Genomic DNA, 576,716 nt, shown 5'->3' with positions numbered 1-576,716 from the left:
GTAAATTCTTGATATTGTAGGATTTAGTTTGTCTGGTTTGTGCTGACAACTACAGTACTACCGTACTGTATACAGGTAATAAATTTCCTTTATTTTCATTTAACAATAAATGTGTACCATATACTTCATGGAAAAATAAGACATCCCCTGAAAATAAGACCTAGTGCATCTTTGGGAGCAAAAATTAATATAAGACACTCTATTATTTTCGGGGAAACAGGGTAGGACAGATGCCTCAAATTCCTTCACTATCATGTTAATTGTTCCTGCACTTACCTAAGTACACGTCCATTTACTTTTTATCCAATCCCAGGGGTTTCACATCACTTTGCTTTCTTCCATCTCCTTACTCCATTACCAATGGATTTCCTGTCACCCACCTTTGTCCCTCCTTTGATTGCAATGTATAAATAGAAATGTAGTCGAAACCAGTTTGTCTCAGTGGATAGAGCATCAGTCTGCAGACTGAAAGGTCTTGGGTTTGATTCCGTTCAAGGGCATATACCTTGGTTACGGGCACATTCCTAGTAGTGGGTGTGCAAGAGGCAGCTGATGGTTGATTCTCTTTCACCAATGTTTCTAACTCTCTATCCCTTTCTCTTCCTTTTTGTAAAAAAAAAATCAATAAAATATATTAAAAAGAAATAGAAATGTAACCTGACATTCTTCAGAGCATTCTCTCAATCCATTGAGGTTCTGCTTCCTGACACATGTTGACAGTTTTGCTCAAATAAACTCACTAAAATTTTCTACAGGTTTCAATGTTTTTTTTCATTAACATTAATTGGTGTAGTCAATGCAGGATTCTAAAGAAAACTCACCCGGATCATCCCTTGGACTTGGACTCGGAGCTAGGATCCAGCAAAGGGCCCGTTGAGCTTTGCCAGTTCTCTTCCCATTGGGTGAGTGAGTTGTCTCTTGGATCCAGGACTTCCCTTGCTTTGGTAGAGGGTCTGACTTTATTTGAGCTATGTTTTAAAATCCTCGAGATGAAACCAGGGTTGACAGAACCCCAGGTTAAGGGTTGACAGAACCCAGGATATGGTGGAACTAGAAGAAAAAAATGGGTGGCTGGTTTTGATTTTGGCTTTTCAACTGGAATTGCTGAGAGTCTGAGCAAAAATAACCGTTGCCATATAAATGAGCTGAACTCATTCAGCTTCTAAGATAAAGGGGCAACTTTTTAAAGAATAGTCCAATTCTTGGGTGACTAAGAATTTTGTGGAGGTGTCAGAAATGCAGGAGCCCCATCTGGAAGTCCCGATGCAACTGTTAACTAAATGGCTTAACTAGGGGGCCACCATAAGGCTTGGTCTCCCCAGGCTCCTGAACCTTTGCTGTGGTTTTAGACAGCCAGGAGAGAAACTGAGGCCACATTTGATCCACTATATAACATACCTGAAGTTTGCTCAGACTGCAGATATCCAAAAATAAAAAAGAAAATTAACGTGGGAAATTGTGCCTCCAAGGCTAGAAGCTCCCAAGACTCCAGCCCTCACTTAATACTCTTGATAAGAAGCCTTTACTTGCAAGTACTTTACAGAAATGAGATTTAACTAGAAAATATTAACTGAAGAATGGCCAAAAATGCTGTTTGTTTGGAGTACCTATGTTAATATTTTGCATGCCAAAATTAAAAAATGATGGCTCTGAAATTAAACTGAATGAGTATATGGGAAGTATATCTTGATTTGGAAACTGGAAACTTCTAAGGAAAAGCATTAAAAAACGTTTCTTCCAATAAAATGGAAATTAACAAAATAAAAATGTAGAGACTATCTCAGAACTATTCTGAAGCTAATAAATGTCCACACCTTGTTTTTCCCTGTAGGAAGCAGGCCTCTGATTTAGAGGCAACAAGAGAAGACCCCAAACCATTTTTGAATAGTCCCTTGGGAATATACCGAAATTCTAGAAAGGGGCAATTCCCAAACTGGGGACAAAAGACACTGGCTTTGATAATTTTTAATGCTGGACATCCTCTGGTGTAAACTTTTAGTATGTTCTGTGCACCTGTATAAGAGTGTTGATGTTTTTGTGTCTCTTTGTTGGTGTTTAATTTGTTGAAAGAAGAGGCAAGTCCTGCTCTGGGGAAGCCTAGTTGTGTGTGATGGGATGGAAAGCTTGAGAGAGGTTGCAAGAACGTCCCAGCAGCTGCCAAGAATTCTTTATCTTGGGGGCTCTTCTTGCTCTCCCTCTCAGGGTGCAGCCTCCAGAAACAGCTATTGAGATTTTTGTCTCTCTGCAATATAACTGTGGCTGTCTATCTTTTAGAAATTTCAGATTGCTCTTTCTTTATTTATTGTGAGAATAAACAAATCACCTTTTCTGTCAAAGAACAGTATAGTCAGCCTCCATTTTGGACTGTGACTTGGCAGCTGCATGGCTTGCTTCTCCCATTGAAAGAGCAAGGGTCAACCCCTCCCTTTGAATTAGCCAATCGGAAAAGACTGTGTGGCTGTACAATCAAGAGCAAGGAACAGGTCACATGCATTGTTAAAGCACTCTGCTTCAGAAAGGAACTTGCAAAGAAGTTCAAACAGGAAAATTTAGGAGGGTAGCATGTGTCGAGTGAGGGACACTGGTAAGCCAAGCATCATGATTTTCTGTGGGGGCGTCTGCCAGTAACATATGTTGTGCACATATGTGGTGCACATATGATGTGCAACTTAACAATGAGTCTGAAGGTTGAATGTGAGCTGTCTCTTCTGCACACTTGGTGCACAAAAACCATGCAGCTCCTTATGGGGACCAAACACTGAATTTCTCATGGGAGCTGTCCTTTCTGCACCATCTTGTGATTAACTAAGAGTATGCAGTCCTCTGAGGGAGGACGGGGCACAGAGAGCTGAACTCATGCTGGGAACTGTCTTTCTGCACCCTCTGGTTGTGAATGAAACATGTACTAGTAGCCCTTTGTGCAGATCAAAGGTTGAATTCTTGAGGCCTTAAATTCCAAAGTGAAAAGAGGACCTGTATGAGGGTACAGCCAAACTCTCCCTCTGCCTGTTCAACTAGGGATATAGACTCCTGGGTCAAGCTGAGATCAACTCTGGTTTAGATATGGGTCTTATTGCCAGAGAGAGGTTTTCTCTGGTAGTCCTAGATATAGTGGACCAGAAGATTCACTCAGAGGCACTGGTGATGGTGTGGCTTCCACTAGTGGCTCCAATGTTACTATTGCCAAGAGTGGGGGGTCAATTTTATATATTTCTTAATTGATTTTTTACAGAGAGGGAGAGAGACCCAGAAACATCGGTGAGAAAGAAATACCCATCAGCTGCCTCCTGCACGCTCCCCACTGGGGATGTGCCTGCAACCAAGGCATATGCCCTTGACCGGAATTGAACCTGGGATCCATCCATTTGCAGGCTGATGCTCTATGCACTGAGCCAAACCAGTCAAGGTTGAGGGGTCAATCTTAAAGTCCTTATATAAATCTGTTTTTTGTGTGTGTGGTTTTTTCCCCCCCTCAGGATAAAGAAAGCCTGGACATATTGGACTTCCAACTATTTACCGTCTCTTCTATTAAAGAAGTCTAGTTGTAAATGGTATTATACTTGAAGTTTCCTTCTTAGGACCTATAGGGAGCGGTTATAGAGTTAAGCCTTGGACTGCTGGCAAAGCCACAAACAAGTCCCAGCTTAGAGGGCACAGCCCTCTTAGCATAATTAGGCTTGACTTTATGACACTCCATATCCTTCCTGAGTAGCAAAAGGGCTATGGGAGGTGTAGCAAGTGCTGCCAAAACAAGTGAAACACACAAGAACATTATAACCATGGTGACCAGACCTTACCTCTGACTATAAAATAAAGCATCAGCTGCCTTCTGAATCTTTTTTGTGGCCTCAGCCAGGCACAGGAGATTCATCTAGATCCAGCTTATTCTCTGTCTGTCTTTTCTTCATCCTTCACTGACTCTCCCTCAGGTTTACTGACCCCTTGGTTGTGCTGGTGTGGCACAAAGACCAACTCTCCATCCACTATCTGATACTTGGGCCAGGCCCAGGTGCAATAAATAAATAAATAAATAAATAAATAAATAAATAAATATCAGAATTTTCTTTTTTTAGAGTCTATGGATCAAATGTATCCCAATGTTTAAGAAGATAGCCTGTTGGTCTGTCTGCATAGATTGAGGATGAAGTGCTTCCCATCTGGAAGAAAATACACAGAAAGATGTCTGGCATCCTCTGTGAACTTCCCTTTTCTATTTTGGGGCATAACCCAGACAAAGGGATGTAAAGAAAACATACTTTTAGCTCACTCCCTAAAAGTGCCCTACTGCAAACAAGGGTCTGGTGTGCTAGTCATCCTTATCAGTGAGATCTGAGTTGCCAGGAACTGCAGCCAGGCAAGGATTTATTGAACTGGCCAGGATGGCCATGAGAGCACCACATGCAGATGGCCTCACTTATGAGCGCACCATTGCATGTTAAGGCAGTCTTTTTAAAGGTCTAAACCACAAAAATGTTCCTTTGTTCTAAATTATAAATTCCAGATGCTGGGAACAGCCTGCAGGGTTGTCCCAGCCACATCCTGCTGGACATTGGAATGTGGCCCTCTCTTGTGAAAGCAGATAATACAGAAGCAGAGGTGAGCGGTTAATTTCTAAAGGTTATCTACAGTTTCAGCTCCTGAAGCTACTGAGTCTGTGGGAATTAATCTCCTGTAGTCCTGGTCCACAGACACAGGAAAATTGCCTTAGCCTCTTCATCCCTTTTTCTTACAATATTTTGCACTTGAATGATAAACATCCTTGTCTCCTAACATCCTGTTTTATTGCAAGAAAATAGTTTGTAGTTTTAATTAGTTCCAAATGTTTCAGACACATTTTCTCCTTCTTTCACCTCTTACCCTTTTCTGCCTAATCCTGCTTCTAACACTTATCATAAGCACCCAACATAAGAACATCTAAATATATCAAGCAAATATTAATAAATCTAAAGGGAGAAATGAATATAAAGTACAAAATAGTATAACTTTTTTTTTGTATAACAATTTTTTTTTTAACAGGATATGGCAGAGGGCAGGTCTAAAGTGAAGGTGAGGAGAGGATCCAAGATGACTGCTCAGGTAGACACCTAACCGCAGCAGCACACAACAATTTCAATGGAATACAACTAAAATGTAGAGTGGACATTGCCCAGAGCCACAGGTAGTCGACTGACTGAAAATTCTACAACAAGAAGGAAAGAGAAAACCAGAAGGAAAATCAGAGGAGCTGAAAAAAGCCTAAGGTACGGAGACATGTTGCATGCGCGCGGAGAAGTCGCAGCCGGAGAGGAGAAGAAGGCTGGGGGCCTGACTGGTGTTCCCGAGCAGGAAGGAAATAAAACCCCCGGCCTGGGCTGAACCCCCGAACCAGCAGCGCTGAGCCCCAGTCCTAGGCCAGACCCTGGGGACCCAGGCTCCGGCAGGGGGAGACGGGGCTGTGAGGCGGAATCCCAGGGGGGCGGCGAAAAGCAGAGCCCCCGGAGTCGCGCACATTGCGCGCAGAGGACTGAATGTTGATTACCCTAGCGGGAAGAAACAAAACCTCCGGCAGTGCTGAACCCCAGTCCGGACTGCTCTGAACCCCAGCTCTAGGCCAATCCCTGGGGACCCAGGCTTAAGTAGAGAGAGACAGGGCTGTGAGGTGGAATCCTGAGAGAGCGGCAAAAGGCCAAGCCCCCGGAGTCTCGCACATTGCTCGCAAGGGAAGGAATGTCGACTCTGATGAGGGATTGCCCTGGAGGGAAGGAAACAGGAGCTCCTGGCGGGAAGAAACAAAATTTCCGGCGGTGCTGAGCTTCACTCCTGACTGCCCTGAACTCCAGTTCTAGGCCAATCCCTGGGGACCCAGGCTCAAGCAGAAGGAGAAAGGGTTGTGAGGTGGAGTCCTGGGGGAGCAGCGAAAAGTGGAGCCCCCGAAGTCGCGCACATTGTGCACAGAGGGCAGTCTGTTGACTCTGATGCTAGACGCTCCTAGCGGGCAGGAGAAAAAAAAGCTCCAGACTGGAGGAACACAATGAGGAGCCCCTGCCGGACACTGGCCAGCCAGGCGCCAGGAAGGAACCGGGCGACGGGGCCCCCAGAGAGGGGATGCCCCTAAGCCTTCGACCGCTGAGCACGGGCAATGGAGCATAGGCCGGGGGCTGCTTCCTGGGCGGCGGTGCCGACCCTGGCAACAGGCTGAAGTAGTGCAGGAGCCCGCGGAGAACAAAGAGGTGCCACAGGCCAACCTGCTGAGCTCCCAGGACAAGGAGGAAGAAACCGAAGAAGTTTTCAATGTGAAGAAATCAAGTGAGAGCAAAAGATAGTAAAATTATTTAAGAAAGAATATAAAGAAGACCTTGAAAAATCAAAGACTAAGTCAGAACTCAACTCAGCAGCCAACATTGCAACATAAATGCGTTTTTTAGTAAAAGGTGAAAGATTTATGCAATCTGAAGAGAAACCAGAGTATATAAATAAATGCTTTTCTTTTTTCAAAAAAAGGACAGAATGTTGGAACAGCGGCAGTCAGGCCTAGAGTGGCCAGGCATAAGGCAGTGGCAGCTGGGCCTGGAGCAGCAACAGCCAGGGCGCAGAGCAGCAGCAGCCAGAAACAGAGCAGCAACAGCCAGGCCTGGAGCAGCCAGACTTGGGGCAGTGGCAGCCAGGCCTGAGGCGGAGGTGGCCAAGCCCAGGGTGGCCAGTCCAGGAACACCCAGACCTGGAGTGGCCAGGCCCGGAGCAGCACCTGCCAGGCTGGGAGCGGCCAGGCCCGGAGCAGCTGGGTCGGGTGCCACCAGGCCAGGAGCAGCAGCTGCCAGGCTGGGAGCGGCCAGGCCCGGAGCTGCCGGGCCTGGAGTAGCCAGGCCCAGAGCAGCCGGGTTGGGTGCAGCCAGACCCGGAGCAGCAGCATTCAAGCCCGGAGCAACCAGGTCAGGAGTGACAGTGGCCAGACCCGGAGCAGCTGGTTGTGGAACGGACCAGAGCAACAGAGGCCAGGCCCGGAGCAGCCAGGCCCGGAACAGCTCGCTCCTCGCCTGCCTCTGCCCCAAGGCTGCCTCAGACATGGCTGGAAACTTTTGTTGGAACTTGAGGGTCTGCTGAATCAAGTGATGAAGGCTTAGATCTGGATGTGTTGAGTTAGTATAGTGCTGGGGTGTTGATCTGTGAGTGCCTTGGGTGGGGCCTGGATGAGGTTGGTTGACCTATTTGGAAATGTTTTTTGTGTGAAGTGTATCTTTGGGCATGTGGAGGTATTATTGATATGAGAAAATGCTAAGTAATGGATTTACTATCTCAAAAGGGATTTACTATCGGGGAAAGGAAGGGAGGAAGAGACTGAACATAAACTGTGCACCTATGGACGAGGACAATGGGGGATAGGAAGGGGGCAGAGGGTGGGGTGGGAACCTGGTGGAGGGGGGAAGAAATGAGGAAACTTTGTAATAATATGAACAATAAAGATTGATTAAAAAATAAAATAAAGTGAAGGTGAGGCATGAGAGACAGTATGTGTGGGTGTGAGTGTGGGATGGCATCTGTTTGTGGGAACAAGGGTCTAGGGGAGCGACTTGGATGCTCCAGGTAGTGTGTTTTTTGTAGGGCACTTCTCTGAGAAAGGGAATTGATTTTGAGAGATTAAGTTTTTAATTTATCTCTTTAGGTGTGTGCTATTTTGAGAGAGCTGCAAGGTCCTCAGTAGGTTGAGGCTTCCAAGAGTGGCCCTACACCAGTGAAGGATGTTCACAACCACAATGCTGAGATATGAAGTCTCTAGGCACACAGACCAGTCATACTGATTCAGTTAGCCTGACATGTATGCCTTGGAGTACCAGCTGGCTGAATCGACCAGCAGTGTTTGGGGCCTGTTTCACCATATTGGTAAGCAGGGCACCCAACCTGCTCAATCTTCTCCACTGCAAAGTGACAGACTAGCCCCACTATATTAGCAAATGTAGCACTTGATTCTTCCCTGTCTCAATAGCAGAGCATCCAATGGAGCCAGCAACCAGCCAACCCCACCTCCTCAACAGGGGAGAGAGAGGCTGCCCTGCCATATTGCCTAGTGGGGTGCCCAACTCAACTCCTATTTGGCGGTAGAGTGCCCAGCTTGTCTCAACACCTCAGTGAGCAGACTCCTCCATAGCCAAACTACAGACCACTCTGCCGCATTAGCTGCAGAGTGCTCAGCCTGCCCAAACCACTCTATGAGCAGAGCAAATGGCCCATTCTGCTATTTGGCTAGCTAGGCATTCAGGCTGCACCCTTCACAAGCAGAGGAGTGACTTATCTGACCAGCCCCCTGCACAAGCAGAGCTGCACTGGGCCTGACCCTCAAACCTTCCTAAACAGCAGAGCATCCAACCCAATCCACCACCCTGACAGGGACCCAGTCTGGACATAGTAACCTGCCACCCTGAACTTGTGTCCCTGGACAACTGGCCCTCCGAGGGTTCTTTTCCCAGCGTTACAAAGAGTTCAGCATTCTAAAAAACAAACAAACAAACAAAACAAAACAAAAAACCCCAGAGTTCAGCATTCTGAGAAAGGGGCTCACATAGATGATTGGAGACAAAAGATAATTTTGAAAGGTATTGGGGTCAGAAGATCTTCAGCTAATGGAGCTGCAAGACTTTTCCTTGACCAAAAACTCGTATTTTTATTCAACACGATTTATCCTAAAGCAAAGTGGAAATATATACTTCAAAGGGTAAAGTATCAAAGGATTTATACAGAAGCATTATCAGTTTGGGGAATAACATACAGCCACACTTGGAGGCAATCAAATGCCCTGAGCTGTCTGGCAATTAACAATCCCATTCAGGTTTGGGGGAAGTGCCAGTTAGCCATTCCCAACATGTAAATTACATTTGTGGGTCACCCTTGTTGAGCTGCCCAAGCTTCAACAAACTTTTGTTAAAACTCTTGTAATTATTATATGCTGGAATTGGTTCTCGGCATCTCACCCTTTTTGATTTTTTAAAATTTAATAGGAATGTATGTTCTAAATTTTTTAAAAATATATTTTTATTGATTTTTTACAGAGAGGAATAGAGAGTTAGAAACATCGATGAGAGAGAATCATCGATCAGCTGCCTCTTGCACATCCCCCACTGGAGATGTGCCCACAACCAAGGTACTTGCCCTTGACTGGAATCGAACCTGGGACCCCGCAGGCCGACACTCTATCCACTGAGCCAAACCAGTTTCGGCATGTTCTAAAAATTTTAAATTTAATGGAAAGAACAGAGTTCTATCAAGTTCCTTTAAATTGCTGTCAGGCATTAAAAGAATTAGCCCGCAGGTGTTTTTTTTTTCTTTCTTTCTTTTTTTCTTTGTTTGTTTGTTTTTGGGAGGAGGTTTCAGTTCTTTGAGTCCCAATTTCAATGTCCAGTAGTTCCTTATGTGTACATGTCAGCAATGATATTCTAGTTCTGGTTTGGTCCTGGGCAACCTACTATGATGCACAGCTGCTGACTGCTAGCATGGCAAGGCGTCTACATCATCTTAATTTCTGGACTGTTTCTTCTTTTCTTTGGGGCCACTACTTATTCTGTGGCTGGAGCAGTCCTGTCAATTCCTTTTCAGGGATCTGTTATTGCAGGAATCCACATGGGCTTTTCTGGAAATATACAAACAAATTCTCAATCAAAGGTTAATAAAGAATATTTTCTATAATTTAACTTGGGATCCTTTTTCAGGGGAGCAGCAAGCATGCGGCCAACATGGCAGCTCTTGGCTTTTGTTATTTTAAATTTCATCTTAAAATTCTGCTGTTGGATTTTAAGAAATATGTTATTATTTATTTTGTCCTTAGAGGCCAAAATCTTCTTGTATGCAACTAAAATATATGGATTAATTTTTATTTGATAAAATTTTCCATGTGATTTCTGATTGGGGGCTGGAACCCTGGGTTAAAAATAAGACCACCGGAGGCTGATTAATTAATTAAAAACAGGCAAGGATTTATTGAACTGGCCAGGACAGACGTGAGAGCACCACACGCAGGTGGTCTCCACACTACCACACTGTTTCAGGGGTAGGCAGTCCCTTTTAAAGGTTCAAACCACAGGAATTTTCCTTTGTTCTAAATCCTAAATCCTAAAGACTACATTCTAAAGACTGGGGACAGCCCGCAGGGTTGGCTCCCAGTCACATCATACTGGACATTGGAATGTGGCCCTATCTTGCGATAACCAATAACACAGTAGCAGAGCTCAGCGGTTAGTCTCTAAAGGTTATCTACAGTTTCTGTCCCTGAAGCTACTGAGTCAGTGGGAATTAATTTGTGGTCCTGGTCCCAGGCAAGGGAAAATTGCCTTAGCCTCCAGGTCTTCACCTGGAAGCTGACGTAAGTACCCAGTGTTTTAATCAGATGCAAGAGACAGGCTTAGCAGGGTTAAAATTCAAACAGCAGTTTTTACCAAATTATGGTTGCCACTATATTTCAATTTCAAGTATATTAAATTGGTTTAATCTAAAATATTTACTTTAAAAAGAGAGAATTAACTTCTTGAAAACATTTTAGGGTCCATGAAAATGCCTCAAAATCACCCCTCATTTAAACTCTTGAAATTTTAATTTGGAAAAACGATAAAAAAATAAATAAATAAATAAATAAATAAATATATATATATATATATATATATATGATTTAAAGATTATAATATTTTTTGTAATTATCTCAAAATATTAAATTTAAACTTATTTTTGCATTAATTTTTTTATTGGGATCATAGAATTAATGCTTCTTATTTAATTAATTAGATCAATAAGTAACATTATGAATTCCTAGTTATCAGAGAAAACATATTTTATTTTCTCAAAAATAAACTTTTATACTTTAGGCATTTAGTTACCACAATTACATTTTCTCCCAATTCAATTTGAATCTTTGAGCTTTTAGAGCTGACAAGTCAGATATTTAGTATTACTTCATATTTTTAAGAATAAATTTTAAAAATACAAGATATAATCAATAGATTCAATCCTGTCCTCTAGATTTTTTTTACAATGCAAATTTAGATTAATATTTTAGCATTTTTTCATTTCAAAAAATCTAAACATTAATTTTATTAATTACATGATTAATCAAATTTCCAAAAAAAATTTTTTGCTACCAAATGAGTTTGGAGGAAGTTTGTAACCATTCAAATGCAAATTACCACCTTCCTTAAAGATGGCTGCTGGTAGAAACTGGTTTTAAACAAGCCACCTTTTTTCTTTAAGAGTTGGCCCTATGGGAAACTACTGGTGGGAAACTGGCCTACCTGTCTTTTAGGGGAAAGGCAACTACCCACTTCCTTCATTAACAAAGAGCATAGTCAGTCTTTACCTGGGCTATTTAGATCTTTTTAATTAATATTTATGTTTTTATAATTAATATTTATCTGTATTTCAACAATTTCTTTGAAATTCTAGAGTCTATTCTAATTATTTTAAAGCATTTTCTTTTAAAAAAAATTGATTTTTTTACAGAGAAGAAGGGAGATTGATAGAAAGCTAGAAACATTCATGGGAGAGAAACATCGACCAGCTGCCTCCTGCACACACCCTATTGGGGTTGTGCCCGCAACCTAGGTACATTCTCTTAACAGGAATCGAACTCTGGACCTTTCAGTCCACAGGCTAATGCTCTATCAACTGAGCCAAAATGGCTTTGGCAACATTTTATTTTTTTAAGTTTATTAATTTTTATTGTTCAGATTATTACAATTGTTTCTGCTTTTTTCCCCCCATAGCTCCCCTCCACTCAGTTCCCAACCCTCCTTTACCCTTACCTCCCCCTCCTCGCTGTCCTCATCCATAGATGTATAATTTTTGTTCAGTCTCTTCCCGTACTCCCTACACAGACACCCTTTTCCCCTGAGAATTATCAATTCTCTTCCATTCTATGTCCTTGATTCTATTATATTTACCAGTTTATTCAGTTCCTCAGATTTTTAATTCACTTGACTTTTAGATTCACTTGTTTATAGATGTGTATTTGTTGTTCATAATTTATATCTTTACTTTTTTCTTCTTTTTCCTCTTTTTAAACAATACTTTTTAGCATTTCATATAATACTGGTTTGTTATGATGAACTCATTTAGCTTTTTCTTATCTGTGAAACTCTTTATATGCCTTTCAATTCTGAATAACTTTGCTGGATAGAGTAATCTTGGTTGTAGGTTCTTGCTATTCATCACCTTGAATATTTCTTGCCACTCCCGTCTGGCCTGCATAATTTCTGTTGAAAAATCAGCTGACAGTCGTGTGGGCACTCTCTTGTAGGTAACTAACTGTTTTTCACTTGCTGCCTGTACGATTCTCTCTTTGTCTTTTGCCCTTGGCATTTTAATTTTAATTATGATTTGTCTTGGTGTGGTCCTCTTTGGATTCCTTTTGTTTGGGTTCTGTGCCCTTCCTGGACTTGTAAGTCTAATTCTTTCATCAGGTGGGGGAAGTTTTCTGTCACTATTTCTTCCAGTATGTTTTTGGTATCGTGCTCTCTCTCATCTTCTGGGACCCCCATAATTCTGATGTTGGTTTCTTTGAAGTTGTCTCAGGCTTCTTACATTATCTTCAATTTTCTAGATTCTCTTGTCTTCTTGCTTCTGCAGAGGAGTGTCTTATGGCTCTTTATGTTCCAAATCTTTGACTTGATTCTTGCAATCTTCCACTCTGTTTTTAGGACTCTGTAAAATATTTTTTATTTCAGACAATGTATTTTTTATTTTTAGTTTATCCCTTTTCATATACTCATAGGTCTTGTTTATTTTATTGGCCTTTTCTAGGAAATTCTTATTTTTTTAAAAATATATATTTTATTGATTTTTTACAGAGAGGAAGGGAGAAGGATAAAGAGATAGAAACATTGATGAGAGAGAAACATTGATAAGCTGCCTTCTGCACACCCCCAACTGGGATGTGCCTGGAACCAAGGTACATGCCCTTGACCAGAATCGAACCTGAGACTGTTCAGTCTGCAGGCCAATGCCTTATTCCACTGAATCAAACCAATCAAGGCCTTTTCTAGGAAATTCTTGAAAAACCTTATAACCGTGGTTTTGAGCTCTATATCCAGTCACTTGTTGATCTCCATTTCTTTCGTTTGTGATCTGTTTCCTTGTCTCGGCATTTTCACTGCTTCCCTGAGTTGGTAGGGTGGCTTTGTGTGTTAAGGTGTCCTATATGGTTCAGTGGGTCAGCCTCCCAGTTACCTGAGGTGGACACTCTTCGTGCTCCCCTTTGTGGACTATGTACAGCTTTGGTAGTTAAGTCTTGATTGTTGTTGGTATCACTGGGAGGAACTGACCTCCAGACCAGTTGGCTATGAGGATCAGCTGTGTCTATGCCAGAAGACAGCCTTATTCGACTAGACTTGGAAAATTGCAAAAGCCTCCGAGTTCAATTTGGATGGGGCAGAGTTTAAGGGTGGAGCCTTTAGCTTTGGCTTCCTTTCAGCCCCACCCTATGAGGTTCCTGAGTCTCAGTGTTCTTCAGTGCCCTTTGGTACTCGCTGTAAGCACCTCTGAGAGAACGGTGCCCTCAAGTTTCACCCACTACTAAATAGTCTAGGCTCTTCTCCAATGAGCCCAGAACTGGGGTCCAGTGCAGTGGGAAGAGGATTTGGAAGTGGGGTTCAGAGCAATCTGGAACTTTTTTATTTTTTAATATATTTTATTGATTTTTCACAGAGAGGAAGAGAGAGGGATAGAGAGTTAGAAACATCGATGAGAGGGAACCATTGATCAGCTGCCTCTTGCACGCCCCCCACCGAGGATGTGCCCGCAACCAACATACATGCCCTTGACTGGAATCGAACCCGGGACCTTTCAGTCTGCAGGACGACACAATATCTACTGAGCCAAACCAGTCTCGGCCAGTCTGGAACTTTTGTCTCCTTCCTGCTAGGGCAATTCAGCAGCACAGTGAACAGTCCATTCTCTGCAAGCAATATACGTGCCTCCAGGACTTCCTTTCGCTGCTCCTGTGAGTTTCCGCCTTACAGCCTAGGCTCCCCCTGAATGAGCCTGGGTCCCCAGGGTCTGGTCTAGAACTGGGGTTCAGTGCAGTTGGAACTGGGACTCAATATAGTCCGGAGCTTTTGTCTCCTTCCCGCTAGGGCAGTTCAGTGGCACAGTTAACAGTCTGTCCTCCGCATGTAATGTGCGCCTCTCCGGGACTGCCTTTCGCTGCTCCCCTGAGTTTCTGCCTTATAGCCCAGACTCCTTCCAAATGAGCCTGGGTCCCCCCGGTCTCATTCAGAACTGGGATTCAGTGCTGTTGGAACTGGGTTTTTTTTATCTCCTTCCCACTAGGGAATGCCAGCCAGGCATTCAGCCGCCCCTCCTCTCTGTCTCCATCATCTCCGTGTGCACAACATGTCTCCATACCTTAGGCTTTTACAGCTCCTCTGATTTTTCCTTCTGGTTTTCTCTTTCCTTCTAGTTGTAGAATTTCCAGTCAGTCAGCTTTCCTGTAGTTCTGGATAATGTCCATTTTGTATTTTAGTTGTATTTTTTTGAAATTGTTGTGTGAGGCTGCATTTAGGCATTTACCTATGCTGCCATCTTGGTTTCTCCTTCTCTACTATGTTTTTGTTGAGGCCAGAGGCTGTCTCAATTTTATATTTGGCCCTCAGGGCGTACTTTACTGGCCTCCATTTGCTTTTGGTAAGTTTAGTTCTTTTGAAAAGCTTGTTAAAGTTGTTTTTAACCTTCTACATGGTGTTGAGTGAGGCGGACTTTTGGTCCGTGCCTATCAAAATGGACAGAATCCTTGTGTATGTGGTGTGTTCCTATTGCAGTATTTGGTTTCTAGATGGAGAATTACTAGGTTTTTTTGTTTGTTTGTTTGTTGTTGTTTTTTTAGAAAATTAGATAATTTTAGCTATTGTAGCTTCTTCAAAATTGTGTTCAATAGTTCAGGTCTGCTGTAAATTTATTCTTCAAAAAGTTTCATTTTTGCTGAAACTGGTTTGGCTCAGTGGATAGAGCGTTGGTCTGCAGACTGAGGGGTCCTGGGTTCAATTCTGGTCAAGAGCATGTACCTTGGTTGCACGCACATCGCCAGTGGGGGGTGTGCAGGAGGCAGCTGATCGATGATTCTTTCTCATCGATGTTTCTAACTCTCTACACTCTTTCTTCCTCTCTGTAAAAAATCAATAAAATATATAATTTTAAAAAGTTCCATTTCCCTGTTACTTTCAGTTTCCCTTACTTTAATTCTTTTAATTTGAAGGGGAGTTTTGATTTTGGTCTGAATCTAGGTGACCTAGTTATGCTCTGGTGTCAAGTCTCCGGATTGGGAATAGGTTGGTTGCTATAATCTTCCAACTTGGCTCCACTTGGACAGAGAAACTGCTAGGACCCCCCAGCATTCACCTTTTGGAGTCAGCCTCTCCTGGGTATGCCATCATTGTGAACGACCACTGACCCGTATCCTCAGAGACTAGTTTGCTTTTGGTTGGTGCCAGATTATCTTCTCTACACTAAGTGGTTGTTTCCTTAATACTGGGACCTAAACCTGAGTGTTTTTGCCAATCCTACCTAATAAAAGAGTAATATGCAAATTAACCATCACTTTGCTACACCGACAAGCCATACCCTCCAGCTGCACCCACCAGCCAATCAGAGCAAATATGCAAATAAACTTAACCAAGATGGCTGCAGTCACAGAGAGCAGGAGGGAGGCTTTGGTTTCCCAGGCAATGGAAGAAGCCAAGCTTTCTGCCTGCCCTTTCTGGCATAGGCCTCCACTCAAGGCTACAAAGTTTTAATTATAGAAGGTAAACAAATTTAAACAGAAATGGCTGCCTGGCACAGAGTGAGCTGGAGGCTTGGCTCTGCTCCATATGCAAAGTTTTAATTGTAGAAGATAAATAAATCCCAGATACCAGAGTCTCCACTTGGGTCTCCAGGAGGCATGACTGGCCTGAAAACCACCACAGGCCCCTTGCCCAGACCACCCCATACCCAAGGGAACCCCCACCCTGATCTGGGTCAACTTTCAGGGCAATCCAGCTGGCTCCCACCTGTGCAACAAGCCTCTAGCCTATCTAACAAAAGAGTAATATGCAGATTGACCATCACTTCCACACACAAAATGTCTGCCCTCATGTGACCAAATATCCTGCCCCCATATGGACACAAGATGGCCATCACAAGATGGCCAGCAGGGAAGGGCAGTTGGGACGGACCAGGCCTACAAGGGAGGGCAGTTGTGGGTGATCAGGCAAGCAAGGGAAGGCAGTTGGGAGGCACCAGGCCTGCAAGGAAGGACAGTGGGGGTGATCAACCCTGCAGAGGAGGACAGTTAGGGGTGACCAGGCTAGCAGAGGAGGGAAGTTGGGGGCAAACAGGCTGGCAGGGGAGCAGTTAGATATCTATCAGGCTGGCATGGGAGTGGTTAGGGGATGATCAGGCTGGCAAGCAGAAGCGGTTAGAGGCAATCAGTAAGGCAGGCAGGTGAGGAGTTGGGAGCCAGCAGTCCTGGATTTTGAGAGGGATGACCGACTATCCATTTAGGCCTGGATTGATCTAAATGGGCAGTTGGACATCCCTCTAGGGTAGGGGTGTCGAACTCAATCAGAGAAGGGGCCAAAATCTAAAATCCAGCCTAAATCGCGGGCCGAATGGTTTACTGAACAGTCATAAACTGTCATTGTGATGGAAACGCAGCGGAGTGCAGTGATGACAGTGCGGTGCGGGCCACATTGCAAGGCCTGGAGGGACGGATTTGGCCCGCGGGCCTTGTGTTTGACACATGTGCTCTAGGGGGTCCCAGATTGGAGAAGGTGCAGGCTAAGCTGTGGGACACCACCATTCCCTCCCCCCATGCACGAATTTCATGCACTGGGTCTCTAGTTTTAAATAATTATCCACCTGCGCTGCAGGGAACTTTGTTTTGGAACCTGCTGGCTATGCCAATTGTCCCATTTATGCCCCTGTTAATTAATTATCTGTCTAGAGTTAGTGGGACAAACATAGGTGATCAGGAGTCAGCAATAACGGCCTATCCTCTGGTACTTCAATGTCTACACAGCTGAGCCAAATCTGAACACATGACACACAGAATCAATATGCAATCACAGGGTTTATTTACCTATTCCTAGGCTTCAGCAAAGGACACCTGGTGATGCACACTGAAGGATTGACAAAGATGAAGACAGATAGGCAGCTGCAGTTTGTTTAGTCTCACACACAGCAGAACAGTCAGTGGCTTGTCTAGTCTCACGGACTGACTTGGAATCCTCCTCTTATTGGTTAGGAGATATCAACTGAAGAAAGTTCCAAGCTTATATAGACTGAAGTAAACAACTTGTGTCCTTATCAGTGTGGGCCAGAGGGTGTGCCTTATATTAGGAGCAGTGCATTTACACTTTAAGGGCTCAGGGCTTTTCCATCAAGATAGTGTTCATTAATTTTGTAAATTATAGAGTATTAGGGTTTCCACACAGCAAACATTTCACACAATAATTATTTAATACATTAGAGCGATTTCATTATGACCATAACATTATTATAATGTCAGAATCAATTAACTAAATATGCTATATTAATAAAGAAAACTCACATGGTTATCTCAATATATCTTGTAGAAATGGCTATAGGTTTTTCTATTAAATGCCTGGTCAGGTGGCCTAACCAGCTGGATTCTGCATAATCTTAACATCCTCCTATTTCTGCATCCCAACTAGTACTGGGATCTCCCACTGCACAATGGTGGGAGGAGGTGATCAGTCTCAACATTTCTTCATTCAGGTTTACTTTCTGTCTTCTCTCCCCATTCTGGGAAAAATGAGGTCCAGTGATGTTTTCATCTGGGATCCTTAGCTAGGCAGAGATTCAAAGTGCAGCCCTAACCAGTTTAGCTCAGTGGATAGAGCGTCGGCCTGCAGACTCAAGGATCCTGGGTGGGTTTGATTCTGGTCAAGGGCATGTACCTTGGTTGCGGGCACATCCCCAGCAGGGGGTGTGCAGGAGTCAGCTGATGGATGTTTTTCTCTTCCTTCCTCTCTGTAAAACATCAATAAAATATATTCAAAACAAAACAAAACAACAACAAAAAAGTGCAACAAAACCCAGGGATAGAATTGAAAGTGTTAGAGCAACACTGATGAGGAATTGAGATTAATCCTAATCTATCCTTTCCTTTTAATATTTAAGCATCTAGAATTGCCACCATTGCACTGCAGGTTATGTATCTTGGCATCAGTCTCAGTTTTGGTACCTTTTTCCCTCCCTTTTTCTTATTTTGACTGCTTCTCCATCCTGCTTTTTCTCTATGCAGTTTTAAACAAAAGGGAGCTACAAAGGACAGTGGGGGTGATAGAAATTATAAAGAGCCATGTCACAACCCCTGGACAGGCCATCAGACAATCCATGATCTAGGTAAGCGGTTTTCAATGTTTTTTTTATCTCATGTAGAAAGAAGCTAACGACTAAAATTTTGTGGTGCACCAAAAATATACTTTTTGCTGATCTGACAAAGAGTTGGTATAATTTTTCTTTATATTGGATGACTATTGTTGTGGAGGCTGTCTTTTTTATTTTTTTATGTAATGGAAAGAGGTCAGAGCCCTAACTACAGAAGTTTGGTCTGTTTTAAAAATTCTCCCACACGCCAGTTGACAATCACTGCTCTAGTGGCCCGTGTTTAGCCAGGGGTCACCTTCCCCTATCTCAATTCTTCCGAATCAAGGTGCCTCAGGCCGGGCTCAACTTCCACCTGTGGACAGGAAACTCACAGTAAAGGAGAAAGGATTGGGAGAGGAAGTTGGGAGGACAGCAGTAGGGGTAAAGCCACTGGCGGGGGCGGGACCTGCAGGGGGTGGGACCCTCCAGTCACTGGGTCGCGCAATGGCTTGTGGGAGTCGACGCAGCGACCGTTGCCGTGGCATCAGCGGCTGTGCGAGTTCCGCCATATTTGAAGAGGAGCGGGCGGCGGCTGCGTGAGCCCCAACCTCTCCCGCACTCTGCCCTTTAGGGGCTCCGTTCAGTCCTTGTCCTTCTGTCTCCCCCACTACCAGGCCTCTCTGGAGCCTGCCCTCAACGCCTCTACGGAGGCGGCCTCCTGAGGGTCTAGTAGCTTGTGGCGCCTCCAGAACTCACAGGCCAGGCCAAGATCGGCGGCCACGGAAAGGTGAGGCGATCGCTGAGGGACACTCAGAGGCCGTGATACGAAGAAGGCACCACGCGGAGCCCATCTACTCTCCGCGGGGAGCCCCAGCCCAAGGAACTCTAAAGAGGTAAGAGCTCCCCTAGCCGAGGGAGGCCGTAGTCGGGGCAAGGCTTTTCCTTTATGCTCACGGGTCCCGACAGAGGCCTTGGCAGCTTTTCATTCTACCGGACTGGGAACGGACGTTTACCTCTCCCTCTTGCCTGGGCGCACTCTGATTTGGGAGTAAAGACGCCTGTGTCGGGCATTGATGAGCCGCCCGATCTTCTGAGGCCAGTAGCTTGATCTGAGCGGCAATGAGCTCAGGGCCATAGAACTGTTTTTTCTTCCTCAGGACATGCGCGGCAGATCGGCCATTTGACTCGAATGTCCGAGGCGGCGGAGTGGGGAGAGAAAAGAAGGGGGGCTCACGGTGCTGTTTGTGAGGCCGTCGCTGTGGGCACATACCTTTATTTGTAAGTGGAAAGGTAAATGGGTGATGGCTCTGTTTTGTCTCTTCGCTGACTCTCAACCCATCTGGGCCCGGCAGCTAAGCACTCCGTGTTCCCAGTTTTGCAGCGCAGCCAACCTAGGATAGACGCTAAGCTAATCTGCTGGTTAAACTTCAGCCACATGTCACCACCCATGAGGCGTTGTTTGACCGAAGAGCCGGGTCCAGATATGGGTGACCTTTGTCAATTCCCGTGATAGCTGCTTCTTATGATACAGTGGCTTTGATAGGTGTGTTTTTAAATTATGGTAATATCATTTGCAGCTGTAGAAGAAATATTTTATGAATTGTGTGAAAACTAAAACTTACATAGGAATTTAAAAAATGAGAACATTTTTTATTTTATGAAATTCTTTAAACTTTGAATTTTCCACTGTGCAGTTACTCCTCCAGGTGTTTGAATAATTTAATGTAGATTTTAAAGTTAATTTAGTAACTTGTACATTATTTTATATTTATTCTTTGTAGTAAGAGGGGTATATTATAACATTTTCTTACTGTAAAACACATTCATCCTATAACTCTACATAACATTTGTATATTTTTGCTTTAAAAAAAGAATTTGGGTGCTTTCATTTGGAACAGTTTTAATAGATCTTTTCTCAGATCTTATCAATAGAAGTTATTTTGTAAGAGCTAGTTAATTATAATTTAGGGTGGGTGTCTGAAACCATATTTTTGAATTTAAAAGAAAACTGTAAACTCCTACATTTTTCTTGCTGCCTGAATTCATGAACTACCATTTGGCCTCCACAAATCTGTAAGACATTTGAAGACTTTTTTACTAAGGGCCATCATTTTCCCTGTTCAAAACTCATACATGTGGGTTGGTTGGTTTGGAGGATATCTCCTTTCTCCATTGGTTTTTGGAGAAAGAAGAAGAGAGAGGGAAAGACAAGAGAAACACTGATGTGAGAGAAACACATTGATTAGTTGCCTCCTACTGGAGCTGGAACCAAGGCCTGAGAGGAGGGAAAGGGGAGCGAGCCTCCAGCCAAGGCTTGTGCCCTTGACTGGAATGGAACTGGGACCCTTCAGTCCACAGGTGATAGTCACTCTACCCCCTGAGCCAAACTGACTAGGGCCATGCATGTCCTTTAAATTTGAATGTTTTAAACTTTATTGTTACAGTGGGAAGAATGAAAGCCTGAAGTATTTGCAATTAGTGTTCAGGAGTCACCTAAAAAGTGTTTTATTTTACTGACTTAAAGATAAGGTTTTAAAATGACAACGATTTTTCTCAGTCTTTCCCTATGTACATTTAACCTATTATCATGATTTTCAGTTTTATTATTATTTTTGTTAGTCTTAATAATATTTGATGTTATTTCCTAAACTTGAAAGGAATTTCTGTAGCAAGTAAATAATAGCAAAATATTATATTTGTGAGTGCTAAAGAAGTAATTTTTAAGAAAAAGATTTTTGCCTTTGGCCAAATAAGATTTTTCCCGAGGCCTTTTTTCTTCTAGGATCTTGAAATGCATTTCTAATATATCAGTAAGATAAGTTTATTTCTCAAAATAGATATTTTTTGTTAAGAGATTTTTTTTTAACATTTTGCAATTTTATTACTGATGGAGAGCTTCAACACCCTGTAACCAGGTATAGCCAGTGAAATAGTACTAAACACAGGCAAGTTGATAGAGTTGAGTCACAGAAGATATGAGAAGAGGAGGGGTTTACTGGGTCATATACTGACACTGATTACATGAGGAATGCAAACAAAATGACAACACTATGATTCCACTTAATATGAGGCAACCAAATGGTCACATTTATAGAAACAGAAAGTATAATAGAATGGTGGTTCCCAGGGGCTTGTGTGGGAGGAAGAAATGGGACCCTTAGTTTAATGGGTACAGAGTTTCAGATTTGCAAGATGAAAAAGTTATGGCGATTTGTTGTACATCAATGTGAATACTACTGAACTGTACACTTAATGGTTAAGAGAGCAAATTTTTGTTGTATATGACTAGAGATTTTTAATGAAGCTTACAATTTTGAAATTGGTTGTCATAAAATTTAAATATTCTAAATTTAGTCAGACAAATGTATTTTCTTTTAGCTTTTTAATATTTTTTCATTATATGTTTTAGCATGATCATGTGGAAATCTGTTTTTTTTATTTGTTTTTTTTTTTTTTTAAGCCAAATCAAAGTTACCGTATTTTTCGGACCATAAGACGCTCCGGACCATAAGAGGCACCAGTTTTTAGAGAAGGGAAATGAAGAAAAAAAGATTCTGAAACAAATAGTGTCCTAAAATATTTTATGTGCATTAAAACCCAACATCACAGTCATAAACACATGTAATCAACCCTGTAAAGTAAACAGCAGCATTTAGAACCATTTTAGAGCCGGGCAAGCACACAGAGACCACACAGAGCCGGGCAAGTAAAAAAACTTTTTTTTTTAAAGTATATGTGTAGGCTATATTTGGACCAAAAGACGCAGGGACTTTTCCCCCCTACTTCTGGGGGGAAAAAAGTGCATCTTATGGTCCGAAAAATACGGTACTTATTTTAAATTTAGGGAAAGGGATTGGTACTTTTAAGGTAGGAAAACCGTCCATCCAGTATGGTTCAGTGGTTGTGCACCAACCTGTGAATCGAGGTGAAGCTTAGATTCCTGGTCAGGGCACATTTTGGGGTTGTGGGCTTGATCCCCAGTGCAAGAGGCAACTGATCAATGATTCTCATTATTGCTGTTTTTCTCTCTCACTTCCTTCCTCTCTGAAATCAATAAAAGGTTTTTTTTTTTTATTAATAAAAGGTAATATATTTTCTCAATATATTTAAAATAGGAAAACAGTTGTATCTTTTGGTTTAAAAGTAAGTTAGTTTTTCTTAATGGCTTTATTGAGATACTAGAGGCCCAATACATGAAATTTGTGCACTAGTTTGTGTGTGTGTGTGTGTGTGTGTGTGTGTGTGTGAGGGGTTGCAGGGGGAGGTGTCCCTCAGCCTATCTTGTGCCCTCTCACAGTCGGGGAGCCCATAGGGATTCTGACTGACAGCTTAAGCTGCTCCCTGCTTCTGGATGAGCAGTGCTCACCCTTTAGGAGCATACTGACCACCCTAGGGCAGCTCTTGTGTTAAGCATCAGCCCCTGGAAGGTCAGTGTGCGTCATAACAACCGGTTCCACCATTTGGTCGATTTGCATATTAGTTTTTATTGTATAGGACTAGAGGCCCAATGCATGAAAATTTGTGCAACAGTAAACCTTCTCCCCACTGCCTGCACCGACTTCCCTCCAGCATCTGGAACCTGGGCTTCCCTCCTACAATGGACCCTGGCTGCTTCCCTCTGTCAGCCGCCCTCTGGCACTCAGGGTCTGGGCTGCTTCTCACCTCTGGCTGCCAGCAGCCACCCAGGACTCAGACTGGCTTCCCTCATGTGGCTGCCAGCAGGCCCCTGGACCCGGGCTGGCTTCCCTCTGGCCCTGGTTTTTCCAGGAAGGATGTCCAGAATGACTCTTGTCTAATTAGCATATTACTTTTTTATTATAGACACTTTTTATATACCACTAAATTTACTTTTACTCTGTGCAAAGACACAATTTTTAGAAATTTATAGAGTTGTGAAAACAACATTCCAAACCTGTTTTGTATACTTTTATTTCTACACTTCCACTTAATTTCATCATCCTCTTTCCCAACCTCTTTATCCTCAGGGTATTTCTAGTTTACTTTGTATTACTGTATATTTGTTTACCTTAGATGTTCTCACAATGGATTATACAATATGTAGTATCTTTTTAAATTTTACTTAATTACCATCTAAAGTCATGTATAATTTTTTATTTTTAAAAATTAAAAAGATAGTTTTTAAATATACATAGTTATTTTTAAAGAAAGAGGAACGGAGAGGGAGCAATAGGAAAATATTAATACCTTGCCTCCCACAAGCACTCTAGGGATTAAACCCACAACCTTGTTTGTGCACTACCAGGAGTTGAACCCAAAACCCCAGTGCACAGGATGTTGTTCCAACCAACAGCCATACCAGCCAAGGCCAATACGTAGTCTTTATATATGGTTTCTTCCAAGCAGATAATGTTTTTGAGATTCATGTAATATATACTTATTTAGAGTATCCCCTCAAAAATGTATACACACTTTAATAGCTGATAGCTCAATTTAAAAATGTATTTTAGTATATACTGCCTTTATAAATATTCAAAGTGTGTATATACATTTTTAGGGACAGAGTATGTCATATGGACTTCAGATAAAGATGTTAGGCACACTAATTTATAAGTCTCCCTGTGTAAACATCCTTATCTAATAAAAGGGTAATATGCAAATTGGCACTAATAGCAGAATGACTGGTCCCTATGATATGCACTGACGATCAGGGTGCTGCCCCTTTATGGTCAGTGTGCTCCTACAGGGGGACCTCAGCCGTAAACAAGCGAGGCTAACTCCTCTGCAGCACTCCAGGGCTGCCAGAGGAATGTCTGACTGCCAATTTAGGCCTAAGCTGGCAGATGGACATCCCCCTAGGGGTCCTGGACTGGGAGAGGGTGCAGGCCAGACTGAAGACTCCCCTTTCCCCCAAGTGCACAAAAATTCTAGGCCTATGTAATAAAAGCCCATATATAAAGACCAAAATGGCAAATGACCAGAACAACCAAAGACCAGAACAACCACGGCCCCTTGGCCTGGGTCCTGGCTGGCCCCGACCCACAAGCCATTAGGAGTGATGAGGCAGGCAGGCAAGCAATTAGGAGCCAATGGACCTGGATTGTGAGATAGTTGTCTGACAGCCAGTTTAGGCCCAATCAGTAGTGATCCCTGCGGGATTGGGCCTAAACCGGCAGTTGGACATCTCCCAAAAGGTCACAGATTGCAATAGGGTGCAGGCTGGGCTGAGGGAAACTCCTCCTTCCCCCAGCCATGCACATATTTCATGCACCAGGCCTTCAGTGTGTGTGTGTGTGTGTGTGTGTGTGTGTGTGTGTGTGTACACATATACTGTGTTTACATGTATGTATTAGTGTATGTATATATAAATGTGCGTGTGTGTGTATTCTATTTCTCTTTTCAATCTTTTAGTTGCATCTCTTAAAGTGCAAATGTTTTAAAATTTTGGTTTGTATTGATTTGATAGAGAGAAGAAGGGATAGGATTAGAGAGAGCTATATCAATTAATTGCCTCCAGCACACACTCCACCCAGGGACTGAACCTGCAACTTGAGCATATGCCCTGACTGGGAATCTAATCAGTGATTCTATGGTGCATGGGATAATGCTTAGCCAACTGATCCATACCAGGCAAAGCAAATTTTTTTTTAATTTTTATAAATCCTTTTTACTTTTCTTTGTTATTGTTTATGATTTTCATGTTCTATGGAAGAAATCTTTGCCTAACTGAAGGTCTTAAGTATTTATCACTCAACCTATGTTAACTGCCTGCTGCAACAAAAGCCGAAGAAAATATATTTATTCAAGTATTGGTAGCCTGAGAAGATGGGGGACTGTACTCAAGTTCCATATTAAAATCTCAGTGCAGGCAAATTTTTATCTGGAGAGAGAGGAAAAGCAGAAAAAAGATATTGCGGGAAGTGAGCTGTGGACATACTATTAGTGTTCTTGCTGGCCCCGATAGAGATCTTGAATGTCAGTTGAAGTTTGAAGCCAAACTACTCTATGTCCACACAAAATCAAGGTTTCTGCAGTCTGCTAAAAAAAAATAAATAAAGCATAAGTGTATGTTAATAAGTAGTGAATGAATGGGAAGACCTAGTACATTATAGTATATAATATTATAGATTTTATAAACTCTACTGGAGTTAGGGTCCTAGTGATTTGATTTTATTAAGAGTTGGAGAATAACTGATTTAGGGGTTTATCATCATTGTAGCCTATCCTTTGGTTTAAACATTGAGTTTCTCTAATTCTGTTTTAAAGCTGTTTATTCATTTATTGTTTTTTAAGAGAGAGAAAGGGGAAGAGAGAAAAAAACATTAATTTGCTGTTTCATCTATTGATGCCTCACTGGTTGATTCTTGGATGCCTCATTGATTGACTCATTGGCAGAAAAACGACAACCTTGGTGTATCTGGAAGATGTGCTAACCCAGTGGTCGGCAAACTCATTAGTCACCAGAGACAAATATCAACATTACAATGATTAAAATTTCTTTGAGAGTCAAATTTTTTTAAACTTCTTCTAACATCACTTCTACAAAATAGACTTGCCCAGGCCATGATATTTTATAGAAGAGTCCTATACAAGGGGCCAAAGAGCTGCATGTGGCTCAAGAGCCACAGTTTGCCACCCATGGCTCGAACCAATTGAGTTATCTGGCCAGGGTTCATTTTTACTTTCATAGTTTAGTTTCAAGAAGTACTGAATATTAGCATTAATATAGTCATTAATAGATACCAGGTACTATAAAGGCAATGGGGAAAAAGTGTGAGTAAAAGGAATTGCTCCATCAGTTGTTGGTTTAGATTTGTAACTGAACAAACACTAGCCTGTGCTGCTTGCCAATTAAGGAGAGACAGTTGAATCACATATGAATGGCTATTCCAATATTGTTGGCAGTATGGGAGAGCAGTAGGTTATCCATAAAAATCTGCTCTGCAGCTCACCGTAAGACAGTTGCTAATCCTATATAATAAAGAGGTAATATGTAAATTGACTATCACTTCAACACACAAGTTGGCTACCTCCATTTGGTCAAAGCTGGCTGTCCACATGTTGACACAAGATGGCTGGCAGGGGAGGGCAATTGCGGGGAGGACCCAGGTCTACAGGGGAGGGAAGTTGGAGGCAACCAGCCCTGCAGGAAAGGACAGTTGGGGGCAACCACTCCTGCATGGAAGGACAGTTAGGGGTGATCAGTTACAGATGGGATGGGGTTTCAGGGTGGAGCCTGCAGCTTTGGCTTCCATCAGCCCCGCCCTATGCGGGTCCTTCAGTTCTCGCTGCCAGCGCCTCTGAGAGAAAGGTGCCCTCGATTTTCGCCTGCTGCCAAACAGTCTATGCTCTCCCCCAATGAGCCCGGTATTGGGGTTCAGTTCAGTTGGAAGTGGAGTTGGAGGTGGTGTTCACAGCAGTCTGGAGCCCTAGTCTCCTTCCCATCAGGGCAATCCGACCATCCCTTCTCTGCGCGCAGTATGTGCGCCTCTGGGACCTCCTTTTGCCGCTCCCCGGGGTTCCGCCTTACAGCCCGGCTCCCTATGGCTGAGCCTGAGTCCCCGGGGTCTGGCCTAGAACTGGGGTTCAGAGCAGTCGGGGGCCCAGCACAGTCGGAGTTTTATCTCCTTTCCGCTAGGGAACGCCCGCCAGGCACTCTGCCTCCCCCTCCTCTCTGGCTCCGTCCTCTCTGCGTGGCACGTCTCCGTATCTTGGGCTTTTCCAGCTCCTCCGCGCCTCCTCCTGGTTTTCTTGCTTCTCACTGTAGAATTTCCAGTCAGTCAACCTTCCTGTAGTTCTGGGCAATGTCCGTTTTATATTTTAGTTGTATTTTATTGAAATTGTTGTGTGCGGCTGCGGCTAGGTGTTCACCTGGGCGCAGCCATTTTGGACCCCCCTTTTTCTGGTTTTAGAATAGGATATAGTTGGCCTCATATATAGAGCTTGGGAAGTGTTCCTTTCTCTTAAATTTTTTGGAATAATTTTAGTATAGATGATAATTCTGCTTTGAATGTTTGGTAAATCTTTGAGAAGCCTTCTCAACTTGGGCTTTATTATTACTTCTCTTATCAATTATTAATGGCATATTCAGTTTTTCTGTTTCCTTCTGATTCAGTTTTGGGAGATTGTAATTTTCTAGGAATTTGTCCATTTTTCCACATTGCCTGTATTTTGGCATATAGTTCATAGTATTATCTTACAATCCTTTGCATTTCTGTGGTGTCGGTGGTTACTTCTGCAAATTATTTTATTTTATTTAAAAAATTTTTAAAATTAAATTATCTGTGTTCATATACCATTCTCTTTCCCCCCCTTCATCATGCCCTCCCTTCCCACAGTTTTGTGTCCATTGGTTGTATTTATATGCATGTATAGAAGTCCCTCCATTGATCTCTTATCTTCACCAGATTTCCCTCCCCTCCCCGCTGTAATTTGACAATCTGCTTGTTGCTTTACTGTCTCTCTCTCTCTCTCTTTTTTAAAAAAAATATATTTTATTGATTTTGTACAGAGAGGAAGGGAGAGAGATAGTTAGAAACATCGATGAGAGAGAGTCATTGATCAGCTGCCTCTTGCACATCCTCTAATGTGATATGCCTGCAACCAAGGTACATGCCCTTGACTGTAATTGAACCCGGGACCCTTAAGTCCACAAGCCGATGCTCTATCCATTGAGCCATACCGGTTTTGACTGCTTTACTGTCTCTTTATCTATCTTTTGGTTTGTCAGTTTATAATGTTTTTTATTATCCATAAATGAATGAGTGTTTATTATCCATAAATGTGGTGTTTCTCTTTCATTGATTGGCTTACGGTATTTCACTCAGCATGATATTCTCCAATTCCATCCAGGTTGCTGCAAATGATGAGAATTCCTTCTTCTTTATGGCAGCATAACATTCCATTGTGTAGATGTACCATAGTTTTTGAACCAGTCATCTGTTGATGGTTACCTAGGCTGTTTCCAAGTCCTAGGTATTGTAAATTGTGCTGTTATGAACATAGGGTGCATATATCCTTTCGATTGGTGTTTCTAGTTTCTTGGGATATATTCCTAGGAGTGGGATTACTGGGTCAAATCTTAATTTTAATTTCTCCATTTTAATTTCTGATTTTATTTATTTGAGTCCTCTTTGTTTTTATATATTTTTTAAAATTTATTTTTATTGATTTCAGAGAGGAAGGAAAAGGGATAGAGAGATAGAAACATCAATGGTGAGAGAGATTCATGGTCAGGCTGGACAGGATGCCTGCTATGAAAGGAAGGGTGGGGGGGCCGAAGGGATCTACAGGAACTACACTCCAGCTTCAGCAAAGATGAAGATGGCAGACTCCCGGAGTCTGCAGTGAAGGCACAGACTCTGGCTGGAGTTAAGGCCTGGGTCCTGGTTGCTGGAGGAAAACCGGTGCTGGAAGCCAAGAGAAGGAAGGCCTATTGCACAAAATTCTTTGTGCAGTGGTTCTCTAGTACAGAAAATAAAAATGAAGCAGCGCCGAAACTGGTTTGGCTCAGTGGATAGAGCGCTGGGCTGCGGACTGAAGGGTCCCTGGTTTGATTTCGGTCAAGGGCATGTACCTTGGTTGCGGCACATCCCCAATAGCGGGTGTGCAAGAGGCAGCTGATTGATGATTTTCTCTCATCGATATTTCTAACTCTATATCCCTCTCCCTTCCTCTCTGTAAAATTCAATAAAATATATATATTTTTAAAAAGTGAAGCAGAGACAGTGTGATTTTCAGGGGGACTATTTGGATATGTGTATGGAATTTTCAAAAAGTATTTAGTATTAATCGTATTCTTTATTTTATTTTATATTTTATTGATTTTTTTTACAGAGAGGAAAGGAGAGGGATAGAGAGTTAGAAACATCGATGAGAGAGAATCACCGATCAGCTGCTTCCTGCACACCCCCTACTGGGGATGTGCCCGCAACCAAGGTACATGCCCTTGACGGGATCGAACCAGGGACCCTTCAGTCCGCAGGCCAGCTCTCTATCCACTGAGCCAAACCGGTTTTGGCTTAATCATATTCTTAAAAAAAATCAGAGTTTTTCTTTGAATTTCATTTTTGATTTAACTTATTAAAAGAAATCTTTATCCTACTTTTGAGTATTTATTTATATTTTCACAGTATTTTAGGCAGCATTTGATAGTCATATTATATATTCTGAGTAAATAATGAGTACTAAGAACCTTAAATTTCCTCTTAAGTTAGAAATAGTACTAAGACTGTACTTCTATGTTTTATTATAACAGTTGGTATAACAATATGAATTTAAATTGAGTTTATAGCATATAAATTCTGGTGCTGTTACCATACATATAATTGGAATGCCTCATTTATATTTTATATTTAAAAATGCATACCTTATTTTTTTTGCTTTTAGGTTATGAAATGATCTTTGCAGGATGGTCTGCCCTTGAGTTGGAGATTTTTAAGGCTGACATATGCTGGTATTTTGTCTTCTATAAGTGGACTATAATTTCTTCTTTTACAACAAACAAATAAACAGATCAAGTAGCAAAGATCTGTTTTGTGTCCAGTATGACAGCCACAAAACATTGTGGCTCTCCAATAGGAGGGGATGACAGCCAGGGCCATACTCCTGATGGACAGTCTCCGTCTTCTTTCCAGCAGAATCAGGTAGGATATTAAGGCTTTATTATTTTGGGTGCTAAACAGTATCACACACCCTTAATAATTTGTAAAGTTATCATAAATGCCATTGCTATTATAAATTACACTTAATAGTTATTGAAACTCTTTGCAACCTATTGTACATGCTTGAGAGTGTACTTCTGTTTTGTTTTGTTTTTTGTATGTAAGACCTTGTGTTTGAATTTGAGGGCAAAAAAACATAGCAGTCATTGTACCCTTTAGTTATGAGCACACTAACCTTATGATTCTGACTAAATAATATAATCATTAAGCCTTGTTTCTTGTATCATGAAAATGAAGATATATTAAATAATATATGTAAAGGACTTTACATAGATTTTAGTGTCAATGTTTTATGCATGCAGGTGTGGAAATCTTTTTCTCTTTTGGAAATATTTGTATATGATAAGTGGGAAATAATTGTAAAAGGCTTAATGTTAGTCCTCCTTTATTTCTGATTTTGTTATTTTTACTTTTTCGAGGTCAGTTTTATGGAGGTTTAATCAATTTTATTACATTTTGCAAAGTAGTCTCTTTGTTTTATATTTTCATTTGTATATGTTACTTTTAATCTTTATTCACTCCTTTGGGTTTGGTTTGTTATTTTCTGATTTCTTGATATGGAAATTTAGATAATTAATTGTATAGCTTTTTGTTTTTGTATTTTTTAAATACTGTAAGTCTTGCCAAATTACATTCCATGACTTTTTTTTTTAAATATATTTTATTGATTTTTTACAGAAAGGAAGGGAGAGAGATAGAGAGCTAGAAACGTCGATGAGAGTTTGCCATTTGCCTCTTGCACATCCTCTACTGGGGATGTGCCACAACCTATGGAACATGCCCTTGACTGGAATCGAACCTGGGACCTTTCAGTTTGCAGGCCAAACCGGTTTCGGCACATCCCATGACTTTTGATGTGTTTTCTGTCTCCTGTCATTTAGTTAACGTCTTTCAATATTTGTGCTCTCATTCTTCTTTGATATTAATTTTTTTTTCCTTCAAATTATAACGTGCTTCATTTTTAAGCAATTGGAAGATTTTCTACTCAAATTCTTTGTGGACAAAGACTTTTTTTTTTTTTTTATGATGTTATTACTTGAGAATTTATTGAGGCATTGCCCAGCATATTTTAATTTATTAAGTACTTGAAGAAAAATTATATATTACTAGAGGCCTGATGCATGAATTTGTGTACAGGTGTGGTCCAGCCATTTGCCCCTGATAGCCCTTAGTTGAAGTCCACGCCAAGAGGACAATTTGCATATTAGCCTTTTGTTATATAGGACCATAGGCCTGATGCACAAAATTTGTGCAAGAGTAGGCCTTCCTTTCCCTAGCTATCAGCACCAGCTTCCCTTTGGCACCTGGGAACTGGACATTCCTCTATCCGCTGGAACTCAGGCTTCCTTTCATTCACCAGCAGGCACCCAGGATCTGGGCTTCCCTCTGGCCACCAGGACTTGGGCTTCTCTCACAGCCTGGCTTCATCTGGAAGGATGTTTGGTCTTATTAGCATATTTGCTTTTATTGTTGTAGATAATGTTGCATTTATTATATATGTTAGTTATTTGAGTTATTTGCAGTTTGCTTATACTTTTCATATGTCCCAAGTTGCCTTGTTTTGTTCTGTTTTAAATCAGCTGGTTTTGCCTTGCCAGTTTTGCTCAGTGGATAGTGAATCTGTCTGTAATCTTAAGGGTTCCGGGTTCAATTCCAGTCAAGGGCACTTGCCTGAGTTGTGGCTTAGTCTTTGTAGGGGGCATGCAGGAGGCAGCTGATTAGTGATACTCTCTGATAATTCATGTTTCTATCTCTCTGCCTCTCCCTTCTTCCTTGAAATCATTAAAAATATATCCTATATAATAAAAGGCTGTTATGCAAATAATCCAAATGGCAGAATGACTAGTTGCTGTCTGCACTGATTACCATGGGGCAGATGCTCAACACAGGAGCTGCTCCCCCCCACCCTCCCAAGTGGTCAGTAAACTTTCACCAGGGGAGGGCGGCTCAGCCAGAAGCCCTAAGCCAGTCTTAGGGCTGTTGAGTGTAGTGGTGGTGGCTGGAGCCTCTCCAGCACTAATGATGTTTGACTGCTGTCTTAGGCCCCCTCTAGCAGTCAGACATTCCCCGAAGGCTCACTGACTGCCCGCGCTTGCCCGAGTTCCTCCCCCCATCCCCCTTTTCCTTGTACCCCTGATTGCTGAATTTCATACCCTGGACCTCTAGTTTTAAACGAAGTAAATAAATAAGTAAATAAATCAGGTGTTTTATTACAAGTGAAAACATTGGTTAATCATTACCTGGAATTGTGGACTTACCCAATAAACTGTTTTAGTAATTCTCGCTAGATATATTTTTAACTTATAAGACGCATACAAATTGAAAATATTGTTTTATTTATTTTTTGTGTGATTGGACTACTAACTAAGTAGAGATCTCTTTAATCTTCAGTTATTCTTGTTACCTTAAGATGTCACATATAGCCGAAACCCGTTTGGCTCAGTGGATAGAGCGCTGGCCTGTGGACTGAAGGGTCCTGGGTTCAATTCCGGTCAAGGGTATGTACCTTGGTCGCGGGTACATCCCCAGTAGGGGGCGTGCAAGAGGCAGCTGATCGATGACTCTCTCATCGATGTTTCTAACTCTCTCTCTTCTCTGTAAAAAAAAAAATCAATAAAACATATAAAAAAAAAGATGTTACATATATTATTGATCATAAACTTACTTTATAGTTCTATAAAGAAGTTTATAGTTGTAATGCAAATAAATAACACATGAATAAATTGTGTTTTGTATACTGACAATTGTAAATCTAACTCTGTGTATTTTTGAGTTAGTATAACTCTAGTACATTTTAGGTGAGGAAGGAGGGTTATTGTTTGAGGTAGGTCTTTTTCTATCCTTATATATATATTTTTTATATATATATTTTATTGCTATTTTACAGAGAGGAAGGGAGAGAGATAGAGAGCTAGAAACGTCGATGAGAGAGAAACATCGACCAGCTGCCTCTTGCACACCCCCTACCGGGGATGTGCCTGCAACCAACGTACATGCCCCTGACTGGAATCGAACCTGGGACCTTTCAGTCTGCAGACTGATGCTCTACCACTGAGCCAAACCGGTTTCTGCCTATCCTTATTTTTAAAGCACTTAATATTTATGTTGTCTTTTATAAATTACCCTAAATCCAATGATTTTAAATTGTTCTCTTGTTTTATTTTTAAAATGATTTTTTTTTTTTTTTTCTTAGAAGAAGTGAGAGGGACAGAAAGATAGAAATATTGATGAGAGAAACAAAAGTCGGCTGCCTCTGGCATGCAACCTGGACATATGCTCTGACTCAAAATCCAACCCGTGACCTCCATGAGTCACAAAGCTATGCAAGCCAGTCCATTTTTCATAGGCTTTTTAGTTTTTAGGTTCACAATAGAGTTGAGCAGAAAGTACAGAGTTTCCATATGCCTGCCCCTTATCATTTATCCTCCTCCACTAGAGTGTAAGTTAAAATCAGTGAAAGAAATTACATTGGCCATAATTATCACACAAGCTGTAGTTTATATTACACATCATTTTGTTTCTTTACTAGGCTTTATAGTTTTGCTTTTTCCAGAAAATAATATATTTGGAATCAGAAAGTAGCATTTTCAGATTGGCTTTTTTTCAGTTAATCTTGTGCACTTAAAGCTTTTCTCTGTTTTCATAGTTTGATATCTTTCTTTAAAAAGTTTTTTTTTTCTTTCTTTATATGTTTTAAAAATATTTTGGTTCATTGTTTCTTCCAAGTTTTGGTATTTTGAATGAAGTTGATATAAACATCTATCCATATTCAGGTTTTTTGAGAACATAGTTTTCAGTTATTTAAATAAACTCTTCTGCGTGTGTTTACTAGATTAAAGTTTGTTTAGTTTTTTAAGAAACTGCCAAACTTTTATGATCAAGGTATCTCCCCTGCCAGGTAAGTATGGTCACTGTACCATTTTAGTTTCCCACGAACAATGAATGAGAATTCCTGTTGCTGCACATCTTGTCCTACATTTGGTATGTAAGGGTTTTAGATTTTGGCCATTCTAACAGATATGTGTGAAATCTCATTGTGTTTTTCATTTTGCAGTTTTCTGATGACATGTTGAACAACTTTTCATATACTCACTTGCCATCTGTATATCCTCTTTGTAAAGTGTCTGTATAGGAATTTTGTTCATTTTTAAGAAATATACTTTTATTGACTTTTTACAGAGAGGAAAGGAGAGGGATAGAAAGTTAGAAAAATCCATCAGCTGCCTCCTGCACACCTCCACTGGGGATGTGCCTGCTACCAAGGTACATGCTCTTGAGCGGAATCGAACCTGAGACCCTTTAGTCCACAGTTCGATGTTCTACCCACTGAGCCAAACTGGTTTTGGCTACTTTTTAGTGAAGATATTTTGTTTTCCCATGCTGTGGGCTTTCTTGTTGTTTTATTGATGGTTTCCTGTGTTCAAAGTTTTTTTTATTTTGATGTAGTTCTATTTGTTTATTTTCTCTTTAGTTTCTATTGCCCTAGGAGCAGTATCAGTGAAGTTCTTTTGGCTTATGTCAGAGATTTTTCTTCTATAGATTTCTCTAAGATTTTTATGGTTTCTCTTCTTATGTTTAAGACTTTGATCCATTTTGAGTTTATTTTTGTGTATCGTGTAAGTTGTGATCTAGTTTCATTTTTTTTGCACGTATTCAATTTTCGCAACACCATTTATTGAAGAGACTGTCTTGACTCCATTGTATGTATGTTCATGCCTCCTTTATCAAATATTAATTTAGCATAGCAATTTGAATCGATTTCTGGGTTCTCTATTCTATTTCATTGATCTATATGTCTGTTCTTGTGACAGTACCAGGCAGTTTTGAGAACAGTGACTTTGTACAATAATATAGCTTGATATCTGGTATTAAGATCTGGCATTAAGATTCCTCCTACTTTGTTTTTCTTTCTCAGGATTGCTGTAGCTATTTGGGGTATTTTTTTTATTCCAGATGAATTTTTGGAAAGTTTGTTTTAGGTCTGTGAAATATGCTGTTGGTATTTTAGTGGGAAGTTCATTGATATTAGATTGCTTTCGTAGTATGGACACTTTGATGATGTTGGTTCTGCCAGTCCATGAACATAGTATGTTCTTCCATCTACCGTATTTTTCGGACGATAAGACGCTCCGGACCATAAGACGCACCAGTTTTTAGAGAAGGGAAATGAAGAAAAAAAGATTCTGAAACAAATAGTGTCCTAAAATATTTTATGTGCATTAAAACCCAACATCACAGTCATAAACACATGTAATCAACCCTGTAAAGTAAACAGCAGCATTTAGAACCATTTTAGAGCCGGGCAAGCACACAGAGACCACACAGAGCCGGGCAAGTAAAAAAACTTTTTTTTAAAGTATATGTGTAGGCTATATTTGGACCATAAGACGCAGGGACTTTTCCCCCCCACTTCTGGGGGGAAAAAAGTGCGTCTTATGGTCCGAAAAATATGGTATTTATGTCTTCCTCTGTCTCTTTTTTCAGAGTTGTGTAGTTTTTGGCGAATAGGTCTTTTTCCTCCTTAGTTAAGTTTATTGCTAGGTATCTTAATTTTTTTGGTGTGATGGTAAATGTGATTGCTTTTATAGTCTCTATTTATGTAAGTCATTATTGGTGTATAGAAATGCCATAGATTTCTTGGCATTTTGTATCCTGCTACTCTGCCAAATTCATTTATTAAGTCTAATAAGTTTTTGATGGAGTCTTTAGGGTTTTCTATGTACTGTATCATGTCACCTGCAAACAAGGACAGTTTTACTTCTTCTTTTCCAATTTGGATGCCTTTTATTTCATCTTGTCTGATTGTTTTGGCTAGTTCTTCTAGCACTCTGTGGAACAGAAGTGGTGAGAGTGGGCATCCCTGTCTTGTTCCTGTTCTTAGAGGAAATGGTTTTAGTGTTTGCCCATTGAGTATGATGTTGGCAGTGAGTTTGTCATATATGGCTTTTATTATGTTGAGGAATGATCCTTCTATTCCTACCTTGCTGAGAGTTTTATCAAGAAAGGGTATTGGTGCCCAAACTGGTTTGGCTCAGTGGATAGAGCATCAGCCTGTGGACTGAAAGGTCCCGGGCTCAGTTCTGGTCAACGGCATGTGCATAGGTTGCAGGCACATCCCCAGTAGGGGTTGTGCAAGAGGCAGCTGAAAGACTATTTTTTCTCTATTGTTTTGACTTTGCTCCCTTTCAAAGATAAGTTGATTTGTTTTCATGGGTTTATTTCTAAATATTTCTCTATCCTTTGAATTTTAACCTACATTCACCTTTTTTCTAATTTTTAAACAAGCTTTAAGTTAATTAACGTTAAGTTGGATTTTGCTTTTTGATCCACTCCATCATAAATGGTATATTTAAATTGTTGATGTTTAAAATTTATTGATGAAATAATTTCAATAATACATTCCCTATTTGTTACTTTTTTCTATTTATAGACTTTATCCAAATTCCCATTTTTATCTTTAACTTCGTTTCTGCTTTTGTTTCATTAGAAAATTTTATCATTCTCTTTTCTTTTTATTAACACTTTTTTCAAACATTTCTAGTGGTTGCCTTAGAGTGTGTAACATATGAACTATAACACTGTACAGCTCCATGATTAAGTGACTTATATTGGCAAATTATTCCTAATTCCTTCCTCTAATGTTTTTAATCATTGAATACCTTCTTGCTTATATTATCTTGAAAAAATTATGTTATTTAAGAATAAGAAATACAAATTATCTATTTTACTTTCAACTTCTCCTCTGGTGCTTTTCTTTGTTTATATAGATTCAAGTTTCTGACGTATGCCACTAACCTTCTCTATGAAGAACCTAAACATTTTTTATTTTATTTATTTATTTATTTATTTATTTATTTATTTATTTAAATATATTTTATTGATTTTTTACAGAGAAGAAGGGAGAGAGATAGAGAGCTAGAAACGTCGATGAGAGAGAAACACTGACCAGCTGCCTCTTGCACACCCCCTACCGGGAATGTGCCCGCAACCAACGTACATGCCCCTGACCGGAATCAAACCTGGGACCCTTCAGTCCTCAGACCGACGCTCTGCCACTGAGCCGAACCGGTTTCGGCAACATTTTTTATTTTTAAAATATATTTTATTGAGGCCAGCAGAGGAAGGCAGTTTGAGTGTGGGACCCTGGCCTGCAGGGGGAGGTAGTTGGGGGTAACCAGATCTGCAGGGGAGGGCAGTAGAGGGGAACCAGGACAGCAGAAGAGGGCAGTTAGGGCCAATCAGATTGGTAGGGGAGCAGTTAGATGTCAATCAGGCTAGCAGTGGAGTGGTTAGGGGTTGATTAGGCTGGCAGGTAGAAGTGATTAGGGGAAATCAGGCAGAGACAGGCAAGTGGTTGGGAGCCAGCTTGTGAGAGGGATGTCCAATTGCCCATTTAGGCGCAATGCTGCTGGGATCGGCCTTCAGTGGGCAGTCAGACATCCCTCATGGGTCCCAGATTGGAGAGGGTGCAAGCTGAGCTGAGGACACACCCTTACCTCCAGCACGGATTTCAATAATCAGGCCTCTAGTTAATAATAACCTTAAATATAAATGATTTAAGTGATCCAATCAAAAAGAATTGAGAGTTGATTGAATACAAATATATGACCCAAATATATGTTGTTTAAAAAAGGCACACTTCAGAAGAAACAAACAGAATGAGAGTGAATGGTTGGGAAAAAATTTTCCATGCAAATGGGGGGAAAAAAATAGCTGGAGCAACAATACTCATATTCAAAATGAAGGACATCAAAGGGATAACAAAGGTCACCACATAATACTAAAGGGATTGATCCAATAAGAGTAATTAACTGCCGAAACCGGTTTGGCTCAGTGGTAGAGCGTCGGTCTGCGGACTGAAAGGTCCCGGGTTCGATTCCGGTCAAGGGCATGTACATTGGCTGTGGGCACATCCCCGGTAGGGGATGGGCAGGAGGCGGCTGGTCGATGTTTCTCTCTCATCGACGTTTCTGGCTCTCTGTCTCTCTCTCTTCCTCTCTGTAAAAAATCAATTAAAAAAAAAAAAAAAAAAAAGAGTAATTAACTTTGGTAGGTATGTATGCACCCAATATAAAAGCATTTAAATATATTTTTAAAAACTTCAAGAAGACTTTAAAGGAGAAATCGACAATACAGTCATAGTAGGGAATTTTAACACCCTGCTCACTTCACTGGACAGACTAAATAGCATGTTAATAACCAAGGAATGGGTTAACAGAGATCAAGAAAGAAAGAAAAATCTTTCTGAAAACAAACAGAAAATGAATAAACACCAACGCAAAATATCTAGGACACAGCAAAAGCAGTCCTGAGAATGAAGTTCAGAGCACTATATGCCTACCTCAAAAATGCAAGGAAAGTCAACTTTAATTCTACAACTAAACTAGAAAAAGAACAAGAAAAATCCAGAGTAATTAGAAGGAAGTAAAGAGTATTAGAGAATAGATAAATGATATAGAGACACACACAAAAAAATCAGTGAAGCAGAGTTGGTTCTTTGAAAGAATAAAAACTAAATTGATGAACCATTAGCCAGACTAATATAGAAGAGAGAGAATTTCAGAAATGAAAGCAGACAGATATCACAGAAATACAAATAATTGTAAAAAACAACAACAACACTATGAACAATATGTTAACAAACTGGACAATGTGGAAAAAATAGGCAAATTTCTGGAGAAATAATATCTCCCAAAACTGAATTAGAAAGAAGCAGAAAACCTAAATGTGCCAATAACAACTGTTGAAATGGACTAATCAAAAAACTTCCAAAGAACAAAAGTCTGGATCTGGTCAGCTTCACAGGGGAGTTTGAGTTTTATAAAAAATTCAAATAACTAACATCTATATTACTTACACTATTCAAAAACAAAACAAAACAAAAAAAAACCGAACACCCTACATGAAAGAGTACTTTTTTTTTTTTTAAATGAGGACAGCATTATCCTAATTTCAAAAACAAAGGCATTGCAAAGAAGAAGTATAGGCTAATATCACTAATGAACATAGATGCTAAAATTGTCAATAAAATATTAGCAAATCCGACCTAGCAGTATATTCAAAGATCATAGATAGAGCGTCGGCTTACAGACTGAAGGGTTCCAGGTTCGATTCCGGTCAAGGGCATGTACCTTGGTTGCGGGCACATCCCAGTAGGGAATGTGCAAGAGGCAGCTGAATCAATGTTTCTCTCTCATCAACGTTTCTAACTTTCTATCCCTCTCCTTTCCTCTCTGTCAAAAAATCAATAAAATATATATTAAAGGAAAATGAAGTTAATGAGAAAATAAATAAATGTACTATCGATACATCAAATGTATTGCACAACTAAAAGAAAAGGGAGCCATTGTAGGAAGAACATATTTGGCAATGATACATTTAATAAAAGGTTTATATCCAAAATATGTAAATAACTTATACACCTTAACAAAAGGAAGGCAAACAATCCAATTAAGAATTGTTCAAAAAACTAATATAGACACTTTTCTAAAGAGGACATGCACATGAAAGCATGAAACATGAAACATGAAAGCATGCTCAAAATCACTGATCATCAGAAAGATGCAAGTTAAAATGACAATGAGATAGTACCTTACAGCTGTCAGAATGATTATGATCAACAAAGCTACAAATGACAAATGCTGGTGAGGATGTGGAGAAAAGAGGACTTTAGTTCCCTGCTGGTGGGAATGTAGACTCGTGCAACCGTTATGGAAAATAATACGGAATTTCTTCAAAGAAATTAAATATGGAACCACCATTTGTCCAGTGATCTCACTTCTAGGAATATTCTACATAATAAAACCTAATATGCTTGCTATGTGTATGGCAGTCTGCTTTTCCATTCAACCAGTCAAAGAATAATATGTTAATTTAGGCTAAGGCCACTCAACTATTTGCTATGACATGCACTGAACACCAGTAGGCAGACTGTCGACCAGTTGCTATGACTTGCTCTGACCATTAGGCTGTGTATGCGCCATCCTGTAGGTTAGCTTATTGCTAGGGTCCAGCCCATCAGGATTGAGTGAGTTGGGCTGGGCATGCCTTTGAGTACTCCCCTAGTCCCTTCTTGGCTGGCCCTAATCGTGAACCCCTAGGATACCTTGGCCTGGCCTTCCCTCTTGAAATCCAGGATTTCTCAACTGTGCACATTGACTGTCAGGTAATTCCATTCTATCTATATAATAGGATCCTAAGCAACTGTTACAATGGAACAACAGGTCATTATTATGTACCCTAACCACCAGGGCAGACGCTCAACACAGGAGCTGTCCCCTCATGGTTAGTGCACTTCCCCATGTGTGCTGCCACACAGCCAGAAGCTGGGCTCACAGCTAGTGAGCACAGCAGTGGTGGTAGGAGTCTCTCCCATTTCCGTGGCAGTGCTAAGGAATAGCTAGCCAAATGGTAAGGATCCAGCACATAAGGAATAAGGTGTCCCATACTGCAAGAATGATGTCCATCTGCTGGTTTAGGTCTGATCCCAAGTATTTTTCACTCTATTGGTGAAAAGATGTTTCTCTCTCATCGACGTTTCTAGCTCTCTAGAAACATCCAACAATTATTGGATGCTTTCGTTTTTTTGTTTTCCAGTCTTTTTTTCTCTCTCTTTATATTTTAGTGTTGAAAGTTTCTAATGATCTTCATTAAATTCAGAGTTTCTGTCTTCAGTTTTGTCTAGTTTCTAATGAGTCCATCTATTGGGTCTGCAGATATTGAACCTAAGTTGGCACTTGGACATACCCACAGGGTCCCTAAATAAATAAATAAACAAACAAACAAATAAATAAATAAATACCTAAGCAACCACTTGGACATACCCCACAGGGTCCCCAAATAAATAAATAAATAAATAAATAAATAAATAAATGCCTAAGCAACCAATTATAGAGGAATGATTGGTCACTATTGACTGATGCATATTGAGCAGGCAGTCAGATGAGCGGTTAGGGGTGAGCAGACAGGCAGGCAGGCTAGCCGTTGAGCAGTCCTGGATTTGCAAGAGGTTGTAGGCCATCTGAGGAACCCCTTACCCACTGTGCAAGAATTACATGAACTGAGCTTCTAGTATCCTATGAATCCCCAAACACCAATCAAATAGGATGTACGCACCCCTATGTTCATAGAACCACAATTTACAATAGCTAAGCTCTGGAAACAGCCGAAGCGCCCACCAGTAGATAAGTGGATAAAAAAAAGCAGTGGTATATGTACACCATCAAAAACTATGCAGGTGTGATAATCTCTTACTCTTTGAGACAGCATAGAAGGACATGAAGAAGGACATGCTAAGTGAGATAAGTCAGTTTGAGAAAGACAGGTATATGATTACACTCATACGTGGAATCTGTACAACAAAATAAACTGATGAATGGAGTGGATCCAGAGACATGGAAGCATGAAATAGTTCGGAATCTCAAACAGAAGTTGGGCAAGGATGGTATGTGGGAGGTAATGAACCAAAGATCTTGTATGCAATATTTATAATCCATGAACACAAACCTTGTGAGGCAGGCTGGTGGGAGTTGCTGTTGGAAAAAAGGGGAGATATGTAATACTTCCAACAATAGAGATTTATTTTTTTAAAGCTAGATGTACTGGCAATCAATTTAGTTTTATATGAGAAGTTTCTCTTCACTGTGAAGTATAATTTTCAGGTGCAGAGAATTCTGAGAATTCTAAATTGGTGGTTATTTTCTCTCATCTCTTTAAATATTGCACTGCATTTCTTTGTTTAAAAAAAAAAAAATTGACATTCACTGATTCTTAGGAAAAGTCCAAAATAAAACTTACGTACATGTAAGGTGACTTTTCTGTAGTTTCTTTCAATATTTTTATTATTTACTTTCTACAGTTTGAATATGATAGGTGTAGGTGTCATTTATCTGGCTTTGGTGTTCTCTGAACTTCCTGGTACTGTGCTTTGGTATCTATTATTAATTTTGGGGAAATTCTGAGTCATTGTTTTAAATCTTTTTTCTCTTTTTTTGTAGTGTGGTATTTTTTCTATGCATGTGTTTACACCTTTTATAGTTGACCAACAATTATTGGATCCTTTCGTTTTTTTGTTTTCCAGTCCTTTTTTCTCTCTCTTTATATTTTAGTGTTGAAAGTTCCTAATGATCTTCATTAAATTCAGAGTTTCTGTCTTCAGTTTTGTCTAGTTTCTTATGAGTCCATCAAAGGCATTATTCATTATTGCTACAGTGGTTTTGATTTCTAGCAGTTCTTTTTGTTCTTCTGTAGAATTTCATCTCTTTGCTTACATTACCCACCCTTTTGCATAAGTATGTGTAATTAAGACAATTCATTAAAATTGTATTTCATTTTCAGTAAACATTACAAAAAATGAATTAACTAGTTAATTCATTCAATACTATGTAACCATTTATTAACTTAAAAAATATTTTTAAAATATATTTTATTGATTTTTTACAGAGAGGAAGGGAGAGAGATAGAGAGCTAGAAACGTCGATGAGAGAGAAACATCGACCAGCTGCCTCTTGCACACCCCCTACCGGGGATGTGCCCGCAACCAAGGTACATGCCCTTGACTGGAATCAAACCTGGGACTTTTCAGTCCGCAGACTGATGCTCTACCACTGAGCCAAACTGGTTTTGGCTTAAAAAATATTCTTAATTATGTGGTAAAATTCTCACATGTTGAACAAAAAAAAAGATAAGCAGTGTGATTCCAGTTTTATTAAGTATATAGAAATATACCTTCTATTAATAATTAAAATATTATTTTTTCACTAGTTTTTATTGATATCTGAATTGCTAAATGTTGTACATATGTGATAAAAATTTAAGTCTGGAATATTTTAATTTTTAAGACTTTACCACCTGATTCCTCCAATGAGAATTCCCCAGCAATGCCTCCAGATGAACAAGGTCAAGGTGATGCTCCACCACAACAGGAAGATGAGGAACCTGACTTTCCACATAATGACTTGGCAAAATTGGATGACATGATTAACAGGTAGATTTTTTTTGTGGTGATTTTTTTTTTCTTTATGGAGGTAAAATCCTGGAATAGCAAACTACTCTTATCAGTATTGCAACTAGTAGTGAATGAGTAAAGAGTGAACTGCCTTGTCATAGTAATCTTACTGTGTTTTTTAAAATAAACCCCATGCACAAAATTCATGTACAAGGGGGAGGGTATCCCTCAGCCTGGCTTGTACTATCTTAAACCTGGGACCTCTTGGGGGATGTCTGATTGGGAGTTTAGACCCAATCCCGCAGTCTGGGAATGCTGGCTCCTAACTGTTCACCTGCTTGATTGCCCTTAACCGCTTCTGACGGCCAAACTGATTGCCCCTAACCAGTCCTCTGCCATCCCGATTGATGCCTAACTGCTCCCCTACCAGCCCAATTGCTCCAACTGCTCTCCCCTGCCAGCCTGGTCCCCCCCTCCTCCAAACTGCCCTTCCCTACAGGCCTGGTCCCCCACAACTGCCCTCCCATGCTGGCCTGATCACCCTCAATTGCCCTCCCCTGCTGATCTAGTCCTCCTCAACTCTCCCTTGCAGGCCTGGTCTCTTCCAACTACCCTTCCTACTGGACTAATTGCCCATAACTTCCCTCCCCTGACAGTGATCTTGTGGCAACGTCAGGGTGGCGCATGAGGGTGTGAAAACCACCTAGGCTTTTATTAGTATAGATTCTTTATTGTTGAAAGTGTTACATGTGTCTCTTCTCTCTTTTCCCATTGACCCTTCCAAATGCCCCCTCATAGTCCTCCACCTAGATCTTTACCCCTCTATTGTCTGTGTCCACAGTGTGTGCATATATGTCTATAAAATCTTTGGTTGAGCTGAAACCAGTTTGGCTCAGTGGATAGAGCATCGGCCTGGGAACTGAAGGGTCCCATGTTCGATTCCTGTCAAGGGCATCCCCAGTAGGGGGTGTGCAAGAGGAAGCTGATTGATGATTCTCTCCCGTCGATGTTTCTAACTCTCTATCCCTCTCTCTTCCTCTCTGTAAAAAATCAATACAATATATATAAAAAAAAACAAAAAAAACCTTTGGTTGATTACCTTCCACCCACCCATTCTTCCCCACTTTGCTTCCAAGATTCACATTCTCTTCCTTAATGTATTCTTAATAGCTTTGATATTTTAGTCCTTACCACATGCCTTATAACTCAGTGTTCTTAATGTAGGGAATTGTTAGTGGATTTTTAAAATAATGATAATGAAAGATAATGATAATAACAATAAAGATTTCAAGTTAAGGATACTATGTGACGCTAGGTTTTTAAGTTTCTGGCCTAGAGATATAGGTAGGGAATTCCTTTTAAGCATTTCTGATAGATTCCTAGAAGTGTTAGTTGAATTTTCTTATATCTAGGATGTCCTTTTTTTTTTTTTTTTTTTTTGTAGCAGACACTTTATTGCAACAGATTATATTGTTGCTTTTATATAGCAACATCATTTTATATAGAACCATCATTTGTCTAGTGGTTCATTTTATGAGGGTACTAGAGGCCCGGTGCACAAAATTCATAAGGGGGACGGGTGTCCTTCAGCCCAGTTTGCACCTTCTCCAATCTGGGATTAAGGGATGCAGGTGTTTGGGCTGATCAAGGAAAGGCACCAGCCCCATTATCCTGCTGCTGCAGCCATTGTTGCCAAAGTGTTTTCATCAACATGTACTTTAGTCTTTTCACTGTGAAAAATGACAACTTTTTTTTAGGCATTTTCAAGATGTAACTTTCATAAGATATGACATTTCTTTTTATTTTTTATTTTTAATCCTCACCTGAAGATATGTTTCCATTGATTTTTAGAGAGTGTGAAAAAGAGAGGGAGAAAGAGAGAAACATCAATGTGAGAGGTACACTTTGATTTGTTGTCTCCTGTATTAGTCCAGACTTGGGCACCCAGGAAAAGTGAGTATCAAACCTTAATCAGAATCAAACCCGGACCCAGCAGGCTGAGGCTCTATCCACTGAGCCAAACCAGCTAGGGTAGGATATAACATTTCTTAGCCCTTCCAGTGGTGGACCTTCATTTTTCCCTCCAGGAGTGTGGTGGAAAAACCCTAGACCACCTTCTTGGATTCTTATGATCCAACTTACGAAGAACATTGCAAGTGGTGGCCTACAGGGAGCTTAGCCAATGAGCTGTCAGAAAGATATTTACTGTCAAACTGCTTTGGCTTAGTGGATAGACCAAGAGCCTGCACACTGAAGGGTCCCAGGTTTGATTTCTGTTAAGGGCATCATTGGAGACGCATCATTGGAGAGCGTGCAGGAGGCAGCTAATTGTTTCTCACTAATATTTCTGACTGTCTGTCTCTCCCCTCTACTCTGTAAAAAAAGAATCAATAATATATATATGTGTGTGTGTGTGTGTGTGTGTGTGTGTGTGTGTGTATTTAAAAAGGTGTTTCCTCTGCAGCTCATGCAGCCCCTGTGTTTTGTCCACTGGGCTAGCTAGGGGCATGTCCCTGCCACCCAGTGGTTGCCTCCATCCCCTTAATGGGGGGTGTACAGGTTGGGAACTACCGCTTGGTGTTAGAGCTCCTGGAAGTTGCTAGGGACTGGGGGAGTAGTAGGAAAAACATCCCAGTTTCCCAACATCCCCTATCCCCAGGCTAGCAGCCATCCCCCTATTGTGGGTGCCAGGTCGGGGGCATGGGCCTAAACTACCACTTGGTGCCAGAGCATTCACAAGTGGCTGGGGGCAGTGTGTGGACATCCCCATCGCCCAATGCCCCCAAGGCCAGTAGCCAGCCCTACCATGGGCACCAAGCTGGGGGGAATGCAGGGACCCCTGCACCATATGCAGCAGTGGCTGCCAGGATCTCCACATACCATAGAGACCAGCAGCCAGTCCCTCTGTTGTGGGCACTGGGCTGGGGGCATGGATCCATACTGCTGCTTAGTGCTGGAGCATTTGCAAGCATTGTGGGCTTGGAGTTGCCAGAGGATGTTCTGGGACCCCTGCTGCTTAGGGTTTAAGTGCAGGCCTATAGGCTAGGAGCAGCCTGGATCCAGAGGGTGTACCCAGGACCCAGGCCGCTCAGTGCCTGCGTATGCAAATTAACTGCCATCTTTGTTGGGTTAAGTTGCATGCTCGCTCTGATTAGCTGTGGGCTTAGTGAAGATAAGGTCAGTTATCATTTTTCTCTTTTAGTAGTATAGATACTTGTAATAGGAAAGCAGAACTGACATATTAACTTCTTAGTGGCAAGAAAGTAAAAATAAGCCTTTTGTGGAACTCAAACCAACAAAAATGAGTTTCTATTTATGTCTGACAGATTATTTGTAATAGGTATCTTTATCAAAATAGAAGTATTTGGGGAAATTTCTGTGTTTTTAATAAAAGATAAGGAACAGATGGAAGAAAGTTCTTTCTAGGAAATAGTGGTTAGGTTTTAAGATACTGGGGAAATACTAGCTCTGGATATGGTCACATTGCCTTTTGATCTAGAACTGTTTTTGAGTCCTTAATCTTCAGGAAAAATTGGTAAATGTCCTATAAAAGAGAAATCAGATATTTGTCTCCTGTTTCTTAAGAAAATCAAAAAAGAAAGGTTGTCAATCTTCTTATTAATGTTATTGTGTATATATAATACTAGGGACCCATTGCAGGAAGATTTCGCTGCCAACTCTCCTGCTGAGGTGGGCCGGGCAACTGGGAAGTGAAGCACTGCCCGCCCTGCCCTGCTCGCTGCCTACTACTACGGCAGCTGCCTTGCTTTCTGCTTTGTCTCCCTCTTCCTTCTATGCTATCTTCAGTCTTCACTCCGTCCTCCCTCACTGTATGCAAATTAACCTCGCATACTTGCTCTGATTGACTGTGGGCATAGCAAAGGTAAGGTCAGTTAGCATTTTTCTCTTTTGCTAGTGTAGGTAGATAGGGTTGATTTGTATTCACTTTTTTATAGTAAAAGTAAGTAAGCAACTTATTTATACCACTTGATTTTTAGTCAACCAATTCACCATACTTTTATTTTGTAATAATTTTTAGGCCTCGTTGGGTGGTTCCTGTCTTGCCAAAAGGAGAACTAGAAGTGCTTTTAGAAGCTGCTATTGATCTTAGTAAAAAAGGTGAGTTTATAGGTTACTATGTTTTTCATAATGTATGCTGCATATGTACTTCCGCATTGTTCTTGCGGCTTTGCTTTTCTCTAGTAGGAAGTTATTATGATTGCAGAAACTATGCTACCTCACTAAAACTTCCTAGTAATGCTTATATATTAACCTTTGCAAGGTTAATAGAAAGCAAAGGTTAATAGAAACTTTGGAGGGTTTTTAAGAATATCCAAATTCTGTCATATTCCTAAAGACACATGATCTCTTTCATTATGTTTTCAAAAGAGTTTTTTCTCAGAAGTTGAAAAACATTTTTCTAATGCCCTGACCGATTTGGCTCTGTGGATAGAGCATTAGTCTGTGAATTCAAAGTTCCCAGGTTTGATTCTGGTCAAGGACCTGTACTTTGGCTGTGGAATATTCCATAAGGGAGGCAGCTGATTGATGTTTCTCTCTCATCAATATTTCTAACTCTTTCTCCTTCTCCCTTCCTTTCTGTAAAAAAATCAATAAAATATGTTAAAAAAAGAAAAAAGAAAAACATTCTCTATAGTTGATTTTAAAATGTTATGAAAAATGGTATTACTAAAGAATACTACATGACAGTATAACTTCAAATACATCTGTTTACTTTTTTTGCACTTAACGTGTTTATAATTGAGAAATACACTACTTTCAAAATAATTTCAGTAAAAAATGTTTGAACTTGTTCAGGTGGTGTCACCCAGTTACAGGTTCTCCCCATGAATCAAGAAGTGTTGGGTTTACTTCGCTGTCAGGGCACATGCCATTGTTTCAGGTTCCATCCCTAGGAGGGGACATGTAAGATTCAGCAGATTGGTGCTTCTCTCTCTCTGTCCTTCTCCCTTCCAATAAAAATACTTTTTAAAAAACTTATTTTAGGAAACTAGTTGAAAATTTGAATATGCTAACAGAAGCCTCATCTGTTTGTTTCATTGAACATTTCTATTTCATTATTTTCAACTAGTTTCAAATTTTCAACTAGTTTCCTAAAATAAGTTTTAAAAAAATATATTTTTACTGGAAGGGAGAAGGACAGAGAGAGAAGCATTGATCTACTGCATCCTACATGTCTTCTCCTAGGGATGAAACCTGAAACAATGAATGGCATGTGCCTTGACAGGGAAGTAAACCTAACTAACAAAAAGTATGTAAACTGTCAATATTACATGTTTGATTTTTTAAAAAAACTTAAGTAAACTGTGGTGTGTTTTTTTCTTGAAAAATTAATGTATTTTGCAACCAGTATAGTAAACCTGGTATTTTTATTGTTGACTAGAAATAAAAGGTTTATTTTGGAATTAATTATTTTTCAATGACTTGTAATATTATGTGCAGATGAATATTTGTAGTATATAAGTAATTTTTGTAATATTCTCTATTTGGTCAAAGCCTTACAAGTTAAAATAAAGGGCATAAATATTTTATTTACTTTGTCATTAAATAAGAACTTGAAATGGAGTGTATTTAGTAAGATGTTTTTATTGAATGGTACTGTCATTAATAAATATTTTAATATTTTTAGTATCTTAGGAAGTTTGATACTGAATCTCACTGTAGGAAAGGAGATAATTTCACTTAACTAATAAATAGTAATTATATGTGGTAATTTTAAAGGATGTTTTGTTATATTAAATTTTAACCTTATTAACACAATTTAGTCACTGAAAATCTTACCAGTTAATAAATGTTTTTTCAATACTCATACTTACTTTCTTTGCAAATTTATCCATTAATGAATGAATTATGACCTGCATATGTTCTATGTAGAAGATGAGCAGAAATTGAAACTGTATTTTCATAGGATTGCCAGTGAATTTATGTAACTAGCAGGAATTTTTCCCATTCTTTTTCAAGGTCCATAGTTACGATGAAACAGAATTTTAAGTATTTTAAGGAAAATCCTACCAATAAGTTTATAATCAAAACCCAAATTTACTGTATACTAAATTGCATACATTTCATATTTTTGAGTTTCACTGAAGAGTTAAAAGTTTTCTTTTTGTATAAAGACATATGAAACTATTGATTTTCATAAATCAGAGGAAATTTGAAAGAACTAAAAATGCTTAGAGACCAAGAAGTGAAAGGACTAATTAGGTATAAATGATGCTTTCATCTTTTAAATTTGGTGGCAAATGGATAATTTACAGTGAAGTTAAATTTTATTGATATTTTTTAAAATATTTTTTTTTATTGATTTCAGAAAGGAAGGGAGAAGGAGAGATAGGAACATCAGTGATGAGAGAGAGTCATTGATTGGCTGCTTCCTTGAGATTCCCTCCTGGGGATCAAGGCTGCAACTTGGCATGTGTCCTTTTCTAGAGTTAACCTGGTACCCTTCAGACTCTACCCCTGAGCCAAACATGTTAGGGCAGTAAAAGGGAATTTTAGAATAGTCACTTTTTATTTTCTCTTAGTAAAATGGTTCACTATTCTGTTTTCCGAATTGTCTTTGTTGAAAGTCCAGTATTATATTTGGAGGCATTTCAGATGTGGCTTAATACAACTCAGTATTTCTAAAACTCACTGAATATGGCATTTCATTTTTTCCAGACTCTACATATTTTAAGTGTAAGTTACTTTTAATTTCTTACAATGCCATGTGTTGTTTCAAAAATTTTAGTACTATTTGTGAGTTGTAAAAATTTGTATCTTTTTTCTTCTTTTTTAAAAAAAAATCATATTCCATTGATATTTAGAGGAGGGAAAGACAGAAATATTGATGTGAGCGAAACACATTTACTTTTTGCCTCCTATATGCGCCCTGATTAGGGACCAGGCTGGGTAGGAGCCTGTAATCAGGATACATGCCCTTCATTGGAATCAAACTCCAATGAGTCACACCAGCGAGGGCAATTTATCTTGATTTTAAAAAGTGTTTTTATTGGTTTCAGAGAGTAAGAGAAAGATAGAAACATTAATGATGAGAGAGAACCATCAATTGGCCACCTCATGCATGCCCTACACTGGGGACCGAGCCTGCCCTGACCGGGAATCAAATTTGACTGTTGTGGGATCGAACCCTGGGTTCAAAATAAGACCACCGGAGGCAAGAATTTATTGAAATATCTGGCCATGGCAGCCGCAAGAGTACCACACGCAGGTGGACCCTACACGACTGTGAGGCTTTAGAGGCAGGTAGTTCTTTTTAAAGGTTCTGAGAAGAAAAACTATTTTGCAACAAACCTTTGTTTGGAATTTTCTACTGTTCTTCCTAGGTAAAATGTTGCTTTCTAGTTTGCTTTAGCCCGTTTGAAGAATGATGAAGATTTCAAGCTTAGCTGTCTGATCTTGTAGGCCAGAGACCATATATGCCCACAATCTCAATACCATGCTAGGTGTACCTTCTCAATTGGATAGAACAGCATTGTTTTTCAAGGCCAGCATCGAGATAACCTCTAAGTGCACATAGTTCTGGCTCTTTAATAATAAAAAAAGGAAGTTCTGCCTGTAACCCTGCTTAGAATTTTAATTCATCCTATTTCAATGACCTCCTTGTTTACAGGTCAGTGCTCAATCACTGAGCCATGCCAGCCAGTATATCTTTAATGATATAATTAAGAGAATTATTTTCTTATTTTGTTTATTTGAACTTTTCATTTTTTTCTTAGGTCTTGATGTTAAGAGTGAAGCATGTCAACGTTTTTTCCGTGATGGGTTAACTATATCTTTCACAAAAATTCTTATGGATGAGGCAGTGAGTGGTTGGAAATTTGAAATTCATGTGAGTTTTGTAATTTCTTTTGGAGAATCAGATTGACATGGTGATCCCTGTGAGTTTGTCTCTATAAAACATCGCTGTTAATAATTATTAAGTTTGTTGATATATTTAACAAAATTGAAGTACTTTTATAATACTCTTTTCAAATTAATTTGACTTTTTAAATTATGAAACATTTCTTTAATTTGTCACCTGGCATCTCAAATGCCTGTTTGCAAGATATTGTATTTAATCAAATGTATTATGTTATGTATTATAAGAGTCCATTATTTTATGTACCATTAAGGAAGAAAAATATCTAAGATAGGGATTGTAATTAGGGACTTCTAATTTAGCTGGGACACCAAAAAGTATAATTTCATTGCTAAATAAACTCATCTTGTAGAAATGATAATTAAGGAATCTTGTATGGTTAATCTTGACAACTGGTAGAGAAAATAAAGTTTTCTTTAGAAATTTGAACTAGAAACAAGTATTTTCATTAGTATTGTGATACTAATTCAAATGACAGCTTTAAAACAAGTAAAACAGAATTTAAAGTGTTCTCAGATTGATAGAATCCTCAAGTGCCTAACAGCACAAAACAAAAATATTCACAGGAATATCTTCAGTCTATGACAAAAGTAATGAAAACTACAATTGACTAAGATACCTTCATTTTTTAGAAATTTTAATAGTGAAAATGTATCTTATTTAAAATTATTTAACTAATGTACTTCAAACTTCTTATAATAAAATGGAATTAATGAGAAATTATCCAGTAAACATATACTTTTTGTGGAGTTTAAAAAAAAAACAACTTGGACATTTCTCACAATGTTCAATGGCATATAAGTTCTAATATTTTCTGATGGATGTTTAACTTTTCAGTTGTAGATATAGATACTTTGGAAATAACCTGTGACTTTTAAATTGAGGCTTAGATTACATCTCCACTTCTTATGTAATTTACATAACTCTAAATATTTACATTTTGAAATTATTGCCTTTAAAATATAAGTTCCAAAGAAAACGGTCATTTACATGCATCCTATTTACATAGAGATGAAATAGCTAGCCTTAGCTATTTATTTCATTTGTAATTTTACTCAAATAGTTTTTGAAGTTTGTTGCAGTTCAGTAAAATACTAATTTACTTTTTCTGATATACATATTTGTTTGATCGCTATATTTGTGAAATTAAGCAGAATTTGGGTGACCATTATAGAAATATTAGGGACCCAGTGCTCAAATTTGTGCACCTTGAAAGCAATGGTGGCCCATGAGACTGCAGTGGGCACAAAGATAGGTCTCAGCCCATCCTCTACGTCCCCACTAGACCCTTCCTGCCATGGTTCTCAGTCCTCTGTTTCCTGTCTGCCTTCAGCTTTACTCTTGCTACCACCGTTCCCACATGCTGATGGCGCCTGCCCCACTTGTACCTGCTGACAATGTGGAGTGATTGAGGTTGGGCCTCGCAGCAGTGGGGGCCAAACGGGGCCAGTGCCATCAGTGAGCACGAGCAGCAGCTGCTGCCTTAATCATCTCTCAGGAGCAGAGGAAAGTGGAGAAGCTCTTAGGGCAATCTTGGTTTGCAGCCTCCACTTGCACCTGCTGATGGCATTGCGTGTTGGGGTCTGGATTGGATATGGGCACTGGCAGTGGGTGCAAGTAGTGGTTCTGGTGCCGGCAGCAGATGTGAGCACTGGGCAGGATCATGGTGCATGGGAACAAAAAATTTTCAGTAACCACCAGAGATTTACCCCAATAACAGTGACCACCACCTCACCTTTGGCGCCCCCACTCACCTGCTCTACCATTCTGTTGTAGCCGATGCCCACAATGTTCAGCGCACGACTGCTGGTGGTTAGTGCCCGTCATTTGACTGGTAGTTCAGTTGTTCCACCCTTCAGTCTATTTGCATATTAGGCTTTATATATTAAACTAGAGGCCTGGTACAAAAAAATTTATGTGCTGAGGGGCCTTCCTTAGCTTAGCCTGCCCCCTCTCTCAATCAGGGAACCTTTAGGGAATGTCCTACTGACAGTTTAGGCCTGCTCCCTAAAGGCCACAATAGAGCCTCCCTCTGTGTGTGGTGAACTGGTTGATCAGGGGAAGGCACCACCCCATTACTCTGCCACTGCTGCGGGTGGTCTCAGTAACCTCCCCTTAGTCCTTAAGCAGCTGCTTCGGCTGCTTGCCCTTAGCCCTTACAGCGGTTTCAGCTTTGTCTAGAATAGATGGATGTTCAGCTGTCTGGTCCAATTAGTATATTACTCCATTATCATAGATAGATGAAGAGAAATTAACAAGATCAGAATGTTTTTGAAATTGTAATGTTTTATTTTTTAAGTTAACTTTCCTCTCTTTCTACTTCCCATATAACAGAGATGTATTATTAATAATACTCATCGCCTAGTAGAGCTTTGTGTGGCCACGTTGTCCCAAGACTGGTTTCCACTTCTAGAACTTCTCGCCATGGCCTTAAATCCTTATTGTAAATTCCATATGTACAACAGTTCACGCCAATGTGAATCAATTTTCACAAGTGCACAGTTGTCTGAAGATGAATTATTTGCTTGTTCTTCGGATCCTCGATTACCAAAAGTGTGTTGGTTTGTTATTATCAAAATTAAATACTAAAATTATTTTGTATTTATGTCAAAATTTAAATTACATGAACCTTCCTTTAACATTACTTTGTCTTACATGGTTCTCTGATAAAAGACATGTTTACTACAGATTGTTTATTAACATTCAACACATGACCAGCTGCATTATAATTGATGCCAAAGCTTATATAACTTGGTTAATGAATATACCCATTGGAATTTAACCCTATATTTTCCCTAGCAGCAATGATTCAGTGTTTTGTGCTGGTGGTTAGCTCACGTCATACGACTGGTGGTTCAGTTGATCCATCAGTGTTAGTGTTAGAGAATATAACTGTAAATGTTAACAACTGTAAATGTTAACACTTAAATATAGAAAACATACATTTATGTACAGATCATGTAAACAGATATTTATTTATTTTTATTTATTTTTATTTATTTTTTTAAATAAAACTTTATTGTTCAGATTATTACAAATGTGATCCTCTTCTCCCCCCCCCCCCCCCCCGCCTCAATTGCTCCCCTTCACCAGGTTCCCACCGCACCCTCTGTCCTTTCCCCATCCCCCATTGTCCTCATCCATAGGTGCACAGTTTTTGTTCAGTCTCTTCCCACACCCCCACTCCCCTTTTCCCTGAGAATCATCAGTCCACTCCCCTTCCATACCTCTGATTCTATTATATTCACCAGTTAATATTGTTCATCAGGTTTTTTAATTCCCTTGGTTTTTAGATTCACTTTTTGATAGCTACGTATTTGTTGATCATAATTTTTAACTTTATCTTCTTCCTCTTCCTAAATAACCTCCTTCACCAGTTCATATAATTCTGGTTTGGTGGTGATGAACTCTTTTACCTTTTTTTTTATTTGTGAAGCTCTTTATCTGTCCTTTGATTCTGAGTGATAGCTTTGCTGGATAGATTATTTTTGGCTGTAGGTTCTTGTTATTCATCACCTTGAATATTTCTTGCCATTCCCGTCTGGTCTGCATGGTTTCTGTTGAGAAATCAGCTGACGATCTTATGGGTGCTCCTTTATAGGTTACTACCTGCTTTTCTCTTGCTGCTTTTAATATTCTCTTTGTCTTTTGCTCTTGGAATTTTAATTATGATATGTCTTTGTGTGGTCCACCTTGGATTCCTTTTTGTTTGGGGTTCTGCGGGCTTCCTGGACTTGTAAGTCTATTTCTGTCCCCAGGTGGGGGAAGTTTTCTGTCACTGTTTCTTCTAGTATTCTTTTGTTATCTTGCTCTCTCTCTTCTGGAATCCCCATAATTCTGATGTTGGTTCGCTTGAAATTGTCCCAGAGGTTTCTTACACTATCTTCAACTTTCTGGATTCTCTTATCTTCTCCCTTCTGTAGAGGAGTGTCCTCTGGCTCTTTGTGTTCTAAATCTTTGTCTTGATTCTTGCGATCTTCCAGTATGTTTTTAGGACTTTGTATAATATTTTTTATTTCAGACAATGTTTTCTTCATTTCTTGTTGATCCCTTATTATTTCTAGTTGCTCCCTTTTCATATCCTCATAGGTCTCATTTATTTTATCGGCCTTTTTTAGGATATTATTGAATAACCTTATAACTGTAGTTTTGAACTCAATGTCCAATCTTTTCTTTTCCTCCATCTCCTTCCTTTGTGTCCTTCTTCTTGTCTGCATTTTAGTTGTTTCCCTGATTTGATGGAATAGGTTTGTGTGCTAGGTGTTCTGGTAGAGCCCAGTACCACAGCCTTCCCAGTTACCTGTGGTGGACAGTCTTGGTGTAGCCCTTTGTGGGCTGTGAGTGCAGTCTTGTTGTTAAGCCTTGCTTATTGTTGGTATCACTGGGAAGCGTTGATCTCCAAGCCAATTGGCTGTGAGGATCAGCAGTGTCTCAGCTAGGAGGGTTTCCGTACTCTGCTTGAATAGGGCGGGGTTTCGGGGTGGCGCAGACAATCTTTGGTTCCCTGTCAGTCTCGCCTTAGAAAAGTCCGGTTCGTGGAGAGTTTGGAAGATTGGTTGCAGGTGCGCGCACCTCTTTGGTAAAGGCGCAGACAAGCTTTGGATTCCTGCAAGTCCCTCCTTAGAGAAAGTCAGCCTCTGGGACAGCTTCTGTGCTCAGCCACAGGTAGGGCGGAGTCTCGGGTTGGTGCAGACAAACTTTGTTTTCCCTTCGGCTCCTCCCCAAGTCCCGCAGTAATGGCCTCTGGCTTCACACACCTCCAAGAGATCTCTGCCCACTGCCTGACAGTCTGGCCTCTCCCTGTCTGGGGTCGTTTATCAGAGCAATAGGGTGATTCTGTTTTCCTCTCGGACAAGAAAGCCAGCCCCATTAGCTGTTCGCCCTCTCCGCGCCAGGAGTAAGCCAGTAGCGAACTCAGCCCGGCCCGCCCTCTCTGCGTGCAGGGAGTAAGCCAGCAGCAATCTCGGTCCGGCCCTTCTTCTCCGCACCGGGATTAAGCCAGCGCCTTTTCACGCACACAGTTCTCCGTACCTTCACAGTTCCTGGGGCTCAGTATGCCTTCTCTCTCCTTCCCAGATGGCAGAGCCTCCTCTCAGCTAGTCGTCTGGCGCTTCAGGGCAATTCCTCCCCTGTTTTTCAGTTCTAAATTCAAATTTGTTTTGGTAGGCTGCATTCAGGTGTCTACCCTATGCCGCCATCTTGGTTTCTCTCCCCTAAACAGATATTTAAATTTTACAGTTTTGCTTTTGTGTCATACTGTAAGGGTTTTAAAAAAAATTATTTTTATTTTTATTTTTAGAGAGAGAAAGGCAAGCATTAGAGTAATAGAAACAATGATTAGAGAACATCATTAATTGGCTACCTCTTACATGTCATCTACTAGGAGTCAGGTTCACAATCTGGGCATGAGCCTAGGAATCAAACCCTGGCCTCCCAATTCAAGGGTCGATATTCAATCACTGAGTCAAACCTGCTGGTCCTATTAGGCAATTTTTATGATACTTTTTGTTTCATAAGAGAAATCTACAAATGAAAGTATAATTAATTTAAGGAAGGTAGGGCAGAAGAAAACACATCAACAGCACTAAGAAAAAATAGCCAGAAGCACTAAAGTCCAGGCTATGCGGAAAGGTCCCTATTTTCTATATGTTTATTTTAAAATCTCAACAGTTTACTATCTTTGATGGCTTTTTAAAATGTTTCAGTGCCTATTTTAATTTTATTCATTTGAATTAATATTTAAATACCTGGAAAAAACTGACCAGCAATAGAAATAGAAAGCAGATCATAGTTTTATTGCACATTCATGGGCACACACAAACTCAAACCAAATAAATAAAACAATGTAGAATTTTTATAATATTATATAATGTGAAAAATCTAATTTCAAAGATAATTGTTTTTTACCCACTTGGATGTCTTTGTCTTGCTAATTTTACGTAATAATAGACAAACATGTAAATGGTACCTCCTCTATGCCCACAGCCAATCAGGAGTGAGTATGTGAATTAACATGCCAAAGATGGGTTAATTTGTATATTATGTATAATTATGTATAACATTTAATAACATTTAATTTCCTCATAAATTAGTTAGCTAGTATGTTGTTAAAAGGAGTATATGTTTCTGTTGATTTTAGAGAGAGGAAAATACCTATGTGAGAGAAACAAATATATTGGTTGCCTACTTGCACTAGATTAGACCTGGAGAAGAGCCTACAATAAAGGTATATGCCCTTGACCAGATTGAACCTGGGACCTTTCAGTCTGCATATCAACTAAATCATACCAGCTAGAGCCATTTTTTCCTCTTTCTCCCTCTGCCTTATTCTCTCGAATCTATAAAGAGGTTTTTAAAAACAAATTTTGTTTTTTTGTTTTTGTTTTTGTTTTTGTTTTTTCTTCTTCTAATTTTTATTTTTATTTTATTTTTTAATATATTTTATTGATTTTTGTACAGAGAGGAAGGGAGAGAGATAGAGAGTTAGAAACATCGATGAGAGAGAGTCATCGATCAGTTGCCTCTTGCACACCCCCTACCAGGGATATGCCCGCAACCAAGGTACATGCCCTTGACCGGAATCGAACCCGGGTCCCTTCAGTCCCCAAGCCGACGCTCTATCCATTGAGCTAAACCGGTCCCGGCACAAATATTGTTTATATCTATAGATTTGTTGGTCATCCCACTTTTCTGCTATTTAGTTCATTCCATTGTCATCCAAAAAGTTTCTATTATTTTACTCTTTTTTAAATAGACTTGTTCTGGCAGAATGTTTTATCGTCCTTAAGAAAAATGTGTATTTTGCAATGCATTGTTCTGAGATGTCTGAAAGGTTGAATTGTTCTTTAGTATTGTGTTAGACCATTTCTACCTTACTGATTTCTGTTTGATTGTTCTAGCTATTATTAAAATGCATTATTAGGTCTCAGACTAGTATTGTAGAACTATTTTTCTAATATAGTACGTAGTTGTTTCATATATTTGGACCCTCTGAAGTTTGGTGCAGAGATATTTATATAATTATTTCTTGTCAAGTTTATCCTTTTATCAGTTGTAAATTTATTCTTTTGACTTAAAGTATATTAGGATAGCCATTTCTATTATCTATCTTTTTGTTCATCAACTTATAATGTTCTTTATTATTCTTAAATGAGTGAGGTCATGTGGTGTTTCTCTTTCATTGACTGGCTTATTTCACTCAGCAAAATTAATATTGTTTTCTAATTCCATCCAGGTTGCTGCAAATGATGAGAATTCTTTCTTTTTTATGGCAGCATCCTATTCCATTATGTAGATGTACCATAGTTTTTGGATCCAAACATTTGCTGTTGGGCATCTAGGCTGTTTCCAGATTCTAGCTATTGTAAATTGTGCTACTATGAACATAGGGATGCATATATCCTTTCTGATTGGTGTTTTTGATTTTTTAGAATATATTCCTAGGAGTGGGATTACTGGGTCGAATGGGAGTTCCATTTTTAGTTTTTTGAGGAAACTCCATACTGAACTTCACAGTGGTTGCACTAGTCTGCATTCCCACCAGCATTGCTGGTTCCTTTTTCTCCACATTCTCGCCAGCACTTGTCATTTGTTACTTTGTTGATAGCCATTCTGATAGGAATGAGATGGTACCACATTGTTGTTTTGATTTCCACCTTTTGGATTATGAATGACTTTGAGCATATTTTCATATGTCTCTTGGACTTCTGTATGTCCTCTTTTGAAAAATGTCTTTGTTCTTTGTCCATTTTTTATTGGATCTATAATGTCTTATTTGTGCATTTCTCCCTTGCTAACTTTCATTTGTTCAGTTGATTTTTTAAATTTTTATTTATTTATTTTACTTATTTATTTTAAAAAAATATATATTTTATTGAGAGGAAGGGAGAAAGATAGAGAGCTAGAAACATCGATGAGAGAGAAACATCGGCCAGCTGCCTCCTGCACACCCCCTACCAGGGATGTGCCCGCAACCAACGTACATGCCCCTGACCGGAATCGAACCTGGGACCTTTCAGTCCGCAGACCCACGCTCTACCACTGAGCCAAACCGGTTTCGGCCAGTTGATTTTTTTTTTTAATATTGACATGTTTTCATTCCCTCCTCATTTTTTTTTTTGTTCTCCAAGGTTACTATTAGAATTCAACATAGCATCCTACAGTTACAATATTGTGTTTTAAACTGATAGCAGTATAAATTCAGTTGCATACACAAAACACTTCTTTGTAGCTTAATCACTCATATTTTATGTTATTGATGTTATAAATATACATAACTATTTGCCTTTTTTATTTTCCTGCTGAAACCGGTTTGGCTCAGTGGATAGAGGCGGACTGAAAAGTCCCAGGTTGCTGTCAAGGGCACGTAACTTGGTTGCAGGCACATCCCCAGTAGGGGGCATGCAGGAGGCAGCTGATCGATATTTCTAACTCCCCCTTCCTCTCTGTAAAAAACACACACAAAACAATAAAATATATTTTCCTTTGAAATTACTATAATGAATATATTTTAATACTTGGTGGTTTCTCCTATTTACCTTAAGTTAAATACTGTTCACTTTAGCTTTTTGTTGCTTCCTTTGTTTTACTTCTCATAGTTGAAATTTTAAATGGCTTGTCTTCCAGTTCAGTTTCTTCTGCCTATTTGAACTCCCTCTAGCAAATTTTTAATTCAGTTATATTTTTATCTCCAAAATATTCCTTTCATGTATATGTCATTTTGCTCATATTTTATATTCCATCTTTTATTTCTTTGTATTTTTATTTGTCCTTGAACATATTCAGTGCATTTAAAACTATTTGTCAAGAAGTTTGATGTCTTTGTTTTCCAAGGAGAAAATTTATATTGTTCCGTAATGGGCTATAGTTCCCTTTTTCATTTTACATCTTTTGTTTAAAACTGTACATTTGAAAATGTACCTATTTCTAGGTTTTACAGTTGGGCTACTTGCTGGGGAAGACATTCATTAATGAATTTATTATGCAGCCTTAAGATAGGTCATCTAAGGTCTTTTCTAGGCATGTGTTTTCTTTGACTTCTCTGTGTACTTTTTCCCCTCTAGTTCCTCTTTTACATGATTGCTTTTTAAATGTCTTAATTCCTCCTTAATTAATAATTGGTAATTGGTCTCAGGAATTTTGTATCTGTTGTCCCTTAGTAATTTTCATTAAATATGCCTGCTCTTTCCTTGTCTTTCCTTATCCTGTGTTCAAGCCATTTTTGGTTATTTTATTTACAAGGTAGATCATACAGATCAATTTCAGGCTCCTAATGGAGAGGCTATATTGTTAGAAATTCAGTCCTTACTCCATTTAAAGAAACTGGTGATCAGACCACTGCTTCTTTTAAACTGTGCTAGTAAGATAAGGAGTAGAAAAGAGTGAGTAAAAATACAGGGAAATCACAATCCTTTTGAATGTAATTTTCTTATATTAAGAATTTCCTTGGTTGCTCTAAATTTTGGACAAGTTTCTAAAGCCTCTAATAAAATTATTTTAACAAGCTTTTAAGATTCATAATCTACATTTTGCTGATGTCACTCCTTATATAATCCTTTTGAAACTGAAAAGTTAGGAAAAATGTTACAGTAAATCCATTCAGAAATAACAGTGTTTACTGTAGCATTTTACTGTAGTAGTTTAAAAGAAGCAGTTTTAAATTTTATTTAGATTTGCATGATAAAAAAACCTAGACTCCTCTATAATAAAAGCATAGTATGCAGATTGTCCTCTCAACTAGGAGTATTTTGGGAATTTGACCAGGTAAGGAGAGAGGCACCCTGCCAGTGCACTAATTTTGTGCATTGTGCCTCTAAATAGGATATACTGGTGTATTATTATTATTATTATTATTTTAAATATATTTTATTGATTTTTTACAGAGAAGAAGAGAGAGACATCAATCAGAGAGAAATATCCATCAATTGCTTTTTGCACATTCTCTACTGAGGCTGTGCCCGCAACCAAGGTACATGCCCTTGAGAAAAATCAAACCCAGGACCCTTCAGTCCACAGTCTGGAGGTTGACTCCCTATCTACTGAGCCAAACTGATCAGGGCTAATTGTGTATTACTTAACAAATTTTTAAGAGCATTTCTCATTTATCTTGAATAATTTTTTATTTAATTTAGTCATTATTTCTATTTATAATTAGTGGTGAAAAGCCCCTCTCTTTACTATTTTTCCCCCCTCTTTACTATTTAAAAAAAAATAAATATTTATTGTTCATATTCTTACAAATGTGACTCATTTTTCCCCCTCCTTTGCTTCCCTCCACCAGTTTTCCACCTCAACTTCTGCCCTTTCCACAGCCCACATTGACCTCATCCATAGGTGCACAGTTTTGTTCAGTCTCTTCCTGCACCCTCTACTCCCCTTTTCCCTGAGAATCATCAATTCACTCCCTTTCCATATCTTTGATTCTATTATATTCACCAGTTAATATTGTTCATCAATTTTTTTAATTCCCTTGGTTTTTAGATTCACTTGTTGATGGTTACATATTTGTTGTTCATAATTTTTATCTTTATTTTTTTCCTCTTCCTAAAGAATCCCCTTCAGCAATTTATATAATTCTTGTTTGGTGGTGATGAACTCCTTTAGCTTTTTTTTATTTGTGAAGGTCTTTATCTGGCCTTCGATTCTGAGTGATAGCTTTGCTGGGTAGAGTATTTTTGGCTGTAGGTTCTTGCTATTCATCACCTTGAATATTTCTTGCCATTCTCGTCTGGCCTGCATGGTTTCTGTTGAGAAATCAGCTGAGAATCGTATGGGTGCTCTTTTAAGGTAACTACCTGCTTTTCTCTTGCTGCTTTTAATATTCTCTCTTTGTCTTTTGCTCTTGGCATTTTAATTATGGTGTGTCTTGGTGTCTTTGGATTCCTTTTGCTTGGGATTCTGGGGACTTTCTGGACTTGCAAGTCTAATTCTTTCACCAGATGGGGGAAGTTTTCAGTCATGATTTCTTCCAATATGGTTTTGGTTTCTTGCTCTCTCTCTTCTTCTGGGACCCCCATAATTCTGATGTTGGTTCGCTTAAAGTTGTCCCAGAGGTTTCTAACATTATCTTCAACTTTCTGGATTCTCTTGTCTTCTTGCTTCTGCAGAGGAGTATCCCCTGGCTCTTTGTGTTCCAAATCTTTGACTTGATTCTTGCGATCTTCCATTCTGTTTTTAGGACTCTGTATAATATTTTTAAGTTCAAACAATGTATTCCTTATTTCTAGTTGATTCTTTTTCATATCCTTATAGGTCTCATATATTTTATTGTCCTTTTCTAGGAAATTCTTGAAAAACCTTATAACTGTGGTTTTGAACTTTATATCCAGTCTCTTGTTGTCCTCCATTTCTTTCGTTTGTGATCTGTTTCCTTGTCTCGGCATTTTCACTGCTTCCCTGAGTTGGTAGAGTGGCTTTGTGTGTTAAGGTGTCCTATATGGTTCAGTGGGTCAGCCTCCCAGTTACCTGAGGTGGACACTCTTGGTGCTCCCCTTTGTGGACTGTGTGTACAGCCTTGGTAGTTAAGTCTTAATTGTTGTTGGTATCACTGGAACTGACCTCCAGGCCAATTGGCTGTGAGGAACAGCTGTGTCTGTGCTGGGAGACAGCCTTATTCAAAAGCCTTTGTTCGGATGGGGCAGAGTTTAAGGGTGGAGCCTTTAGCCTTGGCTTCCTGTCAGCCCGCCCTATGAGGTTCCTGAGTCTCAGTGTTCCTCAGTGTGCTTTGGTACTCGCTGCAAGCACCTCTGAGAGAAAGGTGCCCTCGAGTTTCACCCGCTACCAGACAGTCTAGTCTCTCCCCCAATGAGCCTGGAACAGGGGTTCAGTGCAGTTGGAAGTGAGGCTGGAAGTGGGGATAAGAGCAGTCCAGAACTTTTGTCTCTTTCCTGCTTGGGCAATCTAGCAGCACAACTCAACAGTCCGTCCTCTGTGCTTGTTCATGTGCTTGCCTCCGGGACTCTGCCTTTTGCCGCTCCTCTGAGTTTCTGCCTTAGAGCCCAGATTCCCACATTATGAGCCAGGTTCCCCAGGGTCTGGCCTGGAACTGGGGTTCAGAGCTGTCAGAATTGGTGTTCAGCACAGTCCGTAGCTTTTGTCTCCTTCCTGCTAGGGAACGCCAGCCAGGCATTCAGCCTCCCCCTCCTCTCCGGCTCTGTCCTTTCTGCACACATACACTGTGTCTTCGTACCTTAGGCTTTTACAGCTCCTCTCACTTTCCTTCTGGTTTTCTCTTTCCTTCTAGTTGTAGAATTTCCAGTTAGTCAACTTTCCTGTAGTTCTGGATAATGTCCATTTTGTATTTTAGATGCATTTTTGAAATTGTTGTGTAAGGCTGCAGTTGGGCATTTACCTATGCCGTCATCTTGGTTTTCCTGTACTATTTTTTGTTTGTTTTCTCTTTTTATTGTGGCATTTGGGCCTTGGCCAATGTGGTTCATTTGGAACATCCTCCTGTGCACTGAAGCGTCATGGGTACGATTTCCAGTCTCAGGGCACATACCCAGGTTGTGGTTTTGATCTGTAGTGAGGTCAAATACCTGAGGCAACTGGTAGATGTTTATCTATATATCAGTGTTTTTCTCACTCTAATTTGAAAAACAAAACAAAACATAACCTTGACCGAGAATAAAAAAAAACAAAATTCTTAAATTGTGGCATTTTGGAAGACAAGATTTCAAGATATTTCTTTCACATTTATGCTTGTACACTTGATTTTCATATTTATGTAACCTTTCCAATTTTACGCATGTAAATGTTTTCAGCTACATCACAACCCCTACCTAATTTCTGTTTATGAGATATACCTAGTATATGTGGGATATAAACACATATCAACCTTGCCACTATAATCTCTGTAATTAAAACTTAGTCTGTTTTTATTTCAAGAGATGCAGGAAAAGTTTTAAGTCTCCGAATAAATGTATGTATGATCCTATAATAGAAATATATTAAGTTCTTTTTAAAGGGAATTTATTTATTAATTTTTTAAAATTTATTTATTTATTTTTACATATTTTATTGATTTTCCCCCTCCCTCCCTCCCACACGTCCCCTCCCTCCCCAGAGCTTTATGTCCATTGGTTGTACTTATATGCATGTATACAAGTCCTTCAGTTGATATATTATCTCCCCCAGATCCTCCTCCCCTCCCCGCTGAAATTTGACAATCTGCTTGTTGCTTTACTGTTTCTGTATCTATCTTTTGGTTCATCAGTTTATAATGATCTTTATTATCCACAAATGAGTGAGGTCATGTGGTGTTTCTCTTTCATTGATTGGCTTATTTCACTCAGCATGATGTTCTCCAATTCCATCCAGGTTGCTGCAAATGATGAGAATTCCTTCTTTTTTATGGCAGCATAGTATTCCATTGTGTAGATGTACCATTGTTTTTGGATCCAATCATCTGCTGACGGGCACCTAGGCTGTTTCCAAATTCTGGCTATTGTAGATTGTGCTGCTATGAACATAGGGGTGCATATATCCTTTCTGATTGGTGTTTCTAGTTTCTTGGGATATATTCCTGGGAGTGGGATTACTGGATCAAATGGGAGTTCCATTTTCAGTTTTTTGAGGAAATTCCACACTGTTCTCCACAGTGGTTGCACCAGTCTGCATTCCCACCAGCAGTGCACGAGGGTTCCTTTTTCTCCACAACCTCGCCAACACTTGTCGTTTGTTGATTTGTTGATGTTGGCCATTCTGACAGGTGTGAGATGGTACCGCATTGTTGTTTTGATTTGCATCTCTCGGATAATTAGTGACTTTGAGCATGTTTTCATGTGCCTTTTGGCCTTCCTTCTGTCTTCTTTTGAAAATATTCTATTTAGACCCATTGCCCATTTCTTAATTGGATCATTCACCTTCCTTTTATTTAGTTGTATCAGCTGTCTGTAGATGTTGGAGATTAAACCTTTATCAGTGGTGTTATTAGCAAATATGTTCTCCCACACCGTGGGCTTTCTTGTTGTTTTGTTGATGGTTTCTTTTGCTGTAAAAAGCTTTTTATTTTGATGTAGTCCCATTTGTTTATTTTCTCTTTAGCTTCCATTGCCCTAGGGGCAGTATCAGTGAAGAAGTTCTTTTGGCATACATCTGAGATTTTGCTGCCTGTGGATGCTTCTAGTATTTTTATGGTTTCCCGTCTGATGTTTAAGTCCTGGATCCATTTTGAGTTTATTTTTGTGTATGGTGTAAGTTGGTGATCTAGTTTCATTCTTTTGCATGTGTCTGCCCAATTTTCCCAACACCATTTATTGAAGAAACTGTCTTGACTCCATTGTATATTCATGCCTCCTTTGTCAAATATTAATTGAGCATAGTGATTTGGGTTGATATCTGGGTTCTCAATTCTATTCCATTGATCTATATGTCTGTTCTTGTGCCAGTACCAGGCTGTTTTGAGAACAGTGGCTTTGTAATACAGTTTGAAGTCTGGTATTGAGATCCCTCCTACTTTACCCTTCTTTCTCAGGATTGCTGTGGCTATTCGGGGTCTTTTATTGTTCCAAATGAACTTTTGGAGAGTTCTTTCTAGGTCAGTGAAATATGCTGTTGGTATTTTAATGGGAAGTGCATTGAACCTATAGATTGCTTTAGGAAGTATGGACATTTTGATGATGTTGATTCTACCATTCCATGTACATGGTACGTTCTTCCATCTCCTTCCATCTTCCTCTATCTCTTTTTTCAGTGTCGTGTAGTTTTCTGCATATAGGTCCTTTACTTCCTTAGTTAAATTTATTCCTAGGTATCTTATTTTTTTGGTGCGATGGTAAATGGAATTGCTTTTTTAGTCTCTGTTTCTGTAGTTTCACTGTTGGTGTATAGAAATGCCATGGATTTCTTGGCATTAATTTTGTATCCTGCTACATTGCCAAATTCATTTATTAAGTCAGTTAGTTTTTTAATGGAGTCTTTTGGGTTTTTTATGTACAATATCATGTCATCTGCAAATAAGGATAACTTTACTTCTTCTTTTCCAATTTGGATGCCTTTTATTTCCTCCTCTTGTCTAATTGCAATGGCTAGTACTTCCAGTACTATGTCAAACAGGAGTGGCGATAGTGGGCATCCCTGTCTTGTTCCTGTTCTTAGAGGGAATGGTTTTAGTTTTTGCCCATTGAGTATAATGTTGGCCGTGGGTTTATCATATATGGCTTTTATTATTTTGAGGTATGATCCTTGTACTCCCACCTTGTTAAGAGTTTTTAATCAGGAAAGGGTGTTGGATTTTATCAAATGCTTTTTCTGCATCAATTGATATGACTATATGATTTTTATCTTTCAATTTGTTTATGTGATGTATCACATTTATTGATTTGCGGATATTGTACCATCCTTGCATTCCTGGAATAAATCCTACTTGGTCATGGTGTATGATCTTTGTGATGTTCTTCTGGAGTCGATTTGCTAGAATTTTGTTCAGGATTTTGGCATCTAAGTTCATGAGGGATATTGGCCTGTAATTCTCTTTCATTGAGTTGTCTTTATCCAGTTTTGGTATTAGGGTGATGCTGGCTTCATAGAAGGAGTTTGGAAGTGTTCCTTCCTCTTGGATTTTTTTGAATAGTCTGAGGAGGATAGGTTTTAGTTCTTCATTGAATGTTTGGTAAAACTCTCCTGTGAAGCCATCTTCTGCCCTGGGCTTTTGTTTGCTGGAAGCTTTTTGATGACTGTTTCAATTTCTTCCCAAGACACTGGTCTATTGAGATTTTTAGATTCTTCCTGATTGAGTTTTGGAAGGTTGTATTTTTCTAGGAATATGTCCATTTCCTCCAGGTTGTTCAGTTTGTTGGCATAGAGTTGTTAGTAGTAATTTGTAACAATCTGTTGTATTTCGTTGGGGTCTGTTGTTATTTCACCTCTTTCATTTCTGATTTTGTTTATTTGGGTCCTCTCTCTTTGTTTCTTGGTTAGCCTGGCTAGAGGTCCATCTATCTTGTTTATCCTTTCAAAAAACCAGCTCTTGGTTTTGTTGATCTTATGTATTGTTTTTTTGGTCTCTATGTCGTTTATCTGTGCTCTGATTTTTGTTATTTCCTTCCTTCTGCTTACACTGGGCTTTTCTTGTTGCTCCTTTTCTAACTCTTTGAGTTGTAGAGTTAGATCATCTGTTACCCTTTTTTCTAGTTTTTTGCAATAGGCTTGTAAGGATATGAACTTCCCTCTCAAAACTGCTTTTGCTGTGTCCCATAGATTTTGGATTGTTGTGTTTTCATTGTCAATTGTTTCCAGGATGTTTTTAATTTCTTCCTTGATTTCTCTGGTAACCCAATCCTTGTTTAATAGCATGCTGTTTAGTCTCCATGTGTTTGATTTCTTTGGATTATTTTTATTGTAGTTAATTTCCAGTTTTATGCCATTATGGTCTGAAAAGATACTTGATATGATTTCTATCTTCTTGAATTTGAAGAGACTTTGCCTATGTCCCAAAATGTGGTCTATCTTTGAGAATGTCCCATGTGCACTTGAGAAGAATGTATATTCTGTGGCTTTGGGGTGCAGTGTTCTGAAGATGTCAATTAATTCCATCTGGTCTAGTTAGTCATTTAGGATTGATATTTCTTTGCTGATTTTTTGTTTAGATGATTTGTCGAAGGGTGACAGTGGGGTATTAAAATCTCCTACTATGATTGTATTGCTATTAATCTCTCTCTTAATGTCCTCCAGCAGTTTTTCAATGTATTTGGTTGCTCCTGTATTGGGTGCATATATATTTACCAGGGTTATTTCTTCTTGTTGGATTGTTCCTAAAGGGAATTTTTTTAATTGAATTTTCTAATTCTGACTTATTTTAGGTAAAAACTTTTTTACTTTATTTCTTTAAGGAAAGAATTAACTCATTATTAACTGTGTTGCAGGGTTGGCTAGTGGATCTCATCAATAAATTTGGCTCATTAAATGGGTTCCAGATTTTGCATGATCGCTTTATTAATGGATCAGCGTTAAATGTTCAAATAATTACAGCCCTTATTAAGTAAGTTATATTTTAAAGTATAGTATAAAACTTAATTCTATAAAATACATTGAATTTTTTTTCAAATAGTGCTTTTTATTTTAAAGTATAATAATGAGTTTTTTTAATAATTAGAAATATTTTGATAATTTTGAAAAGATTATTGGACATTACAGAAATTTATGTTCTCCTTATTTTAGACCATTTGGACAATGCTATGAGTTTCTCAGTCAATATACAGTGAAAAAATACTTTATTCCAGTTATAGAAGTAGTCACACAATTTTTAGAAAATTTAAATGATGAAGAATTGAAAAAAGAAGCAAAAAGTGAAACAAAAAATGATGCCCTTTCTATGATTATTAAGTCTCTGAAGAATTTAGCTTCAAGAATCCCGGAACAAGATGAAACTGTAAAAAATTTAGAAATTTTGCGGTTGAAAACAATACTTAGGTAAGTATTTGCCTCTATAAATAATTATCTGTTTCATTTTTCAATAATGATACTTAGTCCTAATTTCTCTTCTAGATTGTTGCAAATTTCTTCTTTTAATGGAAAGATGAATGCTTTAAATGAAATTAACAAAGTTATATCTAGTGTATCATATTATACACATCGGCATGGTAATCCTGAGGAAGAGGAATGGCTGACAGCTGAACGAATGGCCGTAAGACCCTTTGATTTTTCTTTTAAAGAATAAGAAACCTGCTTAAGGAAAACATGATTGACATAAATTATTGTGGGTAGGAACTAACAAAAATTAACACTGAAATTGGAGAATTGATTCATGGTCATTAAACCATTAAACTTCACAATAGTGATAAAAATTGATTTATTATTTAGAAATAGTAGGATAATTTTTGTTAATATTTTTGCTTTGGGTTTTTTAAAATAAAAAGTATTTTTAAACTTTACAGTTGACATACAGTATTTTTATTAGTTTCAGGCATACACTCAGTGGTTAGACATTATGTAATTTACTAAGTGATCATCCTGATACATCTTATACTCTCTGACCCCATACATAGATATTACAATTAAATGCTATATTCTCTATCTTATATTTTATATCTTCATAACTATTCTATAAGTACTAATTGTATTTCCTTAGTCTCTTTATTTTTTCATCCATTCCCCTCGCATCTGGCAGCCATCAGAATGTTTCCTGCATTTATATAGTAGCCTGTTTCTGTTCTGCTTTTTTTTATTTTTTTTTAAGTTAGGTGTGTGTGTGTGTGTGTGTGTATGTGTGTGTGTGTATATATATATATATATATATATAATATATATATGCGCACACATATATATGTGTGTATGTATATATATATATATATATATATATATATATATATATAATATATATGCGCGCAAACACACAACTTTTTTCATATTTTTTTAACCTTTATTTTTTTTCTTGAAGACCCTTTAATAATTCATGTAATAATGGCTTGGTGGTGACAAACTCTAGTAGCTTTTTCTTGTTCGGGAATCTCTTTATATGTCCGTCTATCCTACCTAATAAAAGAGAAATATGCAAATTAACCATCACACCGCCCCACAAACCCCACCCAACAAACAGAGTGCCTATGCAAATTAGCCCAACCAAAAATGCTGTGACCACAGAGTCTTAGGTTTCTCTGGCATTAGAAGAAGCCAAGGTTTCTGTCTGCTTTTGCCTGCCTAAGCCTCCACTCCAGGCTACAAAGTTTCAATTATAGAAGGTAAACAAATCCAAACAGAAATAGCTGTCACCTAGGAGTGAGCAGGAGGCTTGGCTCTGCTCCATATACAAAGTTTTTATTGTAGAAAGTAATTGTATCCCAGATACCAGGTCCTCCGCTTGAGTCTGGGTGGTGTGACTGGCCTGCAAACCACCATAAGCCCCTTACTCAGGCTGCCCCATCCCCACCTTGATCCAGGACACCTTTCAGGGCAAACCAGCTGCCCTCACCTGTGCACCAGACCTCTATCCTATCTAATAAAAGAGTGATAGGCAAATTGACTCATTTCAACACACAAGATGGCTGCCCCCAAGTGGTCAAAGATCCTGCCCTCATGTGGACACAAGATGGCCGCCACAAGATGACCAGCAGGAGAGGGCGATTGGGAGGCACCAGGCCTACAAGAGAAGACAGTTGTGGGTGATCAGGCAAATAAGAGAGAGCAGTTGGGAGCACCAGGCCTGCAAGGAAGGGCAGTTGAGAGGGACCAGGCCTGCAAAGAGGGCAGTCGAAGACAACCCTGTAGGGGAGGGCAGTTAGGGGTGACTAGGCTAGCAGAGGGGGGAAATTGGGGCCAAACAAACTGGCAGGGGAGCAGTTAGACATCAGTCAGGCTGGCATGGGAGTGGTTAGTAGGTGATCAGGCTGGTAGGCAGAAGTGGTTAGAGGCAATCAGGAAGGCAGGCAGGTGAGGAGTTGGGAGCCAGCAGTCCTGGATGGTGAGAGGGATATCTTTCAAGGAGTCCCAGATTGGAAAGGGTGCAGGCTGGGCCTCGCCCCCAACCCTATGCACCAATTTCATGCACCAGGCCTCTAGTTTTAAATATCTCCATGAGGTTTCTTCTTTATTTTTTATTTTTAAAAATATATATTTTATTGATTTTGTACAAACAGGAAGGGAGAGAGATAGAGAGTTAGAAACATCGATGAGAGTCATCGATCAGCTGCCTCTTGCACACCCCCTACTGGGGATATGCCCGCAACCAAACTACATACCCTTGACCGGAATCGAACCCGGGATCCTTCAGTCCCCAAGCCGATGCTCTATCCATTGAGCCAAACCGGTTTAGGCTGAGGTTTCTTCTTTATATCCTTACTTGTAGGACTTTTGTGCAGTTAGATTTCAAGCTGTTCAGAATGATAGTTATTCTTTGGTTTAGTTGTAATTTTGATATGGTTGTGGGAGGATGTCAATGCCGCATTTACCTATTTTCTCATCTTGACCAGGAGCTTTAATTTACTATTGTTTAATGTAGGTATTTATGTTGTCATTATAGTTTGGTGAGGAGGGTAAAATAAAGCAATACAGTTGATCTTCAGAATTGGTGGGTACATTTAGAATTTACTGAATAAATTGTCACTTCAGTTGAGTTTAAAAATGGGGATTACAATAAAAAAAATAACATCCATGAATTAATATTTTGTTATTTGGATGACTGCATTTTTAAAAATTACTTATCATTGTCTATTAAAATTGAAAGAAAACTACCATAAATATTCACATAATTACATATGTATTCTTGTTAGGACAAAAATATGTTCACACTTGCTTATGTAGAAAATAAGCAATAAATAATTATATGGTATGTTTTACATATTCAAAAACTATAAACATACTTTGCCCCAATCTGTATTTTACTATTGAAATGAATTGCATGCAGTAGACCAGATGAGTTACTCAGTAATATTGTTTGAGTGAATAGTGTGTGCCAGCATTTTTGCTCTGTCTATGAAGAATAAACTCTATATTAAAGAAGACTGTAGCTTAATAGTGCAAAAGATCAAAATGTAGGCGAAACCAGTTTGGCTCAGTGGTAGAGCGTTGGTCTGCGGACTGAAAGGTCCCAGGTTTGAGTCTGATCAGGGCTATGTACGTTGGTTGCAGGCACATCCCCAGTAGAGGGTGTGCAAGAGGCAGCTGGTCAATGTTCCTCTCTCATCGACGTTTCTAGCTCTATATCTCTCTCCTTTCCTTTCTGGAAAAAAATCAATAAAATAAAAAAATAAAAAAATGTAATAAAAAGTGTTTTGAAGCCACTTGGATGGTAGTGAGAAGTAGTATTAATGTAGAACTATGTCCTGACTCAGTGATGGAGGTCAAGGTTTATTATGCAATGTACTTTTATGGAGTGTCCATCCCAAAACTACTAAAAATGCCCTTAAATTTTGATAGTTACAGAAAAAGAGAGTTCAGAAACTTTGAAGCACTTTGCTATTCCTGTAACATTTTTTCCCACAATGTTGTTTCTAAAATAAGAAAGAATATATAGATTGTTTTTCAGTTATCTTAAAAAGTGTACTAAAATATATGAATTAATACTAGAGGCCCGATTCATGAATTTGTGCACAGGTGGGGTCTGGATGGCCTTCTCCTGTTTGGGCTGATCAGGGCCAGGCCTATGGGGGGAAGGGCATCAAGAGGTTGGCCATCAGTCCTGACCCCAATCAGGCTGCTTGGCTAGCTGCTGTGCATGTCATAGCAACCGGTCATTCTGGTCATTTGGCGCATATAGATATTGATATAGATATAGATACTTGTATATGTATATATGTCATATAATAACTGATAATTTATAAAAGGTTAACTATGATCTAGGCACCATTTTGAGCATATCACTAGTAAAATCTCATTTAATAATCAACAATATTTTTCACACTAATAATAATTTTAAGAATATGTTGAACCTGTGAAGGGGGAAGAAAACCTCCCCCAAACTAATCTGTAGGCTTAGTGAAATAAAATACTAATCCAGAAAAATCTAAATGTTTTCAAAAATAGACTGGAATAGAAAAATATTTTTAAAATATTTTAATTGAGTAAGCGTAGAGACATGTGCAGTTACTAGTATAAGAAAAAATAGATTGTGGTTTGATCTCTTCTTGTTTTGCCCTTTTAGTTTTTCTTGTTTTTTAGTTTTTGTATCCTTTATTCAGTTTTTCCCTGTGGTAATTTTTCCCAGTGGAAAAAAAAATGATAGGACAATATTACAACAATGATATTGATATTAACACATCAAGATACAAAATATTTACATGACCACATAGATCCCTTGTGTTGAATTTTATAACCATATCCACTTCTTTTCCCGGACCAACCATTAATTGAGAAAATGCCAACCACTTTCTCAACCCCTAACAACCACTAATCTAATCTCTAAAATTGTACAATCTCTATAATTGTATAATTTCATGTAATTATTAATTTTATATATTACAACAAATAAGTTAGTTACAATAATGGGTTATAATTTGTAAATGAAACTACATTTTTAGTATAATTTGTGAACACAAATAAACTTTGATTTTTAACCTTTTTTGTTCATTAATCAATACCCAAGTATATTTTTTCATTGCTTTTTGGGAACAGTAAGAGGGAGAGAGGGAGAAAGAGAGTAAGGAACTTCAGGGTTAAAGAGACACATAGACTGATTGCCTTTTCCACAAACCTGGACCAGGGCTGGGGAGCAAACCTGCAACTCAAGATATTGTTCATGCCCTTAACCAGGATTTGAGACCCTTTGCTGCACAGACCGGTCCTCTAATTACTGAGCAACACTGACCAGGATGTGTTTTTAATTGTTTAATGTTAGAAATCTGGCCCATGTTATTTTCTATTTAGTTTTATTTAGCTATAATTGAAATACTTGTTTGTATAAGTTTAAATTGCACAACATAATGACATGTTTATTGTAAAATAATCACAAATTTATTTCATTACCTTCTACAGATGTAAAAAAGATAAAAGGGTTTTTTCTTATGATGAAAACTTAGGATTATTGTTATTACTTCCAATTATACAAAAATATTCAGTTATAGTGAACAACTATAGCCATTATGTTATTCACTAGTGGACTGGTGCACAAAACTCTTGCATGCAGGGGAAGGTGGTTCTCTTATCCTGTCCTGCACCCTCTTCAATCTGGGATCCCTTGGGGGATGTCTGATTGCCACATTCGCAGGGGACAATGTATAAGTGGCTTCTTCCTCTCCTAGGCTGCAGCCATCACAGGTGCTGGCTCCTGGGACTATGGCTACACAGCTTTGTTCAGACCCAGCTTTGTCAGGTGTATATCCAGAAGGTTGTCTGCAAGACATCCACTCTAATTAGCATATTACCTTTTTTATTAATATAGATTATATTCCCAGTACTTATTTTCAATGGAAGTTTGTAATTGTTTACAACTTTTTATTAAATTGTCTACCTACTTTGCCCTTTTTCCTCCTTAATAAGCATATTTTTAGTTTCTGCTTTGAAAAAAACTATTGTATTACATTTAGGAATGGATACAGCAGCACAATATCTTATCCATTGTCTTGCGAGATAATCTTCATCAACCTCAGTATGTAGAAAAACTAGAGAAGATTCTTCGTTTTGTGATTAAAGAAGATGCTCTGACATTACAGGATCTTGATAATATCTGGGCAGCACAGGTAAGGAATTTAAGATGATAGTTATTTTCATAAGAAAGAACAGTATTCTCCATCTTGACACTATTTGCTAAAGGTATGAATTATGAATTATGTAACAGTTTTATATATTAAATAAGATTTTTTTCTTGTGTATATATAAAAGGAAAGAAACATTAGGTAGTATTACTGTATCACTTATAGAGTTGTTATAGAAGATTTTAAGTTTTCATAAATTTATGTGACTTCTAGTTTCAGAAGGATTAATGTGTAATTCGTTTAATTAGCTTCATGACATGTTTTATTTTCATGAACTATTTGGGAAATATTGTTTCAAATAATAATACTTTTTATTTTTATGAGAAACCACCAAAATATTCATTGTTGTCATTGAAAACTTAGTTTGCAGGTTTGAAGCATTGACTATTTGGCCATATTTTTGTTAATTTTATCATTAAACTAGAAGCCTGGTGCTTGAAATTTTTGCGGGGAGTGAGGAGGGAGAGGATGTTCCTTAGTCCAGCCTGCACCCTTTCCATTCCTGGACTGCTGGCCCCTAACTGCTCACCTGCTTGCCTGCCTGCCTGATCATACCTAACCCTTTTGCCTGCCTACCTGATCACCCTTAACCTCCTCTGACTGCCTGACTGATGCAACTAACCATGCTCCCCTATTAGCCTGTTAGTTCCTAACCGCTTTACCTATCTGCCTGATGGCTCTAATCACTTCTGCCTCAGCCCACAACAGTGGCTTAGTCTGGAAGGATTTGTGGTCTAATCATATTATCTTTTATTAGTATAGATATGTATTCTGTAACAACCTTTCATAAAAATTCCTAAAGTGTAAGTGTGTTACCATTTATATCAACACATTGTGTATAAAATGAATGTAAATGGTGAAAGCTCTAAGCATTTAAAATACAGGGAGTTCTTAATACATTACCTCTCATGAAGCAATTGGGAATGTTTTGTTAATAATAGAGGTTGACATATTAGGTCTAGTAATAGTTAATGTCGTTTTCTAATACTTTTTTGAATCGAATTTATTTAAACAATACGACAAAATTTATTTAATTAATTAATTTATTTTTTAAATATATTTTATTGATTTTGTACAGAGAGGAAGGGAGAGAGATAGAGAGTTAGAAACATCGATGTGAGAGTCATTGATCAGCCGCCTCTTGCACACCCCCTACTGGGGATATGCCCGCAACCAAGGTACACGCCCTTGACCAGAATCGAACCCGGGACCTTTCAGTCCCCAAGCCGACACTCTATCCATTGAGCCAAACCGGTTTCGGCCAATACAACAAAATTTAATCAACAATATAGTTGCCATTGTTTTCTACTACTTGTGCCCAACGCTCAGGAAGCATTTTAATCCCTCTGTTGTAAAATTCTTGTGATTTTGATGCAAAAAATTCAGTCAATGCATTTTTGAGGCATTCTTCATTATTAAATTTTTTTCCAAGAAGAAAGTTTTGCAAAGAACGAAACAAATGGTAATCTGAAGGGGCAATATCAGGAGAATATGCAGGTTGAGGGAGAACTTCCCATTCCAACTGGCGCAGTTTTTCAGCAGTGATTCTTGCAGCATGCGGTCGTGCGTTATCGTGGTGAAGAATTACGCCCTTCCGATTAATCAGCGCGGGTTCTTTTTCTCTTAAAGCTTGGGCTAACCTTTCCAATTGGGCACTATACACTGCACTTGTAATGGTTTGCTTAGATGGTAAAAGTTCATAATGAAGAATTCCTTTAAAATTCCAGCAAACACACAACATCACTTTTTTCGCATGCAAGTCAGGTTTTGGCTTGGGCTGCGGAGCCTCATTTTTGTCCAACCATTGAGGCCGCCTTTTCAAATTAACATACAGCACCCATTCTTCATCTTTGGTAACAATTTGCTCTAAAAACGGCAAACGGTTTTGACGAGAGAGGAGCGAACTGCAAATTGTGACTCTTTGATTACGGTTGTTGTCGGGCAACTCATGAGGAACCCATTTTCCAAACTTTTGGACTTTGCCAAGTGCACGCAATTGATTGGAAATTGTTTTTTGTGAACAATTTAAAGTTGTTGCAAGCTCTTGTTGGGTAATTTGAGGATTTTGCACCAAAAGAGCTTGAAGAGCTTCTTGATCAAAATTGGACACACGGCCTCGACCACTCTTGTCATCTAACGAAAAATTTCCCTCGTGAAATTTCTCAAACCAACGCTGGCATTTTCTGGCGCTAACTGCATCTTGACCAAGAGCACTACAGATGCTTTTTGCAGCCTCACTTGCTTTTCTTCCTAATTGGAACTCGTAAAGCATGCAGTGCCGAATATGCTCTTCATCCGCCATCTTCTTAGCCCTAGTTTTGCAACAAAAACCAAACCAAACTTTTTCAAGCAAAACTTGTTAATTGCACTTGACACGTTCTGTAGATACCACGTGTTTGAAGGTTATGTCAATACAAGTCAACACCAAGCAAGATTTTAAACGAATGTTTAAAAACGACATTAATTATTACTAGACCCGATAGACTACTTAGTTCCTAACTTTTTTCAAATTTAAGTACACTAATTTTGTGTTATTTGCTTAAGTTTATGTAATGCTTATTTTTCAACAGGCAGGGAAACATGAAGCTATTGTGAAGAATGTACATGATCTGCTAGCAAAATTGGCTTGGGATTTTTCTCCTGAACAACTTGATCATCTTTTTGATTGCTTTAAGGTAGTAGTTCAAACAGTAAAGTAGTACCATTTGAAATAGCATTAATTATTTATATACTATTAGCCCAATGCATGAAATTCATGCGGGGAGGGGAGATGTTTTCTCAGCCCGACCTGCACCCTCTCCAATCTGGGACCCTGAAATATGTCCTACTGCCGATTTACAGGGATTGGGCCTAAACCGGCATCAGACTTCCCTCTCACAATCTAGGACTGTTGGTTCTAATTGCTCGCCTACCTGCCTGCCTGATTGTCCCTAACCACTCTGCCTACTGGCCTGCTTGTCCCCAAATGCGGGCGCCCCCCGCCAACCTTATCCCCAACTACCCCCCAAGTCAACCTCCTCACTCCCAATTGCCCCCCTGCTGGCCTGCTCACTCCCAACTGCACCGAAATCCACCACTGTTCTGATCACCTCCAACTGAACCCCCCATTGATGGCCCGCTCACCCGCAACTGGTCCCCCTAATGGTCTGCTTACCCCCAATGGCTCCTGTCAACCCATCCTGGCCTGATAAACCCTCCGGTGACCCAAGGTCCCAGCACCTCTTTTTTTTTTTTTTACTTTTCAGTGCCTCCTGAGCAGAGGCCAGGGCAGGCTGGAAGCAAGTATCTAGGATATTTTATCTTCTATAATTGAAACTGTAGCCTTGAGCAGAGGCCAGAGCCATCACCGGGGCAGCCCAAGCCTCCTGCTAGCTACAGCTTCATGGCCAGCAGCCATCTTGTTGGGGTTAATTTGCATGCATGCTCCTTATTGGCATGTTTCTCTTTTATTAATGTAGATACTTCTTAGTAAGTTAGCAATATACTTACCAACAAATTTTGTCAAAGAAAATATTATATTATAATTTATTCTAATTCAAATTTATAACAAGAATTTATAACAAATACAGAATTATTCTGTTAATAGAGGCCCAGTGCATGAAAATCTGAACCTGGCTTCTGGCTGAGCAGAGCTTCCTTCACCTTTGTGGGTTTGCACTGAGTTGAACATCTACCCCATAACAATAAGTATGCGGTTATTTTGCCATTTTTCTATTTGCATATTAGGCTTCGATTATATACTAGAGGTCCGGTGCATAAAATTTGTGCACAGGGCCATGTCCCTCAGCCCAGTCTGCACCCTCTCCAATCTGGGACCCCTCAAGGGATGTCTGACTGCCTTTTAGGGCAATCAGACATCCCTCTCACTATCCAGGACTGCTGGCTCCCAACAGCTTTCCTGTCTCCCTTCCTGATTGCCCCTGACTGCTTCTGTCTGCCAGCCTGATCACCCCTTAACCATTCCCCTTGCTAGCCTGATTGATGTCTAACTGTTTACCTGTCAGCCTTTTTGTTCCCAACTTCCTCAGCCAGCCTGGTTACCCCTAACTGCCCTGTCCTGCAGGCCTGTTCCCCTTAACTGCTTTCCCCTGCATGCCCAGTTACCCCCAACTGCCCTTTCTTGCAGGCATTGTTACCTCTAACTGCCCTCTCCTGCAGGGTTGATCACCTCCAAAATGCCCTCCCTTGCAGACCTGGTGCCTTTCAACTGCCCTCCCCTGCTGGCCATCTTGTGTCCACATCGGGGCAGGATCTTTGACCACATTGCAGTAGCCACTTTGTGTGTTGGAGTGATAGTAAATCTGCATATTTCTCTTTTATTAGATAGAACATTGGTTTGATGCACAAAGACGGGGGATCGGGCTTAAACTGGTAGTCAGAAAACTTTCCTGCAATCTGGGACCACTGGTTCCTAAATGCTTAAAGGCCTGCCTGCCTGATCACCCCTGACTACCTCTGCCTGCCTGCCTGATTGCCCCTATTTTCCCTATCATTGGCCTGATTTCACCCCCAACTCCTTCTGCCTTCCTCATCATCCACAGTGGCCCTTGCCTGCTGGCCTGATGACCCACAACTGCTCTCCTTTGCTGCAACCTGTCTCCGCAACACGTCTCCATTGTGTGTGCATTCATCTTGGGGTGGCCATCTTGTGATGACATCTCACCCCTTAGGCTTTTATTATACAGGACTAGAGGCCTGGTGCCCAAAATTTGTGCACTGAAGGGGACTCTCAGCTCGTCCTGCATCCTCTCCCAGTTCAGGACCCATAAGCCAACAGTCGGACATCCCTCTTCCAGTATGGGACCACTTGCTACTTACTCCCTGCCTGCTCGCATCTTACTATTGGGCTTGATGTTTCTTAGCACTGTCACCACCACTGCTATGCTCACCAGCCGTGAACTTGGCTTCTGGTTGAGCAGTGATCCCACTGTGGGAAAACACTGACCACCAGGGGGCAGCATCTGCATAAGTGTCTGCTACACTTGGTTAAGTGTGCATCACCAGTTATTCTGCTTATTCCTCAATAACAGTCACTTAGGCTTTTATTATATAGAGGACTAGAGGCCTGGTATACCAGTGGGGTCCCTCAGCCTGGCCGGTGGGATACGGCTAAAAATGGCTTTCCAACATCCCCTGAGGGATCCAGGAGTGTGAGAAGGTGCAGATCAGGCCGAGGGAACCCACCAGTGCATGATTTGGGCTGGAGAGAAATGTGGGAGGTTGGCCAGTTGGTGAGGGATGTATGAGGGCTCCACGGTGTGTCTAACTTGTCTCACTCAGTTCTAATCAGCCAGATCCCAGCAGCAAGCTAACTTGCTCATTTGAGCATCTTCCCCCTAGTGGTCAGTGCATATCATAGCGAGTGGTTGAACAGCCTTATCATATCATTAGCATACTAGAAGCCTGGTGTACAAAACTCATGCATGTAAGTGGGGGCTACCTCAGCCCAACCTGCATCCTCTCCAATCTCGGACCACTTGAGGGATATCTGACCACTTGTTTAATTGCTGGCTCCCAACTGCTGGCACCGAACTGCCCTCCCAACTGCCTGATCCCCCACAATTGTCTTCCCTTGCAGACCTTATCCCCCCAAACTTCTCTTCCTTGCTGAACTGGGTCCCCTCCAGCTGCCCTCCACATTAGGCCTAAGTTCCATTGCAGGCCTGGTCCCCATTGCAACTGCCCTACCCTGCAGTCCTTTTCCCCACCAACTGTTCTTTCCTGCTGTCCTCCTTTACCATCCTGGTCACCCCTAACTGCCCTCCTCCTTGCCTGATCACCCACAACTCCCCTCCTGCAGGCCTGGTGCCCCGCAACTGCTCTGTCCTGCAGGCTTGGGTTTCCCCTAACTGCCCTTACCTGAAGGCCTTGGTCCCCCCAACTGCCCTCCCTTGCTGGCCTGGTCTTATAGCCAGCCTGGTAACCTCTCACTTTCCACAACTGCTCTCCTCTGCTGGCCATCTTGTGGCAGCCATCTTGTGTCCACATGGGGGCAGCCATATTTGACCATGTAGGGTGGCCATCTTTTATCTTAATGTGACAGTCCATTTGCATTTTACTGTTTTATTAGATAGGATTACTCTTTGATTAGTTGAATGGCTGACTGGTTGACTAGACACTTAGCATATTAGGCTTTTATTATGTATGATTCCCTCATTTTCTGTGGCATTTTGTTTTTCTATAGGTTAAAAAAACAGTTCAATACAGGGAAATGTTATTTGTTGTAGTGGAAAGCTTGACATGTTAACGAATGTAGACCCGAAAATAAAACAAAAACATAGTTGTTCCTTCAAGTAATATACACAGGTGCATAGAAATTCCACTCAAAGAAAAGTCACACCTCTAATGTAACTACATTGAGATAGGTAAAAAAACTAAACACTCCATGTAATTATTAACGTTGGTTGAAGGATTTGTGGATCAAGAACATCAAATCAGCCCTGCTGGCATGGCTCACTGGTTGAGCTTTGATGTAAAAACCATGAGTTCATGGTACAGTTCACAGTCAGGGCACATACCAGGTAGCATTTCAATCCCCAGCAAGGGGCATTGCAGTGATTTTCTCTCACAATAGGTATTTTTATCTCTCTTCCTTTCTAAAATCAATAAAAAACAGAAAATATAAAATCATATGTCATTATCCATAAACAAGTTCTCTAGTAATCACAGGCTATTGAATTACAGAATTGTTGAAAATAAATGTTAAGTTGCTGGGAGCAAGTTAAATTGGTATTACAAGAAGAAGAAACAGTTTTATATTACCTCTTAAAATGTAGGTTCTCGCATCATATGACTCAATTGTTTTATTTCTAAATATATATATATATATATCCTGAGGAAACTTGTTATAGATGGATCAAAATATATGTTCAACAGCTTCCATAGTAGAATTTTATGTATTAGCCACAAATAGAAAGAATTGAAATGAATATAATAAAAGTATAAAGTATGATATAATCTGATAATGCAATAATTAAGACAATGGATGAATTCTCCTGATGTAATCTTTTTTATGCATTTTAAAAAATCTAATGTTCAAAGGAGCCGAAGAAATGAAATTTGGAAAGTTATTGTGGATATCCTTAAATTTGAAATGGTGATATATAAACAATTATAACAATAATGTGAGGTTAGAGCTGTGTCTGTTTCTCATCTTTTTAATTAAAAATTCTTATGATGATCTAACTATAGTCATTATAATAATTCCATTATATCACTTGGGGAGACAAGATGGCAGCCGAACAGATGAACTTGTTTTGACCCTGGTTCCAGAACAGATAGAAGCAGCGCCTGAGTTGCTCAGGGAATATTGATTGGCAGCTAAGGGGCAGCGGAACTCTAAAGTAAGATAAGGAAGGGTCCGGTGGATAGGATTTCCTGACCAAGCAGCCAGCACTGCAGCGGTGGAGACCTCTCCCGGAGCTATGGGCTCAGAGGGAAGGCTGTGCCATCTTCACAGGAAAGGAGGATCTTCTCTGAGGCCTGGAAAACCCACGGCAGAGGAGACCATCGAGCAGCTGTGATGCCCCAATCGGCGCAAACACGTGGATTCAAGGGAGTTCATCAATTACCCACGGAAAGGTCAAAGTTTGCGGAGATAACGTGACAGTACTGGGTCACCGCTGAGCCAGCAGCGTAGCTGCGCGTCTGAGCGGCCCCTGCGCCGAGCTGGACCAAAATTGGCTGCGGCTAGAGAGAAAATCCTGCCCTGCAAGACCCAGTGCTGGGTTTGGCATAATTTTCCCAAAGATTGGGACTTTTTTAAAATGCCAAGTGACACGGGACAAATTGTTAAGAATCCGGACTGTCCCGCCAAGGGCAGAACATCTGGACAGCTTGGCGCAGACCCACCCTGCGCCTGATCCCCTTCACCCCCTTGCTGCTTAGTACTAGGGAAGGACTGCCCAGTTGGGCATATTCTGGGAGACTGCATTGGGAAATTGCCTTCCTGGAAACAGGGGATCGGCACCCAGGCAGCCTACCTCGACAAAACATAGTGCCATAGAGAAAGAAGGCTAGAACAGCCAAAACGACTGGGTCGTCAAACCAGAACTAACACCTAGGGGCTGAATTACAAACTGGTTCCCCACCCCCCCTTTTTTCCTTTCCTTTTTCTTTTTTCTCCATACTTTTAATTAATCAAAAATGGACACAAATAACTAAGACATAGCCTACTTAAAATTAAGGACTAACTTACAAAACCCTCTTCACTATATTAACTAGTTAAAAACAAAACAAAACTGTTCCCCTCTTTATCCTTTTGTCATTTGCGTGAATGTTGATTATAGTGAATTTTCATGCTTTTTAGTGAAATTGTTATGCTTATTCTTGTGTTGTTGTTGCTTTGTATTTTTTTAAAATCCTTTGTTTTTCTTTGTTTTTTACTTCTGTATATCATAGCCTTACTTAATAATAGTGGATATTGTAGTTTCTATTAATCTCCAAGTATTGTTGTTGGCATTTGCTGGGATTAGTGGTTGTTCTATGGGAATTTTCTCCATATATATATATATATATATATATATATATATATATATATGTGGTTTGTTTTTTCCCCTTTCTCTCTTAGTCTGTCTGCCCCCCCCCTCTCTCTCTCTCTCTTTCTTTTCCCTGTTTTCCAACTCCAATTTCAACATTACTTTTTTTCTTCTTTTTCTATCTCTTTATTAATCCCCCTTTTGTTTTTTTTTACTTCCTTCTCTCCTATCCCCTAATTTGCCTTTCTCTAGTGCTCACCTTCATTAGAGGTTATTTATATCACAAATACATTCCTGTTAAGTGCCTTTTGTGTTGTACTTGGTAGTGTTGAATTTTGTGCCTTTAAATCAACGCAGGAGAAGGAATACCACATAACCAGACATGCTGAAAAGAGAAACAATGGGGAGACAAAGAAATAGCGCACACATGAAAGAAAAGCAGGCATCACCAGAAAAGGAAGTAAAAGAGTTAGAATCAAGCAATCTACTAGAGCAAGAATTCATAGTAATGATCATAGGATGGCTAAAAAGAATGGAAGAGAAATTTGATGATATGAATAAGAAACAAGAGGAAATGAAGAAGAACCAAGAGGAACTGAAGAACCAAGAAGAAATGAAAAATGACATCGTGACTGTGAAGAACTCAATAGAATGCATCAAGAGTAGACTAGAAGAAGCAGGGGACCGCATCAGTGATCTAGAGGACAAGATGTTAAAAAATACCTAATTAGAGCAGCTTTTGGGAAAAATAATTAAAAAGCAGGAGGAGAATCTAAGGGAACTTTGGGACAAAACAAAACAATATTAGAATAATAGGGGGGCCAGAAGGAAAGGAAACTGAGGAAGACATGGAAAATGTATTTCATTGATTTTGTGCAGAGAGGAAGGGAGAGAGAGAGCTAGAAACATCAATGAGAGAGAGTCATTGATCAGCCGCCTCCTGCACACCCCCCACTGGGGATATGCCCGCAGCCAAGGTACATGCCCTTGACCGGAATCGAACCCGGGTTCCTCAGTCCCCAAGCCGACGCTCTATCCATTGAGCCAAACCGGTCTTTAGATACAATCAATAGGGTGAGTTATCTTGGGTGCTGACATTGTCCTCTAGGCAAGAGCATCCAGGAATTAAAGTAAGGATTCCAGTAAAAATCCAGGAGCCTGCATATTTACCAACTTATTTGGAAAGTTCAAGAAATAATTACTGGTGCTGCCTTTGACACTCCCCTAAGTTGTAATTCCCATAAATAAGGCAGGTGGTTTTTCATGCACATCCCTTTTCTCAAAGTATCCTTCTTACAAGCTTTCCATCCAAGTCTCATGCTTCCCACAATTCATCCCTAGGTTTCAAAAGTTAGTAGTTATATCCTACTACTCTATGAAGTAGCTTGTAACACATTTGCCTATATTAATTTTATGAAAGGCATCTATAATCCTTATTTGTAGAACAGAATTACAGGTCTTCTCTTTTTTTATCAGTGTGTTCTGGAAGAGGCAGCTGAACAGGAGTCCATCTACATTGTCATTGTGGTTTATTGATTAAATTTAATAGTTTTTTCTCTGAAATTGAAGCTGGTTTCACAATTGTCTCACTGTTGATTACTGCGTCTATCTCCAGACCTGGTTTTGTTGAGAACATACAAATCACTTAAGGTTGATTCTCACTGAACAGAAACACAACTGTAGCTATTCGTTTCCTGATACCCTAGTCTTTCATTTCCTGCCACAATTCCTGCTTGATCTGATGGGCAAGGATTTTATTTTATTTATTTTTTAAATAGAAATAAACAACAGATTAAGCTTTCAAGAGGTAGAAGGAATAATGGTGGAAGTACAAGTTCTATGTGGGCTGGAGCATCAAGGTGGCCAATGTAGACATTAGGAAGCAGCAGCCATGGTTTGTCTCTGTACTGGGAATAAACTGTTTGTTTTTAGTTGCCTGTCAGTCAAAAGAATGACTCTTATTTATTGCCAGTGAGAGAAAGAACTCTAGGTTCCCATCTCATAAGGTATGCCCCACCTTAGCAGACAAGGATTTTATTTTGTCTGCTAAGGTGGGGCATACCTTATTACTGCTGGATGAGAAGGAAATTCTGACTATATGTTCAATTCTATACAGGTGGGATAGTACGGCTGGGTAGGGATAAAAGTCCTAACTCTGCTGGACTTTTTCTAGCATCACCTAAACTGGACTTTCTCATTACTACTGACTGACGTTATTACTTATCCTTCTTTTATGTTACCCAAGAAAGGGTTGATAAACTTTGTTATGTAGTCTTATGAAATCCAGGCTCCCCACTCATGGACCAACATTTTTTTCTGAACTGTTGGTTTGGAATAGGGCAGTCAATTTCTAAATGCTTTTTATCATGTTAGGTTATTTGTTTCCTGGTCCTTTGACTACATAAATGCCTGCTGGGGAGAGCTTTCCTTGACTGCACTCATCAATGTTTTCAGATTGCTGGCTTTTGCAGGTTTCAAATATGCAATATAGGAAACAAAAAATCTGGGGGACTTAAACCACCTTGTTAATCCTTAGATTTGAAAAATTCCAGTAATTTTACTTCTCTCCAATATCCAGAGCCTTCTTACGTTTGTTTTACATGTACTCTCCAGGATTTTTAGTTTCAAATATGCAATATAGGAAACAAAAAATCTGGGGGACTTAAACCACCTTGTTAATCCTTAGGTTTGGAAAATTCCAGTAATTTTACTTCTCTCCAATATCCAGAGCCTTCTTCTGTTTGTTTTACATGTACACTCCAGGATTTTTAGTAGTTCTCTGTGGAAGAATAGTTGTAAGCATATCTATTGCATTTTCTCAAACCTGCAACTATTTTATTTTATTTTTTGTAAACTATTAGCATTTTATTTATTTTTATTTTTTAAAAATATATTTATTGATTTTTTACAGAGAGGAAGGGAGAGGGATAGAGAGTTAGAAACATTAATGAGAGAAACATAAATCAGCTGCCTCTTGCATACCTCCTACTGGGGATGTGCCCGCAACCAGAATCGAACCTGGGACCTTTCAGTCCACAGGCCGACGGTCTATCCACTGAGCCACACCAGTTTGGGCTATTTTAGGTGTTTTTTTTTTGTTTTGTTTTGTTTTTAATGAACATTTATCTACTTCTGAATTTGTATATAGAAATTAGGATGTTTTCCCTTGGTCAATAATTTAGAATTTATTAAACTTTTCTCTGTATTTTTTGTTTCAAAATGTGTGACATTACTTCTTAATCTGCTCTGTTTATTTGTAACTTATTTTCAATTATTTATTGTGGTAAAATACATACGACATAATATTTTTATTTTTAAATCTGCAGTTCATTGGTTTTAGTCACATTCCTAATGTGCAGCCATCACCAGTTATCACCATAGTTTTTTTTTTTCCTCTTTAAAACTGATAGTCTGTACCCATTAAACAATAATATTTTTTTCCACTCTCTTACCCTTCTAATTTTTGTCTCTATGACTTGACTGTTCAGTTATGGTGTGTGTGTCGTTGGGAAGAATAAGATAGGGACACATGCATATGTTTTGCTTTTACATAATTTAAATATATTTTCTAGGCAAGTTGGACAAATGCAAGTAAGAAACAACGTGAAAAGCTACTTGAGCTAATACGTCGTCTTGCAGAAGATGATAAAGATGGTGTGATGGCACACAAAGTGTTGAATCTGCTCTGGAACCTCGCCCATAGCGATGATGTGCCTGTAGATATCATGGACTTAGCTCTCAGTGCTCACATAAAAATATTAGATTATAGTTGTTCCCAGGTATGGAAGAATTACTGCTCATTTTTCTGACTTCTTTCTTTACAATTAAGGTGGTTTATTCATAGGGTAATTCTTTTTTTTTTTAAAGTAGTTTTGAGTAATTCACTTTTGTTATATATACTTAGTTTTCTCTTCTTACTTTTGTCAGAAAACTTTTGTATCATTTAGGCTTTTTACCTCCTTGCTAAAAGAGTTTGTATAGAAGGACTTATATGCATGCATATAAACATAACCAATGTATACAAGACATGGGGGGGAAAAGAGGGTAAGTGAAGGCATATGGGGGGCTAAATGCAGGTCAAGGGGGAACAAAAAGGAGACATATGTACTACTATTTGTAGTGCTTCAAACAATAAAAAAATGGAAAAAAAACTATAAATTAATTTGGTATGGTAGTCCTATGATCTGTGATGAAATGAAAGGGTAGGAAGATATTATGCTCAAAAGTTAATAAAATGAACAGAATTTTCTAAATAGTGACTTTATGAACAAATCACAGCAGCTTTCCTACAAGAAACTTAAGTCACTTATTCGACTGATTTTAAGTATGAATTTCATATTAAACTTTACTTATATTCTTTTTTGCTTAATATATTCTTACTGATTCTTATGGTGATAATCCTTGATTGACTGGCTTCTTCATATCCCCTACTGGGAATGAAGCTCTCAAGGCATCCATGTGCCCTGATGGGAATTCAACCATGACCTCCTGGTTCATAGATCCATACTCAACCACTGAGCCAGACATAATGATGTATTTTCTTTAAAAAAAAGAAGAGAAAAAAAAAGAAAAAATAATGATAGGGTAGTTACTTAAGGGCAGGCATTCTGCTTAATTTTTAAACATTTCAGTCAAGCTGAAAAGATGCTTTCAGTTTTGAAAACTAATTTTAAAGGTTCAGAAGTATTTTTTTAAACATATTTTAGTGATTTTTTTTTTTTTTTTTTTAATAGAGAGGAAGGGAGAGGGATAGAGAGTTAGAAACATCAATGAGAGAGAAATATTGATCATTTGCCTCCTGCACACCTCCTACGGGGGATGTGCCCGCAACTAAGGTACATGTCCTTGACTGGAATCGAAAATGGAACCTTTTAGTCTGCAGGCCAGCGCTCTATCGAGTCAAACTGATCAGGGAAAGGTTCAGAAAGTTTTGGTTGAATTTACTGCCTTAATCCAAAAGTACTGTCATACATACACACACATATATCTAGGAATAATAATTTAGAGAATATCTTTACCTGACATCCCCACCTGTACAATAAAACTAATTTTTTTTTAATTCTAAAGAAGATAAATTAAAATTTGTTTTAGCCACCATTCTTAAAAAGTAGTTTAAAAATAGAGAGTTTTGTATGTGTTTTTTTTTAAATTGCAGATTGTAATAATGTATTTGGAGCTTCAGATTTTTTTAAACAAAAAAACAACTGCACTAGCCAGTAGTTTGCCTTATTGGGTAAGAGCATCAGCCTGTAGACTGAAAGTTCCCAGGTTCTATTCCGATCAAGGGTACATGCCCTATTGCAGGCAGATCCCCTGTAAGAGATGTGCAGAAGGTAGCCAATCAATGATTCTCTCTGATCTTTGATGTTTCTGTCTTTCCCTCGTCCTTCCTATCTAAAATAAATTTAAACATTTAAAAAATATATATTTTATTGATTTTTTACAGAGAGGAAGAGAGAGGGATAGAGAGTTAGAAACATAGATGAGAGAGAATCATAGATCAGCTGCCTCTTGCACACCCCTTACTGGGGATGTGCCCACAACTAAGGCACATGCCATTGACTGGAATCGAACTCAGACCTTTAAGACCGCAGGCCGACGCTCTATCCACTGAGCCAAACTGGTTTCGGCGAAATTTAAACATTTTTGAAAAAGAAAAAACAATCTAGTTTAGTTGCCAGTGTTGTACTACTATATTTGGTTTTGTCTATTCATTAAATATTCAGCATCTCAAAAGCTTATATAAACCTTGATTTTAGATTTTATTTTATGAAATGGAAAAGTAGAGAACAGAGCAGTATATTTTCAATAGAAGCTCAACTCTTCTTTAATTAGCTCTATTCATATTATTCCATGGCACAGTGTCTTGTACATTGCCACATTAATAGTAATTGGATTTTATGAAATTTAGTAAGAGTTTTCCATTTATAACTTCAGCCTTCATTTGTTATCATTATGAAAAATTTGTAAATATACCACTTTCTTTGCCCTCCTACACAAGGTGCCTTTAAGAGTTATTGACATTTATTATTCATTAAATATTTTAAAGTTCCTAATAAGCAAGGATTCAGGCTAGTAATTTCACATTCATAATTTTTTTTCTAGAAAGTGATATGAAAACAGCATAATATTTACACACTAGAATAAATTCTCCCATGTGAGACCTTAAACACTTATGCAGAATTGTGTCTTCTCCATGCACACAAAGAAATAGTTATTCCAATTAAATTCTTGTTAGGTAGGTACTCAAACCTGGACTTCTCATTACTAGTGATCTTAGATTTGGCAAGTAACCCATGACAGAATATTAGAAGTAAACTTATAACATACTTCAACATTATTAACTTTAATTTAGGTGAATAATTGCACTATTTTATTCAACATTCACTGTATATTTTTCAAAAATATTTTTATTGATTTCAGAGAGGAAGGGAGAGAGAGAGGAGAGATAGAAGCATTACTGATGAGAGAGAAACATGGATCAGCTACCATCTGCACACAGTGTACTGGGGACCGAGCCCAAACCTGAACATGTGCTCTTGGTCAGAATTGAATCTAGAACCCTTCAATCCACAGGCCAAAGCTGTATCCACTGAGCCAGACCAGTTAGGGTTTTAATTTTTTTTAATTAAAAAAAATTTTTTTTTTCAAGTTACAACTTGTTTTTGTTGCTAATATCATCTTAGGATATTTTGTTCCACTGAGACTGGAGGGGAGAGAGAAAAAGAGAGAGAGAGATGAAAAAAACATGGAAGAGTGAGTGTGGGGAGGGAAACAGAGATAAGAGAGAGAGACACATCAGTGGTTGCCTTCCACGACTCTAAAAGGGATCCTGGCTTTGAAGCTCTAACCATTGAGCCTCAACAGCCAGGGATATATTATTGTTGTTTTGATTAAATATAAATTGTCGGAGTTTCTGGCTCTTTTTAGAAAAACATGCAACATCACACCTAGTATATGTTAATATTTGGGATTCTATATTTTCTGTTTACCCATGTTTAAGCATAATCTTAAAATTTTTCTGTGATTGTGTCTAAGGTTGAGATTTAAGTCTTAGTGTAGATATATCTGAATTCATGAAACATTGGATTTTCGAAAAATTTTTATTTTTATTTTTATATTTTATTGATTTTCTTACTGAGAGAAAGGGAGAGAGTTAGAGAGCTAGAAACATCAATGAGAGAGAAACATCAACCAGCTGCCTCTTGCACACCCCCTACCGGGGATGTGCCTGCAACCAATGTACATGCCCTTGGCCGGAACCAAACCTGGGAACTTTCAGTCCGCAGACCGACACTCTACTGCTGAGTCAAACCGGTTTCGGCGAAACATTGGATTTTTGTAATGGTATTTCACGCTTTGGAGTTTAGTGATTTCACCATTTCAAAATATTTTTTATATTCAGCTATTATAATTACATCATAAATTTTGTGATATCAGCTTAAACTTTTGTGCTCAAATTCTCAAATAATTTGAGATATATATATGTTTGTATGTGTTTGCAAGGATCGAGACACACAAAAGATCCAGTGGATAGATCGTTTTATAGAAGAACTTCGTACAAATGATAAATGGGTAATTCCTGCCCTGAAACAAATAAGAGAAATTTGTAGTTTATTTGGTGAAGCGCCTCAAAACTTAAGGTAAGTTTTTTAATATAGAAAAAATTTCTAATTTTATATGTTATATGGAGAACAGCATATCAGAAAAAGTAAATTTAAAAAAACAAAAGTTGGAATACCAGAACCTTAATGCTGAGTTGTTTGAACAAACACAATACCTTGGTTGTGTTACTCTATTTTTATATTTATTATACAGAAAGTAAGTGTTAGAATCAAGATTATCTTGGGCTCTTATTTTGGAACTAGTGACTCAGCACGTGATATTGAGCACAATAGGCCACCTGCCACTTCTAGAAGCTGGCAGGAGCTGCAGCGTGCCCGCGGGAGCAGGCCCAGGGACGGTGATGGTTGCACAAGCATCCTTGTCCAGCCTCTTGAACAGTGCGTTACTGTGACACAGTAACAGACAATTTGCATAATACCTCCTTATATATACTATATATAGATTGTCTTGATTTATTAACATATTATATATACAGACATTGCAGTATAGATTGTATTTATCTTTCCCTGCCTCTTTTTTAAGCCTTTTCTGTTGTTTTCTTTGGCCCAATATTCATTCTTTTTTTTTTTTTTTTTAATTAAAGGAATTTTTCTTTTTAAATACATTTCTATTGATTTTAGAGAGGAAGGGAGAGGGAAAGGGAGATAGAAATATCAGTGATGAGAATCACTGATTAGTTGACTCCTGCATGCCTCTTACTGGGGATTGAGTCTGAATCCTGGGCATATGCCCTTCTCTAATATCGAACCCAATACCCTTTAGTCTGTAGGAAGACTCTCTATTTTGATTGAGCCAAACTGGCTAGGGTCCAGTATGCATTCTTAATTTAATATTATATTTTATACAGTTCTTATTAATTAGCTCCTTAAGTGTTCTATTTTATTAACTTAAAGAATTTTATTAACTTAAATTTCATGCTAGGACATGAAGTTTCAGAAGAGGAGAGAAGGTTTTTTTATTTTTAATTTAGAAGTTAATTTTCAAAGATAAGACTACAGAAACTTCAATTTTAGAAAATGCCAAGACTTAAGTCTATATTTTAGCTAGATTTAAATAGCTAGTTTTTACATTACCTAAGTCATTAATGTTATAATTGCATTAATTTGTCTTTTTAAACTTGGGGATATATTTGTAATTAATGGCATATAAATAAATGACAAAGTTAGGTATAGTGGTAATAATTATTTTCAACACAGTTAAGATTTCTGTAGTGAACCACAATTCTGTCTAATTAGCTGTAATCTTAGAATAATTTTCTGACCTTTCAGAGATAACTTTTGTGTGTAAGATAATTACAAGATCCTTCAAATGTAAATTGATGTGATTATGCATGTAAACATTTCCTGTTTATACAGAATTATATGTTACCATTTTGATGTTTTATTTTTCAAGTTTTTCTAATATTGGAAAAATTTTATGGAATTAAGACATTGCAAGGAGATAAATATTGGAGAAAATTCTGAAATAGTCTTTTAATATTATTTATTTGTAAAGCATATTTTGATTATGTTTAACGTACATATTTATATATTGTCAAATGTCTTCCATTTTTTGGTTATTCATATTCACAATAAATACTACATATACTCTTCTAAACAGGAGATTTGAGCACATATATTATAATGTGAGTTGATTTGTTTCATTGAAAATGAGAAAACAGGAATAGGAAGATTATTAGGTATCTTCCTGGTGATATCCGTAGCCATAACTGGCTCCAAACTCAGTGTTCCAGACTGATCTATAATGATTAACATTTTTTATCATATACATTTGTGCATGTGCTTTGAAATTATACTGGGTAAATTAGTCTCATAGATGAAATTTGAGAATACTGGTCTGTGGTTTTGTGTAAAATAATATTTGGACTAAATATATATTGAGGCAATGATGTTTCTCTTCCAAATGCTTGATGTTTTGTTATTTAAAGAAGTATATTGTCCTGAATGTAAGATGTTTTATACTTTTAAATAGTAGTTAAAATTTTGGTCTGTAAAGTTAGTTGATTTGCAACCGAAACTTGTTACAGTAGTGTTCATTTGCATTGTTATACTGTTAAGTTCTTCTCGTTTTAGTCAGACTCAGCGAAGTCCCCATGTATTCTACCGTCATGATTTAATCAACCAACTGCAACATAATCATTCCTTAGTTACTTTGGTAACAGAAAATATTGCAATTTATATGAATAGCATGCAACTGTATGCTAGAGGTATGTATTATAATCTAACGTTAACTATTGGGAATCACATGAGTTCTTCTTTTCTGGTTTGTTGTTTTTTTTGTCCTTACATAATTACCTTAGAGATGACAATATATATTTTTTATTTGTTGTTGACAATATTACAGATGTCTCCCATTTTCCCTCCTTTGCCCACCCCAACCAACGATTTCCCTACATTATTGTCTGTATCAAGCATGGGGCAAGCATATATGCATATATCATCTTTCATTGTTCTCTTCCTGCCCCATTAGCTCCCTCCCCTCTAATGACTATATATATATATTTTTTTTAATTTTTAAATTTTTTTTTTTCCTTTGTGACAATATATTTTTAAAGGACAAAAAATATAAGTGAATTCTTTGTACAGTGTTCGAACTTACGGATCACTTGTACTCCCAATTTTATATGACCTAAATCTAGGCTAACGTTTTTTTTTTTAAATATACATCTTTTATTTTAAAATATATATTTTATTGATTTTTTACAGAGAAGGAAGAGAGAGGAATAGAGAGTTAGAAACATCGATGAGAGAGAATCATCGGCCAGCTGCCTCTTGCACACCCCCTACTGGGGATGTGCTCACACCCCAGGTACATGTCCTTGACTGGAATGGAACCTGTGATCTCTCAGTCCGCAGACTGTTGCTCTATCCACTGAGCCAAACCAGCTAGGGCTAGGCTAGCTTTTTAATGCCTTTTCTGAGTCCTTGTGTTTCTCTCTGCACATCCTGTTAAATTGATTTCTTTTCTTTTATATCTGGGAATTGCTTATATCTGCAATTGCTATTTTCTTGGGTATGTAATTTATTCTTAATCTTTTCCTTTTTTACTGGCACCACTGTTAATTGCTTTTCAAGGAAACTTGACTAAAACTGCCAATTGTTATTTTGCTCAGCTCTGTTTTTGCATACATTACAGTAGTTTTTAAACCTTTAGTTAATATTTTATGTTGTTTAAAGAACTTTAAAAAAATTATTACATAGTAATCACTATTAGTCCTACTTGGTTCTTAGAATATAAAATTACTTAAGCATATTGGATAAAGTTCCCTATAGTTTTAATAGAAAAGTATTTAATATTTGCAATTTGGAGGGCTTTCTTCTCGTGCTTTACAGATCAATTTTATTTATTTGTTCTTTGACACTTTTATCAGAAATCTGTGTGTGCATGAGAATTCTTTGTACCATTTATACTTCGACTGTGTATATGTATATCTAAAAGGCTAATATGCAGTATCCCCTTGGGAGTTCAACCAGTAGACCAGGAGTTTGATCGCTCACTATGACATGCACTGACCACCAGGGGGTGCTACGGAACACGGCAGCCAACTTGTGGCAGCACTGGGTGCTGAGGGAGCAAGGGAAGGAGGAAGCATGGAGGCGGGAAATCTGATGGGCCCTAATCACTTGTCTACCTAGGGAACTTACATGTACACTAATTTCTTCCACTGGGCCTCTAGTATTGCACTAAAATCATATAATAGATAAAGCAAAAATAATAAATAAATGTCACCTTGTATTCCCAATTTTTATTTTTATTTTTTGAGTATGGAGAAGAGAAACTTCTATTGTCCAGTGTTGAAGTCAGGATTGAGCATTCTGGTGAACTGAAAATATTCCTCACTTGACATACTACATTAAGGAGATATCTAGTCATATATGTTTAAAATGTGCCACATTTATCTAGAATAGTGGGCTGCCTGAACTTGTATGTATAGTGATTGTGGTGTGGTGTGGTTGAGTAGTAAGATAGTTATAAAAAACCCCAAGATTTTGCTTAATACATACTATTCATGTACAAGTTACATAAGAATAATGGATGACTTCCTACTCTTTTCATTTATTATCAATGCAGTCTACTCTTTGGACTAAAAAAATCAATCAGTTCTGCCTGTTAAGTTCAAATATTTCTTTTTAGTACAAATTAGGACAGGGGAGGTACCATAGGCATGAAATTTAGTTATTTATATTATCCAGCAGGAGCAGCCAGAATCAGTAACATAGCTAGAATTTTGTATATAGTCATTAAATTTTATGACCTCAAACTTTGGTAGTATTTTTCCCTCCTACATACTAGTTAAGACCTTTCCCAAAAGTTAATTCAGCTAGATATTTTACTTTAGTAATAATTTTTATCACTCAATTTCTGTACTTTTAATTTAATTGATAGTAATTGAAAACCTAACTGCCAAGGCAATGATATGAAGTATAGTTGCATTTCACATTACTAGGATATTCATTTCCATTGACTCAAATTGTGCTTGCATTCTTTACTTATCTTATTTTTTAAATATAATGTCAGTATTCTTCATTATCATGCTTTGTGAGTGGTTTGAATGCATAAGTTTAAATGTGTCTGTAACAATAGCTAATTTGCAGATTACTTAAGATTCTTGTGATAAGATTAATCATATCAGTAAGATGAGAATAACAGTAGTATGTATCTATTTTATAAAAAAGTGAATAATCACTAGAATAGAATACTCATTGCTGGAATGATGACTGACACAGCAAGCATTGAATTTTTATTGTATTGATAAGTTCCTCTAAATTCATTGATTTTATAGAATCTGTGCCCCTTAGCTAAACTTGCACTTTTGAAAACTTTCTATTTCTGATTAAATGTGCTAAATCAATTGATTTTTAAATATAGAGATAAAATAAATTTTCTACCAACATTTTTATTATTGAATTATTAAGATGATATTAAAGCTAATCCCAGTACAAACCATTTTGAAGGTCTCTATAAAAATATATACTATATGGATCTCTTGAGAATTATGACAAATTTAGAGGCCCAATGCATGAAATTTGTACAAGGTGGCTCAGCCCTTGCAACTCAGGCTGCCTTGGTTGGCCCTCACAGCCCTTTGCAGTCAGGGCTTTATCCAGAACATCATTTGGCTTTTTGGTCTAATTAGCATATTAGCTCTTTTTTATATAGGATCTGTAACAATATAACATTGGGTTCCTGCAGTTTTAATTCAACACCTTATAAGGTTCATCAACAGAATATAATAAAATACATTTTAGTTAACTAGATCCTTTGCATTATTTGCTTTTAATGAGTTTTATGTTATTTTCTTTGATTTCTGAACAAAATTTACATGAATATAGGACATACTTCTATTCATTTTAACCTGTGTTTTCTAAGGATTGTCACTTTGCATTACCTCCAATTCTATTTGCTTTCATACTACATTTGACTAGTTTCAGGACAACCATAACAAAAAATAAAGATGTATTTACAAGTGTCATTGAATAGCAGTTCACATCCTCAATTTGGTTCACTTAATAGTTCTACCTCATTTCTACATGTTAGCCATAAAATATCTATATATTTAAAAGCCCTTGCAGCATCACAACCAAATGGACAAATTGGCAGGGAGGGGGATTAGAGAGAGGTGACCAAATGATTGAACAGCAGGCTGCATGGTAGCAACCAGGCCAGTAGAGGTGGGGCAGTGAGTGGCAACCAGGGCAGCAGGACAGTGGTCGGGGGCAGTTAGGGTTGACCAGAATGACAGAAGGAGCAGTAGAGGTGAACTAGGCTAGCAGGGAGGTGCAGTTAGGGGTGATCAAACAGGCAGGCAGGTGAGCATTTGGGAGCCAGTAGTTCTGAGTTGTGAGGGGAATACCCTGATGCACAAATTTAATGTACCAGGCCTCTAGTCCTATAGAGTAATATGCAAATTGTCACTCCAACACAAAGCTGACTGCCCCTATGATGTCAAAGATGGTCACCACAAGATTTTCTGCAGGAAAGGACAATTGGGAGGAACCAGGCCTGCAGGGAAAGGCTTTTGGGGGTGACCAGGCTAGCAGAGGAGTGAAGTTACGGGCGACTGGACATGTAAGGAAAGGCAGTCGGGGAGGACCCAGGCCTGCAGGGAAAAGTAGTTTGGGAGGGCTAAGCCTGCAGGTGAGGGCAGATAGGGATTACAAGGCCTGCAAGGGAGCAGACTGTATTTAGGGGCAACCAGGCTGGTAGGGGAGCGATTAGATATTAATCTGGCTGACAGAAGCAGTTAGGGGCAATCAGGAAGGTAGGCAGGCAAGTAGTTTGGAGCCATGAGTCCTGGATTGTGAGAGGAGTGTCTGACTGCCCATCCAGGGTTAATCCTACTAGGTAGTTGACATCCCTGGAGGAGTCCTAGATTGGAGAGGGTGGAGGCTGGGCTGAGGGATACACACATCCTATGCATGAATTTCATACACCAGGCTTCTAGTTAATAATTCACTTCAAATTGATATACTAATTTTACTAAGCTTATGGCAGAGAAATGACCTGTAATTCTGTGCCAATGGCAAGAAAGTACAAGGTGAAACTTGAACATTTTTTCAGAAAAAAAGAAAACCTATTTTTTGAGTATTGAATTGGCATGTTGAAAATATATAGGTGTCAGCTTTCCCTGGCAAAATCTGTGAGTTTGAGTTTAAGCATCAAAATAATGATATTATGCATCAGAAGCTTTTTAAGGTGTATTTTATCTTCAAACTAGAGGCCCAATGCATGAGATTCATGCATTTGGGGGTTCCTCAGCCTGGCCTGCTCCTCTCATAGTCCGAGAGCCCTTGGGGATGTCCAACTGATGATTTAGTGCTGCTGTAGAGGTGGAAGAGGCTCCCACCACCGCTGCTGTGCTTGCCAGTCATGATTTCTACTCAGGGTTTCTGGCTGAGTGGCAATCCCACTGTGGGAGTGCACTGAAGCTCCTGCATTTAGCATCTGCCTCTTGCTGGTCAATGCCCATCATAGCAGCCTGTCATTCCACTGTTTGGTTGATTTGCATATTAGTCTTTAATTATTTAGGATGATTCACAAGTGAATCCATAGAGATAAATATAAATGAATAAATTGAAAAGAATATTAACTAAAAATGTAAAAAAAGTAGTGGATAATTAGCGAGTGAGAGAAACTGAGGACCAGATGCTGATGTACTAACCAAATATTAATTACAAAGTGGTATAAATTAAGATAGTTAAAATTAGGACAAATTTGACTCATAGCTTCTGATAATAACGTATTAGAAGAAATAGTATCTTTGGCAATATTTCTTGTCAAAAATACATTTAACTGCAGGAAGCATGAAACAAACCCAAATTTAGTGGCATTAGATAACAAAACTTACTCGTAAAGAATAAAGGTAAGAAACATAAAAAAAGAACTAAGGAAATTTGTGAACCTGTATTTGTTCTGGACTTGAAAAAAGGAAATCATAAATGGCATCAATGGGGCAGTTAAATGAGATGGCCAACACAAGATGGCTACTAGCAGAGGGCAATGGGTAGGAACCAGGCCATCCGGGGAGGGTAGTTGCGAGGGACTAGGCCTGTAAGGGAGGGCAGTTGGAGGCGATTAAGCCTGCAGGAGAGGGCAATTAGGGGTGACCAGGCCAGCAAGGAGGGAAGCTAGAGCCAAACAGACTGGCAGGGGAGCAGCAAAACATCAGTCAGGCTGGCAGGGTGTGGTTAGGGGGTGATTAGTAGGCAGGCAGAAGAGCAATTGGGAGCCAGTAGTTCTTGATTGTGAGAGGGATGTCTGACTGCCTTTGTAGGCCCTATTATTCCATTATGATCAGTACTTGATTGTGAGAGGGATATCTGACTGCCCATTTAGTCCTGATCCTACCGGGCCTAAATGGGCAGTCAGACATCCCTCGAGGAGTTCCAGATTGGAGAGGGTGCAGGCAAGGCTGAAGGACACCCTTTACCCTTGTGCCCCAGGGTTGGGTAATGTCCCATCCCTGGTGTTAAATTCTTAAATGGCAGATAGCACTAATGCAGTCATTTATTTTTAGTGTCTTTTGTTTTACACAACAAATTAATTTTGTTATTTCTAGGCACAGAGCTTTATCCAGTATTTCTGATTCTTATGACTTCAATTTTGCTTGATATTGAAATGAATAGCCTTATAAGAATTTTTAAGCCAAGTTTTCTATGTTGTAAACACGTATTTAAGTTGAATTCTTCATTCTTTTTGAATGAAGCATATCAAACACATAAAACAGTATAAATAGTACTTTTAAATAGGATAAAGGTAATGTTTATTTTTTACATTGTTTTTTTTTTTAAATTATTGATTTTAGAGAGAAAGAGAGACATAGAAACATCAATAATGAGAGAGTAATTGATTGGCTTCCTCCTCTTCACTCACTGTCGATTGAGCACACAACCAGGACATGTGCCCCCATCAGAAATCAAACTGACCTGTGACTTCCTGTTTCATAGGTAGAGGTTCAACCCCTGAGACACATTGGTCAGGCTCCATTGCTTTTTAATTGATAAACACTTAAGACTTTTCACCCAGTACACAAGGTTAATGAAGTAAGTGTAGAGTACTTGCTAATATACTGTATATAAAGAAAGGATATCCACTCCTATGCAGTGGTTCTCAGTTGGAGTGTCATCCTGTAAACCAAAAGGCTGCAGGTTCTGTTCCAAGTCAGGGCTCATGTCTAGGTGTTGTGGGTTTGATCCCCAACCCATGGTCAGAGTGCCTACAGGAGGCAACTGATCAATGTCTCCCTTCCTCTCTAAAAAATAATAAAAGCATATCCTCCAGCCCTAGCCAACATGTCTCTCTTGGTTGCCTGTCATGCAATGTAACAATGGGATTGCCTGTTCGATTCCTGGTCTGATTGGGACATATGCAGGTGGGGGTTTAGTCTGTAGTATGGGAGGGTACAGAGACAACTGGTTGATGTTTCATTCTTACATCAATGTTTCCCTGCCTCTGCCCCCTTTCTGTTTCCTTCTCTAAAAATCAATTAAAAATGTTTTAAAGAAACAAAACATTTTTTTCAATGAGGATAAAATAAAGGATTTGCAACCTATCTAGGAATACTTACTAAAATATATACATTCAAAATAATAATGGGAATGGTAGGTTTTTGAATACCTGATCATAGTTTGGTGAGGTAATTGTGTGATAACTTCATCGAATGCAGTAACAGCTGTGTCACCCTAATTTTCTATGAATTCTCTTAGTGGTATTTTGTACAAAAAATACTTTTATGTACAATGGTTGATTTTAATATAACAAGAAAAAATAAAAGGGAAAAATCATGGACTGTAGTTACAAATTGCTTTAATATATTTGAAGAATGGAAGGGATTTGTACTGAAATTTTATTTTTAATACCACATTCAGTCAATCATGTTTTGCATTGACTATGTAACAAGTATTAATTTTTGTGGGGCATATTGCATATACTATGTAATATTACAGTTGACATATGATGAATGATTATTGACTTCTTAATTTTCTTTGTTTAAAGTTAACAATGATGTGGATATACATGTACATAATTCACTGTTTTGTTTTTATTTCAGAGCACGAAGACTATGACCCACAGACCGTAAGGCTTGGAAGTAGATATAGTCATGTTCAAGAAGTTCAAGAACGGCTCAACTTCCTTAGGTTGGTTTTAAGCAATTCATAGTGCTGTTCTCTTTTAAGACACACATAAAAGAAATGCAATGTAATACTCCTCATAGCCAAGTCTTTATCTTTTTTTCTTTTTCTTTTAATAGCTGACTTTTAATCATTCCATTGTGCAGCTAAATATTTTTCAAATACCGTTGCCAAAAGTTAATGTACATTTTCTGTTTGTTGATTAAGTATTGGTTAACATTTAACTTTTTAAAAAAATTCAAATTGAGTTATCATATCTAATAAAAGAGTAATATGCAAATTGACCATCACTCCAACAAACAAGATTGCTGCCTCCATGTGGACACAAGATGGCCATCACAAGATGCCAGCAGAGGAGGGCAGTTGGAAGGGACCAGGCCTGCAAGGGAGGGCTATTCGGGGTGACTAGGCTGGCAGAGGAAGGAGTTGGGGGGAAACCAGGCCTTTAGGAAAGGGCATTTGGGGGACCCAGGCCTTCAGGGGAGGATATTTAGTAGGGTACCAGGCCTGTAGGGGAGGGCAGTTTAGGGTGACCAGGCTGGTAGGGAAGGGCATTTAGGGATGACCAGGCCTGCAGGGGAAGGCAGTTAGGGGCAATCAGGCTGGCAGGGAGCAGTTAGGCATCAATCAGACTGGCAAGGAAGTGATGAGGGTTGATCAGGCTGCTAGGCAGAAGTGGTTAGAGGAAATCTGGAAGGCAGCCAGGTGAGCAGTTTGGGAGCCATTAATCCTGAATTGTGAGAGGGATGTCTACTTTCCTTGTAGGCCCTATCATACCATTATGATCAAGTCTAATCAGGCAGTCGGACATCCCTCGAGGAATCCCAGATTAGAGAGGGTGCAGGCTGGGCTGAGGAACACGTTCCCCCCACACCACTTGCAAAAATTTTGTGCAACGGGCCTCTAATTTGTGTTATAAATAGTTTGTTAAAAATGTTTATTTTTGCCTTGACTGGTTTGGCTGAGTAGATTAGGCAACGGCCTGCAGACTGAAGGCACCCAGGTTCAATTCCAGGCAAGGGCATGTACTTCGGTTGCTGGCACAAACCCAATAGAGGGTGTGCAGGAGGCAGCTGATCGGTATTTCTAGCTCTCTATCCATCTCCCTTTCTCTCTATAATAAATCAATAAAGTATTTAAAAAAATTTTTTTTAAAGTCTTCTTTACACATTTTTTTAAGTTGAACTATAGGACATAAAAACAATCAGCTAGAAAACTAGGTTTTCATTAATGCTGTCATGAACAGTTAGGATTAAGATGGTTGGTGCTCTCTGGTGTTTTGTTTATTCTAACAATGGTTAATAAAGTCATTGGTAATAACAGCACTTTACATGGGGATAAGAAAAAATTACGTTTTTTTTTTAAGCCAAAGCTAAATAAAGTCATAAGTTGAATTTGTTCAGTAATGCTTGTTTTTTTATAACAATATATGTGTGTATTTATGAATATAACTTAAAAATTGAAATTTTTTTTGGAACGCAAGTAACATAAAAAAGCAAGCTTATTTGAAATATCTGCTAGATAATCTTCTGGGTTGACCTGATCTTTTTAGATTACTTTAAATGCATATTATAAAATTTGATGACTGGATATTTTTTAATGTTAATAGCCTTGAAAAAAAAGATTAGTCCTCCTTTGTTGAGACTCTCTTCCTTTTTATAAATGCATATAGCTTATATCACTTAGTTTTGTTGGAAAAGACCAGTGATTTAGAACTTATCTACTGTATTGAAGTTTAGTATCAGAAGACCTTTTATATTTTCTGCTCAGTAAATACTTAGTATTACAATTAATTCTTTAAAGGGTAAAAGGACTAGAGTTACTACTATATATATATATATATATATATATATATATATATATATATATATATTTTTTTTTAATATACTTTATTGATTTTTTTACAGAGAGGAAGGGACAGGGATAGAGAGCTAGAAATATCGATGAGAGAGAAACATCAACCAGCTGCCTCTTGCACAACCTTACTGGGAATGTGCCCGTAACCCAGGTACATGCCCTTGACCGGAATCGAACCTGGGGCCTTTCAGACCAAAGACTGATGCTCTATCCACTGAGCCAAACCGGTTTCGGCTACTACTATGTATTTACCTTTTTACTTAATAATCACTTTAATCCTCATTGTTACACTGGAATATTGGACTCATACAGTATGTCTCACTCATACAGTATGTTCATGCTCTTACTATGACAGTGCTTTTTCAAACTATAAGTAAAGGTAGGAAAGATTAAATAAGATTAAGAGCTAAAAAAAAAAAGGTTCATATTTAGATACATTAGAAATCAAAATTTGGATCTAAATTATGGGGATATTAGAATACTTTAAGATAGGGGTGTCGAACTCAATCAGAGAAGGGACCAAAATCTAAAATCCAGCCTAAAGAGCGGGCCGAATGGTTTACTGAACAGTCATAAACTGTCATTGTGATGGAAACGCAGCGGAGTGCAGTGATGTCAGCGCGGTGCGGGCCACATTGCAAGGCCTGGCGGGACGGATTTGGCCCGCGGGCCTTGTGTTTGACACATGTGCTTTAAGACACAAAAGAAGAAACCCATGAACATTAAATAAGTATACTATACTATGTTGGGCATGAAGCCACCATCATTTTGATAACAGAATTAAATGCACACTTATTATTTACATTATTATCTTGTTTTGTTTAACTGTAATTCATGGAAATTGCAGACAATGGTAGAAGAAATTAAAATCTTAGTGAGGAAAACTGCTTGAGGCAGAATCTTTAAAACTTCATTATAATCCTTTTTTTTTTTTTTTAAATATACCATATTTTTTGGCATATAAGACGACCTTTGAAACGAAAAAAAGTCAACCAAAAATTGGGGGCATTCATTAAAAATTTAGTTAAAAAAAGAACTAGTGTTGCCTTGGAAGTGGTAGGTAGTCTTATACAGTGAATATAGGCCTACACCTATGTTTTAACTGTAAAATTGGGGGGTCGTCTTATACACCGGAAAATACGGTATAATTTATTGATTTTTTTTTTGTTTTTTTTTTACAGAGTGTAAAGTAGAGGGACAGAGAGCTAGAAACATCGATGAGAGAGAAACATCGATCAGCTGCCTCCTCCACACCCCCTACTGGGATGTGCCCGCAACCAATGTACATGCCCTTGACTGGAGTTGAACCTGGGACCTTTCAGTCTGCGCAGACCGATGCTCTATGCACTGAGCCAAACGGGTTTCAGCTATAATCCTATTTTAATGAATAAACTAATAGTCACACAAATAAGCCCCAGAGGACATTTTAAAATATAAGTATACTAATGACTAACAGAAGTATGTTTAAAATACATATGTATTGTGGTCATAAGGTTTTGAGTATATATTCAGAAACTTAAAAATTTTAAATAGCTTTATTTTGTAAAATCATTCAATTATCTCTGAAAGTCATTTTTAATATAATACCTACTTTTTCAATAGATATGCATATAGAGATAGGGAAACCATATATAAGCAGGGAATTTAATCAGTATCTGGTTTCAAAGACCAAACTTCTTGAGAACAATGAAAAAGCTTTAATATTTATGTCAAGTCACTTAATTTTGCAGTTGTCCAAGAAATATATGCTTTTTCACAAATGAATTATCTGGGGTTTTTTTGTTTGTTTGTTTGTTTGTTTACTTTAGTTATATGGATAAGTTATTTTGAAAGAATAACTTTTTTCTTCTGTAATTGCGATAAAAGTATTTTTTCAGACATGTCCAAATAAATTGTGTTTTAGGATAAAATTATATAATATAATTATTGACTTCTTAAATTTTTCAAGATTTTTACTGAAGGATGGCCAGCTGTGGCTCTGTGCTCCTCAGGCAAAACAAATATGGAAATGCTTAGCAGAGAATGCAGTTTACCTCTGTGATCGTGAAGCCTGCTTTAAATGGTATTCCAAGTTAATGGGAGATGAACCAGACTTAGATCCTGATATTAATAAGGACTTCTTTGAAAACAATGTGCTTCAACTCGATCCTTCCCTTTTAACTGAAAATGGAATAAAATGTTTTGAACAATTCTTCAAAGCTGTTAATTGTCGAGAAGGAAAACTAGTAGTAAAACGAAGAGCTTATATGATGGATGATTTGGAACTCATAGGATTAGACTACCTTTGGAGGGTAAGTCAGAAATAGGAGCTTTTGTTCTATTCTCTTTCTTTTCTTTTCCTAAACCTTTTCCAGGATCAATCCTAAAACACCTTTTTTTTTTTTTTTTTTTTAATATAGTTTATTGTGGGTTTGTTTTTGTTTTTTTTCAGAGAGGAAGGGAGAAGGTTAGAGAGCCAGAAAATCGATGATAGAGAAACATTGATCAGCTGCCTCCTGCACACTCCCTACTGGGAATGTGTTTGCAATCTAAGTATGTTATTGACCGGAATCAAACCTGGGACCGGAATCAGTCCGCAGGCCAATGCTCTAGTCATTGAGCCAAATCGGTTTTGGCCCTGAAACATCTTTAAAGCCAGAGGATTATAAATCTATTTTTAAAAACTGATTTAATTAAATAATTGACATGTGCAAAAACTACTGGTGTTATTAGATTGCTCTTCCTGTAAATTTTTATGTAAATTTTTTAACTTATTTGAATTACTCCTTGAAAACACCACAGCTTGATTACCAAACTGCAGTTATGTAATATTGTTAAAATATATTTTATCATTTTCATTATTCTGAAAATTTGTGTTTTATATCCATTATTTTTTTATTTTAAAATGTATTAAACTTTGTTACCTCATTTGAGTGTCAAAATCAGCTAAGCCTTAAATTCTTGAATACTCTTTAAAATAATTGAGCATATTTTTTAATTTAAGTGTCAAATTAAAATATATCTTTTTTTGAAACAAATCTTCATTGTTCATATTACTGCAAATGTTACTAATTTTTTCCCCCTCCATTACTCCCCTCCACCAGTTTCCACCTCAGCCGCTTCCCTTTCCCACCCCCCATTGTTCTCATCCATAGATGCACACTTTATGTTCAGTCTCCTCCTGCACCTCCCACTCCCCTTTTCCCCGAGAATCGTAAGTCCACTCCCCTTCCATACCTCTGATTGTATTATATTCACCAGTTAATATTGTTCATCAGATGTTTTAATTCCTTTGGTTTTTAGATTCACTTGTTGATAGTTACGTATTTGTTGTTCATAATTTTTATCTTTATTTTCTTCCTATTCCTAAAAAACCCCCTTCAGCAATCCATATAATTCTGGTTTGGTGGTGATGAACTCCTTTAGCTTTTTCTTTTTTTATCTGTGAAGCTCTTTATCTGGCCTTCCATTATGAATAATAGCTTTGTTGGGTAGAGTATTTTTGGCTGTAGGTTCTTGCTATTCATCACCTTGAATATTTCTTGCCATTCCCGTCTGGTCTGCATGGTTTCTGTTGAAAAATCAGCTAACAATCGTATGAGTGCTCCTGTATAGGTAACTACCTGCTTTTCTCTTGCTGCTTTTAATATTCTCTCTCTCTTTTTTTTTTTTTTTTTTTTTTTTTTTTTGCTCTTGGCATTTTAATTATGATGTGTCTTCTTTGGATTCCTTTTGTTTGGGGTTCTGGAGACTTCCTGGACTTGCAAGTCTAATTCTTTCACCAGATGGGGGAAGTTTTCTGTCACTATTTCTTCCAATATGTTTTTGGTATCTTCCTCTCTCTCCTGGGACCCCCATAATTCTAATGTTGGTTCGCTTGAAGTTGTCCCAAAGGTTTCTTACATTATCTTCAACTTTCTGAATTCTCTTGTCTTCTTGCTTCTGCAGAGGAGTGTCTTCTGGCCATTTACATTCCAAATCTTTGACTTGATTCTTGCATTCTTCCATTCTGTTTTTAGGACTTTGTAATATTTTTTATTTCAGACAATGTATTCTTTATTCTAGTTGATCCCTTTTTATATCCTCAAGGGTCTCGTTTATTTTATCAGCCTTTTCTAGAAAATTCTTAAAAAACCCTATAACCGTGGTTTTGAACTCTATATCCAGTCTCTTATTGTCCTCTATTTCTTTTGTTTGTGATCTGTTTCCTCGTTAAAATGTTTTTGCAGCTTCCCTGAGTTGGTAGGGTGCCTTTGTGTGCTAAGGTGTCCTATATGGTTCAGTGGGTCAGCCTCCCAGTTACCTGAGGTGGACACTCTTGGTGCACCCCTTTGAGGACGGTTTGTACAGCCTTATTGTAGGTAAGTCTTGATTGTTGTTGGTATCACTGGGAGGAAGTGACCTCCAGGCCAGTTGTTTGTGAGGATCAGATGTGTTTATGCCAGGAGACAGCCTTATTCGACTAAACTTGGAAAAATGCAAAAGCCTCTGTGTTTAGCTTGGATGGGGCAGGGTTTCAGGGTGGAGCCCACAGCCTTGGCATCCTGTCAGCCCCGCCGTATGAGGTTCCGGAGTCTATGTTCCTCAATGTTCTTTGGTACTTGCTGCAAGCACCTCTCAGAGAAAGGTGCTCTCGAGTTTCACCCACTACCAGACAGTCTAGTCTGTCCCCCAATGAGCCCGGAACTGGGGTTCAGTGCAGTCCAGAGCTTTTGTCTCCTTCCTGCTAGGGCAATCCAGCAGCACAGTGAACAGTCCATCCTCTGCGTGCAACATGCATGACTCCAGCACTGTGCCATTTGCCGCTCCCCTGAGTTTCTTTACAACCTAGAATTCCTCTGTATGAGCCTGAGTCTCCAAGGTCTCTCCCAGAACTGGGAGTCAGTGCTGTCGGAACTGGGGTTTAGCACAGTTTGGAGCTTTTGTCTCCTTCCCACTAGGGAACACCAGCCAGGCACTCAGCCTCCCCCTCCTCTCTGACTGCGTCCTCTCCGCACTATTTCTCCGTACCTTAGGCTTTTACAGCTCCTCTGATTTTCTTTCTGTTGTAGAATTTCCAGTCAGTCAACTTTCCTGAAGTTCTAGATAATGTCCACTTTGTATTTTAGTTGTATTTTTTTGAAATTGTTGTATGAGGCTGCAGTTAGGCATTTACCTATGCCGCCATCTTGGTTTCTCCCAAAATTAAAATATATTTTGACTGTTACTTATACTTTAATTTTTGATCTAGGTGGTGATTCAAAGTAATGATGACATTGCCAACACAGCTATAGCTTTCCTTAAAGAGATATATACAAACCTGGGCCCCAGATTAAAGGTCAATAAGGTAAGCATTGAAATGCATAGAAAGTTTCACTACAATTAGGTTGAAAGTCATCTTGTGTTTTAGTGTACTCTTTTTAAATACTATTAATATAAAAACTAGAGATCAATTTAAATCTTGTCTAAAATATTTAACTATTTAATCCACAATTGACCCTTATATGTTGCTAATTTGATCAATTATGCTTACTTACCTTTACATGGTTAGTAATTTTTAATTTATTTATACTTACCTTTAGGTGGTTAGTACAATTATTACATAAGTACATTATCTTATCTAATAATAGACAAACATGTAAATTGACCATATCTCCACTATGCCACCAGCCAATCAGGGGTGATATGCAAATTAACCCAACAAATATGACTGTTAATTTGCATACACAGGTGGCAAGTGATGGGGGTCGGGCTGGATGCAGGGGTTCTGCTCAACCTCCAATCTCTCAGGGTTTCTGTGCAGTGTGGGAAGGTGGGGTTGGAGTGAAAAGAGGCAGCTCCCTAGAGCGGAAAGGGGATAAGCAGGGTGGAAAGGTGCTGCCAGTAGCCAGGGATAGGAAAGCCCATTCTAGCATGAATCTTTGTTCATCAGGCTTCTAGTAATTTTATAATGTAAAATAATGTAAGGAATGAAAATAAGCTTTTCTCTGCAGTCTGCTCTGTTTCCTTTTTCCTCCCAAACCTTGTAGAGGGTCAGTCCTGAAACATCTTTAAAGCCCTAGGATTCTAAACATAGTTCAATAAACACTATTCTCATTAGATAATTGGTAAAAATATATCAGAAATTGCTGGCATTGACAAGATTATGTTACGTTGGGACAGCCAAAAATTTGTTTTACTTTGACACTTACTCCAGAAGATTTTTGTTTTGTTTTGAAAATATATGCTTATTTTATTATCAGGTTATTTTGTGTTTTATTGCTTAATAACATGTAATGTGATTGAGAATTACCTGTTAGTTGACATTTTTTGGTCTTTACTTAGATCAGGATATTTGATTTTGAAATTTCAAAATAACTTGACTTGTCTATTCACCTATTGCTTACAGGTTGTTATACATGAAGACTTCATTCAGTCTTGCTTTGATCGTTTGAAAGCTTCACATGATACATTGTGTGTGCTGGATGGTGATAAAGACAATGTTAATTGTGCAAAACAGGAAGCTATTCGAATGGTTCGAGTTTTAACTGTTTTAAAGGAATACATAAATGAATGTGATAGTGATTATCATGAGGAAAGAACAATTTTGCCTATGTCAAGGTTTGTCAGATATTGACCTTCCAATGTTAACTTAATTTTTTTTTTCTTAGCCAGTTATTTAGAAAAATAATGACACTTGAAAGGATAGAATTTATTTATTTTTTGTTAATTCTCATTTGAGGATATTTTTCATTAATTTTTAAAGAGAGGAAGGGAGAGGAAAAGAAAGGGGGAAAAAATCCATGTGTCTCAAATCAGTTGGTTACCTCCTACATGTGCTCTGACCAGATGGGACTGGCACCTACCACTGAGGTATATATCCTTGTCCAGAATTGAACCTATGTCTCGTCAGTCTGGAGGCCCACATTCTATCCAAAGAGCCAAACTGGCTAGGGACAGTTTATTTCTGGATTTTAATAACATGTTTCTTTAAAATATCATTTGCATCTTACAAAGAATTTATTTTTGAATATACAGTCGAGATATATTTTGATGAGGCATTTTCACTTATCAAGTACAGTTTTTGTTTTTTCTTATTGTTTTAATCTTTATCAATCTTTTTCTTCTTCTTGGCATTTAGAATGGTCCAGTGCTTGACATATCTTCGGAGGCAGTTCTAAAATAGATCCTCTAACCAAAACTAGGCTCTCGTGAACCTAGTGTTTACCTTTATACCAAAAAGGCAATGTTATCTGATTATGTCCTAGGCCCAGGCTGACTTCCACAGAGTTCATGCTATGAGACCTAACATCATAAGTTGTCTTACACAAAAATAATATCTTAGCTCTATCATAGAGGTTCAGTTGGTTAGAGCATCCCATTAAGTCAAGATTACATTTAGATCTCCAGTCAGGAAACTTACTAAAAGCAATCAATGATAACTTACAAAAAGCATAAATAAGTAGAAAAGCAAATTGATGTTTCTCTTCTCATTTCCTTCCTTTCTTTAAAATCAGTTAATAGATTTATAAAAATAAACGAAAAAACATCATAACAGGCCAAACCATTCAGAAAATAGTTGATATGATTTATATTTTCATGTTATTTATTCATGCTGTTAAAAAATAAAAATTTCAAAAGTTGCTTATCCTGCCCTAACCGGTTCTCAGTGGATAGAACGTCAGCCTGCAGACTGAAGGGTCCCAGGTTCAATTCTGGTCAAGGGCATTTACCTTGGTTGTGGGCACATCCACAGTTGGGGTGTGCAGGAGACAGCTGATCAATGTTTCTTTCTAATCGATGTTTCTAACTCTCTCTTTCTCTTTCTTCCTCTCTGTAAAAAATCTATAAAATATATATATTGTTAAAAAGTTGCTTATCCTATTCTGGCTTGCTGGTTTTGTTGGTTGGAGCCTTTTATAGTACACCTAAAAAGCTGGAGTTTCTTTTCTAGTCAAGGCACACACAGGTTTGATCTCAGGTTCAGTGTATATGGGAGGGATGTTTATTTTACATTACTATTTCTCTTCTCCTCTGTAAAAATGAATAAAAACATATCCTCGGGTAAGAATTAAAAAAAAAAAAAAAGAAGCTATTTATCCAGTTACCCACTAATTTTTGACAAAAGAATATTTGTAAATTGTTCTTTCAAAAAATTTTTAATTTATAAATTAAATAATTTGCTAAATCATTTTGTATATAATAAAATATACAAAAATTTTATGTGATATAATTCATATAATTATAATGTAAGTAAACAACGAACTAAATTATTTTATAAATGGCATGTTCAGTTTTTGAAAAGTTTATAGAATAACTATTACCAAGTTTTATGAAATTATCATCTTTTAAAAAATAAAAAATATAAAATATTTCGAATATTTTACCTGTAAATAGAGAATATGCAGTGATAAATATTTTTAGATGAATTTTTATATTTAAGAATTTTTACAGCCCTACCCTGTTTGGTTCAGTGGATAGAGTGTCAACCTGCAGACTGAAGGAAGGGTCCCAGATTGTATTCCTGTCAACGACACATGCCCAGTTTACAGGGTTCCCAGTAGAAGGTGTGCAGGAGGTACCCAATTGATGATTCCCTGATCATTGATGTTTCTATCTCCCTCTCCCTTCCCTTCCTCCCTGAAATCAATAAAAAATATATTTTTAAATAGACTTCTTACCCAGTTTTAATAGAAACATTTTAACATATTTATTGATGCTTCCTAGGTGAAGCAATCTCTTTTAAAAATAATCTTTAGTCAATTCAGCATTATAGCTTATAATTAACTAGAGGCCAGGTGCACAGATTCATGTACTAGTGGAGTCCATTGGGCCGGCCTGCGTGATTGGATTGAATTCAGCTCTCCAACATCCCTCAAGTGGTTTCGGATTGCAGGCCAGGCCAAGGGACCCCAGTGGTGCATGATCATGGCCAAGGAGGGACATAGGAGGTTGGCCAGGCAGGAATGGACCATGGGAGGGCTCCAGGGCATGTCTAGCTCATCTTGCACAGTCCTGATTGGCCAGCCCCCAGCAGCAAGCCAAACTACCTGCCCCCTATCCTAGTGGTCAGTGCACATCATAGTGACCAGTTGATTGTCTACCCCCTGATGGTCAGTGCCCATCATAGCAAGCGATTGAGTGACCTTAACATATCATTAGCATATTTTGCTTTGATTGGTTGAATGGATGACAGAACACTTAGCATATTAAGCTTTTATTATATAGGCTAATATATTACATCTATTATTATAAATATAAATCAGTTTAATTACATTCCTTAAAATATTAAATTGTCATGTTAATATTGATAATCTGTAAAAGTTGCTTTTTAAAAATTACTTCTTTTTTTTTTCAGAGCATTTCGTGGTAAACACCTCTCTCTTATTGTTCGATTTCCAAACCATGGTAGACAGGTTGATGACTTGGACATATGGTCTCATACAAATGATACAGTTGGTTCAGTACGACGATGTATTCTCAATCGTATAAAAGCAAATGTAGCTTATACAAAAATTGAACTTTTTGTGGGTGGTGAGCTGATAGATTCTGAAGATGACGGAAAACTAATTGGTCAATTAAACTTAAAAGATAAATCAGTAAGTATACATAATTTTCAAATTTTTTCCAAATGTTAAACATGAAGGGTGTTTGTTGTTGATTTAGTAAATGTTTATTGAGCTATCCATGTTATATAGTCTAATATTATGATATGTGTTTTGGTTATAGACCTAATTAATAAAGGTATGACACAGGTATGGTGAAGGAAATAAACTACTACATGGTGTATATTGGATAACACTTTTAAAGTGAATTCCTAAAATTAAAGCATGAAATATTTTTAGTCTTTTGTTATATCCAGTTGCTGTATTTTGTGGAAGTGTTTCCTATGTCTTTACCTCTAATATGTATTTTTACTTTCAGGTAATTACAGTCAAACTTTCACAGGTAAGTTCCAATATGCCTTCAAGCCCTGATAGTTCTTCTGATTCCTCAACTGGATCTCCTGGAAACCGGTATAATCAGTACAGTGATAGTTCCAGTCCAGAAATGGAAAGTTGTTTGCCTGGAGTGGTAAGTAGCTTCTATATGAAAAACATTACATTCTTCTTTAGAAAAACAAAGACATGTTTAGGATTTTTCTGAGTTTAAATGTTTCATGAGTGGTCAAATGCCAAATAAATATAGTTACCTATTATCTTTTGATGGATTTTTTAATGATTATTAATAAAAATAAATTTATATACATATATATAGTATTTTGTTTACATGAGATTAATCAATTATACAATAGTTACATTATAATGCTATCAAGTATTTGCCCCCAGATAATACTACTATAAGTCTTTCTTTAGAACTCTTTTTGCTTGTTGTTTTTGTGTAGTAATTTAATTGCTAATGAGTAGCTCACTTTAAAAACACTTCTTTTTTATATTGCATAACTACAAGAAAGGGAAAGGGATGAAACTTGAGACTGACCTACATTTTAACTAGTCCTTCCCAAACTATTTCTAAGACAACTTAGAACTGTTTTTAAGTAAATACACAATTTACTGTCTTTCTCTATATTCTTTTTTTTCTTTTATTATTATTATTTTTTAATTTAATAAATTTTTATTGCTCAGATTATTATAATTGTTTCTCCTTTCCCCTCTCCCTCCCTCCACCCAGCTACCTTCCACCCAGTTCCCACCCCACCCTCTGCTCTTACCCCTGCCCCCCTTGTCCTCATCCATAGGTGTATGATGTTAGTCCAGTTTCTTCCTGCACCCCCACACCCCTTTCCCCTTGACTATCAATCTACACCCATTCTTTGTCCCTGATTTTATTATATTCACCAGTTTATTCTGTTTCTCAGATTTTTAATTGACTTGATTTTTAGATTCACTTGTTGATATATATGAATTTGTTTATCATAATTTTTTCTTCTTCTTCCTCTTCTTAAAGAATACCTTTCAGCCAAAACCGGTTTGACTCAGCGGTAGAGCGTCGGTCTGTGGACTGAAAGGTCCCCGGTTCGATTCCGGTCAAGGGCATATACATTGGTTGTGGGCACATCCCCAGTAGGGGTGTGCAAGAGGCAGCTGGTTGATGTTTCTCTCTCATTGACGTTTCTAGCTCTCTTTCTCTCTCCCTTTCTCTCTGTAAAAAATCAATAAAATATATTATATATAAAAAAAAGAATACCTTTCAGCATTTCATATAATACTGATTTGGTGGTGATGAACTCCTTTAGCTTTCTCTTTTCTTTGAAGTTCTTTATCTGCCCTTCAATTCTGAATGATAACTTTGCTGGGTAGAGTAATCTTGGTTGTAGTTCTTGCTATTCATTACTTTGAATATTTCTTGCCACTCCCGTCTGGCCTGCACAGTTTCTTTTGAAAATCGGCTGATAGTCCTATGGCTGCTACCTTATAGGTAACTAGCTGTTTTTCTCTTGCTGCTTTCAAGATTCTGTCTTTGTCTTTTGCTCTTGGCATTTTAATTATAATGTGTCTTGGTGTGGTCCTCTTGGGATTCCTCTTGCTTGGGGTACTGTACGCTTCCTGGACTTGTAAGTTTATTTCTTTCACCAGAGAGGGAAACTTTTCTGTCATTATTTCTTTTAATATATTTTCAATATTTTGCTCTCTTCTCTTCTTCTGGCACCCCCAAAATCTTGATGTTGATACACTTAAAGTTTTCCCAGAGGCTCCTTACACCGTGTTCAACTACCTATATTCTCTTCTCTTCTTGCTTCTCCGGAGGATGTCCTTTGCCTTTGTATTCTAAATCTTTGACTTGATTTTTGCATTCCTCTGGTCTGCTGTTGGGTTTCTGTATAATATTTTTTTATTTCAGTTAGTGTATGTTTAATTTCTAATTGGTCCTTTTCATATCCTCAAGGGTCTCATTAAATTTATTGGCCTTTTCTAGGAAATTCTTAAAAAATCTTACAACTGTGGTTTTGAACTCTATATCGTCTTTTGTTCTCTTCCATTTCTTTAATTAGAGATCTGTTTCCTTGTCTCATCATTTCCCTGCTTCCTTGAGTTGGTAGGGTGGCTTTGTGTGTTTAGTGTCCTATATATATCGCTCAGTGGGTCAGCCTCACCAGTTACCTGAGGTAGACATTCATGGTTCTCACCTTTGTGGACTGCGTGTACAACCTTGTTGTATATAGTTAAGTCTTGATTGTTGTTGGTATCACTGGGAGGAATTAACCTCCAGGCCAGCTGGATGGATCAGCTGTGTCTACTCTGGGATACCTTCTGTACTGAAGACAGTCTTATAGGGTCGGACTTGCAAAATTGCAGAAGCCTCTGAGCATACAGCTTGGATGGGACAGAGTCTCACGGCTGAGCTGACAGTCTTGGCTTCCATCAGTCCTGAACTTGTGCTTGCGCCTCAGTCCTCTGCCTTCCATGGATCTCCTGAGTTTCTGATTCTCCTTGTAAAAGTGTGGGTGCTCCAGGGGCTCGTCCGAAACTGTGTTTCAGTACTCAGTGCAGTGGGATCTAGGATTTAGTGCAGTCAGGAACTTCTGACTCCTTCCACTATGGAAAACATGTGGCAACCTCCGTTGTCAGACCTCTCTGTGCGCACTCACTCGCGTGACTTTAGACCCTGCCTGTTTCGGCCCTCGGATCCCCTGAGTCTCCAAGTCTCTGAGTCTCTGTGTGCCTTTCTCTACAGTCCAGACTGCACCTTTATGAGCCTTGGTTTAGCACAGTCAGGAGCTTCCTTTCCCCTCCTGCCAGCCAGACACTTGGCCGCCTTTCCTTTCTGCACAAGCATCTCCCTACCTCAGTACTTTGCAGCCCTCCTGATCCATGAGCCTCTGTCCTTCTTTCCACTTGTAGATTTCCACTTGTAGGTTTTGGATGATGTCCTTTCTTACTTTTAGTTATTGTTTTGAGATTATTTACTCAGGCCACCATCTTTTTTTTTTTTTTTTCTGTTCTCCTATATTCTTTTTTTTTTTTTTTTTTTTTTTTTTTGCATACATGGTATTTATAGTGTCATACCTTTATTTATTTATTTATTTATTTTTAATATATATTTTATTGATTTTTTTACAGAGAGGAAGAGAGAGGGATAGATAGTTAGAAACATTGATGAGAGAGAATCATCAATCAGCTGCCTCCTGCACACCTCCCACCGGGGATGTGCCCACAACCAAGGTACATGCCCTTGACTGGAATCTAACTTGGAATCCTTCAGTCCGCAAGCCGACGCCCTATCCACTGAGTCAAACCGGTTTCAGCTGTTTTCATATATTCTTAATGTATAACTAAAGAAACAACTATCTTTCTTGGGTTTTCTACTTTTCCAATTACCCTTAAGAATTATTATAGCTGTAGCCCTACCTGGTTTGGCATGGTGGATAGAGTGTCAACCTGCAGACTGAAGGATTCCAGGTTCAGTTCCTCTCAAGGGCATGTACCTTGGTTGCAGGCACATCCCCAGTAAGGGGTGTGCACAGGCAGCTGATTGATGTTTCTCTCAAATTGATATTTTTAACTTATAACAGTTATGTCTATTAATAAAACTAGGCACTTCAATTTTAGAGGAATTTAATTTCCTGCAACTATTGAATTAGGATTTTTATTTTTAAGTGAGAGAAGTATGTTGTATTTTTTATTTAATTTAATTTTATTATTATTATTTTATTCTATTCATTTTTAATTTTATTATTTATTATTTTTTATTTTTATTTTATCTATTTTTTATTTATTTATTTTATTTTATTTTATTTATTTTATTGATTTTACACAGAGAGGAATTAAGAGGGATAGAGAGTCAGAAACGTCGATGAGAGAGAAACATCAACCAGCTGCCTCTTGCACCCCCCACTGGGGATGTGCCCACAACCAAGGTACATGCCCTTGACGGGAATCGAACCTGGGATCTTTCAGTCCGCAGGCCGATGCTTTATCCACTGAGCCAATTTCAGCTGGATTAGGATTTTTAACCAGCAATAGTTATCCCTGACATAGGGAAGTGTTTTTATAGTAAACTAGAGGCCCGGTGCATGAAATTCATTCACCTATATGGGGGGAAGAGGAGAAATGTATCCTTCAGCCCAGCTTGCACCCTCTTCAATCTGTCAAGGGCAGATGGTTAAGTTTGAATCATGAAGGATCATTGCATTTGTTAAAATGAAAAGATGTGAGGGAAACATTTTCAGGGTGTCTGACTGCCCATTTTAGGGATCGGGCATAAATGGGCAGTTATACATCCTTCTCACAATCCAGGACTGCTGCTTCCGAACTGCTCTCCTGCCTGCCTTCCTGATTGACCCTAATCACTTCTTCCTACCAGCCTCATCACCCCCTAACCACTCTCCTGCCAGCCTGTTTGCACCTTACTGCCCTTCCCTGATGGCCTGGTCAACCCTAACTGTTTTCCCTGCAGGCCTGGGTCTTCCCTTCCCCCCACCTCCCCATCTGCCGTCACTTGCAGGCCCAGTTGCCCCTGAGTTTTCTCCTCTGCCGGCCTGGTCACCCTTAATTGCCCTCCCCTGCAAGCTTGATCGCCCCCAACTGCCCTCCCTTGCATGTCTGGTCACCCCTAACTATCCTCTTCTGCTGGCCTTCTTGTGTCCACATGGGGACAGCTATCTTGTGTGTTGTGATGATGAATTTGCATATTACTCTTATTAAACAGGGTAGTTTCTGAGTTCCATATTTTATAAAATAATAGAATGCCTGTCACAAAGAAATCACTCAAAATAGTTAGATCCTAATAAATGGTTAAGTTTGAATCATGAAGGATCATTGCATTTGTTAAAATGAAAAGATGTGAGGGAAACATTTTCAGGGAGTAAAAGGTGACAGAGGCAAAGATGTGAATGACAAGTAAGAAACAGGGACAGGAAATAGATTAATTTGAATAAAATACTTTTTTACATAATTGATGCCTTAAACATTTTTTTTATTCTATATTTCAGATAATGTCACAGCATCCGAAATACATCTCTTTTCTTTGGCAAGTGGCAGACTTAGGTAGCAATCTAAAAATGCCACAACTTAGAAATGGAGCAAGACTATTAATGCAACTGATGCCACCAGGTAAGAAGATGCCTAAATTTTCTTAAATATTGCATATATATTTTCATGTGAAGTTTATATAATGTACACACATTTAGTGTAGATGAAAATGTGTTTCTTACATACTTTTGCATCGTTTTTATTTGATCATCTAACAATTTTTGCTCAAATTTGTATTATCTATATTTTTTTGAGAATGTGAAAATTTTTATACTAAACGGTAATATGTTAATTAGGGCAACTGTCTTCCAGACATCCATCTGAACAGAGCCACAGCAGCTGCTGAGGCAGAAATATAGAAAGGGAATGAGAAAAAGACACGGGAATGAAAAGGGGTCAGAAATTAGGGGCTGCATAGCAGGAGGCTGTGGCAGCCGCAGGGGGCACTGTAGGTGCACCCGCCAAGAGGTGGGGCGTAGGCAGCTCAGAAGAGGGTGGTGGCCCCCAGCACCAGCCTTTGGCAAGGAGGCATCTGCAGATCCCGGGACATATGGGTGGACGGTCCATGGTCTTCCAAGGGAGGTGCTCCTGATTCGTGGTAGCACCTCCCAGGCTGTGTGAGCCTCAGCCACCCGTGCTGGGCTGGGCACCCTGTGTTGGGAGGGGAGGCACAGGCTAGCAGGGGTGGAGTTGACATTAAGGACAGTACCGCTTTGGTTCCAGAGAACTGGACCCTGAAGACCCTATCCAGGATTAGGTGCATTAGTGTATATAGTTTGTTGACTAGAAGTCAGGGCATCCCAGGAAGGGATTGGGAGTATGATGACAGCAGGGAAGCCAGGGAAGTGTAGGAAGCAAGTCCTCTCAGCCCCTCTGAAGTCCGCTATTGGTGAACGGATTCATGTGCAGGGCTACTATTCATTTATAAACTTTCTTTCCTCCTTATTTTCTACTTCTGTTCCATCATCCTTCTTGCCATCTTTTTCCCCACATTCCTTTGTTCCTTTATAAAGTTATTTGAGGCACATGGCATGAAATTCATGCACTGGGGCAAATGCAGGTGCAGCCCAGCCTGCACTCTCTCTAATCTGGGACACCTTGAGGGATATCTGACTGCCTGTTTAGGCCGGATCCCACCATTTGCATACTACATCTTTATTATATAGTATTTGTATGCATATTATTATATTAAAATGGATGTTCTAGGGTATACATAAAAATCTCTAAGAGTCTACAAATTTCTGGTATACTTTCATTTGTAATTTTAATTTTTATTTTAAAATGTTTCAGAAAAGCAAATGCTTTTCTCAATTGTAAATCAGACTTATAAAACATGTAAATTTTAAGATTTTTTTTGTCATTTAAAGACAATTATTATATTGAGCAATAAAAAAGAATAAGTCATACTCTTTGAGACAACATAGAGGCATCTAGAGAGAATAATGCTAACTGAAATAAGTCAGTCAGAGAAAGACACTTAAGTATCCCCTTATCTCACTATATGGGATCTAATTAACAAAATAAATGAATTTATGGTAGTGAATCCAGAAACATGGAAGCATGGAACAGAGTGCAGAATCTTGGAGGGAAGACAGGTATGTGTAATCAGCCAAGGACTTTTTATGTATATATATGCATGGCCCATGGACACAGACAATGGAGTCTTGAGAGTTTGGGACAATGAGTTGGGATGGTCTGCAGGGAGTCATTGGGGGTACAAGAGGACATATGTAATATTTTCAACCATAAAGAAATATTATAAAACTAGAGGTCCGGTGCACGAAATTTGTACACGGGAGGGGGGCATCCTTCAGCCTAGCCTGTACCCTCTCCATTCTGAGACCCACTGGGATCAGGCCTAACGGACAGTCCAACATCCCTCTCACAATCCAACTGCTGGCTCCCAACTGCTTGCCTGCTTGCCTTCCTGATTAGCCCTAACCGAGTCTGCCTGCCAGCCTGATCATCTCGTAACCACTCCCCCGCCAGCCTGATCAACTCCTAATTGCTTCCCTGCCAGCCTGGTTGTCCCTAACTGCCCTCCCCTACTGGCCTGGTCTCCTCCCAACTGCCCTCCCTTTCAGACCTGGATCACCAGAACTGTTCTCCCCTGTAAACCTGGGTCCCTCCCAACTACCTTTCCCTGTAGACCTGGTCGCTCCCAAATGCCCTCCTCTGCCAGCCTGGTGTCCCCTAACTGCCCTCCCTTGCAGGCTTGATCATCCCCAACTGCCCTTCCTTGCAGGCCTAGTCCCTCCCTACTGCCCTCCTTTGTATGCCTGGTCACCCACTACTGCCCTCTCCTGTAAGCCTCATTGCACACAACTTCCTTTCTCTGCAGGCCATCTTGTGTTGGCCATTTTTGGCCACATTGGGTGATGGTCAATGTGCATATTACCTCTATTATATAGGACTAGAGGCCCAGTATATGTAATTCATTCATTGGGTGGGTGTCCCTCAGCCCAGCCTGCCCTGTCTCACAGTCTGAGAGCCCTCGTAGGATGTTCTATTTTCAGCTTAGACTGGCCATGGTGGCTTGGAGCACACCCCTCAGGACGGTTCTGTAGGTTGGCTTGGAGCCTTGCTCCAGGGCAGGTGGCATAGTGTGCCTGCTCACAAACCCCCAGCAAGTGGCCTTGGGCTGGGCTGCAGACATTCGGAATCCACCCCCAGCCCTGTTGTGTGATATATGTCTGCTAGGGTTGGGATTGTTCTCTGAAATGGTTGTGGTATCCATGCATAATTTGCATATTTCTCTCTTATTATATAGGATATAGATAGATATCTGTTTACACAAAAATCTGTACCTCCAATTGCAGTCCAATTCTATAAGCTTTCTTTTGGTTTGTCTTTCAGAATTGAAACTGACTTCTCTCACAGTTATAAATCTTACCCTATTTTGTCATTTATATGTATATATGTACTAAATCCTATATAATAAAAGGCCAGCCACCATAATCGTCACGACCGGAAGGACCAGAGACTAGAACCACCACAGTCCCTTGTCAGTCTGGCTTTGCCCCCAAGAAAATGCTTAGAGTTAATCAGGCAGCAGGCAGAGTGGTTATGGGTTATCAGATAGGCAGGCCAGCATCTGGGATTAACAGGTAGGCAGGCCAGTAGTTAAGGACAATCAGGTAGGCAGACAGGCCACCAGTGGCGACTCTGTGGCAGGTATGCAACCTGCCAGCGATCATCCTGCAGAGGAAAGCCCAGGCCAGGCAAGCCATCACACCCTACGCCTGTTGCCTGCAGAGGTAAGGGATGGGGTAGGGCAATGCTGCATAGATGGCAAGCAGTGGTAGTGGTGGGAATGGGCCCAGCTGACTGCATCCAGAAAGAGGAAAGCCATGGTAGGCCCTGATCTCAGGGCAGGCTAAGGGACTCTGAGTGCATGAATTTTCATGTACCAGGCCTCTAGTATATTTGCACTATAGGCTGAGTGCTCAGAATTCGTGCTTGGGGGGTGGGGCCCTCATACCGACCTACATCCTCTACAGTCAGGGAGCTCTCTCCAGTCTGGGAGCCATGACAGCTTTGGCCCACTCCCCATGGTTCTTTACTTTCTGTGGGGCCTGGCTGCTCCATGCCCATTGTCCAGAGGCTCTCTGTGGCACAGAGGCTCTCTGCAGCTAGGGTAGAATATTTGCCTCATTGCTCTGATGACAAAGCAAGCATTCTGTTAGGCTGCTCATTCTGTAGGCTCTCAGCGACTGACCCCTAGGACTGGGAGACTCTGACAGTGTTGAGAGGACTGGGTGCCATCATCTTTTGGCTATGGGTGTTTCCATCTTTGTGACTAGAGTACCACTATACTGGATGGGGGTACACTGGTCCTCCAGGATCAATAATGAGAATTATTGGCTGCCTCCTATATGCCTCCCTTCACCAGAATCGAATCCAGGACCTCTCTCTGTTCCCTGAGTGAAACCAGCTATGTCTCCTTATCTTTTTGGTGGCTTATTTGTCTTTTTATTATTGAACTAGAGGTCCGGTGCATGAAAATCATGCACAAGTGGGTTACCTAGGCATAGCCATTCAGGTTACCACCTCGCTGCCTCCTCCTTCTTTAGCTCCCTCAGCGCCCCACTACTGCATGTTGGTTCACCATGTTCCTTGCTGCTCCCTGGTAGTCAGCACACATCATATTGAGTGATCAAACTCCAGGTCAAACGTCCTAGGGGACACTTTGCATATTAGCCTTATATATATAGATTGTAAATATTCTTGATAATTCACATATACATCCTTTATGATATATATAACAAATATTTCTGTCCTCTTTCCACTGACTCATGTCATATTTTAGAAAAATGTTTTAATAGAGGAGCAATCCATTTTTATCTCTTTTTTTTCCTTCACTTATTATTTTGTATCATATATAAGAAATTGCCTAACCTAAGATCATGAAGACTTAATGCTGTTTTCTTCTAAGATAGCATTTTCTTCTCAATATATATCTTCATTATTTTTTAAAAGTGTCACATCTTTATAATAAAAAGGAAAAAGCGAGGCTTTTCTTACATATAGCTATACATTTTGAAATAGTTATATCTTTAGTTCTTTTCTTGAAACTCAACTTTCTTTTAATAAAGCAAAAATAGCTCATGAAGAATGTCATGTGAGGCAAGTAATTACCTTGGTGGTAGTAGCTGTGTTCTTCGTATTTCAAGAAAAACTAACTCCTTTTTAGTGTTGTGGAGTTTTATTATTGTTTACATTGTCTGACTCTTATGTTAAAGAACATTTGATTTGAAGTCTGAATAGGGAAACTTTACTTCATATTTTGAGTTAATGATTGAGTTCTAGTTGATAATTACCCAGTTTTGTTGTGGTTAAATCTTTTAACATTTTATCTTATAGTTAGCCTAATTCATAATTATTATGTTTCAGATTAACAATAATACTAATCAGTATATCAGTATATCCAATGTGATCTTTTAACAAAATAATATTATTTTAAGTTAATCTATGTTTTTGGTTTGTTGTTGTTACTTGCAGATACCACAGCAATAGAAAAACTACGAGGTATTTGTTTGGATTGTGCAAAACTTGAAGAAAATGACCTGGGACCATCTCTTGATTCACTTTTCTTTGGTCCTTCTGCCTCCCAAGTGCTATACCTAACAGAGGTTATTTTTCTTTTTTTACAAAACTACTATTTTTTTATCACCTGGTAATATAAAAATATATGAAATAATCTTTAGGAATAGTTAAAATGTTCTTAGTAATGAGGGAGCAAGTTAAGTTTTAAATTATTCCTGCCCTAGGTCGTTTGACTCAGTGGATAAAAGCACCGTCCTATGGACTAAAGAGGCCTGGGTTCAATTCTGGTCAAGGGCACGAATCTCATACCTCTATTGTAGGTTCCTCCGCGGCCTGTATAGGAGGCAACTGATTATATGTTTCTCTGACACTGATGTTTCTCTCTGTCTTTCCCTCTCTTCCTACTCTCCATAAAAATCAATGGAAAAAGAAATTTGAAAAATGATTCCTTAATTTTTTTTTAGCACTGTTATTAACTTTATTATTTTATTTTATTAGGGTGACATTAGTCCACGTGAACATATAGGTTACATATGTAGATTACTAGTTTACAAAATCTATATATATTAATAGGACCATGTGCCCTTCACCCAAAGTCACATGTTCCCCTGTCACCTCATTTGAGGATCCTTTTCATTCCCATCACTTTCCTCTGGCAACCACTACACTGATAAGTTTTGGTTTTATATTCCATAGTAAAGTCATATAGTTTTTAGCTTTTTTTGTCTTACTTATTTCACTTTGCATAATGTTCTCAAGATACATCCATGTTATAAATGACACTATTTCATTCTTTCTTATGACCAAGTAGTATTCTGTTGTCTATAAATAACATATCTTCTTTATCCAGTTCTCTATTGTAGGGCACTTTGGCTGTTTCCAGCTATTGGCCACCATGAATAATGCAGCAATGAACATAGCAGTGCATATATTTTTGTGTATAAATGATTTTCGTGTTTTAATTAATTTGTCTCCCTTTTTTCTAGGTAGTTTATGCCTTATTAATGCCTGCTGGTGCAACTTTGGCAGATGCTTCTTCTGATTTTCAATTTCACTTCTTGAAAAGTGGTGGTTTACCTCTTGTATTGAGTATGCTAACAAGAACTAACTTCCTGCCTAATGCAGATATGGAAACTCGTAGAGGTGTATTCCTCAATGGCCTTAAAATTGCAAAATTGTTGCTAACAGCCATAGGTTATGGACATGTTCGTGCTGTAGCAGAAGCTTGTCAACCAGTTGTAGATGGTTCAGATCCCATAACACCGGTAATAAATTTTTTTAACTCTTTAAATTTTATAGTTAATATTTAATTTTTCAATTCCTCAATATCTTTTACATAAACAATGTAAATTCAATCCAATCTATTATATTTGTACTGAAATATAAATTTTTTATGCTGATTACACTATTCAAAATGGATACTTCATCCCCATCATGTTCTGTTTGGGTTTTATGTCTTTAAGTCTTATAAAACTTCACCTGAATCTTTCATTTTACCCATACTGATAGATTTATAAAAGTATGGTAATAAAAGAAAATACTTAATTGGCACATTGACTGCCTCTTTTTCCAGTATGACCAACATAACTTCTCAGACAATAATTTTCTTGTTGGCCTAGAATCATCCTTGATTCATATTGCCCATTATTCTGAAGATATACTAAGATTTGATGTAAACGTTGAATGTAGTGTTTAATTCATAATAAAGCTGAGTTAATTTGTTTATGATTTTTTTAAATTACTGAATGAAGATTAAAATGGTTAGAAATAGTTTTTTTTTTCTAATGGGTTAGTTTTTAATTGGAGATTTGAGTAATGATTAGATATTGGTGTTGAGAATAATTTAGGTAGGAAATCAATATTGTGAGTTTTATAAAAGGATAATCATGCTAAGGCATTTTAAATAAAATGCAATTTTCTCAATACTGGATGTCTGTCTAGTCAGGGACTGGGGCATTTAAGTGAAACAAGTTAAGCCTTCTGTTGGTAAGTACTGAGAGTACTGTAATGTATTCTCTATATTTATGTAGTTTTGAAATTTTCTTACAAAGGTTAGAAGAGTAGTTTCTACAAGCAGATTTAGAAAAGATATTTATAATGCTTTTTCTTCACTCTAGTTTACTTTATATTGTGGATTCTGTACATTAATAAATAAAAACAGGTAGGTTCTTGCTCAGCCGGTATTTATTAGTGGTTAAGCATTGACCCAGGAATCAAGAAATCTCAGTTTGATTCCTAATCCGGGCACATGTCTAAGTTGCCACTTCCATTGCCAGTCTGGGGCATGCAGGAGGCAGCTGTTCAATCATTTTCTCTCATCATTGATGTTTCTATCTCTCTCTCTAAAAAATAGGTAGGTTCCTATCATGATCCTTCCAGAGAATTCAGTGAGGTAAATATACAGTGCATTTTATATAACTCTTTACATCTTTTGTCTATTTTTTATATACTAGAAGCCTGATGCATGAAGATTTGTGCTAGAATGGGCTATCACTGCCTTTCCATTCCATCCCAGTCCCTTTCCCGTCTGGCCCCAGAACGCCTCTTTCTGTTCCAGCCCTACCTTCCCAAGCTGCCCATAGGCCCTGAGAGACCAGAGGTGTGGCAGAAGGCTTGCCTCATCATCATGGTGTCCTGCATCTGTCACTGGGCACCTGGGTATGCAAATTAACCACCGTCTTCATTGGGTTAATTTGTATATCACTCCTGATTTGCTGGTGACTTAGCAGAAGTATGGTCAATTTACATATTTATCTATTAGGTAAGGCTATAGGCCCAGTGCATGAAATTTGTTCATGGGGTGATGTACCTCAGCCCAGCCTGCACTCTTCTCTAATCTGGGACTCCTCAAGAGATGTCCTACCACCCATTTATTGCTAGGATTGGGCCTAAATGAGTGGTCGGACATCCCTCTCACAATCCAGGACTACTGGTTCCCAACTGCTCGCCTGCCTGCCTTCCTGTTTGCCCCTAACCACTTCTGCCTGTCACCCTAATCACCCCCTAACCATTCCACTGCCAGTCTGATTTATGTCTAACTGCCCTTTTCTGCCATCCTGATCACTCACCATTGCCCTCCCTTGATGGCGATCGTATAGTGGTCATCTTGTATCCACATGGGGGCAGCCATATTGTGTCTTGGGGTGATGGTCAATTTGTATATTATTCATTCATTAGATAGAATAGAGGCATATTTTTAAAAATATATTTTATTGATATTTTTACAGAGAGGAGGGAGAGAGAGAGAGAGCTAGAAACAACGATGAGAGAGAAACATCAACCAGCTGCCTCTTGCACACCTCCTACCGGGGATGTGTCCACAACCAATGTACATGCTCTTGACCAGAATCAAACCTGGGAGCCTTCAGTCCACAGACTGATACTCTACCACTGAGCCAAACCGGTTTATGCTAGCAGCATATCTTATATCTGAAAATTAATATAAAAAGAGATGAAATAACTTGCCCAAATAGTAAGTTACCTAATACTTAAAAGTCAATGATTCATAATGGCTAACTATGCACTTTACTTTCACCATTTCTACTAATTTTTTATTAGAAATCTTTTGTAGTAACTCATGGCAAATAGCACCTCAAATGTTAATTAAATTATTAAAATAATACTCATGTAACTATGAATAGACATCCTATATAATAGCTTAATATGCTAAGTTACCAGTTGGCCAATCTACACTAATAAAAAAAATAAGGTGCAAATTGACCATACCTTCACAATGCCCACCAGCCAATCAGGAGTGAGTATGCAAATTAATCCAATAAATATGATGAGTTGATTTGCATATGCAGATGCCTTTTCTGTCCCCCATTAATTCCTGTCACTCTAAGTCTTCACCAACCTATTGTCTGTGTCTATTGGCCATGCAGCCAGGGCTGGGGAGGGTGTTCCGCACCTCTCCAGCCTCTTCGGGCCTCTGGGCAGTGTGGAAAGGCAGAAAGGCAGCTCCAGACCAGAGTTAATATACAGCTCTGGCCAGAGCAAATGTGGTGCAGGCAGCCAGGAGGAGGAAGGCCCACTCTTGCACAAAGATTCGTGCATCAGGCCTCTAGTCAAAGCATAACATGCTAATGATATGCTAAGATCACTCAACTGCTTGTTATGAGTGCACTGACTACTGGTTGACCAGTTGCTATGACATGTAATAACAACCAAGGGACAGACGCTCAATGCAGGAGCTGCCCTCTGGTGGTCAGAGCACTCCCACAGGGGAAGCACCGCTCAGTCACGCTTGGCTAGCACAGAGGCAAAAGCCTCTCCCACCTCCACGATGGCGCTAAGAGTGTTCGACTGATGGTTTAGGCCCTGAGGGATCCCTGACACAAAAGGGCTTGATTGAGGACCCCTCTCTCCCCAGATTCCACAATTTTTGTGCACTGGGCATCTTGTATAAATTTATAAAAATTTAAACTGATTTGAGGTAAGAGAGAGGCTAGCAGCATTATACCTAGTAAGTATCCTTTGTCTACCTAGTGACGGCAAGAACACCACAACAAACTTGTTTTGTTTTCTTTCTTAAAAGTCTTTATTGTTGAAATTATTACTTATGTCCCCTTTTCTGCCACCCATTAATTCCTGTCATTCTAAGCCTTTACCACCCTATTGTCTGTGTCTATGTGCGTATATGCATATAAGGTTCTTGGTTGATTTCCTCCCACCCTCCCCTGCCTTCCCTATGAGATTCTGCGCTCTGTTCTATGCTTCCTTGTCTCTGGATCTACTCTGTTCATCAGTTTATTGTGTAAATTAGGTCCCATATATGAGTGAGATCATGGGATACTTGTCTTTCTCTGACAGATTTCACTCAGTCTAACACTCTGAAGGTCCCTCTGCTATCTCAAAGGGTAAGAGATCTTTGTTTTTCACTGCTGCATATTCCCTGGTATAAATGTACCACAGCTTTTTTATTCACTCATCTGCTGATATGCATTTATTCTGTTTCCAGATCTTAGCTATTATAAATTATGCTGCCATGATTATAGGGATGCATACATTCTTTCTGATTGGTATTTTTGGGAATCAGGGTTCTCCTTAGGGAATCTTCAGTTGATTATTCAGGGAGTTTTTCTGTACTTTAGTTGTAATTCCAGTTTGATTCTGGGAGTATGTCCTTGCATCATCCACTTATTCCTCTGCCATATTTATCTCCACAAACTTTTTTAAAAATTAAATTTAATTGCTTTTTAAAATTTATTGTGACGACACTGGTGAACATGAACCTACATATTTCAGGTATAAGTGTCTATGTTACAAGATCTATATGTTGCACAATGTTCCCACCACCCAAAGTCAAATCTTTGTCACTTTATATTGGGTCCTTTATTCCCCCTTCCCTCTGGCAGTCATCACAAGTTTGTGTTTACAGTTTCAGTTTTTCTTCCCATATTTGAGTGGAATTATATAGTACTTAACTTTTTTCTGACTGACCTTTCACTTACCATAACTTTCTCAAAGTTCATACGTGTTGTTATATATGGCACTATTTTATCCTTTCTTATTGCTGAGTAGTATTCCACTATATATATATATATATATATATATATATATATATATATATATATATATATATATATATATATCACATCTACTTTATCCAGTCCTCTATCACTGGACACCTTGGTTGTTTGCATGTCAAGGCCACTGTGAATAATGCTACTATGAAAATAGGGTGAATATATTTTTGCACACAATGACTGTGAAGTTTTCAGGCATATACCCACGAGAGAAACTGCTAGGTCATATTAGTAGCTCTTAGTTTTTTCAGGAATTACTGACTGCTTTCCACAGTGGTTCTATCATCCCCACCAGTAATATTGAGTTTTCCCAATTTTCCACAATCTCTCCAACACTTGTTATTGCTTATCTTGTTGGTAATGGTCACTTTAACTGATGTGAGGTGGTATCACATTATAGTTTTGATTAGTATTTTCCTAGTTGCCAGTGAGGTTGAACATCTAATATATCTATTGGCTGTTCATATGTTTTCTTGGGAGAGGTGTATTTTCAGGCCCTATGCCCACTTTTGAATTGCATTATTTGTTTGGTGTTGAGTTTTATAACTTCTTTATATATTTTGGAAATTAAACCCTTTTCCGATCTGTTTGCAAATATTATCTCCCATATGATTGCCACCCTCTTTGTTTTGTTGTCAGTTTCTTTTGCTGTTTAAAAGCTTTTTAGTTTGATAGAGTCCCATTCCTTACTTCCTTTGACTTTGGGTTCAAGTTCACAAAATGTTCTATACCATCAAAGTCCATTAGTTTGCTATCTATATTTCTTCTATGAAACAAAGTTTTAAATCTCATAAATAGGTGTTTGATCCATTTTGTATTAATTTTTATACTGGGAGTTAAACTCGAATCCAGTTTCATTCTTTTCCACATGGCTTTTCAGCACCATTTATTGAAGAGACTAGCTTTACTCCATTGTGTGTTTCTAGTTTTTTGTCAAAAATTATCTATCTATATATGTGGAATTATAGCTGGTTTCACTACTCTGTTCCTTTGTGTCTTTTCTTTGCTAATATTATGCTGTTTTGATTATTGGAGTTTGGTAGTATAATTTGATAATAGATGTGATACCTAAAAAAAAAATTAGGTAATAATATATTAGGTAATAATATATTGCCTAATATAAAAGATGTGATACCTAAAAAAAAAAAAAAAAAAAAAAGAATGAATTGAAATATCTTCAATTAATTCATTTTTTTTTTTTTTTTAGGTATCTCATCTTTTTCCTCAGAATTACCTTGGCTGTTTGGGGTCTTTTGTGGGTCCATAAAAGTGATGATTTCTCTTCTTAATTCTTAAAAAAATAGCATTGGGATTTTGATGGTGATTGCATTAAATCTGTATATTTCTTTGGGTGACATGGCCGTTTTAGCTACTAGTATGTTTACTCTTCCAGTTCATGAACATGAGATTTTTTCCCATATTGTAGTGTCTTTTTTAATAACATTTTGCAATTTTCATTCTTCATTAAGTTTATCCATAGATATTTTATTCTTTTGGTTGCAATTGCAAAAAAAAATTATTTATTTTCTTTTTCTGGAGTTTGTTATTAGTATACAGGATGGGAGTGGATTTTTATACCTTGATTTTGTACTGTTTCTAATAGTTTTTTTGTACTTTGGTTGTTTCATGTATAGAATTATGTCTTTTGCAAAAAGTAACAGATTGACTTTTGCCCTCCCTATTTGGATGCCTTTTCTTTCTTTCTCTTGCCTTATTGCTATGTTTAGGAAATCCAGCACTATCTTCTATATTAATAATATGTTAATTAGACTGGGAGACCTTCAGATGTCCTTTTTTAAAAAAAAATATATTTTATTGATTTTTGTACAGAGAGAAATAGAGAGTTAGAAACATCAATGAGAGAGAGTCATCCATCAGCTGCCTCTTGCACACCCCCTACTAAGGATATGCCCGCAACCAAGGTACATGCCCTTGACCAGAATTGAACCCGGGGCCCTTCAGTCCCCAAGCCGACGCTCTATCCATTGAGCCAAACCGGACCCGGCCGGATGTCCTTTCTGACAAAGCCATGGTGGCAGGGCCAAGGCAGAGGTGATTAGGAGTGATCAGGCCAGCAGGGGGGGGGGGGGGAAATGGGGGGTGAACAGGCTGGCAGGGGTGCACTTGGGGTGAGAAGGCCAGCAGGAGGGGCATTTGGGGGCAAGAAGGCCTGTTGACAGAATGGTTAGGGGTGAGCAGGCAGGAGGCAGGTGTCAGAGGATCGATTCTAAACTGGCATTCGGACATCCCCCAAGAGGTCCCAGGTAGGAGAGGGTGCAGGCCTGGCTGAGGGACTTCTCTCTTCCCCTTGCACAAATTTTGTGCACCAGGCCAAAGTATATACACAGAGTGGCCAGATTATTATGAACTCTGAATGCATAATAATCTGAACACTCAGTGAACTTCTCTTGAATACCTCGTTTATTTTATATCAAAGATACTATAATTCATGAACCTGATTAGTTTTCCCCTTTGCACTGGCTGGTAGAAAGCTCAGGACAAAGAGGTGGTTGATCTCCAACAAAAGTCTAGAATACTTTTGGTACCCATTTGAGATACAGATACACTGAGTGGTCAGGTTATTATGCATTCACAGATCATTATAATCTGGCCACTCAGTGTATATAAAAGCCTAATAGGCCAAGTGTCTGATTGGTTGACCCTTTGACTGCTAACCAGTTGCTATGACATGCAATGACCACCAGGGGGCAGATGCTTTGTCTGGTATTTTAGCTTGCTTCTAGGATCCATGTCCTGTTGCCCTTCCAAGGCTGGCCAACATCCTGCTATCCCTTCCCCGCCAGCTGGCCCCTATCAGTCCAATTGGGATTAGGCAAGACAGGCCAGATCACTCTGATGATCGATCGGCCAAGGGATCCTCAATCTGTGCACAAATTCGTACACTGGACCTCTAGTGTTGAAAAGAGTGGTGAGTCTGGACATCCATGTTTTGTTCCTGATTTTAGAGGAAAAACTTTCAGTTTTTCACTATTGAGAATGATATTAGCCGAGGATTTATCATAGATGACTTCTATTCGTTAAGGTACTTTCTTTTTCCTATTTTGTTGCATATTTTAATCATAAATAGATGTTGTAATGTATGAAATGCTTTTCCTCTTCTATTGATAAGATCACATGATTTTTCTCCTTTCTTTTGTTAATGTGTTGTATTACATTGATTGATTTGCATATCACCTTTGTGCTTGAGGATTGAACCCCACTTGATTGTGATGTGTTTTTTTGTTTTGTTTTGTTTTGTTTTTGTTTTTACATACTATTGTATTTGATTAGCTAGTATTTTATTTGGGATTTTTGCATCTGTATTCATCAGAGATATTGTTCTGTAGTTTTCTTTTGTTGTGTTATCTTTGTCAGGTTTTGGAATCAGTGTTATATTGGCCTCATACAATGTGTTAGGAAGTAATGACTTGAATTTTTTGTAAGAGTTTGAGCAAGAATAGGTTTTAATTTTCTTTGAATGTTTGGTAAAATTCACTGGTGAAGCTACTTGGTTCTGACTTTTATTTTTTGGGAGGTTCTTGGGTGTTTTTGGCTAATACAAATGAACTTTAAAAATTCACAATTTTGCAACATATTTAGAGCATTTTTCATGATGCTGTCATGGTAGGCTATGATATTAGCTTTTGGACAAAACTCCAATACACTTGGTTTGGCATCCTGGGCCTTTCATCTTCCAATATGTTTCTTTTGAAACAAAAACTGCTTATTGAGGTTACTGATAGCAGTAGTATCCAGATGAATCAGGTCGATGCGGGAGAACCTGGTGAGCACGAGGTTCTTGAGGAGCTCACAACAGATGCCACCCGCACCGACCACCAGCACCTGGCCAGCTCTCAGGGGACCCTCTGAAACAGAGCCATGGTGGGAAGACCACGAGCCTCGAATGAGGCAAAGGCAGAAGAACTTGATAGTGATTTCAGTTTCCTCATTACTGATCCATCTATTTAAGTTTTTTAATTCTTCATGATTTAATCTAGGAAGGTTATGTAATTCTAGGGATTTAACCATTTCTTCTAGGTTATTGAATTTGATGGCATACAGTTTTTCATATTATTCTAGTATGATTGTTCCTATATTTTTTATGTCTGTGATGACTTCTCTTTCATTTCTGATTTTATTTGTTTCTTTTCCCTTTTTTTCTTAGTAAATTTAGCCAGGTTTTTCAATTTCATTAATCTTTCAAAGAACCAGCTCTTCGTTATATTAATTTTCTTGTATTTTCTCTTTTTTCATTCAATTATGCTTTAGCCAAAACCGGTTTGGCTCAGTGGTAGAGCGTCAGTCTGCAGACTGAAGGGTCCCGGGTTCGATTCCGGTCAGGGGCATGTACGTTGGTTGCGGGCACATCCCCAGTAGGGGGTGTGCAGGAGGTAGCTAGTTGATGTTTCTCTCTCATCGACGTTTCTAGCTCTCTGTCTCTCTCCTTTCCTCTCTGTAAATATCAATAAAATATATGTATTTTTAAAAAATTATGCTTTAATTTTTATTATTTTCTTTCTCCTACTGACTTTGGTTTGTTTTGTTCTTCCTTTTCTAGCACTTTAAGATGTGATGTTTGGTTGTTTATATGGGATTTCTCTTTTTTCTTGTGTAGGTCTATAATGATATAAAATTCCCTCTTATTACTGCTTTTGTTGCATCTCAAAAGTTTTGAAAGTTGTATTATCATTCTCATTTGTCTCTATATATCTTTTAATCTCAACTTTTATTTTTTCTTTGAACCAGTCATTTCTTAGTACTATGTTGTTTAAATCCACATATTTGTGGATCTCTCTATTTCCTTTTCCAGTTAATGTCTAACTTCAAAGCATAGTGGTCAGGGAATATGCTTGGATTAACTTTAATCATCTTGTATTTGTCAATGCAGTTTTTTGATCCAACATATGCATGGAGAAGAATGTTTATCTAATGTTCTGGGATGAAAGCTTCTATAAATGTCAATTATATACATTTGGTCTAGTGTTTCATTGAAGGCCGATACTGCTTTATTGATTTTTTGTTTGGTTGATCTATCTAGAGCTGTCAATGAAGTTTAAAGTCTTCAATTATGATTATGTTTTTATCTGTTTCTCTCTGTAGTTCCATTTGTAACTTTTATTTATATATATCAGTGTTCCTTGGTTGGGTGCATATATATTAAGAATTGTTATATTTTTTTTTATAGAGTTCCTTTATCATTATAAAGTATCATCTTTGTCTATTGATAGGTTGAAATCAATTTTGTCAGATGTAAGTATGACTAAACCTGTTTTTCTGTGGGTTTTTCTGTAGAATGATTTTTAGTTATTTTACTTTGAATCTGTGTTTATCTTTGTACCTTAGATGTATCACTTCTAGGCAGTACATGGTTGAATTTTGAGGTTTTTTAATCCATCTGCTACTTTGCCACTTTACTGATGAATTCAGAACATTTTATCTTTTGTTTTTCGGTAACTCTGTGCCTCCATTGGTCTTGTGCATTTGTGTTTCTGTTTTTTTAGTGATATTCTATGCTATTTTCCTCTGCTTCCTCTTTTTTAAAGCTATATGTCCTGGTGTGGGGGAATTTAGATGTATCAAAAATACTTGGATATATCATAATAACTTCTTTTCACTTGAGTGCATTTGATCCTCATACTCCTATGCCATTTCGCTTTTATTGATGTCCTAATTTATCCCTGTTAATACTGTAAGATTATTGGTTATTTTACTCATAGTGTTGTAACCATCTGTTGTTTCAGGTAGAATAATTTTCTAATGATAAAATCCCTCAGCTTCTATATATCTCTGACTATGTTAATTTTTCCTCATATTTAAACAATTATTATTCTTGGCTGGTATTTGAATATTCAGTTCCACTCTCTTCTGACTTGTAGGATTTCTGCTAAGAAGATGGATGAAACTTTGGTAGATTTTCCTTTATAGGTCACTTCCTTCTTTTCCCTTGCTGCTTTGAGAATTTTTCTTTATCATTAATTTTTTTTTTTTTTTTATATTACCAAGTGTCTTGAAGAGGGTCTTTTTGTATTTAGGTAAATAGGTGTTTGTTTGCTTTTTGGATTTGAGTATCAAGTTCTTTTCATAGGTTTTGATAGTTCTGATCCATTATTTATTTGTATAAACTCTGTCCCATGCTCTGTGCTCTGTCTTGGCAATGACTATATCTTAAACATTGCTTTTTTAAATGGAGTCAGAAAGTTTTCTCATAGAGTTCTTTTACTTTTCCTTATGCTCATATCTTTCTATTCTTCTCTTTGCATCATTTCTTGATTACTATCTTCTATACTGTTTATTGTACATTTGGTTGGCTCTGGCTTCTATGGTCAGTAGTTTATTTTTAGTCTACTTAATTTCATGCTTCATTTTCCAGGATTTCTAATTAGTTCTTTTTTAAAGTTTCGATCTCTGCAGTAAAGTATTTCTTTTGTTCATTGATTTGTTTTGAGTGCACTGAATTGCCTATTGATATTTTCTCGAATCTTGCGTATTTTTAGAACTGCAATCTTGAAATCTGTCACTTACATCATATATTTATGTTTTCCAGCTTGCTTCCTAAGAATTTTTCATTTTCTTTCTGGTATTCTCATTAGTGTGATTCTTCGTGTATTTGCTATCCTTTGATTATGCATTTATCTCTGAAGATTAATTTTCTAGTAGATGGCAATGAATTGCAAGATTTTTTACCTCTTTGTTCTCCCAGTATTGAACCTCCATGGCTTCTGTAAAGAGTGGACAGCTGTGCTTCTTGGGGTTGGGGTTTGTTTTGGCCTCACCTTAATGGCCTCCACACAGGTTCCCACGCCCTCCATAGGGTACCAAAGGAACCCCTCCTGGGCATCGATCACAGAGGAAAGCAGGATTCTGTTGCATCAGCTCTTAGTATACATGACTCCAAAGGCAACAGGAGGCAAGTTTTGCAAGTCCAAGGGCATCAGGGTTCTGTAGTTTTCCTTTCTTTGTCTGAAAGACTACCATGGGACCAATAGCTCACATGGTAGAACCCCATGTCTATCAGGCATCTATTAACTCAGAAGTTTGCCCTGCAGGCTTCCTTATTATTCCCTCTCTTCCATTACCTCCAGCTGCTCTCTGTTTCTCCCAGTGGAAGGAAGCTCCTTTCACTGGCTTTACTCCCTCTCCTGGCCTTCTGAGCTTCAATCTCCTGACAGCAGGGCTGGTTCTGCCAGCCATGTGTGCTTTCTCCAGGTTTATCACTAGTTGCCTATCTTTAGATGTTTCCTTGTACGGATCTCTCATAAATATGTTTCTGTTCAGTAGGGATTTCTTTATTGAGTTCATTTGTTAATATGAGGGGGAGAGGACAAGGACTCTCTCACATTGTTGTCATTCCTCTGACACCAGTCACATAAACACTTGAATTTTTTAAAGCTTATATTCTAAATACTTTCTTTAAAAAAATCTGCATAAGAAAAAGAGGATATGGGATTAAGCTGTGGAGACTTGAGCATGTCTTCAGATAAACATTACAGCTCAAGTAACAAAAGTACCTTTGAACAAAAAAAGCTACTTTTTGAAAGAGTGAATGGGAAAATTTAAAGATTAAGAAATAAGAGATTGAAAGTTTATTTATCTAAATCCTTATTTTTCTCAGTCATAGGTATGGCCATCTCTTGAGAAAGGCAGTCTAAGGAGAGGATTTAGCTAGAGACATGTAAAAGATTTTTTCAAAACCAGATAATGAAAGTGAACCCAGTTGTAGGAACAATATTTAATTCATCTGAAATTGGAATTTACAGGGTATTCTCACTTGAAAAGGCAACTAAGAGAGGATGTTTATAGTGTTGGTAATATGAATTGTGTTTATGGAAAACATACATTTACAATGGATATGGCCAAAGGATAACATCTTAACAGTGGTACTGAATGAAGAGCAAATAGTTGAGCTTTTATTATTTATCTAACACTTGAAATTTAGCTATTTACAAGTTTTTTACTTGTAAGAAGACAGTTTAACTTTTTTTTTTTTTTTTTTTTTAGATTAACCAAGTTACTCACAATCAAGCAGTGGTGCTACAAAATGCCCTTCAGAGCATTCCTAATCCATTATCTGAATGCATGCTTAGAAATGTATCCATACGTCTTGCTCAACAAATATCCAGTGAGGTTAGTATTAAACTATGAAAGCTCTGAGATCTTGAATGTTGCATTTATTACTCTGATCCATTCTCTACTTATTCGTAAATAAAGAATATCACAATTTTAAATGTTCTGAGACCATTTCACTTTAACTCTTATTTTAGCTAAAGTTTCATAAAGTTGTATGCAGTGTTATCTGCTAATATTTGAGAAAATCATTGGGAAGCCGAAAATCAGAATTATTAGCTTTATTAAGAGACCTGCTATCTCGCAAGGGGAGAACAGCAATACATGAAGAGGTGAACACCCCTTTTGAGGGGAGGAATGGGGACTTAGTGTACTCAACACGCGTTGATTGGTGGTTTAATATATAGTCCATTTTAGGTACATAGTCACTCAGGTACTTAGGGACAAAGGATTAGGGCAGTAGTCGGCAAATTTATTAGTCAACAGAGACAAATATCAACACTACAACAATTGAAATTTCTTTTGAGAGCTAAATTTTTTAAACATAACTTCTTCTAATGCCACTTCTTCAAAATAGACTCGTCCAGGCAGTGGTATTTTGTGAAAGAGTCAAGAGGCCATAGAGTCGCATGAGGCTCGAGAGCCGCAGTTTGCTGACCATAGGCTTAGGGTATTTGGCAGGTGTTGATTGGTGGTTTAATGTATAGTCCATATAAGGTACCTGGTTAGGTACTCAGGTATGTCCAGGCCTCAGCTTACATCATTGCTCAGCCTACCAGTTGGGGGAAAGGAAGATCTATCAATATTAGTATTTTAAAAAGAACTTTTAAAAACTTACAAACAGGCTTTTGAAGGCATTAATTTATATTGCATAAGCTAAGTCAAAATAAAGAATTCAATGAGTAATGACAGTTATTTAAGTTATGCATGATGTACTGACCAAATAGCATTTGCATAGCCCTTGAACGTTTTCTGTTCCTATTCCAGACAATCTTTTTATCTGCTTTTGTCACTGTAGTCATACTTTCATAAATTTTATATAAGTTGTATAGTAAAACATCAGTATAATAGACTAGTTTGGTTGAGGAAATGTTCTTTAAAACAGAAAGTCTGTTTGTAATAGATTTTCTAAATGAATGTTAAAAAATTGACAAATTAGTTTGTTTTTACTTGTGTAATTAAAATTAATGTTTAATTTTACACAAAATTTTCATATCACTGTAATTTTAAGTTTATACTGAATAGATGTAGTAAATGCATGCATACACCTGTTACCTTAGTAAGCTAATGAATACAGCTAAGTCACATGGCTTAGCACAGTTTGGATTATACTTCCCTCCCGCCACATACATTAAAACTGTGGAAAGTTGCTCACAAAACAACAGAACCAATTACTGCTTGAAGTGTGGTGTGATTATATGCTAATCAATCCTTGAATATTGTTTATAACGGGTAACTCTTGGACTTAAATATATAGACTATAGTTGTAGATATGTAATATTTATTTATTTTTCCAACATATGGCCTACTTGATAAAACTAATCGTGAAATAATAACAAATAACCTTTTAATGATAAGTAAATATCAGTTAAAACCATTCTTAAATTGACTGGTTGTTAATTTTCATATGTGACATACGGACCAGAAATAATTTTCATTAAATATGGAATCCATTAAATTGAGGTCCATAAAATCAAGGGTTTATTGTATTGTTTACTGTTTAGTATCTAGATTATATAAATCAGCATTACTTGTTAACTGTTATTTTATATATTTGTAGTTTATTACATTTTTAAAATTTAATTATTGTTTAAAGTATTAAATATGTCTTCTTTTTCCCCATTGAACTGTCCCCACCCCCTGCTACTTCCCAGCATATTCCCTCACCCCTCCTTCTGTCGTTGTTCAAGGGTTATGCTTAATTGCATGTATACAAGTCCTTTGGTTGATCTCTTAGTTCTCCCCCAATCACCCCCCACCTTCCCTCTGAGATTAGATGGTCAGTTCAATGCTTCAGTGTCTCTGGGTCTATTTTTCTTCATCAGTTTTTGTTATTCCTTATATTTCATAAATGAGTGAGATCATGTGATATTTACTTTCTGTGACTGGCTTATTTTGCTCAGCATAATGCTCTCCAGTTCCAACCATGCTGTTGCAAATGATGAGTTCCTTCCTTTTTACAGCAGTGTAGTATTCCATTGTATAGATGTACCACAGTTTTTTAATCCACTTATCTGCTGATGGGCACTTAAGGGGGTTTTCAAATCTTAGCTATGGTGAATTGTGCTGCTACGAACATAGGGGTGCATATATTTTTTCTGATTGGCATTTCTGGATACTTGGGATATATTCCCAGAATGGGATTACTTAATGGGTCAAATGGGAGTTCCATTTTTAATTTTTTGAGAAAATTCCATACCGTCTTCCATAGTGGCTGCACAGTCTGCATTACTTTTTCTCCACATTCTTTCCTCCAGGTATTGTTTGTTTATAATAGCCATTCTAACTTGTGTGTGAAATGGTACCTCATTGTTGTTTAGATTTCCATATCTTTGATGATTAGTGACTTTGAGCATGTCTCTTGGCCTTCTGTATGTTCTCTTTCAATAGAGGTCTATTTAGGTCATTTGCCCATTAGTAGTTTATTGGAATTATTTTCCTTTTGTTAAGTTGTATGGGTTCCCTATAAATTTTGGAGATTAAAACCTTACTGGATACAACATTGGTCAACATGTTTTCCCATGCATTGGGCTTTCTTATTTTGTTGATGCTTTCCTTTGCTATGCAGAAGATTTTTATTTTAATCTAGTCCCATTTGTTTATTTTCTCTATAGGTTTCATTGTCTTAGAAACTATATTGGTAAAGATATTGCTAGGACATATGACTGACATTTTGCTACCTTTGGATTCTTCTAAGATTTTTATGGTTTCTCACCTTACATTTAAATCCATTGTCCATTTTTAGTTTATTTTTGTGAATGGTATAAGTTGGTGGTCTAGTTTCTTTTTTTTTTTTTTTTTTAGATGTATTAGTCCAATTTCCCAACACCATTTATTGAAGAGACTGTCTTAACTCCATTATATACTCTTTCCTTCTTTGTCATATATTAATTGAACATAGTGGTTTGGGTAGATGTCTGGGTTCTCTGTTCTGTTCCATTGGTCTATATGTCTGTTCTTGTGCCAGTAAAAGGCGGTTTTGAGAAAGTGGCTTTGTAAATATAGATTGATTTTGGTATTGTGACCCCTCCAATTCTTCTCTCTCACTCTCTCTCTTTCTTTCTCTCTCTCTCTTTTTCTCTCTCTCTCTCTCTCTTTTTTTTTTTTTTACTAATTATATATGTATTGCTTTATTTATTTAATATATATTTTATTGATTTTTCACAGACAAGAAGAGAAAGGTATAGAGTTAGAAACACCCATGAGAGAGAGTCATCGATCAGCTGCCTCTTGCACACCCCTACTGGAGATGTGCCCGCAACCAAGGTACATGCCCTTGACCAGAATTGTCCCCAAGCCAGCGCTCTATCCATTGAGCCAAACTGGTTCTGGCGTATACCTGATTTTCTCTTGCTGTTTTCAAGATTCTGTCTTTGTCTTTTGCTCTTGGCATTTTAATTATGATGTCTTGGTGTAGTCCTCTTTGGATTCCTTTTGCTTGGGGTTCTGTGTGCTTCCTGGATTTGTAAGTCTATTCTTTCACCAGATGGGGGAATTTTTCTGTCACTATTTCTTCCAATATGTTTTTGGTATCTTGCTCTCTCTCTTCTTCTGGGACCCCCATTATTCTAATGTTGGTTCGCTTGAAGTTGTCCCAGAGGTTTCTTACATTATTTTCAACTTTCTGGATTCTCTTGTCTTCTTGCTTCTGCAGAGGAGTGTCTTCTGGCCTTTTACATTCCAAATCTTTGACTTGATTCTTGCGATCTTCCCTTCTGTTTTTAGGACTCTGTATAATTTTTTTTTTTTTCAGACAATGTATTCTTTATTTCTAGTTGCTCCCTTTTCATATCCTCAAAGGTCTCGTTTATTTTATCAGCCTTTTCTAGGAAATTCTTAAAAAGCATAACTGTGGTTTAAAACTCTGTATCCAGTCTCCTGTTCTCCACCTCTTTTGTTTTTTATCTATTTCCTTGTCTCGGCATTTTCACTGCTTCCCAGAATTGGTAGGGTGGCTTTGTGTGTTTGGTGTCCTATATGGCTCTGTGGGTCAGCCTCCCAGTTACCTGAGGTGGACCCTCTTGGAGCTCCTTTTTGTGGACTGCGTGGACTGCCTTATTGAAGTTAAGTCTTGATTGTTGTTGGTAATCCTGGGAGGAATTGACCTTCAGGCCAATTGGATGTGGGTATCAGCTGTGTCTACTCTGGGATACCTTCTGTATTGGAGACAGCCTTATAGGATCAGACTTGCAAAATTGTAAAAGCCTCTGTGCTCAGTTTGGATGGGGCGGAGTCTCAGGGCTGAGCTGATAGTCTTGGCTTCCCGTTAGCCCTGCCCTTGAGTGTTCGCCTGAGTTTTCACGTAACCTCTGCCATCCTCGGATCTCCTGAGAATCTGCCAGATTGTCGTGATTCCCTGTGTGAGAGCATGGGTGCCCCAGGGGCTTGCCCGGAATTGGATTGTGTTTGTAGTCTGGAGATTCTGATTCCTTTGCTATGGAGAGGCTGCAGCAACTTCTGCTGTCACTCACACGAATGCATGCCTATAGATTCTGCCAGTTCCGTCTCCCGGCCCCTCCAGTCTCCCAGTCTCTGTGACTCCAGGTGCTTTTTTCTACAGTCTGGACTCCACCCGTATGAGTCTGGGTCCACGGGGTTTCAGCCAGGGTTAGGGTTCAGTGCAGTCGGAAAGAGTTCAGTACAATCAGGGACTTTCTTTCCTCTCTAGCAAGCCAGGCATTTGGTGGACTTCCTCTCTGTGCATGTGTCATCCTACCTCAGCACCCAATCCGATCCGTGAGCCTCTCTCCTTCTTTCTGGTGTAGATTTTCCACTCCACCAGTTTTCCTGTGGTTTTGGATGATGTCCGTTCTGATTTTAGTTGTTGATTTGAGATTGTTGTGCAAGGCGGCAGCTTAGATGCTTACCTAGGCCGCCATCTTGGTTCTCTTTATATGTATTTCTTCTCTTCTTTCTCAAGACTGCTGTGAATATTTGTTTTGTTTTTGTTTTTGTTTTTCTTCCATATGAATTTTTTTAAATAAGTTTTTATTGTTCATATTATTACAAATGTTCCTTCCCCCCCCCCACCATTGCTCTCCTCCACCAGGTTCCCACTCCACCCTCTGCCCTTTTCCCTCTCCCCATTATCCTCTTCCATAGGTGCACAGTTTATGTTCATTCTCTTCCCACGCCCCCCTCTCCCCTTTTCCCCAAGAATTGTCAGTTCACTCCCCTTCCATACCTCTGATTCTATTATACTCAACAGGTAATATTTTTCATCAGATTTTTTTTAATTTCCTTGGTTTTTAGATTCACTTGTTGATAGTTACGTATTTGTTGTTCATAATTTTTATCTTTGTTTACTTTCTCTTCTGAAAGAACCCCCTTCAGCAATTCATATAATTCTGGTTTGGCGGTGATGAACTCCTTTAGCTTTTTTTTATTAGTGAAGCTTTTTATCTGACCTTCGATTCTGAGTGATAGCTTTGCTGGGTAGATTATTTTTGTCTGTAGGCTCTTGCTATTCATCACCTTGAATATTTCTTGCCATTCCCTTCTGGCCTGCATGGTTTCTGTTGAGAAGTCAGCTGACAATCATATAGGTGCTCCTTTATAGGTTACTACCTTCTTTGCTCTTGCTTCTTTTAATATTCTCTCTTTGTCTTTTGCTCTTGGAATTTTAATAATGATGTGTCTTGGTGTGGTCTTCTTTGGATTCCTTTTGTTTGGAGTTCTGTGCGCTTCCTGGACTTGAAAATCTAATTCTTTCACCAGGTGGGGGAAGTTTTCTGTTACTATTTCTTTCAGTATGTTTTCGATATCTTGCTCTCTCTCATCTTCTGGGACCCCCATAATTCTGATGTTGGTTCGCTTGAAGTTGTCCCAGAGGTTTCTTACATTATCTTCAATTTTCTGGATTCTCTTGCCTTCTAGCTTCTGTGGAGGAGTGTCTTCTGGCTCTTTATGTTCTAAATCTTTGACTTGATTCTTGCGATCTTCCCTTCTGTTTTTAGGACTCTGTAAAATATTTTTTATTTCAGACAATGTATTCTTTATTTCTTGTTGATCCCTCATCATTTCTTGTTGACTCCTTATTAATTCTAGTTGATCTCTTTTCATATCCTCATAGGCCTTATCCATCTTTTCTAGGAAATTCTTGAAAAACCTTATAAGCGTAGATTTGAACTCTATATCCAGACGCTTTTTGTCCTCCATTTCTTTCGTTTGTGATCTATTTTGTTGTCGCATTTCGCAGTTACAGATTGGACGGGGTTTCAGGGTGGAGCCTGCAGCTTTGGCTTCCATCAGCCCCGTCCTATGCGGGTCCTTCAGTTCTCGCTGCCAGGGCCTCTGAGAGAAAGGTGCCCCGATTTTCGCCTGCTGCCAAATAGTCTATGCTCTCCCACAATGAGCCCGGTATTGGGGTTCAGTTCCGTTGGAAGTGGAGTTGTAGGTGGTGTTCACAGCAGTCTGGAGCCCCAGTCTCCTTCCCGTCAGGGCAATCCCGCAGCACAGCCGACCGTCCCTTCTCTGTGCGCAGTGTGCGTGCCTCCGGGACCTCCTTTCGCCTCTCCCCGGGGTTCCGCCTTACAGCCCGGCTCCCTATGGCTGAGCCTGAGTCCCCGGGGTCTGGCCTAGAACTGGGGTTCAGAGCAGTCGGGGGCCCAGCACAGTCAGAGTTTTATCTCCTTTCTGCTAGGGAACGCCCGCCAGGCACTCAGCCTCCCTCCTCTCCGGCTCTGTCCTCTCCGCGCACCGCGTCTCCGTACCTTGGGCTTTTCTAGCTCCTCCGCGCCTCCTTCTGGTTTTCTCCTTGCTTCTCGCTGTAGAATTTCCAGTCAGTCAACCTTCCTGTAGTTCTGGGCAATGTCCGTTTTATAATTTAGTTGTATTTTATTGAAATTGTTGTGTGCGGCTGCGGCTAGGTGTTCACCTGGGCGCAGCCATCTTGGATCTCTTCCATATGAATTTTTGAAGCATTTGTTCTAGTCTGTGAAATATGCCTTTGGTTTTTTATTGGGGATTGCATTAAATCTATTGATTGCTTTGGTATTATGGACATTTTAATGATTTTGATTTTACTGATCCATGAACATGGTATATTCTTCCATTTGTTTATATCTCCCTCTATCTTTTTTTCACCTTCCTATAGTTTTCCGAGTTCAGGTCTTTTACCTCCTTATAGTTAAATATATTCCTAGGTATCTTAATTTTTTTGTTGCAATGGTTTTGTGGAATTGTTTTTGTTTGTTTTGTTTTAGATTGCCTTTCTGTAAGTTTGTTGGTGGTGTATAAAAATCTATAGATTTTTAGATGTTGTTTTCATATTCTGCTATATTGTCAAATTCATTCATTAAACCTAATAGTATTTTTTTTATATAGTCTTTAAGGTTTTCTATTGTATGTACACTATTATGTCATCTATGAATAATGACATTTTTACTTCTTTTCCAATTTGGATTCTTTTTGTTTCTCCATCTTGTTTGGTCACAATGGCTAGAACTGTTGAACAGAACTTGTGAGAGTAGACATCCCTGTCTTGTTCCTGTTGTTAGTGGAAATAGTTTTGGTTTTTCCCATTGAGTATGATGATGGCTGAAGGTTTGTCGTATATGGTTTTTATTATGTTTAGGTTTAATCCCTATATTCCCACTTTGCTGGGAGTTTTTAATCAAGAAAGAATGTTGGATTTTGTGAAATGCTTTTCTGCATTAATTGATATGATTATGTGATTTTTGTCTTTCAATTTGTTTATGTAATGTATCACATTTATTGATTTGCAGAATTGTGCCAGCCTTACATTCCCGAAATAAATCCCCCTTGGTCATGGTATATTATCTTTCTAGTGTAATACTGGGTCTGATTTGCTAGAATTTTGGGGAGGACTTTCACATCTATATTAATCAGGGGTATTGGCCTTTCTTTATAGTGTTTTTGTCTGGTTTTGAGATTAGGGTAATGCTGGCTTCATTGAAAGAATTTGGAAGTGTTCCTTCTTCTTGAATTTTTTGGAATAATCTGGGGAGGCTAGGTTTTTAGCTCTTTAAATGGTTGGTAAAACTCTCCTGTGAAGCCCTCAGGATCAGGGCTTTTGATTGCTGGAAGTTTTTGTTTTCTTTTTTTACTGCTTTTATTTCATCAGTAGTTATCAGCCTATTCAGGTTTTTGGTGTTTTTTTTTGTTTGTTATTTTTAATTCTTTTCGTATTGAGTTTTGGAAGATTGTATTTTTATTTTTAGGGATATATCCATTTTGTCTAGGTTGTCTAGTTTATTGGAGTATAATTGTAGTATTTTTTTTTTTTTTTTTACAATCCTTTGTATATCTTGGTGTCAGTTGTTACTTTACCTCTTTTATTTCTGATTTTGTTTATTTGGGTCCTCTCTCTTTGTTTCTTGGAAAGCCTGGTTAGAAGTTCATCATGTAGGTTATTCCATTTTCAAGAAATTACATTTTGTAGGCCATCCTGCATATTACAAGTTTTTGACCATTGGGAGTAGAGCAATTATGAAACTGTCATAATATTAATTATTATAGCAAGAATAGACATTAATCTGAAGTACACCAATCTGTCTGTGATAAATGTGGTTTTTTGCTTCATCTAAATATATAAAAGCCTAGCCGAGACTGGTTTGGTTCAGTGAATAGAGCATCGGCTTGGGGACTGAAGGGTCCCGGGTTCAATTCCCGTCAAGGGCATGTACCTTGGTTGTGGGCACATCCCCAGTAGGAGGTGTGCAAGAGGCAGCTGGTCAATGACTCTCTCATTGATGTTTCTATTGAGATAGCTCTCTAGCTCTCTCCTTTTTTCTCTGCACAAAATCAATAAAAATATATTAAAAAAAAAAAAGAATGTTAAGAGTCTTGGGGTTATATATGACTCCATTTAAAAATAAATAAATAAATAAATAAATAAATAAATAAATAAATGCCTAAGCAGAAGCCGTTTTGGCTCAATGGTAGAGCGTCTGTCTGCGGATTGAAAGGTCCCAGGTTTAATTCCAGTCAAGGGCATTTACCTTGGTTGTGGGCATATCCCTGGTAAGGGGTGTGCAAGAGGCAGCTGGTCGATATTTCTCTCTCGATATTTCTATTTCTCTATCTCTCTCCCTTTCTCTCTCTGTTAAAAATCAATAAAATGTATATATTTAAAAAAACAAATATATAAAAGCCTAAGTGATTATGATATATACTGACTACCAGGGACAGACGCTCAATGCAGGAGCAGCAGCAGGCAGGAGTGGCAGGCAGTTCTGGACTTCTGGTTTCAGCCCAATCCCTGCAGGCTATGCTGAGGCATCCCAGCAATGCACAAATCAATGCACTAAGCCTCTAGTTACATATATTGGATTTAGTTAGAAGATAGAAAAAAACTGAATAGGGATCAAATCTTCTTTAGATTTTTAAAAATGTGAAGAATTTTCACCATTTACAATCATTTTATTTATTTATTTATTTATTTATTTATTTCAAGGACAAATCTTTTTTCCCCCAGGATTATTTCACTTTATAATTACTCATTTTCTTTCAGGCGTCAAGACATATACCTGATATTTGTGTAATTATAGCTATACAAAAAATCATCTGGGCATCAGGATGTGGGGCTTTAGAGCTAGTATATAGCCCAAATGAAGAAATCTCTAAAATTTATGAAATGGTAAGAATTAATGGAAAACAATGGTAAAAGCAATATTCCTTTTATGTAAATGGTAATGTATCTGACTAAATTTTCATCATGTCTGCCTCTTTAAAGCCCAAGACCCCTTTACCTAAAAGTTTGAAATAAACTTTCAATAACAATTAAGGTAAGAATAAATATACCTTAGTTTTTAAAATAAAATACTTCAGTAGCTCACTCTAAGGCAGTCATTTTCTAAAACTTATTTTTTAAAACTTCTTATTGAATTGAGTATACATGTGCTGCAATGAATTTGGTTTCCCCAATTCTCCTTAATTATTTCTCTTTAATATTTTATCTTCTAACTCTTGATAATAGTAATTGTGGAATCATGATATTGAAGTATTTTACTTGATTCTTTTAGAGCACTCAAAAGCAGGGAAAATTTCTTCCACCACTTAGACATTACTTCTAGTCTTTGTTGAAGTAAGCAAATTATTTGCAGAAATTAGGCTTTTTTAAAATCTTTTTAATTTTTTTATATTTATTTGTTGTGGATTGTCAATTAGAAATTAGGTAATTATACATCATTAATTTTTAGAATAATTATATGATTATCTTATTTCAGACATTACCTGTACTGAGTTTTTAATGATTAAAGGCAGGTAAAAATTTACTAGATATGTACTTGAGTATATTTTACCTTGCAAAAAGTCTTTTATACCCTTCCTGACCATTTGAATAAGAACATGTTTATAATAAAATGACATTTTAGATAAATCATACAATAAAGCTATTAAAGACCCAAACTACAGTGCAATTATATTTTTTTAGAAAGGAATTATGATTTTTGCAGAAATAATAACATTTACACCCAGAAGATGAAGGAAGTACTTTTTTTTAGTATTTACAGAGAATGCTCACTTAATCCTCTTTTAGGTTTTAAAAGCTGCAAATAAAGAGACTGAGGATAAAGTTTCTTTAGTGAATAGATAAACTTTAAATGCTAACTAGATGGATTGCGAGTTTTTAAAACTGTATGATTTTTATTATAATTTTATAGACCACCAATGCAAGCAATGAGCCAGACATGGAAGATGAACAGGTTTGCTGTGAAGCATTAGAAGTGATGACATTATGTTTTGCTCTAATTCCGACAGCCTTGGATAATCTTAGTAAAGAAAAGTACTGGCAGATATTTATCATTGATTTAATCTTGCACTGTCCCAGCAAGTAAGTGATTTTTTAAAAATTGGAATTAAAGCTGACCTTATTTTTAAGTAGATATGAATTTTTATATGAATGTATTTTAAAAATTAAATAAGGAAATTATTTTTCCTTGTCTACATTAGAATTCTGAGTTTAGAAAACTTTAACTTATTAAACCAAAGATTAATTTTAATCTCTACAAAATGCCTACATGATCTTTTTCATTAGTGTTTTTAGTGTATTGGGAATACACACACATTTATCCTATATAATAAAAGCCTATTATGCTAAGTGTTCAGTCTTTAGGTTAGCCATTCAACTATTCAGAGCATAATATGTTAATGATATGCTTAAGACACTCAACTGCTCGCTATGATGTTCACTGACCACTAGGGGGCAGACACTCTAAACTGTAGGTGAGCTTGCTGCCAGGGTCCAGCCAATCAGGACTGAGCAAGACAGGCCAGACTCACCCTGAACCCCTTCTATGGTCCCTCCCATACTGACCAACCTCCTGTGTCCCTCCTCAGCCCCAGTGGTTCACCCATGGGGTCCCTCGGCCTGACCTGTACCCTCTCACAATCTGAAATCCCTTAGGAGATGTTGAAGAGGGACCCAGCTGGTACACAAATTTGTGCACTGGCCGTGTGTGTGTGTGTGTGTGTGTGTGTGTGTGTGTGTGTATTTTACCTATTAATAGACAAACATGTAAATTGACCATACCTCTTCTATGCCCACAGCCAATCAGAGTGAGTATGCAAATTAACCGAACAAAGATGGCAGGCTAATTTGCATATGCAGGCGTGGATTGGTTGGGATGGCGGGATGCCTGGTATGAGGGATGGGGGGGGAGGGGGTTGGAGGGAGCTACAGGAACGGTGCTCCAGTTAGAAGCAAGGACTTGCCAGCTTCTCGACAACCAGGGAGCGGGGGCTTGCTAGCTCCCAGGCAGCTGGGAATGAAGCCAGGGGAAGGAAGGCCTATTCTTGTATGAATATAAATTTGCATGTATATTGTATATGTGTATACATATAGGGTGTCCAAAAAAAAAAAATGGGTAAACATCCTATATATAAACACACATACTTTTTTACATTATAAAATATATACAGTCTCTTTTCTTTGTGTAGCATATATGCTAAGACCCCCAGTGGATGTGTTAAACTCCTGACAGTTCTGAGTCCTTGTGCTATTATTTCTATACATATACTACGATGCATGAAATTTATGCAAGGGCCTAGACCCCAGCCCCAACCCGCTGCCATTGAAGCCAGAGACCTTTCCCGCCTGCACCCATTCATTGTCCAGAAGAAGGACATCCAGTCTAATTAGCATATTATGCTTTTATTATTATAGATACTTATGGTAGCATTTAATTTATAAAATAACAATAACTGGTAATAAATTACAACAATATAAAAGTATGTCAGTCTGTCTGATAACTCATCTGATAGTTATGACAGCTACTAATTGACTAAAGAGTAACATGTATACACTGTGGAAATGCTAGGCAAACATGAAGTAGCATGGTGCAACATTTTATCACACTACTCAATATGAAATTTCAAACTTAATGAATTGTGTATTTCTGGAAATTTTATTTTACTTATTAATGGACTGTAGTTGTCAGTGTTAAATGAAATTATAGGAAGCAAAACCAAGGATAAAGTTTGATTATAAGAAAATGTTTGATATTTTAACAACTTTTAAAGTGGACAATTCAGTGGCCTTAAGAATATTTACAACGATGTGTTGTTAATTAAGCACTAATTCTCAATTCCCAGGCTTCCTAGCCCTTGGTTATCTCTAATCTTTATATTCTGTATCTATGAATTTGCCTTTTCTCAGTACTACATATAAATAGAATTATATAACTCTAGAGGCCAAGTACACAAATGCATTCATCAGTGGAGTTCCTCAGCAGGATCAGGCCGAAATCAGTTCTTTGACATTCCCGGAGAGGTCCTGGATTGTGAGAGAGTACAATCTCACTGGTGCACAATTGGGGCCAGGTAGGAGGTTGGCCAGCTGAAGAGGGGCCACAGGAGGGGCTCCAAGGCATGTCTGGCCTGTTTCGCTCAGTCCTGATGGGCTAGACCCCAGCAACAAACTAACCTATAGGTCAGAGCATCTGTTTCCTGGTGGTCAGTGCATGTCATAGTGAGCAGTTGAATGGCCTTAGCATATCATTAACAAGTTATGCTTTGATTGATTGAATGGATGGCCAGAGACTTAGCGTAATAGGTTTTTATTATATAGGATTAGTTTTGAGTATGTATATCTTGGGTGATTTCACTTATTATAATATTCTCAAGGTTTGTGCATGTTGTATCATGTTTCAGGACTCTTCATCTTTAAGGCTGGATAATATTCCACTGTATGTATATATCACATTTTTATTTATGCACTTATTGGTTGATGGACAACTTGGACTGTTTCAATTTTGTACTATTGTGATCAGTGCTATTTTGATTTTTGCTATGAACACAGATATATGAGTCCCCAATCTCAGTTCTTTTAGGTATAATACCTTGACATGAATATGCTAAATCTCATGGTAACTCTCTGTTTAACGTTGTAAGGACTCAACAAACTGAGTTACACAGTGACTTCACAATTTTATAGTTCACCAATAATGTAGAAAGATTTCAATTTCCTTATGCCTCCCATACTTGTTATTGTCTGTTTTTTTTAATAACAGCTATTCTAATGAGTATCAAGTAGCTATATTGTGGTTTTGAGTTTTATTTCCTAATGAATAGTGCTATTAGGTATCTTTTTATGTGCTTATGATAAATCTTCTATAGATAAATGTCTGTTCAAGCCCTTTTTAAAATTGAGATGTTTGTGTGAGTTTTAGGATAGGTTGGAAGAGATTAAATCTATAGATTGCTTTGGATAGTATTGACATTTTAACAATATTAAGTCTTTTAAGTACCTGGACACAGGTTGTTGTTTTTATTTACACTAGAGGCCTGACGCATGAAATTTGTGCACAACGGAGTTGTGTGTCCCTCAGCCCAGCCTGCACCCTCTCCAATCTGGGACCCCTCAAGGGATGTCTGACTGACTGTATAGACCTGGTCCCGAAGGGTTAGAGCCTAAACAGGCAGTCAGACATCCCTCTCACAATCCAGAACTGTTGGGTCCCAACTTCTCACCTGCTTGCTTTCCTGATTACCCCTAACCGCTTCTGCCCGCCAGCCTGATCCCCCTAATCACTTCCATGCCAGCCTGTTTGTCCCTAACTGCCCTCTTCTGCAGACCTGGTCACCCCTAACTGCCCTCCCCTGCAGACCTGGTCGCCCCTAACTGCCCTCCCTTGTAGGCCTGGTGCCTCCCAACTACCCTTCCCTAGTCATCTTGTGTCCACGTGGGGCAGGATCTTTGACCACATGGGGCATTCATCCTGTGTGTTGGAGTGATGGTCAATTTGTATATTACTCTTTTATTAGATAGGATTTTAGTTCTTTCAACACTTTTGCAACTTCTTAGGTTTATTTTCAACATATTTTATTGGTTTTGCTGCTATTATAATGTCTCATTTAACAAATACTATTTCTGGTCCATATATCAAATGTGAAAATTAATGTCCTATTAATTTTAAAATGCTTTTAACCAAGATTGGCTTATAATTAAATTAACAGGTCATTTTGTTTTGTTATTAATTCACTGTCTGTCTGTCTGTCTTTTCCTCCTGAGATTTTTATATTTTAAATATTGGTTCATTTTCTGGTGTCATTCTTTTTGTATATTTATGTGTTACTCATTTCTAACCACTGTGGCACTTGGGGTAGGGTTGTCATTTTAATTACTATGTATCTTGGAGTGTACTCTTTGGGTACATCTTGATTGGTTCTCTGTGCTTCTTAAACTTGGGTAACTTTTCTTCACCAGGGAAGGAGAAATTTCAGCCATTATTTCTTAAAACAAGTTCTCCATTCCTTGCTCACTTTGTTTCTCTGGTACACCTATTACGTTGATGTTTTACCCTAGAGTTCCCTTCAACTATCCTCCTGTTTTTTAGTTTTGTTTTTTCCATTGACTTTTGAGACAGTGGGAGGGAGGCAGGATGGGAGGAAAATATTGATGTTAGACAATTGGTTGCCTCCCCTCTTGTGCCCTTACCAGGGCCTGGTATCGAACTAGCAGCCCAAATGCATGCCTTTGATTGACAGTTGAACTCCCAACTCTTAGGTGCATAGGGCCATGCTCTATCCACAAAGGCAGTGGTTGGCAAACCGTGGCTCACAAGCTACATGTGACTCTTTGGCCTGAGTGTGGCTCTTCCACAAAACACCATGTGTGAGCACGCACATACAATGCGATTGAAATTTTGTGGCCCATACACAGAAGTTGGTTTTCAGCTTTCAAAAGAAATTTCAATTGTTGTACTGTTGATATTTGGCTCTGTTGACTAATGAGTTTGTCAACCACTGCACTAAGGCAAAAACTGGTTAGGCCTATTCTCCTGCTTTTCAATTCTTTCTTTTTCCTGCTCTAGTTGACTGGGGGGTTTTTTATCTTGTCTTCCAAATCACTGCTTCAGTCTTCTGCTCTAGCAATGTCCTTTCTGTAGGTTATTTGGGCTCTCCTGTTGTAAGTAAGTCTTGAATGTTGTTGTTCCTTTTATGAATTGGACCTTTTCCCAGGCTATCTGACTGTGAGGCTTTCCTGCAACCATGTTGTGCAAGTTGTTATGTAGGTACTGACAGAAGAAAACAAAAACATACAAAATACCCCTACAACAAGAAGAAAACTTTTGAGTCATGGAATAAATTTTATACAAGGAGAAACAAAACTAAAGTTGATTATATTATATAAAAGGATATGAATAACTATAAATGGCTTCTATTAATAGTCTGATTAGTTATTCAAAAGTCAAGAATTCATTTCTCCTGCTTCTGTCCCTTCATCATCCTAGAAATGAAAGGTGACTGAAGTCTCATTCAATTTTATTAATATTCCACAAAAGCATAAATTTTTCTTAAGAAAAATATGTGAAACTTAGAAAGTGTCTATAATGGGTTTGCTATACTTATTCTTTGTCTTGTTTGAAAAAGGGTAAAAAACAAGTATATACACAGTAAAATTAATGAAAGACAATGAGAAAATGAAAATACAATAGCACACTTTATTGGAGTAAAATTAAAAGAGGAAAAGTTAAGAGAAAGCCAAAAGCATATTTAATAGGGGACTCTTTTCCCTTCCCCACATGGGAGTCTGTGCTGTAGAAGTTTTTTTCTTCTTGGGAATCTGTACTTGTTCATCAATAAATTTCTACCTTTTCCATTAAAAAAGAAAGAGCAGACTTAATAAGAAAAACTTAAAATTCTTTATATTTCAACTACAAATTTGTTTTAAAGATTTAGAAGCTAGCAAATAAATAGAAACATGGTATTTATTCACAACAAAAAGGAACTATAATGTTTACCCTGAAATTTGTTTGCATCTAATATGTCTTTGGCCCTCTATTCGTGGTCCTGGAGACTCTCTCAAAGCCTGAAAGAGCTTGCTTTTGACAAGCATTGGTGAAATCGCTATTCAGTATCTGAAATAGACACATTACTTGAGCAAGCAAGTGTGGGGCATTGCCTTGGAAGATCTGCACAAGTCAATTGAAATTATATACAAATTCAGACAGTGTGTTTTTTGAAGTCTTTTTTGGATTAATTGATTTTGCAAAAAAGGACTAGCACTGTTTGGGTTGGTTGCAAAAGCTTTTCACTGAGATAGTTGTCCTTTACAAATTTAAGCCAATTTTGCTGGCTTTATTTTATCATGACTACAGAACAATCTTTTTTCCTAAATTTGTGAGAACTTTTCATTTATCTCTTTTTCAAAAAATTTTTATTTTATTTTTTTGTTTGTTTCAGAGAGAAGGGAAGGGGGAGAGATAGAAACATCAACGATGACAAGAAAATCATGGATCTACTACCTCCTGCACGCCCCCTACTGGGGATATGCCCACAATTTGGGCATGTGCCCTTGACCCAAATTGAACCCAGTCTGCAGACCAACACTTATTCCACTGAGCCAAACCAGCTAGGTCTCATTTCTCATTTTTTAATAGGAGATATAGACTCCTAGCTTGTATACAATTTGTGTTAAACAGTTATTGAGCAAATCTTATTTTGAAATGATCCAGTGTCATAGCAATAAACTAATTACAATTGACCTTTACCAGCCTAGAGTCAAGAGTACTGTGTATACCCTTCTCGCCTTCTCACAGTCAAACATCTGTGAATAGAACCTGGCTAGTTGTTCAGTTGTTTGAAGTGTCATGCCATCCAACAGAAGGTCACCAGTTCGATCCCTGGTCATAGCACTTACAGGCAGGAAGCAATCAATGTTTTCTCTTACATTGTTGTTTCTCTCTACTGTCTGTCTGTCTCCTTTTCTTTTGAAGAATCACTAAACATATTCTGGGACAAGGTTTTAAAAAATCTGTGTATAACTTTTGGCTTTCCCTAAAAGTTTAACTCCTAATATCCTATTGTTGATAATCGACCGTAGTAATATTTCTTTAATTTAAATCCTTTAATGTTTAAAGTATTACATATGTCTCCTTTTCCCCATTGATCTCTCCTTAGCCACTCTCACCCCCACAACACCTGCTCTCATCACCCCCCTACTGTCTGTGTTGATTATGTTTATATGCATGCATATAAGTCTTTTGGTTGATCTCTATCCTTCCCTGCCTTCTCTCTGAGTTTTGACAAACCTCTTGATTCTTCTGTATATCTGAATCTATTTTAGTTCATCAGTTCACTGGTATATTATTCATTATATTCCACAAATGAGTGAAATAATGTGATATTTATCGTTCTGTGACTGGCTTATTTTGCTCAGCATAATGCTCTCCAGGTTCATTGCAAATGGTAAAAGTTCCTTCTTTTTTACCACAGCATTGTATTCCATTGTGTAGATGTACCATAATTTTTTAATCCATCTGCTGATGGGCATGTTTCCAAATCATAAATATTGTAAATTGTGCTGCTATGAACATAGGGGTGCATATATCCTTTCTGATTGGTGTTTCTGGTTTCTTGGGATATATTCCCATAAGTGGGATTACTAGGTTAAATGCGAGTTTTATTTTTAATTTTTTGAGGAAATTCCATACTGTTGTCCACAGTGTCTGCACCAGTGTGCATTCCCACCAGCAGTACATGAGGGTTCCTTTTTCTCTGCATCCTCACCAGCACTTGCCATTTGTTGATTTTTTGATGATATCCATTCTGACAAGTGTGAGATGGTACCTCATTGTCCTTTTGAGTTGCATCTCTCAGATGATTAGTGATTTAGAGCATGCTTTCATCTGTCTCAAGGCCTTCTGAATATCCTTCTTTGAAAAGTGTCCATTTAGGTTCTTTTCCCATTTTTTTAATTGGATTTTTTATCTTTTTATTAAATTTATGAATTCTCTATAAATTTTGGACATTAAACCATTATTGGATGCTACCTTAATAATGATTATGTCCTAGTTCATTTGGCTCAGTGGATAGAGCATCGGCCTGCGGATTGAAGGGTCCGTGTTCAATTCCTATTGGGGGCACATGTCTGAGTTATGAACTCAATACCTTGTAGGGGGCATGCAGGAGGCAGCCAATCAATGATTGTCTCTCATCATTGATGATTTCTCTTTCTCTCTCCCTCTCTGAAATTATTTTTGAAATAATAATTTAAACAATACATCACTTATCAAATACTACATATTTATATATACGGCAAAAGTAGATTTGTAGTATATGCTTATATTAATATATTATTTTCAATAAGAACAACTGTGAACATACTTTTCCCTGACTATAAATTATATATGCTATATTTTCAAAATAAAGTAAACTAGAGAAAATAAAATATTATGTAAATACATTTACAATTCTGAGGATATGTATTGAAAAAATATCAGCATATACTAATAAGTATATCTGTGCACTTCAACCCTGTATTGTTCAAGGTTCAATTCCATGTAATATAGAGAAATCAACGCATTATACTACATTTTTAAAAATATAGCCAAAACCGGTTTGGCTCAGTGGTAGATCATTGGTTTGCAGACTGAATCAACCCTGTATTGTTCAACCCTGTATTGTTTGATTTGCATCTCTCAGATGATTAGTGATTTAGAGCATGCTTTCATCTGTCTCAAGGCCTTCTGAATATCCTCCTTTGAAAAGTGTCCATTTTGAAAAGTGTTCCCAGGTTTGATTTCGGTCAAGGGCATTTACATTGGTTGCGGGCACATCCCTGGTAGGGAGTGTGCTAGAGACAGCTGGTCGATGTTTCTCTCTCGTCGACATTTCTAGCTCTCTATCTCTCTCCTCTCTGTAAAATATCAGTAAAATATATTAAAAATAAATAAATAAATATATATATATATATATATATATATATATATATATATATATATATGCCCAAACCAGTTTAGCTCAGTGGATAGAGCATCAGTCTGTGGACTGAAAGGTCCCAGGTTCGATTCCAGTCAAGGCCATGTACATTGGTTGCAGGCACATATCTGGTAGGTGTGCAGGAGGCAGCTGGTAGATGTTTCTCTCTCATTGATGTTTGTTTCTACTCTCTATCCCTCTCTCTTCCTCTCTCTAAAAAATAAATAAATATATATTTTTAAAAAAGAAATGTTTAAAAAAACATTATATTTTTATTACAAATATTAGGGACTGATTTTTCCAAAACTTCTCAAATACCTTGGTATACATAAAAATTATTGGGATTGATTATTTAAGTACTAGAGGCCTGATGCACAGTATTTGTGTTAAGAATAGGCCTTCCTCCCCGCCCCCAGCTGCTCTCAGTACTTTTACTCTGGCTCCCAGGACCTCGGCTTTCCTTGCAAACCCTGCTACATCCAGAAGGTCATCTGGAAGGGCATCCAGTCTAATTAGCATATTATGCTTTTATTATTATAGATAGATTGCTGGGCCTCTCTCCCTGAGTTCCTTAATCAGTAAGTATGAAATGGGGCTAAGAACTTCTATTTTTAAAAAATTCCTACATTCCCAGGCAATGCTGCTGTTTTGAGAACTATATTTTGAGAACCACTAAATTCTATAATCATCCTATATAATAAAAGCAAAAAAGAAAGTATAATTCTATCTAATAAAGACAGAATATGCAAATTGACCATCACTTCACAACAAGGATGGTGGTACTCACAGCCAATAAAGAGGGAATATGCAAATTAATGTGACAAAGATAGTGATAGACAGTCCAGATTGAAGGCAGGTGGAGGGGCAGCTCCTAGCTCTGGAGCAAAGGCATGTGGCAGTAGCCTGAGTGAAGGCCCAGATCCTGGAGGGAAACTAATGCTGGCAACTAGGGGAAATAAGGCCTATTCTTGAATAAATCTTTGTGCATAGGGCTTCTGGTATACTAATGATATGCTAAGGCTGCTCAATTGCTTGCTATGACATATACTGTCACCAGGATGAGCAGGAATGGCAGATAAGAGCTGCAAGCATCATTGGACTGAGGGTTTTGGTTCAATCCCTACAGGCCACCCAAAGGAACCCCACCCATGCACAAATTCGTGCAGCGGGCTTCTAGAAAATGTATAATATACTAATTAGACTGGCCACTCTTCTGGACAAATCTGCAGCAGGGGGGTACTGAGGCAGAGGAAGCAGAGGCCCCTCCGGCAGTTGCGGCAGCAGAGTAGGGGCTGAGGTCCGGGGCCAAGGCTCTTGCAAGAATTTTGTGCATTTGTTTGCTTGGATTTTACATAGTATATATGTAAAATCCAAGCAAACAGAAAGACCTGCAAATTGCCACCCCTCTATCGGTTCCCCAAACCCTGATTGGGGGCAGGGCCTACCAACAGCTCACAGCTCCTCTCCTCCAGCCAGTTAACCAGCCACAGGGATAGGCCAGCCAGATCCCAACTGTACATTAATATGTGTACTGGGCCTCAAGTATAATATAGTTCATTGAAAACAATTCTGGCCAAAACTGGTTTGGCTCAGTGATAGAGCGTCAGTCTGCTGACTGAAAGGTCCTGGGTTCGATTCTGGCCAAGGGCACGTACATTGGTTGCGGGCACATCCCCAGTGGGGTGTGTGCAGGAGGCAGCTGGTCGGTATTTCTCTCTCATCGACATTTCTAGCTCTTTATCCCTCTCTCCTCCTCTCTGTAAAAAAAAAAAAATCAATAAAATATATATTTTTAAAAATACAACTATAAAAGTTTAAAAAAAAAGAAAGAATACAATTCTGTGGGAGGACAAAAATGATGTATAACCCGTGGCACCTTTTATAGCATCGTTACATGTCATCTAATATTGTTTCTGTAGGAATATTTCCAAAAGAAGTTTTAAATAAATAGGTGTTTTATTTACTTACATTAAAAAAAATAAAGATATGTTTTTTCATGTTTACTTGTCCTTTACATGGTTTTATCCCACCCTAATTTACACCACATGTTAAAGACTAATAAATGAAATATTCAACTATGTTATACAAATATATAACATAGTAATATTTATATTACCCAGTTAGTATTTCAGGTTTAACTCCCTGGAATATAGCTTAAGTTGTTTGTGTATAATGTTGTTAAATTCTAATGGAGTTACCTTGTATTTTTACTATTATTATTTATCTTCCCAGTTAAAGATAAAACAATATTAGAATGTTTTTATTTAATGAAAATAATAAGTCACATAGGAAATGTTTTTATTTCAGAACTATTCGTCAGCTGGCACGGGAGCAGTTTTTTTTAATGTGCACCAGATGTTGTATGGGACACAGGCCTCTGCTTTTTTTCATTACTCTGCTCTTTACTGTTTTGGAGGTGAGATTTTTCAATATTGCTTCATACTTAAAATGAAGGACAATGAGGAAATTACAGCTTTAACTTTTATTAAAATTAGGTCAATACATATTTAAGAAATATAATCTTTCTCACTATTTTCTATACTGTTTATATACTTGTGTTCATTTACTTTTTAAATACTTAAGAAAAAATATATATGTATATATTAATATATTCTTGGGGAAAAAATCAAACATCTTATTGTTTTATGTTATTGATGTTAAGGCTTTGCCACTTCATTAACCAATGCTCTGTGTTTTAAAAAAATTAAATTCTGAGCATGAACTTGTGAATTCATATTATATAAATTATTATATTTCAGAGTACAGCAAGAGAGAGAAGTAAACATTCAGATGACTATTTCACTCTTCTACAGCACCTTCTTAATTATGCTTACAATAGCAATATTACTGTACCCAATGCTGAATTTCTTCTCAACAATGAAATTGATTGGCTCAAAAATATTAGGGTATGTTACATGATATTGATTACTTTTTCACTGTTAAATTATTTGCCTTATTTAAAAAGGATTTATAATTTTGAGAATTTATATTAAAAGCCCATAGGAATAATAAAACAAAATATATTCTATCCATTGGTGAATAAATAATTCAGTATTTGTAGAAAGACTGTAAAATGAATTTTATATAAATATTAGAAGTCTGTTGCACAGAGATTTGTGTAATAGGCCTTTCTTTCCCTGGCTGCTGGCACTTGGACCCGGGCCTTTGCTTTGGCCATTGCCTTCCGTCTTCACTCTAGCTGGAGTCTTCACTCCAGTAATAGCCTTCAGTTGCTCCTGTAGCTCCTTCAACTCATACTCTCCACCTCATAGCAGGTTATTCCTTGCCTGCATATGCAAATTAACCCACATTCTTTGTTGGGTTAATTTGTGTACTCCTGTTTGACTAGTGGGAGTCAAAAAGTTGTACAATTGGTTTGCATATTTCTCTTTTATTAGTGTAGGTTATATATAGAGAGAGACCTGATGCACAGATTCATGCACCAGAAGGTTTTCTCGGCCTGGTCTGTGGGAACAGGCTAAAACTGGCTTTCTGACATCCCCTGGATTGTAAGAGGGAGCAGGCCAGGCTAAAGGTCCCCACCCATGCACAATAGGAGATCAAGGAGGGCCAATGGGAGATTGGCCACGAGGGAGGGACCAGGAACATCTCAATCAGCTGGACCCCAGCAGCAAACTCTCCTAGCGGTTGGAGCATCTGCCCCCTGGTGGTCAGTGCACATCATAGCAAGCAGTTGAGCAGCCTTAGCATATCATTAGCATATTATGCTTTGATTGGTTGAATGGATGACCAAACATTTAGCACATTGGGCTTCTATTATATAGGATAATTTTGTTAGTTTCCGAGAGGGACAGAGAGAGAGAGAGAGAGAGAAACATCATCATGAGAGAGAATCACTGATCTTTTGCCTCCTACACACCCACACAGGACTGAGCCTAAACCAGAGCATGTGCCTTGATATACAGATGTCTTTATAAACTGATATTTTGTGGTCCTAATTTTGGTATTTTTTACCTCATTTACAAGCTGTCATTTAATGAAGATAGTTTGGGTTGTTAATCCTCACTCACGGAAATTTTTTCATTGATTTTTAGAGAGACTGGGAACATAGGCAAGAGAAACATCAATGTGAAAGAGACATATCAAATGGTTGCCTCCCATAGAATGCCCAAACAGATTTGGGGATTGAACCTGCAACTCAGGTGTACATACTCTTCACCAGGAATGGAACCCAAGCTCTTCAGGATGCAGGCCAATGCTCTAAGCACTAAGTAAAAAGGGCCAACGCTAATGAAGATTCTTAAAGTTACTTTTAAGCTGTGGACTGAAAGATCCCAGGTTCGATTCCTGTAAAAGGGCATGTACATTGGTTGCGGGCAAATCCCCAGAAGTGGGCGTGCAGCAGGCAGCTGGCTGATGTTTCTCTCATCGACATTTCTAGCTCTCTATCCCTCTCTCTTCCTCTCTGTTGAAAATTAATAAAATAAATATTTTTAAAAATTATTTTTAAGCAAAAGAATCAGATGATTTCTCTCACTCCCAATTTTCTTGAGGGGAGGCAACCAAAATATTTGGTGGCCTAAAAAAACACAAACAGTCTAATCAATTAGCATTTTTAGTATCCACTTAATACATTTTACTTAAACAGAGTTCTATGAGAATATAGTTCTGAAATGTGTCGCTTTTTGGCTTTTAGATTAGCATTCTCCTAGTGATTTGTAAAGTATTTTTAAAATAGGATTTCTCTATTTTGGCACCATTGACAATTTGGACCAGGTCATTCCTGGTTTTGAGGGGCAAAAACTTTGCTACTATCTGCTTAGAGTGAAATTATTCATATTTACTGTTTGATTGACTTCTATAAAATAAGAAATTGTAAGATTTAGGGAAATTATATCTGATGTGTCACTCCCCCAGCTCCTTTTTGTTCTGACTTATTTTGTCTTTCTTTCATGTAAGTTATGCCTTCTAATGTTTTGCCTTTGGCAGGATAATGTTAAAAACACAGGTGAAACAGGTATAGAAGAGACTGTCTTGGAAGGTCACCTTGGGATAACAAAAGAGTTACTGGCCTTTCAGACATCTGAGAAAAAGTATCAGATTGGTTGTGAAAAAGGAGGTGCTAATCTCATTAAAGTAAGTTGTAAATGTGGTCATAAAAATGTTTATAATCTTTTTATTTCTTTGTCCTCATGTGAGGATATGTTTTCATTTGTTTTTTGGAAAGTAAGGGGGAGAGAGAGAAACATCTTTGTGAGAGAGAAACCTCTATCAGTCGTAACTCGCAACCTCAGTATATTCCCTGATCGGGAATCAAGTCTTTTTTTGAGGGGATAGATGATGCTTCAACCACTTCTGCCACCTGGCCAAAGCTAAACTGGCTGTGACCTTTTAAGTGTTTGTTAGATTTAGCTGGCCGAAGCCAGTTTGGCTCAGTGGTCGAGCGTCAGTCTGCGGACCGAAAGGTCCCGGGTTCGATTCTGGTCAAGGACATGTACATTGGCTGCGGGCACATCCCCGATAGGGGGGTGGGGGGGTGATTTGGCTGTATATAATATTTTGTCTTTGTGATATTATCTTGACCTTTTTTCTTTATCATACAAAAATCTTATCTCTGAATGTTACAGTATTTTTTTTAAATATGTGCCTCTTTCTCTTAAAGAGATTTTAAGTTAACTAGAAATCAGAGTTCAGATCAAATGTTTTAGAAAATTAAGAAGAATTTGTGATTTTGCTATTAAGCAAATCTGAATTTTTACTTGATAATACTTTAAACTGAGGAGAATGTTTATCCTGCAAGACTTTATCTTTTATGACATGTGTGGAATAAATTTCCTCATGTATATCTTGCAGTTCAAGGAAAAGTGTGTCATTTTATGCATCTATTTTTATATATACAATTAAGGTAGTAAATTTACTTATAATATATGTGTATTTTAAATCTAGTCAATTTTTAATATCTTAAAATATTTATGAAATGGAGGATGTTTATTACAATCAATAGTGTTTTGAAATGGAATTGTATATTTGTAATTTGAAAATTCAAAATTGTTTTTGAGATATTTAATTATAAAATACTTTCTTCCAAGGATATTTTTTTTCTAAAACTTACATTATGCAACAGTGATTTGTTTCTTTTAACTTTTTAGGAATTAATAGATGATTTCATCTTTCCTGCTTCAAAAGTTTACCTGCAATGTATGAGAAATGGAGAATTGCCAGTTGAGCAGGCTATTCCAGTCTGTAGTTCACCAGCTACCATCACTGCTGGTTTTGAACTAATTGTGGCATTAGCCATTGACTGTGTGAGGAATCTCAAACAGATAGTAGACTATTTGACTGAAATGTACTACATAGGAACAGCAGTAACTAGTAAGTATTTTAACTTGTACAGATGGTTTTATTGGTTGAAGTAGTTACAAGTTTAAAATTCTAGGTTTATTTGTTTTTTATGTGTGTGTATTATATATTTATAAATGTCTTTCTGCAGGAGGTTGGGTAATAGAGAAAAATGCTTTATTTTATTATACATGAAATAAAATTCAGACTCCAGAATTATAAATAAATTGGAAGCTACAGAATTATGTAAATTATATAAAGCTTGCATTTGCTTTTCCCACATTGCTTAATGTTAATATAATCTGAATTTTAAAAATATCACAGTCAAAATGTGAGAAGATAACAGTTAAGTGCCTCTTGTTATATTCTCAGTTAAAGGAATGTGCTCTCAGGTTTCCCGTGAAGTATGAAATTGTCTTCAGACAGCTGATAAGAACTAAAACTCGAAAGAGGGAGGAAATTAATCATAACAGAAAATAACAACATAAAATCTATTTTTAAATTACTATTTTTTTGTTAATCCTCACATATTTTTTTCCATTGATTCTTAGAATGGAAGAGAGGGTAGTGATGAAAGAGAAAGACAAAGATAAACATTGATTCAAATGGTTGCCTCCTGCACACACCCTGACCCTGACCAGAATTGGGCCTGCAACGCAGGTATATGCCTTTGACTAGAAATCAAACCCAGATCTTTCTGTCTGTGGCTGATACTCCAACAACCAGCGAACCAAACCAGCTAGACTGAAATTACTTATTTTTTGAGGAAAATGAAGGCTTCATAAAATAATGCTTATTAAGTAATACAGATATTTAAGCATAATGTAAACCATCTTTTTTAAAAATATATATTTTATTCTTTACAGAGAGGAAGAGAGAGGGATAGAGAGTTAGGAACATCGATTAGCTGCCTCCTGCACACCACCCACTGGGGATTTGTCCACAACCAAGGCACATGCCCTTGACCGGAATCGAACACAGGACCTTTCAGTCCACAGGCAGACACTCTATCCACTGAGCCAAATTAGTTTTGGCAATGTAAACCATCTTTATATAAAAAGTTTTAATCATGTTTTAAGAATTTCTAACTAAACTTATTGTGGAATGTATAAACAGTCAGGGCAGCATAACAACATTTCTGTTAACAATTGACCAAATAACCCTGACCGATTTGACTCAGTGGATAGAACCTCGGCCTATGAACTCAAGGGGTCCCAGGTTTGATTCTGATCAAGGACATGTACCTTGGTTGTAGGCACATTCTCAATAGGGAGTGTGCAGGAGGCAACTGATCAATGTTTCTCTCATTGATGTTTCTAACTCTCCCTTTCTCTCTGTAAAAAAAAATCAATAAAATATATTTTAAAAAATAATTTTAACAATAGACCAAATATATATAAGTTTGATCCCATCTACCTAAATATATAAAAGCCTAAGTGACTGTTATGACCAACCAACTGGAATGACCGGTTTCCATGATTTGACCACTAGATGCTCAATGTAGGAACTACCTCCTAATGGTCAGTGCACTCTCACAACCAACCTCCCTGGCCAACAACCTGAGGTGATGGTAAGCTAGAATAGGTAACCAGGAGTGGGTGATGGCAGATGCAGTCCCTTTCCCAGGGAGGCCAAGGGCTGGCTTCCTCCTTGGTGCTGGTGGTCAACTTCCTTTGCCCTAACCCTCCCCCCAGCCAGCAGACTTTGGTGGCCCACCGCCTGCAGCTGTAAGGGAAGGCTGAGGAGGAAAGTGGGTGGCGTATGGACCCCACTTGAGCATGAATTTTGTGCACCATGTCTCTAGTAAAATTTTATTGAAGATGAAAAATGCCTACCATTTGGTGACATCTTACTTCTCATGATATCATGATGTAAGTCATTACCTTGGGTAATGCTATGTAAATAAACTAACTGTGTCATATAAAAGTATAGCACATACAAAACAAAAAACAGTTGGCTATGGCCAGCCAGCATAACACAGTGATTGAGCATTAACCTATTAATTAGGAGGTCAGTGCTCAATTCCATTTCAAAGCACATGCCCACGTTACTGGCTTGATCCCCAGAATGGGGTGTATAGGAGATAACCGATCCATGATTCTCTCATCATTGATGTTTCTGCCTTTTTCTCTGTCTTTCTTGCTCTCTGAAACAAAAAATAAAAACAAAACGCTATGAAACATGTCAGCTAACTTATACATAAATATTTGATCATGTTTATCAAATTTATTTTTTTATATATGTTTTATTGATTTTTTTTACAGAGAGGAAGAGAGAGGGATAGAGAATTAGAAACATCGATGAGAGAGAATTATTGATCAGCTGCCTCTTGCACACCCCCTATTGGGGATGTGCCCGCAACCAAAGTACATGCCCTTGACTGGAATCGAACCCGGTACCTTTCAGTCCTCAAGCTGACACTCTATCTACTGAGCCAAACCGGTTTTGGCAAGATCATGTTTATCAAATTTAGTTAGAAACTCCTGAAACATGATTAAAACTTTCTTATATCAAATAACATTAATTGCATCATTTTTTCTTGTGCTTAATTAACTTTTTATTACCATGTCTCCTAAGTGTACAAAATCTGCTAATGTTATCAGTGAGAAGCCACATCTAAACAAAATTAAATTTGTTCTGAAATGTAATTAAGGATGATAAAAGTAGAAATTCAGTGATGATTATTGCTTAAAATCAATAATGTCCCATTCTGCCAAAGCTATTTTAAAGAACAGGAACAAATGATAGAAGGTGTTAATGATCTACTTCATGAAGACAAGACTGTCAAAAACTTTTAGTGACCTGGATAAAAAAACAATCACAGAAGCATATCTCTGTGAGCACACATGATGGTTAAAGCCAAATCAAAAATGTTGTTTGCAATGTCAAAAGAAAAGGCAATACTCAACTACAATTTTAATATACAGTAGCTCTGCATGATTTGAACAATTCAAGAATAGTTATTTATAAAGTGTGAAAGTGATGAGTCACCAATTATTACTATAAAGACTGCTGAAGGACTTTTTTAAATTCTAGATAAGCTCATTGTGGGAGAAAATTATTTGCCAGAGCAAAAATTCAATGTGAATGAAACCTCCCTGTTCTGGAACCAATTGTCTAAGGGGACTTTTATCCATAAGGAGTCCAAGTCAGTGGCAGGTTTCAAAGCCTTTAAGGTCAGAAAATTCTTGCTTGGATGCAATACTGCAAGCTACAAAATGAAAACCCTTTGTGAGCTGGTTCAGTAAGAACCCAGGGTTTTCAAGCATGTCAATAAACACAGTCAGTATACTACAGGAACAAAACGAACTTATAATTGCTCAGCTTTTTTTAGATTCTCTCCTGAATTGGTGTGCCAGCAAAGTGGAGTTCTGTTTCGAAGATGGCATACTTTCAAGATTTTGCTTGATAACACTGTTTTTGTTTTGCTTGATAAAACTGTGGTGTTTTTTGTTGTTGTTGTTGTTTAATATATTTAATTGATTTACAGAGGAGGGAGAGAGAGATAGTCAGAAACATTGATCAGCTGCCTCCTGCATGCCCCCTACTAGGGATGTGCCCGAAACCAAGGTACGTGCCCTTGACTGGAATCGAACCTGGGACCTTTCTGCAGGCGGACACTCTATCTACTGGCGATAATACTGTTTTTATTGGGATCTTAATCTCAAAATCAAGCTGATGTTTCATCCTCCAAACACCATCTCTTTGATCCAATCAATGGATCAAGGACTTACTAGTATAACAGTTTTGAATTCCCACTTAGATCTATTCCTTCCACCTGTAAAGCATTTATAGGAACCAAAGGAACTTTGCCTAGGCTATTGGTGCAATTGAAGAAAACACTGGTGTATTTGGGAAAAACTACAATCATTAAAATATCAAAGGCATCGAAAACCTTGCTTGGGCAGAGGATCCAAGATGGTGGCTTAGGAAAACACACCTAAACTCCTGCCATGCACTACAATTTCAAAACTACAACTAAAAAACTAAATGTCTGTCACTCAGAATCACAGGAAAACTGGCCGAATGGAAGCTCTACAACTAGACTGAAAGAGAACGGAGCTTTCAGGGCACAAGTGCTGAAAAACTAAGGTATGGGGCCATGTGTGCAATATGGGCTGGGAGCGGAGCCTGGCTGGCGAAGGGTGTTGCTTTCTTCAACCCGAAGAGAGACAAGCTCCCAATCTCTCTGAAATCCATTTTCTGGGGAGAAACAATACTGCCTGCCATCGGGTCGGAAAGCGAAGGTGGCTTGCTTGCAGAGCTGCACACAAGAATAAGTATTTGCTATGCTAGGGAGCAAGATGCGGGGATATTGTCAGAGAGGCACAGACAGCTGATTGGTAGCCATCGCTGTTTGCACACTCTAGCCTTGTAATGCCCTGAGACTCCACCCCACACAATATATAAACACACACAAGCTCCAAGCAATGGCCTTCTTTATTGCAGTTTAACCTAGCAAACTTGCAACCTGGTGCAGACAGCTCCAAAATGTCCAAGCTTCAAGCAGGCAGGAGAGAACTGTGGTTCTCACTGTAGTTCCTACAGGGTGGCCTCAGACAGTAGCTGAACTTCACCCCATTGGAGATCCAGAAGCCAGTGTACCTAATGTCAGTGTAAGACACCAGATTTCAACTCCTCACATCCATAAATCACATTCGGGAGGCAGACTCAATGAGCACCAAAGCCCCACTGAAAAAAGGCCTGCACCATAAGCGTGTCTGCAGCGCAGCAGCTCTTCCATTGTCACTGCAGGTCCTCACAGCCAATGGGCCTGGAGATCAATTCCTCCAAGTGCACCAACAGCAATCAAGGCTTAACTAAACCAACACTTTGCACTGAGCCCACAAAAGGGTGTACCAAGAGCAACCACCTCGGGTGATTAGGGAAGCTGAGCCACTGGCCCCTATAGGTCACCAACCACACAAAGCCACTCCATCAACACAGGGAGGCAGCCAGATGCAGAGACACAGAAGCATGTCACAAAAGGGACAGATGGAGTAAACTACTGGATGACATAGAGTTCACAATCACATTTATAAGGTTACTCAAGAATCTTCTAAAAACCACTGAGCAACTTGACGAGACCTTCAAGGACCTTACTGAAAATGCAAAATAAATAAATAAATAAATGAATAAATGAATGAATGAATGAAAAAGGTTAGAAGTTAAACATACACTGTCTGAAATAAAGAATATACACAAATCAACTATACCTTTTCCCTTCGGCTTGCCACTGAAGATCGTGGTGTCGCCATCGGTCGGCGTGCCACTGAAGATCGTGGTGTCGACATCGGTTGCCGCCCAGCCCAGTGTTACTGGTATTGTAAGAACAAGCTATACCCAAAGTCTGGCTTCTGGCGAGGTGTCCCTGATGCCAAGATCCACATCTTTGATCTGGGGCAGAAGAAGGCTAAAGTGGATGAGTTCCCACTCTGTGGCCACATGGTGTCAGACAAATATGAGCAGCTCTCCTCCTAAGCCCTGGAGGCTGCCCGTATTTGTGCCAAGTACATAGTGAAAAATTGTGGCAAAATGGCTTTCACATCCGAGTGCGACTCCACCCCTTCCACGCCATCTGCCTCAGCAAGATGTTGTCCTGTGCTGGAGCTGATGGGCTCCAAACAGGTATGCGGGGAGGAGGGGGGTGCCTTTGGAAAGCCCCAAGGCACAGTGGCCAGAGTCCACATTGGCCAAGTCATCATGTCCATCTGCACCAAGCTGCAGAACAAGGAGCATGTGGTTGAGGCCCTGTGCAGAGCCAAGTTCAAATTCCCTGGCCTCCAGAAGATCCACATCTCCAAGAAGTGGGGCTTTACTAAGTTTAATGCAAATGAGTTTGAAGACATGGTGGCCAAGAAGCGCCTCATCCCAGATGACTGTGGAGTCAAATACATCCCTAATCTCAGTCCCTTAGACAAATGGCGAGCCCTGCACTCTTGAGTGTCTCGGTGCTGTTCCCACCTTACAGCCACCAATAAATCAGCTTTCCATCCAAAACAAAAAAGAAAAGAATAGAAAAAGAAACTCAACTGTAGATAAATGTATCCTAAGAATCAAACCAAAGATCTGGAATATGAGGAAACAAAAAACACCCAACCTGGGAGGCAGAAAGAAAGAATAATCCAAAAGTGTGAGGATAGTGTAAGGAGCCTTTTGGACGGCTTTAAGCGTACCAATATCTGGATTTTGGGGGTGTCAGAAAGCGAGAGGGAGCAAGATATTGAAGGCCTATTGAAAGAAATAAAGACAAAACTTTCCCTACCCGGTGAAAGAAATAGACTTATAAGTCCAGGAAGCCCACAGAACCCCAAACAAGAGGAATTCAAAGAAGACCACACCGACACACATTAAAATGCCAAGGGCAAAAGACAAAAGAGAGAACCTTGAAAGCAGCAAGAGAAAAACAAGGGAGTACCATCTGACTGTCAGCTGATTTCTCAACAAAAACAATGCAGGCCAGAAAGGATTGGCAAGAAATACTTAAAGTGATGACAGCAAGAACCTACAACCAAGATTACTCTACCCAGCAAAGCTATCATTTCAGAATTGAAGGTCAGATAAAGAGCCTCACAGACAAGAGAAAACTAAAGGAGTTCATTGCCACCAAACCAGGATTACATGAAATGCTGAAGGGTATTCTTTAAGAAGAGGAAGAAGGAGAAAAAGGTAAAGATAAAAACTATGAACAACAAAAAGACATCAAATACATACCTACCAACAAGTGAATCTAAAAATCAAGTGAATAGCCGAAACTGGTTTGGCTCAGTGAATAGAGCGTCGGCCTGCGGACTGAAAGGTCCCGGGATCAATTCCAGTCAAGGGCATGTACCTTGATTGCAGGCACATCCCCAGTAGGGGGCGTGCAAGAGGCAGCTGATCGATGACTCTCATCTATGTTTCTATCTCTCTACTCTGTATCTCTCTCCCTTCCTCTTTGTAAAAAAAAATCAATAAAATATATATATTTTTAAAAAATCAAGTGAATAAAAAATTTGAAGAACAGAATGGACTGATGAATATAATAGGATCAGGGACATAGAAAGGGAGTGGACTTACAATTCTCAGGAGGAAGGGGGTCTGAGAGGTGCAGGAAGAAATTGGACAAAAATCTTACATCTATGGATGAAGACAGTGGGTGGGGTGGGGAATCGGGTGGAGGGGAGCTATTGGTGGGGAGAGGAACACCTGTAATCGAATAATAAAGATTTGTTATATAAAATAAAATAAAAAATAACCTTGCTTGACCTTGGAGTGATGTCACTAAGAAGTATATGAATGTCATACGGGAGCACACTAAGAGAGATTGCTCCATGACTTCAAAGGCTTTGTCAAGGATAAGATGGTTGCAAAAATCAACAAGGCCTTGCTTGTCATTGCAAACAACCTTAACATAGGTGTAGATGAGGCTGGCACAGAATATCCTAGAGGTGGTTCAAAACAGGAATAGGAACACATAACTAAAGAGGCAAGAAAAAGGACCCTGCAAAAGAACAGAAAAAAGAATCCCCAAGAAAATTCACAGTGAAGGGTTTAGCAGTTTTTGTAGGCCTTATTTACTAGCTTAAAATGCATGAAAACTTGGAAACCAGTACTGAAAAGTTTTCAGATTCAGATAGGAATATAGCATTATCTATGTACTTACAGGCAAAATCTGTCATGAATTAAAGAAACCAAGCAAATCACCTTAGACATATTTTCAAAGAATGGCACCTCCTAATGCCTCATATAGGTTCTTCAGGAGGTCTTATAGGAAAAAGTGCTATTACCAAAGGATATGACAGTTCCTTGTGTTACTTCCCTGAAGACCTTCCAGTAAGAAAAGATGTGAAGGTGAAAGACAGTGTATTGATGATTCTAACCCTCTCACGAGTAGGCTAGGGTGTGTGGGGTTAGTTGTGTCTTAGTTTATCATGAAATATGTTTTTTACTTAATACTGGAGGCCCAGTGCATAAAAATTGTTGTGCAAGGGTGTAGAACTTCCCTCCCCTGGCTACAGCTTCTCTCCAAACCCAAGACTCGAATTTCCCTCCTTGGGCCGCCAGCAGGCACCCAGGACTCAGGCTGCTTCTCTTCTCAAGCTGCCTACAGGCATCTAAGATCCAGGCTGGCTTCCCTCCAGCCCTGGTTTCGTCAGGAATGATGTCTGGAAAAATGTCCAGTCTAATTAATATATTACCCTTTTATTATTATAGATTTTTTAATAGAAAACAGCCTACAAAATAAGGACATAAAAATATTTTGTACAGTGCACAATATCTCTTAAGCTAAATATTAAGAGTTCAAACTTTTTAAATTTTTAAAGTTTGTAAAATAAAATTTACATTAAGTTAATTTATTGAAGAGAACATAAAATAGTCCTGACTGGTTTGGCTGAGTGGATAGAGCATTGGCCTGTGGACTGTAAGTCCCAGGTTCGATTCCGGTCAAGGGCATGTACATTGGTTGCAAGCACATTCCCAGTAGGAGGTGTGCAGGAGGCAGCTGATCGATGGTTCTGTCTCATCGATGTTTCTAACACTCTATCCCTCTCTCTTCCTCTCTGTAAAAAATCAATAAAATATATATTAAAAAAATAAAAATAAATAAATAAACCAATCCTGGTGACCCATGGTTCTCAGTGTACAATGTTTATAAAGTCGATGATAGTATACAGTAGTATGCTAAGCCTTCACATTTATTCACCACCCACTTCCTGGCTCACTGAGAGCTACTCCAGTCTTGCGTTTTCATTCATGGTAATGAACCCTGTACAAGTGTACCATTTTCTTTTGCTTCCTTTATTTCCTGAATTTTTATATGTTTAGAACGATACATATTTAGCATTGTGTTTCAGTATTGAGTATTCATGGTATACAGGTCATGTAGGAGCAATAGGCTATAATGTGGCCCAGGTGTGTAGTAGGTTATACTATTTTTGTATAGTATGAATGCACTCTAATGTTCGCACATTGATTGTTATTGTTACAGTGTCCCTTTATTATTATATAGGATACAGTTTGCAGTTCAATATTTACTATTAAGTGGTTCATGTTTATGTTGTTTGGTTTTATGGTAATTGGAACTTGGTATAAAGTGATACATAGTTCTTACATATCTTTTAAATACACTATTTCATTTACTCCTTAAAATAACACTGGGTGTATGAAAACCAGATTTTGCATTTATACAGAAGACAAAATCAGGAGGGCCATTTGGATATTTATAACATCACTAGAAGCCCAGGGCTTATTGTCCTGTTAGCAGCTCCGCCTTCCTGTTGCGCTACCACCAAAGGACCCAGACCTGCCGCACCACCTCTGTGGTATCCAGAGTCCCTCCTGCCGCTACCGCAGGACCCATCAGTACAACTCCTGATGACCTGTTGTTTGGTCATTATGGTATTACAGCCACATGCTTTTTATAATACAGACTAAAGGCCCACTGCATGAAATTCATGCACGGGGGTTTTGTGTCTCAGCTCAGCCTTCCCCCTCTCCAATATGGATCCCTTGGGGGATTTCCAACTGCCTATTTAGGTCTGATCCAGTAGGATCGGGTATTCAGACTCCCTCTCACAATCAAGGACTGCTGGCTCCCAACTGTTCGCCTTCCTAATTGCACCTAACCGCTTCTGCCTCCCAACCTGATCATCCCTAATTCACCTGCCAGCCTGATTGATGCTTAACTGCTCCCCTGCCAGCCTGTTTTCCCCTAAGTGTCCTCTCCTGCAGGCCTGGTCACCCCTAAGTGCCCTCCCCTGCAGGCTTGGTCCCGCCCAACTGTTCTCCCCTTCAGTCCTAGGTCCCCCCTTCCCTCCCCAATTGCTCTTACCTGCTAGCCTGGTTGCCCCCAACTTTCCTTCTCTGACAGACTGGTCACATCTAAGTGCCATTTCCTGCAGGCTTAATTGCCCCCAACTGCCCTCCCTTGTATGCCTGGCCCCTCCCATTTGCCCTCCCTACTGGCCTGATCACCCCCAACTGCCCTGCCTTGCAGGCCTGGTCCCTCCCCTGCTGGACATCTTCTGGCGGCAATCTGTGTCCACATGGGGTGGCCATCTTTGACCACATGGGGGCAGCCATCTTGTGTGTTTGAGTGATGGTCAATTTGCATATTACTTTTATTAGCTAGGATTCTCAGCCTATACAAAATTATCCACTTTAAAAATAAGCCTGCTACATTAGGTCAAACATTTTGTTAACGCACCCCTAATATTTTGTCAGTGCCAAACCAAATGATTTACAGGCCTTCACAACCACAGGGAAGCAATCCTACCCCTACAATAGATACTCACCTTAGGATTATAGTTTTTGTCAATGGGACCCTTACTTGAATATAAACAGTTTTAAATAACTTGAACATGTAATTAAAATATGAAGTATAACATTTTGATTGAGATGAAACATTTTTATTTATTTTACGTTCTGACACCAATGAATTGAATGCAACTAGTTAAATATATAAAGTAAACCTATGATGGCACACAAAAAAATTAATGTTATATTACCCATATGACTTTATATGAAGGTTGTCATGAAAGCATATCAATAAAAATACAGACTAATCAAATAGTTCTGTACTTCAGTGACACATTATTAGGGGGGAAATGGAGAGTTCTTTTTCACAGAGTCTAGTAGTAGTGATCATTTCTTACCAATATTTGTCGGCACAACAGAGCTGCCAGTGGACAAAATCACGTTCATGTTTTGAGAAACTTTTTTTCTTTTTCTCTCAGGTTGTGAAGCACTTACTGAGTGGGAATATCTACCACCTGTTGGCCCTCGCCCACCAAAAGGATTTGTGGGACTCAAAAATGCTGGTGCTACTTGTTACATGAATTCTGTGATCCAGCAGCTATACATGATTCCTTCCATCAGGAATAGTATTCTTGCAATTGAAGGCACAGGTAGTGATATAGATGATGATATGTTCAATGACGAAAAGCAGGACAATGAGGTAAATTTTAATTATAAATTCTGGATTTTGTGTGTTTTAATATCTTTTTTTTTTCCTCTTTGAATATTACAGCTCATCAGATTTTTTTGAACTGCATTTGCTGATAGGATTACGGTTTTTGAGATATGGGACCCTTACTTGAATATACTAAACAGTTTTAAATAACTTGAACAGTTTTAATTAACTTGAACATGTAATATCAATCCAAAGAATCTTTGAAAACCTTTGGCATATCATAGTGTTTATTATCTAATAGAATTTAAACTGCAATTAGTAATCTTTATCACTAATCTTTTCTGTTTATTTCTTATGTAACAGTTGATAAAATCATGTTTTATTTGCCAGAATTTAGTTTGATGTTTTAACAGTCATAAAATGTTCTTTTTTTTCCTAAATATGTTCATTTTTCTTCTATATTTTTATTGATTTCAGAAAGGAAGGGAGAGAGAGAGAGAAAAATCAATAATGAAAGAGAGCCCAGTCAGCATGGTTCAGTGGTTGAGCATCAACCTGTGAACCAGAAGATCAGGTTTCAATTCCAGGTCAGGTCATATGTCTGGGATGCAAGACTCAGTCACCAGTGTGGGATGTGCAGGAGGCAAACGAACAATGACCTTCTCATCATTGATGTTTATATCTCTCTTCCTCTCCCTTTCTAAAATTAATTAAAAAAAATAATGAGAGAGAATCATTGATCATCTGCCTCCTGCACAATTGGGGACACAGCCCTCAACCCAGGCAAATTCCTTACCTGGAGTCAAACCATTACCTTCTAGTTCATAGGTGAACACTTAACCCTGTGCCACCACTGCTGGGCAGTACGTTTTTTAATTATTTTTTAATTAGGTTATATTTTCATTCTTTTAATGTTTTAAAAGAGTGAGAGTATCCCGCCTATGGGTCATATAAGACCCACAAAATCATTTGGACTAGTCCTACCAAAGCAGTAGTAATGGATGAGTTAATTAAATGTTTGACCTAATTATAGCATTTAATTTAACTCTTTAAGTTGATCATTTTTAATAGCCCAAGAATTATGCTATAATTACCCAAATGGCCCTTGGTAGAAAGATTTTCCCACCCCTGTTTCAAAGTATATTTCAATTCTACCTTTTTTTGATTTATAATCTGTTGATTTTTAGGATACTTTATGTTTTTCTCTGGTAAAGAAACAAGACTTTTTTCACTCTTTTAAATAATGCTGTATGGTCTCATTAACAGTATTAATTAACAATAATAGTTATTCAGGCCATCAATCCAAAGTATCTAATCCTATATAATAAAAGAGAATTGACCAAACAGTAGAACGACTGACCACTCACTATAATGTTCTCTGACCACCATGGGGCAGACACTCAACACAGAGGCTGCCCCCTGGTGATCATTGCGCTCCCACAGGAGAAGTGCCGCTCAACTAGAAGTTGGACTCACAGGGAGCAGATCTAAGCCAGCAGGCAGATATTTCCTAAGAGGTCCCGGACTGATAGAGGGCAAAGACCAGGCTGAGGGGATCTCCTTCTTCCTCCCAGCGCACAAATGTTGTGCACTAGGCCTGTAGTATAGTATATGAAGAATGTGTTATTTCTACAAGAAGAAATTGAATCCTAGGAAGGCTAGGTGATTTATTTCCTCAGTATTACATATTGCAAAACATTCCTTTGTCACTAATTCAATCTACACACCTCTAATTCTTTCATATTATACAATCTTAAATAAATGTTCAGTATTACACTTTTATCATCTTTGTATAATAACTCACCTGTGAAATAGTAGGTATAAACTCTAACATAAAGTGAAAGTTATTTGCTATAGATATCAAAACATAAAATAATGCAAATCTTTTATTCACTATTTGTCTCTATTTATTTCACTGAACTCTTTAAGTTATATTAAGTAACTATAATACTCGAAACAGGTTTGGCTCAGTGGATAGAGCGTCGGTCTGCGGACTGAAAAGTCCCAGGTTCAATTCCGGTCAAGGGCATGTACCTCGGTTGCGGGCACATCCCCAGTAGGGGTTGTGCAAGAGGCAGCTGATCAATGATTCTCTCTCATCAATGTTTCTAACTCTCTCTCTCTCTCTTTCTCTCTGTAAAAAATCAATAAAAATATATATATTTTTAAAAAGATACCTCTATAAATAAATAAATAAATAATATCTTTATCAATAATGTTTTTGGTCTCTAGAGTAATGTTGATCCCCGAGATGATGTATTTGGATATCCTCATCAATTTGAATACAAACCAGCAGTAAGTAAGACCAAAGACAGGAAAGAGTACAATATTGGTGTCCTAAGACACCTACAGGTCATCTTTGGTCACTTAGCTGCTTCCCAGTTACAGTACTATGTGCCCAGAGGATTTTGGAAACAGTTCAGGTAAGTTATGAGTGGATAATTTTGGTTTTATGAAAACTCAATATACTAATTTTAAACTTTCAAAATATATTAGAATATACACTAAGTGGCCAGATTATGATGATCTCTGAATGCATAATAACCTGGCCACTCAGTGTATTTGTATCTCAAATGGATACCAGAAGTATTTTGGACTTTTGCTGTAGATCAACTATAATTGCCCTGAGCTTTCTATAAGCCAGTGCAAAAGGGAAAACTGATCAGGGGCACAATTTATAGTATCTTTGATATCAAATAAATGAGGTATTCAAGAGAAGTACTCTGAGTGGCCAGATTATATACATTCAGAGATCATAATTACATGGCCATTCTATGTATATACTTTGGTATATATATTTGGTAGCATTTTGTTTCTCTAAGTTTTTTCTTTATCATTGCCTCAATAGGAGGGAATATAAATGATCAGAATCTGAATTTTGCTAATTGCATTTCTGTGCTATTTTTAGTATTTACTGTTTTCCTTTGTTCCTATATATTTTAGGATTGCAGGTCATATGGTCTGTCATAAGTATTCAGCTCTGCTATTATAACAACAAATCAACCATAGATAATATGTAAATTATGGAGTGTGGCTCTTTTAATAAAACTTTGTTCATGGACACAGAAAGTTGAATTTTATATCATTTTTACATGTCATGGAATACTGTTTTGTTTTTTTTCAATCACTTAAATATATATAAAACTTTCTACCCTAACCAGTTTGGCTCAGAGGATAAAGTGTTGACCTGTGACTCAAGAGTCTCAAGTTCTATTTCGGTCAAGGGCATGTACCTTGTTTGCGGCACATACCCAGTGGAGAGTGTGCAGGAGGCAGCTGGTCGATGTTTCTCTCTCATTGATGTTTCTAACTCTCTGTCCTCTCCCTTCCTCTCTGCAAAAAATCAATAAAATATATTTTTTAAAAATAAATACATAAAAAAAACTTTCTACCTGACCTAGTGGATATGTTTGTATTATAATATTATAATACAACTGAATCAAAAATGAAAAAGGAGGAAGAAAGAGAGAGAGGGAAAAGGAAGGAGGAAGGGAAGAAGGAAGGAAGGAATAAATGAGGGAGGAAGAGAAAGGGAGAAAAGGAGAGAGAAATTAAGGGTATTGAAAGATGGATTTGAATATGACATCCTAACAGTAAATTTGGTGTTTCCCATTTTGGGGGGTTTTCTTTAATCCTCATCCACCCGAGTCTATCTTCCCATTGATATTTTTTAGAGAGAGTGGAAGGGAGGGGGAGAGACATTGGTATGTGCAACCCAAATACATGCCTTTGACCAGAATCAAATCCTACTAACTCTTAATTATGGAGAGAACAGGCCAACAGGGGGCATCATTGAGGGATTGGTGAGAGGGCAGTTGGAGGTGAGCACACTGACACTGGGAACAGTTGAGGTAATCAGACTGGCAGGGGGCAGCATTTGGGGACAAGCAGGCTGGTGGCAGGGGGGAGTTGGAAGCGAACAGGCCAGCAGGCAGAGTGCTTGTGGGCAATCAGGCAGAGAGGTAGTGAGCGGTTAGGAGCCAGCAGTCCCAGATTGCGAGAGGGATATTGACTGCTAGTTTAGGTCCTTTTCCTGTAAACAAGCAGTAGGTCATCCTTTGAGGTTCCCAGATTGAAAAGGGTGCAAGCCATTCTGAGGGACACCCATCCCAGTGCACAAATTCATGCACTGGGCCACTAGTCTAAGGTGACTAGACATTCCACTTTTGGTAAGACAGTCCTGATTTTTAACAATTTGTCCTGTGACCTGTGGCATTTTTAAAAAGTCCCAATTTTTAGCAAGATTCCAAAAATCGGGACTTTTTAAAAATACCATAGGACAAATTGTTAAAAATCGGACTGTCCTGCCAAAAGTGGGACGACTGGTCAGCTTACACTAGTCCTATGTAATAAAAGCCCATTATAAAGTATCTGGTCATCCATTCAACCAATCAAAGAGTGATAAGCTAATGACATGCTAAGGCCACTCTACACTCTCTATGACGTGTACTGACCACAAGGGGGCAGGCGCTCCAACCTGTAGATTAGCTTGCAGCTGGGGTCTGGCCAATCAGGACTGCAAGATAGAGCAGACAAGCCCTGGAGCCCTCACACCGTTGGTCCCTTGCTGTCTAGCTAACCTCCCAAGTCACTCACCAGCTCTGATCGTGCACTATGGGGTCCCTCAGCCTGATCTGTGCCCTCTTATAATCCATGACCTCTCTGGGGATGTCACAGAACCAGTTTTGGCCTGATCCTTCAGGCCAGGTTGAGGGATCCCACTGGTTCACGAATCTATGCACAGGTCCTCTAGTTTTTAATATGCTCTTCCATTGTATTTATGATTGCCACCCAATACATAGAACGTATTGGTTTGTTTCCATTTCTTTTATGAAGGGATAAACACTTAACTTTTGCCCTAGCCATTTTGAATCTGGGAATACAGCGTCAGCTCCTCAACTGAAGGGTCCCAAGTTTGATTCTGGTTAAGGACATACACCTCAGATGCAGGTTCCCCAGCCGTGGTATGAGTGTGTACAGGAGGTATCCAGTCAATGTGCCTCTCTCACAGTGTTTCTGTTTCTCCTTTTCCCTTCCAATCTCTCTAAAAATAAATGGAAAAAATATCCTCAGGTGTTGAGTAACTGGAAAAAAAAAAAAAAAAGACTCAGCTTTCATTTCTGTTAATTTTTGTTTCTGTTATGAAAAAGACATATATTCTGCAATAGTTTTGTACTTGTTTTGTCTTACTTTCTCCTTAGGCTTTGGGGTGAACCTATTAATCTTCGTGAACAACATGATGCCTTAGAATTTTTTAATTCTTTGGTGGATAGTTTAGATGAAGCTCTAAAAGCTTTAGGATATCCAGCTATCCTAAGTCAAGTCCTAGGAGGTTCCTTTGCTGATCAGAAGATTTGCCAAGGCTGCCCACATAGGTAATTGCTATTTAATGTTTTTAATATATACTTCCTGAAGGCTTTAAAAAAATAATGTAAATTAAATCTTCATTAGTACTTATATATAGAAACAGTGCATGCCAGTTACTACTAAATGTCTACAATTGTGAGTTATATTCTGTGTTATACTGAAATATTGTGTATACATCCTACAGGCCCAATGCACGACATTTATGCACTCAGGAGTGGGGAAGGTTCTTCAGCTTGACCCGCACCCTTTTGCAGTCCTGGAGTCCTGAGAGAACAGTCCTTCCGTTTAGGCCTGTGGGGTCATAGTCAAACATTCTTAGCACTGCCACTGAGGCAGGCCGTTATTCACCCCAGCCATGAGCCCAGTTTGTGGCTGAGCAGCACTCCCCGTGGTGGTCAATGCCCAGTCATTCTGCCTTTTGGTTGATTTGCTTATTATTTTTATTATATAGGATATTTTATTTTCAGTAAATTTTTATTCTTACTATCAATCCAGAGTAAATTGAGGAGTAATAGAAACAGTTGATAAATAGTTGTAGACTTTTTTGGTTTGTTTTTGTTAATCTCACTTGAAGATTTTTTTTTAATTGATTTATAGTGAGAGTGTAAGGGAAGGGAAGAGACATTAAGAGAAACATGGATGTGAGAGAGATCCATCAGTTTGGTTGCTTCTTTCATGTGTTCCATCCAAATGGGACCAGGCATTGAGCCTATAACCAAGCTACATGTCCTTGAAAACCCTTCAGTTCTCCCACCTTCACTATAACCACAGAGCTAAACTATCTAGGGCAAGAGTTGTATGCTTTTTCTTGTCTATGACGTTCTGTCATATCTGGGGACATGAAATGTCAGTTTCCATAAATCTATTTATTACTTAAGATATTTGCTTATCATGTTATATTTAAAATAATAATTGAAATATCTTAAATATAATAACTTGTGAAGTTCACTGGCTGGTCTGAATCACTATTTCCTATAGAAATTAAAAAGATGGCCTTTAAATTATCATCAGCTGATGGCCCAGTGCACAGATTTACACACATTGAAAGGAAATTAATTAAAAGAAATATTTTAAAATAGCTATTTGCCCTTTCTCTGTAAAAGAAGTGCCAACCAAATTCATGATGGACAATGACAGATTGAGATGCATTTGTGTGATTGGTGCCAACAAGATATATACATACATACATACACACACACACACACACACACACACACACACATATATATATATATATATATATATATCATGCATGCTTGAGGCAACGTTTATTTTTTAAATGCCAGTGTGCATCATATGTGTTGGCCAGTCAGTCAGATGGATAGTTGGTTACTTAGCCTTTTATATATTGTATATAGACTAGTGGCCTGGTGCACGAAATTTGTGCATGGGGTATTCCCTCAACCCAGCCTGCACCCTCTCCAATAGGGGACCCCTTGTGGGATGTCCAACTGCCTGTTTAGTCCTGATTTCTGTGGGATCTGGACTAAACTGGCAGTTCGAGATCCCTCTCACAATCTGGGACCACTGGTTTCTAACTGCTCATCTGCCTACCTGCTTGATCACCCCTAACTGCCTCTGCCTGATTGCCCCTAACATCTGTGCCTGCCTGCCTGTTGGCTCTAATTGCTTCTGCCTGCCTTCATGATTGCCCTCCCCTGTCAACCTGATCTCACCCCTAACTTGCTTTCCCTGCCAGCCTGATTCGCTCCTAACTGCTCTCCCTGTTGGCCTAATCATCCTTAACTGCCTCTCCTGCCTGATCACCCCTAACTGCACTCCCCAGCTGGCCTGATCTCGTTCCTAAGTTCCATCCCCTGCCAGCCTGATTGCCCTTAACTGTCTCTGCCTCAGCTCCTACTATCATGGCTTTGTCCAAAAGATGGTCAATTGACTCTGTCTAATTAGCATATTACCCTCTTATTAGTATAGATAGATTATATAGGATAGCATTGCTTAAATGGGAGTGAAAAATCTTTTTCAACAGGAGGAAATGCTCTTGGCAGACAAAAATATATAACCCCTATATCTGGATTGATAGCCAGCTGTATGCACTATATTGCCAAATCGGTCCTTAAGAAATTGAGGTGCATGAAATTAGTGCATTGTGGTGGGGTGGGAGAGGACGTTTCCTTAGCTCAGCCTCCCCCCTCTATAATTGGGGACCCCTTGGGGTATGTCTGACAGTCGAACTGAGCCTAAACCCTAGCTCTTACCCTAATCTTAACCCTAAAACTAGCCCTAACCCTAACCCTGACCCTAAACCCTAAAAAAATAAAAAAATAATAATAAAAATGTGAACTGCTTCCTTACACCAAACAGCTGTTGCCCTTTAAAACACCTCCTCAGCCCCCAGCCTGCACAGTTCACCCAGATTTGGTTCTGATTGGTCGGTGTTTATGCCAGTCAGCATCAAAAGCTCTGCCTCCTGCCGAAACTGGTTTGGCTCAGTGGATAGAGCGTCAGCAGTATAGTGCATATGACTGGCTATTGTCCAGATTTAGGAATTACGTATGTATTTTTGTCTGCCAACAGCATCTCCTCCTGTTGAAAAAGGCTTTCCCCTGACCCCTATTAATGCAATCCTATCCTATGTGATCTATCTATACTAATAAAAGTATAATATGCTAATTAGACTGGGTCGAGTGGACATCAGACTTCCAGACAAAGCCATTATGGAAGGGGCCAAGAGAGAATCAGTTAAGGGCGATCAGGCTGGCAGGGGAGGGCAGTTGGGGACAAGATCAGGCTGACAGGGGAGGGCATTTGAGGTCAAGGTCAGGGCAGCAGTGGAGGGCAATTAGGGGTGATCAGACAGGCAGAGAGGTTATGGGCAATCAGCCAGGCAGAGGTGTTAATGGAAATCAGGCACACCGACAGGCAGAGGCAGTTAGGGGCCATCAGGCAGGCAGACAAGTGAACAGTTATGAGCCAGTGGTCCCATGTTGCAAGAAAGATGTTTGACTGTCAGACATACCCCAAGGGGTCCCCAATTATAGAGGGGGGAGGCTGAGCTAAGGAAACGTCCTCTCTCACCCCACCACAATGCACTAATTTCATGCACCAGGCCATTAGTTTTATATAAATGAGAAATTTTATCATGTCATTCTTTCCATAATGCCATTCCTTTGAAAGTTGGGGAGGTACTTAATCACCTGGCTTGACAACTTTCAATTCTTAGAAAAAGACATTTTACATTAAATAGACAATAAAAAGTATGCAATTTTTTATCACCTGTTGCTATTACTTCTCAATTATTTACTCAAATTAAATGTTTCAACTAAACTAGTTTTAATTATTGTTAGAGTAGAGGCCCAGCACGTGAAATCATGCAAAAACCAAACCCTCTGCACCAGTGGAACCCATAGTGCACCTCCTAGTGACCCATAGTATGGTAGTAATGGCACTATAGTCACTGGTCTTTTAAAACATAGATACTTTATGGCTGTTTAAGAGTCCAAAGTATTTTTTATGTTGTAGAAAATTGTTTTAATAGAGCATTCTATATTTTAGGAGAAATTGTCAATTCCATTTATTTTCTAAGATATTTTTTATTCTCTGTGGACAGAAGTCAGTCCACAGAGAATAAAAAATATCTTAGAAAATAAATGGAATTGACAATTTCCATTTATAAACCATCCATAAAAACTTTTATTTGTATATGTCCTAAGTGCTTATAGACACAAGCAGTAGACCTTCCCCACACACCATGCATGACTATAAAAAATAATGTTTTTCCTAAGTGGCAGCCCTGACCAACTTTAAAATCATTTTTCATGAGAATTTTCAGCTGAAAGTATTTAAGAACACTCAAATTGTAACATAATTATTCTTAAAATATTCATTGCAAATTGGTTTGTTAAATTCAAAATATATTGTGTGGGGATGGTTTCTGTTTTGGACACATTGCAGTTAACTGGTTAAGTAAAAATTTCTAAAGTGAAGATTATGGCTAAAACAACATCTGTATTAATGAACTATGCATATATGCATATAAATTCTTCTGTTAATGTATTCCTACCTCTCTCTTACCCCTTCCATCTGAAATTCCTCAGCCTATTCCATGCTTCTATGTCTCTGGATTTACTTTCTTCATTAGATTTTACATATAAATTAGAATATGTGAGACTTGTCATTCTCTGAATGACTTATTTCACTTAATATAATAATCTCCAGTCCCCTCTGTTATCTCAAAGGGTAAAAAAGAAATCTTTTTTTACAGATATATAGTATTCCATTGTGTAAATGAACCACACTTTTGTAACCTCCTCACCTGTTGAGGGTAATTTAGCTGTTTCCAGATCTTAGCTACTATAAAGTGCACTATGAACAGAAGGGGTGTTCTGATTTGATGTTTTAGAAATGGGATCAATGGGTCAAATGGCATTTCCACTTTTAACTTTTTGAGAAAATTTCATACTGTTTACCACAGTATCTGTGCAATCTGCATTCCCAACAGCAGTGCATTAGGGTTCCCTTTTTTCCACATCCTCAGTAGTGTGGTGAGATGAAGTCCCGGCGAGGAGTTAGGAGTAGAATGGACATGTTCAACAATAAAGATAAATTTAAAATAAATTATATATAAAAACATCCTATCAAATAAAAGAATAATATGCAAATTAATCATCACTCCACTATACCGAACAGCCCATTGAGTGAGTATGCAAATTAACCCCAACCAGGATGGCTGCGGCCACAGAGAGCAGGAGGGAGGCTTGGGTTTCCAAGGTGATGGAGGAAGCTAAGCTTTTGGCACACCCTGCCTGGCCAAGGCCTCCACTCAAAGGTACAAAGTTTCAATTATAGAAGATTTATAAATTCTAACAGAAATGGCAGCAGCCACTTAGCTGGAAGGGCAGGAGGCTAGGGTTGCCCCAAGCAATAGAGGAAGCCAAGCTTCTGCAGTCCTGGAGGGTTCAGGCCTTCACTCCAGGCTACATGGTTTCAATTGTAGAAGATAAATTAATTCCAGATACCAGGGCCTATGCTTGTGTAGCCTGGGGTATGGATTGTTTGCAAACCACTACAGGGTCCCCACTCAGACCACTCCATGCCCAAGGGAACCCCTACCCTGATCCGGGACGCTCTTCAGGGCAAACCAGGTTGCCCCCACCCATGCACAAGCCCTCTATCCTAACTAATCAAAGAGTAATATGCAAATTGACCATCACTTCAACACACAAGATGGATGCCCCCATGTGGTCAAAGATTCTGCCCCTGTTTGGACCACCACAAGATGGCCAGCAGGGGAGGGCAGTTGGTAGGCACCAGGCCTGCGAGGGAGCAATCAAGCCTGCAGGAGAGGGCAGTTAGGGGTGAACAGGCTGGCAGGGGAGCAGTCAATCAGGCTGCCAGGGGAGTAGTTGAGGATGATTAGGCTGGCAGGCAGAAGTGGTTAGAGGCAATCAGGAAGGAAGGCAGGCAAGCAGTTGAGAACCAGCAGTCCTGGATTGTGAGAGGGATGTCCAATCCCGGGTCTAAACGGTCAAACAGTCAGAGGGGTGCCAAATTGGAGAAGGTGCAGGCTGGGCTAAGATACACCCCTGCCCCCATGCATGAATTTTGTGCACCCAGCCTCTGATAAATAAATAAATAGTGTCCCTTTGTGTTTTAAATATGGTAGGCACTCTTGATATGTCTATTGCATGAATGGATTTAATTGTTGATTCTGTTTTCCACTTTCCATTATATGAGTTTATTAGTAAATGTCATAAATTTCTAAAAGTCCTTTTTGTAGGATATCACTTTAATTTGGAATGTTGACTTCATCCCACATCTATTTTTTATTATTTTTATAATTTTTTTCAATAAATCTTTATTGTTCAGATTATTACAGTTGTTCCTTCCCCCACCCCATAGCTCTCCTCTACCCTGTTCCCACCCCATCCTCAGCCCTTACCCACCCACCTCTCACTGTCTTCATCCATAGGTGTACCATTTTTGTCCAGTCTCTTCCCACACATCCCATAACCATTCCCCCCCACCCTGAGAATTATCAGTCCACTCCCTTTCTGTGCCCCTGATTCTATTATATTCACCAGTTTATTCTGTTCATCAGATTGTTTTATTCACTTGATTTTTAGATTCACTTGTTGATTGATATGTATTGGTTGTACATAATATTTATCTTTACCTTATTCTTCTTTCTCTTCTTAAAAAATATCTTTCAGCATTTTGTATAATACTTTTGTTTGGTGGTAATGAACTCCTTTAACTTTTTTTTATCTGTGAAGCTCTTTATCTGACCTTCAATTCTATGATAGCTTTGCTGGGTAGAGTAATCTTGGTTGTAGGTTCTTGCTATTCATCACTTTGAGTATTTCTTGCCATTCCTGTCTGGCCTGCATAGTTTCTGTTCAGAAATCAGCTGACAATTGTATGGGTGCTCCTTTGTAGGTAACTGTTTTTCTCTTGCCACTTTTAATATTCTCTTTGTCTTTTGCCCTTGGCATTTAATTTTGATGTGTCTTGGTGTGGTCCTCTTTGGATTCCTCTTGTTTGGGGTTCTGTGTGCTTCCTGAATTTGTAAGTCTATTTCTTTCATTAGGTGGGGGAAGTTTTCAATCATTATTTCTTCAAATAGGTTTTCAGTGTCTTGCTCTCTTCTTCTGAGATCCCCATAATTCGGATGTTAGTAAGTTTTGAAGGTGTCCCAGAGGCTCCTTACACTATCTTCACATTTTTTAATGCTTTTTGCTTTTTGCTTTGCCGATTGTGATTTTTGCTTTTTTGTATTTCAAATCTTTGGCTGGATTCTTACAATCCTCTAGTCTGCTGTTGGATTTTTATATGTTATTTTTTTAATTTCAGTCAGTGTATGTTTAATTTCTAGTTGGTCCTTTATCTTATTCTCAGTGTCTCATGAAATTTATCTACCTTTTCTAGAAAATTCTTGAAAAACCTTATAATTGTGGTTTTGAACTCTATATTCAGTCGTTTGCTTTCCTCCATTTCTTTAATCTGTGACGTGTTTCTTTGTCTCTGCTTCTTAGCTGCTTCCCTGACTTGATAGAGTGGCTTTTGTGCTAGATGTCCTATAAGGCCCAGTGCCTCATCCTCCCCAGTTACCTGAGGTGAACATTCTTGGTGCACCCCTTTGTGGGCTTTGTGCACAATCTTATTATAGTTAAGTCTTGATTGTGGTTAGGATCACTGGGAGGAATTGACCTCCAGGCCAATTGGCTGTGAGAATCAGCTGTGTCTACGCTGGGAGAACTTAAGTGCTGGAGACACCCTTATAATGCAAGACTTGCTTCAGTGGGGCTTTAGTACTCACTAAATGTGGCCCTTAGGGATCTGAGGAGTTGTAAACTGGATGGTCCTACTCTGACCCCTGGGTACACTGGCTCTTGGATCTCCAAGGAGGTGCTAATTTTGCCTTTGCCTGAGGCTACCCAGCAGGAGCTACAGATTCCACTTCTTTGTTTGGGTTTTGGAGGTGCCCAGATGAAGACCAGCTGTGAAGCAATGCAAGCTGCTCGGGGGGCCTTGGGCTTCTTTTGGATGTTCTGGTCTCACTGACTCAGCTGCAGTTTATTAGGTAAGTTTAGAATTCAAAGGATCAGGCCATTCATATGCAGAAGCCTCTGCGCTCATCTTGGATGGGGCAGAGTCTCAGGCCAATCAAACAGCAATGGCTACCCATCAGCCTTGCCCTAAGAGGCCTCTGGGGCTCATTGTCCTGCGGTAACCTCAGAGAAAACCACCCTCGAGTTTTGCCCACTGCCAGACAGTTCAGTTTCTCCCCATATCAGCCTGGGTGGCCAGAGTCTTGCCCAGAAATGAGTTCAGAGCAGTTGGGAGCTTTTGTCTCCATTCCAATTGAGAAATCCAGCTGTGTACTCAGTTTCCAGCCCTATCTCCACACTCCTCCCTACCTCTGCTGTCCACAGCTCCTGTGAATCTCAGTGTGCTTTTCTTTCCTTCTAGTTGTAGAATTTCCACTCAGCCAGCCTTCCTGTGGTTCTAGATGTTCGTTTTGTCTTTTAGATTTAGTTTTGAAATTGTTCAGGTGTTTACTTATGCTGGCATCTTTGTTTCCCCCCCAAACACGTTTCTTCTTAACTAATTTTTATGACTGTACAACCAAGTAGCAGATGCATACATTGTGTTGGATTCTAATATCTAAGTGCTATAAGTATTAACTGCTATTTTTCCATTACAGAAATGATAACCTTTTCCTGAACTTTATGAATCCTTACGTTTATCTTGCCAATAATTATTACTTAAACAGATAATTCAAGTTGTGGTATGAGAGAATATAAAGAACTTAAGCAATTATGCCAAATAAGTCTTTTAATCACCATTCTGCCTGTAATAAACTGAACCATATTAATCTCTATGACATCAAACCCTCAACCCTGCCTCTGTTTCTTCATGAAGTAGGGTTGTATTCATAGTTCTCTTAGGTTTTTCATGAAGGCAAAGGAAATAGATAATGTGTGTAAAAAATCTAATACATTGACCAAAAAAAGATAACTGTAGAATATTAATAACACTGTGTTACTAATGCACCTGACATGATATAGTAAATATTGCAAATTTATTTTTCTTCAAATTCAAAAATAAAGATAATATTTAGAAACCAAAGTAGTAAGTCCTTTTGATCATTTTATTTTTTTTTACATTCATATTACTGATTACTTCTTAAATAATATCTTTAGATACGAGTGTGAAGAATCTTTTACAACTTTGAATGTAGATATTAGAAATCATCAAAACCTTCTTGATTCTTTGGAACAGTATATCAAAGGAGATTTATTGGAAGGTGCAAATGCATATCGTTGTGAAAAATGTGATAAAAAGGTGTGTATGGTTCAATTTTTAAAAATACATATAATTGCATTTAACAGAACTGGAATACATGAGAGTTGTTGGTGTCTAATCTAAAAATTTATCTTTGTGCCATCTCTGCTTTTTTATAATGGTAGCAAAGAAGTAGTCAAGATGACAACTGATAAAAGAATTTGTCAGGGAAATAATATTGAGAGAAAATAATGCAGTGGAGTAGGAAAAACCATTACAGTTCGATAACTAATTTTAGAAATCTCTGCAGCTAAAAGTTACACAGTTACTTTTCATTTTTCCCTGAATAAGTTGCCATTAACCAACTTCCACCTGAAGAGTTGATAGTAGGAAATATTTTTCCCTTTCTTATATTATTATTCTTCAAGTTTAGATCAACAGGATGCTAATTTTATTTGATTACATGAGATTTTTCAGTCACTTTTATTTTTAAAAACATCAGTTTGTGGAATGGAGTAATAACATGTATTTGAAGATACATTTGCTATGGCAAAGAATAAACACTTAATTTGACTAATCATGCTCCCTCATCTCTAGAGTATCTGCATTGATTTGACTTAAAATGTCATTTAGATTGTGGCATCTAAAAACATTTGTCCTGCTGCCCACAGCTCTAGACAATTTCTGGGGCCACTACTTTTTATATACCCACTCATAAATCACATTTTATTTTTTTATAAAAATACTGGAGGCCCAGTGCACCAAATTTGTGCACTAGAGGGGGTCCCTCCTCCCAACCTCTTATGCTCTACTAGCCCTCAAGGGATATCCATCTGCTGGCTTAGGCCCGCTCCCCTGTGGGATTGGGTGTGAGCTGGCAGTCAGACATCCCTCTGGCAACTTGGGAGCTGTTAGTCAGACATCCTTAGTGCTGCTGTGGAGGTGGTAGAGTCTCTGTCCACTGTGTTCACAAGATATGAACCGGCTTTTGGCTGAGTGGCACGCCTCCTGTGAAAGCGCACTGACCATCAGGGGTCATTTTCTGCATTAAGCATCTGCCCATTGGTGGTCATTGTGCTCCAGCAACCAGTCATTCTCCTGTGTGGATCAATTTGCATATTACCCGTTTATTATATAGGACTAGATGCCCGGTTTATGAATTCGTGCACAGGTTGGATCTGGCTGTTTCTGTGCCCTGCAGGGTGCATCATAGTGATTGGTCATTCTTATCACTTAGGGTTTTATATATGTAGATATATTTTTATTGATTTTAGAGAGGAAGGAGAAGTAAGAGAAACATCAATGACGAGAGAGAATCATTGATTGGCTGCCTCCTGTATGCCTCCCACTGGGGTTGGAGCCTATAACCTGAGTATGTGCCTCTGACCAAGAGTCAAACTGTGACTTCCTCATTCATAGATCAATGCTCAACCACTGAGCCATAGCAGCAGGGCATAAACCACATAGTTTATAGTAAGGACCTTGATAGCACTTTTTCCAGAGCATAGGATTAAATGCATTAATATTTGTAGCACTAAGCCTGTTATCAGGCCTGTAAATGTCATACATATTAGCTACTTTTATTATTTAATAGTATGTCTATTATTTTTTCAATTATATTCTAATTAGCATAAAAATAAACATCAAGCCAAAACGGTTTGACTCAGTGGATGGAGCATTGGCTTACGGACTGAGGGGGTCTCAGGTTCAATTTTGGTCAGGGGCATATACCTTGGTTGCAGGCACATCCCTGATAAGTAATGCGTGCGAAGCCAGGTGATCAATGTTTCTAACTCTCTATTCTTCTCCCTTCCTCTCTGTAAAAAAGCAATAAAATATATTTAAATAAAAAAATAAACATTAAGTGCATGATTGATCAGTAAGCAGTAGTAGTAAGTCAACTAGCTATCAGTTTCTCCATCTAATTTTTGTAATTTGCAACCAAATGAGAAATTATTTACATATTTTTGTTTTCTGTGAACGTTGAAAAAGTCAGTAGTCTGATTGTATTATCATTTATTCACCTATTTGTAAATAAATTCAGATAGATCATAAGTTTTAATATGTATTATTAAGTTGCGTTGATGTATTTGATAAAAGAACATTATTATTTTTTATTTATTGTAGGTTGATACAGTAAAGCGTTTGCTAATTAAGAAACTGCCTTCTGTTCTTGCTATCCAGTTAAAACGATTTGACTATGACTGGGAAAGGGAATGTGCAGTTAAATTCAATGATTATTTTGAATTTCCACGAGAGCTGGATATGGAACCTTACACAGTACCAGGTGTTTCCAAGCTCGAAGAAGATTTTGTAAACACAGATAGTCAGCTAATACCACAGACTGTGCAGTCTGAAAGTGAGACATTAGAAAGCACAAAATACAGTCTTGTAGGAGTGCTTGTACACAGTGGACAAGCAAGTGGTGGACATTATTATTCGTACATCATTAAAAGAAATGGTAAAGATGGTAAGAGAAATCGCTGGTATAAATTTGATGATGGAGATGTAACAGAATGTAAAATGGATGATGATGAAGAAATGAAAAATCAGTGTTTTGGTGGAGAGTACATGGGAGAAGTATTTGATCATATGATGAAGCGTATGTCATACAGGCGGCAGAAAAGGTGGTGGAATGCTTATATACTTTTTTATGAACGAATGGACACAAAAGACCAAGATGGTGAGATGATAAGATACATATCAGAGCTAACTATCACGAAACCTCATCAGATGATGTCATCAGCCATTGAGAGAAGTGTATGGAAACAAAATGTGCAATTCATTCATAACCAAATGCAGTACAGTTTAGAATATTTTCAGTTTATGAAAAAACTTCTTACATGTAATGGTATTTACTTAAGCCCTACTCCAGGTAAGTTTCTGGAATATATTTTTCCCATAAATTTATTAGCCTTTGTATCATTCCATTTTTCAAAAAAATATGTTTTTATTGATTTTAGAGAGCAAGGTAGAAGGTGAGATAGATAAGCTTCCTATTAATAAGAATACTTTTTATTTCACTTCTTTTCTTTTTTTAAAATATATTTTATTGATTTTGTACATAGGGAAGGGAGAAAGATACAGAGTCAGAAACATCGATGAGAGTGAGTCATCGATCAGCTGCCTCTTGCACACCCCCTACTGGGGATATGCCTGCAACCAAGGTACCTGCCCTTGATCGGTCTTGAATCCAGGACCCTTCAGTCCCCAAGCCGACGCTCTATCTATTGAGCCAAACCGGTCTCGGCTTTGTTTCACTTTTCATTTCTTTATTAGGCATCTTTGTTTATATTTAGTGATGTGGTGTGGTTTTTTTGTTTGTTTGTTTTCTTAGTTTTTTCCATAAATTAATTAGCCTTTGTATCATTCCATTTTTCAAAAATATATATTTTTATTGATTTTAGAGAGCAAGGTAGAAGGTGATATAGATAAGAGAGAAGTACTGATCAGCTACCTCCTGCACAGCTCATATTGGTGATCTAGCCTACAACCTAGGCGTATGCCTCGACTGGGAATTGAATCTTGACCTCCTGGTTCATTGGTCAATGCACAATCACTGAACCTCACTGGCCAATCTTAATGTGTCAGCATTAAAAATTTTTATAATTTTGAGTTTGAAGTCAAATTTTTAAGATATCTAATACCTTGGAATAGTGACATTCAGTATCTAGAAACAGAAGAGCTTTTACTTGTAAACAATTGTTTTGAATCAAACATTACTGAGAGACATAGTTTGGTGAAGTGCTAAGATAACTAGGAAAGATTGCTTTTAGCTAAAATTTTGTAAACGTGAGCTTTTACTTAAACACATTTAAACAAATCTTTATGTGTGTTTTTTATTCAAGGACAAGATCAGTTGTTGCCTGAAGCAGAAGAAATCACCATGATTACTATTCAACTTGCTGCTAGATTCCTCTTTACCACTGGATTTCACACAAAGAAAATAGTCCGTGGCCCTGCCAGTGATTGGTATGTGGCATTGCCTTTTTTTTTTTTTTTTAATTGATTTTTAGAAATGGAAAGGGATCAATTTGTTGATTTGACTTATGCATTTATTGGTTGATTCTTGTATGTGCCCTGACTGTGTATCAAACCTATATGGTTGGTGCATTAGTACAATGCACTGAGCTGCCTACCTGGCTTTGCATTTTGTTCTTACTGTTGTAGATGGTTTAATCATTATTATAGTGTTTTATTTTTCCCTAACCAAGAGAATCTAGCCAGGGGCACCTGAGGTTTCAGGTGACTCTGGAGACAGGTGTGTAGAGTGGCCCTGTACCTGCTGCCCCTGCAGGGTTGAGGGAACTGGACATCACCATCTTTGAGAGTGGGGCCGTCAATTAGCGTATTTCCTCCTTATCGGCTGTGGGCACCTCAGCAATAGCTGAGGGGGTCAATTAGCATATTCATTCTTTATTAGATAGGATGGAGGACATATAATACCTTATTCTAACAACTATTTTTTTAAATATATTTTTACTGATTTCAGAGAGGAAGGTAGAGAAAAAATGAGATTCAACATCAATAATTGGAGAGAATCATTGATTGGCTGCCTCCTGCATATCCTGTACTAGGGATCAAGCCCTTAACCTGGACATGTGCCTTGATGGGAACTGAACCTGGGACCTTTCAGTTCAAAGAATGATGCTCTATCTACTGAGCTAAATTGTCTAAGGCTTTATTTTTAGCACCTTTCAAATTGGAAGATGTTAAGGAGATAACCTGGATGAAGAAGAGTTTGATAATAGATTTGTATTCACCTACACAAGTTCTCATTTAATGCATTTTGTGACTAAGGTTAACTACAGCAAGTCACAGATGGATAGTTGTATTTCAATACAGAAGATCTTTCCTCTTTTTTTGCTTAATGAAAACTCATTAGGCGCTTGCCAGTGGATAGAGCATAGGCCTGCAAACTGAAAGGTCCCAGGTTCAATTCTGGTCAAGGACACATGGCCCAGGGTGTTGGCTCAATCACCAATGGGGGACTTGCAGGAGGAAGCCAATCAATGATGTTCTTTCTCATCATGGATGTTTCTATCTCTCTCTCCCTCTTCCTTCCTCTCTGAAATCAATAAAAATATATTTAGCCATAACCAGTTTGGCTCTGGATAGAGTGTTGGCCTATGGACTGAAGGGTTCCAGGTTCAGTTCAGGTCAGGGTCATGCATGTACCTTGGTTCCCAGTCGAGGGTGTGCAGGAGGCAGCTGATCAATGTTTCTCTCTCATTGGTGTCCCTCTCTAGTACTCGCCCTTCCTCTCTATAAAAAAAAATCAGTAAAATATATATCTATTTAATTTTAAACTCTTTGGTTCACTATGGTAATGAAAGCTCATAAGCTTCAGAATGAAAGCTCATAAGTAAAGATTTCTTTTTTTTAATATTATTTTATTTGTTTGTTTGTTTGTTTATTTATTTATTTATTTATTTATTTTAGGTATGATGTTTTGTGTATTCTCCTTCGTCACAGCAAGAATGTACGATTTTGGTTTGCTCATAACGTCCTTTTTAATGTTTCAAATCGCTTCTCTGAATATCTTCTGGAGTGCCCTAGTGCAGAAGTAAGGGGTGCTTTTGCAAAACTTATTGTATTTATTGCACACTTCTCTTTGCAAGATGGGCCTTATCCTTCGTCTTTTTCTTCTCCAGGACCTGCTAGTCAGGTAATTGAAAGTATTTTTGTAATAATGAGGTGCTTACAAGTAAATCCTAATTTCTGCAAGGTCATGTCAATAGTCACAGATATCGGCTTGATATATATACATTATTGAGTTCACTAAAAATTATTTCATAGTAATGAGTAATGATTATTGGGTAATTTAAAAAACATAGGGAAATTTCTTCTGCTTTTTCTGTTACTTGTAGTTATGTATAAGTCTTCCGATTCTATGTTCAGTTAAGTTTGACTTTTTAAAATATATTTATTTTTATTGATAGTATTACAGATATCTCCATTTTCCCTTCTTTCTCTCCTCTCCTCCTCCTCCTCCCATCCCCCCTGATTCTTCCCAGCCCCAACTCATTTCTCTAGATCTCCACTACTCTATTGCCTGTGTCCATGCATATAAGTATATAAGTTCTTTGGTTTATCTCTTCTCATCTCCCCACCCCACATCAAGGTATGTCAGTCACTTATTTGTGGTATCTAATGAACAAAGTGAATTGACCAACAAATAAGATCTGAAGCATGAAGGCATGGAACAAGATTGACTTTTTAATGGATAAATTTAAATTCTTTGTTAGTTAACCTTTTTGTAGTAAAAATAATATGCACGTCATTTGTTTAGGATTTTTAAAAAATATATATTTTATTGATTTTTTACAGAGAGGAAGAGAGAGGGATAGAGAGTTAGAAACATCAATGAGAGAGAAACATCGATCAGCTGCCTCCTGCACATCCCCTACTGGCTTCAGCTATTTGGGATTTTTTTTAACAATTAAAATATAGTCTGGCCAAAACCAGTTTTGCTCAGTGGATAGAGCATCTGTCTGAGTACTGAAAGGTCCCAGGTTTCATTCCAGTCAAGGGCATGTACCTTGGTTGCTGGCACATCCCCAGTAGGGGGTGTGCAGAAGGCAGTTGGTCGATGTCTCTCTCTCATCGATGTTTCTAACTCTATCTTCCTCCTCCTCCTCCTCCTCCTCCTCTTTCTCCTTCTCCTACTCTTCCTCTTCCTCCTCTTCCTCCTCATTTTATTGATTATGGTATCCCAACATTGTCCTCATCCTCTAACTTCCTTTCTATAAAAAAATCAATAAAAATATATTTTAAAAAATAAAATATAGTCTGGTTAGTGTTGCTCAGTGGATTGAGCATCATCCCATGGACCAAGAGGTCCTTGGTTTTATTCCTGGTCAGGGGACATGCCCAGGTTATGGGCTTCATCTCCAGTAGGGACACGCAAGGGGCAGCCAAGGAGTGATGTTTTTCTCTCACTGGTGTTTTTATCTCCCTTTCCCTTCCTATCTAAAAATCAATAAAAATCTTTTTTTAAATTAAAGTATAAAGTGTTTGTAATAAAATCTATCCCAGTTCTTTATTCCCTCTCTTCAAACATAATTATATTTAATAATTCCCTTTCTCATATTTGTGACTAAGGCAGCCATATGAATATATTTTTATGCAAGTATACTACTTGGTATCTCATTGCTGATAAAATGTCTTATCCTTTACAGGCATGTGATAACTTAAACTTGAGTGATCACTTATTAAGAGCAGTTTTAAATCTCCTGAGAAGAGAAGTGTCAGAGTATGGCCGTCATCTACAACAATATTTCAATCTCTTTGTAATGTACGCAAATTTAGGTAAGAGTTTTTAGTGTATTGTTTCATATTTACGTATTAAATGATGAAAGCATTTTATTTTTTAATGTGTTTTTATTGACTTTAAAGAGAGAAAAGGCAGGAGAAAGAGGAACAACAATAAGGAGAATCATCTCTTTCACTGCCTCCTGCATGTCCTCTACTTGAGATCCTTGACTGGGAATCAGACCATGATTTATTGGTTCCTGGGTCATGGCTCACCCATTGATCTACACCTCTCTGTCATGAAAGCATTTTAATGCAGTGATGACTTTTTATCATTTCCAATAGAAGCAGTATTCCATATTCATATTATCCAAAGCCATTTCAGTCCTGGCCAGTGAGGCTTAGTTGCAGTGTACATAGAAGTTGCTGGTTTGATTCCTAGGCACATTCTCAGGTAGGGTGCTCAATCCCTGATAGGCGGTGTGCAGGAGGCAGTTGATCAATAATTCCCTCTCCTCATCATTAATGTTTCTTTCTCTCCCTCTTTTTCTAAAAATCAATCAACTATTCTTTTTTAAAAAAGGTTTGATCACTTTTTTTTAAATGCTATTACAGGTTTTCTGTATAACATTTTGTTTTGTTTTTTTGTTGCTATTAATCCTCACCTGAGGATATTTTTCCCATTGCTTTTTCAGAAAGAGGGGAAGGAGTGGGAGGGAAGGAAAGAGGGAAGAAACAGAGGAAAACAAAGAGAGAATCATTGATGTAAGAGACACTTCGATGTGAGAGAGCCTCTGGCATGTACCCTAACTGGGGGTAGGGAGCACACCCACAACTGAGATATGTTTCCTTAACTGGGAATCAAACCTACAACCATTCAGTGTGAGGGCTGATGCTCTAAACACTGTATCTCACAGGCAAGGTCTTTATGTATAACTTTTTAATGGTAATTTTAACCTGCTACTTTAAGATAAAACATATATTTGATAATATAGTTACATAAGGTCAGAAACTGTCTAACTTGTTTTTTTACCTCTTAATTATCATTTTAAAAACCTGATTTTCAGGTTATATGCCCTAGTCTGAATTAGAATTCTAAGGACTAAGAAAAGAAATCTATATTTTCTTAAGAATATCAGATGGGCTGAAACTGGTTTGGCTCAGTGGATGGAGCATCGGCCTGCGAACTCAAGGGTCCCGGGTTCGATTCCAGTCAAGGGCATGTGCCTTGGTGGCGAGCACATCCCCAGTGGGGGGTGTGCAAGAGGTGGCTGATCGATGTTTCTTTCTGATCAATGTTTCTTTCTGATCAATGTTTCTGACTTTCTGTCCCTCTCTCTTCCTCTACCAAAATTCTGTTTTGTCATTTTCATTTTCATTTTCATTTTATTGTTTGTTTATTTATTTATTTTTAATCCTTAGCTGAGACTGTTTTATGGATTGAAGAGAGAGAAATATTGATGTGATAGACAAAAACTGGATTAGTTGTCTCCTGGATACACCTAACACAGATCAAACATACAACCATATTATGTGTCCTGACTGAGAATTGAATCATCCTCTTACTGGTATATGGCAGGAGACTTCCAACCAACTAAGTCGGGACTGCAGTTTGTTTGTTTATTTGTTTGTTTATAAAATATTTTATTGATTTTCCACAGAGAGGAAGGGAGAGGTATAGAGAACTAGAAATGTCAATGAGAGAGAAACATCAACCAGCCACCTCCTGCACACCCCCTACCAGGGATGTGCCTGCAACCAATGTACATGCCCTTGACCATAAAGGAACCTGGAATCCTTCAGTCCGCAGACCAATGCTCTATCCACTGAACCAAACTGGTTTTGGCGTGCAGTTTTTATTTTAAATAGTTCTTATTCATATATCACTCACCCTTGGTCTATAACATTATCTATATTTATAAAAGTCTAATATTCTAAGTGTCCAACCTTTCAGTCAACTGGTCAACCAGTTGCTATGATGTGCACTGATCTACAGGGAGCAGACCTTCTGACAGATAGGTTAACTTGCTGCTGGGGTCTGGCTGATTGGGACTGTGTAAGATGGATCATACACGACTTGGAGCCCTCCCATGGTTCCTTTCCAGCCAGCCAGCCTCCGACAGTCCTTTCCCTGACAGCTAGCCTCCATTAACCAGAAATAAATATTCTATATAATAAAAGAGTAATACGCAAATTGACCATCACTCCAACATACAAGATGGCTGCTACAAGATGGCCAACAGGGGAGGGCAGTTGTAAGGGACCAGGTTTGCAAGGGAGGGCAGTTGGGGGTGATCAAGCCTGCAGGGGAGGGCAGTTTGGAGCAATCGGGCTGGCAGGGCAGTAGTGAGGCATCAATTAGGCTGGCAGGTGAGTGGTTAGGGGGTGATCAGGCTGGCGGGCAGAAGTGGTTAGGGGGCAATCAGGAAGGCAGGCAGGTGAGCAGTTGGGAGCCAGCAGTCCTGGATTATGAGAGGGATGTCTCAGATTGGAGAAGGTGCAGGCTAAGCTGAGGGATACACACCCCCGTGATGAATTTCATGCACCAGGCCTCTAGCCTATAATAATAAAAGTATGATATGCTAATTAAACGATGTCCTTCTGGACAACATTCTGGATAAAGTCAGGGCTGTGAGGGAAGCCCAGGTCCCAGGTGCCAAAGGGAAGCCTGTGCTAGCAGCCAGAGGAAGGAAGGCCTTATTCTTGCACAAATTTTGTGTATCAAGCCTCTATTGCGGTAATAAGGAGAGAAGAAATTCAGAGTCTTAATAATGAAGAAGTACATAATTTTAAGAACTCTATTTTTAGTTTCAAACAAAAAAATACAGATAATTAAAGGCTCATGAAGACTAGCAAAATCAGAAAAGTGGAAATAATAAGTGTAGGATTTGGTGGTGGTGTTTTTTTGTTTGTTTGTTTTAAAGGTTTTACTAGAGAAGGAAGAGACTGGCCATTTACAAAAGACTTTTGATTTCTCCTGAATTTTAGTTTTTATCTTTATCTTAATTTATTTAGATGAGAGTTGCTATCTAGGCTTCAATAGTTTTTTTAAGATGTCTTACACAGTGTACATTTTGCTTAGGGCTTAATGCAATTGGAATTCCAAAATCACAGAATTCATTAAATTAATGGATTTTCTATTATATCTGCATTCTACTTGCGTTTCTACAGTATAAACAAAGGGAATGAGCTTCATAAATATTATAGGAAGTTATATTAGATAATTTTATTTTTTTGTTATGCAACAATTGTTTTCTTTATTTTCCTTATACATTTTTCTTTTTCCTTTTTTTTTTTTAAATAGGTATTGCGGAAAAGACACAGCTTCTGAAATTGAGTGTACCTGCTACCTTTATGCTTGTGTCTTTAGATGAAGGACCAGGTCCTCCAATCAAATATCAGTATGCTGAGTTAGGGAAGTTATATTCAGTGGTGTCTCAACTTATTCGCTGTTGCAATGTCTCATCAAGAATGCAATCTTCAATCAATGGTAAAGTTGAAGTTTTTTTTTTTCCCCCCTCTTTTTTCTTTTTAGAATTGATTACAGAGAGGAAGGTGATGAAGTAACAGACAGAAACATCAATGATTAGAAAGAATCATGGAGTGGCTGCCTCTGCACAACCCTCACTAGGCATATGCCCCATCTGGGAATCAACTTTGATTTGGCACATATATGATGCTCAGTCGAGTTACCATGGCCGCTAGTAGTTTAAAAACAATGCTGTTCTTTAATTAAGAGTACTTAAAGTTCTGAAGATTTGTAAAATTATAAGTTTGAAGGTTCATGCTTTGGTATTATATTTTCATCACATTTAGTTAAAAGGACATATTTTAAAGCTTATTTCTCTCTATTATGATAAATCTTTTATTTATAATATGGTTGATTTAAGAATTTTTAAATATATGGTTTTGATGGGGCTTTTTTGGTCTTCATTGTCAGCATTTTTAGTTATGCATCTTATCAATTTGATGTGTCTGAATCTGATCATTTTAATGAACATTTTTATGATTAGGAGACGTTATGATATCTTTTGGAGTAAAAATTCAGTAATATATTTATGAGAAATCTACTTGCTTTTCATTGATGACAAATCTCTTTTAGGTAATCCTCCTCTTCCCAATCCATTTGGTGACCCTAATTTATCACAGCCTATAATGCCAATTCAGCAGAATGTGGCTGATATTTTATTTGTGAGAACAAGTTATGTGAAGAAAATTATTGAAGACTGCAGTAACTCAGAGGAGACCATCAAGTTGCTTCGTTTTTGTTGCTGGGAGAATCCTCAGTTCTCATCTACTGTCCTCAGTGAACTACTCTGGCAGGTTAGCAGAAAATAGATATTTATATTATCTGTAATTTGATTCATTATTCCTTTATGTAATTAATTTAATCATGTTTTACCTAATTTTAGGTTGCATATTCGTACACCTATGAACTACGTCCATACTTGGATCTACTTTTGCAGATTTTATTGATTGAGGATTCTTGGCAAACTCACAGGTAGCTACACATTATGTTATCATAAATAAATAAAATTGCCAATAGCCGATACAGCCAAATATATTTTTTACTTCTTGAAGCTCTGTTAAATATCGTTAAAAAAATAATGACCAAGGTGAAAGAAAAGTTACACCTTCTCTTGCAATTTTATCTTTATTCTTATTTTTTTTCTCTTGAAGCTCTAGTTTCATACTTACTGCTTCATTTTTTCCCACTTAATATTTTTCACTATGTTTTTTTTTATTAAGATAACTAGCATAAGCTTTTGATAAGTATTTAGGTTTTATGAATGCCAGTTTGAGATTATATAAACCCTTGAACAACATGGTTTGAACTGCTTGGGTCCACTTATACAAGGATTTTTTATTTTTCACATCTACATTACTGAAAATTTACTTCTTTTTCATTTTCTTCTCTCTGCCTTTATTTTAATACAATACATATATAACATTATACAATACATACAAAATGTACAAAGATAAAATGTGTTTGGTAACTTTATATTACCAGTAAACTTACTACAACAGTTTAGTTGGATACAACACCATTTCAGTTTTAGGGGATACAAAAGTTATATATGGATCTTTGTAATACTCAGGGTTGGGTGCATCTACTTCTGCTTTTTCTGCTTCTGCTGCTGCTTCTGCTTCTGCTTCTGCTTTTTCTGCTGCTTCTGCTTCTTCTGCTTCTTCTTCTTCTTCTTCTTTTTCTGCTGCTGCTGCTTCTTCTGCTTTTCCTTCTCCTCCTTCTTCTGCTTCTGCTTCTCCTTCTGCTTCTGCTTCAGCTTCTTCTTCTTCAGCTTCTTCTTCTTCTGCTTCTTCTTCTTTTTCTGCTGCTGCTGCTTCTGCTTTTCCTTCTCCTCCTCCTTCTGCTGCTTCTGCTTCTTCTTCTGCTGCTGCTTCTCCTTCTGCTTCAGCTTCTTCTTCTTCAGCTTCTTCTTTTTTCTTCTTCTGCTTCTTCTGCTTCTTTTGCTTCTTCTGCCTCTCCTCCTTCTCCTCCTCCTCCTCCTCCTTCTCCTCCTGCTGCTGCTGCTTCTGCTGCTGCTGCTTCTGCTTTTGCTTCTGTTGCTGCTGCTGCTTCTGCTTCTGCTTCTGCTTCTGCTTCTTCTGGTTCTTCTGCTTCTTTTGCTTCTGCTTCTTCATCTTCTTCGTCGTCATCAGATTCTTTGCCTTCTTCAACCACTGTGGGGTGACTTGTAGGGTGGATGGGGAGGAGAATCTTGCTGATAATACATTGGCTGGCCTGGGGCCTACAGGCTGGGGACTGCTCCTGCATTGATTGTGGTCAGTGCATGTCATAGAATTGGATGTTTCACCAGTCATTCCACCGTTCAATCAATTTGCTTTAAAGCTTTTATTGTATAGGACTAGAGGCTGGTGCATGAAATTCATGCACGGGGAGGGGGTGTCCCTCAGCCCAGTCTGTACCCTCTCAATCTGGGACCACTCATTCTGGCCTAAATGGCAGTCAGACATCCCTCTCAAAATCCAGGACTGCTGGCTCCCAATTGCTTGCCTGACTGCCTTCATTATTTCCCCAAACCACTTCAGCCTGCCAGCCTGATCACCCCTAACCAATCCCCTGCCAGCCTGATTGATGCCTAACTGCTCCACTGCCAGCCTGATTGCCCCTAACGGTCCTCCCTTGCTCTCCTCTTGATCCCCCTCACCTGCTCTTCCCTGCAGGCCTTTTCACCCCCAACTTCCCTCCTCTGCTGGCCTAGTCACCCCAATTGCCTTCCCCTGCAGGCTTGATCTCCCCCAACTGCCCTCCCTTGCAGGCCTAGTCCCTCCCAACTGTCCTCACCTGCTGGCTTGATCATATACAACTGCCCTCTCTTGCAATCCTGGTCCCTCGCAACTGCCTTCCCTTGCTGGCTATCTTGTGTTGACCATCTTGTGTCCACGTGGGGGCAATATCTTGACCACATAGGGGCAACCATCTTGTATGCTGGAGTGACAATCAATCTGCATATCGCTCTTTTATTAGATAGAATTGAGGCCTGGTGCACAGGTGGGGGCAGGCTGGTTTGCCCTGAAGGGTGTCCCAGATCAGGGTAGGGGTTCCCTTGAGGTGTAGGGCAGATTGGGCAAGTGGCCTCTGGTGGTTTGCAGGCCAGCCACTCTTCCCCCGGCAACCCAAGCAGATGACCTGGTATCTAGGATTTATTTATCTTCTATAATTGAATCTGTAGCAAAAGTGGAGCCAAGCCTCCTGCTTGCTTAGTGGCCACAGCCATTTTTGTTGGGATTTGTTTATCTTCTATAATTAAAACTTTGTAGCATTGAACGGAGACCTGGAGTGACCAGGGTGTGCAGAAATCTTGACTTCTTCCAATCAAGCCTCCTGCTGGCTCTGTGGCCACAACCATCTTGATTGGGGTTAATTTGCATACTTGCTCCTGATTGGCTGGTGGTTGAGGCTTGTGGGTGTAGTGGAGTGATGGTTAATTTGCATATTAGTCTTTTATTAGATAGGAATAGCAAATTCAGTCAAATTATACTCTTGTCAGTGAAAATGACCTACCAAGTGTATTTTCCAGTGATTAGTATTCAAGTTAATTTCGTACTGCCAAATTAGAGGACTATCATAGTCATTAGAACCTTAGCACTCTACAAATGCAATCTTTAAAAATGATAACTCAAAGTATATTATTCTCAAAGCAGTCATGAAAGCAGTTGTTTCTTTTAAAATGATATAATATTGGTAAACTTAATTCACATTTAGTAATGCATTATTTATTTATTTATTTTTAATATATATTTTATTGATTTTTTACAGAGAGTAAGGGAGAGGGATAGAAAGCTAGAAACATGTATGAGAGAGAAACATCAACCAGCTGCCTCCTGCACACTCCCTACTGGGGATGTGCCCAAAACCATGGTACATATAATACATTGCCCTTGATTGGCATCGAACCCAGGACCCCTCAATCTGCAGGCCAATGCTCTATCCACTGAGCCAAACCAGTTAGGCTAGTAGTGCATTTAAATTATGATATAGCAAAATCATTTTATAATGATAGTAATTTTTTAAAATATATTTTATTGATTTTTTACAGTGAGGAAGGGAGAGGGATAGAGAGCTAGAAACAACTATGAGAGAAAAACATCAACCAGCTGCCTCCTGCACACCCCGCACTGGGGATGTGCCCGCAACAGATATACATGCCCTTGACAGGAATTGAACCTGGGATCCTTCAGTCCGCAGGCTGATGCTCTATCCATTGAGCCAAACCAGTTTCGGCGATAGTAATTTTTTAAGATTGCTGAATTTTAGGTCAAACTCTTAGCCAATTCTCCAAATGCTAGTTCTGACATCTACAAGCTGTTTGGCTTATGTACTTTGTTTCTCATCTTTTAAATGGATTTATAAATGCTGCCTTTTTGAATAATTAACTCTAGAGTTAACGTAGATGATTGCTTCAAAACATGTATTGAGTGGCAGACAATAATCACTACACTGTTAATTCTAGATATTACAAAATTTTATATCTGGTTGGTTTTTTTTTTAGAATTCATAATGCACTTAAAGGAATTCCAGATGATCGAGATGGTTTATTTGATACAATCCAGCGTTCTAAGAATCACTATCAAAAAAGAGCATACCAATGCATAAAATGTATGGTAGCTCTCTTTAACAATTGTTCCGTTGGTAACCAGATATTACAGGTGAGAATTATTTCTTATAATTTTAATACAATCTGAATAATAATTAAGGACTGCTTTAAAATAAATTCTGAAAGTTTAGAGTCAGTATTTTAAAGTCATATAGTAAATTATTCTAAATTATTTTACATAATTGTTTGTTTGTTTGTTTGTTTGTTTTTAAGAGTAATGGAGATCTTAAAAGAAAGTGGACCTGGGCAGTGGAATGGCTTGGAGATGAACTTGAGAGAAGACCATATACTGGCAATCCTCAATACACTTACAATAATTGGTCTCCTCCAGTACAGAGCAATGAGACATCAAATGGTTATTTCTTAGAAAGGTCACATAGTGCTAGGATGACATTTGCAAAAGCTTGTGAACTCTGTCCAGAAGAGGTAAAAAAAAAAAAAAACAAAAAAAAAAAAACCATTAGTAGCAAGCAGGTAGAAATGGGGGGCGGGGGGAAAAATAATTTTTTAACTTATAGTCTTTATATTGTGTAAAAATATGTTTGTGTTATTGTTTTATTGATTTTAATGTTTACTGTTGATTGGTTTGTTCTTAAGTAATTAAAGAATCTTGTTAACTCTAGTTATTTTATTTTATTTATTTATTTATTTTAAATATTTTATTGATTTTTTATAGAGAGGAAAGGAGAGATATAGAGAGCTAGAAACGTCGATGAGAGAGAAACATCGACCAGCTGCCTCTTGCACACCCCCTACTGGGGATGTATCCGCAACTCGGGTACATGCCCTTGACCGGAATCGAACCTGGAACCTTTCAGTCCGCAGACCGACGCTCTACCAATGAGCCAAACCGGTTTTGGCAATTCTAGTTATTTTAAACAAATACCTATGAAATTATCTAAAAATTATACATCTAGTGGAATCCAAGTTTTTTTCTCTTATGTAAATTATTTTAACTACAGTAAATGTTAAGTGATTAAGAGGTCAGCTTTGTGGATGCTTCCAAAATTTATCTCAAAATAAGGAGATTAAGAATCAAATTTAAAGTTGCAACTCCTTTAAATAATCAAATGAAGCTTGATTACTACAGCTGTTTGGGTCTGGCCTTCCGCCTTTGCCCTTCCTGGCAAGGTGAGGCTCTTTGGGGTTAGCCACGCCTAGAAGTGTCATGATGATCTCTCTATTCTAAAGTAATCAGATGAAGTAAAATATTCCTTAACTGAGCACAAGACCTTGCAACCCTAAAAAAAAAAAAAAAAAAAAAATTAAGTTGCTATCATAATCAAATTCTTAATCTTTTTATATATTTAAAATTAGGAGCCAGATGACCAAGATGCCACTGATGAGCATGAGTCATCTCTGCCAGAAGATGTCCCATTATATTCTAATTTATCTGGATCTCATTATCAGCAGGTAAATAATAGTTTGTTTCATATTTATTTATATCTAAACCAATTTGGGGTTTCTTAAAAAGTATTTAGCTCTTTTTTATATATACTTTAACTTACTATTATGATAGTAAGTTATAATATATAGCTAGTAAGTTAAAATATATATAAAACCCTAATATGCAAATCGACTGAATGGCAGAATGACCAGTCACTATGATGCACACCAGGAGCTTTGAGCATCTGCCCCTGAGAGGGCAGCCAGCCAAGGCAAGTGCCAGCAAGGACTTCCCCATCTTTCCACCAGCCACAGAGGGAGTTAGGGTAGGGCCAACCAGCAGGCATTACTAGGCCTCTAGCTAAGTCAGGTGTCAACAGGGGCCCCCTGATCCTGCCCACTGGTCACCTGCCTTGCTGGTGATCGGCCCTGATCGTCAGCGAGGCCTGGAGACCCTAGCCTATATATTGGAAACAGACTCTTAGATTTAAAAATTAATGCTTGGCAAGGCTATTCCAAAACAAGATGATGCAGTGATGACATCCAGCGATGACATAGCTTTTTGTGATCAGTCCTGATTCTGACAATATAACTGTGTGACAAAGCCAATTAACTTCTCTCTGCTTCAATTTTTCCACCCATATAATGGGTAAAATTGTACTACTGCCTCAGAAAGGTCATATTATATGCTACTTTTTATAATCGGGGGAAAAAATGTAGCTACCCATACAACAGCAAGATGCCTTTCACCTCTATGAAAAGTATGGTCACTGGTGCATGCAGCTTCCCAGATTGCAAAAGGCATGTCCAACTGTCATTTTAGGCTCGATCCCCACAAGGACATACCCAAAGGTTGCAGGCATGCTTGAGGGGACCCACCTTTACCCCCATGCATGAGTTTCATGCATCAGGCCTCTAGTAACATAATAATGTAATTATCTAAATAGCTTAGACAAACGATCAGAAAGTAGTGGTTAAGGTGGGGTTATGTTGGAGCATGTTTAATTTACTTCTATGTTATTTTCTTTGTCAATCAGGGGCTAATAGTTGTAGTTAATAAAAATATATTTCATAGTAACATAAAACTAATTATTAAATGTTAACAAACATATCTTGCTTTTACTGCAATATTTAGTCGTAAAAAAATAATCAACAATTTGATTTTAATAGGTAGTTTACTTGAAAAAATAACATGAAAAATAAAGATGATGAAATTTTTTATTCAAAAACAAAATTTTTAGGGAAAAGTTTCTGAGATTTTTTTGAATTAATACCTAAAATGTCACTAATTTGGATCTTTTAAGGTAATGGTTCTTAAATTGAATGTGCCACATAATCACCTAAAGGCATCTGTTAAAAACAGATTGCTAAGTTCCCCTTCTCCACATTATTTAATTCAATAGACATGGAGGTGGGTTGCAAGAGTTTACATATCTAACCAATTCCTAAGTAATGTTGCTGCTAGTGTAGGGAACACACTTGGAAAATCAATCATCTTAGAAGAGCAAGTTGAAAATAAGCACTCCTACAACACTCTTGATGGAAGTTAAATCAAACTCACAGATTTGTTTGCTTTTTTGTTCAAATACTATCATTTGGTACTTACTTTCCTTACAATATGGGAATTGATATATAAATTACTTTAGAACTACTATATGAGTTTTTTTTAAATATAAATCCCTAAAAATAAGAGATATATATTTACTTTCAGAAAAATTTTAGTCTGTGATTTTTAATTTTAATATGAAAAGTTTGACATGCAGATCTCTTTTACATTCTCAGAATAATCATGTGCATGGACAGCCATATACAGGGCCAGCAGGACATCACTTGAACAATCATCAGAAAAGTAACCAACAAGCACAAGAAAGTGATGAAGGCAATGAAGATGTATCTTCATCTCAAATGAGGGATCAGTGAAATGTCCATAACCGGTTCCATTAAGATCGTGCCCTCAGGCCTTACTTTCTGTGTAGCTAGTATTTAAAGTAGACAAATTGTTCAACATGCATTGGATAGTCTATTCACTATCTCATTTGCAAAAATTTGCTGTCAATACATAAGCCACCAGCAGGGGAATAGTGTTTTATAATTATTGGTTGATAATATATCACTATATATATATATGTGTGTGTGTGTGTGTGTGTATATATATTTGATAATATATAAATGCAAAGGTATACATAGTATATATTAATGTTTAACTGTTAATTCTTATGCCAAAATTTTTTTGATGGGTTGACTGACATTCAAAAATAGCTTTTTTATGTCTGCTAAATTCTGCAACCAATATTATCTGTTTCAAGTCAGTTCAATCAACTCTTTACCATATAAATAAACAAATAAAAAGATAACATAAAAGAGTGTATCCACATCACTCACATGAATAATGTGGAAAAATTTTGCATGACTTCACACAAAGTTTGTGTAGCCAATGAAGACAAAATTACATGAATGATACCAGTTTCCCAAAAGTGATAACTATATTGCCCAATATTTTATTGATATATAAATTATTTTACAACTTATATGAGTTTTTAAAATACAAATCTTATTTCTCATAACAAGAGTAAATAAAAAACAAGGGGAAATGTGACCAACAGTTTTTGTTTATACATATAATCTTCATACTTAATGGTTGACAGTTCAGTTTCTAATGGAATGTGAATGTATTGGTAATTGGTAATAGGCATTTTAAAGGTTTAAAATAAATATATAAAATTTTGCTATGCCAAAATGTATAAAGCATAATAATAGAAGCTCATATTTAGTGTGCTTATTTTGTTTTCTGATACAGTTTATTCAACGAAGTTTCTAAAGTTTTGCTTCTACTGGAGTCTGGTGAAGTGAACATCATCAGAATCCCACAATGGTACTATAGCACTAACATGTCTGCTTGGTTTTCTAATTAGTCACAATTTTATTTGAAAGAAAGAATTGTCCCAATTCCTTTTTCATTCCAAAACTTAACTGTTGCAGAGTTTAATTAAAATATAAATTTCTCCCTAGTTAATATAATTCTGAAGTAGTATTTTAGAAAAAAAAAACATTTGTTTCAGGATTCTAAGGAATTCATGAGTCAATACTATATTAAAAAAAGAATTGGTAACTTTTGAATGTGTGTAATATTTTGGAACTTGACTCAAATCCAAATATCCCTGCATAGAGGTCTGTCCTAAATATTTTGCTGTTTTGTTTTATAGAAATTATTTTGCTGAATTCACAAATAGAATTTGATTTATGAAGAATTTTGTCCTATGGTGTTTTTGTTTCCTGTTAATCTTTGGTTTTGTTCTTAAGGATTGCACTTTAAAATTAATTCTTTGTCATATCTTGTCATGAATTCAACATTTGTGACGCATTGAGATTTTGTGCTAAACCTATTTGCTTTTTACCTTTTATTACAAAGATTTACAAAAAAGAAAAGTATTGGCACCTTAAAATTTTCTAAGTTAATCTTGTACTTTAGATACATTTTTATAGTCATTTATTTATTTATTTATTTATTTATTTATTTAATTAAATTGTTGTTATTGCAAGTATTACATATGTCCCTTTTTCACCCTTTGACCTTTTAAGCTGGCACCCACCCCCTTTTCCAGGCCTTCACTATTCTAGTCTGTGTCCATGGGTTATGGATATACACATTCAAGTTCTTTTATTGGTCTCTTCTCACCCACCCACTCTCCCCCACCATCCCTCTTAGATTGGACAGTTTGTTCCTTGCTTCCATTTTTCTGGATCTATTTTGTTCATTAGTTTATTTTGTTAATTAGATTCCACATATGAGTGTAATACATATCTTTCTCTGACTGGGTTATTTCACTTAGCATAATGTTCTCCCATCCCTCATGCTGTCTCAAAGAATAAGAGACCCTTCTTTTTTTTACTGCTGCATAGTATTTCCAGTTAGTGTCCCAATTAGATTGGAGGAGTGACTTCCCTGGAGGCAGGGGTACTTTTGTCCACCATACTTAATTTAAATTAGCTAAGGAAAATATTCTGGCATTTCCCCATAAGAAATTATGGGCTCTCTTTGCTTGAATTATTTGTGCAGAAAAGGGAAAGCAGTTTCTAATGAAGTCAATATCCCATCCATGTTTATTGACTTAATCATAAGTCCAAATATTTGAGTCTTATTTCAGAAGATGGGAATTCAGATGGCTTCTAAAGTAAGGCCTATATTGTATAAGAAAGCAATTAAGTAAGGAGGACATAGAAATAATATGAACAGAAACTAAAACACAGAGGTTAATCTACAGAGCAAATCGTGAATCTGTTGCAAAGATTTCTAAAGCTTTTGCTGGAATGAAAGCATTAGATTAGTTAGAACATCTCTGGCAATATCAGATGCTGAGGAAAATTTTCTAATATTTCCCCTATGAAGTCTGTATGCTATACATACAAATAGCCTTAAAAATAAACTTTCAAGACAGTTAACTGTAAAGATATCCATAGTTGAATATTGTGGTTTTCATTGAAACACAATTTTGTTTTTTCCTAAGATTATCCTCACATTTAAGGAGATTGGTAAGTCAGTTTTAGTTTGGCTTGGTTATTCACATAAACACAAGAGTGCTAGTAAGCCGAAACCAGTTTGGCTCGGTAGATAGAGGGTCAACCTGTGGACTGAAAGGACCCAGGTTCAATTCCAGTACCTTGGTTGTGGCACATCCCCAGTAGAGGGTATGCAAGAGGCAGCTGGTCGATGATTCTCTCCCATCGACATTTCTAATTCTCTATTCCTCTCTCTTCCTCTCTGTAAAAAATCAATAAAATATATATTTTAAAAGAGTAGTAATCAAATTGATTGCACAAGTTTTTTCAATTTGGTTGGCTAGAATATCATTCACAAGGAATTCTTAGGTTGAGCTCTAGTGAATAGTCAGGCCCTCAAGACACAGAAACCAAGGCCACAGTTACCATCACACTGTGCCTGGACTACCTATATGTTTGAGTCAGGTCCTTGAGGCACCAAAGGTGTCTTGAGGTTCCTTTCTTATCAGCTATATAAAAAATGTATCCTTCATTTCATCCCTGGAAAGATTGTTATAACCCCATGACTAAACAAGATATCAGGTCATTTTTTCAATTGGCTTTGAGAGTCCATCTCACTTCCTCAAAGCTTTCTAGCAACATCCAGAATCCAATGTCTTGATGGATTTTTGCAAAGAAATGCATTGTCATATCTCTGTTATATATATACTAGAGGACCAGTGCATGAAAATTCATACAGTGGATGGGGGAGTCATATCCCCCAAGAGTGCCCAGCAATCAGGGAAAAGAAATAACAACCCATCACATCTCTGCTGCTGCCACTGCTGGCAGCACAAGCCTTGTCCGGCCCTGGTTACCTAAGCCTCTGACGGCCCTGGGTGGCCAGGCAGCCAACATCTGAGCTTCCCTGCGCCTCGGGCATCAGCTGGGCAGCCACCATCCAAGACTTGCCTGTGCCTCAGGCCAGCCCTGGGAAGCTGGGGCTGAGGGAGCTAGCAGAATTCAGAGGCAGGCATGAGGGACTGGGTACTGACATCTTGTGGCTATGAGTGCTGCCATTTTAAAGGCATGGTCATCAATTAACATATTCCTTACTTATTGGTTGTTAACATGCCCATTGTTTTTATAACTAGAGGCCTAGTGCATGAAATTTATTTATTGGGGATGGGAAGGGGAGGTTTCACTAAGCCAAGCCTTTCACAGTCCAGGAGTCCTCAGAGAATGTCTGATTGTGGCTGTGGAGGCGGGACACTGCACTTGCCTGGTGGTCAATGCATATCATAGCAACTTGTTATTCTCCAGTTAAAAAATTTGCATATTTCCCTTTTATTATATAGGACTACAGGCCCAATGCATGAAATTCATGCACAGAGGTGTATGTTTCACAGCCCAACCTGCACCATCTCCAATCTGGGACCCCTCAAGTGATGTCCAACTGCCAGTGCAGGACTGCTGGTTCCCACCATTTGCCTGCATGCCTGCCTGATTGCCCCTAACCACTTCAACCTGAGTCGTGCCTAACTGCTCCCCTGCCAACCTGATTACCCCTAACTGCCCTCCTGTGCAGGTCTGGTCCCCCTAACTACCCTGCGCTGCTAGGCCTAATCCCCCCCTACTGCCCTCTCTTGATGGCCTAGTCCCTCCCAACTGCCCTCCCCTGATGGCCTGATCCTCCAAGAGTGCCCTCCCCTGATGGCCATCTTGTGGTGACCATCTTCTGTTCACATGTGGGTAGTCATCTTTGACCACATTGGGGCAGCCATCTTGTGTGTTAGAGTGATGGTCAATTGGAATATTACCTCTTTATTATATAGAACTAGAGGCTCAGTGCATGAAAATTCTCACAGTCTGGGAGCCCTTAGGTGCAGGAGGTGATCTGGCAATCAGGGAAAGGTGCCACCCTATCATACCTCTGCTGCTGCCACTGCTGGCAGCACAAGTCTCAGTTGGCCCTGGTTACCTGAGCCTTAAGTGGCCTGAATGGGTAGGCAGATGAATCCGAGGTTTGCCTGCACCTCAGGCCAGCCCTGGCAGCTGAGGGGACTGGGGGACTCCAGAGGCAGGCAGGAGGAGCAGCCAGGCCCACCTATGGTTGGGCTTGGCCTTATCAAGCACCTGCTGCACTGATGGGGCAGAAGGGACTGGACACTGCCATTGTGTGACTATGGGTACTGCCATCTTTGCAATGGTGTGAGGGTCAATTAACATAGTATTCCTTCTTTAGTAGATAGGATTAGAGGCCAGATGCATGAAATTAATGCATGGTGGGGGGTGTCCCTCAGTCCAGCCTGCACCCTCTCCAATCCTGGACCTTTTGGGGGATGTCCGACTGACAGGATCAGGCCTAAACTGGCAGTCAGACATCTCTCACATTCCAGGATTGCTGGCTCCTAATGGCTCGCCCGTCTGCCTCCCTGCCTGATTGCCTCTAAACACCAGTGCCTGCCAACTTGATCACCCCCTTATCACTATCCTGCCGAACTGATTGACTCCTGACTGCTCCCCTGCCATCCGTGGCCCCCAACTGCCCTCCCCTGCCAGCCATCTTGTAGCAGCTATCTTGTGACAATGTGAGGGTGGCCATCTTGTGAGGGCATGAGGGCACTGAGCAAAGGCCACCTAGGCTTTTGTTAGTATAGATGTATAAACTGTGTGTGTGTACATGTGCCTTTTTTTTTTTTTTTTTTTTTTTTTTTTTTTTTTCTGTGCATTACCACATGAGTATTATTACTGATTTAACAAATTTAACTGACTAGGCAAGTTGTTAAATACAGAATCTACAAATGAGGGTCGACTATTTGTATGAATTAATGTGTTCAAGTTTAATTGAATTGACAGAAAAAAATATTTATTGTTAACATTGAAACATGGTTGTCCCTCCTTTGGAAACCTGTTTAAAACTGCTGTTTGAGCCCTAACTGGTTTTGCTCAGTGGATAGAGCATTGGCCTTCAGACTCAAGGGTCTCAGGTTCAATTCCGGCCAAGGGGTGTACCTTGGTTTTGGGCACATCCTCAAAAAGGGTGTGCAGGAAGCAGCTAATCAATGTTTCTCATTGATGTTGCTAACTCTACCCTGCTCCTTTTCTCTCTGTAAAAAATCAATAAAAAATATTTTTTAAAAAAATTGCTGTTTGAACTCTATTATTTTTAGATAGTCTCTTATTCTGTAAAATATAACTTTGTTTTTTAGTTTGAATAATAGAAAAGATAATCTTAACTGACTGGCCTTGCAAGCTAACCATCTAAAGTAGCTGGCTGATACACTGATACTGATAATAATTCCCATATTCTCATGCTCAAATAAACTCACAAAAATTCTTTTCCGATTTGAATGTTTTTGAAAGATGAAACAGGGCTGGAGACCAGGAAGGGACAGTGCTTAAGGCACTCAGCTCACGCCGATTAGTGGTTTCATGTAAGGCACATGATTAGAGACCTAGGGACTTAGAAATCTGGGGCTTAAGGTATTTGGCAGGTGTTGATTGGTGTTTCAATGTACAGTCCATTTAAGGTGCCTTAGTAGGTGCTCAGCAATATCTATTCTGCAGATACAATTTACGTCATACTCCCTCCAGTTGGGTGAAGGGAGGATCTATCAGTTTTTATGATAGCAGTAGTGATTATTTTCTATGACTATCCTTTTTTTTTTTTTTCATTGTAAAGTTTATTTTAGTTTTATGTGTCCCTCCCAGAATAGAGGCCCAGGATGCAGGGAATCCTGTTTACAAATATGTCTAGTGCCACATGGCCTCAGGGTGGGGCAAAGGCCGTTCCTTGGAGCTCTCAGGATGGGCATGGGGAGGTGACCACCTCCGTATCTTAGTGACAGGGGACAAATTCCTCTCCTGTGTCCCCATCTCCTCTGTGAAATGGTACTTCTGGGCCCCTAGATGAGGAAGCCCAGGGCTTTATGTCAAAGGCACCGGGTGTACTGGCCGCAATGGCCAATGGACCAGGAAGTAGCCATAGGTCAGGTTGTAGGGTGACAGGAAGCTGTCCCCATGTGCCAGAGTCCTCGGGTCCCATGGGGCTATGAAACTTTGGCAGTCAAGGTCGGGGGCTGGAAGTCCAGAGCAGCTGGGAGAACCTGGAGAGCTTCAGGAAGCCACCATCTCAACCTCCAGGGTGCCCCAGGCCAGCCCATCCCAAGTGGCTGAGTGGGGGCAGTGTGCACCGCAGGGTAAAGGTCAGGCCATGGGATGCTTGGGGGTGATGAGGGGGAGATTCAGTATTGGCAGTAAGTGGGCCAGAATTGGTGTAGGGCCCCTGGGGGAAATGGGCCCCAAGGTGAGGGGTGAGGGGTAAGGAGTGGGGCAATCGGGGAAAGCCAGTGAAGGGCCTGCTGAGGGGCCTGCTGACGGCTCAGCATGTGGCGTCAGGCCGCAGGTGATGTAGGGCTCCAGGCAGGCAGCGAAGGCCATGACATGCGCCACCATGCTCTACTCCTGCACCCAGTGCACCAGGTGCGCCTACGGGCCATGCGCGAACACCGCCACATCCTCGCCAGCATGGATCTTGCTCCAAAGGGCACGCCGCCTGCTGCTTGTAGTTGGCGTTGCTTGTCTGGCTTTCATGAACATCTGACCGGAAGCCCCCGCTGATCGCGAAGCCAGGGCCATTGCCATAAAGGATAGAGGTGTAGGCCTTGCCATCTGCTGCCTTCTCAGGAGCCAGCCCGAAAATGGAGGTGCCACGCAGAGGATAGCCTCTGAAAGTGAAGACGTGAGAGTGGTCGGCGGTGACAAGGGTCAGTGTGTGTTTCTCGCTGGTGAGCTGGCTGGTGCTGTGAACGGCGTCATCAAAACTGACGGTCTCGGTCAGTGCCAAGTAGGCTTTTCCCTCATGATGACCAGGGCAGATGCGACCCCTCTCCACGAAGAGATAGAAGCCCCAGGGGTTCCTGCTCAGCAGACGCAAGGCGGCCTCTGTCATCTCCTTCAGGCTCGGGTCCTGCTTGCTGTCTCGTTGGACCTCATAGCTCATGTCCCCTGGCTCAAAGAGGCCCATGAGGTGTGTTTCAGAGGGGTCCTGGGATGCTTGGAAGAGCGCTGTTCGGCTCCACACGTACTGGGCGCCCTCGTGCTTAGCCAGCCACTCCTGAACCAGGTTCCGCATGTCCGCCCTGGTTCCTTGCTGTGAGGCGTCACCAGGGTACTCAGGGTCTGGGGTGCCCTTGGGAAACATGTACTTGCGGCCTCCACCCAGGATCACATCAATGTCCATGTTGGAGATGAGCTGCATGGAAATGTCCTGACAGCGTCCTTCAACGCCTGGGCAGGCATGTGTGCGTCCGAGTACCAGTTGCAGTTCACTGTGTGCGCGTAGGTGCCGGCTGGCATGGCATGCTGCACTCTCGTTGAGGTCACCACCCCCACTGACTTCCCTGCTTTCTAGGCCGGGTTCATCACGGAGATGACCTCGTTGCCATGTGTGGTGTTGCACTGGTTATACCGGGCTGTGGCACTCACACCAATGGTCCAGAAGTTGGTCTTGACACCAAACAGGAAGGCTGTAGCTGTGCCTGCACTGTCTGGTACAAGTCTATCCACATTGTATATCTTGGTCAGAGCCATGTATGGGAACTTGTCCATGGCCAGGGGGGTCTCAGGTCCCAGTTTGCCACTCATCTGCCCCTTTAGGATTTGAGTTGCTGTCACTGCGGACACCCCAATCCCATCCCTCAGGAAGAAAATGAGGTTCCTGGCAGCACTTTGCATGGGCTGCAGCTTCTTGGTGGCGTCCAGAGCCTGGGCTGCCTGGTGGTTTCAGAAGGCTGGGTCTTCCTCCTCAGCTAGGATGACTTTGTGGGACCACTGTATTCCCAGGCCCAGGAGCAGCAGCAGCTGGACCACGTTGGCTTCCTGCATGCCTGTGGGATGGTGGGCCAGCGAAGGAGCTAGGACTGCAGAGGGGCTGGGTCCTGGTGAGGCAGGAACCTGAAGAAGGCTGAGCCACCAGGGCAGGAGCAGTACGGCAAGCTTTTAGGACTTGTGACTATTCCTTTTAATCACAATTGTATTTTGTTCAATCCAACTGTGGATGAAAAAGGGTCTCATGCTAACCTAACTCAAGAAAGGCCTGAATGACTGCTTTGAAAACTCAAGAGACCTAAACACAAAGGATGGTCTGAAAACTTGTAATTGGAAAGCAGTTTGGCCAAAACTGGTGTGGCTCAGTGTATAAAGCATAGTCTGCGGACTGAAGGGTCCCGGGTTCGATTCCGGTCAAGGGCATGTACGTTGGTTGCAGGCACATCCCCAGTAGGAGGTGTGCAGGAGGCAGCTAATCGATGTTTCTCTCTCATCTATGTTTCTAACTCTCTATCCCTCTACCTTCCTCTCTGTAAAAAATCAATAAAATATATATATATATATATATATATATATATATATATATATATATATATATAACAGTTTGTAGAGGTTTTCCACCTATTTTTATACATTATAATCAAAGGAGAAGATGTAAGTGGGTTATTAAAAATTCATTGGTGCTGAAACCAGTTTGGCTCAATAGATAGAGTGGGCTTGGGGACTGAAAGTTACCAGGTTCGATTTCGGTCAAGGGCATGTACCTTGGTTGCATCCCCAGTGGGGAGTGTGCAAGAGGCAACTGATCAGTCTCTCTCATCGATGTTTCTAACTCTCTATCTCTCTCTCTTCCTCTCTGTACAAAATCAATAAAATATATATTTTTTAAATAAAAAAATAAAATAAAAAATTCAGTGGCAATTAATTAGGGAAGTTGGAGAAAGCAAAAGGTGGGGTGAATGGAAACCTCTGGTAATGGATAAAGAGTAAAATAATAGACACATACTACTTTTACATAGGGGGGTAACAACAATTAACATAATAACAATAATTACAAAGGGTTTAATAGGAAGATACTTGGGTTTGAAGGGAAGGGGCTCCTAAAGACTAGTGTAAATTATCCTGGAATTGTTTTTGTTTTGTTTTTTCTTAATTTTTATTGATTTTCACAGAGAGGAAGGAGAGGAATAGAGAGCTAGAAACGTCCATGACAGCTGCCTTCTGCACCCCCCCACTGGGGATGTGCCCACAACCAATGTACATGCCCTTGACCAAAATCAAACCTGGAACCTTTCAGTCCGCAGACCAAAGCTCTATCCACTGAGCCAAACCGGTTTTGGCTATCCTAGAATTGTTAAAATGGAGGAGAGGTTAAAGAGAAAATGTGCCTTAGGCACAGCCTTATCTATCTTGGCAGTTTAAATAGAGCCTACTTAAATCAGAAAAGCCAGTAATCTTGGGTTTAATTACAAGGTGCTCCTCATAAACTGTGGAAAGCTACAGCAAAAGAAAAGAAGAGAAAAGAAAAAAAAAGAAAAGAAAAGAAAAAAAGAAAAGAAAAGAAAAGAAAAGAAAAGAAAAGAAAAAAGAGGCCTTTTCCTGTCCTTATAATGTCCCTAATATCTATGATATGGCATGGATAAGTCATGTAACCTTTATTGCATTTCCAAGATTTCCCATCTCTGAAAGCAAGTGACCTTTCTCTCTTTCTGTATAGTTTAGAGCATATACCCAGGGTTTCTCTGTTATTTGTTAACTACCAATTTTATTTGTCTTAATAAGGCAAAACTGTACTTAGGTTCGTTTTTAAATATTTTTAACAATACAAATGGTAGAGACCATGCCCTTTGATATATCTTTGGTTTGGGTCTTCTCATCCCTGTGAAAAGGAAAGTGGATTTCATTAAGCCAGGTTAGGGCATAATTAGGTATAATTACTTCAATTTCTTATATTGAGGCAGAATATAAGGGCAACAGTGTGGGGGTTGAGAAGCCTAGTAATCTGAATCTGTGCCAGTAACCAGTATCCTAATAATCATTTTTGTTAGCCTAAGATTAAATCACTGCCCCTTCCAGAGGCAATATCTGTTTTCTGAAATATAGTGGCAACCATACTTTGGTAAAAACTGCTGTTTGAATTTTTACCCTTCTAGTTTGTCTCTTGCACCTGATTAAACACTTAGCTTTCAGGTGGAGACCTGGAGGCTAAGGCAATTTTCACTTGTCTGAGACCAGACCCACAGGAGATTAATTCCCACTGACTCAGTAGCTTCAGGGACAGAAACTGTAGATAACCTTTAGAGACTAACCGCTGAGCTCTGCTACTGTGTTATTGGTTATCGCAAGATAGGGCCACATTCCAATGTCCAGTATGATGTGACTGGGAGCCAACCCTGCGGGCTGTCCCCAGTCTTTAGAATGTAGTCTTTAGGATTTAGGATTTAGAACAAAGGAAAATTCCTGTGGTTTGAACCTTTAAAAGGGACTGCCTACCCCTGAAACAGTGTGGTAGTGTGGAGACCACCTGCGTGTGGTGCTCTCACGTCTGTCCTGGCCAGCTATTTCAATAAATCTTTGCCTGCTTTTTAATCAATAATCAGCCTCTGGTGGTCTTATTCTGAACCCAGGATTCGACCCCACAACATTTTCCAAAATACTCCCAGTTTACAAGGGCCATAAACCAAGAATTTAACACCTGAGCCAAAAGGGAGGTCACTGGCACCACCCAGCCAGGTCTTTGGTTGTAATCTCACCTCTCCCATCCTGACCCACAGAGGGACTGTAAAGCCCTTGAAAAGTCCAGAATCCTGGTCCATATTTGGGGTCACTAAGAACAAAGGAGATAAATGGAAGAAACCCTCCACATTCTTACTCAGGTTTTAGAGAATGACTCCCCAGAATCACCATACTAGTATATCCACAAAGAAAGGGTTTTTTCCTGAATTTTCTGAGTACCTGCTGTGAGTTTTTTGGTTGCCAGGTAAATTCTGTGTGTAGGAGCACAGATTTTCCTCTGTCAGGGGCTGTAAACCCTTAGACAACAGGTAGTAAATGTAGATATGAGTTATCTACACTAGTAATAAGAGAGAAAGATGCAAATTGACCATACCTTCACGATGCCCACCAGCCAACAACCAGCATACACAGGCACCCAGCAGCTGGGGATGGGTCACTTCGATGCAGGCATTTTGCACCTCACCAGCTGATCCAGGCCTCTAGGCAGTGTGGGAAGGCAGAAAGGTGGCTTCAGGCCAGAGCAAAGGCTGTGCCAGCAGCACAATAGGAAGGCCTTTTCTGCAGGAATCTTCTTGCATCAGGCGTCTAGTCATATAATGAAGAGGTAATATGCAAATTGACCATCATTCCAACACATATGAATGCAGCCTCCAAGTGGACACAAGACAGCCACCACAGTAAGACCAACAGCAGAGGGCAGTTGTAGGTGATTAGGCCAGCAGGGGAGGGCAGTTAGGGGTGATCAGGCCTGCAGTGAAGGACAGGTAAGGATATCAGAATGGGTAGGGAGGTAAAATGGGGGGACAGAGGAAACTAGACCTGTAGGGGAGGACAGTTAGGGGCTACAAGACCTGCAGGGGAGGGAGGGCAGTTGGGAGCTACCAAGCCAGCAAGGGAGAGCAGGAGAGGACAGATGGGAGTGGTCAGGCCCAAAAAGAAGAGCAGTTATGGGTTATTGGGCTCATGGAGGAGGGTTGTTAGGGGGACCAGCCTGCAGGGGAGGGCTGGATGAGTGACTGAGCTGGCAGGGGAGGGAGGGCAGTTGGGAGCTACCAAGCCAGCAAGGGAGAGCAGGAGAGGACAGATGGGAGTGGTCAGGCCCAAAAAGAAGAGCAGTTATGGGTTATTGGGCTCATGGAGGAGGGTTGTTAGGGGGACCAGCCTGCAGGGGAGGGCTGGATGAGTGACTGAGCTGGCAGGGGAGAGCAGTTAGAGAAGGGCAGTTGGGGACTAACAGGCCTACTGGGAAGGGTAATTAAAGGCAACCAGGCCATCAGGGGAGGTCAATGGAGGGGCAACAAGCCCTACAAAGGAGGGCAGTTTGGGGCATCCAGGCTGGCAGGTGTGGGCAATTGGGGGCAACCAGGCCTACAGGGGAAGGCAGTTGGGGTGAACCAGGACTGCATAGCAGGACAGATGGGAGTAATCAGGCCTGAAGGGCGAGGGCAGTTGGGATGATTTGACCAGCTGAGGAGGGCAGTTGGGGGCAACCAGGCCTGCAGAGGAGAGTAGTTGGTGGAAAACAAGGCCTGCAGTGGAGGGCAGTTGCAGGGAACTAGGACTGCAGGCAGGGCAGTTGGGAGTAACTAGGCCAGAATGGGAAGGCAGTGGGAGTCAACTAAGTCAGCAGGTGAGGTTAATTAGGGGTGACCAGGCCATCAAGGGAGGACCTTGCTTTCAAAGGAGGGCAGTTGCAGGTAACCAAGCCTTTTGCAGAGGGCAGTTGAAGGTGACCAATCCTGTAGAGTAGGCAGTAAAGGTAAACCAGACCTGCAGGGGAGGGTAATCGAGGCAATCAGGAAAGCAGGGAAGAACAGTTAGGGGTGACCAGGCTGGTAAGAAAGGCAGTTATGGATGAACAGGCTGGCAGGGGAAGGTAGTTAGGGGTGAGCAGGACTGCCGGAGAGGGCAGTTGTGAGAGACCATGCAAATAAGGGAGGTTATTTGGGGATGACCATACCAGCAAGGAAGCACAGTTTGGGGTGACAAGGCTAGCAGAAGAGAGCAGTTATAGGTGAACGGTTTGGCAGGGGAGGGCAACTAGGGGTGAGCAGGACTGCAAGTGATGGAAGTTGGGAGCTAACAAGCCATCAAGGAAGGGCTGTTATGGGAACAGGGCCTGCAGAAGAGAGCAGTTGGGAGTGATCAGGCCAAAAAGGAGGGCAGTTATGGGTGATTATGCTAGTGGAGGAGGGTTGTTGGGGAGGACCAGCCTGCAGGGGAGGACAGGATGGGGGACTCATCTGGCAGGGGTGGGCCATTAGGGTGGCCAGTCAGACAGAGAAGAGCAGTTGAGGACAGCCAGGTCAGCAGGGGAGGACAGTAGGGGGAAACCAGGCCTTCAGGGAAGGGCAGTTTGGGGCAATAAGGTCTGCAGGAAGATAGTTGAGGATGAACGATCCAGCAGAAATGGGCTGTTGGGTAGATCAAGCCTGCAGGGAAGGATAGTTGGGAGGGACAAGGCCAGCAGGAAAGACTTATGTGTGACTGAGCCGACAAAGAAGCAGTGTGGGGATGAGGCCTGCAGGGGAGGAAAGTTGTGAGTGACCAAGCCTGCAGGTTAGGAAAGTTTTGGGGGACCAGGCCTGCAGGGGAGGGCAATTGGGGAGAACCAAGCCTTCAAGGGAGGGCTGTTGGTGGTGACCAGGCCAACACGGGAAGGCAGTTAGGGGTGATTATGCCACCCAGGCCTCCAGGGTTGAGCAGTTGGGGGCAACCAGGCAAGCAGGTTGAGTGTAGTTGGTGGGACCAGGTCTGCAGGAAAGGGCAGTTAGGGTTGTCCGGGCCAGTGGAGGAGGAAAGTTGAGGGCAACCAGGTCAGCATGGAGGACTGTTGATGGGGATCAGGCCTGCAAGAAATGGCAGTTAAGGTAATGGGGCTGGTAGAGGAGGGCAGACTGAGGTGACCAGGTCTGTGGTGGAAGACACTTGGTGGCAACCAGACTATCAGGAGAGGCCAGTTGAAGGGAGCCAGGCCTGCAGGGGAGGGCAGTTGGGGTTGACCAAGTCGGCAGGGGAGGGCAGTTGGGAGGGACTAGGCCAGCAGGGGAGTGCAGTTAGGGGTGACTATGATGGCAGAGTAGGATAGTTGGGAGGTAGCATGCCTGAAAAGGAGGGAAGTTGAGGGTGACGAGGCCTGCTGGAGAGGACAATTGCTGGCAACCAGGCCTTCAGGAGAGTTTAATTGGGGGAACCAGGCCTGCAGGGAAGGGCAGTTGTGGGAGACCAGGCCAGCAGGAGAGGACAACTGGGGGGCTGGAGGGGGTACCAGGCCAGCAAGAGAGGGCTGTTTGGGGCAACCAGTTGGCCAGGGAGAGCATTTAGGGCAACCAGAACTGTAGGTGAGGGCAGCTGCAGGCAATCAGTCCAGCAAGGGTGGGCAGTTGGGGGATTCAGGACAGCAGGGATGGGTATTTGGGGGAGACTAGGCCTGAAGTGGAGGACATTTTGGATGGAGATAGATGGCAGGAGTGGGCAGTTAAGGGTGTCTATCCATGAGAAACACATTAGCAGGGCAGGGAACCAGGAATGCTGGAAAAGGCAGTTGGGGGTAATCAGGTAAACAAGGGAGGATGAAGCTTGCAGGGGAAGGCACTTGGGGATGACCAAGCTAGCAAGGTAGAGAAGTTAGGGGTCACCATGCTGGCAGGGGAGGGCAGATGTGAGGAGTCTGACCCCCAAGGGAGGGCAGTTGGGTGTGACCAGCCCTGCAGGGAAGGGCATTTGGAGAGGGGACAAGGCCAGCAGGAAAGACGTGTAACTGAGCTGGCAGAAGAGCAGTGTGGGGATGAGGCCTGCAGGGAAGGGCAGTTATGGGTGACCAAGCCTGCAGGTTAGGAAGTTGTGGGGGACCAGGCCTGCAGGGGAAGTTAGTTGGGTGCAACTGGCCAGCAGGTGAGGGCAGTTGGTGGAAACCATGCCTGCAGGGGAGGGCAGTTGGGGGTGATCAGCCTGCAGAGGGGAGAATTGGGGGCAATCAGGTCTGCAGGGCAAGGCATTCAGGTCTGCTGGACCGGCAGAGAGGGGCAATGTAGGCAACCAGGCCGGCAGAGTGTGGCAGTTGGGGAGAACCTGGGCAGCAGGGGAGGGCAGTTGAAGGCAACAAAGCCAGCAGGGAAGGGCAGTTAGTGGTGATCAAGCCATCAGAGAAGGGCAGTTGGGAGGGACCAGGCCTGCAAGGAAGGGCTGTTGGAAGGGACAAGGCTAGGAGGGGAGATCAGTTAGGGGTGACCATACTGAGAGAGGAAAGCAGTTAGGGGAGACCAGTTTTAAAGAGGAGGGGAGTGGGTTGCGATCAGGTTTGCGGGGAAGGTGGTTAGGGGTGACCAATCTAGTAGAAAAGGGCAGTTATGGGGGATCAAGTCTATAGGAGAAGGCTGTTGGGGGAACCTGGCCTGCATAGTAGTGCAGTGGGGGAGACCGTATCTGAATGGGAGGGCCATTGGGGGCCACCAGGCTATCAGGGGAGGTCAACATGGAGGACAACCACACCTGCTGAGGAGGGCAGTTTTTGGTGATCAGGACGGCAAGAGAGGGCATTTGAGAGGGACAAGGCCAGCAGGGAAGGACAGTTAGGGGTGATCACGCCAGCAGTTGAAGGCAGTTAGGAGGGACCAGGTTTTCAGGGGAGAGCAATTGGGAGGAAGAAGTCCATTAGGTATAGGCAGTTAGGGGTACAGGGCTGGATGGGAAGTGCAGTTAGGGAAACTAGGACTGCAGGGGAGGGCAGTTGTGTCAATCAGGCCTGTAGGAAGGCCAATTAGGGATACTGGGCCAGCAGAGGAGGGCAGTTGGGGATCCAGGCTAGCAGAGCAGGGTAGCTGCGGGGGGGGGGGGGGGGGGGGGGGAGGGGAAGACCCCAACCATCAGGAGCAGGCAGTTAGAGGTGATTGAGCCACCAGAGAAGGGCAGTTGGGGGAGACCGGACTTGCATGGGAGGGCTGATGGAAACAATCAGGACTTCAGGGGAGGGCAGTTGGTAGCTACCAGGGTGGCAGAGGAGGAGAGTTGGGAGGGACAATGCCTGCAAGAGAGGACATTAACAGTGACCATCCCGGCTGAGGTGGGCAGAGGGGAGATCAGGTCTGTAGGAGAGGGCAGTTGAGAGGGACCAGGTCTGCAGAGTATTGCAGTTACAGGTGACTGGGCAGGTAGAGGAGGGTAGTGAAGGCCTGCAGGGGAGAGCAGTTGGTGGTGATCAGTTCTGCAAGGGAGGGAAATTAGGGGTGACTGGGCCAGCAGAAAAAGGGACCAGGACTACAGGAGAGGGCTGTTGAGGTCCCAGGCTGGCAGGGAAAGGCAGTTTGGAGGGTCCAGGTCTGCAGGGGAGAGTAGTTATGAGGGACTAGGCCAACAGAACAGGGCATTTTGGGGTGACCAGGCCTGAAGAGGAAGGTTGGGTTGAACCAGGACTGCAGGGAGGGCAATTGTATGGGACCAGGCCTGAAAGAAAAGGCAGTTGGGGAGACCAGGCCTGCAGTGGAAGGCAGTTGGGGCAGTTAGCAGTGACCAGGCTGGCATAGGAGGACAGTTTGGAGGGACCAAGCCTGCAAGGGAGGGCTGTTGGAGGAAACTAGGTCTGCAATGGAGAGTTTAGGGGAGGGACAGAATGGCAGGGAAGGACAGTTATGGGTATTCAGGCTATGAGGAGGGCAGTTGTGTCAATCAGGCCTGCAGGGAAGAGCAGTTTGGGGCAATCAGGTCTATAGAAGTGCAGTTAATGTTGACTGATCCAGTAAAAATGGGCATCTGGGGGACTAAGCCTGCAGGGGAGAATAATTGGGATGGACTAGTCCTGCATATGAGCACAGTTGCAAGGAACAGGGGGACCAGGCCTGCAGGGGAGGGCACTTGGGGATGATCAGGCTGGCAGGGAAGCGAAGTTAGGGTTGACCAGGCCAGCAGGGGAGGGCAAATGGGAGAGGTCTGGCCTCCAAGGGAGGGCATTTTGGTGCAACCAGACCTGCAGGCATGGGAAATTGAGGGGTACCATGACTGTAAGGGAGGCCAGTTGGGAGGGACAAGGCCAGCAGGAAAGACTGTTAATGGTGACTAAGCAGGCAAAAGAGTGCAGTGTGAGGGATGTGGCCTGCAGGGGAGGGCAGTTGGGAGAGACAAGACCAGCATGGGAGGGTGATTGGAAGGGATAAGGACAGCAGGAGAGGGCAATTTGTGGTGGCTGTGCTGAGTGAGGAGGGCAGTAGGGGGGATCAGTCTTGCAGATGAGGGAAATTGGGGGCAATAAGTTCTGCAGGGGAGGGAAGTTAGGGGTGACCTAGCCAGAAGAAAAGGGCAGTTGTGGGGTACCAAGCCTACAGGGGAGGGCTATTGGGGGAAACTGGCCTACATAGGAGCACAGTGGGGAGTGAGGGAGAGAAACAGATCTGGAGAGGGCCATTGGGGACCACCAAGCTATCAGGGAGGTCAGTAGGTGGTAACCAGGGCTGCTGGGGAGGGCAGTGTGTGGTGACCAAGTTGGCAGGGGAGGGAATCTGTTAGGGGTCACTGTACAGGCAGAGCAGGGCAGTTGGGGGAATCAAGACTACAGGGAAGGGCATTTGGAGGGACCAGGCCTGCAAGGGAGGGCAGTTAGGGATGATTAGGCCAGCAGAAGAGGGCAGTTGAGAGGATCAGGCCTGCAGGAGAGGGCAGTTAGGAGTGACTGGTCCAGCAGATAATGGCAGTTGTGGGGGACTAGGTTTGCATGGGAGGGCAGTTAGAGGATGGGACCTGCAGAGGAGCACAGTGGGGAGGACCAGGATTGCAGAGGAGGTCACTTGGGGGTAACAAGGCTGGCAGGAGAGGAAAGTTAGGGGTGATCAAGTCAGCAGGCCAGGTCAGATGGGAGGGACCAGGCCTACAAGGGAGAGATGTTGGGTGCCACCAGACTTGCAGCGGAGGACAATTTGGAAGGGACCAGGAATGCAGAGGAGTGCAATTGGGAGGGACAAGGCCAGCAGGAAAGGAGTGACCGGGCCAGCAGAGGAGGGCATTTGAATAGAAGGAGGCTTGCAGGGGATAGCAATTGCAGATGACCAGGCCTGCAAGTTAGAACAGTTGTCCTGCAGGGGAGGGAATTTGGGGACAACCATGCTGGGGGGGAGGGGGAGGTGTTGGTTTGGAGCAACCAGGCCAGTATAGGAGGAAAGTTGGAGGCTGTCAGCCCAGCAGGGGAGGGCAGTAAGGGGTGACCAGGGCAGCAAAGGAGGGCAGTTGGAGGCATTCAGGTATGCAGGGGAGGACAGTTGTAGGGAACCACGCCTGCAGGGGAGAGCCGATGGGGCAGCCAGGGCAGCAGGGGAGGGCAGTTGGGGATGACTAGGCCAGCAGGGGAGGAAGTTGGAGGGACCAGGCCTGCAAAAGAGGGCAGTTGTATGGAACAAAACCTACAGGAGAAGGCAGTGGGGGCAACCAGGCTGGCAAGGGAGGGCAGTTGGGAGGAACCAAGCCTGCAGGGGAGGACAGTTGAAGGCAAACAGGCCAAAAGGGGAGGGCAGTTAGGGCTGATTAGGCTGGCGGGAGGGCAGTTGGGAATCATCAGGCCTATAGGAGAGGGCAGTTAGGGGTGATTGAGCTGGCTAAAGAGGGAAGTTGGGGGCAACCAGGCCTGCAAAAAAAGCAGTTGGGAGTAGACCAGGTCAGCTGTGGAGGGTAGTTAGGTTTGATTAGACAAGTAGGAAAGGGCAATTATGGTGACTGGGCAAGCAGAGGAGGGCAGTTGAAGGGGGGTCAGACTTGCAGTGGTGGGCAATTGGGGGTGAACCAGCTGGCAGAGGTCAGTTAGGGATGATTGGGGTGGCAGAGGAGGGCAGCTGGGGGAGACCTGGCCTGCAATGGAGGGCTGTTGGAGAGAACCAGGCCTGAAGGGAAGGGCAGTTGGTGGTGACTAGGGCGGCAGGGTAGGGAAGTTGGGAGGGCCAAGACTAGGAGGAGAGGGCAGTTAATGGTTATCAGCCTGGCTGAGGAGGGCAGATAGGGGGATCAGGCCTATAGGAGAGGGCGGTTGGGAGGGGACCTGGCCTGCAGGGGATTGCAGTTTTTTTGGGGGGAGGAGATCTAGCCTGTAGGAGAAGGCAAGGTAGGAGACCAAGCCTGTAGGGGAGGGTATTTGGGGAGACCAGGCTAGCAGGGAGGGCATTTGCAGAAACCAGGCCTGCATGGCAGGGCAGTTAGGAGTGATCAGGCCTATAGGGGAGGCCAATAAGGGGTGATTGGGCCGACTGAGGAGGGCAGTTGGGAACAACCAGTCCTTCAGGGAGGGCAGTTGGAGTTGACCAGGTCAGCAGAAGAGGGTAGTTAGGGGTGACCAGATTGGCAGGGGAGGGCAATTAGGGGTGATTGGGCCAGCAGAGGGGAGGGGTAGTTAGTGGGGATCAGGGCTGCAAGGAAAGGCAGTTGGGTATAATTGGGGCTTCAGAAGATGGCAGTTAGGGATAACCAGGCTGACAGAAAAGGGCAGTTGTGGGGGACAAGGACTAGAGTGAAGGCTGTTATGGGGGACTAGGCCTGCAGGAGAAGGCAGTTGGGGCAAACAGAAAAGCAGGAGAGAGCAGTTAGGTGTAACCAGGCCAGCAGCAGAGGGCAGTTATAAGTGAACAGCCTGGCAGGGAGGGCAGTTAGGGTTGACCAGGACTGCAGGCAGGGCAGTTGTGGGGATCAGACCAGCAAGGAAAGCCAATTGGGGACAGGAGGCAGATCAGGCCAGCAAGGGAGGGCAGTTTGAGATGACAAGTCAGCAGCTCAGACCAGTTAGGGGTGACTGGGCCTGGAAAGAAGGGTAGTTATGAGGGACCATTCCTGCAGGAGAAGGCAGTTAGGGGTTACCAGCTGACAGAAGAGGGGATTTATGGGAACCAGGCCGGACATAGAGCTATTGGGGGCAACAAAGCTGACAGGAAAGAGCAGTTGTGAGGGACCAGGCCCACAGGGGATGGCAGTTAGAGATGACCAGACCAGCAGAGGATGGTAGATTGTGGTGACAAAGCCTGCTGAGGAGGATATTTGGGGGGATCCAGGCCTATAGAGAAAGGCAATTGGGGGCAACCACGCCAGCTGGTGAGAGCAGTTAGGGGTGACCAGGCCATCAGGTGAGGGCACTTGGAGGAACTGGGCCTGCAGGGGAGAGCAGTTGGGATTATCAGACCTGAAGGGAAGGGCAGTTAGAGGTGATCAGGCCTGCAGAGGAGGGCAGTTGGGGAGGACCAGAACTGCAGGGGAGGGCAGTTGGGAGAGACCAGGCCAGGGAGGGCAGTTGGGAGGAACAAGGTCGATATATAAGGTCACTTTTGGGGAACCAGGCCTGCAGGGGAAGGCAGTTGGGGAGAACCAGGCTTCCAGTAGATGGCAGTTTGCGGTAACCAAACTGTTAGGGAAGGGCAGTTGTGAGAGACCAGACCTGCAGGGGAGGGCAGTTGGGGACAACCATCCCAGCAGGTTGAGGGTAGTGGTGAAAACTTGGCCTCCAGGAAAGGGCAGTTAAATTGACTGGGCCAGCAGAGAAGGGAAGTTGGGGGTGGGTAGTTGGGGCAACTAGGTCTGTAAAGGAGGACAGTTGAAGGCAACCAGGCCATCAGGGGAGATCAGCAGGAGAGGGAACAAGCCCTGCAGAAGAGAGCAGTTTTGGGCTTCCAGGTTGGCAGGAGAAGGCAGTTGGGAGGGTCCAAGCCTGCAACAGAGGGCAGTTGGGGCGACCAGGCCAGCAGGAGATAGCAGTTATAGGTGACCAAGCCAGCAGGGGAGATCAGTTATGGATGAACGGAATTGCTGGGGAGAGTCCTTGGGGGCAACCAGGCCTGCAGGGGAGGGTTAGTTGGGAAGGACCCTGCCTGCAATGCAGGGCAGTTTGGGTGACCAGGCATGCAGGAGAGGGCCATTGGGGGCAACCAGACCAGAAAGAAAGGGCAGTTAAGAGTGAATAGCCCAGGTGAAACTGGTTTGGCTCAGTGGATAGAGTGTCGGCCTGCGGACTGAAAGGTCCCAGGTTTGATTCCAGTCAAGAGCACATACCTTGGTTGAGGCACATCCCCAGTAGGGAGTGTGCAAGAGGCAGCTGATCAATGATTCTCTCTCATTGATGTTTCTAACTCTCTGTCCCTCTCTCTTCCTCTCTGTAAAAAATCAATAAAATATATTATTAAAAAAAAAAAAAAAAAAAAAAAAAGAGTGAACAGCTCAGCAGAAAAGAGCCATTGTGAGGGACCAGGCCTACAGAGGTAGGCTGTTGAGAGGAACAAGGCCAGTAGGGGATGGTATTTAGGGTGACAAGGCCAGAGAGGAGGGCTATTGTGGGAGAGGGCTGTAGGGAGCAACCAGGACAGCAGCTTGAGATTAGTAGGAGGAAACGAAGGCTGTAAAAGGGCAGTTAGGGTTGACTGGACTGGCAGAGGAGGGAGGTTGGGGGTGACCAGGCTGGCAGGAGAGGGCAGTTATGGGGAACCAGGCCTCCTGGGGAGGGCAGTTGGGGGTGACCAGGGCAGCAGTGTGAGGTTAGCTAGTGGGAACCAGGCTTGCAAAATGGCAGTTTGGGTTGACCGGGCTGACAGAGGAGGGAAGTTGGGGGCAACCAGGTTGGCAGGGAGGCCAGTTTGCAGGAACCAGCCTTATAAGGCAAAGGGCAGTTGTGGGTGATCAAGCCACAGAGAAGGGCAGTTGAGGGTGAGCAGGACTACAGGAGAGGACATTTGGGGGCCACCAGATGTCAGGGGAGGGCAATTAGAAGTTACGGAGCCTGCAGAGGAGGTAACCAAATTGTGGTGACCAAACCTACAAAGGAGGACAGTTGGGAAGAACCAGGCCTGCAAGAAAAGCAGTTGGGAAAGACCAGGCCAGCTGGTGAGAGCAGTTAGGTATGACCATGCCAACAAGAAAAGGCAGTTGGGGAGACCAGGCTGGCATGGAGGGCATTTGCAGGGAACCAAGACTGCATGCAAGGCAGTTGGGAGTGATCAGGCCTGTAGGGGAGGGAAGTTAGGAGTGATTGTGCAGGCTAAGGAGGGCTGTTGGGAGAACCAGGCCTGCAAGGGAGGGAAGTTGGGGGCAATTATGCCTGCAGTGGAGGGCAGTTAGGGGTAACTAGGCTGGCAGAAAAGGGCAGTTGTGCAGGACCATACCCTTGGGGAGTTCTTTTGACAGGGGCCAGGCTAGCTGGGAAGGACAGTTGGGAGGGACCAGGCCTGCAGAAGACAGCAGTTTTGAAGAACAAGGGAGATAGGGGAGGGCATTATGAAGTGACCATGCCTAGAGGGCACCTGGGGGCAATCAGGCCTGCAATGGAAGGCAGTTAGGGGTGACCAGGTCAGCAGGGAAGGGTAGTTCAGGGTGACAAGGCCTGCAGGGAAGGTCAGTTTTGAGGGATCAGGCCTGCAAAAGAGGGAAGTTGAAAGGGACAAGTTTGGCAGGGGAGGGCATTTTGGAGGACCATGCCTGTGGAGGAGGATAGTAGGAGTACAGGCCTACAGAGGAGGTCAGTTGCAGGGGAAATAGGCCTTCAGAGGAGGTCAGTGGGGGTGACCAGTCAAGTAGGGGAAGGGAGTTTGGAGAAACTAGGCCTGCAAAAGAGGACAATTGTGTGGAACAAAACCTATATGAGAGGGCAGTTGGGGGAAACCAGGCCTGCAGGGGAGGACAGTTGGAGGCAAACAGGCCAGAAGGGGAGGGCAGTTAGGGTTGACCAGGCCTGCAGGGGAGGGCAGTTGGGGGTGACCTGGCCTGCAGGGGAGGGCAGTTGGGGGGACCAGGACTGCAGGGGAGGGCAGTTAGGGGTGACCAGGCCTGCAGGGGAGGGCAGTTAGGGGTGACCAGGCCTGCAGGGGAGGGCAGTTGGGGGTGACCAGGCCTGCAGGGGAGGGCAGTTAGGGGTGACCAGGCCTGCAGCGGAGGGCAGTTGGAGGCAAACAGGCCAGAAGGAGAGGGCAGTTAGGGCTGACCAGGTGGGCAGAAGGGCTGTTTGGAGGGACCAGTCCTGCAAGGGAGGGAAGTTGGGGGAGAACAGACCTGCCAAGGAGAACTATCGGGGGGACACCAGTACTGCAATCAAGGGTATTTGGGAGGGACAAGGCTGGCAGAAGGTCAGTTAGGGATGACCAGGCTGGGAGAATAGGGTATTTGAGAGGAACCCGCCCTGCAGGTGAGATTAGATTTGTATGATCAGACCTTCAGGAGAGGCAGTTATGGGTGACAAGGCTGGCAGAAAACGGTAATTGTAGTAGACCAAGTCTAGATGGGAGGGCTGTTATCGGAGGACAAGGCCGCAGGGAAGGGCAGTTGGGAGGGAAAAAGCCAGCAGGTTAGGACAGTTAGGGGTGACAAGTTTGGCAGAAAAGGGCAGTTGTGGGAGACCACGCCTACCAGGTGTGCAGTTATGGGTGAGCGGGCCTGCAGGGGAGAGCAGTTAGCGATGACCAGGTTGGGAGAGGAAGGCATTTGGGTGGAACCAGTCCTGCAGGGTAGGACAGCTGAGGGTGATTAGGTCTGCAGGGGAGGGGAGCTGGGGGAAACCAGGAGTGCAGGAAGAGCAGTTAGGGCTGACTGGGCTGGCAGAATAGGGTAGTGAAGGCCCACAAGGCCTGCAGGGAAGTGCAATTGGGAACAACCAAGCCAGCAGGGGAGGGCAGTTGGGAAAGACAAGGCCCATAGGGGAGGGCAGTTAAGGGTGACTGGGCAGGAAAGATGGGCACTTGGTAGGGTTCAGTTCTAAATAAGAGGGCAGTTGGTGGCAATCAGGTCTGTAGGAGAGGGCATTTAGGTGACCGGGCCAGCAGAAAGGGGCAGTTGGGAAGAAAATTGCCTGCAGGGAAGAGCTATTGAGAGTCAATGCTGGCAGGGGAGGGGATTTAGAGGTTAATGGGGTGACATTTAGGGGTAACCTGGCCAGCACAAGAGAGCAGTGGGAGGGAGAGTGGGGGCCAGGCCATCAGGAGAGGGCAGTTGGAAGCAACCAATCCAGCAGAGGCAGGTAATTAGTGGTGACCAGGTCTGCATTTAGGGGTTACTGGGTTGGCACAGGAGAGCAGTAAGTGGGGGGACCAGGCCTGCAGGAGAGGAAGGGCTGTTGGGAGGGACCAGATCACACTAACTGCCAGTCCTAGTTCCCCCACCACCACCCCAATTGACCTGGGGTGACCTGGGCCAGCAAGGGATAAAAGTTGGGGATGACCAGGCCAGCAGGGAGGGCAGTTGGGAGGGTCCAAGCTTGTAAGAGGTCACTTGCAGTGGTGGGCATCTGGGGGGTGGGGTGACCAGGCTTGCAGTCAAGGGTAGTTGGAAAGGACAAGGCTGGTAGGGAGACTATCTTGCAGAGGGGGGCCAGGCTGGCAGGGGAGGAAAGTTAGGAGTGACCAATCCAGCAGATCAGGGCAGTTAGGGGGATCAGGCCTGCAAAGAAGGGCAATTGGGGGAGATCAGACCCACAAGGGAAGTCAACTAGGAGTTCCCGAGCTTTTAGAGGAGGGCAATTGTGGGGAAACCGGGCTTCAGGGAAAGGCAGTTGGGGGAAACCAGGCCTGCAGGGACCAATTGGGAGAGGCAGGTCCAACTGGGGAGGGCTTTTAAGATTGACTGGGCCAGCTGAAACCGGTTTGGCTCAGCAGTAGAGCGTCAGTCTGTGGACTGAAAGGTCCCAGGTTCGATTCCGATCAGGGGCATGTATGTTGGTTGTGGACACATCCCCAGTGGGGGGGGTGCAAGAGGCAGCTGGTCAATGATTCTCTCTCATCGATGTTTCTGGCTCTCAATCTCTCTCCCTTCCTCTCTGTAAAAAAATCAATGAAAAAATATTAAAAAAAAAAAAAATTGACTGGGCCAGCAGTTTGAGGGTAATTGGTGAGGACCAGACCTGCCGGGGAAGGAACTTAGGGGTGACCAGGCCTACAGGGAAAGACAATTGGGGTGAACAGACCAGTAGCAGAGGGCAGTTGGGGTGATCAGCCCAGCAGGGGAGGTCAGTTAGGAGTGACGAGACCAGCAGAGGAGGGCAGCTGTGGTGACCTGGCCATCAGGTGAGAGCAGTAAGGGGAAACCAGACTGCTAGGGGAGGACATTTAGTGGCATCAGGCTGGGAGGGGAAGGCAGTTAGGGGCAACTAGGATAGCAGAAGAGGGCAATTTGGGGCAACCAGGCCTGCAGTGTAGGGCTATTGGCAATGACCAGGCTGGCAGGAGAGGGGACCTATGAGGGAGGGGAGTTGGTAGTGACCAGGCCAGTAAGGAAGGGCAGTTGGGAGCGACCAGAACTGTAAGGGAGAACATTTGTGGGTGACCAGGTCTGTATAGGAGTGCCATTGGAGGCGACCAGGCATGTATTGGAGGACATTGGGAGGAACCAGTCCTACAGTGGAGGGCAGTTAGAGGTGACTACGCTGGCAGAAAAGGGCAGTTGTATGGGATCAGCCCTGTAGGGGAGGGCTTTTGGCAGGGACCAGGCCAGCTGGGAAAGGAAGTTGGGAGGGTCTAGGCCTGCAGGGGAGAGAGTTGGGAAGGACAAGGTACCAGGGGAAGGAATTTTGGAGTGACCATGCCTGGAGAGGAGGGCAGTTGGGGGCGATCAGGCCTACAGATGAGGGTAGTTATGGCTGATGAGGTTGGCAGGGGAGGGTAGTTCAGGGCAAACAGGCCTGCAAGGGAGATCAGTTTGGGGGGATGGGGCCTGCAGAAGAAAGCAATTGGGACAGACAAGACTGCCAGGGGAGTGCATTTAGGGTTGACCAGGCTTGTAGAGGAGTTGGAGGTGACCAGGTCATCAAGGTGAGGGCAGTTTGGGCATGCAGGGGAGGGCATTTGGGAGGGATGAAACTGGCAGGGAAGGGCAGTTAGTGATGACCTGGCCAGGAGAGGAGGGCAGTTTGGGGAACCAATCCTGCAGGGGAGGGCTGTTGGGGGCGATTAAGCCTGTAGTAGAGGGCAGTTGGGAGGGATAAGGTGACAGGTGAGGTCATTTGGAGGACCAAGCCTGCAGGGGAAGTCAATTCAGGGGGACCAGATCTGCAGGGAAGGTTAGTTGAGGGCAACCAAGCTAGTAGGGTAGGGAAGTTGGAGATGACCAGGCCAGCAGGCATATAAGGACACTTTATTGCAAACCATGTAGCATGGAGTCACCAGACAAAAGAATTCCTCAAAGTAATCTCATAAAGCAGTTTGTACAAAGTAACCTCACAAAAACAGCTGCAGAAAACATAGGAGTCCATGAAGCTGCCATATAGGCTGGTCAGTAACACATCTTTATAATATTCAGACAAAAGAGGCTTTCTCCAAAACAGTGACATCAATATTTGGATTATAGAAGATCACACCTGCACAGTACATATAGTAAGATTAGTGTCCTTGTTTTGCAGCTATGTATGGCAAATTGGCTGTGAACATCTAACATACTCTGTTTAGAGTTCCTACACTGAACCAATTTATAGGTTTCAGATCTCACCCTTAGAGAATAAGAACTTACAGAAGTATTTCAGGGTCAAAGATCTTGGTAGATTTTGTAGAAATTTAGCCATTTCCCAGGCTCGTGTGATTCAGTTGGTTGCATGTCATTCTGTGTACCACCAGGTTGACAGTTCCATTTAATTAGGCTGCATGTCCAGATTCTTAATTCCTCGTGGGGAGCATGCAGAAAGCAGCTGATCAGTGCTTCTTTCTCATCATTGTTTCTATCTCTCTCACAGTAGAAACTAGGTCTCTGAGATCTATCTTCAGTATACTCAACTTTTGTTGGTTATTTGTTGGTTAATCCTCACCCGAGGCTACTTTTCCATTGATTTTTAGGGAGAATGGAAGAGAGAGGAATGGACAGAGAGAAACATCAATATGAGATAAACACCCCAGGTCTCTTTGGTCCACAGTCCGATACTCTTACTACTGAGCCAGATAGGCTTGGGCAGCATAGTTGACTTTTAGTGGAAATGGTTACTGAATTTTCCCACTGCAAACAGAATGTAGGGAGTAGGGAAGGAAATATAAGGACAAAGAACTGTGTATATGAGTCAGCGTCATGGTGAATACTACAGAGGTGCCCACCTCAACTAGACGGGGGGGGGGGGGGGGGGTGACAACTAGAAAAGGCCTCGGCCCATTTTTTTAAGTGGCCAAATGGGAGATAATGAAACCTAGATGACATATGAGAAAAACTATTAACCCCATAGAACTCAGTGATTATATCCTATTATGGCACATTTGCATATACAATAGAAGAGCTGTCATAAATCATAGCTTCTGAATCTGATACTTATATTTACCCTAGTCTACATAAAAAGTAAATGATGAGACCAAAAATATGCCTTACCAGAGCTCCATAATATGAATTCAAAAACCTCAGAAGAACCTAGTGTTTTTCAAAAGTGTAAGGGTCACTAAGGGAGGAATGCACCAAGGCCAAAAGTGATAAAGGATTATAAATTTATTACTTCACCTGGAAACTAGATGGGCTGAGCCCCCAAATGGCATTAGAGATAGGGAGTCAAAGATCTTAAAGGAATCTAGGAGGGCTTGTTTGGTAGAGAATTCTCTGGGTGGGTCAAGGATTATGAGGAGAGAGATTATCTGAACTGCCATTTTGTTTCAGAAATTATGGGTTATGGGGAAAATGAAGACTGTTGAGGGGGATGGGACTATGTCTATATTGGATGAGTAGATTAGAGTATATTTAGATTCCCATCCAGTTGATTGTTAATCTTTTGAGTAGAACTTTGTCTCCTGCTAAGAAGGAATGTAGAAAAAAAAAAAATCCCTAGCACATACCAAATCACTAATTAAATATTTGATTAAGATGTTGGGTGCAGTTTGCAAGTAATAATCCAAGGCTGAGGAAAACTGTTGAGTGACCTGAGGCAGCATGGAGTCACTTGTCTGGTTTTGCTATTTTTCTGAGCCTGGAGCCAAAGTACAACGGAGGCCTAGATGTTATCTTTAGGGAAGAAAAGGTCAGGGGGTCTAAACTATCTGACTAGTGATATGGACAACATTCTTGTTTTTCCAGTTTTTCCCCTTGCTAGCCATCAGGAGCTTTCTGCACTGGTGTGGTTCTGTACCTGGCCCATTATCCTTGCTCTGGGGTCTATAGTTCCCACCTTTCCCCATCAAAGATATATATTTTTTTTCCATCAAAGATATTTTGCATTTGCCGAAACCAGTTTGGCTCAGCGGTAGAGCATCAGTCTGCGAACTGAAAGGTTCTGGGTTCGATTCCGTCAAGGGCATGTACATTCATTGCGGGCACATTCTCCCGGTCGGGAGTGTGCAAGAGGCAGCTGGTCGAGGTTTCTCTCTCATTGATGTTTCTAGCTCTCTATCTCTCTCCCTTCCTCTCTGTAAAAAATCAATAAAATATTCTTTAAAAAGAAAAGATATTTTGCATTGAATTCTTTCACAGAAGAAGGTCACAGCATCTTTTAATAGCTGCTGCCTTCTTTCTTCAGAGCCAAAAATCCTTGCTCTCTGTCAAAGGGGTGATGAGGCCAGGGCACAGAAGAAAATGATGATGGTGTCTAGGAGTGGTATTTCCTGAGTACAAGTAGGGCTTTGTAATCTGGTGGAAACAAACTGTTTTATAAATTTTAGTATTATTGGGGCAAAAGCTAGAACTGTTGTATCACAACAAGACGCGTTCATGAACCAATTAGTTAGGAGTCATCTTTATTCGCGCAGGATCAGAGCAGATTGCCTCTGTCAAATTCTAAACTCCCAAAGAAGGAAGCATTCTTTTTTTTTCTTTTTCTTTTTTTAATCTTTTTGGGTAAGTTATTTTTACAGACAATTTTCAACCTTGAGTATGTATCATATTTATACAGACACCTGTAACCTTGAGTATCATATCTATACAGGCACCTGGCATCAATATCAGCGTATGATTTAGATGGCTAGCTTGCAAGGTCAGACAATTAGTTTACCTTTTCTATTCAAGAAAAAAACAAACAATAAAAAAATAAGAATTAAATTATTTTACAGTCTAAAAATAACAGAGCTGACCTACAGAATAAAAGACTAAGAATAACAAACAGCAGTTTTTCAAAAGAGGAATTACTATGATTCAGAACAACAAGAATTATAAAGCCCAGCCAGCATGGCTCATTGGTTGAGCATCTATCTATGAATCAGGAGGTCACTAATCGATTTCTAATCAGGGTACATGTCAGGGTTGCAGCTTGATCCCCAATGCAGGTGAGGTGTACATGCAGGAAGCAGCCAGTCCATGATTCTCTCTCATCATTGTGTTTCTCTCTCTCCTTCTCCCTTTGTTTCTGAAGTCAATAAAAATATATTTAACAAAATAATTATGACAAATAGTATGATGGGAGAGAAGAGACAGTTTGGAGGGTTGTAGTTTACATTTTTAGGTTCAATGTAGAGTTTTTAATAAGCAAGATTTTAAAACATTTCATAGGGCTTATTGAAGTGTGTATTGAGCACTGGAAACAATTGATAAACACCTCAATATGTGGCTTACCAACATCTGAATTACTAGTTCCAAATGCCTTCCATAGGGAACTATTAATTTAGGCTTGTCTGGTATAACTGACAAGATGATTATTACTCCTGAGAATTTCCTTTTTGAAATCAGCTTTGATCTTTGCAAGTTTTTTGCTAGCTCAGACTGAAATTTTTAGAGCTTTATTGTAACTTAAACCAGTATTAATATCAAATATTTTGTTTAGACCATAGGATTCTTTTTAATTTATATAAGTATTTAATTTCTGTAGATCACTAAAACATTATATCCTCATGGTGTCATTGAGGCAGAAAACACGTCACATATAACATAGATATAAATATATGAAGATCTTACATATAATTTAAATTATACAATTTTCCTTTTATTTTTTTTTTCTTTAAACATTTTTGCTGGTAGCAGAGAAAATAGCATTTTAATTTTTTAAATGATTTTTTTACATAGAGGAAAGGAGAGGAATAGTTAGAAACATGGATGAGAGAGAAACATTCATCAGCTGCCTCCTGCACACCTCCAACTGGGGATGTGCCCACATCTAAGGCACTTGCCCCAACCAGAATTAAACATGGGTTCCTTCCAGTCCACAGACTGATGCTCTATCCACTGAGCCAAACCCATCAGGGATTTCTTTTTCTTTTTGGTGACTTTTAAGAAGGCTAGAAAGCCGAAAACCGGTTTGGCTCAGTGAATAGAGCTTCGGTCTGTGGACTAAAGGGTCCCAGGTTTGATTCCTGTCAAGGGCATGTACATTGGTTGCGGGCACATTCCCAGTAGGGGGTGTGCAGGAAGCAGCTGGTAGATGATTCTCTGTCATTGATGTTTCTGACTATCTCTCTCCCTTCCTGTCTGTAAAATATCAATAATATATATATATATATATATATATATATATATATATATATATATATATGAAGCACTTTTTACAGAGAGGAAGCACTTTTTACAGAGAGGAAGATAGAGGGATAGAAAGCTAGAAACATCGATGAGAGAGAAACTTCCATCGGCTGCCTCCTGCACACCCCCAACTGTGGATGTGCCCACAACCAAGATACATCCCTTGACAGGAATCGAACCTGGGACCTTTCAGTCTGCAGGCTGATGCTCTATCCACTGAGCCAAACTGGTTTCAGCTATAATATAATGTCTTATACTTAATGTTGAAAGTATCTTTCTTTAATTGATTTTTTACAGAGAGGAAGGGAGAGAGATAGAGAGCTAGAAACGTCGATGAGAGAGAAACATCGACCAGCTGCCTCCTCCACACCCCCTACCGGGGATGTGCCCGCAACCAAGGTACATGCCCTTGACTGGAATCGAACCAGGGACCTTTCAGTCCGCAGACCGACGCTCTACCACCGAGCCAAACCGGCTTCGGCAGAAAGTATCTTTCTTTAAAGTGAGAGTGTTCATAAAACACTTTGGTAAGCAATGGAAATTCTATGGGTTTAAATTATGTGAAGATTGTAAAAGTTTTAAGTTTGAAGGAAGACCCAAGTCAGGATCCAGTACCCTTCATCCATCTAATTTATCTGTAGTGTATCTAGAGTTGATTTCATTATTCTTTCTCTTGCCTATGTTTGTGTGAGGGAAACCTTCATGTCTAATTTTGGAATAAATCCTTTCTTAAAACGCATCAATGCTGAGATGAAATGTAAACCTGCACTATGGACACAATTCACTAGTCCTAATCTGGATAACATCTGAGCTAAGGGGTCCAGTGAGTCAGGACCTGATTATCCATGATGGCCAGAGAGACTCCTTCTCTCTTAGTATTTCTAACAACCCACTCTTGTCCTGTCACATCATAGGTCACTGGAGTTTCTAACTTTTTAGTGAGCCAAAGCTCTGCCCAGGCACTTTCCTGTTTTTTAAATTCTTGGATTAGAGTATTGACTTTATTTCCACTGCTCATTCACACTTCTTGACATTATCATCAAAAGTCTCAACAGGTATTCCTGCCTGGTATTTAGGAAGAGGAACTCCCCTTTTCTAGCCTTTAAAAAAAAAAAATATATATATATATATATATATATATATATATATATATATATATATATATATATATATATATATATATATATTAAGCACTTGAAATTTTGCAGTAAAGTTGTTCTTTGAGAAGGGGTATGTCAAAAGGCCCTAAGTGAGAAAATGCTTGTCTAAAGACTAAAGACTCAGTTAGAGGCTTTAGAGAACAGTTCTACAATTCTGAAAACTGCTTATTTCTCATGTCAGAGAGAGGCTTTTTGAGAGAACTGATACTGGGTCCCCAAGGTTAGGCAAATTCTTGTGCTCTCATGTCTTGCTTGGGGCTCTTGTTCTGCTAAGTGATTTTTATGTTATTCTCATTACAGGTCTCACGATTGATGCCCTTTGGTGCCCAGTAAACCGCCTCACCCAGTTTCCAGTGACCACCTACACCTGGCCCCTGCCTGCACCTGTCTCTACTGGTTACTCTAACTGACCTTTACAAGGGACATAAGTTTCCTGCTACCCCTATATGGTCCTGCTGATGCTGTTTTGGCCTCAGCCCTTCTTCTGGCTGATGTAGCAATAAATTTGTAACTCTTTACCACTTAAAGTCTAGTATGTTCCTCCTTTAGTCACCCTAACATTTGGTACAGAAACTTGGGAGGGATTCATTGGGAAGGAGAGCCATCACTCCAGCTTTGGTCACCACGAGTTTGCTACTCTGAGAGCAGTAGGCAGCAGCAGTTCATCCTGAGCTTCCCTCCAAATCATACTAGGGTGACATGATTGCCAGTCTTGATTCGGGTTCCCTCCCAGATAGACCCTCCAGAAATAGCCAGAGGACTCTAGATCAGGGACCTCTCCTTCCCACTGCTGACACTGCACTCAACACTGGCTCATTTCATGTCTGGTAGATAACAATTGGGTCACCCTTCAGAATTTCTGATTTGCTGTCTCAGAGAAAAGACTTAGCATTAGGCCATAAATCCTCTCCTGTCCAGCTTCAGCCCTGGGCCCAGGTCCCATAGTCTTCCTCATAGCAGAGTATGTATATTAAACTGTTCTCCTCACTTCGGAACCTGACAAGATGGTTGGTATAGCCTCTCTTTAGTCTTGCTCCCTGGGTCTCCTTTTTTTTTTTAATTTTTTTATTTTATTGATTTTTTACAGAGAGGAAGAGAGAGGGATAGAGAGCTAGAAACATAAATGAGAGAAACATCCATCAGCTGCCTCCTGTATACTCCCTACTGGGATGTGCCTGCACCAAAGGTACATGCCCTTGACTGGAATCAAACCTGGGACCCTTTAGTCCACAGGCAGATGTTCTGTTCACTGAGCCAAACTGGTGAGGAGTATTTTATTTTCTTTAACCCTTTCAATTATCACCCAAACCTCAGCATTTTATCTCTAGGAAGTATATTTTTTAAAAATACGTTAAATAAATTATTTGGGTCTTTTAAGGGCTGAACATTTTTGGAATACATTTTATCCAATAAACTGCCTCAGGCATTAGAAAAAATTACCAAAAGTAGCCTTAGGACCCTAGTCCCCCACTGAGCAATTAATAGATGTCACTTGCAGTATTTTTAACACCTATAATAGGGCAGAAAAAAGTAAGAAAACCATCCTATAAAAACAAAAGGTTCAATTCTAAGTCATATGTCACCTCAAGGGCTGTGCCACAAGTTTAGCCACTGGAAGAAGGACTATTATAGGAATTGAAAGATCCCCAGGACCAGAGTCTACCCACATAATGGCCTTAAGCTGATTGGATCCAATACTTCTGACAACCCCCAGTAAGGGATCTCCATTAAAGGGATGGAGCCAAAGGTATCCCTCATTGTGACAGGTAAGAATTATATTTTTTTAAATACAGGGCTGCTTACTCTCTCACCAAGGATTCTTTCTTTCAAAGTCTGTTCAATCAGTAAATAGGCATTCACAACACTATTCTTCATTATACCCCTTCAACTGCAGCCTCAAGAATCTTACTTTTAGCCATACCTTTCTGAAACTACAAGGAGAAATACAGCCCCCCTCCCTGTAAGAAAAAATATGGAGCTTTTGAATCCAAGCAGCTGGCAAGAATACAGGACATGCTCTCCATACTTTCTTCTCCTCTACCTCCCACCACACACATACCTTTTTCTTAATTCTAAACAAAAAAGCTGCCTATAAGGTAGTCAACTATGATAAACTTAATGAAATCACTCAGGGCCCTGACAAAAACCCAGCTCTTCCTTTCCTGCCTCACAGAGGCCATAAAGAAATTTATCATCTTGGACCTCTCCTCCCCAGGGGCAACCCTTCTTCTAAGCCACCCATTTTATATCCCAACTAAAGGCCTGGTGCATGAATTCACCCCTTGTGGTGGCCAGAAGAGATCAGCATCAGCTTGTATCCCTAGCCTCGTAGCCACAACTTGTGCCCCAGCTCCAATCTCCACAGTTTCACTTGGCAACCTGCCTTGGCCTGCAGCTGCCCCCTCATCTGCTACAACATCCTGCCGGCAAGGTGATTGATTGAGACAGCTCCCTCACCTCCATCCTCCACCTCTCCCTCCACTCCCTCAGCATCTGGGAGCTAGGTGATGGCCCTATTCCCCACTGTTGCTGCTGGTAGCTGTCTGTAGGGTGATCAGGCCCCTGCTTGCACTCACCTTTGCCTGGCACCACCCACTCACCTTCTCCACTATCCTGCCTCGGTCCCAGTCTCATTAGGGCCCACTGGGGCCAGCAATGCCTCCAAGGCTGCCCACTCCCAGCTTTGTGTTGTTGGTGCTGCATATGCACCACTGATGGTTGGTGCATATCACAGCAAGCAGTTGAACTCAGCTCAAGTGGAACAATTGCCCAAGGGGATAATTTGTTTTTATTATATAGGCCTGATATATACCACAAACTTAAAAAAAAAAAATAGACACAGGTTGACAAATCCCTCCAAAGACCTCCTTAATCTGGCTTTTTAAGTCTTTAATAACAGAGATGAGGAGACCCAAAATCAAAAACAAAGGTAAGATCAGGCCAAGGTTGAGGCCCAGAAGGAGGCCTTCCAGCTCTCCTTTCACAAACCCCAGACAAAATGCTGGTTCTCCAATCAAGTACAATTCAGGTGCTAAACCTTCTCTAGGATCATGCTTTACATGAGCCAAGTCTGCCCAAATCTAAGGCTTCCCCTAACCCATTACCCTGCCTAAGGTGTGAAAGGGAAGGCCATTGAAAATTAGGCTCTAGTCTGGCCCTCCAGGTTGGACTAAGCCAGTCCAGCAAGGCTGCCCTCTGGATATGATTTAGAACTCCCAGGCTCTTGGGACTGGCCACTGAAGATTGAAGCTGTCTAAGCCCTGACAAGGTCCCACAAACTTACATCAACAGGATGGAGCCTTGGAAAATAATTGTCGTGTCAGGTAAACCTACCTCTTTTTAATTGACACTGGAGCCACTTATTCTGTCCTCTCCCAAATCTCTGGTACCCTTGTCTTCTCTTTAGTCTCTATAATAGGTGGTAACAAATTAATCTCACAGCCATTAACCACCTCATCTCTACACTTCATCTTACAAAATACCTACTTTATCCACTCTTTTCTTGTTCTACCTCAGTGCCAACCATGGCTATTGCACATGTCCTCATAAAGCCCAATTTTCCCAAACCACATTCAGCTACCTTGGTTTCACTCTTATCCCACAAAGTTAAGCCATTATGTTGAACCATAAATGCGTTATGCTGTCTCCTCCTGTAAATAAAAATACTCTTTTTATTGGGCTCACTAGGTTCTTTTGCATCTGGGTTCCCAACTTTAGTCTTCTTGCAAAGCCCTTCTATGACACAGTGAAAGGACCCCTCACTGAGCTTTTAGATCCCAAAGCCAGCATTCTCACCCCGTTTAATACTCTTCATGTTACTCATTTTTTTATCTATGCGTCCTAAAAATTCTTCCTTCTTTCCTCCAAAATGGTATTTAGGCAATTATCAATAGATGCATAGAAGTCATGTTATTCCAAAGTTACACTAGATATTATTAAATCCCTCAAACACAGACTAGAGACATCTCTATAGCACACTTAAGCATGAAGAAGCAACATAAAGTAGAAAATGGTGACTGGACTTAGATGACTCAGCAACAGATCCGCCACCACCTCCCCTAGATCATCACCCACTCTTCCCCGATTCCACAAGCCCATACCTTCTCCTGCACCTCTGCCATGGAGATCGAATCAAGCATTGCTGTGAGCAGCTGCGTACTTTGGTGCCAAGTATAAAGGGGAGAAAAAATGATGCGGCTTTGATTCTCGAGGCCACAGTTGATTATGTAAAGTATATCCTAAAGAAAATCCCTCCAGCTGTTATGGGCCAGATTACAGAAGTACTTCAGAGCAATAGGAGATTTTGTAAGAAACAACAAATGTTCATCCAGCCATCCTTCCCAGGCACAAAGGGAAAACAGTGTATTGCCAAGCAAACATTCACATATGAGAGAAATCTGTTTCCTGACTAATAAGTGCTTGAATGTGTACTTTGTTCCTCCCTCAGAGGGTTCCTTGGATGGTCAGTCTAGCTCCACTTTAGAGAATGCTATTGATGATGTCTATAAAACTCAAGTTCCCAGAAGCACTGCTCTCTCTCTCTTAATTCCTTCCAAGCTGTCAAATACTATTCTACAGTCATCCCTTCCTATGATGTAGTTGCTGTAACAAATCAGAACATTTCAGTTCATTTTCCATCAGCTGTGCCCAAAGTCTCAAAGTTTCTTCCTCAGCAATGCAATTCTGTGCTGGGACAGACATGCACAACACATCCCAACTGCCTGCAACAGTTCTGGGCCTATCAATAGCATGTTTGAAATTCACATTCTAGACCACCTTTTGGGTGCAATTTGATCACCCAGGAAGAATAGAACAAAGAATGGTCTTGAAAGCTACATCCAGGGTCCTAATTTCAAGAGTACATTGTATGTCTTCCCATAAATGTGCTAAAAGTTTCTGCAGATATAAAAAAGGCAGCAAATATACTAGCCATATGCTTTCTCTTAACCAGAGAGTTGCAAGAACAAATGGCCTAGATGACCCAGACCATCTTTCTCCTCAAAAAAGATCCCACATTTTATGTAAATAGTACACTATATAGAAGATCCACATAAACTTGATAAAGTTATATGATTGGGGAAGTACATGGATACAGGTGTCACTGAAGATGCAAATACTATATTGCAACTTGATTATATCTAGTTTTACTGAATCATTGTCACTTATTTCTAGATGTGTGTTTCTTTTGTTTTTTGTTTGTTTGTTTTTGGTAGATTTGATATTTAGCAAGTTTCCTTTGTTATTCATCATTCACTAAGATATCATAATTTGAGAGAGGTGTTTGCCTTCCCACTTGACCATTGATAAGAAAATTGATGTGTTTTGTTTTGCATCTCATAATCCCTTGAATGAAATAACTGATACATAATTTTTTCCTTAGAATCTTGTTACAGACTAGCAAATATTTTGTTGTTTGTTTTCCATTTCCTCCTCTCTGTTAGACATTCAAAAAGGCTATTGATAATAAGGGGAGAAATGTTTTTGTTTCATGTTTCCTCTAAATTTTCTTATGCTTAGTATGCTTTATAATTAAATATTCAGTTTTGACCCTGAAAAAAAAAGAAGAAGAAGAAGAAGCAACAGAAAATGAAATTGGCATCCCTCATCAGTCCCCAGCTCTTACCGGCATAGGCCTCCACTCAAGGCTACAAAGTTGGAGGTGGAGAGGGATAGTAGAGATGGGGAAAGAATAGAAAAGCTAGAAAGTTAGGCACATTCTTGCCCTCCATTATGTCCTGCTTGGGCTCGTGGCCCTCCCAGCGACTTTCCTGATATTCTCATTGAACATTTCATGATTAACAGACTTTGATTTTTAGTAAACTACTTCACCCAGTCTCTAGTGACCACCTATCCCTGGTCCCCACATGAACCTGGGCCACTGGTTACTCTAACTGACCTTTACAAGGGACAAAAATATCCTGCTTCTCCTATTCTGTCCTGCTGGTGTTTTGGTCTCAGCCCTTCTGCTGGATGTAAAAATCACCAGGGGCAGATGCTCAATGCAGAAGCTGCTCCCTAATGGTTAGTGTGATCTTACAGCAGGAGTGCCACTCAGTTGGCTGACCTGTTTTGGTGGCCCACCAGTCCCACAGCAGCCACTCATGCCCTCAGAAGTCTTGCAGGTCCAATCTCCAGATAATAGGTCAGGCACCAACGGACCAGGGACCAGCATCACCAGCATGATCCTGACAGGGCCACTTCAATCTTTGGTGGTCAGTCCCAGGAAGTCTGGAAGTCAGCCTTGGGCACTGTGGCTGCTTCCCCTACCTAGACGCTCCACAAGGAAGAAACGATATAAGACCAGGCACCAAGTGGCTCCTGACAACTGGCATGAATGTCAGCGGGTCAGATCTGGATCCCAGACAGTCAAGGGAGTTCCACGGCCTGCCTGGAGGGCCTGTTGTGTCTGGGCTCCCCCTTACCCTCTCCAGACCTGTGCCAGATGCAGGTGAGCACAGCTGAGGCAGCATAAGCCTCTCCTCATCAGAACTAACTGGGCATGCGCCTGTGGCAGGCACAGAGGGCCAGAATGAATAGGAACAATCCCTGTTTTGGCACAATCCCTGCCAGCCATGCCGAGGGACCCCCACCCAATTCATGCAAGAATGCACGAATTCTTGCACTGGCCCTCTAGTCTTATATAATAAAACCCTGATATGCAAATCAATTAAATGGTGGAACAACTGGTTGCTATGACATGCACTGACCACCAGGAGGCAGATACTCAATGCAGGAGCTGCCCCTTAGTTGTCAGTGTGCTCCCATAGGGGCAGTGTTGTTCAACCAGAAGTGGTGGGAGCCTCTCTTGTCTCTGCTGCAGCACTAAGGATCCCTCATGGAGTGGCAGCCATCCCCCAAGAGGTCCTGGACTGTGAGAGGGTGCAAGCTGGGCTGAGGAGGCCCCTACCCCCACTTCACAAATGCTGTGCACCAGATCTCTAGTACATTTATAACTCTTTACCCCTTTTAGCCTATTATGTTTCTCCTTCTGAGACCTAACACCCAGAAAGAGTTTTTTGTTTTTTTTTGTTTTTTTTTGTTTTTTTTTGTTTTTTTGTTTTTGTTTTTGTCTAGGGTAGCAGATATTGATGGAGGAGATGAGGCATTTACATCTAAGGTAGAGACTTTGTGGGATGAAAGTGAAATCGAGATGACTGTGTTTCAGCAAAACTGGGTTTTATGAGAAAATTCATGGTAGCCTTAATCAGGCAATCATGTAGAACAAGAAAAGGATATATTTAGTAAGATGCAGTGTAGAGGCTAATAACTTTGAGAATAATATATCAGCTCCCATAATAGAGACTGTGGAGGGGACAAGGGTCCCAGTGAATTCAGAGAGTGCAATGGCCCCAGTGTCAGTTAAAAGGAAAGTCAGCTTACTGCCACCACAATCACTACTCAAGGGTCTGTCCTGGTGATGTAAGTCTATGGGGCCTTGTCAGGGCCTGGGCAGCTTCAGTATTTGGTGGTCTGTCCCAGCAGGTCTGGGGGCTCCAAACCAGATCCAGAGGGCGGTCATGCTGGACTGGCTGAGGTCTGACCAGGAGGGGCCAGATTGCAGTCTGATTTCCAGTGGCCTTCCCTCCGCACCTTGGGGGTCTCAGGTTTGAGTAGGACTTAGTGCCTTTCCTTGTCACATTTGAAGCATGGGCCCAAAAGAGACTTAGCCCCTGACTTACCCTTGTTTGGAAGACCGACTTTGTTTGGGGTTCATTTTTTAGCACAGTGGCTAGGATCTGAAAGGTCTCCTTCTGGGTCTCAGTTTTAGCCTGATCTCACCTTTGTCTTTTGGATTTGGGTCTCCTCATCTACATTATTAAAGATCTTTAAAAAAAAAAAAAATCTGATGTTTCTTTTAATTACACACCTGAATTCTCAAGAAAATGAAATCTCAAAAGGCATTGAACCTGATAGTTTTGAGGTATTGTTGCCTCTTATGATATCAAAGGCGCAGCTATTTTCTCTGGTCTCATAATCATAGGAGAGGAAGCCATGAGCACAATCGCGGCCAGTCAAGCTCTCAAATTGGGGTTCCTCATGGTCCTGGCTGGGGATCCCAGACAAATTCATGATCCCCAAGGACCACCAGGGAGCCGAGTCCAATGCAATAAACAAAAGAGCCTTCTCCATGCTAGCATGGGCTGTCCCACTCACGCCGGCAGCATGGTGGAAGAGCTTAAAGATCTTTTTAAAAAAATATGTTTTGTTGATTTTTTACAGATGGGTCTCCTCATCTACATTATTAAAGAACTTTAAAAAAAATATATATATATTATTGATTGTTTAGAAAGCTGGAAATGTCAATGAGAGAGAAACATCGACCAGCTGCCTCTTGCACACCCCTACCGGGGATGTGCCCGCAATCAATGTACATGCCCTTGACCGGAATTGAACCTGGGACCCTTCAGTCTGCAGACTGATGCTCTACCACTGAGCCAAACCGGCTTCAGCAAATATTAAAGATCTTAAAGAACAAGTTAACAAAATCTTTCTGAGAGGTTTGTAAATCTGTTTTCTATTTTTAGGAGTTTGTGGCATATAGTAAGTCAAGAGCTGATTGGTATATAAAATGGTGTTCAGAAGGGTTCTCGCTGGGTAGATGGAGGGTCTAATGTTGTAAATTTCTGTATGGCCTCCGTTAAGTGGAAAAGAAAGAGAGCGGGGTTTTTGTCAGGGCCCTGAATTATTTCATTAACTTTGTCATAGTTGATAGCCTATGGGAATCCTTTTTGAGTCCAGCAATGAGACAGGTGATCAATCATATAGCCACAGAGTCAATATCTGGAAAATTGACCTGAAAGTACCATCTTGGGTTAGTTTGGGTGAATGTGTCAGAGCCAAACTGTGTTGGCCACCATGCCTGTCTATGAAGGGTGTCAACATAGTTCTGAGCTGCTAGATAGATGCACTCTTTTTCTTCTGCAGTGAGAGAGGAAGACCAGTCATTCCAGGTTAGGTCTGAGGACCAGGTCAGGTACTCAGATTTCTTGGTAAAAGTGGTTGAGTTGATGGACAAAGAACCTAGTCATTTTTCAATCTTTTCAAGGTCAGACATAGATATTAGGTCATTGATCTAAACTACACCCTTGGTTCTTGTTACCTTCCTTGGGGATAGAATGGGCATGGGAATAGAAGTGACTGCTGAGAAAAGCAATCTTTGGGTGGCCCAGGTGCAAATGTTAGACAGGGAAAAGGCTGCACTTGAACTTGAGTTCTCCAGATTTGAGCTCTTAAGGGCCAGGGAAGAAGGTTGGGAGAGTCTGAGTTTTCAGTATGTACTGCAAGTGGGGGAGGGGGCACATAAGAAGGTGGAGGTAGGTGGTTTGCTGGGTTAAAAGTATGTTCTGTCCTAACCAGTTTTGCTCAGTGGATAAAGCATCTGCCTATGGACTCAAGCGTCCCAGGTTCAATTCCAGTCACGGGCATGTACCTTGGTTGTGGGCACATCCCCAGAAGGGGTTGTGCAGGAGGCAGCTGATAGATGTTTCTAACTCTCTGTCTCTCTCCCTTCTTTGTTCTGGGCTGCAAACATTGCACAGCTCCTCCCTTGCCTGGAAGTAGGATGCCTTAGGATAAAAAGAGTTAGAATGGGTTGGTTAGAGTTTAGGGGGAGGTAGTGGGTCATGCTCTGGCCAAGTGTGCCAGGCGTTACACCTGTGCCCTGAGTTCCTTGGAAACAATAGCTTTTGTAAACTTTGGGTTGTCATTGTAACTGTCCTAACTCCGTCTTGCAGTTTCACAGTATACATTTGCTATAACACCTGTAGTCTGCACTGCAGTTTGGCTTTTACCGTGGTAAAGTTTATTAAAGGCTCATAAATTTTTATCTTTGTCTCTGGTGGTCGTCTCTTGTGGATCACTCCATAACATTCTTCTCTATAAAAAATCAATAAAATGTATTTTTTTTTTTTTAAAGTAGATTCAGCCAAGACCAGTTTGGCTCAATGGATAGAGTGTCGGCTTGGGGACTGAAGGGTCCTGGGTTCGATTCCGGTCAAGGGCATGTACCTTGGTTGCGGGCATATCCCCAGTAGGGGGTGTGCAAGAGGCAGCTGATCGATGACTCTCTCTCATCGATGTTTCTAACTCTCTATCTCTCTCCCTTCCTCTCTGTACAAAATCAATAAAATATATTAAAATAAATAAATAAATAAATAAATAAATAAATAGAAAGTAGATTCAGAATCAAATAGGGGTATGATGTTTGTGTAAAGAAGAAGGATCTGATGGGTATAGCAGGTCCGACAGAAAGAGGATCAGGACTGAAGGATGAGAGAGGCTTGGATTTAAGGAATCTCTAACCATTTTACATTGTAGTGACAGCAATTACCTTAATACTAGAGGCCCAGTGCATGACATTTGTATACTTAGGGCAGAGAGTCCCTCAGCCCAGCCTGCACCCTTTCCCAGTCTTCACATTCCTTGGGTAATGTCTGCCTGCCAACTTAGGGTCCACTCACTGATGGGGTCCTTAGTGGTACTGTGGAGGCAAGAGAGGCTCCTGCCACCACTGCTGTGCCTCCTAGCCATGAGCCTGGCTTCTGGCAGAGCAAGACTTCCCTGTGAACACCAGGGAACAGCTCCTGTGTTCAGCATTTGCCTCTTGGTGGTCAGTGCATAACAACCGGTGGTGATTCAGCCGTTTGGTTGATTTGCATATTAGAGTTTTATTATATAGGACTAGTAATCTGTGCACAAAAATTCACGCACTGAGGCAGGGGAAGGGAGCCTGGCCCCTCTCACAGTCCAGGAGCCCTCACAGTATGCCCTATTGATGGTTTAGGCCCATTCCCCTAAGCCACAGTTCACCTCCTTCTGCAGGAGGCAACCAGCCAATCAGGTACTTTCTGAAGGCAGCACGAACTCCTTCCTTATTTCTTTCCTCTGTGGTTGAAGAATAGGGAACTAAAAGGTGGAGCAGAATTGTGGACAGGCCTGGGGCTTTTGTAGGCAGTGGAAAGGGAGAGAGGGCTGGGGAAAGTTTAGACATGGTTTCCTTCAATTGTCCTCCCTTCTTCTGGGCCCTTCCCTCCATTTTTTCCTTTTCAAGGACTGACCAGAGCCCAGCGATGGTGGTGTTCAGCCCCCTCACTTTTCAGCTGAACGTACAGCCACCTCACATTCCAAGCGGGGCTGTTTTCAAGTTGCTTAAGTGCTGGGAACTCATGCCTCACAGCCTCTCCCCTCTTGGTTTCCTCCTTGGATCTGTAACAGACTTCACCGAGACACTGAAGCAGCTGTGCCCTGGTAGTTCTGCACCGGTTCCCTCCAGGCCCTGCCGGGCACTCTTCCTTGAGGTCTCTGGGTCTATAGCCTGTGCTCAGGGAGGTCGCCCAGAGCCCGTTCCCCCTGGCAGATGGGGCAGGTGGGCTAGCTTGGAGAGCTGGAGGAAGATGGCAGAGTAAGAGTTGGTGTGAACCGGTGCCTGCTTGGCCAGACTTCCTAAGCTCCCAACACGGCCCAGTCTGGGCCCCTTCCCCATGCTGGGAAGATCCTGCTGAGGTCTCCCTGCACCCAGCACCCTTTTCCTTGTTCCACCACCAGGGGGTAGGAGAAACTTGCCCACCCTGGACCCTGTCAGCCCAGCAGGCTATGTGGCTTAGGGCACAGGTGGCTGCAAGCCTCATCTCCTTACCTGAAGCGTGAGGGCGAGGTCGTAGCAGCTCAGTCACTGGGCATGGAGACACTGCTCATCCCTGAACCACCTTCTGTCTCAGGACCTGTAGGGGGACAGGAGGACCTCAGGCTCCCATGGGCCCCACTGAAGCCAGATTTGGCTTGGCCAGCTGCCCTCGCTGCCTGTGCCCCGTGGGCCTTGTTGCCCTTGTGAATTGCCAAAGCCTGGCCATTCCATCCCAGACATGACTGTTCTGATCATTATAGCTCACTACCTGATGCAGTTGGTTCTGCACAGCAAGCAAGTAGTCAAGAGCTGTGCTGCCGATGGGAGGGAGGAGAGATGCGTGAGCTGGGGCAGAAGTGGGGCACTCTAAGGCCTGGGATGGGGTCGAGGGACCTGGGGCTGCAGCCTGGAGGCAGTCCTTGTTGGTTTTGAGTTGCAATGGTCTGTCAAGGAAGGATGCAGGTGCCATGAGACAGTCTCATGCAAGTCCCCACTGCAAGTCCCTGCATCTCTCTTGTCAAGAGGTCAGCAGTTCAGCCCACTCAGCATGCTGTGAGCACAGCCTGGTGTTTGATGGAGCCTTTGGTCATTTTGGATGTTACAAACACATTCTCTCTCTCTCTCTATATATATACTAGTTTCCCAGTGTATCACATCTCTGTTGCTGCCACTATTGGTAGGGCAAGCCTCGGCTGGCCCTGGTTACCTGTGCCTTGGGTGGACCTGGGTGACTGGGGGGACTGGGGGAATTGGGAGACTCTGGAGGCCTTGCCACACACCTGCTGTCCTGGCAGGGCTGAGGGGACTGGGCGCTGCCATATTTAAGGGTGGGGCTGTCAATTAGCATATTATCTCTTTATTAGCTAGAATAGATTCCACTGTATAAAAATTAAATTGCTGCCAAGACCGGTTTGGCTCAATGGATAGAGCGTCAGCTTGGGGACTGAAGGGACCCGGGTTCGAATCTGGTCAAGGGCATATACCTTGGTTGCGGGCATATCCCCAGTGGGGGGTGTGCAAGAGGCAGCTGATCGATGACTCTCTCTCATCGATGTTTCTAACTCTCTATCTCTCTCCCTTCCTCTCTGTACAAAATCAATAAAATATTTTTAAAAAATTAAAAAAATTTAATTGCTGTTTTCAGGCCATTGAGATTTATTATCTAGTTTATATAGTTTGCCAAACAGTGTTACAAAAGAAAGTGAAGGGCTTGAGCCGGATCTCCACCCTGAGTCTAAAGCAGTTGAGATTCTTTAAGGAGACAGCCAAGAGGGATCCTATTAGGGATGTGAAGGGAGTGTTCCTCATGATAAGGAGAATAAGCATGGCTAAAAGAGGAAGGGTGACTAACAGACCACAAGTCCAAAGGTGAATGTTTAGGGCAGATATCCCATTGCTAAACAAATCACTATAAGAAAGAACAGATAACCCTCCAGACTGGGTATCCCAAGTCCAGAAGGACCCGAGGCTGACTGGCTAAGGAATCTTCTAGCTTAGTGCTAGGAGAAGTCGGTGAGAGTAAGTGAACAAAAGATTTGATATGAGGGAAATTGTGGAATTTCACTCACTTAGGTAAGATTGGCTGATGTGGGAGAAGAGGCTCCAGATGCAGTGTCCTCCTTGACTCATTCAGGAGGGCTCATAATGGAGTGAAGCTTACTACAGACTCAAGAAGGAATCTAAAGATAAGCCCAGGACGAGCTGCTGCTGCCTATTGCTCAAGAATAGTAAATTTGTGGACCAAAGCTAGAATAATGGCTCCCTTCCTCCCAGAATTCTCCTGTTTTTTCAGTACCAAATGTTAGAGTCACTGAAGAAGGACTGCACCAAAGCCAAAAATATTAAAGAAATATAAACTTATTAGGTTCTCTGGAAACCATATTGGGCTGAACCCCAAAATGGCAAAAGCATTCAGGGACTGAGAATCAGAGATTTTAAAAGACTCTAGGTTAAGGTGACCAGATATCCCGTTTTTGGCGGGACAGACCCGATTTTTAACAATTTGTCCCACGTTCTGTGGCATTTTAAAACAGTCCCAATTTTTAGGACTTTTTTTTTTTTTTTTTTTAAAGCAATGGGACACGGGACAAATTGTCTGGTTAACTTACTCTAGGTGGTCTTTTTTTGGTGAGAAATTCTCTGGAAGGGTTGGGATCCTGGGAAAATCTGGAATGAAAGTTACTGATTTTAGTGAATGAATGTGGTCTAAGCAAAAGAAAATGTTAATTATGAAATGATCTATAGGTCAGTTCCCAGGGTTTGGGTATGGATTCAATGATATGATCAGACCTACCAAAGAATTCATTTTGCAATATGTGTAAGCAATTTTGGTTTCACCAGGATTGGCAAATGCTACTAGTATTTTAATGGACCAAGCACTTTAGATGTCCTGTAATGCAGTGGACAGTTCTTTGCAAAGAATCATTCATAGGGGTGAAAATCCTGTTTTTTTCAGAATCTGCTTAAATGTAATCACTTATGCTAAACCCACATTAACAAAACAAGACTTAATACTAACCAAATTGAAGTTTCAACCTAGCAGTCTGGAATTTCCTGGTCATTGCTAAGTGTGGTAATACATTGGATGGACTTCTTTTGTGTCTCATAAAGTGGGTAACCTTGTCTGAAACAATTAACTCTATTCCTTCTACCTATGAAATCCTTTCATTTTGTATAGCTCCTGAGCTCCTTTTTTGCTTGATGGGATTTATCAATAGTTGAATAATGCCATTTTTATAAATTAATTTAGTTGAATTTTGTTGAACAATATAAAAACAAAATGTTTTTATCAGTCTAAACATACTGGGATTTTTTCCCCCTAGGGCTTTTTGCAAGTACTGTATAATTTAAGGTAAACTTGCTGTTTTCATCTTTTTGTAAATAATACCAGCAATAGGTAACACTGTATACAGGAAGTATGAGCAGATTTTATTTCTATTGCCAAATGGAACAAATGTGAGACTATTATTAGCATGATAGTGCAGAACATTTACATACTCACTATTTTAACATAATTATTTATTTTTATTACAAGGAGGTCATTTGGGGGAGAAATTGTGTATCAGTCCTTTATATTGTCCATGAATTTAATTTCAGCATGATAAAAATGTTAGGGTCGTTCACTATTCCTAGGGCCCTGTGGCTAGTGCAGTACTCAGCGGCCTCAGGTCCTGGAGTGCTGGAAGAATTGAAAACCCTATTGTAACCTGAATGCTGGGAGCGGGGAGACGAAGGAGAGGGGCGGGGTAAGGAATAAAGAGGCTTAGGGGGCGGGGGGCAACGTGGGGAGAGGAGGTCTCCAAGGAGATGAGTTACTAGCGTCATTCGCTTTATTTCATTGTTGGCTCACCACGTGACGCACCGGCAGTGTGAGCAGTAAATGCCCAGTCCTGGCTAGGAAACCGGAGAGGCCAGGGGTTCCTGGCCAAGCCCCGGCAGCCTAAGCCGTTAACGCCGGGCTGCTCCGGCCGCCCGGACGACCTGCGGTTTCCACCTCCGCTTTCCGTTCAACCTTCGTAAAGTGCCTGCGTCCACTGCCTCGTCTGCCACCTCTCCAGGCAGAAAACTACTACACAATCATCGTTGATCGCTGTGTAAAGGTATCTATCTACTCGGTGGTAGTGTATTTGGGACTAGTTCCGACTTTGGAAAAATATTTGCCAAAATATTGATTAAAACTTCCTAAATGCGGGTGAGGGCTAATTAGAACAACAGAGAGGTTTTAAGACATTTCCGATTCCAGGGACTGAAAGGGAAGATTAAGGGAAAGCGTTACAGGAAGAAGGGAAAGTGGGAGGGTTAAAAAAGGAGGTGGAAGAAGATATTTAAACCTTATATTTAGGTTTCTCCCCTTTTAACAAACTATCGCGAGGTTTGAGAGCTTTTGGAACGAGACTGACTAGAATCTCGCGAGGTTTTGAGTGAAAGAACGCGAGTTCGAAGTAACGATAGAAATAAAGTAGTTGGTGGTGGTCTGGGCAGGGGTGACGTTCAGCTCCTGTCAGAGTACTGTGGCTTTGGCCAAGTTTTGTACTTCAGGGAGCTGTAGATAAACCGACGAACTGGATCAGCCGTCGGATACTCCGGATCCTCGCCTCTCTTCAGGCATGAGGAATGTGGCGGAAAACGCGCTCGAGTTAGACCAGCAGGTAAGCCTAAATGTCTTATACAGACAGTATTCGTGGAACCCCTTGTTTCTTGCCTAGTGATAACTAACCACTGCCTTTTATCTTAATCTGATTCCTCGTTGCTTGTGGTTGGTGGTAATGGTGGGCGAATGGGGAAAGAAAGGTTTATTAAAGTTAATGCGTGGAGAAAAGACGAAGCGGTAAGCGTTTAATGTTTGTAACTGTTCCTTGGGCCTAGCTGTAACGCGGCCGCGGAATTGGCGGCTTTTGTGTGCTCCCGCGGTATCAACGGACTAGTGATACGATATAGGTTACACAAAGCTGCATTTAAAATTTTTATTTTTGTATTGCGACTAGCGCTCATTGGCCGACTGATTTAGGCTCTTAAGACGTCGTTCATATTTAGGTGGAGGGCAAATTTCGGCCGTGAATATGTGGTGAGGGGAATTAGCATAATGGCGGCAGTACACTAACAGAAATCCGGGTCTGTGAGACTCCGGTTGGCAATTAACTATAAAAAACGAACTACTGGCTATCTTGCTTCCTCCTATGGGCCATTGTCACGGAATGCTGCGGCTAATGAGGCTGTTTCCGGAGTGAAAAGTTTTGTGACGCAGAAAAGCGGAAAGGCGTAGGGGGCGGTGGGTAAAATGGCCGCCGAGTGCTGCTTTTTACCAGTAACTACAGATAATGAAAGTTGGACCCTGTCTGGCATTGCTCTGGGTGTTAGAGTGAAAATTACCTTCTTTCTTTCTTTTTGAGTTTTCAGACTAACTGAATGGCTGTTTTAGTCGGGGATCTACGTTTGGGTGGTGGTGGTGGTGTGATTACAGTAAGTTGTATGTGTTAGGCATTTGACTCTGGAATTGATGAGAAGAAAAAACATTAAAAGGATTATGAGGACACGAAGCTTTTCTTAATTTTGTCGTGCTTGAGAAAAACGTTGAAGTAGGATAAAGCCATAGCTTGTCCTCTTTTGAAGTATTGGGAGTGGGAATTGTGATATGTGATCTGAAATATATATATTAGAGGCTTATTTTCCAAAGTAGGACATTTCAGTATTGCTTCCAGAGAAAATCAGTGAGTCCTTTAGACACGATAAGTGAACCTAGTTACCTAGTCGTAGCTTCTCTCTTAAACATTTAGTAGATGGAACGATATAGGATAGCATTTTCAGTCTATTTCATCTCGTGAAAAACGAACTAATCACCAAAATTCTGCCACATACCAAAGAGATGTGTGTGGGTGTTTTTTGTTTTTTTCATTTTGAAGGTGGTTTTGTGTGTGTGTGTGTGTGTGTTTCAATCTAAGGGAAAAGAAGACAGTGCCCCTGCTTGAATATTAGGTTTTTAAAATTCTTAAGGCACACCAGTGGAAAATTGCTGACTTAGAATATAAACCGTTTACAAAAATGTTAGACAAACTTCTGAATTGTAAAACAAGTTTAATGGCATGGATTGATTATACATTTTAATGTGTAACTTATTTGTGGAACTTGAATGTTTGCTTCTTTTAGGATATTTTCTCACTAAGTTAAAGCGGGCAATGTGTAAAAAGTGTAGAAATCGAAAACCTGATATCATTATAGAGATTGCATTTGTGACGTTTTCTGTGAAGCTAGAATCCACTTGTAAAATTGCGCTCTCTGTCATTTGAATATAGTAGCAAGCTAATTTAATCTGAAAAAGTTTGATAACTTAAAGAGTAATATCTTAATTCATGGTTAATGTAATTTGAAAGTATCTTGAACTTTTTAATGCAGTGTTTATTCTTTTGCAGACAGGTGGTAAGCTTGCTTTTTATTTTGGTGTTTTATGCTTTTTAAAACTTATTTTTGCATGTATGATATTGTACTTATATAAATGGCTATTGGTTACACATCACATAATGCAATAGAACAAAGATCATCTTTTTCCTGGATATGAAATCTATTAGTATGAAGGGACAGGTAAGAATAGAGATGAAAGATCTCTTTTGAAAGTTTGGAATGTAACTTGTGCCACTTAGTAGTACCTTTGTGACCAGCAAGCTTTCTGTACTTGTCTCATCTCCAAAATTGAAAAAATAAGTAATGTCTTCATAATGAGGCAAGCATTCAGTGATGCAGGGAGAAATAAAATGGCAAAGTATTCACTATGTGATGGATGGCGGTGTGGCCGCTTTGGAATTTCTCAAAATTAAAAACAGTTGCACAATTTTCAGTGGGTTAAAATTAAATCTTCAAACTGCCCTAATGATTTTTAAAAATATATATATTTTATTGATATTTTGCAGAGAAGAAGGGAGAGAGATAGAGAGCTAGAAACATCAATGAGAGAGAAACATTGACCAGCTGCCTCTTGCACACCCCCTACTGGGGATGTGCCTGCAACCAATGTACATGCCCTTGACCAGAATCGAACGGGGGACCTTTCAGTCCACAGACAGACACTCTACCACTGAGTCAAACCGGTTTTGGCTGCCCTAATGTTTTTCAGGTATGCTTTCAGTTTGGTTATTGCAGAACTTTCACTATGCATAATTGTTACAGGAAAATTTGTTTGTAATGGATATATTTTGCAATTATTATATAGTACTAGAGGCACAGTGCACTAAAATTCATGCAAGAATAGGCCTTCCCCTGGCTGCAGGCACTCCCAGCTTCCTGTTGGCAACCTGGGATTCCCTCCAGCACCTGAGACCTGCAAGGCACCTGGAGCTGGGCTGGCTTCCCTTGCATCATCCTTAGGCAACACAGGACCAGGCTGGCTTCTCTCTGGTCCAAGCTTCGTCAGGAAGGACACCCAGAATGATGTTAGGTCTAATTAGCATATACTTTTATTATTATAGATTATTATAGAAGATAGACTTTAAAATGCATTCTTAAAGCCAGAAAGATAGGGCAGCTAGCTAGTAAATGCTGCTTGGGTAGAATTGGATTTTAGGACTTGTTTTGTAAGACTATACTAGATATCCTCCCCCCATTCCCCAACACATTGTGTATCAGCATATAAACTGTTAACATTTCTCTTTTTCTAGTTTGCTGGTCTAGACCTGAACACTTCTGATAATCAGAGTAAAGGGGGAAGTACAGCAAGCAGTAAGTAAAATTTTTTGTTGTCTAGAATCTTTATTAGTGCTTAATGTTAGTATGTAAGTTTAACTTCCTAATTTTAAGTTTAAAAATTTTCTTCTATTTTACCTATAAATATTTGAAGTATTCTGGGTAATAAAAGAAACTGGTTGGTTCTTTTTGAGAGGTAAGTTAATCATCTTGAAAAAATATTAAGGAAATATTCACATTTTTAGAAAACTATCTCCAGTATAAATTGGCCAAGTATGAAAGGGGTTAGGGTGTATCCATTTCTCTGGTGAGTTGACCTGAAATGTGTTCTACTTAGTAAAGAATATTTGTACATTTATAGCTACTGCTGTTCATTTCCCATAAAGAACTGGACACATAAATGATATAAGCAGGCTATTCTGATTCTTGGGTGGTAGTTAGAATTAAAATGTCAGCCAAGTTAAAATCTTTTGAAATGAAGATATTATGAAAAGAGGGAGATGTTTTATTAATACTAGAAGCCAATGCACAAAAATTCATACAAGAGTATGTCTTTCCTACTTCCCCCCCTCCGCTGGCAACAATGCTGACACTGGCTTCCTTCCGGAACCCAGATTTCCCTCTGGCAGCCAGCAGGCATCCAGAACATGTGCTTTGCTCCTACTTGTGCTTTGGCTTCATCCTGACATCTGGAATAACACCTTGTCAGTTAGCATATTACCCTTTCATTATTATAAATTTACTTATTTTTTAGATTTAATAATTTAGTATTGGCTAGGGAAAGGAACTTGATGGTTTATTATTTAGCAGCAAGACCTCAGCTTATGCCAGCGTTTATAAGAAGGCAGTGGCTATTGTGAAAACCCTCTTTAAATTTGGTTAACTCATTGCATATTATTTGCTATTATATGTTTATTGGAAGGACTTAATTATACTTAATACAAAAAGACTTCATTAAAATAATGATTTTTAGCTAATAGTTGACTTGTACTGTGTAGGTTAAGTCTTTTATTTCTTAATCACAATAGCACAGTTTCTTGTTTTTTAAAATATATTTTTATTGAATTCAGAGAAGAGGAGAGAGAGAAACGTCAGTGATGAGAGAGAATCATAGATTAGCTGCTCGTGCAACCTGGGCACATGTCCTTGACTGGAATAGAACCTGGGCCAAACAGGCTAGGGCTCAATTCCTTGTTGAACTCACTTTCTTTCCAGCTATTATATATTTTTGTTGTATAGTATTTTTACTAAAAAAAGAAATACTTTTTTGGGGGTAATTGAAAATAGTTACAGTAATATTTATTAAATATTATAATTCTTCTAACAGTCTCCTGAAATAGCAGAGCCTTTGTCAAATAACTAGTAGTAACTGCTGTAATGTACTTGGTTTGAATATCTTTTTTTTAAATCATGCTTTAAATTTGTTTCTCTTTACACATTTGGGATTGTGGTAGGGGTTAGGATAAAAACTTAAAAGTAAGGCCCTAGCTGATTTGGCTCAGTGGATAGAGTGTTAGCCTGGATTGATTCTGGTCCAGACCACATGCGGGGATTATTGATTTGTTCCCCCAATAAGAGAGTTTGCAGGAGGCAGCCAATCAATGTTTCTTTCTCATCATTGATATTTCTGTCTGTCTCTTTCCTTTCTGGAATCAATTAAAAAACCAAGACGTTTAAAAAAAATTTTTAAGGTTAACCCATTTTTAAAATATATATATATTTATTGATTTTTACAGAGAGGAAGGGAGAGGGATTGAGAGTTAGAGAAACATCAAGGAGAGAGAAACATCACTGGTCTGCCTCCTGCACACCCCACACTGGGGATGTGCCCACAACCAAGGTACCTGCCCTTGACCAGAATTGAACCTGGGACCCCTCAGTCCGCAGGCCAATGCTCTTATCCACTGAGCCAAATCATTTATGGCAGATAACTCATTTTTTAATGTGGATTTAATTTTTACTGTTGAAAGTATTACACCCCCATCACCTCCAGAGACCCCTCCAGCTTCAGGCCTTTATAACTCCATATTACGTCAATTGGTTATTAAACATAACCTATTTTTATATTTTTTCTCCTATTGTGAAGTATACAAAGAAAAGCATTTTTTTAATTGTTTTTCTAGTATTTTCTAAATAGTTTTTATAAAATGCTGTATTCTAGAGAGTATGATAGACTTAATTTTACATTTCTCTTTAGAAGGGCGCTATATACCTCCTCACTTAAGGAACAGAGAAGCATCTAAAGGTAAGTCGTTATGGCAACTTCAAGGTAACATTGTGGAATGTACACATACTTTTTCTCTTGTGCTTTTTGTTTCTTAACTTTGAAAAGTTGATCTAACCTTGCATAATGGGTTATTATTATTATTAGTATAATTTTGCTATGTGCTTTTTCTATATTGATAAATATTGATGTGATTTTACTTTGTTGTGTACCACAACCAAAGTACATGCCTTTGACTGGAACTGAACCAGGGACTCCTGAGTCCGCTGGCTAGGGCTAGAATATTCTTTATCAAAGTAACTGCAGAGTTTTCTTTTATCATGAGTACTTCCATTGTATCAGGCTGGATTGCACCCAAAATATAAGTGTTACAGAGGGACTTTGCAGTATCGTAGGAAGTGTAGGAAATTAAGAAATTAAAGAAACCTAAAAAATAACAATCTTGCCTGGCCAGTGTAACTCGGTGGTTGAGAGTTGATCTATGAACTAAGAGATCACTTGATCGATTGCTGATAAGGGCACATGCCAGGCTCTAGGCTCAATCCCCAGTAAAGCACATGCAGGAGATGGCAATAGGTCTCCCTCATTATTAATGTTTGTCTCTCTCAACTTCTCCCTCCTCTCTTAAATTAATAAAAATATTTTTTTTTAAGCTAACAATCTAAAAGCTATTGGTTAACTGGCTGGCTACTAGTGGAACTATAAAGCAGAGGGGAAGTAACTTCATTAATTTGTTAATGGCAAAACATTTAATAAAATGTTTGAGTATAGCCGAAATCGGTTTGATTCAGTGGATAGAGCGTCTGCCTGGGGACTGAAAGGTTCCAGGTTCGATTCTGGTCAAGGGCATGTACCTTGATTTTGGGTACAACCCTGGCGGGGGGGGGGGGGGGGGGGGGTTGTGTGTGTGTGCAGGAGGCAGCTGATGGATGATTCTCATCAATGTTTCTGACTCTCTATCCCTCTCTCTTCCTCTCTGTAAATAAACAATAAAATATATTAAAAAAATAAAAATGTTTGAGTGTAAACTTAATTATTGAATGAACTAACCCTTTGTCCTCTTTTATCTATCAGTGTCTTCTGAAGACATGTCCATAGAGAAATAATGCAAGGGTGGGGGTTTCCTCTTATATCATTATACCTGACTCTCAAATAGCCCAGTATTGTTAGATACCTAGAATTTGAAAAACAGTGTACATGAATGTGAAACACAGTAAGGATTCTTTTGTTATTTTGATAATACTGAAACAGGAATTAGGCAATACCTCAGTATGAAACTAACTTTAAAACTTGGAGACATCTTTATAATAGATTAAGCAATCTTATTTATTTTTTAAAATAAGATTACTTATTTTTTAAAATATATTTTCATTGATTTCAGAGAGGAAGGAAGAGGGAGAGTGAGAGGGATAGAAATATCAATGATGAGAGAATCACTGATTGGCTAACTTTTACATGCTCTCTACTGGAGATCAAGCCCACAGCCCAGGCATGTGCCTCCGACTGGAATCGAACCTGGGACCCCTCAGTCTGCATGCTGATGCTCCATCCATTAAGCCAAACCAGCCAGGGCACAAAGGTTATTTTTTATGATTTAAGTAGGTAATGAATTTTTGAAAATTAATGTTCTTATGGGAAAATCTAGGTGCTCTAAATGTTTTATACCTGTATTTGTCATTTTATTTTATTTTATTTTATTTTATTTTATTAAATATATTTTTACCAATTTCAGAGAGGATGGGAGAGGAAGAGAGAAACTCCAAAGATGAGAGAATCATTGACAGGCTGCCTCTTGCATGTTCTCTGCTGCCTTCATAAGTCTTTGATTAGAATCGAACCTGGGACCCTTAAGTCTGCAGGCTGACACACTATCCACTGAGCTAAATCAGCTCACGCAAGTAGTCATTTTAAATACTCGGTTGTATTTTTTGTTTTTATTTTTATATACTTTCATTGATTTCAGAGAGCAAAGGAGTATGCTCTATTTCATTGTGTGTGTGTGTGTGTGTGTGTGTGTGTTTAAGTATATTTTTATTGATTTCAGAGAGGAAGGGAAAGAGAGAGAGAGAAACATTAATAATGGGGGAGAATCATTGACTGACTGCCTCCTGCATGCCCCACCCTGGAGACCAAGCTCGCATGCTGGGTATTTGCTTGACTGGAATCGAACCATGACCTTTTGGTTCATAGGTTGAGGGTCAACCATTGGGCCATACCAGTTATGCTGTTGCATTATTTTTGTTAATCTCTTAGGATGGTATTTATCATGCAGCACATTGTTTTTAGATCTTGAGGTTACTTAGTACAATTTGTAGAGGAAAAGGACTAAATTTAGTAAAAAAAAAAAAAAAATCTATTTGATTCAAACCAATTATTTAAATCTTTTTCCAGTGTTTTAATAAAAATAATCTCTGACATTTTGTGTCGCTGTGAAAAACCACTTAGTTGAAGAAATAGGAATCTTCATGAAAGTATTGTCAACTTTTAATTTTTGCTTTTTTTGGAAGGATTCCATGATAAAGACAGTTCAGGGTGGAGTTGTAGTAAAGATAAGGATGCATATAGCAGTTTTGGGTCTCGAGATTCAAGAGGAAAGTCCAGTTACTACAGTGATCGTGGAAGCGGATCAAGAGGAAGGTAAACTCTTAGCATGCCACTATGTATACAGTAGCAACTTAGGAATCAACTGATATATTTTCATTCTTCGTACCGGAATTTTTCTTCCTCTTTAATTCCAATGTTTTTCCCTTAATAGACCTTCTTTCTGTTACAGATTTTAAACAGTCTTGACCGAGTTTTTTATTTCTGATATACATAAATCATACACAGTAAGATCACACTATTTGACATAGTGGATCCGTTACTTTTATTTAGTTACTAGAGGTCTGGTGCACGAAATTTGTGCATGGGGCAGTGGAGAGGGTGTCCCTCAGCCTGGCCTGCACTCTCTCCAATCTGGGACCCCTCGTAGGATAACTGTCAGACATTCCTCTGCTGGCTCCTAACCGCTTGCCTGCGTGATTGCCTCTAACTCTTCTGCCTGCAGTCTGATCGTCTCTAACTGCTCCCCTGCTGGCTTGATTGCCCCTAACCAACTCTGCCTCGGCCCTGCACCCGGGACCCAGGACTCCCTCTTCCAACCAACCAAAGGCACCCTGGAGATGGGCTTTCTTCTCTCTGGTCAGCCATAGGTGCCAGGCTGGCTGCAGCCTCAGGCGATGGTAGCCAGGTGGCTTCCCTGTGGTGCAGCTACAAGTGCTAGCCCCCGGACCCCAGAGTGGGCACCTTCTCCCGTCTCCCAGGCCATAGCCAGTTGCAGGTGCCCAGGACTGTGGGGTGGGTGGCTTCTCTGTCTACCAGGCTGTAGCCAGTTGCAGCTGCTGGCACCTGGACCTCAGATGGGTGGCTTCTCCATCTTCCCTCAGATGAGTGGGGGCGATTTCTCTAGCTGGCTGTGGCCTGGGATCACAGGGCACATGGTTTCTTCATCTCCCAGGCTACAGCCAGACTCAGGCAGTGGCATCCGGTTTCTTGTCTCCTCCAGGACGTGGGTGGGCAGCTTCTCCAGCTGGCTGCAGCATGGGATCACGGGGCAGACTACTACTTTGTCTCTCAGGATGCATCCAGCCTCAAGTACTGGGGCCTGGTTTCTCAGATGTGGGGCAGGTGGACATAGGGCTTCTGAGGCTGTCTGTGGACTGGGATCACAGGGCAGGCAGCAGCTTTTGTCTCCCAAGTTGCATCCAGCCTCATGTACTTAAGCCAAATTTCTTAGTCTCCCTCAGACATTGGGTGGGTGGACATGGGGCAGGCAGACATAGGGTGGGTGTGAGGCTTCTGAAGCTGGCTGCAACCTGGGATCATGGGGCAGGCAGCTTCTTCGTCTCCCAGACTGCACTTAGCCTCAGGCACTGAAGCCAGGTTTGTAAGTTTCCACCAAGATGTGGGGTGGATGGATATGAGGCTTCGGCTGCTGGCTGTGGCCTAGAATCATGGGGCAGGCGGCTTTTTGGTCTCCATTGTTGCAGCCAGCCTCAGCCTCAGGCACTGGCGCCTGACTTCTCCGATGGGGCTGCTGCCATGTTTTCAGCTTAATTTGCATACTCACTCTGATTGGCCTTTGGGTGTAGCAGAGTAATAGTAATTTTCGTGTTTCTCTTTTATTAGTGTAGATAACTTCTCTGTGGCAGTTAGTTCTAATGTCTGCACCACAGTGAAAAATGGAACTTAAAAATTTAGTATCTGTGATCAGTCTTGTACTAAGTTTTTTACAAGTAAAACTAAAACCCTTAAGTCTTACCACATAAGTGGCCTTTCCTTTATATCCAGAATGTAATCAGGATAATTGACATTCATCTTGTTTTCCTGTTAAATATATTTAGATTATAAAACAGAGGCCTCTTGCCCTTCCTGCTTTCCTTCCTTTCCCCTCGCCCTGCTTCTGCTCCACAGCTTTGCTCCCTGCTGGAGCGCTTGGTTTCTTTCTATGCTATCTTCAGACTCCATCTTTGCTGTGTCTGTATATGCAAATCAATGGCCATCTTGGTTGGGTTAATTTGCATATTTACTCCTGAGTAGGCTGGTGGGCATAGTGGAGGTAGGTCAATTTGCATGTATCTCTTTTATTAGATAGGATGGATATGTAAAGTACATGTTATCCTATCTAATAAAAAGGTAATATGCAAATTGACCATCACAAAGCCGAGGACGCCCAGACCCTCAGCCCCGAGGTGGGGAGGGGGGTCAGGCTCACACTCCTCAGCCCCCCAGCTGCCCAGGGCTGGCATGAGGCACAGCCAAGTCTTGGATGGCGGCTGCCCAAGGCTCAGGTAACCAAGGCTGGCTGAAGCTTGTGCTGCCCACAATGGCAGCAGCAATGATATGATGGGGGCATCACCTTCCCTTGATTGCTGGATTGCCTCCTTCCCCTGAGAGCTCCTGGACTGTGAGAGGGGGCAGGCCCAGCTGAGGGACCCCCCCTCCACTGGGCCTCTAATAAGTATTATAAAATTCAGCATGTTTAGATTTGTTTTAAACAGCTGAGTAATTTTGTAAATAGCTATTAAATATATATATTTTTAAAGGATTAAAAATATGTTATAAACACTGATTAAGTAGATAGTCTTATTTCACCAGTGAGAATTAAAATTGAATTATTGACATCTTTCAAAGGGACTTGTGAAAAACAATTCAACTCATATAGGAGTACCTGCGTAAAAGCTAGTAATATGATTTTGGATAAATGATATATTCTGATCAGTTGCTTGTGCTTTTAAGGTTTGATGATCGTGGACGTAGTGACTATGATGGTATTGGCAGTCGTGGTGATAGGACTGGTTTTGGCAAATTTGATCGCAGTGGACACAGTCGATGGGGTGACAGATCAGATGATGATGATTGGTCAAAACAACTTCCACCAAGTGAACGTTTGGAACAGTAAGTTTTTGAAATGTATGTTAATTGTTATGAAACTTAGTATTTATTGTAACATGTCATCATTTAATTTTAGGGAACTGTTTTCTGGAGGAAACACTGGGATTAATTTTGAGAAATATGATGATATTCCAGTAGAGGCAACTGGCAATAACTGTCCTCCACATATTGAAAGTGTAAGTTGTATTTTTATTTTATTTTTTTTACAATTTTCTGAAGTTATCAAAAATTTCATTGGGGTATGAAAAAACAGAGACTGAAATTAATGCCACCATTATGAGTAATCCTGGAGTAGAAAAATTTCCAAACATAGGAAGAATTCAAAACTATTTTGTTGTAGAGTCTGTTTTCTTTATAAATACTATGCTACCTTTGCCTAAAATCAAAGCAACTGTAAATTCAGTCACAACTCAATATTTAGTTGATTACTTTTGTATTTATGTTAGTATAAAACAAATTTCAGCAGATAAGGCATTTCTAGTTTTATATGTATCTAATTGACTTGCTTAAATTTCTTTGACAGTTCAACGATATTGAAATGGGAGAAATTATCATGGGGAACATTGAACTTACTCGTTATACTCGTCCTACTCCAGTGCAAAAATATGCCATTCCTATTATCAAAGAAAAAAGAGATTTGATGGCTTGTGCCCAAACAGGTAAGCTCACTTGTAAGCTCACTTGAGGAAGAATAAAAGTTAATTTAACTCAGTTTCCTCTCAAAATAATTCTATATGAAATATAATTCTATTCTGAGTCCTTTTTGAACATTATTTTTACTTAGGTAAAGATTAAATGGAATTGTCTTTTTTTTCTTGTATCTAAAACCAGGGTATAATGGGGAAGTGAGAATAGAATTGTCATCCTTCATGATGTTATAATGGTGAAAATTGTGAATGCAGTGGAGGGAAATATAATTGTAACAGGAAATATAAAATCTTGGAAGATCCTATGAGCCATAAAAATGTGGGTGAGGAAAAGGTGCCGCCCATCTTCTAGTATTTAGGAAATGGAAGGGCTTGGGCAGTTCAGTCTGTAAAACTTAAATCATCTGTCATGGCTAATATATTTTATTCTTTAAAAAAAAAATATATATATATATATATATATTTTTTTTTTTATAGCTAAGGCCTAGGACCAAATCCGACACCTGTTTTTTAAAATAATATTTCATTGAAACAGCTATACCTATAGCTTTATTTTACAAAGTGAGACACAGAGCTCTTTACAATTTACCATATTTTTTCGGACCATAAGACGCTCCGGACCATAAGACGCACCAGTTTTTAGAGAAGGGAAATGAAGAAAAAAAGATTCTGAAACAAATAGTGTCCTAAAATATTTTATGTGCATTAAAACCCAACATCACAGTCATAAACACATGTAATCAACCCTGTAAAGTAAACAGCAGCATTTAGAACCATTTTAGAGCCGGGCAAGCACACAGAGACCACAGAGCCGGGCAAGTAAAAAAACTTTTTTTTTAAAGTATATGTGTAGGCTATATTTGGACCATAAGACACAGGGACTTTTTCCCCCCACTTTTGGGGGGGAAAAAGTGCGTCTTATGGTCCGAAAAATACGGTAGATTCTTCAGAAAGTTGAGTGATTGTTGCTTTACATTTCAAGAGTATGTAACAACAACAAAATATTAGAATGGGAGTTCATACTTATATTAGAATAGGAATTGATAGGCAAAATGGTTTCTTTGTACTAATTAAAATTCAAAGAAATGAGGAAATTGTTTAAAAGGAAGGACATGCCTTCAACAGTGTGGCTCAGTTAGGTATCATTCAGTGCAATCAGTACACCTTGAGGGTCTCTAGTTCCATTTCCATCGGGGCATAGCCCAAGTTGTGGGCTCCATCTCTGATAAGGAATGTGCAGAAGATAGCAATCAATGTTTCTCTCATTGAAGTTTTTTTTTCCTTTCCCTCTACAATCCCTCTCTAAAAATCAATAAAAAAAAACTTTTTTAAGGAAAACAGGTCACTTGGCATTATGTGCTCAGCTGTATAAATATTACCATATTTTCCAGAAAATATGCATTGGAGTAAATAAATCATCTTTTATTAAAAGAACATTTGAAGTACTTTATTAATATTCAAAATTAATATGCTAATATTTTTTAACAGGGTCTGGAAAAACTGCAGCATTTCTTTTGCCTATCTTGAGTCAAATTTATACAGATGGTCCAGGTGAAGCTTTGAAGGCTGTGAGGGTAAAGGTTTTTTTTATAAAACAAGTTTTTCTTTAAAAACATTTTGTAAATACTTTCTGTGAACTATACCAAATAAACTTTTTTACATTTCAATACTTTTTTTTTTTTTTTTTTAGTTTATTTCTTCATTGAAAACATGGAATTTTTAAATTTTGTTTTGATGTTCTTAAAAGGAATATTTTTTAGGACTTTTAAAAAGAGTAAAAGTTTTAGGTCTTTGATTCTAATTTATAAAATTGTACTTATTTCTTAGGAAACTGGGAGGTATGGACGCCGTAAACAATATCCAATCTCCTTGGTGTTAGCCCCAACAAGAGAATTGGCTGTACAAATCTATGAGGAAGCCAGAAAAGTAAATATACATTTTATTGATAATAGACATTTTTATTGATTCTAATGTCTCATGATCACCTCATTAATTCTTTGCTTATAGTTTTCATACCGGTCTAGAGTTCGTCCTTGTGTGGTTTACGGTGGTGCTGATATTGGTCAGCAAATTCGAGACTTAGAACGCGGATGTCACTTATTAGTTGCCACTCCAGGACGTTTAGTGGATATGATGGAAAGAGGAAAGATTGGATTAGACTTCTGCAAGTATGTTTATTTTTATATATGGGATATACATTTAACAAATATTAGTGCTCATTAATTTTATAGCATTTACTAATAGTTTTAAGATGGAAAGATAATTTTAATGAACTTTTTATATATTGAAAATTAAAATTGCTTTTTTTATTTTTTTAGATTCAATTGTTGATAAATTTATTGCCATTTTGTTGATACTTTTATCTTTTCTTTTAAAATAAGATTCTTTAACATTTCATGTATTAATAATACTGATTTGGTAGTGATGAATTCTTTTATTTTTTTCTTGTTTGGAAGCTATATGTTCTTTGAATCTGAAGTAGAACAAAGTAGTTAGCTTTGCTGAGTAATCCTGGTTGTAGGTCCTTGGGTTTTTATTACTTTGAATATTTTTTTATCCTTCTGGCCTCCAAAGTTTCTGTTGAGAAATCAGTTGGCAATTGTAAGGGAGCTCCCTTGGAGTTAACTGCTTTTATTTTCTGTTTTGAAAATTCACTATTTTTAACCTGCATTTTAATTAGGATGTGTATTGGTTTGGGCTTCTTTAGATTCCTCTTGTTTTGGACTCCATGCTTACTGGACATGTATGTCTATACCCTTTACTAAGTTAAGGAAGATTTCCCATCATTACTTTTTCAAATAGGATTTCAATTTCTCCCTTTCTTCTGCTTCAAGCACTCCCATGATACAAATGTTAGTATACTTAAAGTAACCCAGAGGCTATTTGCATTCTAAAATTTGTGTTATTGCTGTTTTGGTTGGGTGTTTTGTGTTTTGTTTTGTTTTGCTTTTTTATTCCAAATCACTCATTGGATTCTCAGCTTCCTCTACTCGTGTATTGATTCCCTGTAAAATATTCTTCATTTCACTTAGTGTATCCTCATTACTGTGCTATTAAAGTTCTCACTAAATTCATTGAGCATCCTTGTGGCCAGTGTTTTAGCTCTAAACCTAGCAGGTTGCTTACCTTTATTGTTTTGTTAAATTTGGACATCTTTGTTTTCTCTATTTAAGCAGTCTCCCTTGTGTTTCTGTTAGTTCTGGCAAGTCTCCCTTATGTTTCTATTAGGTAGAGATATGACATCTGGCCTTGGTACCATGGCCTAACAGGTGTACTGTAAGGTGCAGTGGCACAGCCTCCCAGGTCACCCTCTCTGGGCATTTGAGGTGTCCTTCCTCCCCATGTGCGCTGTGTACATGTTCCTCTTGTGGTTGAGTCATTATTGCTGTTGGCACATTAATGTGAGATATTTATCCTTAGATCAGTTAGCTGCAAGGACTGGCAGAAATCACCTATCTCCAACCACCATGGAAGATAGTTATGCAGAGGCTGACCCCAAAGAACAGGATTATTTCAGCAGGCTCTGGTGCCTGCTGAATTTATCCCTTGAGTGTGTGTGTCATGGAGATGATTATGTGGTGTGAAGTTGTTCACTGGTTGCACAGGCTTTTAGGCCTCCCAGGAAGTGTAGCACAGAGCCATCTGGCATGAGATACAAAGTGATTTGCAGATGGCTACTACTTGTGCTGGGTGTGGAGGTGTCCAGGTGGGTGAGATTAAGCTTAAACCAAGCCTGACTGTTGTTAGTGCCTAACCTGAGGCCAATTAGTAAGAGGTATGGGGCATACAGAGACCAAATTCTGTTTGAGACATTGTAGGAAAATCTGAATCATGAGCGAACACAAGCATTTTCTATTGAATAGCTCCTAGAAACTAATGGTTGAGTTGAGGTGGGGCAGGCTTCAGTAAACCACCAGAGGAAGTCAAAGAACATGTTAGCCAGGTTGATGGAATTGTGGGCTTTGGGTGGAGTGATTATCAAGTGCCTTATGTCACCTGAAGTGTTCATTCTGATATCCCACAATTCAATTCCTCCCTGTGGGTGTCTGCTGCCTTTCAGGCTGCTGCCCTGTGCAGATCCAATGAATCTGAGTAAGTCTTTGTACATACCCTTGAGAAACTTTCTGGGAATCCAGCAGCCCTCCATCTCAGCCACACTCCCTCCTAATTTTCACAGCCAGAAGTTATAGAAATTTCTAGGATTAGATGCCCTAGAGTTGGACTAGGACCCCTTCTTCTCAGTGGGGACTCCTCAAGAGAACTATCCCTCCTGATTCTTATTTGCCACAAGTGGCTGTGGGACTAGCCCCTCTTGGTTTCTGCCCCTCCTGCCAGTTTTAGTGTAGCTTTTTAAATTCCCAAGTAGTACAACTCCATTAAATTAGATTTTAGGAAGTTCTGTAGGATGGTGGTTTTTGTAGATTAGTTATAATCTTGATGTGGTTGTGGGAGAAGGCAAGAACGGTTTACGTTTATTGAATATTATAACCTGTATAGTTCATTGGGAAAAAATAATAGCTAGTTTGGTGTTTTGGTTTTTGTGTCTCACATGTGTTGAAATGTGAGGCTAGAATGTTAGAATGATTATATTAACATAACTGCAGACACAACTATACTCAATGGTCAGTTTTTCACAAGATTCTAAACTGAGTCTTTTATGACAGATACTTAGTGTTGGATGAAGCTGATAGGATGCTAGATATGGGGTTTGAACCTCAGATACGTCGTATAGTTGAACAAGATACTATGCCACCAAAGGGTGTTCGCCACACCATGATGTTTAGTGCTACTTTTCCTAAGGAAATACAGGTATTGGATACTATTCTTTCAAGAACATTTTTGCTTACAAGTAATACATTTTTTTCATATAATTAGAAGATAATGTTCATGTTTCTTCCCTTTTTCAGATGCTTGCTCGTGATTTTTTGGATGAATACATCTTTCTGGCTGTAGGCAGAGTTGGCTCTACCTCTGAGAACATCACACAAAAAGTAGTTTGGGTGGAAGAGTTAGACAAACGATCATTTCTGCTTGATCTGTTAAATGCAACAGGTAAAATCATCTATCTGTATAAAACCTTAATATGCAAATTGAACAGCAGACCAACTGGTTGCTGTGACATGACTGACCACAAGGGGGAAGATGTTCAACGCAGGAGCTGTGCTCAGGTCCTGACTGGTGGCAGCAGGGGTTGGGGTTGGTGAGCAGATGGCTCCAGGCCAGCCAAGGCACGTGGGAACTGGGGGACCCCTCTCCATCACGCTGCCGGTCACCCCACAGATTGCCCGTGATCTCCAGCCAGTTGTAGGGAACTATCATTTACAAATTTCTTGCATTGTGTCTCTAGTAAATAATAATAGTATAAGTTCAGTGTTTTTGGACCTAGATCCTAACCTGCCTTTTGTTCACCTTTTTCTAAATCCTGAAATACAACTTATTTTAATTAATTTCAATGTGCAGGCTTGTTTAAGGTTGAATAATACTTAGATCTAATCAATACTTGGTACTAAGTTGCAATTAAAATCTTTTTTATGATATTTCAGGGAAAGACTCACTGACCTTAGTGTTTGTGGAGACCAAAAAGGGTGCTGATTCTCTGGAGGATTTCTTATACCATGAAGGATATGCTTGTACTAGTATCCATGGAGACCGATCACAGAGAGATAGAGAGGAAGCTCTTCACCAGTTTCGTTCAGGAAAAAGCCCAATACTAGTGGCTACAGCTGTATGTATATTTTTATTATTTTCTTAAGCATGTTTTAGTATTGCTTTTTTTTTTTTTTTTTAAACAAAGTTTATTTTTTAGGTGGCTGCAAGAGGATTAGATATTTCCAATGTGAAACATGTTATCAATTTTGATTTGCCAAGTGATATTGAAGAATATGTACATCGGATTGGCCGTACGGGACGTGTAGGAAACCTCGGTAAAGTGTTTTTAGTTGATGATGTGGCACAAAATCTTAAATACTAGAAAACTTAATTTTCAAAGGGCATCTTGGACCCCCTTAACATCACTTGTCAGACACTAAAAATTTTTGTTTTAATTTCTAAGGGTTTAATTGCAAATTGTTATTTTTATGTTTTAAATAGTGTTTGACAAATTTAAGAATACAAAGCTACTTTATGGAAACCCACATTACATGTTTTTTGTTGCTTTATATTTTCTTGCACTCTTATAGGTCTTGCCACCTCTTTTTTTAATGAAAGAAATATGAATATTACAAAGGATTTGTTGGATCTTCTTGTTGAAGCTAAACAAGAAGTGCCGTCTTGGTTAGAAAATATGGCTTATGAACATCACTATAAGAGTAGCAGTCGTGGACGTTCTAAGAGGTACAAATTGTTTTGAGCCATTATCCTTAACTACTTGTTGACACTGGAAACATTAGAGGAATTGACCACAATGGCAAATGAGTTGAAAAAACAAATTGGGGTATAGAGGAGTTACATGTGGGAATTTTCATTCTCATAAACCATCACACAAATGTTTTCTTTATAGTAGATTCAGTGGAGGATTTGGAGCCAGAGACTACCGACAAAGTAGCGGTTCCAGCAGTTCTAGCTTTAGTAGTGGCCGTGCAAGCAGCAGCCGCAGTGGTGGTGGAGGTCACAGCAGCAGCAGAGGATTTGGTGGAGGTAATAGAATTTTCCTCTTTTATAACTTTGAAAAGAGCTTTTGTCTTTTGCCCCCTTACTCTCTGTTTTATCCAAGGATTTTCTCCTCCTCCCCTTCCCAACCTCCCCTCATTACTTTTCAGAGGTAGTGGGAGGAAGGGATGCGAGGGGTCCAGGAAAAGAGAAACATTAATGTAAGAGAACATCGACCTTTTGCTTCCTAACTGGAGGCATTGAATAATTCTGTAACTCAGGTATATCTTTGGGTATCAAATCCATGACCCTTTGTTGTTAAAGTTTACGCTCTATCCCCTGAGACCTAATGGCAAGGATTCACCTTACTCTTTTTCAGTGAGATATTGAAGAAATTTTATTTCCAAAAATAGAACATCTAGTATTATAGTTTTTTTCTTTGAGCTTTAAAGTATTTGATTTAAACAGGGGAGATAATTACAGTGGCTAACCTAATCTCTCTCTCAACATTTTTTGATAGGTGGCTATGGAGGCTTCTACAGTAGTGACGGATATGGAGGGAATTATAACTCCCAGGGGGTTGACTGGTGGGGCAATTAAAACTGCTCTACAGTCACATCACCCTTTCAAACAAGTTAATATGGAAACCACATGTAACTTAGCCAGACTATATCGTGTAACTTTTAAGAACTTTCAGCACATTACCAACTGTGATTCTCCTGAAAATCTATGGAAGATCAAAGTCACAAGAAGAAAGGAACAGTAACTGCCCCATTCAGAAATTGGTTGAAAGACTTAATCACTCTAGGTTGGATTAACTCCCATCCTGCTTATTTTCCATCCCAAGCTGCATTTATAATTTTGTGACTGAGAATCATTTGCTTGTTAATATACTGTAAACTTTAGACAACTTGTTATTTTGATGTCCTGTTTGGCTGAGTAATGCTCAAGATATCAATTGTTTTGACAAAATAAATTATTGAACTTGGGCTAACAACAAACCTTTGCATAAAGCTGTGATAAACTTAACAGGAGTTAACAATTTATCCATAAGTATTATAAGATTAAAAATAATTTAGGCAGTAGCTTTTTGGGACTTTTTGGATATTTACTTGCAGACTGGGAGAACAACAACATAAGCAAAATTAGGTTCTAATGTGCCTAAGTGAACTATATTTTAAGTTCTGATTTATTTACTCTATCGTGGGTAAGCACTTAGAACATTTGTAGTATGTAAATGTCATTCCAGTCATAATGAAGTTATAGGTATGGATATATCCATGCATTTTCAAAGCACTCTTCAAAACGAATGCAAGTAAATACAGTAATTCCTCTTTTAATGTTATTAATTGTAAGCTAGGCAAGTGTGGGCATCCTGTTATAGGGAAAGTTTAATATTTCATTTAAAAAGTTTTTTTGGGGGAAATTAGTCATTATTTTAATGCCTGCCATAAATAAAATGGAAATGGTAGAATGGCTGACCATTAGCAATGCCTTGTCCTTTTTATGGACTTGGTTGGATTTTGGTCTGAACTTCATGCTAGTGTTGTTTTTTGGTCAAGAATATATAAGCAGGGAAAATTATACAGCAGGCTTTATTTTAATGCAGATTCATGTTACTCTGTTTAAGCTGTATTGAAAGGTTTAAATGGCTTACACTTGTAGACTTTGTAAATTTTAACAAACAAATCCTTGAGATCCCACAGGTTGGAAAAATGTACTAATCTGCACCCGGTGTTATTTCTATATAGTGCACTTTAGTCGTCTTTTAGTTGCATAGGTTTCCATTGTACTTACAGTCTCTTTGCTAAATTTGGCCAAAGATTATTGTCCATCACTAAAAATGCCTCTGCCATTTAGAATTCTGTGCTGATTTTATGGCTAGAAAGCAGTGATCTTTACAAACTAATTTTTACGGTTGCATAAGAAGTCAAAATTTTCTTAAAAGTGCAATAGATTTTTCCAGGAGTATTGTGCCTTGTTCTAAAACATTAAGTAGGTGCAGTTGACAGTATTAAGGTCATTTGTTATGGTGCTATTTCAATTGGTATAGATTTAGACTCTTGTATACTTTACCCATAACTTTTTACAAAGCACTTATTTTATTGCACATTCAGAGAATTTTATATATATACACATATATACACACATATGTGTGTGTGTGTGTGTGTGTTTTGTTGTATGTGTCCTTAATTTCCAATCTCATTTTATCTCTCGGAGATTGTTGAATGCAGCTACAAACTAGATTTTAGAATTTTTTTGGGGACCATGGAATGATAGTTATGAAGAAACTATTTGCACATGACAGAATTTAGATACTTTTGCTGCTAGTTTGTGTAATATTTATTGAACATTTTGACAGATATTTATTTTTGTAAGCCTCAAAGTGATTCTTTGAAAGTTTAAAGAAACTTGACCAAAAGACAGTACAAAAACACTGGCACTTAAATGTCACCGTATGTGATATAATATATTTTGGGGTAGTGTGAACTTTTAATGTTGAATCCTGTTAAACTTGAGTTCAAATTAAGCAGACCCAGCATTGGCTGTGACCTTCTGACAAAATTTAAAGCAAAACTGGCAATTTAAAATTTGCTAAGCTTTTGATACACTTGTCTTTAAATATTGATGATACACTTTTATATACTGGTAGGAAGTGTCCACATTCTCAAAGGTTTTGAGTTTTGTTTAGTTAATGTGGGTGGGGTTTTTTTGGTTTGGTTTTCACCTACTGTCTGGCATATTTGCAGTCCTCAAACATGTGGTTACCTTTGTAATTCCATAATCTGTGACTTTTACATTCCTTTTTAATCAACCAGTAAATAAGGATTGGTTCAAACTTGCTGAGTGTAGTCATTGGACCTGAAGTCACTGTAGGTTTTGTAGTTGGTTTATTGTATTAGTTTTAGATGCTAGCACTGCATGTGCTGTGTTTATTCTGATTTACTAAAATAAAAAGTTGAACACTATCTGTTTGCCATTGGTTGTGATTTAATAAGAGAGGTAGAAAAGTTACTACACTTTAAACCTGAGGAATTTTAAATGTTTTGTTATTGGACATTTATTGGTTATCCAGCAGAGCTATTTGTGGAGTAAGAAGTACTCTTTTGCCTTTAAGTTTGAGATATGTGAAGCAGAGTTTTTATTATAAGGCATAGAAAATTATAAGGCGCGGATTTCTATGATTTATAATATGCTTTGTATTAATCTGTAAAGGGATCAAGAAGTAATTAGAGCAGGTCATTTATGCCAGAGATGGTATAGGTATGAAATTTTGATTTCTTTCGTTGGTTAGTAATATTATCACAGTGATGTAGGCAATAGATGTTATAAGAGCCAAATCAGGTTAATATATATGAAAAAGTAAAAATTTTTAAGGGAATCACCCTTAGTGTTCTTTTGTGTCCTTGCCATCACTGTAAAGAGTAGGTACTGTTCTGATGTCTAAGTGTAGTTGGCTGTTATTTGTTGTTATGCTTTATATAAAGTAAATTATAAATTATATCATATAGGTTCTTTTAGCATTATATCAGATAATATGTTGTCGGTAGTTGTTAGTCTTTTTTTTTAATTAAAATTTATTATTTTGGGGTGGGGGGAGAGATAGAAACATTTTTTCCCCATTTTTTTTTTAATTAAGGTATTGTATGTGTATATATTTTATCATTACCCCACCCCCTACTCCACTCCCATACATGCCCTCTCTCCCCTAGAAACATCATTGAGGAGAGAATCATAAATCAGCTGCCTCCTGCACACCCTATACTAGGATCAAACCTACAACTTGGGCATGTGCCATAACCTGGAATTGAATGGTGACCTCCTTATTTACAGATTGACTCTCAATCATTGAGCCATCGTGATTGAGCTGTTAGTGTTTTGATTGCTATGTAGAACTACATTAAATGCTGAAAGTGAGGGAGGGTGTCCTTCAGCCCTCATAGTCTGGGAGCCTTCAGGTGGGTTGTGTGGGAAACAACCCAGCAATCAAGTAAAGGTGAAACCCCCATCATACCTCTGCTGCTGCCACTGCCTGAGCCATGGCTGACCCTAGGTGCCTAGACAGGCAACATTGAGGCTTGCTTGCATCTTGGGCATTGGCTGGGCAGCCAATATCCAAGGCTTGCCTGCACCTTGGGCTGGCCCTGAGCAGCTGGGGGACTGAGGGTGGATCCAGCTGCAGAACTGCGTGCTTATGCTTGTAACTGCACAACATGTAACTGCGCACCTGCTCCCCAATCTTTCCAACCCCCCTCATTGGGGTTGAAAGGACTGGGGGACTCTGGTGGGCCTAAGGAATCTGGGCGGCACCATCTTTGTGACAGTTTGATGGTCAATTTGCATATTCTTTATTATATAGGACTAGAGGCCCAATGCATGATGATTTGTTTAAGAATGGGCTTTCCTTCCCTTGGCAGCCAGCACTGCCATAGTTTCAGCCAGAGCTGTCTTTTCCGCCTTCCCATGCTGCCCAGAAGCCAAGATCAACTGGAGCAGTGTGGCGCACATTTATTGTCACCATGATGATATACATATTTTCCGGCATATAAGACAACTTTTTTTTTTTTTTTAATTTATTGATTTTGTACAGAGAGGAAGGGGGAGAGAGAGAGAGTTAGAAACATCAATGAGAAAGAGTCATTGATCAGCTGCCTCTTGCATACCCCCTACTGGGGATATGCCCGCAACCAAGGTACATGCCCTTGACTGGAATCGAACCCGGGACCTTTCAGTCCCCAAGCCGACGCTCTATCCATTGAGCCAAACTGGTTTCGGCAAGACAACTTTTGAAACGAAAAAAAAAGTCAACCAAAAATCGGGGGCAAAAAACCAAAATTGCAGAAAAATTACCTGCAAGATCTTGACACAAAGTAAGTCTTTTCTTTGAAGTATGGGGTAGTCTTATACAGCGAATATAGGCCTAAACCTATGTTTTAACTGTAAAATTAGAGGGTCGTCTTATACGTCGGAAAATACAGTAAGCGTTTCCCCCTCCCCCCAGCCGCTCAGAGCCTGTGTATGCAAACTAATCCACCATCTTTGTTGGATTAATTTGTGTACTCACTCCTGATTGGCTGGTGTGTGCCATGAATGTACGGTCAATTTGCATCTTTCTCTTTTATTAGTATTTATTGCTGGGGGATGGGGATGGGCTGAGGGGATAAAATGGATAATAACCTCCCTGTCATTGACGATAATAGTGAAGGTGGGATTCTGGCTAAACTGATTTAGAGTTATAGCTAAAATTGGTCATTGCAAACAAAAATACCACTATATTTTGTGATTTAGTCCTAGGATCTACCCTTCTCTCCCAAATTTTTAACTTCTCAAGACATTGACATTTTTGAGATAATGACTAGCACTAGTAAATCAAGTTTCCTTATAACAGCTGAAATATTGCTTTGTGAATATTTGTATCTGTAACTAATGCCAGAGTGTTGAAAGTTTTGAGGATTTTACTGAGGCCATGGCTTGTGTGGGCTCAGTTGCACCACAGGTTGCTGGTTTTGATTTCTTGGTCATAGCACATGCCTAGATGGTGGGCTTTATCCCCAGTAGGAGGCATGCAGGAAGTAGCTGATCATCAGTGTCTCTCTCTCTCCCTCTTGCCCTCTACTTCTAAAATAAATAATATTATCTTAGAAGTATTACACTAAGATTTCTAAGTAAAAATCTGGAAAAATGTATATGGGTTCTACATATAACATTTGAACTGGTATTATGCACATTTGTAAAAATGTTTTTTCTGGGATGTTTTAAGTTTTAAATGTGTAACTATAGAGAGAATACATCACACTATAGTAATCTGTGATTATTAATGAGCAGCTTTTGCCGAAACCGGTTTGGCTCAGTGGATAGAGCATCGGCCAGTGGTCTGAAAAGTCGCAGGTTCCATTCCGGTCGGGGGCACGTACCTTGGTTGCGGGCACATCCCCAATAGGGGCTGTGCAAGAGGCGGTTAATTGATGAATCTCTCTCATTGATGTTTCTGACACTCTATCCCTCTCTCTTCCTCTGTAGAAAATCAATAAAATATATAATTTTTTTAAAAAGCAGCTTTATATATTTTATATTTTAAAAATTCTAGTTTTTTGAGTCCTGGTCAGAGTGTCATCCAGATATGGAAGGTTGTGGGTTTGATCCCCTGACTAGGCATATGTGAGAATCAACCAGTGAATGCATTCATAAGCGGAGCAACAGATCTCTGAAAAAGAAAATTCTAAGTTTAAAAAATCTTTCACAGTAGACACACTCCTATAATTTCAACTAGAAAAATCTATATGAATATGTAAAAGTGGACTTAAATTTAAATACTATCTATTTTGTTTTACTGATTTACAAAGTCCTGGGAAAAACCAGATGCAAATAGCTGTTCCTCAAATTCTTGTTTCCTTTATTATGCAAAAGTTCTGTGGTTTTTAAAGTTTAACTCAACCTATTGTATTTTCTTTCATGGAATGAGAAGATGCCTTAATGAGCCCATTAGTTAGGAGTCATTTATTGCCTGTGGCCCAGAGGTGTTTCTTCCAAATCTCTGAGCAACCCAAATGGGAAGTTTTTTCGTATTTATGCTCTTAGAGCCTCTTGTTTGCAGATATTACAAAGGGCTCTGTGTGACTTATTGTTAAGACAGTTGTAACCTTGAAAAAACAATGAGTTTGTACTTGGCATGATTATCAGTATTAGTTTGTTACATTAGATAGCTAGCTTGCAAGGTCAGAAAGTTAAAGTTTATCTTTTTCTATTTGAACCAGAAAACAAAGTCATTTTACAGAATAACAGACTGTCTTTTTTTTTTTTTAATCTTTATTCATATTATTGCAAAAGTTCATTTTTTTTCCCTCCACCAGTTTCCTACCCCACCCTCTACCCTTTCCCCACCCCACATTGTCCTCATCCATAGGTGCAGTTTATCTTCAGTCTCTTCACGCATCCCCAACTACTCTTTTCCCTGAAAAACATTAGTCCACTCCCCCTCCATACCTCTGATTCTATTATATTTAACAGTTAATATTGTTCACCAGGTTTTTTAATTCCCTCCCCCCCTTTTTTTTAAATATATTTTATTGATTTTTTACAGAGAGGAAGAGAAAGGGATAGTTAGAAACATCGATGAGAGAGAATCATTGATCAGCTGCCTCTTGCACACCCCCCTACTGGGGATGCACCCGCAACCAAGGTACATGCCCTTGACTGGAATCGAACACGGGACCCTTCAGTCCGCAGGCCGACGTTCTATCCACTCAGCCAAACCAGTTTTGGCTAATTCCCTTGGTTTTTAGATTCACTTGTTGATAGTTACGTATTTATTGTTCATAATTTTTATCTTTATTTTCTTTCTCTTCTGAAAGAATCCCCTTCAACAATTCATATAATTCTGGTTTGGCCGTGATGAACTCCTTTAGCTTTTATTTTATTTGTGAAGCTCCTTATCTGGCCTTCGATTCTGAGTGATAGCTTTGCTGGGTAGAGTATTTTTGGCTGTAGGTTCTTGCTATTCATCACCTTGAATATTTCTTGCCATTCCCGTCTGGCCTGCATGGTTTCTGTTGAGAAATCTGCTGACAATCGTATGAGTGCTCCTTTATAGGTAACTACCTGCTTTTCTCTTGCTGCTTTTAATATTCTCTCTTTGTTTTTTGCTCTTGGCATTTTAATTATGATGTGTCTTGGTCTGGTCCTCTTTGGATTCCTTTTGTTTGGGGTTCTGTGAGCTTCCTGGACTTGGCATTCTAATTCTTTCACCAGGTGGGGGAAGTTTTCGGTCACTATTTCTTCTAATATTCTTTTGGTATCTTGCTCTCTCTCTTCTTCTGGGACCCCCATAATTCTGATGTTGGTTCACTTGAAGTTGTCCCAGAGGGTTCTTACCTTATCTTCAGCTTTCTGAATTCTCTTGTCTTCTTGCTTCTGCAGAAAAGTATCTTCTGGCTCTTTATGTTCCAAATCTTTGACTTGATTCTTGTGATCTTCCATTCTGTTTTTAGGACTCTGTATAATATTTTTTATTTCAGACAATGTATTCTTTATTTCTTGTTAATCCCTTATTTCTAGTTGATCCCTTTTCATATCCTCATATGTCTTATCGACCTTTTCTAGAAAATTCTTGAAAAACCTCATAAGTGTGGTTTTGAACTCTATATCCAGTCACTTTTTGTTCTCCATTTCTTTCATTTGTGATCTATTTCCTGTCTCGGCATTTTCGCAGCTTCCCATAGTTGGTAGCCTTAAAAGTCTCTGTGTTCAGCTTGGATAGGGTGGAGTTTCAGGGTGGAGCCTACAGCCTTGGCTTCTTGTCAGCCACGCCCTATGAGGCTCCTGAGTCTCAGTGTTCCTCAGGGTTCTTCAGTACTCACTGTAAGCACCACTGAGAGAAAGGTGCCCTCTAGTTTTGCCTGCTACCAGACAGTCTTCTCTTCCCCAGTGAGACCGGAACTGGGGTTAAGTTCAGTTGGAAGTGGAGTTCAGAGCAGTCTGGAGCTTTTGTCTCCTTCCCTCTAGGGCAATCCAGTGGCACAGTCAACCACCTGTTCTCTGCATGTAATGCGCGCGCCTCTGGGACTTCCTTTCGCCGCTCCCCCAGGGTTCCGCCTTTCAGCCCAGGTTCCCTCTGTGTGAGCCTGGGACCCCAGGGTCTGGCCTAGAACTGGGGTTCAGTGCAGTCGGAACTGGGCCTCAGCACAGTCCAGAGCTTTTGTCTCCTTCCCTCTAGGACATTCTAGCAGCAGAGTCAACGGTCCGTCCTCAGCGCGTAACGTGTGTGCCTCTGGGGGCTCTGCCTTTCGCCGCTCCCCTGAGATTCCGTCTAACAGCCCAGGCTCCCTCTGTGTGAGCCTGGGTCCCAGAGACTGGCCTAGAACTGGGATTCAGTTCTGTCGGATCTGGGGTTCAGCACAGTCCAGAGTTTTTATCTCCTTTCCGCTAGGGAACGTCAGCCAGGCACTCAGCCTCCCCCTCCTCTCCAGCTCCGCCCTCTTCACGGACAACGTGTCTCCGTACCTTAGGCTTTTCCAGCTCCTCCTCTCTTCCTTCTGGTTTTCTCTTTTCTTCTCATTGTAGAATTTCCCATCAGTCGACTTTCCTGTAGTTCTGGGTAATGTCCATTTTGTATTTTAGTTCTATTTTATTGAAATTGTTGTGTGAAGCTGCAATTAGGTGTTACCTATGCCGCCATCTTGGATTCTTGGAATAACACTGTCTTAAAGTGACAGAGTTTATAGGACTTGGGACTATCTAACAATAGCAGAGAATTCAAACAGCAATTTTAGCCAAAACTGATTTGGCTCAGTGGTAGAGCGTCGGTCTGCGGACTGAAAGATCCCAGGTTCGATTCCGGTCAGGGGCATGTACATTGGTTGCGGGCACATCCCCGGTAGGGGCTGTGCAAGAGGCAGCTGGTTGATGTTTCTCTCTCATCGACGTTTCTAGCTCGCTCGCTCTCTTCCTCCTCTCTGTAAAATATCAATAAAATATATTTTAAAAAAATAAAAACAGCAATTTTATACAAGATTGAGGTTACTATGCTTCATTTCTCACTGGTTTTATGTGAATGGGTCAAATTATTAACTCTTGGGGGTAGTTAACATTATTAACCTACTCAGCTTTGAGGTTTCCTTTACTAAGTTCTACAAAGAGAATAATATGGTGCATGTGAAAGTCTTATTTTTAGACAATCCTTCTGCCTGTGCTATTTTAAGCCATGTTGGTATCCCATCGACCTTGACTGCCATGGGGGTGGTCAGGATGATGGTATGTGGTCCCCTCTAGATAGGAGTCAGTCAATGGGTGGTAAATTTATCCAAACCGTCATCAGGGATGGACCGCATCAGAAGTTGGCACAGACAGTGTCTCGGACGTGCTTTTGGATATCTTTTTGGGTAGACTATAAAGCCTTTAAGAACTTGAGCAAAGATTGGTTATGAATTTCAGCTTTTCTAGATTGGATTTCTGTGTAAACTAGTGATGTGGGTAGGTCAGGGGCTAAAAGAGTCACTAGGATCTGTGACTGCCCACTGGTTTTAGGGCAGCCTCTAGGGCTGCTTTATCTGAAGCCATGTTCCCTCTTCTGGGGAGTCCCCTTGTCTTACATAACATAAAGATAGAAAGTCATAGTTATATCTGATAGAACTAGTTGGCCCATCGCCCTTGATTACCTCTAGGATCCTGGCTCTAAATTCTTTCAGGGAAAATGGACGTTGGTGGATTCCTCTACTTCCATACTGAAGGGGACTGGAGTTTTCTTTCAGAGCCATAAGATCCTTGCTGTCTGTCAGAGGAATGATGAAGCCTGGACACAAAAGGAGGTGGGCTTGTGACCTGGTGGAGACAAATTATAACAAACAGTCTGGTGGAAGGAAAAAAAAAAACAAAAAACATTTCAGTTTCAATAATCTCTTGAAATAGAATTTTTTTCCCCTTCCTCAAAATTACCTCTACAATTATTAAAAGAGCAAATTAAGACCAATTTACCTGTTGTATTTAATTTGCTCGAATTGTTTCCATAAATATAATAAGAATGATAACTATCTTTGCTGGAATTTCATGATTGAATCTTAGTGTGCCCTGCAGGGCCAGGAAGCCAAGCCATACAGCTGCCATTAGGTCTGCCTGCAGTATCTGCTGAGTTAGGTAATCCTCACCTGCAGCGACTCCACTTGGGCCCATGCCCTAGGCCAGGGGTCTGCAATCTTTAAGACATAAAGAGCCACTTGGACCCGTTTCCAAAGGAAAAAAAAAACCCTGGGAGCCGCAAAACCATTGCAACATTTATTTATTTATTTATTTATTTATTTATTTATTTATTTTAATATATTTTATTGATTTTGTGCAGAGAGGAAGGGAGAGAGATACAGGGCTAGAAAGAGACGAGAGAGAGTCATCGATCAGCTGCCTCTTGCACACCCCCCACTGGGGATGTGCCCGCAACCAAGGCACATGCCCTTGACCAGAATTGAACCCGGGACCCTTCAGTCCCCAAGCCGACCCTCTATCCACTGAGCCAAACCGGTCCCGGCCCATTGCGACATTTAAAACAAATATAACACTGCATATATTGTTTCTTATCTTAATGCTATATACCGGATCGTGCAGTTAGCTGTCAATCTGAAGAAAAAAAGGACTACTTCACTTAATGTAAAATATGTTTTTGCAAATTAATAGCTAATTAAAATATTTAATTTACCTGGTTAATGGGATATTTGCTCCTGAACCTCAGTGCACAGTGTCTGCACATCAGGGCTGTAAGACATTACCTTCATTTTCACACAGGCTTGCAAGTTGTCATCTGTGAGGCGTGATCAATGTTTGTTTTTAATATAGTTCAAGTTGGGGAAGACTTGCTCATATACATATGCGGAGCCGAAGATCGACAGAACTCCAAATGCATACTTTTTCTATATTTATATAAGTGTTGGGGATGGCATTCCATGTTTTGAATACAAGTTTGTCCTGTTTGGGAAGGTTTTCAATATCACTCCATTTAAGATTCTGAGCCAGAATGGCCTTCTGATGGACAACATCCTCAAGAGTAGCGCTCAAGCATTTGAACTTGAACACCCATATATCTTTGTCGGCTATATCGGCCAGTTCCATCTCAAGATCAGGTTGACTTACACCTGCAAATGCAGTCATATTCAGTAGGGATGGATCGATCGCCAGGGGAGTGACAGGGAAGGATAATGTGGTTTTTTCCTCTCTGAACTCACAGAATCGTTTCCCAAACGAACTTTGCATTGTGGTGATTGCAGATTTCAAATATTCCAAATTTATCATATCATGACTTTGTTTGAACTCTCTCAAAGAGGGAAAGTGAGACAGTGTACCTCTCTGTAAATCTTTGACAAACACTGTCAACTTGCGCTCGAATGCCAAAACCTCCTCCAGCATGTGCAGGGCTGTGCCTCCTTTCCCCTGAAGGGTTGTACAGTGGTGCCTTGCATAAAGAACGCCTCGCACAGCGAACGCTGCACACAACGAACTTCATTTCATGATTCATACAACGAACTTCGTTTCACACAACGAACTTCGTTTCACACAACGAAGTCGCCTGAGCTTCCACGACCGCTTTGCCCGAGCTTCCACGACTGCTTCGCCCGAGCTTCCATGATTGCTGCCGATGTATTGCATCCTTCCGCACAGGCACTGCAGGCAGTCGTTAGTCACTGTGTTTAACTTAAGCACGTATCGCTGCAATCGTTCTTCATTACAAATTAAATCACGCATGTATCACTGCAGTCGTCCTTTTAAGTTAAACTCAATATTTTTTTTTATATCATGGCTTCTAAAAAAAGCAGGAAGGTGATTTCTGTTGAAATGAAACAGGAAATAATTAGAAGGAGTGTATGTGGGGTAAAACAGTGTGACCTCGTCAAAGAGTTTGGCCTCAGCAAGACCACCATTTTCACCATTTTGACAAATAAGGATGCAATCAAATCAGCCAAAGTAGCCAAAGGAGTATCAAAACTATTTCATGAAAAACATAGGTCTTCAATCCACGAGGAAATGGAGAGGCTATTAGCGATTTGGATTAAGGACAGGCAGGTGAAAGGTGACGTAACAACCCAAGATATCTGTCACAAAGCCAAGAGAATTTATGACGATCTAAAGAAAAACGTCCCTGGAAGTAGCAGCAATCAAGATAATGAAGAAGAATTCAAAGCCAGCAGGGGGTGGTTTTTTAGATTTAAGGAAAGGTGTGGAATCCACAGTGTTACTATGCATGGTGAGGCTGGCAGTGCTGACAAGAAAGAAGCAGAAAAGTTCTCTATTAACTTTCAAAAATGTATTAAGGATGAAGGATACTGCCCACAACAAGTGTTCAATGCCGATGAAACGGGTCTTTTCTGGAAAAGAATGCCGAGCAGAACCTTCATTACAAAAGAGGAGAAGAAATTGCCAGGACACAAAGCCATGAAGGACAGACTTACCCTTATGTTTTCGTCTAATGCCAGCGGAGACCTCAAGATCAAACCTCTATTGGTTTATCACTCTGAAAATCCAAGAATTTTCAAGAAAAATAACGTTATTAAGTCCAAACTGCCCGTCCATTGGAAGTCCAATCAAAAAGCCTGGGTGACCCAAGTTATCTTCAACGAATGGATTCTGGAAACCTTTGCTCCTGCCGTGAAGAAATTCTTGCTGGAAAAAGAACTGCCGCTCAAAGCCCTTCTGATACTTGACAATGCCCCTTCTCACCCAAAAGACCTAGAGGAAATATTGCAGGAAAATTATCCTTTTATCAAGGTGCAGTATTTGCCACCAAACACCACATCCATTCTTCAGCCAATGGATCAGCAAGTTATTGCGAACTTTAAAAAACTCTACACTAGAGCCGTCTTTAATAAGGTGTTTGAAGAATGCGAGTTTGGTGGAGACAATATGACTGTCCGAAAGTTTTGGAAGGAGAAATTTGATGTCCTTATGGCAATACGACTTATACAGAAGGCCTGGGAAGAAGTGTCACAAAGGACCCTCATTTCTGCTTGGAAGATGCTTGTGCCTTCGTGGACCCAGGAAGAAGCAGTAGTTGACACAGAAGTGGTGAAGGACATCATCACAGTGGCCCAAAGGTTGGAATTAGAGGTAGAGGAAGAGTATGTAGAGGAGCTTATTGAGGAACACGAAGAAGAGCTGACAACTGAAGAGCTCCAAGCACTTCTGGTCCAGCAACAGGACAATGCTCAAAGGGAAGCATCATCTGATAACGAGGAGCAACAATCAAACAATCAACCAATCCCAACTGCTGACATCAAGAACATCCTGGTCAAATGGAAAGCAGTTCAGGAGTTTACCAATGCCCACTATCCGGATTCAGCTGAAGCAAACAGGATCAACGATCTTTACTCCGATACTCTTGTCCGTTATTTCCGGCAGATGTTGGAGAAAAGAGAAAAACAAACGACTTTGGACAGGTTTTTCATGAAACCATCGGCCAAAAAGCAGAAAATGGATGAAGATGTGCAAGATTCGGTAGACTCTACTTAGTCTGTCTTAAAATTAAAAAAATGTGTTTTTTTAAAAAAAAAAATTATGTTTTTAGATGTATCTAAATAAAAATAACAACAAAAAATTTATCTTTTTTTATGCATCTTAGCATATTTTATGCTACAGAACGAATTATTTTTTTTAACATGTATTGTTATGGGAAAACGCGTTTCACATAACGAACTTTTCGCATAACAAACTTGCTCCTGGAACGAATTAAGTTCGTTGTGTGAGGCACCACTGTATTTAGTGTGTTTAGATGTGCTGTCATGTCTTCCATAAAATGTAATTTTTTTAGCCACTCTGGTTGTTCCAGCTCAGGAAAGGTGAACTCTTTGCTGGCCAGGAAAGTTCTTACTTCTTCCAAACATGTGACAAAGCGTTTTAGCACCTCTCCTCTGGACAGCCACCGGACCTTGTTGTAGAGCAGGAGGTCAGAATATATGCTTTCCACCTCATCCAATAGCAAACGGAACTGGCAGTGGTTTAAACCCTCTGCCATTATCTTATTAACAATCTGAATGACCACATCCATCACTTTTTAGATTATCCACATTTGTAGATATGGCATTAATTTATTTTGCATTGATTTTTAGTGAGAGTGGAAGGAGGCTGGGCCAGGACAGGGACGCTGTGGTTGCCTAGCGATGCTAAGTCGCTCGCAACCTGCCACACACAGCGTTGGGAGCGCTGGAGGCGGGCGGAGGTAAGTGATACAGCTCCCCGCCCACCCCCTGCTATTGGCCCTGCTAGTGACGGCCCTGCTGGGACCCAAGGCAATGCTTCAAAAGAGCCGCATGCAGCTCGCGAGCCGCAGGTTGCCGACACCTGCCCTAGGCTAAAAGGCCCATCTCAGTAGCCCTCCTACTCCTCGAGTGTGTGGGTTCCACACAGAGGCACCCTCATTGCCCCCCTCTATTCTGACCCAGAGATGGTAGGGCATGGGCATGATGCTCTGGTTCCAGCTATTTTCAGGGCTATCAAGCAGGATACCAAGTTTTCTTTGTGGCACTCTTATTGGCTTCAAGTCTTCACAGCTCAGACTTGAATCAGGATGCAGGCGTTCCGCACCACCCCAACTGCTTCGAGTCTTTTTCAGTGTGGGAAGGTGGGCTTCAGGGGCTATGTCAAACTGTGGTGCCATTGAAAGCCAAATTCTTGAATCTGAGCTCTATTCACAACCAAAGCCTTTGCTCTCCTGTCAACAACCCATTCACAGATCAGGTCTTCCAGCTGGGAAAATAATGGCTGCCGACCTGATCCACACTTGCACTTTTTAGCATTTCCCTTGTCCACTGTTCAGTGAGGTTACCATACTCTGCTCGCCATTTTCAGACCAATCGGATACTCAACATCTTCTCTTTGCAGAAAGCAGTAAGATTTTGGCCCCAAGAGTCTTCCACGATTCCTTTCTTGTACTCCACGGAATAGCTTTTTCTTTTTGCGCTCATTTCTAGGGGTAAAAAAAAAAGGAATTGGGATATCAAGGTGGGGGAAGGGGGATCACTTAAAATGACGTAGTGGGAGTCAGAGGTGGGAATCAAAATGGCACAGGAGAATCAGAAGGGTGATTACCATTTTAGTAACCCCTTTTGATCCTCCTGTGTCATTATGATTGCCCCTTCTGATCCTCCTGTGTCATTTTAAGTGATCCCTCTCCCCTCACCCCTGTGCCACTGAACACCTTCACCAGACATCCCCCCTACCCCTTTATCAGACATTTACTCCCTGGGGCCTGCCTGGGGACTGTCACTGGGCTTGCTGGGGCCTGGATCTGGGCTGGAGCAGGGTCTGCCACTGACTGAGAACCTTCAGTCATCATGAGGGCGGCCGTGAGCATCAGGTAGTGTCACCAGAGACAGACCAGCACTCACCACCTTCGCCGAGTCCCGTCTGCTCTAATCCTCCTGTTCTTCTACAAGCATCTGCCAAAGTCTCCTCCTCTCTCCCGCCCCACGCTCACCGCTCACTCTGACCTCCGCTCCGCCTCCACACAGCAGTGATGTTAGGACTCTGCGTAATGTTACTGGTTGCTAGACGCCAGTCAGGGCAGCCCTAGTGTCCAGTTTACGGTAAATTAATTTTTATTCTCAGACAGAGCCTAGGGGGTCCTTATTTTCGGGGGGATGCCTTATATTTCACTCAGAAGGAAATGTGTAAGTAGGTCTTATTTTCGGAGGATGTTTTATTTTCGGGGAAACTGTGTGTGTGTGTGTGTGTGTGTGTGTAGGGAGGAAAACCAAAATGGCAGTCTAGGTAAGCACCTAAGCTGTTTTCTTGCATAATAATTTCAAAACAACAACTAAAAGACAGAACAGACATCATCCAAAATCACAGGAAAGCTGGCAAAGTGGGAAATCTACAACTGGAAAGAAGGAGATGGGCTCATAGATAGGATTGGGAGCCTCAAAGTGCTGAGGTAGGTAGACACTTGCATGCACAGAAGGGAAAGGTGGCCAAGTGCCTGGCTGACGGGAGGAGAAAGGAAGTATCCGATTGCACTGAACTCTTTCCGACTGTACTGAACCCCAATCCCGGCTGAAACCCCGTGGACCTAGGCTCATATGGGTGGAGTCTGGACTGTAGAGAAAGGCACCCAGAGTCACAGAGACTGGGAGACTGGGGGAGCCGGGAGCCGCAGCGAGCAGGGTCTGCAGTCGCACGTGAGTGAGTACGCACAGAGATCTGACTGCGGAGGTTGCCAAGGCCTCTCCATAGCTGAAAGAGTCAGAAGCTCGAGATCCAACCCAATTCCGGGCGAGCCCCTGGGGCACCCACGCTCTTGCCCGGGAAATCTGGGATGGTCAGGTGGAAACTCGGGAGCCACGGAAGGCAGAGACGAGGTGGAAACTGAGGCAAGGACACAAGGGCAGGGCTGACAAGAAGCCAAGACTGTGAGCTCAGTCCTGAGACTGCCCCATCCAAGCTGAGTACAGAGGCAATTGCAATTTTGCAAGTCTGATCCTATAAGACTGTCTCCAATACAGAAGGTATCCCAGAGTAGACACAGCTGATACCCATATCCATCTGGCCTGAAGGTCAATTCCTCCCAGGGATACCAACAACAATAAAGACTTAGATACAATAAGGCAGTACATGCAGTCCACAAAGGGGAACACCAAGAGTGTCTACCTCAGGTAACTGAGGAGTCTGACCCACTGAGCCATATAAGATACCAACACACAAAGCAATCCCAACTCTGGCAAGCAGTGAAAATTCTGAGACAAGGAAATAGATCTCAATCGAAAAAGATGGAGCAGAACAAAAGACTGGAGATATATATATATATACTGGATATAGAGTTCAAAACCACAGTTATAAGGTTTTTCAAGAATTTCCTAGAAAAGGCCGATAAATTTAATAAGACCCAACTAGAAATTTAACAAACACTGACTGAAATAAAAAATATGCAGAGATCCAACAGCAGGCTGGTGGAACACAAGGATCAAGTCAAAGATTTGGAATACAAAGAGCCAAAGGATACTCCTCTGGAGAAGCAAGCAGGCAAGAGAATCCAGAAAGTTGAATGTAGTGTAAGGAGCCTCTAGGACAATTTCAAGCATACCAACATCAGAATTATGGGGGTGCCAGAAGAAGAGAGAGTGCAAGATACTGAAAACCTATTTGAAGAAATAATTACTGAAAACTTACCCCAGTTGGTAGAAGAAATAGACTTACAAGTACAGGAAGCATACAGAACCCCAAACAAGAATTCAAAGAGGAACACTTCAAGACACAACATAATTAAAATGCCAAGGGTAAAGACTAAGAATCTTACAAGCAGCAAAAGAAAAGCAATTGGTTACCTATAAGGGAACACCCATCCGACTATCGGCTGATTTTTCAACAGAAACTATGCAGGCCAGAAAGGAGTGGCAAGAAATATTCAAAGTAATGAATAGCAAGAACCTACAACCAAGATTACTCTACCAGCAAAGTTATCATTCATAATTAAAGGGCAGATAAAGAGCTTCACAGAAAAGAAAAAGCTAAAGGAGTTCATCACCACCAAACCAGTATTATACGAAATGCTGAAAGGTATTCTTTAAGAAGAGGAAGAAGAAGAAAAAATTATGATCAACAAATATATATATATCAACAAGTGAATCTAAAAATCAAGTGAATTAAAAAGCTGATGAACAATAAATTGGTGAATATAATGAAATAAGGGACAAAGAAAGGGAGTGAGTTGATACTTATCAGGGGGGAAGGGGTGTAGGGGGTGCAAGAAGAGACTGGATTAAAATAGTACACTTAAGGATGAGGACAATGGTGGGGGAAGAGTGGGGGAGGTAAGGGCAGAGGTTATGGTGGGAACCGGGTGGAAGGGAGCTACGGGGTGAAAAAGGAGAAACAACTAATAATCTGAGCAATAAAGATTTATTAAAATAAAAAGCAAAGTGAAAAAAATGCATATATATATTTTATTGATTTCTTACAGAGAGGAAGGGAGAGGAGTAGAGAGTTAAAAACATTGATCAGCTGCCTCCTGTATACCTCCCACTGGGTATGTGACCACAATCCAGTACATGCCCTTGACAGGAATCAAACCTGGGACATTTTAGTCCACGGCGAACATACTGTTCATTGAGCCACACTGGTTAGGGCTGCAATCTGGATTTGTTAGCTCTCTTCAGACTAAGCCATCCTTGAAAGAGTCTTTGCCCTTCTTTTTTCCCCATACTGCTTCCTGTCCTACTTATGTCTCCTGTCTAAAGCTAAACTTGGGGAGGATCCAAGATGGCTGCTCGGGTAGACACCTAACCGCAGCAGCACACAACAATTTCAATGGAATACAACTAAAATGTAGAGTGGACATCGCCCAGAGATACAGGTAGTCGACTGACTGAAAATTCTACAACAAGAAGGAAAGAGAAAACCAGAAGGAAAATCAGAGGAGCTGAAAAAAAGCCTAAGGTATGGAGACATGCTGCGCGCTCACACGCACGCGAGCGCACGGAGATGTCGCAGCCGGAGAGGAGGAGAGGGCTGGGTGCTGCCTGGCATTCCCTAGCAGGAAGGAAATAGAACCCCCAGCCTGGACTGAACCCCCGAACCGGCAGCGCTGAGCCCCAGTCATGGGCCAGACCCTGGGGACCCAGGCTTGGGCAGGGGGAGATGGGGCTGTGAGGCAGAATCCCAGGGGAGCAGCGAAGAGCAGGGCCCCCAGAGTCGTGCGCACATTGCTTGCAAGAGAAGGAATGTTGACTCTGATGTGGGATTGCCCTGGAGGGAAGGAAACAGGGGCTCCAGCCATGCTGGGCCCCAGTTTTGACTGCTCTGAACCCCAGTTCTAGGCCAGACCCTGGGAACCCAGGCTCCAGCAGGGGGAGACGGGGCTGTGAGGCGGAATCCCAGGGGAGCGGCGAAAAGCAGGGCCCCCAGAGTTGAGTACATTGCACGCAGAGGACAAAATGTTGACTCTGATGCTGGATTCCCCTGGCGGGAAGAAACAAAGCCTCCGGCGGTGCTGAGCCCCACTCCCGAATGCTCTGAACTCCAGCTCTAGGCCAATCCCTGGGGACCCAGGCTCAAGCAGAGGGAGACGGGGCTGTGAGGTGGAGTCCTGGGGGAGCGGCAAAAAGTGAGCCCCGGGAGTCGCGCACACTGCACGCAGAGGACATTCTGTTGACTCTGATGCTAGACTCCCTTAGCGGGAAGGAGAAAAAAAGCTCCAGATTGGAGGAACGCGACAAGGAACAGGAGCCCCTGCCAGACACTGGCCAGCTGGGCACCAGCAAGGAACCGGGCGACGGGGCCCCCAGAGAGGGGATGCCCCTAAGCCTTCGACCGCTGAGCACGGGCAATGGAGCATAGGCCGGGGGCTGCTTCCTAGGCGGCGGTGCCGACCCTGGCAACAGGCTGAAGTAGTGCAGGAGCCCGCGGAGAACAAAGAGGTGCCACAGGCCAACCTGCTGAGCTCCCAGGACAAGGAGGAAGAAACAGAAGAAGTTTTCAATGTGAAGTAATCAAGTGAGAGCAAAAGATAGTAAAATTACTTAAGAAAGAATATAAAGAAGATCTTGAAAAATCGAAAACTAACTCAGAACTCAACTCAGCAGCCAACATTGCAACATAAATGCGTTTTTTAGTAAAAGGCAAAAGATTTATGCGATCTGAAGAGAAACCAGAATGTATAAATAAATGCGTTTCTTTTTTTTAAAAAAAGGACAGAATATTGGAACCGCGGCAGTCAGGCCTAGAGTGGCCAGGCATAAGGCAGTGGCAGCTGGGCCTGGAGTAGCAACAGCCAGGGCGCAGAGCAGCAGCAGCCAGAACCAGAGCAGCAACAGTCAGGCCTGGAGCAGCCAGACCTGGGGCAGTGGCAGCCAGGCCTGAGGCAGAGGCGGCCAGTCCAGGAACACCCAGACCCGGAGTGGCTGGGCCAAAAGCAGCCGGGTTGGGAGCAGCCAGACCCAGAACATCAGCAGCCAAGCCCGGAGCATCCAGGCTGGGAGCTGCCAGGATCGAAGCGCCCGGGCCCGGGGCAGACGGACCTTGAGAGCCAGTTTCAGAGCAGCCAGGCAAAGAGCAGCAGTAACCATACTTGGAGCAGCCAGGTCGGGAGCGACCAGGCCCGGAGCAGCCGGGCCCGAAGAAGCTGGGTCGGGTGTGGCTAGGCCCGGAGCAGCAGCTGCCAGGCTGGGAGTGGCCGGGCCCGAAGCAGCGACTGCCATGCTGGGAGCGGCCAAGCTCGGAGTGGCCGGGCCCAGGCGGCAGTGGCCAGACCCGGAGCAGCTGGTTGTGGAAAGGACCAGAGCAACAGAGGCCAGGCCCGGAACAGCTCGTTCCTCGCCTGCCTCTGCCCCAAGCCTGCCTCTCAGACATGGCTGGAAACTTTTGTTGGAACTTGACGGTCTGCTGAATCAAGTGATGAAGGCTTAGATCTGGATGTGTTGAGTTAGTATAGCGCTGGGGTGTTGATCTGTGAGTGCCTTGTGTGGGGCCTGGATGAGGCTGGTTGATCTATTTGGAAATGTCTTTTGTGTGAAGTGTATCCATGGGCTTGTGGAGGTATTATTGATATGAGAAAATGCTAAGTAACTGATTTACTATCTGAAAAATTTAAAGTTCTGACAGTTTAAGGTCTCTTACCAAACAGAGGTTTTAAAGCTAACACCTTAATTTTAAAGGAGAAAGGGAGCCGGGACCAGTTTGGCTCAATGGATAGAGCATCGTCTTGGGGACTGAGGGGACCCAGGTTCGATTCTGGTCAAGGGTATGTACCTTGGTTGCGGGCATATCCCCAGTAGGGGGTGTGCAAGAGGCAGCTGATCGATGACTCTCTCTCATCGATGTTTCTAACTCTCTATCTCTCTCCCTTCCTCTCTGTACAAAATCAATAAAATATATTAAAAAAAAATAAATAAAGGAGAAAGGGAATGACAAGCCCTTCCCACCCAGAACAGGTAATCCAATTCCAACCAGCAACGTGCCCATTTACACTTGAATGGCTACACCTTTTGATAGCCTAAGGGCAAGTTTACATGTAAACAAGTTTGCTCTCAATTCCCAGGGCAGAAACAAAAAAAACAAGGTTTAAAATTATTAGATTTTAAAATTTATTCTTAGAAATGTAAAAATTTATTAATTAAAAACAACAACAACAACAAAAAGAGATTGAAAAACCTGATGAACAATAATAGCTGTTCATTGTAGTAGAGTCGACGATATGGGAGGGGAGTGGACTGACTGTTCTCGGGGAAAGGGAGGGAGGAAGAGACTGAACATAAACTGTGCACCTATGGATGAGGACAATGGGGATGGGGAGGGGTTGGAGGGTGGGGTGGGAACCTGGTGGAAGGGGGAAGAAATGAGGAACCTTTGTAATAATGTGAACAATAAAGATTGATATAAAAAAAAAAAATAAAGCTAAACTTGTATTGCTGCTGTCTCAGTGCGTTTCAGGCCAGAATTTTTTTTTAGGAGTTATGAACTTCCAGGACTACTAGCCCACCAGACATGAAAGATTAAGGGTGTTTACCTTCCAGGTTTTAGAAGTATTAATATACTTACAAATATGGCCACAGGTTATACAATAAATCATCCTCCTACACATTTCCTTTAGTATACCTGCTGTAAATACAGATTAACATATTCTTTAGACTCCATGGGACTAAATGTTTCTCTCTCATCAATGAATTTGTCTAATCTGATTTTCATCTAAAAATCATATTTTCTACATGTCTTAATTCTAGGACGTAAAGAAGACTTAAAATTCTGGAAAATCTAATGACAATTTAATTGTTTTATTGACCTCAGTATGCACAGCAAATATGAATCTTTACAACAGGATGTGCTTGTTTAAATAAAAATAATCCTTACCTCATAATCAAGGTAACAGGAGATGCAGAAATAAAAACAATCAAAGGAGCAATTCTCAGTACTTTCAATGCCCATGTGAAAAGAAAAAAACAGACTTAAAAGAAGAAATTATTAATATAATGTTTCAGTGATCTCTCCCTTTGTCACTTAAAAGGCTCTTCATTAACATTTTTAGTAATTTTATCAACTTTATAAATTACCTTGTTTTCTTTAAATTTTTAGATGGTCTGAACAATAACCATCTAAAAATAAGGATGAAAATGGTGGACTTATTTCTTTTCTTTTAAAAAAATATATTTTATTGATTTTTTTATAGAGACAAAGGGAAGGGATAGAGAGTTAGAAACATTGATGAGAGAGAAACATTCATCAGCTGCCTCCTGCACGCCCCCTACTAGGGATGTGCAGGCAACCAAGGTACATGCCTAATTCTAATTAGTATTAATTTTCTAAAAAAATAAATCAGATTGATGAAATTCATAAGAAATAAGTCTAGCCCTAACCAGTTTGGCTCAGTGGATAGAGCATCGGAGAGTCCCAGGTTCAATTTCAGTCAAGGGCATGTACCTTGGTTGCAGGTTCCTCCTATCCCACACCCTGGTCTGGGTGAGTGCAGGCGGCAATCAATCGTTATCTTTCTTTCACACTGATGTTTCTGTCTTTCCTTCTCTCTTTTACCACCTCTAAAAATCAATAGAAAAATATCCTTGAGTGAGGATTAAAAAAAAATTTTTTTTCTCTGTAGTCACAAACTATTGCTTTGAAATTTAGAAATGGCATGAGAAACTATGATTTTTAAACAAGAAGGACCTTCTAGGCTCTTTTTACTTTCTTCCCAGTGTATTATAAACAGCTAATTATGTAAGTTATAAAGTTGCTTAGATATTGTAAAAAGTGGTAAGCAGATGCATTAAAATTAATTTTTTAAAATTTCTTTATTGATTAAGGTATCAATATATTTGTCCTCACCTCCCCATTTCCATCCCAAACCTCTCCCCATGCATGTCCCCGCTCCCCTGTTGATTTTTACCACTGGTTAGGCTCATATGTATGCACACAAGTCCTTTGGTTGATCTCTCCCTTTTATTCCTACCTCCCCTACCTTCCCTCTGAGGTCCAACAGTCTGATCCATGCCTCCTTGTCTCTGGATCTGTTCTTGTTCATCAGTCTATGTTGTTCATCATTTCCCCTAGCTGGGTGAGATCATGTCTTACTGGAAATACACTTATGAGAACCGAAAATGAGACAGACAATAATGGTTATGCTGAAAGGCAAATAAATCAGTCAATAGTTTCTTTCTGAGGAGGCCACAGGGGCAGAAGGTACCAAGGAGACAGAACTATACCTCACATCACTCTGCTTGGCCTCAGAAGATGGCTAGTTAACCAGAGATGAGTAAGATTCCTCAGAAAAGGAACAATCTAAGACAGGCACAGTCGAAGAGGGGCCATTAGGAGAGAACCTGGGGTTCAAAAGAGGTGGGGCACAGACCCTCACCTCTAGAAATTTGCAGGGTCCTGAACCCTTGCCCCTTCTGAGGGAAGTCTCCTGTCCCCATGGCTGCTTAACTTCCTCTGCCCAGCTCAAATAGGGATCTGGGTAACAGAATGGGACTTGGCTGACACCAGCTGCCCTTTCACTACAACAAGATTTGTTTGAATTGTATCATTGTGTGGGCAAGTGGGTTTTGATATCTAAATCCAGCTTACCACCAGGAATGCTCAGGGCCTACTCAAGAAGGCAAATTATCATTTCCACTAATACATACAGGGTAAGATTATTGTTAGAGTAATAAATTTGACAGTAAAATAGTAGACAAGTTTTCAGGCTAATTTAAATTGGCTAATTGAAATAAGCACATATTCTAGAAAAATTAATTGTACTGGACAAAAAATTCTTCCTAAAGTGTTAACTAAAATTTTTATTGGTAGTACATCTCATGATAAAATTGCATAACATATAATAAACCTAAAGTAGTCATATTATAGTGCAAAAATTAAAATTTAAAAGCTATCAAGATTACATTATAAAGTTTTCAAAAGTCTCCTAACATTTAAATAAAAAGAGTGGGGATAGAAGAATATCATGTAACGAAAAATATCCTGAAAGTAAATTACATCTAGAAAATTATTTGTAATGCTAACAGCAAGACACCCATGAAAAAAAAAAAACAAAAAAAAACCATGGGCAGTGCTGCCAATGCCCCAGTGGAGAGGCTGAGGTCATCATTGGATTTGAAATATTTAAAGTGGATATAAAACTGTTTCAGCAATGCAGACAATTAAGTGTGTCATTGTGGGTGATGGTGCTGTTGGTAAAACATGTCTTCTGATATCCTACACAACAAACAAATTTCCATCTGAGTATGTACCAACTGTTTTTGACAACCATGCAGTCACAGTTATGATTGGTGGAGAGCCATATACTCTTGGACTTTTGGATATTGCAGGGCAAGAGTATTATGACAGATTACGACTGCTGAGTTATCCACAAACAGATGTATTTCTAGTCTGTTTTTCAGTGGTCTCTCCATTGTCATTTGAAAATGTGAAAGTGGGTGCCTGAGATAACTCATCACTGTCCAAGGACTCCTTTCTTGCTTGTTGGGACCCAAATTGATCTCAGAGATGACCCTTCTACGATTGAGAAATTTGCCAAGAACAAACAGAAACCTATCACTCCAGAGACTGCTGAAAAGCTGGCCCGTGATCTGAAGGCTGTGAAGTATGTGGAGTGTTCTGCACTCACACAGAAAGGCCTAAAGAATGTATTTCACGAAGCAATATTGGCTGCCTGGAGCCTCCAGAACGAAAGAAGAGCTGCAGGTGTGTGCTGCTATGAACATCTCTCTAGAGTTCTTTCTGCACAGCTGGTTTTGGCATCATACTAAAAGCAATGTTTAAATCAAACTAAAGATTAAAATTTAAAATCCGTTTTCGCAGTAATGACAAATGCCCTGCACCTACCCATATGCACTCGTGTGAAACAAGACCCATAGATATGGTCCCTTTCCCCCTCCATACTAGTTAATTTTGAGTAAATGTGATTGTCAGAAAAGTGATCAGTACTAGTTTTTGTTTTGTTTTTTGTTTTGTTTAAAAGCAAGGCATGGCTGAGACCGGTTTGGCTCAGCAGTAGAGTGTCGGTCTGCGGACTGACGGGTCCCAGGTTCGATTCCGGTCAGGGGCATGTACATTGGTTGTGGGCACATCCCCAGTGTGGGGTGTGCAGAAGGCAGCTGGTGGATATTTCTCTCTCATCGACATTTCTGGCTCTCTATCTCTCTCCCTTCCTCTCTGTAAAAAATCAATAAGATATATTTTAAAAAAATAAATAAAAGCAAGGCATGCTTTTGATGACTCTGTAACAGATTAATTTGGGTTGTTGAAGCTGCTCCCGGGTTCCACTCTGGAGAGTGATCTGAGACATCTAGTATATATATATATTTTTTGTGTGTGTGCGTGGTGGGAGGGGAGGGGTGTATATGTGGAGTTTGTTTTTATTTTGTCATTTTAAAAAAAATCTTTTAACCTTTGGACAGCCCTTTAGGTGAGGAGGATGGAGTGACTCCACATTCCTCTTCCCAGATCTACTTTAGAAAGCATGTCCCCCACCGGTGCTCTTAGGAAGGAGCACAGTAAATGCCTCGTTTAATAACATACTCCTTTTTGAAAGTTGCCTTTTCTCTCCATCCTCGAGTAGGTTCAGTATTTGATGAAACTCATGCAAGTGGGTGGAACCTGTCTCGCCCCTCCTTGTCTAGGATGCACTATGTACGTGACTGACTTTCAGGAAAATTGATTAGCCGTTTGCTGATTTTATTTTTTTATAAATATATTTTATTGATTTTTTACATAGAGGAAGGTAGAGGGATAGAGAGCCAGAAACATCGAAGAGAGAGAAACATCGACCAGCCGCCTCCTGCACATCCTCCACCAGGGATGTGTCCGCAACCAACGTTGACTGGAATCGAACCTGGGACCCTTCAGTCTGCAGACCGATGCTCTACCACTGAGCCAAACTGGGTTCGGCCATTTGCTGATTTTTTTAAAGTTAATGTCTAACTTCTTTCACTGACAAATGAAGAAAAGTATTGCACCTTTTGAAATATACCAAATGGGTTAAGAACATAATTTTAAAAAACATTTTTTCCTTGTCAGTCATTGTCTTACATGCTTAGCCTAGATGTACAGCTTAATAGTGTAAGAAACGGTTCATAGAACACAGCTGAAGACCTGGTATAAATGAGGGGTGCTAGAAGACAGATGTCTGGAATGATTCACATCCTCTTCAAGTTATGAGGATGGAGACCTGCTTCATTGAGAAGCTAGGGGTGGGGTGGGAGTGGGGAGAACATTTAACAACATGGGGACCAGTCAGGGGAATCCCCTTATTTCTGTTTTGCACAAGGAATCCTGGAGCAGCCAGTTGAGGCTCTCTAGTTTAATAAAAACCATGGAGAGAGTCTTATGAAGACTCTTCATAAGTGTTAATAGTGATTTTATAACTTTATTTTGGTTGCAGTTCCAACATTAAAAAAAATGTTTAGGTAATATTCTCCACCTTCCCCAAATCCTAATTCTTGTAGTTTCATTAGTGTTGAGCCAATGCTTTCTTATGTCTCAATTCTTTGTATATGCATTCTTTTCAGATGTATTAAACAAAAAAACTCTTCAAAAAGAAAAAAGAAAAGAAAAACACACATGGTTTCAAACAAGCCAAACAAACATTATATGGGCAAATAATGAAAAAGGATTCGAAGTAAAATTTATAAAGTTAATTTTGATAATATATAAATAAATACCTATTTCTGCCTTGACTGGTGTTGTATTGCTCAATGGTTACAGTTTTGGTCCATGATTGGAGGAATCAAGGGTTCAATTCCTGGTGTCAAAGGTATTTTCCTGTGTTGCAGGTTTGATCTTGTCCTGGTCAGGTGTGTGCCAGAGGCAACCGTCTGTGTGTTACATAAATGTCCCTCTTTCTTTCTCTCTCCCCAACTCCCTTCCTCCCATCCTCCCTTCTACTTCCAACTAAAAAAATATTCTTGAGTGAGGATTAAAAAAAAGAAAAGATACCTATTTTTTTTTTTAATGTGGACTTGAAATTCCTAAGGATTCTAATTCTTTTAAAGGAACAATTCAAACATGTACATAATTCACATGGGACTGCCATGTAATTAATTAACATAAGCTAGGGTATATGTCTTATTGTTGATTTTTTTTTTACTGGGATTTAACATTTTTTCCTTATATTATTGATTTTTGAGAAAGAAATATTTAATCATTTGGTTGCCACCTGTACAAGCTTCAATCAGAGATCAAAACTGCAACTTGGGCTATTATCTTCACTGGAAATAAAATCTACTACCTTTTTGGTGTAGGGCAGTGGTCAGCAAATCCATTAGTCAACATAGCCAAATATAAACAATACAATGATGGAAATTTCTTTTGAGAACCACATTTTTTAAACTTAACTTCTCCTAATGCCACTTCTTCAAAAATGGTTGTGGCAGAGCCACACTCAAGGGGCCAAAGAGCCACATGTGACTCTTGAGCTGCAGTTTGCTGACCACAGGTGTAGAGGATGATGCTTCAATGAACAGCCAAATTAGCCAGTTAACATGATTTTTATCATAATATTTTTTAGGTTTAGTGAAGAATGACCCTAATGTCATAAAGACTAGGGGATTAAGAATATAAACTATGTAAGTAGGTTGATTTTTAGACCCTTCCCTCAAGCTACAACTTAACAGAATAAGTTGATGTCAGATTTTAGTTATTAAATAATGTAAAAACTATTTCATGGTCAAGCTGTAAGTTTCTTCCTCATCCATGGGTTCTTTATGCATCCAGTCTCTATCAATTGGCTCTGGCACCAAGAATGTTTGAAGGGATTAAATAAAGTGAGGAAATCATTTATTAATTTTTCCATTGCCTAAAAACTGACATGGGGCAATGAGGGAAGGAATAAGAAAAAATATATTTCAATTGTCTCATGCTGGCTTTATTTTTAACATTGGAAAAAGAAAGTCTCAAAACAATACTGATAAAAATTTAGGGTTATTTTAAAAACAATATCATATTTAGCTAGCTAGATATTTGCTATGTAAGTGGTGACTAAGAAGCCAGCTATCATAGAATGGCCTTTAAATAAAGATTTAGTATTCTTGATATTCCAAATAAGCCTCAAGAATAAATGGATACATAAAAGAAAAAAAAAACCTAACTGGATGTAGCTTGAAGAGAACTAATGTCTCACTTATGCAGTTATTATACTGATTCTATTTGTATTGAATAAATTTTAGCACTCATCAGTCAAAAATGGCAAATTTGGGAGTTTCAGCAACACAAAAACTATTAGACTATTTAAATAGTCTCTATTTCCCAGTCTCTAGTCTTTTTAAAATAGATGGAAAGAGAGATAAGAACTTAATGATGAGAAAGAATCATGGGTTGGCTGCCTCTTGGATGACCCACACTGCATATTGAACCTACAAACTGGGCATGTATCCTGATCAATAACTGAACCATTGACTAGGTCCTGTTTCATAGGTCTATGCTTAACCACCGAGAAACCTTGGTAGGGCTATTTTAAAACTTTATTATTTAGATTATTACAGATGTCTCCTTTTTTTTTTTTTTTTTTTTTTTTTTTTTTTTTTTCCTATTGCCCTCCTCCACCCATTCCCAGCCTTCATCACACTATTGTCTAGGTCCATGGGCTATACATATAATTTTCAGATTTGACTCCAGGCCTCTCTGCTAAGATTGCATGTTTGTAACCTGGATTATACACCATCTATTAAGGGGAACTGAGACCCAGAATAGTGTCATCACTTGCCTGAGGACACAGAGCAATACATAATTTTAAAAAATAAAATAAGTCTTTTGCACCACTTTGTTCTCAGTGCCTGGTCCATATATCTGATCAATTACTATTCTTTGAACTCAACATATTATCTAATTTCATAAGTTAGCACTTCTCACACTCTGGTCTCAGAATCACTTTACACTCTATAGCCCACTATAGTAAGTTATTTGGGGTACTTGAGATCTATGAGTTTATTTTATGTATACATGGAATAGATCTCTAATATTTTTTAAAAATTAATTTATTATTTTTATACAGAGAGGGAGAGGTATAGTTAGAAACATCGATGAGAAACATCCATCAGATGCCTCCTACACACTCCCCAATAGGGATGTGCCCGCAACCAAGATACATGCCCTTGATGGAAATTGAACCTCGGACCCTTCAGTCTGCAGGCTGATGCTCTATTCACCGAGGCACACCCGTCAGGGCAGATCTGTAATATTTTTATTGATTTCAGAGAGAAAGGGAAAGGAGAGAGAGAAACATCAATGGGGAGGAAATCATTGATGGGCTGCTTCCTACTTGTCCCAATACTTGGGGATTGACCTGCAACTCTGGCATGTTTACCCACTAGAACTGAACCATGAGTTCTGGTTTATAGATTGAGTCTCAACCACTGACCACAAAGATATAGCATGATTTTGCTTATACATAAGTCATTCTTTGTAAGTAATTAAGCTGAAGAAGCCTAGGAATAAAATTTGGAACAAAGGTTAGAAAAAAAAGGGCGGCGGGGGGGGGGGGGGGCGGAGAGTTAAGAGAGTTGCAGTAACTCAGACTGTGAGAAGGACATGAGCAGAAGTTTCAAGAACTTTCGTCTTCTGTTTCAGTTATTGAGGTTGGGGCAGAGGGAAAAGGGAGAGTCAGCAATGGGCCCATTACTTTCAGAGATGCTAAAAGTATCAAATCTTTTGACAGGGTAGGTTAAGTACTATGCATTGTTTATTAGGAACGGGAACAAGAGCAGGTCCGAGGCGCTTGCTAGTAGTAGCAGAGCAAGTAGAAGAGGTCCGAACTCAAATCCTCTCCAGTATCTTCTTGATGTCGTCCTTCTGCCCCGCTCCTTTCTTCGTACATCTTTCGTGCCTTCTGGATACCTTCTGGGATCTGGATACCTTCTGGGATCTGGATACCTTCTGGTGCGAAGGTAAGTAGCAAAAAAACAAAGAAACGAAACCAAAACAAAACCAACAACAGCTCGTTTCGTGACTACCATTTAATAACAGACGTGTCCAGCAACCAATTACCACTCACAGTTGCCAGTTCTATGCCCCTAGTTGAGTGGGCAGGACTCCGGTAGCTAGCAAGTTTGGTTGTACTACAGCTGACGTGAGTCAACAAAGGTCACGTGGGACAAACCAGTCGCGTCAATTGGCAGCGCCTGGCTGCTCAGGTCGGGAGGCACCACGGGAACTTCGGTCGCTCCTTGACACAATCACAACTTTGCTAGAGGTTGTGAAGTTTGTGATTCTACGAAATCCTCCCTGCCCCGCTAACTTCCGCCTTTTCTGGAGTCCCGCCTATCCTGAGACGTGATCCAGTAGCCGAGGTTGGTAGTTTTGCATCCTCTGCTTTCGCCATCACCTTGCGATTCTTTTTGCTACGATCCGCCGGTGGAGTTAGATCCGCCGGTGGCAGTGGTAGTGTTAGTCTCACGCGGCAGGGGCGTTTTTTGAGAGCTAGACTGAGGGTTGGCGAGTTTAAGACAGTTTTAAATTTGTTGCTTTTCCATGAAATCCTGCGAAGTGACGCTTGTTACTGCCACCTCTTTCTGTGATGAGGGAAAGAAAATGGCGGCGGGAAAAGCGAGCGGCGAGAGCAAGGAGGATTCCTTAAGCTTGACAGCCGAAGAAGAGGAGGTGCTCAGCGGATTGGACAGGTACCGACCACCATCACTTTCTTAACCTGCTCTAGACGGGCTGGCTTCACTTTCCGGAGTAGCTCCAGTGTGGTTTGAATCGGGTGGCAACAGGAGGGTGATCTCTGAGCTTTCTAGGCGTCAAATACTGGAATCTGGGCTCTAGAAGGGACTAGACAGTGGCTTTTATATAACCATAACGAGCTTCATGTGTCTCTTTTTCATAGCCGGCTCTTTGGGTTCGTGAGGCTTCACGAAGATGGCGCCAGGACGAAGACCCTATTGGGCAAGGTAAGGCAACCGCATGGGCCTTGTGTGTCTGCCCCTGCCTCGGCTTCCTCGGCTCCCAAGGCTAGTTGTCACTCATTGTGACTGCAAAGGGAAAACAATATTTTTGCTCTTATCTCACACTGGATAATCTAGATTGAATTTGTTTTATACCTTAAGGGGCAGATACAGCGACGCTTTGGGGCTCAACAGTTATTTTAGTGTACTTTGCTTAGGAGATAACTGAAATACAGAAAAACTGCTTTCAATATTTTCACTTCTATTATCCTCTCTCCCCACGTGATTTTTTTTCTTTTTTCTTTTTTCTTCTTTTTTTTTTTTTTTGCTCTCACCTGCAATGATTAATTTTAACTACACGTTTTAATGAGTTTCAGTGTCTCATTTCTTGGGTGAATTAAGCTACAGGTACTTTACAAGTAAACAGCTCGGTTTTTAACTAGTATCTTAATCAGTTCGTGTCTGAATTAAATTTATATGATTTGTTTACTTGTTTTGGGCTACCTGCCACACATACATTGCTTTGAGTATACTTTTATTATTATTCCCCTCCGCCCCCGCCTTGTGCCTTGTTTCTTGTGTCTAATGGATACCATGGCTGGATTTTCTGTTTATGAGTGTGAAAAGTTCTGGCTGTACCATTTAATTAATGGCTGCTCCTATCAGCTGTGGCCAAGATGGCGGGAAATAGTGTGAGGAGAAATGAAAAGACAAGGGAAGAGATAAACAGGGACATAATAAATATGAGTAGACCTTACCTTCTGCCTGAGTACTTTGCTTATGCTTCATAAATATTGACCTATTATTTATAAGTAAGTAGTATTTTGTATCTTTCTAAGCTTCTCACCAGCATTCATAAATCTAAAATGTGCTCATTTCTCTGGATGGTTTGGCTCAGTGGATAGTGTTGGCCCCAGAACTGAAGGGTCCCAGTTAGATTCTGGTCAAGGGCACATGCCTGAGTTGTCGGTTCGATCTCTATTGTGGGGCGTGCAGGGGCAGCAAATCCATGATCTTTCTCATCATGGATTTCTATCTCTCATCCTCTCTGAAATAAATAAAGGAATACACACATACATAAATACATACATATACATACATATATATAGAGAGAGAGAGAGAAAGAGAGAGAGAAAGAGAGAGAATGTAAAAGGGTAAAAGTGGACTGGAAAACACTTTTGAAGGTGTTGAATTTGTATTTTCTTGATTTGGTAATGAGTTTATGGATGTGCACATATGCCAAAACTTTGAGTTATGCATGTTAAACATGTGCAATTTTATATTATGTCAACTTTAATTCAATAAAGATGGGTGTGTGGAAAGGTAACATATAGGAGGCAGAGATTTGAGAAATTTCTAGCACACTCTCCAAAATAGTTCATTGCACTTCAGTTTTTCAGTTAATGAGTACTGACCTAAGCAGGTAAGAATTCATAAAAGTTTCAAAGCTAAATGAAATTAATCAAGTTAATTTTTATTTCCATTTCACACAAAATATTCATAGTAGTTTACCAAATTATATTACTTTGTATCTTATGAATTCTTTCAACCAGTATTTGTTTCTTTTTTAAAATGGATGTATATTTTAAACTTCTATTTAATTGACTTAGAGAAACTGAGGGAGAGAAAAATTAACTGTTCATTCATCTATGCATTCATTGATTGCTTTTTGTATATGTCCTGACCCAGAATTGAACCAAAACCTTGGCTATTGAGATGACAGTACTTTAACATAGTGACTTGACTAGCCAGTGCTCTCTCTTTCCCTCACTTTATAATCAATAAATAAGATTGGTTAAAATAAAAGAAATAGAGTATCATTTTTTAAAAATATATATTTTTTATTGATATTTTACAGAGAGGAAGGGAGAGAAATAGAGAGCTAGGAACGTTGATGAGAGAGAAACATCGACTAGCTGCCTCTTGCACACCCCCTACTGGGGATGTGCCTGCAACCAATGTATATGCCCTTGACCGGAATCCAACCTGGGACCTTTCAGTTCGCAGACCTATGCTCTACCTCTGAGCCAAACCGGTTTTGGTTAGAGTATCATTTTTGTTAACATTTTTTAATGTAATGCTAGAGATCTGAGAAATCAGTCTTAAGAAACTATTGCTAAAATGCCCATTTATTGTTTACTTAGAAGTATCTTTATCAATTCTTATTTTTAATTCCCACCTGAGAACATTTTTTTCATTCACTTTATAGAGAGTGGGAGTAGGGGAAGAAGATGGGGTTGCGTAGGGAGAGAGAAAGATTACTATCAGAGAAACACATCAATTGGTTTCTTCCAGTACCTGCATCCCAGGTATTAGTACATGTGTTTGACTGGAAATCTGAACTTGAGACCTTTGGAGCTGGGGCCAATTCTCTCATCACTGAGAATACCATCTAGGGCTCTTTATCAATTTTTAGTTTGATCTAAATAATTTGTTACTGAAACTTTTTCTTTCAATTTTTTGAAATCATCATCTTAAGATATATTTTTCATGATGAGAGAGAGAAGAGGGGGAAAAAAACCAATACGTTGATATGAGAAAGAAATTTGCAACAATTATCTCCTACATGTTTACCACAAAAACCTAGGTGTGTGCCCTGACTAGTAATTGAGCCACAACTATTTTGTTGAACCAGATTAACACTCCAGCCAACTGCCCTGGGGATAACTTTAGAGTATAGAAAGTGGTTAAAACTTTTTGAGTAATGGAAGTTTAAAATATATTAAAACATAGATTTTTCTAAATATGAATTCTTACATGGAAAAAACTTAGTTTCTTGAAGTGTTGTGTTTTTATTATTCATCCACCCTCCCCTTTCCCTTTCTTAAAGTGATTTTTATATTGTTACACTTGGTGATTTTAAAGATAATTTTGCATTTTATATATATGTTCTGTTTGTTGTTATTTATTTATTTATTTATTTTTAAAATATATTTTATTGATTTTGTACAGAGAGGAAGGGAGAGAGATAGAGAGTTAGAAACATCGATGAGAGAGAGTCATCGACCAGCTGCCTCTTGCACACCCCCCACCGGGGATATGCCCGCAACCAAGGTACATGCCCTTGACCGGAATCGAACCTGGGACCCCCCAGTTCCCAAGCCGACGCTCTATCCATTGAACCAAACCGGTCTCGGCTGTTTGTTGTTATTTAAACATATACTCCTTTTCAGTTAAGAAGGTTGTGTTCAAGTAATCATAGAAATAATGTCATATCGGTAATCTGAAGTGCCCCAAGGTTTTTTTCCTCAGGTCATGTCTCATGATACCCAAGAAAGAGCTCTGTGGATTAGAAGATTTAAGCAAAAGTGTGGAAATTTATTACAGGCTGATTCAGATACCCTTCATGGGAGAGGTGGCTCAAACATGGGCTTCCCATTGAAGCCTTTTAGTCCAGAAGTATATATTTGCTAAAAGTCTGCTTTTATATCTATATGTGTCCTCATCTGCTTGATTAACTCAATTGTTCTTGCACAATTCTTGGACCTAAATTTTCCCTGGTTCTATATGTTCTTTCTGTGTTTTTATGCTGAACTTTCTCTTTCTATGTGTCAGTACCCTTATTGTTGCAGGCCCTTCTTTGGTTTCCCATGCCTCCCTTTCAGTCCAGATACATAGTTTCTGTATGGTTGGTTCTAGTGATTAGAGTGTCTTACCTATGTTCCACCTATTTTGTTTCCCAATGGATGCTTGCCCTGCATGTTTCAAGTTAACCCTCTCAATATTTGATTACTTGGGAAATTAAGACTAATTTTGTGATTAAAAGAGTATTTTCTTGTTAGGGAAGTTGTCTTCTAAACAACATGGTTTTATTGTTTACATGAGAGGCCCAATGCACAAAATTTGTATACTTGTGAGTGGGCTCAGGCCAGGCCGAGGGACCCCAAAGGTGCATTACCGGGGCCGAGGAGGGACATGGTAGGTTGGCTCCATGGTGTGTCTGAGAGTTGGGGAGGGCTCCATGGTCTGTCTGGCTCCTCTCGATCAGCTGGACCCTAGCAGCAAGCTAACCTACTGGTCAGAGTATCTGCCCCCTGGTGTTCATTATATGTCAAGGTGACTAGTCTACTGTCTGCCTTGGTGGTCAGTGCATGTCATAGTGAGCGGTTGAACATCCTTAGCATATCATTAGCATATTACACTTTGATTGGATGAACAGATGACTGAATGACCAAACACTTAGCATATTAGGCTTTTATTATATAGGATACTAGGGGCCTGGTGCACTAAATTTCTGCACGGGGGAGGGGAGTGTTGTCTCTCAGCCTGCACCCTCCAATCTGGAACCCATCAAGGGATGTCGGACAAGCCTCTCACAATCCAGGACTGCTGGCTCCTAACTACTCACATGCCTACCTTCCTGATTGCCCCTAATCACTTCTGCCTGTCAGCCTGATCCCCCCTAACCACTCCACTGCCAGCCAGATTGATGTCTAACTGCTCCCCTACAGGCCTGTTTGCCTCTAAATGCCCTCCCCTGCAGGCCTGGTCACCCCCAACTGCCCTCCCCTGCTGGCCATCTTGTGGTGGCCATATTGTGTTCACATGGGGGCAGGATATTAGATCACTTGCGGCAGCCATCTTGTGTGTTGGAGTGATGGTCAATTTGCATATTACTCTTTTATTAGATAGGATAGAGGCCTGGTGCACAGGTAGAGGCTGGCTGGTTTGTCCTGATGGTGTTCTGGATCAGGATTCCCTTGGTGTGTAGGGCAACCTGGGTGAAGGGTCTGTGGTGGGTTTGAAGGTTGGCCATGTCCCTGGTGACCCAAGTGGAGGCCCCGGTATCTGGAATTTATCTCCTACAATTGAAACTTTATAGCCTGGAAGGGAGCCAAGCCTCCTGCTGGCTCCTTGGTGGCAAGGGATTTACCTTCTATAATTGAAACTTTGTAGCCTTAAGTGGAGGCCTGGGCTGGTCAGGGTGTGTGGAAAGTTTGGCTTCCTCTATCGCCTGGGAAACCCAAGCCTCCTTCCTGCTTTCTCTGTGGCCACAGCCATCTTAGTTGGGTTAATTTGCATACTCACTCTGATTGGCTTGTGGGTGTGACAGAGTGATGGTTATTTGCATATTAATCTTTTATTATATAGGATTACTTGAAAAGGTCATAATGACATTACATGGTATTTTGTAACAACAAAATATTGATACAATACTGATTATAAAGATTGGAAAGATTATGTAAAGTTTTTTCATATTTGAGAACACAATTCAGAACTGCCTGATTATAAACAGTTACTTTCAAGTTTTAGTTTAAAAATAATTAAATGGGTCTATATAATCAAATAAAAGGACTAAGGAGCATTGCCAGGTGACTCAGTTGGATTGTTGTCTCATATACCAAGAAGCGGTTTTGATTCCTAGTTAGGCAACATACCTTGTTTGTGTTAACATAAGAAACATTCAAACCTATGAAGGATTTTTGTGATTTTATTTGAGCCAAACTGTTGACAATTGTCGGGAAGCAGAATTTCAAGGGATTGAGACAATATTTCAAAGATAGGAGGTTTTTCACTTATTTTTGTAAATTACCATCAAAGGAGGAGACATAAGTGGCCTACATGAAATTTATTGGTAATAGATGAGGGAGGTGAGAGAAAGCAAAGCAAGGGTGGGGGGTGGGGGAAACTTTGATTATTGGATAAAAAGTAAAATGATAGACATAACTTCTTTTACATAAATGGGTGTAGGACTGTCTATTGTCAACAATTAATAAAAATGTAGGAATTTGTTGTCTCCACCCTGGTATATTGTTTGTACCCTGAAGGGTCTGGAAAATGCCAAGTTACTATCCTGTTTCCCGAAAATAAGACAGTGTCTTATATTAATTTTTGCTCCCAAAGATGCGCTAGGTTTTATTTTCAGGGGATGTCTTATTTTTACATGAAGAAGAATACGATACACATTTATTGTTAAATGAAAATAAAGGAAAATTAAAAAAAATATATTTTATTGATTTTTTACAGAGAGGAAGAGAGAGGGATAGAGAGTTAAAAACATCGATCAGCTGCTTCTTGCACACCCCCCACTGGGGATGTGCCTGCAACCAAGGTACATGCCCTTGCCTGGAATCGAACCTGGGACCTTTCAGTCCCCAGGCCGAGGCTCTATCCACTGAGCCAAACTGGTTTCGGCAAAAATAAAGGAAATTTATTACCTGTATACGGTACGGTTGTCAACACAAACCAGACAAACTGTGAATACTACAGTATTAAGAATTTACTCACTTATTCAATGACAATCATGTCATCATCTTCTAGAACATCATCGTAATAATCCAATTCCTGAATTTCCTGGTGAATTTCTTGTGACTCCATTTCTTTCAGAATCAGTGGACCAAATCTCTCACGTTTAGCAATAGCACTGTCTTTAAATGAGTACTTCTTGTCAAGGTAGCCTGCTCGCAGTGCATTTGCAATGCAACTGTCAGTGATTTTCTCCCATGAATTCTTCGCCCAAATCACAACTTCTTGCAGTTTAGGTTCCACAAAGTTACCACGCTGATTTCTCTCCATTCTATTTTCAATGTAGTCATTAATTTCCATGAGCAAATTGTCTTTGAATGGCTTGTTTATAGCAATATCAAGAGTCTGGAGATAGGCCGTCATTCCTGCGGGAATCATTACCTGATCTATTTTTTCTTTTGTGAAGAAATGTCTTCCTGTCTTTAGCTTGGTGAGTGCTGGCTGCATCCCAGACTAGCAGACCTCTTTGGCTTCCTGGCATAACAAGTGGCAGCATTAAATCGACCCACTTCCTTATAAATGCTTGTGTGGCCCAGGCTTTTTCAGTTTCAAAGATAGAAATGCCCAAAACACGTTCAGTCTTTTCCTTCTTGCCCTCAGAAATGATTAAAGGTGGGATTTTAGTGCCATCCAGACGAATTGCCAAAATACAGGAAACATATGCACTTTCATAAGCAGTGGAGGGAATGCACACTAAGGAGATGTGCATTTATTGTTTGAGATGATTGGCCCATAAACACTGCAGTTTCATCCATAGCAATCATATTGGAAAGATTGTATTTAGAGAAGTCAGCATCATCAATAAAGGACTTGAATGCAAGTGCTCGCTTAATAACTTGAGTATCTTTCAACCTCAACAATGTTGTAGATCTTCTTAAAGACAGTTCACTTCGCTGAAGGAAATTATCCAGCCAGTGTTGTGATGCTTTGAAGTCTTCGGGGGCTATGTCAAACTGTGGTGCCATTGCAAGGGCAAATTCTTGAATCAATTCTATTCACAACCAAAGTCTTTGCTCTTCTGTCAACAACCCATTCACAGATCAGGTCTTCCAGCTGGGAAAATAATGGTTGCGGACCTGATCCACACTTGCGCATTTCCCTTGTCCACTGTTCAGTGAGGTTACCATACTCTGCTCACCATTGTCGGACCAATCAGATACTTAGCATTTTTTTGCAGAAAGCAGTAAGGTTTTGGCCCCAAGAGACTTCCACGATTCCTTTCTTGTACTCCCATGGAGTAGCTTTTTCTTTTTGTGCTCATTTCTAGGGGGAAAAAAAGGAATTGGGGTATCAAGGTGGGGGGAGGGGGATCACTTAAAATGACACGGGGATCTGAGAGGGGATTCAAAATGGCACAGGAGAATCAGAGGGGGGATTACCATTTTAGTAACCCCTTTTGAGCTGACATTCCAAAGATACATTATATAAATGCAAAAAGAATTAAGTTCAGTTAAGACAAAAATTGAAATTTTGAAGATACCAGCCTAGTACATGACTACCAACTCACTATAAACTTTTTAAATTTAAAAGTTTTAATTTCAGACCATTATTTGTCTTTACTTGTATGTCTCTGAGTTTTCAAGGCTGACATGGCCTTTCCTAAGCTTATCATGTGGCCTTTTTTGTTTACAGTTGTAGGTTTCCTTCCAATCATGCACATTGGAAGCGACTGGTGTTTTTCTCTGATATCTTTTTCTCTTCTTCTCTCTAGAAATCAATAAACATATCCTGCCCTAACCGGTTTGGTTCAGTGGTTAGAGCATCAGCCTGCGGACTGATTAAGGTTGAGGGGATGCACCTTGGTTGCGGGAGGCACATCCCCACTGGAGAGTGTGCAGGAGGCAGCTGATTGGATATTTCTAACTCTTCCTCTCCCTTTTTCCCAGTAAAATATATTAAAAAACAAAAACATATCCTGAGGTAAGGAGTAAAAGAAAAAAGATTAAGGGAATCTGTTGTCATTTAATGTACTGAGTAAAACTTTTACCAGATATGAATTTTTATAACTTAGGTGATAAAATTGATTTATAAACCCCTCTCTCAACCAAAATGAAGTTTAGTATTTGGTAGACTATAAAGTTAAAATAGATATTTTTTCAGATATAGATTATAAGATTTTCATTTTGATGTTTGTTTTTGTGATGTTTTGAGCTCTTTGCAACTGATGCTAAGTGAAAATAATAATTTTGTCAAATGAGGTTTCCAGAGGACTAATTTGTGTTAAGAGAACCATAATACTGTTTGAAATGACAAGTTAAGTCCTGTGCATGCATATGTATTTGTAGACTATTAATGGAATTTAAGCAATGATTGGCATATTTTTTGACCTCAGATTGAGGCTAATAAGTTGAAACCATAAATCACTAATAAGGAGGAAGAATAATTTTCCCTCTAACCTTTTCAGTTCTAGCTGAGATCTGTCATGTAATAAAAGACAAAATAGAATGAAAAAAAGATTGAGTTTTATGACATGTATATACCTTCTATATTTACATAGGAGATAGTCTCTGAAAATTGGGTTACTTTTCCAATTGGCTCAAGCCTTACCTTGAATGCTATCTCCAGCTTTAGGCAATAAAAAACACAAATAAACAAGTTTTGGACTCGGGAAGCTGGTTAAAGGAAATCATAGTGTTGTGGGGTCAAACCCTGGGTTCAAAACAAGACCACCGGAGGCTGAAGATTGATTAAAAAAAGCAGGCAAGGGTTTATTGAAAAACTGACCAGGACAGCTGCGGGAGCACCACACGCAGGTGGGCCCCACACGACCGCACAGATCCTGGTGTAGGCAATCCCTTTTAAAGCTTCAAACCACAGGAATTTCCCTTTTTTTCTAAATTCTAAAAGCTGGGAACATTGGAATGTGGCCTAATCTTGCCCTAATACAAAAGCAGAACTCAGAGGTTAATCTCTAATGGTTATCTATGGTTTCTACCCCTGAAGCTACTGAGTCTGTGGGAGTCGATCTCCTGTAACTACCCTATTGTTTAAGCAAGTAAGCTAAGATCAATGTCAGAATAGTGGGGTTAAAATTCAAACAGCAGTTTTTACCCAAGTATGGTTGCTACCTTATTTCATTAGTAAATGTGGGTGAGGCAAATTTAAGTTTGGGGCCTTTTCCATTGGTGAGAGTTTCTTAAGATTTAGTCATTCTCACCTTGTAAAGTGGGGTTTTCCCTTTAAATGTAAAAGACTATTACAAAAGGGCAATTGTTACTCATTTTTAAGAGATTGTGTGTACAAGCCAAGAAAAGAAATCAGTCTGGCACGTATGGCTTTATTGGAGCATTCTCCTGTACCCAAAAGGTCTAAGGTTCCCTTTCTGGTCAGGTCACCCACTTAGGTACTGGCACTTGGAAGGCAACTTACCCATGTTTCTCACATCATTGTTGTTTCTGTCTCTTAAACAAATTAAAATAAATAACAGACTTATTTTTTAAAAATTGTTAACGAAAAAACCATTGAAACCTGTAAAGAATTTTTGTGAGTTTATTTGAGCCAAAACTGTCGACATGTGCCGGGAAGCAGAACCTCAACGGATTGAGATAATGCTCCAGAGAATAGCGGGTTACATTTCTATATTTATGCATTGCAATCACAGGAAAGGGACGTGGGTGAGTTACATGAAATTCATTGGTGATAGATTAGGGAGGTGGGACAAAGCGAAGCGGCGGTGGGGTGGGGGTGGTGGGGGTAAAAGGTTTAATGACAGGATCTGAGCCCCACCCCAGGTTCGACCTCCCACCCCAATCAGGGATAGGGCCTTCTGGCCAACAACCTGTGACCCCTCTCCCTGGCTGATCTGCCCCTGATGGGCCCCCATCACTCCAATTGACTCACAGGCCCTCCCCCCAGCCAGATCCACCACTGATCAGCCTCTCCCCTCTACTAAATTGGTACGGTTCATGCTGGCCAATCACCTTTGGCTCCTCCCCACATCAAGCTGGACTCTGATTGGGTGCTGAATGGTGTGGGCCAGTCAGCCAACCTCTTGCCATCTCCTCCCAATAGGCTCATCCCTGATCTGCCTGGATCCAGCTGGACCCAACCCATTCGGAAATTTGTGCCCTGGGCCTCTAGTCCTATATAATCCTATAAAATAAAGAGGTAATATGCAAATTGACCATCACTCCAACACACAAGATTTTTGCCCCCAAGTGGTCAAAGATGGCAGCCCCCATATGGACACAAGATGGGTGCCACAAGATGGCTGGCAGGAGAGTGCAGTTGTGGATGAACAGCCCTGCAAGGGAAGGTAAGGGAGGGGGTGGGAAGGAGGGTGATCAGGCCTTCAGGGGAGGACAGTTGGGAGGGACAAGGCCTGCAGGGGAGGGCATTTGGGAGCATTCAGGCCAGCAAGGGAAGGCAGTTAGTGGTGACTGGACCAGCAGGGGAGGGCAATTAGAAGCTATTGGGCCAGTAGGGGAGAGCTGTTAGGAGCAATCAAGCAGCAGTGAAGCAGTTAGGCATCAATCAAGCTGGCAGGGGGTAATTAGGGGGTGATCAGACTGGCAGGCAGAAGCCGTTAGGGGCAATCAGGTTGGTAGGCAGGCGAGCAGTTGGTAGCCAGCAGTCCTGGATTGTGAGAGGGGTCCCAGATTGGAGAGGGTGAAGGCTAGGCTGAGGGAAACCCCCTCGCTACATGCATGAATTTTGTGCCCTGGGCTTCTTTTGTCATATTGTGCTTATAGACTCCTAAGTGATATAAGAAAAGGACAAGGATTAGGGCATCTGTGTAGGAGGGAATCATGAAGTACTTTAAAAATTTCTCATAGCCGGAACCGGATTGGCTCAATGGATAGAGCATCAGCTGTGGACTGAAAGGTCCCTGGTTCAATTCTGGTCAAGGGCATGTACCTTGGTTGTGGGCACATCCCCAGTGGGGGTTGTGCAAGAGGCAGCTGATCCGTGATTCTCTCTCATCAATGTTTCTAACTCTCTATCCCTCTCTCTTCCTCTCTGTAAAAAATCAGTAAAATATATTTAAAATAAAAGTTTCTCATAAATCTGAAACCTATTTGGCTCAGTGGATGGAGTGTCGGCCTGTAGACTGAGGGTTCCCGGGTTTGATTCTGGTCAAGGGCATGTACCTCAGTTGTAGGTGCACCCCCAGTAAAAAAAATCAATAAATTACAGAGAGGAAGGGAGAGAGATAGTGAGCCAGAAATATCGATTGATTGGAATCGAACCTGAGGACCCTTAGAGGCTCTATCCACTGAGCCAAACCTGCTTTGGCCAATAAAATATATTTAAAAAAAGTTTCCCATAAAGATTTGTTTAACAAATTAAAGATTGAATAATTCTCATGTTCTTCTCTAGTTTCATTTTCTAGTAATACTTATGATGTTGCTTCTTTTCTTAGATCTTTGAAATAAGTATTCATTGGTCTATTTTATTTTATTTTATTATTTTTTTTTTAACAAAACAAAACATTTTATGTGCAAGAACAAATATTTAGTCAGGTTTTTGTTGTTTTCATTTTACTTGGCTTCCTTACCTTAACTTTACGTTTGGGGATTTTGTTGCTAATTCTTACCACAAGATGTCACTATGTTACCACTCTAATATCTAAGGGCTTTTTCTGCAACCTTTTAAAAATATTTCCTTTGCTGATCTTTCAATAACATATTGATATACATCCATTGAAATTATCAAATTTTTTTCTGGTAGAGGAAGTTTTTTTTTTTACTCAGATAAAGATCAAATCACAAATGATATGATTTCCCCCCCCCACACAATCCAGAAGTTTACAGGGACTTTAAAAGAATCACCCGCCCCATACACATTGGACAATACAATTATCATGGTTAAGTAAAATATCTTACTTTTTCTTTTTTTTTTTTTTAAATATATTTTATTGATTTTTATACAGAGAGAAAGGGAGAGAGATAGAGAGTTAGAAACATCAATGAGAGAGAGTCATTGATCAGCTGCCTCCTGCACACCCCCCACTGGGGATGTGCCCGCAACCAAGGTACATGCCCTTGACCGGAATTGAACCCGGGACCCTTCAGTCCCCAAGCCGACCCTCTATCCATTGAGCCAAACCGGTCCCGGCAAAATATCTTACTTTTTCATTATTTGCTTTATTCTATGCTTTTGAGATTTACTTAACTGTCTGTACAACTTAACACTTCTCAAATATTACAAAATAGAACCCCAAAATAATGTTTTTGGAAAATTCCTTTTGAATTTCAATTTAACTAGCAAAGGGGAACTCTTCTGAAGTCTGGATGAGGAGTTTATTACATATCTACTACAAAGAAGCTTCATAGAATTATTAAAACTTCAGGGGGCGTGCAGAAGGCAGTCAATTGTTTCTCTCTCATCAAGGTTTCTATCTCTTTCTCCTCCTCCCTTCCTCCTGAAATAAGTTTAAAAAAAAAATTAATAGTTTGTGAATCTATGGAGGAAAAATTGGATAAAAATATAAAGTCTTGCCCAGCCGGTGTGGCTCAGTGGTTGAACATCGACCTATGAGCCAGGAGGTCAGGGTCGATTCCCGGTCTGGGTATATGCCTGGGTTGTGGGCTCGATCCCCAGTGTGGGGCATGCTTCATTGGTCTCTTTAATACATTCTCTGAGAGATATTTGGCAGGATACTCCAGAATCCTATCTAATAAAGCGGGAATATGCTAATTGACCATCACCCTATCACAAAATGGCACTGTAAGGAGGGAATATGATAATTGACTGCCATAACCTCAAAGATGGTGGCACCCATTCCTCTCAGTCCTGCTGGGGTGGCAGGCACATGGCAAGGCCTGCCTCTGGAGCCCCCAGTCATCTTAGCCCCTCAGCTGCAAGCCTTGGATGGTGGCTATCAAGCTGCCCAGGGATGCCTAAGGCTCAAGTAACCAGGGCCAGTTGACGCTTGCGTGGCCAGCAGTGTCAGCAACAGAGGTGTGATGGGATAAGCTAACGACAAATACCATATAATCTCACAAGCAAAATAAATTGATGAATAAAATAGAACCACAGATATATAACTGCTAGAGGTCCAGTGCACAAAATTTGGGCATGAGTAGGGTCCCTAGGCGTTTCTGGTAATCAGGGCTGATTGGGTTTTCTGCTGCTGGCTGGGTCCCTTTCTTCCCCAGCTGCCAATTGCTGGCTGTGGACATTTTTTGTTCCATCCCATCCCCTGGTGGTCAGCTCACATCAGATCGAACTCCTGATAAAACTCCTGAGGGGCCACTTTGTACGTTAGCCTTTTTTATATATACTGGAGGTCTGGTTGCCAAAAATCGTGCATGGGAAAGGGTGTCCCTCAGCCCAGCCTGGACCTTTTCCAGTCTGGGACCCTTAGGAGATGTCCAACTGCCAGTTTAGGGGCTTTAACTTCAGCCATTAGGAAAATCACACAGATTCTCCTTGACATACTGGTTTTATGAGTTGTTTTAATAATAATGGCCATTCCTTTAAATCAGGGGTCCTCAAACTTTTTAAAGTGGGGGCCAGATCACGGTCCCTCAGAGAGCTGGAGGGCCGGACTATATGAACTACTAATTCCTACTGTAACACCTCGGCTGCGCTCACTGCCCAAAAAACCTGGCGGGCCGGATCAGACTCCTCTGCGGGCCGCATGTGGCCCGCGGGCCGTAGTTTGAAGACGCCTGCTTTAAATAATATCTGCTTACATATAATATAGCTGGTACTATGTAAATTCAGAATGTTAATACCACAAAATCATAAAAGGTTGTAGTGGAAATAATCTTGAGTTGTCTAGTCTAAACTTTTATAAATATTGGAATTCCCTTTTTAATGAAGGTTTTGAATGCTTTTGTCCTAATAAGGTTAACCAACTTTTGAGGAAACTCATGGTTTGTGAAAGGACTAAGGTACTCCAATGGCAGGCGTGTGGAATGTTCAGACCTGCCTGCACTGTGCACCTGTCACCCTAACTAACCCCCCCAGCTGGGCTGAAAGGACTGGGGACTCAGGTGTCAGGCGCCCTTCCCACCCCCAGGCCGGTCCAACCATGCTGTTTGCCTGGTCCAGCAGAGCTGAGGTGATTGGGCAACACCATCTTTGTGATGGTGTGATGGTCATTTTGCATATTTCTTTATTGTATAGAATGTCTATAATTACAGTAGTGTAATGCTAATTGGACTGGGTGACTTTTCGGACAAAACCAGGGCTGGGGTCCCTGGTGCTACAGTAATTTATCTCCATCCTTGAAGCCTCCAGTGGAAGGCCATCTGGAAAGTTATTCAGCTGTCTGGTCTAAATTAGCATATTACTTTTTATTATAGAATTTATACAGAGTTTGGAAAGACTGAGAGATCTCAGAGGGGAAGGTTTTGGGAGGGAGGACAATAAAAGAAGTGAAGGGAATAGCTCAAGAAAGTGTATCTATCATCCAAGTTCACAAAACACAGTGTAGTAAAGGTAAAAAAAGGGGGTAGAAGCTGCTGGAAGGGTCAAAATGCATGGAATGGGGTTTACATGTAATAATGTCAACAACAAAAGTTGTTTTTAACATATATTTGTTTGGAGTGTATTCATCCTCATTTATTGTATGTTATTGATATGATTAAAATATATGTCTTTTATTTGCTTCCTGTATATCTCATTTTCTTTTTAAATTTCTTGTCATTTTTCATGTATTAAATTTCTATTACTTTATGTATCATTTAATTTTTTTAAATCTTTATTGTTCATATTATTACAAATGTTCCTCATTCCCCCCCCTCCATTGCTCCCCTCCAGCAGGTTCCCAACCCAACCTCTGCCCTTTCCCCATCCCCCATTGACCTCATTCATAGGTGCACAGTTTATTTTCAGTCTCCTCCTGCATCCCCCACTCCCCTTTTTCCTGAGACTCTTCAGTTCACTCCCCTTCCATACCTCCGATTCTATTATATTCACCAGTTAATATTGTTCATCAGATTTTTAATTCCCTTGGTTTTTAGATTCACTTGTTGATAGTTACGTATTTGTTCATAATTTTTATTTTTTTAAAGTTAGTTTTATTTCCTGGGTTATTTTTATTTATTTATTTTTAAAATATATTCTATTGATTTTTTACAGAGAGGAAGGAAGAGGGATAGAGAGCTAGAAACATCAATAAGAGAGAAACATTGACCAGCTGCCTTCTGCTCACCCACTACTGGGGATGTGCCCACAACCAATGTTGTACATGCCCTTAACCAGAATCGAACTTGGGACCTTTCAGTCCGCAGACTGATGCTCTATCTATTGAGCAAAACTGGTTTTGGCTGTTGTTCATAATTTTTATCTTTATTTTCTTTGTCTTCCTAAAGAATCCCCTCAGCAATTCATATAGTTCTGGTTTGGCTGTGATGAACTCTTTTAGCTTTTACTTTATTTGTGAAGCTCTTTATCTGGCCTTCGATTCTGAGTGATAGCTTTGCTGGGTAGATTATTTTTGGCTGTAGATTCTTGCTATTCATCACCTTGAATATTTCTTGCCATTCCCGTCTGGCCTGCATGGTTTCTGTTGAGAAATCTGCTGACAATCTTATGGGTGCTCCTTTATAGGTAACTACCTGCTTTTCTCTTGCTGCTTTTAATATTCTCTCTTTGTCTTTTGCTTTTGGCATTTTAATTATGATGTGTCTTGGTGTGGTCCTCTTTGGATTCCTTTTGTTGGGGTTCTGTGTGCTTCCTGGACTTGTAAGTCTATTTCTTTCCCCAGGTGGGGGAAGTTTTCTGTTACTATTTCTTCTAATATTCTTTTGGTATCTTGCTCTCTGTTTTCTTCTGGGACCCCCATAATTCTGATGTTGGTTCTCTTGAAGTTGTCCCAGAGGCTACTTACATTATCTTCAACTTTCTGGATTCTCTGGCTCTTTATGTTTCAAATCTTTGACTTGATTCTTATGATCTTCCATTCTGGTTTTAGGACTCTGCATAAAATTTTTTATTTCAGATAATGTATTTATTTCTAGATGAGTCCTTTTCATATCCTCATATGTCTCGTTTATTTTATCGGCTTTTTCTAGGAAACTTGTGAAAAACCTTATAACTGTGGTTTTGAACTCTATATCCAGTCACTTTTTGTCCTCCATTTCTTTCGTTTGTGATCTTTTTTTTGTTTTGGCATTTTCCCTGCTTCCCTGAGTTGGTAGGATGGCTTTGTCTGTTAAGGTTCAGTGGGTCAGCCTCCCAGTTACCTGAGGTGGACACTGTTGGTCTCCCCTTTTGTGGACTGTGTACAGCTTTGGTAGTTAAGTCTTGATTGTTGTTGGTATCACTGGGAGGAACTGACCTCCAGGCCAATTGGCTGTGAGGATCAGCTGTGTCTATTCCAAGAGACAGCCTTATTCGACTAGACTTGAAAAATTGCAGAAGCCTCTGTGCTCAGTTTGGATGGGCGGAGTTTCAGGGTGGAGCCTACAGCCTTGGCTTTCTGTCAGCCCCACCCTATGAGGTTCCTGAGTCTCAGTGTTTTTCAGTGCCCTTTGGTACTCGCTGTAAGCACCTTTGAGAGAAAGGTGCTCTTGAGATTCGCCCACTAACACTCTAGTCTCTGCGCCAATGAGCCCGGAACTGGGGTTCAGTGAAGTTGGAAGTGGGTTCAGAGCAGTCTGGAGCTTTTGTCTTTTTTCCACTAGGGCAGTCCAGTGGCACAGTCAACCGTCCATACTCTGTGCCCAAAGTGCAAGCTTCCGGGTCTGCCTTTCGCTGCTGCCCTCAGTTTCTGCCTTACAGCCTAGAATTCCTCTGTATGAGCCTGGGTCTCCAGGGTCTGGCCTGGAACTGGGGTTCAGTTCTGTGAGAACTGGGGTTCAGCACAGTCTGGAGCTTTTATCTTCTTTCTGCTAAGGAATGCCAGCCAGGCACTCAGCTGCCCCCTCCTCTCTGGCTCCGTCCTCTTCCCGAGCGCACCCTGTTTCCGTACCTTAGGCTTTTACAGCTTCTCTGATTTTCCTTCTGGTTTTCTCTTTCCCTCTAGTTGTAGAATTTCCAGTCAACTTTCCTGTAGTTCTGGATTATGTCCATTTTGTATTTTTGTTCTATTTTTTTGAAATTGTTGTGTGAGGCTGCAATTAGGCCAACATCTTGGTTTCTCCTCCTGCATTCCATTTAATTTCTTTTTTTTTTGTGTGTGTGTGTTGGCTGTTATCATTTTTTTAAAAATAAATCTTTATTGTTCAGATTACAAATGTGATCCTCTTCCCCCCTTCAATTGCTCCCCTTCACCAGGTTCCCACCGCACCCTCTGTCCTTTCCCCATCCCCCATTGTCCTCATCCATAGATGCACAGTTTTTGTTCAGTCTCTTCCCGCACCCCCACTCCCCTTTTCCCTGAGAATCGTCAGTCCACTCCCCTTCCATATCTCTGATTCTATTATATTCACCAGTTAATATTGTTCATCAGATTTTTAAATTCCCTTGGTTTTTAGATTCCCTTGTTGATAGCTACGTATTTGTTGATCATAATTTTTATCTTTATCTTCTTCCTCTTCCTAAATAACCTCCTTCAGCAATTCATATAATTCTGGTTTGGTGGTGATGAACTCTTTTAGCTTTTTTTTATTTGTGAAGCTCTTTATCTGTCCTTTGATTCTGAGTGATAGCTTTGCTGGGTAGATTATTTTTGGCTATAGGTTCTTGTTATTCATCACCTTGAATATTTCTTGCCATTCCCGTCTGGCCTGCATGGTTTCTGTTGAGAAATCAGCTGACAATCTTATGGGTGCTCCTTTATAGGTCACTACCTGCTTTTCTCTTGCTTCTTTTAATATTCTCTCTTTGTCTTTTGCTCTTGGAATTTTAATTATGATATGTCTTGGTGTGGTCCTCCTTGGATTCCTTTTGTTTGGGGTTCTGCGGGCTTCCTGGACTTGTAAGTCTATTTCTTTCCCCAGGTGGGGGAAGTTTTCTGTCACTATTTCTTCTAGTACTCTTTCGGTATCTTGCTTTCTCTCTTCCGGAATCCCCATAATTCTGATGTTGGTTCGCTTGAAATTGTCCCAGAGGTTTCTTACACTATCTTCAACTTTCTGGATTCTCTTATCTTCTCCCTTCTGCAGAGGTGTGTCCTCTGGCTCTTTGTGTTCTAAATCTTTGTCTTGATTCTTGCGATCTTCCAGTATGTTTTTAGGACTTTGTATAATATTTTTTATTTCAGACAATGTTTTCTTCATTTCTTGTTGATCCCTTATTATTTCTAGTTGCTCCCTTTTCATATCCTCATAGGTCTCATTTATTTTATTGGCCTTTTTTAGGATATTGTTGAATAACCTTATAACTGTAGTTTTGAACTCAATGTCCAATGTTTTCTTTTCCTCCATCTCCTTCCTTTGTGTCCTTCTTCTTGTCTGCATTTTAGTTGTTTCCCTGATTTGATGGAATAGCTTTGTGTGCTAGGTGTTCTGGTAGAGCCCAGTAGCACAGCCTTCCCAGTTACCTGCAGTGGACAGTCTTGGTGTAGCCCTTTGTGGGCTGTGTGTACAGTCTTGTTGTTAAGCCTTGCTTATTATTGGTATCACTGGGAAGCGTTGATCTCCAAGCCAATTGGCTGTGAGGATCAGCAGTGTCTCAGCTAGGAGGGTTTCCGTACTCTGCTTGAACAGGGCGGGGTCTCGGGGTGGCGCAGACAATCTTTGGTTCCCTGTCAGTGTCGCCTTAGAAAAGTCCTGTTTGTGGAGAGTTTTGGAAGATTGGTTGCAGGCGCGCGTGCACCTCTTTGGTAAAGGCGCAGACAAGCTTTGGATTCCTGCAAGTCCCTCCTTAGAGAAAGCCAGCCTCTGGGAGAGCTTCTGTGCTCAGCCACAGGTAGGGCGGAGTCTCGGGTTGGTTCAGACAAACTTTGTTTTCCCCTCGGCTCCTCCCCAAGTCCCGCAGTAATGGCCTCTGGCTTCACACACCTCCAAGAGATCTCTGCCCGCTGCCTGACAGTCTGGCCTCTCCCTGTCTGGGGTCGTTTATCAGAGCAATAGGGTGATTCTGTTTTCCTCTCGGACAAGAAAGCCAGCCGTGTTAGCTGTTCGCCCTCTCCTCGCCAGGAGTAAGCCAGTAGCGAACTCAGCCCGGCCCGCCCTCTCTGCGTGCAGAGAGTAAGCCGGCAGCAATCTCGGTCCGGCCCTTTCTCTCCTCACCGGGATTAAGCCAGCGCCTTTTCGCGCACACAGTTCTCCGTACCTTCACAGTTCCTGAGGTTCAGCGTGCCTTCTCTCTCCTTCCCAGATGGCAGAGCCTCCTCTCAGCCAGCCGTCTGGCGCTTACGGGCAATGCTTCCCCTGTTTTTCAGTTCTAAATTCAAATTTGTTGTGGTAGGCTGCATTCGGGTGTCTACCCTATGCCGCCATCTTTGTTTCTCTCCATCCCATTTAATTTCTTTTTGCAGGGATAGTTGAGTTGAATTTTTTGAGGCAGAAATACATAAAATAGAAATATGCAAATTAACCGTACCTCTGTAACACCCACCAGACAATCAGGAGTGAGTAAGCAAATTAGCCCACCAAAGATAGCCTGTTAATTTGCATATGTAGGGGCAGAGGGAAGACTGAAGGTTCTTGGCTGATCAAAGACTGAAGACTGAAGACTGATGAAGGCTTTGCTTCTCCAGTGTGGCTAGAGTAGGTAAGCCAAGCCTTGCTGCAACAGGGAAGCCTAGCCTTGAGGGTTGGCTTCTAGGCTACAGCTGGAGCAAAGGCCTGGATTCCAGGTACCAGAGAAAAACTGGTGCTGGCAACTAAGGGAAGGAAGGTCTATGCAGGAATCTTTGTGCAATGGGTATCTAGTGTTTCTGGGTGTGTGTGTGTATACTGGAGGTGTACATGAAATTTGTGCAAGCATATGTGTGTACATGAAATGTGTGTACATGAAATTTGTGCAAGCATTGGCCTTCCTTCTCCTGGTTGCAGACATTGGCTTCCCTCTGACACCTGGGACCCAGGGCTTCTCTTCAGACACTGGCAGGCACCTGGCGGGACCCAGGCTTCCCTCTCAGCCCCAGGTTCATCCGGAAGGATGTCTGGTCTAATTACCATTATATATATATATATACACACACACACACACACACACACACACACAGATTCTAGGATATGCATTTATTCTTTTTGTCTGATTTCTTTAGTATAGGGTTTCAAGTTTTATCCATGTTGTGGCATGTAGTATATGGATTAAAAACATTATTAAATTTACATTTCATCACTAAAAAGAATTTATTCAGGTGGAAAATACGCCCACCTGTTTGAATTCAAATAATGTAGCCAGAGATCCAAGATGGCGGCGTAGGTAAACATCTAAACTGCTGCCGTGCACAACAATTTCAAAATTGCAACTAATAGACAAAACATCTATAATCCAGAACCATGGGAAAGCTGGCTGAGTGGGAGTTCTACAAGCGGGGGGAAAGAGAAAAGAGCATTCAGGGCACAAGCACTGAAAAACTGAGGTACAGGGGTGGGCACGTGATAGGAGCTGGCAGTGGATCCTGGCTGGTGGAGCATGTTGCTCTCTTCAACCTGAAGAGAGACAAGCTCCCAATCTCTCTGAAATCCAGTTTCTCGAGAGAAGGTGGACTGTCTGCCATTGAGTCAGAATGTGAGGGTGGCTTTCTTACAGAGCTATGCGCAAGAATAGCTGTTTTCTGTCCTGGGGAGCATGACACGGGGATGTGGTTGGAGCAGCAGAGGCAGCTGACTGCCAGCCATCGCTATTTGCCGCACTTAGCCTAAGTGATGCCCTGAGATAACAGAGTAGGAGAGAATCCAAGATGGCTGCTCGGGTAGGCAACTAGCCGCAGCCGCACACAACAATTTCAACAAAATACAATTAAAATATAAAATGGACATTACCCAGAACTAAGTGATGCCCTGAGATCCCACCCCGCACAACCTACCAAACACACCCAAGCTCCAAGCAGCAGCTTTTGCATAAGGATGGCCTTCTCTATTGCAGTTTAACTTAGCAAACTTGCAACCCAGTGCAGACAGCTCCAAAACCTCTAAACCCCAAGCAAAGAGGAGAAAACTGTAGTTTTTGGTGTAGCTCCCGCAGGGTGGCTTCAGACAGTAGCTGACCTGCACCCCATTGGAGATCCAGAAGCCAGTGTACCTAGTGGTCAGTGTGAGACACCAGATTTCAACTCCTCACATCCATTAGTGACACATTTGGTAGTGGGACTCAGTGAGCACAAAAGCCCCACGGAAACAAAGCCTGCACCATAAGTGTGTCTCCAGCACAGCAATTCTTCCATTATAGACATAGCAGGTCCTCACAGCCAGTTGGCCTGGAAGTCAATTCCTCCCAGTGTACTAACAGCAGTCAAGGCTTAACTACACCAACACTTTGCACTCAGCCCATAAAGAGGTGTACCAAGAGCGACCGCCTCGGTGATTGGGGAAGCTGAGCCACTGGCCCCTATAGGTCACCGACCACACAAAGCCACTCCATCAACACAGGGAGGCAGCCAGATGCAGAGACACAGAAGCATGTCACAAAAGGGACAGATGGAGGAAAGTAAACTGCTGGATGACACAGAGTTCAGAACAATATTTATAAGGTTATTCAAGAATCTTCTAAAAACTGCTGAGAAACTTAAAGAAATCTTCAAAGACGTTACTAAGAATGAAAAAAAAAAAAAAAAACCCAAGAAAAAGTAATGGACTAGGCAGAAATTAAGCATACACTGTCTGAAATAAAGAATATACAGAAACTCAACTATAGATCAATGTATCCCAAGAATCAAACCAAAGATCTGGAATATGAGGAAGCAAAAATCATCCAACCAGATAGGCAGAAAGAAAGAATAATCCAAAAGTGTGAGGACAGTGTAAGGAACCTCTGGGATGGCTTTAAGCATATCAACATCCGGATTTTGGGAGTTCCATAAGAAGAGGGAGAGCAGGATATTGAAGGCCTATTGGAAGAAATAATGACAGAAAACTTTCCCTACCTGATGAAAGGGAAAGTTTTACAAGTTCAAGAAAAGCACAGAACCCCAAATAAGAGGAATCCAAAGAGGACTTCACCAAGACAAGTCATAATTAAAATGCCAAGGGCAAAAGATAAAGAGAGAATGTTAAAAGCAGAAGAGAAGAACAGTTAGTTACCTACAAGGGAGTACCAATATGACTGTCAGCTGATTTCTGAGCAGAAACTATGCAGGCCAGACAGGAGTGACAAATATTCAAGGTGATGAATAGCAAGAACCTACAACCACGATTACTCTACCCAGCAAAGCTATCATTCAGAATTGCAGGTCAGATAAAGAACTTCACAGACAAGAAAAAGCTAAAGGAGTTCATCACCTCCAAACCAGGATTACATGAAACGCTGAAGGGTATTTTTTAAGAAGAGGAAGAAGAAAAAGGTAAAGGTAAAAACTATGAACAACAAAAAGACATTTAATACATACCTATCAACAAGTGAATCTAAAAATCAAGTGAATAAAAAATCTGAAGAACAGAATGGGCTGATGAATATAATACTGTAGAATCAGGGACATAGAAAGGGAGTGGGTTGATCATTCTCAGGAGTAAGGGGGTCTGAGGGGTGCAGGAAGATATTGGACAAAAATCTTACACCTATGGATGAAATCTGTGGTGGGGAGTAAGGGCATGGGGTGCGGTGGGAAATCAGGTAGAGTGGAGCTATAGTGGGGGGAGGGGAAAGAGGAACACCTGTAATATTCTGAACAATAAAGATTTGTTATATAAAAGAACTATGTAGCATTGCAAACAAGATATTTAATGTGGTCTTGTAAGAGTGGGTGTATCTAGGTAGACACAGAGCAATGATCACCAGCAATTTGAGTTTAGTGTGCAAATAAGGAGGGTTATGCTCATTGACTGCATACCCTCAAAGATCGTGGCTTCCTGTCCCCTCAGCCCCATCAGGTTCCTCATTGACCGAGTGTTTCACGTATGTCACCTAGGTCTTATAGTCTCTTATTGGCTTATTTAAAAAAAACTAGAGGCCTGGTGTATGAAATTCATGCATGGAGGTGTCCCTTCATCCAGCCAGCATACTATCCAATCTGTTACCCTTCAGACATCCCTTTCACAATCGGGATCACTGCTTGCTTGCCTGATCACCCCTAACTGCTCCCCCTGTTCACCTGGTCACCCCCAACTGCCCTCCCTGCTGGCCTGGTTTCCCCCATCTGCAATCTTGACAGCATTGTTACCCAAACTGTCTCCCACCCTCACTGCTGGTCATTCCCAACTGTACCCTGCCTTTCTGATCGCTCCCAACCGCCACTGCCCTGTTGGCCTGATTGCCCCATGCAGCCTTTTTGGTCATCTGTTCAGCTGTGATGGTCGCTTAGGCTTTTATGTATATATAGCTGGGATGAGGCCTTTTTTTGTTGTTTCTACCTCCCTTTGTATAGTTGTGGCAGGTAGATCTTCCTGGAAAATATGCTACTTGTCAGGTACGTAGTTCTTTATTTTCTCCTCCCTGTAGTCTGTTTACCCTGGAAAAATTCAGTTACCAATTGGCCACATGCTGTTAGTTTTTTTGTTTTTTTTTTAAAGTTGACTATGCTGAACACAAATCTACAAATTCTCCCATCTTCTTACGCTAATTGAATTAGCTATTTTTCCAGTCTTTCTAAAAACTTGTTGACTTTCTTCTTCATAATCAGGTAACTGTATTTTGGTTTCTAGTAATATTCTGTTGGGTTATATGCTTATTAATAGCTATTTCAATTAACTTGTTTGCTAATTTCTTTATCCCAAGGATAATACAACATTCTACTGCTGTTAATACTCCTGCTACAAAGATGAAAGGTATTAGAATTAGGCCATTAATTCTTTCCATTTTCCAAACCTTCCTCCAGCATTCTAAGGTTGTTCATTAGCCAAAGTCAATAGTCCTTGTGGTGTGCTAGTGACTGTGTCATCAGGGGCTGTGTTATTTGGAATAGAGGTACTTTGTTGCCATTTTTTTTTTTAATTTTTTAAAAAATATATTGATTTTTTTACAAGAGGAAGGGAAAGAGAGAGAAAGCTAGGAAGGTTTCAACCAGCTACCTCTTGCACACCCCCTACCGGGGATGTGCCCACAACCAACGTACATGCCCCTGACCAGAATTGAACCTGGGACCTTTCAGACCGCAGACCGACGCTGTACCGCTGAGCCAAACTGGTTTTGGCACTTCGTTGCCATTTTTAATCTCTCCCAAGATTGCTTTGATTTCTTGAGTACTCTCATGTAGTATATATTGTACTGTCTCAGAAAGAATGCAATTAAAATTTTGCTCTTTTCTTTCTTTTTTAAAAATGTTTTTATTGTTGAGAGTATTACAGATATTTCTTTTGCCTCCACCACCTGGTTATGTCCTACCCTAGGACTTTACCACCCTATTGTTTGTTTGTGTAGGAAATGCATGTCTACACTAGTAAGAGAGAAAAATGCAAATTGACCTTCAAGCCAATCAGGAGCGAGTATACAATGAACCCAACAAAGATGGCAGTGGCCATGGAGCTGGAATGAGCAGCAGCCTTGGATTTTCCCTGGTGACAGAGTTAGCCAAGCTTCCAGCTCACTCTGGACACCACTCAAGGAGTGGCTAGGGGCCTGGGTTACCGGGTGGCGTAGTCAGCCTTCATACAGCTATCAGCCTCTCACCTAGGCTGGCCACACCCCCCAAGTGAGGGTTCCTGGTGGGGAGCTTGGCCAGCTTGCAAACAGCCATCAGTCCCTCATCCAGGTTGGGCATGCCCCCAACAGCTGTGGGGCAGGTGGGAAGCTTGGCTTTCTCTGTCACTGGGGGCAGCCCAAGCAGGCAAGTGAGCAGTTAGGTGCCAGTAACTCCAGATTGCAAGAGGAATGTCCAACTGCTAGTTTGGGCCAGATCCTTGTAAACTGGCAATAGGACATCCTTCAAGGGGTCCCAGATTGGAGAGAGTGCAGGCCAGGCTGAAGGACAACACCCTTTCTCCCCCATTCACAAATTTCGTGCCCCAAGTCACTAATCTGCATTAATAAAAGAGGTAGATGCAAATTGACCATACCTTGGTGATCTCCATCAACCAATCAGGGATGAGTATGCAAATTAACCCAACCAAGATGGTGGATTAATTTGCATACATAGGCTTCTAATGACTGGATTGTTCTGCAGTGTGAGAAGGAAAGGTGGCTCTGGGCTGGAGCAAGGCAGTGCAGACATCCAGGGGAATGATGAGTCTTTATGTATTGGGCCTCTAGTATGCTTATAAGACCTTCGTATCTAATAATATAGTAATATGCAAATTGACCATCACTCCTCACAAGATGGCTTTCCCCATGTGGACACAAGGTGGCTGCCACAAGATGGCCAGCAGGGAAGGGCAGTTCGGAGGGACCAGGCCTGCAGGGGAAGGTAGTTAGGGGCAATCATGCTGGCAGGGGTATTGTTAGGGGGTGAATGTTGGTATATGTGAAATTGTCCTAGAGGATCCTTTTATCATCTTATTTTTGGAATCTTTTTTTTCTTTGGGTACTTTTTGCTTCCTCATATTCTAAATTTTTTATTTGATATTTGGAATTAGAAGTTATTCTTTTTTTATTAAATATATTTTATTGATTTTTTACAAAGAGGAAGAGAGAGGGATAGAGAGTTAGAAACATCAATGAGAGAGAATCATAGATCAGCTGCCTCTTGCACACCCCCTACTGGGGATGTGTCTGCTTCCAAGGTACATGTGCTTTACCAGAATAGAACCTGGGACCCTTCAGTCTGCAGGCTGATGCTCTACTCACTGAGCCAAACCAGTTTGGGAGAAGTTATTCTTTATAGAGTATATAGTAGAATCTTGGTGCATGAAAATTCATTCATGCAGGGGGTTACCTCAACCCAATCTGCTCTCCCTCTCAGTATTGGAATCCTCAAGGTTGGGAGGCAACTTAGCAATCAGGGGAAGGCAATCCCTCATCACACCTCTGTTGCTGCCACTGCTGGCAACTCAACACTCGGCCTGCTCTGGTTACCTGAGCCTTTGGTGGTCCTGGGAGGCTGGGCAGCTGCCTTCCAAGGCTGGGGACTCCAGAGGTAGAGTGTGGAGCAGTCTGACTGCCTGGGGACAGGCCAGCCATACCAAGTGCCAACTGCCCCAGCGGGGCTGAAAGGACTGGGCGTCACTATCTTGTAGCTGTGGGCACTTTTATCTTTAAGGGGGTGGCAGTCAATTAGCATATTTCTTCCTTATTGACTGTGGTCGCCATCTGTGAGGGAATGATGGTCAATTAGCATATTCCCTCTTTATTAGATAGACTATATACCGTATTTTTCGGACCATAAGACGCACTTTTTTCCCCCCAAAAGTGGGGGGAAAAAGTCCCTGCGTCTTATGGTCCAAATATAGCCTACACATATACTTTAAAAAAAAAGTTTTTTTACTTGCCCGGCTCTGTGTGGTCTCTGTGTGCTTGCCCGGCTCTAAAATGGTTCTAAATGCTGCTGTTTACAGGGTTGATTACATGTGTTTATGACTGTGATGTTGGGTTTTAATGCACATAAAATATTTTAGGACACTATTTGTTTCAGAATCTTTTTTCTTCATTTCCCTTCTCTAATAACTGGTGCGTCTTTGGTCCGGAGCATCTTATGGTCCGAAAAATACGGTATATTTCAGAGAGGCAGGGAGAGGGAGATAGACACATTAAGGATGAGAGAGATTCATTATTTGACTGCCTCCTATACACCCGCAACTGGGGAATGAGCCGGCAACCTGGGCATGTGCCCTTGATTGAAATTGAACCCAAGACCTTTCAGTCCACAGGTCAACGCTCTATCCATTGAGCCAAACCTGCCAGAACAAAGTTAGTCTATGTTTAATTTCAGACTGGTCCTTTTTCATAACTTTGAAATTTAATAAAAAATATTTGAAATCTCACTAAGTCTCTTGAAGCTCTCTTTGAGTTCCTTGAGCAACCTTATAACCATTGTTTTGAACTTTGTTTCCAATAGTGTACTTGCTTTCATTTCATGTATTTCTGGAAAAATTTTTCTGTTTTTTCACATTTGACATGTTTTCTTATCTTCATTTAAAAAAAATATATTTTATTGATTTTTTACAGAGAGGAAGAGAGAGGGATAGAGAGTAGAAACATTGATGAGAGAGAATCATCGATCAGCTGCCTTCACACCCCCCACTGGGGATGTGCCCACAACCAAGGTACATGCCCTTGACCGGAATCAAACGTGGACCCTTCAGTCTGCAGACTGACGCACTATCCACTGAGCCAAACTGGTTTCGGCTAATCTTTGTATTTAAAAACAAAACAAAACATTTTATTAATTTTTAACAAAGAGGAAGGAAGAGGGAGAGAGAGTTAGAAACATTGATGAGAGAGAAACATTGATCAGCTGCCCCCTGCACACCTTTTACTTCAGTACATCCCCTTGACCAGAATTGAACTGCTGGCTGGTGCTCTGTCCACCAAGCCAAACTGGTCAGAGCTTGTTTCCACATTTTGCTTGTTTTGTTGTGTTGGTTTTATATATCCAGTTTCTTCTCGAATTGGTTGTTGGCCTTATGTAGTAGATGTCCTGTAGGGCCCAGTGGCTAAGTCTTCCCACTTGAACTGGGCATTCTGGGTGTGCCCTTGTGAGTTGTGTGCCCAGTCTTGTAGTAGTTAAACCTTGATTGCTGTTCGCGTAGCTGGAAGGAGTTGGCCTCCAGACCAGTGGCTTTGAGGACCAACTGCAACTATAGAGGAAGAGCTGCTGTGCAGGAAATAGCCGTATAGAAGGCTTGCTTCAGTGAAGCTTTGGTGTTTACTGAGTCTGCCCCTGGAGTGAGTTGCTTGTGGATATGTAGAATTGTAATATGGTATTATCTGAAGCTCTCTACTGGGGCTTACTAGGAGGTGCAAAGTCAGCTGTTGCCTGAGGTCACCCTGTTGGAGCTACCAAATTATATGCAGAGGGTTCTATTTGTATTGGGCTTGGAAGTAGCCAGGTGAGGCAATCTATGAAGCAAGGCAGGCTTGTGTTAGTGCCATGTCTTGATAGGTCTCTTATTAATAGGTATAAATACACTGAAGCCACATGCTACTTGTTTAAGAAAAGTCTAAAGCTGAGCCAGTACAGGCTATTCATAAGGAAAAGCTACTGCGAACAGCTCTGTGGGACTGCAAATTGGATGGGATAGGGTCTCAGGGAATCACTAGGGTGTTTCAAACAGTGTTTCAGGCTTATGGAAACTCAGATATGACTAACAGTCAGCCTGGGTGTTGGAGAGGTCCCAGCATATGAACAATGATCCCCTCAATCACCTAACTCTGAGAAAGCTGCCTCTGAGTTCCTGCCCCAATGCCAAACAATTTATTTCCTCCCAGTGTTTTTCTGGGTCCTCTAATGCAGTCAGCCAGAGCTGGAGCTTAGAAGGATGAAGTCTGAATAAGTTTGTGTGCCAGCCCTTTAAGAGGAATACCTGGGTCTCCAGCAGTTAACCATAATCCCTGCTGGTATTTACAGCTCAAAGTTATGGATACTTCTCTTCCTAGTTCTGGAATCTTGGGCTCAGGTCCAGTTTGGGGTTAGTACCCCTTGTTCCTAGAAGGCGCCCATCGCCTTCCTGATTAAAACGTGTGGTATCAGCCAGTTCTGTGCCTCCTTTCTCCTCTACTAATCTCAGTGTGCTTTCTTTTTTACGTCAGTAATTGTAGAGCTCCCAATTCAGCCAGCTCTCAGGCGATTCTGAATAATGGTTTTTCTGTATGTAGTTGTAATGTCAGTGTGGTTGTGGGAGGTGGAGAGTACTGACTTTTAACCCCACAACCATTTTTATTCTCTCTGCTTTTTTCTTAATATGTTTTTTTTAATCTTTTTATTTCTAGGCGGTTCGCTGCTATGAATCTTTAATCTTAAAAACTGAAGGAAAAGTGGAGTCTGATACCTTTTGTCAATTAGGTCACTTCAACCTTCTGTTGGAAGATTATCCAAAAGGTAATGTTTTTATTGACTTTTAAATTGTTTGAGTTGTTTGCATATTATATAAATGCCAGTATTTTTATTTTTTTCCTAAGGGCAAAGAGTTTTTTAGTTCTTCCAGTTCATAAGTACAAATGACAATGTGAAAGAAAGAGTAGATGAATATAAAACAGAAAGCAATAAATGAACAAATAAACAAAAATTCATAGACAATAGTATGGTGATTATCAGAGAGGAAGGAGGTAGGAGGGTAGTAGAGGGTACAGAGGTTAAATGGACTAACTCTTGTGGTTCATTGGTTGAGTGTTGAGCTTTAAACTAGGAGGTCAGTGTTCAATTCCTGGTCAGAGCATTTGTGGGCTTGATACTCAGTAGGGGGTGTGCAGGAGGCAGTTATTCTGTCTTATCATGGATATTTCTCTCTCTCTCTCCCTCTCCCCTTCTCTCTGAAATCAATAAAAAAAAATACTTAAAAAAGTTTAATATGTTAAGTGTCCAGCCTCATGGTAAGAAAAGATTTCAGTTTGTATAATTTTATTGCCAATCATTAAAAAAGAGTAGATGGAAATATTCATGGAATAATTTTGTGAAAATCACAGCTCCAAAAAACATTTGGCTGATACCTCTTGGGAGATGTTAGATAGAAAAGATAACTGTTGCCAAAACCGGTTTGGCTCAGTGGGAGAGCGTCGGTCTGCGGACTGAAAGGTCCTGGGTTCGATTTGGTCAGGGGCATGTACCTTGGCTGTGGGCACATCCCCGGTAGGGGTTGTGCAAGAGGCAGCTGGTCAATGTGTCTCTCTCATCGATGTTTCTAGCTCTCTATCTCTCTCCCTTCCTCTCTGTAAAAAATCAATAAACTATATATATTAAAAAAAGAAAAGAAAAGATAACTGCTGGGACAGGAAAGAGGGGAACAAATAAAAAGAGATTTTTATCTCACTCATTAAAGAAGTCGGGTACTTTAGGATTTGCCAAACAGATGCATAAACAAGCCACGTGCTGCTTGTTTAAGGAAAGTCTAAAGCTGAGCCAAGACAGGCTAGTCATAAGTAAAGCCACTGCAAACAGCTCCATGGGGCCCCAACTGTACCCCAGCCCAGGGTTCCAGAGCTAGGAAGAGAAGTCCATATACTCTGAGATAAGCCATAACAATCTAGAAACTTATATAGGGGAAAGTATAAAACCTTTTGAACCCTCACAGGGAGCATTCAAATTAGCTGAATTGTCAGCTATGCTTGATGCCAAGTGCATTAAAAAAAAAAATTATATATAATGTATATCTATACACACACACACACACAAACACACACACACACACACACATATATATACACACACACATACACATAATTTTTTAAGTGTATATATATATATATATATATATATCTCGATTTCAGAGAATCATTGATCTACCTTCTGCATGCCCCCACTGGGAATCTAGCCTGAAACGAGGAAAGTGCCTGACTGGAATTGAAACTCCACTTCCTAGTTCATAGGTTGATGTTCAACTACCAAGCCACACTGGACTGGAAATGCCAAATGCATTAAAAAAAAAAAATCTTTATTGCTCTTATTATTACAATTGTTTCTCCTTCCCCCCATCCCTCATTAGCTCCCTTCCACCCAGTTCCCACCCCACCTTCTGCCCTTACCTCCTCTCTCCATTGTCCTTATTTATATGTTATACAATTTTAATCCAGTCTCTTTCTGCACTCCCACAACCCTTTCCCCTGATAATTATCAATGCACTTCCTTTCATTGCCCCTGATTCTATTATATTCACCAATTTATTCTGTTCCTCAGATTTTTAATTCACTTGATCTTCTTAAATAATACCTTTCAGCATTTCATGTAATACTGGTTTGGTGGTGATGAACTCCTTTAGCTTTTTTTTTTATCTGTGAAGCTCTTTATCTGCCCTTCAATTCTGAATGATAACTTTGCTGGATACAGTAATCTTGGTTGTAGGTTCTCACTATTCATCACTTTGAATATTTCTTGCCAATCCCTTCTGGCCTGCATAGTTTCTGTTGAGAAATTCAGCTGATAGTATGTAGCTTGTAGCTAACTAACTGTTCTTCTCTTGCTGATTTTAATATTCTCTCCCTTGTAGCTAACTAACTGTTCTTCTCTTGCTGATTTTAATATTCTCTCTTTGTCTTTTGCTCTTGGCATTTTAATTATTATGTGTCTTGGTGTGGTCCTCTTTGGATTCCTCTTGTTTGGGGTTCTCTGTGCTTCCTGAACTTGTAAGTCTATTTCTTTAACCAGATGGGTTAAGTTTTCAGTAATTATTTCTTCAAATAGGTATTCAATATCTTGCCCTCTCTTCTTCTGGCACCCTCATAATTCGGATGTTGGTATGTTTGATGTTGTCCCAGAGGCTCCTTATATTATCTTCATATTTTTGGATTCTTTTTACTTTTTGCTTTTCCGGTTAGGTGTTTTTGCTTCCTCATATTTCAAAACTTTGACTTAATTCTTGGGATCCTCTAATCTTCTTTTGATCTCTTTATATTATTATTTATTTCAGTCAGTCCTTTTCCAACTGGTTCTTTTCCATTTTTTAAATTTTGTTTATTTTTGTTTTTGTTTTTGTCATTCTTACTAAGATCCTTGAATATCTCAATAAGTTCCTTGAAGATTTCTAGAAGATTCATGAGTGACCTTTTAACTATGGTTTTCAACTCTATATCCAGTCGTTTGCTTTCCTCCATCTCTGTCATTTATACCCTTGTTTCTTTGTCTCTGCATTTTGGCTGCTTCCCTGAGTTGATGGAGTGGCTTTTATGTGCTAGGTGTCCTATAGGACCCAGTGGCTCAGCTTCCCCAGTTACCTGAGGTGGACACACTTGGTGTACTCTTTATGGCTGTGTGCACAGTCTTATAGTTAACCCTCCATTGCTGTTAATACCACTGGGAGGAATTGACCTCCAGGCCAATTGACTGTGAAGACCTGTTGTGTCTATAGTGGGGGAACTGTTGTGCTGGAAACCATTAGGGCAGGATTTGCTTCAGTGGGGCTTTGGTGCCCCTTGATTGTGTCCCTTATTGATGTGAAGAGTTGTAAACTGGATGGTCCCACTCTGATCACTGGGTACACTGTCTCTTGGATCTCCAAGGAGGTGCAAAGTCAGCCCCTGCCTGAGGCTACCCAGCAAGAGTTACAGATCTGCAGGTTCCTCCTCTTTGTTTGGGGTTTGGAGGTGCTTAGATGAGGCCAAGCTGTGAAGCAATGCAAGCTGCTGAGGAGCCTTGGGACCTCTTTTGGAAGCTCTGCGCCTCTTTGACTCAGCTGCAGTTTGTTAAGTTTTAGGCTTCAAAAGGACAGGGCATTCATATGCAAAAGGTGCTGTGCACAGGTTGGATGGGGTTGTAAATTGGGTTAAAAGGTGTTTTAGGGAATCAAGGGAATCACCAGGGTTGAATAAGCAGCAATAGCTGCCAGTAACCCTGCAGTAGAGAGATCTTCATGGAGATGTTTCCCATCCATGTAGGAAAAATGGTTACTGTGAACACCTTTGAAAGAAAGTTAGCCTCACCTTCCGGTCTATATACCAGACAATCCACTTTCTCCCTGTATGAGTCTGGGTCCCCAGAGTTTCTCCTGGAACTGGAGTTCAGGGCAATCAGGAGCGTGTTTCAACCTTGCCAACTGAAAAAACAACAACAGTGCATCCAGTTGCCAGCTCATTTCTTGTGTAACTCTGCACCTCCTTCCTACCTGTCTCAATGTGTTTTTTGTTTTCTCCTTCTAGTTGTAGAACTTCTACTCAGACAGCTTTCCTGTGGTTCTGGATGATAATGTTTTGTATTTTAGTTGTACTTTTCATGTAGTTGTGAGAGGCAGCAAGTACAGGTGTTTACCTATGCTCCCATCTTGGTTGTTTCAGAAATATTCCTTAAATTTTATGGTGAATTGAAAATTTTCTAATTAAAAGCTCCCTGAGAGCCACCTATATACAGTTTAATTTCTCCTTCAAATAATTTCTTTGTGGATTGTACCTTTACTAAAAATTTTTACTCTTAATGTTGCTCAGTGGTTAGATTACTAGCCCATGCATTGAAGGCCATGTACCTGGATTGCAGGTTCTTTCCCTGGGCTCCTGAGGGTACGTGAGGGAAACAACCAATCAGTGTTTGTCTCACATCAATGTTTCTGTTCCTTCCTGCTTTCGTTTCTTTCATTCTGTAAAATTTAATGGAAAAAATATGAATGGATGAGCCAAAACCGGGGAGGACAGTTGGGGGGGAACCAAACCTGTATTGGAGGGAAATTGAGGGGTCCAGTCCTGTAGAGGAGGGCAGTTGAGGGTGGCCAGGCCTGTAGGGGAGGCATTTGGGATGGCCAGGCCAGCAGGGAGGAAAGTTAAGGTTGACCAGGTCATCAGGGGAGGACAGTTAGTGGTGACCAGGCCTGCACGGGAGCAGTTGTGGGGGACAAGACCTACAGGGTAAGGTAGTTTTGGGCAACCAGGCCAGCAGGGGAGGATCGTTAAGTGCGACTAGGCTTGCAAGGAAGGGCAGTTAGGGTGATTGGGCCAGCATGGTAGGGCAGTCGGGGGTGACAAGGCCTTCATGGGAGGGCAGTTTGGGAAGACTAGGCCAGCAGGGGAAGGCAGTTATGGGTGACTAGGTTGGCAGGGGTGGGCAGTTATGGGCAATCAGCCGCAGGGGAGCAGTTAGGTGTCGATCAGGCTTTCTGGACAGTGGTTAAGGGTTGACCAACCTGGAAGGCAGAAGCTGTTAGGGGCAATCAGGCAGGCAGTGTTTGGGAGTCAGCAGTCCTGGATTGTGAAAAGGATGTCCTGTGTGATCAGAACTAAATGGGAATTCGGACATTTCTCAAGGGGTCACAAATTGGAGAGGGTGCATGCTGGGCTGAGGAAACACAACCGGAATCCTCCCTTCCTCCCCGCCTGTGAGGATCAGGCTCCAGTCTCACAGCCCCAGCCTTACATCCCTGCAGCCCCACCTGGCTCCCTGTTATGGCCTGGTGGCCACCCCCTCACCTGCTCTACTATCTGGCCTGCAGGCAATCTATTGGAGCCCTGCACCCTTGCCCAGCTACTTTAGTGACTGGGAGCTGGGCGGCAGCCTGTCCCCCTGCTGCTGCCACTGGTTGCTATCTGCAGGGCTATCGGCGGGGTGATTAAGCCCCTGCTTGCACCCTCCTTGGCCTGGTACCCCTACTTATCTGCTCCACCATCCTGCCAGACCTCATGTTGAGGTCTATTGGGGTCAGTAGTTGTAAAGTAGTTGGGAATGTTGTTAGCACATATTGAACCATTCCTTCCAAGGGAAATGCAACATTAACTTCTTCTTAGCCCCTTTTCTTCATTAACAGATCATGTTTTTATTAACATCAGTACAAATTTTGTTTTGTGTTTATTTAAAGGCATGTGATTTAATATATATTGTTGAGTTATGAATATTGAACTCCATTTGTAGCACTGTAACTCAATCCTTGAATCAAGTTTACCAATCTGTATTCTATGTAAGGCTCATTATATCCTTTTTGAGTTTAGGAATACTAGATAGCTCATCAGCATTCCGGAGAGATAGCTATATCACTAATACAAAGCGCGAAAGTGCAAAAAAAAGAAGTCATATTAAGTACACTATTAATAGGACTTTTTTATAATATAAAGCTAAAACAAGAAGGCAGAGCATTACTATTGTGAGCAATGGAGCATCCCCAAAAGGACAGACACACACACACACACACACACACACACACACACGTCTTTCCACAATGCCTTGTTTATTCAGGGATACTTCCCAGTAAACTAATAGTGTTCTATACAGAGAAGGGGACTTAAGGTAATAGAAGTGATCTGAGCAAGCATCTATGTGAAGTCTCAGTCTGCAGATGGAGAGGTGGGTGTTGCTTTCAAGCCAGGTAGCTGTCTGGCAAGCACGCATTGAATAGAGTTTCCAGAGGTTTGAGTGCGACCCCAATACAACAAGGCTTGTGTGTTGGGAAGTCAAACCAGAGGTGGAGGTCTCACCCATATTATTATCCACATGCAGGTTTTATTGAACTCTTCAGACAGACAAATTTGAGCCTTCTCAGCCCCTTTTCAGGGCTTCCTATCACATCTCACTTAATATCTTTTATTGATTTTTTTATGGAGAAGTTAGGAGAGGCATAGAAAGTTAGAAACATCGGTGAGCAAGAAACATCGACCAGCTGCCTTGTGCACACACCCTTCTGGGGATGTGCCTGCAACCAAGGTACATTGCCCTTGACCAGAATCGAACCTGGGATCCTTTAGTCTGTAGACCAACGCTCTATCCAATGAGTCAAACTGGTTTGGCATGTTATTTTCTTTTTAAAAAATACGTTTTTATTGATTTCATAGAGGAAGGTAGAGGGAGAAAGAGAGAGAAACATCAGTGATGAGAATAATTGGTTAGCTGCCTCCTGCACACCCCCTATTGGGGATCAACCTTGCCATATGCCCTTGACCTGAATCACTTAACCACATGTCCAGGTGACACTATATCATATTTTTTAAATAAAGCATAAAAGTGTAATAATTTTAACATTAACACAAAACTGTATTTATTGTTTAAGAAATATCCAAAAACAACAAAAAGTTAACAGAAATTATGAGAGCTTTGGCCTAGTTTTTTCCTCTGTACTAATCTTAGTGGTAGACATAAACCACATCATCTCCATTTTTATATATGCTTCAATGATCCAGTTGACTCAGTATTTTTATAATTCTAATAGACTATTGATTTAGTATTAATGTTTTCTAAATTTAAAGATATCCTCTGCATGCTGATCTTCCCATATCAAGTGTTTGAAGTATATAAACTGCATTTATAACCTAAAAAATGTATAACTTCTGTGTAGTACTTATATATTTATGTAATGCAATTTATTATTGAGCATTTGGGCACATTGCTTCTTTTTTTTTTTTTACTTTGTAATGAGTCTAATCTAGAAAACATTTCTGTGGTATTGTCGAATTTATTGCATACTTGATTTATGTTTCATAATTTTACTGATTTATTGAAAATACATTAGTTAATAAAATTGTAGGTTTTAGGTTTACAGTTTCATCTGTAACCACCTACAAAGAATACCAGTCTGATCCTGGTGGCCCAAGTTGGATGTTTTCCTTTGGTCTCAGTTTTCAGCAATACCTCACCCACCAATGGGCATTAACTTGCCACCTCCTAGCCTGATGCATCCTGCTTTCTTAGTAGAAGGGACACTGTTTACTAGGCTACTGGTTTTAGGGAGTCTTTTACCCACTCTTTCATCTGGTTTTTCATCAGGGGCCTGGGAGGACTCCCTGGTCTTAAAGGAGCCCAAATGCCTGCTCACATGCCAGTTCCACTGTACTGACAGTAGCCAGTATATTTGGCCTTGGATAGGGTTGCTTGGTCCCAAGATGCCTAAGCCAAACTGTGTTTCACCAGAAGTGGCTCACACCTACTCTCCTTTCTTCCCCACAGCCATGAGCTGGCTTGTGGCTGAGCAGCGCTCCCCCGGTGGAAGTGCACTGACCATCATGGGCAGCTCTTGCATTGAGTGCCTGTCTGCTCCCTGGGGCCACTGAATATCATAGTGATCAGTAGTTCCCCATTAGGGTCATTTTGCATATTATCCTTTATTATATAGGATAAGAATGGACTTCTATGGTTTTGTTTTATTAGTTTCTTTTAAATATTTTTATTGATTTTTTTTTAGAGAGAAATGTCCATTAGTTGCCTCTAGTAGGCACCCCTAGGGCAGTGTTTCCTAAAGTGTGGTCTGCGTACCCCCAGGGGTACGGGAAGAGTTTGGTGGGGGTACGCATTGCACCGGAGTTTGGTGGGGATATGCACTGCACAGTGCTTAGCTGCATCTAATTTTACGTTCTCACGAGTACGAGGGGTACTCAGCGTTACAAAAATTATAGAAGGGGCACACATATGTCAAAAGTTTGGGAAACACTGCCCTAGAGCAGGGGTGTCGAACTCAATCAGAGAAGGGGCCAAAATCTAAAATCCAGCCTAAATCGCGGGCCGAATGGTTTACTGAACAGTCATAAACTGACAATGTTAACCAGAAGTGTGAATTTAAAATGAGTGGAACAATCTTTTCCTTAACAGTGCTGTTAACCAACTCACATGCTATCAAGCAAAACAGTAAAATTGGTATCAAGCAAAACAGTAATATTGGAATGTACCTAAAATGCTCATTGTTTTGTTTTCTGGCTAGATGTCTGACACCGTTTTCCCGGATCAATGAGTCAATGTTCGGTTTTATTTCTTGGGCTGTAGCAACCCGCAAAACAGCATGGAGGTTGTCATCGGTAATGCGTGATCTGTGCTTGTTTTTGTTCAGATTCATTATTGAAAACATCTGTTCACAAAGATAGGTGCTCCCGAACATGGATAGAATATGTGCAGCATGAAGTCGGAGCTCTGGCATTGAGTCAGGGGGCAGTAGAGGGTAGAAGTCCTCAATTTCAACATCCTGAAACCTTGATTTCAGGCCACTGTCAGACTGAAGCTCAATTATCTCCATCTGAAGCTGTTGGGGCACATTGTTGACAACAACTGTAAAAGGATTGGCAAAGATGGCAAAGCCTGAGTGCTGTGTTCTAAAGTCAGAGAAACGCCGCTCAAATTCACTGAGTAAATGGCTAACTTTGGTAGCCAGCCGACTGCAAGGAAAAGTACCAGAAATAGTGGTTGAGATACTCAAACAAACGGGAAAGTGGGCAAGATTGTCCTGTTCCAGTTGGGACTTCCATAGTTGAAGTTTTCACTGGAATGCTGTGATCATGTCAGACATCTTCGTGATGACTTGTTTGCGTCCCTGCAGCTTCAGAGTCAGTTGGGCGAGATGCTCGCATATGTCACACATCATAGCAAAATCACATAGCCAGGCGGGATCCGACAGTTCAGGCAATGGCTTTCCTTTACTTTCCATGAAAAGAGCAATTTGTTCTCTGAGCTCAAAAAATCTTTTGAGGACTGCGCTCTTGCTCAGCCATCTTACTTCTGTGTGGTATGGCACGTCTCCATGCTCTGCACCCACCTCCTGTAAAAACTGCTGGAACTGGCGATGATTCAGGCCACGTGCCCGTATAAAGTTAATAGTTTTAATGACTGTGGTCATTATGTCATTCATGTCCAGAACTTTTCCACACATAGCCTCTTGGTGGATAATGCAATGATAAGTAATCAAGGGTGTGTGGCAGTGACTTTTTTGCATTCTTTCCTTCATTAGTCCAACCAAGCCTTTCTTTTCTCCACACATTGAAGGTGCGCCATCGGTAGTTAGCCCCACCAACTTTTCCCAGGGTAATTTAAAATTATTTATAGATTTCTCCACAGCCTCAAATATATCTTTACCAGTCGTCGTCCCATGCATGGCAGCTACATCCAAAAGTTCCTCAGTGACAGAGAGGTCGGTCTTCGTAGCACGTATAAAGATGGACAGCTGCGCTGCATCAGTGTTGTCTGTGCTTTCATCGATAGAAGTGAAAAAGCGAGATAACTGCATGCCTGTTCGGCCAGCTGTGATGATAGATTTCCTGAGAGTTCTTGAATTCTATCTGCAATGGTGTTTCTTGACAAACTGACATTTTGAAAACTCTGTATCTGGTCTGGGCATACTTGCTCACACACTTTTAGCATGCATTGCTTCAAAAAGGCACCCTCTGAAAAACACCTTGAAGTACGGGCAATTTCTTCAGCCACTATAAAGCTTGCTTTCACTGCAGCATCATTTTTCGCTGTAGCCTTTGTAAACATTTGCTGCTGTGATTGTAGTTTGCCTTTTAGTTCTTTAACAATTTTATGCTTTTCTTCCAAAGTATATTTGCCATACTTAACATTGTTTGGTGTCAAAATGACGACTTTCATCACCGACACTGTCTCATAACACAATATACACACTGGTTTGCCCTCTCTAAGCACAAACATGTATTCATTTTCCCATTTGTCATTAAATTGTCTGCCTTCACCGTCAACTTTTCTTTTCCTGGACATTTTGGGATCAATATTGGCAGTAAAAGATGTAGTTTATTGGAAATCTGCGTTAGAAGGAAAAAGTTGAAAACTGCACAGGGATAGCTTGATTTGGCAGATGGAGTGGAGAAAAAAAAAGTCAGTCAATAAATGCCTGGCTGGGTACAGATAGCAGATTCTGTTGCGATTTTTATGCCTGCACTTTATGCCAGGAACTGGCAGCTTCTGCTGTGTATTTTTTATGCCCGCACACTCACTCCCTCCTCTGCTCTGCCACCCGCACAACCACATCGGATGCCGGACTATAGGTCACGCCTCCTGAATCTGCGTGACTTGTTATCTATGCGCATGCATAATAGATAGCAAGTACAGCGGCCGCCCCGCCGGCGAGATCACAAGCCTCCTATGTCACCACGCGTCATTGTGATGGAACAACACAGCGGAGTGCAGTGATGACAGCGCGGTGCGGGCCACATTGCAAGGCCTGGCGGGCCGGATTTGGCCCGTGGGCCTTGTGTTTGACATGTGTGCCCTAGAGGATGGAACTGCAATCTGGTCATATGCCTAGCCACCTTCTGGTTCATGGACTATGATTAGTCAGATGTGCCACACTAGTCATTGTTTTAAATTACATTTTATTTTTTTCTTCTTCAGTTTGTTAAAACTACCCTCTTCTGTCTGAATTTTTCTTTTTTTAGTGTAGTGTTTCTATTGACTTAATTATTTTCTGTTGTTCTCCATTAATTTTCTTAGTGGTTATTATGAGAATTAGTATTAATAACAAATTTATGTTTTTCTATTTTGAATTGATATTAACTTAGCTCCAGAAGCATACAAGTTTTTTACTTCTCTACAGTTTTTACTGTTCTCAGAATTAGTCTAATTCTATAGAGATTGATCCAAGTTGTATCCATATACTATATTAATAGTCAATTGATATGATTAATCAAGTTTTTTAAAGTGTATCAGCTTATTCTATTTTGTTAATGATTGTTAATTCTAGCAAGATTTCTCTGTATTTTACAATTGCCACTAGGTTTTAAAAAATTTAATTTGGTTTTTACATTAGAGAGAGAGGAATCAGGGTCTCGGGAGAAATAAAGAGTAACATTGGTTTGTCAGGGGCAATCAGGAAAGCAGGCAGAAGAGCAGTTGGGAGCCAGCAGTCCTAGATTGGAGAGGGTGCAGGCTGGGCTGAAGGACAACCCCCCTCTGTGTACTAATTTCATGCACAGGGCCTCTAGGTTAATAATAATTAAAAGCAGCAACAAAAACAAAAAACAACAAAAAAACCCCATGAAAATATTCACAGCACAATATTCTGTCTGAGATTTTACGAAAAGTAAATTGGTTTATATTTGCATTTTTATTTTTTATTTTTGTCACTTGAAAGATGAGTGATTGATCAGACAGTTATCAGTGTGAAAGGGTTGTCAGGTTGAAAATGAATTGTTTAAGATGGGAGATATTTGAGAAACGAGGTTCTAGTGTACCTTTTGTTACTGACCTGTAAGTCTCTGATGGTCTCTTTTTATATATTTGTTTCTTTTGTTCTGATTTGGTAAGTTATTTTTATTAAAAAATTAAAAAAATATTATTGATTTTTTTACAGAGTGGAAGGGAGAGAGATAGAGAGCTAGAAACGTCGACAAGAGAGAATCATCGACCAGCTGCCTCTTGTACACCCCCTACTGGGGATGTGCCCGCAACCAACGTTGCCTCTGACCGGAATCAAACCTGGGACCCTTCAGTCCGCAGACCGATGCTCTACCGCTGAGCCAAACCGGCTTCGGCTTAAAAATTTTGTTAAAGGAAAACTTCCAATTAGTGAGGCTGTGGCCCAAGGGCGCCACCCCCCTTTAAAAAAATTTTTTTTTTTTTTATTGATTTTTTTTTACAGAGAAAAAGGGAGAGGGAATAGAGAGCTAGAAACATTGATGAGAGAGAAACATTGACCAGCTGCCTCCTGCACACTCCCTACTAGGGATGCTTGCAACCAAGGTACATGCCTTTGTCTGGAGTTGAACCTGGGACTTTTCAGTCTTCAGACTGAAGCTCTATCCATTGAGCCAGACCGGTTTTGGCTTGTTTCATTTTTTTAATTCTGGTCAGAGCAAATTTATACTTCTATTGTGGTGTTAAAGATACCATTTGAGCTCTATTATTTTAGTTATTGTATTATCATTTTTAAATTTTATATTTGAACATTCTGTCTTCTATTTTGAGGCACTTTAATTTTGATCTATAGAGTTCATTGAAACATTTTCATTGCATTTTACAGTTGTCAGGTAATTATAACATCTTAATTATAATTGTGATATTATATTCATCTTTTTTAAATTATATTTTTATTGCTTTCAGGGAAGAAGTAAGAGGGAGAGAGAGAGAAACATCTATGCTGACAGAGAATCATTAATTGGCTGTCTTCTGCATACCTACTTTTGGAGATTGAGCCTGCAATCCATCATAAGCCCTCCCTGGGAATTGACTTCCTGGTTCATAGGTCAGTGCTCAACCACTAAACTATACCAGCTGGGCTCATCTATTTTTTTTTTTTTTTTTTTTTTTTAACTAGCCACCATAATAATATTTTTTCTGGATCTTGATATGATGATTTTTTTTTTAGTTCAATTTTGGAAGTGTTTGTTATTTGAGTTTGGATTTTATATTAACTTTAGTTTTTGGGTAGATTTTTGGCATTTGGCATCTTAATTATTTAATATTAAATTCCCCATTGATTTTAACAAAAGCTTTGGTCTTTAACTTCTAACCTGTTTTCCATATAAATTCATTTAGCCAGGGAGAGGTACTTATTTCTGTGTTCTAAAATATAGAATTTCTGCATAATAGAAATGAAAGACTTTTCCAGAGTAGAGCATGTTATAGTGGTCTTTGCTTGCAATGATTCTTCTGCTTTAGTAGTGTGTCCTTGATTGGGTCTTTTATCTTATTTGATGCCTCTCTTGATGTGGAATCTCCTCCATGTGTGATCTGGTTGATGGTAATTGGAAATCAGTATTTTTAGTCCACTGCACATGCATTAGAGCTTCTAAAAGGAACTCTACCTTTTAGAAGCTCGAATGTCATGGATTTGCTTGGAATATAGCTTAAGCAGCATACATCTGGGTGGAGAAGAGAAACATTGGCAGCTTTTTTCTCTTTGGTAAGATTTCTTAAGCTCTAAAATGGGAACTTGGGAAAGAGGCAGCTCTGTTTATTATTTAATTTAGTGTTCCTGACTTGCCTGATAATTGGGGTTAAGTGGTAATGAGTAGAAAAAGGGAATCTTGGCTGAAGTTCCACAGGTTCTAATTAAAAAAATAAGAGTTAGGAGATTTATTTATGTAAGTTATATCTTTATTAGGTCAGTTTCAAGAGATTTGAACTGGTTGTTTTAAATAATTTCCATCGGTAAAGTTGTTTTCTGAGAGAAAGGTCCCAGTGAACTCTTGAAGCTGCCTTTTTCTGAGGCCCATAGTTCTTAAAAAATGAAGACTATTTTAAAAAACTGTTTTTATTAAGAAATGATTTTTAGTAAGAAATGAAAGGGAAGGGAGAGAGAGAAAAAAGACATTGATGTGAGACAAACATTTGTTGTCTGCTTATTGGAAGATAGCAACTCAGGCATATGTCCTGACCAGAATTGAAAAAGTGAACTTTTGGTGCATTGGATGATGTCCAACCAACTGAGCACACTGGCCAGGACAAGACAGCTTTTTTTGGGAGCAGTTTAACTTTACAGGAAAATTAGGGAAAAGTGCAGAAGATTCCTATATAACCCTTGTCCCCACACATACATTACTTCCCCATTATCAACACCCTCTACCAGAATAGTAGTATTTGTTTCAATTAATGAATCTATATTCACTGAAACTTCTTCATAGTTAAATGGTTCATTCTTGATGTAATTCATTCTGTAGTTCTGGTAAAAAATAGAATGACATTATTATAATACCATACAAGGTAGTTTTACTGCACTAAAGTCCTCTGTGATCCACCTGTTTATTCTTTCTCTAAAAGTGTTTCTGGCACCCACAGATTCAGAGAGATCACTAGAAATTGATATAGTACGTTGGTCAGAATTGAGCCCGAACTTCCTCATGGCAGGCAAGAATCCCATTCAGTGTTCTTGGGAACTTCTGAGAGAGTGGTACTCAGACTATTAATAACTTATAGGCTGAAGAAAACAACATTTAAAGGGAGAAATAAATGATAATCTCCAAATAAAAGCTGAGTGAACAATTTTAAAGAATTTGCTGCAGAAAAGATATCTCTGGTATCTGTGTTGCAAGAGGAATTAATAGGTCAGATTTCCCAGACACAACGGGAATGAGGCAACTCTCTTTTTTATTTAATTTAGTTTTCCTGATTTGCCTGCTGATTGATGCTAGGTGGGAATGAGGTGAGAAAGAGTGAATATTTTCATAAAATGAATTTTTTAGGACTTGCAGGACATGATGGGATGTGAAAGAAAACTTTATTGGCCTGGTGTTACATTTCTCATGTTTCCCACTCCTTAAGTCAGTCTTGGCGAGGTGAAGCTGGGAGTCCAACAGAGCCAGATGTAAGACCAGTGTCTAGAGTTTCCATTCCATTTTGCAGCCATATATTGTTCAGCATTCAAGCTAATTAAAATCTGTTATCTGGGTGGAGTCCAATATGTGTTCTGCACCATGTAGGTGCCTGGGAGCACAACACTGCAGTGGCACTCTTAAGAAGGCCAGCAGGTGGAGAGAGAGAGAGAGCTAGAGGGAGAACTTCCTTTGTTTGGAAATTTTAAATACTTAGGTCCTAGCACTTGCAGCAAACACACCCATCATGGCCATTAATTTGTTTTCAGGTCTGATTAGCAGACAGATAGGCACCTTTCCAAGTCACTCAGACAGTTTGAACTGTCTTTGTCTAGTCCCTTTCTCCATCAGTCAGTAGGGAACAAACTTGGATTGTTAAATGTAGTATTTTGGCAAAGCTGTATAAATGGCATGCCTATATTACATAGCCTTACCTTTCCTCCTTTACTCTTAAATAATAACCAGGTATCTTTTCTGTAATGGAACTACATATTTCTTCATACATCACGTCCTACTACCCTGTTTCCCCGAAATTAAGATAGTGTCTTATATTAATTTTTGCTCCCACAGATGTGCTAGGTCTTATTTTCAGGGGATGTATTATTTTTCCATGAAGAAGAATACGGTACACATTTATTGTTAAATGAAAATAAAGGACATTTATTACCTGTATACGGTACAGTAGTACGGTAGTTGTCAACACAAACCAGACAAACTGTGAATCCTACAGTATCAAGAATTTACTCACTTATTCAATGACAATCATGTCGTCATCTTCTGGAACATCATGATAACAATCCAATTCCTGAATTTCCTGGTGAATTTCTTATGACTCCATTTCTTTCAGAATCAGTGGACCAAATCTCTCACGTTTAGCAATAGCACTGTCTTTAAATAAGTACTTCTTGTCAAGGTAGCCTGCTCGCAGTGCATTTGCAATGCAACTGTCAGTGTTTTCTCCCATGAATTCTTTGCCCAAATCACAACTTCTTGCAGTTTAGGTTTCACAAAGTTACCACGCTGATTTCTCTCCATTCTATTTTTAATGTAGTCATTAATTTCCATGCACAAATTGTCTTTGAATGGCTTGTTTATTGCAATATCAAGAGCCTGGAGATAGGCCATCATTCCTGTAGGAATCATTATCTGATCTATTTTTCTTTCGTGAAGAAATGTCTTCATGTCTTTAGTGCGGTGAGTGCTGGCTGCATCCCAGACTAGCAGACCTCTTTGGCTTCCTGGCATAACAAGTGGCAGCATTAAATCGACCCACTTCCTTTTAACTGCTTGTGTGGCCCAGGCTTTTTCAGTTTCAAAGATAGAAATGCCCAAAACACGTTCAGTCTTTTCCTTCTTGCCCTCAGAAATGATTAAAGGTGGGATTTTAGTGCCATCAGATGAATTGCTAAAATACAGGAAACACGTGCACTTTCATAAGCACTGGAGGGAATGCACACTAAGGAGATGTGCATTTATTGTTTGAGATGATTGGCCCATAAACACTGCAATTTCATCCATAGCAATCATATTGGAAAGATTGTATTTAGAGAAGTCAGCATCATCAATAAAGGACTTGAATGCAAGTGCTCGCTTAATAACTTGAGTATCTTCCAACCTCAACAATGTTGTAGATCTTCTTAAAGACAGTTCACTTCGCTGAAGGAAATTATCCAGCCAGTGTTGTGATGCTTTGAAGTCTTCGGGGGCTATGTCAAACTGTGGTGCCATTGCAAGGGCAAATTCTTGAATCAATTCTATTCACAACCAAAGTCTTTGCTCTTCTGTCAACAACCCATTCACAGATCAGGTCTTCCAGCTGGGAAAATAATGGCTGCCGACCTGATCCACACTTGCGCTTTTTAGCATTTCCCTTGTCCACTGTTCAGTGAGGTTACCATACTCTGCTTGCCATTTTCGGACCAATCGGATACTCAACATTTTCTCTTTGCAGAAAGCAGTAAGATTTTGGCCCCAAGAGACTTCCACGATTCCTTTCTTGTACTCCACGGAATAGCTTTTTCTTTTTGCGTTCATTTCTAGGGGTAAAAAAAGGAATTGGGGTATCAAGGTGGGGGGAGGGGGATCACTTAAAATGACACTGGGGGATCAGAGGGGGGAATCAGAATGGCATAGGAGAATCAGAGAAGGGATTACCATTTTAGTAACTCCTTTTGATCCTCCTGTGTCATTTCGATTGCTCCCTCTGATCCTCCTGTGTTATTTTGTTATTCCCCCTCCCCCCACCCCTATGCCACTGAACACCTTCAGCAGACATCCCCCCTACCCCTTTATCAGACATTTACCCCCTGGGGCCTGCTTGGGGACTGTCACTGGGCTGGCTGGGGTCTGGATCTGAGCTGGAGAAGGGTCTGCCACTGACTGAGAACCTTCAGTCATCATGAGGGTGGCTGCGAGCATCAGGTAGTGTCATCAGACACAGACCAACACTCACTACCTTTGCTACCCTGCCAGCCTGTTTGCCCACAACTTCTCCTTTACTGGCCTGGTCATCCCTAACGATCCTCCCCTTCAGGGTTGATCGCCTCCAACTGTCCTTCCTTGCAGGCCTGTTCCGTCCAACTGCCCTCCCCTGCTGGCCATCTTGTGGTGGCTATCTTGTGTCCACATGAGTGCAATCATCTTTGACCACATGAGGGCAGCCATCTTGTGTGTTGGACTGATGGTCAATCTGCATATTACTCTTTTATTAGATAGGATAGAGGCCTGGTGCAGGGTGGGGGCCAGCTGGTTTGTCCTGAAAGGTGTCCCGGATCAGGGTGAGGGCATAGGGTAGTCTGAGCGAGGGGCCTGTGGTGGTTTGCAGGCCAGCCACGCCCCCTGGCGACCAAAGCAGAAGCCCTGGAATCTGGAATTTATTTACCTTCTACAATTGAAACTCTGTAGCCTGGAGTGGAGCCAAGTCTCCTGCTTGCTCTGTGGCTGCCACCATTTCTGTTTGGATTTGTTTTATCTTCTATAATTAAAACTTTGTATCCTTGAGTGGAGGCCTGGGTCTGCCAGAGTGTGTGGAAAGCTTGGCTTCCTCTGTTGCCGGGGCTACCCAAGCCTCCCTTCTGATAACCATCTGGGTTGGATTTATTTGCATATTCGATTGGCTGGTGGGTGTGGCCTGTAGGTATAGGGAGTGATGGTTAATTTGCATAGGACTCTTTTATTAGGTAGGACTAGAGGCCCTGTGCACGGAAAGGGTGTGTCCCTCAACCCAACCTGCACCTGGTCCAATCTGTGAGGTATATCTGACTGCCCTTTAGGCCTGATCCCCAACTCTCTCCCCTGCTGGCCTGATCACCCCTATCTTCCCTCATATTCAGGCTTGATCTCTCCCAACTGCCCTTCTCTGCTGGTCTAGTCACATCTAACTGCCCTTCCCTCAGGCCTAATCACCCACAACTGCTCTCCCCTGCCAGCCATCTTGTGGCAGTCTTCTTGTGTCTACATGGGGGCAGCCATCTTTGACCACATTAAGGTGGCCATCTTGTGTGTTGGTAAAGGTGCAGACAAGCTTTGGGTTCCTGCCAGTCCCTCTTTAGAGAAAGCCAGCCTCTGGGACAGCTTCTGTGCTCAGCCACAGATAGGGCGGAGTCTCGGGTTGGTGCAGACAAACTTTGTTTTCCCTTCGGCTCCTCCCCAAGTCCCGCAGTAATGGCCTCTGGCTTCACACACCTCCGAGAGATCTCTGCTCACTACCTGACAGTCCGGCCTCTCCCTGTCTGGGGCCGTCTATCGGAGCAATAGGCTGATTCTGTTTTCCTCTCCAACAAGAAAGCCAGCTAAGCATTAGCTGTCCACCCTCTCCACGCATAGGGAGAAAGCCAGTAGCGAACTCAGCCCGGCCCGCTCTCTCTGCGCTGGGAGTAAGCCAGCGCCTTTTCGCGCACAGTTCTTCGTACCTTCACAGTTCCTGAGGTTCAACGTGCCTTCTCTCTTCTTCCCAGATGGCAGAGCCTCCTCTCAGCTAGCTGTCTGGCGCTTCAGAGCAATCCCTCCCGTTTTCCAGTTCTAAATTCAAATTTGTTGTGGTAGGCTGCATTCGGGTGTCTACCCTATGCCGCCATCTTGGTTTCTCTCTATTTTTTTTAAAATAAATCTTTATTGTTCATATTACAAATGTTCCTCCCCCTGCCCCCCTATTGCTCTTCTCTACCAGGTTCCCACCCCACCCTCTGCCCTTTTTCCACCCCATAGTGTCCTCATCCATAGGTGCACAGTTTATATTCAGTCTCTTTCCACATCCCCCTCTCCCCTTTTTCCCAAGAATTGTTAGTTCACTCCCCTTCCATACCTCTGATTCTATTATATTCAACAGTTAATATTGTTCATCAGATTTTTTTTTTTAATTTCCTTGGTTTTTAGATTCACTTGTTGATAGTTACATATTTGTTGTTCATAGTTTTTATCTTTATTTTCTTTCTCTTCCAAAAGAACCTCCTTCAGTAATTCATATAATTCTGGTTTGCTGGTGATGAACTCCTTTAGCTGTTTTTTATTAGTGAAGCTCTTTATCTGGCCTTCGATTCTGAGTGATAGCTTTGCTAGGTAGATTATTTTTTGGCTGTAGATTCTTACTATTCATCACCTTGAATATTTATTTTATTTTCTTATTTTTTTTTTTTCACCTTGAATATTTCTTGCCATTCCCTTCTGGCCTGCAAGGTTTCTGTTGAGAAATCAGCTGACAATCGTATAGGTGCTCATTTATAGGTAACTACCTGCTTTGCTTTTGCTGCTTTTAATATTCTCTCTTTGTCTTTTTCTCTTGGAATTTTAATTATGATTTCTCTTGGTGTGGTCTTCTTTGGATTCCTTTTATTTGGAGTTCTGTGCACTTCCAGAATTTCTAAGTCTAATTCTTTCACTAGGTGGGGGACGTTTTCTGTCACTATTTCTTTCAGTATGTTTTTGATATCTTCCTCTCTCTTCTTCTGGGAGCCCCATAATTCTGATGTGGGTTCGCTTGAAGTTGACTTAGAGGTTTCTTAAATTATATTCAATTTTTTGGATTCTCTTGTCTTCCTGCTCTTTTTTTTTTTTTTTTTTTTTTTCTTAAATAAATTTTTATTGTTCATATTATTACAAATGTTCCTTTCCCCCCCTTCCCACCCCACCATCTGCCTTTTCCCCACCCCCCATTGTCCTCATCCATAGGTGCACAGTTTATGTTCAGTCTCTTCCCACATCCCCTTCTCCCCTTTTCCCCAAGAATCATCAGTTTACTCCCCTTCCATACCACTGATTCTGTTATATTCAACAGTTAATATTGTTCCTCAAAATTTTTTTTTTAATTTCCTTGGATTTTAGATTCACTTGTTGATAGTTACATATTTGTTGTTCATAATTTTTATCTTTATTTACTTTCTCTTCTGAAAGAACCCCCTTCAGCAATTCATATAATTCTGATTTGGTGGTGATGAACTCCTTTAGCTTTTTTGTTTTTATTAGTGAAGCTCTTTATCTGACCTTCGAATCTGAGTGATAGCTTTGCTGGATAGATTATCTTTGGCTGTAGGTTCTTACTATTCATCATCTTGAATATTTCTTGCCATTCCCGTCTGGCCTGCATGGTTTCTGTTGAGAAATCAGCTGACAATCATATAGGTGCTCCTTTATAGGTAACTACCTGCTTAGCTCTTGCTGCTTTTAATCTTCTCTCTTTGTCTTTTGCTCTTGGAATCTTAATTATGATGTGTCTTGGTGTGGTCCTCTTTGGATTCCTTTTATTTGGAGTTCTGTGTGCTTCCTGGATTTGTTAAGTCCAATTCTTTCACCAGATGGGGGAAGTTTTCTGTCACTATTTCTTTCAGTATGTTTTCGATATCTTCCTCTTTCTCTTATTCTGGGACCCCTATAATTCTGATGTTAGATCGTTTAAAGTTGTCCCAGAGGTTTCTTACATCATCTTCAATTTTTTGGATTCTCTTGCCTTCTAGTTTCTGCAGAGGAGTTTTTTCTGGCTCTTTATGTTCCAAATCTTTGACTTGATTCTTGTGATCTTCTATTCTGTTTTTAGGACTCTGTATAATATTTTTTATTTCAGACAATGTATTCTTTATTTCTTGTTGATCCCTTTTCATATCCTCATAGGTCTCATTTATTTTATCGGCCTTTTCTAGGAAACTCTTGAAAAACCTTATAAGTGTGGTTTTGAATTCTATATCCAGTCGCTTTTTGTCCTCCATTTCTTTCGTTTGTGATCTGTTTCGTTGTGTCGGCATTTTCGCAGGCAGCTTTCCCGATGGGGCGGAGTTTCAGGGTGGAGCCTACAGCCTTGGCTTCCGTCAGCCCCACCCTATGCGACTCCTGAGACTCCGGGTCCTTCAGTACTTGTTGCAAGCGCCTCTGAGATAAAGAGGCCAGCGATCGCCTGCTGCCAAACAGTCTAGTCTCTCCCCCAATGGGTCCGAAACTGGGGTTCAGTTTAGTTGGAAGTGGAGTTGCGAGGTGGCGTTCACAGCAGTCCGGAGCTCCTGTCTCCTTCCCATCAGGGCAATCCCGCGGCACAGCCGGCCGTCCCTTCTCTGCACGCAATGTGTGTGCCTCCGGGACCTCCTTTTGCCGCTCCCCCGGGTTCCGCCTTACAGCCCGGCTCCCTATGGATGATCCTGGGTCCCCGGGGTCTGGCCTATAACTGTGGTTCAGAGCTGTTGGAGCTGAGCCCAGCACAGTTGGAGCTTTTATCTCCTTCCCACTAGGGAACGCCAGCCAGGCACTCAGCCTCCCTCCTCTCCAGCTCAATCCTCTCCGCGCGCACTGCGTGTCTTGGTACCTTAGGCTCTTACAGCTCCTCCGCTCTTTCTTCTGATTATCTCCTTGCTTCTTGTAGAATTTCCAGTCAGTCGACTTTCCTGTAGTTCTGGGTAATGTTTATTTTATATTTTAGTTGTATTTTATTGAAATTGTTGCATGGGGCTGCGGCTAGGTGCCTCCCCGAGCAGCCATCTTGGATTCTCCTCTTCTTGCTCTATATGTTCCAAATCTTTGACTTGATTCTTACGATCTTCCATTCTGTTTTTAGGACTCTGTATGTTTTTTATTTCAGACAATGTATTCTTTATTTCTTCTTGATCCGTTATTATTTCTTGTTGATTCCTTAGTAATTTTAGTTGATCCCTTTTAATATCCTCATCGGTCTTATCGGCCTTTTCTAGGAAATTCTTGAAAAACATTATAAGCGTAGATTTGAACTCTCTATCCAGTCGCTTTTTGTCCTCCATTTCTTTCGTTTGTGATCTATTTTGTTGTGTCGGCATTTTCGCAGGCAGCTTTCCTGATGGGGCAGGGTTTCAGGGTGGAGCCTACAGCATTGGCTTCGGTCAGCCCCACCCTATGCGGCTCCAGAGTCTCAGTATTCCCCAGGGTCCTTCATTATTCGCTGTAAGCACCTCTGAGAGAAAGGTGCCCTTGATTTTCGTCTGCTACCAAACAGTCTAGGCTCTCCCACAATGAGCCTGGAACTGGGGTTCAGTTCAGTTGGAAGTGGAGGTGGAGGTGGCGTTCAGAGCAGTAGGGAACTTTTGTCTCCTTCCCACCAGGACAATACCGTGGCACAGCCAACCATCCCTTCTCTGCCTTTCACGACTCCCCCGGGGTTCCGCCTTACAGCCCAGCTCCCTCTGAATGATCCTGGGTCCATTGGGTCTGGCCTAGAACTAGGGTTCAGAGCAGTTGGAACTGGGGTCCAGGACAGTCCGTAGCCTTTGTCTCCTTCCCACCAGGGCAGTCTAGCAGCAGAGTCAACAGTCCGTCCTTTGCGTGCATTGTGCGCACCCCCGGGGCTCTGCTTTTCGCTGCTCTCCTGGGATTCCGCCTCATAGCCCTGCCTCCCTCTGTTTGAGCCCGGGTTCCCATGGTCTGGCCTAGAACTGGGGTTCAGTGCTGTCGGGTCTGGGGTTTAGCACAGTCGGAGCTTTTATCTCCTTCCCGCTAGGGAACGCCAGCCAGGCACTCAGCCGCCCCTCCTCTCCGGCTCCGTCCTCTCCGTGCGCCCCGTGTGTCTCCGTACCTTAGGCTTTTACAGCTCCTCCGCTCTTCCTTCTGGTTTTCTCCTTGCTTCTTGTTGTAGAATTTCCAGTCAGTCGATATTCTTGTAGTTCTGGATAATGTTTATTTTATATTTTATTGAAATTGTTGTATGCGGCTTTGGCTAGGTGTTTACCTGTGCAGCCATCTTGGATTCTCTCCTACAGATTGTTTATTTATATTATAGAGGCCTGATGCACGAAATTCGTGCATGCGGGTGTGTGTCCCTCAGCTCAGCCTCCACTCTCTCCAGTCTCGGATCCTTGGGGGATGTCCGACTGTCCGTTTAGGCCTGATCCCATTACACTGGGAAACAGACATCCCTCACAATCTGGGATTGCTGGCTCCTAACTGCCTGGTCACCCCTAATTGCCCTTTCCTGCAGGTCCAGTTACCCCCAACTTTACTCCTCTGCAGATCTGGTTCCTCCCCTGCTGGCCATCTTGTGTCCATATGGGGATAGCCATCTTGTGTGATGGTTAATTTGCATATTATTTTATTAGATAGGATTATCTCCACTTGTGATTAACTTATTAGCCAAAAATACTAAATTATTTGGTGTTTGCTGTTTTCTGAGAATCAGGTATAATGAGCATCTTATGATATCTATGTTATGGATTTTTGAAAGGGATATAATTTGACTAATTATTTTCTTTTTCAGCATTATCTGCATATCAGAGATACTACAGTTTGCAGTCTGACTACTGGAAGGTTAGTAAGTACACACTTGAATGACAGGTTTTTTTTCCTTTTTTTTTCCCCCCATTTGGGACAAATTATGTAATAAGGTACATGGAAAAGAGGAAAGGCATTATTTTGTGCCAACTATTGTCTGTATACAAAATCAAGCAAAAAAAAATACTGTTTTTAAAGTATATACTGGGAATAAATGAAGGATAGAAGATGGTGGTTTTGAAGATAAAGGTTGAGTTAGGCTGAAGGTAAAGAACATTTCTCCTTTTTATAGTTTCTGTATGATTGAAGCTCCAGGGAGAATTAAAACTTAACTTTAGGACCTATTAAATAAACAATTATGTTTAAAGATAAATTAATCTTTGTTACTTTAGTTTATTTGCTAAAGTTTAATTAATTATAGCATGCATAATTTTAAGTGTGGTACACTAACTAAATAGTTGATTTTAAATAATATTTGCCATTATTATTTAATATTAGAGGCTGGTACATGAAATTTGTGCACTGGAGGCAGGGTGTCCCTTATCCTGGCCTGCTCCCTCTCGCTTGGGGAGCAGGCCTAAGACAACATTCAGATATGCCCTTTCCTGCTAGCCCAGTTGTGCCCAACTGCCATCCTCAGTAGGCCTGGTGTCCCTGAGCCTGGTTGATCCCAACAGCCCTCCCCTGCATGCCTGATGACCCCCAACTGCCTTCCCTTCTGACTTGGTCACCCCCATTTGCCCTCCACTGCAGGCCTGGTCACCCGCAACTATCCTTCTCTGCTGGCCCGGTCCCTCCCAACTGCCTTCCCTGAAGGCCTGGTTGCCCAACTGTCCTTCCCTGAAGATTTGATGGCCTCAGCTGCCCTTCTTGCCAGACTTGTCACCTTCAGTTGCCTTCTCTGCTGGCCATTTTGTGGCAGCCATCTTGTGACAATGTTGCACAAGGGCATTTCACATGTTGTCACCTAGGCTTTTATTATATAGGATTATGTTTTTTGTTTTCAGCAAGTGTATCAGCCTTGCATCTTTGGAATAAATCCCACTTGATCATGGTGTATGATCTTTGTAATTGTTGCTGGATTTGATTTGCTAATATTTCTTTGAGGATTTTAGCATCTCTGTTCATCAGGGATATTTGCCTGTACTTATAATTCTTTGCAGTGTCTTTATCTGGTTTTGGACTTAGGATAATGCTCACCTTATTGAAAGAATTTGTAACAGTTTCTTCCTGTTGGATTTTTGGGAATAGTTTGAGGAGGATAGAAGTTAGATATTTGAATGTTTGGTAAAATTCCCCAGTGAAGCCAGCCAAATCTGGGCTTTTGTTTGGTTGGAATTTTATTTATTTATTTTTATTCTCTTTCCAGTTCTTTAAGTTGCAGGCTCAAATAGTTTGTTGCTTGTTTTTCTTTGGTTTTTGTTTTGTTTTGATATATGCCTGTAGTGCAATGAATTTTCTTTTTAGAACTCTTTTTGCAGTGTGTTTATTTTTATTTGTTTCCAGGAAGTTTTTGATTTCTTTCTTAATCTCATTGGTAACCCATTCTTTGTTTAATAACATGCTATTTAGCTTCCAGATGTTTGAATGTTTTGAGTGTTTTTACTGTAATTAATTTCTAAATTCACTTCATTGTGATCTGAGAGATGCTTGATATGATTGCAAATTTCTTGAACTTGTGAAGACTTGTTTTATGTCCTAACATGTGGTCCATCATTGTGTATATTCTGAAGAATGCATATATGCAGCTTTGTTGTAAAATATTCCATAAATGTCTATTAAATCCACTGATCCAGTGTGTCCTTTAAGGTCTCTGTGTCCTTAAGTTTTTGTCTAGGAGATGTATCCATTGAAGTCAGAGAGGTAGTAGTGTCCCCGCGTATGACTGTAATGTTGTTGATCTCTTCGTTAAAGCCTTCTGGAAGTTTTTTTTTGGTATATTTAGGTGCTCCTATTTTGGGTGCAAATATGTTTGTCGGGCTATATCCTCTTGTTGGATCGATCCCTTTAATATTATGTAGCAACCTTTGTTTTCTCTTGTAATGGCCATCGTTTTAAAGTCTATTTTTTCCAATTTTAGTATTTCTACTCCAGCTTCCCCCCCCTTTCTATTTGCATGGAAATTTTTTTTCCATCCCTTCACTCTCATCCTGTGTGTCTCTTTTGAAGTGGATCTCTTGAAGATAACATATAGATAGGTCATGTTTTGGTATCTATTCAGCTACCCCTACACCTTTTGATTGGAGTATTTAATACATTTATATTTCGGGATATTATTTATATTTAGGTATTTATTTATTTATAGCCATTTTAATTCTGTATAGTTAGGTTTCTGTCTGTTTCTCTTCAGCAATCCATTTTGCATTTTTTGTAATGCTGGCTTGGTAGTGATGTACTACTTTATTTCCACCCACTCCCCCCCATTTTTTTTTTTTTTTTTTTTTTTTTTTTTTTTGTCTGGGAAGCTCTTTCATTGTCTATTTTGAATGATAGCCTAGCTGGATATAGTAATCTTGGTCTCAGGTCCTTGCTTTCCATTAATGTGAGTATTTCATGCCATTCCCTTCTAGTCTATAGAATTTTTTTTTTCAAACTGTATATTTTTATTTATTTATTTTTTAAATAAATCTTTATTGTTCAGATTATTACAAATGTGATCCTCTTCCCCCCCTCAATTGCTCCCCTTCACCAGGTTCCCACCCCACCCTCTGTCCTTTCCCCATCCCCCATTGTCCTCATCCATAGGTGCACAGTTTTTGTTCAGTCTCTTCCCGCCCCCCCACTCCCCTTTTCCCTGAGAATCGTCAGTCCACTCCCCTTCCATACCTCTGATTCTATTATATTCACCAGTTAATATTGTTCATCAGATTTTTTAATTCCCTTGGCTTTTAGATTCACTTGTTGATAGCTACGTATTTGTTGATCATAATTTTTATCTTTATCTTCTTCCTCTTCCTAAATTCCTTCAGCAATTCATATAATTCTGGTTTGGTGGTGATGAACTCTTTTAGCTTTTTTTTATTTGTGAAGCTCTTTATCTGTCTTTTGATTCTGAGTGATAGCTTCGCTGGGTAGATTATTTTTGGCTGTAGGTTCTTATTCATCACCTTGAATATTTCTTGCCATTCCCATCTGGCCTGCATGGTTTCTGTTGAGAAATCAGCTGACAATCTTATGGGTGCTCCTTTATAGGTCACTACCTGCTTTTCTCTTTGCTGCTTTTAATCTTCTCTCTTTGTCTTTTGCTCTTCGAATTTTAATTATGATATGTCTTTGTGTGGTCCTCCTTGGATTCCTTTTGTTTGGGGTTCTGCGGGCTTCCTGGACTTGTAAGTCTATTTCTTTCCCCAGGTGGGGGAAGTTTTCTGTCACTATTTCTTCTAGTACTCTTTCGGTATCTTGCTCTCTCTCTTCTGGAATCCCCATAATTCTGATGTTGGTTCGCTTGAAATTGTCCCAGAGGTTTCTTACACTATCTTCAACTTTCTGGATTCTCTTATCTTCTCTCTTCTGCAGAGGCGTGTCCTCTGGCTCTTTGTGTTCTAAATCTTTGTCTTGATTCTTGCGATCTTCCAGTCTGTTTTTAGGACTTTGTATAATACTTTTTATTTCAGACAATGTTTTCTTCATTTCTTGTTGATCCTTTATTATTTCTAGTTGCTCCCTTTTCATATCCTCATAGGTCTCATTTATTTTATTGGCCTTTTTTAGGATATTGTTGAATAACCTTATAACTGTAGTTTTGAACTCAATGTCCAATCTTTTCTTTTCCTCTATCTCCTTCCTTTGTTTCCTTTCTCTTGTCTGCATTTTAGTTGTTTCCCTGATTTGATGGAATAGCTTTGTGTGGTAGGTGTTCTGGTAGAGCCCACTAGCACAGCCTTCCCAGTTACCTGTGGTGGACAGTCTTGGTGTAGCCCTTTGTGGGCTGTGTGTGCAGTCTTGTTAAGCCTTGCTTATTATTGGTATCACTGGGAAGCGTTGATCTCCAAGCCAATTGGCTGTGAGAATCAGCAGTGTCTCAGCTAAGGAGGGTTTCCGTACTCTGCTTGAACAGGGCGGGGTCTCGGGGTGGCGCAGACAATCTTTGGTTCCCTGTCAGTGTCGCCTTAGAAAAGTCCTGTTCGTGGAGAGTTTTGGAAGATTGGTTGCAGGCGCGCGTGCACCTCTTTGGTAAAGGCGCAGACAAGCTTTGGATTCCTGCAAGTCCCTCCTTAGAGAAAGCCAGCCTCTGGGAGAGCTTCTGTGCTCAGCCACAGGTAGGGCGGAGTCTCGGGCTAGTGCAGACAAACTTTGTTTTCCCTTCGGCTCCTCCCCAAGTCCCGCAGTAATGGCCTCTGGCTTCACACACCTCCAAGAGATCTCTGCCCACTGCCTGACAGTCTGGCCTCTCCCTGTCTGGGGCCGTTTATCAGAGCAATAGGGTGATTCTGTTTTCCTCTCGGACAAGAAAGCCAGCCGTGTTAGCTGTTCGCCCTCTCCGCGCCAGGAGTAAGCCAGTAGCGAACTCAGCCCGGCCCGCCCTCTCTGTGTGCAGGGAGTAAGCCGGCAGCAATCTCCGTCCGGCCCTTCCTCTCTGCACTGGGATTAAGCCAGCACCTTTTCGCGCACACAGTTCTCCGTACCTTCACAGTTCCTGAGGTTCAGCGTGCCTTCTCTCTCCTTCCCAGATGGCAGAGCCTCCTCTCAGCCAGCCGTCTGGCGCTTCAGGGCAATGCCTCCCCTGTTTTTCAGTTCTAAATTCAAATTTGTTGTGGTAGGCTGCATTCGGGTGTCTACCCTATGCCGCCATCTTGGTTTCTCCTCGTATATCTAGTCTATAGATTTTCTGATGAGAAATCAGCCTTATTGGAACTCCTTTGTAGATAACAGTTTTCTTTTCTCTTCCTGCCTTTACGATTCTTTGTCTTTAATTTTTGATGTGTTGGTGTGGGTCTGTTTGGGTTCTTCTTGGTTGGGGTTCTCAGTGCCTTCTGAACTTATGTGACTTTTTTCTTACCAGGTTAGTGAAGTTTTCTGCCATTATTTCTTCAAACACTTTCTTTATTCCTCCTCTCTTTTTGCCTCTTCTGGCACACCTACTTTCCTAACATTACATTTCACACATAGTCTCACGGCTCTCTTAAGCTCCCCTCCTGTTATTTAATTGTTTTTTCTTTTTGGTTCTCTGTGATATTTTCAACTCTCATTCATTCCTCAGCTTCCCCTAATCTGATGTCTATTTCTTCCAATGTGTTATTTGTGTTATGTCATTCTTTTTATCAGGCTGTTCATAGTTACTATATCTTTTTTCAAACTGTTGAGCATTTTTAGCATTATTACACTGAACTCTTTCAGATAAACTTCTTGCTTCTGCTTCATTTATGTCTTGTTCTTTCATTTGGGGGTTGTTTCTTTGTCTTCTCATTTTGATTATCTATTTGGGTTTGTGATGAAAGGCTTAGGTAAATCCTCTACACCTTTCAGTCTTTAGTGCAGGAATTGTGTTAAAAACTGTTTTTGACTAATTGGGTCTCAAAAAATCCAGAAACTGCCTCTGTCTACACAACAATAGGATTCTGACTTGAACTGTCCCCAGGCAATTGTCCGATATTATATAGGGGCAGTTGCTGACGCCTGTAGGTTAATTTTCATTCTTACTCTCTTAAGTGGCCTCAGGGCATGGTGTTTGCCATTAGAGTGTGTGGTTGTTCCCCCCCTTCCCACCTCCCCTAGCAAGGCTGTTGTCTATGTTGGAAAGATGTTCTTCTCTGTATAAGGAAATGACTCAGCCTAGAAAACTTGGGGTATTTGCCTTCTGGGCTCTATTCCCAAGTCTCCAGACCCAGGTTCTGCTCTCACATCTCCTGTCCACTTCACCCTCCCTCTGCCAGAGCACAAGGTAGGTGGCTCCACAGGGAACTTTGTAATTTGGCCCTTCAAGAGGGTACCTGAATTTTCAGCTGATACTTCCTGCAGACAGCATCACAAATAGATGTTATGTGGGTACCCTGCTCAGTTTTTGTGTTCTTGCTAGGAGGTTGAGCTTGGAGATTAGATCTCAGAGTTCTCAGTGGTAACACTACACAGATGAGATATCTTTCCGGGAGTTCAGTTGCTGTCTGTGGGCATCTGGCCAGCTCTTTCGTACCTCTGTACCTCCTACCAGTCTCTGTGCCTTCTCCACCCTTGGTCTTTAGATATCAGGGTTTTCTAATGTGAGTTTTCTGTTGATTATTCAAGAAGCCTTGCCATATTAAAGTTGTAAATCCAGCTTGTTTCTGGAATCACATCCATGCAACACCCACCAAGTATGCTGCTATTTAAAAAAAAAAAATAATAATAAAAAAAAATATATATTTTATTGATTTTTCACAGAGAGGAAGAGAGACGGATGAAGAGTTAGAAACATCGATGAGAGAGAATCATCGGTCAGCTGCCTCTTGCACACCCCCCACTGGGGATGTGCCTGCAACCAAGATACATGCCCTTGCCTGGAATCGAACCTGAGACCTTTCAGTCCCCAGGCCAAACCAGTTTCGGCAAAAATAAAGGAAATTTATTACCTGTATACGGTATGGTTGTCAACACAAACCAGACAAACTGTGAATACTACAGTATTAAGAATTTACTCACTTATTCAATGACAATCATGTCATCATCTTCTAGAACATCAATGTAATAATCCAATTCCTGAATTTCCTGGTGAATTTCTTGTGACTCCATTTCTTTCAGAATCAGTGGACCAAATCTCTCACGTTTAGCAATAGCACTGTCTTTAAATAAGTACTTCTTGTCAAGGTAGCCTGCTCGCAGTGCATTTGCAATGCAACTGTCAGTGATTTTCTCCCATGAATTCTTCACCCAAATCACAACTTCTTGCAGTTTAGGTTCCACAAAGTTTCCACGCTGATTTCTCTCCATTCTATTTTCAATGTAGTCATTAATTTCCATGAGCAAATTGTCTTTGAATGGCTTGTTTATTGCAATATCAAGAGCCTGGAGATAGACCGTCATTCCTGCGGGAATCATTACTTGATCTATTTTTCTTTCGTGAAGAAATGTCTTCATGTCTTTAGTGCAGTGAGTGCTGGCTGCATCCCAGACTAGCAGACCTCTTTGGCTCCCTCGCATAACAAGTGGCAGCATTAAATCGACCCACTTCCTTTTAACTGCTTGTGTGCCCAGGCTTTTTCAGTTTCAAGAATAAAAACGCCCAAAACACGTTCAGTCTTTTCCTTCTTGCCCTCAGAAATGATTAAAGGTGGGATTTTAGTGCCATCCAGACGAATTGCCAAAATACAGGAAACACGTGCACTTTCATAAGCACTGGAGGGAATGCACACTAAGGAGATGTGCATTTATTGTTTGAGATGATTGGCCCATAAACACTGCAATTTCATCCATAGCAATCATATTGGAAAGATTGTATTTAGAGAAGTCAGCATCATCAATAAAGGACTTGAATGCAAGTGCTCGCTTAATAACTTGAGTATCTTCCAACCTCAACAATGTTGTAGATCTTCTTAAAGACAGTTCACTTCGCTGAAGGAAATTATCCAGCCAGTGTTGTGATGCTTTGAAGTCTTTGGTGGCTATGTCAAACTGTGGTGCCATTGCAAGGGCAAATTCTTGAATCAGCCCTATCAACAACCCATTCACAGATCAGGTCTTCCAGCTGGGAAAATAATGGCTGCCGACCTGATCCACACTTGCGCTTTTTAGCATTTCCCTGTCCACTGTTCAGTGAGGTTACCATACTCTGCTTGCCATTTTCGGACCAATCAGATACTTAGCATTTTTTTGCAGAAAGCAGTAAGGTTTTGGCCCCAAGAGACTTCTATACGATTCCTTTCTTGTACTCCACGGAGTAGCTTTTTCTTTTTGCGCTCATTCCTAGGGGTAAAAAAAAGGAATTGGGGTATCAAGGTGGGGGGAGGGGGATCACTTAAAATGACGTAGTGGGAGTCAGAGGTGGGAATCAAAATGGCACAGGAGAATCGGAAGGGTGATTACCATTTTAGTAACCCCTTTTGATCCTCCTGTGTCATTTTTGATTGCCCCCTTTGATTCTCTTGTGTCATTTTAAGTGATCCCCCTCCCCCCACCCCTGTGCCACTGAACACCTTCAGCAGACATCCCCCTACTCCTTTATCAGACATTTACCCCCTGGGGCCTGCCTGGGGACTCACTGGGCTTGCTGGGGCCTGGATCTGGGCTGGAGCAGGGTCTGCCACTGACTGAGAACCTTCAGTCATCATGAGGGCGGCTGCGAGCATCAGGTAGTGTCACCAGAGACAGACCAGCACTCACCGCCTTCGCTGAGTCCCGTCTGCTCTAATCCTCCTGTTCTTCTACATGCATCTGTGAAAGTCTCCTCCTCTCTCCCACCCCGCGCTCACCGCTCACTCGACTGCGCTCCGCCTCCACACAGCAGTGACGTCAGGACTCCACATAACGTCACTGGTTGCTAGACGCCAGTCTGGGTGGCCCTAGTGACCAGTTTACTGTAAATTAATTTTCATTCTGAGACAGAGCCTGGGGGGCGCCTTATTTTCAGGGGGATGCCGTATATTTCACTCAGAAGGAAACCTGTATGTCTTATTTTCTTGGAAACACGGTATCTTAATTTCTTTGGTGCGATGGTAAATGGAATTGCTTTTTTAGTCTCTGTTTCACTCTTGGTGTATATAAATGCCATAGATTTCGTGGCATTAATTTTGTATCCTGCTACATTGTCAAATTTATTTATTAAGTCATTTAACTTATTAATGGAGTCTTTTGGTTTTTTTATGTATAATATCATGTCATCTGCAAATAAGGATACTTTACTTCTTTTTTAATTTGGTACCTCTACTTGTCTAATTGCAATGCCTAGTACTTCCAGTACTATGTCAAACAGGAGTGGTGAGAGTGGGCATACCTGTCTTGTTCGTGTTCTTAGAGGGAATGGTTTTAGTTTTTGCCCATTGAGTATGATGTTGGCTGTGGGTTTATCATATATAGCTTTTATTATGTTGAGGTATGATTCTTGTACTCCTACCTTGTTGAGAATTTTTATCAGGAACGGGTGTCGGATTTTATCAAATGCTTTTTCTGCATCAAATGATATGACAATATGATTTTTATGTTTTAATTTGTTTATGTGATGTATCACGTTTATTGATTTGCAGATATTGTACCATCCTTGCATTCCGGGAATAAATCCTACTTGATCATGATGTATGATCTTTCTGATGTGCTGCTGGAGCTGAATTGCTAGAATTTTGTTGAGGATTTTGGCATCTATGTTCATGAGGGATATTGGCTTGTAATTCTCTTTCATTGAGTTGTCTTTATCTGGTTTTGGTATTAGGGTGATGCTGGCTTCATAGAAGGAGTTTGGAAGTGTTCCTTCCTCTTGGATTTTTTTGAATAGTCTGAGGAGGATAGGTTTTAGTTGTTCCTTGAATGTTTGGTAAAACTCTCCTGTGAAGCCATCTGGCCCTGGGCTTTTGTTTGCTGGAAGCTTTTTGATGCCTGTTTCAGTTTCTTCTCAAGTCACTGGTCTACTGAGATTTTTAGATTCTTCCTGTTTGAGTTTTTGAAGATTGTATTTTTCTAGTTGTATGTCCATTTCCTCCAGGTTGTTCAGTTTGTTGGAATAGAGTTGTTCATAGTACCGTATGTTTCGGACCATAAGACGCACTTTCCCCCCCCCCCCCCAGAAGTGGGGGGAAAAAGTGCCTGCGTCTTATGATCCAAATGTAGCCTACACATATACTTTAAAAAAAAGTTTTTTTACTTGCCCGGCTCTGTGTGGTCTCTGTGTGCTTGCCCGGCTCTAAAATGGTTCTAAATGCTGCTGTTTACTTTACAGGGTTGATTACATGTGTTTATGACTGTGATGTTGGGTTTTAATGCACATAAAATATTTTAGGACACTATTTGTTTCAGAATCTTTTTTTCTTCATTTCCCTTCTCTAAAAACTGGTGCGTCTTACGGTCTGGAGCGTCTTATGGTCCGAAAAATACGCTATTTTGTAACAACCCGTTGTATTTCAGTGGGGTCTGTTGTTATTTCACCTCTTTCATTTTGATTTTGTTTGAGTCCTCTTTGTTTCTTGGTTAGCCTGGCTAGAGGTTAATCAATCTTGTTTATCCTTTCAAAGAACCAGCTTTTGGTTTTGTTGATCTTATGTATTGTTTCTTTGGTCTCTATGTCGTTTATCTCTGCTCTGATTTTTATTATTTTCTTCTGCTTAAATTGAGCTTTTCTTGTTGCTCTTTCTCTAACTCTTTGAGTTGTAGAGTTAGATAATTTGTTATCATTTTTTCTTGTTTTTCTTGCAATAGGCTTATAGGGATATGAACTTCCCTCAAAAAACTTCTTTTGCTGTGTACCATAGATTTTGGATTGTTGTGTTTTTGTTGTCATTTATTTACAAGTTGCTTTTAATTTTTCTTTGATTTCTCTGGTAACCCAGTCCTTGTTTAATATCATTTTGTTTAGTTTCCATGTGTTTGATTCTTTTGGATTATTTTTATTGTTGTTAATTTCCAGTTTTATGCCAGTATGATCTGAGAAGATGTTTGATATGATTTATATCTTATTGAATTTGAAGAGACTTTGCATATGTCCCAACATGTGGTCTATCTTTGAAAATGATCCATGTGCACTTGAGAAGAATGTATATTCTGTGGCTTTGTGGTGGAGTGTTCTGAAGATGTTGATTAATTCCATCTGGTCTAGTGGGTCATTTAGAATTGATATTTCTCTGATTTTTTGTTTAGATGATTTGTGTAAAGGTGACAGGTATTAAAATCTCCTACTATGGTTGTATTGCTATTAATCTTTCCCTTAATGTCCTCCTGCAGTTTTTTTTATGTATTTGGGTGCTCCCGTATTGGGTGCATATATATTTACTAGAGTTATTTCTTCTTGTTGGGAGGCCACTTCATAATACTAGTTATGTTTTTCACTCTGAGATCTAATTTGTAAGACATAAGTATTGCTACCCTGGCTTTTTTTTTCATTTTCATTCGCCTGGAAAACCTTTTTCCATCCCTACACCCTCAGTCTGCGTGTGTCTTTTTTTCTCAAGTGGGTTTCTTGTAGACAACAGATCTATGGGTTTTCTTTTGTTACCTTATGTATTTTGATTGGAGCATTTAATCCATTTACATTTAAAGTTATTATTGATAGGTACTTATTTGACGCCATTTTTATACCCCTGTGTTCCTTCTTTGTTTCCTATTTATTTTTACAGTTTATCCTTTCAAAGAACCAGCTCTTGGTTTTGTTGATCTTATGTATTGTTTACATTTACCTTTAGCATTTCTTGCATTGCAGGTTTGGTGGTGATAAATTCCGTTAGTCTGTTTTTTATGTGTAGCTACTGATTTCCACTTCAATTTTGATTGATAGCCTTGCTAAGTACAGTATTCTTGGATTAAGACCGTTCCTTTGCATGACTTTGTATATTTCATCCCATTTTCTTGTGGCCTGATGAATTTCTGTTGAGAAATCAGTTGCTAGTCTGATGGGGTTTCCTTTATATGTAACTTTCTGTCTCAGTCTGGCTGCTTTTAAAATTCTTACTTTGTTGTTGGTGTTTGCCAGTTTAATTATAATGTTTGCCAGTTTAATTATAATGTGCTTTGGCATCAGTCTTTTGGGTTCATTTTGCTTGGGACTCTGCATCTTGGATTTGTGTGGATTTTTTCTTCTCTCAGGAAAGTTTTCTGTCAGTTCTTGAAATACGTTTTCCATATCTTCCTCAGTTTCCTTTTTTTCTGGAACCCCTATTATTCGAATATTGTTTTGTTTTGTATTTTCCCAAAGTTCCCTTACCAGGGGTCCTCAAACTTTTTAAAGTGGGGGCCAGATCATGGTCCCTCAGAGAGCTGGAGGGCCGGATCAGACTCCTCTGCGGGCCTCATGTGGCCCGCGGGCCGTAGTTTGAAGACACCTGCCTTAGGCTCTTCTCCTGCTTTTAATTTTTTCCCCCAGAAGCTGCTCTAATTGGTATTTTTTTTTTTTATATATATTTTATTGATTTTGCACAGAGAGGAAGGGAGAGAGATAGAGAGTTAGAAACATCAATGAGAGAGAGTCATCGATTGGCTGCCTCTTGCACACTCCCTACTGGGGATATGCCCGCAACCAAGGTACATGCCCTTGACCGGAATCGAACCCGGGACCTTTCAGTCCCCAAGCCGACGCTCTATCCATTGAGCCAAACCAGTCTCGGCTCTAATTGGTATTTTTAAAAATATATATATTTTTTGATTTTTTTACAGAGAGGAAGAGAGAGGGATAGAGAGTTAGAAACATCGATGAGAGAAAATCATCGATCAGCTGCCTCTTGCACAGCCCCTACTGGGTATCTGCCTGCAACCAAGGTACATGCCCTTAACCAGAATTGAACCCGGGACCTTTCACTCTGCAGGCAGATGCTCTATCCACTGAGCAAAACCGGTTTCGGCTCTAATTGGGTATTTTTTTTATTTTATTTTATCTTCTAGCTCAATGATGCGGTCCTCTGCTTCATCTATTCTACTCTTGATGCTTTCTATTGAGTTCTTTACAATAGCTATGTCATTTTTCATTTCTTCTTGGTTCATCTTCATTTCCTCTTGGTTCTTACTCATTGTCAAATTTATGTTTCATTCTTTTTAACTACCTTATTTTTTTATTTTAAATATATTTTTTATTGATTTTATACAGAGAGGGAGGGAGGAAGATAGTTAGAAACATCGATGAGAGAGAGTCATCGATCAGCTGCCTCTTGCACACCCCCTACTGGGGATATGCCCGCAACCAAGGTACATGCCCTTGACCGGAATCGAACCCGGGTCCCTTCAGTCCCCAAGCCGACGCTCTATCCATTGAGCCAAACCGGTCGCGGCTTAACCATCTTATGATTATTACTCTGAATTCTTGCTCTGGTAGGTTGCTTGCCTCTAACTTGTTTACTTCCTTTTCTGGTAATGCCTGCTTTTCTTTCATATGCGGGCTGTTTTTTTGTCTCCCCATGGTCTCTCTTTTTAGGATGTCTGGTTATGTAGTTCTCTTTCTCCTGCTTTGATTTAAAGGCACAACATATAACACAACCAGGTTCATCACACAAGGCACTGAATAGAAATGTGTTTGCAATATTAATAACCTCCAATAAAGGTGACTAGAACCCAGCTAAAAAAAAATAAATCAAACAAAAAGAATAGGCTGACCAATCTTACAAAAAAGCATAAAACTTCAATTTAGTGAACATTCAACATACAATTACAAAAGAATAGAGAAAGTATTTTTGTGATTTTTTTCATGTGTGCTCTTTTTTTTTTTTTTTTTTTTTTTTTTTTGACAGTGAGAAGGGAGGTGTGAATGGGCTTGGAGCAGGGGTTGGAAATTAGATATACACAAGTACGGTGAAATTTTAGGAGGGGGTAAACAGAATGGGGAAAACCTAGAGCAGGAAAGGGTTAAGATAAACAGGGCATCAAAGGGAAAATGTTAGGAAGAGAGTGATGGCATAAAGGAAGGGTTGAGATAGAATAAAGCATTGGAGAAGATAAGTATAGATTGTAGAACACTAATCCCAAAGTAAAGAAAAAATAATAATAAAAGTAAACAAAAGAAAATAAGATAAAAAGGTGAAATAGTAGTAATAATGTTGATTACATATACAATGTAATAATTACAAAGGTAAAATCAAGTGAGGAAAAAAGAAAAAAAAATAATTTCTTGAGTAAATGTTGCAAATGAAAAAAAACCCCCACAAAAATTAAAAAAATTTAAAATAAAAAATTTGCAGTAATAAAGGTACTTCACGTCCTCTGTTTTTCTGTTTGGGATGCCCGTTTCCTAGTTCAGACAGTATTGCAGTTCCCTGCGTTTCATTGCTCCTCAAGTGTAATACGGTCCTGATTTTTAAGCAGATCTTGCTTTGATTTTATTACTCTAGGGTCAATTTGTGATTTAGCCTCTGGGTGGCAGTGTTTCTTGGTTGACTTCCAGGGCTCTAATGCGTCTCTTGGCCCCTACCCCCCTTTTCTGCAAGACTGATCTATGGAAGGGGGGTGGGGGGCAAGTCCGAGGCTACTGTATTCTCCTGTACTTCTAAAATATCCTTCCGAGTCTGATCCAAACCTGCTGCTTTTAGATATGTCCCCTATTAGGAGCCAGTCCACATTCACGGGTGACACCCACCAACAGCCAGGGGCTTCTACTTGTAATCACTGCCCTAGTCCTCCAGTTTCTGTGCTGCAGCTGGCGTGTGTGGGCTTTTGTCTTCCCTGGGAACATGCACCCTCTCCTCGCGAATTCTGACCTTTTTGCTGTGCAGTGGGGCTCATTTGAGTCTAAGTGTTTGTGCCACCTAGGATCAGTGTTCTGTGGCTCACTGCTGCTTGGTGGTCCCTGCGGCTGTGATTATTCAGGCCTCTGACACAATCCAATCTTTTAAAGATGGTGAGATTTCCCCATCCAAGCCTGCAGGTAGCTCCGGGAAGAGACCCAGCCCCTCCGTGGGTGCTTCCCTGTCAGGGGCACCCTGACCAGCGGCCCCCCAGTTTCTCCTGGTGTTTGGCTATCTCTTGGCTTGCTAATAAACACTCCCAGCACGACCCTTAGCTGCTCTCTGTTTCTGCTTGGGGTCAAGGCTCAGAATCCGCCTATCTATCCTTTTGCCATTTTGTCTCCCCTATCTTTATTTTTTTAAATTGTTGAATTTATCCTCTGCTTTATCCAATCTGTTGTTGATTCCTTTTAATGTATTTTTCATTACATTTATTGTATTCTTTATTTCTGAGTTTTTCTTAAGGTTTTTATCTTTGTTCAAGTTCTCACTTTGTTCATGTCCTTTTTCCTAAGTTCATTGAGATTGTTACCACCACTGGTTTGAATTTTGTGCCTAGAGATTTGCCTGTGCACTTTTTGTTTACTTCTTTTGTTGAAATTTTATCCAGTTCTTTTGATTTGGCATGTTTTCTTAATCTCATTTGGGAGTTTCTCTGTTTCTTTGTATTAGGTTTAGCTGCTAAGTCCCCCACTTTTGGTAGGATGTCCTTATGTAGAGGTGATTGCTGCAGTTGTAAGTTTAACTTTTGATTGTTGTTGGTACATCACTTTTGTGATAGTCTTCCTATGAAGACTGGCCATGACAAGCTGCTGTCTGGGGTCTGATCTAGTTGAGTGGCATATGCCCCAAAGCTTTCCTATCTGCCAAAACCATCATTTGGTTATGCTGATTGTGAAATGTGCTCAGATGGTTCTCTGCTGTTATGTGAGCTAAGCTATTGGCATTTAGTTATGGTACCTTTTGGGAGGCACAGTGATTGATGCCGGCCAAGTTCATCTGCTGCTGAACCTGGCTTATGTCATTTGGTGGTTGTAATGCCAGTCCTTTGTTCTGAGCCACCGGGAGAGGTCACACTCTACACATAGGTTGCACTTTGAATCAAGGCTGGTGCCCCAGTGCTGTGCCTCAGATTTCTCTGCAATTGCACTGGGCATATTAATTATACCCACCATTTTCTTGGTGCATGTGGGTCTTTGAGAGTTTTTAGAAAAGTTTGTACTGTGGGCCAACCTCATATGCCTTTGAGGCTTAGATCACTGAAATAGACTGGGATGTTATGTGAATTGTGTTGGCTTGCATCTTAGGAAGCCACTAGATAGGTGTGAGTGGTGTTTCTCTGGTTAATTCATATCTGGTGCTCACCTGTGTCTGCAAAGTGAGGTCTCAGCAAAGGAACTACGGTGACTGCTCTTCAAGCCCTTATTCTGAGGTCAAACAATTCAGTTTCTTTGTGAATGTCCTTGGCATCCTTTGAGCTGCTGTTCTTTCATTGCTGGAGGGGAAGAAGATTGTGCATAAGTGACATATGAAGACACTTGAAGTGGACACCTGGCTCTCTTTAGGTCCTTTATCTCTCCCAGCTGGAATCCAGGCTGATTTTCATAGCTAGCTCTTGTGAGGACTCCTCTTCCCGGCACTCGCCCTTCAAACTGTGTAGTGTAGTGTGGGCTTAGGATCTCTAGCTTCCCAGAGGGAACTTTTGCATTAGAGATAGCTGTCTAGGATCTTAACTGCCATATGTGGTGTGGGACTAGCCCATTTACATCCTTACCTGTTCCATCATTCTCCATGTGGCTTTTTCTTAATTAGAGGAGTTCTATTTATTTATCTCCAGTTTGTTTTGCAGGGTGATTGTTCAGTTGTAATTTTAATGTTAATGTGAATTACACATTACCTACTCCTCCATTTTAATTAGAAACCTCAGTATAGGACTCTTTCACAGCCCGCGTTGAGAGTTCCAATTCAGGGTTCAGCTTCTGGAGAAGGGCCGCACACAAATGAAAAGAGACTTGAAGAAATTCAATTTGGCGATTTGGGGGGCCAGGCAGTAGTCCAACTCTAGTGGGAGAACTACTCCTGCTCTGGCCCTGCCATCCCCTTTTATTGAGGCTTTGGGGAAAACATCTTAAGCAACATAAACAGAAATTTACATGTAGCCCTTAGGCAGGAAATAACAAACTTTCATGGACAAGGTAGATTCTGCTTCAGCTAACAAAATCTCAAAGGTTAGACAATTAAGGTTGTTGACCAGCCTTCCTGGCTTCCTGTCAACATCTCTTTTTCAGTGAAACTGATTTGGTTTCCAGCATCTCCCCCGTTTTCTTTCCTTAAAAATTTTTGCATTTGTAGACTAGAAATAAAAAATGAAACAAGCAATGCTGACAGTCAAATGAAATCAGTCTGCAGTACGTTTCTTTGTGGGCCAACAGTTTTTGAATCCCAGATTCAATGTCCAACAGTTTTTTGAGTCCAAATTTTAATGTCCAACAGTTCTGAGTCCATGTCAGCAATGGTAGAAAAATAGTGGCAATGCAGGTCCGACCTCTGGTTTGGTCCTGGACAACCTGCAGCGTTGCACATCTGCTGACTGCTAGTATGGCAAGGCGTCGTCAGCATCTTCCATCTCTGGTCTGTTTTTCCTCGTCTTTATGGCTGGAGTATTCCTGTCAATTCTTCTTTGTTGCAGGAATCCACATGGTCTTGGAGTTGTTTTCTGAAAATATACAAACATATCTCGACCAAAATTAATAAAGAAATCTTTTCTATAAATTTTACTTGGGATACTTTTAATTTTTTGCCCAAACAATTTTTCTTTGACTTATTTTGATACGATGTGTGTTTTTCATGGCTGTCTTACTGTTATCATTACAAATGAAAATTGGTTTTCAAAAGAAGAAAAATTTTTCTAGATGTAATTTACTTACAGGACATTTTTCTTACCCTTTTTTTTCTATTTATTAGGAGGCTTTTGGAAAAAATTTTTATAATGCTGTTTTGATAACTTTTAAATTTTAATTTTTTGTACATAAACTATGACTGCTTTAGGGTTTATTGTATGTTAAACAATTTTACCATGAAATGAACTACCAATAGAAATTTTGGTTAATACTTTAGGAACAGCCTGTTGTACAATTAAATTTTCTTGAATATTAACTCATTTCATTTAACCAATTTAAATTAATCGGAAAACTTGACTATTTTACTGTCAAATTTAATACCTTAACAACAACTTTAGTGTACTCTGTAAATATTAATGGAAAAGATTATATGCATCCTTGAGAAAGCCCTGAGCACTCATAGATTTAGGCTGGATTTAGATGTAGGACAGTCGCCATCAGCCACTTCTCTGTTGCTTGGGTCTCAATAAGAGCTATGCCAAGTCTCTTGTTTGTAGCTGGGTCTCAATCTGAGCTGGACCAAATCTGTTTGTTGCCTGGGTCCAGATGTGAGCTGGGTATGGGAAGCGTGAAGCAGCCATGGGGCAGGAGACATCCCTCAAAAGGGCGAGTGTTCAAGCCCCTGCAGCGTTGGGGGGTGAGGATCTGTGCCCCACCTCTGTTGGCCCCCAGGTCCTCTCCTGATGGCCCTCTGCGGCTGTGCCTGTCTTAGGTTGTCCCTCCCTTGAGGAATCTTACCCATCATTGGCTAACCAGCCATCCTCCGGGGCCAAGCAGGGTGATGTGAGGTTCAGTTCTGTCTCCTTGTAGCCTATGCCCCTATGGCCTCCATGCCCAGTACCTGCCTTGGGATCCCCTCGCCTGCTGGTGGGGCCCTGGCATTGATCACATATCTTGGGGAACCCAGGTTTCTTCTCCAGGGAGATCCCAGCTCACGCCATTGTGTGAGAGACGGATCCATGGTACCAGCCACCATGAGGTTTTAACCTCAGCATGAACTGAAAACTCTGGCAACAGCTGTGGGTAATTGGATTGTGACAAGAGGGTCCCTCTTTGCAAATAAGGCAAGAAAGGCCAATATAGAATGCTCAAGCGCCTTCCCAGTGAGGCCCTCCACACAGTGGAAGGGATTAAATCCTTTCATGTCCTTTTAAATTGCTGCCAAACATTTGAAAATTAGATTTTTAATTTTGTTTGGAATAATTGTACAATATGCTGTTGTAAAATATCAAAAATTATAAATGACATTGTAGAATAATACCATGCAAGGATATTCTTTGTTCTAAGCCAATGGCAATTCAAATTCAAACTGGCTGTCAGTTTCTTTTTGTATAGGTCTTAGTTACATTCTCTGCACCTCTCCCAGGAGCAAGTAGTGATATTCCTCTACTTTGGTGCAAGCCAGAAACCTCTCTTGTAATTTTATACACAAAGGAGCATTGGTTTGATTTTGTGTCATACAAAAAGGGAAGCTGGGTGGCAACACCTGTGTAATTATACTTCCTTGCCCCACCCATTTTCCTCCTGGATGACCAAAGTGCTGAGTATTATTGGTGACTACATTGGCAAGGGATCAGCCCACATAAGGGCTTTTACCCATGAACGGTCAGGAACGTAAGTCCTAAACACTTCCACATTTGTCCCAGGTAATATTACCGTACAGATGATTACTGCTAACATGGCAAGAAAGACTTTCTCAGGTGTCAGGCGTCTGTACCGTCGTCTTCACCATGCGCCAGGAAAGTTAACTGCTTTCCTTTGCCATTAACAATACATGCCTATAAACCTTCTAAAATATTTATATTTATTAATTTTTATTTGATAAGGCTTTCCATGCAATTTCAAGTTTATTAAATCTGTTTTAAATCATTTAAGAAGAGAATAAATTTCTTCTATTTCTCCGGGCCCTTGGAGCTTTCCAAGAATCATCTCTGTTAAGGCCTTGAAATTTTAACATGGAAAAAACTATCAAACAAATATCTATATCCATATGTGATTTAAATATTATACCTTTTATTATTATCTTAAAATATCAATTAAATTTAGACTAGTTTTTGCATAGAAAATATTTGGTTGAGATCACAGAATTAATCCTCTTTTTTAATTAGACCAATAATAAGCAACTTATTTTTAATTCCTAATTAGAGAAAACACACTTTTTATTTTCTCAAAAACAAGTTATATTTTAGGTATTTTAATTATAACTATATAATTTCTCCCAATTTAATTTGCACTTGAACTTTTAAAGCTGGCAAATCAAATATATATTGCATGTCCTAGATTAATGACACTTTACATTTCTAAGAAAAATACAAGACATAGTCAATTAAGAGCTTCCATTCTGTCCTCTAGATTTTTTATGAGGCAAATTTAAACTTTATTTTTTATTTATATAATTAAGCTAAATTCCACAAAAATTTTGCCACAGGAATTTGGAGGAAGTTTGTAGCCATTCAAATGCAAGTTACCACAATCCTTAGCTTACTGAGAGAGTGGTCTTCCTTATAGGATTGCCTTGTGTCTCTTTCCTTCCCCCACATCAAGCTTACTTTGGGAGAAGTTTCAACAACAGATCTGGCCACACATTTTTTCATGCTTAAAAGATAAAGACAGATCTCAAAATTTTTTTCTTTCTCTTTTGCTTTCTGAAGTAATAACTATCACCCAATTTGGCCAAGATAACACCTAGTTTGCAGGTCCTTTTATAATTTTTAAACAAAGCATTAAGTAATCTCATTTTTGGAGAGCAGATGGCTCTGCCCTCTCCTGCCACCTTTGAATTTCTCCGCACCAGAGGCGGTTTCAGCAGTGGAGTCTCATTTCTTATTACAGATTTTAAATTCCAAATACAAACTAAGATTTTAATTTGAACAAGAAACCACATTCTTTAAGTTTACAAACCAAAAATCTATAATAAAGTTTACTTTAAATTTATAACCTAATTCTTCCCCATTAGCCTGGTTAAAAAGGACGTTCCCACCCTGCTTACAGATCATGACTCTGCAGCTGGCCGTGGGCTTTGAATGCGGTGAATTTCCCTCACCTTTTTTCTGGTGAATCTTCCACACCTTTTCTCGGTGTATTTTTCCTCCTTCGCTCTAGGCGAAAAATACCTTCTCCTCCAAAAGTCCCGCGTTGAAGGCGCCAGATATAGGACTCTCTTTCACGGCCCGCGTAGAAAGAGTTCCAATTCAGGGTTCAGCTTCTGGAGAAGGGCCACACACAAATGAAAAGAGACTTGAAGAAATTCAATTTGGCGATTTGGGGGGCCAGGCGGTAGTCCAACTCTAGTGGGAGAACTACTCCTGCTCTGGCCCTGCCATCCCCTTTTATTGAGGCTTTGTGGAAAACATCTTAAGCAACATAAACAGAAATTTACATGTAGCCCTTAGGCAGGAAATAACAGAAACTTTCATGGACAAGGTAGATTCTGCTTCAGCTAACAAAATCTCAACTAAAGGTTAGAGCAATTAAGGTTGTTGACCAGCCTTCCTGGATTCCTGTCAACATATCTTTTTCAGTGAAACTGATTTGGTTTCCAGCACCTCAGTATCCGTTTTTACTTTCTTTGAATAAATACACGGTAGTGGAATAGCCAGAACAGTGTTAGATTTGTTTTTAAGTTTAAGGAGTAGTTATTTATGTTGAACCAATTCACATTTTCACCAAGAGTGTATGAACTTTCTTTTCTCCATTTGTTATCTTTTGTCTTTTTGATCTAACAAACATAAGGGAATATCTCAATATGATTTTGAAAGTATCTTCCTAATAATTAAATGTTGAACATCTTGACCATTTGAATACCTTCTTTGGAAAACTATCAATTTAGTTCCTCTGTCCACTTATTTTATTTATTTATTTTATTTTTATTTATTTTTAAAAAATATTTTAATATCAATATTTTATTGATTTTTCTTTTACAGAGAGGAAGGGAGAGGATAGAGAGCTAGAAACATCGATGAGAGAGAATCATTGATCATCTGCCTCCTGCACACCGCCTGCTGGGGATGTGCCCACAAACAAGTTACATGACTTTGACCGGAATTGAACCTGGGGCCTTCCAGTCCAGTCCGACGCTCTATCCACTGAGCCAAACTGGTTTCTACCACTTATTTTTTGTTTTCACCTGAGAACATCCTTAAAGAGAGGAAAAGAGAGAGAGTGATAAATATTGATGTGAGAGAGAAACCTTGATGGGTTGGTTTCCTTCCAACATGCCCCACCCACTTGGGGACCTACCCTGCATTCCAGGCATTTGCCCTGACTAGAATTGAACCAGCAACCTTTCAGTGTACGGGGTGACATTCCAACCAACTGAGCGACTTCAGCCAGGCTCTCACTTTTAATCAGAATGGTTTTTGTTGTTATTGATTTGTGGGATTTCTTTATATATTTTAATGTTAATCCTTGGCTTACATATGTGATTTTTACAGATATACTCCTATACTGTAGTTTGATTATTTTTAATGTTAGTTACTTTTGCTCTGTAGAAGCTTTTGTGTTTGATATTGTCCTCTTTCTTGATTTTTGCTTTTATTGTTTACATTTTTTGTCTAATCACAGATTTTAAAATTTATTTATTTTTGTTAAGACAAATGTCAAGGTGCTGTTTCTTCATTTTTTTTTAGGTTTATAGTATCAAGTTTCATGTTTAATATGGTTGAGTTAATTTTTTGTGATTGATGCTAGATATGGTTTCAATTTCACTTTTTTTTTGGGCACAAACTTTATATGTGTTTATCTCTTTCTTCACCACCTTTTGTTGATGAAACAACCCTCTAGCTATTGTGTTTTCTTGGCTCTTGTTTAATATTAGTTGACTGTAAATGTAGGTGTTTGTATCTGTCCTGTATGTTCTGTTTCTTTGGCCTTTTTTTTTTTTTTTTTTAATTCCAGTACCAAACAGTTATTTTTTTTTAAATAGCTTTTTAGTACAATTTAAATTAGGAACTGTAACACCTCTAGCTTTGCTCTTTCTCTGGATTGCTTTATTTGTTTTTGTTCTTTTTGTATGTGGTTTACACAAATTTTAGAATTTTTAAAAATTGTTTTTTTTTTTCTTTCCGTAGAGTTGATTAAAATGAAACTGAAAGGTTTCTCCAAGCTTTTAGTCTTCTCCCATGTTTTCTGTTGAGGCATGACTTTATTATTTCTTTTAATCATATTTTAAGATGTGAAAAAATTTTAGAACATAGAAATCTAAAATGTAAAACTTTTATTATTCTTTTAACAGAATGCTGTCTTTTTATATGGCCTTGGTTTGGTTTACTTCTACTATAACGCATTTCATTGGTAAGTTGACTTATAGTAGAAGCTTTCAGTGTGTGTGTGTGTAAGTAAACGCTCAGTATTTTTCCATTAGGATATGTCTTTCAGTGATGAGGATTAACTGTACTCGTTAGTCATATGTAAGATTTTGTATACTGTTTTCTAAAACTTTTTAAATTGGGTTTTATTTTTGTGATTTACATGTTATGAGAACTTAAAGGAAGAGTACATTACATGGCCAATGTTTGTAAGCATGTTGTGTACGTCATTAATACAGAGTTCTTAAATTTGTATTGACCAGATTTTTATGCCATTTTCCAGAGGTGAATATTTAGCTTTTAGTCGAACAACTGAAGTACAAATTAACTTAATTTGTTGGCTTTGGGGCTTTAAAAAAAAAAAAAAAAAAAAAAAAAAAAAAATATATATATATATATATATATATATATATATATATATTATTGATTTTTTACAGAGAGGAAGAGAGAGGAATAGAGAGTTAGAAACATCGATGAGAGAGAATCATCCATCAGCTGCCTCTTGCACACCCCCTACTGGGATGTGACCACAACCAAGGTACACACCCTTGACCGGAATCGAAACTGGGACCCTTCAGTCCGCAGGCCGACACTCGATTTATTCACTAAGCCAAACCGGTATCGGCGGCTTTGAGACTTTTTAATTACTTTATGTTTGGATGCACTACATTGCTTATTAAATAAACTAGATGTTATAATTTTTTTGTTGTTGTTGAATGACATATTGCTTTGAGAGATCTTTTTTTTTTTTTTTTTTTTTTTAAGTTGTATGAATATATTTCTTTACTAGGACTCTCATAAGAATGATATTAGCACTATCCTTCGGATGTGGTCAGGAACACAGTACATCTGACCTGCATCATGGCAGGACAGGAAATGGGTAAAGGCTCCCAGAGCTGACACAAGTGTCCACTGAAGAGATCGATTCACCAGAAAGGATGTTTCCTTGGACTCCATCACCTGTTGTAGCTTCCAGGTCTCCACGGCTTGCCCAGAATCCTCCATTCCAGCACCAGTTGACTCTACTTTGTCTTGCCTCTCCAGACTCCTTTCTAGGTTAGCTGCTCCATGTGTCACTAGCCCAGGCCAGTTTTGGAATCCTGCAGCACACAGCTGCTGGCCTGCCACCCTCAGGAGCACAATTGGGAGGTTGTTTTTTGGGGGGAAGGAAATGGACATATATTACCAAAAGCAAAACTGTAGGGGTACATTAACAAATGACACAGGATACATGCTTCTTCCCCAAATGATGCATAATCCCTTACAGAGCAGAGGAGCCCCTCGATTAGGGGTGTCGAACTCAGAGAAGGGGCCAAAATCTAAAATCCAGCCTAAATCGCGGGCCGAATGGTTTACTGAACAGTCATAAACTGTCATTGTGATGGAAACGCAGCGGAGTGCAGTGATGACAGCGCGGTGCGAGCTACATTGCAAGGCCTGGCGGGACGGATTTGGCCCGCGGGCCTTGTGTTTGACACATGTGGTCTAGATCATGATGGAATGATTCTGTACGCCAGGCACCAGGGAGACCAAGTGGGCGGTGTCTACTTCACCATGCCCTGTACACAAAAGGGAGTTAGCGCCTCAAAGCTGGAACCAGATCTCTACCCTGGCTCTTTCCTGCCTTTGAATGGTGGCACCACTCTGCTTCCACCTGTTCTGGGCTTAGTTCAATTTTCAAAAGGGAGGAAAGATGGGGAGGGAAAAGTGGAAGTGGAGGTTTAGGGTAGGGGTGGGTGGGTATGGGGATGATAATCTATAAGACAAAACAAAAATAACCCAAAAATATAAAAAGATTACTACTATATTTTAAACAATAGAAGATAGCTGGAATCCTACATGACACACAGACAATAGGACACACAACCCGAGGGGAGGAGCAAGAGAGGGTGGCAGAGGCCGTGGGTTAGACGAGGAGCCTTTCAATGGACTGCTGAATGGACTGGATCTGCTGCTTCAGCTGGGAGCCCTCTTTGATGGTGACGGAGCAGGCGATGACAGGCCTGGAGACCCCGCAGGCCCGGCCCAGAGCCTGCTTGGAGCGCACAAACACGTAGGGCACGTTCTTGTCCTCGCACAGCAGCGGGAGGTGCAGGATGATCTCCAGGGGCTCTGCGTCCGCCGCCATCACAATGAACTCCGAGATGCCTCTGCTCAGGGTTTTGGTGGCCTCGTTGGCTCCTTTCCGAAGCTGCTTGTAGTTTCAGGACTGCCGGACGAGGTCCAATAGCTTTTTGGTGAGGTGGGCATCGGCGAGAGGGTAGGCCTTCGAATTTATTTCAGCCTTGGTCATGGCTGCGGGCCTGCGCTCTCGCTTTGAGAGATCTTAACACCAAACCACCCCATGTATCTTGTAGGAATCTTATTTTAAAACGAGCCTAGATTAATTTAAGGTCTCTGTAAATTTTCTGAAAATCCTAATCACAAATTGTAATTCTGAAGTTTTAGGACTTGAAAAGATCTTAGAGTTCACAGTTATTTTAATTCTTTTCTTTTGTTGTGTTAATTTTTATTCTATATTTCTTATCTATTTACGGACAGAGGCAGTCCTTTAGTCAGGTCCCTACTCTCTTAATTTAAAGCCTACATATTCCAAATTGAAAGAAAAAGATGGTATTGTTTTGCACAACTATATTCTTAGAGTTGTGATCGCTTATAAATGGGAAGAGGACAAGAGGTTACAATAGTTAGAGATAGGATTTAATCAAGTTTATAGGGAAACTTTTTTAGAAGTAAATCTAATAGTTATACTAAATGAATAAATTTGTTGTGGTTTGTGCTACATGGAGGCAGAATGATGTCTATTTTTTAATCAGTATTACAGTTGTTTGTTCACATAGATACAATTATTTTAGTTAGCCAGGACAAATGTGCATGCAATTCAGTGAGGCTATACAGTAGTTTTTATATGCTTAAGATAAAATCCATGAGCTTCTGTAGCTTGAAGAAAATAAAATAATTAGTGAGATAAATTAGTTTACATAGGAAATATTAATTGCTTTAAATATAGCTTTGGACAAATTAGATTTATAATTGTCTAAATAAAAATCTAAAGTAATTGTCTAAAAAAATAATAAGTAATAGCTCAACAATACACTGTTTTATAAACCTACTTTTGCCAGACTCTGAATATATGTAAAAATGTGGGGAAATGATTATAAATTTTGATAACTCATTTTTAAATGATGTCTGTGTGTTTCCCAAAATGCTTAATTTTGTAGTAAATGTACATATAGCAACTTTACAAGACAATTTAAATACTTCTCTTAATAGTATGCTCATCTATTTGTAGCACAAATAAAATTGACTTTTGAAACATAAAGATTCTAAAAGTGATCTCTAGTGAATATAGTATTTGACATCAAAATGAAGTTGTTTTTTTTTTTGTTTGTCTTTTTTCATTTGCATTAGTAATTCACAACATTTAAATGCTAAGAAATATTCAAATGTGTCCGGTATGTCTGGATTTTTTATTAGTAATCAACACCTTATAAGACAGTTAAGGCAGTATACAATTAGGAGAAAGATGATGGGTTGAGTTATGTTAGACAAATCATACAGTCTCTAAATCCCGGGTCATTGATTTATGGCAAAAGTGATACTCCATTGCTGTAGAATGGTCTTTTCCAGAAATTATTTTCTTTTGTAGAAATTGAATATGGAAAAATTAATATACTAGCCATTAATGATTTCACATGATATAATTATAGTAAGTAAAATTTCTGAAAGTTGATTTCTGTGGAACAATATACATATATATCTGAGTTTATTATTTTTATTCTCTTGCCCTCATAAACTTTCTTATTATGCTATTTCTAAGATGTTTCAGAAAAATTTAAATTGATTATTTACAATCAAAATGTAATTATTGTTGAACAATTTGAGAAATTTTAAAGAGATTCAACTGACATTCTTTATGTTTTTCTAATGTCCTTTATTATTAATAATGTTTTAATGAAGTTGTTATATTTCTAAAAATTGTTGTACAGAATGTTTCTTGAATTACTAAGGAAAGTAGCTGTAAATGATTAGAATCTTACAGTTTCTTATGTCTGTATTCTTTAAGGGCAATTAAGGCATTTCAAGAGGTGCTTTATGTTGATCCCAGCTTTTGTCGAGCCAAGGAAATTCATTTACGACTTGGGCTTATGTTCAAAGTGAACACAGACTATGAATCTAGCTTAAAGGTAGGTGGTTGGGGCATTTTCTACATATATTAATCTGTTCATGTAAGTTTAAATTAGAAGAATATTGAGACGTTTGGAATTTATATAACAGTATAAAAATGAAGAATTTAGGATATGAACTAAAAGATTTAAAAATAGGATTGGCTTTCAGGGCACCAAGTAGATACATATCATGCTAAGATTTGCAAAATAACTTTTAAAAATTTATTTTTATTGATTTCAAGAGAAAGGAAGAGTGAAAGAGATAAAAACATCAATGATGAGAGAGAATTATTGATAGATTGCCTTTGCACGCCCTACATTGGGGATTGAGTCAGCAATTTGGGTATGTTCCCTGACTTGGTATCAAACCGTGATCTCTTGGTCATATGTTCATGCTCAACCACTGAGCTATGCCAAAATAATTTTTTAGTGCTTTATATTTTTGTGTGTTTTTGTTTTTAAAAAGATGAATAATAGAATTTCTGGCCCAGAATCAATGAATGTTTTATTTCATTTGGTATGTAAAATACTTTTCTTTTGTGATGCCACAAGAGACATCTGTAGACTTTTAGTATATAGACAAAGTATTTATATTAGTATATAAGGAGTATGTATGTTAGTGATGGTATCTAATTAAGTTTTCTTTCTTGTGGGTCTAATTAGAAGTCTACTCACTTCTAGTTGGAGGGCATGAGTCATAGCAGAATGATAGAATAATAGAACATCCTTTATTAAGGCTTGTAGAATGCTAGTTGGTAAGTATGAAAACATTTGGGAAAAATAATACATTAATTTTAAATGCCTTAATTCTGTTGGAAATTTGATTTGTCAAAACTTATAATTTTTCAGATTTTCTATATTTGTGCTATCCTATCTAATAACAGCAATATGCAAATTGACCATTATTCCAACACACAAGCTGTCTGCTCCCATGTGGTCAAAGATGGCTGCCACAAGATCTCCAGCAGACAAGATCGGGCATGTTCAGGGTGGTATGGCCATTGACCACCCTTTCTTTATAATAAAAGTGTTAACCAAATTGACAGTTACAGATGGAAACATATGTGTGTGGTTGGCACCTGCAAGAGCTTTTCATATATATAGATAAACTTTCTTAAATAGAACTGCTTTCTGACTTGACTTAACTTTCTGCAGCCCAGTGAAGCACCCTAACTTCTCTTTCAGTTAATTGTCAGAAACACAGCAGTAAATATCAACATGAAGCGCCTGGACCGGTTTGGTTCAGTGGATAGAGCGTTGGCCTGCGGACTGAAAGGTCCCAGGTTCGATTCCGGGCAAGGGCATGTACCTTGGTTGCGAGCACATCCCCAGTAGGGGGTGTGCAAGAGGCAGCTGATGGATGATTCTCTCTCATCGATGTTTCTAACTCTCTATCTCTCTCTTCCTCTCCGTGAAAAATCAATTAAAAAACAAAACAAAACCTGAAGCAGATTATTATTATAGACTAGTAGCCCATCGCGCGATAACATGCTCAATAGGCTGCTTGCTGCTTCCGCAGGAGCTTGTGGAAACCACAGCACACTATCAGGAGCCACACTGCTTCCATGGGAGCCATGCAAAGAGACTGTGTTCATTCTGCTGAAGGTGGGAGGGAGCCTTGCTGCTTCTACAGGAGCCAGGAGGGACCTGCTCCGACTCCATGGGAGGTGGGAGGGAGCTGTGTGGCTTCCACGGATGGCAGGCCTGCTATCTGCTCTTTTGGCCTGCGTTCAGACTCCTAGGCTACGGGCCTGCCTTGCTGTTCCTATCCATGTCTGCTCCGGCTCTAAAGGGGCTGACCCGAGCCAGGTGAGGTGACGAAGCAAGCATTCCACCAGGCCACTCATGCTGCCTACTCTTAGTGGCCATCCTTCCAGGACGGGGACTCTGGCAGGCTGAGAAGTCTGGGCACTGCCATCTTGGCTATCATCTTTGTGACAGAGTGATGGCTAATTTGCATGTTACCCTTTTATTAGATAGGATTATGCAAGGAGAACAAAGGGTAAAATATTATAAACTGCAGCCGTGTCTATAGAGTGTGAAAACCTGAAGTTATCTTCAAGGTCCACTATTTCTTTCTTCTTTACAGTTTAATCAAGTTTCTCAGCTTTCTAAATCCTTGTTTTCTGGCTAATGAAAATAAAACAGGATTTCACTGAGTCTCTTATGTACTTATTTCAGGATTTATGTGAGGATCAAATGAGATGAGGCATGGGAAAATAGACATTTGGTTACATAAACATTTGTTTACAGTGTAAAGTGTTTGCCTGTGGCTATATAGAAAGTTGTGTTCCTGGGCTAAAGAAACTCTCAAGTCACTAGGTTGAGGAAGCTGGATGTTGGTACATGATGTTATTTCCCAGCTCCCACCCTACCATTTCCAGGCTGGGCTACGCAGATTCAATCCCCAGTTGGCAGTAGATCAGTTCTCTCATCATTGATGTTTCTCTCCCTCCCTCCCTCCCTCTGCCTTCCTCTCTGAAATAAATAAAAATATATTAACAAAAACAAAAATAAATAGGATGTAAGTCGGACATCTCTGCTCTCCATCCATGTAGTCCCCTCTAATCCTCTTTTGTCTTTGCTCCTGCCCACATACATACTCTGCTGGGGTCTGTAAAATGGGGTAATGATTTCTACTTCAACCAAGGACAACACTTCTACAAGGTCCACTGCTATGTCTGTGTGTCCCCTGCTCATCTGTCTCCAGCCCTGTGGGTTTTGCCTCCATTTAACTTGATTGGCCCTGTTCTGCCCCATCCTCTGACCTCCTGTTTGTAGCCTTTCTCTTTTTCCTCTGGGTGTGAAGCTCCCCAAAGGTTAAGCGGGGCTGGAGTGAGGCAGTGCGGACAGGCCCATGCAGCAGTGTGAAGCTATGTAGAGCGAGCCTTGGCAGGGCTTTGGAGGAGAGCTGGGATGATAGATCATGGGGAGGAGGAGGGAGGATTTGGAGCCTGTCCAGTAGGAGTGATACCAGGCTCTCCTACTGCCCCCATCCAGCAGCTTTTCTAGGCCCCTAACCACCTTTCACCTCTGGCTCCCTCCTCCTTCCTTTCAGGTTATGGAGTCAGTTTCTCCTACTCAGACCCACCCTCCTCACTGCTGTGTCCCTAGATGCCCAAGGCCTCTCCCCCTCCCCGCCAGATCCCCTGTAATGGTGCTACCCACTCTTCTGGAGTAGTTACATAACAAAAAGAAACAGCTCTGAGGATTATAAATTGTGCACTGAGAATGCCTCAGACTGCACTACATAGCTCTTGGATCACATGTAGCAGCCTCCCATACCATTTGGTCCCTCTTGGCTCCTGCTCCTGCTCCCTTCCACACGGTGTTTAGGCTAAATCCTAGGAGCTTCCTGATGGCTTTAACCTTACACTTAATTTTCCAGTTCAGCCCATCATTGCCCACAGCAAGCTAACATATTGGTTGGAGCATCTGCCCCCTGGTGGTTAGTATTGTGTCATAGCTACCAGTCGAGTGAACTCAAAGCAGAAGTTAGGTTAAGGGGAAAATTTGCATATTAGGCTTTTATTATATAGGGTTATTAATTTTATTCCCTATGCTTTATTTTACAAAATTCCATAATTTATAATTATCTATCTGTTCTTCTCAATCTTTTCATCGTTTCTCTCAGCCTTGTAAACCTCTGCCCCTATGGACACCATCAGTATATTCTCTGTATCTCTGTGTCTGTTTCAGTTTTGTGTGTTCCCTAGATTCCACATTATTTGTTCCCTAGATTCCACATGTAAGTGAAATATGGTATTTGTCTTTTCCTGACTGACTTATTCTACTCATCCTAATACCTTTTAGGTCAGCTTTTTCAACCTTTTGCCACAAGAATTAAAAAAAAGTACTATTTTCCTTTGACCACTTTTTTCTTAGATTATCAAATGAAAAATGACAGCAATCATCCAATTTTTCAGCTTTGCAAAAATGTACTTTTTGATGGGCTGCAGAATTTTAGTAATTAGTTTAAGTGTGCAATGAGATAAAAAAGATTGAAAGTCTATGTTCATTAATGCTATTGAAATGGTAGTGTTTTTTTTTCCTTAAATGGGCAAATAATATTCCACTTTATATATGTATCACAGCTTTTTTATCCACTATCTACTGATAGACACTGGGGTCCTTTCATAGCTTTGTTATCTTTTATCTATATAAAATTCTAATATGTAAATAGACCAAATGGCAGAACAACCTAACAACTGGTCACTATGACATGCACTGTCTATCAGGCACATGTGTATGGAACATGGTAGGCGTTGGTTGGCAGTAGTGGATGGTGGGGCAGGTGAGCCAGGGGCTCCAGACTAAGGCAAGGTGCTAGTCAACACTGTGGAGAGCCTCTGGTGGTTACTGAAAATTCTTTGCTCCTGCACGCTGCAGTCCTGCCAAGCACTTGTTTCTGCTGCTCATGCCATCCCTACTCGCATCCATTGCCAATGCTGGCACTGCTGCTCGTACCCACTGTTGGTGCCCGGCACTTGCCATGATCACTTGGGGCTATCAGTGGGTGTAAGCGGCAGCTGCCTGCCCTGATTGCCCCTCAGGGATTCTCCATTTCCCCCTGCTATTGAGGAATGAATAGGCCTGGCAGCCACCTCTCACACCTGCTGCCATCAATGACCTGCTTGCATCTGCTGCTGGCCCCAGAGCCTCTGCTTGCAACTGCTGCTGGTGCCAGCCCCAGTCACTCTGTGCCGTCTTTGCATGAGAGCGGTTGTGGCGGGAGCAGGACTGTCAGAAAATAGGGGACTGGGGTTACAGCGTTAATAGCCAGTTGGGTATGTGGAGGATGGACTAAGATCCACCCTTGTGCCCATCACAGCCTAATGGCCCACAGTTCCTTTCAAAGTGCACGAATTCATGCACTGGGCCCCTAATTTTAAATAACACCAATGATCATAGCGATGCATATATTCTTTCAAATTAATTACTTGAGTTCCTTTGAATATATATGCAGAATTGGAATAGCTGAGTTATAGGCAATCCCATTTGTTAATACTTTGGGTACCCTTCATACTGTCTTAGTAGCTACACCAGACAGCATTTCCACCAATAGTGGAGAAGAGTATTCTTTTCTCCACTGTCCCAGAAACTGATTTGTTAATGAAAACTATTCTGAGAAGTCTAGTGCTTTGCCTTTGTGGTTTTAACTTGTACACCTCTGATATTTAGTGACATTGAGCATCTTTCTATACATTTATATTGGCCATCTCTATGTCCTTTGATGGGGGTATCTCTACTTAGATCCTCTGTACATTTTTAAAATTAGATAGTTTGTTTTATGATTTTGAATTGTATGAGTTGTTTAATAAATTTTGGACATTAATCCCTTATCAGAGGTATCATTGGCAAATATCTTCATTGACTCACTGGGCTGTTTTTATATTTTGTTGATGGTTTCCTTTGCTGTACTCTTTAGTTTGATATAATACCATCTGTTCAATATTTCTTGCCCAAGGAGATTTATCAGAAGAAATAATTGCTTATAGAAATGCCCATGATTTTAATGCTTATGTTTTCTATACCAGCGATTGCCAACCGGTGGTTTGCCAACCACTGGTGGTTCGTGAAGTCTGAAAGGTTTGTGACAGCTGTTCTATATCACAGGAGCTTTATGGTTTAAATTCTTACATTTACAATTTGTATTTATTTTTAGAGATAGGAAGGAAGGGGAATAAAGAGATAGAAACATCAGTGATGAGAATCATTCATTGGCTGCCTCCTGCACTTCCTACACTGAGGATGAAGTCTGCAACTCTGGCATCTGCCCCAATAGGGAATTGAACCGTGATCTCCTTGTTCAATGTTCAGCTTACTAAGCCACACTGGCCAAGCTGTATGTTTCTTTTAACCTGGGGTCTCTGGTAGAAAGCATATAATTTGCTTTTTTTGTAGTATCTTTATGTCATTTTGAAATTTAGATAATGCTGATTTCCTAAAATGAGCTTAGGAGTCTTGTTTCCTGTTAAATTTTTTGGAATGGTTTGGGAAGAATAGGTGTTCTTGGAATATTTGTTAAAATTTACCTGTGAAGCGGTATGACCCAGTTTTTTTTTTTTTTTTTAATCAATCTTTATTGTTCATATTGTTACAAAGGTTCCTCATTTCTTCCCCCCTCCACCAGGTTCCCACCCCATCCTCCGCCCCCTCCCCTTCCCCCATTGTCCTCATCCATAGGTGCAGTTTATGTTCAGTCTCTTCTTCCCTCCCTTTCCCCGATAGTAAATCCCTTTTCAGATAGTAAATCAGTTACTTAGCATTTTCTCATATCAATAATACTACCACATGCCCAATGATACATTTCACACAAAAGACATTTCCAAATAGGTCAACCAGCCTCATCCAGGCCCCACCCAAGGCACTCACAGATCAACACAGATCAACACCCCAGCCCTATACTAACTCAACACATCCAGATCTAAGCCTTCATCACTTGATTCAGCAGACCCTCAAGTTCCCGAAAAAGTTTCCAGCCATGTCTGAGAGGCAGCCGTGGGGCAGGGGCAGGCGAGGAGCGAGCTGTTCCGGGCCTGGCTGCTCCGGGCCTGGCCTCTGTTGCGCTGGTTCGTTCCACAACCAGCTGCTCCGGGTCTGGTCACCGCCGCTCCCGACCTAGTTGCTCTGGACCTGGCTGCTGCTGCTCCGGGCCTGGCCGCACAAGACCCGGCTGCTCCGGGCCTGGCTGCTTCGGGCCTGGCTGCTTCGGGCCTGGCTGCTCCAGGCCTGGCCGCTCCCAGCCTGGAAGCTGCTGCTCCGGGCCTGGCTGCACCAGACCTGGCTGCTTCGGGCCTGGCTGCTCCCAGCTTGGCAGCCGCTGCTCCGGGCCTGGCCGCTCCCAGCCTGGCAGCCGCTGCTCCGGGCCTGGCCGCACCAGTCCCGGCTGCTCTGGGCCCAGCTGCCCCGGGCCCGGCTGCTTTGAATCTGGCCGCTCCCAGCCTGGATGCTCCGGGCTTGGCTACTGCTGCTCTGGGCCTGGCTGCTCCCAACCCGGCTGCTCTGGGCCCGGCTTCTCTGGGCCCGGCCACTCCGGGTCTGGGTGTTCCTGGACTGGCCTCCCTGGGCTTGGCCGCCTCCGCTTCAGGCCTGGCTGCCACTGCCCCAGGTCTGGCTGCTCCAGTGCTGGCTGTTGTTGCTCTGTTTCTGGCTGCTGCTGCTCTGGGGCCTGGCTGTTGCTGCTCCGGGCCCGGTTGCCACTGCTTTGTGCCTGGGCACTCTAGGCCTGACCGCCGCTGTTCCAACGTTCCGTCTTTTTTTTTTTTTTTTTTTTTTTTTTTTAAACACATTTATGTTGCAATGTTGGCTGGTGAGTTGAGTTCTGACTTAGTCTTTGATTTTTCAAGATCTTTTTTGTATTCTTTCTTAAATAATTATACTATCTTTTGCTCTCACTTGATGTCTTCACATTGAGAACTTTGGTTTCTTCCTCCTTGTCCTGGGAGCTCAGCAGGTTGGCCTGTGGCACCCCTTTGTTCTCCGCGGGCTCCTGCGTTGCTTCAGCCTGTTGCCGGGGTCGGCATCTCCCAGGAAGCAGCCCCCGGCCTTGGCTCCGTTGCCCGCGCTCAGAGGTCGAAGGCTCAGGGGCACCCCCCCCCCCCCCCCCCCCCCCGGGGCCCGGTCGCCTGGCTCCCTGCCGGCGCCCGCTGGCTGGTGTCCGGCAGGGGCTCCTGCACCCTGTCGCATTCCTCCAGTCTGGAGCTTTTTTTTTTTTCTCTCCTTCCCGCGAGGGTAGTCTAGGATCAGAGTCAACAGACTGTCCTCTGTGTGCAGTGCGCGCGACTCTGGGGGCTCCGCTTTTCGCCACTCCCCTGGGGTTTTGCCTCACAGCCCCGTCTCCCCCTGCCCGAGCCTGGGTCCCCAGGGTCTGGTCCAGGACGGGGGTTCAGAGCAGTCCGGACTGAGGCTCAGCGCTGCCGCCGGAGGCTTTGTTTCTTCCGGCTAGGGTAATCCAGCATCAGAGTCAACATTCAGTCCTCTGCGTGCAATGTGCACGACTCCGGGGTCCTGCTTTTCACTGCTCACTTGGGGTTCCTCCTCACAGTCCCGTCTCCCCCGCCGGAGCCTGGGTCCCCAGGGTCTGGCTTATATCTGGGGCTCAGCGCTGCTGGTTCGGGGGTTCAGCCCAGGCTGGGGGTTCTATTTCCTTCCTGCTAGGGAATGCCAGGCAGCACCCAGCCCTCTCCTCCTCTCCGGCTGCGACATCTCCGTGCGCTCGCGTGCGTGTGAGCGCGCAGCATGTCTCCGTATCTTAGGCTTTTTTTCAGCTCCTCTGATTTTCCTTCTGGTTTTCTCTTTCCTTCTTGTTGTAGAATTTTCAGTCAGTCGACTACCTGTATCTCTGGGCGATGTCCACTCTACATTTTAGTTGTATTCCATTGAAATTGTTGTGTGCTGCTGCGGTTAGGTGTCTACCCGAGCAGCCATCTTGGATCCTCCTCCTGTTTTTTGAGTTTTTTAATTAATGTTCAATTTTACTAGTTGTAATATGTCTATGGTATTTCAACTTTCTGATTTAGTTTTGGAAGATTGATGTTTCTAGGGATTTACTATTTCTTGCAGATTTTCAAATTTATGGGGATATAGTTGTTCATAGTATTTTCTTTTTTTAAGATATATTTTTATTGATTCAGAGAGGAAGGGAGAGGGGAGAGAGAGAAACATCAATGATGAAATAATCCACTGAGCTAAACCAGCTAGGGACATAATATTTTCTTAAAATATTTTGTATTTATTTGTTGTTAGTTGTTACTTTTTCTCTGGCCTTTCTAATTCCATTAATTTGATCCTTTCTCTTTTCTTTTTATGATGAGTCTTATAATATTTATCTTTTTTACCTTTCAAAGAACCAACATTTACTTCATTGGCTCATTTTGTTAATCCCTTCTAGACTGAACCTTTTCTGTTGAGAGAATAGCTGATAGTCTTATTGAAGTTTTCTTAGCAGTAATTATTATCTTTCCTTTGCTGCTATTAAGGTTATCTCTTTGTCTTTAGCATTGTCATTTTAATTATGATGTGTTTTTGGTGTGGGCCCTGGATTCATCTTATTTAGGATTTTTTGTACTTCATGCACTGTGTCCCTTTTTCTTCAATACATTAGGGAAGTAATTGGTCATTATTTCTTTTCTTTTTTTAATATATTTTATTGATTTTTTTTTTCTTTACAGAGAGGAAGAGAGAGGGATAGAGAGTAAGAAACATTGATGAAAGAGATACATTGATCAGCTGCCTTCTGCACACCTCCTACTGGGGATGTGCCCGCAACCCAGATACATGTCCTTGACAGGAATCGAACCCGGCACCTCTCAGTTCGCAGGCCAATGCTCTATCCACTGAGCCAAACCGGTTTTGGTTGGTCATTATTTCTTAAAAGAGGTTCTTGACTATTCATCCTTCTCTTCCTTTTCCTCCTCCTCTTCCTCCTCTTTCTCCTCCTTTTCTTCTCCTCTTTTACCCTCCCCTCGTCCCCCTCTTCTTCCTTCTTTCCCTGTGATGTAGATGTTATATGTAAGGTTACCAGATTTTAACATCGATAAAGTGGGACACTGTTGACTGGATTGGGGGGGGGGGGTTTCCTTGATTAAAAAATTGGTCCACATGAAGCAACAAAAATTTTCATTGAATGCAAAAATGGTATTGTAATATAATCTTTAAAATTTCAATGTAAGTACAATTTACAAATATAATAAATAAATAAAATTATGTATAGTCTTAAGTGTCACTTTCAAGGCCGGCGCTAGACTTTTTGCTGCCACTATAAATAATAATAATGCTAAATTCAAGAAAATTTATGAATTTAAAAAAAATGTATTTTATTGATTTTTTACAGAGAGGAAAAGAGAGGGACAGAGAGCCAGAAACATCGATGAGAGAGAATCATCGACCAGCTGCCTCCTGCACACCCCTCACCGGGGATGTGCCCGCAACCAAGGTACATGCCCTTGACCAGAATTGAACCTGGGACCCTTCAGTCTGTAGGCCGATGCTCTATCCATTGAACCAAACCAGTTTCGGCGAAAATTTATGAACTTTGAAATATATAACTTACTTAAATTATCTGAATAGCTGATTTGTAATGACATCACTTGCTTAACTACCTTACTGTGTTTTCCCGAAAATAAGACATCCTCTGAAAATAAGACATACTTACAGGTTTCCTTCTGAGTGAAATATAAGGCATCCCCCCAGAATAAGGCTTCCCTAGGCTTTATCTCAGAATGCTATTGATAAACATGAGAGATTTGGTCCACTGATTCTGAAAGAAATGGAGTCACAAGAAATTTACCAGGAAATTCAGGAATTGGATTGTAATGATGATGTTCCAGAAGATGATGACATGATTGTCATTGAATAAATGAGTAAATTCTTGATACTGTAGGATTCACAGTGTGTCTGGTTTGTGCTGACAAATACTGTACTACCATACCATTTACAAGTAATAAATTTCCTTTATTTTCATTTAACAATAAATGTGTATCGTATTCTTCTTCATGGAAAAATAAGACATCCCTGAAAATAAGACCTAGCGCATCTTTGGGAGCAAAAGTTAATATAAGACACTGTCTTATTTTCAGGGATACAGGGTAGCACACAGTACGATGTATATCGTGTGAGAGATAGTTACAAAATGTTTCGTTGTTGCCAATCCCAAAAAATGCCATTATTCATTAAGTCCAAACAATGGTGGTCAAATTCTAACAACTGATCAACAATACCAAATAAGCAGTTCTTGATCATCAGTTCTTAACATTATTTGTTATTAGTAAAGTTTGACATAAAATTGACAAAAATAATATAAAACTCATATCCTGGCTAAATAGCCACATGGTTGCTGAAAATTGTATATTCCCTTCCTTTTCTGTCGTTCCCTAGCTTATCGTGCATTCTTTCCAAAAATCGGAACTTTTTTAAAACTGTGGGACGTGGGTCAAATTGTTAAAAATTGGGATTGTCCCTTCAAAAGGGGGACATCTGATCACCTTAGTAATATGTCATATTATCCCAAAGGTTCTATCAACTATTCTGATTTTTTTATCTTTTTGTTAATTCTTATATGAGAATATTTTTTCCATTGCTTTTCAAGCAGATGTGTGTGTGTGTGGGGAAATATTGTTATCTATGGATTGTCTTCTGCATATTGCCACAACCAGATGCTGGGGAGTGAACACACCACCAAAATACAAACCCTTGAACAGGAATCAGAACTGGGATTCTTTGGTGTGTAGGACAACAATAACCACTGAATACATCATCTTATGCCTCAATTTGAAAAATTATTTTATTACTATTAAGAGATTTCTTTTTCTACTTTGTCTTTTTAACTGCTGGTTTGATACTCTGTTTCATCCCATTTATTGTTTCTTCCATTATATTCTTCATTTTAGTGTACTCATTTCTGATTGATTTCCTTTGTTCTGTTTCATGCTATTGAACATTATTATAATGTTCATGCTATTTAACACTATTACTTTGAACTCTATTTAATGAATTGCATACCTCCATTTTATTTAGTTCTTTTTTCTGGAGATTCCTCCTATTTTGTCATTTGGGGCCTCTTAACTTCCCCATTTTGCCTGTGACTTCATTTGTTTTCTTGTTTGTTTAGAGAGGTATGGGAGGGAGAAAGAAACATCAGTTTGTTATTTCACATATTTATGCACTTATTGGTTGATTGTCATATATGCCCTGACTGGGAATTAAACCCATAGCTTTAGTGTGTTGGTGCAATGCTTTAATCAACTGAGTAACCCAGCCAGAGCTCTTTTTTTTTTTTTTTTTTTTTCTTCTTCTATGTATTAGGTGGATCTGCTGACTCCCAATTTTTGTTGGGTGGCCTTTCTGTAGTAGGTGTCCTGTGGCCTGTGGGAGCTGGTGTAAGTTTCCTTGAGCACCTAAGTATGGTGCTACAGGAAATCCTGTGGGTGGGTTGTGTGGGCCCCCCTGTTATAAGTGAGTATTGATTGTTATTTGCACACTCATGGTTTGGATCAACTCTGAGGCTTAACCCTAATGAAGATATAGGAGTGCCTGTATAGGTGTTGATCACAGTAAATGAGAATTTACCTCAGCAGTTTTTCCTTGACCACATTTTCCCTTGGACTTGCCATTTGTGACATTTACTGGGTCCATATAGGGTGTTGTATGAATATGGCTACTGGGTGTGTTGTTTCAGGGCCCCTTGGGAGCAACTTATGCAAGTTAATCTCAGAAACTATTATCTATCATTGGCTTTGGGCAACCTGTTTGGAGCTATAAGTAATTCAAAATTATAGTTGTAGCTACTTCTGTTTGGCTTGGGTGCATATGACAAGCTATTCAGAAAAGCTGGTTTTTACCAGCTTTGGTCCTGGGTGCAGGTTAGGAAAAGTCCCAAGGCACTCCAAGATTTGCTTTTGCTTGCTGACCTCCTGGTAGCCTTAGTCACTGAAATAGCCTCTGGTGGTACTTGAGTTGCCTAAGATAGGCTCACAGTACATCACCAGATTAATGTAAGTCTAAACTATATGCCAGTGTTGTGTGTGAGGCTACTCAGCAAATGTCTGTAGGTATACCATGTCTAGCTTTTACATAATGGGTTCTTATATACCTTGTATTGGGATAGGGTTATAGTCAGTCATCACAGTGAGGCCAGCAGAATTTTTATATAGTGATTTGACTATGTGAAGGGAGGACTCTGCTTTGTTTAGGCATGTGAACTGGGAAGATGAAACTAGTGGATCTCCCATGAGGGGGCAATGCTGATTGGGCTTGGGGAAGATAGGAGGTGTGGCCCTGCCCAGAGCCATATAGCTCATTCTGTCATTATTCTGCCTGGATCTCAGCTGGGCATAGCCACTAAAGTGTGTGTTTGAGTGGGAGTGGGAGTCCTGAGGGTGGATGTGTGGGGGTATGCCAGTGTAACAGAGGGGATTGTTCCAGCAATCTATCTGATGAGGAAAGGAAAGTCACAGTCAAGTAGGGGGAATGTCCAGCTACACATTCAGACAACTGTTACTGACTCCTCACTAAGGGTTTAGCTCTGCCGGGTGGGGATAGGGGTAGGGTAGTCCAGAGGATGGGACTATTGAATTCCCCCAGGTTGGTGCCATTCAGAAAGAAAGGGGGGGTGCTCCACCAAGAAAGATTGCCTTTGAGATAATGAAATATGAATCAGAATAGGGATCCCAGAAGCTTTCCCCCCATACATAATTTTCCCAAAGAGCAGCAAACCCAAGTCTCTCATCATGTGACTGTAATTTGCTCCATCCTCCCTCCCCAGGAGCCCAGAGTGAGTAGCTGCAAACAAGATCTTGTGCATTGACATTTTAATGGGCTAAAGGATCTCTAGCTGACTTCTGTCTTTTCTTGATGGATGGAATTCCTGCTTATTTTCACATCCAGATGGGATGCTTTTTTCAGCTCTGGTGCTCTGGGCTGGGAAACCTGGCATGAATTTGCCTTGATAAGATTTTCCCCAGTTGGTGGGAAGCCCTCTCAACTTAGATAATATTTCTCTGCAATCAAAGCCACCAAGGTTGGGAGTAGGGCCATCCCATTTCATATCTCCACCCTTGCTGTCAGTATTGATGTGGTTTCTTCCATAAATTCTTATAAATTTCAGTTCAGTTGTTTTTTCAGCTGATTGTTCCATAATTTAGCTGTTGATCTGATTTGGCCCTAGAAGCAGGTCAGAGTAACTGGCACTTACTTTGTGGCCATTTTGGAATCCCCACATCATTTCATTATTATATACTTGACCATAATAGTCTTAAATATTTAAACCAATTTTATGCAACTCTAAATTTATCACATTATTATTTTTACTTTTCTGTTACAGCATTTTCAGTTAGCGTTGATTGACTGTCATCCCTGTACATTGTCCAAAGTTGAAAGTAAGTATTTCTAAGTACCATAGTTTTATTGACTTTTTGAGGAATAGGCTATGTATAATACATTTCAAATCATGACCACAAATGCCTTTTGTTGGTAATTGAAAACAAACCTGAGAGGTACAAGACTAACTCACAGACTTTAAGGCAATTAATTAATTTGAATAGTTGTTTTTTTTTAAAATAATATTCAATATTTACTTGATAACCATAAATATTCTAATTCTCATAGAACACTAACTATAGTAGTTGCCTCCTTTGTGTTAGATTATTATTGGTAGTTATTATTACCTTAGAGTGCCTGTCTTTTTAAATGGAAAAATTATGTCTTTTTTAATATTTTTATTTATGGTAGGGAACTTATGGGTTGGGTACTTTGTGCAGTGTTATTTATTTTGGGTATACAGAATATATACTTATAATACTGGGAAACTTAAAATGAAACAGTATTAAAGCCTTCATACCATAGACGCACTGAATCAGAATCTTAAAGAGCTAAGCTTTATAATTAGTAATTTTTTTCATACCTCCTAGAAAGAACTTTACTTTTTACATTATTCCTTGATATAAAATAAGGGAGAAGATGTGGGGAAAGAGAAGGAAAGAAGGAAAAAAAAATCATTTTGGGATTTATCTTAAATGAGAATTTCTCTTTCCTGTGAAAGCCTTTCTGGACAAAACCCATGCAATTAAATATTCTATGTATAATTTTATTTTATTTTTTTGTCAATCTACCTACAATATTTAAAAAAAAATTTATTTATTCATTTATTTTAAAAATATTTTTATTGATTTCAGAGAGGAAGGGAAAAGGAGAGAGAGAGAAATAGAATCGTAATGAGAGGGAACCATTGATTGGCTGCCTTCTGTATGCCCCTACTGGGGTTCAAGTCTGCAACCCAGCCAAGTGTCCTTGACGGGAATCAAAATTGGGACCCTTCAGTCCACAAGCTGATGCTCTATCCAGTGAACCACACCAGCTAGGGCTCCATTTATTTTTAGATAGAAAGAGAGAGAGAAAAAAAGAAACATGAGAGAGAGACATTGATTGGTTGTCTTCAGCATGCACCTCAACTGGGACTGGGTATCAAGCTGGCAACCAAGGTACATTCCCTTGACCAGGACACACTAACCAGTGAGCCAAACCAGCCAGGGCATATTCTGCATATAATTTGAAAGTTTTTTCTAGTTAAAACCAAACCCAAAATAGAATGGATATTTGTTCTTGCAAATGAGAACAATATAACTCAAATATCTGAATGTAATTAAACTTACTGTAATTTTTGTTTTTTAAATAGTCTTCATTCATGCATTTTAAGAATTGGGGATCAAGAAGAATTTCTTTAAAAAAAAAATTGGTTTCAGAAAGAAAAGGAGAGGGAGAGAGAGAAATAGAAACATCACTGATGAGAGAGAATCATTGATTGACTATCTCCTGCATGCCCCCATCTGGGTACTGAGCCCTTAATCTGGGCATGTGCCCTGACTGGAATTAAACCCAGGACCCTTCAGTCCAGAAGCCGGTGTTCTATCCACTGAGTCACATCAGCTAGGGCAAGAAGAGTTTCTTTATACAGAAGCAAAATACTCTGCCTTTAAGTTTTCAGACATACTTATTTTATAGTCTTGTTTTATTTAAGTTTGACTTTTTTTTTAAAGTAGCCTAACTCTTAAGAACTTAAAGAAAACAAAATAATTTAGTAAAATTATCTACCAAAAATTTTTTATAAGCTAAAATACTAGTAAAATATTTATTTTCACACACATTTTTCTTGTGTAGAACTTTGTCAAAAGTATAATTTCAAGGTGACAATACTGAATGCCATATGTCAAGATACTTACATTAGAATATTATACCTAATATTGTCAGTTTGAACTGTGTAGATTTATTTATTACTGATTTCTATGGGAGCAAATATTATTTGCAATTAAAAATAAGTGGATGAGATTTTTATTTAACATAAATTATTATTTAATAGTAAAGAATGCTTTTTAAAAACATGCTTATAATATTTATTTGATTTAGTAGATAAATAAAAGTTACATCTTCTAAATCAAATTTGTAATCATGAATTAGCATTTTTCTCATTTTTCATATTTTTATTATCTATTTTTGTTTATTACCTAAAACTCGGATGTATTATAATTAATTTCTTTCCATGATCCTTTGTAGTTCAGTTTCATATAGCTCACTTGTATGAAACACAGGTAAGTGTTTTAATTTACTTTACTTAAAATAAGAACAAGAACTTACAATAGAATCCTCATCTATGCTTTAATTGAAATTATGTAAGATAAATATAGGTTAATTGAGTTTCGGTATAAACTGGTACTTGCAGTTAATAGTTTATATTCATTGAATGTTTAAAATTTTGCTTAGTCATAATTTATAAGAGCAATAAGGGAATTTGGGTTCATGTTCAATTAGTATAGTTTTTTTTTTTTATAACTATTTCAATTAACTATGATTTAATATATTTCCCACTCTGCTTGCTGTGTAATAGAAAATATCTAATATTATTTGCTTCTAATATTGGGTTATCTCCATTCTGTGATATCATTCACTGTCCTTAATTTTTCTTTTTGAGGATAGAAATGATTTTATTCCTAGATGCCTATCACTACATGATTCTATATCATTTAATTTTTAAAAATATTTGTGGATGTATGTCAAAAGACATTGTCTTTGAATAATTCTGCTGTTTTCCTTTTAACAATGATATATCTTTAAACCACTTTTTGTTATTTTAAATATATTTTATTGATTTTTTTACAGAGAGAAAGGGAGAGGGATAGAGACCTAGAAACATTGATAGAAACATCGATGAGAGAGAAACATCTATCAGCTACCTATTGCACACCCCCTACTGGGAATGTGCCAGAAACCAAGGTACATGTCCTTGACTGGAATCGAACTCAGTACTCTTCAGTCCGCATCCGATGCTTTATCTACTGAGCTAAACCGATCAGGGCAAAACCACCTTTAAAAAATTTTTTATTTTATTTTATTAAACAGTTTAGTCATTCTTTGGTATTATCATTTCAAGATAGATTTTTGAAACTATTTCAGTTTAATTTAATTTAATTTTTAAAAAATATATTTTATTGATTCTACACCGAGAGGAATTGAGAGGGACAGAGAGTTAGAAACGTTGATGAGAGACAAACACCGACCAGCTGCCCCTTGCACACCCCCTACTGGGGATGTGCCCGCAACCAAGGTACATGCTCTTGACGGGAATCGAACCCAGGACCTTTCAGTCCGCAGGCTGACACTGAGCCAAACCGGTCCCGGCTCAGTTTAATTTTAGAATAGTTACTACTGGTATATGTCAGATTGTGTTTGGTTGTTGAATTGAATACTATAATGACATACAAATTTAAACTTCATAGTTGAAAATTAGAAAGTGTGTAGGAGACTGAACATAATTATGTAGAGTTCATCCATAAAGTGTGTAGTTGAATGTTTATTATTATAGGCTCGGTGTAAGAAATTCATCCATGAGGTCTGAAGGGGGGTTATCCCTCAACCCAGCCTACACCCTCTCCAATCTGGGATCCCTCTCACAATCCAGGACTGCTGGCTCCCAAATGCTCACCTGCCTGGCTGGCTGATTGCCCCTAACTGCTTCTGCCTGCCAGCCTGATCACCCCCTAACCACTTTCCTGCCAGCCTGATTGATGTTTAACTGCTCCCCTGCTAGCCTGTTTGCCTCAACTTTCCTCCTCTGCCGACCTGGTCACCCCTAACTGCCCTATCCTGCTGGGATGACCACTTCCAACATCCCTCCCTTGCTGGCTTGGTGCCTCCCAACTGCCCTTCTTGTGGTGACCATCTTGTGTCCACATGGGTGCAGCCATCTTTGACCACATGGGGGCTGCTATTGTGTGTTGAGTGATGGTCAATCTGCATATTACTCTTTTATTAGATAGGATAGAGGCCTGGTACATTGGTGGAGCCCAGCTGGTTTGCCCTGAAGGTGTCCTGGATAAGGGTGGGGGTCCTCATGGGGTGGTTTGAGTGAGGGGCCTCTGGTGGTTTGCAGACTAGCCATCCCCCTGGCAACCCAAGCAGAGGCCATGGTACCTGGGATTTATTTATCTTCTACAATTGAAACTTGGTAGCCTGTAGCGGAGCCAAGCCTTCTGCTTGCTCTGTGACTGCTGCCATTTCTGTTGGAATTTGTTTACTTTCTATAATTGAAACTTTGTAGTCTTGAGTGGAGGCTTAGGCCAGCAAGGCCAGGCAGAATGCCTGGCTTCCTCCATTGCTGGGAAAACCCAAGCCTCCCTCCTGCTCTCTGTGACTATAGCCATCTTTGTGGGGTTTATTTGCATACTTGCTCTGATTGGCTGGTAGTTGTGGCTGGTGGGTGTGACTTGTGGGTGTAGTGGAGTGGAGATTAATTTGCATATTACTCTTTTATTAGGTAATATATATTTCAGTTTTTAAAAAAATATATTTTATTGATTTTTTACAGAGAGGAAGAGAGAGGGATAGAGAGTTAGAAACATGATGAGAGAGAATTATCGATCAGCTGCCTCCTGCACACACCCCCCCCCCCGCCCCCCCCCACCCACTGGGGATGTGCCCTTGACTGGAATCGAACCTGGGACCTTCACTATGCAGGCCAACACTTTACTCACTGAGCCAAACTGGTTTCGGCATATATTTCAGTTTTAAGATACTTGAGGCCCAGTGCATGAAATTCATGCCAGGGGTGTGTGTGTGGGTAGTCTTCTTAGCGCAGCGTGCCCCCTCTCTAACCTGGGGCCTCTTAGGGGATGTCCACTGGCTTGGTTGCCCCTAACTGCCTCCTTCTGCCCGCCTGGTTGCTCCCAACTACCTCCCTTCCTGACCTAGTTGCCTCTCGAACTCTCTGCTGGCCTGGTCACCCCACACAGCCTGTTGTTCAGTTGTTTGGTCACCCCTCACTAACTCTCTCCACCTGCCTATTTACCCCTGCGATTTGGTCATTTAGTTACCCCTCATTAAACCCCCTTGCCAGCCTGGTCGCCTCAACTAATCAGCTGTTTGGTCATTTGTTCACCCCTCACTAACCCCCCTACTGACCTGGTACCCCCATGCAACCTGCTGGTCAGTTGTTTTGTCCCTCACTAATCCCCCTTCCGGCCTTGTCGCCCCATGCAGCCTGCTGTTCAGTTGTACTGTGAGGGGGCCTGACAGATTTGCATATTACCCTTTTATTAGAGTAGATTACATGCATGTAATACGGAGTTTCAGGAGAAAAGCAATGGATAGTAAAAAAACACTGTATAGTGAATTTCATTCTTTTTTTAAATCCAAGTATAAAGTAATGGAATGGAAAAAAAGTCATGTATATACAAATGGAATGGGATACATTTTATGCAAAATTATACCCCAAAGAGGAAAGATATTTGCATGTTTTATTATTTATATTATTAAGGTTATAATAAGATAGTTTGAGGTCAGTTAAGTCAGTGTTTGTCAACTGCCCTGGGGACCCCCCAGCCCACTCCCCAGATTTGTTTCGCCATTGGGTCCACCTCAGGCCCAGCAAGCCACCCAAGGGTTGAACGAGATTCTCAGTTCTTGTATTTAGATATTTAAATAGCCCTATTACCCAAAGAAATATACAGATTTAATGAAATCATCAAACTCATAATGGCATTTTTATTTAAAAAATTTTAAAATTATTTTTTAGAGCGGTTAAAGGAAAGAGAAAGGCAAACATCATTGAGAGGGAGAAACATGAATCACCTGCCTCCTGCATGGTCCCTACCAGGGATGGAGCCCATAACCCTAAATGTGCCCTGACCAGGAATTGAAATGACAACCCTTTGATGCATGGAATAACACCCAAACTATTGAGCCACACCTGCCAGGGTCACAAAAGCATTTTTTTTTTAAAGAAAAAATCCAGATTTCTATGGAATCAAAAGTCAAAGCAATCCTAAGAAAAATGAATGAGGCTGGAGCAATCATACTTCCTGACTTGAAACTAAACTGCAGAGTGAAAATAATCAAAATTGCATAGTATTCTCAGAAAAAATACACAGTTCAATGGAACAGGATTGAGAGTCTAGAAACTAATTTGCATTAAATATATGGGCAAGTAATTTTGACAAAATATACAATGTATAGAAGAAAAGCCTCTTTAATAATTGGGAAAGTTGGAAAGGTATAAGCAAAAGAGTTAAAATAGGTTGTTGTTTGTTTCCAGTTTGTTTATTTTGATGTAGGAAAAATGATTTAAAATACATTCAATCTATTATTATCATTGTGCACTTTAGAACTTACAAGTATTTCATAGTATGCTCTAAAGAAGGACAATTATTAATTTTACACTTGATTTGTAGATTAAGTTATAGAATTCCTGCATTTGAATTTTTAAAAATTGGTATAAGTCTGTTATTTTTTTAATTGATGCTGTTATCATAGAATAGGGCATGAACTCTGAACTAGATATATTCTTTTCAGAAAGGAAAACCTAGGCAGTAAGTATACTTTTATATGATATTTATAAGAATTCTTAATCTCAGTGGAAACCTTTTTCTTATTAATCGAAGAAAATTCTCCTGTTAGAAAATTTTTGTTTATAAATTTTAATGGTCTGTTAAAATAATCTGAAACAAATAGTTTGCTATGGATTTAAAAGTAGGATTTTTTTTTCTTTTCTAATTTTTAATACGTGAAAATTCTTATTTATAAACACTTGATTTTCTTATATCTTTAGTGTATGTTTGTCACTTAGTAATTCTATTATTTTTTTCTGAAATTGATTAGGATTATTTTAAAATTTTTAACAACCATTGCTGACCATTGAGATATTTTCTGACACTTTTGCATAAATATAGGATTTTAACCATAATCCATTATTCTAAAACAGAGGAAGTTATAAATATGCAACAGAGACAATGTGTAGTGTTCACCCAGTTCTTCAAGGTGAAGAACTTTTTGCATAATTGTAATACAGTATTAAAACATTGGTCCAGCCTGTTTATTTGATTAAATACTTTAGACTAGTGGTAAAGGTGACCATAGAGTCCTGTTGTATTTGCTGGAGCGGAATCTTACTGCCTTAAGTGTCCTTCCTTTCTTCCTTCTTTCCTTCTTTATATCCTTCCTTCCTTCCTTCCTTCCTTCCTTCCTTCCTTCCTTCCTTCCTTCCTTCCTTCCATCCATCCATCCATCCATCTATCTTACTGCCTTAAGTGTTCTTCCTTCCTTCCTCCCTCCCTCCCTCCCTCCCCCTCCCTCCCCCCTCCCTCCCTCCCCCTCTCCCCCTCCCTCTCTCTCCCCCCTCCCTCCCCCTCTCCCCCTCCCTCTCTCTCCCCCCTCCCTCCCTTCCTCCCTCCCTCCCTCTCTCTCTCTCTCTCTCTCTTTCTCTCTCTCTCTTTCTTTCTTTCTTTCTTTGTCTTTTAAGTAGAGAGAGCAATCTTTTCTTGATGCTTTTTTATTTGCACCTATTGTTTTCAAGTAGTATCTTTTCCAGAATACAGTAAGGAATATATGAGGCAAAACAAAGCAAAGTGAACAACAAAAAACCAAAAAAAACCCCCCCCCCAAAAAAACCCCCCACAAAGAAATCACAAAAAGCAAAACATACCTATGGAACTTACTGCTATATTTTTTCTTGAATTCTAAGAGCAGTAATTGCTTTTCCTTTGTTTTTGGGAATCTTATTTTTGTTTTATGTGTCAAGTTGAGTGACTTCTGTGGGCTTTAATTGGGAGATTTAAAGAAAAGTGTGTTTCCTGCATCTTGCTTGGATTTTGAAGTTAATATTGATCTTTCAAATTGTAATCAGCCTTGTGACCCTGAAGTAAACAAAACTTGATTTAGATGTATTAATGTTTACACTAGAGACCCATTGCATGAAGACATTTGTGCAATAGACCTCCCTTCCCTTGGCTTTCAGCACCGATTTTCCTCTGTCACCTGGGACCCAGGCCCTCGTTCTGGTGTGAATCTGCTGCCTTTGTCTTTGATGCAGACTCAGGGTGGAGTCTGCCATCTTCATTTTCGCTGCAGACCTCGGAGTCTGCAGTGGCCAGAGTGCTGCTCCTGTAGATCTCTTAGCCCCCTGTCGTTCCTCTCATAGCAGGTGTCTTGCCTCACCTGGCTACTCCATGGCTGGTCACCATCTTTGTCCTTCTAATTTGCATATTTTCTCTGATTATCTGTTGGATATAGCACAGGTTGGTTAATTTACATGTTTGTCTATTATTAGGTAAGATTATTTGCTTCCTATTGGGAATTTAACCAAATGCAGATTGCAAGTATTCAGAGAGAGTTATATTGTTCTTGATTATGTAGTTTTGCCTGTATGGAACATGTGCAAACTGTTCTTGTCGCTATACCCTAAGCAATACAGTGTAACTGCTCTTTAGCGTATATATTGTGATTATATATTATTAGAGGTCTAAATTCTTGCACCAGTGGGGTCCCCAGCCTGGCCTATGAGATCAGATTGAAACCAGTTCTCTGACATTTTCTGAGGAATCTCATATTGTGAGAGGGTACACACCAGGCCGAGGGACCCCACTGGTGCACTGGGGTCAGGGAAGGATGTGGGAAGTTGGCTAGCTGAGGAGGGACTACGAAGTGCTCCAGGGTAGGTCCAGCCATCTCATTCAGTCCCAATCAGCAAGCTCACCTACTGGTTGGAGCATCTGCCCCCTTGTGATCAGTGCACATCATAGTGAGAGGTTGAGTGACCTTAGCATATCATCAGTATATTATGTTTTGATTGGTTGAATGGCCGATCAGTTGACTGGGCATTTAGCATATTAGGCTTTTATAACATAGGATAAAGAATCTCAATATAATTTAAAGTACATGGGAGGATACTTGAAGGTTATAAGCACACTATCGTGTTTCCCTGAAAATAAGACATCCTCTGAAAATAAGACTTAGTGCATGGAAAGATAAGACATCTCCTGCAAATAAGACCTAGTGCAACTTTAGGAGAAAAAATTAATATAAAAAATTAATATGTCTTATTTTTGGGGAAACAGAGTAAAAGCCCCATGCATGACAGTTGTGTACAGGGTGAGTTCCTAGGCCTAGCCATTGATCAGGGCTGATCTGCAGGACTATTGCTGGGGCAGCTCATGCGTTGAGCGTCTACCTCCTAGTGGTCAGCCTATGATCGATTTGCATATTTGGCTTTTATTATATAGGATACCATCCATCTACCTATATAAAAACCTAATATACTAGGTGTCTGACCTATCCACCAGATGCTAAGACTAGTAGGTTAGTTTGCTGCTGGGTCTGGCTGATCTGGAATAGGTGTATAGGTCTGTCACTCCCTGGAGCCCTCTCATGGTCCTTTTTTGGCCAGCCAACCTTCCACATTTCCTTCTCAGCTTGCTAGCCCGTATTAGCCCCAATCAAGACTGGGCAAAACATCCCCAATTGACCATAATCACTGGCCAGGACAAGGGACCCCACTCATGCACAAATTCATGCCCTGAGCCTACCTAATAAAAGAATAATATGCAAATTGCACCTCTGCCACACACAAGCTGCTCCCATCAGCCAATCAGGAGAAAGTGCAAATTAACCCACCCAAGATGGTTGCTGCTATGGAGAGAGCAATAGGCTTGGGTTTCCCGGCAATAGAGGAAGCCTAGATTTCTGTACATCCTGGTTGGCACAAGCCTCCACTCAAGGCTACAAAGTTTCAATTATAAAAGATAAATAAATCCCAACAGAAATGGTGGCAGCCAGGAGCTGGAGAGAGCAGTAGGCTTGAATTGCCCCAGTAATGGAGGAAGCCACATTTCCACACCCCTGGCCTGCCTTGGCCTTCTCCGCTAAAGCCTACAAGGTTTCAATTATAGAAGATAAATAAATCCCCACAAAAATGGCTTTGGCCCCTGAGCAAGCAAGAGGCTTGGCTCTGCTCAAAGTTACACAATTTCAATTATAAAAGATAGATAAATCCCAGATACCAGGGCCTCCGCTTGGGTTGCTGGCCTGTATGCAAACCACCACAGGCTCCTCACTTAGGCCACCTTAAGTCCCAAAGGAACCCCCATCTTGATCAGTGACATCTTTCAGGGAAAACCAGGTGGCCTCCACCCATGCAACAGGCCTCTATCCTATCTAATCCTATCTAATAAAAGAATAATATGCAAATTTACCATCACTCCAACACAAGATGGCTGCCCCATGTAGTCAAAGATGACTGCCTCTGTGTGGACACAAGATGTTCACTGCAAGATGGGAGAGGTCAGGGCTGCAAGAGAGGGCAGTTGGGGGCAACCAAGCCTTCAGGGGAGGGCAGTTAGGCGTGACCAGGCTGGCAGAGAAGGGAATTTGGGGCAGTGGGATCTGCAGGGAAGGGTAGTTGTGGGTGTCCCAGGGCTGGCAGATGAAGGAATTTGGGGGCCACAGTTCCTGCAAGGAATGGCAGTTGGGGTTGACCCAGGCCTGCAGGGGAGAGGGCAAACAGGCTGGCAGGGGAGCAGTTAGGCATCAATCAGGCTGGCAGGGGAATGGTTAGGGGGTTATCAGGCTGGCAGGTAGAAGCGGTAGGGACATTCAGGAAAAGACAAAAAAGCAGTTGGAAGCCAGCAATCCTAGATTGTGAGAGATGTCCAACTGCCCATTTAGGCCAATCCCTATAGACCAGCAGTAGGACATCCTTCAAGGTGTCCCAGATTGGAGAGCATGCGGGCTGAGCTGAGGGACAGCCCCTGAATTTTGTGCACCAGTCTCTAGTGAATATTATAAAAGGATTTATTGAAAGCCCGAATAAGTCCAAGTCTTGCTATATCTTTGGGTGTTAGTCATATGTGGGCCCAAATAAATGAAATCATATCATTTAGAGGTTTAATTTAGAGCTCCAGGTATTACATGTCAGTCTTATTTATGTGCAAGAGATTTTAATAATCAAGGGTCCCAGATTGGAGAGGGTGCAGGTTGAGCAGAGGGACACACTTCCCTGTGCAGGAATTTTATGCACCAGGCCTCTAGTATATATGTAAAAGCTTAAGTGACCAAACAACCGAACTACTGGTTGCTATGATGTTCATTGACCACCAGGGTGCAGATGTTCAATGCAGGAGCTGCTCCCTGGTTGTTAGTGCACTACCATAGTGGAAATTCTGCTCAGCTGACCGATGGGTGATAGACACCAGCCTCCCAGCTGGCGAGCATTGCTGTGGTGGTGTGAGCCTCTTCTGCCTTCATGGCAGGATGCTACTGAGCAGTGGTGGTGGCAGCAGGCACTGTGATAACTGGCACCTGACACTTCGTGCACTGCTATATCCTTTGGGCAATGTCACATTGCTGAAACTGGCACTCAGACATTCCCCGATGGGTCCTGGATTGTGAGAGTGTGCAGGTCTGGCTGAGGTACCCATGTACCGGGCCTCTAGTTTTATAAAAGCATTGATGGATTTTGGTATCCTTTATACAAGAGATTTGAGCAGTGATGGATTTTGGTATTCATAGGAGTTCTGGCCCATCCTTCACAGACACCATTGAAAGACTTGATGAGTATTTGTGTTCATGACTAATATTTGTTTCTACTTTTTGTAATGTCCTTTGGAGATTTTGGAATCTCCACTTGTGATTATACTTGTTTCACTAAAGGTATTTTGAAATGGTATGATTTTTGTATTCTCTGGAAGACTTTTGTGTTAAAGATTATTTTTTTAGTGTTTATAAAATTTTACTGGTCAAACCTTTTGATCTAAGATTTCTCATATTGGAAGTTTGTGTAACCTTACTTTGGTTGGATTCAATTTTAGGGAAGAGATTTTTTTCAACTAATCTGAACATTATTGGCATACATTTGTTTCTAGAGATCTGTGATAGTTAGAAACAAAATCTACTGATTTTACTTATTTGAACCCTCACTTTTTGTTGGTTACTCTTGTTAGAGCTTTCATTTGGTCTAATTAGCATATTACAGTTTTATTATTTTAGACTAGAGACCCAGTGTATGAAAATTTGTGTCCTCTGTGTGGAAGGGTGGAGTCCTCAGCCCGGCCTGCGCCCTCTCAGACTGGGACCCCACAGGGAAATCCACCTGTCAATTTAGGCCCACTCCCCAGAGGATTGGGCCTAAGGTGGCAGATATTTCTCTGGTATCCCAGGAGCCCTCAGGAGATGCCCAATTAACAACCTAAGCCATTAGTTGAACATCCTTAGCACTGCTGTGGAGGTGGGAGAGGCTCCCATCACCACCGCTGAGCTGGCTTCTGGCTGAGTGGTGCTCCCTTGTGGAAGCACATTGAGCATCTGCCCCTGTCATCAGTGCACCTCTTAGCAACTGGACATTCTGCTGTTAAGGTCAATTTGCTTATTACTCTTTTATTATATAGACAACTTAAAAACTACATGCATACACTATGGTAGCTTTCTATTTTATTAGTTTCTGATATTTGTTCTCATTACTTTCTTTGGTATAACTTATTCAGTGTTGCTTTTTGCTAATTTTTGACATGTAAGGGATCAATGCCAGTAATTGTACAGTAAAAATGATTTGATGCATTCCATAAGGTTGGTGTGTGTTTCTTCTTTATATAAAACTAGAGGCGAGGTGCATGGATTCATGTACTGGTGGGGTTCCTTGGCCTGGCTTGCATCCTCTTGCATTCTGGGATCCCTTACGGTTGTCAGAGACCTGATTGCAGACTGACCTTCAAAGGCAGAGCCTCTAGTTTTACGTAATAATAGACAAATATACAAATTGATCGTATCTCCACTATGCCCACAGCTAGTCAGAGTGAGTATGCAAATTAGAAGACCAAAGATGACCACCACCCAGCTGCTCGAGGCACAGGTGGGGCAGTACACCTGCTATGAGAAAGGGAGGGGGATGTAAAGGGATCTATAGGAGCAACACTTCGGTCACAGCAAAGACAAGACTGCAGAGTCCAGGGTCTGTAGCAAAGATGAAGAAGGCAGACTCTGGCCGGATCGAAGTCTTGGGTCCTGGCTGCCAGAGAAAACCAGTGCTGGAAGCCAAGGGAAGGAAGGCCTATTGCATGAATTTCTTCATGCAACAGGCTACAAGTATGTATATAAGATCTTTAGTTAATATCTTTCCACCCTCCCCAGTTCTTTCGGAGATTCATCAGTGTGTTCCATATTTTCCTGTCCATGATTACCATCCTATGTTGACTATCTATCCCTTGGTGTTTAGTGTGCATCATAGTACTGGCCAATTGCTTAAAGCTTTTATATATTCATACATACATACATACATACATACATATACATACTTATATACCAGTGGCCGGGTGCATGAAATTCATGCATGGGAGGGGGTTGTTCTCCAGCCTGGCCTTCATCCTCTCTAATCTGGGATCCCTTGAGGGATGTCCTACTGCTGATTTACAGAAATCGGGCCTAAACTGGAAGTTGACATCCCTCTCATAGTCCAGGATTGATAGCTCCCAACTGCTCACTTGCCTGCCTTCTGATTACCCCTAACTGCTTCTGCCTGCCAGCCTGATCATCTCCTAACCACTCTACTGCCTGAGTGCCTCTAACTGCCCTCCCATGCTGACCTGGTCATTCTTAACTGTCCTCCTCTACCAGTCTGGTTGCTCCCTACTGCCCTCCTCTGCAGTCTGGGGTCCCCTAACTCTCCTCCCTTACTGGTCTGGTCCTCTCACAACTGCCTTCACCTGTTGGCCAGGTCTCCCCTAACTGTCCTCCGCTGGCCTGGTCAGCCTTAACCACCTTCCCTGCTGGCCTCATCACCTACTCCTTCCCCCTCTTCAGACCTGGTCTCCCCGACCTGCTCTTCCTTCTGTCCTAGTTCCCCTCCATTGCTCTCCAGTGCAGGCCTGGTCCCCCCAATTGTCCTTGGTGCAGGCCTGGGTCCCCCCCAAGTGCCTTCCCCTGCAGACTTGGGTTCTCTGAACTGTCCTCCTCTACTAGCCCAGTCATTGCTAACTGCCCTCCCGGCTGGCCTGATCACCCACAATGGCCCTCCCCTTCTGACTATTTTATGGCGACCATCTTGTGTCCACATGGGCACAGCCATCTTTGGCCACGTGGGGACCGCCACCTTGTGTTGGAGTGACTGTCAATTTGCATATTACTCTTTTATTAGATAGGATAATTGAAACTTTGTAGCCTTGAGTGGAGGCCAGGACCGGCTGGAATCAGGTATATGGGATTTATTTATCTGATATAATTGAAACTGTAGACTTGAGCGGATGCCAGGGCTGGCCAAAGCAGGCAGGAAGCTTGATTTCCTTTGTCGCCAGGGTAACCTAAGCCTCCTGCTTGCTCTAGCTCTGTGACCACAGCCATCTTGGTTGGGTTAATTTACATACTTGCTCCTAATTGGCTATGGGCATGGCTTATTGATATAGCGGAGGTGCGGTCAATTTGCATGTTTCTGTTATTATAGATAGATTAGTTTGTAATTTTAATTATTACTTAATTTTTTGAATCCATCATTCATGAGACACATTGATTAATCCTGTATAATAAAAGCCCAATATGCAAATTTCTCCCTTGGCCTGTCATTCAACCCAGAGACCAGGAGTTTTACTACTTGCTATGATGTGTGCTCACCACCAGAGGGCGGTCGAAACATGGCAGGCATCAGTGACATGGTATTGGCATGGGCGTCAGTGGACGTGCTCCTTGCCCCCTTGGGCTCCAATGAGAGCAGTGCCATGATGGGATGGTACAGCAGGTGAGCAGGCATTACCAGGCTAAGGCAGGTTATAGCAGGGGCCCAATTACCCTGCAGATGGTGACCAATGGCAGGGAGGTGAGGCTACTGCCCAGTGACCAGGCATTGAGGATACTGAGCAGGGTGGCTTGATTGATCCATTGGTGGGATTGAGGAACAGATAAGGGAGCAGCACAAGGCCATGGCTGAGGCATGAGCTGGGGCTGCTTTCCTAAGTCACTAGCTGGTTTCCAATCCTCGCAAGCTATTTCAAGGGACCCCACTCAATCATGAATTTATGCACCAGGCCTCTAGGTTATATCTTACCTAATAATAGACAAGCATTTAAATTGACCGTACCTTCACTACACCGATAGCCAGTCAGAGTGACTATGCAAATTAACCCAAACAAGATGGCAATTAATTTATATACATAGGCAACCAGCACCCGTGTACTAGGAACATCCAGGCATCTAGGTCATTGTGAGGTAAGGCCTGGGCAGGAGTTGATCCCCTCAGATTGATCGCAGGAAGCTGGGGCTCCACTCCTGCTCGAGGCAGAGGCAGAGGCTTTCGGCCTGGTTCAGGAGCGGATCCCATTCGATCCATTTCAGGGAGCTGGGGCTCTGCTTCTGCTTTGGCCTGGCTTTTGGCCTTGAGCCCCAGCGATCGATCACAGGGAGCTGGGGGTCCGCTCTTGGATAGATTGCAGGGAGCTGGGGCTCTCCTGCTCCCGGCGCAGGCTTTTTGAGCAGGAGCAGACCCTTATTGATCACCCACAGGGTGCTGGGGCTCTGGTCCAGCCTAAGAGGCTTTTGGCCTGGGCAGGCATAGGCAGGGTGGAACTTGCAATCAAAGGGAGCTGGAGGGCCCCTGACTAGGCCTAAAACTTTGGCTAGAGGCTTTAGGCCTGGCCAGAGCCCAGCCTGCGATTGGTGTGAATTATTAGAGGAAACAGCTTTTCTGACTGCACATTGGCTAAGCTTCCTGTATGCCACTGGTAATATTCTTAGTAACTTGGGTAATAAGAATCCAAAAAGGTGATCTAGGGTTTTTCCATCACACTTCTGTAGAAAAAAAAATGAAGGTCCGCAGCTTGGGGACTAAGAAATGTCATATCCTACCCTAGCTGGTTTGATTCAGTGGATAGAGCTTCAGCTTGCCGACTGCAGGGTCTGGGTTCTAATCAAGAGCATATACCTAGATTGCAGACTCCTTCCTGGCTGGGGCCTATTTCAAGGCTCATGCAGGAGGCAAACAATCAAAGTGTTCCTCTCACTTTGATGCTGCTCTGTTTCTTTTTCTCTTCTATGTTCTCTAAAGTCAGTGGAAACATATCCTTCAGTAAGGGTGAAAAAAAGAAAGAAAGAAAGGTCATATTCTATGAAAGACATGTTGAAAATGCCTAAAGAAAGTTGTCATTTTTTTAAGGTGTAGGGACTGGAGTCTGTTGATGAAAACAACTTGTTGGCTGTGGTGACTGGCAGTGGCTGAAGCAGCAAGGTGAAGCAGCAGGGTGATAGGTCTTTCCCGGATCAGCCTGTTCACCTCCCACAAAAGGGAGGCCAGACTGCAATTTAGGACTACTCCCCCTGGGACATCCGTCAGTAGGACATCCCCTGAGTGCTCCCAGTATGTGAGATGGGGACTCTGACCACCCCCAGTGCATGAATGCACTGGGCTCCCAGCATACATATAAAATGCTAATGTGCAAATAGACCAACAGGGGAACAAACGAACTACTGTTCACTCTGATGTGTGCTGACCACCAGGGAGTGTGCATGGAACATGGCTGTAGTCAGCGCTGGTGGAATGGTGGAGCAGGTTAGTGGGGGCATCAGACGAAGGGGTGGACAGTTGGTTACTATCATCAGGGCAAGCCTCTAGTGGTTACTGAAAATTTCTTGCTCCCGTGTGTCACTATCCTGCTCGGCATTTGCGCCTGCTGCTGTTGCCAGAGCTGTTGCTCACACCCTCTGCTGGTGCCTGGTGCCAGTTCTGATTGCATGGTACTGTCAACAATGCAAGTTTCAGCTCAAGACTCTGATTTCCCTTGTGAGTGCACCTGCTGCAACCCCCAGTTGGTTTACTTCGGTCCCAATTGATTCACACTGTTAGTGGGCATGAGCAAGGTCAGCGCGGCAGCATGTGGGGGCTGTGGCGGTGGGAGCTGGGCCGCTGCTAGATTAGGGACCAGAGGCTGTCGTGGGAGGGGCTGGGTGGAGGTATGGAGGATGGGTAGAAACATGCCCTCTCCCCACCACAGCCTAGTGGCCCACAGTGCCGTTCAAGGTGCACGAATTTGTGCACTGGGCCCCTAGTAATTATGTAATTTTCTGGTTATGTTGTGTTATTACTTATTTCCAACTTAAAGTTGATGTTAACTCATTATTTGAATCTACTAGATAATTTTACATTGCATCAGTCTTTGTAAATGACCAATTCCTTGTTTTTATTAGAAAGAATGTATATTTTGTTGTTACTGGACAAATCATGGTAATATGTAGAGTTGGGTGAGTTCAGGTGTCCCCTATATGCTCTTAAACTTTCTTATTTAAAAAATATTGCATGTCTATTAAATCAATTCTTGAAGAATTATGTTAATGGAATTAAACATGATTTTGTGTATCATAGTCTGATTTATTCCCTTATTTACCACAGATCTCTTTATTTTTGATGGATGTTTTCAATAGGTATAGAATTGTATTTTATTTCCATAGTTTGATATTTGTATTCCATTGACTTCAGATTTTTATTCTTTCTTGATAAGAAGTCTCATGATTGTATTATTAATCTGAAAAATGTTAAGCACAGCTTTACCCAGGTTTTGATTTATTTTACTACTTATTTTGCAGACTACTTAAGAATTCGTCTTTATATTTGGTTTTCTGATGTTTTCTAATCATGATCTTAATTCTTTAGGATTTCTTGTTTGTAATTTGCCATATTTCTTGAATCTTTATCTTATCCTCTTAGATTGTACAGGAAGTTACATCTTTAAAATTGCTGTTCCTCAGTTGTTTTTCTTTTGACTAAGTACTTGTGTGTTACAAGTTTCACTGTCTCTTTTCTGTTTTTATTTTCAGTTTTTCTCCACTTTCATATTTATTTTCTCTGAGTTTTATTTCAGTTGAATCTTTTTCTATATCTTATAAAGTTAAACAACTTTTTAGTTCTTATGTTTAGTTAATTTTTTCCCTAAAATTTTGGATAGATTTTGATATAGTTTGTAATTCTGTGTTAAAATTATTCACCATTTACTTTTTTGAATATTTGTTGTGAATCCTCACCTGAGGATATTTTTCCATTGGATTTTTGAGTGGAAAGGAGGAGGAGATAAAGAGAGAAACATCAATTGGTTGCCTCAGTGTTGTGCCCTACCAGGGCTGGCAATCTAGCCTGCAGCTAAGGAATGTGCCTTTACTGGGAGGCATTAACATTGGCCCTTTAGTTCATGAGTAAGTACTCTGTCCACTGAGCCAAACTGGGTAGGGATTTTAGAGTATATTGATCAGTTATTTTAAAAGTTAGTGTTTAAGAATTTCAGTAACTGAATTTCTTTTTTTGTTTTATTCAGTTTTTCTACTTGATTTTTCTTTAAAAATTTCCCCCCAGTTTGCTTTGAATTATTTACTGAATGCCAGACTAAATGTATAGAAATATATGGAGACCATTTCAGCTTCCATGCTTACTTTTTAACTGAGCAAATTTGTATATTGAAAATCGTATACCAATTTGTATATTGCCTCACTAGCATAGTTTAAAATTGGTAGTTTTGCTTGATAAGGCATGATGTGATTCTAGTTTATGCTTTTTTAAGGTGGTAGTCATTTTGATATTTACCTAATATTTCAGATATATTTTATAGAACATATGACACTATTTGGACTCCACATGTGCTCCGCCTGTATCATAAAGTAAAAAGAAGTGCTTTGTCAGACTCGCCTATGTTGACTTTAAATTTCTATTTAGAAACTAGAGACCTGGTGCATGAAAATTCATGCATGGGAGCTGGGTCCCTCAGCCTGGCCTGTCTCCTCTCATTGTTCAGGAGGCCTTGGGTGGGAGGCATCCTGGCAATCAGGGAAAGATGATGCCTTCATCACATCTCTGCTGCCAGAGCAAGCCAACATCTGAGGTTTGCATGGACCTTGGGCCTGCCTTGGCAGCTAGGCATTTACCATCCGAGGCTTGCCTGCACCTTGGGCTGGCCCTTGGCAGTTGGGCAGCCTCTATCCAAGGTTTGTCTGAGTCTCAGGCTGGACTTGGGCATCTGGGGAGCTGAGGGTGGATCTGGCTGCACCATACACCTGCCACCAACCCCCCACTTATTCCCCTTCCCCCCTGGCTGGAGTGAAAGGACTGTGGGACTCCAGTGGAGCTGAGGGGACTTGGTGCCACCATCTTGTGGCCTTAGGTGCTTCCATCTTTGTGACAGCATGATGTTAAATTTGTATAGTCCATTTTTATTAGATAGAATTAGCCCTTCCCCTAGGAGAAAGATGGAGAATATATCATTAAACTTATGGTTAGATTTTATAGATTGTTTAGATTTTTTAATTAAATATGTAAAATGAAATAATATTAGCAGAAATGGAAAAGGAAATTGGGAATATTCTGAACAGATAGTTTGTAAAACTCCTGGAAGTAGTATAGTATTGTTTGGACTTAGATTTTTTTAGAATGAGTATTGTAAACACACTTTAAATGCAAAGATTGTGATAGCTTGTAATGGAACCATTCTAAACATATGGACAATTGGCAGCATAAAAATACATGAGGTTAAAACTGACAAATCTCATGAGATATATAAATCTGCTATTATCATTGAAGTCTCCAGTAATCCTTATTCAATAATTGCATATTCAACCAGCCAAAAATAATTAATCTTGGGCAGGATATGATAGTATAAATTACATTATATATAGCAATCATAATATATATGATATTCAATTGCCCTGCATAGAACCCACAGCTAATAGTGAAATGCAGCAGTTTTCATGGACACACAATAAAAAGTCTTTTGGCACATGTAATAAACATAGACTTCAAATTGTATTAAATAAATTCTCAAAACACAGTGTAATTATAAGTAATAGTAATATAGCTAAAAACTACTAGTACAATTCTATAGTCACTATTTCATTGTTGATTTATTGTCTGGATATCTACCCAGTAAAGTCAATGGGGTGTACATGTCCTTTACTATGAATATATTACTTTTGATCTCTCTCTTAAAGTCTTTTAGAAGTTTTTTGCCATAGATGGTTAGGCTTAGTGGAGAGAGGGTAGGCCTATGCTTCGATGGGTTTTGGGTTCAATTGTGGCAAAGGGCACATGCTGAGATTGTGGGCTCGATCCTCAATAGGGGCGTGCAGGAAGTTGCTGATTAAGGATTCCCATCATTGATGTTTCTATTTCTCTTTTCCTCTCTCTTATTCTCTGAAGTCAATAAATTATATTTTAAAAAAAATAAACTAACTTTAAAAGTCCTCCAAAAATTTTAAAATATATTTTAGTGCTACAATATTGGTTGCATACACTTTCTTTATTAGGATTACTAGAGGCTCAGTGCATGAAATTTATGCATGTGGGGGAGGAGGGGATGAGAGTAGTGGTGTCCCTCAGCCCAGCCTACACCCTCTTCAATCTGGGATCCCTCTCACAATCCAGGACTGCTGGCTTCCAACTGCTCGCCTGTCTGCCTTCCTGATTGCCCTGCAGACTGAGAGGTCCTGGGTTTGATTCCAGTCAAGGGCATGTACCTTGATTGTGGCTGGCTTGCAAACCACCATAGGCTCATCACACAGGCTGCCCCATGCTGCAAGGAACCCCCAACCCAGGTCCGGGATACCTTTCAGGGCAAATCAGCCAGCCCTCCATCTCTGTACCAGACCTCTATACTAATAAAAAGACAATGTGCTAATTAGACTTTCCAGGAGACCCTCTGGACGTTCTTCTGAACAAAGCCATGTTGGCAGGGCCAAGATAGGGATGGTTAGAGGACAAGAATGCAGGGCAGGGTGGGTGATCAGGCCAGGATGGGACGACAGTTGTAGATGATCAGGCTGGTGGAGGGGGACAAAGGGGTTGGTCAGACCGGCAAGGGGGAGCATTGGGGATGAGTAGATGTGTAGGGGGGGCAAGTTAGAGGCAAGCAGGCCAGCAGGGATACAGTTGGGAGTGAGCAGGGAGGCAGTTGGGAGCCATGAGGCTGGCAGGGGAGTGTTCAGGGGTGATAAGTCTGGCAGGCAGAGGAGGTTGGGGCAATCAGGCAAGTAGGCAAGTTTGCAGTTAGGAACCATCAGTCCTAGATTGTGATAGGGATGTCCAACTGTTAGATTAGGTCCTATCCTGACAGTTGGACATACTTGGAAGGGTCCTGAATTGCAAGAGGGTGCAGGCCGGGCTGAGGAACACCCCGTCTTTCCCATGCATGAATTTTGTGAACTAGGCCTCTAGTGTTTTTTATAATTGTGGTACCATTAGAGTTTTTTTTTTATTGCATTAAAATCCTTTCTCTTTTCTTTCCCAACCAATCTTTCTACTGTTCACATAATGTACCTTTTCCAGTTGTAATCAGAGACTAGGTAGTTTTTTCAGACTCTTTTATTTAGTAATATATATTTAAGGTTCCTCTATTTCTTTTTACAGCCTAATGTCCCATATCTGTTGATAATCTGAATAACATTGTTTGGATGTACCATAGTTTATATCTTCGTTCACATAATAAAGGACTGCCCTCCCCGATGGGCCTGGTCCCTCCCAACTACCCTCCCTCCTGGTCATCTTGTGGTGTCCATCTTGTGTCCACATGAGGGAGGGTCTTTGACCACATGGGGGCAGCCATCTTGTGTGTTGGAGTGATGATCAATCTGCCTATTACTCTTTTATTAGATAGGATAAGAGGGCTGGTGCATGGGTGGGGGCAACCAGGTTTGCCCTGAAGTCTCCTGAATCAGGGTGGGGTTTTTCTTGGGGCGTGGGGTGGCCTGGGTGAGGGGCCTGTGGTGGATTGTAGGCCAACTACATGCGTGCGGCCCCCTCTACTCCCCCCCCTCCCCTCCACACCCCCCTCCAGGTGACCCATGCGGAGGCCCTGGTATCTGGAATTTATTTACCTTCTACAATTGAAACTTTGTAGCCTGGAACAGAGCCAAGCATCCTGCTTCTCTGTGGCTTTTATCTTCTATAATTGAAACTCTGTATCCTTGAGTGGAGGCCTGGGCCTGCCAGGGTGTGTGGAAAGCTTGGCTTCCTCTATCACCAAGACATCCAAGCCTCCTTCCTGCTTGCTCTGTGGCCACAGATACCTTGGTTGGGGTTAATTTGCATACTTGCTCCTGATTGGTGGTGGATGTGTCTGGTTGACATGGCTTGTGGGTATAGTGGAGTGATGATTAATTTGCATATTAGTATTTATTAGATAGGACTAGAGGCCTGGTGCACAAAATTCTTGCATTGGGGGTTGTGTCCCTCAAGCCTGCACCCTCTCCAATCTGGGACCCCTCAAATGATGTCCGACTGGGCTTAAATGTGCAGTCAGATTCCCTCTCACAATCCAGCACTGCTGGCTCCCAATTGTTTGCCTGCCTGCGTGCCTGATGCCCCGAACTGCTTTACCTGCCAGCCTGATAACCTCTAATTTACTCACCTGCCTACCTAGTTGCCTCAAACTGTCCCTTCTACCCCCGATGGTCTGGTCACCTCCACTTGCCCTCCCCTGCAGGCTTGGTTCCCCCAACCTGCCTTTCCTTGCAGACCTGGTCCTCTCCAACTGCCCTCCTCTGTAGGTCTAGTCTCCTCCAACTGCCTTACCCTGTAGGCCTTATCCCCTGCAACTGCCCTCCCCTACATGTCTAGTCCCCTGCAATAGGCCTAGTTCCCCCCAGCTTCCCTTCCCTGCAGGCTTGATTCTCTCTAACTGCCCTCCCCTGGAGGCCTAGTACCCTCCCAACTGCCCTATCTTGTCTGCCTGGTCCCCCACAACTGTCCTCACCTACAGGACTGGTCCCTCTGAACTGCCCTCCCCTGTGGCCATCTTGTGTTGGCCATCTTTTTTTTTTTTTTTTTTTAAAGAAATCTTTATTGTTCAAATTACTACAAATGTTCCTCAATTTTTCTCCCTCCATTGCTCCCATCCACCAGTTTCCCACCCCACCCTCTGCCCTTTCCCCATCCCCCATTGTCCTCATCTATAGGTGCATAGTTTTTGTTCAGGCTCTTCCCACACTCCCCCCCCCCTCCCCTTTTCCAAAAGAATCTTATCAGTTCACTCCCCTTCCATATCTCTGATTCAATTATATTCAGTTAATATTGTTCATCAGATTTTTTAATTCCCTTGGTTTTTAAATTCACTTGTTACGTATTTGTTGTTCATAATTTTTTTTTTTAAGTTAGTTTTATTTCCTGGGTTATTTTTATTTATTTATTTTTAAAATATATTTTATTGATTTTTTACAGAGAGGAAGGGAGAAAGATAGAGAGCTAGAAACAACAATGAGAAACATCACCAGCTGCCTCTTACACAACCCCTACCGGGGATGTGCCCGCAACCAATGTACATGCCCTTAACCGGAATCGAACCCGGGACCTTTCAGTCCGCAGACTGACGCTCTATCCATTGAGCCAAACCGGTTTTGGCTGCTGTTCATAATTTTTAATCTTTATTTTCTTCCTCTTTCTAAAGAATCTCCTTCAGCAGTTCATATAATTCTGATTTGGCAGTGATGAACTCCTTTTTTTATTTTTTATTTTATTTTATTTTATTTTTTAAATATATTTTATTGATTTTGTACATAGAGGAAAGGAGAGATAGTTAGAAACATCGATGAGAGAGAGTCATCGATCAGCTGCCTCTCACACACCCCCTACTGGGGATGTGCCCGCAACCAAGGTACATGCCCTTGACCGGAATCGAACCCGGGACCCTTCAGTCCTCAAGCCGATGCTCTATCCACTGAGCCCAACCAGTCTCGGTGAACTCCTTTTTTTTTATTTGTGAAGCTCTTTATCTGGCCTTCAATTCTGAGTGATAGCTTTGCTGGGTAGATTATGTTTGGCTGTAGATTCTTGCTATTCATCACCTTGAATATTTCTTGGTTTCTGTTGAGAAATCAGCTGACAATCTTATGGGTGCTTCTTTATAGGTAACTACCTGCTTTTCTCTTGCTGCTTTTAATATTCTCTCTTTGTCTTTTGTTCTTGGCATTTTAATTATGATGTATCTTGGTGTGGTCCTCTTAGGATTCCTTTTGTTTGGGGTTCTGTGTGCTTCCTGGACTTGGCAGTCTATTTCTTTCCCCAGGTGGGGGAAGTTTTCAGTCACTATTTCTTCTAATATTCTTTTGGTATCTTGCTCTCTTCTCCTGGGACCCCCATAATTCTGATGTTGGTTCCCTTGAAGTTGTCCCAGACGTTTCTTACATCATCTTCAACTTTCTGCATTCTCTGGCTCTTTATGTTCCAAATCTTTGACTTGATTCTTTCAATCTTCCATTCTGTTTCTAGAACTCTGTATAATACTTTTTTATTTCAGACAATGTATTTTTTATTTCTAGTTGATTCCTTTTCATATCCTCATAAGTCTCATTTATTTTATCAGCCTTTTCTAGGAAATTCTTGAAAAACCTTGGAGGATGTCTGAATGCAGGTTTAGGCCTGATCCTTCTCATAATCCAGGACTGCTGGCTTCTAACTGCTAGCCTGCCTACCTGCCTAATTGCCCCCTAACCACTTCTGCCTGTCAGCTTCATCACTCTTTAACCACTTACCTGCTGGCTGATTGCTGCTCCCCCTTCCCCCCTCCCCCCAATCTGCCTCTAGGCTGGCCTTGTCGCCCCACACGCAGCCTGCTATTCAGTGATTACTGTTACTGTGATGCCATCTCAGATAATTTCCATATTCCTCTATTATTAATATAGCTACCTCTGGCAGTTCTAGTCAGAGTCATAAGGCAAGAGAATGAAATTAAAGTCCAAATGGGTAGAGAATAAGTAAAACTCAGTTTTTGCAGATGACATGATTTTGTACATGGATCACTCTAAAGATTTCACCAAAAATTATTAGAAACAGTAACCAAATATAGTCAAATTGTAAGTTACAAATTCAGTGGGCAAAAATTTATTGCCTTCCTGTATACTTCCTGTAGACTTTAGAAAATGAAGTGGAAAAATTATTCCTTTTGCAGTTGCAATGAAAAGAATAAAATATTTAAGAATAAACAAAACATGAAAGACCTACATCCTGAAAAATTACAAAGCCATATTAAAAAAGTTTGCAAGAGAGAAAAGAAAATGGAAAATATCCTGTGTAAGAATCAACATAGTTTAAATGGTCCTGTCATCGCCATATACAAATTTAATGCATTCTCCCTCAAAATCTAAATGTCATTTTTTAAGAAATACAATGAGAAATCAACAAATTTGTATGGAGCTACAAAAGGTCCCAGAAAGCCAAAGCAATCCTGAGAAAAAAAGAACAAGCTGGTATTATCACTCTACCTGACTTCAAATTATATTATAGAGCTATAATAAGCAAAAGAGCCTGGTATTGACAGAGAAATAGATTTACAGATCAACGAAGAGAATGGAGAACCTAGCTATAAAAACAACATGTATACAGACAGATAATTTTCAACGGGGCCTGAAACAAAAAATGGAATAAACATAGTCTATTCAGTAAATGGTGCTGGGAAAACTGGAAAAAGAATGAAACTGGATTACAGTTTGTCTCCAAGTACAAACATCAATTTTAATTGGATCAGAAACCTTAATATAAGATCTGAAACAGTAAGTTTTATGTAAGAATATATTGGCCCCAAATTTATGGACCTTAATTGTAAAGAACATTTTATGAACTTTGCCCCAATAGCAAAGGAAGTAAATCCAGAAATAAAGGAATGGGACTATCAAACTAAAAACTTCTAAACCACAAAAGAAACTGACAATAAAAGAAGTGAACAACTAGATCTGAGACGACATTTGTCAACAAAGGTTAATAGCTCTGACAAAGGTTAATTTCCAAAATATATAAAGAACTAATAAAACTCAACACCAAACAAACAAACCACTCAATTAAAAGTTGGCTAGAGGACTTGAAATATTCCCCTCCCAAGAAGACATACAAACAGCCAATACATAAATGAAAAACTGTTCAACCTCACTATCAGTTAGAGAAACACAAATCAAAATAACAATGAGATACCACCTATTAGAGGGATTATTATCCATAGGACAAGCAGTAGCAAGTGTTAAATTGAGAACTCTCATTCACAGCTGGTGGAAGTATAGATTGGTATAATCACTAACGAAAGCAATCTGTCAATTCCTCATAAAATTAAGAATAGTGTTACCATAAGAATCCTGCAGTCCCTCTCCTGAGACTGTAACCATAAAAGTTGAAAACATATTTGCATAGATAAACGCACCCTGTGTTCTTTGCAGCATTATTCAGTGGCCAAAACATGGAAACAAAATGTCTTCTAATAGTGTACCAATAAAAAACATGTGGTACATACTGTGTTTCCCTGAAAATAAAACATCCTCCGAAAATAAGACCTACTTACAGGTTTCCTTCTGAGTGAAATATACAGCATCTCCCCGAAAATAAGGCCTCCCCCAGGCTCTGTCTCAGAATGAAAATGAATTTACCGTAAACTGGTTGCTAGGGCCGCCCTGAGTGGTGTCTAGCAACCAGTGACGACTGTCTCAGAATGAAAATTAATTTACCATAAACTGGTCGCTAGGGCCGCCCCAACTGGCGTCTAGCAACCAGTGACGTTATGCGGAGTCCTGACGTCACTGCTGTGGAGGCGGAGCGCAGTCGAGTGAGCGGTGAGCTTGGGGCGGGGGAGAGGAGGAGACTTTCGCAGATGCATGTAGAAGAACAGGAGGATTAGAGCAGACGGGACTCCGCGAAGGTGGTGAGTGCTGGTCTGTCTCTGGTGACACTACCTGATGCTCGCGGCCGCCCTCATGATGACTGAAGGTTCTCAGTCAGTGGCAGATCCAGGCCCCAGCAAGCCCAGTGAAAGTCCCCAGGCAGGCCCCAGGGGGTAAATGTCTGATAAAGGGGTAGGGGGGATGTCTGGTAAAGGTGTTCAGTGACATAGGGGTGGGGGGAGAGGGATCACTTAAAATGACACAGGAGGATCAGAGGGAGCAATCACAATGACACAGGAGGATCAAAGGGGTTACTAAAATGGTAATCACCCTTCTGATTCTCCTGTGCCATTTTGATTCCTACCTCTGATCCCCCAGTGTCATTTTAAGTGATCCCCCTCCCCCCACCTTGATACCCCAATTCCTCTTTTTTTATCTGAAGAAATGAGCGCAAAAAGAAAAAGCTACTCTTTGTGGAGTACAAGAAAGAAATCGTGGAAGTCTCTTGGGGCCAAAATCTTACTGCTTTCTGCAAAGAGAAGATGATGAGTATCCAATTGGTCCAAAAATGGTGAGCAGAGTATGGTAACTTCATTGAACAAGTAGACAAGGGAAATGCTAAAAAGCGCAAGTGTGGATCAGGTCGGCAACCATTATTTTCCGAGCTGGAAGACCTGATCTGTGAATGGGTTGTTGACAGGAGAGTAAAGGCATTGGTTGTGAATAGGGCTGATTCAAGAATTTGCCCATGCAATGGCACCACGTTGCCCCCGAAGACTTCAAAGCATCACAACACTGGCTGGATAATTTCCTTCAGCGAAGTGAACTGTCGTTAAGAAGGTCTACAACATTGTTTAGATTGAAAGATACTCAAGTGCTTTATTAATGATGCTGACTACTCTAAATACAGTCTTTCCAACATGATTGCTATGGATGAAATTGCAGTGTTTATTGAACAGCACGGTGCCTCCTTGGTGTACATTCCCTCCACTGCTTATGAAAGTGCACGTGTATCCTGTATTTTGGCAATTCGTCTGGATGGCACTAAAATACCACCTTTAATCATTTCTGAGGGCAAGAAGGAAAAGATTGAACGTGTTTGGGCATTTTTATTCTTAAAACTGAAAAAGCCTGGGCCACACAAGCAGTTATAAGGAAGTGGGTCAATTTAATGCTGCCGCTTGTTATGCCAGGGAGCCAAAGGGGTCTGCTAGTCTGGGATGCAGCCAGCACTCACCGTGCTAAAGACATGAAGACATTTCTTCATGAAAGAAAAATAGATCAGATAATGATTCCCGCAGGAATGATGGCCTATTTCCCACACTCTTGATATTGCAATAAACAAGCCATTCAAAGACAATTTGCACATGGAAATTAATGACTACATTGAAAACAGAATGGAGAAAAATCAGCATGGAAACTTTGTGAAACCTAAACTGCAAGAAGTTGTGAGTTGGGCAAAGAATTCATGGGAGAAAATCACTGATAGTGCTTTGCAAATGCACTGCGAGCAGGCTACCTTGACAAAAAGTTCTTATTTAAAGACAATGCTATTGCTAAACATGAGAGATTTAGTCCACTGATTCTGAAAGAAATGGAGTCACAAGAAATTTACCAGGAAATTCAGGAATTGGATTGTTATGATGATGTTCTAGAAGATGATGACATGATTGTCATTGAATAAATGAGTAAATTCTTGATACTGTAGGATTTAGTTTGTCTGGTTTGTGTTGACAACTACCATACTACTGTACCATATACAGGTAATAAATTTCCTTTATTTTCATTTAACAATAAATGTGTACCGTATACTTCATGGAAAAATAAGACATCCCCTGAAAATATGACCTAGTGCATCTTTGGGAGCAAAAATTAATATAAGACACTGTCTTATTTTTTGGGAAACAGGGTATATACAATGAAATACTACTCAGCCATAAAAAGGATGAAATACTGATATTTGCAACAATATAGATGGACCTTTATATTTTCATTTGGATTTTAAGATGTTCTTTATTTCTAAAAAAATGGCAATGTAATTTTGAAATACGCATTATATAAATAAATTTGTTTGAATAATTTGAAACCATGAATATAGTATTCTTTCCATTTATTTGTATCTTTAAATATTCCAATAGATTTTCGTATTTTTTAATGTGATTTTGCTAAGAATACTTCACATGAGATCTACCCTCTTAATATTTAAGTGTACAGTATATTAACTACATGTAGAATGTTGCATTGTAGATTTTAGATCTATACCTTGATTTTTTTAAACTAAAACTTTATTCTTATTAACTTAATAACTGAATAACTCCTGATTATTACCTTCTTTATGCTGGTAACAATTGCTATTTCACATTTTGAGCCTATAAATTTAAGTACAATTATGCTGTATTTGTCTATCTGTGACTAGTGTATTTCACTACTCAGATTGTCTTCAAGTAAGTAAAATAACAAATCAACCATATGCATATAAAAAAGCTTATGCGACTGTTACAACTGGTCAATTGGATTTCTGGTCAACGAAATGACTGGCTGCTATGGCAGTTGGTTAACAAAGAAGCGGATGGTCAACAAGGAGCTTTCCTCTGATGGTCAGTGTGCTCCCATAGCCAACCTTCTATCGGACAACCTCCCTCCCTCTAGTCATTGGTCCAGCCAGCCAATCTACTGTTGCCATGATCAGGCTGGTTGGCCTTGATAGGAACTGGGCAAGATGGCCCAGATTGCCAGCCAGGCTGAGGAACCCCTTCCATGTATGAATTTGTTCACCAAGCCTCTAACATTAAAGTATTTAGTAATACACTTAACTAAGGAGGTGGAAGATTTGTATACTGAGGAGTACAAAACATTAATGAAAAAAGATAGGAGGAAATGGAAAAATTTCTTGTATATCGTAAGAAGAAATTATTATGGTCCGCAAATATTAATTTCTGTCTGAATCCTAATGGCATATTTAAAAAAAAAAAATTAAAAACTTTTTTTTTTTTCCTGGAGGAAATGGACATATTCCTAGAAAAATACAAACTTCTAAAACTCAATCAGGAAGAATCTAAACAGCTCAATAGAACAGTAACTTGGGAAGAAATTGGAACAGGCATCAAAAAGCTTCCACCAAACAAAAGCCCAGGGCCAGATGGCTTCACAGGAGAGTTTTACCAAACATTCAAGGAACAACTAAAACCTATCCTCCTCAGACTATTCCAAAAAATCCAAGAGGAAGGAACACTTCCAAACTCCTTCTATGAAGCCAGCATCACCCTAATACCAAAACCAGATAAAGACAACTCAATGAAAGCGAATTACAGGCCAATATCCCTCATGAACATATTGTAGATGCCAAAATCCTCAACAAAATTCTAGCAAATCGACTCCAGATTAGCATCACAAAGATCATACACCACGACCAAGTAGTATTTATTCCAGGAATGCAAGGATGGTACAATATCTGCAAATCAATAAATGTGATACATAACATAAACAAATTGAAAGATAAAAATCATATAGTCATATCAATTGATGCAGAAAAAGCATTCGATAAAATCCAACACCCTTTTCTGATAAAAACTCTCAACAAGGTGGGATTACAAGGATCATACCTCAACATAATAAAAGCTATATATGATAAACCCACAGCCAACATCATACTCAATGGGCAAAAACTAAAAGCATTCCCTCTAAGAACAGGAACAAGACAGGGATGCCCACTCTCACCACTCCTGTTTGACATAGTACTGGAAGTACTAGCCATTGCAATTAGACAAGAGGAGGAAATAAAAGGTATCCAAATTGGAAAAGAAGACGTAAAGTTATCCTTATATGCAGATGACATGATATTGTATATAAAAAACCCAAAATACTTTATTAAAAAACTAATTGACTTAATAAATGAATTTGGCAATGTAGCAGGATACAAAATTAATGCCAAGAAATCCATAGCATTTCTATACACCAATAGTGAAACTGCAGAAACAGAGACTAAAAACAATTCCATTTACCATCGCACCAAAAAAATTAAGATACCTAGGAATAAATTTAACTAAGGAAGTAAAGGACCTATATGCAGAAAACTACACGACACTGAAAAAAGAGATAGAGGAAGATGTAAGGAGATGGAAGAACATACTATGTTCATGGATTGGTAGAATCAACATCATCAAAATGTCCATACTTCCTAAAGCAATCTATAGGTTCAATGCACTCCCCATTAAAATACCAACCACATATTTCACTGACCTAGAAAGAACTCTCCAAAAGTTCATTTGGAACAACAAAAGACCCCGAATAGCCACAGCAATCCTGAGAGAGAAGAGTTAAGTAGGAGGGATCTCAATACCAGACTTCAAACTATATTACAAAGCCACTGTTCTCAAAGCAGCCTGGTACTGGCACAAGAACAGACATATAGATCAATGGAATAGAATTGAGAACCCAGATATCAACCCAAATCACTATGCTCAATTAATATTTGACAAAGGAGGCACGAATATACAATGGAGTCAAGACAGTTTCTTCAATAAATGGTGTTGGGAATATTGGACAGACACATGCAAAAGAATGAAACTAGATCACCAACTTACACCATTCACAAAAATAAACTCAAAATGGATACAGGACTTAAACATAACACTGGAAACCATAAAAGTACTAGAAGCATCCACAGGCAGCAAAATCTCAGACGTATGCCAAAAGAACTTCTTCACTGATACTGCCCCTAGGGTAATGGAAGCTAAAGAGAAAATAAACAAATGGGACTACATCAAAATAAAAAGCTTTTTTACAGCAAAAGAAACCATCAACAAAACAACAAGAAAGCCCACGGTGTGGGAGAACATATTTGCAAATAACACCACTGATAAAGGTTTAATCTCCAACATTTACAGACAGCTGATACAACTAAATAAAAGGAAGATCCAATTAAGAAATGGGCAATGGACCTAAATAGAACATTTTCAAAAGAAGACAGAGGAAGGCCAAAAGGCACATGAAAACATGCTCAAAATCTCTAATTGTCCGAGAGATGCAAATCAAAACAACAATGCGCTACCATCTCACTCCTGTCAGAATGGCCAACATCAACAAATCAACAAACGACAAGTGTTGGCGAGGTTGCGGAGAAAAAGGAACCCTCGTGCACTGCTGGTGGGAATGCAGACTGGTGCAACTACTGTGGAGAACAGTGTGGAGTTTCCTCAAAAAACTGAAAATGGAACTCCCATTTGACCCAGTAATCCCACTCCTAGGAATATATCCCAAGAAACTAGAAACACCAATGAGAAAGGATATTTGCACTCCTATGTTCATAGCAGCACAATCTACAATAGCCAGAATATGGAAACAGCCTAGGTGCCCGTCAGCAGATGATTGGATCCAAAAACCATGGTACATCTACACAATGGAGTAGTATGCTGCCATAAAAAAGAAGGAATTCTCATCATTTGCAGCAACCTGGATGGAATTGGAGAACATCATGCTGAGTGAAATAAGCCAATCAATGAAAGAGAAACACCACATGACCTCACTCATTTGTGGATGATAAAGAACATTATAAACTGATGAACCAAAAGATAGATATAGAGACAGTATATCAACAAGCAGACTGTCAAATTACAGCAGGGAGGGGAAGGAGATCTGGGGGAGATAATAGATCAACCTAAGGACTTTTATACATGCATATTAGTATAACCAATGGACATAAAACTCTGGTAAGTGAGGGGATGTGCGGGAGGGAGAGAGGGGGACAAAAAAAAAATCAATAAAATATATTAAAAAAAAATATAGCTTCTGATGGTTTGGCCCTCAGAGAGGAAACCCATTTCTCCTTGGTCAATACACATTACTGGACTCAGTGGGTCTTGAGAAATGCCATTGACACCCTCCATAATCAGCTATTTGTGTGCTTACCTAGATATACTGTGCAACTGATGACCTGCTTTTTGTTTTTTTTGCTAGAAGAATATTTATTCCATTGTGTAAATCAGATAAGTCAAATATGGTATGGCACAAGGGCAGATTATGGCTCATGGTTTACTTATTGAGAAGAAAAAGGCTTTCCTTTTTTTTTTTTTTTTTGTAAAAATAAATTTAAGTTTACCTTAAAAAAAAATCAATCTTTATTGTTCATATTTTTACAAAGGTTCCTCATTTCTTCCCCTGTCCATCAGGTTGCCATCCCATCCTCAGCCCCCTCCCCACCCACCATTGTCCTCATCCTTGCACAGTTTATGTTCAGTCTTTTCCTCCCTCCACCACTCCCTCTTTCCTCGAGAACAGTCAGTCCACTCCCCTCCCATATCGCCGACTCTACTACAATGAACAGCTATTATTGTTCATCAGGTTTTTCAATCTCTTTTTTTTAAATTAATAAACTTTTACACTTCTAAGAATAAATTTTAAAATCTAATAATTTTAAACCTTGGTGTTGTTTTTTCTGCCCTGGGAATTGAGAAGCAAACTTGTTTACATGTAAACTTGCCCTTAGGCTATCAAAAGGTGTAGCCATTCAAGTGTAAATGGACACATTGTTTAAACATAGCTGCTGCTGGAATTGGATTACCTGTTTTGTGTGGGAAGGGCTTGTCTTCACCTTTCTCCATTAAAATTAAGGTGTTAGCTTTAAAACCTCTTTTTGGCAAGAGACCTTAAACTGTCAGAACTTTAAATTTTTCAGATAGTAAATCAGTTACTTAGCATTTTCTCATATCAATAATACCTCCACAAGCCCATGGATACACTTCACACAAAAGACATTTCCAAATAGATCAACCAGCCTCATCTAGGCCCCACACAAGGCACTCACAGATCAACACCCCAGCGCTATACTAACTCCACACATCCAGGTCTAAGCCTTCATCACTTGGTTCAGCAGACCTTCAAGTTCCCCCAAAAGTTTCCAGTCATGTCTGAGAGGCAGCCTTGGGGTGAGGGCAGGGGAGGAGCAAGCTGTTCAGGGCCTGGCTGCTCCGGGCCTGGCCTCTGTTGCTCTGGTCCGTTGTACAACCAGCTGCTCTGGGTCTGGCCACTGCCACTCCCGGCCTGGCTGCTGCTGCTCCGAGCCTGGCTGCATCCGACCCGGCTGCTCCGGGCCTGTCAGCTCCCGATTTGGATGCTCCCAGGCCTGGCTGCTCCGGGCCTGGCTGCTGCTGCTCTGGGCCTGGCCTCACCCGACCCGGCTGCTCCGGGCCTGGCCGCTCCGGGCCTGGCTGCTCCAGACCTGGCTGCTCCGGGCTTGGTTGCTGCTGCTGTGGGCCTGGCTTAATGGTATATTTTTTACAGAGATAGAAAAAAACAATTTTATAATTCAAGAGGAACTATAAAGACTACAAATAACCAAATCAGTCTTTAGAGAACAGAGCATAAAAGAGCCAGAAGACATTTGATAGAGTTCCAAGAATACAGAATCAGATTGTTATTAGAGAATTAAACTCCTCAGTCCCTCATGGTTGTGAAATTGTTTTTTTTTTATGCACTGATTAAGCATTTTTACCAATCTTACTAGGAAGAAGGGATATGGAAGAAGGCTTCATTGGCACGATGTTACATTTCTCATGTTCCAAAGTCCCTGCCATTAAAGCCAGTCTTGGAAAAGATGCAACTGGGTTCCAGAAAGCTTGCAAAATGCCAGTGTCCAATTTGTGTTCCATATTGCAGCTGCGTATAGTTCAGTATCAGATCTAGTTAAAGTTTATCAGTCCATATGTGTAATCCAACATGGCCAGGAACCCTGTATGCAATGGGGACATTTATATCACCAAAATTATAGTGATCACTGCAAACTTACTAAGATGGCTATCTCCAAAAACCAAACAATTTACAGATGAATGATTATAGAAATTACAGTGTTTACACAAGTCTGAAACATCCTTGGTCAACTTATTTTTCTTTTAGATTACTTTTATAGTGGAATTTAAAAAAATTCTAGTGTATCGAAAAAAATATTTTTGTTGTTGTTGTTAATTTTGTATCCTGCATCTTTCCTTGTGTATACCAGTATGCATTCACTTGCTTGCTTAGTAAAGTGTTTAACCCTGGGTACATTGCAATCTTTTTGAAGTTGGTATCTTTGTTTAAATTGTGGAATGCTTATGTATCTGTACATATACTAGTGGTCCGGTGCACGAAATTCATTCACTTGGGTGGTCCCCCAGCTTAGCCTGTGCCCTGTTGCAGTGCAGTGATCCATAGCCCCAAAGAGGTAGGCCCCACCCTACCACCCAGGGCTCCTTAGTGGATTATCCCATAGAGGTAGGCCGGACCTTGGGGGGTCCAGCCTCCTTGCCTTGCAGAGTCTTGGGACCCCTAGGACCTTACCACGGGGAGCCCTGCATTGTGGCCCCACCCCTGTGCCAGCTGCACACACAGCCTCCAGCTGATCAGTCATTATACCTGAGGGCATCCCAACCATTTGCATATTATCCTTTTATTAGTGTAGATATAAAAAGATAAAAATAGTGGGCTGTTTTTATTTTGTTATTTTTTTAAATTTAATCACATGTAGAGTAAAAATTCAGCGTAGACACATGTATTTGAATTAAGTATATTACTTTAACCATTATAATACAATATCCCTAAATAACAATTTAGCCACCTTTTATCATTCTTTAAAAAATGTCCAGCCCTGCCCAGCCCACTGTGGTTGCTAGATCAATTCCAGGTTGGGTTGCATATGGAAGGCAACTTATGGCTGTTTCTCACATCAATTTTTTCCCCTCTCTTAAAAAATCAGTAAAAACTTATCTATTCATGAGGTTTTAAAAAATGCCTAAAGTCATTGGTTTTTCAAGTGTTTTTTAAACATAAAATGTTTCATTTTTTTTTTTTTTGGAGGAATTAAACATGTCACAGTAAAATAATATATTTTAGCCTTAGTAATTTTTTAAAGAAGTGTAGGCAATAGGCTCATTTAGAAATTTGTCTGTATCTTAAATATTAACATTGTTAGATCATAACAATGGAAAATGTTATTTTATTAAAAGCTTATCTGTTCCTAATGATTCAGAAAGAGTATATAATTTTTTTTTTTTTAAAAAGCTGCTGATTCCTGTCACTGGGGGCTGGAGCCATTCTGGCTCAGCCATCTGGTATGTGGATGATTGAATAAATTTATAATCCCTCAAACCACCCCCCCCCCCAAAAAAAAAAGTATATAATTGTTGAATAATGCAGTTTTGAATTTGCAGATCCTTTAATGTTGATTTTTCCCTTAATACATGCATATAGGACTATAAATGTATTTTATGAATTTCTTAACATATTTATTGTATAAAAATATGCCCTGGCTGGTGTTTTTCAGTGGTTATAGCACTGGCCTTTGGACTGGAGGGTCTCAAGTTTGATTTCTGGTTAAGAATATGTACCTGGGTTGCAGGATCAATTCCTGCCCCTGGTTGGGTACATGTGAAAGGCAAATAACAGATGTGTCTCTTTCACATTAATGTTTCACTATCTAGAATCTAGATCTATCTCTTTCTCTGTATCTGTCCTCATCCCTACTCAGAAGTCAATGTGGATGTTGACTACATAGGAGTCAGCACTACATTGTTCAGGGAAGGGTTAATTATATTTTAAAATCAAGATCTTTAACTACTTCTCTTGTCTTAGATTTGTAAAGGATAATAGCAATGTCTACTATATTTACTTATTAAAAATTTGTCCATATCTTTGAAAGTTTTCTAGACTAAGTATATATTTGATGAAATAATAAATCTATAGCTTTGTGACAGTGAAATAACATGAAGTTTAAATAATTTTCTAACTTTAGGGATGCAACAAATTTTTATAATGTCACTAAAGACCCGATGCACGAAATACATGCAAGAGGCTTGGCCCCCTGATGCCACAGCTTTATTCTAAATGATGTCTGGTCTAATTTGCATATTATACTTTTATTACTATAGATTTTGTTGATACCTTGTTATTTGGAAAGATACTTTTATTTTATTAGCTATTATTCCAAAACAAAGCTGTCCTGGTTTAAAGAATAATCAGTTAATAAATTAGCACTTTCACAAATGTTTTTATAATAGAAACTAATTTATTAATATCTAAATACTTATATATAACCTAATTTCAAGTATGTATTAGTATTAGTTTATTTATTTATTACTTAAAAAGTTAACTAAACCAAGTCATCAGTTCTTTTTACTATATAGAGAATTTCTATTTAAAGATTTATCATTTTTTCTATGAATATTCCTTTTTTTTTTACTCTTTAGAAGAAGTATCATTTTGCAAAAGAAGCCTATGAACAACTTTTACAGACAGAAAACCTACCTGCACAAGTAAAAGCAACTATTTTACAACAGTTAGGTACATAAAAATTTACTTTTTATTATATATTTAATAATTTAGAAAAGTGTGGGATGCAAGGAAACGATTTTAACTTCTAATTTAAAAGTCAATTTTTATTTAGAATTCTGTGTTTTAGGATTGTGACACATTATTTTGAAGTTGCACTTAAAATGAATGCTTTGTTATAAATGTGTTCCCTTTCTTTTGTCCAGAATTGATATATATTTACATCTAAGGGTTAGCACAATTCATCAAAGTGATTCTAAATATAGAGCTTCAATGCAGCTGCTACTTTCAAATTCTCAGTTTATATCCTGGTACTTTCCCTTCTGAAGGAAGCTTGAATACTTGCATATATGTGTTTAGCAGTCTGTGAACTTAATTGAAATAAAAGAATTTGTATAGCCAGTAAGTGGCTTTTAAAATTTCACCTAAAAATGAAGGAATATCTGTATTTTATAAGTTATTATATTTTTATGTATTAAAAGAGAAAAATCTGATGTCCAGTTATTTTTATACTTAGTATTCTCCCCAGTAATTCATATTTTTGGTTATCATTTCTAGATTTAATACTTGGGTTAATATTTGTTTGCTTTTCTTTCAGTTTTTATTTAGTCTTGATTAAATAATTTCTAAATTTTAAACAAAATTATGAGTGATAATGAGATTTTTATAATTATTTTATTTATAATTGTACACATAATTAAACAGTTTGTCTAAGTGGCATTTTTGCAGAGGTATTTAAATACACTTGAATTGACTCATTTGTGAAAAATTGGATTCTATTTGTATTAAATGTTTAATATTCTTTCATAACAATCTTTTCCTTTTGTTTGTAGCTGTAATTCTAAACATTAGATTGCTCTTTTAAGTCTTTGAGCCTATATTCACTTAGATTTCATTATAGCTGTAGAGTTTTTCTGTTTGGTGTTTTTATTCTTGGTGAAATGTTAATGAAAATAACCAGTGATTTATCTTTGATTATGTAAATGTTATCTCTTACAAATATTGATTAGCTAGATTTTCAAAAATATTTAATCTTGTTTTGTTAATCCTCATGGAACATTTTTTTCAACTGATTTTTAGAGATAGTGGAAGGGGTTGGGGAGAGACAGAGAGAGAAACATGAATCCTTGTTAGAGGCAATCATTTGGTTGCCTCTTTCATGCAACCCAACAAGGGCAGGGATCAGAGCCTGAACCTCGTTATTTGTCCTTGATCAGAACTGAATCTGTGAACCTTCAGTTCCATGGATGATGCTCTAATCACTGAGCAAAACTGGCTAGGGCAAAAATACTTTAACCTTTAAAGGTATAGTAAATTAATAATATTTATATTAATTGGTTTATAAGTTGGACTTCTCTAATTTAAATTTAGGTTCTAATCTATTTATTGCACATTCATTGCCTGAAATTAGTTAATTTTTTTCTCTGTTCTTTATAAGACCTTGATAGCTTTGGTTGTATTTTTTTCTGTGAAATATTGGAAGTTTGATCAAAGGTAAATAAAAATGTACTGAAAGAGTATTTTAATTAGTGTTATTCATGGTACTTTTAAAGCTAATAGAATAGTTGAATTATGGGTAAATGCTCATAATTTTAAAATTATAGGATGGATGCATCATAATGTGGATCTACTGGGAGACAAAGCCACCAAGGAAAGATATGCAATTCAATATCTCCAAAAGTCATTGGAAGCAGATCCTAATTCTGGCCAGTGTTGGTATTTCCTTGGGAGGTGAGACCAGACCCTTGGATTATACTACTTAAAGTTGACTTAAAATCCAAAATATTAAATCATGTAATATAACCTGGTCAGTAATATTTTATTTAAAATACATTATAGTAAAAAGTCTTGGGGGACTAAACTGGGTCTCTTAAATTTGGTGCTTTTACTGAAAAATCATTTTGCTTATTAGTTTCTGTTTTCACATTGATAGATTTGAATTATTGTTATTTGGATTATTGCTCTTTTTAATGACTCAAAAAAGTTTTAAAGAATCTTATAAGATAGTAATCATTAGTATTTTTTATTCAGTATTTAAATTATGTTTCCCCCAGTTTCTGTCACTTTTAATGTATTCATTTTTATAAATTATTTTTATTCTGTCTGATGATTATCAGTAGCCCTATAGAAAAGTTCATTTTACAGCTCAAGATCTCAATTTTCATTTCATTTATAAATGAAAGAATTTGGGTGATATTGATCAGACCTTAATTCAAGATTATAAAGATAATTCAATTGTAGTGCTTGACTAAGAAAAATAAGAATAGATCATTAACAATTATGTGGAAGTGTATGATGAAGTGTAATTGAAATTTAGTTTTGTTGTTAACTTTAGATATCTTTTTTTAATTCTGTAAATCATCTGGAATTTGTCTTCCTTTGAGTTATTCCACTAAGCACAATATCCTTTAGGTCCATCATGTTGTTATAGATACCAAGATTTCCTCCTTTTTTATGGTTGAGTTATGTTACATTATATGCATGTTATACTTTTATCTATTCATCTATTGATGGACACTTAAGTTTGTTTCCATATTGTGACTATATTAAGTTTTATATATTAGAATTTCTACTGTAGATTAAATGAGAATGAATCTGGATATTTTATTTGTTGTGGCTCCTTTAAAATTTATAGCTTGATAAAATATACATAATATAAGGAATTGTTGTTTTTAACCACAGCCATATATGTCCAAGATATAATGAAGTATGTTTAGAAATAATACATTTTTTCATGTCTTTGAGAATGGCAATCTTTTATGGAGGGCTTTTTATAATTTTCTGAATTTAAAACATGACATGTGCTTTTATTTTTAAAAAAAATTATTTTATTTCTTTTTTGACTAAGGTATCACATATTTGTCCTCATTCCCCCATTCCCATCCCAAACCCCTCACCATACTTTTAATCTTGTTAGGAAAATTTACCGGATATACAGAAAACCTTTGATTTCTCAAATAGAAGATATTAACTCTTTCTGAGTTTGGGATTATCATTTTAGACAGTAATTATTTTTAGTCTGTTAAATTTTTCTATGCTTCTGTTGTTCTTACTCTTACTATAGAGAAAATCAAGTTTTTAAAAAAATATTTTAGATAAGGTTCTAAATAAATATTTTATTGTTAATAAAATTTATTGGGATTTGATGTCAGATACTTCTTACTTTTGCATTTAAGTATCTAATGCATATTGATATTGTGTATTGATTCAGGTGTATATAGGGTGTTCCTCCCAAAATGTAGGTATAAAATAGGATATTATGTTTAGATTATTTATTACTGTTTTTCCTTTCCATATATGCATTTTGGCAAAATGTAATTGCTTTAATTATTAGTGGAATACTTCATATATATGTTCGTGGCCATCTGACTGTATCTATTTCCTTTTATAGGTGCTATTCAAGTATTGGGAAAGTTCAGGATGCTTTTGTATCTTATAGGCAGTCTATTGATAAATCAGAAGCAAGTGCAGATACATGGTGTTCAATAGGGTAAGGCTTGTTCACATAAGAGTAACAGCATTTCAGTAGATACATAAATTCACTGAAATACATTAAGTATAATGTGTATTAATGTAATACCCAGTCATTTTAGACAATCTGCTTTTTGTTTCTCTTTTCAGTGTGCTCTATCAGCAGCAAAATCAGCCTATGGATGCTTTGCAGGCATATATTTGTGCTGTACAATTGGACCATGGGCATGCAGCAGCTTGGATGGACCTTGGCACTCTCTATGAATCCTGCAGTCAACCTCAGGATGCCATTAAATGCTACTTAAATGCAACTAGATGCAAAAGTTGTGCTAATACTTCTACACTTGCAGGAAGAATTAAGTTTCTACAGGTAAAAATTTTAAGTAGCATGTTTCTCAAGACCCATTTCAGTGTGATGATAACTGGTAGAAAGAGGGTGGCTGGAAAGTTTGTATATTTTTGTTTTGATGTCAAGAATTTGTTTTTATAATTTTAATGTTTTGTGATATTTTACTTTTTATTTTAGTTAAGATATGTAGAATTTAAAATGTTCTTTGTACATATGCTTTTTGATGCACCTTAATTTGCATGATTTTTCAGTTTGTTTTAACATTTTTAGAAAAGGACAATTTTTTATTTAGTTTTGCTTGAAATTTCATGAGAGAATATCGAAGAGAGTTGAGTAAAAAACAGAACATAGCTTTGTCCTGGTTCACATGAGTATATCCTAGCCGCCCTCTTTATACTTAGCATATATCTAAAACCTCACAATTAAAAACTGTTTTCTTTATAAAAATAAGTAACATTCAGGAAAAGTTAGTGGACTTACTTTAATAGGCCTGTGTTAAATTTGCTTTCTACATAATTTTTCCTAGGCTCAGTTGTGTAACCTTCCACAAAGTAGTCTACAGAATAAAACTAAATTACTTCCTAGTATTGAGGAGGCGTGGAGCCTACCAATACCTGCAGAGCTTACTTCCAGGCAGGGTGCCATGAACACAGCACAGCAGGTGAGAAGTTGGGTTCTGTTCTGTAGGTACCCAGCTTTAAGGGTTCTTTTCAATCTGTAGTAGTCCAAGTTACATTACTAAGAGTAGGATTGGCATTTTGAAAAAAAACCAAAAAACTTTCAAATTTAATTGGAAAGGGATTTAGATAAAAATAATGACTTCCTCTAGTGTGGGAGGAATCTTGGCATAACCTTTTAAAACCTTAAAGTTTCTCATTATTTTTTGAAGGGATTTCTTAAGGGACTATCATACTGACTTATCAAATTGAAAAAAAACACAAACTTTTTCCATTGAAGGTACACAATTCTCCTGGTGAATCATTGGATTTTGTTTTTAAATAATTGTATTATATGGTGTTCACATAGTTTTGGAAATAATGCAGCTAAAAATGTATTATAATTGGGAAGAATGAATTATGAATATGTAGAACCATATTTTTTGTCTTATTTCTGTAATTCTTAGGCTTCTAAAACTCATCATCCAAAAACTGAACCTGTATTAGGCCTCAGTCAAACACCAATTTTACAGCAACCCTTGCCAGTACAAATGATTCCTTCTAGCCAAGTAGATGGCCTCTCCAGTCCTGCCAAGAAGAAAAGAATATCTAGTCCAATAAAGGTATATGTAAATTTTAGAGAAATGAAAATTTCCAATCACAAATAAAGCTTTGCCCTGGTCAGGAAACTCAGTTGGTTAGAGCATTGTCCCAATATGTTAAGACTTCTGGTTTGACCTTTGTTCAGGGCAAATCAATGAATCAATGAATGTTTAAATAGTGGGATGAAAAGATGTTTCTCTTTCCCTCTCCATATATGTCTTCCTTATCTTCTCCCTCTCCCTGTTCATCCTCTTCTCTCTAAAATCAAGGAAATTTTTTTTCTAAATGAAATTTTTAAGTATTCTGAAGTGTTACTTCCCTTATAGTTTAAACTTGTATACAAGGTGAAAAGTTATTCAGTTATTGGCAGTATGTTCTGCTGAGAAGTTGTATTATCATTTAAAGACAAGAACTATACCTTTATGTTCATCAAATCATTTTACTAATTTTTCTGTTTTTATAAACTTAATACTTTTTCCACCACATTTTGCTAACATTGTAATAAATTAAATTTTGTAGATGAGGAAACACCATGTAAGTTCTTCCAGCCACTATTTAGTAGAGATTTCTTAAAGTGGACGATGGTTAAATTCATAGGTTTCCAATTTGACTATTCACTTATCCTTTGTATAAAAATTCTCCAGTTCTTAGTCTCATGTTTTCTCACTACTCATTAAAGTTTGAATTCAACCATATATTTTTCAGAATTAAATTTTTTTTCAAAATAGTTTTGAGAACTCCACCAGTTTCACATACTTCACAATAGCAACAGGTTAATGCATGGTATTTCAAATTACAGAAATTATAGGTATGAAATTATAGTCTATTAATAGTTTTCCCTCTATATTCAAGCAGTAATAGAACCCTTTCAGCTATTTTTTAATACTGTGTTTATTCCATTTTAAGCGGCAATAAGCATAATGAGCCCACATTTTTCAGGGCAAAAAAACAAAAACACACAGTGTAGAGTTTATAATTTTTTAAAAATCTTTTAATGAATTAATGTGTTTGAAATGTAAAAATTAGTAAAAGATGGGTATTCGACTTAAAGGCTCCTTATAGTTCCTGCCTCTAGCCAGTTAATTTTCCTTTTCATCCAATAATCAATGTAAATAGCTTTTTTTTTTTTTAAATTTTTTTTTTTTTAGAGATAATATTGGACATGTACAAGAAAAAAAACCTTATGTTATAAATTCTTTCCTGTCTTTGTTGTACAGTAAATGAAGGTTGAATGTTATGTATAAGTATTGCTGAATTTGAAAGATTTGTGTATCTTCCAGAACTTTTTTTTCCCCTATATGCTGCTACACAAGAGGCTTGTTGCAGGAAATTCAAGCATGGGTAGAGTCCCTAGGCCTGGCTGGCTCCTGCTAGTCAGCGCATGTCACAGCGAACAATCTTGAATTCCTGATGGGACTGTTTGCATTATTATATAGGACTAGAGGCCTAGGGTACAAAATTTATGCACAGAGGTTAGGGAAGGGTCTCCCTTAGCCCAGCCTGCACCCTCTCCAATCTGGAACCCCTTCTGGGATGTCTGACTGCCAGTTTAGGCTCAATCGGACAGGAACTAAACCTGTAGTCAAGACATCCCTCTTGCAATCCAGGACTGCTGGCTCCTAACTGCTCACCTGCCTGCCTGCCTGATTGCCCCTAACTACTCCCCTGATGGCCTAATTTCCTCCAACTGTCTCATTTCCCCCAACTGCCTCTGTCGGCTTTTTGCGGGCTGCAAGTATAGGTGCTCGGGACCGGAGGTGGGTCAGCTTTGCATCTCTGTTTGTAAGCCTTCCTGCTTCCCAATCAACTGCTAAATTAATTTCTTAAAGTGAGGGCCTCCTATTATAGCACTGTGCTCCTGCCAGGCTCCAATCTCATGGAACTCTCCAGCCTGGCTTCTCCTGGGCCGGCTTTGTCAGAAAGGACATCTGGAAGATCTTTAGGAAGATGTCCGGTCTAATTAGCATATTACCCTTTTATTAGTATAGATAATATTACTTTTTCCCTCCTTGGAAACTGCTGTTTATTTTTATTTTTTTATTTTTAATAAGTTTTTATTGTTCATATTATTACAAATGTTCCTCCCCCCCCCCCCCCCCCCCACCATTGCTTTCCTCCACCAGGTTCCCACCCCACCCTCTGCCCTTTCCCCTCTCCCCATTGTCCTCATCCATAGGTGCACAGTTTATGTTCAGTCTCTTCCCACGCCCCCCTCTCCCCTTTTCCCCAAGAATCGTCAGTTCACTCCCCTTCCATACCTCTGATTATATTATATTCAACAGTTACTATTGTTCATCAGATTTTTTTAATTCCCTTGGTTTTTAGATTCACTTGTTGATAGTTACGTATTTGTTGTTCATAATTTTTATCTTTGTTTACTTTCTCTTCTGAAAGAACCCCCTTCAGCAATTCATATAATTCTGGTTTGGCGGTGATGAACTCCTTTAGCTTTTTTTTATTAGTGAAGCTCTTTATCTGGCCTTCGATTCTGAGTGATAGCTTTGCTGGGTAGATTATTTTTGGCTGTAGGTTCTTGCTATTCATCACCTTGAATATTTCTTGCCATTCCCTTCTGGCCTGCATGGTTTCTGTTGAGAAGTCAGCTGACAATCATATAGGTGCTCCTTTATAGGTTACTACCTTCTTTGCTCTTGCTTCTTTTAATATTCTGTCTTTGTCTTTTGCTCTTGGAATTTTAATAATGATGTGTCTTGGTGTGGTCTTCTTTGAATTCCTTTTGTTTGGAGTTCTGTGCGCTTCCTGGACTTGTAAGTCTAATTCTTTCACCAGATGGGGGAAGTTTTCTGTCACTATTTCTTTCAGTATGTTTTCGATATCTTGCTCTCTCTCATCTTCTGGGACCCCCATAATTCTGATGTTGATTCGCTTGAAGTTGTCCCAGAGGTTTCTTACATTATCTTCAATTTTCTGGATTCTCTTGCCTTCTAGCTTCTGTGGAGGAGTGTCTTCTGGCTCTTTATGTACCAAATCTTTGACTTGATTCTTGCGAGCTTCCCTTCTGTTTTTAGGACTCTGTATAATATTTTTTATTTCAGACAATGTATTCTTTATTTCTTGTTGATTCCTTATCATTTCTTGTTGACTCCTTATTAATTCTAGTTGATCTCTTTTCATATCCTCACAGGCCTTATCCATCTTTTCTAGGAAATTCTTGAAAAACCTTATAAGCGTAGATTTGAACTCTATATCCAGACGCTTTTTGTCCTCCATTTCTTTCGTTTGTGATCTATTTTGTTGTCGCATTTCGCAGTTACAGATGGGACGGGGTTTCAGGGTGGAGCCTGCAGCTTTGGCTTCTGTCAGCCCCGCCCTATGCGGGTCCTTCAGTGCTCTCTGCCGACGCCTCTGAGAGAAAGGTGCCCTCGATTTTCGCCTGCTGCCAAACAGTCTAGTCTCTCCCCCAATGAGCCCGGTATTGGGGTTCAGTTCAGTTTGAAGTGGAGTTGGAGGTGGCGTTCAGAGCAGTCTGGAGCCCCAGTCTCCTTCCCATCAGGGCAATCCCGCGGCACAGCCGACCGTCCCTTCTCTGCACGCAGTGTGCGTGCCTCCGGGACCTCCTTTCGCCTCTCCCCGGGGTTCCGCCTTACAGCCCGGCTCCCTATGGCTGAGCCTGAGTCCCCGGGGTCTGGTCTAGAACTGGGGTTCAGAGCAGTCGGGGGCCCAGCACAGTTGGAGTTTTATCTCCTTTCCGCTAGGGAACGCCCACCAGGCACTCGGCCTCCCTCCTCTTCGGCTCTGTTCTCTCCGCGTGGCACGTCTCTGTACCTTGGCTTTTCCAGCTCCTCCGCACCTCCTTCTGGTTTTCTCCTTGCTTCTCACTGTAGAATTTCCAGTCAGTCAACCTTCCTGTAGTTCTGGGCAATGTCCGTTTTATAATTTAGTTGTATTTTATTGAAATTGTTGTGTGCGGCTGCGGCTAGGTGTTCACCTGGGTGCAGCCATCTTGGATCTCTGGAAACTGCTGTTTATTTAACTACCTAAGTGCAAATAATATTGTTTTTAATCTGTTCTGTTATAATCCTATAGTGTATAATAAAAGTCTAATATGCAAACAACTGAGGAGTGGTCACTAAGATATGCACTCACTACCAGGGGGCAAATACTCAATGCAAGGAGATGACCACTAGCAGTCAGTGTGTCAGAAACGGCTTACAGCAAGCGAGCTCAGCTACTATGGCTGGAGCCTCTCGTTCCTCCGTGGCAGACAGACATCCCCTGAGGGCTCCCAGATTGTGAGAGGATGCAGGCCCGGCTGAGAGCAGTGCATGAATTGTGTGCACTGGGCCTTTAGTATATTATATGGTTTTAAGTAGCTTTATTAAGATTGTAATTTCTTGCTCTGCCCAACTTAGCTTAGTGGGTAGAGCATTGGCCCATGGAATAAAGTATCTGGGCTCAGTTCCAGTCAAGGACCATATATATATGCTAGGTTACAGGCTTGGAGTGTGTGCCGGAGACAGTCAAGCTGTGTGTTTCTTTCTGTCTCTTCTCTTCTTCCACTCTTTAAGCATCAATGAAAATATGTCCTTGGGTGAGAATTAACAACAATACAAAAAGATTGTAATTTTTTTCCACGCAAAATATATTTAACTTAAAACACATAAATAACTTTCTTTAGATGAATTTATGTTTTTTACCATTTTCCTCAAGGGATTTAATCTTTGCATCAGTTAGTTTTGATTAGAAATCACAATTTTGACCACATAAATGTTCTTACTTTTTTCAGTGTTAGGTTGCTTGAGAGTGTGTTATTTCTTAGATTTAACTTTATATTCTTTTCATTTTGTTAGCACTTGGAACAGCTACATGCAAATACAGATAATTTAAATCCAGCACAGAAGCTGATGCTGGAACAGTTGGAAAATCATTTTGTTTCAATGCAACAAGTATGTATACCATTTTTACTCCAGTATTTGTCATGTTAATTGCCTTTCTGGACTAAAATGTTACTCAGAGTATTTTAATGCTTAACTTACTACATATATTCAACGGAATTTATATGTCTGGATTGAAATACTAATTAACGGATTTTTCTCTTAAATAGACATAAATAAATTTAGAACAAAACACTGGTATTTTGCTCTTTGTCTACATAATATTTCAGGCACTTTCTATAGACTTTTTTTTATAATATATTTTATTGATTTTTTTTTTTTTACAGAGAGGAAGGGAGAGAGATAGAGGGCTATAAATGTCGATGAGAGAGAAACATCAACCAGCTGCCTCTTGCACACCCCCTACCGGGAATGTGCCCTCAACCAATGTACATGCCCTTGACTGGAATCGAACCTGGAACCTTTCAATCCGCAGAACGACGCTCTACCACTGAGCCAAACCGGCCTCAGCCTATAGACTTTTTTTTTATCCTATACAATAAAGAGATAATATGCTAATTGATCATCACGTCCTAATAAGATGGTGGTGCCCACTGCCACAAGATATTTTGAACATGAGACAAACTACTGGACTTCCTTATGGGTGCCCTGTCTCCTCAGCCCCACTAGCAGTGAATTTTCATGCAATCAATACTTTTTAAAAAATTTGTATCTCAATATATGGTTATTACTTTTAGATCATATGTTCTTGGGAAGCAGGCCTAAGCCAATAGGTGGGCATCCTGCAAGGGTCACAAGACTATGAGAGGGCACAGGCTCGGCTGTCAGTCCCCCTGTGTGCATGAATATTTTTATGCATAAGGCCTCAAGTTATTTTATAATTAATAATTACCCAGACTGTGGTGGAGCTGTTTTAACAATAGTTTGATAGCAAAGATTTGGCATAAATGTAATGGAATGGAAATTTTAAGTCCAATGTAATGGTGGAAAATAAGATCTTTATATTACTGACAAAATTTTCAGCTGCTTTTTTTATCCTTATACCATTAATAAATTTATTTTAAAAATGTTTTTATATAATAAATCTTTATTGTTTAGATTATTACAGGTGTTCCTGTTTCTCTCCCACCCCCTCCACCTGATTCCCTACCCTACCCCATCCCTTATCCCCAGGACTATCTTCATCCATAGGAGTAAATTTTTTGTCCAATCTCTTCCTGCACCCCTCAAACCCTTTCCCCCTGAGAATTGTCAGTTCACTCCCTTTCTGTTTCCCTGATTCTATTATATTCATCAGTCCATTCTGTTCTTCAGATTTTTTATTCACTTGATTTTTAGATTCACTTGTTGGAAAGTATGTATTTGATATCTTTTTGTTGTTCATAGTTTTTACCTTTACCTTTTTCTTCTTCTTCCTCTTCTTAAAGAATACCCTTTAGTATTTCATGTAATCCTGGTTTGGTGATGATTAACTGCTTTAGCTTTTTCTTATCTGTGAAGCTCTTTATCTGACCTTCAATTCTGAATGATGGCTTTTCTGGGTAAAGTAATCTTGGTTGTAGGTTCTTGCTGTTCATCACTTTGAATATTTTTTGCCACTCCCTCTGGCCTGCATAGTTTCTGTTGAGAAATCAGCTGACAGTTGTATGAGTACTCGCTTATAGATAACTGTTTTTCTATTGCTAATTTCAAGATTCTCTCTTTGTCTTTTGCTTTTGGCATTTTAATTATGATGTGTCTTGGTGTAGTCCTGTTTAGATTCCTCTTGTTTGGGGCTCTGGACTTGTAAGTCTATTTCTTTCACTAGGTAGGGAAAGTTTATTGTCATTATTTCTTCCAATAGGCCTTCAATATCCTGCTCTCTCTCTTCTTCTGGCACTCCAAAAAATCCAGATGTTGGTTTGCTTAAAGCCATGCCAGAGGCTCCTTACATTGTCCTCACACTTTTGGGTTTTCTTTCTTTGTGCCTCTGGTTGGATGTTTTTTGTTTACTCATATCCTAAATCTTTGGTTTGACTCTTGGGGTATGTTGATCTACAGTTGAGTTTCTGTATATTTATTTCTTATACTTAATTTCTGGCAGGTCCTTTTCCCTTTTTTTTGTTTTTTGGTATTCTCATTAATGTCATTGAAGGTCTCTTCAAGTTTCTCAGTGGTTTTTAGAAGACTCTTGAGTAACCTTATAAATGTGATTCTGAACTCTGTGTTGTCCAGTAGTTTACTTTCCTCCATCTCTCCCATTCGTGACATGCTTTTGTGTCTTCCTATTTTGATAGCCTCCCTGTGTTGATGGAGTGGCTTTGTGTGGTTGGTGACCTATAGGGGCCAGTGGCTCAGCTTCCCCAATCACCTGAGATGGTTCCTCTTCTGTACACCCCTTTGTGAGCTCAGTGCAAAGTGTTGGTTTAGTTAAGCCTTGATTGCTGTTGGTGTACTTGGAGGAATTGACCTCCAGGCCCATTGGCTGTGGGGATCTGCTGTGTCTATAATGGAAGAACTGCTGTGCTGCTGACTGGCTTATGGTGCAGGCCTTGTTTCAGTGGGGCTTTTGTGTTCACTGAGTCCGCCTCCTGAATGTGGCACTTATGGATGACAGGAGTTGAAATCTGGTGTCTCACACTGACCACTAGATTCACTGGCTTCTGGATTTCTAATGGGGTGCAGTTCAGTTACTGTCTGAGGCCACCCTGAAGGAGTTATAGCAAGAACCACAGTTCTCTCCCTGCTTGGAGCTTGGAGGCTTTGGAGCTGTCTGCACCAGGTTGCAAGTTTGCTAAGTTAAACTGCAATAGAGAAGGCCGTTCATATGCAAAAGCTGCTGCTTGGAGCTTGGGTGTGTTTGTAGATTGTGTGGGGTGGGTTCAGGGTGTCACTGGGCTAGGGTGTGGCCTCTCTACTGTGTCCAGTGTCTTGTGTCCCAGCGCAGCAAACAACTATTCTTGCATGAAACTCTGCAAGCAAGCCACCTTCACTTTCTGACCCAATGCCAGATAGTCTAGCTTCTCTTCAGAAAATGGATTTCAGAGAGATTGGGAGCTTGGCTCTCTTCAGGTAGAAGAAAGTAAAACCCTCTGCTAGCCGGGATATGCTGCCAGCCTGAATTGTGTGCGCGCCCCCATACCTCAGTTTTTCAGTGCTTGAGCCCTGAGTGCTTCTTTCTTTTTAAGTCTAGTTGTAGAACTTCCTTTCAGCCAGCTTTCACATAGTTCTGGGTGATAGATGTTTTGTCTTTTAGTTGTAGTTTTGAAATTTGTAGTGCATGGCAGCAGTTTAGATGTATTGACCTAAGCCACCATCTTGGATCTTCTCCATTAATAAATTTCTTTAAAAATTAAAAAGACTTTCACTTTACCCATATGAACATTATGTGTCATTTTCAAAATGTGTATTTTTAATTTAGAGAGATTTAATGTTATATTAAACTAGAGGCTAGTGCATGAAAATTCATGCGTTGGAGGGGAGAGGGTGGTCTTCAGCCTGGCCTGCTTCCTTTCACAGTCCGGGAGCCTTCAGGAGCAGAGGTGACCCGGTGATCAGGGGAAGGATCACCCCCGTCACACCTCTGCTGCTGCCACTGCCAGTAGCACAAGCCTCACCTGGCCTTGGTTACCTGAGCCTTGGGTGACCCTGTTGCCATCTGAAGCTTGCCTGTACCTCAGGCCAGTCTAGGTTGGCTAGGGTTCTGAGGAGACTGGATGACTTCAGAGGCAGGCACCCAGCCTTGCCAAATGTCTCTCCCAGTGGAGCTGAGGAGAGTGGGCAGCACATTCTTGTGGCTGTGGATTCTACTATCTGTGAGCGGACGTCAGTCAATTAGCACATTCCCTTTTAATTTGCTATGGGTACCACCATCTTTGAGGGTGGGGCAGTACATTACATATTCCTTACTATTGGCTGTATTCACTGCCATCTTTGTGATAGTATGAATGTCAATTAGCATATCCCTCTTTATTGATAGTATTAGATATGTATTGATAACATATTTTCAGTCACACAAAACAGGTTTTGTTTTTTGCTTTTGAACATGAGACAAACTGCTGGATTTCCTCATGGGCTAATAACCGAGTTATCAATGCCTGCAAATTCTGTCTTCATCCAACAATCATATTCTCTGCTTAGAGTAAACAACCATATTCTCTGCTTAGAGTATGTAGTGTCTCTCAGCTTGACATTTACTCTGTTTTGAAAAACCTTTGTCCAATGGACCAGGGCATCCTCTCCAATCTGTGGAAGTTTTGGGGGAAACCCTAGATTCCTGCTTTTCCACCTATGTGGCTGCTGCCATTTCTGTTTAGATTAATGTATCTTTTATCATTGAATCTTTGTAGCATTGAATGCAGGTCTAGGCTGGCAAAGGCAGGTGGAAAGCTTGGCTTCCTCCATTGCTTTTGAAACTCAAGCCTTCCTCCTACATTCTGTGGCTACAGCCATCTTGGTTGGTTTATTTGCATATTTGCTCCTGATTGGCCAGTGGGCATGGCTTGTGGGTGTAGTGCACATGTGTCAAAGACAAGGCCCTCGGGCCAAATCCGTCCCGCCAGGCCTTGCAATGTGGCCCGCACCGCGCTGTCATCACTGCACTCCGCTGCGTTTCCATCACAATGACAGTTTATGACTGTTCAGTAAACCATTCGGCCCGCGATTTAGGCTGGATTTTAGATTTTGGCCCCTTCTCTGATTGAGTTTGACACCCCTAGTGTAGTGGATGCAAGTTTTTTTTATTAGATAGAACTAGAGGCCTGATGCAATGGTACAACTCCAGTAGGAGCCGCCTTTTCGTCTTTCCATGCTTCCCAGAGGCCTGAGCGCTTTAATGATGCTGAATGCCTGCGTCTTTGCCATGGCAACAATGCAATCATCCCACTCAGTGCCTGATTATGCAAATTAACCTACCATATTTGTTGAGTTTATTTGCAGTTTCTCATGATTAACTGGTGGGCGTTGCAAAAGTACAGTCAATTTGCATATTACTCTTTTATTAGATAGGATTGATTATACTAGGGGTCCAGTGTACAAATTTGTGAACCTTGAAAGGAACTGTGGGCTTCAAGCTGCAGTGGGCACAGGGGCAGTCTCAGCCCATTGTCCACACCCCTTGCCCAGTCCCTCCTTCCATGCCCCCCAGTCTCCTGTCTACTGGCAATCCTACTCCTGTTGCTGCTGTTTCCACATGCTGACAGTGCCAGCCCTGCTCACACATGCTGATGATGTGGAACCAGCAGCAAGTGCAAGCAGGGCCAGTGCTGTCAGCATGTGTGAGAGGCAGCTATTGTCCCATTTGCCCTTCAGGAACAGGAAGAGGTCAGGGCCAGCAGCTGCTGCTTGCACCAGCTGATCACACCAAGAGATGGGGACCCATGCCAGGCACTGGTATCAGGTGTGAGTGGGGATATTACTTGCAGTGGGTGTGAGTAGCGGCTCTAGCACCAGCAGCGGATACAAATGCTGGTGGGACTGCAGTGCACGGAAGCAAAGAATTTCCAGTAACCACCAGAGGCTTGCCCGAATGACAGCAACTGGTGCCCTGCCTCGTGTGGTGCCCTGCCTTCATGTGGTGGCTCCTGCTCACCTCCTCCAACATTCTACTACAGCCAACAACTACCATGTTCCACACACATCCCCTGGTGGTCAGAGCATGTCATAGCAACCTGTTGTTTCACTGTTTGCAATATTTGCATTTTCGCCTTTTTTTTTTTTTTTAAAATATATTTTATTGATTTTTTTACAGAGAGGAAGGGAGAGGGATAGAGAGCTAGAAACATCGATGAGAGAGAAACATCGACCAGCTCTCTCTTGCACACCCTCTACTGGGGACGTGCCCGCAACCAATGTACATGCCCTTGACTGGAATTGAACCTGGGACCCTTCAGTCTGCAGACCAACGCTGTACCACTGAGCCAAACCGGTTTCGGCCATTTTTGCCTTTTATTAAATAGGATATAAATATATACAAGGGTAGTGTCTCTAGCAGCTGCCGGATATGGGCCAGGGCTTCCTTTATCCAGCTGCCAGCTGCCACCGGGGCCTTCCTTCATTCCGTGCCACTTCCTGTTGGTCAGCGCAATGTCATAGTGAGCAATAGAACTGTCCGTTGAACTCCCGAGGGGACATTTTTGCATATTAGGTTTTTACATATATGCATATAAAACCTGCACTAGTGTGGGAAAGAGGAAAAATGAAGATGTTAAAGTCTTAGAAAATTGAGAAAATTAGAAACAAGAAAAGAGGTAAAATGTGGTTAGAATGTAATTTATAAATAGAGGGTGAAATTTGAACTTAAAGAATGGCCATAATTTATCTTGAGGGTAACTTGGAAATATTAAAGGTTTTGATGTAGAGGTTCTTGAATAATGTCTTTTTAAAGATTTATTAATCATTACACTATATTTTAGAGCATTTTAGGTTTATAGAAAATTTAGCAGACATTACAAAAAATTCCCAAAACTTCTTTCCATTACCCATGTTTTCCTCCCATCTTGAACCCTTTATAATAGTGTAGTACTGATACTAGGAGCACAATAAATAAGGCAAATAGAGTCCTCAACCCAATATTGGGATTCAGTTTCTTGTCATCATCCAAGAAAGGTTTTGAGAGCATGAGAGAAAGATTTAACAAATCCTAGTAAATTTATTAAAGCAATAGTATGCTCTCAAGAACAAGACCCAGATGGGGTCAGCGGTTTTTATTAAATGGTAACAGGAGAATAGGATGGTCCTTGGCTTCTGATGCTGGTGGTATTCAGCCTGTCCTCCTTAATTGTCATAAATATTTGAGAACAAGTATGGGTCCAAAATCCTGTCTAATAAAAGGGTAATATGCAAAATTAACCATCACTCCATCACAAAAGAAGGTGGTGCTCATAGCCACAAGATGGCTGCACTCAGTCCTCTCAGCCCTGCCAGAGTTTCCCAATCCTGAGGGTTGGGGAGGCAACTGCTGAGAGCTGGCTAAGTGAGCAGCCTCTTGGAGTGCTTGCTTTGTAATCACAGCAACAAGGCAAGGATTCCATGCCCAGCTGCAGATGGACCTCTGAGCCATGGAAAGTCTCTAGGCTAGGGGTGTCGAACTCAATCAGAGAAGGGGCCAAAATCTAAAATCCAGCCTAAATCGCGGGCCGAATGGTTTACTGAACAGTCATAAACTGTCATTGTGATGGAAACGCAGCGGAGTGCAGTGATGACAGCGCGGTGCGGGCCACATTGCAAGGCCTGGCGGGACGGATTGGGCCCGCGGGCCTTGTGTTTGACACATGTGCTCTAGGCAGTAGGCACAGAGAGGCCAGGTCCCAGAGAGAGCTACTGTTGCACAAATTCATGTGCAATAGTAGGGCTATTAGTTGTAATTTGAATGGACAGTACCCTTGTGTATAGATTTGTGCACATTGGAAGGAAATTAATTAGAAAGTCAGTGATGGGGCAGGATTGGGCTAGATGGGTCAGACACATGTTGCAGCCAACCTCCTACAGTCCTTCTCCAGCTGGCTGCACTTGGGGTGGTTCTGCAACTTGAAGGGTGTCTGTGAAGTGAGCAGGGTTCCTCTGGCCAGTAGGGGTCCCTTGGCCTAGCCTATGGGGATCCAGTCTTAACTGGCAGTCCGACAAGCCCTGAGAGGTCCTGGATTGCAAGAGGGTGGTTCTCAGATGACTCAATCCGGAATGAGGCTCCCTCTTCTCTATTAACCCACGAATCTGTGTTGAGCTGAGGGCCTGCTCCCTGGTGGTCATTGCTCATCATAGATACTGGTCAGATGGTTGCCTAGCCTTATATATATTTGGAGTCCTGTTGCATGATATTTGTGCAAGAATAGGCCTTTCTTCCCCTGGTTTCACTTCCAGACGCCCAGGAGCCTTAATGTCCCCCCTTCCTGGCCTCCTGGAGCTGGCAAGTTCCCCAGCTCTCTGGCTGCCTGGGAGCCATCACCTCCTTGCTTCTGGGCTGACTGGAGTGCAAGTCCTTGCTGCTTGTCTGGAGCACCATTCCAGTAGCTCCCTCTGTGACCCTCACTTATCTTCATAGCTGGCTTCACTCATCTCTGTGCCTGATGGGTTAATTTGCATACTCTGGTTGTGGGCGTAGCAGAGTGATGGTTAATTTGCATGTTGCTTTTTTATTAGGTATGATTAGTCATCTGGTGCACGAAATCATGCACAGCAGGGAGGCGTATCTCAGCCTGGCCTGTACGCTCTTGCAGTCTGGATGCCTTGAGGGATATCCAACTACCAATTTAGGCCCAATCTTGCAGTCAGACATTCCTCTCAAAATCCAGGACCACTGGCTCCTAACCACTCAGCTGCCTACCTGATTGCCTCTAACCACTTGCCTTCCTTCTGATCTCCCTTAACTGCTCACCTTCCTGCCTGATTGCCTCTGCCTTGGTCACTGCACCTTGGACCCAGGTTTGCCTTCTCTGGCTACCTGCAGGCAGCCAGGATCCGGGCTTCCCTCCCTCTGTCTTGCTATAGGCAGTCAAGACCTGGGCCGGCTTCACCTGTGCTGGCTGCAAGCACAGAATGATATCTGGTCTAATTAGCATATTTCCCTTTTATTAGTATAGATTATATAGATATTATAATATCCCATTTGGTCACTTTTTAGGTATGTATGGTTATCAAATCTGGTTAAGATGAGTTGTATGTCTTAATTATAGAAAACTAGAGGCCTGGTGCACAAAATTCGTGCATGGGGGTGCGAGGGGAGGGGGGGTGTCTCTGAGCCTGGTCTTGGCCTGCAAAGACACCAGCATCCTTTATCTGGCCTCTAGTCAGAAGTCCCTCCCCTCCTTCCATTCAGCCTCTTGGAAGATGCTTGTCTTGGGGCCTCCTCAGGGCTCCCACCCATGATGCCCTGCAGCTTGGGCACTCAGGTGCTTGGGCTTTCTTGCCTGGCTGCGCATGAGGTGGCATGGGAGCCTTGTCTCAGGAGTCACCCCTTGGACCATACTACTTGTGAGTGTGTGTGGGGAGGGGGAATGGCCTCGGCAGTAGTGATTTGATGTCTGTAGAATGCCTGCTGTACACCCCACTTCAGCACCACACCAGTCCTGTCTGGACTGATGGTAGTGGGCATCCAGTCTGACTGGGGTTGCGACTGGGGGCTGCAGGTGGAGGACCCTGGCACTCATAGGGCTCTGTCAGCTTCAGGAACTGGAAAGATCCATTTTTCTGGTTCTTCCCCTGCTACAGGGACCCTGAGCTTGGGGCCCCACAGGCCTCTTCCCTCCTGCCACAAGGCAAGCTGGGGTGTGGACTCTGGGCTCACAGCCCCATAGGCTCCTTCCCTCCTGCTGCATAGCTGGCTGGGGCGTGGACTCTCGCTGTATGAACTCTGGGCTGTGGCACGATGCTGGACTCATGGCCCCACAGGCTCCACTCCTGTAGCACAGCTGTGGCTTCTCTGACCAGAGACGCCTCCCTCCCTTCTCCTCCCTCCTTGGCTAAGGAACAGATGCTGGGCTCCTATTGCCTGGGCGATGCCACTAGAGTCTGCTATGGGTGCCACCATTTTTGTCACAGAGTGATGGCTAATTTACATATTACTCTTTTATTATATAGGATTGTGGAAGGTAAAGGGTGAAGAGGTGTTCAGAAAAGGTCACATCTGTGATTGTCCTTCAAGATAGAAAAGGGGAGAGGTTATTATTCACTATTCTTATTTTCCTGTCTCAATATATTAAATACTGTATTATTAACTAAATTTTATAAGTCACATTATAATTGACCCTTTGTATGGAAATGTGAGTTTTGACAAGTACGTAATGACCACCACCCATATTCACAGAGCAATACAAAATACAATTCACTACCCTAAACATACCTTGTGCTTCACCTATATATTCCTCATTGCCTTTTCCAGAATGTCATATGGTTGATTCCTACAGAATGTGTCCTTTTTAGAATAGTTTTCTTCACTTAGTAATGTGCAATTCAAATTCCTTCATGTCTCTTCTTGACATCCTATCTGTTTTTCTTTCAAATATACATTTATTGATTTCAGGGAGAAAGGATGAGAAAATCACTGACTGGCTACCTCCTGCATGCTCCATTCTTTCATTATTCTTTCTTACAAGTTACATCTGAAATGTGATTGCCATACCTAAGGTATCTAGATTTTCCCATGTTAACTTCTTAGCATTTCATACTTTTTCATTCACTTTACTTGGTTTTTGTGAATGATATAAGATCTCTATAAAGTCTCATGGTTTTAATGTGCTGTTTTTACTTCCTTGTTTGTTGAAAAGACTGCTTCTGTTCCATTATATTACACTAGAGGCCAGGTGCATGAAATTTGTGCAAAGGGTGGAGTTAGGGGTGTCGCTCAGCCCAGCTTGCTCCCTCTCCAATCTGGGACCCTTCAAGAGATGTCTGACTGCCCTCTGACAATCCAGGACTTTTGGCTCCCAACTGCTCGCCTGCCTGCCTTCCTGATTGCCCCTAACTGCTTCTGCCTGCCAGCCTGATCACCCCCTCACCACTCCCCTGCCAGCCTGATTGATGTCTTACCTGCTGCCCTGCCAGCCTGTTTGTACCTACCTTCCCTCCTCTGCTGGCCTGGTCACCCCTAACTAGCCTTCCCTGCAGGCTTGATTGCCCCCAACTGCTCTCCCTTGCTGGCCTGGTCCCTCTCTACTGCCCTCCCTCCTGGCTATCTTGTGTCCACATGGGGGCAGCCATCTTATGTGTGGGAGGGATGGTCAATCTGCGTATTACTCTTTTATTATATAGGATAAAGGCCAGCTGGTTTGCCCTGAGGGGTGTCCCAGATCAAGGTGGGGTTTCCTTGGGGCATGGGATGGCCTGAGTGAGGGGCCTGTGGTGGTTTGCAGGCCGGCCATGGACTCTGGCAACCCAAGCGAACACCCTAGTATCTGGGATTTATTTATCTTCTACAATTGAAACTTTGTAGCCTGGACTGGAGGCAAACCTCCTGTTTGCTTCGAGGTGGCAGCCATTTCTTTTAGGATTTATGTATCTTCTATAATAGAAACTTGGTAGCCTGGAGTGTAGTGTTAGGCCTGCTAGGGTTCAGCTGGCTCCATGGTGGTTGCGGGTTTGTTTACCTTCTATAATTGAAACTTTGTAGCCTTAAGTGGAGGCCTCTGCCGTCCAGGGTGTATGGAAAGCTTGGCTTCCTCTATTGCCTGGGAAACCCAAGCCTCCCTCCTGCTTTCTCTTTAGCCACAGCCATCTTGGTTGGGGTTAATTTGCATACTTGCTCTGATTGGCTTGTGGGTGTGATGGTTAATTTGCATATTGCTCTTTTATTATATAGGAATAGAGGCACTGGAGGGAGGTTATCCTTCAGCCAACCCTGCACCCTTTTCAATCTGTATGATTGGGCCAAACCCCCCAGTCGAACATCCCTCACACTTGCTTTTCTACTTGCCTTATTACCTGTAACCACTTCTGCTTGCCTGCCTGTTCGCTCCCCTGCTGGTCTGATTGATGCCTAAATGCTTGCCTGACCGCCCAATTACCCCCAAATGCCCTCCACTGCTTGCCTGAACTTGCCCCAGTGACCATCCCTTGCCAACCCAATCACCCCCAACTACTGTCCACTACCACCTTGATAGCCCCCGCTGCCCTCCCCTACCAACTTGATCATCCTCAACTACTCACCCCTGCTGGCCTGATTTCCCGCATCTGCCCTCCTGTGGCAGCCATCTTGTGACAACATCGCCCAAAGCTACCTAGGCTTTTGTTACACAGTGGTGCCTCGCATAAAGAACGCCTCGCACAGAGAACGCTGCACACAACGAACTTCATTTCATGATTCATACAACGAACTTCGTTTCACACAACGAAGTCGCCCGAGCTTCCACGACTGCTTCGCCCGAGCTTCCACGATCGCTGCCGATGTCTTGCATCCTTCCGCGCAGGCACTGCAGGCAGTCGTTAGTCACTGCGCTTAACTTAAGCACGTATCGCGGCAATCGTTCTTCATTACGAATTAAATCACGCACGTATCACGGCAGTCGTCCTTTTAAGTTAAACTCAATATTTTTTTTTATATCATGGCTTCTAAAAAAAGCAGGAAGGTGATTTCTGTTGAAATGAAACAGGAAATAATTAGAAGGAGTGTATGTGGGGTAAAACAGTGTGACCTCGTCAAAGAGTTTGGCCTCAGCAAGACCACCATTTTCACCATTTTGACAAATAAGGATGCAATCAGATCAGCCAAAGTAGCCAAAGGAGTATCAAAACTATTTCATGAAAAACATAGGTCTTCAATCCACGAGGAAATGGAGAGGCTATTAGCGATTTGGATTAAGGACAGGCAGGTGAAAGGTGACGTAACAACCCAAGATATTATCTGTCACAAAGCCAAGAGAATTTATGACGATCCAAAGAAAAACGTCCCTGGAAGTAGCAGCAATCAAGATAATGAAGAAGAATTCAAAGCCAGCAGGGGGTGGTTTTTTAGATTTAAGAAAAGGTGTGGAATCCACAGCGTTACTATGCATGGTGAGGCTGGCAGTGCTGACAAGAAAGAAGCAGAAAAGTTCTCTATTAACTTTCAAAAATGTATTAAGGATGAAGGATACTGCCCACAACAAGTGTTCAATGCCGATGAAACGGGTCTTTTCTGGAAAAGAATGCCGAGCAGAACCTTCATTACAAAAGAGGAAAAGAAATTGCCAGGACACAAAGCCATGAAGGACAGACTTACCCTTATGTTTTCGTCTAATGCCAGCGGAGACCTCAAGATCAAACCTCTATTGGTTTATCACTCTGAAAATCCAAGAATTTTCAAGAAAAATAACGTTATTAAGTCCAAACTGCCCGTCCATTGGAAGTCCAATCAAAAAGCCTGGGTGACCCAAGTTATCTTCAACGAATGGATTCTGGAAACCTTTGCTCCTGCCGTGAAGAAATTCTTGCTGGAAAAAGAACTGCCGCTCAAAGCCCTTCTGATACTTGACAATGCCCCTTCTCACCCAAAAGACCTAGAGGAAATATTGCAGGAAAATTATCCTTTTATCAAGGTGCAGTATTTGCCACCAAACACCACATCCATTCTTCAGCCAATGGATCAGCAAGTTATTGCGAACTTTAAAAAACTCTACACTAGAGCCGTCTTTAATAAGGTGTTTGAAGAATGCGAGTTTGGTGAAGACAATATGACTGTCCGAAAGTTTTGGAAGGAGAAATTTGATGTCCTTATGGCAATACGACTTATACAGAAGGCCTGGGAAGAAGTGTCACAAAGGACCCTCATTTCTGCTTGGAAGATGCTTGTGCCTTCGTGGACCTAGGAAGAAGCAGTAGTTGATGACACAGAAGTGGTGAAGGACATCATCACAGTGGCCCAAAGGTTGGAATTAGAGGTAGAGGAAGAGTATGTAGAGGAGCTTATTGAGGAACACGAAGAAGAGCTGACAACTGAAGAGCTCCAAGCACTTCTGGTCCAGCAACAGGACAATGCTCAAAGGGAAGCGTCATCTGATAACGAGGAGCAACAATCAAACAATCAACCAATCCCAACTGCTGACATCAAGAACATCCTGGTCAAATGGAAAGCAGTTCAGGAGTTTACCAATGCCCACTATCCGGATTCAGCTGAAGCAAACAGGATCAACGATCTTTACTCCGTTACTCTTGTCCGTTATTTCCGGCAGATGTTGGAGAAAAGAGAAAAACAAACGACTTTGGACAGGTTTTTCATGAAACCATCGGCCAAAAAGCAGAAAATGGATGAAGATGTGCAAGATTCGGTAGACTCTACTTAGTCTGTCTTAAAATTAAAAAAATGTGTTTTTTTTTTTTTTAAATTATGTTTTCAGATGTATCTAAATAAAAATAATAACAAAAAATTTCTTTTTTTATGTCATCTTAGCATATTTTATGCTACAGAACGAATTATTTTTTTTAACATGTATTGTTATGGGAAAACGCGTTTCACATAACGAGCTTTTCGCATAACAAACTTGCTCCTGGAACGAATTAAGTTCGTTTTGTGAGGCACCATTGTATAGGATTACTTCATTATCACAGATCAGTTGACTTTATACATGTGGGTGTATTCATAGGCTTGTATATTTTCCCATTCATTAATATCAATTGGTTTTGCCAGTTACTTTGGTTAATATAGCTTTATTCTATATCTTAAAATCTAGTTGTGTCAGCTCTCTAGCTTTTTTTTTCTCCCTTTAAACTTTGGTGGCTCTTTTACCTAACATAAACCTGAGAAGCATTTTGATAATAACCATAAAAATAATGCTCAGCTTTTTATTTGCATTTATTGAGTCTGTATACTAAGTTTATAAGAACTGATATCAATATTGAGTCTGCCTGCCAGTGAACATGGATCTTATTTCCAATTGTTGAGTACTTTCTTTCCTTCATTAAAAGGTTTAATTTGCAATAGCTTTGCATATATTTTGTTAGATTTCTCCTTAAATGTTTCATTACGGAGGGAGTGCTATTTGGAATTGTGTTTTTAACTTCAAAACTTATTTTACAATTAGAATGAGACTTTGATTTTTGCATATTATCTATGCTACCTTGATATATTGCTTATTAAGTGCAGGATGTTTTTATTTTTTATATTTACAATGATTCACATGCCAACAAAGAAAGCTTTATTTTTAATTTCTACTTTTTTATATTTCCTTTTTTTTTTTATTGCACTAACTAGACTTTGAAGACACTATTGAAAAAGCATGTGTAAAACTTTTCTTATCCTGTTCTTATTAGGCAGTGCTTTGAGTTTATCACTCTGACATATGTATTTTGTAGTTTTTGGAAATATTTTTATCTAATGTAGGAGGTCCCCTGTATGTCTAGCTCACTGAGAGTAATTTTATCATGCATGGATGTTTGGATTTGTTATGCTTTGTCTGCACCTATTGTTATGATCAAACTAGTGATCTGCTGCATGAATTCATGCACATTGAAAGGAAATTGATTAGAAAAAATATTTTAATATCATTATTTGCCCTATCTCTGTAATACAATTGTCAACCAAATTCAGGCTTGACAATGACAAATTGAAGCACACATGTGTGATTGGTGCCAGTGAGAGCTATATATGTAACGTACATGCTGGAGTCAATTTAGCCTTTTATATGTAGAAAATAAACTTTCTTAATTAGAACTGCTTTCTGATTTAGCTAAACTTTTTCCAACCCAGTGAAGCATCTGAACATCCCTGTCTGGTCATTGTCAGCAACACAGAAAATAGCATCACAAAGATTATTATTGTAGATCACATAGGGAGAGCAAAGGGTAAAATATTTAACTGCAGCAGTGTTTGAATATATTCTGCACATTGTGTAAACCTAAAGTTATTTTCAGAGTCCACCATTTCTTCTTTTCAGTCCAGTCAAGTTTCTAAGCTTTCTAAATCTTCATTCTCTTGCTAATGATACGAAAATAGGATTCCACTGAGTTTCCTATCTACCTACTCCAGGACTTCTATGAGGATCAAATGAGATGAAGCATGGGAAAAAGCTTCAGCGACATTAGGTTCAAGTGTAAAATGTTTGCACCTGTCTCTAAAGCATGTTGTGTTCCTGGGTTACAAAAAGACTAGTTGTCACTAGGGAGAGGAAGCTGGGCATGGCTACATGAAATCATTACCTGGATTGACACTTAGTATATTAGCCTTTTATGTATATATAAACTTGAGCCCTGATATATTAAATTCATACATTGTGGCTAGAAAGAGGGGTCACTCAACCTGACCTGTGTCGTCTCCCAGTCCAGGAGCCCTTGGGGGATGTCTAATGTGTGGAGAGGGCTAAGTCAGCAGTTGGATTTCTTACTGCTGCCATGGAGGCAGGAGAGTCTCCTGCCACTGTTGCTGCATTTGTCAGCCATGAGCCTCTTGTGGGATACACCCTTTATGGGAGCGCACCAACCAGCAGGAGGCACTACTTCATTGAGCGTATGCCCTCTGGTGGTCAGTGCATGTCACAGTGACCAGTTATTCTACAGTTCAGTTGATTTGTATATTAGCCTTTTATTATCCTATCTAATAAAAGTAATATGTAAATTCACAATCACCCTGCCACACCCACTAGCTACACCCATCAGCCAATCAGGAGTGAGTATGCAAATTAACCCCAACCAAGATGGCTGCAGCCAGGGAAAGAGCCTTGGGTTTCCCTGGCGATGGAGGAAGCCAAGCTTTCTACACACTCTGGCCTCCACCTTAGACTACAAAGTTTTAATTATAGAAGAAATGGCTGCCACCTCTGAGCAAGCAGGAGGCTTGGCTCCACTCTAGGTTACAAAGTTTCAGTTTTAGAAGATAAATATATCCCAGATACCAGGACCTCCATTAGGGTCGCTGGGAGTGTGTGGCCGGCCTGCACAATCTTCTTACCCAGGCCACCCCACCCCCTAAGGGAACCCCCACCCTGATCTGGGACACCCTTCAGGGCAAACCAGTTGGCCCCAACCCATGCACCAGGCCTTTATACTATCTAATAAAAGAGTATATGCAGATTGACCATCACCATAACACACATATAGCTGCCCCATGTGATCAAAGATCCTGCCCCCATGTGGACACAAGATGGCCACTACAAGAAGGTGAGCAGGGCAGGGCAGTTGGGGGTGATCAAGCCTGAGGGGAGGGCAGTTAGGGATCACCAGGCCTGCAGGTGAGGGCAGTTAAAGGCAAACAGGCTGGCAGTTAGGGTCAAACAGGGGAGCAGTTAGGCTTCAATCAGGCTAGCAGGGGAGTGGTTAGAGTGTGATCAGGCTGGAATTAATTTAGTGTGGTAGTAAACATATTTCATCCAAACAATTCACTGGTACAGTGAAAATTCACTGGAAATATAAGGGGATAGAGAGGGATGGACAGGAAAATTCTTCATTAATGGTATTTGTTCTTTATCTCATGTTCCTTTAAAGAAAATGTGAATGTGGCCTCCACTTTCTCCTTCTTAAGAAATTTAAGCTAAAACCTAGAAGTATAAATGAGGTAATGTCTGGAATTCTTTAGAAGAACCAAGCAATGTAAATCTATGGCATTAAAGAGTACCTTGTCTTTGGAAATGACCTCAAAATGCCCTAAAAGTGTTTAAGGCAGGTAAAATGACATAGGTAGAGATAGCCATTATGAAAAGACATTTTGCATGGAAATAGACTATATTTAGTGAATGCCTGAAGAGGGGCCTGGAGTGAGGTAGAGAAGAACAATAGGGGGAAGACATTTTGAAAAACTTAAGTAGGAAAAATGTTAACAGGGATAATGGAGAAACTTCAGATTGAGTATGTTATTGTGTTAAAGAAATCAGTCAGTTTCAAAGTTCCTACTATGTGTGCAGCCTATTGTTAAATATTAGGCATAAAAAAGAAAATGGACAGATCCTATTTCTTTCAAATGGGTGACAGATAATTATACGAATAATTATCACACTGTGAAACTGGCATTAGGCTGAGGGCTTGCACAAATTCCCCTGATATCCTGATGGAAATAGGACAAAGAAGGATTAAGTGAGGTCAAAGATATTGACAGATTTATATATCGACAAATCAATAGTAACATTGGTTTAGTTGGGGAACACTGGAGGGTGGCAGCAGTTGCCAGACATATATCACATTAGAAAGACAAAAGAAGCTAAGAAATTCTCTTCCAGGACATAGTAAGGGAAAAATATTTGTAACTGCCTTCTGGTATAATGTGCTTGCTAGGAATTTATTTTTCCCCCGGTAATTAAAATCACACACTCAAGCCCTTACAGTTTTGTGAGCATATTATATATTCAAGACAGCAACTAAGCTTGGAATTATCAAGTGTGTGATTATAAGGAAAAGGTTAAATGAAAAGGGATGCTTCAGACATGGGATAGAAGGTTGAAAAACACCATATTTCTATTTGCAAAAACTCTGAATTTTCAAGCTTCCCCCAAATTCACGTGTGTATGTCTATGAGCACAAGCAGATCTATTTTGGTAGAGTTGAAAAACAATTTTTAAAAAATTATGTTCTCTGTATTGTTGTGCTGCACACACGGAGCAGCTCCCTTAGGATTGTGTGGCAAAAGCTGCAACAGAAGACTGACTGGCAGCATTGTTTATGCCACTTTCCAAGCCACCATCTCTGAGCCTGGGTCACCTCTGGGGACTTGAATTAGGGGTGTGGGGGCCCAGGAATCTGGTTCCTCTGAAAACTTTGCTGCACATGGGAGTGAAAGCAGACTGGTGGTGGCAGCTGCAGAGGCTGCCACAGATGATGATTTAGAAAAGAAAGCAGCATGAGTGATGGGAGCATCATAGCTCCCAGGTACAGGTTGGAGTTTTCAGGGTGTGGCATAAGTGCTGAGTGAAAGAGGATCATCTGGGACCCAGCAGCTGCTCCTGAGATGCTAGCGGGATTTTTGTTTGGCTGTGCTCAGAGCCATTCAGCTCAAGTGAACAACTCCAGTCACAACAGTAATCCACCTTCCCACAGCCAAAGGAATTGGATTGCCATGACCATTCTATTGTTTAGATACTTACCAGGAGCTCTGGAGTCAGCAGAGCCACTAAGTCCTCACTCTTGGTTACTGCTCCCCCTGGCGGGGCTGACAGTACTGGACACTTCAGTAGAGGGCTGATGGAACTGGGTGCCACCATTTTTGTCACCTAGTGATGGTTAATTTGCATATTACCCTTTTATTAGCTAGGATGGCCTGTCGCTAGACAGAGAAAGCCAGGCATTGCTATGTGATGTCATTACCCAGCACCTACAGCCTTCATTTCTGGGCTGGGCTGGGCTGTGGGCTACAATTTGTGTCCTGGGGGTATCAGTAGTGTCAGCTGAAATTGGTGGGCTCTTGTTCTGGGGTGGTGGTAGGGCCTGTATCCCAATGGGGGAAGCCAACTGTTGCTTTTTCGGTGCCAGGTCTGTGCCGCCATTTTTCTGTACTAGTAAATGGCAGGTGTATGTCATGGTAGCTTCTGTGTTGAGCATAGAAGAGAGATCAGAGAGAGGGACTCTTGGCATATTAGTCTTTTATATGTATAGACTCGTGAACCACTAGTAGCCTGATGTACTAAATTCATGCACATTATAAGGGAATTCATTAGAGGAAATATTTTAATACTGCTATTTGCCCTTTTTATATTGTACTAGTAAAATGTATATGAAAATCTTCCTTCTGTCAGTATGGGGTACACCACTGGTCCCAGAGCTCATGCACCTTGATGTTGTGTGAGACCTAGATCCAGCCAGCTCTGTCAAATTCCACAGGGTAGGGGGCACGTCCTCAGGTCCCGTATCCTGGCATTGGGTTGTAGCCTCAGTTCTATTAGCCTGGTCCCAAGTCCCCTGGTCCCAGCGTGAGGACACGATGGTGTGATGACCATTTGATTAACTCTTTATTATATAGGACTAGAGGCCGGGGACACAAAATTCATATACATGGGGTTGTCCCTCAGCCTAGCCTGCACCCTCTTGCAATCCAGGACCCGTTGAATAGTCTCTTAGGCTTTATCAGCAATCAGGGCCTATCATGGCTTTCCTTCCTCTGGATGCCACCCCTGCCACTGCTACTGCTTGCCATCTCTGCGATGCTGCCTTCTAACTCCCCTGTCACTGTTCATCTTTCTGCAGGCAGCAGGTATGGGATGTAATCAGTTGGCTTGCCTGGGCCTCCATCTCCAGGGCAATCACTGTTTGGCCTCACACACCCACCACAGTGTCACTGACATGTGGCCTGAGCCTTTCTCTGTGGGGTGATCTATCTGAGGCCCCAGGTCAATCGCCTCACAGAGGAAGGCCCTGCTTATGCAGCCTGCATCTGTGGGTTGATTGCAAACCCTTCCCCCCATTTATCACCTTCCCAGCCGGTGGCTTGGGCCTCCCTCTTTGGATGATTGATTAGTGACCCCCCCATCAATTGCCCAGTGGAGGGTGGCCTAGGTCTCCCTCTATGGGATGATCATGGGGTGATGGTAGTGTACCCTAACCAATTGTACCTGCCTTGGCTGCCCTGACTCTAGTGCATGTCATAGCATGGTTGTCCAGACATTTGTTTTGATCTTTGATTGTTTGGTCAATCTGAACTTTTTTTTCCTGCTGCTTTTATTATAGATAAGTGGCCCGGTACACAAAAATTCATTCTCTGAGGCAGAAGGGGTCTCTCAGCTTGGCCTGCCCCCTCTCACAGTCCAGGAGCCCTCACAGTATGCCCTATTGATGGTTTAGGCCCATTCCCCTAAGCCACAGTTCACCTCCTTCTGCAGGAGGCAACCAGCCAATCAGGTACTTTCTGAAGGCAGCACGAACTCCTTCCTTATTTCTTTCCTCTGTGGTTGAAGAATAGGGAACTAAAAGGTGGAGCAGAATTGTGGACAGGCCTGGGGCTTTTGTAGGCAGTGGAAAGGGAGAGAGGGCTGGGGAAAGTTTAGACATGGTTTCCTTCAATTGTCCTCCCTTCTTCTGGGCCCTTCCCTCCATTTTTTCCTTTTCAAGGACTGACCAGAGCCCAGCGATGGTGGTGTTCAGCCCCCTCACTTTTCAGCTGAACGTACAGCCACCTCACATTCCAAGCGGGGCTGTTTTCAAGTTGCTTAAGTGCTGGGAACTCATGCCTCACAGCCTCTCCCCTCTTGGTTTCCTCCTTGGATCTGTAACAGACTTCACCGAGACACTGAAGCAGCTGTGCCCTGGTAGTTCTGCACCGGTTCCCTCCAGGCCCTGCCGGGCACTCTTCCTTGAGGTCTCTGGGTCTATAGCCTGTGCTCAGGGAGGTCGCCCAGAGCCCGTTCCCCCTGGCAGATGGGGCAGGTGGGCTAGCTTGGAGAGCTGGAGGAAGATGGCAGAGTAAGAGTTGGTGTGAACCGGTGCCTGCTTGGCCAGACTTCCTAAGCTCCCAACACGGCCCAGTCTGGGCCCCTTCCCCATGCTGGGAAGATCCTGCTGAGGTCTCCCTGCACCCAGCCTTGTATACATAGCATAAGTCACACTTGGCCGTGGTGTGTAATTCTTTTTATCCATGTTGAATTTGTTTTGCCTGCATGTTGATGAGGAATTTTGCATCTATGATAATTAGATAGTTTGGTCTGCAGGTTTTTTTTTTTTTTTTTAATCTTTATTGTTCAGATTATTACAAATGTGTTCCCCCTCAATTGCTCCCCTCCACCAGTTTCCCATCCCACCCTCTGCCCTTTCCCAATCCCTCATTGTCCTCATCCATAGGTGCACAGTTTATGTTCAGTCTCTTCCTGCACCCCCCTCTCCCCTTTTCCCCAAGAATTGTCAGTTCACTCCCCTTCCATACCTCTAATTCTATTCTATTCACCAGTTAATATTGTTCATCAGATTTCTTTTAATTTCCTTGGTTTTTAGATTCACTTGTTGATATTATGTATTTGTTGTTCATAATTTTTATCTTTATTTTCTTCCTCTTCCTAAATAACCCCCTTCAGCAATTCATATAATTCTGTTTTGGTTGTGATGAACTGCTTTAGCTTTTTTTTATTTGTGAAGCTCCTTATCTGGTCTTCAATTCTGAGTGATAGCTTTGCTGGGTAGATTATATCTTTGGCTGTAGGCTCTTACTATTCATCACCTTGATTATTTCTTGCCATTCCCGTCTGGCCTGTAAGGTTTCTGTTGAGAAATCTGCTGACAGTCATATGGGTGCTCCTTTATAGGTAACTACCTTCTTTGCTCTTGCTTCTTTTAATATTCTCTCTTTGTCTTTTGCTCTTGGAATTTTAATAATGATGTGTCTTGGTGTGGTCCTCTTTGGATTCCTTTTGTTTGGGGTTCTGTGCACTTCCTGGACTTGTAAGTCTAATTCTTTCACCAGATGGGGGAAGTTTTCTGTCACGATTTCTTCCAGTATGATTTTGGTATCTTGCTCTCTGTCTTCTTCTGGGACCCCCATAATTCTGATGTTGGTTCTCTTGAACTTGTCCCAGAGGTTTCTTACCTTATCTGGATTCTCTTTTCTTCTTGCTTCTGCAGAGGAGTGTCTTCTGGCTCTTTATGTTCCAAATCTTTGACTTGATTCTTGTGATCTTCCATTCTGTTTTTAGGACTCTGTATAATATCTTTTATTTCAGACAATGTATTTTTTATTTCTTGTTGATTCCTTTTCATATCGTCATAAATCTCATTTATTATATCGGACTTTTCTAGGAAATTTTAAAAAACCTTACATGCGTGGTTTGAACTTATATCTAGTTGTTTTTTGTTCTCCATTTTTTTAATTAATGATCTGTTTCCTTGGCTCTGCATTTTCGCAGCTTCCCATAGTTGGTAGCCTTAAAAGTCTCTGTGTTCAGCTTGGATAGGGTGGAGTTTCAGGGTGGAGCCTACAGCCTTGGCTTCCTGTCAGCCCCACCGAATGAGGCTCCTGAGTCTCAGTGTTCCTCAGGGTTCTTCAGTACTCACTGTAAGCACCACTGAGAGAAAGGTGCCCTCGAGTTCCGCCTGCTACTAAACAGTCTAGTCTCTCCCCCAGTGAGCCCGGAACTGGGTTTAAGTTGGAAGTGGGGTTCAGAGCAGTCTGGAGATTTTTTCTCCTTCTCACTAAGGCAATCCAGTCAACCACCCGTTCTCTGCATGCAATGCGCGCGCCTCTGGGACTTCCTTTCGCCGCTCCCCCAGGGTTCCGCCTTTCAGCCCAGGTTCCCTCTGTGTGAGCCTGGGACCCCATGGTCTGGCCTAGAACTGGGGTTCAGTGCAGTCGGAACTGGGCCTCAGCACAGTCCAGAGCTTTTGTCTCCTTCCCTCTAGGACACACATGTCAAACACAAGGTCCGCGGGCCAAATCTGGCCCGCCAGGCCTTGCAATGTGGCCCGCACCGTGCTGTCATCACTGCATTCTGCTGCGTTCCATCACAATGACGCGCGCGGTGACATAGGAGGCTTGTGATCTTGCGGGCCACCTCGCCGTACTTGCTATCTATTACGCATGCGCATAGATAACAAGTCACGCGAGATTCAGGAGGCGTGACCTATAGTCCGGCATCCGATGTGCCTGTGCAGGTGGCAGAGCAGAGGAGGGAGTGAGTGTGCGGGCATAAAAAATACACAGCAGAAGCTGCCAGTTCCTGGCATAAAAATCGCAACAGAATCTGCTATCTGTACCCAGCCAGGCATTTATTGACTGACTTTTTTTTTCCTCCAATCCATCTGCCAAATCAAGCTATCCCTGTGCAGTTTTCAACTTTTTCCTTCTAATGCAGATTTCCAATAAACTACATCTTTTACTGCCAATATTGATCCCAAAATGTCTAGGAAAAGAAAAGTTGACGGTGAAGGCAGACAATTTAATGACAAATGGGAAAATGAATACATGTTTGTGCTTAGAGAGGGCAAACCAGTGTGTATATTGTGTTATGAGACAGTGTCGGTGATGAAAGAGTACAATATACGTCGTCGTTTTGACACCAAACAATGTTAAGTATGGCAAATATACTTTGGAAGAAAAGCATAAAATTGTTAAAGAACTAAAAGGCAAACTACAATCACAGCAGCAAATGTTTACAAAGGCTACAGCGAAAAATGATGCTGCAGTGAAAGCAAGCTTTATAGTGGCTGAAGAAATTACCCATACTTCAAGGTGTTTTTCAGAGGGTGCCTTTTTGAAGCAATGCATGCTAAAAGTGTGTGAGCAAGTATGCCCAGACCAGATACAGAGTTTTCAAAATGTCAGTTTGTCAAGAAACACCATTGCAGATAGAGTTCAAGAACTCTCAGGAAATCTATCATCACAGCTGGCCGAACAGGCATGCAGTTATCTTGCTTTTTCACTTGCTATCGATGAAAGCACAGACAACACTGATACAACGCAGCTGTCCATCTTTATACGTGCTACGAAGACCGACCTCTCTGTCACTGAGGAACTTTTGGATGTAGCTGCCATGCATGGGACGACGACTGGTAGAGATAAATTTGAGGCTGTGGAGAAATCTATAAATAATTTTAAATTACCCTGGGAAAAGTTGGTGGGGCTAACTACCGATGGCGCACCTTCAATGTGCGGAGAAAAGAAAGGCTTGGTTGGACTAATGAAGGAAAGAATGCAAAGAAGTCACTGCCACACACCCTTGATTACTTATCATTGCATTATCCACCAAGAGGCTATGTGTGGAAAAGTTCTGGACATGAATGACATAATGACCACAGTCATTAAAACTATTAACTTTATACGGGCACGTGGCCTGAATCATCGCCAGTTCCAGCAGTTTTTACAGGAGGTGGGTGCAGAGCATGGAGACGTGCCATACCACACAGAAGTAAGATGGCTGAGCAAGAGCGCAGTCCTCAAAAGATTTTTTGAGCTCAGAGAACAAATTGCTCTTTTCATGGAAAGTAAAGGAAAGCCCTTGCCTGAACTGTCGGATCCCGCCTGGCTATGTGATTTTGCTATGATGTGTGACATATGCGAGCATCTCGCCCAACTGAATCTGAAGCTGCAGGGATGCAAACAAGTCATCACGAAGATGTCTGACATGATCACAGCATTCCAGCGTAAACTTCAACTATGGAAGTCCCAACTGGAACAGGACAATCTTGCCCACTTTCCCGTTTGTTTGAGTATCTCAACCACTATTTCTGGTACTTTTCCTTGCAGTCGGCTTTCTACCAAAGTTAGCCGTTTACTAAGTGAATTTGAGCGGCGCTTCTCTGACTTTAGAACACAGCACTCAGGCTTTGACATCTTTGCCAATCCTTTTACAGTTGATATCAACAATGTGCCCCATCACCTTCAGATGGAGATAATCGAGCTTCAGTCTGACAGTGGCCTGAAATCAAGGTTTCAGGATGTTGAAATTGAGGACTTCTACCCTCTACTGTCCCCTGACTCAATGCCAGAGCTCCGACTTCATGCTGCACATATTCTATCCATGTTCGGGAGCACCTATCTTTGTGAACAGATGTTTTCAATAATGAATCTGAACAAAAACAAGCACAGATCACGCATTACCGATGACAACCTCCATGCTGTTTTGCGGGTTGCTACAGCCCAAGAAATAAAACCAACGTTGACTCATTGATCCGGGGAAAACGGTGTCAGACATCTAGCCAGAAAACAAAACAATGAGCATTTTAGGTACATTCCAATATTACTGTTTTGCTTGATACCAATATTACTGTTTTGCTTGATAGCATGTGAGTTGGTTAACAGCACTGTTAAGGAAAAGATTGTTCCACTCATTTTAAATTCACATTTCTGGTTAACATTGTCAGTTTATGACTGTTCAGTAAACCATTCGGCCCGTGATTTAGGCTGGATTTTAGATTTTGGCCCCTTCTCTGATTGCGTTCAACACCGCTACTCTAGGACATTCTAGCAGCAGAGTCAACGGTCCGTCCTCAGCGCGTAACGTGTGTGCCTCTGGGGGCTCTGCCTTTCGCTGCTCCCCTGAGATTCCGCCTAACAGCCCAGGCTCCCTCTATGTGAGCCTGGGTCCCAGAGACTGGCCTAGAACTGGGATTCAGTTCTGTCGGATCTGGGGTTCAGCACAGTCCAGAGTTTTTATCTCCTTTCCGCTAGGGAACGTCAGCCAGGCACTCAGCCTCCCCCTCCTCTCCAGCTCCGCCCTCTTCACGGACAACGTGTCTCCGTACCTTAGGCTTTTCCAGCTCCTCCGCTCTTCCTTCTGGTTTTCTCTTTTCTTCTCATTGTAGAATTTCCCGTCAGTCGACTTTTCTGTAGTTCTGGGTAATGTCCATTTTGTATTTTAGTTCTATTTTATTGAAATTGTTGTGTGAGGCTGCAGTTTACCTATGCTGCCATCTTGGTTTCTACTCTCAAGGTATTTTTTTAATGAGAAAACTCAATGTCAGAGTCATGTTATAAAATTTTTATTAGATGACTAAAAATGACTAGTGTATACTGTATATAAATCAGTTCGTTACATGTTATTAACTGAAAAATTTCATTTCACATGACAGCAGGCTTACCCAGTTATTAAACTAATTACTTAATTCAGAAAGCATTATTCATAATATTTTCTCTGTGTTTCTAATATTCCACTTAATATGGAATTTGAAGTTAAAAATGTTAGTATATTGTTTTATTTCTACCTCTAATGTACTAGCTTTCAAGGTCTCTTGTTAAAATAGTTTGGAAGCTGAACAGTGTTTTAGTATTATACAATAGTATTACTTTAACCAGTGTTGATACATCAGTTTATTAATTACTTTCTCAGTAAATTAGGATTAGAATCTTCTTAGAGAAATTTATGACACCAACCAAACACAAATTTCAGGTAAAACATACATAATTCATTGTATATTTTTACCTTATTAAAGGGTTTTTCTCTCTGTTCAAACTTTTAATTTTGATAAATTGCCCCATCAGATTTATTTAACAATATCAGTATATGCTCCTAATTGGGTAAATGTGCCATCTCTTTGCAAGTCATTTATTCTGGACACTGCTAGAATATTTTTGTGGGTTATGGGGAGAGAAAATGGAAGGGTGGAATTCATATGAGTTATTCCTTACAACACTTTCATAAATTTAATAGTGTTGATACTTTGTTTGAGGATAACTGCTGTTTACATAAAAAGTTTACTGATGATAATAAAGGCTTAATAAACGTATTTTTTATATTAAACTTACAATACATTTTAGATGAGTAATTTGTTATATTTAATTTGTGTTTATAGCTTTAGTTGGTAATGGCTGTATGTATACTCTTTCATATATAAATGTACCAATAAATTTCTGCAAAGATGAAAATGTGTGCTTCAGAATTTAACAAAATAAGCCTCAAGATTTTATCTGAAGAAATACTGCAGCAAATAATAAAAATAGAATCAGCTTAGTTTCATAATTTCCCCTCAAAGTACTACTTTAATCATTTGGTAATGGGAACTTTAAAAATGAAATTTTAGAATTTGAGATAAATTATATTACACTGCGATTTTTGTGTCTGTGTGTGTGTTTGTGTTTGGTGTCTGCTTTTATTTAACATTTTTAACCTTTTGTATTGTTTGATTTGCATAATTATAGATTTAAACCTTTTATTTTATTTTTCTTTTTTTTAAAAGGGACTTCACAAAGGTCAGAGTTCACATTTTTCAGGACCTACTGATGAACAATCTTCATTTCCCACTGGACCTGCCCAGTATCTCGAAGCAGCTAGCATTGGCATTCAGAAACAGACTGGAACACAGGAAGCTGCTCACAATCACCTCTCATCTCATTTTTCTACCTCTGGTGGACAACAAGGCACTACCTTTACCAAAGAGAGCCAGCCTTCAGGAATTAGGTCTTTGGTGCCTGAAACAAGCAGGAATGCTGGAGATATATCTAATGGCTGTGCTGTTGTCAAGGAACTTTCTGATCATGTTCAGCAGTTGACAGTAGAACCTGTTTGTGGTCCTAACCATAGAAATTGTACATCACCTAATTTACTAATATCAGACAGTCCTCATGTCTCTGTCTCATTGATTGGAAAAGCCAGTGATAGTGTGGGTACTGGAGCCTATGACAAAGCCAGTAATACTTACCCAGCTATTCATACAAAGACTAATAATTCTAATACCTCTTCCGCCTCTTCAGTAGTTTTCACTACAATACCTTTTTCAAAATCCACTGAGCAGACAACCACACACAGTGTTAGCAGCCTTAACAGTCCTCAAAATAGGTTACACACAATTAATAGAAAAGGACTAGAGAACGTACAGAGCTCTGAAAAACCAGACTTACCTTTAATTAGCTTCAAATCTGATCCTCAGATTATTCCGTCAATGTCTATGTCTATATATTCAAATTCCACAGAAGTTCTGAAGGCATGCAGGTTAGTATGGGAAATTTAATCACAAAGTGAATATTGTTGATTATTATGCAAATCAGAAAATGGAAAATATTTTGATTTTTATAATATATAGAAATTATGTATAAAGTAAGGTAGTCATTTATCTAAAATATTTTCATTAGCAATTTTTTATTCTCCAGTATCAATGTACATATCAACATTTCTTTTATGTTTTAATTTTAGTTCTGGTTTAATAAAATCGGATATTTAAAATTTTCTATAATAGTACATATATGTTATAAAAAGTTAGAAAATATAAGAAATAAAAATATCATATTCCAGCTTCTCAGACTACCACTGTTACGTTCATGTATGTGTATGTGTGTGTATTTATATTGATTTTTCTCCACATATTTGCTGTGTATTTATATATATATACTTAGTATTTGTAAACATACTATCGTTTTCAGTTTATAATTTTATGTTTTCCATATCAAAAAACTTTTTAATATATTTTTATTGATTTTAGAGAGGAAGGAAGAGGGAGAGAGAGAGAGAAACATCAATGGTGTGAGGAAGAGAGAGGGAGAAAAAGATAGGAAAATGAATGGTGAGAGAGAATCATTGATTGGCTGTCTCCTGCATGCCTGCACCTTGAATATCTATCCTTGACCAGAACCAAATCCAGAACCTTTCACTTTGCAGGCTGTTCTATCCAGTGAGTCAAGCAGGCTGGGGCTCCATATCAAATTTAAACATATGTAATGCCATCCATATTTAAATATTTCCATTATTCAGGAAGTAACTATTTCAAAGGCTTAATAGTTTTTAGTATTTTTTTTTTCCCAATTTAAAATTTGAAAGATTTTAAATTGGGAAAAAATAAACATTAGATAGTTATACTTTTTGTTGGGGAGTAATTTTCTACATATTTAATTTATAACTTAGCAATAATGGTATCTTTAATTAAAGAGAAAAGGAGTTAATCAAGATAAGTATGTACAATACTAGAGACCCAAGGCACAAAAATTGTACAAGCGGCTTGGCCCTTGCAACTGTGGCAGCTTGTCTCGGCTTTCACAGCCCTGGCATTGTCCGGAAGTTTGTTAGCTTCCAGTAGATTGTTAGCTGTTTGGTTCAATTAGCATTTAACCCCTTTATTATAGATGAGAATTCTTAGCAACCATACAATTGATTTTAAAATTACTATAATTTTAAATTTAATAAAGTAGAATCTTGCTGAATATTAGGTTGTTGCACAGATAATCATTTTTGAGAATAGAGATAAGTGGACTTTGTAGATTTAAAGTGGTCACATGGGTATTCTGGAAACAGTTAAAATATGATATAGAAAAGAAGAAAAATATTAGAAATTATTATAGACTAGAGACCCAGTGCATGAAAATTCATGCACTCATGCAGGGTGCAGGGGGTCCCCTTAGGGATTGTCCACTAGCTGGCTTAGGCCTGCTCCCTGGAGGATCCAGTCTAAGCTGTCAATCAAGACATCACTCTGGCAGCCTAAGAGTCCTCGAGGGATGTCCGACTAACGGCTTAGGCCCGCTTCCCCGGGGGAAATAGGCCTAAGCTGTTAGTTGGACATCTTTAGCACTGCTGCAGAGGTGGGAGAGGCTCCTGCCATCGCTGCTGCATTGGCCAGTCATGAGCCAGATTCTGGCTGAGCAGGGATCCCCTTGGGAAGGTAATTGACCACTATGGGGCAGCTCCTATGTTGAGAATCTGCCCCCCTCGTGGTCAGTGCACATCATAGCAACTGGTCGTTCTGCTGTAAGGTCAATTTGCATATTACCCTTTTATTATATAGGATATAAAAACTGTTTTATATGTTGTTACTGTTTTAATAGTAAATGAAGAAAATCCAAAGGTTGAGAAATTTATTTTAAAAATATATTTTATTGATTTTTTACAGAAAGGAAGGGAGAGGGATAGAGAGTTAGAAATGTCAATGAGAGAGAAACATGCATCAGCTGCCTAGCACACACCCCCTACTGGGGATGTGCCTGCAACCAAGGTACGTTCCTTGACAGGAATCAAACATAGGACGCTTGAGTCCACAGGCCATGCTCTAGCCACTTAGCCAAACTGGTTAGAGCAGGTTGAGAAATTTGGATTATTTATATTATGTGGCTATAAATAAATCTTGTTTAGTTTTGATTAAAAGGTATAAAAAGTTAAACTGAACACATGCTTAAAGTTAAAATTATTCTGTTGTCTTTTGTTATTTTATTGAATAGATTATAGATATACTAAATTATTTTATTCTTATGAATGCCTTATATTTAAAACTTAGATTTTAACAATCTACTTTCAAAATTAATAGCTGATGCAGTTTTTCTAATTATTATTTTACAGGAATTTAGGTAACAATGGCTTGTCGAGTAGTCCAATTTTTTTTGATAAATGTCCACCTCCAAGACCACCATCGTCACCATACCCTCCTTTGCCAAAGGACAAGTTGAATCCACCTACACCTAGTATTTATGTAAGTCTTATTAATTAGTTAGAAATCAAGTGTCTGAACTTGTATGTATTTTGAAGATATATTTTAAACCATCTCAGATTAAATTGATCTTTAGAAGTTAGGTAAGATTTAAATTTTTTTCTCAGTGGTTTGAAGATTTTGCAAAAAGGTGTTTGTATCTCAGAGAATGGGTGACAAATATTAGAGGATGGGTAACAACTGATGCTAAATATGACAAATATCTATTCTGGTAAATGAAGTTTTACTGATACACAAAGTGGTTTACATATATTTGTTATCTCTAAATGTTTTTGCATTAGTTTGTCAGTTTTATGTTTTGCATATGAGAACATTTAGTTGATAAAAACCAAAAATATTTTTTGTCCTCTCACAGATAAGGTTGTTGGCATTGTTATATTTAGAAGTAATTTTTAAACAATATTTAAAGTGTTTTCTCATCCATGGGTTGGGCTTATATGAGAGTAGTAAAAGATAATTAGTTTTTGTTTCATCTTTTTGTTAACATGTTTCTAAATCTACATTCCTCCACCTGATGATTTGTATGTGTCTTCAAATTCATTTGATTTTATGTGATTAAAAAAAGAATTTTTTATCTTTAAAAAAAGTGGTAATGAATATAAAATTGATGAGGATATAAAATACATATCACTATAAAGGTTACAGTAAGTATTAGTAGATATTTTTATTTGAAGCTAATTACATTTTTTAATTTTTATAAATTTAAGCATTTAATATAAAAAGTTGCTATGAATTAAAATGATTTGTTTTTTCCCAGAACCTCCTGTTGCCCATGCTTATCATTCCTTATAACACACAAGATAAAAGAATTCTCAACTAAAAATTAAACATTAAATACTTGGAATGATTTTGCAGATGAGAGGGTTTTGGAGATTTGACTCTTTTTAAAAATATAACTTCTTTTTTTTACATTGATATCACAGAGAAAGAAACATCTATGATGCGAATGTATCATGGATTAGCTGCCTCCTGCATGTCCCCTAATGAGAATTGAGCCTACAAGCTGGGTACATACCCTAATCATGAATTGAACTATGACTTCACCAGGAATTGAACCATGACCTCCTGGTTCATAGGTCAATGCTTAATCACTGAGCCTGCCAGTAGAGCAAATTTGGATCTTTTTTTTTCCCCCCTAGCTATTATGTTAATATTTTACTATCTTAAAATGTACTGATATCTTAGCATGATAGACAGGTTCTGAGAGTAAGATGAAAATAAGCTTTTCAAAGTAAACCTTAAGAGAAGTACAAAATGAAGATTTATCTTTCATAGGTAATGTTGAACAATTTTGTATTTTAATAATAGGCTAGTAAATTTCACTTTTCCCACTCTTATAAAAGAATTATGGCCGAGGCCAGTTTGGCTCAATGGTAGAGCGTTGGTCTGTGGACTTGGAGGGTCCCAGGTTCAATTCTGGTCAAGGGCATGTACATTGGTTGCATGCACATCCCCAGTAGGGGGTGTGCAGGAGGCAGCTGGTCGAGGTTTCTCTCTCATCAATGTTTCTAGCTCTCTATCTCTCTCTTCCTTCCTCTCTGTAAAAAAATCAATAAAATATATTAAAAAAAAAAAAAGAATTATGGAATTACTAGTGGCCCGGTGCACAAAATTTGTGCATGGGCAGGAGGAGCGGTCTGGGGGGAAAGTTCCCTCAGTCAGCTTGCACCTTCTCCAATTGGGAACCCTTGTGGGATCTGGCCTAAACCTGCAATGAGACATCCTTCTTGCAGTCTGGAACTGCTGGTTCCTAACCACTCGCTTGCTGGCCTGATTGCTTCCAACTAACCTCCCCTGACAGTTTGATTCCCCAACTGTTCTCCCCTGCTGGACTGATTGCCCCTAACCACCTTTGCCTCGGCCTCGCCCCCATGGCTTTGTCCAGTGGTCTCTGGAAGGTCTCCGGTCTAATTAGCATATTAGTCTTTTATTAGTATAGATACTTAAAAAGCAAACAGTAAATATTTTTGAACTGCTAAAAAATTTAAATATATCTTGTAAATTTTGTGATGCAATTAGTTGGTAACATCAAACTTATTAAATTTAAAATCTGTTTCTCTAAGAGGGAAATTTATATACAGTTATGTCTTAATTACTTGGAAAGGCTAATGATAAATAATATATAGCAATACAACATTAATAGTTAAGATACATTGTAGATGTTAATGTAATGTTCAAATAGATATCTTGGTTGATTAAAAAATGAAAATGATTATATAATATTTACTCATTTTTCTTAATGAAACATTTTAATATTTCAGTTGGAAAATAAGCGTGATGCTTTCTTTCCTCCATTACATCAATTTTGTACAAATCCCAAAAACCCTGTTACTGTTATTCGTGGCCTTGCTGGAGCTCTTAAATTAGGTAAGGTTTTTTGTTTTTGTTTTTAAAGTTGGAATTTTCTTTTACTACTATTAATTTTTAAAAACACTAAATTTTTGAGTTTTTATTTAATGTTATTTCCCTCTCTCAGTGTTAATACATGCTGTCAATATTAATTATTGATAAATTTATGGTGGATTTTTAGTTTTTATTTTGGTATCATTATCCAGCATTATTGGTTTAGGTTAGATAACCAAGAACCTTTTGAATATAAAATGCAGGTAAAGTTAGATCCTTATAAATTCTCTAGTCCCATGTTATACTCAAAATGGCTAGATCTGTTGCTTCAACAGAGTTTTATGCAAATTTGGTACCCCAATGATTGAAACAGTCTTAATGAAAATGGATGGACTTCCACGCTCGTTTTTTTTATTTTCATTTTTTATTTTATTTTATTTTACTTTATTTTATTTTATTTTAATTTTTATTAAGGTATTATATGTGTACATATCTTACCATTGCCCACCTCCATCTCCACGCACTTTTGAAAGTTTTTGAAATGTTCCTTTTACAAAATACAAGTTTATTTATTAATGCAACTTTTTATTTATGAAGATCTTGGACTTTTCTCTACCAAAACTTTGGTGGAAGCTAACAATGAACACATGGTAGAAGTGAGGACACAATTGTTGCAACCAGCTGATGAAAACTGGGATCCCACAGGAACGAAGAAAATCTGGCGTTGTGAAAGTAATCGATCTCATACTACGATTGCTAAGTATGCACAGTACCAGGCCTCCTCCTTCCAAGAATCATTGAGAGTATGTATTTATTTCCAGTATATTACTTTTATACACATTACTTTTATAACAATCTGTTGCATTCATATAATTTTATTTAAACAGTGCTATAACTTACAAATGATTAAAATTTCAAAAATTTAAGCAAGTTAATAGTTCATGAGATACACATAGTCAATTGAAGAATAAAGTTACTGTCTTTCACTAATTTCACTTTGGAGGTAATTCTCTTTTTTTAAATCCTAACAGCATATTTTTTCATTGATTTAAAAAAATATATTTTATTGATTTTTTTACAGAGAGGAGGAGAGAGGGATAGAGAGCTAGAAATGTCGATGAGAGAGAAACATCGACCAGCTGCCTCTTGCACACCCCCTACCAGGGATGTGTTCACAATCAATGTACATGCCCCTGACCGGAATCGAACCTGGACCTTTCATTCCGCAGACTGACGCTCTACTACTGAGCCAAACCGGTTTCGGCATTTTTTCATTGATTTTTAGAGAGAGTGAAAGAGTGAAATATTAATGTGAGAGAAACACGTTGATTGGTTGGTTGCCTCTTGTATACTCCTTGATCAGGACCCATTCAGGGAGGAACATGCAACCAAGGTAAGTGCCCTTGATGGGAACCGAAACCAGATCCTTCAGTCCTCAGGCTGAGGCTCTATTCACTGAGCCAAACAGGCTAGGCTTTGAAATGTTTTTATTTAGAATGTTAGTTTACTTAAATCATTTAAAAAATGATTTTAGAGAAGGAGGGAGGGAGGGATAGAGAAAAGAGAGAAACATTAATGACAACAGAAAATCATTTGGTCAGCTGTCTCCTGCATGCCCTACACTGGGAATCCAGCCTGAAATCAGACATATTCCCTGACGAGAATGGAACCATGACCTCCTGATTCATAGATCAATACTTACTACTGAGCCACACAGCTGGGTAGTTAAGTATTATTTTAATAAGAAGAAAATTTCATTTGGTCAATGAAAGGTGTTTTTATTTTGTTTTATCTGGAAGAAATTTCTATAGAAAGCATTATTACTTTCCCTGTATTAATCTCAGTTGCTCAAAAAAAAAAAAATTCAGGAGAAGAAATTTACCAAAGTAGCTCAAAATTTTTCAAGAATGAAAGGTGTTAGTTGTTCTGAAATCATTTGGTAAAAATCATCTTGAAAACCATATGGTATAGGATGTTCATTTGAAGGAGTTTTTTGACTAGTTTGTTGTTAATAGTTATTTGTTCAGCTATTGCTTTTTTTTTAGTTTTTAAAAAAAAAAATATTTTATTGATTTTCCACAGAGAGGAAGGGAGCGGGATAGAGAGCTAGAAATGTCGATGAGAGAGAATCATCGACCAGCTGCCTCCTGCACACCCTCTACCGGGGATGTGCCCGCAGCCAATGTACATGTCCTTGACCGGAATCGAACCTGGGACCTATCCACTAAGCCAAACGGATTTCGGCCAGATAATTGTTTTATTTGTTTGTTTGCTTATTTACTAGAGGCCTGATGCATAAAATTGTTGCATAACTAGGCCTTCCTTCTCCTGGCTACCAGCACTGGCATCCCTCTACCACTTGGGACCTGGGCCTCCCTATGTGGGGCAATCATGGGGTGATGATCGAGTCTCCAACCAATCGTATCACACCCATCATGGCTGGCCTGGCACTAGTGGGTGTCATAGCATGGTTCTGACTGGTCATCCAGAAAGGGTGTTTGGTCTAATTAGCATATTATCATAGATTTATTTTTTAATCCTCACATTAAGATAGATAGGCACATCAATTTGTTGCCTCCCACATACACCCTAACACCCTAATCAACCTGCAACCTAGCTATGTGCCCTGAGCGAGGTTCAAACCCATAACCCTTTAATAATATGGAAAACATTGAGTTACCTGGCTAGGTTCAGATGTTGTTTTTTCTTGATTTAGGCTTGGAAGATTGTATATTCCTAAGAAATTATTCATTGCCAGGTTGTCCAATTTGTTGGCATAATTGTTCCTAGTAATCTGTGAATATAAAAGCCCAAATGACTGAATGGTTGATGGGTTGCTATGATGGGCAGTGCCCACTAGGGGCAGACACTCAAAACAGAAGCTGCCCCTTGCTGTTCAGTACACTCCTACAGTGGGAGTGCTGCTCAGCTTACTGATAGGTGCCAGATGCAGGGCTCACAGGTGGTTTATACTGCTGCAGCAGTGTGATGTTCTCCCAATCTGGACTGCCTGGGTTATCAGGACTGACTGAGCATGAACCTGCAGCAGGTACAGTGGGGCTGGGCCAATCAGGTTTCAGCCTGATCACCAAGGCCATGCTTAGGGACCCCACTAGCGCACCAGTCTGTGCACCGGGCCTCTAGTTTCTTATAATCCTTTTCTTTTTATTCCTGTGGTTATAGGTGTCACTTTTTACATTTCTGATTTTACTAATTAAGGTCCTGATTTTTCTTTATGAATCAATTTACTTATCTTTTCCAAAACTAGTTCTTGGTATCTTTGATCTTTTGTATATTTTAGGATTATTTCCTTTATTTTTACTCTGAACTATATTAATTTTTTCCTTCTAATGACTTTAGGATTTATTTATTGTGCCTTTATGAATTCTCTCATGTGCAAGGTTAATTTGAAATTTTTCTTGTTGTTGAATTTTCCTTAGAACTTGTTTTTTTATTTTGTTTCTGTATTTGTTTTTGTGTGTGTGTGTGTTTTGTGTTTTTATTTATTTATTTTAAATAAATTCTTATTGTTCAGATTATTACAGGTATTCCTCCCTTACCCCCTTGCATAGCTCCCCTCCACCTAATTCTCGCCACTGTCTTCATCCATAGGTGTAAGATTTTTTTCAATCTATTCCTGCAAACCTCACACCCCTTATCTCCTGAGAATTGTCAGTCCACTCCCTTTTTATGTCCCTGATTATATTATATTCATCAGTCCATTATGTTCTTCAGATTTTTTATTCACTTGATTTTTAGATTCACTTGTTGGTAGGTATGTATTTGATGTCATTTTGTTGTTCATAATTTTTACCTTTACCTTTTTCTTCTTCTTAAAGAATACCTTTCAGGATTTCCTATAATCCTGGTTTGGTGGTAATGAACTCCTTTAGCTTTTTCTTGTCACTGAAGCTCTTTATCTGACCTTCAATTCTGAATGATAGCTTTGCTGGGTAGAATAAGCTTAGGTTCTTGCTGTTCATCGCTTTGAATATTTCTTGCCACTTTCATCTGGCCTGCATAGTTTCTGTTGAGAAATCAGCTGACAATCGTATGGGTGCTCCCTTGTAGGTAACTACTAACTTTTTTCTCTTGCTGCTTTCAAGATTCTCTCTTTGTCTTTTGCCCTTGGCTACTTAATTGGTTTTGGGAAGTTTTCAGTCATTTTTTTCAGGTAGGTTTTCAATCTCTTATCCTCTCACTTCTCTTTCTTTGTCTCTTTTGTATAAAGTTTCTCTGAGTTAACCAATTCTTTTTTATGGTTCTTGTCCATATCTCTTTAATGAGATCAAAGGCTCCTGTTGATGTCATTGGGAGTAGAGCCAGCACATTCTTGAATACACTGACCTTCTCTTAATGACTCCAGCTCGTACAAGTAGACTATATGAAGGCAGGAAGAGGCCAACGAAAACTCAAGGAATTGGGATCAGGGCTGTTTCTAGTGGCAAGTAACCCCTCACCCTCCTAGAACTGTTAATGGATGTCCCCATTGGGCCTGGTTCTGGGTTTCGTGTCCCAAAGGAACAGTCCTCTAGCTCTGGTTCAGTAGCATTAGCTTTATCGTCCTCGACTGGCTTGCCCACTTGGAGTCAGGACAAGGGCAGAATTTGAGTAAGCAGTTAGGCAGAAGTTGGTTGAGATGAATAGGTAGGAACAGAGCAAGGTCCAAGGCATGCTGGGTAGTAGACCAAGGAGTTGATCTCATGCTGCTGCTGCTGCTGCTATTGTTGATTCTCTACTTTTCTTGCTGACTCTCTTCTCTTTCCATTACCTGTGTGTTGCAGATGCTGTTTCATTTAAGGTTGTCCCAAAGCTCCCTTAAACTGTTCTCCTGTGTTTTGTTGTTATTCTGAGTCTTTTTATTGTTGTTATTTTCTTATTTTACTGTATTGTTGGCAGCAAACAGATATCTCTTACCTATTCCTTTTTACCTCCTCCACCCTACCCTCAACCCACCCTATGTTTTCCCCATGTTATTGACTGTGACTCTTGGTTATACACATAAGTTTATATATTATTTGGGTATTCTCTTCCTCCTCCTTCTCTTTTTCCTTTTTGGTACTCTAATTGAGTGATTATTTCTCCCCATGTTTTAATTTGCTGATTCAGTCCTTTGTTTTCTTTAATTTGCTTTTTATTCCTTTTGGTATATTCTTTATATTTACTATATATAATAAATATATAGTAAATATAAATGTGTGTGTGTGTGTGTGTGTATATATATATATATATATATATATATATATATACACACACACACACACACACATACATATATATATATATTTGCACACACATACACCCAGACACACTGAGTTGCCAGATTATTATGATCTCTAAATGCATAATTATCTAGTCACTTAGTATATATCCTATATAGTAAAAGGATTATATACAAATTGTCCCCTCAACCAGGAGTTTGACCAGCAGGCAGACCAGCCAACTGCCCATTTCCACGTCCCCTGGCCAGGCTGGCCAGACCTCACCAATGCACGAATTCATGCAGCAGGCCTCTAGAGTGTGTGTGTGTTTGTGTGTGTGTGTGTGTCTGTATACACACACTGAGTGGCCAGATTATTATGCATTCAGAGATCATAATCATCTGGCCACTCAGTGCATATACTGTATTTGTATCTCAAATGGGTACCAAAAGTATTCTAAACTTTTGCTGGGATTAACCCCCTGTTTGCCCTGAGCTTTCTATAAGCCAGTGCAAAAGGGAAAACTGATCAGGTATATGATTTATAATATCTTTGATACCAAATAAATGAGGTACACAAGAAAAGTACACTGAGTGGCCAGATTATTAATGCGTTCAGAGATTATAATTACTTGGCTACTCAGTGTGTGATATATATATATGCACACACACACACATACAGTACAGTTAATCCTCACCTGAGGATATTTTTCCATTGATTTTTAGGAAAAGTGTAAGAGAGGGAAAGACAGGGGAAAACATTGATGTGAGAGAAACACATAGATTGGTTGCCTCTGACCAGAGCCTGCGCCTCAGGAGCAACCAAGGTATGTGCCCTGAACCAAAATTGAACCTAGGATTCATTGGCCTGCAGGTCAACACTATCCACTGAGCCAGACTGCTTAGGGTTCATTATTTCTTACTGATTGCTTTTAATAATGTCTACTTTTTCATACTGTTGAGCATCCATATAATAATTACTCGGAATTATGTATCTGATAAGTTTCCTATCTCCATTTCATTTAACTCATCTTCTAGAGAATTCTCTTGTTTTTTTATCTTTTGGGTCCTGTTTATCTTTTCATTTTTTTCTGCCTCTGTGTGATTGTATCTATTTATTAGATAAATCTACTAGAGTTACAGTCTGGTCAACTGGTCTTTTGAGTAATATCTTGTCATGCTTGGTGGTGTAGTCTCCTTGATTTTCTGAGTTTGGGTGCTGTAGAAATGCTCCTTGCCTGGGTTATCTGCACCTCCTATTGTAATTGCCTTTTTTTTTTTTAATTACATATATGTTATTTTCAAAACTTGAATGTCAAGAGCAAAACTCTGGCTATTCGATAATAACAACAATGCCAATGCAAAACAACAAAATGAGAAATCAGAATTATGGACATTATTATTAGTATTTTTAGCTACTAAATGAGTCTCTTTTGTTGCTGGTATAGATTTACTCAGAGTCCTTGGACTTGCTGCACAAGACTTTGCAGAAGACTGGAAGCTAACAGATGCTAGCATGAGCAGGAACATGATTAAAGAAGTAGCTTCCACTTCAGTCTTTAATTTCTTCAGATGACTCCATGCTGGCACCTCAGTCCCTTGCGTAGCCTTCAGTTTTCTTCTCCCACTTCACTGTCTTCTGGGCAACTCTCAGTCCTTTTGGGTGAAGGGACACAAGAGCTTCTCTGAGTCCATTGGGATGAACACTCTGGCACCCGAATTGGCTGCATTTCTCCTTCTTTCATTTTGAACCCAGGGTTCGACCCCACAACACTCTGGGCCTGGCTGCTCCAGGCCTGGTTGCTCTGGGCATGGCTGCTCCGGGCCTTGCTGCTCTGGGCATGGCTGCTCTGGGCATGGCTGCTGCTGCTCGGCCTGGATGCTCTGGGCCTGGATGCTCCAGGCCTGGCTGCTGCTCCTGTCCTGGCTGCTGCTTCTCCAGGCCTGGCTTCTCCGGGCATGGATGCTCCAGGCCTGCCTGCTGCTGCTCTGGGCTGGCTGCTGCTGCTCCGGGCCTGCCATTCTTCCATCTCTCCAGCTGGTCACAATTTAAGAGCCCATTGGTCCCTCATTGCTCCCATTATCATGTTGATTGTTGATTATTCACTATCCAGTACCTCCTTCCCTCAGCTCTGGATGATAGATATCCTTCATATTAGTTTCAATTCCCAAATTGCTGTGGGAGCAGCAGACCAGCCACCCAACTATGCTGCCATCTTGGCTTCTCTCTTAAATCTTGTAATTGCCTTTTGATTGTCCATTTCAAGCTTCTGTTTGGCTTCCTGGTTGTCCATTGCTACCACTCAGAGTAGGAGGGGATAAAACACAGGCTCAGTCCTTAAAGCTCAGTCCTTAGGCTGGCTGGCTGCCTATGAAGCTCAGTCTCAGGTAGCTGTTATACAGGTGCTGACAGAATAAGACAAGATAAAGTAGGCCCAATTGAATACAACACAAACAGAACAAAAGCTAAAAATAAGAACCAAAACAACCTCATCAACAACAAAAAGTATAAGGAAAGAGAAGATAAAGAGAGAAATAAAAGGGAATACTATAATACAAGTGACGAGAGAGAGAGAGAGAGAGAGAGAGAGAGAGAAGAAAATAAAAGAATGAAGGAAAATGTGGAGAAAAAGGTAAAATGTAAGAAGAGGATATATATTATCTACACTAATTAAAAACATGCAAATTAACCATCACTCTAATGCCCACCAGCCAATCAAAGTGAGTATGCAAATTAACCCAGCAAAATGGAGGTTAATTTGCATATGCAGAGGAGTGAAGACTGAAGACAGTATAGGAAGAGGAAGGGAAAGTGGAAAGGGAAGCAGTGGTGGTGGCACATGCAGGAGGGAAAGTGTGGGGGTGGGAAGATGTGGCGGCGGGAGGAAAATTGCAGGGGGCTTGCAGCAGGATGGAAAGCATGGGGCTGCAGTGGTGGTGGGAGGGAAAGTGTGGGGGATAGAGGGATGGTGGCTGCAGGAGGGAAAGTGCTGGGGCTGGTACAGAGGTTGTGGGAGGGAAGCCCGCCAGAAACCCTGTTCTTGCAGGAATCTTCCTGCAACAGGCCTCTAGTCAAATAATAATTTTAAAAGGTAATAGTAATAAAATAATATATGGAATAGGAAAAATAGAAAAGCAAAGCAAAAAGTGAAAGAAGAATATGGGAGGAAAATAAACAAAAATAAAGTGAAATCTAAAAATAAAGTAGTATTAAGAAACCCCTTATTTCTGTTGTTCATTGCTACCACTCAGAGTAGGAGGGGATAAAACCCACATACACAAAAACAAACAAACAAAAAACCAACAACAACAAAAAACAGTTCTAGCTGGTTTGGCTCTGGATAGAGTGTTGGCCTGTGGACTAAAGAATTCAATTGCAATCAAGGGCACATGTCTGAGTTGCCAGTTCCATCCCCAGTAGAGGGCATCCAGTGAGGCAGCCAATCAATGATTCTCTCTCATTATGGATGTTTCTATCTTTTTCCCTCTCTGAAATCAATTAAAAATACATACTTAAACAAAAGCAAGTATAAAAATCAAACCCACTTGGCACTTGAATTTTTTGTAAAGGCCTTTGTTCTAGGACAGGACTTTTGCTGGTTAGCTGTGTTTCATGAGCCTGCATATTGAGTCTTACTGGTACAGATTTGTAGTTCCAGGATATTTGCCTTTCACTGGGATCAACAGCAGATCAGGGTCAATGTGACAGATTTTGCAGGTTCGGCCAGGGTGCTTTTAGTGCATTTATGGAAGTGAGGTAGGGAAGTCCAATCTCTTTTTTTCCTTCTAGGCACACAGACTAGTCTCTCCCAGGCCATCTTGCTTTCTGCACAATGTTCTACCAGGGGCTAGAGGTGCTCTCTGAATCACTGTTGGTTATACTTGTCAGCTCCCTCCACACCAAGCTCTGCACTGTGGAGCTTTGCTGCTTGACCATTCCCCCCAGTCCTAGATTAGGTCAATTGTACCTGCTGCTGCAACACAGAAATTGCTCTTTGCCTGGGCTTTTGCAGTGTGAGCTTCTAAGAGGACTTTATCTCTACTGCTTCCTACCCAGTGTTATCTGGATTCCCATTTCCTTCTCTGTTTTCTGAGTTGGGGGTACTTGGATGGCTTAGATCCCTTACTCTGTACTCTCAGGGGTTTGGGGGCTCTGCTGCCACAATGTCTCTCCAGCTTACTAGCTGTGATCTGCCCAATTAACCCACCCTCTTCTTTCTTTTTTCCTGCATTCTCTGTTCACAGTATTTGAACAGAGAAACTTCACTTTAACTACAATAGAAACTAGTTTTTCATGTCTGATGTCCTACAGTTCAACCACAAATATCTCTGGTCTTGGGAGCAAGGAGTAGGAGGTCCCACCTATTCTACAGCAATGATCATTCTTTATTCTTTTAAATAAAAGTCCCCTTTTTTAGGGACTTCCAGTTATTTCAATTAATGCATTTACTCCATGCATTATATTGGCAGCTTGTCAAGAGGTTTTTTTCACACTTAAAAAACACACATTTAATATCCTCTCTAGTGCTATGTAAATTTTTATTATTAATATAGAATTTAACACAGTTGACCAGCAAAAGTCCTGTCCTAGGACAGAGGCCTTTGCAAAAAATTCAAGTGCCAAGTCAATGTTATTTAAGTCAAAAACTTAAATTGTGAAGAACTTCTTTAAATGCCAATAATTTTATTAGTATGGTTTACACAGGCAGGGTCAGGTGACTGAACAAAATCATATTAGAAAATCCTGCCTTTCTCCCCACCATATAATCTTAAGCTATGCATAGTTGTATTTGTATGCCCTCAGTCAGTTTAGGTGTGCTTTTGCTTTGCTGCTTGAATATCTATCAGCACATGTGATATTTTGTTCCCTAATCTTGCTTTACATTTTTTTCATTCTCTTTTTTAATATATGGCAGAATCTTAAAAAATTACAGATTTTATTGTTTGAGAAGAGTATCAGTAAGGAAAAACATACCTTACTCTTTATCTTTGAAATAGGAATAAAATTTTTCTCTTGGGAATATGTACTTGCAGAATATTTTAATCCTAAAATAATGTGAGGTTTTTAAAATATTATTTTGTTTTATCTTTTAGTACTCTCTCAAATTCCTTTGATAGCATTTAAAATAAAATTCAGCCCTAATTTGTTTGACTCAGTGGGTAGAACATTGGCCCTGCGACTGAAGGGTTCCAGATTCAATTTCTGTCAAGGGGATTTATACCTTGGTTGTGAGCTTGATCCCCAGTGCAAGAGGCAGCTGATTGATATTTCTTTCTTATTGAAGTTTCTATCACTCTATCCCTCTCCCTTTCTATGAAAAACAACCAATAAAAATATATTTAAAAATAACATTTTTAAAAGTATAAAATGAAAGGCATCTTTACACCACAATGATTGCATGTTTTTCTTATTTGCAAAATAATTGAGTTCTGTAATATTAGTTTTGTGGCTGATGAAAGGATGAATATTGTGTTATTTGGATTGCCTTTTCTTTTTTTAATATATTTTATTGATTTTTTTTGCAGAGAGGAAAGGAGTGGATTAGAGAGTCAGAAACATCGATGATAGAGAAACATTGATCAACTGCCTCCTTCACATCCCCCACTGGGGATGTGCCCACAACCAAGACACAGGCCCTTGACCGGAATCAAACCTGGGACCTTTCAGTCCACAGGCTGACGCTCTTATCCACTGAGCAACACCAGTTTCAGCTGGATTGCCTTGATTCTTTACTTAATGTGGTCATTGAAGTTATTTTTTTGAAGTTTATTTATGGAAACTTAGTGTTCAAAGTATAACCAAGTAGGCTATATTTAGACTTGAGGTCCTGTCCACAAAATTTGTGCACTTGGGGGGAATTCCCCCCTCAGCCCAGTCTGTGCTCTCTTACAGAACATGAGCCCTTAAGGGATGTCTGACTCTGAGGGGACTGGGCCTCAGCCAGCAATTGGCCATCCTTAGCGCTACCGCAGAGGTGGGAGAGGCTCCTGCCACTGCTGTTCTGTTCACCAGCCATGGGCCCAGCTTCTGGCTGAGCAGCACTCCTATGAGAGTGCACTGATCACTGGGGGCAGCTCCTGCATTGAGTGTCTCCTCCTGCTGGTCAGTGCCCATCATAGCAACTGGTCATACTGCCTTGGGTCAATTTGCATATTAACCTTTTGTTATATAGGATAAGACTATTTTATTTACTTGTGTAATTAAAACAGTAACCTATAATGGGATACTATGCATGAATATTTATTTAATTTATAGGAAGAAAATGAGAAAAGAATGCAAAACAAAGATTATTCAGACAATGAATCTACAGCTTCGAATATGTAAGTAACTTTAAGTGTTCAGTCAATATTTCTGTCCAAAAGGCATGGACTTAAATTTTTTTTTTTTTTTTTTTTAAGTTCTGGAAAGAGAAGGAAAGGACCTTTTAAAACCATAAAGTTTGGGACCAACATTGATCTTTCTGATGACAAAAAGTAAGTTTTCCAGTTCTGTTTATATAAAGTAAAAATAGGATTGCAGGATTAGAAATTCCCTAGTAGTTATGTTATTTGTTTTTTATTACTATATTTTTATATTGATATTAACAACAAAAAAACCCCACCCAAAACCCCACATTTTAAAACGTCTTTTTTAGGTTTGAATTAGATTTTTTTTTTTACTTGAAGAATGCCAGAACATTAATTTTATATATTTGAAAAATAAAAATTATTTTTTACATCAAGCATGTCAAAATCACAGCTCAGGGGCACATGCGGCCCACAACGAATATTTTTGTGACCCAGACATTATAATGGTATGTAAAAAATGTTTAAAAAATTTTTGCTATTTACAAATTTTTACAACATTCTGTTATACATTATTATTAATAATGAATTATAACATTCGTTAATGACTGATGACTATTATCTTGTTGCATTATTTCTCTTATGCACCTTATGCACAGGTGAACTATTTCTCTCCACTAATACCAGCAGCAAATATTTTAGCAGGCAATTGCCAGGTCATTAGTCTTGTACTGACTTATTTGGTCTGTGCAACAGGAAATATTTCACTTTCAGAGAATAAGAAAAATAGGTTATTTGCGTTATGCTTATTAATTAGTGCAGTTATTCGATGTCTGGTAAGTTAATGTTCAATAAAAATATTTTTATTAACATTATTTTATGTTAATGATTTCAGTTCTTTGTATTATGCATGTCTCTATCGACATAAACCTAGGTTTCTATGAAAATTGAAGCTTTTGCTTTTTTTTTCCCCCCCCACATAAACTTAAATCTTGTTTATTTGGCCCGTGTTAGCCTTTTTTTAGAGTGGAAGGGAGTTTTGATTTACATGATTATAATTTTTTTGTTTTTGTACAGTTATCACTCTAGGTGCTTGAACTTCTTAAAAAAAGTTTAAACTTTTTAGCACTTTTGACTTTAAAAGTATAATACTTAGAAATTTAATGTTTTTGGTCAGATCACAAGATTTTTAAGATGCAGCTAATTCTCATAAATATTTGTAGCAAAGTTAAACTTTTTCCCCCCTGTATATTGATTAAGGTATTACATATGTATCCTTATCCCCCCATTGGTGACCCACTTCCCCAGCTCATGCACTCAGTCCCCTGGTGTCTGTTTTCATTCGTTATGCTTATATGCATGCATACAAGTCCTTTGGTTGAACTCTCCCCCTAATCTACCCTCCTCTAAGAGGATTGAGCATCTAACCGATGCTTCTCTCTCTGGCTGCAAAGTTAAACTATTAATCTGTTATTTTATTTCAGGTGGAAATTGCAGCTGCATGAGTTGACTAAACTTCCTGCTTTTGTGCGGGTGGTATCAGCAGGAAATCTTCTAAGCCACCTTGGTCATTCTATTCTGGGCATGAATACAGTTCAACTATACATGAAAGTTCCAGGCAGTCGAACACCAGGTTATTTTTATGGGCTAACATATGTTTCTATTTAAAAAAAAGTGTTAGTCAAATGTGACACATATACACAGTTTCTTTCTGTTTATAATTATTTTATTCAAAAGATCTTTTAGTTCTTTTTTATAGGTAAAGATATTTATAATGATTCTTATAATTGATCTGAGAGTATTAATTTTTGTCTTTAATTCTTGATATATATATACACCACAACTGAAAAATATAACTTGGGAAGGAAGCAATAAGTCACTCAATGAGTGAACTATATTAAGGCATTATAAAAGGGTTTGACTTGATCTATTGATAGTTTTCCAGTTTTTTTCCTCATTAAGAACTATATCGTATTATATGAATTTAATATTTATATGATAAACAATGACATAATACATATTTTGTCTTTAAAAAAATATGTGCTTCATAAATAGGTATTAACAAATACTGCTATTAATATATATGCATAATTTATTTAATATGTTAATTGGTTGTAAAGTATATAGAATTCTGTTAGCTCTGATAAGTGTGGATAGAGCGTTGGCACCAAATGGTCAGGGGTACATATTATACCTGGGTTGCAAGAGGCAATATCTTTGGCTTGTGCAAGAGGCAACAATTCAATATGTCTCTCTCACATTGATGTTTCCCTCTCTTTCATTCTCTCCCTTCCACTCTAAACTATCAAAGGAAAAATATCTCTGGAAGACGATTAACCGAAAAAAAAAGTTTTTAATTTTCTTTCACATTTCATTCCACAAAAGGCTTTTGTTAAATGACAATATTCTGTGCATTGCACTGAAGTTTGAAACACGGTACTAAAGGTATAGTGCTGCAAATAGTTGAAGGGATTGACATCTAGACTTTTGTATTATATTTTAAGCAGCTTGATAGTACCTGCAGTGCCAAAAACATTTGTCTCTTTTAGACTTTATTGTGTAGCATTGTTTTGCAATATAAAATTGTTTTGTTTTTAAAAGAATCATAAAAATTGCAAAAAAAAAGTAATTACCAATGACAGTGGCTGATTGTTATTCTCATTCAAAAAAATTTTCAGTCTTAACCCTGAATGCTAAGCCATAAGTGATCAGCTTCCCTTTTTGACAAAAATTTATGAAACTGATGTTTATTAAGTCTTTGAGAATGGCACACAAAAAAGTATTTTGCATAAAGTATATGCCAGTGAATAACATAATTAACTGTAGACATTAAGCACTTTACATTTTCATAAACTTCGTTAATTTATCCAAGTAATGCTTTTTTTCACTTTCATTCATTTCCCCCCACCATTAGTTGTAATATATCTTAGTAGATGTCCTTTTAGTTTCTTAGAAATATTTTCACTTGTTATGGTGCCGTGGAGACCACTTACAGAGGTGAATTCTTAGAAAGATTTAAATATTTATTTATTTTATTTATTTATTTATTTATTTATTTATTTATTTTTAAGATTTAAAGGTTTTTCAGTTTCTTAGAAAATATTCTCACTTGTTATGGTCCTGTGGAGACTACTTACAGAGGTGAATTCTTTAAAAAAAAAATATTTTTTATTGATATTTTACAGAGAGGAAGGGAGAGAGAGAGAGAGAGAGTTAGAAACATGGATGAGAGAGAAATATCCATCAGCTGCCTCCTGCACACCCCCTATTGGGGATGCGCCCACAACCAAGGTACATGCTCTTGACTGGAATCGAACCTGGGACCTTTCAGTCCACAGGCTGACTCTCTATCCACTGAGCCAAATTGGTCAGGACCAGAAGTGAATTCTTGAGTCACTTCACATTTGGTATTGATTTCTCAAAGAAACCTATAAGAGTAATATGCAAATTAACCATTGCTCAGCTACACCCTCAAGACTTGTCCACAAGCAATGCTCACAAGCCATTCAGGAGCAAATATGCAAAAAAACCAAACCAAAACAAAACCCAAGATTGCTATGACTACAGAGAGCAGGAAGGAGGCTTGGGTTTCCTCGGCAATGGAGGAAACCGAGCTTTCCTCCTGCCCTTTCTGGCCTAGGCCTCCACTCAAGGCTATAAAGTTTCAATAATACAGTGTTTCCCTGAAAATAAAACATCCTCGAAAATAAGTCCTACTTAAACCTTTCCTTCTGAGTTAAATATAAGGCATCCCCCCAAAAATAAGGCCCCCCCAGGCTCTGTCTCAGAATGAAAATTAATTTACCGTAAACTGGTCGCTAGGGCCGCCCCAACTGGCGTCTAGTAACCAGTGATGTTACACAGAGTCCTGACGTCACTGCTGTGTGGAGGCGGAGCGCAGTCGAGTGAGCGGTGAGCTTGGGGCGGGAGAGAGGAGGAGACTTTCGCAGATGCGTGTAGAAGAACAGGAGGATTAGAGCAGACGGGACTCGGCGAAGGTGGTGAGTGCTGGTCTGTCTCTGGTGACACTACCTGATGCTCGCGGCCGCCCTCATGATGACTGAAGGTTCTCAGTCAGTGGCAGATCCAGGCCCCAGCAAGCCCAGTGAAAGTCCCCAGGCAGGCCCCAGGGGGTAAATGTCTGATAAAGGGGTAGGGGGGATGTCTGGTAAAGGTGTTCAGTGACACAGGGGTGAGGGGAGAGGGATCACTTAAATGACACAGGAGGATCAGAGGGAGCAATCACAATGACACAGGAGGATCCAAAGGGGTTACTAAAATGGTAATCACCCTTCTGATTCTCCTGTGCCATTTTGATTCCCCCCTCTGATCCCCCAGTGTCATTTTAAGTGATCCCCCTCCCTCCATTTTGATACCCCAATTCCTTTTTTTTACCCCTAGAAATGAGCGCAAAAAGAAAAAGCTACTCTGTGGAGTACAAGAAAGGAATCGTGGAAGACTCTTGGGGCCAAAATCTTACTGCTTTCTGCAAAGAGAAGATGATGAGTATCCAATTGGTCCGAAAATGGCGAGCAGAGTATGGTAACCTCACTGAACAAGTGGACAGGGAAATGCTAAAAAGCGCAAGTGTGGATCAGGTTGGCAGCCATTATTTTCCCAGCTGGAAGACCTGATCTGTGAATGGGTTGTTGATAGGGCTGATTCAAGAATTTGCCCTTGCAATGGCACCACAGTTTGACATAACCCCTGAAGACTTCAAAGCATCACAACACTGGCTGGATAATTTCCTTCAGCGAAGTGAACTGTCGTTAAGAAGATCTACAACATTGTTTAGGTTGGAAGATACTCAAGCCCTTTATTAATGATGCAGACTACTCTAAATACAGTCTTTCCAACATGATTGCTATGGATGAAATTGCAGTGTTTATTGAATAGCGCGGTGCCTCCTTAGTGTACATTCCCTCCACTGCTTACGAAAGTGCACGTGTTTCCTATATTTTGGTAATTTGTCTGTATGGCACTAAATCCAACCTTTAATCATTTCTAAGGGCAAGAAGGAAAAGATTGAACATGTTTTGGGCTTTTTTATTCTTGAAGCTGAAAAAGCCTGTGCCACACAAGCAGTTATAAGGAAGTGGGTCAGTTTAATGCTGCCGCTTATTATGCCAGGGAGCCAAAGAGGTCTGCTAGTCTGGGATGCAGCCAGCACTCACCGCACTAAAGATATGAAAACATTTCTTCACGAAAGAAAAATAGATCAGATAATGATTCCCGCAGGAATGACGGCCTATCTCCAGGCTCTTGATATTGCAATAAACAAGCCATTCAAAGACAATTTGCACATGGAAATTAATGACTACACTGAAAACAGAATGGAGAGAAATCAGCATGGAAAATTTGTGAAACCTAAACTGCAAGAAGTTGTGACTTGGGTGAAGAATTCATGGGAGAAAATCACTGACAGTTGCATTGCAAATGCACTGCGAGCAGGCGACCTTGACAAGAAGTACTCATTTAAAGACAGTGTTATTGCTAAACGTGAGAGATTTAGTCCACTGATTCTGAAAGAAATGGAGTCACAATAAATTCACCAGGAAATTCAGGAATTGGATTGTTAAGATGATGTTCCAGAAGATGATGACATGATTGTCATTGAATAAATGAGTAAATTCTTGATTCTGTAGGATTCACAGTTTGTCAGGTTTGTGTTGACAACTAACGTACTACCACAGACAGGTAATAAATTTCCTTTATTTTCATTTAACAATAAATGTGTACCGTATTCTTCTTCATGGAAAAGTAAGACATCCCCTGAAAATAAGACCTAGCAAAAATTAATATAAGACACTGTCTTATTTTTGGGGAAACAGGGTAGAAGATACATAAATTCAAATAGAAATGGTGTCAGCCATAGAGCTGGAAAGAGCAGGATGCCAGGGTTGCCCCCGGCAATGGAGGAAGCCAAGATTTCTGCACACCCTGGCCAGATTAAGCCTCTGCTAAAGTTTCAATTATAGAAGGTACATAAGTCCCAACAGAAATGGCCACAGCCACAGATCAAGCAGAAGGCTTGGCTCTGCTCTGCTAGAAAGTTTCAATTGTAGAAGATAAATAAATTCCAGATACCAAGGCTTCCACTTGGGTCACCAGGGGTGTAGCTGTCCTGCAAACCATCAGAGACCCCTTGCTCTAGCTGCCCCACGCCCCAAGGGAACTCCACCCTGATCTGGGACATCCTTCAGGGCAAGCCAGCCAGCCCCCACCCGTGCACCAGGTCTCTATTCTATCTAATCAAAGAATAATGTGCAGATTGACTGTCACTGCAACACTCAAGATGACTGCCCCATGAGATCAAATATCCTGTCCCCATGTGGACACAAGATGGCCAACACAAGATGGCCAGCAGGGTAGGGCAGTTGGGAGGCACAAGGCCTGCAAGAGAGGGCATTTGGGTGGGGCAATCAAGCCTGCAAGGAAGGGTAGTTAGGGGTGATCTAGTTGGCAGAGGAGGAAAGTTGTGGGCAACCAGGCCTGTAGAGGAGGGCAGTAAAGGGCAAACAGGCTGGCAGGTGAGTAGTTAGGGGGTGATCAGGCTGGCAGGCTAAAAGGACAATCAAGAAGGCAGGCAGGTGAGCAGTTAGGAGCCAGCAGTCTTGGATTGTGAGAGGGATGTCCTTCATCCTCCATCCCCCCACAATGCACGAATTTTGTGCCCCAGGCCTCTAACAATAACAATCTGTTGACTTGTCAAGAGACAAATATGCTTATTTTACTTTTGAATGGCATATTGATTCTTTCAACATCTTCATTGAGTAATCTTTCTCAACAAAATAATACAATCTGGAATCATTTTATTTTCTCTAGAAATACCCACTGCAACCAAACCTGGTTTAATTAACTCACGGTCTATTAACTGTTTTTCTTGCCTGGCCAGAGATTTCATTTAGTCTTGCCTTAATTTTGTTTTAGTTTTTGTGAATCAGTTTTGCTTTGATGAAATAGTTCCTTTACATTTTTAAAATTTTCTGTCTATATATATTGTTAATTTTCCATTAATTAAAAAAAAAAAAAAAAGTGGAAAGAAGGGATGGGAAGACAGGCAGACAGAAACAGACAAACATTGATCTGAGAGTGACACATCTATCAGTTGCCTCCTACATGAGCTCTTAGGGGAGCCAAGGACTTAACCCACAATCTTTTGCTGCACAGGCTGACGCTTCACAATGGCCAGAGATGAGATAGACATATTTTAATGAGCACTTCATCTGAATTTTTGTTGTGCTTTGTAATCTTTTAGTGTAATAAGAACATCACTACTTTGAGTACATTGCTTTCTTATCAAATGGAAGGAAACATTCACACTTCCACATTTTTTTAATGTGTTTTTGTTTGTTTTTTATTGATCTCAGAGAGAAAGGGAGAGAGAGAGATAGAAACATCAATTTATTATTCCACCCATTCCTGCATTCATCAGTTGATTTTTGTATATGCCCTGACCAGGAATCAATCCCAGAACCCTGGCATATCGGGATTAACACTAACTAACTGAGTTAGCTCCTCTGGGTTTTTGATGTACAGCTAGACATAGAATCCATTGGGTAGAATTTTTACTTTAGGCTATACTTGGAAATTCACTTATGAATTGGCTGTCATTGTAATTAATACTATGCAAGAATTTTTTCTCTCAAGTTTTTCTTCTCATATATAACATTAAACTGTATCTATTAAGATTTATTTTAATTATCTCATTCAATTTGGAAGATTTGTAAAAGAAAGTATTGGAAAATGACATAAGTCAAAGGAAATTAAAAACACCTTTTTTCTTTAAAATTTGGAAGGCGTATCAAGTCCAATAGTATATATGTCTTTGTCATTTGTGTCTAAAAGTGCTTGAATTTCTTTATTTTTTTCATTTATGTATTTCATTTAACTCTAAAAGTATTGTTGGCATATAATACTATTTAAGTTTTATGTGTTTCAACAACATAGCATTTAAATATGTTATGATATGATCACCACTTTGAATCTATTAGTTATCCATTCAATTACTACAGTATTATTGATTCATTCCCCTTCATCTTTTTTATTCATGCCCCTAAATTCTACCCTCTAGCGATCAAGAGATTGAACTCCTTTCTATGATGGATATATAATTAGTAATGATAAAAAGTGAGTTTAGCCGAAACTGGTTTGGCTCAGTGGTAGAGCGTTGGTCTGCAGACTGAAAGGTCCCAGGTTCGATTCCAGTCAAGGGCATGTACATTGGTTGCGGACACATCCTCGATAGGGGGTGTGCAAGAGGCAGTTGATCGATGATTCTCTCTCATCGATGTTTCTAACTCTCTATCCCTCTCTCCTCCTCTCTGTAAAAAATCAATAAAATATATATTTTTTAAAAGTGAGTTTATTTTTATCTTTGGGTGTTTTTTTTTTAAATTTCACACATAACTGAAATCTCACAGAATTTCTTATTCTGATTTATTTAGCATAATACTCTAAAGGTACATCCATGTTGTCACAAATAGCAGGAAGTTCCTTTTTATTTCTGAATAACCTAATATATGTGCAAATGCACACATGTGTGCACATTGTATTTTATCCATTTATCAATGGCTATCTGAATTACTTTCATCTTGTCTTACATATGAGTTATTGGTACTAATTTTTTGACAAAACTCCATTCTGTATTCTATTATTACTGCACCAGTTTACAATCCCACTGGCAGTGCATGAACTTACTTTCCTTTCACATTCCTGCCAACACTTGTTTTTCTTTGTTTATTGATTAAGGTATTACATATGCACAACACTTGCTTTTCATTTTTTTTTTAATAATACTCGTTGTGATAAGTATGAAGTACTCTTTTGTAGATTTGATTGAATTTCTCTGATGATTAGTGATGTTGAGCAACTTTTCATATATCTACTGTATGTCTTTGAGAAACACCTGTTCAAGATCCAAGATAGCTGCGCCCAGGTAAACACCTAGCTGCAGCCGCACACAACAATTTCAACGAAATACAACTAAAATATAAAATGGACATTACCCAGAACTACAGGAAAGTCGAATGACTGGAAATTCTACAACGAGAAGGATGGAGAAAACCAGAAGGAGGGGCGGAGGAGCTGTAAAAGCCCAAGGTACGGAGACACGCGGCGCGCGGAGAGGACAGAGCCGGAGAGGAGGGAGGCGGAGTGCCTGGCTGGCGTTCCCTAGCAGGAAGGAGAGAAAAGCTCTGACTGTGCTGGGCCCCAGTTCTGACTGCTCTGAACCCCAGTTCTAGGCCAGACCCCGGGGACCCAGGCTCATCCAGAGGGAGCTGGGCTGTAAGGCGGAACCCTGGGGAAGCGGCGAAAGGAGGTCCAGGCGGTGGGCACATTGCGCGCAGAGAAGGGATGGCCGGCTGTGCCGCGGGATTGCCCTGGCAAGAAGGAGACTGGGGCGCCAGTCTGCTCTGGGCGCCAGTCTGCTCTGAACGCCACCTCCAACTCCACTTCCAACTGAACTGAACCCCAATACCAGGCTCATTGGGGAGAGCATAGACTGTTTGGCAGCAGGCGAAAATTGAGGGCACCTATCTCTTAGAGGCACTTTGCAGCGAGTACTGAAGGACCCTGAGATGCAGGAGCTGCATAGGGCGAGGCTGACGGAAGCCAAGGCTGTAGGCTCCACCCTGAAACCCCGTCCCATCTGTAACTGCGAAATGCGACAACAAAATAGATCACAAACGAAAGAAATGGAGGACAAAAAGCGACTGGAAATAGAGTTCAAATCTACACTTATAAGGTTTTTGAAGAATTTCCTAGGAAAGATGGATAAGACCTATGAGGATATGAAAAGAGATAACTAGAATTAATAAGGAGTTATCAAGAAATGATAAGGGATCAACAAGAAATGATAAGGGATCAACAAGAAATAAAGAATACATTGTCTGAAATAAAAAATATTATACAGAGTCCTAAAAACAGAATGGAAGCTCGCAAGAATCAAGTCAAAGATTTGGAACATAAAGAATCAGAAGACACTCCTCCACAGAAGCTAGAAGGCAAGAAAATCCAGAAAATTGAAGATAATGTAAGAAACCTCTGGGACAACTTCAAGCAAACCAACATCAGAATTATGGGGGTCCCAGAAGAAGACAGAGAGCAAGATATCGAAAATATACTGAAAGAAATAGTACCAGAAAACTTCCCCCACCTGGGGAAAGAATTAGACTTACAAGTCCAGGAAGTGCACAGAACCCCAAACAAAAGGAATCCAAAGAGGACCACACCAAGACACATCATTATTAAAATTCCAAGAGCAAAAGACAAAGACAGAATATTAAAAGCAGCAAGAGCAAAGAAGGTAGTTACCTATAAAGGAGCACCTATACGATTGTCAGCTGACTTCTCAACAGAAACCATGCAGGCCAGAAGGTAATGGCAAGAAATATTCAATGTGATGAATAGTAAGAACCTACAGCCAAAGATAATCTATCCAGCAAAGCTATCACTCAGATTCGAAGGTCAGATAAAGAGCTTCACTAATAAAAAAAGCTAAAGGAGTTCAACACCAAACCAGAATTATATGAATTGCTGAAGGGGGTTCTTTCAGAAGAGAAAGTAAATAAAGATAAAAACGTAACTATCAACAAGTGAATCTAAAAACCAAGGAAATTAAAAAAATCTGATGAACAATATTATCTATTGAATAGAATAGAATCAGAGGTATGGAAGGGGAGTGAACTGATGATTCTTGGGGAAAAGGGGCGAGGGGGATGTGGGAAGAGACTGAACATAAACTGTGTACCTATGGATGAGGACAATGGGGTGAGGGGAAAGGGCAGAGGGTGGGGTGGGAACCTGGTGGAGGAGAGCAATGGTGGTGGTGGTGGGGAAGGAGCATTTGTAATAATATGAACAATAAAAACTTATTAAAAAAAAAAGAAACACCTGTTCATGTCCTCTGCCCATATTTTAATGCAATTATTTAGTTTTTTTCTGTATAAGTTTCTCATATATTTTAGATATTAAACCCTAGTTAGATATATCATTTGCAAATACATTTTTCGATTCAGTAAGTTGTCCTTTTGTGGTATTAATCACTGTGCAGAGGCTTTTAATATATCTTTATTTTTCATGTATCTGTCCAATTTTTCTAACAATATCTATTGGAGACTGTCTTTATTCCAGGGTATATTTTGCCTTTGTTTTAAATTAATTGACCATATAATTGAGGGTTTACAGTTGCTCATATGAAAAACTAATCCTAAATAATAAAAGGCTAATATGAAAATTGACCAAACAGCAGAATGATTTGTTTCTGTGACAAATGTTGACCACCAGGTGGCAGACACTCAGTGCAGGAGCTGCCCCCTGGTGGTCAGTGCACTACCATAGCTTGAAACACCTCAGCCAAAAACCTAAAAGCCTGGCTCACAGCTGGCGAATGCAGCAGTGATGGTGGGAGCTTCTCCTGCCTTTGTCAGATATCCCCTGAGGGCTCCCAGACTGTGAGAAGGTGCAGGCCAGGCTGTGGTACCACCCTTCCCCAGTGCACAAATTCCATATACCAGGTCCCTAGTCTATAGTCTATAATAAAGAGATAATATGCAAATTGACTGTCACACCCTCACACAAGATGGCTGTCCCCATGTGATCACAAGATGGCTGGCAGGGGAGGGCAGTTGGGTGGAACCAGACCAGTGGAGGGGGGTGGGATTTGAAGGTGATTGGGCCAGCAGTGGGGGGAAGTCGGCGGCAATCAGGCCAGCAAGGGAGTGGTTAGGTGGTGATCAGGCTGGCAGGCAGTAGTGGTTAGGGGCAGGCAGATTGTGAGAGGGATGTCTGATTACTAGTTTAAGCCCAATCCCACAGGGCAATTAAACATCCACCGAGGGGTTTCAGATTGGAGAGGGTGCAGGCCAGGCTGAGATACACCCTTTCCCATCACACAAATTTCATGCATTGGTAATAAAAGCCTAAGTGACCATTAGGGCAGAATGATAGGTCATTATGATGCGTACTGACCCTGAGAGGACAGATGCTCAACATAGGAGCTGCCCCCTGTGGATCAGTGTACTCCCATAGTGGGGACACTTCTCAGCCAGAAGCTGGGCTCACAGCTGTAAAGCACTAAAGGAGCAGCACTAAGGAGAAGTGAGCTGAGCTCTTTATCTGACCTTCAATTCTAAATGATAGCTTTGCTGGGTAGAGTAATCTTAGTTGTAGGTTTTTGCTATTTATCACTTTGAATATTTCTTGCCATTCTCATTTTGCCTGCATTGTTTCTGTTGAGAAATCAGCTGAGTCCCTTTTAGGTAACTAACTGTTTTTCTCTTGCTTCTTTCAAGATTCTCTTTTTGTCTTTGCCCTTGGCATTTTAATTATGATGTGTTTTGGTGTGGTCCTCTTTGGATTCCTCTTATTTGGGGTTTTCTGTGTTTGGACTTGCAGGTCTATTTTACCAGATGAAGGAAGTTTTTAGTCATTATTTCTTTCAATATCTTGCTCTCCCTTCTTCTGGCACCCTCATAATTTAGATGGTGTGCTTAAAGTTGTCCCAGAGTCCCCTTACACTATCTTCATATTTTGAATTTTTTTTTTTTTTTCCTTTTTGGTCTTCCAGTTGGGCGTTTTTTTTTTTTCCTTGTATTTCAGATCTTTAACTTGATTCTTGGGATCCTCTATTGTGGAATTCCTGTATATTATTATTTATTTTAGATAGTGTATGCTTTATTTCTGACTGGTCCTTTTTCATTATTGTGTGTGTGTGTGTGTGTGTGTGTGTGTGTTTTCTTTTGTCATTCTCACTAAGACTTAAAAGTCTCACTAAGTTCCTTGAAGGTTTCTAGAAGATTCATGAGTGACAAAACTATAGTTTTGAACTCTATATCCAGTCATTTGCTTTCCTCCATTTCTGTCATTTGTTACCTGTTTCTTTGTCTCTGCATTTTGGCTGCTTCCCTGAGTTGATGGAGAGGCTTTTATGTACTAGGTGTCCTAGAAGGCCCAGACTCCCCAGTTACCTAAGGTGGACACACTTGGTGCAACTCTTTGAGAGCTGTGTTCACAGTCTTGTATTAAGCCTTGATTGTTGTTGGTATCATTGGAGGAACTGACCTATTGGCTGAGGATCAGCTGTGTCTATGATGTGAAAACTGCTGTGCTGGAGACACCCTTATGAGGCTGGATTGCTTCAGTGAGGCTTTGCTGTTCACCGAGTTTGCTTCTGAGTGTGTCGCTTATGGATGTGAGGAGTTGTAATCTGCCTGTTCCCTCTCTGACCCGTGGGTACAGTGGCCCTTGGATCTCCAAAGAGGTGCAAATTCAGCCACTGCCTGAGGCCACCCAGCAGGTGTTATAGATCTTCAGATTCTTCCTCTTCCTTTGGGATTTAGAGATGCCCAGATGAGGCCCAACTGTGAAGCAAGGCAGGCAGCTGCTGCCAAGCCATGGGCCTTCTTTTGGGAGCTTTGGAGTCTCTTACCCAGTTGCAGCTTGTTAGGTTTTTATTTATTTATTTATTTTAATTTTATTGTTTAAGATATTACAAATAATAGTACATATGTCTCTCTTTCCATCCCTCATCCCCACCATCACCGCTGACCTCCCATCAGTTTCCTTTACCCACTGGCACTTGCCTTCATCTTCCAATCCCCAGTGTTTTAAGTCTGTTGGTTGTGTTAATATGCATGCATTACAAGTCCTTTTGTTGATATCTTACCCCCCACTTAACCCATCTCTGCCTTCCTGCTGTAGTTTCACAGTCTGTTCGATGCTTCTTTGCCTTTATTTTTGTTCCACAGTTTGTAATGTGTTTTATTATCCGTAAATGAGTGAGATTATATCGTCTTTATCTCTAACTGACTGGCTTGTTTCACTTAGCATAATGCTATCCTGATCCATCCATGCTGTTGCAAATGTTAAGAATCACTTCTTTTTTACAGCAGCATAGTATTCCATTGTGTAGATGTACCACAGTTTTGTAATCCAGTCATCTGCTTATGGGCATTTAGGTTGTTTCCAAATCTTAGCTACGCTGAATTGCACTGCTCTGAAGATAGGTGTGCATATATTTTTTCTAATTAGTGATTCTGCTTTCTTGGCATATATTCCTAGAAGTGGAATCACTGGGTCAAATGGCAGTTCAATTTTTAATTTTTTTTAGGAAATATCATACTGTTTTCCACAGTGGCTGCCTTTTCTCTGCAGCCTTTCCAATACTTGTCCTTTGTTGATTTGTTGATGTCAGCCATTCTGACAGATGTGAGATGGTACCTCATGGTTGTTTTGATTTACACCTCTTGGATGATTAGTAACTTTGAGCATGTTTTCATATGTCTCTTGGCCTTCCTCTGTCCTGTTTCAAAAACTGTCCTTTGCCAAAACAAAACAAAACAAAACAAAAAACTGTTCTTTGTCCATCTTTTAATTGGATTATTTATCTTTTTTAATTGTATGAGTTTCCTGTAAATATGGGAGGTTAAACCCTTATCGGTGATAACATTGACAAATATGTTATCTCATTCAGTGGCTTTCTTGTTTTGTTGATGGTTTCTTTTGCTGTGCAGAAGCTTTTTATTTTGATGTAGTCCCATTTGTTTATTTTCTCTTTAGTTTCCATTGCCCTAGGAGCTGTATCAGTAAAGGTATTGTTATAACAAATGTCTGCTATTTTGTTGTCTATGGCTTCTTCTAAGATTTGCATGGTTTCACAACTTACATTTAAGTCCTTCATTCATTTTGAGTTTATTTTTATGTATGGTGTAAGTTGGTGGTCTAGTTTCATCTTTCTCCAAGTATCTGTCCAATTTTCGCAACATTATTGTATGCTCTTGCCTCCTTTGTCAAATATTAATTGAGCATAGTGGTTTGGACCGATATCTGGATTCTCTATTCTATTCCATTGGTCTATATGTCTGTTCTTGTGCCAGTACCAGGCTGTTTTGAGAACAGTGGCTTTGTAATACAGCTTGAAATCTGTTATTGATATTGTAATGGAAGGTACATTGAATCTATAGATTGCTTTGAGTAGTATGGACATTTTAATGATGTTGATTCTACCAATCCATGAACATGGTATGTTCTTCCATTTGTTTATGTCTTTCTCTATCTCTTTTTAGCATCCTGAAATTTTCAAAGTATAGATCCTTTGTCTCCTTAAGTCTAGTAGTTTTTTTGATGGAGTCTTTGGGGTTTTCTATGTCATCTGTGAATAAGAACAGTTTTACTTTTTTCAAATTTAGATGTCTTTTATTTCTTCTTGTTTGATTGCAGTGGCTAGCATTTCCAGCACTGTGTCGAACAGGAGTGGTGAGAGTGGGCATCCCTGTCTTATTCCTATCCTTAGAAATGGTTTCTCTTTATGCCATTTGAGTATGATGTTGCTGATGTTTGTCATATATGGCTTTTTATTATGTTGAGGTTTAATCCTTCTATTTCCACCTTGCTGAGAGTTTTTATCAAGAAATGGTGTTAGGCCGAAACCGATTTGGCTCAGTGGTAGAGTGTTGGTCTGCGGACTGAAGGGTCCCAGGGTCAATTTCGGTCAAGGGCATGTACATTGGTTGTGGGTACCCGGTAGGGGGGGTGCAAGAGGGAGCTGGTAGATGTTTCTCACGACGTTTCTAGCTCTCTATCCCTCTCTTCTCCTCTCTGTAAAAAATCAATAAAATATATTAAAAAAAGAAAAAAAAGAAATGGTGTTGGATTTTGCTAAATGTTTTTTCTGCATCAATGGTATGACAATGTGGTTTTTATTTGGTATATAACATTTATTGATTTATAGATATTGTACCATCCTTGCATCCCCAGAATAAATCCCACTTGATCATGGTGTATGATCTTTCTAATGTAATGCTGGATTTGATTTGCTAGAATTTTACTGAGGTTTTTGACGTCTATGTTCATGAGGGATATTGGCCTGTAATTTCTTTGTATTGTCTTTATTTGGTTTTGGGATTAGGAAATGCTAGCTTCATAGAAAGAGCTTGAAAGTGCTTATTTTTCTTGAATTTATTTCTTCTTTGAATATTTGATAAAATTTTTTGTAATGCCTTTGTCTGGTTTTGGCTTCAGAGTAATCCTGCCTCCTAGAATAAGTTTGAAATTGTTCCTTTGATAAAACTCCCCTGTGAAGCCATCTGGTCCAGGGCTTTTGTTTGTTGGCAGTTTTTTCATTACAACTTTAATTGCCTCGATAGTTATCAGATTTTTTTATTCCTTTTGGTTGAATTTTGCAAAGTCATATGGAATATGTTCATTTCTTCTAGGTTTGTTGGTGTAGACTTGCTCATAGTATTTTATTTACTTATTTATTTATTTATTTATTTATTTATTTATTTATTTTACTATTCTTCATATTTCTGTGGGTCTGTTTTATTTCACCTCTTTGTAGCTTGTTATGTTTTTATCTGGGAAAATACAGGCCCTTTATGTACAAAAGCTGCTGCACACAGCTTGGTTGGGGTTCTGAAGTGGATGCCATGAGGTCACCAGGGTGCAGCATACAGCAATGGCTGCCAGTCAGCCCTGCACCAGAAAGATCCATGTAGTGGCAGGTCCCATGCTCCCATGCAGGAACAATAACTGCTCCGAGCACCTCTGAGCAAAAAGCCGCCTTTGGGTTCTGGTCTGATGTCAGATAGTGCAGTCCTCTGTATGAGTCTTGGTCCTTGGAATCTTGCCCGGAACTGGAGTTTTAGAGCAATCAGGAGTTTGAAAAAAAAGAACAACAGTGCACTCAGTTACCAGCCCGTTTTGCGCATGTCTACACACTTTCTACCAGTCTCAATGTGCTTTTTTCTTTCTAGTTGTAGAATTTCCACTCAGCCAGCTTTACTTATGCTAAAGTAAAGGAGCTATCTTGGTTCTCCTGAGGGTTTTTATAATCATAAATAGATATTGAATTTTATCAAGGGTTTTTTCTACATCTATTGAGATGATCTACTGATTTTTATTTTAGAATGTTCTTGATGTGGTATATAATGTTAATTGAATTGCATATATTGAGCCATCTTTGAATCAATGGTATAAACCTTACTTGATCAAGGTCTGTAATCTTTGTAATGTATTGTTGAATTTGACTTGTTCAGATTTTGGCATATCCTAAGTGATCATTTGACTAATAACTGTGTTGCACACTGACCACTAGGGGCCAGATGCTCTAATTGGTTAGCTTGCTGTTGGGGTCCATTCAATTGAGAATAGACAAGACGGGCCGGGCATGCCCTAGAGCCTTCCTGTGGTTTCTTCCCAGCTGGCCAACCTTCCATGTCCCTCCATGGCTTTGATTGTGCACTGGTGGGGTCTCTGATAGTGAGAGGTCATAGGCCAGGCCAAGGTGCCACACTCATGCAAAAATTTGTACACTGGGCCTTTAGTATGTTCATAAGTGATATTGGGTGGTAAATCTTTTTTTGTAATGCCTTTGTCTGGTTTTGGCTTCAGAGTAATCCTGGCCTCCTAGAATAAGTTTGAAATTGCTCCTTCCTCTTAAATTTTTAGGAATAGTTTGAGAAGGACAGTTATTACTATTTTGATTAGTTGGTAGAATTAACTTGTCAAGTTATTTATCCTGGACATTGCTATGAGGTTTTTTAAATTACCGCTTTGGTTGTAATCAATCTATTCAGTTTGTTTCATTCAGTTTCAGTATTGACAGTAGTATGTTTCTGGAAATTTATTTTTCCAGGTTATTCAGTTTGTTAGCATGTATTAATTGTTCATATTATTCTTTAACAGTCCTTTGTTTTTCTGTTGTATCAGTTATAACCTCTCCTCTTTCATTTCTGATACAGAGGCCTGGCACAGGATCGGGTTAAAACCAGCTCTCCGACATCCCCTGAGGGGTCCTGAATTGCGAAAGGGTGCAGGCCAGGCTGAGGGACCCCACCCGGACATGATTGGGGCTGTGGAGGGATGCGGGGGTTGTTCAGCAGGAGAGGAACTGCAGAAGGGCTTCAGGGTATGTCTGGCCAGTCTTGCTCAGTCTCAATATGGCAGGTCCCAGCAGCAAGATAACCTATTAGTTGAAGTGTTTGCATTCTGGTGGTGAGTGCACATCATAGCGAGCATTGAGTATCCTTTAGCATATCACATTTTGATTGCTAAGCATATATATTATTTAGCATATTGAGCTTGTATCTTATAAGATATTGCTAAGCATATGTTACTTAGCACATTAAGCTTGCATTTGATAAGATTACTAAAGGCCCAGTGCACGAATTTGTGCACAGGTGGGGTCCCTCTGGATGGCTTGCAGGAATTGGGCCAAAATCCTCAGTCCAACGCAGCTCATACCTGATGCTCCCCCTCATTCTGGCCCCACTGTGCTTGTTGTGGCTTGTGCCCAATCAGCCCCAATCGATTGGGAGAGGCTTGTGTTGCTACAGCAGTGTTCAGCAGCCATGAGCCCTGTGCGGCACCCTTACTTGGCACCCTTCCAAGGAGAATGGCCTGTGGGATCAGGCTGAAACTGGCTCTCCAACATCTCCAAGAGGTCCCAGATTGCAAGAGGGTGCCGGCTAAGCTGAGGCACCTCACTGGTGCAAGGTCGGGCCAGGGAGGGACCACAGGAGGGCTCCAGGGCATGTCAAGCCCATCTCACTCAGTCCTGATTAGCTGAACCCCAGTAGCAAGCTAACCTATTGGTGCACATGTGTCAAACACAAGGCCCGCGGGCCAAATCCGTCCCGCCAGGCCTTGCAATGTGGCCCGCAACGTGCTGTCATCACTGCACTCTGCTGCGTTTCCATCACAATGACAGTTTATGACTGTTCAGTAAACCATTCGGCCCGCGGTTTAGGCTGGATTTTAGATTTTGGCCCCTTCTCTGATTGAGTTTGACACCCCTAGGTTAGAGCAACTGCCCCCTAGTAGTCAGTGCACATTATAGTGAGTGGTGGAGCTGCCTTAGCATATCATTAGCAATTATGCTTTGATTGGTTGTTCAGTTCTGCCCTTTGTCTATTTACATATTACCCTTTTAGTATATAGTATTTATTTGCATTTTCTTTTTGTCTTGATGAGTCTGGCTAAACTTTGTTGATAGTTTCATTACTATCCATTTTCTGTTTTAGAATCTGTTTCTGCTCCTGTCAATTATTATTTTCTTTATTCTGCTCATTTGGATTTAATTTGTTCTTTTTCTAGTTCCTTTTTGTCTTGTTTGTTTAAGCTTTTTATTATTTTATTTTATTCTTATTTCAGAGAGAGAAACATTGGTGATGATAGAGAACCTTTGATTGGCTTCCTCCTACCCACACTCTATGGGGGATCAAGTCCACAACCCAATCATGTGCCCTGACCATGAACTCCTGGTTCACAGGTTGACTCTCAATCACTATGCGCCAGCCGGGCTGAGTGTTTTCTTGTTTCTTAAGATAGATGTGTATAACTATGAACTTTCTCCTTAGAACTACTTTTACTGCATCCTTTAAATTTGGGGAAGTTGTGCTTTCCTTTTTATTTGTATCTAGGTATATTTTTTATGTTTAATTTCTTCTTTGATTCATCAGTTGTTCAGTCACATTGTTTAGTGTTTGTGGGTGTGAGTTTTTCCCCCCAGTTTTTGTCTTATAACTGATTTCTAGTTCCATACCATATGGTCAGAAAATATGCTTGATGGAATTTCAGTCTTCTTGGGTTTATTAAGAGTTGTTTTGTGGCCCAATATTTAAACAGTCTTGAAGAATGTCCCATGTGTTTTCGAAAAAACTGAGTTTTCTGCCCTTTGGAGGATGCAACATTCTAGTAATTTGATGTGATGTAACATGACAACTAAGGCCATTGTTTCCATATTAATTTGCTATCTGGATGATCTCCCACTATGTTAAAGTTGCAAAATAGTAGAGAAGGAAAGGTCCCTACTAGTGTTACTACTATTAATTTCAAACCTTTGTGTTCATTAATATTTGTTTTAGATACTTAAGCACTATTATGTTGGTTCATAGGCATTTATAATAGTTACTAGTATATCCTCTTGGATTGACACCTTAAAAAGTTTGTAATGTCCTTTTTATGAATATTACTACCCCAACTTTCTTTTTCATTCTGTTTGTATGAAATGTCTCTTCCTTCATTCAGTGTATGTGTATCTTTCCATGTAACATGAATCTCTTGTACACAGGATAAGATAGGTTTGGTTTTTTAAAAATCTATTCTGCTACCCTATATCTTTTTTAATTTTTATTTTATGTTATTTTAACTACAGTAAATGTTCAACATTCTCTGTTAAAATCAGGGATACAGCATACTTCACAAAGTGGTCCCTGTTGGTCCCATACATTATTATTATAATACTATTTTTTAAAAGATATTTTTATTGATTTCAGAGAGAGAAAGGGGGGTAGGGAAAAATAGAATACATCAATGAAGAGAGAGATTCATTGATCAGCTAGATCTCCTACATGCCTCATGGGAATGGAGCCTGCAACTCGGGCATGTGCCTGGCCCAACCACTGGGCTATACTACTCAGGCTATTACAATATTATATTCACTATGCTGTAATTTATATTCCTGTGACTATTCTGTCTTTTGATTGGAACATTTAGTCTACTTCTGTTTGCTCTGAGGGCCTATTCTGAAGGGTTGTTTGTTTGTTTTTAAACTAAATCTATCATGCTGTCCAAAACCTCTAATTTTAAAGCTTTGTGCCAGTAACTTACCTGTGGTGGGATAATTACAAGCATTTAAAGTGTGTACCAATATAAACTTGGGATGTTTATAGGAGTTAACAGATATAAGTTGTTAGGGGACCAGTTACATTTTTTAAAATATACATTTTTATTAATTTTCTTACAATCTTTGTGAGAACTGGGAGTATTTATAAAGGAACTATTACTAGTAGTAATGACAATAGCTAATATTACTTGTCATTTGCTATTGACTTATTTGCAAGCATTTGTTTTTCATATAGCTCTTGAAACCCAAAAGTTATTTTTGGTCCATTCAGTTTATGGTATAATAATGACCCTTTTTCCCTCATTAATTTTCAGGTCACCAAGAAAATAACAACTTCTGTTCTGTTAATATAAATATTGGTCCAGGTGATTGTGAATGGTTTGTCGTTCCTGAAGATTATTGGGGAGTTCTGAATGACTTCTGTGAAAAGTGGGTTTTTGAATTTTTAAAGTAATTTTGAAAAACGTCATTTGTAAAGAGCAAAAGCATGATGCTAAATTTCAAATTATTGTTTAGTAGAAATTTTATTTTCAATTATCCTAATTCAAATTTTTTATTCTATATTATGTGGAATAATATGTGAAAGGCCATAAAACCAGAAGTAGTAATAGGCATGAATTCAGAAGACAGGGAATAAATTATTTTTTATATTAATTTTTAAAACTGATACCTGAATCTACATTCATTTGGCTAGTGTGCTTTAAGAGAAATTTGGCTTCTTGTAACTAAATTTAAAAATGGTAAGAATTTTAAAAGTAAATGCCCTTTTACCTTATTAATGTGTATTTTTGTAAATCAGCCTAAAATTTTTCATTGTCCAACAACAAGCAAATCATCTGCTATTTTCAGAGTGGATAATGTTACTAGTATAAGCATGTAAATTATATACTTATAAAGATAAAAATATTGGATGAAATTCTCATAATATACATCAGATTATTTTTAAATCAATACACACACTAATTTTTTATTTTTATTTTTTTAGCATTTTGGAAGATTTTATCAATATATTTTATTTAGTAAAAAGTACATAGTGTCTAAAAAATAATATTCTTTTATTGATTTTTTTTTAATTTTAATTCTCAATGATATGTTTAGAGAGAGGAGTATGGGGTGGGGAAGGGAAAAATTCTTGTGAGAGAGAAATGTTTATCAGTTTCCTCCACTATGGGCCCTGACCAGTTTTATACCCACTGCTTGGATATGTTCCCTGCCCAGGAATCAAATCCACAATTTTTTTTGTATACTGTACCACACTCGAATCTGCTGAACTACATGGCCAGGGCATAGGATTACTTTTAAATGTTGTTTTATGTATATATTTTCTTCATTCTGAGGTGAAATTTAAAAGAATTTATTTAGAAAATAATCTTTTATCTGAACTTTATCAGCAGATTAGAAGCTTAAGCAAGTAAAAGATAATTGCGTTTTCAATTAAAAAATGTATATTGTAGTATTTGTTCAGTACACTGTTTCTTACTATATTGGGTGAGAACTATTTTCACACAGACAGATGAACTAGGTTACAAATAGTTGGAAAAGACAGGTGATGTTCCAAAATTTGAATTCAGAGTGTTAAATATATTAAGTTAGAATAATTCACTTATCTAAATTGCAAAATGGCACAATTTAGAAAAATGGCACTGGATCATCTCAGCTTTGACTGTGATGTTATATTCCATAAAGATAATTGCTTTCCAAGTTCGTAATTCCTATTTTAACTTTATGACTCTATGAAACATTTTTCTTTCAATTACTGTTCTCAACTTTAAAACAAAATGATCAATTGGACTTTATTGGCTTTCCTTTCTTTTTTTAAATGGAAAGTTTTTTCTAATTTTATATTGGTAGTATTTGGGTAAAATAGAACTTGTTTGTACTGTGTAATTTTTTTAAGAGGAAAGATAAAGTAAAAACATCTTAAATCTTCTGAAAGAAGAGAAATGTGAATTTCTATGATGTGAATTTCTTCTTGAGATTAAATAATTTGAAGTACCTAAAGTATATGTTACTAAATTCTTCTTAGAAAAAAATTGTTAATGTGGTTATTTGATCATGTGATTGAGAGTAGTAAATAATTAAAATTTAAAATAAAGCTTAATAATTTGTTCTGTTTGTGTTGGTGCTGAAAGTGGTGGTGTATGTAATAATATTGAACTTCTAGCAATTCCTAGAAAGTAGAAGATAGAAAAGTGTGGATCCATTGATGAATCAAGGGAAGGTTCTTATTTTTACATCTACCACAGTGATTCTGATGAAGTTTAATTGGCTTTATGTAGTCTTCGATTTCAATTTACTTTTCAGGAATTTTACATTATAAGAAATTCTTCAGGAAGAAGGGATAAATTAGTCTATTTTTATTTATTTATTTACATTTTTAAATATATTTTATTGATTTTTTTACAGAATGGAGGAGAGAGGGATAGCGAGCTAGAAACATCGATGAGAGAGAAACATCTACCAGCTGCCTCTTGCACACCCCCTACCGGGGATGTGCCCGCAACTGATGTACATTGCCATTGACTGGAATCGAACCTGGAACCTTTCAGTCTGCAGACTGATGCTCTACCATTGAGCCAAACCGGTTTCAGCTAGTCTATTTTTATTGATAGCAAATTATAAACCAGAATATCTAAGTATAATATAGGACTTTAATTTTTGGATTTTGAGAAATATATGTAAGCTTATTGTATAGATCTTTGGATAAATCTCCCTACTCTTGCTACTGTCAATTTTGTTTTAAATCTCTCACTTTTGATAAATGTAGTTCTTATTACACACTCTTAAGTTTTAATGAAGTATGCACTGAAAGCCTTTTTAATGTTTTGAAATTATTTCCACGTTTGATGAAACAGTAAAAAATTGCTTACCTTTCTCTCCTCTCTCCCCTCTGCCCCCCAGAAATAATTTGAATTTCCTAATGAGTTCTTGGTGGCCCAACCTTGAAGATCTTTATGAAGCAAATGTTCCAGTGTATAGGTTTATCCAAAGACCTGGCGATTTGGTCTGGATAAATGCAGGCACTGTGTATTGGGTTCAAGCCATTGGCTGGTGTAACAATATTGCTTGGAATGTTGGTCCACTTACAGGTATTTCAAATTAATTCTTTAATAGACTTTACATGTTGAAGGACTTTTTCTAATGTAGATACTGGTGTGTTTTTTTTAGTAGAAAATAGGTCACTAAAAATTGAGAGGTTGTGTCTGCTAAAAAAATATTTTTAGTATGAAAAGTAATTTGAAGTTAAGAAATGGATATTCAAGAACAGATGTTCAAAAATCTGTGTTTTGTTTTTTATAAAGGAAGTTATTCTATGGGCAAAACAGATTGTTATTTAGAATTTTTATTTCATCTGGTATACCACATGCACAGTCTGAGAACATCAAACTGTTAAATATGGGTAAAAATAAAGAATCTGGCCTTTGGAGCCAAAAAAACCTTAATAATATCTTCTTGGTTCTACTTTTGTTAAACCATATAACTTCAGGAAAATGTTTCGAATTTTTCAGGGCCTCATTTATTTATTTATTTTTCTATCTACAAAATGAAAATTGTAAAATCAATAAAGCTTTGAAATAATATGAAGTATAAAAAGCGTGGCACAGAGTTGAACCTTAGTGAGGGCTCTTTACAGGATAATTTAAAAAAAACACACCACTATAATTATAATTTAAAATCTTCTAATATTTTGAGGTATCAGAGTTGGTATTAAAGTTATCAACTGAAATGTGATCAGTGATTATCTTCATAGCTGTCATTACTTTGGGTTAATTTATACCTTTGAAAAATTCTTTTTTTCGTAGCCTGCCAGTATAAATTGGCAGTAGAACGGTATGAATGGAACAAATTGCAAAGTGTGAAGTCATTAGTACCCATGGTTCATCTTTCCTGGAATATGGCTCGAAATATCAAAGTCTCAGATCCGAAGCTTTTTGAAATGATTAAGTAAGTGCTTTAAAACACTGCTACAGAGGAAAGGGGGTGGGTGTACAACTAACCAATTTTCCCTCAGTGAAAAATGATAAACTAGTTGAAATGCTAAAATAGTCTGAAGTTGTTTTAAAAAAATGTTTTATTGATTTTTACAGGGAAGAAATGAGAAGGATAGAGAATTAGAAGCATGGATGAGAGAGAAACATTCATCAGCTGCCTCCTGCACACCCCACACTAGTGATGTGCCATTAACCAAGGTACATACTCTTGACTGGAATTGAATCTGTGACCTTTCAGTCCACACCCCAATGCTCTATGCACTGAGCCACACTAGTCAGGGCATAGTTCTGAAGTTTTGACCAAAAAAGGAAATAAGAGAATTGACATGTTAATGATATTTTCTTCCATAAATGAAAATATTTATGTATAAGTTTATTTTCTCCCTTTCCAAATAGATTATAATTATTATGGTATAGGGAGAAATTAAGGTATACATGATTCTATACTAAATTCACACATCTATGCTTTCCTTAACCTCTGACCAAATTGATTTCTAATGATCTTGTTATTTTTTGTTTTTTGTTTGTTTATTAATCCTCACCCAAGGATATCTTTTTCATCACTTTTCAGAGACAGTGGGAAGGAGGGAGGGTGAAAGGGAGAGAGAGAAACATACGTAGGAGAGAAACATTATCTCCTACACTCAGGCGGGGAGCGAAACTGTATCCCAGGAATGCAGCTGTTCTAACCTGCTGTTCTAACACAGGCCAGGGCTGTTTTAATAATTTGAAGTTTGCCTACACCAATTGAGAATGAAAATATAATACATATCTTTCATAATAAAATTGTCATTTAGTATAGTGATTTTACTGAAATGGTAAAATTTTTTGGCTACTCTAAATAATTTCTTTCTTAGTTTTCTGATGCATTCATTACAAATTTAAAGATTAACAATTTGAATTATATGTATCCAAGTAGCTTCTCTTTTATTGGCCTAGTTTCTATTTTTTTGTTTTTGTTTTTAAGTGGGTTTTTTATTTTTTGCCCTGACTGATTTGGGTCAGTGGATAGAGCATTGACCCATGAACTGAAGGGTCCTGGGTTGGATTCTGGTCAAGGACACATGCTGGAGTTGTGGGCTTGATCCCCAGTAGGGGCTGTGCAGGAGGCAGCCAATCAATGATTTATTGATTGTATTGCATTGGTATTCCTCTCTCTTCCTCCCCTTTCCTCTTTGAAATTAATATATTTTAAAAAAGAAAATATTTTACTTTGAGAAAGAGAGGAAAGAAGAAGGAAAGAGAGAAACACTGATGTGATATTGAAACATCAGTGTGATAGCAAAACTTCTATGTGATAGGTAAACATCATTGATGGACTTCCTTCTTCCCTCTACTGGGAATTGAGCCACAACCGTGGGCATGTGCCCTGACCAGAAATGAAACCTCCACCTTTTGGTATATGGGTTAATGCTCCAATCAACTGAGCCATACCATGAGGGCCATTTATTTATTTATTTATTTATTTATTTATTTATTTTAATCAATCTTTATTGTTTACATTATTACAAAGGTTCCTCATTTCTTCCCACTTCCACCAGGTTCCCACCTCACCCTCTGCCCCCTCCCTACCCCCATTGTCCTCATCCATAGGTGCACAGTTTATGTTCAGTCTCTTCCTCCCTCCCTTTCCCTGAGAACAGTCAGTCCACTCCCCTCCCATATCACTGACTCTACTACAATGAGCAGCTACTATTGTTCATCAGGTTTTTCAATCTCCTTTTGTTGTTGTTTTTAATTAATAAACTTTTACATTTCTAAGAATAAATTTTAAAATCTAATAAATTTAAACCTTGTTTTTTTTTTTTTTTTTTGCCCTGGGAATTGAGAGCAAACTTGTTTACATGTAAACTTGCCCTTAGGCTATCAAAAGGCGTAGCCATTCAAGTGTAAATGGACACATTGTTTAAACATAGCTGCTGCTTGGAAGGCCATTTATTTTATAATTACATTTAGAATACATATTTCGACAGTGCCATTTAGCAATATGTTTCCAAATTGTGGTTTGCATGGTTTTCTTTTTCTATCCCTGCACTATAACAAAAGAATAATTCTGGTCAAACAAATTTACAAAATTTCTGACTGAGACACTATATATTTGTTTTTGTTAAGTATTTTCAGTATATATATATATATATATATATATATATATATATATATATATATATTCATGCCTTTTGTGAGTAGAAGAAAAAGATTTATAGCAGGGGTGGGAACATCTGGCCTGAGGGCTGTATAAGGCACAAGAAACCATTTGGGCCTGCCAAGGAAACCACAGTCAGGAATCGAAATTCAATAAACCTAGGAGCTTTTTTCATAACACAAATTTATATTAAGTGAATTATATTAAATAAATCCTATATAATAAAAGCCTAAGTGGTGTCATTCTCAGATTGGAGAGAGTGCAGATCAGGTTGAGGCACTCTCCCCTGAACATGAATTTCAAGCACTGGGCCTCTAGTCCTATATAATAAAAGAGTAATATGCAAATTGACCATCACCCCAACACACAAAATGGCTGCCCCCCTATGGACACATGATGGCCAGCAGGGGAGGGCAGTTGGGAGGGACCAGGCCTGCAAGGGAGGGCAGTTGAGAGAGACCAGGCCTGCAGGGGAGGGCAGTTGGAGGCAACTGGGCCTGAAGAGAAAGGCAGTTAGGGGTGACCAGACCTGCAGGGTAGGGCAGTTAGGGGCAATCAGGCTGGCAGGGAGTTGTTAGAGGGTGATCAGATTGTCAGGTAGAAGCAGGTAAGGGCAATCAGGAAGGCAAATAGGTGAGCGATTGGGAGGCAGCAGTCCTAGATTGTGAGAGGGATCCCAGATTGAAGAGGTTGTAGGCTGTGCTGAGGGACACACCCTCTGGCTCCCTTTCCCCTCTGTCCCTCTGCAAGAATTTTGTGTATCAGGCCTCTAGTGATGTTATAAATATTCAAATGGCTCTCAGCAGAAAAAAAGGTTCCTCATTCCTGATTTACAGTGTTTTCAAAACTTATTAGATTGTTACCTTCAGAAATACTCATGCTTTATTATAAATAAATTTAGATTTATAGAAAAATATTTTTGTTGTTCTAACCAATATATTCTCACAAATATTGTGAGGCCAGCATAGTGTACCTATGCTTTATTTTACTTAGTTACTCATTACATTTAAAAAAAAAATAAATCTTTATTGCTCAGATTATTACAATTGTTTCTCCTTTTTCTCCCCTTAGCTCCCTTCCATCACATTCCCACCCCACCCTCTGCCCTTACCTCCCCTCCACCATTGCCCTCATCCATAGGTGTACCATTTTAGTCCAGTCTCTTCCTGTACCCCCACATCCCTTTCCACCTGATAATTATCAATCCATTCCCTTTGCCCCTGATTCTATTATATTTACCAGTTTATTCTGTTACTCAGATTTTTAATTCACTTGATTTTTAGATTCACTATATATATACACACACACACACACACACACACAGTATGTTGATCATAATTTTAATCTTTTTTCCTTCTTCCTTTTCTTAAAGAATACCTTTCAGGATTTCTTATAATTCTGGTTTGGTGGTGATGAACTCCTTTAGCTTTTCTTTTGTCTGTGAAGCTCTTTATCTGCCCTTCAATTCTGAATGATTACTTCGTTGGGTAGAGTAATCTTGGTTGTAGGTTCTCGCTATTCATCACTTTGAATATTTCTTGCCACTCCCGTCTAGCCTGCATAATTTTTGTTGAAAAATCAACTGACAGTCGTATGAGTGCTCCCTTATAGGTAACTAACTGTTTTTCTCTTGATGCTTTTAAGATTTCTCTCTTTGTCTTTTGCCATTGGCATTTTAATTATGATGTGTCTTGGTGTGGTGCTCTTTGGATTCCTTTTGTTTGAGGTTCTGTGCACTTCCTATACTTGTAAGTCTATTTCTTTCACATGGTTGAGGAAGTTTTCTGTCATTATTTCTTCAAATAGGTTTTCAGTATCTTGCTCTCTATTTTCTCCTGGTACCCCCATAATTCTGAATTTGGTATGCTTGAGGTTGTCCCAGAGCCTTCTTTCATTATCTTCAAATATTTGGATTATTTTTTCTTTTAGTTTTTCTGGTTGAGTGATTTTTGCTGTTTTGTATTTCAAATCTTTGACTTGATTCATGCATGCATTTCTCTAATTTGCTGTTGGGTGTCTGTATAATAGTTTTTATTTCAGTGAGTGTATATTTAATTACCACTTAGTCCTTTTCCATATCCTCAAGGGTCTCTTTCATATCTTCTAGGGTCTTGCTAAATTTATTGGCCTTTTCTAAGAAATTCTTGAAAAACCTTATAACCATGGTTTTGAACTCTATATCCAGTCATTTGTTCTCCTCCATTTCTTTCATTTGAGATTTGTTTTCTTGTCTCCCAATTTTTGCTGCTTCCCTGAGTTGGTAGGGTGGCTTGGTATCCTATATGGCCTAGTTGGTCAGCCTCCCCAGTTACCTGACTTAGACACTCTTGGTGCTCTCCTTTGTATACAGCAACTATTGTCTTGTAGTTAAGTCTTAATTGTTGTTGGTATCCCTGGGAGGAATTGACCTTCAGGCCAATTGGATGTGCATATCAGCTGTGTCTATTCTGGGATACCTTCTGTATTGAGACAGTATTATAGGATCAGACTTGCAAAATTGCAAAAGCCTCTGTGCTCAGCTTGGATGGGGCGGATTCTCAGGGCTGAACCGATAGTCTTGGCTTCTCATTAGCCCTGCCCTTGTGTGCACTGCTCAGACCTCTGCCTTCCACGGATCCCCTGAGTTTCCACCTGACAGTACAGATTCCCCTTATAAGAGCATGGGAGCTCCAGGGGTTCGCCCGGAACTGTATTTCAGTGCTCAGTGCAGACAAAACTGGGATTTGGTGAAGCCTGGAGCTTTCAACTCCTTCCACTATGGAGGAGTGGCAATCCATGGTCAGACCTCTCGCAGGCTCTCACTCGCACAGCTCTAGACCCTGCTCTCTGCGGCTCCCGGATCCCAATTGGAGTGGACTGGTTGGATGCCAACCTTGCAGAAATTAGTGCACCAGGCCTCTAGTAAAACAATAAAGTCAAAATTGATCAAATTTTAAATGTTAACTTAAAAACATAAAAGTCCTATAAGAAAACATTGGTGTAAAGTTTCAGACATCTTTTTTTAGGATTTTTCTGAAATGCTTGATTGGGCAAGGAGAACAAAAGGAAAAATAAATCAAACTGAAAGTTTTCATACAGCAAAGGAAACAAACAAAAAGACAATCCACTGCCCTAGCCCCTTTGGCTCCTTGGTTAGAATGTTAGTCAGTCCATTGACCAAAGGATCAAGGGATTGTACCTCAGTTGTAGGCTCACTCCCCAGTCTCAGTGTATAAGCAGGGAGTCAACCAGTGAATGTATGTCTCACATCACTGTTTCTCTTTGTCTCTCCCTCTCCCTTTAATTTTCTCTTTTTAAAAAAAATATCGCTGGAAAAAATATATATCCTAGGATAAGTATTAACAACAGTAACAACAAAAAAGATAATTCTCTTTGGGAAAATATACACTGAGTGGTCAGATTATGATGATTTCTGAATGCATACTAATATGGCCATTCAGTGTATATCATTTATAATAAAAGGCTAATATGCAAATGGTCCCATTGACTAGGAGTTTGATCAGCAAGCAGGCCAGCTGACTACCCATGTCCCCTACCCCTGGCCAGGCTGGCTGGACCCCACTCAAGCATGAGAATTCATGTACCAGGCCCCTCATTTGCTAAAGATACATCAGATAAGAAGTTAATGCTCAAATTTATATAGAATTTATAAAGATTGTGTAAAGGGAAATAAATGAGAATAATAGAAAATGAAGAAAATATAGAGAAGATAGTGACTTTACGTGGTTATTCATACTTTTTTAATATTCTATATAATAAAAGAATAATATTCAAATTAATTATCACTCCACTACATCCACCAGCCAATCAGAGCACATATGCAAATTCACCACAACCCAGATGGCTACAGCCACAAAGAGCAGGAGGGAGGTTTGGTTTCCCAGGCAACAGAGGAAGCTAAGCTTTCCGCCTGACTTGCCAGCATAGGGCTCCACTCAAGGCTACAAAGTTTTAATTATAGAAGGTAAACAAATCCAAACAGAAATGGCCACAGCCTCGGAGCAAGCAGGAGGCTTGGCTCTGCTCCAAGCTACAAAGTTTCAATTGTAGAAGGTAAATAAATTCCATATACCAGGGCCTCCACTTGGGTCACTGGGGGTGTGTGACCTGCCTGCAAACCACCAGAGGCCCCTCATTCAGGCTGCTCCATGCCTCAAGGAAACCCTCACCTTGATCTGGGACACCCTTTAGGGAAAACCAGCTGGCCTTTATCCTATCTAATAAAAGAGTAAAATGCAGATTGACCATCACTCCAACACACAAGATGGCTGCCCCCAGCCGAAACCAGTTTGGCTCAGTGGATCGAGTGTTGGCCTGTGGACTGAATGGTCCTAGGTTTGATTCTGAACACAGGCATGTACCTTGGTTGCAGGCACATCCCTGGTAGGAGATGTGCAGGAGGCAGCTGATAAATGTTCCTTTCTCTCATCAATATTTCTAACACTCTATCCCTCTCTCTTCCTCTGTAAAAAATCAATAAAATATATTTATTAAAAAAAGATGGCTGCCCCCATGTGGTCAAAGATCCTGCCCCCATGTGGACACAGATGGCTGTCACATGATGGCCAGCAAGGGATGAAGTTGGGAGGCACCAGGCCTGCAAAGGAGGGCAGTTGGGGGTGATCGACCCTGCAGGGGAGGGCAGTTAGGGGTGACTAGGTTGGCAGAGGAGGAAAGTTGGGGGAAACAGGCTTTAGGGGAGCAGTTAGGCATCAATTAGGCTGACATGGGAGTGGTTAGGGGTTGACCAGGCTGGCAGGCAGAAGCAGTTGGGGGCAATAAGGAAGGCAGGCAGGCCAGCAGTTGGGAGCCAGCAGTCCTGGATTGTGAGAGAGATGTCCCAGATTGGAGAGGGTGCAGGCTGGGCTGAGGGACAAACCCCCACCGCCCCTGTGCATGAATTTCGTGCACCAGGCCTCTAGTTTTTATATAAATTATCAAGTTTGTATATCTTAAAGTAATTTTATCTAGCTCCAGTACTTGGTTGGAGCTTCTTCCTGAAGGTCACTAAACTGGTTCCAAGTTCAATTCCAGTCAGAGCAAATAGCTTGAATTTTGAGTTTGATCTCTGGTTGGCACATATGAGAGAAAACTGATCAATGTTTCTCAGTATCATCAATAAAAGCATATTCTCTGATGAGGATTAAAACTAATAATAATTTTATCCTAGACATATTTGTATGGTTTTGGTTTTGTTTTTTAAAAAAATTAACTTGACAAGTAAAAATAGTACAGAAATATAAATCAAAAAATTAATTTCTTTATTACTGATCATACTGTGAAGTTTATTTAGTAATTAAATATATTAGTAACAATATAATATATCAAAATCTCCAAGTTATATTGGGTCTGATTACCTGAAATAATACCGTCCATAAACATTGTCATTTTTGTTAAACCACTTTCATGCTTTGTAGGATAACTTTACAGCTGGTATGTGCCTTATAAATCAGCTTTATGTAACTGCCTTCAAAGGAGAAGATCAGATTTATATATTCATGAAAAACTGTGATTCTGAGTAATGAGAACAAATTATGGAAAAGTGAACACTGTGAAATTCACTACATGGTTGGCATCAGAATTACTAATGTAAAGACAGTATAAATTATAGAAAGTTAATAGTAATATAAATGAATTCCATTATACTACCTTCAAATTAAAATGAACCAATCATTTTTTTCCCTTTAGTACTCTACTTAATATCATATTCTCTAATAACTTAAATCCATAAATAATTTTCTGCTTTGGTCTCAGAGTATTAAAATTAATTATCTATGTGATACTGTTTGTTTCACTGAAAACTATATGCCTTCTCACCTTACTCTAATGAAAACAGGTGCAGCCTGGAATTCAGACTGTATATTTCTAAGATAAAGAGGTTTAACCTTAGTATAAATAGTTCTTTCGGTTGTCCAGATCAGAGCAAAAATTGAGCATAGCTTTAAATAAGTGTCAAGGTTTTATAGACTAAGATTATTAGATTTTTATATTCAAATGTAAATTTTCAACGTAGTACAACCAATGAACACAAAACTCTGGGGAGAGAGAGTATGTATGGTAGGAGGGCAGGCAATGTTAAAATATGTACACAGATAATAATTAAAAAAAAAAAAAGATGTTAAATTGGTTCCTGCCAACTATAAATAAGACTCCTAGCCATGTCTAGTTTGCCTTGGAGACTGGTTCCCATTCTGATCATATGTCACACTGTTGCTATTGGTACATTTCATTAATACAATGAGCACAAAAACCTAAAAAAAAAAAAAAATTCAACTTAGTCCTTTAATATTGTCATTGTTTGACCTGTTATATATCAAAAATTGAGAAAGAATTTTTGATATCAATACATCATAGAACTAGGATTCTAAAAAATATATCTTGTTGGTACATCTTGTATGCTAATAATATTTTAACACTCACTTGTCACAAAAATTTTTCTCTACAATAGGTATTGTCTTCTTAAAGTACTAAAGCAATGTCAGACATTGAGGGAAGCTCTTATTACAGCAGGAAAAGAGGTTATATGGCATGGGAGGACAAGTGATGAGCCAGCACATTACTGTAGCATTTGTGAGGTAAACATTCCTATTAACAGTTGTTTTATTGTGAATTCACTAGGTGTTTTTTTTTTTTAATTATAAATTTACCTATACTTTTATGTAATGCTTTTCATTGAAATTGACTATTATAACAATTATATTAAATTTTTATTTGATTGTATAATCACTTTATTAGTTATTAACTTAGCAATATCACCTACAGAAGTGTTCATGTGGTAGTACTTCCTTGCTAGGTGATAATCATTTCTGATTTTCAACTAAAAATAACCCTATATAATAAAAGGCTAATAAGCAAATTTCCCCCTTGACTGGGAGTTCAACCAGAGGGCAAGGATGGGCCCCTCACCCCAGGCAGATTCCACCCAATTTGTGTATTGGGCTGCTAGTCCATAATAAGTATACTATTGTCAACAAATAAGATCTGTTTCATTATAAATCAAAGGAAATCAGCATTAAATTCTATACTTGTTGACTTTTCTCTGTGGCCAAGGCTTGCAAAACGTACAGTAATAAAGATGTGAAATTTCCTGTAAAAGAGTTTAAATTTTACTTGGAGAAGACATATTATAAACAACTAATTGTAATGCCCATGAGATTCTGATAGAACACTGTCATAGAAAATTTTAAGAGATGCCTATGGACTTCTTAACATTTGAGTTTCTCCTTGAAGAATAAGTTTATTTCAACAGGCAAGAAGTAGATAGAATTGGAGGTTTATATATCATTAGGCTTTAGGAACAGTATAGTGATGGGGAAATTAATAGTGCATGTAATAAAGTCTGAGTAGTGCTATGTGGCTAACAAAAGCATCTTAAATTCAGATTAAGGAATTTGGTTTTTATCTGCAGATATTGATACTATTAATATTTTTTTACAAAGCACTAAGTCAAAATATGTTTGAGAAAATGATGGTTGATAACTGGAAAAGATGGAGGTGGAAAGAAAGCTCATTATGGAGGTTATTGAAGTAGTCTGATATTCCTTACACTACATAATGTTAGGAATATTAATAAAAAGAACTTTATAAGTGTTTAAAAAGTAAAATCCATAGGTTTTTGATGAGATAGTGAATGATAAGTTGAAAAACCTGAAAACTCAAATGGGTTACTAAGCTATGTTATTTCCTATGAATAGAAAACCTTATGAACTCTGGAATTTTAGCAGAGCTATTCAAGAATGATTTAAGATAATGAAGTTTAGCAGAGCTATTCAAGAATGATTTAAGATAATGATACTGACAAAATCAAACAAGTCTGAGAACAACTTTTAAATTGTATATTCTGAGATAAATTTATGAAATCCTTTGGTTTCATTTTAATGTATAACCTTACCAACATGTATTATGAGATTAAACAGATTATGTTTAGGTGTTACACTTCAGGTAAACATGTATCTTTTTGGTATTTTGTATAAGATTCTTTAATGTTTTTCATATGTTAAAACTCTGTACTATTTTCCTTGAGTCTTACAACTGAACATTTATTGTTTATATTCTTTCAAGTGGTTTCCTTTTCTCGTTTTTGTTTGTTTTGTTTTTAAGTATAATTATATGCTTTAGAGAGGGCCAAAAATGAATAATATGTAATTGCTATCTTTGTGGAGCTTAGTATAAGAAGGAAACATATCCAAACTCTGAATACTACTATAAAGAAGTTAAAAGAAAAAATAATGACTTGATTTATTTGTGTATAATATTTTGGGTAAATAAAAAATGGACTGACTTTTATCAATCTTAGAATTAAACTAGTAAATGCAATTAGTATTTAATTCCCTTAGGTTAATATCTAAATATGTAACATTAATCTTCATTTTGCATGTGCTATAAAATAAACCTGGTGTTAAATAAATATAGGCTTTAAGTAATTTCATTCAGTGAAAAAGCACTATCCAGAGTTTTACATAAAATAGAATTTCATAGTTACATAATAGTGGTGCAATAAATTTAATGATCTTTATTCAGTGTTTTTTTTCTCTTGTATAAAATAGGTGGAAGTTTTTGATCTGCTTTTTGTTACTAATGAAAGCAATTCTCAAAAGACCTACATAGTACATTGCCAGGACTGTGCACGAAAAACAAGCAGAAACCTGGACAATTTTGTGGTGCTAGAGCAGTACAAAATGGAGGACCTGATGCAAGTCTATGACCAATTTACATTAGTAAGTGAAATTAGCATGTGATACATAACTAGGTTGTGAAGTGGCAGTGACAGTAATTAGGAAGATTACTTGTTTTCTCATTTCATAAGGAAAAAATATTCCTATGTTCTCAAACTTATAAGCAGTTTTACACTGTCTCCTGTGCCCTGACCAAGAATCAAATTATGATGTCCTGGCTCAAGCACTAAACCAAATTGGCCAAGCATTTTTTTTTGTACTTTTAAATTATTATTATAGTCTTTATGTTGTTTGACTTAAATAATAATTAAATCAAAATATGATAGATAACCGTAGGAATGATCCAAAAAGTAATCAGTATTTTTAAAAATATACTTGTGCTTTCAGCATTAATTGTATTTAGTTAAAACTTAGTCTTTGCTATTAAGTAGTAAATTCATAGGAATGTTTGATGATGGATCATATCTAGGTATAATATAAGAGATGCATGCAACTAAACTATATCTGAGTTCTACAATTCTTTTATTTCAAGGACAAGTTGCTTGGAATAGCGTTTAATGCTTCTGGCTTTGAATAGCTTTATGAATGCAAACAGTAGTTATTAGTGAGTTGTTAATATTGATCCAGTTCCAGTGCTTTTGCTTCTAAATTTTTGAAATTAAGTTTCTGGTATTTCTCATTGCATGGCTCTCAGCATTATTTCATAAAGAAAAAATTTATGACATACTAGTGAGATTTTAATTGAATTTTTAAAAATTATTTTTTAGACGACTCGCTGAGCATCTAAAAGATTTGTGATTTTAATGCTTCATAAGAATTTCTTAAAAAATTATGAATTATAAGAAAATGGGAGGAGGTAGTGATTAAGGACACTTGGGGAATATAATAGACTTAGTAGCTGCTAAACTTGGGGCATCATTGTTTATTTCTAACTCTTTATTTGTTTATAGCTATGAGCTAGTGAATACTGGTAAGAATTAATATACCAACTAACATACCTATTTTAATTTTAGGTTCCTTCAGTATCATCCTCCTCTTCTTGATATTGTCCAATGATGTTATATGATGCCTTTTCTGCTCTTCAGGAAAGTTTTGCACCAGTGATTTTATAGCTGTTTTATGAGATTGCTAACTAAAAGCTATTTCTATGCAACCTTCCAAATATAGAATGTCAATCAACTTGGTATGAGAACACTGTCTGTACTCTCAGAAGATCCAGTTGTACTTAATAATAAACATGTTTTATTGTATCTGACAAAACTGGCAATTTTCAACATCCTAATGACTTGACACCTTTTTTTGTTTATTTCTGGCTTGATAACTTTATTTTCAGTTATATTTTATCCTTTTAAGAATTTTTTTTGGGGTGGGGAGCAAAACTGTTCTAGCAGGTCATTTGTTTGGTTAAGACACCAAATTCATTTCTTTGATCAACTTTTTATTAATGTAAAAATTAGATGAGAAAATTTCTTTACTGCTTTATGTTTTTGTGTATTGATTGGAGGCTAATAACTAGGATGATTATACTTTTGGTTCCAAATTATTTTTTTAATTTAATAGCATAATAGGACACAAAGATAATAGATTGCACATAGAATAAGGAATAAACTTCAGATTTGTGATTTTTCTTTTTAATTTCATACAGATTCATACTATTTATGAATATATATTTATTGCTTGAAAATACTTGTGAATGGAATGTTGTTGATTTTTAGATTTACCTGCCATTAAATATTAAGGAGTTCTGTCATTTTACACACTACTCCTTTTACTTTTTCTATGTATAAATAAAACTATTTAGCATTGTACATAAACATCTATTAAAATGGTTGAATGTTTAGTCTTTTGCACTCTTGAGTTTTAGAAAGACTTCTGTAAAAAAGTTTGTGTTCATTTTCAAATCTGATTACATATATTTTATGTATTCATAAAAAGACACCTGTATAACAAAATATATATTGTATAAACATAAAACTTTTAAACTTTCACATCTCTGGTAGTTTTTGAGGTGCCTGCTAAAAAGAATCACTTACAAAGGTATGTTTATTTTTAAAATACATTTTTCAATCTGGTTTAAGTTGCAATTATTACAATGATAGTAAATAATCACTGGCAAAATGTATAATATAAAATATAGTGACTAAGGGAACATTATATAGGTTTCATAAATTTTGTTTATCATGAATTTATTATGAAAAGAAATTTAGAATGATAGCTTTCATTTGAGGGAACAATGTGATAACTAAATACTTTGTTTTTTAAAATTAGACGACAGAAATTCCATGCTTTTTTACTTGTATGACATGGTTAGGGGAAGGAGGAATTACTCAAGTTTTGTATCACAAATTCAGTATATATTACCAAATTGTATGAAAACTTATTTAATATGAACAAATTATTTTAACAATAATATCTCATTTATAACAACTCTGCTTTCTGAAATATTTGGGCTGCATTCTTGGTATTCTATAAATTGTATAAATTAACTTGTGCAAATGTTTAAAAGTATGTATAATTCTAGTGGAATGCCTTGAAGATAAAATGAAGTATCCTTTCAATTTTGGAGTTTTCTGGCTTCCTAGAAAACATTTGAAGACAAAAAACTTGCAGATGTTTTATTAAACTAGATAATAACTTTTAACAACTTAAATCTCAACAGTAATTTTTATGTATCACTAGAAGCCCAGTGCATGAAATTCATGTACTCAGGAGAGTCCTTCAGCCCTGCATGTACCCTCTCCCAGACTGGGTCCCCTCGCTTCCTCTTTTTTTACACACACACACACACACACACACACACACACACACATATATATATATATAAATATGCACAGAGAGAGGAAGAGAGAAGGTTAGAGAGTTATAAACATTGATGAGAGACAAACATCGACCAGCTGCCTCCTGCACACCTCCTGCTGGGGATGTGCCCGCAACCAAGATACATGCCCTTGACTGAAATCAGACCTGGGATCCTTGAGTCTGAAGGCTGATGCTCTATCTATTGAGCCAAACTGGTTAGGGCAACCCTCTCGCTTCTTAACACCTGCTTGCTTTCTGTTCCTTAGCACTGCGTGGAGGTGGGAGAGGTTCCTGCCTGCTCCACTGGACTCACCAGCTATCAGCCCAGCTTCTGTCCCCTGGTGGTCAGTGAATGTCATAGTGGCTAGTAGTTGCACAGTTCAGTCAATTTGCATATTAGGCTTTTATTATATAGGAAATTTAGAAGGAAATACAGATCTATTTTATGTTTTATTTTTATTGAATTCAGAGAGGAAGGGAGAGGAAGATAGAAACATCTATGATGAAAGGGGATCATTGATCAGCTGCCTCCTGCATGGCCCCTACTCTGGGGATCAGGCATGTGGCTTGACCTGCAATTGAACCGTGACCTGGTTCATGGGTTGATATTCAATCACTCAACAACATTGGCTGGAACCGTATTTCAGACTACAAATACAATAGTCGTTCAATAGCTGCTTGTTTAGTATCTGCTAAAAAGCAAGTGTAGTTAAGGTGTGACATTTACTTGTTATCTCTGATACACAAGAGGATTCTATCATCAAATATGGGAAATTTGTGTTAGTATACCACAAACTTGTATTTCTAGGGTTTGTGTTAGAGCACTGAATTAAGTCATTTACTGTTTACATCTCACATATGGAAGGTAAGAGATTGTGGTTTTGGAAAAGTAATTGGTTTTAGTACTAGAGGCCTGGTGCACGAAATTTGTGCACTGAGGTGTGTGTGTATGGAGGTGCGGGGGTGTCCCTCAGCCTGGCCTGCACCTTTACAATTTGGGACAGCCCTCTCACAATTTGGGACTGCTGGCTCCTAACCGCTCGTCTGCCTGCCTTCCTGATTGCCCCTAACCATTCCCCTGCCAGCTTGATTGACGTCCAACTGCTCCCCTGCTGGCCTGATATTGCTCCTAACTTCCCTCCCCTGCCAGCCATCTGGTGGTGGCCATCTTCTGATGACTTGAGGGTATCGTGCCAGGATGTGAGGATCAGGTAAGCTTTTATTAGTATAGATTAGTATAGATTTATTAGTGTAGATTTATTAGTATAGACCCCAACCTACAAATTATATCTAATGGGATGAAAACTATTGACTAATAATATCCTGTTTCCCCAAAAATAAGACAGTGTCTTATATTAATTTTTGCTCCCAAAGATGCGCTAGGTCTTATTTTCAGGGGATATCTTATTTTTCCATGAAGTATATGGTACACATTTACTGTTAAATGAAAATAAAGGAAATTTATTACCTGTATACAGAACGGTAGTACGGAAGTTGTCGACACAAACCAGACAAACTGTGAATCCTCCATTATCAAGAATTCACTCATTTATTTAATGACAATCATGTCATCATCTTCTGGAACATCCTAACAATCCAATTCCTGAATTTCTTGTGACTACATTTTTTTCAGAATCAGTGGACCAAATCTCTCATGTTTATTCTGGGGGGGGGGGGGGGGGGGGGGAGGGGCTTATTTTTGGGGGGATGCCTTGTAGTTCACTCAGAAACATGTAAGTCAGTCTTATTTTCAGAGGATGTCTTATTTTCGGGGAAACACAGCATAGTTTTTATAATTTCACAGCACATTACATTAATATTTTGTTGATGCTGGTATACAGTGTTTGTAGTATACTGTCATTTTGTAGGTCTTCAATTCATTCTCCACTCACTCCCTGACTCACCCAGAGCCATTTCCAGTCCTTCAAAATAAAAGCCTAAACAAATGTATAGTTTTCTACCTTTTATTTCCTATTTTTACTAGTAAGCCAGGAAAATTCTTGGCCAGTGGAATGGGAAAACTGAAACATGATTATTAAACAAAACAAAAGAATTTGAATTTATAGCCAGCTAGTGAATTGCAAGGCCTATGTTCCCTCACTCAGAACACTTGAGGACTAATAGTTTATACCTCCCCTCAGTAACCAGAGAATAAATACCTAAATAATCCTAGTCAGGAAAACAGAGACCCGAGATCCAAGTAATGCCATTTGTGTCAAGCCCAGGGATGAATGAAGTTAGGGGAATGAATAACAAAATAGACCTAAAATAAAAGATCTCTAACTCCTATTGATACTCATTTTGATGCATCAAGTTATTAAAAGTGCACCTGTAAAGTTATCTGCTAAAACCTCTCCTACAATTGCCACCAGCAGAAGCAAAGTATAAACCTTTAGACAGAAACCCAGTGTGGGTTCTAAAGCCATACCTATGCTACTTAACTAGGATGAAGTTTAATTCATCCTAAACTCTTTAGAGCCACCACAAGACTTGCAAACAAGAGCTTACTGCCTGTTCTTGTCTTGAAAGACCCTTTTCTTTGACTTCCCCATGAGTTAAAAGCAGCCTTGCTTTGGCTCATTTCTGTCTCATAGAATTTTTGAGACTCAAAGCAAACCACCACCTATCCAACCATCGGCGGTTGGTCATCTTTCTCCTGCACTTCCTTGCCACACACATGTCCTCTTTGGTGAAATCTTTTGCCCACGTTTCATCTGGGCTTTTGTTTTTCTTGCAGTTGAACTGTGTAGTTATTTACATATTCTGGAGAGGGTTACTTTGTCACATGTGATTTGCAAATCATTTCTTGATTTGCAACTGCAAACTGACACCATAACAGCGTTTGTTTTTAAGTGAACAGACTCTTCAGAATCTTGCAATGTCAATCAATAAAAAGGGCCCTGAACCGGTCATCTCTGTGGCAAAGCTGGAGAGGGACCCCCGGAAGCCCGGAGGCGGGCTCTTGGGAAACCGGATGGGCCTTCGGGGCATGCTGACAGGTTGCAAGAGGCAAACCGAGGAAAGGAGCCACTTCCCATGGATGACCATATGCACACGACACAAATGCTTGGGGAGAAAGTGATCTAAGAACGGTCCACTGGTCTCAGGAAACACCTAGCAAACACAGGACTACCGCACACACCTGTGACCAGGCATTTCACGTTGCGGGAACACGCCTGACCCGCGCCGCCAGGTGAGACGGACTGAAGCCGTCCGCTTGGTGCGTGGGTTTGAAAGCATGCACACGACTTTTAATGAGCGACCCAACACAAAGGCTATGCATTTCACAGTTGGTCTCTAACCACTTGAAAACTATGTTAATAAATTATCACTATCATCATCATCACAGGTTTGTGCCGGGTCAGAGAGCACATTGTATGAACGACAGTGAAAGCTAACAGCACTGGACAGACACGGATAAACGTGGCAGGCCACACCCCTCGTGGATCACAAGAGAAGACGTGAGCCGGGTGTCCTCTCTTGTGCACCCCGGGGACTCGCTGAGCGCTGCCCAATGGCTGGTGTGGCAGCGGGAGACGCAGGAGGCCAGAGCGATCGCTGCCAAGGGGCCCTTGCATGCGGGACGGGACAGCCTGCGGGCTCCGGGGCAGAAGCTCGCCAGCCACCGGGGCCCGTGCCCCATGGGGCTCCTTGTGAAGGACAACACCCCCCGGGGAGCCACTCTGCTCAGCATCCAAAGGGAAACTAAACACCCAACGTGTCACCCCAGACAAACACGAGTTATCGCTTTTCAAACAGCCACGTCGCTCTGAGAGGGTTCTCACTGGGGCCACCGGCCAGGCTGGGGTCCGCTGCCAGGGCGGCGCAGGCCGGCTCCGCCCGGAGGCCCTCACTTGCTCCTGTCGGGCTGCAGGCTGTCCACCAGGCACTTGAGCTGCTCCTCGCCCAGGTGGATCTTGTCCTCCAGCTCCCGCTGCTCGATGATGAGGGCTGACTTCATCTTGACGAAGTGCTCGTAGTCGGCCAGGCTCTCGTCGCTCAGGTAGCTGGCCAGGATGTCCAGCACCACGCGCTCCCGGCGGTCCAGGTTCTCCTTGAGCTCCTTGGCGTCCTCGTGCTGCTGGATGAGGACCCGCTGCTTCTCAAGCAGCGATTGCTGTGGGGAGAGAGAGAGAAAGAGAGAGAGAGAGAGAGAGAGAGAGAGAGAGAGAGAGAGAGAGAGAGAGAGAGAGAGAGAGAGAGAGAGAGGAGCCAGTGAGGATCAGAAGCAGTGGCCACCCTGATACCCTGGAAATACCAAAATTCTGGGGTTGGAGTGATGCAGATCTTATGGAACAGCACTGAGTTCTGAGTGTGACTGGCAAGCACTTGTGGCTACAGCAGGCCCACCCTTGCTTCTCTCTTTAGCCCCTTCAATGCTTTTAGAAGGCCTCTTCCACCTTCAGTGCTGCACATGGACTTGGACTTCCTAACAGAGACAGCCAAGGTGACCTGCTCATCCTGGCCACCCCTGGCCTTCCCTCAAGGCTACAGAGTTTCAATTGTAGAACGTAAATAAATCCCAGATACCAGGGCCTCCACTTGTGTCACCGGCGTGTGTGGCCAACATGCAAACCACCACAGGCCCCTCACTCAGGCCACTCCAGGCTCCAAGGGAACCCCACCCTGACCCAAGACACTATTCAGGGCATACAAGTCGGACCCCACCTGTGCACCAGGCCTGCATCCTATCTAATATTAGAGTAACTAAAGGCCCGGTACACAAAATTTGTACATAGGGGGTGGTGGTGATAGTGGTGGTGTCCCTCAGACCAGCCTACATCCTCTTCAATCTAGGATAGCCCTCTCACAACTGCTGGCTCCCAGCTGCTCACCTACCTGCCTTCCTGATTGCCCCTAACCATTTCTGGCACTGTGATCACCACATAACCACTCCCATGCCAGCCTGACTGATGTCTAACTGCTCTCCTACCATCCTGTTTGTCCCCAATTTCCCCCCTCTGCCGGCCTGGTCACCCCTAACTGCCCTCCCCTGCAGGGTTGATTGCCTCCCAACTGCCTCCCTTGCTGGCCATCTTGTGGTGGCCATCTTGTGTCCACATAGGGGGTGGATCTTCGACCACATGGGGCAGCCATCTTGTGTGTTGGAGTGATGGTCAATCTGCATATTACTCTTTTATTAGATAGGATAGAGGCCTGGCGCACAGGTGGTGGCTGTCTGATTTGCCCTGAAAGGTGACCCAGATCAGGGTGGGAGTTGCCTTGGGGCCTGAGTGAGGGGCCTGTGGTGATTTGCAGGCTGGTGGCACTCCCTTGCAACCCAAGTGAAGGCCCTGTTTTCTGGGATTTATTTATCTTCTATAATTGAAACTTTGTAGCCTGCAGCTGAGCCAAGCCTTCTGCTCGCTCAGTGGCTGATGCCATTTATGTTTGGATTTGTTTACCTTCTATAATCGAAACTTTGTAGCCTTGAGTGGAGGCTTAGGCCAGCTAGGGAAGGTGGAAAGCTTGGCTTCTTGCATTGCCAGAGAAATCCAAGCCTCCCTCCTGGTCTCTGTGGCCGCAGCCAACTTGATTGGTGTTAGTTTGCATACTTGCTTTGATTGGCTGGTGGGCATAGCTTGTGGGTGTAGCAGAGTGATGGTTAATAGCATATTACTCTGTTAGATAGGATAGAGGCCTGGTGCACAGGTGGCAGCCATCTGGTGTCCCAGATCAGGGTGGGAGATATGCAAATTGACTATCTCTCCAACACACAAAATGTCTGCTTGCATGTGGACACAATATGGCAGCCACAAGATGGCCAGTTGGGGAGGAAAGTTGGGAGGGACCAGGTCTGCACAGGAGAGCAGATGGGGCAACGAAGCCTGAAAGGGTGGGTAGTTAGGAGTGACTAGGTGGCAGAGGAGGGAAGTGGCTGGTGAGCAGGCCTACAGGGCAGGGCAGTTGGGGGTGACCAGGTCTTCAAGGAAGTGCAGTTAGGGATGATTAGGCCTTTAGGAGAGTCAGAGATGGCTATGCCTGCAGGGGAGGGCAGTTAGGGGCAAACAGACTGTCAAGGAGTGGTTAGGGTGTGATCAGGCTGACAGACAAAGCAGTTAGGGGCAATGAGGTAGGTGAGCAGTTGGGAGCCAGCAATCCTGGATTGTGAGAGAGATGTCTGCCTGGTAAGATCAGGCCTAAATGGGCAGTTGTATATCTCTCGAAGGGTGCACAGGAGGGCTGTTCCTCAGCCTGGTCTGCACCCTCTACAATCTAGTACCCTTCAGGGGAAGTTTGACTGCCTCTCACAATCTGGGACTGCTTACTCCTAACTACTTGCCTGCCTTCCTGCCTGATTGCCCCTAACCCCTCTGCTTGCCTGCTTGATTGCCCCTAACTACCTTTGCCTGCCTGCCTAATTGCTCCTATCTGCTCTGCTACCCACCTGATCAACACTAACTGCTTCTGCTTTGCTCCTGGGATCCAGGATTCCCTCCTCTGGCTCATTGCAGGTTCCTGGGACCTGTGCTTCCCTCCCTCTGACTTTGCCTGGGCCAGCCACAGCCACAGGAGAATGTGGGTGGGTGGCTGTACCTGGGATGCAACTGCAGCTGCTGGGACCTTAGGACATGTGGATTGTCCCTCTCTTATGCTGCAAATACAGCCACTGGCAGCAAAGACCAAGGGGTAGGTGGCTTGTCCCTCTCCTGGGCTACAGGTGCATGTGCAACTGCTGGCACTTGGGACTGTGGGGTTGATGGCTTGTCCCTCTCCTCAGCTACAGCCTGACTGGTTTCTATTCTTCTCTCCTCAGTGTTGAAAGTCTGAGCCATTACGGCATGATAGCATAAGTGCGTGATGACAATTTTCATAATAGCTCTTTATATATAAGAAATATACATTGAGTGGCCAGATTATTATGCATGTACTTCTCTTGAGTACCTCATTTATTTTATATAAAGATATTATAAATCGTGCACCTGATTAGTTTTTCCCTTTGCACTGGCTGGTAGAAAGCTCAGGGCAAATAGGTGGTTGATCTCCAACAAAAGTCTAGAATACTTTTGGTACCCATACACACACACACACACACACACACACACACACACACTGAGTAGCCAGATTATTATGATCTCTGAACACATATCTAGCCACTCAGTGTATATATATTATACATGTACATATACATATTATATATACACACACTCATAAACAAAAAACAAAACAAAAAACCCTTGTTGCTGGAAGCTATTCGTTGTCTATACCATTATAAAAGTGCAAACAGGGGACTTGGAAGACTGATGGACCTTGAGTTTTAGCAAGAGCTAAAACCTATGCACTGATTGTTGAGATTATGGTGGCTCAAGCCACCTGACCAAATAGTCTCAAAGTCAGTCTTTACTAATATTTATAGATCTTTAAGATAGCCTGTTTACTACTAGATTGCCTGCCTGATTAAGGGCAAGATGTGTATTCTAAAACTGAATAAAAGCCTGGGCTCCAGTGAAGCCTTTCCACTAGAGAAAGGTATTCCACCTGGTCCCCTGTGATTTCTAAATTCATAATTCTTGTCTATTGCCTTGTGCATAGCTCTTCTCCAGATCCTGAACCCTAGCTATGCTGGCTGTGGCTTTCATACCTTGTTTGTTGCTTTTCTAATATACGAGCAATTAAAAAAAGGTGCCAAGGACTTAGTCATCCTACTTGTGTTAGCATCCTTCCCATGACAACATTGTGGCAAAGGGGATACATTCTAAAGAAATCCAGGGCAGAATTTTAAACCCTCCTCACAGCAGGACCCAGAGCCTGGAGTTGTTGTAGACAAGGATGCAGGGAGTTTGAAGAGAAATGCAATGCTGTGGGAAGAGGTTCCTTCTCCCCTTACAAGCATCTGCTATGGGGCACAGACCACTTACTCCCAGAACATGACTCTTACTCTTGTCCTCTGTGTCTGCAGAGCATGAACTTGTGTTCTACACCCTCCCAGTGTAAAGAACAGAAGAAAGAAGGAGACAAATGCATCATGTTCCTGTCAGTCAGGGGTGTCAGGAACACTTTCCCTCTGTGGGATTTTGGACACACGCTCCCTGCCATCCTGCTGTTTTGCAGAACTGCATGCAGGCATCCAGAGTGAGGCTGCAGTTTGCAAAAAAGGTGACATACAGAAAAGCTTAGGGAAAGGGAGCTGACATTCAACTGCAAACAGCCTGCTTCTGGCTTGTAGATGGCTTGGGGTTGATGTACCCCACCCACCTCACAGGGACACTATGGCCTCAGGCACTTGTGAAATAAAGGACCATGCATTTGGATGAAAAGAGGCAAAGCAAAGCTGGTGGGTTCTAAACAGAGAAAAGTGGATTGTAATTAATTCTACAAATTTGGTTCAGATTCAAAGCAGTTGGCCTCAAACCTTCTGAGATCAGGTGTGGGACTTTCCCCAACTCTTTTCACATATTCATTTTCTACCTAGAATCAGAAAGGCACCTTCTATAACTTGACACCATGCATTTTATTGCATTATCACATCTGCCTCTGAAAGCCTTTTTACTGCATTAGCACATCTGCCTGACATGAGGTTCTCACTCACTACTAACTATGCTCACACCTGGCCACTGAGTGGTGTTGGATGAGGGGATGGAATGAGATGGTGAGTAATCTCAGCCTTGCATAGCTGAGGGGATAATGGCTGGCCCACCTACTCTGCATCTCTGCAATGGACCTTGGGATGCTGGGCGGGCAGTGCAGTCTGATACCCAGAGGACCATGCCATTACCATGTTATATCAGGTGAGTGTCATAGCATCTTGCACCATCAGGCATTCACTCAATTCCCCAAGTACCTCCCTGCAGATCCTCCTACAACTCCCCCAAACCCCCTGCCCTCCCAATTTCCAGGTTCTATTGGTTGTACTTACCCGATCGCCAGGTGACGCGCTGTCGTCCAGGTTGTTGAGGGCGTTCTCCATGCGGGCCAGGCGCCCCGACAGGGACAGCAGCAGGTTCACCACCTTGTCCAGGTGCCCGATGAACATGCGGAACTTGTCGAACTCGTTCGGCTTGCACACGTCCTTGACGATGGCCTCCACCTCGTCCTCGAGGGCGCTGTTGGCCTGGATGTCCTCCAGCAGGCTCTCCCGCGCGCCCCGCAGCACCTGCAGCTTGCGGCCGATGCTGTCGATGAGCTCCTGCTGCGGGGCACAGGGCGGCGTGCAAACGGGGTCAGGAGGGCACACTTTGGGCTATCCAGTGCTCTGGGGGCACTGCAGGATTTTGGCTTGTAGAAGTCAGCCCCACTGGGTGCAAGTTCATTTTACCTGTGTGATCATTAAATAATTGAACATCCCTGGCCGGTGTTACTCGGCTTCTTAGAATGTTGGCCTGTGCACCAAAAGGTCTCAGGTTCAATTCTTGGTCAAGGGGACATACCTGGGTTGCAGTTTGCTCCCTGCCCCCAATTGGGGTGCATGTGGGAGGTAACCTATCTATGTACCACTCTCACATCAATGTTTTTCTCTCTCTCTCACCCCTTTCAACTGTCTGGTTGAAAAGCAATGGGAAAAATATCCTATGTGAGGATTAACAAATAAAAAAACAAACAGCATTTACAAGAGAAAGAATAATTATTCCCAGTTAAATCACTGACAATTTAGAAATAAAATAAACCTGTGCTCATCTTCTTAAGTCTTATTGGGTTGTGCATGAATGGGTCCCTTTGGGCTACATATGGTAAACCTCATTTCAACTTGAATTTCTATAGGAATTCTCAGGGTCTGTGTGAATCTTTATGTTTCATACTTTGGAAATTCCCAAATTCAAGGCTTACTTGTACTGAAGGAATCGAGTCTTATGCCAGGTACTCAATTCCATGATTAAAGAGTATTCTTGGCCTGGCCATTGTGGCTCAGTGATTGAGCATCATCCTATGAACCAGAAGGCCAAGGTTTTCATTACTGATCAGGACAGATGCTCAGGTTGAAGACTTCATTCCTAGTAGGAGCATGTAGGCAGCAGCTGATTACTGATTCTCTCTCCTCATTGACATTTCTATCTCTCTCTCCCTCTCCCTTCCTCTCTGAAATCAATAAAAATACATTAAAATAATTTATTTAAAAATTGTACTCTGTATAGTAATGAAAACTTGAGACAAATAAAGGAATGTCAATGAACTTAAAAATCTATTGATTTCAACTTGACCAAAATGCAAATTAAGGACTAATTTTCTAATGTAAACTAGATTAACATAAACTATTCTGTTTTACCCACTAATAAAAAGTGGCATTAAGCCCTCAGCAGTTTGACTCAGTGGATAGAGCATTGACTTATATATCAAAGGGTTCCAGTATTCCTTGGTTGTAGGCTTCTCCCCAGCCTGGGCCCTGGTAAGAACTTGTGCAGGAGGCAACTAATGGATGTGTTTCTCTCCCATCATTGTTTCTCTCTGTCTTTCCCTCTCTCCTCTAGTTTTGCTAAAAATCAATGGGAAAATATCCTTGGGTGAGGATTAAAAAATAAATATAAATAAAAGGTGGCATTAAGCATTGAATGAAATAAGTAAAGGAAATAACCAAAAACTATTCTATCCTATATTATAAAAGATTAATATGCTAAGTGTCCAGTCAAGCAGTCAGTCATTCAATCAACCAACCAACGTGTAATATGCTAATGTCTAGAGTCCCAGTGCATGAAATCCATGTACTTGTGGAGTCAGGTGGTGGTCCCTCAGCCTGGCCTGTGCCCTCTGGCAGTCCAGAAACCCTTGGGAGATGTCCAACTGATAGCTTAGGCCTGCTTCATTTAGCTGACAATCAGAAATCCTTTGTGTTGTCATAGAGCACACATGTCAAACACAAGGCCTGCGGGCCAAATCCGGCCTGCCAGGCCTTGCAATGTGGCCTGCACCGTGCTGTCATCACTGCACTCCGCTGCGTTCCATCACAATGACGCGTGGTGACATAGGAGGCTTGTGATCTCGCTGGCCGCCCCGCCGGCCGCTGTACTTGCTATCTATTACGCATGCGCATAGATAACAAGTCACGCGAGATTCAGGAGGCGTGACCTATAGTCCGGCATCCGATGTGGTTGTGCGGGTGGCAGAGCAGAGGAGGGAGTGAGTGTGCGGGCATAAAAAATACACAGCAGAAGCTGCCAGTTCCTGGCATAAAGTGCAGGCATAAAAATCGCAACAGAATCTGCTATCTGTACCCAGCCAGGCATTTATTGACTGACTTTTTTTTTCTCCACTCCATCTGCCAAATCAAGCTATCCCTGTGCAGTTTTCAACTTTTTCCTTCTAACGCAGATTTCCAATAAACTACATCTTTTACTGCCAATATTGATCCCAAAATGTCCAGGAAAAGAAAAGTTGACGGTGAAGGCAGACAATTTAATGACAAATGGGAAAATGAATACATGTTTGTGCTTAGAGAGGGCAAACCAGTGTGTATATTGTGTTATGAGACAGTGTCGGTGATGAAAGAGTACAATATACGTCGTCGTTTTGACAACAAACAATGTTAAGTATGGCAAATATACTTTGGAAGAAAAGCATAAAATTGTTAAAGAACTAAAAGGCAAACTACAATCACAGCAGCAAATGTTTACAAAGGCTACAGTGAAAAATGATGCTGCAGTGAAAGCAAGCTTTATAGTGGCTGAAGAAATTACCCGTACTTCAAGGTGTTTTTCAGAGGGTGCCTTTTTGAAGCAATGCATGCTAAAAGTGTGTGAGCAAGTATGCCCAGACCAGATACAGAGTTTTCAAAATGTCAGTTTGTCAAGAAACACCATTGCAGATAGAGTTCAAGAACTCTCAGGAAATCTATCATCACAGCTGGCCAAACAGCCATGCAGTTATCTCGCTTTTTCACTTCTATCGATGAAAGCACAGACAACACTGATGCAGCGCAGCTGTCCATCTTTATACGTGCTACGAAGACGGACCTCTCTGTCACTGAGGAACTTTTGGATGTAGCTGCCATGCATGGGACGACGACTGGTAAAGATATATTTGAGGCTGTGGAGAAATCTATAAATAATTTTAAATTACCCTGGGAAAAGTTGGTGGGGCTAACTACCGATGGCGCACCTTCAATGTGCAGAGAAAAGAAAGGCTTGGTTGGACTAATGAAGGAAAGAATGCAAAGAAGTCACTGCCACACACCCTTGATTACTTATCATTGCATTATCCACCAAGAGGCTATGTGTGGAAAAGTTCTGGACATGAATGACATAATGACCACAGTCATTAAAACTATTAACTTTATACGGGCAAGTGGCCTGAATCATCGCCAGTTCCAGCAGTTTTTACAGGAGGTGGGTGCAGAGCATGGAGACGTGCCATAGCACACAGAAGTAAGATGGCTGAGCAAGAGCGCAGTCCTCAAAAGATTTTTTGAGCTCAGAGAACAAATTGCTCTTTTCATGGAAAGTAAAGGAAAGCCCTTGCCTGAACTGTCAGATCCCGCCTGGCTATGTGATTTTGCTATGATGTGTGACATTTGCGAGCATCTTGCCCAACTGACTCTGAAGCTGCAGGGACGCAAACAAGTCATCACGAAGATGTCTGACATGATCACAGCATTCCAGCGTAAACTTCAACTATGGAAGTCCCAACTGGAACAGGACAATCTTGCCCACTTTCCCGTTTGTTTGAGTATCTCAACCACTATTTCTGGTACTTTTCCTTGCAGTCGGTTGGCTACCAAAGTTAGCCATTTACTAAGTGAATTTGAGCGGTGCTTCTCTGACTTTAGAACACAGCACTCAGGCTTTGACATCTTTGCCAATCCTTTTACAGTTGATGTCAACAATGTGCCCCATCACCTTCAGATGGAGATAATCGAGCTTCAGTCTGACAGTGGCCTGAAATCAAGGTTTCAGGATGTTGAAATTGAGGACTTCTACCCTCTACTGCCCCCTGTCTCAATGCCAGAGCTCCGACTTCATGCTACCCGTATTCTATCCATGTTCGGGAGCACCTATCTTTGTGAACAGATGTTTTCAATAATGAATCTGAACAAAAACAAGCACAGATCACACATTACCGATGACAACCTCCATGCTGTTTTGCGGGTTGCTACAGCCCAAGAAATAAAACCGAACATTGACTCATTGATCCGGGGAAAACGGTGTCAGACATCTAGCCAGAAAACAAAACAATGAGCATTTTAGGTACATTCCAATATTACTGTTTTGCTTGATACCAATATTACTGTTTTGCTTGATAGCATGTGAGTTGGTTAACAGCACTGTTAAGGAAAAGATTGTTCCACTCATTTTAAATTCACATTTCTGGTTAACATTGTCAGTTTATGACTGTTCAGTAAACCATTCGGCCCGCGATTTAGGCTGGATTTTAGATTTTGGCCCCTTCTCTGATTGAGTTCTACACCCCTGTATAGAGGCAAAAGAGGCTCTCAGCACTACAGGTGTGCCAGCTATGAGTCCAAATTCTATCTAAGCAGTGTTCTCCCTGTGGAAGTGCACTGACCACCAGGGGACAGCTCCTGTGTTGAGAGTCTGCTTCCTGGTGGTCAGTTTGTATTTATAATGACCGATCGTGCTGCTGTTGGGCCAAAACCAGACCTCTGTCATCCCCCAAGGGGTCTGAAATTGGCACAGGGCACATGCCAGGATGAGGGACCCTGTGGGTGCATGACTGGGGTTGGGGAGGAACATGGGAGACTACCCAGGGGGAGGGACCACAGGAGTCATCCAAGGAATGTCCGGCCCTCTCGCTCAGTCCTGACCTGCAGCAAGCTAACCTATGGTCCAAGTATCTGCTGTTTAGTGGTGCATGAAATTCGTGCATGGGGATGGGAGAGTGTCTCTCAGCCCACCTTGCACTCTTTCCAATCTTGGACATCCCTCTCACAATAGAGGACTGCTGGCTCCCAACTATTTGTCTGCCTGTCTTCCTGATTGCCCCTAACCACTTCTGCCTGCCAGCCTGATCATCCCCTAACCACTCCCATGCCAAATTGATGTCTAACTGCTCTGCTGACAGCCTGGTTTCCCTCAACTGTTCTCTCCTGCAGGCCTGGGTCCTCCCCAGCTGCACTTCCTAAAGACCTGGTCATCCCCACTTTCCTCCTCTGCCAGCCTGGTCAAACACTAACTGGCCTACCCTGAAGTCTTGATCACCCAACTGCCCTCCCTGCAGGCCTGGTCCCTCCTAACTGCTGGCCATCTTATGTTGACATGGAGGCAGGACCTTTGACACATGGGGGCAGCCATATTGTGTGTTGGAGTGATGGTCAATCTGCATATTATTCTTTTACTAGCAAGGATTAGATAGGATAGAGGCTTAGTGCACAGGTGAGGCCTAGCTGGTTTGTCCCAAAGGATGTCCTGGATCAGGATGTGGGTTTTCTTGTGGCATGGGGCAGTATGGGTGAGGGGCCTCTGGTGGTTTGCAGGCTGGCCATGTCCCCCAGCAATCCAAGTAGAAGCTCTGGTATCTGGGATATATTTATCTTCTATAGTTGAAACTTTGTAGCCTGGAACGGAGCCAAGCCTCTTGCTTGCTCCATGACCACAGCCATTTTTGTGATGATTTATTTATCTTCTATAATTGAAACTTTGTATACTTGAGCAGAGGAGATCAAGACAGGCCAGAACTGCGGGAACTTGGCTTCCTCCATCACTGAAGGAAACTCAAGTCTCCTGCTCTCTCCAGCTCCATAGCTGCCACTATTTTTGTTGCGATTTATGTATCTTCTATAATTGAACCTTTGTAGCCTTGAGTGGAGGCCTGGGCCTCCATTACTGGAGAAACCCAAGCCTCCTACTCTCTCCATGGCTGCAGCCATCTTGGTTGGGTTAATTTGCATACTCGCTCCTAATTGGATGGTGGGCATGGCTTGTGGATGTAGCAGAGTGATGGTTAATTTGCATATTACTTTTGTATTAGTTAGGACTACACTTTGATGGATTGAACATTTGAATGGATGACTGAACATTTAGTATATTAAGCTTTTATTACATGTAGTTCTCAGATTACATTGGACTTGATGTACATTGTTTTATTGGTTAAGTCACCATTCCCCATTTATTTATAAAAAAAAAAAGTTCCAGATTTCAAAGTATGTACATATGTGACTTATATTTTTTATTATTTATTTACCACAAGTATAGGTCAAGAATTGTTTTCTTTCTTCTTTTAAAATTTTTTTACTGTTTCACTTCATTACAGCTGTGTATGTGCTCCATACGAGTAACAAAGGTGCTTATATAGATGGGTTCTGACTTATGGTGAAAATCATATTATATCTCACTTTAGAAATGGATCTCAAATGTAACTTGAGGACCTACTGTATAAAGGATGAGAGGCAGATGCATGAAATTTATGCAAGAGTAGTCCTTTCCCCAGCTGCTGGTACTGGCTTCCCTCTGGGGGCTGGGACCTGGGTTTCGCTCTGCACCCAGCTTCGTCTGGAAGGATGTTGGAATGATGTCCAATCTAATTAGCATATTATACTTTTATTATTATAGATATGCTAAGGCTGCTCAACTGCTCACTATGATGTACACCAAGGGGCAGATGCATGACCAGTTGGTATGATGTTCACTGACCACCAGGGGACAGATGCTCTGACCAGTAGGTGAGCTTGCTGCTGGTCCAGTCTATTGGAACTGAGTGAGACTGGCTGGACCTACCCTGGAGCCCTCCCATGGCCCCTCCTGAGCTGGCCAACCTCCCACCCCTCCCTGGTCCCAATCGTGCACCCATGAGGTTCCCTCAGCCTAGCCTGCTCCTTCTCACGATCTGCGAACCCTCTGCGGATGTTGGAGAGCTAGTTTTGGATTTATCTCATAGGCCATGCCAAATGGATCTCAATGGTGCATGAATTCATGCACTGGGCCTCTAGCATAACATATATACACAGATGACAGTGTGGTAATGGTCAGAGGGAAAGGAGGTTGGGGTTTAGTGGTGGGCAGAGGTGGGTAAAGAGAGGGAAGAAAGAGTCTTTGCTTGGAATGATGGACACATGATCCAGATGATGTTTTATTGAGCTGTATACTAAAAACCTATATGGTTTTGTGAACCAATTATCCCAATAAATTAGGTTAAAAATATAGCCCTCACCAGTGTGGGTCAATAGTCAGCCCATGCACTAAAGTGTCACAGGTTTGAATCCTAGTCAAGGGCACATACCTGGGTTGTAGGTTTGTTCCCAGATCTGATTGGAGTGCATATAGGAGACAACCAATTGATATATCTCTCACATCAATGTTTCTCTTTCTCCCCTTTCTACTCTCTCTAAATCAAACAAAAAATATCTTTGGGTGAGGATTAACAACAACAAATAATAATCTATACTAATAAAAGTTAATATGCTATAATAATTTGACTGGATAGATAGGACATCTTCTGGACATGCCCCAGACAAAGCTGAGGCAGCTGTGAGGGCTGAGAAGGGCTGTGGCAGAGCAATGGGGTAATGGGAGGCAGTGATGGCTCATTTACCTGATAGGCTCATTCACCTCCTGCAGAGGGAAGCCAGACTGCAGCTTAGGCCCACCTGGGACATCCCCTGAGGGCTCCCAGATTGTGATAGGGGGCAAGTCGGGCTGACAGCACAAATTTTCATGCAACAGGCCTCTAATAATAATAATAATAATAATAATAATAATAAATAATTTGGCAAACTTGCTCTGTACAGAGCCAAATAGTAAGTGTTTCAGACTTTATTGGACATGTGGATACTGTTTCCAGGACTCAGCTCTGCCGCTATTCTATGAGAGCCACTAGCCCACATGTTTCAATACAATTTACCAACACTCATAGGTTATAGGCCAGGCTGGGCAGTGCATGTGAGCTGGTTTCATGTAGTATGGTTTTTTGTCTATGTGCTGACTGCCACCCACCTGTCCTGTGAAAATTCCCAGGGAAGGTGCTCTATTTGATTCTGTCCATGGCCATATCCCCAAGTTGATGGGGTTGGGGGATTTGGGAGGGAGTGTCTTGGAGTTGGTCCAACTACGTTATTTGCTTAAGCAAGCACTTTGTAGCCCATTGCTGGAGTTGGGATCATCTGCTTAGAAACAAGTGAATCTGATATTCTAAAGGGCGGACAATTATTTCCCCAGATTTTAATCAGGATAAAGAGACATATCAGCTGAATTTAAAATATGCCTGGCTGGAGTCGTTCCAAGATGGCTGACAGGTAAACACCTAGTCGCAGCCTCACACAACAATTTCAATAAAATACAACTAAAATATAAAATGGACATTATCCAGAACTACAGGAAAGTTGACTGACTGGAAATTCTACAACGAGAAGCAAGGAGAAAACCAGAAAGAAGTGTGGAGGAGCTGGAAAAGCTTAAGGTACGGAGACACGAGGCGCTTGGAGAGGACGGAGCCGGAGAGGAGGGAGGCTGAGTGCCTGGCGGGCGTTCCCTAGCGGAAAGGAGATAAAACTCCAACTGTGCTGGGCCCCCGAATGCTCTGAACCCCAGTTCTAGTCCAGACCCTGGGGACCCAGGCTCATCCATAGGGAGCTGGGCTGTAAGGTGGAACTCTGGGGGAGTGGCAAAAGGAGGTCCCAGCGGTGCGCACATTGCAGGCAGAGAAGGGACGGTTGGCTGTGCCTCCGGATTGCCCTGGCAGGAAGGAGACAGGGGCTCCAGACTGCTCTGAACGCCACCTCCACAATACCGGGCTCATTGGGGGAGAGTATAGACTGTTTGGCAGCAGGCGAAAATCGAGGGCACCTTTCTCTCAGAGGCGCTGGCAGCGAGAATTGAAGGACCCGCATAGGGCGGGGCTGACGGAAGCCAAAGCTGCAGGCTCCACCCTGAAACCCCGCCCCATCCAAGCAGAACACAGAGACTTTTTTTTTAATTAATTAATTAATTTATTTTTACATATTTTAATGATTTTTTTGCCCCCCTCCCTCTCTCCCCCATATCCCCTCCCTCCCCATAGTTTTATGTCCATTGGTTGTACTTATATGTATGTATACAAGTCCTTCGGTTGATCTATTATCTCCCCCAGATCCTCCTCCCCTCCCCGCTGTAATTTGATAATCTGCTTGTTGCTTTACTGTCTCTATATCTATCTTTTGGTTCATCAGTTAATAATGCTCTTTATTATCCACAAATGAGTGAAGTCATGTGGTGTTTCTCTTTCATTGATTGGCTTATTTCACTCAGCATGATGTTCTCCAATTCCATCCAGGTTGCTGCAAATGATGAGAATTCCTTCTTCTTTATGGCAGCATAGTATTCCATTGTGTAGATGTACCATAGTTTTTGGATCCAGTCATCTGATGATGGGCACCTAGGCTGTTTCCAAATTCTGGCTATTGTAGATTGTGCTGCTATGAACATAGGGGTGCATATACCTGTCAGAATGGCCAACATCAACAAATCGACAAACGACAAGTGTTGGCGAGGTTGCGGAGAAAAAGGAACCCTCGTGCACTGCTGGTGGGAATGCAGACTGGTGCAACCACTGTGGAGAAAAGTGTGGAGTTTCCTCAAAAAACTGAAAATGGAACTCCCATTTGACCCAGTAATCCCACTCCTAGGAATATATCCCAAGAAACTAGAACACAGAGACTTTTAAGGCTACCAACTCAGGAAAGCTGTGAAAATGCCGAGATGAAATAGATCACAAATGAAAGAAATGGAGGACAAAAAGTGACTAGATATAGAGTTCAAATCTACGCTTATAAGGTTTTTCAAGAATTTCCTGGAAAAGATGGATAAGACCTATGAAGATATTAAAAGGGATCAACTAGAATTAATAAGGAATCAACAAAAAATGATAAGGGATCAACAAGAAACAAAAAATACATTGACTGAAATAAATAATATTATACAGAGTCCCAAAAAACAGAATGGAAGATCGCAAGAATCAAGTCAAAGTGTTGGAACATAAAGAGCCAGAAGATACTCCTCCACAGAAGCTAGAAAGCAAGAGAATCCAGAAAATTGAAGATAATGCAAGAAACCTCTGGGACAACTTCAAGCAAACCAACATCAGAATTATGGGGGTCCCAGAAGATGAGAGAGAGCAAGATATCGAAAACATACTGAAAGAAATAGTGCCAGAAAACTTCCCCCACCTGGTGAAAGAATTAGACTTACAACTCCAGGAAGCGCACAGAACTCCAAACAAAAGGAATCCAAAGAAGACCACACCGAGACACATCATTATTAAAATTCCAAGAGCAAAAGACAAAGACAGAATATTAAAAGCAGCAAGAGCAAAGAAGGTAGTTACCTATAAAGGAGCACCTATACAATTGTCAGCTGATTTCTCAACAGAAACCAAGCAGGCCAGACAGGAATGGCAAGAAATATTCAATGTGATGAATAGTAAGAACCTACAGCCAAAGATAATCTATCCAGCAAAGCTATCACTCAGAATCGAAGGCCAGATAAAGAGCTTCACTAATAAAAAAAAGCTAAAGGAGTTCATCACCACCAAACCAGAATTATATGAATTGCTGAAGGGGGTTCTTTCAGAAGAGAAAGTAAATAAAGATAAAAATTATGAACAACAAATACGTAACTATCAACAAGTGAATCTAAAAACCAAGGAAATTAAAAAAAAATCTGATGAACAATATTAACTGTTGAATATAATAGAATCAGAGGTATGGAAGGCGAGTGAACTGACGATTCTTGGGGAAAAGGGGAAAGAGGGGCGTGGGAAGAGACTGAACATAAACTGTGCACCTATGGATGAGGACAATGGGGAGAGGGGAAAGAGCAGAGGGTGGGGTGGAAACCTGGTGGAGGAGAGCAATGGTGGTGGTGTGGTAAAGGAACATTGTAATAATATGAACAATAAAAATTTATTAAAAAAAAAATAAAATATGCCTGGCTGGTGTAGCTCAGTGGTTGAGCCTTGACCCATGAACCAAGAAGTCACAATTCAATTCCTTGTCAGGGCACATGCCTGGATTACAGATTTGATCCCCAGTAGGGGTTGCGCAGGAGGCAGCTAATTGATGTTTCTATGTCTCTATTCCTCTTCTTTCCTCTCTTTCTAAAACCAATAAAAGCATATTTAAAAAGAAAAGTAAGGGAACGGTGCCCATCAGCTAGTGTGACACTGGGTCTCATTACACAAAGATGGCAAAAGAAGCTGTGGAAATGCCCCATCTTAGAGCAGGGCACTTACCCCAGGGCTTAGTACGACTGCCCCAGCACACTGCCTTGCACAGAAGCAGGCACAGATGCCCGCCACGTGGTTCAGAGCTCCCACTGGCCTCTGCGCGCACCGCCCCGGGGAGCCAGGCTGTCCTACCTTCTTCACAGACAGGTCGAGGTCCAGGTCACTCCCCGTGTCCTCCTCGGGCTGCTGCTGCTCCTGCAGGTCCTTCTTGATCAGCAGCTCCACCTTGGGTGCTGACATGCTGTAGTATGTGGAATTGGTGGACAAGGACACGGCCGCTGGAGCGCTTGGCTCTTATTTTGAATCCAGGGTTTGACCCCACAACAAGAGTGATGCCTGACTGCCTTTTTAGGCCCAATCTTACCAGGATAAGGCCTAAACAGGCAATGGGACATTCATTGAGGTATTTCAGATTGGAGAGGGTGCAGGCTGGGCTGAGGGACAACCCCTCGTGCACCAATTTTGTGCACTGGGCCTCTAGTGAACTTATAAGGGTTTGGTACTTGGATAAAGGTAACTAGGTATAATCTAGCTCCTGCAATAAATTAGAAATTCAGGGACCGTGGAAATCTGGTTCCCTCTGTGCTCTTCCCAGACCAAGGGAAAGTCCAACATCAGTAGTGGAACAGGGCACCAGTGAAAGGAGTACAATTAGGTTTTTGCCAGGTCTTGAGTCCAAGCACACATGGGAACTATTAGGTCACATGCGGGCACATCCCATAATAGGACGTGAGATATACAAGTCCATACAGGCTGTATTTTGGAGCAAAAATGAAAACTTACACAAACATTTTAGAAAACAATGCATGTTCTCATACACTGCTTTATTTGGAAATATTTATATTATGTTGCAACAATACTTTTATATGGATTATTTAATTCAGAAAAGCACCACATACAAAGAAAGAGAACTTTCTAACATAGGCTGCAAATTTACTAATTAATAAAGCCTTTAAAATCAATAATATATTGTGAAACATGAAAAAAAAAATGCCCTAGCCAATTTGGCTCAGTGGATAGACCATTAGTTCACAGACTAAAGGTTTCTGGATTTTATTCTGTTCAAGGTCACCTACTTTGGTTGTAGACTCTTCTGCCCTAGTCAGGGCTCATGCAGAAGGCAATCAATCAATGTGCTTCTCTCCCTTCAGTGTTTCTCTGTCTTTTCTTCTCTCCACACTCTCTAAAAATTAGTGGAAAAATATCCAACAACAAGAAAAGAATGACTTGCTTTTGGAAACTGCAACAATTAACTGATCTTTTCAAATTCATAGCTGTTTTGATATGCACAATCTATTTCTGTCTTATACACACACACTAGAGATCTAGTGCATGAAATTTGTGCACGAAGAGGGAGGGGTTCCCTCAGCCCAGCCTGCACCCCTCAAATCTGAGACCCCTAGAGGCATGTCTGAATGCCCATTCATGATGGGAGTGGGCCTGAATGGGCAGTCGGACATCCCTCTCACAATCCAGGACTGCTGGCTCCCAACTGCTTGCCTGCCTGCCTTCCTGATTGCCCATAACCATTTCTGCCAGCCTGATCACCTCCTAACCACTCTGCTGCCAGCCTGATTATGCCTAACTGCTCCTCTACCAGCCTGTTTCTCCCCAACTTCCCTCCTATGCTGGCCTGGTCACCCTAACTGCTCTCCCCTGCAGGAATGATCTCCTCCAACTACCCTCCCTTGCAGGCCTAGTCCCTCCCAACTGCCTTACCCTGCTGGCCATCTTGTGGTGGTCATCTTGTGTCCATATGGGGGCAGCCATCTTGTGTGTTAGAGTGATGGCCAATCTGCATATTACTCTTTTATTAGATAGGATAGAGGCCTTGTGCATGGGTGGGGGCCGGCTGGTTTGCCCTGAAGGATGTCCTGGATCAGGGCGGGGGTTCCCTTGGGGCATGGAGCCTATGGTGGTTTGCAGGTTAGCCACGCCCCCTAGCGACCCAAGTGGAGGCCCTGGTATATGGAATTTATTTACCTTCTACAATTGAAACTTTGTAGCCTGGAATGGAGCTAAGTCTCCTGCTCGCTCCTTGGCAGCAGACATTTCTGTTGGGGTTTATGTACCTTCTATAATTGAAACTTTGTATTCTTAAGCAGAGGCCTGGGCTGACCAGGATGTGTGGAAAGCTTTGCTTCTTCCATTGCTGGGGGCAACTCTAGCCTCCTGCTCTTTCCAGCTCCATGGCTGTGCCATTTCTGTTTGGATTTGTTTACCTTCTATAATTGAAACTTTGTAACCTTGAGTGGAAGCTTAAACTGGTTAGGGTTGGCGGAAAGCTTGGCTTCCTCCATTGCCTGGGAAACCCAAGCCTCCCTCCAGCTCTCTGTGGCCCCAGACATCTTGGATGGGTTTATTTGCATAATCACTCTGATTGGCTTGTGGGCATGACTTGTTGGTATAGCAGAGTGATGGCTAATTTTTATATTACTCTTTTATTAGGTAGTATGTATTTATGTTCATAGACATACACACATAAACATGCCTGTAAAATATGCATATATGCTTCACACAAATGTTTATTTGTGCTGTAGGCAAAGCTCATGACATAACTATTACATTTGCAACAAACCAGCCAGCCACACCTTTGCTGACACAATACCTCTTGCAATCCAACGGCAATAAAATGAGCCCTGGGTTGACTCCCAGGAAGGCCAGAGCCTTCCTCTGAAGAGACCAGCTCTGTGCTGTTGAAAGAGACTCTGACCAGGGCAGCAACCCGGGAACCAGCCAGTGGAGACTTGTAACCTATTAGCCAGCAAGCTGATAGGACACTTTTCCCTGTAACCCCTGTGACTGAGGGATGAACTGCACCCAAGGACATGCTACGGGGCCTGGGAATTATCAAGAAGTCATTGGATTACCGAAGGGTAATATGCAAATTGGTCATGATGCCCTCACCATAACAACTGAACTGTAGGCTGCATGGGGCAACCAGGCTGGCAAGGGGATTAGTGAAAGATGAACAAATGACTGATCAGCAGGCAGTGTGGGGTGATTATGTCATCATGGGGGCTTGTTGGGAGAGACCAGGCAGTCAGGGGGCAGTTAGAAGTGACCAGGCCATTAGGGGGCAGTGAGGGATGACCAGGCAGGAAGGGGGGACAATTAGGGGGACCAAGTCAGCAGAGGGGGCAATGAGGGGTGAACAGGTAGAAGGGGTGTTGGGGGGCAGTTGGATCTGACCAGACTTTTGGGTAACTAGGATAGTAAGGGAGGAGCAGTTGTGAGTAACCAGGCCAGCAGGGGGGGGGGAGGGGAGACAGTTGGAGGGTGACGAGGCTGGCAGAGGGGGCAGTTAGGGGTGATCAGGCAGGCAGGGAGGTGAACAGTTAGGAGCTAGCAGTTCTGGATTGTGAGAGGGATGTCTGACTGCCAGTTTCAGATATCCTTGGAACAGTCACAGATTAAGGAGGGTCCAGGTTGGACTGAGGGGACCACCTCCAACTCACACCCATGCACAAGTTTTGTGTACCAGGTCTCTAGTTTACTTATAAAATAAAGTTCTGTCATTTTGACAGATGTACATATGTGCTTTATGTTTTTTATTTTTATTTTTAAAACAAATCTTTATTGACAAGATTATTACAGGTGTTCCTCTCCCTTTCCATAGATCCCCTCCATTTTATTTCCCACCCCAACCCATGCCATTACATCCTGCCACTGTCTTCATCCATAGGTATAAGATTTTTGTCCAATCTCTTCCCTCACCCATCATATCCTCTACTCCCTGATAATTGTCAGAGCACGCCCTTTCTATGTCCCTGATTCTATTATATTAATCAGTCCATTCTGTTCATCATTTTTTATTCACTCGATTTTTAGATTCACTTGTTTATAGATACACATTTGTTGTCACTTTCTTGTTCATCATTTTCACCTTTAGCTTTTTCTTCTTCCTCTTTTTAAAGAATATCCTTTAGCATTTCATATAATCTTGGTTTGGTGGTGATGAACTCCTTTAGCTTTTTCTTGTCTGTGAAGCTCTCTATCTGATCTTCAATTCTGAATAATAGCTTTGCTGGGTAGAGTAATCTGGGTTGTAGGTTCTTGTTGTTCACCACTTGAATATTTCTTCCCACTCCCATCTGGCCTGCATAGTTTCTGTTGGCAAATCAACTGATAGTTGTATGGGTGCTCCTTGTAGGTAACTAACTGTTTTTCTTTTGCTGCTTTCAAGATTCTCTCTTTGTCTTTTGCTCTTGGCATTTTAATTATATGTGTCTTGGTGTGGTCCTCTTTGGATTCCTCTTGTTTGGGGTTCTGTGTGCTTCCTGAAATTGTAAGCCTATTTGTTGCATCAGATAGGAAAAATTTTGTCATTATTTCTTCTAATAAGTTTTCGATATTTTGCTCTCTTTCTTCTTCTGACACCCCAATAATTTGGATGTTGGTATGCTTAAAGTTGTCCCAGAGCCTTCTTACACTATCTTCATATTTTTTATTCTTTTTTCTTTCTTGTTTTTTTGAGTGGGTGTTTTTTGTTTCCTCAAATTTCAGATCTTTGGTTTAATTCTTGGGGTCCTTTGATCTAGAGTTGAATTTCTGTCTATTCTTTCTTTTAGATAGTGTATGCTTAATTTCTGGTTGGTCCTTTTCCATTTTTTCCCCCTTTGGCATTCTCATTAAGATCATTGAAGGTCCCACTAAGCTCCTCTTAGGTTTCATCAAGTTTCTCAGTGGTTTTTAGAAGATTCTTGAGAACTTTGTAAATGTGGTTTTGAACTCTATGTCCAGTAATTTGCTTTCCTCCATTTCTTTCATTAGTGACATGTTTTTGTGTCTCTGCATTTTGCCTGCTTCCTTTGTTTATGAAGTGGCTTTGTGTGGTAGGTGACTTATAGGGGCCAGTAGCTCAGCCTCCCCAATCACCAGAGGTGGATGCTCATGGTACACCTTTTTGAGGGATGTCTTGGTTTAGTTAAGCCTTGATTGCTGTTGGTGCACTTGGAGGAATTGATCTCCAGGCCCATTGGCTGTGAGGACCTGCAGTGACAATGGAAGAGCTGCTGCGCTGCAGACACGCTTATGGTGCAGGCCTTTTTTCAGTGGGGCTTTGGTGCTCATTGAGTCTGCCTCCCGAATGTGATTTATGGATGTGAGGAGTTGAAATCTGGTGTATCACACTGACCACTAGGTACACTGGCTTATGGACCTCCAGTGGGGTGCAGATCAGCCCCTGTCTGAGGCCACCCTCTTGGAGCTACAGTGAGAACTACAGTTTTCTCCTCTTTGCTTGGGGTTTGGAGGTTTTGGAGCTGTCTGACCAAAGCTGCAGTTTGTTAGGTTAAGCTGTTATAGGGGAGGCCATCCATATGCAAAAAGCTGCTGTTAAGATCTTGGATGGGTTTGTAGATTGTTTGGGTGTCTCAGGGAGTCACTAGGTTAGGGCATGGCAAACAGTGATGGCTGCTAGTCAGCCATCTCTGCATCTTTGAGTTTCCATATTCCTACATCTTGCACCCCCACACAGTAAATAATGATTCCTGCGTGCGGCTCTGCAAGCAAGCCACCCTCACTTTTTGACCTAATGGTAGAAAGTCTAACTTCTCCTTGTAGTAGTTTGGGTCCCCAGCATCTCCCCAGAAACTGGATTTCAAAGTAATTAGGAGTTTGTCTCCCTTTGGGTTGAAAAAAGCAGCATGCCCAGTAGCCTGCTGCTAGCCCAATTCGAGCGCTTCTGTACCTCAGCTTTTCTGCACTTATGCATGTCTCCATGCTCTTTTCTCTTTCCTTCTAGTTGTAGAACTTCCACTTAGCCAGCTTTCCCGTGGTTCTGGGTGATTGTCTTTTAGTTATAGTTTTGAAATTGTTGTCTGAGGTAGCAATTTAGGTGTTTATTTATGCCACCATTTTATTTTCTCCTTAATGTTTTATTTTATTTTATTATTTACTAGATGCCCAGTGTACGAAATTCATGCATTGGGGGGAGAGGGTGTATATCCCTCAGTGCAGCCTGCACCGTCTCTAATCTGGGACCCCTCTCACAATTGGGACTGCTAGCTCCCAAATGCTTGGTTGCCTGCCTGCCTGCCTGATTGACCCAACCTTTTTTGCCTACCAGCCTGATTGATACCTAACTTCTCCCCTGCTGGCCTGATTAACTGGCTTCCCCTACTGACCTGGTTGACCCTAACTATTCTTTCCTGTGACTGGGGCACCCCCAACTGCCCTTCCCTACAGGCTTGGTTCCCCCAACTGCCCTCTCCTGCTGGTCATCTTGTGGCAGCCATCTTCTGTCCACATGGGGCGGCCATCTTTGTCCATGGGGGGGCAGCCATTTTGTGTGTTATAATGATGATCAATTTGCATATTTCATCTTTATCATTTAGGATTTGCCACAAGTAAAGGTCAGGAATTGTTATTTTTAATTAATTAATTTATTTTTTATTTTTTTATTTTTTACTGTTTCACTTCATTACTGTGTATATGCTTCACATGAGTGACATAGGTGCTTATGTAGGTGGGTTCCTACTTAACAGCAAAAATTGCTTTACTGAAAATCACATTACAGTCACGCTGTAGGAATGGATCTCCGATGTAACCCAAGAACCTACTGTAAATTGTTCCAACCCTGACTTGGGTACTAAGTGGCAAGTGTCTTGTCCATGTTCCTCTCGTGTCCTCAGGAGGAAGGCCCCTCAGGCTCAGTGAATGCTTCAGAGCAGAACCAACATCGCACACCCATTTCCTTGCCTTTGCCAGCCAGGGCCGCAGTCCCCACCATGCATGGTGGGAAGTCCAAGGGCAGGACCGTGTTCCCAGCCAAAAGCTGCAGCTCCTCCATGTGGCAGAGGACAGCGTCCCTCTGGGACCTGAGAGGATAGGTTCGCCCTCTGCTCCCAGGCTGCGGGCACCGCCTCCACTTAGAAACTAGCTGAGGAAACAGCCGAGTGTCAGAGCCCAGACAGTATCAACTGGTGTGGGGAGTCAGATTTTTAAAAAATGGCTATTAGGTACACACCAAGACAAATGGCAGTTATCAAAATAACCTGAACACGGCAATGAGTGTTTCAGAAAACAACCACAGCCAAGCGGCCGTGTGGGCAAAATTCAGAATGGCAGTGATACTGGCCACATGGCAGCGCTGTCTGACAGAGGCGGCTCTGGCTCTGACGGCCAGCGAGCAGGGAAGGCCCTGCGACCCTCACGTCCCCCATTACTTAGGCCTTGTGACTGCTCAGTCAGTGGGGCGCTGGGTGACAGGGAGACGTGTCCTAACTCATAACGAATCACAAATGCTTGCCCAATCTTTCATGTCCAAGAAGTGAGGGACCCTGAGAGGTCCTCCTCCTGCTAAAACTCTTTCAACTCTAGGATCCACTGACGCCTATTGAAGTGCCAACACATGCCATTCAATCAGTACCCAGCACCTCTGAGAGATGAGAGAATGAATAAACCTTCCATTTACTACTCAGATCTCAGTGCCTTGGCTATGTAGGCCCTCATTTGATGCAATTCTTCACAAGGAGTCTGTCTGCAGACTGCCTTAGGATGTGCTGTGAGAGCTACCCAGATGGGAGATATGAGAAGAGACAAATAATCTTTCCTGTCAAAGAGCAGTTTAAATAGCCACATGTTGGCCTGTGTGACTTGGCAGTCACTGAGAGGGCAGGACAGGGCTAACTCCTGACTCCAATTTGTACTGTGGGGCAGGGCAGGGCCAACTCCTGACTCCATCTTGTGCTACATCCTCCATTTTGTATAACTATGTCACTATGTAACTGGACCCTAGCCCTCACCCAATCGGGGTCAGCCAAAGCAGTGACCTCACCACCCCTATATATCCTTTGAGAGCAGAGACCTGCTCTCTTCTTCCACCTTGTCGCTGCGACAGTATGTGTATGTGGGGTGGGCTCTGGTTAGCTTTTGCATCAGACTCAGCTCCCTGGTGGTCTTTGGGAAACACAAATCTGGGCATAACATTTGGGGGCTCATTCAGAATTCCAAATACCGTGAAGGACCCCAGACCTGGAAAGCCTGACTGGCCATGGTAGTTGTCTGTGTATTTGTGTGTTTCTGTCTTTCTTGTGTGAACTCATCTCTAGAAGGATGTGGAATCCCCTCATATTGGTAGTGCCCGGTGCGGTCTAGATGGACGCATTGCTGAAAGATCATGGACTGGAGGATTCGGAAGATGTTCCAATCCTCCTGGGAGGGATGTGGAATCCCCTCCATGATCTAAGACAAGGTGGGTCACTCCCACTGGGTCGGTGTGAGGCCATTATCTAGCTTTCGGATTTGCTTCCACGGGGTTGGAAGGCTGTTCTTAGGGTCCCCTTGTTTGTCTATGTTTGTATTTCTATGTTTTATTCTATGGATGCATGGGAGTATTTGTTATCTTTCTGTTGTTTAAATTGTTGAAGATAGGGCAGTCCTGTTCTGATGGTCTGTAAACATCTTAAGCAGTGCTGATGAGTTATTTTTCTCAGAGATGTTTGCTCTCTATCTCAGTGGCGGGAATCAGCCCATTTAGCTAATAAAAATTTCTCTCTCTGTTTGTATGTTTGTTTCAGTAAGGGTTTCATTTGCTCTGGTTTATAAATTTGCTATATTAAATTAAAATTTTAAAGACCTAAGGTTAATTTAAAGGTATAAATTTGTGACATTTCAAGGAACAAAGAACTTTTATTTATGGCTTTGTTATTTCTTTTGGTAATTGGAAACTTTTACCAAAGTTGGAGATATTACCACAGGGTGGAGATATTTACAGGCCCTGTCCCTGCCTGTGACATCATAGTCCAATGTGTAAGTTATTATTAACCATCTATTGATCCTCAATTCTAACAGCATCTATAACTGGATTAAAGATCTTTTCTTTCAGGAGGCTATCCAGGCTTTCAGCTCGGAAGAAATCTCCCTACACATCCTTATCTTCCTCCTCCCTATCTTTACAGGTTGACTAATAGTCATTTTTCCACAGGTCAACACTCAGCCTTTGAAAGGGAGGACTGTTACAGCAGCAGTCTGTAGTCTTCTCCGAAACTCCCACTGTTTCTATTTCCCCCTCTGTAGAAATTGTCTTCCTCTGATTCAAAATTGAAAACAGAGACAAGCAACTGGATTTGGAGATGGGACAGGGTGGGGAGGGGGTGGTTGGAGAAATCAAGAGTGGTAGAGGAGGATTTAAGATCCTTTGAGAGTCTAGGTGCTTGGAGTAAAAGTCTATGAGGGAAACCAATGGTTACAGATTTGAATAGAAAAAAAGTATCCTTAAATGTAAAAAGCCTGGTTATACAGGATCTCAGGCCACTTGCCTTATTTCCCCTGCTAAAGACACAGTAAATGGTTAATGCAGAGAAGGGGAGGAGGATATTAGCAGTTAATTGTGAAGCTGGAAGAGATGGGGTTTTGTTTATTTTTACTGGCTACAGACCATTCTGCTGGATTTGGTGTCTAATCACAACTTCTAGCTGCCCTGGTGATTAATAACTGGTTGCTAGGCAGACTCATCCCCCAAGAACTAGATAAAAGAAGGGGGTGAGGAAACAGATTGCCTGAGCTGCCAAGGGTTCAGTACCTGTTGCTGCTGGCAGAGGAGGGGCTGAGATCCCCTTCTAGTGCATTCCTTTGGGAGAGGCCTGATAGCTGCTATGACACAAAAGGAACTGGCAGAAAAACATGGGGCCTAATACCCAAACAACTGCCACAGGAGTGCTTTGCAATATGCAGAGCTGTTTCTAACTGAGAGGGCAGGGAAGGGTGGGGCCAGCTCCCGACTCCATTTTGTGTAGTGGACCCTAGCCCTAACCCAACTAATCAGGTCAGCCAAAGTAGTGGCACCACCCCCCTATAAAATCCATTGATATGTTAAATTCTTTCTCTCTCCCAACACAATGTCGCTGGTGTAAGTGGGACTGAGTTCAAATTAGTCCGAAATAAATATAAGCTTTCTGCAATTGCATTGGATTCGGCTCCCTGGTAGTCTTTGGGGTTCATGACACTTGGGCACAACATTTGGGGGCTCATCTGGGACTTTTTGGAATCTTCAAGACTCTGAGGAACACCAAATCCGGAGAGCCTGTCTGGCCACGGTAGAAGTATGTGAAGGGATCACTGTGGGAAGTGCCCGAGAGGTCTAGCGGACGCGCTATTGAAGGCCACAGGCCGGAGAGAGCAAAAGACGTTTTGATCCTCCTTTAGGAGGGACACAGAATTCCCTCTCAGGACGAGGTAGTCGGCGTGAGGCCGTCGTTTAGTTTTAGGCCCCGCTTCCACAGAGTTGGAAGGCTGTTCTTGGGGGCCCCCCCGTCTGTTCCTGTGTTCTTTGTTTGTTTGTTTGTATGTTTGTGTAAGTAAGGGGTTCAGTTTGCTCTTGTTTGTAAATTTGCTATAAAAACAAATATGAATGTATTGAATTGTTATAATACTGAAAATGTTGACGTGGGGAGTTCTTCTTTTGGTGGCTGTTGTGATTTTCTGTGTTACTCTGTGGACTCGCTGTGTGGATGTTATGGGACACACTCAGATTACTCCTTTGAGCATTGTCATTAATCATTTTCAGGAAGTATAGGAGAGAGCTAACAATTTTAGTATGGGGGTCTGGAAGGATGAATGGCAGACTTGTTGTTTAAATGAGTGTCTAGCTTTCAATGTCGGATGGCCACCAGAGGGAACATTCAATCTCCCTACCATTCTCCGGGTTCGGAGTGTCATTTCTCAACCCAAGACAGGTTACCCCGATCAGCTCCCATACATTATAATGTGCAGGACCTTGTGGAGAACCCACCCTTTTGGCTTAAGCCCTTCGTGAACCTATTTTTGCCTTACAGGGAAGCAGACACCATGAGAAGAGCAGGAAGCCCGCTGTATACCAGACAAAGAGCCCAGAGGGAACAATTCGTCTTCGTTGCTGACTCCACTGTTACCGTGTTTCCCGGAAAATAAGACATCCTCCGAAAATAAGACTACTTACAGGTTTTCTTCTGAGTGAAATATAAGGCATCTCCCCCCGAAAATAAGGCCCCCCTAGGCTCTGACTCAGAAACTTTGTGAAACCTAAACTGCAAGAAGTTGTGACTCGGGTGAAGATGGGAGAAAACACTGACAGTTGCATTGCAAATGCACTGCGAGCAGGCTACCTTGACAAGAAGTACTCATTTAAAAAAAATAGTGCTATTGCTAAACATGAGAGATTTGGTCCACTGATTTTGAAAGAAATGGAGTCACAAGAAATTCACCAGAAAATTCAGGAATTGGATTGTTATGATGATGTTCCAGAAGACGATGACATGATTGTCATTGAATAAGTGAGTCAATTCTTGACCCTGTAGGATTCACAGTTTGTCTGGTTTGTGTTGACAACTTCTGTACTACTGTACCATATACAGGTAATAAATTTCCTTTATTTTAATTTAACAATAAATGTGTACTGTATTCTTCTTCATGGAAAAATAAAACATCTCCTGAAAATAAGACCTAGTGCATCTTTGGGAGCAAAAATTAATATGACACTGTCTTATTTTCGAGGAAACAGGGTAAGACTTTACCCCTGCGAGCCACTGGTCCCCCAAATGAGAGGGGTGATCAGCCCCATCATTACTGGCCTTTCGCCACTAGTGACCTCTATAATTGGAAAGCTCAAAATCCTTAGTTTTCTGAGAAGCCAGCGGGACTTATTAATCTGTTGGATTCTATCATTTTCACCCATCAGCCAACCTGGGACGACTGCCAGCAGCTCTTGCGGGTCCTGTTCACCACCGAGGAGAGGGAGAAGATCCTCAATGAGGCCCGGAAGCTGGTTCCAGGCGTGGATGGGAATCCTACCACCAACCAGGCTCAGATAGATACCGCTTTCCCTCTGACTAGGCCTGAATGGGATGTCAGCACAGCAGAAGGTAAGGAGAGGCTCCGGGTCTAACGCCAGGCTCTAATGGGGGGGTCTCCGGGCGGCTGCCAGAAAGCCAACTAATCTGGCTAAGGTAGGGAGTGTTCAGCAGGAGAAAGATGAATCTCCAGCAGCCTTTTTAGAGCGGATCATGGAGGCATTCCGCACCTATACCCCCATGAATCCAGAGGCTCCTGAGAGTAAGGCAGCTGTTATTGTAGCCTTTGTAAACCAGTCTGCTGCACATGTTAGGAGAAAACTGCAAAGAATAGATAGACTGGGAGAGAAGAGTCTGCAGGACTTGGTGGTGGTGGCTGAAAAGGTGTACAGTAACCGGGAGCCCCCTGAAGATAAACAGGCTTGCAGGCAGACCCCAGACCTGGCTAGGATCCTGTGAGCCACCACTACGGACTCCCCTGAGAAACAGGACCTCCGCCTCTGACAGCTTGCAAACGATCGAAAGAAGGGTAAGGAAACCTCCTGGGAAGGGAGGTGGAAACTGCAGAAGGATCAATGTGCATACTGCAAGAAGATGGGGCATTGGGCTCAAGAATATCCTAAGAGAGGCAGTGGGAAGGGGAGCAAGACAGACCAAGTAAAGGTCTTGGGGCTTGATGAACTAAGTGATTAGGGGAGTCAGGGTTCGGACCTCCTCCCCGAGCCCAGGGTAACTCTTGGAGTGGAGGGGACCCCTGTGGACTTCCTTGTTGACACCGGAGTGGGGCATTCAGTCCTCAAGGAAAACTAACTAGCAAAAAGTTTTGGGTGCAAGGGGCAACTGGTATGAACCAGTATTCATGGACTACCCGAAGAACAGTGGATTGAGGGATGGGCCGGGTAAACCACTCCTTCATGGTAATACCAGAATGCCCCTACCCACTGTTAGGACGGGACTTACTGACCAAGATTGGCGCTCAGATAACTTTCAGACAAGGGGGGCCTCAGGTCACCGATGGTGAGGGCCACCCCATCCACATTCTGACTCTGAGGCTAGAGAATGAGTACCGCCTCCACCAGGAGGCACTCCCAAGGGAGGATAACATGGATAGATGGCTATGAGAATTCCCCACAGCCTGGGCAGAGACAGGAGGGGTAGGACTAGCTGCTCACAGGACCCCAGTCCTAGTGGAGCTAAAGTCATGAGAAGGTCTGGTAAGGATCAAACAGTACCCCATGTCTCAGGAGGCCTGGGAGGGAATTCAGCTACACATCTGGAGACTGCGGAGTCTAGGGGTGCTGGTCCCCTGCCAATCTGCCTGGAACACCCCCCTACTGCCTGTCAAGAAGCCTCACACAAATGACTACTGACCAGTGCAAGACCTCCGGGAAGTAATAAAAGAGTCATGGACATACACCCAACTGTCCCCAATCCATACACTCTCTTGAGCTCCCTGGTGCCCACCAGAGTCTGGTATACTGTGTTAGATTTAAAGGACGCCTTCTTCAGTCTGCCGCTAGCACCCAGGAGCCAACCCTTGTTTGCCTTCGAGTGGCATGATCCAGAGGAGGGCTACAGTGGACAACTCACTGGACACGACTGCCTCAGGGGTTTAAAAATTTGCCCACCATCTTTAATGAGGCACTGCACGAAGACCTGGGTGAGTACAGAAGGGAGCACCCTGGCTTCACCCTCCTACAGTACGTAGATGACATCCTGATTGCTGCCAACACAGCTGAGGACTGTGAACAAGGAACCCAAGACCTGCTGGTCACCCTGGGGGCCTTGGGGTATCGGGCATCCACGAAGAAGGCACAGATATGCAGAGAGAGGGTAAGTTATCTGGGGTACATCTTGGAGGGCGGACAGCGGCGGTTGTCAGATGCCAGAAAGAAACTGTCCTAAAGATCCCCACACCCACCTCTCGAAGAGAAGTGAGAGAATTCTTAGGGTCGGCTGGCTACTGCCGTCTCTGGATTCTGAGTTTTGCTGAGATTGCCAGGCCCCTGTATGAAGCTACCAGAGAGGGGAAGACATTTAAATGGATGGAGAAAGAGGAGGCTGCCTTTAATCAGCTGAAAAGGGCCCTCCTAGATGCCCCGGCTCTGGGCCTGCCAAACATTACACAGCCCTTTCACCTCTTTGTAGATGAGCGCAAAGGGGTAGCGAAGGAGGTTTTAACTCAAGCCTTGGGCTCCTGGAGCCGTGCAGTAGCTTACTTGTTTAAGAAACTAGACCCAGTAGCTGCCGGCTGGCCACCGTGCTTGAGGATCATTGCGACAACAGCACTACTAGTGAAGGATGCTGACAAGCTAACTCTAGGGCAAGAAATCTGGATTACAACCCCCCATGTGTTTGAGGGAATTCTAAAACAGCCACCTGATAGATGAATGAGTAATGCACGCATGACTCACTTCCAGTGCCTCCTCCTAAATCCTCCCAGAGTGCAGTTCTGCCTTAGTGCAGCCCTCAACCCTGCAAATCTCCTGCCTGACCATGACCTAGATGCCCCGCTACATGACTGCGCCGAGATCTTGGAACATGGACTCTGGAGAGCATGGACTCCGGAAGGACCTGACAGACCAGCCCCTCTCAGATGCAAAGGCCACATGGTTCACTGATGGGAGCAGCTTCATGAGAAATGGGCACAGGTACGCGGGCGCGGCAGTAGTAACTGAGACTGACACCTTATGGGCAGAGGCTCTGCCGTCTGGAACGTCAGCCCAGCGGGCAGAACTCATCGCTCTGACAAAGGCATTGACACTAGGGGCCGGGAAACGACTCAGTGTCTTTACAGATAGCCGCTACGCGTTTGCCACAGCTCACATCCATGGGACAATCTATCAGGAGAGAGGGCTGTTGACTGCAGAAGGAAAGACTATAAAAAATAAACAAGAAATACTCGACTTGCTAGCTGCCTTATGGCTCCCAGCCAAGTTAGCCATCATCCACTGCCCAGGACATCAGAAAGCCAACAATCCTGGAGCCAGGGGCAACCAGAAGGCTGATCAGGTGGCCAAGGAAGTAGCTCTCACTGCAGTCCCTGCACTGGCCCTGCAATTGCCAGTCCCAGGGAACCCAGTTCTGCCAGATCAGCCCAGATACTCCCAGGAAGAATTATAGCGAATCAAAAGCCACCCCACGAACAAGGAAGTCAGAGGCTGGTGGCATGCTCCAGACAGGAAGCTCCTGCTACCAGACCAGTTTGAGATCCCGATGTTGAAACACATACACCAATCAACTCACCTACGGTCCCAGAAACTAAGGGATTTGGTCCGACATGCTAAGATCAAAATTCACCAACTGGACACCAGAATAGATCAAATTGTATCAGCCTGTAAAACTTGCCAGCTTACAAATGCAAGGGCCGGGTCAAGTGAAAAAGGAACCCGGTTCAGAGGAACAAAGCCCAGGGTGCACTGGATTGACTTCACTGAGGTAAGGCTGGGAAATTATAGCTATAAATACCTTCTAGTTTTTGTAGATACCTTTTCTGGATGGGTAGAAGCATACCCAACTAAGCATGAAACAGCCCAGACGGTCGCCAAGAAGCTACTGGAGGACATTCTACCCAGGTACGGTTTCCCAGCTATGATAGGATTGGACAATGGCCCAGCTTTCATCTCATAGGTAACATAGGATATAGGGGCAAATTGGAAATTACATTGTGCGTATAGGCCCCAGAGCTCAGGACAGGTAGAAAGAATGAACAGAACATTAAAAGAGATCCTTTCTAAACTAACCATGGAGACTGGCAGGGACTGGGTGGCTCTCCTTCCCTATGCTCTTTACTGGGTGAGAAATTCACCCTATACACTAGGCTTCACTCTCTATGAAATTATGTGTGGTAGGCCCCCGCCTATCATCCCCAATCTTAAGGCAGAATTGCTAACTGAATTTGAAAACCAAGAAATATCTTTTTTTTTTTCTTTTTTTTTTTTTTTTTTTAAAGAGGGCTCCTGAGGGCACATGAAGACATTTGGCCACACCTACAGGCCATCTACAAGGCTGGCCTGATCTAGAAGCCCTACCAGTACCTGCCGGGATACTGGGTCTTTGTCAAAAGACACCGCCGGGAGACTCTTGAACCACGTTGGAAAGGACCATACATCGTGGTGCTGACGACGCCCACCGCCCTCAAAGTGGACAGCATTGCGACCTGGGTCCACCACACAGGTCTTTGCCAACCAATAGAGCATCGACCGGGACCAAGATAACCCTCTCAAGTGCAAGTTACAACCTGCCTGATACTGGAAATTCTGTTTGCGGCCGCTCTGGCTGCAGGAGTCCCCACACCCCATACACTGGTTCAGGGGGAAAGACTCACTTGTGCCCTGGACACTCCCGACCCCACTGTGTAGTCTTGTGTCTCCACTGGACACATCTGGTGGACTCCCCCAAAATGTCAGATCAGGGCACCAGGAAGGAGGAACTTTATGCACCCTTCAGAAGTGCAAATGGTCCCATGATTGGACCTGTTAAGTCTCAAGACAAGGGGGGAATTAGAGGGCAGGGCAGGGTGGGGCTAGCTCCTGGTAACTGGACTCTAGCCCTAACCCAACCAATCAGGTCAGCCAAGGTAGTGGCACCCCCTTCCCCCATAAAACCCATTGATATGTTAAATTCTTTCTCTCATCTGCCATGCCCTCGCCAGTGTAAGTGGGACCCAGTTTGGACTAGTCCGAAATAAATACAGGCTTTCTGCAATTGCGTTGGATTCAGCTTCCTGGTGGTCTTTGGGGTTCATGACACTTGGGCACAACACTAACTACAGCTCTGGCTGTTGTAGAATGGCAGCTTAAAGTCAAACAGCAAAGGAAAGGCACTTTGCCTGGACTGGGGAGCCTTCAGGACTTTGAGTATCTCCAAGAGAGGAAGAGTCTGACTGAGGGATGGCAGAGACCCTATTGGGTTAGAAGGACCTAAAGCCACATGTTAAACTTACAAATTAAGGCTTTTTAGGCAGATATGGAGCCAGTTATATAGGGTTAAGCTGCCTGTTTACAGTGAAACAACTTGCTCCTGTACACAAATAAATTTCAAGGAAATTAGGCTGTTCTTGTGGCTAGAAAGAAAAACTGGCCACCATGCACAGTCCTGACAGTGGCCTGCAGAAAACTGTATAATAAAGGTAGATGATGCCTGTGTCTTCATGGACATGATTCCAGAAAGACAAGGACAATTTTGCTTTGTGTAGGAAGGTTAAAAGCAGAGACCAAATTTTAAAGTTAACTATTTACAAGAAGGAAGCTTGAGTCTGCAAAGTCACCAAGTCTGCCCAGCAAACTCAAAAACTAAATGAATCTTATTTCTGACACCTGCTGCCACCCAGGTGTCTTGATCAGTGGTAGAGGAACAGTCTCAGAACCGTGTCTCAATTGGCCATTTAAATTTGATGTGATTAATGATTACAGTTTATTGTAAAATCTTTAGAAGGAAAGGAAAATATTTTGTGAGCCTCCTGGTTGTGTGTATGTATGTCAACTCAAGTTATAATTTAAAAATCAGTAATATTAATAGAAACACACTCAAGCAGAGGAGCTTTTCAGAAAGGTCAAGGAGTCTGATTACAGTATAGAGGTCACCGGTGGGGCCCCTTCCCCCCACCCCACACCACCTTTGTTGGCAGAAGGCAAGAAAGTTTCCCAGCAGACAGTCAGATAAAAATGCCCTAGTGGGAGCACCTCCTTCGCCACCTGGGACCCGTGCCATGCTCCCTGCTTTTGCTCACCTGGCATCCATCCCCTCCAGGGGTTGTTTTGAGTAGTGGTGGTAGGAACAAGGAAGGGAATTCCCTTGAGACCCCTCCGCCCCCCAATGAAACCCAAGAACCCCCAGTGACTCCTTGGACACTTTCATCGTGTTCTGTTAGGGGGCTTAAAGGCACAGCTAGAAATTCCCCCATTCCCTTTTTCAGGCTTATTAGAAACTGAGATATTTATATGTAGAAAGAATATGGCAATTTAAATTTCAAGCAGCTGGAGGCCTAGGTATAGGGTGCTAGGTCTGCTCCCTCTTCCCTCTGCCTTTTCTAAATATTTTAAAATAATGGGAGGTGTGAGACATAGTTATACATTTTTGAAGGACATAGAAAAAAGGTTTGAAGGATAATTTGAAATAGTAAAGGTTTTTATGAAGGTTGTGCATGTGATGAGAAAGGGAACAGAGAAAAGGTTGAAAGGAAGAAAAAGCCAGCAACAAACAGGAAGTAATTAGTTTGCCTATTATAGGAAGCAGGAGCACTGAAAGAGAGAATATCTTGGCAGGTTAGCTAGAGAAGCAAAAAGAGAGACTCAGACTCCAAAGGTCTTTAACTTAGAGGAAGAAGACTGACAGGACTGAGGCTCCTTTCCATTAAGCCCCCAGAGTAACCTTACAAGTGGGGGGCAAACCTGTTAGTTTCCTGGTGGACACTGAGGCAGCCTATTCAGTCTTGACAGCTGATGGGGCCTCTAAAGAGATATCAGTCCAGGGAGCCACCAGACAAACTGCCTGTTTTCCTTGGACATCATGAAGGACTGTGGACCTAGGAAAAAACACGTATTGGGGGAATGCAGCCGCTGAACTGGACCAGAGTGGAACAATGGGACTTTGAGGAGCTAAAGAAGGCTCTTGTCTCAGCACCTGCACTAGCCTTACCAGATGTCACGAAGCCCTTCCACCTCTACGTGAGTGAGGTAAGCGGCATTGTCAAAGGGGTTCTCACTCAGACTCTAGATTCCTGGAAGAGTCCTGTTGTCTAAGAGACTGGACCCTGTGGCAGCAGGGTGGCCAGCATGCCTCTGGGCAGTGGCCACCACAGCATTGCTGGTGAAGGAGGCAGATAAGCAGACTCTGGGCCAGGAGCAAGCCCTGACAACACTCCCATGGTATGGAGACCTCCCTTCAAGGTGCTCCAGAGAGATGGATGTCAAATACCAGAATCACCCAGTGCCAAGCTCTTCTCCTGGACAAGCCCTGCATCAGGTTCCATAAGACACTGGCCATCAACCCTGCCAGCCTGCTTCCAGATGATCCAGAGGAACCCATTCATGACTGCATAGAGGTAACAGATGCAGTACACATAGCTCACCCAGACCTGACAGATGTCCCGCTTTCATCACCAGATAAGGTACTGTTCACTGATGGGAGTAGTTACGTTCAGGGTAGGATCTGATATATAGAGGCAGCAGCAGTCACCCTGGACCTCACCATTTGGGCACGATTCCTGAATAGAGGAACCATGGCACAAAAAGCTGAAATTTTGGCCTTACTCGAGGCCCTTTGATGGGGACACTGTGCCATCCCCCTGGAAAGAGGGTCACCAACTGCAGCCAGAAAGGACACTAAAAATAAGGAAGATATGTTAGCCTTATCAGAGGTCATCTGGCTCCCAAAGGCAGTTGCAATAGTGCACTGCAAAGGACAACAGAAAGGGAAGACAATTGAAGCCAGAGAAAATAGAGCCACAGACCAAATTGCTAAGAAAATGCCCCCAAAACCAGTGGGGCCTTTACAAGTCTTAGTAACTCTACTGGACCCTAACCTATGATGGACCCCGACCTACACCAAACAAGAGGAGGAATTGGCAGAACAGAAGCAAGCCATCAAAGGACCAGATGGTTGGTGGATCCTACCAAATGACAGACTGTTGATCCCAGAGGCTCTAGGTCGGACATTAGTTGCCCAATTACACTAGGTTACCCACTTAGGTGTCACCAAGACTTCTGAACTTCTGTGAGGCAGATACTACCAAGCTTAGATAAAATAAAAGCCTAGTCACTAAAAGTACTGTCAGTGCACAGGTAAGTGCTAAGCAAGGTAAGAAGGTCCCCCTCGGAATTCAGGCCCCAGGGAAATTCCCCAGGAGAGTATTGGGAGGTGGATTTCAGAGATTAAGCCACCAGCATCAGGGTACAAGTACATACTAGTTTTTTAGACACCTTCTCATATTAGATTGAAGCATAGGACAGAAACTGCCTCTATAGTAATCAAAAAATTACTCCAGGAGATTATACCTACATTCAGGTTGCCAGTAGTCATAGGATCAGATAACAGCCCCATCTTTGTAGCCAAGGTATCTCAAAGAATATAGCTCAAACCTTAGGACAGACACAAGTAGGACTCTTAAAAAGTTTAACTAAATATGTCTTAAAAAATGGTGAAAACTGGACTAACCTCCTGCCCTTCTGCTCTTTTATGGGCCAGGTGTACCTCCTACTGAGAAGGGTTCCTCCCCACTTTTGAGATCATGAATGGTAGACCTCCCTCCATTCTTCCCAGGGTCAGGGAGAAAATGAAAGCTGGATTTCATAACCATTCCCTTGCTCAAGTCCTTACAGGCTCTGCAGTTTACCCAGAGAGCCACCCATAAGCTTGTTCCAGATGCGCTGCTAATGCCCACCGTGGACTCTGTATACCCCTTCCAGCCCGGAGACTCTGTGTGGGTAAAGAAGTACACTGTCCAAGGACTCACCCCAACCTGAAAGGGACACTACACTGTTACCCTGAGCATGCCCACGGTTGTTGAAGTAGATGGCACCCAGACCTGACTACACCACTCCCAGCTCCTGCACAGAAAACAACCTGGATCCTGGCAACCAATGGCCTCACTGTGAGATTCCCAGCCTGGGCTCCACACAGGCCAGGAGGAGACTTGATGCCTGCAGGAGGGGAACTGGACTTCAGAGAGGACAGTACTGATGGGAACTGTGGGACTGAGGGTCTTGGTAACTATAAGAACACTTTTGCTAGCCAGTGACAAAGTCCAGAACTAACTAAGGCTAGATGTGCAAGGAGGCTAGAAAGCAGGAACAGGCATATCCTCGCTTATATTACAGGATAAAAATTATGAGCTAATAAAGGCAGCTATTGACTTAGACAGAGAACGAATTGAGAAATCCATTACTCATCTGCAAGAACCCTTTACTTCCTTATCTGAAGTAATACTCCAGAACAAAAGAGGATTAGACTTACCAAGGGGGCCTATGTATGACACTAGAAGAGGAATGCTATTTCTATATTGACCATTCAGGAGCAGTAAAGGAATCTATGGCCCTTATAAGAAAAAGGCTACAGAAACAGAAGTTAGAGAAGGAGTGATCCGAATCCTGGTATGAATCCTTATTCAACTGGTCCCCATGGTTAACTACCCTTGTCTCAGCCCTCGTCGGGTCCCTTGCAATCCTGCTGCTACTGTTGAGTTTGGTCCCTGCATCATCAACAGGCTGGTTCAGTTTATCAAAGAATGAATAAAGAGTATCCAGATGATGGTTCTAAGTACCCAGCACAAGCCTCTAGCAGAAGGCAATAAAATAGAAATACAGATGGTCCCATGATTGGGCCAGTAAGTTCCAAGACAAGGGGGGAATGAGAGGGCAGGACAGGGCTAACTCCTGACTCCATCTTGTGCTACATCCTCCATTTTGTATAACTATGTCACTATGTAACTGAATCTTAGCCCTCACCCAACCAATTGGAGTCAGCCAAAGCAGTGATCTCACCACCCCTATAAATCCTTTGTTCTAGAGTAACCTGCTCTCTTTCTCCACCTTGCCACTGCATTGGTATGTGCGGGGGTGAGCTCGGGCTAGCCTGAATAAAGGACTCTTTTGCTTTTGCATCGGACTTGACTCCCTGGTGGTCTTTGGGGATCACAAATCTGGGCATAACACCACCATGTTAGCTGCATGACTTGCAGCCCCCTGGGGGCCAGCAACTTGAACTGAAAAGGCCAACTCCTCCCCTTGAATTAGCCAATCTTAAAAAATTGCGCATCTAAGCTCCAATCAAAATGTGCATCAGGATGAAAAAGCCAGGCTGACCACATACTCAGTGTATGGGTGCTCCCAGATCATGTGTGCACAGCCTTCTGCAGGAGAAAAGATAACCACCTTACTGCCTGGCTCCCAAGTGCTTTGTGTTCTACCAGGATCCCTGATTTTGGGGGCTCGCTTTATTTCTTACAGGACCTAAATAAATTTCAAATAAGTGGTAATATATTAGAAATCTAAAGCAAGGGAAGGCCTACATTCTTGGCCACAGACATGTTCCTTGAGATTCCCCCTGTAACTCTCCTATTTTACCCATCATAAAAAAAGAATGGAACATATAGATTATTCCAATATTTATGAGCCATCAACAAGGCTGTACCTTCTATACATCCTATTATTGCATGAAATCCATATGCAATTTTTTAGGGGAAATATCTTCTCAAACTCAATAGTTTTCAGTCTTAGATCTGAACGATGCCTTCTTTTGTATCACATAGAGTATCCATTTTTATTTACCTTTGAATGAGTAAATTCCCAGAGACACTTCTTCATAGTCCTCTCAAACTGCCTGCCTCTCACAAAGGCAGAACAGCAGCTTTCTCAGCTCACCCTCCTCCATAGAGCAGCTGCCTGTAAACACTTTCTTTTCAAAACTATAGACACTGGTTTGCAGAACTGTAAGCACTAACCTGCCAAACAGATCTGAACTACCAGGAACAGAGCTCATTATCATCCAAACCTTAACATGTTATCTCTAAGGAAAAGTATAAATAGGGAGACTGTTAAGTTGTTCAGGGCCTAACACTTGAGAACACATTTTGTCCATCAGAGAGCCTCAGGCATTTGGAAAAAGTTACCAAAATCCTTTGGGACCTCAGACCCCACAGAACAACTGGTAGAAATAACTTTCAGTGTTTTTTAACAACTGAGATGGGACAGAGAAAGAGCAAGAAAGCCATCATATAGAAACAAGTGTCTCACGCTTTAAGCCATGTGTCACAGACTAAAGCACCCAATTCCTGGAATACAAAGAACATAAAAGGGTCAATGTTATTTCTATGGCCAAGAGGGACTAGAAAAGGTAATGCCCTGGGAAGGAACTTCCTAAAAGGTTTCACCACTGGAAGACAAACTGTCCCTGGGGCTGGAGGGCCTCTGGACCAGAACCTATTACACAATGGCCTTGAACTAATAGGATCCAACGCTCCAATCTGCTCCCACTGAGCATACCCTTTATTAAGGATGGAGCCAAGGGTGTTCCACTGCATGGGGTCTGCTTGCTGACACTCACTGGGGCTTCTTTCTTTTAAAACATGTTTGATTACTGAAGGGAATGGGCATCCTTAACTTTACTATTTCACTTTGCCTTGGAATTTCACTCTATGTCATACCTTCTCATAAATCCTAGGTGCCCCAATCCCTTATCAAGGAAGACACTTAGCCTAGTCTAAATAGGGTGGTATACCTCTCCTTGTAAACAGAAGGGGCTTTTAAACTAAAGCCTCTAAAATGAATTAACCTCCCTCATCAACCCCTCAAAGTCTTGGTAGAGAAGTAGGAAGTGGGAGGAGAGGTGAAAAGATGAATGGGTGGGTGGGTGGGATATGTTTCAGGATTCCAGGGCAGAAGGAATAGGAAAACTGAGACAGGAAAGTTAAAATAAGTGCAAACAGTGTTGGCAATTTGCAGCCAGTTTGAAACTAACAGACCATTTTCTTCGCCAGCCAAGGACACCAGAGAAAATGGTTTAAAAAAAAAAAACCTCCCCAATGAGAGGATATATCATAGAAAGAGAGGAGGGAAAGGGAGAGGAAAAAAAAAGGGCAGTTCCCTAAGCAGAGAAGCCAGAAGTCTCAATGCTTGGCAAGATAAGTTGCCAGGCACTCCTCATGATTTCTGGGAAGATCACAACAAAATGAAAAAAGGGACCTTGAGAATTTATCTGTATCAAAATATTTATCAGAGGTATTTTGAAGCCTATAGTCAGGAGAGTCTATAATGCATTAGACCCTACTCAACCACTCTTCAGATTAGCTGAGAACCCATCTGTGTCTCATGAGCTAGTCGTACAGGTTTGCATACTTGTTTTGCTTTTTCAATAAAGGTGCATGCTTTAAGTGCTAAGATTGACTTTACAATGCAGTTAAGGTCTCATGTACAGTGGTGCCTCACACAACGAACTTAATTCGTTCCAGGAGCAAGTTTGTTATGCGAAAAGTTCGTTATGTGAAACGCGTTTTCCCATAACAATACATGTTAAAAAAAATAATTCGTTCTGTAGCATAAAATATGCTAAGATGACATAAAAAAAGATAAATTTTTTGTTATTATTTTTATTTAGATACACCATGATATAAAAAAAATATTGAGTTTAACTTAAAAGGACGACTGCCGTGATACGTGCGTGATTTAATTCGTAATGAAGAACGATTGCCGCAATACGTGCTTAAGTTAAGCGCAGTGACTAACGACTGCCTGCAGTGCCTGCGCAGAAGGATGCAATACATCGGCAGCGATCGTGGAAGCTCGGGCGAAGCAGTCGTGGAAGCTCGGGCAAAGCGGTCGTGGAAGCTCGGGCGACTTCGTTGTGTGAATCATGAAATGAAGTTCGTTGTGTGCAGCGTTCGCTGTGCGAGGCGTTCTTTATGCGAGGCACCATTGTACATTCATTTATATGAGAAGACAAGAAAGGAGGTGGGGGTTAGCCTCTCCCACTGACTCAGGAAAACTGTCCTATCCAGTAACACCTTTTTGGTATCCATAAGAGGTATCTCTAACAGAGATAGATAAGTCATTCATGCTTAAGGGGAGTGGGATAGATAAAAGAAAGATTCTTTTCACAGGCATGAGCTTCCTGAGGGCTAAGAGCCAATAACAGAAAACATGCAGAGATGGAGACTGGAAGTGAGAGGACCTTCAAGTAATCAGCTTTCCGGCTTCAGATCACATTCTGGAATCTAGTTCTGGCCTCTGTTTCTTTGGTTGGAGATCTCATCCTTAGACCCAAGCTGTGACACTGGAAGTATTTTTTGGACAAAAATCAAGCAAATCCTTTGCCAGTCAAACCTCCAGACCTGCCGAAACTGGTTTGGCTCAGTGGTAGAGCATCTGTCTGCAGACTGTAAGGTCCCAGGTTCGATTCTGGTCAAGGGCATGTTCCTTAGTTGCGGGCACATCTCCGGTAGGGGGTGTGCAAGAGGCAGCTGGTCAATGTTTCTCTCATCGATGTTTCTAGCTTTCTATCTTGCTCCCTTCCTCTCTGTAAAATATCAATAAAATATTAAAAAAAAAAAAAAAAAAAAAAAAAAAAGCTCCAGACCTGTTTCTGTTCCAAGGTTAGTTTTTCAGAAGGACAGAATCATAGAGGAATGATGGACTAAAGATACCTTCTAGTCATCTGACAGCAGTTTTCTTCTGGGTTCTTTTTTCTCACTTGCTTTCCTGAAGTTGTAGTTGTGCCCAATGTGCAGTGCAGAGCCTGATACAATTTGATAATTTTTTTTATTTTTAATATATTTTATTGATTTTTTTTTGCCCCCCTCCTTCCCTCCCTCCCACATACCCTTCCTTCCCAGAGTTTTATGTCCATTGGTTGTACTTATATGCATGTATACAAGTACTTCGGTTGATCTATTATCTCCCCCAGAGCTTCCTCCCCTCCCCGCTGTAATTTGACAGTCTGCTTGTTGCTTTACTGTCTTTATATCTATCTTTTGGTTCATCAGTTTATAATGTTCTTTATTATCCATAAATGAGTGAGGTCATATGGTGTTTCTCTTTCATTGATTGGCTTATTTCACTCAGCATGATGTTCTCCAATTCCATTCAAGTTGCTGCAAATGATGAGAATTCCTTCTTTTTTATGGCAGCATAGTATTCCATTGTGTAGATGTACCATTGTTTTTGGATCCAATCATCTGCTGACGGGCACCTAGGCTGTTTCCAAATTCTGACTATTGTAGATTGTACTGCTATGAACATAGGCATGCATATATTCTTTCTGATTGGTGTTTCTAGTTTCTTGGGATATATTCCTAGAAGTGAGATTACTGGGTCAAATGGAAGTTCCATTTTCAGTTTTTTGAGGAAACTTCACAATGTTCTCCACAGTGGTTGCACCAGTCTGCATTCCCACCAGCAGTGCACGAGGGTTCCTTTTTCTCCGCAACCTTGCCAACACTTGTCGTTTGTTGATTTGTTAATGTTGGCCATTCTGACAGGAGTGAGATGGTATCGCATTGTTGTTTTGATTTGCATCTCTCGGATAATTAGTGACTTTGAGCATGTTTTCATGTGCCTTTTGGCCTTCCTTCTGTCTTCTTTTGAAAATATTCTATTTAGGTCCATTGCCCATTTTTTAATTGGATCATTCATCTTCCTTTTATTTAGTTGTATAAGCTGTCTGTAAATGTTGGAGATTAAAAATTTATCAGTGGTGTTATTTGCAAATATGTTCTCCCACACCGTGGGCTTTCTTGTTGTTTTGTTGATGGTTTCTTTTGCCGTAAAAAAGCTTTTTATTTTGATGTAGTCCCATTTGTTTATTTTTCTCTTTAGCTTCCATTACCCTAGGGGCAGTATCAGTGAAGAAGTTCTTTTGGCATACGTCTGAGATTTTGCTGCCTGTGGATGCTTCTAGTATTTTTATGATTTCCCATCTGATGTTTAAGTCCTGTATCCATTTTGAGTTTATTTTTGTGAATGGTATAAGTTGGTGATCTAGTTTCATTCTTTTGCATGTGTCTGTCCAATTTTCCCAACACCACTTATTGAAGAAACTGTCTTGACTCCATTGTATATTCGTGCCTCCTTTGTCAAATATTAATTGAGCATAGTGAATTGAGTTGATATCTGGGTTCTCGATTCGATTCCATTGATCTATATGTCTGTTCTTGTGCCAGTACCAGGATGTTTTGAGAACAATGGCTTTGTAATATAGTTTGAAGTCTGGTATTGAGATCCCTCCTACTTTACTCTTCTTTCTCAGGATTGCTGGGGCTATTTGGGGTCTTTTATAGTTCCAAATGAACTTTTGGAGAGTTCTTTCTAGGTCAGTGAAATATGTTGTTGGTATTTTAATGAGGAGTGCATTGAACCTATAGATTGCTTTAGGAAGTATGGACATTTTGATGATGTTGATTCTACCAATCCATGAACATGGTATGTTCTTCCATCTCTTTACATCTTCCTCTATCTCTTTTTTCAGTGTCGTGTAGTTTTCCACATATAGGTCCTTTACTGCCTTAGTTAAATTTATTACTAGGTATCTTAATTTTTTTGGTGCGATGGTAAATGGGATTGCTTTTTTAGTCTCTGTTTCTGTAGTTTCACTGTTGGTGTATAGAAATGCCATGGATTTCTTGGCATTAATTTTGTATCCTGCTACATTGCCAAATTCATTTATTAAGTCAATTAGTTTTTTAATGGAGTCTTTTGGTTTTTTTTATGTACAATATCATGTCATCTGCAAATAAGGATAAATTTACTTCTTCTTTTCCAATTTGGATGCCTTTTGTTTCCTCCTCTGTCTAATTGCAATGGCTAGTACTTCTAGTACTATGTCAAACAGGAGTGGCGAGAGTGGGCATCAGTGTCTTGTTCCTGTTCGTAGAAGGAATGGTTTTAGTTTTGCCCATTGAGTATAATGTTGGCTGTGGGTTTATCATATATAGTTTTTATTATGTTGAGGTATGATCCTTGTACTCCCACCTTGTTGAGAGTTTTTATCAGGAAAGGGTGTTGGATTTTATCAAATCCTTTTTCTGCATCAATTGATATGACTATATGATTTTTACCTTTCAATTTGTTTATGTGATGTATCACGTTTATTGATTTGCAGATATTGTACCATCCTTGCATTCATGGAATAAATCCTACTTGGTCATGGTATATGATCTTTGTGATGCTAATCTGGAGTCGATTTGCTAGAATTTTGTTGAGGATTTTGGCATCTATGTTCATGAGGGATATTGGCCTATAATTCTCTTTCATTGAGTTGTCTTTATCTGGTTTGGTATTAGGGTTATTCTGGCTTCATACAAGGAGTTTGGAAGTGTTCCTTCCTATTGGATTTTTTGGAATAGTCTGAGGAGGATAGGTTTTAGTTGTTCCTTGAATGTTTGGTAAAACTCTCCTGTGAAGCCATCTGGCCCTGGGCTTTTGTTTGCTGGAAGGTTGTTTCAATTTCTTCCCAAGTCACTGTTCTATTGAGACTTTTAGATTCTTCCTGATTGAGTTTTGGAAGTTTGTATTTTTCTAGGAATATGTCCATTTCCTCCAGGTTGTTCTGTTTGTTGGAATAGAGTTCTTCATAGTATTTTGTAACAATTCGTTGTATTTTGGTGGGGTCTGTTGTTATTTCACCTCTTTAATTTCTGATTTTGTTTATTTGGGTCCTCTCTCTTTGTTTCTTGGTTAGCCTGGGTAGAGGTCCATCTATCTTGTTTATACTTTCAAAGAACCAGCTCTTGGTTTTGTTGATCTTATGTATTGTTTCTTTGGTCTCTATGTCATTTATCTGTGCTCTGATTTTTGTTATTTCCTTCCTTCTGCTTACACTGGGCTTTTCTTGTTGCTCTTTTTCTAACTCTTTGAGTTGCAGAGTTATATCAACTGTTACCTTTTTTTTTTAGTTTTTTTTTGCAATAGGCTTGTAAGGATATAAACTTCCCTCTCAAAACTGCTTTTGCTGTGTCCCATAGATTTTGGATTGTTGTGTTTTCATTGTCATTTGTTTCCAGGATGTTTTCAATTTCTTCCTTGATTTCTCTGGTAACCCAGTCATTGTTTAATACCATGCTGTTTAGTCTCCATGTGTTTGAATTCTTTGGATTATTTTTATTGTAGTTAATTTTCAGTTTTATGCCATTGTGGTCTGAGAAGATGCTTGCTATGATTTTTATCTTCTTGAATTTGAAGAGACTGTGCTTATGTCCCAAAATGTGGTCTATCTTTGAGAATGTCTTATGTGCACTTGAGAAAAATGTATATTCTGTGGCTTTGGGGTGGAATGTTCTGAAGATGTCAATTAATTCCATCTGGTCTAGTGAGTCATTTAGGATTGATATTTCTTTGCTGATTTTTTGTTTAAATGATTTGTCGAAGGGTGACAGTGGGGTATTAAAATCTCCTACTATGATTGTATTGCTATTAATCTCTCAATGTCCTCCAGCAGTTTTTTTTTGTTTTGTTTTTTTTTGTTTTTTTTTTGTTTGTTTTTTTATGTATTTGGGTGCTCCTGTATTGGGTGCATATATATTTACCAGGGATATTTCTTCTTGTTGGATTGTTCCCTTTAGTATTATGAAGTGGCCTTCATTATCCCTTGTTATGTCCTTCACTCTGAGATCAAATTTGTCAGATATAAGTATTGCTACCCCAGCTTTTTTTTCATTTCCATTTGCCTGGAAAACTTTTTTCCATCCCTTCACCCTCAGTCTGTGTGCATCTTTTTTTTTGAGGTGGGTTTCTTGTAGACAACAGATGTATGGGTCTTGTTTTCTTATCCACTGTGACACCCTATGTCTTTTGATTGGAGCATTTAATCCATTTACATTTAAGGTTATTATTGATAGGTACTCATTTGACACCATTTTTATTCTATACCCGTGTTCCTTCTTGTCCTCCTATTTCTTTAGTTTTACAGTAGACTCTTTAGCATTTCTTGCATTGCTGGTTTGGTGGAGATAAATTCCTTCAGTCTTTTTTTGTCTGTGAAACTTCTGATTTCCCCTTCAATTTTGATTGATAGCCTTGCTGGGTACATTATTCTTGAATTTAGACCCTTCCTTTGCATGATTTTGTATATTTCATCCCATTCCCCTCTGGCCTGATATGTTTCTGTTGAGAAATAAGTTGCTAGTCTGATGGGGGTTCCTTTGTATGTAACTTTCTGTCTCTCTCTGGCTACTTTAAGATTCTTACCCTGTCGTTGTTGTTTGCCACTTTAATTATAATGTGCCTTGGCATCTGTCTTCTGGGATTCATTTTGCTTGGGACTCTGTGAGCAGCTTGGATTTGTGTGGGTTTTTTCTTCTCTATCTCAGGAAAGTTTTCTGTCATTATTTTTTGAAATACTTATTCCATGTCTACCTTAGTTTCCTTTCCTTCTGGAACCCCTATTATTCGAATATTATTTTGTTTTGTATTGTCCCAAAGCTCCTGTAGGCTCTCCTCCCGCTTTTTAATCTTTTTTTTTAGAAGCTGCTCTAATTGGTATTTTTTTCCATCTTGTCTTCTAGCTCACTGCTTCATCTAGTCTACTCTTGATGCTTTCTATTGTGTTCTTCATGGTAGCGATGTCATTTTTCATTTCTTCTTGGTTCTTCTTCAATTCCTCATGGCTCTTCTTCAATTCCTCATGGTTCTTCCTCATTTCTTCTTGGTTATTGTCAAATTTCTCTTCCATTCTTTTTAGCCATCCTATGATCATTATTCTGAAATCTTGCTCTGGTATGCTCCTTGCCTCTGACTTGTTTACTTCTTTTTCTGGTGATGCCTGCTTTTCTTTAATGTGCGGGGTATTTTTTTTGTCTTCCCATGGTATCTCTTTTCAGGATGTCTGGTTATGTGGTGTTCCTTCTCTTGCGTTGATTTAAAGGTACAAAATACAACACTACCAGGTACAACTAAAGAGGCACTTAACAGGAATGTATTTACAATATTAATAACCTCTAATAAATGTGACCACTAGAGAAAGGCAAATTAGGGGATAGGAGAGAAGGAAGAAAGATAAAAATAAAATAAAGAGAAATTAAAAATAAATAAAGTAAATAAAAAAAGAGGGATAAAGAGATAGAAAAAGAAGAAAAAAAGTAATGACAAAATGAAGTTGAAAAACAGGGAAAAAAGAAAAAGAGAGAGAGAGAGAGATAGAGAGAGAGAGAGAGAGAGAGAGAGAGAGAGAGAGAAGAAGAAGAAGAAGAAGAAGAAGAAGAAGAAGAAGAAGAAGAAGAAGAAGAAGGAAACTAAAAGAGAAATGGGGAACAAACTATATATATGTGGAGAAAATTGCCACAGAACCACCACTGAACCCAGCCAATGCCAGTAACAATACTTGGAGATTAATACAAACTACAATATCCACTATTTTTAAGTAAGGCTATATTATACAGTAGCAAAAGAAACAAACAAAAACAGAGGATTTTTTTAAAAAAAATACAAAGCAACAATAACAACAGAGGAACAAGCATAACAATTTCACTAAAAAGCATAAAAATTCACAATAATCAACCTTCACAGAAACAATGAGAAAAGGATAGAGAGGAGAAAAGTTTTTTTGTTTTTGTTTTTTTGTTTTTTTTTTAAACTAGTTAATATAGTGCAGAGAGTGGTATTTATACACTTGGGTCAAGGGTTGGAAATTTGGTCTATAAGTATAGTGAGAGCTTTAGCAGGGGGTATACAGAAAGAATAGAGGAAAAACTAAAGCCGGAAAGGGATAGGATAAACCGAAGACTAAAAGGGTAAAGTTTAGTAAGAGAGTGATGGTGTAAAGGTCGAGTTGAGATAGGGTTGAATGATGGTATAGTAGAGATTAAAATGATTAGAATGAAGGTTACTCCCAATGTAAAATAAAGAAAAAAATAAAATACAATAATACTGGAGAGGAAAAAAAAAAGAAGTAAAAATTGCAAAATAGCAGTAGTAATAGATAGTGATGATAGAGATGGAAAAATGTAATAATTGAAAAGGTAAAATCAAGTAAGGAAAAAAGAAAAAAATTTGTTTCTTAAGTAAAAGATGTAAAAAATGAAAATAAAATAAAGAATAGTAAAATTAGTGGTCATTCACTACCTCTGTTATTGTATTTGGCATGCCTGAATCTCAGACCAGAGAGTCTTGCAGTTCCCAGCATTCCACTGCACCTCAGTTTTGTAAGGTAATCCTTAATTTTAAGTAGGCTATATCTTAGTTGTGTCCATTTATTTTTGATTAATTAAAAGAAAAAGAAAAAAAAAGGCAGTTTGTAATTCAGCTCTTAGGTGTCAGTGTTTCCGGTTTGACCTCCCAGTCCTTTTGGTTGCTCTGGCCTTCTTTCTCTATGGCTCTAGCTGGCAGGGTGCCAGCTGGCTCCCAGACTCTCTCTTCTGGCTCCGATCCCTTGTTTCCAGGAAGGCAATTTCCCCCTGCAATTTCCCTGGATATGCCCAACTGGGCAGTCCTTCCCTAGTATTCAAGAGCAAGGGGGTGAAGGAGATCAGGCATCAAGGTGTCCAGATGTTCTGCCCTTGTCGGGACAGCCGCGATTCTTAACAATCTTTCCTGTGTCCCCTGGCGTTTTAAAAACGTCCCGCTTCTGAGGAAGATTACGCCAAACCCAGCACTGGCTGTCACCGGGCAGAATTCTCGCTGCAGCCTTCTTTGGGCGCAGCTCAGCGCAGGCGGCAGCAAGGCGCTCGTGGCTACCGTGGGGGCGGGGCCTCACTGGAGCTCCTCGGCTACCATAGCTGCCTGTGCCAAGGGACCCAGATCCCTCAGGCTATCCCCGCAAACTCTGACCTTTCCGTGGGTGGTTGAAGAACTCCCTTGAATCCAAGTGTTTGCGCCAATTGGGGCATCACAGCTGCTTGATGGACTCCTCCGCTGTGTGTTTCCCAGGCCTCAGAGAAGATCCTTCTTTCCTGGTAGGATGGCGCAGCCTTCCCTCCGAGCCCGTAGCCCGTAGCCCTTAGCTCACCGCCACAGCAGTGCTGGCTGCTTGGTCAGGAAATCCTGTCCAGCGGACCCTTCCTTGAGAGTTCCGCTGCCCCTTAGCTGCTAATCAACATTCCCTGAGCGACTCAGATGCTGCTTTTATTTGTTCTGGGACCCGAGTCAGAACAAGTCCGTCTGTTCGGTCACCATCTTCAAGCTCCCGGCCCAATGTGAGAATTTTTTAGAACATGGGAACAGATTGAATGAAGGTGGGAGATGGGAGATGGGGTTGGCAACAATGTTGCTCAGTACCCTCCAAAGATGGTAGTGTAGTGTATCCTGCAAGTTTGACGAGGTGACCTGTCAGGACAGGATCTGTCCTGGGAAGCCACAGGACCAAGAAATGTCTTCAAATATGCTGCAGATGATCCCAAGTCCCAGGGGATTGGTGCCATTCCTCTGATGACACCTGAATCCCTTGACCTGCTGAACACTTCCTCAGGTCAGCACCCTCTGCACAGGCCAATCAACACCTGAGCAGAAAACAAATGAGGTAGGGAAACCTCTGAAGACACACAAAGGCAAAGTTCCCTGTACTCTCACACCCTACTGCCCATCCTGCTTCAGAAACTACTAAGCAACTTTCAGAGTTGTATGGAGAGGTAAAGAGCTACATTTAAAAAATATCCTAACCCAAACAAACAAACAAAATATCAGCATTTTCTACTCTCCCAGGCACAGGAGGTTACTCTTTCTAAATTTATATCCAGTATTTGTGTGTGTGTGTGTATGTATATATATATATATATATATATATATATATATATATATATATATATATATATAAAATAATAATAATTAAAATAATAATAAAATATATAAAATGATACAGAAGTATTCATTCACCTTATCCATTTGCCTCTTTCCCAACCAGAATAACCTATGTCCCAAATGGGGCAGTATTTATATTTTTATATTTAAGGGTTTTTTTAGTTGTTAATTCTTACCTGAAGATATTTTTTGCATTGCTTATTTTGGAGATAGTGAAGATAGGGAAGGAGGGAGGAAGAAACATAAATTAAGAGAACAACATACCCTAGTTGCCTTCTGCATTCACTGGGACCCAGATGGTGATGAAACCCCAAACCCAAGTATGTGCCCTTGATCAGGAATCGAATCCATGACCTTTCAGTGTATGGGCTGATGCTCTAATGAATTAGCAACACAGGCCAGGGCAGTATTAAAGCTTTTTAAGCAAAAAAATTTATATCAAATGCACTCTATCAGATGCCAGGCTTGAACAGAGGTAAAGACAGTGAGAAAATCTATTCCAGGTAATCTTAATGGCAAGCCAGATTCTTTATCTTCTGCATTTTTATCCACCTGGATGTGAATATTAAAATCTATTTCAGCTCTGGCTGGATGGCTCAGTTGGTAGGAGCACTGTCTCATACATCAAAAGATTGAGAGT

The 576,716-nt window shown here is 40.5% G+C and overlaps 5 protein-coding genes and 3 pseudogenes across 24 annotated transcripts; 5 read left to right on the top strand and 3 right to left on the bottom strand.

Moving 5' to 3' along the window:
- The first annotated feature begins 18,830 nt into the window (after positions 1-18,830).
- On the top strand, positions 18,831-205,790 carry LOC118712127 (probable ubiquitin carboxyl-terminal hydrolase FAF-X). 7 transcript variants are annotated; one of them, XM_036425631.2, is made up of 45 exons: positions 18,831-19,211; positions 29,665-29,921; positions 42,839-42,984; positions 46,985-47,064; positions 50,685-50,797; positions 53,162-53,380; positions 67,690-67,805; positions 67,985-68,236; positions 68,312-68,450; positions 73,783-73,935; positions 76,521-76,625; positions 86,000-86,206; positions 89,934-90,070; positions 92,126-92,259; positions 99,604-99,691; positions 103,491-103,833; positions 106,752-106,847; positions 107,889-108,100; positions 110,838-111,078; positions 111,404-111,553; positions 116,412-116,532; positions 121,453-121,583; positions 122,484-122,762; positions 135,024-135,149; positions 144,784-144,909; positions 145,934-146,103; positions 156,780-156,888; positions 157,232-157,378; positions 159,423-159,569; positions 160,583-160,805; positions 171,491-171,711; positions 173,899-174,089; positions 176,868-177,041; positions 185,697-185,838; positions 187,906-188,653; positions 189,627-189,750; positions 191,221-191,446; positions 192,960-193,089; positions 196,337-196,522; positions 197,135-197,355; positions 197,445-197,533; positions 201,048-201,204; positions 201,366-201,578; positions 202,470-202,565; positions 204,321-205,790. In XM_036425631.2, exons 2-45 carry the CDS (start codon positions 29,823-29,825, stop codon positions 204,456-204,458), a joined length of 7,665 nt encoding a protein of 2,554 aa, XP_036281524.1. In that variant the 5' UTR covers positions 18,831-19,211; positions 29,665-29,822; the 3' UTR covers positions 204,459-205,790. The 7 variants fall into 7 exon arrangements, with proteins under 7 accessions (XP_036281524.1, XP_036281522.1, XP_045433075.1 ...); XM_036425629.2 differs by having other exon boundaries at positions 92,111-92,259; positions 171,500-171,711; XM_045577119.1 differs by having other exon boundaries at positions 92,111-92,259; positions 187,906-188,461.
- On the top strand, positions 166,383-166,743 carry LOC118712128 (60S ribosomal protein L10-like). Its single transcript, XM_036425634.2, has one exon. The coding sequence runs from the start codon at positions 166,386-166,388 to the stop codon at positions 166,713-166,715; it is 330 nt and encodes a 109-aa protein (XP_036281527.2). The 5' UTR covers positions 166,383-166,385; the 3' UTR covers positions 166,716-166,743.
- A 5,433-nt stretch (positions 205,791-211,223) lies between the features above and the next one.
- On the bottom strand, positions 211,224-213,009 carry LOC118712134 (annotated as a pseudogene).
- A 38,073-nt stretch (positions 213,010-251,082) lies between these two features.
- On the top strand, positions 251,083-272,720 carry LOC118712119 (ATP-dependent RNA helicase DDX3X-like). Of its 7 annotated transcripts, none has more exons than XM_045577117.1 (18): positions 251,083-251,290; positions 251,717-251,839; positions 254,837-254,897; positions 257,059-257,106; positions 259,593-259,722; positions 262,363-262,521; positions 262,595-262,694; positions 263,042-263,177; positions 264,654-264,739; positions 264,993-265,091; positions 265,173-265,333; positions 267,830-267,974; positions 268,073-268,217; positions 268,709-268,890; positions 268,972-269,089; positions 269,345-269,498; positions 269,662-269,801; positions 270,274-272,720. In XM_045577117.1, exons 2-18 carry the CDS (start codon positions 251,798-251,800, stop codon positions 270,351-270,353), a joined length of 1,986 nt encoding a protein of 661 aa, XP_045433073.1. In that variant the 5' UTR covers positions 251,083-251,290; positions 251,717-251,797; the 3' UTR covers positions 270,354-272,720. The 7 variants fall into 7 exon arrangements, with proteins under 7 accessions (XP_045433073.1, XP_036281512.1, XP_036281514.1 ...); XM_036425619.2 differs by having other exon boundaries at positions 251,696-251,839; XM_036425621.2 differs by lacking the exon at positions 251,083-251,290 and having other exon boundaries at positions 251,624-251,839; positions 269,668-269,801.
- A 21,528-nt stretch (positions 272,721-294,248) lies between these two features.
- LOC118712120 lies at positions 294,249-294,967 on the top strand (annotated as a pseudogene).
- Positions 294,968-300,149: 5,182 nt separating this feature from the next.
- Positions 300,150-522,848, top strand: LOC118712118 (histone demethylase UTY). 8 transcript variants are annotated; one of them, XM_036425610.2, is made up of 28 exons: positions 300,155-300,817; positions 301,024-301,087; positions 330,077-330,185; positions 353,424-353,473; positions 375,886-375,944; positions 380,025-380,145; positions 393,950-394,004; positions 396,175-396,209; positions 430,743-430,836; positions 432,429-432,555; positions 434,216-434,314; positions 434,446-434,665; positions 435,171-435,305; positions 435,768-435,923; positions 440,715-440,810; positions 467,712-468,463; positions 470,795-470,924; positions 473,204-473,309; positions 473,883-474,088; positions 484,742-484,806; positions 484,885-484,959; positions 486,255-486,403; positions 505,714-505,828; positions 508,301-508,488; positions 509,203-509,344; positions 517,983-518,109; positions 520,081-520,251; positions 521,223-522,848. In XM_036425610.2, exons 1-28 carry the CDS (start codon positions 300,669-300,671, stop codon positions 521,250-521,252), a joined length of 3,825 nt encoding a protein of 1,274 aa, XP_036281503.1. In that variant the 5' UTR covers positions 300,155-300,668; the 3' UTR covers positions 521,253-522,848. The 8 variants fall into 8 exon arrangements, 6 of the variants coding, with proteins under 6 accessions (XP_036281503.1, XP_036281505.1, XP_036281506.1 ...); XR_004985968.2 differs by lacking the exon at positions 517,983-518,109 and having other exon boundaries at positions 300,152-300,817; XM_036425613.2 differs by lacking the exon at positions 330,077-330,185 and having other exon boundaries at positions 300,156-300,487.
- Positions 377,447-378,251, bottom strand: LOC118712121 (annotated as a pseudogene).
- A 3,005-nt stretch (positions 522,849-525,853) lies between the features above and the next one.
- Positions 525,854-546,808, bottom strand: LOC118712133 (protein Shroom2-like). Its single transcript, XM_036425636.2, has 4 exons — positions 546,805-546,808; positions 543,220-543,380; positions 531,866-532,138; positions 525,854-527,125 (listed from the first exon to the last, which is right to left on the bottom strand). The coding sequence occupies exons 1-4, from the start codon at positions 546,806-546,808 to the stop codon at positions 526,859-526,861; spliced, it is 705 nt and encodes a 234-aa protein (XP_036281529.1). The 3' UTR covers positions 525,854-526,858.
- Positions 546,809-576,716: the final 29,908 nt, after the last annotated feature.

Source organism: Pipistrellus kuhlii, unplaced genomic scaffold, assembly GCF_014108245.1.
Source record: "Pipistrellus kuhlii isolate mPipKuh1 unplaced genomic scaffold, mPipKuh1.p scaffold_m20_p_83, whole genome shotgun sequence".
NCBI lineage: Eukaryota > Metazoa > Chordata > Mammalia > Chiroptera > Vespertilionidae > Pipistrellus > Pipistrellus kuhlii.
Note: the sequence above shows the minus strand (reverse complement) of the source record. Positions and strands in the feature narration are given on the sequence as shown.

Bases quoted from the DNA above. Each gene is read 5' to 3' on its own strand.
- LOC118712118 (XM_036425610.2), top strand. From the start codon at position 300,669: ATGAAATCCTGCGAAGTGACGCTTGTTACTGCCACCTCTTTCTGTGAT. The intron at 330,186-353,423 runs GTAATGTTTTTA...TTTCTTTTTCAG, and splicing joins GTTGGAAGATTATCCAAAAG to CATTATCTGCATATCAGAGA. The intron at 473,310-473,882 runs GTAAGGTTTTTT...TTATTTATGAAG, and splicing joins TGCTGGAGCTCTTAAATTAG to ATCTTGGACTTTTCTCTACC.
- LOC118712133 (XM_036425636.2), bottom strand. The intron at 532,139-543,219 runs GTAGGACAGCCT...TGTGCCCCGCAG, and splicing joins TCGACCTGTCTGTGAAGAAG to CAGGAGCTCATCGACAGCAT. The intron at 527,126-531,865 runs GTAAGTACAACC...CTCTCCCCACAG, and splicing joins GCGCGTCACCTGGCGATCGG to CAATCGCTGCTTGAGAAGCA.
- LOC118712127 (XM_036425628.2), top strand. From the start codon at position 29,823: ATGACAGCCACAAAACATTGTGGCTCTCCAATAGGAGGGGATGACAGC. The intron at 50,798-53,161 runs GTGAGTTTTGTA...CCCATATAACAG, and splicing joins GTTGGAAATTTGAAATTCAT to AGATGTATTATTAATAATAC. The intron at 174,090-176,867 runs GTAAGTTATGAG...CTTTCTCCTTAG, and splicing joins GGATTTTGGAAACAGTTCAG to GCTTTGGGGTGAACCTATTA.
- LOC118712128 (XM_036425634.2), top strand. From the start codon at position 166,386: ATGGGCTCCAAACAGGTATGCGGGGAGGAGGGGGGTGCCTTTGGAAAG.
- LOC118712119 (XM_045577117.1), top strand. From the start codon at position 251,798: ATGAGGAATGTGGCGGAAAACGCGCTCGAGTTAGACCAGCAG. The intron at 262,522-262,594 runs GTAAGTTTTTGA...ATTTAATTTTAG, and splicing joins CCAAGTGAACGTTTGGAACA to GGAACTGTTTTCTGGAGGAA. The intron at 269,802-270,273 runs GTAATAGAATTT...ATTTTTTGATAG, and splicing joins CAGCAGAGGATTTGGTGGAG to GTGGCTATGGAGGCTTCTAC.